This window comes from Eublepharis macularius, chromosome 4 (assembly GCF_028583425.1).
Source record: "Eublepharis macularius isolate TG4126 chromosome 4, MPM_Emac_v1.0, whole genome shotgun sequence".
In the NCBI taxonomy this organism is placed as follows: Eukaryota; Metazoa; Chordata; class Lepidosauria; order Squamata; family Eublepharidae; genus Eublepharis; species Eublepharis macularius.
This window is the reverse complement of record NC_072793.1, coordinates 184,335,301-184,905,984: the sequence shown is the minus strand read 5'-3', so window position 1 is coordinate 184,905,984 and position 570,684 is coordinate 184,335,301. Positions and strand designations below refer to the sequence as shown.

General features: G+C 47.8%; 14 protein-coding genes, 1 long non-coding RNA gene and 2 pseudogenes across 22 annotated transcripts; 13 read left to right on the top strand and 4 right to left on the bottom strand.

Annotated features, from left to right (window-relative positions):
• The first annotated feature begins 20,833 nt into the window (after positions 1 to 20,833).
• On the top strand, positions 20,834 to 34,068 carry LOC129328480 (class I histocompatibility antigen, F10 alpha chain-like). Its single transcript, XM_054977580.1, has 8 exons — positions 20,834 to 20,924; positions 22,403 to 22,684; positions 24,213 to 24,491; positions 26,792 to 27,076; positions 27,518 to 27,604; positions 28,192 to 28,230; positions 30,520 to 30,552; positions 33,088 to 34,068. Exons 1-8 carry the CDS (start codon positions 20,858 to 20,860, stop codon positions 33,105 to 33,107), a joined length of 1,092 nt encoding a protein of 363 aa, XP_054833555.1. The 5' UTR covers positions 20,834 to 20,857; the 3' UTR covers positions 33,108 to 34,068.
• Positions 34,069 to 43,394: 9,326 nt separating this feature from the next.
• LOC129328477 (major histocompatibility complex class I-related gene protein-like) lies at positions 43,395 to 59,293 on the top strand. Of its 7 annotated transcripts, none has more exons than XM_054977573.1 (8): positions 43,395 to 43,506; positions 45,711 to 45,989; positions 47,771 to 48,049; positions 49,597 to 49,881; positions 52,644 to 52,733; positions 54,890 to 54,928; positions 55,937 to 55,969; positions 57,192 to 59,293. In XM_054977573.1, the coding sequence occupies exons 1-8, from the start codon at positions 43,440 to 43,442 to the stop codon at positions 57,200 to 57,202; spliced, it is 1,083 nt and encodes a 360-aa protein (XP_054833548.1). In that variant the 5' UTR covers positions 43,395 to 43,439; the 3' UTR covers positions 57,203 to 59,293. The 7 variants fall into 7 exon arrangements, with proteins under 7 accessions (XP_054833548.1, XP_054833544.1, XP_054833549.1 ...); XM_054977569.1 differs by having other exon boundaries at positions 52,568 to 52,733; XM_054977574.1 differs by lacking the exon at positions 55,937 to 55,969.
• A 6,264-nt stretch (positions 59,294 to 65,557) lies between these two features.
• LOC129328022 (zinc finger protein ZFP2-like) lies at positions 65,558 to 77,783 on the top strand (annotated as a pseudogene).
• A 30,860-nt stretch (positions 77,784 to 108,643) lies between these two features.
• On the top strand, positions 108,644 to 364,281 carry LOC129328021 (zinc finger protein 208-like; annotated as a pseudogene).
• On the top strand, positions 129,403 to 136,772 carry LOC129328484 (major histocompatibility complex class I-related gene protein-like). The gene is made up of 6 exons (XM_054977584.1): positions 129,403 to 129,554; positions 131,356 to 131,658; positions 134,116 to 134,391; positions 134,543 to 134,827; positions 136,262 to 136,342; positions 136,693 to 136,772. Exons 1-6 carry the CDS (start codon positions 129,497 to 129,499, stop codon positions 136,731 to 136,733), a joined length of 1,044 nt encoding a protein of 347 aa, XP_054833559.1. The 5' UTR covers positions 129,403 to 129,496; the 3' UTR covers positions 136,734 to 136,772.
• LOC129326947 (uncharacterized) lies at positions 137,421 to 141,681 on the top strand. Its single transcript, XR_008596766.1, has 2 exons — positions 137,421 to 137,509; positions 138,583 to 141,681. It is a non-coding gene; the product is annotated as an uncharacterized LOC129326947 (long non-coding RNA).
• LOC129326943 (class I histocompatibility antigen, F10 alpha chain-like) lies at positions 158,096 to 182,627 on the top strand. Its single transcript, XM_054975275.1, has 7 exons — positions 158,096 to 158,244; positions 168,120 to 168,401; positions 171,246 to 171,524; positions 173,904 to 174,188; positions 175,461 to 175,553; positions 178,655 to 178,693; positions 180,297 to 182,627. The coding sequence occupies exons 1-7, from the start codon at positions 158,175 to 158,177 to the stop codon at positions 180,356 to 180,358; spliced, it is 1,110 nt and encodes a 369-aa protein (XP_054831250.1). The 5' UTR covers positions 158,096 to 158,174; the 3' UTR covers positions 180,359 to 182,627.
• Positions 220,102 to 253,958, top strand: LOC129328489 (BOLA class I histocompatibility antigen, alpha chain BL3-7-like). Its single transcript, XM_054977590.1, has 5 exons — positions 220,102 to 220,400; positions 227,262 to 227,546; positions 250,321 to 250,596; positions 253,169 to 253,453; positions 253,867 to 253,958. Exons 1-5 carry the CDS (start codon positions 220,343 to 220,345, stop codon positions 253,956 to 253,958), a joined length of 996 nt encoding a protein of 331 aa, XP_054833565.1. The 5' UTR covers positions 220,102 to 220,342.
• On the bottom strand, positions 260,811 to 269,737 carry PSMB9 (proteasome 20S subunit beta 9). Its single transcript, XM_054975278.1, has 6 exons — positions 269,647 to 269,737; positions 266,277 to 266,344; positions 265,544 to 265,675; positions 262,621 to 262,750; positions 261,452 to 261,593; positions 260,811 to 260,982 (listed from the first exon to the last, which is right to left on the bottom strand). Exons 1-6 carry the CDS (start codon positions 269,680 to 269,682, stop codon positions 260,855 to 260,857), a joined length of 636 nt encoding a protein of 211 aa, XP_054831253.1. The 5' UTR covers positions 269,683 to 269,737; the 3' UTR covers positions 260,811 to 260,854.
• Positions 271,787 to 315,200, top strand: LOC129327020 (uncharacterized). Its single transcript, XM_054975402.1, has 28 exons — positions 271,787 to 272,450; positions 273,281 to 273,395; positions 273,523 to 273,653; positions 275,143 to 275,348; positions 276,929 to 277,126; positions 277,321 to 277,449; positions 277,612 to 277,800; positions 278,828 to 279,001; positions 279,304 to 279,463; positions 280,653 to 280,789; positions 281,622 to 281,867; positions 284,538 to 284,828; positions 285,541 to 285,688; positions 286,172 to 286,283; positions 294,550 to 294,679; positions 296,432 to 296,636; positions 302,311 to 302,431; positions 303,256 to 303,755; positions 304,789 to 304,903; positions 305,288 to 305,418; positions 306,605 to 306,810; positions 307,461 to 307,658; positions 309,102 to 309,230; positions 310,024 to 310,212; positions 311,266 to 311,439; positions 312,955 to 313,114; positions 313,383 to 313,519; positions 314,664 to 315,200. The coding sequence occupies exons 1-28, from the start codon at positions 271,937 to 271,939 to the stop codon at positions 314,853 to 314,855; spliced, it is 5,337 nt and encodes a 1,778-aa protein (XP_054831377.1). The 5' UTR covers positions 271,787 to 271,936; the 3' UTR covers positions 314,856 to 315,200.
• On the top strand, positions 284,609 to 296,975 carry PSMB8 (proteasome 20S subunit beta 8). The gene is made up of 6 exons (XM_054975277.1): positions 284,609 to 284,828; positions 285,541 to 285,688; positions 286,172 to 286,283; positions 294,550 to 294,679; positions 296,432 to 296,636; positions 296,780 to 296,975. Exons 1-6 carry the CDS (start codon positions 284,676 to 284,678, stop codon positions 296,866 to 296,868), a joined length of 837 nt encoding a protein of 278 aa, XP_054831252.1. The 5' UTR covers positions 284,609 to 284,675; the 3' UTR covers positions 296,869 to 296,975.
• Positions 316,255 to 322,859, bottom strand: LOC129328509 (SLA class II histocompatibility antigen, DQ haplotype C beta chain-like). Its single transcript, XM_054977618.1, has 5 exons — positions 322,771 to 322,859; positions 321,610 to 321,879; positions 319,556 to 319,837; positions 318,342 to 318,452; positions 316,255 to 316,817 (listed from the first exon to the last, which is right to left on the bottom strand). Exons 1-5 carry the CDS (start codon positions 322,847 to 322,849, stop codon positions 316,804 to 316,806), a joined length of 756 nt encoding a protein of 251 aa, XP_054833593.1. The 5' UTR covers positions 322,850 to 322,859; the 3' UTR covers positions 316,255 to 316,803.
• Positions 323,077 to 325,936, top strand: LOC129328511 (HLA class II histocompatibility antigen, DR alpha chain-like). The gene is made up of 4 exons (XM_054977622.1): positions 323,077 to 323,243; positions 324,145 to 324,399; positions 324,616 to 324,897; positions 325,796 to 325,936. The coding sequence occupies exons 1-4, from the start codon at positions 323,165 to 323,167 to the stop codon at positions 325,930 to 325,932; spliced, it is 753 nt and encodes a 250-aa protein (XP_054833597.1). The 5' UTR covers positions 323,077 to 323,164; the 3' UTR covers positions 325,933 to 325,936.
• A 3,112-nt stretch (positions 364,282 to 367,393) lies between the features above and the next one.
• Positions 367,394 to 377,891, bottom strand: LOC129328479 (major histocompatibility complex class I-related gene protein-like). 2 transcript variants are annotated; one of them, XM_054977578.1, is made up of 6 exons: positions 377,205 to 377,887; positions 373,927 to 374,202; positions 371,065 to 371,340; positions 369,387 to 369,671; positions 368,428 to 368,517; positions 367,394 to 368,277 (listed from the first exon to the last, which is right to left on the bottom strand). In XM_054977578.1, exons 1-6 carry the CDS (start codon positions 377,269 to 377,271, stop codon positions 368,210 to 368,212), a joined length of 1,062 nt encoding a protein of 353 aa, XP_054833553.1. In that variant the 5' UTR covers positions 377,272 to 377,887; the 3' UTR covers positions 367,394 to 368,209. The 2 variants fall into 2 exon arrangements, with proteins under 2 accessions (XP_054833553.1, XP_054833554.1); XM_054977579.1 differs by lacking the exon at positions 368,428 to 368,517 and having other exon boundaries at positions 377,205 to 377,891.
• An 8,350-nt stretch (positions 377,892 to 386,241) lies between these two features.
• On the bottom strand, positions 386,242 to 388,738 carry B3GALT4 (beta-1,3-galactosyltransferase 4). The gene has a single exon (XM_054978616.1). It carries the CDS (start codon positions 388,644 to 388,646, stop codon positions 387,582 to 387,584), a length of 1,065 nt encoding a protein of 354 aa, XP_054834591.1. The 5' UTR covers positions 388,647 to 388,738; the 3' UTR covers positions 386,242 to 387,581.
• Positions 388,739 to 416,159: 27,421 nt separating this feature from the next.
• Positions 416,160 to 425,130, top strand: LOC129328020 (vomeronasal type-2 receptor 26-like). Its single transcript, XM_054976761.1, has 3 exons — positions 416,160 to 416,336; positions 417,038 to 417,164; positions 424,229 to 425,130. Exons 1-3 carry the CDS (start codon positions 416,160 to 416,162, stop codon positions 425,128 to 425,130), a joined length of 1,206 nt encoding a protein of 401 aa, XP_054832736.1.
• Positions 425,131 to 433,223: 8,093 nt separating this feature from the next.
• On the top strand, positions 433,224 to 442,903 carry LOC129328019 (vomeronasal type-2 receptor 26-like). Its single transcript, XM_054976760.1, has 7 exons — positions 433,224 to 433,441; positions 434,374 to 434,668; positions 437,268 to 437,680; positions 437,969 to 438,074; positions 438,673 to 438,891; positions 439,551 to 439,677; positions 442,008 to 442,903. The coding sequence occupies exons 1-7, from the start codon at positions 433,224 to 433,226 to the stop codon at positions 442,901 to 442,903; spliced, it is 2,274 nt and encodes a 757-aa protein (XP_054832735.1).
• Positions 442,904 to 570,684: the final 127,781 nt, after the last annotated feature.

Here is a 570,684-nt window from a genome sequence, read left to right as displayed (position 1 = left end):
GCCATCACCAGAAGTGTGTCATTAGCATAACTGATTTGCATATGTCATACTGCCTGACATCACCTATCCTGGCTGTTTTGGACCCAATCCTGGCCATTCAGGGCCAAACTTGGGCCCAAAATGGCAAAACAGGGCTGAAAATGGTCAGGATCGGGCCGCTGCTGAGCAGGAGAGTGATCCACCACCTGTCGGAGGCCCGATCTGGGCAGTTTTGGCCCCAATCCAGGCTGAAATGGGCCCAAAATGGCCGAGAGTCAGGTGGGCAGGGCCACCTGGCATGTGACCTCTTTGGGGAACTGTTGGAACTGTGTTCCAGCACGTTCCCCCTCGAAATGAGCCCTGGCTATATGGGAGACTGATGATATCAAACAGCACAGGGTTTGTAAGGAAAATGAGTAGTCCAGTTGGTTGCCGGAAGAAGGCATCAAGGGTCCAAGAGAGAGGAAGGATTATGCTGGACAGGGCAGGCAGAGAAGTGGAGGGCTGGGAACATGCAGAAAGAGGGCTGGGAGGCTGGGGGATAAAAGGGACTGGAGTCCAGGGAGGCTGAAGGAAGGTAAAACCCTGGGCTTGGAAGCAGGGCCTGGAGAGAGAGATTCCAGTCCGACTTCAGGCCTGGCCATGGTACAGAGATGGCTCTGGTCGCCCTCACAGATGATCTGCGGCGACACCTGGACTGGGGCGGGTCGGCACTGATGATACTTTTAGATCTTACATCAGCGTTCAACACACGGTTGATCGTAATCTTCTGACCCACCGCCTTGCCGATGTGGGGATTCGTGGAACAGCCCTGCAATGGCTGAACTCCTTCCTTCGCAATCGGGGACAGAGGGTGGCACTCGGGGAACAGATGTCCACTCGCCATTCTTTGGTATGCGGCATCCCTTAAGGGGTGATTCTTTCCCCGATGCTATTTAACATCTATACGCACCCCCTCACCCGGTTAGCCTGCAGCTTTGGGCTGGGGTGTCACCAGTATGCGGATGACACTCAGCTCTATCTGCTGATGACCGGCCAGTCTGATCTCGTCCTGGATTCCTTGGCCAAGGGTCTTGAGGCTGTGACAGTATGGTTACATCAGAGTCGCCTGAAATTGAATCCCCTGAAGACGGAGTTTCTGTGTCTGGGTCATGGGGCAATTGAACTGGGGACCCAGCTCCCAGCCCTCAACAGGGTACAATTGAAACCTTCGCTGACGGTGAGGAGCCTGGGTGTGATCTTGGATACTCCAGGCTAGACTACTGCAACTCAGTCTACGCTAGGCTGCCCTTGGGCCTGACCAGGAACTTACAGCTTTTCCAGAATGCAGTGGCATGCGTCCTTACCAGAATGCCAATCCGAGCGTGCATTCATCCTATGCTATGCCAGCTGCACCGGCTCCCAGTGGAGTTCCGGATCCGGTTCAAGGTGATAACCTTGGTGTTTAAAGCCCTTCATGGACTGGGACCTGCATACCTGGGGGACCGCCTCTTCCATTACATCCCCCGCAGGGTGTTGCGCTCTGCAGACAAGCAACTCCTGGTGGTCCCCGGCCTGAAGGACATCCGCCTGGCCTCCACCAGGGCCAGGGCTTTTGCTGCCCTGGCCCCGGCCTGATGGAATGCTCTCCCACTGGAGATCCGGGCCCTGCAGGACCTGTTACAGTTTCGCAGGGCCTGTAAAATGGACATGTTCCACCGGGCCTTCGGTTGAGTGCCAGTGGGTGTCCTCCTTCCATCTAAGACCACCACTTCTTCTGGGGCTGCCCTTGGCCATCTGCTATGCCCGCATACGGACCCCCAGTATTTATTGAATAGCCTGCTCCTGGAGTATTTCAATGATTTTTTAATTTTTTAATTATTATCAATTTTATATTTGTGATTTTTCATGTATTTTTATGTTGTTAGCTGCCCTGAGCCCATCTGTGGGGAGGGTGGGGTATAAATCAAATCAAATCAATACAACACAAGTTAGGATGCCCTCTGGCTGCAAGTCCCAAGTAAATAAACTCTTCTGCAGGAATCTCTGTCTATTTCTTTGTTTCTTCTCCCTCCTCTGTATTTTTTGGGGGATTCCATTTATCTGATCTAGGATCAGATTTTCTACGGTGGGCGCTTTTTTTAAATTTCCAAAGCATGGGGACGGTTTTCATAGGGCAGCTGAAGGGTTTATGATGCCAGTGATACTAACTCTCCCCACTTTTTTTTTTTGCAGGAAGTAAGCAGGGGTCTGACATCTCCATGGATGGTAGGTGTGTTGTTTTTTTGGAGTGGGTGGGTGGGTCAGCTGGTACTAGTCTTGAAAATGGGATACCCTTAGACATTTATATGGGAGGAGAAGGAGCCCCTTATGATGCTAATAACAACTGTGCAGATCTGGAGGCCTCACCTCAAAAAGGATGTGGACGAATTGGAACGGGTGCAGAGGAGAGCAACCAGGATGCTCAGGGGCCCGGAGACCGAACCCTGCGAGGAAAGACTGAGGGACCCGGGAATGTTCAGTTTGGAGAAGAAGAGGCTCTGTTGGCAACAGAGGATACGGCTCATTACAGGAGGGAAGGTACTGGCTGGACTTGAGGAAAAACTTCTCATTAAGAGTAATCCAGCAGGGGAATCGGCTGCCTGGGGATGTGGTGGGTTCCGTCTCTTTGGCAGTCTTCAAGGAGCAGCTGAATGAATACTAGTCAAGGATGCTTTAGGCTGTTCCTGCACTGGGCAGGGGGTTGATGGTCTATAGGCCGCTTCCAGCTCTTGTGATTCTTTGAACTTCTGAGCAAAAGAAAATTCCATATATCTTTTTAAAAAATAATAACCTAAGGCTCTGACTACGCAATGCCTTGTTTCCAAGTCTATCCCTGTTCATAGATGCATTCTGGGAGTGCTGTGTTTAATTTCCAGGCTTGCCCTGGACCAATTAGGATTTGCAGAACAGTCACTCGGGGCCATTTCGGTTCAGGCCAATACTGCAGCAGCAGGAGGCTTCAGTCTTCCTATCTGCTATGGTCTTGATCCAAATCAGGAGCCTAAGTTTCCAGCACGGAACTTGGAGAATACTTCTGTCTACATGATCCAGGGATGGCAGGCCGAGAAGCAGTGCTAGTAAATCTGCCCTTCAGTGATTCCATCCATTTTTGGTGCTCTGTACATTGACCTTGAGGAGGGACCCCTTCCTCTTGACTTTGCTCAGAGACTTACCGAGAGCCCTCTTGGGAGAAGAGATGTCTTCTCTTGGGTTAGTTCCCCAGTGGACTTCCTGCCTTTCCTTGAAGCCTGTGGCTTGACTCACTTGCTTGAGTGGTCATTTAGAGACATCTACTCTGCAGGGCCTTCTCAGTGTGGCACCTGCTCTCTGCCTGTGACCTAATCTGTGTGGGGAGGGTGGCTGAGATGGCATCACCTTAGCAAAGTGTTAAACTGGATGGCCTTTGTGTATTCCACCACCCTGCACATTGACAATTGGATGAAGGAATAGAGGGAAGGCTGATAAAATTTGCAGATGATACTAAATTGGGAGGGGTGGCAAATACAGTCGAAGACAGAGTCAGGATACAGGATGATCTTGACAGGCTAGAAAACTGGGCTAAAGTGATGGTATCGCTCTACTCTGCTCCGGTTAGACCTCACCTAAAGTATTGTATTCAGTTTTAGGCACCACAATTTCAGAAGGATGTCAAAAAGCTGGAACGTATCCAGAGGAGGGCAATGAAGATGGTGAGGGATCTGGAGACCAAGTCATATGAGGAAAGGTTGAAGGAGCGCGGTATGTTCAGCCTGGAGAGGAGACAACTGAGAGGTGATATGAGAAGTACTTGAAGGGCTGCCATACAGAGGATGGTGCGGAGTTGTTTTCCTCTGCCCCAGAAGCTTGGACCAGAATCAACAGGTTGAAATGAAATCAAAAGAGTTTTTGGCTAAACATTTGGAAGAACTTCTTGACTGTTAAAGTGGTCCTTCAGTGGAAGAGGCTTCCTCGGGAGGTGGTGGGCTCTCCTTCTCTGGAGTTTTTAAGCAGAGGCTAGATGGTCATCTGACAGCAGTGCTGATTCTGTGAACCTGGGCAGATCGTGAGAGGGAGGGCAGGGAGGGTTACCTCAGTGCTTAGTTCTCGTGGCCCCTTCTTTCATGCCCAGGGTAAGGCTGATCACCTCCAGATTGGACCACTGCAACTCACTTTATGCTGGGCTGCCCTTGGACCTGGTCCAGAATGCAGCAGCGTGTGTTCTGACCAGGATGCTGTTCCAGTCACATATAACACTGGTCTTGCGCCAGCTGCACTAGTGGAATTTCAGGTTGGGCTCAAGGTTTTGGTTTTAACCTTGTGAGAAGTAGATTTAATGATGATGATTTCATGTGCCTTTACTATTTCTATGCGTTATTATTCTCAGGAGCGAATTTGTAATGCAGCTTGTCAGAGAATGAGACTTGAAACAAAATGACCAAAGCAGAATGTATGTTCATCTACAGTCTTCCTGTGCAATCCCACATGGGACTGCGCACGCACAAGCCTGCCGATACCAGAGATTTCCAAAGCTCAACGAACGCCAGGGGGCGCTCTCGCCTCTTTGTGCGCATGCGCGGCCGTCTTCCTGCCGAAACAGCTCCTAAGAGGCAGAGCGTCCCCCACATACCCTCCATTTCTCTTTCGCCGCCGATCAAAGTAGGTTTCCTAGCTCGTTCGTCATCGCAATGTTGGAGACAGCCCTTTTCAAAAGATGTGAGACTTGCGGAGGGAAAATGACTTGGTCTGATGGCCATTCGAGTTGCCTATATTGCCTTGGGGAGACCCATAATACCCAATCATGTAAGCACTGTCGGGCGTTCACGTCCAAGGCGAGAGCGGAGCGGGCAGGTCGTCTACAGACTTCCCTTTGGAAGCAGGCGATGGCGGCTACCAATCCACCTTCTGTGTCGACCGCTACGTCCAACAAAACCGCCCCGCGACCCAGCCCGGGATCGACTAGTTCGAGGACCTCCCGTTCCCGCCCTTTCCCGAGTCGGTTGGAACCAAGATCTACTGATTCGTGGATCACCTCAGCAAGAAGTGCGTTGGAACCAGCCATTTCCAAACAAAGACCATCGGTTCTGAAATCTCATCGGAACCATCCACCTTTGATGTCTGCAACTGCTTCAAGGTCATCGACGTGTGAGAGTCCGGAACCAACGCTTCCTAGAAGTAGAACACCATCGGTTCCGAGGACTACCTCGTTGGATCCGAAGCCGTCGGAACCATCATCGGTTCCGAAGAGCCAGGAACCAACAGTGGAGAAGAGAAAAAAGAAGCGCTAGCACTCGTTGGAACATGATGCAGCAGTTTTGGAGAGCCTTATCTCCACTCCACCTTGACTCCCGACCGAAGATCGCCCTCTGATTGAAGAGAGACATCAGGGGTCGGGAGACCACCGTTCGCCTCGAAGCCGTTGTACAAGGGCTAGCCCAGTGGAGGACGTCGTGGTGTTGGACAAACCTCCCACACCTTCGGGACGTCTGCGATTGACTTCACGGGATCCCTGTTCGTTGGTGTCTTTGGGGAGTGGCAGGGGCCGAACCAGCCATCGTCATAGCCCACGATCGTATCGGAGTCGATCTCGAGAGGACCGACTCAGTGATGAACCGGCTACCTCTTACTACTGAGGTCGAGACTCCCCTGGTTCCAACCAGCCATATTGACATGATTCTTGGTCCTCTTCATTCTGGGCTTATTCATATGACGAACAGGGGAATGCCACACCTGTCTGAGGTGGATTTTCCCAGGAGCCGTGCTCGCTACAGTGTTTCTCCCCTATTGGATTCACCGACCAGAGACATTGGCCCTGCAGAGGAGGCTTCACCCACCGATGATTTCAGGGCATATAATGAACTTTTGCAAAGAATGGCCAAGGCACTTGACACTGAAGTGTCGTCTATGGAATCCAAGTTCACAGACAACATTCTCCAACATATATATTCAGGCTCCACACCAACAGTAGCCTTTCCTCTAATTGATGGATTCGTGGACCTCTGGAAAGGACTGAACCTAAAGCCAGCATCTGCCCCAGCGACTAATCGAAAGGTGGAGAACCTTTACCGTCTCAAGGACGATGCCCACCCGTTTCTTTCTACGTACCCACCCCCTTCGTCTTTGGTCACTGAGGAAATGCAGAATAGGCCCAAACAGGGGTCTATGTCTGTCCCTGCCGATAAGGACAGTAGACGGATAGACGCGATGGGAAGAAAATTTTACACCTCAGCCGCATTTGGGATTAAGGTTGCCAACTATGCAGTGATGATGGCAGCTTACCAGCTGCTGCTCTGGAAGAAGGTGGTGACGTTTATTCCTAAGCTCCCTGATGACCAAAGACTGTTTCTTCGGGTGATTCAGGAAGAGGCGACGAGGCTTTCCCGTCACCAGATCAACGCGAGCAGAAGCATGGCAGACACCTCTGCCAGATCTCTGCTTTCTGCGGTGGCGTTACGCCGCTATGTTTGGCTGCGAATGACGGCACCCCCTCCTGATATGAGGAACAAGATCGAGGACCTCCCTTTTGAAGGGACTCTGTTATTTTCTGAGAGAACAGATGACTATCAAAGAAAAGAACAGATTAGCTGACGGCAAAATCGTATGGAGTGACCCATCAGACTCCACATCAAACCACTAGACCATACTATAGGTCTTTCCAACGAAACCGTCAGCAGCGGTACCAACCATATCAGGGGTATGCCTACCAACGTAGGAATTACCAAAGCCCGCAGCCTTCTTACTACCGATGTAGGCAGAACAAGAGAGGTCGAGCCAGCTCACAGCAGCAGCAGGCAAAGAACCAATCACAATTACAAAAACATTTTTGACAATTACTGGGCTCTGACTCGATGTTTGGGGCCAGATTGAGCACCTACTTGGCTGAATGGCACTCTGTTTTTTCAGACGTTTGGGTTTTGTCTATAGTTGATGTTGGTTATAAAATTGAATTTTTGGAGTTAGCTTATTTGTGTCTCCCTGTCTTTAATTCTGAACCACCCAAGCGTGAAGTGCTTTCAGAGCTTGATGCTCTGCTGCAGAAAGGGGTTATTGAGGAAGTCCCTCATACATCTTCCTGGCTAGGTTTTTATTCTAATCTATTCACACTCCTGGTTTGCCGTCCTGGACCTTAAGGATGCTTATTTTCATATTTCGATCTTTTCAGAACATAAGAAGTTTCTTCGCTTTACATATGATGGCCATGTATTCCAATATAGGGTGTTACCCTTTGGATTGGCAACAGCTCCGAGAGTCTTCACAAAATGTATGGCTGCGGTGAGACTTCAGGGATGCTGTGTTTTCCCCTATCTAGACGATTAGTTATTGGTGGGGGCCTCTTCTGAAGCAGTTACTAAACAAGTTTCCCTTACCCTAGAGTTATGCCTCCGGTTGGGACTCTTTGTGAATCCTAAAAAATCGAAATTGACTCCCGTTAAATCACTCCAGTTTATTGGAATACTTTTTATGAGGCCACTGCAAATGTGGTTCAGTTCTGTTTTTTCCCCTGAAAGGGATTCCCAAAATAGGAGACTATCAGTTCCCAGGAGAGTGGTGAACTCATTGGACTGGTGGTTGCTTGATTCGAATCTTTTCAGAGGTGTTGAGTTTGGTTATAAACAACCTCATATTACAGTCACTACTGATGCCTCACTTTTGGGCTGGGGAGCACATTGTGAGGGTTCGTATGCCCATGGGGTGTGGTCTGATGAAGAACGCACTGAGCACATTAATTTACTTGAACTGAGAGCAGTCTTATATGCTCTAATTTCCTTTTCAGATGCCGTCCAGAACAAATCCGTCCAGATCCTGACAGACAATACGACGGCGATGTTCTGTGTAAACAAGCAGGGGGGCATGGCATCGGTGTCCCTGTGCGCCGAAGCAATAAAGATATGGACATGGGCCTTGGAGCACTCGGTGTGGCTACAAGCAGTGCACATTCCTGGGGTGGAAAATTCAATGGCAGACCACTTGAGCAGAATGCATGGGGACAATCACGAGTGGTCCCTTCAAGAAAAATATCTTTTCCCTGTCTTTGCCCAGTGGGAGTTCCCAGACATAGACCTCTTCACCTCAGAGGAGAATTGCAGGGCTCAGGGCTATTGTTCTAGAGGAGACGTCGGCCTAAAGTCTCTTGGGGATGCATCTCAACTCGAGTGGTCGGGTCACCTGTTCTATGCATTCCCCCCATTCCCACTTCTGGCCAGGGCTCTCAGCAAGATCCAGAGGGACAGGACGTCTGTCATCTTGGTAGCCCCGTTTTGGGCCCGTCAGCCGTGGTTCCACACCCTCCTACAACTACAGAGTCAGTCACTCAGATTCCCACTGGTTCCAGACCTGTTGTCCTGGAGTGGGATCTTCCACCACAACATCGAGAAACTCAGATTGACAGCATGGCTGATCAGTCAGGACTCTCTTTTTCCACTGCAGTGACTCACGTGTTAGAAAATGCCAGAAGGCTATCTACTAGACACTCTTATATGCTTAAGTGGGATAAGTTTACTGTGTGGTGCCGACAAAGGGGATCAGATCCTTTTCAGTCTTCCCTATCCGAGATTCTGGATTATTTATGGGAGATTAAGCAGAGAGGGTTGGCTAACAGCTCTGTGAAAGTGTACCTAGCGGCTATCTCCGCTTTTCACCCTCCTATAGACCGAAAGTCGGTGTTCTCTCATTATGCATCTAAACTGTTTTTGAAGGAGTTAAATAATCTTTTTCCTCCGGTGAGGACCATTTCCCGCAGTGGTAATTACTTTTAGTTTTGTCACGTTTGATGACTAAACCTTTTGAGCCTTTAGCTTCGTGCCCTTTACGTTTTTTGTCCCTAAAGGTGGCTTTCCTGGTCGCTATAACATCAGCTAGGAGGGTAGGGGAATTGGCGGCATTGTCCTGCGATCCCCCATATTTAAAGTTCCATAATGAGAAGGTGGTCCTTAGGACTAAGGTAGATTTTTTTACCAAAGGTAGTATCTAGCTTCCACCTAGCTCAAGATATAATTTTACCAGTCTTTTTTCATACAGAGACATCGGAGGCAGAGAAGGCCCTGCACTCTTTGGATGTCTGTAGGGCAATCCTGTTTTATTTGGATAGGGCAAAATCTTTTAGGATTGATTCCAATCTGTTTGTGTGTTTTGCGGGACAGAAGAAGGGGATGAAAGCATCTTTGCAGACTATATCCCGGTGGGTTGTACAAGCTATTTTGACCTGTTATAAAACCTACCTTGTCCCCTGGAGGTGCATGCCCACTCTACGAGGTCCCAAGCATCGTCTGCGGCTCTCCTGAAGGATGTCTCTCTTCATGACATCTGTAGAGTGGCGACGTAGGCCTCAGCTGAGACGTTTGTGAAACACTACGTGTTGGACATCCTGGACAGGAAAGAGACTGCAGTGGGCACAGCAGTTCTTCAGTCAATGTTTCTGTAAAAAAGAAAAGAAAAGTATGATGATAATAATAATAAAATCTGTGACACGTCCACCCAGGTATTAAGCTTTGTAATCTTCCCATGTGGGACTGCACAGGAAGACCGTAGATGAAAAACAGTGTTTCACTTACCGTAACCGTTGTTCATCTAGGTCTTCCGTTCAGGCACACATGCCTTCCCTCCTTCCCCGCTGACTCTCTTGGTACTTACCTTGCAGGGGGCGGCGAAAGAGGACTGAGGGTATGTGAGGGGCGCTCTGCCTCTTAGGAGCTGTTTCGGCGGGAAGACGGCCGCGCATGCGTGCAAAGAGGCGAGAACGCCCCCTGGTGTTTGTTGAGCTTTGGAAATCTCCGGTATCGGCAGGCCTGCGCATGCGCAGTCCCATGTGTGCCTGCACGGAAGACCTAGATGAACAACAGTTACAGTAAGTGAAACACTGTTTTTATGTATGTCAGTCACTGTGAAGACTGAGACCAGTCACTGTGAAGCTAGCTATAAGGTAGTTACACCTGCACGTGTACTCACTGTTAGCTGGACACCGTTTATAGGCTGACAAGGAAAACTTCTTTGTAAAGTTGTTCATGCCATATGTAGCAAAAAAAGAGAATAGAAAGACAGACCAGCTGCAGAAGGGAAAATTTGAATAGCTACTCTTAAGCAACCAAGGATAGCGGCCAAACCTTGGACTATGGAGGTGGCCAACAAAGTGAGCCACTGAAAGGAGGAAGCTGGCTGTGAGATAATTAGATTAGCAGTACTTTTCAAGGCTGAGAAGGAGTCCCAGAGCAAGGGGAATGGGGTGCTAAATGCAACTTCAAACACATTCCTTGGGAAGGAAGAGCGCTCCCCTCCCATGGAATCCAGAGAAGCAATCTCTGCCTGTAAAGTACAAGGTTTGCCCAAGCGACATTCAGATGCCAAAAGGACAGGAAATAATATGACCTTTATGAAAGCGAAAGTGTGAGAAAGACAGAAGATGTTCTCTGAGCATCCTTGAAGTGTTGAGCAATCTTAATTAAGAAAGTATGCATATTGCGATAAGGCTTAGAATTGTTCTGCCAACATGAGACAGTCAGACCATTGGCATAGTCATTTGCTTGACCAATGCAGTTTCAAGGCTGCAGCTTATATAACTTATGCCACTGGACCAAAAGGTATAAATTCTTATGCTGTAGCGTCAGAGCTCCGAAGAACTAATCAGTCCAAGGAGCTTTTCTTTACCTGGTTGGTTAACTGCATTGTTCTTCCTTGCTTATAAGTAACAAATAAAAAGGCCTATGCTTATCTCTCTCATGGGACTCCTTTACTAATTGAGCCAAAACAAGACAAGATACAGAAGTTTGTGCAGCAACCTTTAATGCCCCTGGTAGACTGGGACTGGCATACTTGCGGGACCGCCTCTCACCATAAGTTCTCCAGAAGTTGCTCCGCTCAGCAGATAAACATCTATTAGTGATCCTTAGCCCCAAGAAGGTTTGCCTTGCCTCAGCTAGGACCTGGATTTTTTCAGCCCTGGCACCAACCTGGTGGAACTCTCTGTCTATGGAGATGTGGGCAGAACAGGAACTTTTTATCATTCCACCGGACCTGTAAGACAGAGATGTTCCGCCAGGTATATGGTGGTTGAGGTGGGCAAGCCATCCAACCAGCCTCCTGCCATAGGAGGTCATATGCCCCTCTGGTTCTGCTGCTTATTATCAACTGGCTACCAGTTTGGTGTAGCGGTTAAGAGCGCAGGACTCTAATCTGGAGAGCTGGGTTTGATTCCCCACTCCTCCACTTGAAGCCAGCTGGGTGACCTTGGCTCAGTCACAGCTTCTAGGAGCTCTCTCAGCCCCACCCACCTCACAGGGTGTTTTGTTGTGGGGATAATAATGACATACTTTGTAAACCACTCTGAGTGGGTGTTGAGTCATCCTGAAGGGCGGTATATAAATCGAATGTTGTTGTTGTTGTTGTTGTTGTTATTATTATTATTACCTTGCTCCACAGGTTTGTTGCTGTTTTTTATCAAGCTTTATATTGATGTTTTTATACGGCTTTATGCTGCTATGTTTTCTCTTTATATTATGACTCTAATCTGCTCTGATCCCTCTTGTAGGGCAAGCGGACTATAAGATTAATTACATAAATAAATAAGCCTTTTAGAAGCCAAGAGTCTTGCTTTTTGTTTGGACAAATGTGTAGTATTTTGCTGAGAGTCCTTACGGCTCCTTTTATTTAAGACTAGAAACAAAGCCTGTTGTGGGGAAAAAATACAAGGCGATCTAGAAAGGGGAGGGCGGATATGAAGGCATTCCCTCCTCTGCCATCACTGATCGTGGCGACAGCCACCTGCTCCATGCATGAGCTCGGCCACGTGAAGGGAGTGGGCTTTGCTACCTGCTCCATGCCTGGTACAGGTCAGGTAAAGGGGGGGAGGGCATTGTGACCTGCTCCACACCTGATTCCAGCTGGGTGAAGGGGGAACGGGCATTGCTTCCTGCTCCACGCCTGATCTCGGTCACATGAACGGGTGGGGGGCTTTGCTACCTGATCCACGCCTGATACAGGCTGGGTAAAGAGGGGTGGCATAGCCACCTGCTCCACTCCTGATCACAGACAGGTGAAGGGGAAACGGGCATTGCCTCCTGATTACAGATGGGTGAAGGGGGTGGGTATGGCTGCCTGCTCAGTGCCGTATTTCGGTAGGTTGAAGGGAGTGAGTACTGCCACCTGCTCTGCTCCTTATCCCAGCTGGGTGAAAAGAAGGGCATTACCTCCTGGTCTGCACCTGATCCCAGCTACCTGCTCCACTCCTAATCTCAACTGGGTTATGGCAGGGGGGCAGGCATTGCTTCTGCCTCCACTCATCCCAGCTGGCAGAAGTGGGAGGGAGTGGGCATTGCCACCTACTCTGCTCCTAATACCAGCTGAGTTAAGGTGGGGGAGTGGCCATTAACACCTGCTCTGCTAATAATACCAGCTGGGTTAAGGAAGGACTAGGTTCCCTGCAAACTGGGGAACTTTACTTGAAAAATGCCCTCCAGTCCTCTGTAAGGAAAAATGGCCAAATATATTTGGGATTTTCTGATAAAATCAGGAGGGTAACTGTGCTGGTCAGTAGCAGAATATCAAGATTTGGGTCCAGAACCACCTTAGAAACCAACTAGATTTCCAGGGTGGGAGTGTGACTCTTGAAAGGAGGTAGGAAGAGTATGGCTCTAAAATAATATTGAGAGCACAACAAACAATGGAGTTGGTGAGTGGTGTGGAACCTTAGTGTCAAAATAAATGTTCTTTTCAAGGTGCCACTGGACTTTTGTGAGATTGTTGAGGCAGGATGGTCCACAGAGAAATGGGAGGGGGGGTTGTCCGACAAAAATGTCACAAATGAGCTACTGCAAGCCTTGGCGTCCCACAGAACTCTTGGTCAGGTAGGACCTTCAGTACCGGAAATATGTGCGTTTCTTATGTCATGCCTTAGGCTGTAATGCAATCTTGTTACAACGCTTAGTATTGCCTATACTGCTTCCATTGCATTGCTAAACTTCGTGATCTGCCTTCATACTCCCGGAGAACGGCCTTTCCTTCTTCGGACAGCAGAGGGCGCCGGAGCTCCAGCAAAAACGCCTCCGTGCCCAGGAGGAGGAGAGACTTGTGAGTTTTCTCGTGTTTGCATACTTGTGTGTGGAACTGACAACAAACGAATCCTCGGGGCGTCAGTCAGACGAACGTGGCCGTGCACCTCGGCACTGAGCGCCGTTCCGGATTGCAAGCAGCTCTGCTCCCTTGCCTGCGCGCCCCTCGTCCGTGTTTCAGCCCTGCCAACTTTTAAACGGAAAGAGGAACCCCCTTCTTTCTGGGCATGCGAGAAAACGCAGGAGGGGCTCGGGCTGCTTGCTTGTTTCTGGGCCCCATCTGAAGTGGTGCTGATGCCTTCGGAAGCGTTTCGCGTCCTAGGACCCACATATCTGCGGGATGGCCTCTGTCCGTAGACGCTGTGCTATGTGCCAGTTCAGGCCTGCCATCGGTTCTGTTAAAGATGTAGGGACCAGGTGGAAACTTCTCTGGACTTTCTCAGGCATTCAAAACCCACCCAGCACGTTTCAAACCCATATTTTGTCCCTGGATCCTCTTCTCTGCTAGGCTCTCAACAGCTCTGTTACGTGGGTGAGACAGCTCAGAGAGAAGAAGCGGCCGAAGGTCACCTGGCTGGCAGCCCCTTTTGTTTGAAGTGGGCGTTGCTTTGGGTGACTTTTATGGTTTGTTTGTTTTCAGTCAGCTTCACTGTTGACATGAAACAAAACACTATAATGTGGGAAGCAGGCAAGGCATGATTCATTAGAAGAGACGTCTTTGCAGGCAAAAGGCCTCGGGTGCGATTCCTGGCCTCTCCATCCAAAGGTCTATCTAAAGGACCTCAAAGAATGGCTTCACAGATAAAAAAACAGGAGATGTTCATATTCTTTTCGTCATTCTCTGGTGGGGAGCATGCGCCAAACCACATGTTATATTCAGATATTTGGCGGCCACTTGCCGTCGCCTATTTCAAAAGCGAGGAGGGTGCCTGTGTGTTCTTTTGGTTAAAGAAACACTCAACACACAGCGGAGCAGTTGTCATCATGGATAAACAAAATTATATACAAGAAGCAGAAAGACAACTCTCCAACACAACATTCTATAAAATACTACCTTCTGACCCCACTGAACAATACAAAAGGGAACTCAATAAAATATTAAAAACACTCCCCATGGACATACAAGAATGCATCCATATGGACACACCCCAGGAACCACGACCAGGAAGATTCTACCTACTACCCAAAATCCACCAACCAGGTAACCCAGGACGCCCAATTGTTTCAGGAAAATGCACCATCACAGTAGGAGTCTCGGGATACATGGACTCTATCCTCAGGCCCTATGCCACCAGCACACGCAGCTACTTACGGGACACCACTGACTTCCTCAGGAAAATACAGTCCATTGACAACCTACCAGATGACACCATCCTAGCAACCATGGATGTGGAGGCCCTGTACACCAATATCCCACATGCAGATGGACTGCAAGCCATACGGAATATTATCACGGACAAAACCACAGCACACCTCGCCACTGAACTTTGTCACTTCGTACTCACTCACAATTACTTCGAATTTGGTGACAACTTATATCTACAGGTTAATGGCACAGCCATGGGCACACGCATGGCACCACAATATGCTAACATATTCATGGTGGACTTAGAGCAACGCTTCCTCAGCTCCCATCCACTGGAACCACTACTATACTTAAGATTCCTGGATGACATCTTCATCATTTGGACCCATGGGAAGGAAGCCCTTGAGAGATTTCATCAGGACCTCAATAACTTTCACCCTACTATCAACCTAAGCCTGGACCACTCTACACAACAGGTACACTTCCTGGACACCACTGTACAACTACATAATGGACGAATAAATACCACCTTATACCGGAAACCAACAGACCGATACTCATATCTACATGCCTCCAGCTTCCACCCTAAACATACCACTCGGTCTATTGTCTACAGCCAAGCCTTACGTTACAACCGTATCTGCTCCAATGCTCTCGACCGAGACTCACACTTAAGAGATTTACAACAAGCATTTTGGGGACTACAGTACCCACCAAATGAAGTGAAGAAACAAATCAACAGGGCCAGACTAGTACCCAGAAACAGTCTGCTCCAGGACAAACCTAAAGGAACTAACAACAGAACACCACTGGTTGTCACCTATAGCTCCCAGCTCAAACCCATCCAACGTATCATCAGTGAGCTACAACCCATCCTGGAAAATGATACCTCTCTCTCAGAAGCCCTGGGTGGAAGACCTTTCCTTGCCTACAGACAGCCCCCCAATCTTAAACGACTTCTCACTCACAACCATGAATCGGCCAGCAGAGTCACAAGCACAGGTACCAGGCCCTGCAACAGACCCAGATGCCAGCTCTGCCCCTATATCTACCCAGGGAATACAATTACAGGACCCAATGGCATCAACTACACTGTCTCTGGCTCTTACAGCTGCTCATCCTCCAATCTGATATATGCCCTCATGTGCCAACAATGTCCTTCTGCTCTGTACATTGGACAAACCAGCCAACCTCTACGCAAAAGAATAAATGGACACAAATCTGACATTAGAAATGGAAACGTCCAAAAACCAGTGGGAGAACACTTCAATCTACCAGGACATTCCACCAAAGACTTAAAGGTCACTGTAGTTCAACAGAAACCCTTCAAAAACAAAATCCAACGGGAGGCTGCTGAATTGGAATTCATATGCAAATTTGACTCTGTCAAGCGGGGACTGAATAGAGACTATGAATGGTTATCACATTACCACAGGTAACAGATTCTCTTTACAGAGGCGTGATCTGGGGGAGCCCAGTGACGCCTGGTGTGGGCTTTCGGGGACCACAGTTCTCTTTGTCAGATGCAACTGGCAGGGAGAGCTGTGGTTACCGAAGGCTTATACTACATAAGAATTGGATACCTTCACTGCTACAAACTGACTGCACACCAAAAGGAGATGTTTACATTTCCAAGCAAAGGAATGTTTTGATTGCCTCTATGCTAATTGCATTCTGTCTTCTTGTGATTTATGCCCCCTCCCTTTTCTCTCTCTTTCCCCCTCCTCTTCTGTATCTGCCCAGTTTTGATCAGGCATCTGATGAAGAGAACTTGATTCTCGAAAGCTTATGCTATAATAAAATTGGTTAGTCTTAAAGGTGCTACTGGACTCTTTTTGATTTTGCTACTACAGACTAACACGGCTAACTCCTCTGGATCTATGACTCAACACACATGTTCGCCTTCTGTGGGCAGTCCAGAAGCCATCCCAGCAGCTGCCGTGTGGAAAACAACTGGCTGTACGCCACATGGGGCCATCATGTTCAGGCACATGAATAGTAGTGTGGGTGCGTGTGCTAAAGATGACGACGCATCCAGGCCCCTCTCAGACACTTGAACTTTCAGGACAGCTGAAGCAGAGAAGGGGGGAATTTCAACAAGGGTTACCCAAAGATGAAAATTTACAGGTGACCAGAAAAAAGAAACCAGCCTGGGAAACAGAGATAGTTTGAGCACCTTTCCTAAGCGGCCGTGAGAACGCCTAAGTGGGACCCCTTGCCTTGATTTTGATGAAGGTACAGACCTTTGAATTCCTAATAATTCAGTTTGCTCCTGTCGTGCAGTGGGAAGGAAGAAAGGGAGCGTTCTTGCATTAAAAAACTAAACATCAAAGGAAGGTTAAATCACAAAATGTTTTTTTTAATTATTGCAGTCAGTTCTGTGTGGAGTGCTATAGAGAGCCAGTGTGGAAAGCTGGAGGGACCCCGGGTTCAAATTGCTGAGCAACCTTGGGCCGATCGCCATCTCTCAGCCACATCTACCTTGCAGGGTTGTTGTGGAGATGATGGATTGTGGGGGTGATGAACACTCACGGAGGCTTTCTTCCTGTTTTGGGTGCTTGTAACTCTAACCAATCAATGAAAGCATAAATATTGGTATCTTGGGGCGAGTCGAAAGTGAACCCAGGACCAGGGGTTCAAAAAGGCCTGTTTTAAACTCTCTTTATGCATCTGTCTCTCCTGCAGGGGTTTAGAATTCGTGGTAAGAGTGAGTCAGAGGTTTCTAGAGTCGCTGCTGACGTTCCTGCTGACTCACATCCCAAGATTCCAACTGCCCTGGTGACAATTGCTCAGAAACCGCCTGATGCTGTCTATGACAGGGCAGGAAATGACCAGCAGATGGCGCTGCTGAACCAGGGGGGGGACAGAAGGGAGGGGAAATGTCAGCCCCCCCATCTCTATCTCCCTGGAGCTGCAGTCTTGGGAGACCCTTGGGGAGGCCTAGCCCTGCTCTTGCTCCCTCTCTGCCGACAAAACTGCCCTCCTTCCATTTGCAGCAGGATTTGTACCTATATGCCACTTTTGCTGATTAGATCTCAGGTTAAAAAAAGGAAAAGGTCGTCCCTTGTGCAAGCACTTAGTCATTACTGACCCATGGGGGTGGGACCAGGTAAGGCTGGTTTTTAAAAATATTTTTGAAAAGTGCCTCATTGCTGTAGGTACTAAATGCACCAGTCATGGGTGCCCTGGCAGAATGAAGGCAATTGCACACCCAACCCTTGGCCATGGCACTGTGGGAGGGGGGAGAGGGGGGCATCTGGCAAGGATGGCAAAATGGAGCCTGAGTCTCAGAGGTTCAAGCTTTGCACACACCCCTCGCCAGTCCGTCCTGTTGCTCATGAGGAGACCTCTGGCAGGCACATGGCTGTTTCTCATCTTAGCCCGCCTCACAGTGTCGTTTTGAGATGAAAAAAGGAGACTCCTGATAGGCTGGGAGAAATCCAGGTCTCTGCCCCCGTCAGCCTGCAGAGATCGCAAGCAATCAAGACTGTGGCTGAAATTGAAAAGTCCGCTCTTCGAAAACAGGAAAGATAGAAATAGTGCCTGTGGTGTCGAGAACGGAAGGCAGATAGTCTCTCACAACCAGGGCCCAGAACAGTTGCTGCAGGCATTCGGGTAACAGATCTCCAAAATTGTAAAAAAGGCCTTTCCACAAAAACCCGAACAAATCATTGAACCACCTTCTTTTCTGTTAGGTAGCCAAGAATCCTTACTGTTTGGTGCTGGGCAGCAGTCTGGACCCACCTCTCTGCAATCAGGGATCGGGCCAAGAAGGGCTTGCCTGGGAAATGGAGAATTTGGCTGCTGAAATACCAAGGCCAAGGTGTGCCTCTCTTCGTGACCCAGAAGAACACGTCTAACGCCTGTGGTTTTTCCCCCTTAACATGTTGACAGCCAGGCTGCATCCCTCAAGAGCGTGCAAGATGGGGATCTTCTTTCTTCATGGGAGCTGGATGCGGCCCATCCTCTACTTAATAAGACCGTCCGGATTGAGAATGCATCTTCAGGGGTCCTGACTGAGCTCCAAGAGCCGTGCTGTTATGTGTTGCATAGATCTACGCATTCAAAGGAATGAACTCGCCACCTTCCCAGGCCTACTGCATTATTTTGTTTTACCAAGAATTTTTACTAGATTCAGCTGCTGCTGTAATAGCTTGTAAGTTGGTTTGCTGTTTGACTGAGAATTTCCCACCAAACACTGTTATATGTTCCTTCAACGACAAACGCACGCCTCCACGAAACATGAACTTCATTCCTAAGTAATTTCATTGATGCAGAAATAATTCTTGAGATGAAATAACATTGCAAAATGCAAAGAAACAAAACCCAGCATGATTTCTATGAGAAGGGGGCATACCTCCCACATCACAAAACTGACAGGCGCCCTATCCCCCCCTTCTGGGGGGCCTAAGTCCCACCTCCCTTTGCGCTGGAATTTCTACCACATGTGAGACTCCGAGAGGTCTCTAAAGGTATCATGTGATCCCCCCTCAGCTCATCACCCAGGATCGATAAGAAAGGGATTTGAGTTCATAAGATGCACGAGCGGAAAGTTAGGCGCTTTGTTGTGTTTGCACAACAATGGAGTACTCCCTGTTGAGTCCAGGTATTTGTAGTAGCATCTCACAGCTCAGGTGAGCCTGATCACGTCAGATCTCAGAAGCTAAGCAAGGCCGGCCTTGGTTAGTAATTGGATGGGAGGCCTCCGAAGAAGACCAGGGCTGCAGAGGAAGGCAATGGCAAACCACCTCTGTTAGTCTCTTGCCATGGAAACCCTGCCAGGAGTCGCCATAAATCAGCTATGACTTGAGGGCATGCTCCTCACTGCTCACCAAAGCATGCCAGGTACTCAAAAATATATCCTATTGGTCCAGGGCAACGAGACATGTTCATAGAGGGGTCACATAAAACCCTTAGGGAGCCTTTGGGGGACAGTGTCAGGCTATGGATGACAGGATACAGCAGGCAGATCTCCGGCCCATTTGCAGTAAGACACAAGTTCTTGGTCAAAATGGCTTTTATTCAGAAATCAAATCCTTTCCATATACAGGTCCATAGGTCTACTTAGAAGCAAGGCAGGCATCTAAGCAGCATGAGCAGAAGTTGACAGGAATAACATCATGTGAGAGAAACTTCTCTTTTACCCTTCTAGTTTACCCCTTTCTCCCCGCTCCCAACCATAAACAATACTTTGGTGCTCTCTTGGTGTGAGAACATTTCACATATTTGTGATATCACGTTGAGCTACTAGGAGGCAAGACACAACACTGTCTGGGAATGAGCACAAAGTCATAAACACTGGACGCTGTTACAGTCCAACAGATAAACACCTGTGAAAGCCTGAGGAAACTAGCAAAGTGATATTGAGCTATAACAAGATACGCTGTGTTCAGCAGAACAGAATTAAAACTGGCATGGATGGGCCCCAGACATGACAGATGGGAGGCTGCTGAACTGGAATTCATATGCAAATTTGACTCTGTCAAGCTGGGACTGAATAGGGACTATGAATGGTTATCACATTATCACAGGTAACAGATTTCCTTTACAGAGGCGGGGTCTGGGGGAGCTCAGTGGCACCTGGCGTGGGCTTTTGGGAACCACAGATCTCTTTGTCAGATGCATCTGGCAGGGAGAGCTGTGGTTATCGAACGCCCATACTGCATTGGAATTGGATGGTCTAGCTGTTTGGCTGCTACAAACTAACAGGGCAAACTCCTTTGAAGCCAACTGATCCCCGCACCAAAAGGAGATGTTTACATATACTAGCAAAGGAATGTTTTGGTTGCACCCTCCCCTTCCCCCCCCCACTTGTCTCTTCTCTCTCCTCCCCTTCTATATCTGACCAGTTTCTTCTTGCCCTCCATGCATCTGACGAAGAGAACTTGATTCTCGAAAGCTTATACTACAATAAAATTGGTTAGTCTTAAAGGTGCTACTGGACTCTTTTTGATTTAGCAGGGGAGGGTGGGGTGGATTAGCTTCACTCCCCACTTGACCTCTCCCCTGCTGGGTTCCCCTTCTCGACCCCTGCACGAACCAAGGGACCCCCCTCCCGCCCTGCACAGAGCCTGTTTCCCTGGTGGGCTCAAGGAAGAGAAACTCGGATTTCTTCCCCAGCCCCTCACTTCGGGTTCGGCCGCCTTCCCGGGGTCCGGCGTTACCCACCCACTTGGAGCTTCTCCTGCGGCGTTTTGCAAAGGCTTCCCAGGCAATGGGGCGCCTTTGCCCCGCTTCCTCCCGCGGGGGCGCGCGCGCCCATCTGCCCCCCACCCCCATTTGGGTCTCCCCGGTGGGCGGGCGGGGAATGTCCCAGCGGCGTCAGCAGCCGCTCTCGCTTTCTATTCCCGGTCGTCAGGCTGCCGGCAGCCGATCTGCCCAGCGACCGGTGACGAAGACAGAGCGCCTTTTTGCGATTGGAGGAATATGTCCCCCTCAGCCAATCCCGGCTCTCGTCCGCCTCTTCCCCCGGGGGACTCTCGCAAGTCCGCGCTGAGCGCGTTGCAAAGGGGATGTGGCGCTTCCGCGATCCGACATGAATTCGCTCCAGCGGCGCCTCCTGCTCCTGGGGGGAGTCGCCCTCCTGCTGGCGGGGTGCTCCGGTGAGTGCACGCGGGGGCCCACGTGCAGGAGGGCAGAGTTTGTCCCGGGATAGGGCGCAGAGGGCGGGAGGGGGGAGCCCCCTCTGTACAGGCCTTGGCCCCAAAACAGGGGCAGGATTTGGGGTTTCTCCACCGGGAGCTCTTTGCAAAACCCCTTTTCTATAAGTCGCGTGTTTTGTAAGCGCTTCGGGGCAGGGGCCGCGCGCAGTCCCCTTCTCTGGCTCCAGATTGGAGCAAAAAAGTCTGGCAGCGGGAGGAGAATTCATAGGAAACGAGAGAAGCGCCGTAATTGGCGTCCGCCCCCACGGGACGTCTGAACTCCGTGACTCCCGTGTACGAGTTGCCCTTGGTTGGGACCCACTGCCCTCGAAGTTTGCCTGTATGGGGCGAGGGGGGGCTCCCCGGGGAGCTTCTTTTCTAAAGCGGGGGGAGGCTCCCAAGGAGTCACTTTGGTTTCTGACCGTTGGGGAAGCGGTGAAATTTCCCCCTGTGAATTTCTTCGTTCCGGCAGCATTTCCCGCAACACACCCACGAACCTCTGCCTCTCTCCCGCCCCACAACAGACCCACGAACCTCTGCCTCTCTCCCGCTGCTGTTCCTCTGAGGTGCACCTCGCAGGCCAAGCTAGGGGTTGCCAACTCATGTTTGAGAAATCCCTGGAGATTTGGGGTGACGTTTGGGGAAGGGGGGCATAAGGACGTTTTCTCCAAGGGAGCTGATCTCTGTTGGCTGAAGATTTATTTATGTTGCTAGTCAGCCTTTCTTGCTGAGACCCGAGGCAGACTGCACAATGCAAAGTTAGTAAGAACAACAGCTAGGACATTTAATGGACAAACGCAATAGGTCCAGAGGAGTTAGCTGTGTTAGTCTGTAGTAGTAAAATAGTAAAAAGTCCAGTAGCACCTTTAAGGCTAACCAATTTTGTTGTAGCGTAAGCTTTTGAGAGCCACAGCTGTCTTCATCAGATGCATGCATCTGTGGCTCTTGAAAGCTTATGCTACAAATAAGTTGGTTAGTCTTAAAGGTGCTTCTGGATTCTTTATTAAACACAACAGGGTTTAGTTTGTATGGGTTGGGATCCGTTGTAATTCTGGGACATCTCCAGGTGCCACCTGGAGTCTGGCAACCTAGGCCGAGCCAAGCGGATGATCCTTTTTGCTGAGTGCTCAACGCCAACCCTGCGTCCGGGGAGGCAAATGGCTGAGGCCTTCCTTGGGTGCCATGACAGAGTCTTCCCCTTTGCTTGCTGGCAGGGACTCTCCAGGCTGAGCTTTCTTATCAGCCCCCTAAGAATATTTTAAACCCCTCCTCCCATTCCTTGAAGTCCCTTGTGCCACTTTTTGTTCTCCTCTCCTGTTTAGTTTCCCTACCCCCTCCTACAGCCTGGGTCTCTGGATCAGGGACTGAGGTTTGGGAGTTTCCTTCCTCTCCTGCCGTCCCCTTAAACGCTGCTCCCTTCGGTCTCTCCCCTGCTCCAGACTCCTCCTCGCACTCCATGCGGAATTTCTACACGGTGGTGTCTGAGCCCAGCCAGGGGCTGCCCCGGTTCATGGCTCTGGCCTATGTGGACGAACAGCCCATCACTCGCTATGACATCAACACCAAGAGGAAGGTGCCCGTAGTGCCCTGGATGTGGAAGGTGGAGACGGACAATCCTTGGTACTGGGGATCAGAGAGTCAGGTCCTGCAGCACAACGAGGACATTTTCAGAGCAGATCTGGCAGCGCTTCAGCTTCGCTACAACCAGAGCAATGGCCCAGGTGAGTGGGGCGTAGGAAGGGCCGGCCACAGTGTCTCCCCCACCCCAGTTCAAGTGAAGGGGGAAGGTCTGCTGCTCAGGAGGTAAGGAAAAGGTGGGGGGCTCCTCCCAGGAGACAAGACGCCCCCTCCCCTTTGCACATCATCAGAAAGGGGGGAGGCGAAAAGGGGAGTGGGTGAGGTAATCCCTTCCCCCATCTCTCCCTTCCGTAGAAGTTGTAGAATGAGGGAGCAAAGATGCCTTCCTTGCTGGAAACGTTCCCTTAGACCACTGTTTCCACACATGTTTCCATGGAGGAACCCCTAAATCAGATTTTCAAATCCTGAGGAGCCCCTATCTATGAAAATGTTTATGGGCCGGAAAAAGTTGCTGGCAGGCAGCACAATTCAGTTACTGCTAAATTATTGTCACTTGTGTTGTCGGTGCTCTGTAACAACACAAAATGAATGCAGGCACAATAAGCTAAATGTAACCTTAGTACCTGTGCTATTTTCAGTGATATTTGGTATTTATTGCAACATTTCAAAATTTTTATTGATTTATTCCACAATTTCTCACAGAACCCCTGACAGTTTCCCTCAGAACCCTATTTGGGAAGCACTGCCTTAGAGGAAGGGTAAGGGTAAGGGGCTGCCACCACTCAGGCATCTCCAGAGAACATCTAGACTGACCCACTGAGACGGGGCCCTTCAAGACGGCAATGGGGGAAGAGGCTACATGGGCAGTGCTGTGTAGAAGAGGAGGGAGAAAAAACATCCAATATCCCCTACAAGAAAAAGACTGACCCCCCCCCCCCCAAAGAAAAGGTGGAATCATAGACCCAAGACCTGTGGTTAGGACAGTACTTGGGGAAGGTTCCCTCCACTTTTCTCTGCACCCATTTCCTCCTATAACTAGTCCACACACACCCCAAACTAACACCATTTTCAAGGGCTGGAGGGCCCCTCTCGGCACAGTCTGTGGGCAGAAGTGTGGGGGGGGGCACAGAAAGAACAGAAGGAGGAAGGCCCTGTGAGACCCTGAGACCCTGACTGGAGCCGCCCCCCCTTTACCTGAAAACGCAAGGACAACAATTGCCAAGCGCACACCTCAAAGGGCTTTCAATGTAACTGGCCAGAGAAAGAGGTTTATTGAATGCCCCAGCTGTTGATTGTACTGACTGGTCCTCTAATCAACCTTGAGTCTTACTGGATTATAAGGAACGTTAATAAAATTAATAAATTAGTACACACGCACGGAGGCTGCTCTAAGCACATCTGGCTAACCCCCCCCCCATTGCTTTTCTCCACCTAGGAAACAAGTCACTGCAGGGCAAGGGGGGCATGTGAAGCACCTTCTGGGAAGCCCCTCCCTTGAAGTTGAGGGAAACCATGATGGAGGAGGGGTTTGCCTTGTGGGGAAGGGATGGAAGGGAGGGGGAGGGCAGGCTGCAGCCATCATGCTTCAAGCCCCCCTTTCCCTGTCACTTTCCTTAAAGTGGAGACAGACCCCCGTACACAAACCACCCCTTCTCTGCTTGTCTCTTCCAGGGCTACACACCCTGCAGCTCATGTACGGCTGTGAGGTGGGGCCGGAAGGGTGGCCTAGAAGGGGTTATTGGCAGTTCGGCTATGACGGGGAGGACTTCATCAGCTTTGACAAGGAGACCCTCACCTGGATAGCCGTCACACGCGAAGCCGAGATCTCCAAGAGCAAACTGGACCCCCACCAGGACTATTCCAAGAGCCACAAGGTCTACCTGGAGAAAGAATGCATTGAGTGGCTGCAGAAGTACCTGGAGTACGGGCAGGAGACTTTGCAGAGGACAGGTGAGGAGCCGGGGTGGGGGGGAATTTTTTTCGCATCTCAGTTCATGGATACTAATACTACGTGTTAATTGATGGTCTGTTTTGATATAGTCCATGTAAAAATCTTAAGGATGCACCTGTTTTAATGCATTTTTCTACCATCGTGACAGTGTAAAGTGGTGGACCCATGATTTCTCTGTTATCGTCTGTAGACTGGGGTCTGATGGTGCTGTTTCCAGGTAAACAGCCATGTTCATTTGTAGCAGCAAAATGAAGCAGGAGTCTGGTGGGACTTTAGAGACTAACACAGTTTAGTTCAGGAGAAGCTTTCATGAGTCAGAGATCTCTCCACCTTGGCTCTGACACACGACAGTTTCTGCACTTGTACGTTTTGTTAATCTTTCAATTGTCACCGGAGTCCTCTTTTGACCTGGAGATGTCTCAGTGTCAGAATCATATGAATTCAGAAGGATCTGTGAGTTGAATTCATGTTTTTGCACCATAAGGATTGAGCATGGAGTGCTGGGTCTGTGCTTCTTGCTATGCACTCTGTGGAATTTGATGTGGCAGTGGTTTTTTGGGACTTCATGTAAAAACTGTGAACATCCATAAGGGTCCGTTCCTTGGTTCCAGATTTTTGTGCCATGGAGCCCTGGATCCTTTTAAAAAAGAGCTCTCCATGGATATGGATTTAATTGGTGGTTTAAAAGTGTGTTTTAAATTATTCCTCTTAAAAGTTGTAAGGATCCACGAGTCCTTGGATCTTTGTTTTTGTGCCCTAGGGTCTCTGCAGCTGGAAGTGTTAGATCAGTATATGTGGGTGTGTTCTTTGGACTGTCAGTCAGTTTTGAAAGATAGCATGCAGAAAACAGGAGGAATCCTCTATCTGCACCACAGCAGCAGTGTGTGCGCGCGCTTATTGGGGGGTTATTCTTGATTGGTTCACATGAATATTAAGCATTGTGGTGGAACAGCCCCACTGACCTTTGGGCACTGCTGTGACTTGCCATCCGAGGCATCTGGGCGCTAGCAGCTCTCCCAAGTTTCCACCTGGCAACCTGCCACTCTCCCGGCTTTCTGGACCCCGAAGGGAGTTTATTTTGGTACACTACTGCCACCCCCTGGCCTTTGTAGGAATTGTCCACTGAGAGGATCGAGGCTCACAGCTCCCCTCTCCCTGGCTTGCCATTCGAAGGCCCCACCTTGTGCTTGAGTCTCCTGCTACCCAGCTACCCAGCATCTGGTTACCACAGGAACTGCTTGCTGCACTTGAGCACCACTGGGGGACCTGCAGTTTCCCAATGCACCACCCCCTTCTACTGATGCCCACTTAAATAGCACATTCAAGCTTGGGAAGTCTTTGTGGTCAAGGGAACAAGTATCAGCATTAGAAATGATAACACATTTATTAAAAAGAAAACATGCGCCTGCGTATTCTCAAGCACGACGACCGACTGAGGAAGGGATCCCAAAAGAAAGGCATAAACACGCAGTTCCTCTGTCCTTCACTCTATATTGCACCCTAGCTGATGCTATTCAAAGGCTGACTCTGTAACTTAAAAGGTACAGCTTTCTAGAAACCTCCCTTTACTTTGGCATCCTGGATTAGGCCGACAGCCTGCCACGTGGTCAATAGCTGCCACCTGCTGGGGCCAGGTGAGAGATCCTCCTAGCTTGATGGAATCGGCCCATAAGGGAGAGACCTTCCCCTTGGTGCCAAGAGATTTTATCATCTCGGTTTGCCCACCTCTGGACAGGCCAAAGAAATCTTTTCAGAAAGTTTTAAGAAAGGGACCTTCTAGCTTTCTAAACCTCCCAAATCCCTGCTAGTTGCTGCCTTCAGCCACAGGGGCCGTTAACTTTCTCAAGGATGGCTGGGCGGGCAAGTCTGGAGAGAAAGAGAGAGAAAAACTTTTAAAAACTAACAGTGGAGACTTTGGTACAGTCCAAACCCCCAAAGTACAACCCATTTCTCTACAAAAATCATTTTAAAAAAATGAAACATGGGTTAAGGAAGATATTTGCCCCCAAACCCTGAAGGAATTCCCTGGACCAGTCTCAGAACCACCATTTATTTATTTTATTGATTGATTTATGTCATTTATAGTCCACCTTTCTCACTGAGTCTCAGTGAGAAAGACGGACTTTTAATTTCAAAGTATGTTGGAGAATCCATTTCTGTGGAGAGTTTCATCTCTAGGAGATGCTCCAGGTTTGGGGTGTGACAGGATGACCCCCGGGATCCCTTCAAGGCCAGCCTCAAGTCTGTCAGCTCAGGTGATGTGGTGAGTTAACACAGGATGGTGCTACCGTTTCCACAGAGCGCCCAAGGGTGAAGGTGGCACGTAAGGAGGGCTACGGTGGCGAGGAGACCCTCATCTGCCGGGCTCATGGCTTCTACCCCAAGGAGATCGAGATCACCTGGACGAAGGACGGGGAGGTCAGGAGTCAGGAAACTTTGACGGGGGGTGTCGTCCCCAACTCGGACGGGACCTACCACACTTGGCTCAGCATCGAGGTGGAACCCAAGAACAGGGACCGCTACCGGTGCCAGGTGGGACACCACAGTCTGATGGAGAAACTGGACTTGGCCTGGGAGGAGCCAGGTGAGAGACTGGGCAGAGGGAGGAAAGGCTGTGACCCCCTTTGGAGGGGGTGGGGACTTGCAGAGTCTAAAAGATGAATTGATGCCCATAGAGGAAGGGGAGGCTCCGGAAAAAGCCCCTCCCCCACCGTTTCCAGCAGCATCTCCCAGTGGGTCCCTGTGCTTTCTTGGGGGTATCAACCCATTGTTTGTACCCCTGTGTTAAAGAGTGAGGCTGAGCGGGTCAGGGCAGAGTGTAGGCTCTGGGGGCCCCTCCCTGGCAGCAGGGCAGGGGCAGGAACTCTCGAGTGGAGTGTGTCGTTGCACACAGAGGAGGTCCTAAAAGTAACGCCTGACACTTCCAAGGTCCTGAGTTCCTTTGTCTGGAAAAAGCAAGGCCTGAGGCCTTGGAGAGCTGCTGCCAGGCTGAATAACGGTATTTTTTCTTCCATTCCGTCCTCAGCATCCAACATGGGGCTCATTGTGGGAGTCCTTTTGGGGGTCCTGGCTGCTCTCATCCTGCTGGGGGCTGGAGTTGCCTACTACTTGAGTAAGTAAACAGGGAGTGCCTCGGCTGGGCAGAAGGGGTGTGTGTGTGGGGGGGGGGTGATTCTTGTGGTAGATTCCCCCCGAGGACTGTGGTGGCGGCACCGGGTGCTGCCATATCTGTAGTGCCCACAGTCCATCCCCTCATAAAGGCATTTTGAACGTGGACTGGGAAGTATTAGTCTGTTGTAAACGACTTCTAGCCCCCCCCCCCCCGATCTCTCTCTAAACTCAGGACTCAAGGGGGCTGGGCTATAAGCAAAAGTCGTACTAAATAAACATGACAGGACATGAAACCAACAGGAAAAACCTCCCACTCAAAGGTGGGGCAGGTCACAGGCCTTTCCCCCACCCCCACCTCTGCTCTGATACTTGGGAGGATTTTCGGTTCGTCCTCATGGGTAAATGAGGCACCTTCGTTCTCTTGAACCACGGGTTGCCTGAGGGAGCCTTTGGAAGTCAGTTAAAACTAGAGGAGCATCTACCGGGGTGGGGATCGGAGCCCAAGAGGGCCGCTTCACGCTAGAGGGTGGGGCCAGGTAGTGTCTGGGTGTCTCTGGCAGCTCTGACCTGCTGGTTCTCTCTCTGCAGAAAAACGTCATTCTGAGCGTGGCTACAAAGCAACTCCAGGTGAGCCATGTCCCTTCCTCCTTGGGGGGTTCCTTCAGCACAGGAGATGTGGATGGGAGTCCTGTAAAGAATTATCTGAGAGTCCCAAAAGCTCCCCTCAGCCCCCCACTGGTGTAGTCTGGGAAAGGGAAGGGGGGGTCTTAGTCCATCCACATCCCTGTCGAATTCCGGATTAGGTTCAAGGTTTTGGTTTTAAAAGCCCTAAACACACTGGGACTGTCTCTCCCCATATGTACCTGGGAGAGCATTAAGTTCAGCAAATAAGAACTCACTGGTGATCCCTGGCCCCAGGGAGGCCCGGCTGGCCTCGACCAGGGCCAGGGCCTTTTCAATCCTGGCCCCAACCTGGTGGAACTCTGTCAGAGGACACTCAGGCCCACCAAGACCTTCTGTCCTTTCAGCGGGCCTGTAAGACCAGAGATGTTCCACCTGACATACAGTTAAGGCCAGTTGTTTAGGAGCCTCCCTACTGGTCTCCCGCCGCTAGGGGGGCGACACACGTTATCATCTGCCTCCCTATAAGTGCAGTCACCAGATTATTATAAACTGTGGACCCACCCCACCCCTTCTGTTCTGCTGTTTTATATAATGACTGGCAACAAAGCCTGTTGCGGGGGGAAAATACAACGGGCTGTAGAAGGGAGAGGGCGGGCAGGCAGGCATTCCCTCCTCCTCCCTCACTGATCTCAGCCGGTGAAGGTGTGGGCATTGCCACCTGCTCCACTCCTAAAACCAGCTGGGTTAAGGCAGGAAAGGTGGGCTGCTCTGCGCCTGATCCCAGCTGGATGAAGGCAGGGGGTGGGCATTGCCACTTGTTCCCCTCCTGATCATTAAGCCCCTGGCCTGGGCTTCCCAACATGGTGCCCTCTCTGGAGGGTCCGGCTGCCTCGCCTGGGCTTCTCTCCACAGCAGCGCTCTCTGGTGGTGCACCAGGGTAGGAAGTGAGTCGTTCAGAACACGCTTTTTTATATATAAGGATACTCCACGTTTCCCCACAATGGGGACCCAGAGCAGCTTACATCACTCTCTCTTCCTCCATTTGAATGGGTCTTCCAGGGAGCTGGGCTTGTCTTGATGTCATCAGCTCTGGAATGCGGAGGCTGCTTTGAGATGCGTCCATTAAGTGCTCAGGACAGCCGGCACTTAGCTTCCATTCCGGGGCGGCTATCAAGATATGCAGAACAGGGCGAGGCTGGCCGCTGCGGACATGGTCTGCACGCTTCCACGAAATGGCTTCTCTGAGCAAGCTGCTCAGGCTGGTCTTCTGGCTGCCTGGGAACATGGCTGCCGCCTGGGCATGACTGGGGCTTGCTAGCAGGCTGCCCGGTAGCGAGGGCAAGCTTGGTGACCAGCCCGCGAGTGATTCCCCGAGGAAACTGACCAGGGGGTGCCTGGCCAGGCTTGTGCAGGGTGTCAGACTGTGGCTTACTAAAAGTTGCAATCCAGACTATCTCTTACAATTAGACATGAGTCCATTGGTTTCAAAAGACTTTACTGAATATAAGCAACCATTATAGTCCACTAACCAAGAAGCGATATCTTGGCTGGTACACGAGTATTGTTAGGAATGACAGGCAAAGGTTAAGGTACAGAATAGCATAGCCCAGCAAGTCCCAACCTCCCGCCACAATTCTCAAAACAAACAGCTTGAAGCTGATAGAGTGAAACTTTCCCAAGGCTGGAAGGGCTGTAGTCAAAACATTCCTCTTCATTGAGATAACTGTTGCTGGACTGCTTGTCACCTGCAAAAGAAGAGCTAATCAGGTAACCAGCACGGGCAGTGCTGCCCTAGAACAGAGTCTTTGACGTAACTTAAAAATAGCAACACAGGAAACTGACACAGTTCATGGCAGGCCTCAGAACAGGAGAGGGGGGGCTCCTTGGCAACAGAGGGTGAAGGTCAGGATTGGGGTGATGTCTTGTCGGTAGGAAGGGAGTGGAGAGAAAGAGGCTGAGGCTGGGGGACAAGGAGGGGAAGCTTGGAAGAGAAAAGAGGGGCCTGTGGAATGCACACCCACTTTAGAACACCCTTGGCCTGCAGGTCCTGAATAAATAAACTAATCTTCAAGAATCTGCATCCATTTCTTGGTTCCTTCTCTGTACTCTCTTGGATCCCATCCATCTGGGCTAAATAATGTAGTTTGTTAGGGACCGGAGTCCAATCAAAAGCAGTGTGTGCTTCTTTTCACTCTAAAAAGCATGAGGTGGTTCTCTTGTGGGGGCTGAAGGATTTCAAGTGCCCTCTACATAATTCAGCTGGTTATATTTACTCTCCTTCCCCTTTTGCAGGAAGTGATCAGGGGTCTTGGAGCTCCACCAAGGGTGAGTGTTTTATGGGGGACTGTCAGTTGGTACCAGTCTCAGAAATGGGAGGCCCTTGTTGGGACAGACTCCGTGGGGAATATGTCCAGATTTTAAGAGGGCTTCCTCATGTTACTTCATTTATTCCCTACAACCACAGAACACCAAAGCTTTTTACTGTAAGGTTCTGCCAAATAACTCTCAAAGACTTCACTGCATGAGTTAAAGCATTTTATTTGACGAGCTACTAGTTCAGTTCCCTATTACAATCTTTCTTAGGATTGGTGTTTCTCTACCAACACAATGTATATAGTAATCTAAGCCCAGCCCCCTTTCAGCAGGTAGTTAGCTAAGTTTAATGGATGGAAAAACAAAGTACAGCCGAGATGGTGATTGAGATACTTCAAGGATGGCTTCCCCAGCAAAGGAGAAACTGCATGCTGAAAGAAATAAGAGCACATTCCAGTCTTCTAGCATCAGAGCTACAGAGACCCGATGTCATGGACCAACCTGGCCCATCGGAGCAGAGAGACTCAGGGCCAAGCTACACATGACGAATGACACTTCAACGGCAAGTGGATTGAGCGGAGGGCAAGTGAACAGGGAGAAATACACTTGCTGGTCAAGTGTCATTCGTCATGTGTAGCTTGGCTCTCAGAGGACTCTTCTGAGGAAGAGGCAGCTGGTGAACCTGACCCAGATCCACAGCCAGTGGCAGAGGCACTGCAGGAGGAGGCAGGCTCTGAAGGCTGAGCACTGTGAGGGTTAAAAGCAGCCGAAGAGGGAGTGGCTGCGTGGAAGCAACGAGTCCACTTACTACTGACCTTGCTGCTGTGTTTGGAACTGATTCTCTTGTCCCTGACCTTGGCCTGTTCCCGTGGATGTGTTTCTGGAATCCTCCTTTGGACTTGAAGCCGTGAGTGTGCCCAAATGGTGCCTGAACCTTGGAACTGGGTGCTGCCCTGCTCGGACAACTAGGGAGTTTTCTCTTGCCTGCTGCCAGAGTGAGTCTGCACCGGGACACCCAGCAAAGTGCTTCTAACATCAGAGCTCAATATCCAGTACAGTACCATCCAACAGGAGGAGGCAGAAATCTGTTGTATCCCTTCTGTACTTCAAACCTTTTTCTCCAAGGAAGTTAAACTGGTCTTTCCTGGCTTCCCACCTCTAGTTCTTAGGGAGATCAGTTCTTATGAGCCAAACCTATTTTATTAACAACAAAATTCAGGAGGGGGCGGGGGGGGGGAGACTCTTCCCACCTCTTTAGCATGTGCCAGGTCAGGCAGTCGTATGGGAGGAGAATGAACACAGTGACATCATGTTAAAAATAAATTTAAAAACTTTTGCTTGTCATTAGAAGTCGTTAGAAGAAAAGTATTCACCAAGAAAAATGTTCACTAACAATTTCTGAGCAAAATCTGTCTTAAAAAAAGAAATTCATAATGTTGGAACCAAAGGCCCTGACTACATACTGTCTTGTTTCCATGCCTGCCCCAGTCCAGACGAGAGAGACATTCTGGGAGTTCAGTGCTTGGCATTTAAGTTCCGGACATGCGCTAGCCACAACAAGATGGGCAAGAAGATTCACTTGAGGCCATTTCAGATCAGTCCAGTAGTACGGCAGGAGGCTTAGCTTCCCTGTCTGCTACGGTCCCAATCCAAATTAGGCTCCGTATCCTTAGGAATTGAGTTTCCAACATGCAACTCAGAGAACACGTCTGAACAAGATCCAGGAATGACAAACTCAAGAGCAGAGACTCCTAAGAGAGAGAGAAACGAGTCTCCAGAATTTAGTTTCATTTTTCCTATGGCTAGGGGGAGAGAAAGAGAGAGACAAACTCCTTTTTTTGCCTCACCAAAGGAAGTTCATTCGTTTATCCCTGTCCTGTCCTGCTGGGCAATGCCAGGATTTCCCAGTTTCCGGGTTTTCTGGGTCCCGTTACCACTCGGCATTCTCTCAGGAGGACTCAGTTGTTCCACAGACCAACAGCCATTTGCAATCCAGTGAACTCTGCCCATAGCTGGTTTTCCTTTTGAAATCAGAGCCTCTGCCAGCTGGTTTTTTCAGCCAGTTTTCTTGCAGTCCTCAAGACTAGCCTCTGAGCAATGACAGAGTACAAATTATAGCCATTATTATGACCTGTGGAGTTACGGAATAATTTCAGCACAAGAACAACAGAACTGTTTAGTCAGTCAGTCTTGTTTTTGGTGCTCTGAACTTTGACCATGTGGAGGGACTCCTTCCTCTTGACTTTGCTCAGGGTCTTACCAGGAGCCCTCTTGGGGAAGGGATTTCCTCTCTGGAGTTATAGCTCGGTGGATTTCCTTGAAGCCAGCGGCTTGAGTGGTCATTTGGTGGCATTTGGCGTGGCACCTGCTGTCTGTGACCTGAACTGTTTGGGGAGGGTGGCTGAGATGGCCCCCCTTTAGCAAAACATTGCATTGGGTGGCCTTTGTGTCTCTCCCCGCCCCCCCCCCCCCCCCCCACTGTCTGATTTGGATATATGTTGACAGTTCCATAGCTTCACTTAAGACTCATTTTTTTCCTGTTCTTAGTTCCCATGCCCGAGGCGTAAGAAGAGAACGAAGAGGATCTATCCAAGAGAGCAAAGAGCTGCCGCTACCATAAACTCTGTCCTGCCGCCTAATCCTGGTTCTGGCCCAGCAATGACTTCTGGCTTCCATCTGTATTGCTTGGATTTCGAGGGGTATTTTAGGCTGATTTTGAGGGGTCGAGAGGGATGATATTCAGGGGATTTTAGCCTGATTTTGTTTTTCTTCTGATATTTGAACCATTGGGGTTGATTGGATATGCGCTGAAATATTTGTAACCAAAATGGTAGTTTTTTAAAAAGACAGTAAAGTTCATTTATAGTCTGTTTTTAGTTTAGCATATCATCTGCAGTGATTTTGATGTGGTGGTCTTAGTAGTGGTTGTGTTCCTTCCTCCTCCATTTATGTGTCCCTCCCTGGCCACCTATTCTTAATTTAAAGCAATGCACATGCATATTTACTTAAATTGGGATAAATCTGAGTACTTCCTACAAGCTTTGGGCTGAGCGAATGTGATGTCATAGAATGTTCACAAATGTGTTAGTGTTCAGGGTGGATGTATTATCAGCAGAAAGTGAAGATGGTAGCTTCTGCACAAGAAATGAAAATCTGTTTAGTTAAGTGAAGGATCCTGCATCAAGGGACCGAAGAAAAGAATGTCAGCGGGAAGGAGGGGGCTGCCAAGAGGAGCGGCTTTAGGATTGAGCCTGAGAAGGCAGCCAGAGGCCTTGGAGCAAAGGGGCGTAACTGCACCATCTTGTCTCCCAGGAGACACCTCTGGATCTTACCAAGTACTGAGCCCCATTCCACAGTAGGAAAGGTGGGGAATCCGCTTCCCGGTGATAAACTTTTACGTTTCCAAGTTAATATAAAATACTTCCTTCCCTGATTCGAGTATTGTCTGCATTTTGCCTTGCACTTCATAGGTGTGATTTTTCTCCTTTGTAAATATGATTGGTTGAAATAAAAAAAAAATTGGTGGAATCCCCCTGTCTCACCTTGTATCTGTCTGGTTTTCCTTCTCCAGTACCACAGAGGCTCCTGATAGGCACATGTTCCTGAGAATAATTTAGGGTTCAGACCTTCGGACCATGCTTTTTAAAGCAGGAGTCAATCTGATTTGTGTTGCTACTTTTTCATTTATAATCTTTTTTCAGTCGTACTGATTACAAGTATGTTAGAAAACTTTTCAGTCAATCAGGAAACAGATCGCAAAAACGTTAAGGAAAAATGAGAATAATCTTTAGATTTGTTTATTCTGCCTCCCCTTCCATTTCAGAGTGGCTTATAAAATCAGCAGGTACCAAAAAATAATCTCAACTGAAACACATGAAGCACAAAACCCAATACAATATTACGATACATAGTAAAATATGAACCTGGCCAGCCACAACAATCATACAAGAAGGGGCCTTCTCAGCTGTGGCACCAAAATTAAGGAACTCCTTCCCCTGGGAGATTGATCTGTCCTCCTCTCTCACTGTCTTCGATCAGCAGGTGAAGATTCATCCTATTTTATTCACATTCCCTCACCTACCCTCCTTCCTGCACAATGTTTTAATTGTTTTTTATGTACACTTTTAATTTGGTTGCTCTGTTTTGAGCCAAAAGTTGGGATACAAAATTTGTGAATTGATAGATCATACTTCCCCAATGTTCTCTTAAATGGTCTTGCCCTACAGGGCCTCCTAAAAAAGCCCAGAGCGGAATCCTGTATCTTCAGGAATATTATTTTGGAGTGGCGAAACCATCATGGACACTGCTTATGAGTGGGCGGAGGCAGATTTAGTAGTAGTGAGGAATATGGATTTGAAGAAAGAGATTTTATATACCATTTCTGTGTGTTTCAGTATTATATATACCAGTATTATATATACCATTTCAGTATTATATGCCTTGCACCTTTTCTATGCTTAGGAGCCATTGTAGTATTTGTAATGCAACCTGCAAGAATATGACATTTGAAATAAGATCAAAGAAGAATGTATGTTAAAACATGTTAAAACTCTGTAAGAACTGAGGGCTGAACAATATATTGCTTGTAGAGAGGCACCTGTAGAAATGTCACACAAATGCTTTTTGAACAAACTGAGTAATGTAGCAAGCTAGGTCAGCCACCTGTGGCATTATCTCTCTCAAGGCTGCAAAAAGGGGAGAGAGGACAGATAAGTGAGGGGACATTCCACCCACAGAAGGTGTCCTTCCGAAAGGAACAGGCACAAGGACCAGATAAATGAACTGCAAATCTTGGAATTTCCCCAATTACGTAGCTGACCTAGACTTGCGTCTTCCAATCAAACCAACCCCAGATACCTGTGTCAAAGACTACGAGCCAATAAGATAACAAATATTAGAATATTGTGATATTATTATAATTAACCTGAGGGTATAAATTGCTTTGCACTTCTACTGCACCTTCTTAATTTGTTTTATTATTTGTATATTGATTTTAGTTTTTGTTTTTATCAATTTTAACTGTTCACCACCCAGAGCCCCTGGGGAATGGGCGGTATATAAATTGAAAAAAATTAAAATAAATATTGCAGCTTTGATGAACTTTGGACACAAGGAGACCACCTACTCCTGTGTAAAGGGTCTCCTCCATTGTTTAAATTAAACAATCATATATTGCTTCATTCTACAGGACTCCGTGGTGTGTGTGTCTCTTATTGTGATTGGCGAGAGGGACACCTAAGGCACAAGTTGTGCATAACAGTAGGACCTGGAGAAAAAAATAATCCTATTCCTTTAATAGAAGCTGAATGGATGTTATTTACCAGCTGATGAGATTTACTTCTGTGAAGACTTCCGTTGCCTATTTCCACACATCAAACCTCTATTCAAAAGACCGGACTTTTTTCTCCAGGCCTGTTGGCAACCCATATACATGCCTAGGGTGGAAGAACAGATGGGATGTACGGAAAAATACATGAAAGATCTTCAGATTGCTTCCAGGCCAGCATTTTTTTCTCTCAGTATTATAGGCTACACTGGCAATATCATTGCCAAGTCATAGACCAGTATATTGTTGAAGGCTTTCACGGCCGGAGAATGATGGTTGTTGTGGATTTTCCGGGCTGTATAGCCGTGGTCTTGGCATTGTAGTTCCTGACGTTTCGCCAGCAGCTGTGGCTGGCATCTTCAGAGGTGTAACAATAAAAGACAGAGATCTCTCAGTGTCACAGTGTGGAAAAGAAGTTGGCAGGTCATTTATATCTACTCAGGAGGGGTGGGGTTGGGAGTTTCCCAGGGTGTGGAATGCTAATGGAGGGAGGCTTCACTGTATCCTGAGGAGGTTCTTTTGCATATGGATTGGTGCTTGATGTGCTAATCTTCTCTGCAGGGCTATTGTCGGGTATAGAGTGTTTTGTTAGCCTGGTGTTTTTCAGGACGGGAAACCATGCCCTATTCATTCTTAAAGTCTCTTCTTTCCTGTTGAAATTGTGCTTATGCTTATGAATTTCAATGGCTTCCCTGTGCAGTCTGACAAAGTAGTTGGAAGTGTTGTCAAGTATTTTAGTGTCCTGGAATAGGATACTGTGTCCTGTTTGAGTTAGGCTATGTTCATCCACTGCTGATTTTTCAGGATGGCCAAGTCTGCAGTGTCTTTCATGTTCTTTTATTCTTGTCTGGATGCTACGCTTCGTGGTCCCGATGTAAACTTGTCCACAGCTGCAGGGTATACGGTATACTCCTGCAGAAGTGAGGGGGTCTCTACTGCCTTTTGCTGAACGTAGCATCTGTTGTATTTTTCTGGTGGGTCTGAATACTGTTTGTAAGTCGTGCTTTTTCATAAGCTTTCCCATCTGATCAGTGATTCCTTTGATATATGGCAAAAACACTTTTCCTGTGGGAGACTGTTTTTCCTTAGTTGTTTGATTTATCCTTGGTTTACTTGCTCTTCTGATTTTATTTCTGGAGTAGCCATTTGCTTGAAGTGCATGGTTTAGATGATTAATTTCCTTGTTGAGAAAGTGTGGTTCACATATCTGTCTTGCACAGTCTACTAATGTTTTTATTATGCCTCTTTTCTGTCGAGGGTGGTGATTGGAGTTTTTGTGTAAGTACCGATCCGTGTGAGTTGGTTTCCTGTAGACCTTGTGACCTAACTGAAAGTTTGCTTTGTGGATGACCAAGGTATCTAGAAATGGAAGTTTACCCTCGGTTTCTTTCTCCATGGTGAATTGTATGTTCAGGTGGATATTGTTGAGGTGGTTTAAAAACTCCATCAATTCTTCCTCACCATGGTTCCACATGATAAAGGTATCATCCACGAACTGGAACCAGACTGTAGGTTTGTGGGGTGCAGATTCTAGAGCTGTTTTTTCAAAGTGTTCCATGTAGAAGTTTGCTATAACTGGGCTGAGAGGGCTTCCCATGGCCACCCCATCCATCTGTTCATAGAATTCGTTATCCCATTGGACAAATTGTTGCAGGATTTGCCAACTCTGCTCTGGGGTCACTTTGGTCTCCGTATAGTTCTCTGCAGCATTTTCCCCCAGCCAAAATATCCAGCCATTAAAGCTCACGTCTCTTCATAAAGGGTTAACCGGAGTTTGTAAAGTCCACTATTGCCTATGGTGAACTTTCGGGACAAAGCAGACTATAAACTCTAATAATAAATAATTGGCAAAAACTAGGTGTCACCAGTATGTAAATCCCCCTCCCCCTGCTTTGGTCAAGTTGCTGGGACATCATAGAATGTTTACAAATATTTTAAGTGCTCAAAGCAATGAGACAAGTTAGGAACTCACGAGGACATTGGGAGTCCTGACTTTCCTCTGTATCCTCCTCCGCACACTATTTCCTCTTTCTCTCCTCCTGGCAGCCCCCATATCCTCTCCCCTTTCCCTGCCTCCATCTCTCCTTCCCACCCTCATCTAACCTACTTTTTAATCTACCCTTCCCATCATTAGCTACATTTAACCCACCTTTCTCTACAATGGAAACCACAGGAGCTTATATCGTTCTTCTCTCCTCGGTTTTATCCTCACAACAACTCTGTGAGGTAGGTTATGCTGAGTGTGTGACTGGCCCAATGGTACTATGGCAGAATGGGGATTCAAACCTGGGTCTCCTAGATCTTGGCTTTTGTGCAGTGGCTGCTGTTGAGCTGCCAGGCCTGGCCCTGATGAGTCTTCCCTCAAAGGCCAAAACAGCACTCCGCATCCTGTGTTTTTTCCTGATATGAACCAGGGCTTGAAGTCTGGCAATACTGTTGTGGTTGCTTAGCACCCTCAAAATAGCCACTGAGATCTCAGAGGGCACCAATCTCTTAAAGCTGCAGGTGCTGCTGCTATTATTTGTGGGGGGGATTTTAATCCCTCGGTGTATTTTTCCATTTTTTCCCTCAGATCCAGATTTTTTCCTCAGGTTTATGGTCCTGGTCTCTGAATTTAAGTATCTGCAGATGGAGCCATGTTTAGATATAGCGATGATGTCATACAGTGTTGGCTTTAAAAGTTCATATTGTTGGAGCCTATGGCCCTAACTACACAATACCTTGTTTGTGCCAGGTTTTTTGATAAATGTGTCCTGGGAGTTTTGTGCATGGAACTTAATTTTCAGAATAATTTCCAGGAGTAAATAAGTCTCCAGAATTCACTTTCCTTTTCCCTACGGTTAGAGAAGAAGAGAGAGCGAGTCCTTCTTTTCCGAAGTCCATTCTTTTATCTCTGTCCTAAGCTGCTAGGTCATGTCAGGATTTCCCAGTTCCAAAATATCGGCATTCTCTCACAAAGACTCAGTTGTTTCATGGGCCAGCAGCCGTTGGCAATCCAGTAGACTCTTCCCATAGCCGGTTTTCCATCTGAAACCAGAGCCTCTGCCAACTGCTTTTTCTACCATTTGTCTTGCAACCCTTTAGGGTACAAATTATAGCGGAGTTGCAGTTATTTCCCCACAAGGACAGCTTCTTACTCAGTCAGTCCATATCTAATCAAGTGAACTTTGAATATGTAGAGGGTCTCCTTCTTCTATGACTTTGCTCAAGAACTTACTAACAGCTCTCTTGGGAAAAGGATGTCTCCTTTGGGTTTAATGCCCCAGTGGATTTCCTGCCTTTCCCTGGAGCCTGAGGCTTGACTCACTTGCTTGAGTGGTCATTTGCTCTGCAGGGCCTTCATGGTGTGGCACCTGCTCTCTGCCTGTGACCTGAACTGTGTGGAGAGAGTGGCTGAGATTCCCCAGTCTTTCATTTAGATGCATGTTAACAGTTCCATGATGGCTTCACTGAAGACTTCCTTCTTTTTTCTTTTTTAGTTTCTATGCCTGTTGCATAAGAAGAGAACAAAGAGAATCTTCCCAAGAATTTCTGGGGGTTAGTTATCCAATGCAAAGAGCTTCGCCTTAAACTCTATCTGTTGTGCCACCTAATTGTGCCTCTGCCCCAGCAATGGCTTCTGCTTTCCATCTGTGTTGCTTTCATTTTAAAGAATGTTCTTTCTAATGGATTCAGGTTGATTTTGTTTTTCCTCTAATTTGTGAAAACACCAGAGCCCTGTGGTGCAGAGTGGTAAGCTGCAGTACTGTAGCCCAAGCTCTGCTCATAACCTGAGTTCGATCCTGAGTCAGTAATGACTCAGTGCTTGCACCTTTACCTTTTACCTTGTGAATGCACATGCGTATTTACTTGAAATGGGCTAAATCTGGCTTCCGCCTACAAACAAATTGCGATCAGGGTGGGTGTGTTTTCAGCAGAAAGTGAAGATCATAGCTTCTGCATGAAAAAATGAAGTGTTAGCTTAATTCTCTCTCAGAAGTCCTGGGTGGAAGGCCTTTCCTTGCCTACAGACAGCCCCCCAATCTTAAACGACTTCTCACTTACAATCATGAATCGGCCAGCAGAGTCACCAGCACAGGTACCAGGCCCTGCAACAGACCCAGATGCCAGCTCTGCCCCTATATCTACCCAGGGAATACAATTACAGGACCCAATGGCATCAACTACACTGTCTCTGGCTCTTACAGCTGCTCATCCTCCAATCTGATATATGCCCTCATGTGCCAACAACGTCCTTCTGCTCTGTACATTGGACAAACCAGCCAACCTCTTTGCAAAAGAATAAATGGACACAAATCTGACATTAGAAATGGAAGCGTCCAGAAACCAGTGAGAGAACACTTCAATCTACCAGGACATTCCACCAAAGACTTAAAAGTCGCTGTGGATCAACAGAAACCCTTCAAAAACAAAATCCAACGGGAGGCTGCTGAATTGGAATTCATATGCAAATTTGACTCTGTCAAGCTGGGACTGAATAGAGACTATGAATGGTTATCACATTATCACAGGTAACAGATTTCCTTTACAGAGGCGTGGTCTGGGGGAGCCCAGAGACGCTTGGTGTGGGCTTTGTTTGTCAATTATCTCAGTCTGAGTACGTGTGGGCTTTTGGGGACCACAGTTCTCTTTGTCAGATGCAGCGGGCAGGGAGAGCTGTGGTTATCGAGGGCTTATACTACATAGGAATTGGATACCTTCACTGGCAAACTAACACGGCAAACTGACTCCACACCAAAAGGAGATGTTTACATTTACAAGCAAAGGAATGTTTTGATTGCCTTCACACTAATTGCATTCTGTCCTCTTGTGATATATGTCCCCTTTCCCCTCCCCTCCTCTTCTGTATTTGACCAGTTCGGATCAGGCATCTGATGAAGAGAACTTGATTCTCGAAAGCTTATGCTACAATAAAATAAAATTGGTTAGTCTTAAAGGTGCTACTGGACTCTTTTTGATTTTGCAAGTCAATACAATTAGTGGTGGATGTAGAAACTCCTAGTAGGAGCATATCTGAGACATAGAGACTGATGAGAAGAATGTCAGCTGGAAGGGGGGATGCTGGAAAGGGAGATTTTTATTATAACCCCCATGAGCTCCCTGGTTTAGCCAAGAAGGGTGGAGTTAATATCTGGGGCCAGGCTGTTGAGGAAGATGCTGGTTGCTGGGGAGCTAGATAAAATGTAATGTGCTCTTACCATCTTGAATAAAGTAATTGGAAACACATTGTATGTGAAAAATGAGTAAAAGTGGTGTGTGCATGTACAATGCAATCCTAAACAGAGTTACTCCAGCCTAAGCCCATTGAGTTCAATGGCCTTAGACTCGAGTAACTGTGTTTAGGATTGCACTGTTAGTCGGGTATTATCACTGGAATCATTATTATTGCAGGGCTGCAATTCCTAAGCTGAAGACAGAAGCCTTGTTCCGTAATCAAGAGGACTGTAGCCAAGGACTCTGGCACTTGGTTGGACTGGAAAAGTTGGGCCTGGCTTACCCTAAAGCGGTTTCCAAAGACAACCAGTTACTTGGCTGAACTCAAAGACATTATTGGCTGCAAGTTTCTGTTCCTTGTTGCACCTCTGCATTTGGTTTTTAAAAAGTATTGTTTTGATTGTTGAAAGTTTTGGTTTAGAGAAATGTCCTAATTTACAACTGTGTTGCAAATTTGGTTCCTAAATTAGCCCCATAGAACTCATGCTAGCAAGAAGGGTGGCTTTGGCAACTGAACCGGAGAGGGCAGCCTTGGAGCCTGGAGGAGGCAACAGAGCCATTGTCTCATTGTCCGGTGAGATGCTTGGAGGTGGGGGGCATCTTTTCACTGGCAATAAAATTTTAAATCTTCATGTTGTCACAGAATTCTTCCTTGTCTCACTTCTGTGTTACAGATATTTTGTTTGAGTACAGAGGGTGTCGTTTCATCCCCCACCCCGCTGTCCTGAGTAAATACCTGTTTGGTTAAAATAAAGACCTGCAGACTCGGCAGCCCCAGTTTGCACCAATTCAAACTGGCATTTTGCAGGAAGATGGGGTTTTGTGGCCCATAGTGATCACTGTGGGAATAGTTGAGGCCAGCGAATCTCAGTTGGGGCAGCTGAATGGGCTGTCTGTATGGACAAGCGCCCCCCCCCCCCCACTCCACACACTCCTGCTTAGCATCTTTTGCCACCTTCCGAAATCCGAGGAAGGATTAGGCCAGGCGAGCTTCTCTGCAGGACAAAAGAATTCCACAGTGTACTGGAAGTAAAGCAAATGTGGGAATGGCTGCCGAGCTTGTGTGGACGGGGTTACACTCTATCCCTCAATGGGAGGGATGGGATGCAGTCTTAGAGGTCTGGGAGAGACAGCTGGCAGAAGTGGCGGGGGGGGGGGCTTCTACCAGCACTGGCTGATTTACCAGCAGAGGCAGTTCCTGGATAAAACTGACCTGGTCACATGGCTCAGTAGCATGCAGACTGGACTGCCTTAACTGGGGCGGCCCTTGAAGACAGTTTGGAAGCTTCGAGCTTTGCAAAATGCACCCTACGGGGTCCTCGCAGGAAGGAACATTGAAACCCATCGCAGCTCTAACATACCGGCTCCCATGCTGTAACCCCGGGGAAATGAAAGAAGCAAAGTGTAGACAGATAAAGACACCCATCCTGCACCATTGGGGTGTTCTCCCGGTGCCAGGCGCTGCACAGGCTGCCGCTGAGCTGCCCTGCGCCTCCCGCCCTTGCTTGCAAAGCGGTGGCGTCGCCCCTTTGTTGCACAAAAGTGCCTCCCCTTTGCCCCTCCAATTCGCTGAGCAAAGAGATGAGACAGACAAGGGCTTTGTAACAGAGTATATTTGCAAATATAGGGTACAGGCTACAAGTGAGCTCAGAGTGTACCAGAGAACAAAGGAGCACGTGCTATTTTTAAAGGCTTATGACATCATTTTGGAGAAACGAAAGTCACATTCAAAATAAACATCTGATCTCTTTACACCTTGAGATTGGCCAGTCTCCATTTCTCAGTCTCGCGACATCTTTATTACCCTCCTTGTCTTCATGTTAGCATCTCTCTCTATTCTGTAACTTGTTACTTTTTGCACACACACACTCTTCTCCAAAGGGAGGGGGTGGAACTCATAATTCTCCCTTTGTTTCTAGCTTTGCCCTGTTCATATACTGGCAGGAATGTCCAGTTATCTATCTTCAAGGATAGACGTTCTCTCTTTCCATGTACAGCTAGGGAGAAGAAGGGGGGGGTGGCTAAAGACAGAGACCATTTACTTTAAAACATAAAGAATCCATCCTAAGCTTCGTGCTAGCTTAATATCACAGCTATATGATTAACATAAATTTGCTAATCCCACACCTTCCCCACCGGCCCCCTCCTCCCTGCGGCTTGCACAGCCTCCTCGCTCCGCGATTGCAACACCCCGTTCAAAGGCGGCTTTCTCTTTCCTCGCCCGGCGGTGCTGGGTTTGCCCAGCAACCGCCGACGAAAGCGGCCTCCGTTTTTCCTATTGGTGGACCAGCAGCGGCAATCCCTGGCTCTCGCTCCGGGGTCCTCTCGTCGCTCCCGGGCGTCTCCTGCCTCTTTCCCGATGGGGCTGCTTTGGCGGGGTCTCTTCTTCCTGGGGGCAGTTGTTGTCCTCCTGGGGGGCTCTTCTGGTAGGTACTGGGAGGAGGGGGCTAAAATCTTCCATGCGCCGGGGAGGGTGGGCAGAATTTGCACCCAAGCCCCTGCCTGGGGGAGGCGTCTGCAATGCATTTCGGGGGGCAGGGAAGCTGTGGAAAGCCTCTATCCAAAGCCCTTTGCAAATCCCCCCCTTTTAAAAAAGCGAATGCATTGTAAACGCTTTTCTGGGTTCTGCAGCGCCCGGCTCACAATTCTAGGAAGACATTTGAGAGTCGCTTTATTATTAGTAGGTAAAACTTCTGGGTTTTTTTTCTGAGAAATGTGCATGAAACCTTTCCTCATAATGTGATAGGCTGAGAGTGTCTCCCGGTTCATTATTCACGCTTCCTATTCATGACTTGGACTGTTGTAGCATAGTGGTTAAATGAGTTGCACATAAGCAGTCTGCTGGTTCGAATCCCACTCCTGCCGTGAGCTCAGTGGGTGGCCTTGGGGAAGCAGCTCTTCTCAGCCCCAGCTCCCCAGCTGTATTGTGGGGATAATAATAACACTAACTTGGTCACCGCTCTGGGTGGGACATTAATTTGTCTGGAAGAGCCATATATAAACACTCTTGTAATTAAATACTGATATTTTAAAAAGCTTTGCGCCCCAGAATAAGCGTTTGGACTCCCCCAAATTGTACTCCAAATGGGAATTCTCCAAGTAGAGAGATTTTTTAAAACATTACATCAGCATTGCATAGCACAAAGATCGGCATGTATTGTGGGGATAATAATAACACTAACTTGGTCACTGCTCTCCAGTCTCAGGTGGATAATCATCATTCCCATGACCTGGCTGTTCAACAGGTGGTGCTCTTGGGGGTTGAACCTTCTGCACGCTAGACAAGAGGGCTGCTTCTATTAACACCCCCCCCCCACCTCCATTTTCTGGTTCTTTTTCCTAGAATGCTAAAGGTGCAATTGGGCAACTCCATCTTTTTTAAACTGCACCCTTGCTCAGTATTTGATAGAGAATCCTGAGAAAAGCAGTGTCTTATGAGCATGATCGGAGACATTTGCTTTTCACAAGCTTGGGGTCAGGGAGCAATTTCCCCCAGGCCAGTTTGGCTAGGGTTCCTGATGGAATTTTGCAATCTTTGGGGCATGGAGTAAGGGTCACTGTGTGCGGGGAAGTATTTGGGAATTTCCTGCATTGTGCAGGGGGTTAGACTAGATGACCCCGGAGGATTCTATGATTCTTCTCTCCCTCTTTTTTTTCTTTTTTAAAATCCAGCCGTATGAAGAGTTCTGCGCAACTCAAAAGCTTGCACACTGTTTTGTGCCATTTTGGTAGGTCTTAATAAAAGATATCACATGGCTTTTGTTTTGGGATTTTGCCTTGGACCGATGCAGATATCTACTCCCTCCCCCCCACACACATACTGCACAGATATGCAAACACCCCCCCCCCTTCCCTCTCCTGCTTTCCTCCCTTCAAAGGCTCTTTCCTTTTCTTCCCCCATATAGAGATTTTGGTCTGCCTTGATTTCTTTACTACAAGACTGTTTTCCACACCTGGCCATCCCCTAATTATTCACTTTCTATTCAGAAAGGCAGAGGAGTGAGCCGTGTTAGTCTGTAGTAGCAAAATTAAAAAGAGTCCAGTAGCACCTTTAAGACTAACCAATTTTATTGTAGCATAAGCTTTCGGCAATCACGTTCTCTTCGTCAGATGTATGGAGGGCAGAAGGAAACTGAAGGTTCCGGGTTCAATTCCTGCCATCATCAGTGCCATTTTCTTTGTTTCAGGTTCCCCATAGCTGACATAACCTTTCGATACAAGAGGTTTTTCTGTTGTGTGTGTTTTAAAGATAATTGCAATAACAACATGTCAGTTACCAACTTTTTTTAGGCCAGAAAACTTCCTCTGGTGGTTAAGGGATGACAGTGGCAACTTTGGAGGCCGTGGCAAGGAAACTGCTGTCAGGGTATTCTGTGGCTGCAAAAGCTGTGTGGCTGGGATCCTACCCCTGCCCCTATTCCCCCCTCCTCTTCTTGCCTCTGTATTCTTCCCACCTGCTCTCCCCCTTTCCTTTGGCACCCTGTTTTGTGGCTTTCCCCGCCCTTTCCTGCCTGCTTCTTAACAGAAACTCGCACTCATCCTGACTCTGCTCAGGGGGTTGAGAATTTTGCCAGGGTTCAGGTTCGGGGTCCAGCTTCCCCTTAACTCTGCCCTTTCTCTTCCCTTCCAGGCTCCTCCTCACACTTCCTGCACAATCTCTACATGGGGGTTTCAGAGCCCAGCCAGGGGCTGCCCCAGTTCATGGCTGTGGGGTACGTGGACGGCCAGCTCTACTTGAAGTATGACCCAGACACCAGGCGGGCTCTGCCTCAAGTCCCCTGGATCGAGGAGATTGAGATGGCGGACCCCCACTACTGGGAGGGGCAAGCCCAGATCGCCAGAAATACGGAGCCAGTGTTCGAAGTGAACCTGGCCACAGTGCAGAGTCGCTACAACCAGAGCCACGAGGGTGAGTAGAAGACTGGAAAGGCCCATTTCCTCCCTCCCAGACACAGAAGAGGAGGGACACGGACCCCCCCCCCCCAGCTGTGAAGCCCCAGTTTGCAACTCCTTTGAGAGGACCGAGAGGGGCAGCCACAGAGGGGCCCCCTTGCCCAGAGCAAGTCTGATGGGCTTGATGAGGGTTGCCCACCCACCCCCTTTCTTCAGAGGGCAAAGGACTTCCAGAGCACAAATTAAGCCAAAACTTTCCCCTGCAGCTACTGCCTCTATTGGAAGAGGGGCCAGCAGCACCACCCACTCCCACATTTGAGAAAATAAACACATCTAGCACATAACCGCCAAGAAAAGGAGATGCACCACTCATTTCTTCAGGGCAGTAGGGCATGACAGGAGCAGGGGGCACAGGTATCTCCCACATTCAGCCCTGTCAAGGCCAATGTCCTAATATCAATAACGCTCCAATACCTGTGCTAGAGGCTGGGTTGACGTTTTCACTGAGCTTTCCGCTACAGCCTCGGGGTCTCTTTCGATCTGAGTCTCAGCAAGCTCAGACTTCCATTAGAATATACTTGAAGGTGAGATTTTTTTTGTTCCTGTGTGCATCACCTTACACTTGTCTCCATTCAACGTTATTAACCGCATTGTTTTGCCCACTCACTCCATTTGCAGAGATCTTCCTGGAGCTCTTCACCGTCAGCCTTGATTTTTACCATCCCGTATAGTTTCTTCTCATGTGCAAACTTGGCCACTCCGCTGCTCACCCACAGTTCCAGATAATTTATGAACACATTAAAGAGCCTGCCCTAATACCTCACTGCTTACTTCCCTCCATTGCAAGAAATGTCCACTCTCTGCTTCCGGGCATTTAACCAATTTTTATTCCATAAGAGGACTCATCTTCTCCCATGACAGCTAAGCTTACCAAGGAGTCTTTGCTGAGGAACCTCTTCAACAGCCTTTTGGGGGTCCAAGCATCTAATGTCTACCGAGTCACAGTTCACCACAAGCTTGTTAATCTGCTCAAAGAACAAGAGGTTGGTGAGGCAGGGCTTCCATTTGTAAAAGCCATGCTGATATTCCCTCAGGAAGCCTTTGTTCCTTAATGGACTCTTTAATAACAGTTTCTACTTATTTATCTGGATGTTAGGTTAACTGGCTCGTAACTTCCAGGTTCCCTTCTGCACCCCTTTTTTTGAAAATTGAGGTTGACATTTGCTATTTTCCAGTCATCGAGCACAAAGGCCAATTTTAGTGACAAGTTGAAGGTACTAGTTAGTAAATCAACCACTTCACATTTGAGTTCCCTAAGAACCCTCAAGTGTATGCCATCAAGACCTGCAGACTCGTTGGTTTTCAATTTGCTGTGATTTCTAACATGGAGTGTACGGCTCACCCTTATCTGATTTTGACATAGAGAATTATACCGGGTGTAAGGGAACTCGTTTCCCAAGTGCCAAGAACTCTGATTCAGTTCAGGACCATAGCATAGAGAAGAAAGGGCTTCAGTCTTGCTGCCCACCCCATGCCATTGTCCTGATCCAAAATGGCTCGTAAGGGCACTCTTTGCCCCTTTCAGAGGATGCACATATACTCATCGGTACATGTAAAGCCCCCTCAACAGTGAAAATAACAGCACTTCTTTCTCAGCCATGGCATGGGAGAGAAGAAAAGCTGCAGCCCACTCTTCTTTCCATTTCTCTGGGTGACTTTCCATCTTCTTGAAGGGGGAGCAGGGATGGGGAGAGAGAGGCCCCCGGATCTCCAACCCCTCTTCTCTGTCTCGTTCAGGGTTCCATATTCTGCAAGGGATAGTCAGCTGTGAGCTCAGCCAGGACGGGCAGCCCAGAGGGGGGCGTTACCAGTATGCCTACGATGGGAAGGATTTCTTGGCCTTTGACAAGGAGACCCTCACTTGGACAGCCTCCGTGCTGCAGGCCGAGATCTCCAAGCGGAAGCTGGAGCCCGTCCTGGCCACCTCCCAGTACCTGAAGTCCTACCTGGAGGAGGAATGCATTGACTGGCTGCGGAAGCACCTGACATATGGGAAGAAGGTGCTGTTGAGGACAGGTGAGGGGGGCGGAAGGCAAGAACGTCCTTCTCCGGCATCCATGGGGGCGGGGGTGAGATTCTGGATGGGACCCTTCTAGCCTGTGGCAGAGGCCGAAGAAGAGGATTTTGTGCCTTAAGGCTCCCCGTGTTTTAAAAGAAGCACATGCGGAGATGCTGTGCCTTTCATTTCCTTTACCTGATAAATGAAGAAATCACTGTGCGGTAGAGTTTGAAATATTTGAGTGTGCATTAGATCCACCGCCTCCCTTTTGCTTCATGGACATTATAATATGATCACTCTCTCTTATTCCACATGAAGTACTATCCTGATTTTGGAATATGTTTGAGGGTGGACTGCAGGGGCAGCCGGGGAGACAGAAGTGACTTCTCAGCCTGCCTGAGCTCCCTCCCCTCAAGAAGGGAGGGAGGAAGAGGCAATCTGCCTGTCCAGCCCCCAGCCCACCCTGAGTCCTCCCAGCAAAGGAAGAAAGAGGCAGCATGTTCACCTATTTGGGTGGGTGCCGACCCCCACCCCCGTCGCCAGGTGAGACTTGAGAGATGGGTAGGCTTGCCCTACTAGGCCGGGTGAGCCACGCAAGGCTCCATCAGGTACTGTCTCCCCCTTGCCATGTGAGTGCCTCTTAAGGACTGGGCAGGCACTGCTTTCCCCTCTCTGTGTGAGTCACGTCAGTTCTGGGTGAGCGCTGCTTCCTCCTGCTGAGGTCTCAATGGCTGCCACTTCCCCCTCACCTTGTGAGGTCCAAGGAGAGCCCTTCTGTCACTGGGTTGCCCCACCCCAGGTCCGGTTGCCAGGTCTCCCTAGTAATCAGTGAAGAGTGGGCACAGATCATACCAAAAGAGGCGGGAATGTGTGGGCTGCCATTTGCCAGTGGAAGGCGATCTGTGGGCAGCCTGGCTCCTTCCCCTGGTTGCCAGTGAACAGCAGGCAGGGAGGCAAATTGCCCAGATTTTGCCTGCCAGTGGTAGGCACCTGACAATACTAGGCCCAGGGGTGTGGGGGGCATTAGCCCCCCAGGAAATGTCCATGGACATAATGGCCAGTCTGTCTCTATGGTCTGCCACCCAGTAGTAGAAGGCTGGTGGTGTGTGCAGTTGGAGGCCAATGGCCAACCGAAACTGTCCCTTGGCCAAACCCTCCCTCTCTCATATGTGAATAACTATTTATAGCAAGTAGCTCAATAAAACCGAAGGTGAAGGTTTTCATCTCCTGGAGATGCTGCTAAGTGTTGGAGTGGGGTGGGACTGGATGACCACATGGGGTCCCTCCAAAGCCAGGCTCCCTCCTCTTAGCCTCAGGAGGCACAGCGGCATGTCATTCCTCTGGAAGCCCATTCTGCTTGTGGAAGAGAGGGCATGGATTCCCACTGCTCCTTCCACTTTTCCCCTGTAATATCAGCTGACCCCCACAGATGAAATTTGGGGGTTGGAGCTCAGTGGGTTGTAGCTGGAGGGGAATGGGAGAAACTAGTCCCTCTCCATAAAGTCTGATGAGAGTTGGAGGCACGCTGTTACAATCGCACAGGCTGATGCTGCTGTTTCCACAGAGCCCCCTGTGGTGAGAATGACACGCCGGAGAGGGCCGGATGGCCAGGAGACCCTCATCTGCCGGGCCCTCGGCTTCTCCCCCAAAGAGATCTACATCACCTGGAAGAAGGACGGGGAAGCCTGGCAGGAGGACACATCCACCAGGGGTGTCGCCCCCAACTCAGACGGGACCTACCACACCACGCTCAGCGTTGAAATTGACCCCACGGAGAGGGGCCGCTTCCGGTGCCACGTGGACCACAGTGGTCTGGCAGAGCCTCTGGACTTGGCCTGGGAGGGGCCAGGTGAGAGACACTGGGGTGGGTGCTGGGGGAGGGCTGGCTTCCTTGGGGATGGGGGGCTGGCAGAGTCTGGGAGGTGAATTTGTTTCCAGGTGGAAGGAGGGACTCTGAGAAAAGACAGGAGGCATCCCACAGCATAGCACGGTCACAATTTCCAACTGCATCCCCCAATACTACACAGGTGATTGTACCCCTCCCTATATTGGAAGTCAGACTAGGGGCAGGAACACAATGACCACTTGCAAGCTGCCTTGAGCCATCAGGAAAAGTGGATAGAAATATATGAAGTAAATAAGGGTACGCGCAGAATTGTGCTGGGCCACTTCCATGGTGGAGTGGGAAAATCTGCCCCTCCAGTGGAAACGGCTGTGGGTGGGGTGGGGGCATGCAGGGACAGCCCCACCCACACACTGGGGCTGCTTTCTAAGCTTGTCCATTCCCTCCCCTCCCTTTTTCGCTTCTCCACACCTGGCCACCCCCTCATTTCCTTTTCTCTGCTAAACAGTGAAGCAAAGCTGGGAAGGGGGAAAAAACCATGAAAAGGGCTGAGGGGGAGGGGATGTGGAGCTCAGCACCATCATTTTGAAGGCGGAGCTTAGTTCTGTCCCTTCCGCAGGATAGCTGCAGGCAGAGCTTCTGGGTACAGACTCCAACAGCAACCACTCCATGCCTTCTTTAAAAGCCAAGCTACAAGTGACAAGTTACACTTGCTCATCACTTACAGCTTGGCTCTGAGTCAGAACGAGGAAGGCTTCAGAACAAAGAAAGTCTGCCTTTTGTCTTAAATGGGAAAACCCTGGAATGCCGCCCCCCCCCCCCGTGCCATGCTTGTGGAAGCTGTCCCAATGGCAGAGGAAGATGGAGTAAAATCTCGACGTGGAAGCCCCCTCCCGCCCCCCAGACCGACTGACTTCAGGCAGGGATTTTTTTATTTAAGTATTTTCATTCCGCTTCTTTGCAGCATAAAGTGGCTAATGACATTGAAACGCGTGCAACCAAAACAGATGGTAAAGGTCACAAATTATCCCCAATACTATACAACCCATAACATCCAATAAAATTACCCTACCGTCATAAAAACACTCAAGCTGAAACGGAGTAAATGGAACACATTTATCTTTAACAGAAGCCATACTGTAAAAGACAGTAGCCACAACAAGGGCAGCTACAGAGAAAGCTCTAACAGAGAAAAATAAGAAAGAGTCCAGTAGCACCTTTAAGACTAACTAACTTTACTGTAGCATAAGCTTTTGAGAACCACAGCTCTCTTTGTCAGATGCATCTTTCGAGAACCGCAGTTCGCTTGGTCAGATGTATCTTTTGAGAACCACAGCTCTCTTCATCAGATGCATCTTTCGAGAACCACAGCTCTCTTCTTCAGATGCATCTTTCGAGAACCACAGCTCTCTTCTTCAGATGCATCTTTCGAGAACCACAGCTCTCTTCATCAGATGCATCTTTCAAGAACCACAGCTCTCTTCTTCAGATGCATCTGATGAAGAGAACTGTGGTTCTCGAAAGCTTATGCTACAGTAAAGTTGCTTAGTCTTAAAGATGCTACTGGACTCTTTCCTATTTTGCTACTACAGACTAACACTGCTAACTCCTCTGGATCTCTAACAGAGAGAAACTGATTCCTGGAAAAGAGGGACTCACCAGGGTACCAACCTTAACTAGCCCATGAAATTTATTTATTCATTTAGAAAATGTTTATGCTGCCTCTCCAACAGGACCTGCTCAAAGCAACTGAAAAAGTAAAACATGATACTGTCATAAATAAAATAATTTTTAAACATTAATAAACTATTAAAAACTACTGAAATATTAAAAACTCAGCCACAGCCTTAAAAACACACAGAACATTTAGCAGCCTCAAACGATTCTCCTAAAACAGTCCTCAGGACAGAGGCAAGCTATAAAAACAACTGCAGAGGGAAAACCCCTGAACTGAAGGCCTGGCTAAGATGAAATGTTTTGGCCTGGCACCTCAGGAGGGGGGCATTTCCAGGCAAGCTGGGCTTGCAGAGGATCTTAAACCGGTGGGCTGCATGGGTGGGGACTCAGTGTTTATTGCTCTACATGAAGCATGCAAAAAAGTGCAAAGGCACAGGGGCAAATTAAATGTCACAGTCATTTTAGAAATGAACTCAGCCAATTGAAAATGTTGCAAGGAACTCATCCTGGTCAGGCCCACGGTGTAGGAGGACTAGATGATTCTCTCTCTCTCTCTCTCTCTCTCTCTCTCTCTCTCTCTCTCTCTCTCTCTCTCTCTCTCTCTCTCTCTCCAAAATGGCATTGGCATCCTTGAGCTGGACCCATGAGAACCAATGTGTTTTAGTGGTTAGAGAGCCAGAGTAGACTCTGGGAAACCCAGATTCAAACCCCCACTCTGCCGTGGAAGTTTTCTGGGTGACTTTGGCCCAGTCACAAACACGCAGCCTAACCCACCTCAAAGGGTTGTTGTGAGGATAAAGTGGAGGAGGGGATAAGGGCTTAAGCTGCTTTGGGTCCCCATCGGAGAGAAAGGCAGGGTAGAAATAATGTAAAATAAAAATAAAATTGATGCCACCAACATCTAGTTTGGCCCTGAATGAGGTTGGTGAAAACTGAAGCCTCTGTGCGGGGAGAGATCTGTTGGTGGTAGAACTCTGCCTTACGTGCTGAAAATCCTTTCCATTTATGATTGAAGGATTTCAGGAGTCAGAGAAAAGTTCTTCCAGAGGGTCGTGGCCGGGTCGAATAATGATGCCATTTTCCTCCTGCAGCCTTGATATCCAATGTGGGGCTCGTTGTGGGGCTCCTTGTGGGGTTTCTTGTTGTCATTCTGCTGGGAGTTGCACTTGGCTTCTACGCGAGTAAGTAAATAGGGAATGCCTTGGCTGGGTTTTGTGTGATTCTTAGTGGAGAGTTCCTGCCAGTGGCAGAGGTTTCTCCCCATATCTTGTGGTACTCACAACCCCACCTTGTACATTCTGAATATGGGGGGTTTCCACACTGTTTCCGCCCCCCCCCCATCAGTTCTGGCCTTGTACTGCTTCAGTTTAGCTCCTGCTTTCCACATGCTTTTTTGCCTTTAGTTTTTGCTTCGGGTTTTTTGGTTTCCCCCTGTTTTTTTCCTGGTTCTTTTGAGAAAACTTTACCCCAGTCTTTTTCTGGAAGCCGATTTTGAGTCAATTTTTTCCTTGTGTGTAATGGTCCTTTCAGTTTTGTTCATCCTTCCAACTCACTTTTCAGTTATTGGAAGTTCGCCATCATAAAACCACGCTTCCCTGCAACTTCCTTTCCCCCCTCCTGCGTTATCTATCTTTTTTGAAATCACTATTTTCATATTGTTCTATTGACCTACCATTGTACGAACAGATGCAGCAGTTTCTCCAAACTCTCAGCTTTCATTTCTTTAAAAATTCTGTCGCTCTTTCCCTTGCGGAGAGAGATGTTTTTTCCTTGTATCTCTTCAAGGGAAACGGCTAGAGACTTTTTGCATATATGAAAGCTGAGAGTTTGGAGAAACTGCTGCAGCTGTTAGTACAATGGTAGGTCAGTACAGCAATATGAAAAAGACAATATAAAAAAAATGTAAAAGCCCTGGGGGCCCAGAGGAGTAGGGGCAACTTCAGGTGCCAAAAAATCAGCGTAGCTTGAAAAGTACATTGCTGCTGCTGACCAAGAGGTCAATTTGCCCCACCTGTGCTGGCCTCTGCCTCCAAGCCTTGTGTCCTTGCTCTGGGCCCCCCAGTTTTGGACCTTGGTGAGGGGACTTAGGCATGGGTTAGCAGAGCTGCTCCAATTTTAGGCTGCCCCATGCAAAGTCTTCCTCATGTATTCATTTTGATCTTTAAAAAAAAAATTAAGCCATTATAGCGATATAGCTATATAAGCATGTGCAAAAAATTTAAAAGTGGGGGAGCTGTGACATCATGAATGATAATAACAACAACAACAACAACAACAACAACATTTGATTTATATACCGCCTTTCAGGACAACTTAATGCCCACTCAGACCGGTCAACAAAGTGTGTTATTATTATCCCCTCAACAAAACACCCTGTGAGGTGGGTGGGGCTGAGAGAGCTCCAGAGAGCTGTGACTAGCTCATGGTCACCCAGCTGGCTTCAAGTGGAGGAATGGGGAATCAAACCCAGTTCTCCAGATTTGAGTACTGCCCTTGTTTGAAAATCCTGATTATTTAAGGTGCCTGCAGAACAAAATAAGCTGACTCCACAACTGGAAAAATGCTAAGGGAGAGAAGACATGCAGAACTATAACTAAACCAGTTCCAAAGCTTGGGGATTGACTCCTAAGAAAATCAGGAATAAGTTGAATGTGCAGAAAAGCCTCCCCCCCCGTGTCAAAGTTACAGGGTTAAATTACCTTCTGCTAATCAATCTACAAAATCAAAAGAGTCTGGGATCCTGTGCTGGGCTTGTCTGCTCCCCTCCCATCTCTCATGGTAGCCCCTGGAGCTGCATGACAAGGGTCAAGCCACTTGTCTGGGCCCAGGGATCTAGTCCTGTCTCCCTCTGCTGTGATTCTTGGGGTGGGATTTCTGCATTCGCCTCTGTGGGTGACGGAGAGGCATCTCTGTTGTCTCGAACCAAGAGTTGCCTGGGGGAGCTTTTGGAAACTGGTTTAAAGGAGACTAGAGAGCTGCTGTAGCACAGCGGTTAAGTGGTCCAGCTGCAAATCAGCACTTTACTGGTTCGAATCCCACTCCTGCCATGAGCCCAGTAGGTGGCCTTGGGTGAGCCTCTCCTCTCAGCCCCAGCTCTCCAGCTGTATTGTGGAGATAACAACACTAACTTGTTCACCACTCTGGATGAGGCACTAATCCATCTAGAAGTGTGATATATAAGCGCAGTTGTTATTATTGTTGTAGTTGTTGTTGTTGTTGTTATCATTAGAGGAGTATCTGGGGGGGCTTTAGAGCCCACAAATCCTGTTTCTTCACTGCTGTGGGTGGGTCTGGGTGTCCCTTCCGGCTCTGACTTTTGGGTTCTCTCTCTCTGCAGAAAAACGTCATCCGGAGAATTGCTATGTTCCCACAGCCAGTAAGTGGTGCCTGTTCCTCTCTGAAATGCAATGGCTGGGGGGTGGAGATGGGGGGGCATGCAGCAGCTGACAGGCACGGAAGTTTCTTCTGACCAGCTGAAAGGGTCTGGGAAAGAGAGGAGGGCGTCTCATTCCAACCGTAGCCAGATCCAAGCAAAAGCCTCCAAAGACCTCAGCGCAAGGCCAAATGGCATGAGAAGCAGAAAGGGATGAACTTCTCTGTCTTAAAAAGAAAGATACACACAACAAAAGCAGCCAGTGAATTTGAACAAATCAGAAAGAGAAAGGCAGCCCCCAAACTGGAAGGCAGCACAGGCCTAACATAAAACTGGGGGAGAACAAGAGTTGGTGAGAGCACGTCCTTCAAGATCTTCTGGGATAAAAAGCATCTCTTAATTGCAAAAATGGTCAGTTTTGATAGGGATGATCCAGTTCCACAGAGAGCTCCCGCCGCCTCCTTCAAACCGTTTTTGGAAATAGCAAGCGTGGGGGGGGGGGGTGCCTCTGTTTTTGCTGGTCCAGGTGGAGTATTTAGTGCACAGGGAGAAGTAAAAACAGGGAAATAGCCTGGCCGATTCCAGATGTCGCGCCAAACTCGTGCGAGAAAACGCGATATTTCGCGTTTTCCCCGTCGCGATCCGGAACATGGCGGCATGCAGCGCCTTCAGGTTAGTCGTCTGGAATCGGCCCCTCTCCCCAGCTATTTTGAAATGGGAAACAGCTGGGGGGGGTCAGGAGCTTTTCTCCCGCTGTGGTGGCATTCTGAGGCTGTTTGGGCTCTCCTTTATTTTTTAGCAGCTCTTCCCCACAGCTGCTGCATGATTGTGGGTACCTGTGTTGGGTCTGAGGAACATAACTCTTTAAAAACCTTCACATCTAGAGAGAGCTGGAGGGAGGGAGGGAGGGAGGGTGTTTGAAAGAGATCAAGAGAGAGGAGAGTCTCTCCCCGTCCACAGTTAAATCAGGGATATTAACTGTTTTTTTGTCCCCCCACCCCTCTTTCACAGCAAATGACCCGTTGCCTGACAACTCCTTTAGGGGTAAGTGCATTGAAATCAAAGGGCTTAGGCCAGAGTAACTCTGCTTAGAATGTCACAGTTCAGCTCCTAGGCGGGAGAGTGCCTGCAGTGAGTGGCACGGGGACGTGGTTGCACATGCCTGCTTCCACTGTGCTTAGTGCTACTACCACAAGCAGGTGTGGGTTTTTTGTGGGTTCAGTTGAGGACTCCTTAAGTGCAAAGTGATTATCCTGGCAGAAACTACCTGGAACTCTCGTGCATTGAACATAGACTATGCTCAAAACTGCGTTTAATGAAAAGGCAAGAATGAGTGGGCATTTCCTTCATAATTCCGACAACACAAACATGTTTTGAACCACAATATATCTCTCTCTCGCCCTCCATTCTCTCACTGTCATGGATGCGCAGGGCCCTTGCAGAATCTGTCCGTTTTGGAGCAAACCAACATTCCTGATGATACAGTGGCCCTTGAAGTGTTTTGGGGGTCCTTGAATTTTGTTAGTGTAGTGGTTAAGAGCGGCAGGACTCTAATCTGGAGAGCCAGGTTTGATTTCCTACTCCTCCGACTGAAGCCAGCTGGGTGACCTTGGGTCAGTCACAGCTCTCTCAGCCCCACCCACCTCACAGGGTGATTGTTGTGAGGATAATAACACAGTTTGTAAACCGCTCTGAGTGGATGTTAAGTTGACCTGAAGGGAAGTATATAAATCAAATGTTATTATGTTATTTATAGTCAGCCTTTCTCACTGAGATCCAAGACAGACTACATACTGCAAGTGAATATAATATGATCAATAGCTAGGAGTTTCACAGCAAAAATACAAGATGATCAACAGTTGGGACATCCAATGAAACAAATACGATAGGGTAAGGTAGCCGCAAATTTGAAAACTAGCATAGAGCAGAACTCATCTTCATGACTGACTTTGTGCAAGGTTTGACTGACGGCCTTATTCAAGAAGGAATCTCCCCTCTGGTTTAGAGTGGGCTTAGTATCCATATGGATTTCCTGCCTTTTCTTGAAGCCTTTTCTTGAAGCTTGACTCACTTGCTTGAGTTATCGTTTGGAGGTGCTTCTCAGCAGGGCATCTGCTCATGGCTCATTTTGTGTATGGTCCCATCTGTGTCTGGAATGAGTTGGCCCAGCCCTAGCAAGGCGTAAGATGAGCTTTTGGTGTCCACCCCTTCTCCAATTCAGACAATTCCTTGATGGCTCAAGAATCTCATATTTTTCTCCTTGCAGGTGGTGTGTGAACACAGAATAAAGAAAGATCTACCCAAGGGCTGCTATGGATTAATTGCCCCCGGCTAAGAGCTTCTGCTGTGTTAACTCTTGTGTGTCATCAGTACATCTAATGGTTCCAAAGTGCAGCTCAAAAAACTGCACAATAAGGCCATATACAAATAGGGGTTTTGTTGGCAGAGCCAGGAGAAACTGAAAAAGGAAGGGGAACTCCCAGATTTCAAGAAAAAAAAAATTAGACTTCGTTACATAGCAAATGATGGAGCCAGCGACAGAGACGGAGGGCAGGAACAGTTCTGGCAGGAACAGAGAGGAGAGGAGATGGCAGCGGCAGGATCGAGCGTGTGAAGTTGCCTTACTCTGAACCAGATTCCTGTTGCCTCATGGTTTCTCTTGTCTACTCACACTGGCAGCAGCTCTCGAGGCTCTTATTATCGGGAGCGAGCAACAGCGTGAATATTGCTCCCACTCTGCAGTCACTACTAGCAGAAAAAAGTGAAGACTTGAAACAACGACTGATGAAGGTTAAAAGAGAAAACGCCAAAGCAGGATTACAATGGAACATCGAGAAGACAAAAGTAGTGACTATTGAGGAATTACTCAATTTTAAAGCTGACAATGAGGAAATTGAAGTTGTTCAAGATTTTCTATTCCTTGGGTCAGTCATCAACCAACAGGAAGACTGCAATGAAGAAATCAGAAGATTGAGACTCGGAAGAGCAGCTGGGAGGGAGCTAGAGAAGATCCTTAAAGATAAAGATGTCTCTTTGGAAATGAAGATCAAGATAATCTAGACTATGGTATTCCCCATTCCCATGTATGGATGTGAAAGTTGGATAGTAAAGAAAGCTGACAGGAAAAAAATTGATTCATTTGAAATGTGGTGCTGGAGGAAAATTTTGCGGATACCATGGTCAGCCAAAAAGACAAATAAGTGGGTTCTAGATCAAATTAAGCCAGAATTCTCCCTAGAAGCTAAAATGACAAAAGTAAGGCTATCGTACTTTGGTCACATCATGAGAAGATTCTCTGGAAAAGTCAATAATACTAGGAAAAGTGGAAGGCGGCAGTAAAAGAGGAAGACCTAAAACAAGATGGCTTGACTCAATCAAAGAAGCCATGTCCTCCAGTTTGCAGGATCTGAGTAGGTCTGTTAGAGAGAGAACGTTTTGGAGGTCTTTCATTCATAGGGTCGCCATAGGTCGGAGACGACTTGACGGCACATAACACACGCACGCTGCAGTCACTCCACTGCTGTCAGTTACCAGGCTCAGTTCAAAGTATTGTCTGTCACATTCAAAGCTCTTCACAGCCTTGGCCCCTCAGCTCTGTGTGACTGCCCCTCTCCTTCTGCTCCGCCATGTCAGATTCGCTCATCTGAACAGGGCCTTTTATAGATACCTCCCTGCAGTTGGACTAAATCAACAGCTGCCCAGACACATGCTTTCTCTGTGGTGGCCCATGCCCTATGGAGCGGCCTGACTGAGGTCAGGAGAGCTCCCACTCTCCTGGCTTTCTGTAAATGATGCAAAACAGAATTACTCAAGAGGGCTTTCTACTCAGACAGGAGGGCTGTATTGTAAGAAGATGATCTCAAAGAGAGGCTTCGGAAAAGAGACAGGGACCATAGACTTCACTCCTATGTACTCTCTGTTGCCTTATGTACTCTCTGTTGCTTTTAGGAGGATCCTACTAGGTAGTCCCGTGGTGTTTAATATGTTGGTCTTAGATTTGCTTAACATCTGTTCCAGCATTTTCTTCTACTCTGTATTGGATTATTGCTGATCTTACATCTTTGCAAATTCACATTTATATACCCTGTGGCATTGTTTATTGAAATGTCCTTGGATATTGACTGTAATAATCTCACACTATGTAATCCGCCTTGAGTCTCAAGGAGAAAGGCAGGTGATAAATGGCATAAATAAATCACCTGCTGCCTGGTCCATCTAATTTTCAAATTCAATAACAAGAGCACTCAACCAATGCAGCCCCCAGTATACAGCAACAAGGAAGAAAAAAAGGGGGGGCTGTGGGGGGAAAGTCCCCACAAACTCAACCCAAACAAGCAGGGGAACAAAACAGAGGGGTTAAGTTACAACCTAAAAATATATATTAGAAAGTATTTATTATAAATGTGCACAAATGCAGATTAAAAACAAGTTTAAAACAGTGGTCAATTGTAAAAATTTATAATCAAAACACACCCACACATATAAAAACTAATCATGAAATGCTCTCTGTGTTTTATCTAGAGCTCTAGTATTGAGTGATAAAATACAAATATTGCAGTAGTCCCAGGACTGCATTCACACAACGCTCTTCATTTATTGTTTGTACTCTGAGGCTTGGTTTCCAATGTATAAGGGTGTGTTACATCAGTCTGCTGTGAAGATAGAATGGCCTGGTCGATCTAACCAGAGAAGCCAAGAATTGAACCTGAGACCTTCTGCATGCAGGGCAGCTGCTCTCCTGCTGAGCTATGGCCTCTCCCTGAGCTGCTGTTGTTGAAGGGAGTGGGTTGGGGGGAAGCACCTCTTACATCATCAGCTGGGTAGGGGTCTTGGCAAGAGTTTGCCACACTGGGAGGAAGAGGGACAGCAATGGCAGGGGGAGGGGAGATAGCAGCAAAGGGAGGGAGGGGTCAACATGAGAGAAAGGGGAGGCTTTGGGGGTGGGATGTCCCTTCCCCAACAAGCCCTCCCAGGTATCATTCATCAGCCGTGGTTGCAGCCCAGCTATGGCTTTCAGTCTCCCTCTCAGCCGTTTTGAATTTCTAATCGCTTTCTGCTAAGGTTGAGCTGGTTGTATTTTTCTTCTAATTCTTTTTTGAGCCATTGCCACTGATCAGGAGCGAGTGGAAATATTTGCCACCAAGGTGATAATCTTTAAAAAGGGCGAGGACGTTACTTTGTGCTCCGTTTAGCATGTCACCTGTATTGATGCTGACGTCATGTATATGTTATTTGCCACACTGCTCCCTCCTTCCCCGTTTCTGTGTTACTCCTAACCCTCCCCAGCCAGAATTTAAAGCAATATTCATGTGTGAGTTACTATATTTTACTTGAACTAGACAGGCTACTTCTGGCCTGTTACCAGACTTTGGCTGAGCTATAGCAACACCATTTTAGGTATCTCTGTGTTTAAAGTATTTACGTGGCTGCCTTTTTCTTGGGCAGCTACATTTTTAAAGCCCTCTAATGGCAGGGGAAGTAGATAAAGAGAGGAAATAGCTCCTAACCTGAGGCCTGTTCGATTAATATCACTTTAGACTACTCTATTTGTGCTTTTATGGCCTGAGTATTGGCTCGGCTTTTTAATTGGCATTTTTGTTACTGACCAGTTATTCATTTATTCTACTGGATCAGCTGTTTTATTAGCTGAACTTATGTGATTTATTTTATTGTATTGATATAGTTTTGTTTTATTGCAAGCTGCTTCGACTGGGGCTGGAGAGGCAACAAAACAATTTCCTAAACAAATTAATGTTGTTTATTTATATATAATATATATGAATTGTTTATATATACATATACAAATACACACACACACAAATATATAATTGTTCATTTATATTATTATGTTGTTGTTGATTTAGTCTGCCTTTCTCACTGAGATCCACAGCAGATTTACATACTGCAAGTGAATACAGAATCATAGAGTTGGAAGGGACCTCCGGGGTCATCTAGTCCAACCCCCTGCACAATGCAGGAAATTCACAACAACCTCCCCCTCCCACACACTCAGTGACCCCTGCTCTGTGCTCAGATGGCAAATCACTTACAATGTAATTAAGAGCCAGGTCATTCACAGCAAAAATACAATCAACAATTGGGACATTCAATGATAACAGATATAATAGGGTATGGTAGCCAGCCAGACTCATAGATGAAACCTTTCTGAATTAAAGCCTAAGTAATTAACATGCCATCTTTAGCAATGTTGAGCTGCACCGGATGAAGAGGGGCAGAGAAATCTCTGCTTTCCCATCCACAGTGGCCAAGCCCTCTTTTAGAAGTCAGAAAGATCGTATCAAAACATGGTATGATCCATGGAAGCATAAAAAACCCATTGCAGGTCAGTTTAGTTAAGCGAGGAACCCGGCATCAAGGGACTGAAAAGGAGAACGTTCGCAGGAAGGAGATTTTCTAGCAAGAACAGTGGCTTTGGATTAAGCCTGGGAAGGCAGCCGGTGGCCCCGGAGCCCAGAAGGGGCAATGGAGCCCTCTTGCCTCCCTGGAGCCACTTCTGGGTTTGACCAAGTATGGAGCCCCATGCCACAGCAGAAAACGTGCAATGGAAATGAGGGATCCCCTTGCTGGCAATAAGCATTTTTTAAATTTTCAAGTTGGTATAAAATTCTTCCTCCCCTGATTAGAATATTACTGGCATTACAAATTTCCTTTTTTCCATTTAATATCTGTTCCTCCCTACCCCCCCCCCCCCAAACCATCAGTCTTTGGGGATTTCTTCTGTTGGCAGAGCACTGATCTGGACACTGAACTGATTAAGAGAAACAGGAATTTTATTTACAGAACAAACCAAATTTTATTAACAAACTACATTTACTAACTAATTAATGGAATTAAAATTAACAGAATTTTATTAACAGAACAAACAAACTAAATAGGAAACGAGTTGAGAGTGCTCTAGAAGGTCTCAGAATAGCATTCTTCCTGTAAAAATGTTCCGCCCACGGAGGCTCACGTATGCCGGATTCCAAGATGTGGTATGGGATTTTAAGAATGCCTAACATCTTCTCTGTTGAGGCTGTGGTGGTAGCCTTGAACAAGAAGCTACTTGAAAAGATGGCTTCTCATCCATCTATCCCACCCAGCAGATATGCCCTAGCAACACATACACACCTAAAGGGCTGACCAGGCTCTTTGGCACTGATCAATCAGGAAAGAAAGTTCTGGAGGGATGTTCTCTGCCCCTCCTCAGGATTCTCTAGGTTTTATAGTCCATTCTTCTTTTTCTCTGCCTCTTTTTCAAAGAGGGTTTCACCATGCGGTCTTGCCTTGTACGGTCCTCTTGGCACACATCAGTTCAGCCCCCATGGCTCAAAGCTGTGGTCCTGCTTCCGGATCTGGCAACCGATGTGGGGTAATCTTGACTTCTCTTGGCCTGGGTCTTCAGTCCACACTATTGCTCTCATCATCTCTCCCGTTCATTCTTTCTTGTCTACAGCTGGACAAGATTGCTGGGAATGGGGGGGGGGGGGTACACAGAAATATTTCTCAAGCTGTCAGCAGCACTTTATTAATTGCAAAATTTTCTGCTCAGCTCCTTTAACAGGAAGATGAATCAAGTGGCCAGCTTGTGCCATCCACTTGCATACTGGAAAAATGCTATCCAAACCTCTTCATTATGTTCTACAGCTTTTAGATTGGAAAACTCATATAAGCTTGAACACTTTTTAGATAGAAATTACAAAAACAAACAGGCCCCAAATTTTGTATCTGACATTCCCCCCTCTTATGGACTCTCTGAGCCACTGACAACCAAGTCATTGGAGACAAAGGGTGCATGCATAAGGGCAATGTATGTAAATGTACAAACTTCCATAGAGGGGCTGAGGAATTTGCACAGATGAAAAGAAGTCCTACCTTAGCCTTTATAATGCTGCCATCCATTTCTGGCGCACATTACGGTACCTCCTAACATTACCCTGATGGTATCTCCCAAGTACCACTGCCAACCCATTAGGTACAGGTGGGAATTCCAACCGTTGGGGATTTGGGCAGTGGACCTGTGTAGGGATGAAACTTAACACCCACACAATACCACATGACCATGATTGTTCCCCATAATTCCTTGTTCCCTATTTTTCAAATAAACACATGGAATTCGTTGCCACAGGAGGTGGTGGCAGCTACAAGCATTGCCAGCTTCAAGAGGGGACTGGACAAATATATGGAGCAGAGGTCCATCAGTGGCTATTAGCCACAGGAGATGGTATTCTCTTTGTGGGGAGGTGGTGCTCTGTTGTCTTGGTGCTGGAAGGAAGGCAGTGGGAGGGCTTCTGGTGTCCTGGCCTCACTGACAGTCCTTTAGATGGCACTGGATTTCTAGCCACTGTGTGTGACAGAATGTTGGACTGGATGGGCCACTGGCCTGATCCAACATGGCTTTGCTTATGTTCTTATGTTCAAATTTAGCTGGAACGGTTGTTTAAAAATGTCCAGAAGATTAACACCATAGCAAGTATCAGTATGTGGCAGAGGAGGGAAAGTCCCAGGTTTCCCTAGAGTACTGAAAATGCTTGAGGCAGGATCTGTGGCTTGGTGGTCAATTAATAAAGTGCTACTGACAGCTTGAGAAATATTTGTGTACCCCGCCCCCTATCCCAGCAATCTTGTCCAGCTTGAATGTGGACTGAAGACCCAGGCCAAGAGAAGGCCTGGGACAACACTCTGTCTGAAGCTTTTTCCACACTCCAGGCATTTATATGGCTTCTCCCCTGTATGAATTCTTTGGTGGGAAGAAAGGGTTGAACTCCAACTGAAGCTTTTTCCACACTCCAGGCATTTATATGGCTTCTCCCCTGTATGAATTCTTTGGTGGGAAGAAAGGGTTGAACTCCAACTGAAGCTTTTTCCACACTCCAGGCATTTATATGGCTTCTCCCCTGTGTGGATATTTTGATGGGAAATAAGGGTTAAACACTGATGGAAATGTTTTCCACACTCCAGGCATTGATACTTCCCCCCCCTGTGTGTATTGTTTGGTGGGCTACAAGATTTCCACTCTGACTGAAGGTTTTTACACACTCCAGGCTTTTAAACATTTCCCCTGTTTTATAAGTGTTCCAATGCGTATTTAAGCCTGATTTTTCAGAAAGCCTTTCTCCACTTCCAGGGCACTCATACTTACAGCCTCTTTTGTATATTTTCTGAAGGGGTGGAATTTTTTGGGAACTGTCACCTTGTAAAATATTGGGATTTTTCCTCCCATTAAGTAGGTATTTTTGCTCCTCCATCTTCAGTGCATCAAAATAGTCAGTATTCTCTTCTACATATGGATACATGTGTTTGGTTGCTGACTCCCACACACTGTCTGCTGAAAGAAAGAGAAAGCTTGCATGAACACACACACACATACAAATAAAGAGTAAACAGGGAATGAACTAAACTAACAGACACAGAGAATGCAAGAATTCAAAGGACTGAGGTCTGAATACACTTCCAAAAGTCTAGGTTGGGATTCTTGTCCTATGATATATTAGATCGTATGGACAGATCCCTAGCTTGTGTCAGTTAAATGGACAATAGCATTTCAGTGGGATACTGATTGGCACAGAGATTATTCTTTGCCTGAATTGCAAGTCCGAGGAGCTGCCCAAGAATGTAGCCACAGGCTACTACGTTTGTACTCAGTACACAGGTTGGTTGATTCCAATGGATGATCGAACTGTGGCAGTGCTAAAGACAGTGAAGATTTTCTATCTCAGGTCTTGGAACCATAAAGTTCCCACCATTCATAACTGGAATGACATGTACTCCTGTCCTCAGAAGAAAACCCAACAATTTGGGGTTAAAATATTTATCATCCTCTTGGAGCAGGGGTCCTCACAAATTCTTCAGCTCCAGCATTACTTCTTTTTAGCGATTAAACTTGGAAAGAAATCAGGATGCGAGGGGGTCAAGCATACATTCAAAAAGAGAACCTCATGTGAGGAATGCCTCCCCTCTCCATTCATCTTGAGTTCCACCACCAGCAGAAACAGGGTAGCTGGTCAACCAGAATTTGTGCCTCAACTAATTCACCTCTAGGCCAGCCCCCCAACTTGACCCAACCTGGCTGCCCCCCCCCCAACTTAACTGGCGAAAGCTCTGTGAGTGTCCCCCTATCCCACCTTGAGGTATCTGCTGTGCAGATAACTCCTGCTAACTCTACTTTTGCCACTTGAATTTTACTTTGGTAGACCCTACTGTAGGCAAATATTTATGGGCCAGGCTCTTCAGAATGCTGTGCTGTGCTGGGAGGGAGAGGAGGTAAAGAGTGTTCATGTGCACATCAGGAGTCTCTGTGGTAAAGTCCATGGTGTCCAAGTGCAATGCCCCTGGTTCATTCCCTGGCATCTGCAATTAAAGAGATCTCAGGGATAACAGGACTGGGAAACAGCCTTGCCAGAGAGCAGCTGTCTGGACAAAACTCAGCTTGACTTGGAAAAGTGGATAAGAGTGAGCAGAAGAAGGAAGCTGTGCATACTCTTTATTCCTTTTTTTGGTGTTCCCCCCTCTTCCTCCCCTCCTGTCCCCTGCCAGTCTACTTCATTGTGATTGGCTACTCTCATCTAGCCAGCCACCCTCTCCCCTCCTTTCCATCTTCTCTCCCGTAAGTCCTATGACAAACTAGATGAGATGGACCAACCTGTGTACATGTTATGTGCCATCAAGTTTCTGACCTGTGTAAGCACAAACAAGGCCCCAGAAATCCACCCACCCTTGGAAGAAAGCACAGGTAAAACACGGTCCCAAAACAGATCTAAGCAGCTTCCTGCCAATCCCTCTTCTTTATCAAAGCCCAAGAGAAATAGCTCTTCTTCTCCTTCCAGCTACAATGTGAGGTCAGGTTTGGTTATCTGAAGTCCTTTTTATTAGAAAAACAAAAAACCCAAAGTTTTAACTCTCCTTTGGGCGCATAAATCCAGCAGTTCACAACAGGCCGGTCATAGGAGGGGTGTGGAGTCTAGTATGAGGGCAAGAATAATCCATCTGGCACAGTTCTGTGCCTGCTCCCTTCCAAGCTGAGATGGAAATGCCAGCTAAGATCTAAGAAAGTGGCCGAGAAGCCTCTGAGTTCCTGCCCAGGCTGGAGGGAAGCCCCTGCTTACACCCTCCCACCTTCTCCAGACAAAGCCTGACTTAGCAGCTCTTCAGATGTGGAAGAGACACTGAGCTGCCAGGCAGGGACTTCCTTTCCACCAGGAGAACTCGCAGAGATTGGCAGAGAGTGGCACAGATCAGCCATTGGGTCTGGGGCAAACAGCCATCTGTCCACATTAAGGACTTCCTTACTGTCACTCCTCACAGCACGAAGACAGCAAAGGAGAGAGGGATGCTTACCCAGAGAGGCCACATTCCCAAAATTCTCCAGCATGACTTCCTTGTAGAGACCACTCTGGGCTGGGCTCAGCAAGCTTCACTCGCCATTAGTGAAATGCACAGCCACCTCTCGAAAGGACACCGGACCCTTTAAGAAGAAAGCATTTCTTTGTATCACTGCAAAGGTGGTCCATGAGAAAGAAAATCCAAAAGGCTGCTGAGGCATATTGGTTAGAGTGATATTTTAACCACTACACTACAGTGACATCACACTCATGGTACAAATGACTGTTCTGCTAACTTAGATTGCAATTTAGAAGGAATTAAGACAGTGAAGGGAAGAGCAGGCTACACGGTGTGAGCTTAACCTCTGAACACTCACAAAGTTCATCTGCAGGAAAAGTGCCCTACCAACACCCAGATTTTTCTTTCTTCCACAGGAGGCATGTTGGAGTGTGGAAAAAGCTTCAGTGAGAGGAGAAGACTTACTTCCCATAGAAGAATTCACACAGTGGGAAGACCACGTAAATGCTTGGAGTGTGGAAAAAGCTTCAGTCAGAGTGGAAACCTTACTCCCCATAGAAGAATTCATACAGAGGAAAAACCATATAAAAGCCTCGAGTGTGGAAAAAGCTTCAGGAAGAGTCAACACCTTACATCTCCTAGAAGAATTCACACAGGAGAGAAACCATATAAATGCCTGGAGTGTGGAAAAAGTTTCAGTAACAGTGGAAGCCTTACTTCCCATAGAAGAATTCAAACAGACAAGAACCCAAACAAATGCCTGGAGTGTGGAGAAAGCTTCAGTTGCAGTGGAAACCTTTCTTCCTATGAAAGAATTCACATAGGAGAAACCGTATAAATGCCTGGAGTGTGGAAAAGGTTTCAGTCATGCTGGCAGCCTTTCTTCTCAAAAAAATGCACACGGGAGAAGCCATATAAATGCTTGTAGTGTGGAAAAGGCTTCAGGAACACCTTTCTTCCCACGCGGAAGAAACCATAGAATGCTTGAAGCATGGAAAGATGTTACATCAAATAAATTGGCTTCGAAAATTAGAAAGCAATGCAATGAAACAGTATATATTCTATGATTCAGTGCCGTCACAAAAAACATTTCAGAGATTAACAGCCAAATCCTGAGAACTCTCCAGCTACGGTTGCGTGGCTCTTCTATGGTCCCCTTCCCAGTGTTTAGCTCTCAGTGGGCATTCTGTAGGGGTAGCGGGAAGAACATGGTCAACTCTGCAATGACTCAGTTGCATAGCAAGTGCATCAGAGTTCCTGGCAACACCCGCCAATCACTGGGCATCACCCAGTGATGCCCGTCTGAGCGACAGAAAGAATCGCAACAAACCGCAACTCACTGATGCAACCACAGTCCCTTTATACATGCATGCGCGCCCACCACACACACACACACACTTTACCTCTCAACTCCAGACTATAAAGGCCAGTTCCAGTGGAGCTTCTCCGGACTCCACTCTCACCAAGCACTATCCCTAAATCTCCAGGAATCCTCCAAGTCAGAGCTTGCCACCCTAGACGAGTGTCCGAGTCAGGGGCTATTGTCTGCTTCCCTTCTTCCAGGTATGGTTTTGGCAGGCACTGGTAGGAAATGTAGGACTGCACCCCACCCCAGGGCTCTTTGGTCCAAACCACTATGGACAGGGAGGTTGGTCAAAAGTCAAAGCCTTCTCCCTGCCCGAGCTCCGAAAGAGCCCTTCGAACCACCGCCACCCACCTTTGGAAACTCCGCGGCTTGGCAAGCCCCCCCCCCCCCTTTTTCTCTCTCTCTCTTCAGGCTCTCTCCAGCTGGCCTCGCCTGCACGGAAAAGCCAAGGCCCCGCCTCTTCCACGTTCCCAACTCCAGTTTGGGGTCTTGTAGTCCCCGAGAACTACCATCCCCAGAAGGCTAAGCGAGGCGAGGCTGCGCCTTCGAGGCGGGGAAGGGGCATTTTTCCCTCCGGAGAGGGAAGGCGAGCCTCGTGGAAGAGGCATGGAGTTCCGCGGGGCCTCTCCTCTGCCGCCTCTCCCTCGGCCGGGGGGAGACTTTGGCCTCTGCGCGCCTACAGGGAAGGTGAGTTCGGGATTGCAGGGACGGATCTGGGGCGGGGGGAGAAAACACGTGTGAATGGGGCAGGGCTGGGTCGGGGGAGCGCAGGGAGAGAGAGCAGCTCCTCGAGCAAGGAGTCTGCATGGGGCGCCCGTGTCCTCCCCGCCCCTTGAATGCGCCCCTGCAAGCCGCCTGGGCTGATTTCCTTCGGATCAATTGGAGGGAGCTCTGGCCTGATCCGGAAGGGTCCCTTGTCCCTGCGGGGTCCGAGAACGGCTGCGCTCGCCCCGCGGGCTTTGGGAGGCGCTCCTGGTCCCCGCGGGCGGGCGGGCGGGCGAGGTGGGGTCTGGCCGCGCTTGGCTCGTGGCTTCCTGCGGAGCGGGGATCCCGCTGAGCGCCGCTCTCGGCACCGGCCACTGACCCGGAGGGTCCCTTGGGAGGAGAAGAGCGGCTCCTTCCCCCCACCCCCCATCCCCGGGCTGCCTCCGCCTTCCGGACTTCTCGGGAGTAAACCGCCCTTGCAAAAGAGCCGAGGGGCGTGCCGGGGCGGTTGAGGTTCCGGACGGGCGATTCCCTTCCTTTCTCCAGCTACCAGCCTGTTGCTGGTGGCCCCTTTTGAGGCTTCTTTCAGTTTAATACTATAGATGAGAACAACGCCCCCCTCCCCAAAACAGTAATCTTTCTGGAATATGTTTATTTTTACTTTAAATCAAGGCAAAAGCCCTCCCCAGTTTCGATGCTGTTCATTTGCGCATTGCAGCCTCAGTCAAGGGCCTGGGGGGGCTGCATCCTTGCTGCTAAGAGAAGCCAGTTAATGCCTCTGGGGGAAAGGCCTTCGTTCAACTCAGTCCAGCCCCCAAGATGGCCCCTGCCTTGACTCAGCCAACGTGGCCCCCTGGATCAGGACTAGACTACCGCAATGCACTCTCCCCAGGTCTCTCCTCAGAGTTAACTCGGAGACCACCAGTAGGTGCTGAACGCTGCACCTCAGTGGTTGTTCTTATTACTATTACTGTTTTATTTATGGTCTGCCTTTCTCACTGAGATCCAAGATGGATTACACAGTGCAAGTGAAATACAATATAATCAACAGTTAGGACATTCACTGAGCAAAATAAAATAATCTACAACAGGTAGGCGATCCAGTGAAACAGATGTCATGTGCGTATCTCAAATTCTTAATGTTCCTTCCACCAATTTTCACTCCACTGGTTCTAGTTTGCCACAAATGGGGTGGTGAATGTAAAACAGAAGAATCGGTGAGAAAATCCCGTTCTTGTTTGAGTCACTAGGCGAGCAGGCTGCTGAAGATCTTATCTGCAGTGTCCATGAAACAGAGATCTTTCCTCTCTCATTCTGAAAGAAACCAGTTGCATCTTCCCCCAACATACTGCCTACGTGACACAAAGCATTTTGGTTAGGAAGTCCTGCTCCCACACTGCGTTTTCTGATGTTTGGCCGTGGCTTTTATTCATTGTATAATTGCAAAGACTAGTTCAATGGGAAATTTTCTGTTCTTGGAAGTATGGTAGTTTGTCCAGGTGCTGGTTTCGAAATTCAAACTCTTTGTAATCCTATTCAGTATTTGTAGAAGGGTTCTACGTATCAATCCGTGTTTGGGATCTAAGTTTCTTAGGAGAATTACAATTTCTCCGTTTTGTGTGGAGGGAATGCATTATTTGCTACAGAGATTAAACATTCTGTGGAGTATTTTTCATTATTTTGTCAAGTTCTTTAGACTTTACTTCATCTATATTGTAATAACCATTGCTTCCTCCCACCATTTTAACATTTATAGTGTTGTTGAAATAATCACAGCGCTCATTTGGGAGGAAAGATTGCAGACACGGAATGTTGAAGAACGGTTTGTGTTGTGAACGTTGTTCCATAGATTGCTGTTGTTATGTCACTTATTAGGCACAGTTGTGGTATTCTTATAGCACAGTTTGTTACGGTTCTTTGTGTGGGGATGGTTTCATTTCCCAGTTGGAAGACTTATTGGGCAAAGGTGTTGTCGGTTTGTGCTCTCGTGTTTCCTTTCAAGCTTGTTGTTTATGTTGCTTAGCTTGATGAGTGTGGTACAACAGGTAAGATTTGTCTAAAATCTTACCTGCCTAATGGAAGGACTTTCTTCCAAACTGATATATCTATTTGCATGACATCTTTTAGTAGTTGTATGGCTTACCGTAAGAGCCTCCACTGATACTACAGAGACCTCTTTGCATAGATGCTTCCTGGACATTCTTGGATTCTTTGCTGTTAGGAGAGAGCACTGATACAGAATTTTCTGCACTTTAATCTGACTCTTGTGCATTTCTTCCTCCTTTAAAGTAAGATGGCTGCTATTCCTCTCTAGGCTTCTGCATTTTTTTTTCCTTATTCCAGTAAGGGACGTTACAATGTTTGATATCCAAATGTTTTGTGGGAAAAAATATTCCCACAACCTCCTGGTCCATCTGCAAAGTATGTTTGGAGTGTTTGCAGTACACATTGTACTGCAGATAGTATTTCCTCTGTTATTAGTAGTTACTTGGGAGAGCACATCAAGGCCAGCAGCATGTGCTCCATAGCCCCGACTTTTCAGCATTAGTGGAATTGTTGAGAGAAGACCCCTGGCAGACTCCAACCTGCCCAGATATGCTCCAGCAAGGGTTACTATATATTCCAGACCCTGCATGGCTACATGTGACTGCATGGAAATTGAAAGGTTATCCTGCAAGAATCACAAGTGCCGTGCCGGGTTCCAGGAGATCTTCTACTTCGAGGATCCATAACTCCTCATGGGAGGCGCACGCCGGGTGGCGCAAAAGGAAACCCACGGGGCCCAAAGCAGAAACCGTAATAGGCAGCACGATATGAAACTACGAGAGCTCTCGGCTGAGGGGAAGTGGCCTGTGGGTTGTGCGCATACTCACAGCATGATTTTGTCCGTTGGGGTTCTTTGCAACCTTCAAAATGAGAATTGTTTCCACACTGAGTGTTGGTGCCCCAAGGGGGAAGGGACTTTGCCGAGGGTGTACCTTACAGCATGAAGTACAGCGAGTGGAGGGTGAGAAAAGGGCAGGCTGCTGAAGTGTGGGGAAAGGAGGGGTGTGGTTTGGGGCACGTGGCCAGCTGCTGGGACTCCTTTGCCGTGGGTAGTTCCCCCCAGCTTGTCCTCCATCCAGCCACGCCTGAGCTTTATTGGCTTAGAAGGCATGTGGCCGGCCCCTTTGGCAGTGGCTGAGTTAGAGGGGGTCAGCCTTCCTTGCTCTAATTTGGGGGATCAGGTGGCTACTGGAGCCTCTGTGCCAGGTTGCCTGGCAGGTGCCTTCCAAGGCCTCTGCCTGTTTGCCTGGGCTTGGCTCAGCAGTGCCCCAGCCAGGCAGTTGCTCCTCAGGTCGTCCTCGCCTGCTCCTTGCTGCCTGGCCTTGGCTGCCCTTTTCATTAAGGGTGTGAGCTTGCAGTCCAGCAGAGATTGATCTGTGTAACACCAGGGTGAAAAAGCAGATTTCCACTGACACGGGTCACAGGTGTGACTACAAGCTTTGGCTGGCCAATGTGTGGCTCTTTTAACTGATGCAGTAAATTTCGTGTGCAAGCAGAGTAAGGTGTGACGTTTTGGGGGTGTTTCTGAAGTCCCCCCCCTTTGAAAGAGTCAGATATTTTTGCAAAGCAGGAAGGGGAGGGGGGGTCCTCTGAGTTTGCAGGTAAAGCTTATCTCAGTAGCACCAGTTCTTGGATATAAGAATCCACATGCCTGTTGACCTGTGGCAGTGAAATTCTGCTTCTCCACCCTGGAGCCCTGCAGAGGAGTCTCTGCTAGATAGCAACCTCTCACCCTTACAAAAAAGGGCAGCCAAGGCCAGGCAGCAAGGAGTAGGCGAGTAAGACCCGGAGTGCAACAGCCTGGCCCTTTCGGCATCATAGGAGAGAACAGAATTTTGATCAGAACTCTTCTGAGTTAATGCAGCCAACTTTGGTTTGATGCACTGCATTCTTTCAATCCATTGAGCGCTCACGTCTAAATGAACAGGTGGGAAATCTTTTCTTCTCTCAGAGCTCCCCCGTGTCCTTTGAGGAGGTGGCCGTGTTCTTCTCGGAGGAGGAATGGGCTCTGCTGGATCCAGGCCAAAGAAAACTCTACTGGGAAGTGATGGAGGAAAATTACCAGACCCTGGCCTCCCTTGGTAAGGATCTTTTCCTTTATATCATGAATATGGAAGAGAAGTGATAGGGTGTTACCCTCCTTTGACCCTCTTTGTTTTCAGAGCACGCTTTCCTTTGCCAAAGAGGAAGAAACGGATGTCCCACACCTGGGGAATCTATATCCCCTGTGAACGAAAGCATTAGACACACTCATTCTGTAAAGAGAAATCTGTTGCTGAAGGGAGCCCTGTTCAGGAGAGATGGGCAACACCCAGTTAGGTTCACGCTTGCCAATCCCTTCACTTCCGGTTTCCTTCTTCAGCCTTTCAGTGTTTCAGTTCCGTGCGAAGCTGGGCCCCTTGGGTGTTAGTAAGGCACTGCGACCGCTAGATCACACGGGCATTGATAGCCCAAGGAAGCGGCTAGTATGGTTCAGTCTCACCAGTGTTGTTGCTCTACGCACAAGCATCTCTCCTGTATGCTTTGAATAGGTATTTAGTTTGTTTCTGAATTCAAGGTTAAAATTTGTTTTGAATCAAGATTACAAATTTTTAAAAATAATTTTTTGCACCTTTGCACCTCTGCACTTTAAATTAAACAAAAATTTCTATATAAGGAACAAGATTTCTTACAACTTTTGTTTGCTCCAGGAGGCTGCACCCTCTTTATCTTTGTGCATGTAGTGGGAGGAACCCCTCCTTTGGGTCTTTGCCACTCCTGATCCCAACGAGGTTGAGCATTCCCACTGGCTCCACTTTTGATTCCAGACCAGGTGAAGCGGGGTGGGCTTTGCCACCTGCTCCGTGCCTGATCCCAGCCACCTGAAGGGGTCGTGGGCATTGCCACCTGCTCCGCACCTGATCCCCGTACTGACTTACTAAGTAACTCTTAAAGATACAATGAAACAAAATGAAATCAAAATTAATTATTCTTTGTACTATGTAGAGAGAAGGGGAAGTCAAACAGGTCTGTATCAGCTGGCAGAAACAATAACACCTGTCAGTATATATTCAAAGGCCAAAAGTGCTTACAACCTTTTCACTTGTTCTGAAGGCATATACACCATGCAGTGGCCACACTTGAGGCTTACATTTTCAATTGACTGCACACCTTTGGCCAATTCTATTAGACACATTGTACACAAATACTGGCCTTTGGTGCAGGATTTGCCAGGCTGCAGTAAGCCAGTTCGGGTGGCTTTACACAAAACTAAGAGCCTTGGGGATCACTTAATACGTTCGGACTTACAGGTAGTTAAGAAGACCGGGGACTTCCCTAAGGACCATTTCAAGGGCGGCTGCTGTCCAGGACACAGACCCCACTTGAGAGTTCACCGAAGGGAGCTGCTTGTCAGTCGCCATGTTGGCTGGAAGAAAGAACTGATGGGTTTTTTTCTCGTTTTTCATCTTTTTTGGTTTGAAGAATGAATTGGGTTGAAAAATGAATTGATATTAGCATCTGAACCTTTATTTTATTTTTCTATCTCTCTTTTTAAAAATCTGTTTGCTAGATCCTGGTTTGGTTTTAAAATGGAGATAAGACAAACTCCTACATGAGATTTATTGGTGTAGTTCGAATGCTAATTTTCATATTTATATTGAATACCAGTGTTGATACCTATATTGAAAACCAGTGTTTTTTAATTATTATAAATTAGCAATAATTAAAAAGTATTATCTATATAATGTTTTAGCTTAAGATATAGACTATTAAAGAATGCCCTTAACTGGTAATTTAGTCATACAAATATTGGATATATTGAATACTGAATTGTGAAGATTGAACATAAAAGTATACTATATATTGTTGAAGGCTTTCACGGCCGGAGAACAATGGTTGTTGTGGATTTTCCGGGCTGTATTGCCGTGGTCTTGGCATTGTAGTTCCTGAACTTGACACTGAGAGATCTCCTTCTTTCGGTGCTACACCTCTGAAGATGCCAGCCACAGCTGCTGGCGAAAAGTCAGGAACTACAATGCCAAGACCACGGCAATACAACCCGGAAAACCCACAACAACCATCATAAAAGTATACTGTCATACATATACTGTTTTATGGATAAGTTGTATGTTACCTTCAAAAAATGAAGGAGATAAGCGAAATTGAAGAAAATGGCCAAAAGTAAAAGAAAAGCAAAATCTGAACTTCCCTCAGAGGACGAATTCGGTATGTTGGTGGAGAAAGTAACGTCCCCCATCTCACGACAATTCCAGAGTTTATCTACTGAATTGGTTCAAAAGACACAGGAGGCGATCGGAGAAATGGATCAAGGACAAAACCAAACACTGCCCCAACACCTGAAACTCTTAATTACTTCACAGTGTTTTTCTTCTGTGTGGCTGCTGTTGAGTAGGAGCAAGCAGCCAGTCCCTGGTGAGTCATGCAACTGATGTGGTCTCAAGTAAACCAGTGGTTGCTGTGGGCCCCGATGAGTCTGCCCTCAAAGACCAACCCCTGCTGTGAAAAGGGCCGTGCCCCATCGCTGTGGCTCTGTCTGACAGAAACCAAGGCTTGAAGGCTGGCAATACTGTGCCGCTGCCTATGAACAGGAACTGAGGACATTTGTTTCATCTAGCCACAGGTGGTACTACTGTTATTTTGGGTTTTTTAACTCCCCATCCTTACTGTGCCCCAGCAGTGTATTTCTTGTTAGTATTTTAGGAATTTTTAAAAAAGCATTTCTTATTCCACCCTGTCTTCGTGAGCATCCTAAATCAATACAAAAACACACATTGACCTTAACAGTAACTTTCTGCAGTGGAACAAAACACACCTCTTGTTGCCCATTTCCAAGACTACTGTGGTAAGATATTGCTGAAGTTATTCCAGGTCTTTGGCTCTCACTGTAGAAAACGCCATTTACTACTTACTGTACCCACGAATTAGTATTTTGTTCCTTTTTATCGTAATTGACTCCTTTCTCTCTTTTCTCAGTTGCAGATAGAAGAGAGGTGGCAAGTGAGAAGGAACAAGAGAAGGAACAAGAAAGAGTGGAAGGAGAGGAAGATCTGCATCTGAAAGTGAAACCCAGACCTCAATTGGTACGAAAAGGACAACTCAGATGGAAAATGGAAGCAAAGCAGAAGCAGAAGAAGAAATTGGTTGCCTGCCAGAGCAGGAAAATGCAGGAGGACTCAGTCCGGGATGAAATTAAGATGAGAAAAAGAAGGCAGGTGACTGAGAAAAAGTTCAGTTCCAAATTCCGCCTGAAAAAATATCAGAACGTCACAACATGCCAGAAAAGATATAAATATTTGGCCTGTGGAAGGAGCTTCCAATGGAGTAGCGAACTAAGTGCACATGAGAAAACTCACACAGTGAAGAAGCCATATAAATGCTTAGAGCGTGAAAACATCTTCTCTGAGGCTGGTCCCTTTAGAGCACATCAAAGGATTCACACAGGAGAAAAGCGATATAAATGCTTGGAGTGTGGGAAGAGCTTTTCTCGCAGTAGCAAGCTAACTTCACATCAAAGGATTCACACAGGGGAGAAGCCATATAAATGCTTCGAGTGTGGAAAGAGCTTTTCTCAGCATTGGTACCTTACTGTGCATCAAAGGATTCACACAGGAGAGAAACCATATCAATGCTTGGAGTGTGGGAAGAGGTTTTCTCAGAAGGTTCATCTAACTTCACATCAAAGGATTCACACGGGGGAGAAGCCATATAAATGCTTCGAGTGTGGAAAGTTTTTTTCTCAGAATGTTGGCCTAAGTTATCATCAAAAGCTTCATAGAGGGGAGAAGTTGTATAAATGCTTGGAATGTGGAAAGAGTTTCTTGAAGAATGGCATGCTAACTGTGCATCAAAGGATTCACACCGGGGAGAAGCCATATCAATGCTTGCAATGTGGAAAGAGCTTTGCTCAGCATTGGTACCTTACTGTGCATCAAAGGATTCACACAGGAGAGAAGCCATATCAATGCTTGGAGTGTGGAAAGAGGTTTTCTCAGAAGGTTCATCTAACTTCACATCAAAGGATTCACACGGGGGAGAAGCCATATAAATGCTTCGAGTGTGGAAAGTTTTTTTCCCGGAACGATGGCCTAAGTTATCATCAAAAGCTTCATAGAGGGGAGAAGTTGTATAAATGCTTGAAATGTGGAAAGAATTTCTTGAAGAATAGCAATCTAACTGCGCATCAAAGTATTCACACCGGAGAGAAGCCATATCAATGCTTGCAGTGTGGAAAGAGCTTTTCTCAGCATTGCTACCTTACTGTGCATCAAAGGATTCACACAGGAGAGAAGCCATATCAATGCTTGGAGTGTGGAAAGAGGTTTACTCAGAAGGTTCATCTAACTTCACATCAAAGGATTCACACAGGGGAGAAGCCATATAAATGCTTGGAGTGTGGAAAGAGCTTCTCTAAGACTAGTATCCTAAGGACACATCAAAGAATTCACACAGGGGAGAAGCCATATAAATGCTTGGAGTGTGGAAAGAGCTTCTCTCAGAATGCCAGCCTAAATGTGCATCAAAGTACTCCTACAGAAGAGAAGCAATATAAGTGCTCGGAGTGTGGAAAGAGCTTCTCTCAGAATGCCAGCCTAAATGTGCATCAAAGTACTAATACAGAGGAGAAGCCCTATAAGTGCTTGGAGTGTGGAAAGAGCTTTTCTTACAATGGCAAACTGTCTGCGCATCAAAAAATTCACACGGGAGATGCCATATAAATGTTTGGATTGTGGAAAAAGATTTTCTCGGAATTTCCAACTAACAGTGTGATCCTAAGCAGAGTTACACCAGTCTAAGCCCATTCATTTCAGTGGGCTTAGACCAGTGTAACTCTGCTTAGGATTGCTCTGTTAGTTCTCATCAAAAGTTTCACATAGAGGAGGTTGGATAAATGCTTGGAATGTGGAAAGAGTTTCTTTGAGAATGGCAAGCTAACTGCACATCAAATGACTCACCTATGGGAGAAGCCATATAAATGCTTGGAGTGTGAAAAGAGTGTTTCTTCTAATGGTAAACTAACTGTGCATCAAAGGATTCACACGGGAGAAGCCATATCAATGCTTGGAGTGTGGAAAGAGTTTTTTGTGCAGTGGCAATCTAACTGCATCAAAGGATTCACACAGGGGAGAAGTCATACAAATGCTTAGAGTGTGAAAAGAGCTTTTCTCAAAATATTAGCCTAACTGTGCATCAAAGGATTCAAACAGGGGAGAAGCCGTATAAATGCTTGGAGTGTGAAAAGAGCTTTTCTTCAAATGGTGAGCTAACTGTGCATCAAAGGATTCACCAATGGGAGAAGCCATATAAATGGAGTGTGAAGACAGTTTCTCTCGGAATCGCAACCTAAATTTGCATAAAAGGATTCACGCAGTTGAGAAGCCAAATGAATGCTTGGAAAGTTGAAAGATGTATGCCCATAGCTCTTGTCTGACCTTACATCACAAGAAATCCATCTAATCATAGTTAGCATTCTTCACATCAGGTTTGCAATGTTCTTTGCATTTAGTCAAAAGGAATACTGAGTACCCCCTGAATTTATTCTTGTTTTCTGTTATTTGTTTTGTAATATTTGCTAATTTTATTTTAGGTGATGTATTGTCGAAGGCTTTCATGGCCGGAGAACAATGGTTGTTGTGGGTTTTCCGGGCTGTATTGCTGTGGTCTTGGCATTGTAGTTCCTGACGTTTCACCAGTAGCTGTGGCTGGCATCTTCAGAGGTGTAGCACCAAAAGACAGAGATCTCTCAGTGTCAGAGTGTAGCACCAAAAGACAGAGAGATCTCAGTTTTATTTTAGGTGGTTTGATAGTTCCGATTCTCTCATGTAAAAATTGAACGGTTATTTCATTTCCTGACAGGAGTAGTTAGGTATATGTTTTCTTAATTTAGCTTTTCTTTTAGCACCTGAGAGCATGAATAAATTAAACACCTTTATCTTCATGAGTAAGAAGTAGGGGTGGGCATTACTATTTCTTCTACACCTGATCCCCCCTGGGTGATGGTGGGGTGCGGGCATTGCCACCTGCTTTGCTCCTCATAGCAGGTGGGTGAAAGTGGGTAGCAGCCATTGCTACCTGCTCTATTTCTGATCCCTGCTGGGTGAAGGCAGGGACTAGCACCTGCTCCACTCTTGATCTCGGCCAGGTAAAGGGGCGAGCGGGCATTGCCACCGGCTTTGCTCTTAAACTGAGCTGGGTGAAGAAGGGCTAGGCATGTCCACCTGCTCTGCTCCAGATCCCAGTGGGGTGAAGGCAGAGGGTGGGTATTGGCCCCTGTTCTATGCCTGTTCACAGCTAGGTAGTGGACGGGAATTGTCACCTGCTCTGTGCCTGATCCTAGCTGGGGAAGGGCAGTGGGTGGGCATTGCCACCTGCTCCACTCCTGATCCCAGCTGGGTGAAGCAGGATGTGGGCATTGCCACCTTGTCTGCCCCTTATTCTGGTCTGGGATTCCCTCTGTGGCGCCCAGTCTGGGGTGTCTGCCTACCTCCCCTGGGCTTACCTCTGTGGCAGCACCCTCTGGTGGCGCACTAGGGTAGGAAGTGAGATGTCTTGATGGAATTTAAGCACCATTTCCTAACAATAACCATAGAAATTTTTCCAGTTTCAATTCCATGCCATGGTTTTATTTAGCCTTATTTATCCGCCATACATCTTTAATTGTTGTAGTCAACTTTAATTTGTTATAGTGATGTCACAAAATTGCCATATTCCATTCCTGCATTGAAACCATATTCTTAATAATCCATCCCTGAAAATATGAGTGCTATCTTTGAATAGTTTTTAATGGATTCTTAATCCATAATTAGAGAGCCAGCTTGGTGTAGTAGTTAAAAGCAGGGGACTCTAATCTGGAGAACCGTGTTTGATTCCCCACTCCTCCACTTGAAGCCCGCTGGGTGACCTTGGGTCAGTCACGGCTCTCTGGAGCTCTCTCAGCCCCACCCACCTCACAGGGTGTTTTGTTGTGGGGATAATAATAATATACTTTGTAAACCACTCTGAGTGGGTGTTAAGTCATCCTGAAGGGCGGTATATAAATCGATTGTTGTTGTTGTTGTTGTTGTTATTCCTTCTTTAGTATCAGTTATTTCCAATTTGAATTTTCTTCTGTTTTGGTTTATGATCCAATCTGATATCCAAACTAGTGCCGCTGCTTAGCGATACAGTTTAATATTTGGTACCGCTAAGCCGCCTCAGTTTTTTCCATCTTGTCATATTTGAAATCTTGCTCTTGTTTTCCTCCTGTTCCATACACAATCTTTTCCTGCCATTTTTAAAAGATCTTTTCATTGGTAAAATTTGTAACAGAAAGTTCAGCTTTTGTAATATGTTCATTTTAATAGCAGAAGTTCTTCCCAGCCATGAAATTTTCAATCTTTCCCATCTTTGCAAATCTTCAGTAATACTTGTCTGAACTGTCTCGATATAAATTATCCTTTTGCCTTGTTACATATATACCAAAATAATTTATTTATTTTTTTAGTGACAATACAACCTTGGTTTGTTTCTCTCTCTTCCAGTTCTGTTTTGGTTACCACCACTAACATTACCTAAGTCTTCTTTTTATTCAGTTTATACTCAAAATATATTCAGAATACAGTCCAAATCTGATTAATGATCATCTCTGCTTTCAGTGCAGCTGATGATGCAAGACTTCTGTTTCTCTGGCTGAACTACGTGGCACTGGAGTTGGACCACGACCACGGATGATCATCGTTGGCCAGATTCAGGAGCGCCCGGATATCTTCTATCCTTTAGGCTCATCCCACGCCTAGAAGGCTCAGATTTAAGTACACAGTTCCCAATGTTGAGAGTTGGTTCCTCTTCTCACACGAGTAGGCATAGGTGGAAATCTAGCTTAACTTGAGATAATGAATCAGCCCGGTCTGAGAATTTCTTCCCCCCAATATTAGAATCGAGCCACCATCTGAAGATGAATTCCAGCTCCCTGTTGCGTTCCCGTCAGCTTAACTCATCTCATAGCAGCTGGGGAAAGCAAGATAGAAGCCCAGCAACAGTTTAAAGAATATTTTCCAGGCTGCAGGGTCCGAAGAATCAAGCTCCCTTCATTAGATACAAATTCCATGCAATACTTTATATATGTATATCTGATGAAGGAAGCGTGACTCTTGAAATATGCCGAATTTTGTAGGCGTTTAAGGTGCTCCAAGGCTAACACCTTTCTCGTCTACTACAGATGGACACAGCTACCCTCCTGAAACCAGCTGCGAAAAGGCTCCAGAAGATCTAGAGGTGTTAGCCATGACTACTGAAATTTGCTGGAAGTATAAGAGAAACCATTGTCCTGGCAGTGGATCTGTGAAGGGCTTTCTTGGTGTTTTTATAATCTTTTACATGTTCTCAAGTAGTCTCCCATCTTAGACAGGGGGTGCATTTCATGTATAAATCCCCTGTATACATGGTACGCTATGTATTCTCAAGTATTTTGTAGATCGAGATGCCAATTTTCTGCTCTTTCCACCTCTCTGCCTATCTCCCCATCTCTGATCCAGCTTATTCTGCTTTACTTTGTGCCTCGACATCGTTACTTCTGCTGGCCTTTCCTTTTATAACGCCCCCTCCTCACCTTATGAAGGGGGGGGATGGTGTGATGGATCGTGCTTCTCATTTCTACCTGAAAAATGTATCTTTGGTTCACTAAACCTTATTCCATGGGAAAAAAATTTGGTTGTTAAGGGACTACTGCCCTTAAAGTTTGTTTTCCTGCTTTAGGCCAACACAGCTTCCTGCCTGAAACTCTTTCCATAGCCCTTGTACCCTTCATTGCTATGTGAGAGTGTAACGAGAAGTCAGTGCTGTTCCCTACAAGGTAGTTCATTCACATTCTTGCTCTAGTTTCATCACTTTATTTCAGCTCTCTATTGTGTATCTCCTTGTTTTCAAACCTTTGCAAGTATCCCTTTGTATGCCCTATTACATTGTTTATTGAATGTCCCTGCTGTTGATGGTAGTGATTTCGGCTCTGTAATCCACCCTGTCAGGTAGAAAGGTGGAGTATATAAAATGTAAATAATAAATAAATGTGTATTCCAGTTTATAATCAACTGCCATGTGGGTTCACTTTACAAATGAAACTGGAGACGAGTACCTGCGCAGGTTCAATCCTGTGTTCAGCTGTATATGCACCAAACATAAGATGAGAATTTCTCATACAAGTAATGCGTAACATCATGTATGCGACAGGAGAATTACTCTCAGAACAAGAGCCCTGTTAGGAAGTGTCGGCTGAGAGAAAGAGAGAGCAATCCCAATTGCTCTTCTTTGGAGGAAGGACAAAAGTTGCTATGCCTAGTTCTATAATGCTCAACCACACACAGTCCCCCATCTTTCCCACCTCTCTTCTAGATGTCTGATTTTGAGACAAGGTAATGAGAACCGGAGCTATTGGGATATAATTGAGCACCCAGCAGTGCTCAATTGAGACATAAACAAAACTCACACTTGAGAGAAAATCCTGGAAAACCCGTTCCTACTGCCAAATTAGGAAGAGAGTAGGCAGGAACAGCTGGGAGCCGCACAGCCCTTGCTGGAGCCCTGTCTCCCAGCACTGGCTCTAGCCACACAAGCAAACAGAACCAGAGTCCTGCCTCCTGGACATTTTATCACCAGTAGTTCCACGCCTGCCCTCTTGCCACCGCTAGCTCCCTGGTGCAGCTGGATAATCCGGCCCAGCAGAGTCTGGCTTTGCCGGTTCCCTGGGATAACCCGGGATCGAGTGCTTGCGGGCAGCTTTTTCAGGGGCCCATAAAATTTGGAGAGGGAAAGGAGCTCCGCAGGGATGTGAGGCCAGGCAGTCCACTCTCTGGAGCTGGCATTGTCTCCAAGGTCTCTGTAGTTTGGAGATCAGGAGTAATTCTGGGAGAGTCAAAGTGAGAATTCACACCTGCGCCTCCAAGGCTTTAGTCGGACATTCTTGAGGTAGGCAACCCTCAGGGCAACATGAGCACTTCAGGGCATGAAGGAGGGGCTCTTCCTGGCTCTGCCTCCTCCGGTTCCCCATCAGGAGTGAAGACGACGCTCACCCTCACCTTCCTCAGCCGGGAAGGAAACGTTCTCTTGAGATCTGCCTGGCAAGCCCTGCAGTGAGGCCAGGCCTTTCCCTGTTCCTTCAAGGGCCCCTCATGTATCGGAGGGGCGCGTCAGTGAGCAAAACAAGGTGCTCAGCCACTGAACGGGGGGCTCATCCTCCTGCCCTCATGAGATCCCAAACACAGTTTCTACTCTTCTCCCCTCAGTCTCAGTCGCACAAGCATAGGACTGTGGGAGAGCCGCTCCGTGACAAAATACAAAGGTTGCCCAGCTGCCTGGATCTGATAGCATTTGGTTGGGACATGATTTGGGAGCCTCTGATCAGTGATGGATTCCCTCTTAATGCCTGTATTGAGGGCATTTCTTGTCAGCCGCTGAAAAGAAAAGCCATTTCCCCCCAGCACTGCCTCCAGCCAGGCCGCTCCCTTCTCTTTTGGGCCCATCATCCCCTCCTGCCAAGCGTCCTTGCTTTCGTCCTCTCCCTCCACCGGTTCCGCCCAAGAGCTCTTTCGGAAATCTCCAACGCCCCTTCCCTGCGGTCGAACAGAAGCCCAACTCTCCCCCTCAGCAGTGAAAAGGGAAGACCCCCTTTAGCCCCCCCGAGACGAGGGGAGGGAAGGCGGGTATTCTGGAAGCAGCTGGGAAAGATGCTGGCTTCCAGATAGCTCTAACGCGCTGCCTTTCTCAACCCAGATCGTAAAAGGGATCCTTACTCACAGTTTTAGCCAGTGAATGCAGCATGGTTCAAACATAAGCAAGATACATCTTTATTGGTCCAGATTTGTTGTAGACAAGCGGTAAATTCGTTATAACTGTCGCATCCTTGCTTGAGGAGCAGCGTCCCAAACAAAGGGAGGAAGAGGACAATCAAGTTTTTAACACCTTCACAGGAAGCCTACAATAAACTTCTATATTGAAGGGGGACTACAATTCCCATGAGTACCAATTGTTAAAGGGACAGTACATAGTTCTGACTACACAGATACTGAGGCTTTCTAAGCTGTGGTTACAGTACACTCCCCGCCTGGGATCCTATGGATTCCACCCCAACATGCAAGCTAGTGGAGTAACCTAACAAGTCTAAGCATATATGTCATGCTACACTATTCTCATAACTAGGCAATAAAGGCTAAATATAGCATATAAGCAACAAATGGCATGCAAAGCTTGAGCTTCAGTCTTCAAGATCAGTCTTCCGAACAAGCAGGATCACTTCGGTGACTGGTCTGGTGAAAATCTTCAGGCCGTCGTGTCTGGCTACACGAATGTCAATCTTGCGGACCAACCCGTCCGCGCTGGGTAGAACTCGATCTATAAGTCCCATGGGCCACGAGTTCCTAGGAGCGTCCTTGTCTTTCAGGAGGACGACATCACCTTCTCGTAGGTTGGGCTCAGACTTCTCCCACTTGCGTCGGCATTGCAGAGTTGGGAGGTACTCTTGCTTCCATCGCTTCCAAAAGGTGTTAGCGAGGAGTTGAACTTGCCTCCATTGCTGCTTGAACATATCCTTAGAGATGAAGTCTCCCTGAGGTGCAGGCCAGGCGCCTGTCTTCTGTGTCAGCAAGGTGGCTGGTGTTAAGATGGTAGGGTTCTCAGGATCAGAAGATACTGGAACTAAAGGTCTGGCATTGATGATAGCAGACACCTCTGCCAGGAGGGTGGCCAAGGTCTCATGAGTGAGAGAAGGTTTTCCTGCTAGCATAGAGTCCAATATTCTGCGCGCAATGCCAATCATGCGCTCCCACACTCCTCCCATATGAGAGGCATGGGGAGGGTTGAAGATCCATTTACAATTCTGCTCGCTCAGGTAGCTGCTGAGGGTTGGGTCCAGATCTGTGCTTCCATTGATTCCTAGCTCCTTGCAGGCACCAACGAAGTTCGTGCCACGGTCAGACCTCAGTAGCTTGACAGGTCCCCGTATGGCAAGGAATCTTCTGAGGGCATTTATGAAGCTGGAAGCATCCATGGACTCAATCACTTCGATATGTACGGCTCGGATGCTCAGGCATGTGAATAGCACTGCCCATCTCTTGCTGTTGGCTTGTCCTCCCCTGGTCTTGCGTGTCACTACATTCCAGGGGCCAAATACGTCAAGTCCAACGTTAGTGAAAGGGGGCTCAGTGCTGAGTCGATCCGGTGGCAGGTCGGCCATCTTCTGCTGCTGATGGGGACCTTTGAGCTTCCGGCATTGTATGCAGGTCTGTAGAACTGCAGCGATGCATCTTTTCGCTCCCACAATCCATAGGCCCGCTGTTCTGATGGCTCCTTCTGTGAAGTGACGTCCTTGATGATGAACCCCCTCGTGGTGGTGGCGCACCAAGAGGACAGTCACATGATGTCGAGCTGGAAGGATGATAGGGTTTGCTACTGTTGAGCCTACATCAGCTGCCTTCAGACGCCCTCCTACCCGAAGTAAGCCATCATCATCGAGGTAGGGGTTCAGCTTAAGTAGCGGACTGTTCTTGGGTGTAGGCAACCCTTTCTTGGAGTTTTCAAGTTCTTCTACATAGAACTCGTGTTGTACACTCTGGAAAATCAGGAGCTCTGCCCTGCGTCGTACTTCTGACGAGGTTGGCTCTGTATTCTGGTGGCGAGCAAAGTGGATGAGGCGTGCCATCCCTAGAACAAGTGGCTTCCATTTGGAGAATCGTTCAAATCTCTTTGCTTCTAGATGGCGGTCGGCCTCGACTCCCACTTTCATGCAGGTGACTTGAGGCCGAACTTCCTTGTCCTGGTCTGGGTCTAGGAGCTCGTAGTGTTCCTCCTCGTGCTGTACTGGATTGACCGAGCGCAGGAGGAAGTCAGGTCCTTTCAGCCAGGAGGACTCAGCCAGCTCTGAGGCAGGGATAGACCGTGTTGCGTGGTCTGCTGGATTCTGATCCGTAGGAACATGTCGCCACTGGCTAGGGCATGTGGATCGTCGAATACGCTCTACTCGGTTGCTGACATACACATAGAACCGACGACTTTGATTGTGTATGTATCCGAGGACTACTTTGCTGTCTGTGTAAAAGGTGGTGGCATCAAAGGTAAGGTCCATCTCTCTCTCTATTATCTCTGCAAGCTCCACAGCAAGCACAGCACCGCATAGTTCCAGACGCGGGATGGTGTGTCCCTGTAGCGGGGCTAACTTAGCTTTCCCCAGGATGAAGCCCGCGTGGACTTGGTTCTCCCCGCCAACGACCTGCAGATATGCTACGGCTGCAATCGCTTTCGTTGATGCGTCTGAGAAGACGTGTAGCTCCCTGCGGGAGGCGGCGGCAGGTGAGACTGGTACGTAGGTGCGTGGGATCTGGACGGCTTGCAGGCAGTTGAGCGAACCTCTCCAGGCCTCCCATTCCTGTCTTTGGTCGGGGGGAAGAGGCTCATCCCAGTCTTGGGTGCCCAAGGAGAGAGTGCGTAGGAGGTGTTTTCCTTGGATGGTCACAGGTGCAGCAAACCCCAAGGGATCAAACAAGCTGTTCACTGCTGACAGGACTCCTCGTCGTGTGAACTGTTTCTCTTGGGCTGGTGCTCGGAAGATGAAGGTGTCCTTCTTCAGGTCCCAACTCAGTCCAAGGCTGCGTTGGAGGAGGGGAGTATCGCCACCCAAGTCTAGGTCCTGAAGTCCTTTGGCATGGTCTTCTGGAGCGAATGCTTCCAACACCTTCGTGCTGTTGGATGCAATTTTGTGCAGCCTAAGATTAGCTGCAGCCAGCAATTCTGTTCAAGGTATACAGAAGTCACGTGCTTGCGCTACCACAACAGTGCCACCGCAACAGCGCCACCCTAGCGGTCTGAAGTAGTACTTTCTTGGCAGATAACAAATCTCGCATCTTGCGAGTCAGTGTTCTTTTCCGTGGTGGACGTTTGGACTCAGCTTCATCATTGCCATTGGAGGGAGTAGTGGGTGTGTTGGCAGGATCTATGATATCCTCTTCACCTGCCAGATGTCCCACAGGAGTTTCCATTTTGGCAAAAAAAATTTAAAAAAAAAATTTTTTTTTGAAGCTGCAGTACTACTTCAGACCGCTAGGGTGGCGCTGTTGCGGTGGCACTGTTGTGGTAGCGCAAGCACGTGACTTCTGTATACCTTGAACAGAATTGTTGGCTGCACTTCCTAGGTTGGCCACTGGGATGCAGTGATAAAGCGGCAGTACTACTTCAGCCCACTAGGGTAGCGCTGTTGCGGTGGCACTGTTGTGGTAGCGCAAGCACGTGACTTCTGTATGGCTTGAACAGAATTGTTGGCTGCACTTCCTAGGTTGGCCACCGGGGGCGCAGTGAGTGAGCTTTATAAGGATTCAGTTGTAGTTGCTCTAAGTGACCACTAGGGGTGTGGGTGTGCTCCTTAGCTGTGCCTACTCTTCTTATGCTAAATGCTTTTCAGGTTCCCCTTGTTAGCTGTGCGGATCAGAATTCTGTGTTGAGGAGTTGTTTGCGCTCAGCAACTTTTCCCAGCTTAGAGCTGGATTCTGGAGATGCTTTCAAACGCGTGTGCTCCTCAGAGTATGAATTCCTTTGTGTGCTCAGCATCTGGGGTTGTGGGGAAAGCGTTCTGGATTACAAGAGCAGGCTGGCGTGAAGCATAGCCCTGAGCAATATTGCTGTTTTGCGATTCAAGGGCATGAGGTATATTCAAAGCGGTGTGAGAGAGGTGATCCGTACTGGAGCTCTCCTCCACTTTGAGTTAAGAAGCATTCAAATCACAAGCAACAGGTTGAAGGCATGAGACATTTCCTCTGCTTGAGAATAAAGCATGCAGGCGGCTGAAACATTCTTATTTTTAAGTTGCTGGTCTCCTTCTCCGGCTAGTGAAGGTGGGCTCCCAGGCTGATCAGTCAATTAGCAACTGAAAGGCGCCAGTATCAGCATTTACAGGACAAAGGGAACCTTTGCAGCCAGGAGAAGAGGGAGCTGATTTTGTTTTGTTTCCCGTCTTCATGCACATGCACACATGTTATTTTTTATCTTTGCAAGAGCAAACATGCTGTAGTTATGAAGGAGCAGAACATGCTTCTTACTGAAATTACTTTGTGAAGGATCAAGACGAGTCTTTTAACGAATTTACTATTCTGGAAGCAGCTGGGAAAGATGCTGGCTTCCAGATAGCTCTAACGCGCTGCCTTTCTCAACCCAGATCGTAAAAGGGATCCTTACTCACAGTTTTAGCCAGTGAATGCAGCATGGTTCAAACATAAGCAAGATACATCTTTATTGGTCCAGATTTGTTGTAGACAAGCGGTAAATTCGTTATAACTGTCGCATCCTTGCTTGAGGAGCAGCGTCCCAAACAAAGGGAGGAAGAGGACAATCAAGTTTTTAACACCTTCACAGGAAGCCTACAATAAACTTCTATATTGAAGGGGGACTACAATTCCCATGAGTACCAATTGTTAAAGGGACAGTACATAGTTCTGACTACACAGATACTGAGGCTTTCTAAGCTGTGGTTACAGTACAGCGGGGCTTGGGCTTGGAGGGAAGCAGGCAGGCAGCCCCTTCAGGGGTCCCGGCTGGAGAAGCCCAATTCCCGGCAGGAGCGCCCGGTGCAAAAGACCCCGGAGAGGGGTCTGCCTCGCTGCAGGCTCTCCCCGGCTGGCCTCCCCTGCAGGGGCCACCAGGAGGAGGTGGACAGAAGTGCCACGAATCCCCCCCCCCACTCCTCCGGGTTCCCAACTCCAGCTGGGGGTCTGGAAGACAGAGAGCTGCCCAGAGAACTACCATCCCCAGAAGGCTCCGCGAGCACCAGCGAGGCGAGGCTGCGCCTTCGAGGCGGGCAAGGGGCTTTGTTTCCCTCGGAGAGAGAAGACGCTCGTGGAGGAGGCATGGAGTTCCGCGGGGCCTCTCCTCTGCCGCCTCTCCCTCGGCCGGGGGGAGACTTTGGCCCTTGCGCGCCTGCCGGGAAGGTGAGTTCGGGATTGCAGGGACGGATCTGGGGCGGGGAGAGAAAACACGTGTGAATGAGGCAGGGCTGGGTCGGGGGAGCGCAGAGGGAGACGGAGGGAGAGACGCTCCTCGGGCAAGAGGTCTGCATGGGGCGCCCGTGTCCTCCCCCTTGAATGCGCCCCTGCAAGCCGCCTGGGCCGATTTCCTTCGGAGCCGCTGGACGGACCGCTGGCCTGATCGGGAAGGGTCCCTTGTCCCTGAGGGCCCCGAGAACGGCTGCGCTCGCCCCGCGGGCTTTGGGAGGCGCTCCTTGCCCGGCGAGGAGGGGTCTGGCCGCGCTTGGCTCGTGGCTTCCTCCAGAGCGGGAATCCCGCAGAGCGCCGCTCTCGGCACCGGCCACTGACCCGGAGGTTCCCTTCGGAGGAGAAGAGCGGGTCCCTGCCCGCCTCCCCGTCCGCGCTGCCTCCGCCTTCCGGGCTTCTCGGGAGTAAACCGCCCTTGCAAAAGAGCCGAGGGGCGTGCCGGGGCGGTTGAGGGTCCGGACGGGGCGATTCCCTTCCTTGCTGACCGTGCATCGCCCACCCTCAGCCCGAAGCGGGTGGCCCACTTGAAGGCTCCTTTCAGTTTATTAGTATAGGCACGAATGACGCCCCCCTCCACGTAGTAATATTTCTGCAATATGTTTATCTTTACTTTAAATCAAGGCAAAAGAGTCCCCCAATTTCGATGCTGTTCAGTTGAGCCTTGCAGCCTCAGTCAACAGCCTGGGGGCTGCATCCTTGCAGCTAGAGAAGCCAGTTGATGCCTCTGGTGGACAGCCCTTCTTTGAACTCAGACTAGCCCCCAAGATGGCTCCTGCCTTGACTGGATCCAGTCCACGGTAACACCCAGACTAGACTACCGCAATGGACTCCACCTAGATCCAGAAGGCCCCAAGAGTCAGCTCAAAAACTGAGGCTCTGATCTGTAGTGTTGGCAGCACCTATTGTACTGCAGATAGTATTTCCTCTGTTATTAGTAGTTACTGGGGTGTACCTTGTAGCTGAGGCATTGTGTGCATACTGGATACTAGCTGCATACTGACTTTTTTCACCGCTCTGCGTGGGGCACTAATCTGTCTAGGAGAGCAGTTTATAAGTGTTGTTGTTCTAATTTCCCATTGTTTCTTGCCCCATGGCATTTGTAATGTTTTGGCATATCCGAAGTCCTCCCTCTTACATACAGAGACCGTGCGGATCATGGGCTGGTCAGAGCAGAGTCTCAAGTCCGTATCAGCAGAGCACATCAAGGCCAGCAGCATGCGCTCCATAGCCCCAAACTGGCCACGCAGACCGTGGTTTTCAGCATTAGTGGAATTGTTGAGAGAAGACCCCTGGCAGACTCCAACCTGCCCAGATATGCTCCAGCAAGGGCCAGATGTGGCATCCAGACCCTGCATGGCTACATGTGACTGCATGGAAATTGAAGGGTGATCCTGCAAGTGTCACAAGCGCCGTGCCGAGTTCCAGGAGATCTTCTACTGAGTGTTGGTGCCCCAGTGGGGAGGGGGCTTTGCAGAGGGTGTAGCTTACAGCGTGAAGTACAGCGAGTGGAGAGTGAGAAAAGGGGAGGCTGCTGAAGTGTGGGGAAAGGAGGGGTGTGGTTTGGGGTATGTGGCCAGCTGCTGGGACTCCTTTGCCGTGGGTAGTTTCCCCCCCCAGCTTGTCCTCCGTCCAGCCACGCCTGAGGTTCGTGGGCTGGGTTGGCTTGGAAGGCATTCACCTTGTCCCTTCGGCGGTGGTTGGGTTGGAGAGTCTAGCCTACCTTGCTCTTTGGTTTCCACTTTGGAGGAGCAGGTGGCTACTGGAGCCTCTGTGCTAGGTTGCCTGGCAGGTTGCCTTCCAAGGCCTGTTTGCCTGGGCTTGGCTCAGCAGTGCCCCAGCCAGGCAGTTACTCCCCGGGTCGTCCTCGCCTGCTCCTTGCTGCCTGGCCTTGGCTGCCCTTTTCATTAAGGGTGTGAGATTGCAGTCCAGCAGAGACTGATCTGTGCATCGCCAGGGTGAAAAAGTAGATTTCCCCTGACATGGGTAAGAGTCATGACCACAAGCTTTGGCTGGCCAATGTGTGGCTCTTTTAACTGGTGCTGTGAATACTGTGTGCAAGCAGATGTGATGTTTTGGGGGTTGTTTCTGAAGTCCCCCCCCTTGCAAGATATCAGGTGTTTCTGCAAAGCAGGAAGGGGAGGGGGTCCTCTGAGTTTGCAGGTAAAGCTTATCTCAGTGGCACCAGTTCTTGGATATAAGAATCCACATGCCTGTTGACCTGTGTCAGCGGAAATCCGCTTCTCCACCCTGGAGCCCTGCAGAGGAGTCTCTGCTAGATAGCAACCTCTCACCCTTACAAAAAAGGGCAGCCAAGGCCAGGCAGCAAGGAGTAGGCGAGTAAGACCCGGAGTGCAACAGCCTGGCCCTTTCGGCATCATAGGAGAGAACAGAATTTTGATCAGAACTCTTCTGAGTTAATGCAGCCAACTTTGGTTTGATGCACTGCATTCTTTCAATCCATTGAGTGCTCACGTCTAAATGAACAGGTGGGAAATCTTTTCTTCTCTCAGAGCTCTCCCGTGTCCTTTGAGGAGGTAGCCGTGTTCTTCACGGAGGAGGAATGGGATCTGCTGGATCCAGGCCAAAGAAAACTCTACTGGGAAGTGATGGAGGAAAATTACCAGACTGTGGCCTCCCTGGGTAAGGATCTTTCCCCTCATAATCGTGTATACGGAGGGGAAGCGAGGGGGTGTTACCTTCCTTTGGCCCTCTTTGTTTTCAGATCATGCTTTCCTTTGCCAAAGAGAAAGAAACGGATGTCCCACACCTGGGGAATCTATACCCCCTGTGAGCGAAAGCATCAGATACACTTACGCTGTTGATGAAGAGGGCCCTGTTCAGGAGAAATGGATAATACCCAGTTATGTTTATGCTAGCAAATCCCTGCCCCTCCTATTTCCTTCTCTGGCCTTTCTGTGTTTCGATTCCATGACCAAGTCTTGAGGATTCGAAGCTGGGCCCCTTGGGTGTTAGTAAGGCACTGCGACCGCTAGATCACGCTGGCATTGATGGCCCAAGGAAGTGGCTAAAGCCACTGTGCTATCTTCTAGCTTCTGTGCTACCTTCTAGCTTCTCATGAGCAAACCTGTGCTTACATTAAAAACAGCAGAGGGATGTTCCGGAGATAGTCCTGGGCCTAAGATATTCCAGTTCCCTTACCATCCTAAAGCATCTGTCAAATGTGGGCCTTGTTCTCCGATGAGCTACGACGGCCACAAAAAGGCAAGCAGACAGACTAGACCCTACCCGCCCACTCCCCATAGCTGGCTGCATTCTGAGAATTGTTTCATAGAGGCTCTGCCCCGCACCCTCCATGGGTTAAACCACAAAGTGGTGTTTAGTCATACTTTTCTCCTACAGTGAAAAGTATTTTCAATACAGCTCCTTCCTCTAGATCTTCCTTTCTTGCTGCCTCTAGAATATGATTCCGTCATGCTGAAGAGGACCTCTTAACTGACAAGTTTCTCCTGGCCCAGGTTAAATCTCGCCCCTCCTGCCTCTTTCTGTTTCCATTTATTATAGCGAGGAGCCTACCCCTTCTTGCTCTGTTTGCCAATCCCATGCCTTGCTTAATTGCAATATTAGTCTACTGGAGGTGTGCTAAGTCATGATACTTAAGAATCATTTAAACACTGAATGAGCAGCTCAACCTAGGATTGCCATCCTCCAGTTTGGGCCTGGAGATTTCCCAGAATTCCAGTTGAACTTCGTACTTACTGTATATTTGAGTAATGATCCTGAAGTAGGTGGCCCATTTTGAGGTGCCTGCCTTTATCCTACTATATAATTGAGTAAGCGTGTTTCAGACAACTCACTTTATACCCTGGTGCACCACCAGAGGGTGCTGCCACAGAGGGAAGCCCAGGCAAAGCACCATGTCCCTCCAGAAAATGTGCCGTGACAGGAAGGCCAGGCTGGGATAGGGAGGGGAACAGGTGGCAATACCCCCCTCCCAATGCCTTAAACCAGCTAATATTAGGAGCGGAGCAGGTGGCAATACCCGCCACCCCTTCAGCCATCTGGGATCAGGAGTGGAGCAAGAGGCAATGACTGCCCACCAGTCATTTTTGAAATATTTTAATTTTAAAAAATATTTTAAATATTTTAAGGCAATGCAGAGGCTTGCCCCTCAAGAGGATTTACCAGTACCACTGGCATGAACAGTATGGCCCCCCTTTCCCTCACCTCTTTTGGGGTGGGCTTCTCTTCGATCTGCCATGGGAGCCTTTTTACGACAGATCCTCCTTGTTTCTCGTCTGTGAGTACGCTATACTGGGCTCTTGGGCTTGGTAGGCGTTTTCTCCACTTATTTCCTCGGCTTCCAGCCCGGCCTCTGACCGTCCACGCCGTGCCGGAGGTTTCCGCTTCACCCGTCCCGTGTGAGGGGCTGGCACCGGCCTCTGAGTAGCTGGTTCGAGGGGAGCTCTAAGTGGGCATTGGGCTGTGAAATGTCCACTACTCCCACACTGGAGGCACAAGCCTTGTCGCCAGCGTGTGTCTCGTATCCCTCTGGCTGTTCCAGGCCCTCCCGGTGTGCCTCTGCCTCTTCCCGGAGGAGGGGGAGGGGTCGTCTGACACCACTCGGCTGATGCTGTTTCACCAGACGGACTACTTGGGTGTGATTTTCGACTTCGCGTGCTAACTGGATCCAACCCAGCAGGGTGGGTGGATCATCTTGCATCAAGGTCCTGTCCAGTAATTCCGGATTCATTCCATTGCGAAACAGTCCAACTTTCACGCCTTCATGATAATTCGGGCATATGGCAGCGAGCTGCCGGAATTTGGCCTCATATTCCCTGACGGGTTTGGAGCCTTGTCCGATTACTCTTAGCTCCGTGTGAGCCCTCTCGCTTTCGAGGGGGTCTTCGTACTGGGCTCTCAGTGCTATAAATGCTTGTAAATCCCACCGTTTGGGGGCCCCTATATCGTAAAGGGTTACATACCATTCTGCCGCTATTCCTTCCAACCGGATGCTAGGTGAATGATGTGGCTTTGCTCTGTGGGAAATAAGTGTCCCCGCTCATTAAAAACCTGTAGTGCTTGTACAATGAAGAACCCCAGTTTTCTGGGCTCTCTGTCGAAAGTGGCTTCCAGCTTAATCCATCCCATAGGAATTTCCACTCCTCATCCCTCCTCTGGTACTGGATCCTGGCATTGAGGAGGGTGGAGTTTTTGCGAGGCCAGTCTCCTGGGCACTTGAGGGGCCAGGAGAGCCGGGACTGGAACCACTCCTTGGCAGGGAATAGGCCCAGCTGCCGGGGGAGCCTGGTAAACTCTCTGCGGCCGCGTTGGTGGCATAGGCCTGGGTTGTGGCCTATGCTTTGGGGCTCCTGGTGCTGTAGGGACTAGCGGGCCCGTTCCTCCTAGTAGCGCTGGAGGAGGAGGCGGAGCCATTGCGGTGGGTGCAGGAATTGCAGGCGCCGCTGGGGTATCTGGCCCGCTCCTCCACCCGCCAGGGGAGGTGCAGGAGGTGTGGTAGGTGCCAGAATTGTAGGCGCAGGAGCTGGAATTGCAGGCGTAGGCGGTACGGTGGTCGGGGCAGGTGCAGGAGTCACAGGTACTGGTGGTGCGGTGGTCACCAGCACAGGCTGGGTTGGGGCTCCTGCAGGAGGCATCAACATCAGTCCCATGAGATGAGCCGCTTGCGCTAAGTCCCCTCTCATAGCCTCAACTTGCGCTTCTATGGCTACATAGCGAGCGTTGTCCATTCTTCTCCTGTCCTCCGCTGCTGCCCTCTCCGCATTTCTGTGTAATCCCTCTTCCCACACCTGTTGCATCTGTTGGGCACTTTCCACTGCTTCTGAGAATCCAGTGACGACTCCTGCTCCCAGAGTCGGTGTGGTTTGTAATCCCATGGTTCGCAATTCCCCCACTGTATCGTGGTAACTGGAAGTTGATGAGGTTGAGCCAAGGGACCCTTCCACTCGATCCTCTCCCCTTGGTAACTTGTGGTAAATCCAGTGGTGCCAATTGCCCCGCAAGTACATCATCCCCAGGAACCTCCTGGTAGGAGCTTGACGCTTCCAAAGGTGAAGCCAGCTGCTGGGCCGCGGATGCACTTTCCACCAAGCCTTTAAAGAGGCCGGTTACTGCTAACAGTTCATAGTGCATTACTTGTACCTTTTCCATAAGTACATTCCACCGGTCCCCGGTGGGCTGGACAGTGTCACTTCCCCAGGTGGCTGTTCCGACCGACCCCACATCGAGATTTTCCCAGCTCTGGTCGATTCCGCTGCGGAGAATCGACCAGTCCTGGGACACCCTTCAATCATCGGAGGCACCTCCACCAAACATCACGCTGCTTCATCCCACACGTACTGGGGGATTGCGCTGATCCTGGCGGCATTAGCGGCAGCTGTGGAAGTTTTTGCAGGGCCTCCCAGACCAGATCCCCGCTGAGACCCATGGCCTCCGCGATGAGGGACAGTGGTGCATCATGGATGACCACTCCTGGTGGGCGTGCAAACATAGTTCCAAGGCACCTCTCTCTGCTTTCCCGGGGTCGAGGTCCCCTCTGCCGAGGTGTTGGTACCAAAGTCACAGGAGGAATGCCTCTCCCTATACTGCTTCTAGGTCGGGCACCAAGTGCACTCCACGGTACTCATCCAGCGAGGCTAGGTTGGACAACCCCAACATCAGGTAAAGAGGGAGTCTCTCCACCCTCCAGTCCAGGAGCAGGAGGTTCAGTCAGATTAGATCCGGTATCCATCCTTCCCGGGTGTGGGTTAAGGAGAGAAGATAAGATTCTCAACAAAATGTCAGTTTATGGAATTCAAGTTACTCTGATTTCATCTCCCACCCCTTGCTGCAAGAGAGCCAAGGTTTCTTGAGTCAAAAGGTTCTTTATTGAAAGATTCTATTCAAAGTACAGGTGCCCATAATTAATCCAAAGGCAAGAAGGCTTCTGGCTGAACACAAAGCTTTGTTGAGAATGACGTGCTAGTTACATGTTGCAATATATCAAACCCACCTTTCCATCCCCCCCCCCCAATATGCCCAGCTAAAGCAGAAAATTGGGAATGCAAAAGTAACTTCTCCAAGGTCTGTGGCTAGCCGTGCTAGATAAGGCCATCCTGGGAACACAGCTGCTTCTGTGAACCTGCAGACAAACAACACTGGAAAACTACAATAGTGAGATGCATCAGAAAACCATATGGCAGTACTGTGGATAGGCCTGACAGAATTGTAACATTTTTGAAATATTGATTATACAATGACTACCTTATACACAAATCTGATACTGAAAAGTTTTCCTTTTTTTCTTGAAATAATCTAATAAAAATTTATACTATAAAAAAAGAGAAATACATTGACAGGGGGCAGGGCAAGGGCGGGGAGTTAAAACACCCCAAAGTAATAGTAGTAGTGCCTGTGGCTAGAAGAAACAAATGCCCTCAGTTGCTGTTGCTAGGCAACCACACTATTGCCAGCCTTCATGCCTTGGTTTCTGTCAGACAGAACCACAGCAATCAGGCATGGCCCTTTTCATGGTTGGTTCGGTCTCTGAGGGAGGACTCATCGGGGTCCACAGCAACCACTCGGTTCCCTGAGACCACATGAGTTGTATGACTCACCCAGGACTGGCTGCTTACTACTACTCAACAGCAGCCACACCGAAAAATGCAGTGTGAAGTACTTAAGAGTGTCAGTTGTTGGGACTGTGTTTTGTTTTGTCCTTGACTGTCAGGTGTGTGGGCGCCCCCTTGCGGCGGGGGTGGCGGCGGGTCGGCGCGGGACGCCCCCGGCGGGTCCGTGCTGGGTCCCTGTCAGTGGGTGGGGAGAAGTTTCCCCGGGTGAGGGCCGGCTTGGTCCCTGGGCGAGTCCCCCTCAAGGCCTCAGATGGGCGGCCACCGTCTGGTCTGGCGTTGCCAGCCAGCAATTAGCTCCACCCGACCAGTCAACCTTCCAACAGCAGGATGAACTGGCCCAGTCACATGCGACTCTCTCCTCCTCGGCCTCGGGGCTCACCTCCCTAAATACCTCCGCCCCTTATGGCCAACCCCACCCTTCCCTTCCAGTGCCCGCCCCCAGTGCCATTCCCACCACCTGGGCCAGGCGTGGCCACATCCTGCTGCCCCATCCGCCCTGGCCCCATTGGTTGCCTTGTCCCTGCTCCCTCCCTTCCTTCCCTCTGTCCCGCCCCCTGTCTCTTCCTCCCCCTCTAGCTGGTCTTGCTGGATGGCTGCCCGGGCTGTCCCTCTGCTGGCTGCTCCCGCCCCCTCCCTTGGCCTGCTGGGGGATGCGGTTCCCCTTCGAGCTCTGCGCCGGCGCGGGCGTCCCGCCGCGGCCCGGCTTCCTGGGCGGCCGCGCTCTGCCTCGCCCGTGGCCGCGGCGTCCTGCCGGCGCGGGCCCTGGTTGCCGGGGTTGCGGTTGCGGCCGAGAGGACGGCCTTCCCCCTCCGCGGCCGCTTGCCGCTCGGCGCCGGGCTCCTGGCCTCGGCGGGCCGGCGGCCGCGGCCGTCAGCTCCGCCGGGGGGTCGAAGGGGCCTCCTCGTCTGGGCGGCGCTCCCGTGGCCGCGCCGGTGTTCCTCCCGGCGTGTCTCCCGGCCGTCTCCAGGGGCCGCAGGTAGGTCTCTTCGCCGGCGGGGGCGAGGGAGGGGGTGGGGGTCGCGGAGTCCGAGGGCGTGGCACCGCCGCCCCTCGGACACACCCCCCCCTGAGCGTCGTGCCGGGCCTTCCGTCTTCGGCGAACATCCGGGAGAGGAAGTCGGCATTGGCGTGCAACTTCCCCGGGCGGTGGCGGATCGTAAAGCTGAAGGGAAGAAGGGATAGATACCACCGTAAGACTCTAGCATTATGGTCCTTTAGCCGGGACATCCAGAGAAGGGGGGCGTGGTCCGTCACGAGGGTGAAGGGGTTATTGACAAGATAGTATTGGAGGGCCCCGACGGCCCATTTAACTGCCAGTGCCTCCTTCTCGACAACGGCGTATTTTTGCTCGGCGGGCTGCAGCTTCCGGCTAATGAAGAGGACGGGGTGCTCTTGACCTTCGTGCTCCTGCGACAGGACAGCCCCGAGCCCTGCATCCGATGCATCTGTTTGCAGTATGAAGGGCTTGTCGAAGTCGGGGTTGCGGAGTACGGGGCTCGCGGACAGGGCGGCCTTCAGGTCCTCGAAGGCACGTTGGCCCTGGGGTGTCCATTGGACCCGGTTCGGCTGGTCCTTCCTCAAGTAGTCGGTTAGGGGGCTGGCGCGGCTGGCGTACTGGGGAATGAACTTACTATAGTAGCCGACGAGCCCCAGGAATCCGCGCAGCTGCTTCTTCGTCCCCGGTCGGGGGCAAGCCTCGAGGGAGGCCACTTTGTCTGGTAGGGGACGCAACTGTCCGCGTCCTACCAGGAATCCCAGGTACTTGAGCTCCTGGAAGCCGAGACGACTCTTCGTGGGATTGGCTTTGAGGCCTGCGTCGCGGAGAGCCTGAAGCACGAGCCGGAGGTGGCGAAGGTGAGACGTCCAATCTGGGCTGTATATCAGGATGTCATCGATGTAAGCGGTGGCAAATCCTTGACAGTGGGTTAGTGCCCGGTCCACCAAGCGCTGGAAGGTGGCCGCCGCCCCGTGCAGCCCGAAGGGCATCACCTGGAACTCGAAGAGGCCCTGGGGAGTGGCGAACGCGGTCTTTTCCTGGTCCCCCGGCGCCATGGGGACCTGCCAGTACCCCTTTGTCAGGTCTAGAGCCGAGAGGTAGCGGGCTGTGCCTAACTGGTCAATCAGGACGTCGGCCCGGGGCATCGGGTATGCGTCAAACTTCGCTACCTTGTTAACCTCCCGATAGTCGACGCAGAACCTCACTGACCCGTCCGGCTTTGGCACGAGGACGATGGGGCTCCTCCACTCACTGGTTGATGGACGGATTACCCCTAGGCGTAGCATCTCATCTACCTCGCGGGCTACGGCGTCCCATTGTTTCCTGGGCAAGGGTCTCCACGTCGATCGGGCGACCTGCCCCGGGGCCGTGGGGATGGCGTGCTCGGCTAGATTGGTGCGTCCGGGCCGGGTCGAGAAGCAGCCTGGTACTTCGTCCAGGAGCGCTCGGAGTTGCTCTTGTTGCTGGGGGCTTAGGGCAGCGTCCATCCCTGGGGAAGCGGTTTCTGGCTGGCGCGTCGTCCAGGGGAGCTCCCCGTCTGGTGGTTCCAACGGGTCATCGGCCAGCTGGCATTCCCCCGCCGATCGTTCGCACCACTCCTTTAGATCATTGACGTGCAGGCGTTTGTTCTGCCGAGGAGATGGCCCACACTGCACCTCGTAGGAATGGGATCCTAACACTCGATTGACTCGGAAGGGGCCCTGCCAGGGGTCCCCTTGCTTGGACGGTCCAAAGACCCGGCGGCTCACTAGAACCCGGTCGCCCTCGAGGAAGGTCCTGGCCCGGGTTCCTCGATCATAGCGGGCCTTCTGCGTGGCCTGGGCTTTCTCCAGGTTCTGTCGAGCCAAGGAGCGAACGGTCTCCAGGCGCTCTCTGAGTCCCCGGACGTATTCGGGGGCCGGCTGGCCCGGTTGGGCCGGGGTCGTGGCCCACTGCCCCTCCATTACCTCCAGGATCCCGCGTGGGTTGCGTCCATATACTAGCTCAAACGGAGTGAACCCCGTCGATGCCTGGGGCGACTCTCGTACGGCAAAGAGGAGAGGATCGAGGAACAGGTCCCATTGGGCGGGTCGGTCGTGGGCGAGCCTCCGGAGCATCTGCTTCAGGGTCTGGTTAAACCGCTCCACTAAGCCGTCTGTCTGGGGATGGTAGATCGACGTGAAAATTTGGCGTATCCCCATGGTGCGGCATAGTTGGCGGGTGATTGAGGCCGTGAAGGGTGTCCCACAATCCGTGACGATCTCACGGGGTAACCCCACTTGGGCGAAAAACCGAATAAGGGCTCGGGTCACCCCCGGGGCCTGCATAGTCCGCATGGGTATAGCCTCAGGGTATCGGGTAGCGTAGTCCATGAGGACGAGGATGAAGCGGTGGCCCCGAGAGGTCCGGGGTAAGGGTCCCACAAAGTCCATAGCTACCCTCTCGAAGGGGCTGTGGATCACAGGCAAGGGGGCCAGGGGGGCCCGCGGCGGGTGTCTCCCCGAAGTCCGTTGGCACGTCTCGCAGGTCCGGCAGTGGCTCTTGACAGCCTGGTCTACCCCCGGCCAGAAGAATCGTGTCAGCACCCGGGCCAGCGTGTTATGAGGTCCTTGATGTCCAGCCCAGTTATGATCATGGGCGTGCTGCAGGACGATCTCGCGATACTCCCGGGGCACTAAGAGCTGGCGGACTTCCCTACCCCGCTCCGTCGTGAGTCGGTACCACACGCCCCCTTCTTGGACTATCCGCGGCAGTCTCCCCGCCCGCCGAGGGTCCCGTACGATCCCTTCACTCACCGCCACTGTGTCTCGGAGCTTCTCGAGAGTAGGGTCGGCGGTCTGGCTGGCGACGAACGTTGGGTCGGCAGGCCAGTCAGGGAGGTCGGCCCCTGGATGCGGGGCGGGCCCCGGCTGGTTGTCCTGTCTCTCCACCGGGAGGGCCTCCTCGGGGCCCCGGGCGGCTTGTAGGTGTTGGTGGAACTCAGGAACATCTCGGCCCAGAAGTACGGGGTAGGGGAGGTTGGTGACCCTGGCCAACTCTACCTCCCAGGTCCGCCCCTGGCATGATAAGGGGACGCGGACCACTGGGTATGTTTCAGAGTGGCCGTGGAAGCAGGCCACCGTGGCGGTCCGGACGACCGGTAGCCCGGCGGGGAGCAGCCGGGTGCGGATCATGGACACCGAGCTGCCGCTGTCCAGGAACGCCGACAGCCGCCGTCCCGACACCTCCACCAGAATCAGGAGTGGCGGGGGCCGGGGAGGCGGAGTTGTAGCCGGGAAGGCCTCTTCCCAGCCCGCGTCGCACTCCATCAGAGGGCAGTCACGTATGTAGTGGCCGCGCTGGCCGCACCGGAAGCAGGGACCCCGGTCATCGTTTTCCCGGGCGGTCTTTGGCGCCCCGTCTCGGTTGGGGCCTGGTGGGGGGCGGCCCCACAGGCCCTCGCGTGGTGGCGCCGATGGCGTTGGCCTGCTGGGACCGCTGGAGCCTTCTCGATTGCCCGGTCGGGCCCTTCCGGTACGGGGGGCTTCGGGCCCCCGAAAGCCTGGACCCTGGGGGCGACTTCCGCTGCTCCCTTCGCGGGGGGGTTCCCGGGGGTCGGCTGCTGCCGTGAAGTTCTCGAGCAGCGCGGTGGCCTCCTTCAGGGTCGCTGGCCGGCTGCAGGCCACCCACTGTCGGGCCTTTGGCGGGAGGATGTTCAGTAGTTGCTCCAGAACTACCTGATCTACGATCCCCTTCTCCCCCTCCGTCGCGGGTCGTAGCCAGCGATGATCCGCGTCGCGGAGGGCGTTGACCAGGGTCCGCGGCCGGTCGACCTTCCGATAGGTGATAGCGCGGAACTTGAGACGGTAAGAGTCTGGGGTCACTTCATAGCGGTCGAGGATGGCAGCCTTGAGTGCCCGGTAATCGGCGCCCTCTTCCTTGGGCAGAGCTCGCAGGGCCGCTTGAGCTTCTCCCGTCAGGTAGGGTCCGAGGATGAAGGCCCACTGGGCCGGAGGCCACTGGGCGGCCTCCGCGGTTCGTTCGAACGCCTCCAGATAGGCATCGATCTCGTCCGTCTCTCCCAGCTTCGTCAACTGGAAGGGGGTCCCTCGACTTGGGCCAAGCGGTGCGCCGGCCCCTCCTCCGCCCAGGGCTTGGGCCAACCCACGCAGGAGGGTGGCCTGGGACTCCTGCTGTTGAGCAGTCAGGTCTCGCAGGAGCCGCACCTGCTGTTCCGCCATCCATTGGCCCAGCTGGCCTAAGTCTGGGGCGGGCGGACCGGTGGGCCCGGGGGCCGCAGCAGCGCCGGCGACGGCCTGATCCATGGGCTCTGGAGGGTCGGTCCGGAGGGGAGTTCCTGGCGGGGACGGCCTGAAAGTCGACGGGCGCAGGTAGCTCCGGGCGCGGGACCACCCTGGCGGGGCGGGTAGGCGTGGCACCGGCCGCTTCACAGCAGGATCAGTGCCTGCATTCTCCACCACTTTGTCAGGTGTGTGGGCGCCCCCTTGCGGCGGGGGTGGCGGCGGGTCGGCGCGGGACGCCCCCGGCGGGTCCGTGCTGGGTCCCTGTCAGTGGGTGGGGAGAAGTTTCCCCGGGTGAGGGCCGGCTTGGTCCCTGGGCGAGTCCCCCTCAAGGCCTCAGATGGGCGGCCACCGTCTGGTCTGGCGTTGCCAGCCAGCAATTAGCTCCACCCGACCAGTCAACCTTCCAACAGCAGGATGAACTGGCCCAGTCACATGCGACTCTCTCCTCCTCGGCCTCGGGGCTCACCTCCCTAAATACCTCCGCCCCTTATGGCCAACCCCACCCTTCCCTTCCAGTGCCCGCCCCCAGTGCCATTCCCACCACCTGGGCCAGGCGTGGCCACATCCTGCTGCCCCATCCGCCCTGGCCCCATTGGTTGCCTTGTCCCTGCTCCCTCCCTTCCTTCCCTCTGTCCCGCCCCCTGTCTCTTCCTCCCCCCTCTAGCTGGTCTTGCTGGATGGCTGCCCGGGCTGTCCCTCTGCTGGCTGCTCCCGCCCCCTCCCTTGGCCTGCTGGGGGATGCGGTTCCCCTTCGAGCTCTGCGCCGGCGCGGGCGTCCCGCCGCGGCCCGGCTTCCTGGGCGGCCGCGCTCTGCCTCGCCCGTGGCCGCGGCGTCCTGCCGGCGCGGGCCCTGGTTGCCGGGGTTGCGGTTGCGACCGAGAGGACGGCCTTCCCCCTCCGCGGCCGCTTGCCGCTCGGCGCCGGGCTCCTGGCCTCGGCGGGCCGGCGGCCGCGGCCGTCAGCTCCGCCGGGGGGTCGAAGGGGCCTCCTCGTCTGGGCGGCGCTCCCGTGGCCGCGCCGGTGTTCCTCCCGGCGTGTCTCCCGGCCGTCTCCAGGGGCCGCAGGTAGGTCTCTTCGCCGGCGGGGGCGAGGGAGGGGGTGGGGGTCGCGGAGTCCGAGGGCGTGGCACCGCCGCCCCTCGGACATTGACCTATTTCTCTGATCGCTTCCTGTGTCTTCTGAAGCAATTCAGTAGATAAACTTTGGAATTGTTGACACGGGGGACATTACTTTCTCCACCAATATATCGAATTCACCTTCTGAGGAAAGTTCAGTCTTTGCTCTTCTGGCAACTTACTCATATAACAATACATTTATGACAGTTTCAAAAGTCCCCCCCTGGAGAGGGGGGCTAAGCTGGAGCACGACAGGGGGCATCAGGCGGAGTGGCGGCTCGGCTTGTGATCCCCAGTCTGCTCGTTTGGCGGAGGGTGAAGAGGAAGCCTTGTGGCTCACAAGCTGGGAATCCCGAACTCTGCATAACTTAGCATGACTGAAAATGACAAACACCATGAATCTGCAACAGCAAATGTTTTAATATGTTCCGAACGTATGGGTGAGATCTCATCTTTTTTCTTTTCAACCTAACTAGAGCGGCTACCAACCTAGAGAAGTTTCAAGAATCCCCCCCTTTCTCTTTTTGTGCTTCTCTTTTTACCTTGTTTGAATCACGGGGGGGGGGGGGAGAAGAAACTTAAGTGCTTAAGATCTAAGGTACGATAAGGACAAAATTTTGCTTATTTTATACTGTGACAAATTAAGACTACCTTTAAAATAAGAGAGGAAGAGGCTCAATAGACTTCTATATGGCCATCAACAGATATTTAGTAACATCAACGTATGATCTATGTTGACAACTTTTAGAAAGGCTTTGGGAGTGACAGAAAAAGAGAAAAAACCTTTGCATTACTGATCAAGATTCTCTGGATTACAGTGTGGTTGTTAGTTTGCATGGTTTTTTTTTGTTTTGTTTCCCTTTTGCCTTCTGTGATTTTGGTTCCTGTATTTTATCTTTCCCCCATTTCAGGATATAAATGTATGTTTTTCTGGTTTTTGCTCCTTTTCATCCTTCCCTTTTCTTAATGGTGGATTCTTGGATTTTTTATTGCTGAAGCTTGGCTGGATTTCTATATGGTTGGATCCTTCATTCCTTATTTTTTTGTTTTTTGGGGGGAGCTCTCAAAATGGAGTACAAAGTAACTGAATCTGTGTAGTGTCTCTCCCATCTTCTGTAGCTTCAGGAAGAAGATCTCCCAAGACTAACTTCCAGGGCATAAGTTGGTTCAGCAAGAGGGAATGTTGTGTTTTTCTCCTAGAAAGTTATTCAAATATTGTCTGGCTGAGAAAGGAACTGTTTTGGAACATTGTGGTTTATGAAACAAAACATTTTTCTTCTATCTTAAGTGGGTAGAAGGAGGGAGAGGGACGGGACCTGATTATTTTAAGTTACTGAGCTGAGGATAGATAGTAAAAATAATCGTGGAGATACTTGTCTAAAGATATTGCTAGGTAAAGAAAAAGAAAAAGGCCAAAAACTATACCCTGGAAGCCTCAAATCTGTGACATCAGCTATGGCACAGGTACCTACATCCACACAGTCATCAATCCAGACAATACAGGCTAGCATGGCCCAGTTGCTTGACGAAATGAAAACTATGAATGATAGGTTTGAAGAGTTCCAGAATGAGAGAAGAGAAACCAAAAAGGATGCAGCCGAATTAACATCTAAGGTGTGAAAAGTGGAGAAGAAGACTCAACAGAATCAAGATTGAGAAAGTATCCAAAAGCCAGTTGGTGATGGAAACTAAACTTATAACTTTACAGATGGATAAAGCAGCATTGATGCTGCGTTTGCAGAATGTGAAGGAGGAAGAAGGAGAAAATACCTTAAAGGTGGCATCAGGGCTACTGGCAATAGCACTAAATATTCAACCAGAAGAAATGGAAACGGAGATAGACACAGCCTAGAGAATACGTTCATCCTATGCAAAAAAGAACAAAAAAGTGTGGGAAATCCATGTAAGATTTATCAGACAAGGGCCGTTTCCACACACGTTGGATAATCCACTTTCAATACGCTTTAGTGCACATTTATAACGGATTTTCCATGTGTGGAACAAAAAATCCACTTCTAAAGGATAACTAAAGTGCATTGAAAGTGCATTATTCAACGTGTGTGGAAACGGCCAGAATCAGAGATGACATTCTTAAAGCAACACGAGAGACTACCTTGAAGTGCCAAGATGAGGAAGTGATGGTCCCATGAAATATTCCATGGGAGATGCGGATGAAGCGGCAGGAATATGGATTTTTGACGGATTTACTATGCACAAATGGAATACAATATAGATGGCTGATACCAGAGGGACTACTTTTTAACTTCAACGGACAAAGGTTCAATATTAACTGGATTCCTAAAGCACAAGCATTTGTTCAAAAGAATTTGATGGCGGACCAGAAATCCAAGGAAGGCAAAGGAGAGGAAGAAAACGTAAGCCCACAGTCTGAGTCAGAACCAGAAACAGAAGATGGAGCAAGAGGAGGCGTACAGACCAGGAAGCAAACCAGAGAAGAAAATAAACAAGGTAGTAAGAGAGGCAAGAAGTAATGGCCAGTAACTCTCTAGATATACTCTCAATGAATATTAATGGATTGAATTCCCCTCACAAAAGAACATTTACATATCTGAAAAAATTTAAAGCAGAGATTCTATGCCTCCAAGAAACCCATATTTGAGATAAAGCGGAAAGGCTCCTGAACTGTAAGAACCTGGGACACACATTCATTGCAGCAGACAAAGTTAAAAAGAGAGGTCTAGTAACATATATACAGGGAAGATTGAACCCAAAATTGATCTATGCCTGCGATCAGGGAAGAATACTAATGACTGGACTCCAGAAAGGTCAAAGGAAAATCTTGGTACTGAATATTTATGCCCCAAGTGAGCAACAAGAAAAATCCTTTCAAAGACTTTCAGAGCAAATATCCAAATTGAAATACAATGATATATGCATGGTGGGAGACTAAAAGTGGACGATAAGTAGTGGATAAAAAGCTGGATAGGAAACATGTGAAGAATGGGAAAAAAGGGGGGAAGTGCTTCCTAAAAAATTCTTTGAAATGGTTGAAGAAATGGCCCTTGTAGTCTTACAGAGAACACGAAATCTGAACTCGACTAATTATACTTTCTACTCTGACAGACACAAATCTTGGTCACGAATAGACATGTGTTGGGTCTCAACATTGTTAGTGGCGGATATGGAAGAAATAGATATTTTGCCGCAAGTGACTGGAGACCACAACCCTCTCTTAATAAAGATAAAAGAGGAAAAAGGACAATTTAGGTGGAGACTAAGTTTATTAAAAGACAAAAAATCAAATAATTTCCAAAGAAATGGAATGGTATTTTAAACAAAATTTAAATAATGAAACTACTATAGATATAGTGTGGGATGCAAGTAAGGCTTTCTTCAGAGGACTGGCAATCAGATATGCGGCAAGTAAAAAGAAAGAGAAACAATATCAAAATTTGGAAATAAATCTAAAAAATCAAGAAGACAACTTAAACAATGCTCCTGAAAACAGTACATCAAAAATGAAGATAAAGGTACTCCAACATAAACTTAATTTAATGTTAACAGAGGAGATGGAGAAGAAAATTAAATATGCCAAATTAAACTACTTTGAAAATGCAAACAAGCCTACAAGATGGCTAGCTTATAAACTAAGGAAAGAAAATACCAAAAGACAATAATGTCACTGAATGGTGAAAAAGGAGAGAAGAAAGTCCTTCAGGAAGAAATAAAGAAGATGGTTGAATCCTACTACAAGAAGCTCTATGGGAAAATGTCCAATCAGAACAAGAGGACTATTTGAAAAAATGAGATTAAAGAAATTTAGTGAGGAACAGAGGAAAATTTTAAATGACCCAATCACTATGCATGAAATAATACAGGCCTTTAAAAAGTAAAATAAGGGGAAATATCCAGGCCCAGATGGCATACTAGCTGAATACTATCAATGCTTTGAAGAAACCTTAATTCCTCGCTTTAAGAAGCTGAGGGAAGAAATGTGGGTTACAGAATCCATACCAGAAACATGGAAAGAAGCTACAATATCCTTAATACCAAAGGATGGAACAGATTTGAAGGAAATCAAAAACTACGGACCAATCTCCCTGCTGAATGTAGATTCTTGGATGCAAAGTAAGCCAGAAGCGGCAAGGGACACCAACAGAAAATATTTCTCACTCTTTAACCATACACTGAAACCAAAATCAAGTGTATATACTTATCAAAAATAAAGTGTATTCAAAAGCAGTGTGTATTTAACAATCATTAACAACAATCAAAGCAATGAAAACACAGTAAATATGAGCATCATCCCCCGGTGAGTCGCAGTGTAACAAAAAGTCCTTTCTCCTGTTTAAACGCTGTCAGATAACTAATTCTCTCAACTCATACACTGTGGCTCCGCCAAACTTGTGGCACTGGAGTTCCGGGGATCTGGATGACAATGAACTCAGAAGCAGCATCAGTGCGCTGAATGTAGGCACGAGAATTGGGCTTTTTCTACTTTGACAGTGGGAGCAATATTGTTCAGGATGGTTCATGTCGCCCCAGGAAGAAGTGGTCAACACGAAACAAGCGTAGTTCACCGGAAGCTTGTAGGGCGTTAGAGACCCCGGTTGGGGGTCTCCTTCCACCCTTGGACCCTGCCTGTTGCCACCCGCATTCTTCATTTAACTATCCACTGCATTTGGATCTATAACTGGCAGCCAAGAGTTCATTGACATATTTGCATAATGGCCTGAAGAAAGAAACGTTCTGAAACGAGCGCATTAAAAGAAGCCGGCAAGGCTCGTCGCCTTCTTCTGCCTTCTTCTTGCGGTGTTGCAGCTTTCTGCCTGGAGTTTTGCAACCACCACTACTCGCAGACACCAGCCTGACCCTAGGGTGGCTCTCTGTTTTGCATCAAATTGCTTCTGAATTGTTTAAGGATCTTTGATGTTATAGAATTGTTGGAACTATATGAGTTCATGAATTGTGATTGTTATCACGGATGTAAATACACTTTTGCTGATATATCGTGCCTAGTAGCACTTCTTGGTTTGCTTCCTTGAGCCTTGAGCTCCCTTTTGAAAGTATTACCCTTAGAGGAAGTGATTCCCTGGTTTTTGTTCTTGCTTTTTACTTCATACAAAGACAATACCTTAGATCTCTTCCTCACAGCTTCCTTCCCACACTCCTCCCCCTTCTTGGCTTTTCGTACTTTCACAAAAAAGGACTGATTTGCTCCTCCATTTTGTTGAGAATATTTTCCAGCATTCCACTCCGGGTTTCTTCTTCAAGGGCCATTTTGTCGCCTCCCTTACAAATGTTCAATCAAAGATCACATCAAAACTGGTAAAAAGCTCCTCTGCTTTTGCTATTTGTAGTTCTGAGATTTTTTTTGCTTTCCAGCTCATCCAGGAGACTCCTCCTTGCAATCGCTCTTCAATGTGAGTCTCCTGGTTCATAAAGTAGCTGCCTGTCCAGGGGATAATTAAACCCCCCTCATCAAGCTCTTTAGCCCTCTTAAAGCCATAAACCATTCTCTTACTTGGAGAGATGTCAAGTTGAATCACTTTTTCGGTCTGTCAGTTGTCTTTACTTCTATCTTCTCCAGAATCTTTGTTTTATTTTTGTTTGTTTCTAAATCACAGGGTCTGTGGCTTTTGAGCCATTAGGCTTCCCCCTAGGTCCTTGCCTTCAAGCCGGTGTGGGGGCTCCATAGGGGGTTGCCAGTCCCCTTGAGCTCCTTCACCTTGCTTTGGCCTGCCCCCCTCTCTGTGGGGGGGGTCTTGGGGGCTCGAATCCTCAAGTCCCAAGGAGTCAGAAAGATCACAGCACAGAGCTCGTAAACTCAGCTGCCGTGACAGCGCCACGCCATACCAGAAGTCTCAGTGTATTTCTTCTTAGTATTTCAGGTTCTTCTGCAAACTTGGATTTCTTTCAGGTATGTAGACAGACCTGTCTTGTCTGCCCATGGCTCCAGTCTCTGGATTTAACTGTTTCCTTATTTTTTTCCTTTCATGTAAACAAAAACTATCAATAAAATTCAAGATTTTTTAAAAAGGCATTTCTTATCCCATTCTGTCTTCTTGTGCATCCTAAATCAATACAAAAACACACATTGACCTTAACAGCAACTTCCTGCAGAACAAAAAACCCTTCTTGTTATCTCATCTCCCTTTCCAAGACTATCCAGCACATGGTTAGTAATTGATAAAGTTTTTCCAGGTCCCTTGTTCTGCTGTAGAAAATGTCTTTTACTACTGATTGTAATCACTAATTAGTATTTTGTTCCTTTTCATCCTCACTGACTCGTCTTTCTCTCTTTTCCAGTTGCAGATAGAAAAAAGGTGGCAAGTGAGATGGAACCAGGAAGAGTGATTGTGGAAAGGGAGGAAGATCTGCATGCGGAAGTGAAACCTGAAGAGCAGTTGGTACCAAAGAAACAATGCAGATGGAAAATGGAAGCAAAGCAGAAGAAGGGATTGGTTGCCTGTCAGAGCAGGAAGATGCAGGAGGACTCAGTCCAAGATGAAACGCAGATGAGAACGAGAAGGCCGAAGGGTCCCGTGATGGAGGAAAAGTTCAGCTGCAAATTCAGTCTGAAAAAATATCAGAACGGTAGAATATGTCAGAAAAGATATAAATGTTTGACATGTGAAAAAAGCTTCCAATGGAGTAGTGAACTAAGTGCACATCAAAAGCCATATAAATGCTTGGAGTATGGAAAGAGCTTCTCGCAGAATGGCAATCTAACTGTACATCAAAGAATTCACAGAGGGCAGGAGCCATATAACTGCTTGGAGTGTGGAAAGAGCTTCTATGAGTCTATTACCCTAACTAAACATCAAAGAATTCACACAGGGGAGAAGCCCAATAAAGAGTGTGGAAAGAGCTTCTCACAGAATGGCAGCCTAACTGCACATCAAAGGATTCACACAGGGGAGAAGCCCTATAAAGGCTTGGAGTGTGGAAAGAGTTTTTCTCAGAATGGCAACCTAACTGTGCATCACAGGAATCACACAGCGGAGAAGCCATATAAATGCTTGGAGTGTGGAAAGAGCTTCTCTAGGTCTAGTACCCTAACTAATCATCAAAGAATTCACACATGGGAGAAGCCCTATAAATGCTTGGAGTGTGGAAAGAGCTTCTCACAGACTGGCAGCCTAACTGCACATCAAAGGATTCACACAGGGGAGAAGCCCTATAAATGCTTGGAGTGTGGAAAGAGCTTCTCACAGAATGGCAGCCTAACAGCACATCAAAGGATTCACACAGGGGAGAAGCCCTATAAATGCTTGGAGTGTGAAAAGAGCTTTTCTCACAATAGGAACCTAACAGCACATCAAAGGCTTCACACAGGGGAGAAGCAATATAAATGCTTGGAGTGTGGAAAGAGCTTCTCTGAGTCTAGTACCCTAACTATTCATCAAAGAATTCACACAGGGGAGAAGCCATATAAATGCTTGGAGTGTGGAAAGAGCTTCTCTAGGCCTAGTGCCCTAACTAATCATCAAAGAATTCACACACGAGAGAAGCCCTATAAATGCTTGGAGTGTGGAAAGAGCTTCTCTGAGTCTAGTATCCTAACTAATCATCAAAGAATTCACACAGGGGAGAAGCCCTATAAATGCTTGGAGTGTGGTAAGAGCTTCTCTAAGCCTAGTGCCCTAACTGCACATCAAAGAATTCACACAGGGGAGAAGCCCTATAAATGCTTGGAGTGTGGAAAGAGCTTCTCACAGAATGGCGGTCTAACTGCACATCAAAGGATTCACACAGGGGAGAAGCCCTATAAATGTTTGGAGTGTGGAAAGAGCTTCTCACAGAATGGCGCCCTAACTGCACATCAAAGGATTCACACAGGGGAGAAGCCCTATAAATGCTTGGAGTGTGAAAAGAGCTTTTCTTTCAATAGGAACCTAACTGCACATCAAAGGCTTCACACAGGGGAGAAGCCATATGAATGCTTGGAGTGTGCTAAGAGCTTCTCTGAGTCTGGTACCCTAACTATTCATCAAAGAATTCACACAGGGGAGAAGCCCTATAAATGCTTGGAGTGTGGAAAGAGCTTCTCTAGGTCTAGTACCCTATCTAATCATCAAAGAATTCACACACGGGAGAAACCGTATAAATGCTTGGAGTGTGAAAAGAGCTTTTCTCGCAATTGGAACCTAACTGCTCATCAAAGGCTTCACACAGGGGAGAAGCCCTATAAATGCTTGGAGTGTGAAAAGAGCTTTTCTCACAATAGGAAACTAACTGCACATCAAAGGCTTCACACAGGGGAGAAGCCATATAAATGCTTGGAGTGTGGAAAGAGCTTCTCTGAGTCTAGGACCCTAACTATTCATCAAAGAATTCACACAGGGGAGAAGCCATATAAATGCTTGGAGTGTGGAAAGAGCTTCTCTAGGCCTAGTACCCTAACTAATCATCAAAGAATTCACACACGAGAGAAGCCCTATAAATGCTTGGAGTGTGGAAAGAGCTTCTCTGAGTCTAGTACCCTAACTAATCATCAAAGAATTCACACAGGGGAGAAGCCATATAAATGCTTGGAGTGTGGAAAGAGCTTCTCACAGAATGGCGGCCTAACTTTACATCAAAGGATTCACACAGGGGAGAAGCCCTATAAATGCTTGAAGTGTGAAAACTGCTTTTCTCACAATAGGAACCTAACTGCACATCAAAGGCTTCACACAAGGGAGAAGCCATATGAATGCTTGGAGTGTGGAAAGAGCTTCTCTGAGTCTAGTACCCTAACTAATCATTAAAGGATTCACATAGGGGAGAAGCCATATAAGTGCTTGGAGTGTGGAAAGAGCTTCTCTACATCTATTACCCTAAATAATCATCAAAGAATTCACACAGGGGTGAAGCCCTATAAATGCTTAGAATGTGGAAAGTGCTTCTCACAGAATGGCAGCCTAACTGCACATCAAAGGATTCACACAGAGGAGAAGCCTTATAAATGCTTGGAGTGTGGAAGGAGCTTCTCTCAGAACTACCAACTAACTGTGCATCAAAGGCTTCACACTGGAGAGAAACCATATGATTTCTTGGAAAGTGGAAAGAGCTAAGCCTACAGCTGCTGTCTCACCTGACTCCATAAGAAAGCCATCTAATCACTGTCAGTTTTCTTCACATCAGTCTTGCAACATTCTGCATATTTAGTCAAAAGGAGTACTGAGTACCACCTGAATTTATTCTCGTTTTTTTTTTTGTTTTGTAATATTTGCCGGTTTTATTTTAGGTGATTTGATAGTTTTGATTTTCTTAATTACAAATTGAATGATTGTTGAGGACTTCCGGAGTGGTGTGGCAATGCCATGGCAGCTGAGTTTATGAGCTCAGCACTGTGATCTTCCCGATCCTTTGGGACCCGAGGATTCGGGCCCCCAAGACCCCCCATGGAGAGGGGGGGTAGGCCAGAGCAAGGTGGAGGAGCTCACTGGGATTGGCAACCCCCTGTTGGAGCTCCCACACCTCTCGAAGGACTGAGGAAGAAGCCTTAATGGCGCATAAGCTACGAACCCCGTGACTTTGAAACAAGCAAAAACAAAGCAAGGATTCCTGACGAGATAGATGGAAGAACAACTGAAAGACGGAAAAAGAGTGATTTACCTGACATTTCTCCAAGTAAGAGTATTCTTTATTGCTTTACAATGGGTAAACAGCTTGATGAGGGATTTTTTATTATTCCCTGGAGAGGCAGCTGCCTCATGAACTAGGAAACTGACAAGAAGTGAAATGTAAGGAGATTTCCTGGGATGCAGAGCTGGGGAGCTAAAAACTTTATAATTACAAACAGTACGAGCAAAGAAGCTCTTTACCAGTTTTAAAAGATCTGTGACTGAACATTTGTGAGTGAACAAAATGGCGTTTTCTGAAGAGATACTTTTAAAACTGCAACAAATTTTTAAACTGTATGGTGTCTTGCCTAGGTTTCCCTCCATGGCAGCACCCTCTGGTGGTGCTTCAGGGTATAAAGTGAGTTGTCTGAAATACGCTTGCTCAATTATATAGTAAGATTATTTATGAAGGTTTATTAGCTGTATATTTATTGTACTACAAGGAAGGAGCTGTCGTTCTCCTTTTAAACCATTCACATAGGTCAGTTGTTACCAGCTACTGGACCATAGGAAGGGCATGGCTGAGAAAGTTGCTGGCAGACAATGAGTGAGTAGAATAAGATCTTTATCGGGATATCTTAATATACAGTTTGAATTGGCTTATTTCAGCAGACTAAACTTTTCTTTCTTCTTTCAGTTTGCAATGTGACCAATGGATTGATGGTGATTGAATCCAGACGCTCAAAACCGGGGCTGGCTCTTTCTCATGCAGATTTTCATCCCCACAGACTTCCTCAGGGGCGTGTCAGTATTACACAGTGTTGGTGGCAGCCGGTGGCGTCGCTCTCCAGGTACTCTGAAAGAATTGTAAAAGACACTGTGCAATACTGACAAACCCCTGAGGAAGTCCGTGGGGACAAAAATCTGCGTGAGAAAGAGCCGGCCCTGGTTTTTGGCTTCTGAATTCAATCACCATCAATCCACTGGTCACATTGCAAACTGAAAGAAGAAAGAAAGGTTTATATCTCAAGGCTATTTGCTGAACTGACTTACCTTGTACCTTGGATATATTTCAAGGCTATTTGCTGAACTGACTTACCTTGTACCTTGGAGTCTTTACCTGTGGAGTTTATTACACAATATGTATTGACTATGAATTGTTGTTGCACATGAGAAATTGAGCACTTGCCACTTTAAATTGTTCTAGTAAATTTTGGATACGCTTAGACTTGGCGGAGTTTTTTCCCTCTCTTGTTTCTGCGCAGCTCCAAATAGCAGCTGGGTTAAGGCGGGGGTGGGCACCTGCTCTGCTCCTGATCCCAACTGGCTGAAGGGGAGTGGGCATGCACGGGCATTCTGTTAAGGGCAGGGGTAATTCTCATGCATGGGAAGATTTTTTAAAAAATATTCCTTTAATAAAATGAAATGAAAATAGGGATCCATGCAGGAGCACGGAGGGATTATTGCAAAAATAAAATTATCCCCAGAAGACGACGTATGAATAAGGCTCCGGGAATGTTTCCTGAGGATGAGACTTTTAGGGAAAAGTGGATTGCTATCCTAAATAAATGCTCCATGGACATAATGGTTTTACTGATAGAAACAGCTGAGGTAGAAATTGTGAAACTACATAAAGATATTGCACAATTGAAGGAACAAATTAAGGTAAATTTGACTGAGAGGGAGGCTGAAGAATGTTTGCAATCCTTGGACAGTGATATTAAGAAACAGTTTTTGGAACTTAAAGAGAACAAATTCAAGAAATTCCATAGAGACCTTAGGGACTATGGAAGAGTTTATGATTGGCCTTTATGGATGCAGGATCTACTAGGAAGGAGCCACCTCAAGACAATTTGGGACAGTCTACTATTCAAAGGGATGGATATGTTTTAGGCCCGAGCAGAGAATTGAGATCAGGCAGGGGGTACAAGCCCCAAGAGCCCAGACCAAATTACCAGAAAAAATCTTCAAGAACCCGCTGTTGATATCTAAGTGTCAAAAGCCAGTGTGCAGAGGCTTTAGATCAGAACGATCCGTATGACAGGTAGACACATCAGGTGACATAGAGTCAGATGGTTAACAAAAGAGTCAGGTGACCATGAAGTGAATGACTCAGCTAAACTCATGCATGTATCTGATTGGGTGTCTACATGTATATATAGCTACCATGTACAGTATGGTCGGGGCTTCTTGCTAGTCCAGGTGTAGGCGAAGCACTTTGTCTCTCTGGACTGTAAACTTGTATATATTGCTCTTTATCCACCTATAAATAAACTGTATTATACACCTTTGCTAAACTAACAAGGTGTGGACTCTTTGTGGATCCTCCTTAAGCTGGTGCAGTCACGCTGAATACACACCCTCCAACAGGGTTATGGGCCCAGATAGACTGCGCCAAGGAGGCTGCTGAGGAGGCTCTACTGAAGTAGAGACGCAACAGAGTCGGTGGTGGATGTTGGCACCTGACGGCCGCGATCCCTCGGAGGAGGAATTATTGGCGGTGGAAAGTGTCAGTGACCAGGAGGAGGAGGAGGCAAACGAGCTCTCTCAGACCGGTGCAGAAGCAAGTATGGCACAGAGTACGGTCGTGTTGGTGGAGAAGCTGACCTCCGTGAACTACTCCATTTGGTCGTTGCGTATGGAGCATTTTCTAAAGAGAGAGGGGCTGTGGAAAAGTGTCAGCAACCCCCCAGCAGCCCCCAATGATGCGGAAAAGATTGCAGATGAGCGTGCTTTAGCTCATATCGTGCTGGCTGTGGGAGATGACCAATTGCTTCACATCAGGGACTCGGCTACTAGTTCAAAGGCCTGGCAAGATTTGAAGCTGATCCATGCAAGAACGTCTGCAGGGTCATTAATTATGCTGACACGTCGCCTCTACAGACTTGCTCTCAAGCCAGGGGAGAGCATGCAGAAGCATATAAACAGTTTGACGGAATGTTTCCAGCAACTGGCTGCTCGTGGAAAGCCCACGGAGGACTCTGACAAGGCATACATTCTATTATCAAGTGTGCCTGATGTATATTTTCCTCTTATTGCAAGCCTTGAGAGCCTGGAGCCAGATAAACTCACTTATTCCTATGTTACGTCTCGTCTTCTTGAGGAAGAGGCTCGTGTTTCAACATACGGAGGCTGGCATTCAAGGACGGAGCAACGAGCAAACGGAGGGGCCCATCGAGGGGTTTCAGCTACTGACGGCGGAGGAGTTGCTAACAAGCAGCGTGAGCTCACCCAGCTGTCAGCAGCAGCCGTGAGAAAATGTTACAGCTGCGGCTCCACTTCTCACCTTCGTCGGTTTTGCCCGGACAGGAGAAGAAAACAACAGAAGCAGAAGCAAGGACGTGTACAGGAGCCTCGGTTTCCAGATCAACATGCGAGGCTGGTCACTGCATCTACTGTAAATACGCATTCCCAGTGGACAGTTGACAGTGGCGCTACCGATTCCTTCTCCCGATCTGAGGAGGTGCTGTATGATTTACAAAGAAGCAACCTGCAGTCCGTGTTGTTGGCAGATGGGAGAGAATCTCCAGTCAGTGCCATGGGAGCTGTACGGTTTACAGCTCTGGAGAAGGACTTTGCGCCTGTATATTGTGTTCCCTCTTTGGACCATAATCTATTATCAGTAAGTAGGTTGACCCAAAAGGGGTTTGAGGTCCGGTTTGTGGGGGACAAATGCCAAATAAGCAAAGCTGGCAAAGTTCTGGTCACTGGGGAACTGAGAAACAATGTTTATATTGTAGAGAATAGGCAGGCAAAGGCTGACACGGTTACAAACAAGTGTAGCCATGACAATTGTGTGCATTTATTGCACAGGCGTTTAGGGCACGCTAGCTTTGGGGTTATAAACAAAACTCTAACACTCCTGAAGGGAGAAAAGGTGTCAAGCTGCTCAGAGTTCCTAGACTGCACTGTTTGCAAAGCAGTCAAAACAAAGGCATTCCCTGTAGCTAAGAAAAGTGGCCGGGTGTCTACAAAGCCACTTGAATTAATTCACATGGATCTGATTGGTCCATTCCCCAAAAGCCATTCTCAAAATTGTTATGCCCTGGTCCTAACGGATGATTTTAGCCGGTACTCATGGCTGTATGTTATGAAACACAAGTCTCAAACGTTTGATTTGTTTAAGGTTTGGGCAAAAAGGGTACAAAAACAGTTGGGGCTGGACATAAAGGCCATCCAGTCTGACCAAGGGGGGGAATTCATGTCTGCACAATTCTCTCACTGGTGTGATAAATATGGTGTTTTGCACAGGGTAGCAAATACAAGTGTGCCACAAGAAAATGGTCTGGCAGAAAGGCATGGTGCCATTATACAAGAAAAAATGGCTGCTATGTTAGCTGATGCTGGTTTGCCAAAAACTTACTGGGCTGAGGCAATTATCTGTGCCTGTTATGTGGTAAATCGTCTGTGGTCCCGTGCTGTGAATGAAATACCTTTTAGGTTACTTTTCAACAGGGACCCTAACCTAAAGTTACTAAGGGTGTTTGGCATGACTTCTTGGGTGCATATCCCTTTAAAACAGCGGAGAAAAGGAGGCCCAAAAGCCTCTAAGATGATATTCATTGGATACCAGAGTGGCATGAAGGCCTACAGGTTTACGAATGAAAACAAAAAGGTATCGTACAGCAGGTCTGCTAGTATATGTGAGCATGGAAGTTGGAAAAGGCTTCACGGGTATGAGAGTGAAAGCCAGATTGTGTTGCCAGTTACCGATGAAATGCCTGAAACAAGTCCAGAGGGGGACGTGAGTGTGAAAGAGGAGATTAGTTCTCCAGCCAGGCAGGTAACACAGGACGCACAGAGGTCTAGTCCTCCTATACGTGTGTCCAGTCGTCCTAATAAAGGTGTCCCACCTCAAAGGTATGGTTTTGAAGCTGCAGCAAACTGTGTGCTGGCTAAAGAGCCAGCTAATTATTCTGAGCTTCTCACTTATGAGGGGGAAGAGAAAAAGGCTTGGCTCGAGGCCATGAAGGCCGAATATCAGTCTCTAACTGACCATGAAGTGTTCACAGTTGTACCTAAGCCTAAAGACACAAATATTATTGGTTGTAGGTGGCTGTATAAGGTGAAACGACTTCCCTCAGGTAATGTGCAGAGGAAAGCTCGCTTAGTAGCCCGTGGTTTCTCTCAGGTACAATTCCAAGACTATGACCAGGTATTTTCTCCTACTGTTAGGCCTGAAACAGTAAAATTAGCCTTATGTAAGGCAGGGGCTCAACACAAAAACATAGATCATTTTGATGTTTGTACAGCCTATCTCCATGCTCCTATACAGGAATGTTTATACATGGAGCAGATACCAGGGTATGAGGTGTCAAATAAACATATGGTGCTCAAACTAAACCGAGCTTTGTATGGGTTGCGTCAATCAGCACGAGCTTGGTTTCAATACCTGTCACAATCACTAAAAGCAGCAGGCTTTGAGCAGGGCAAAGGTGATGCCTGCATTTTTACAAAAATGGTAGGAGGTTCAGAAGTCCAACTCCTTATTTTTGTAGATGACATATTGTGTACATATGAAACAGAAGAACAATTATGTTGGTTTAAACAAATAGCTAAGGATATTTGCAAAGTGAAACATTTGGGTCCTATCTCCAATTATTTGGGAGTGCAAGTGTCCAAAACTGAGGATGGATTTTTCCAACTGAATCAGAGAGATAAAATTACAAAGTTGCTCTCAGAGTATGGATTAACTGAAGCACATGGTGTGTCCACTCCTATGACTACAGGGTATATCAGGGAGCCAGATGATTTTCCCTGGGAAGATGTACAGAGATATCAGTCATTGGTGGGCAGTCTTTTGTATCTCTCATGTTGGGGCCGTCCAGATATAACACAAGCAGTAAACATGCTATGCCAAAGGTGTGCTAAGCCTTTCCATAGGGATTGGATAGCAGCAATACGCGTCTTGAAATATCTTAAGGCTACTCTCAATTTCTCTTTGGTTCTAAAAGCCACTGAACCTATGCAGATCACTATGTTTTGTGATGCTAGTTGGGCAGATCGCCCTGACAGTAAATCCACTACAGGACTAGCCATATTTGTAGGAGGTGCTCTCATTGCACATAAGACATTAAAACAGTCTTTGTTAGCACATTCATCGTGTGAGGCAGAGGTCGCTGCCATGAGTCAAGGTATCTTAGAGCTGGAAGTAATACAACAGCTCATGTCTGACATGAAACTGCATTGTGCAGTACCTATTGCTGTTTATGGAGATAATACAGCAGCACAACAGTTAGCCCAAGATGGTGGAACCAAAACACGCAGTAAACACATCTTAATCAGGTATTTGAACGTAAGATGTGCTGTAGAGCAAGGATTCATAAGATTGTTTAGATGTACATCTGGTGACAATATTGCAGACATGTTTACTAAAAGTTTGTATGCTGTACCATTTGAACGATTACGTGATGCCTTAAACTGCTCTCATACTGGCTTGGAGGAGTGTTGATATCTAAGTGTCAAAAGCCAGTGTGCAGAGGCTTTAGATCAGAACGATCAGTATGACAGGTAGACACATCAGGTGACATAGAGTCAGATGGTTAACAAAAGAGTCAGGTGACCATGAAGTGAATGACTCAGCTAAACTCATGCATGTATCTGATTGGGTGTCTACATGTATATATAGCTACCATGTACAGTATGGTCGGGGCTTCTTGCTAGTCCAGGTGTAGGCGAAGCACTTTGTCTCTCTGGACTGTAAACTTGTATATATTGCTCTTTATCCACCTATAAATAAACTGTATTATACACCTTTGCTAAACTAACAAGGTGTGGACTCTTTGTGGATCCTCCTTAAGCTGGTGCAGTCACGCTGAATACACACCCTCCAACACCCGCAGGTAGTTAACCTCTCCAAAGCACAGTTCACAGAAGTTGAATTCCAGGTCTTGAGAAAAGGGCTTTCCTTTATTCCCACACCCCCATGCAATTTTTTCCAACAATTGCTGGAGGTACATAGTTTATTTAGGAAGATAAGGCTGGCTGGCTTTTTTAAAGACAATACTGAGATTAGGAACAGGGATTTTGAGGCTGAAAGTTTAAAACTTAGATCTACCTTTAATCCATCTACTAAGAACCCTAGGAGGTGGTGTTAGAGGAATTAAGTAAACTTGAAGAAAAGGATATACCAGTGTGGCATAACTTAAACAAACCAGAAGGCCAGGCATTAAAACAGCTTTGCCAAAGAAGAGATGATGTTTTTCAAACCAGCAGATGAGGAGCAGTGGTGATTTGGGGCAGAGAGGATTACATCGTGGAGGCTTACAGACAGCTCAGCAATACAGCTCACTACATGAGGAGTAGAGGGAACCCCACAGAACTCATTAAGAAAGAAATTTTAAACATTTTGGAGGAGGGCCTTGCAGAAGGCTATTTAGCTAAATCCACATATGACTACCTCCGGACATCAGAGGAGAGAGTGCCACAATTTTATCTCTTACCTAAGAGCAGAACCACAAGTGACAAAAGGCACAGATTGGACACTTGTCTGCTTCCCTCAAGTTTTGATGGGAAATGTAGGCACCCTGGTCTTGCAGCTTGGCTCTGACTGCTGTCCAGTGGACTTTTCAACTGTCACTTGTCCAACATTCCGCCAAGCTGCCTACATTTCCCATCAAAACTTGAGGGAAGCTGGCAAGTGTTCAACCTGTGTCAGGCGTCACTCGTAGCTTGGCTCTGAGTCCCTGGAGGGCGGCTGCCTGCCTGAGTAGGCAATGCTGACCTTGACAGGTCAGGGGCCCAAGTCGGTATAAGACTGTATCAGTATCACCACGTGTTAATGTGTCTACTTCCTGGAGGGTGCCAGGAAGAGCCTGCAGGGGCGGGGGAGGGTGCTGGGTTCGAGAGCCCTGCCTTAGGCCAGAGGTTGTGCTGGATGACCTCTGGAGATACCTCCGGATCCTAATGCTGTGCTTCTCTCACTCCAGAAAAACGACAAGACGGCTACCAGGCGGCACCGAGTGAGTGACTTTCTCCCCCACATTGAGATCTTGACCTGAATCGGAGCAGCCCCCTGGGTGTTGGGGTGGGGGGCTGCCATGCCCGAGCATCAGGCTGGCCCTGCAACTTCAGAGGGTGCCTGTCCACGGGGCCTCCCCAGCTGAAGTGATTGGGAGGGGAGTGGCGGTGTGGCCTTTGCAGCCAGACTGGGGGATGGGCTCTAAAAAGCAGAGGAAAGGAACAAAGATCTCCCTGGGGGTTCCTCTCTGTCTTGGAGTTGGTGCTTTGGATCCAGATGCACCCCCCAGGCACTGTCCTAGATTTCTCTGGCCCCTTGGCCCACAGCCTTCAGTGAAATTGTGCCCCCCCACACGTATTCCTTCAGTTCCTTTCCCCCTTCCATTTCCTAGACATTCCTAGCTTCATTCCTAGACATTGCCCTTAAATCTCCCAAGAATTTCCCCTTCTGGAATTGGCAGCCCTGGTGGAGGGCTAGATGTCGAATAATTTATAAAAAGGGTGTGGGTGCGAGTGTGTGAGATTCTTCTTAGGAGGCCTGGCAAAGGCCCATTTTACAGCGTTGAGGGCCAGGTGCAAAAATGTCAAACACTTGTGAATCTTGAGTGTGTTTCAGACAACTTCTTTATACCATGATGCACCACCAGAGGGCACTGCGGCAGAGGAAAGCCCAGGTAACTCACCATATCACTCCAGAAAACATGCTGTGGTGGGAAGCCCAGGCTGAGAACAGAAGCGGAGCAGGTGACAATGCCCTCCGCATACCTTAACTGGCTTGGTATTAGGTATAGTGAAGGTGGCAATGCCCCCCACCTTAACCCAACTTATATTAGGAGCATAGCAGGTGGCAATGCCTGCCCCCCTTCAGGCAGCTGGTATTAGGAGTTGAACAGGTGGCAATGCCTACCCCCACCTTAACCCAGCTGGTATTGGGAGTGGAGGAGGTGGCAATACCCGCCCGCCCTCAGCCAGCTGGGATCAGGAGCGGAGCAGATGACAATGCCCACTCTCTGCCTTACCCAGCTGCAATTAGGAGCAGAGCCAGATATTAGGAGTAGATATTAGTGTCAGGGCTTGTTGCTGCCGCCGCTGGGCAGGGTGCTGGCTGGGCCGGCCCTGATGTCAGAGGGGCACCAGGGACGCTGCAGGACCCTGCTCTTTTTTTTAAAAAAATTATTGGATGGGTATACATACAACAGTATAATAATCAATTCCAATCTCCATCACATTATAAAATCCCACCCATTCCCTCCCCCCTTTTCAGTTGACTCCCAATAGTTTTTGATTCCCTTCATTAGTCTTAAAGCAGAACCACAAGTGACAAAAGGCACAGATTGGACACTTGTCTGCTTCCCTCAAGTTTTGATGGGAAATGTAGGCGTCCTGGTCTTGCAGCTTGGCTCTCCGACTGCTGTCCAATGGACTTTTCAACTGTCACTTGTCCAACATTCCGCCCAGCTGCCTACATTTCCCATCAAAACTTGAGGGAAGCTGACTAGTGTCCAATCTGTGCCTTTTGTCACTTGTGGTTCTGCTCTAAGATTCACAAGGGCACCCTTCCAGTCCCAGGACAACCTATAATTTCACGTTGTGGCTCTGTGCTGTGCTGGAAACCCTGGCCCAATATCTTTCTCAAACCCTTTGTGCAGAACATTGGCTCATATTTAAAAAACACTATATGGATTTTCCAAATCATATCAGTAACATACAATTACAGACAGAAGAGGTGTTCTTTGTTACCTTGGATGTGGTCTCTTTTTTTGATAACTTTTTTTTAAATTTTATTGGTGAGTACATAGAATATTATTAAATACACAAATTCCCCGTCTTATCTAAATTATATCAGCCCCCACCCTTTCCCCTACCCTCCTTATTGACTTCAAACAGCTTTCCAACCCCTAACCCATCTTATTATTTAAATTACTCTTTAACTATAATTTTTCTAAATCTTATATATATTGTATCACTTATTCTAAGCATATTCAAATTCTTCTATATCTCCAATTTTCTAATATATCAATCTACATTCCACTGTTTCAACTATCTATTTGTAATACAATTTTTATTACTAATATTAGCTTAGATTAATTAATAACTAAATTTCCCCATTAATGGTAAAGTTACTTCTCTCTCCCCTTTATAAAGTCACATATTAAAAATTCTCAAACTGCCACAGTTCTCCTTTCACATCCCATTTTTTTCTAGATATTGTTTCAGCTTCTCCCAGTCTGCAATGTATTCTCCTGGATCAAGATCTTTCAATTTTCTTGTCATTTTGTCCATTTCTGCCATGTACAATAATTTATAAATCCAATCTTCTATAGTGGGTATTTCTTGCACTTTCCATTTCTGCGCGTACAAAAGTCTTGCTGCTGTAATCATGTAAAATAACAATGTTCTATGCTGTTTTGGAACATCTTCCATTCCCAAGTTCAGTAGCAGCAATTCTGGGTTCTTATTTATTTGGGTTTGCAACACCTCATTTATTATTTTAATTATATCGCCCCAGTATTGCTTAGCTACCTCACAAGTCCAGCACATATGATACAATGATCCTTCATGTTTTTTACATTTCCAGCATTTGTCTGACATATTTGCATTTCCAAGCGCAATCTTCTTAGGCGTTAAATACCACCTGTACATCATTTTATAAACATTCTCTTTAATATTGGTACAAGTTGAAGTCTTCAAAGTATTTTTCCACAAATATTCCCATGATTCCATTGTTATTTCTTTATGAAAATTTATTGCCCATTTCACTATCTGGACTTTGACTGTCTCATCTTCCGTATGCCATTTCAGAAGTATTTTAGATATTTTCGAAATGTCTTTTTTACCTTCTTGTAAAATCACTTCTAGCTCCGAGTTTTTCAGTCTTATTCCTCCACTTAAACAGTCCGAGTTGTATAGATCCCTGATTTGCCTATATTGAAACCATCCATATTGAAGAGATAACTCTTCTTGTGTCTTTATTTTTAATATTCTATGTTCCATCGACATTATCTCTTTATAAGTTAAACATTGTTGTTCATTATAAACAGCTCTCGGGTCTATTACTTCATATGGTACCACCCATGAAGGGATACCACTTTCCATGTAATTCTTGTATTTCTTCCAGATTGTGAAAAGGCTTCTTCTGATATAATGATGCAAAAACATAGAGTCCGCTTTAACTTTATCATACCACAAATAGGCATGCCATCCAAACAACTTTTTGTGTCCCTCCAAAGTCAGCAGTTTATGGTCTTTTAACGTTATCCAATCTTTTAACCAGGCCAGACAAATCGCTTCATAATATAATCTTATGTTTGGCAGTTGCTGCCCCCCTCTTTCTTTCGAGTCTTGTAATACTTTCATTTTCACTCGGGGTTTCCTGCCTGCCCACACAAAGTCTGAGATTTTTCTTTGCCATTTGTCAAATTGTTTGAAGTCTCGGATAATTGGAATTGTTTGCAGCAAAAACATCACTCATGGTAACACATTCATCTTCACTGCTGCTATTCTTCCCAACCATGACAAGTTTAATTTATTCCATTTTATCAAATATCTATTTGTTGCCACAGTTTCTCATAATTATTCTTAAATAAGTCTATATTTTTCGCAGTCAGCTCAATTCCTAAATATTTCACTTTATTAGTTACCTCACAGTCTGTTGTCTCCATTAATTCTTGCTGTTTTTGCTTCATCATATTCTTACACAATATCTTCGACTTCTTTTTATTCACATAAAATCCCGCCAAATTACCAAATTCCTTTATTTTATCCATTATTTTTGGCATGTTATCTATTGGATCTTCCACTATCAACATTACATCATCCGCAAATGCCCTGACTTTGTAGGAAAATTCCTTTATTTTTATGCCACGAATTGTGTCTTTTTTTTCACGTTGTGGCTCTGTTCTGTGCTGGAACCCCTGGCCCAATATCTTTCTCAAACCCTTTGTGCAGAACATTGGCTCATATTTAAAAGACGCTATATGGATTTTCCAAATCATATCAGTAACATACAATTACAGACAGAAGAGGTGTTCTTTGTTACCTTGGATGTGGTCTCTTTTTTTGATAACTCTAAAGTGCATTTCTGGGATGTAGAGATCAGAAGGATTGGCCACATTCTGCAGACAGATGTCTACAGAAAACCTACAGATGCCAACTCATATTTAGAGAGAGACAGCTTCCACCCAGGTCGTTTAACAAGGAACCTCCCATATTCTCAGCTGTTAAGACTGAGGAGAAATTGTAGCACGGAGGCAGGCTTCCAAAGACAGGCCAGAATTCTGATGAACCAATTTTCTGATACAGGCTATTCAGCTAGAATCCTCACACAAGCTTATTGCAGGGCCCAGAATACATCTAGAGCTTTGCTAACCCCAAAAACTAAGGAAGGGAATCCAGAGAGGATGGTCATCCTTTTAACCTACAACAGTACGTACACATCAGTTCAGGCCACCGTAGCTAGCCACTGGCATCTTCTGTCCAATATTCCCAGATGCAAAGATCCCGCCGTGTTCACAGCAAAAAGAGCAAAAAACCTCCAGGACTTATTAGTCAAGAGCAAACTACCAGAGGTGAAGGACAGCAGCTGTGGAAGTGGGAGGAGAGCGACAACGGGTTTCTTTCCTTGTCGACGCTGGGCTGGGTGTGGTGGATCTGTGCCTAAAAGAACTTTTCATAATTCATCAAATACTAGAACGTTTGCAATTAATTCCTTCAGCAACTGCAATTCCAAGGGAGTCATTTATGTTATTAAGTGTCCTTGCAACTTAATGTATGTAGGTATGACTACTAGACCGGTTAAAGTTCGTATTTGTGAGCATAAGCGCTGTATTAAAGAAACCGAATGCCCCACTTGTCAACCACTCTCTCTCTGCCAGCCATACGGACAAGCAGCTGCAATTTCGGGTTGTGGAAGTTATGCAGAACACATCTTCAGGCTCTTACAAACTCCTAAAGAAAAGAGAAGTGTTTTGGATTCACACAACCTCCAGACGTTGATGCCTTGGGGACTTAATGAAGAAGTGGACTGGGCTTGCTGTGTCTGACAGGATTGGATTGGATTGGGACCACCGGCGCCCAGGCACGGAAAGGCAGCCTGTCAGTGAAGAGCCTTCCACTTTGGCCGGCAGCAGCTCTCTGGGATCTCAGGAGGAGGAGCTCGGAAGGAGGCTCTTATGCTTTCTGCCAAACAGAAATGCTCAAGGGGGATTTTTAGAAATAAAGAACTGTAGTCTAGAGGAGCAGCTCCGGGGGGTCCCTTCTGCGTGGGAACAGGATTGGGGCTCGTTGCCTGGCTTATTGTTGGCATCCCCTCACTCTGCCCTTCCTAACCCCCTTTCTTCTTCCTGCAATGACTCGCCTGAGGCAGTTCGTGTTGCCTGAAGTGTTGGGTTTTTAGCAAGCGTCTTCCCTTCTGTCAAGAAAGAGTTAAACAGATGTTTGTGCTTCATTAGAGCTAGTTTGCATAGGACCATTTAGGTGCAGCTCTTCCCGCCAGGGGAAAGGGGCGGTTTATACTAAATGGAAGTGAAGTGAAGATTCCCTATTGGGTGATTCGTTTTATTGAGGTGCAATTAGAATTAGACCAAGGACAGACAAAGATGTAGAAGTTAGAGAGAGAGAGAGAGAGAGAGAGAGAGAGAGAGAAACAAGATGGAGTTTAGTTAGCTATTCATTGTTTTCTTTCCAATGTAATCTTTTCACCTTTACATGTAGTACACTTTTTTGACCGAAGCTAAAACACACAAGCGTCTGCCCTGCTTATTACTACTGCTGCGCATGAATCGCTACGAATCCCAACATTAAGACAGGTTTTTGTTTGCATTGCTTTACCAATTCATGAACCGTTCCTGACGCCTGCTTTACTGGCAGTCTCTGCTGTCTGATGAAACTGTTTTTACTAGTTTGTAATCTGCCTTGATTCTTTCTCTTTGTTGTTGTTGTTGTTGTTATAAAATTTTATTTTTTAAAACCAGAATAGGGGTACAGGTTTTTTTGAAAAAAGGGAAAGGGAACAGAAATTTAGAAAAAGAGTTTAAAATGCATGTCAAAATGTGAGAAACATACCACATTTAAGATACAAGTTTCCAATAAACAGCATATTCATGATACTCCAGAATATTTTCTCACTCAGTCCTAATGAAACTTGCCCTTAGATCAACAGGCCTTTAATGAACTCTATAAGCACTCTGCCTTGATTCTCAGTGAGAAAGGCAGGCTAAGAATGGAGATGATAAAGAGCGTATGGAGAGCCGGGGGGGGGGGGAGTCTATCTAGTCCGGCATCCCCATTTCACCCAGTGACCAACCAGTTGCCCTGAGGGCCCAGCACCCTTGAACGGAAGATGCTGCCCTGGAACCTCCGCGGGTCATGTGAGGAAGCTCCACCCGAGCCGCGCTGATGGATTTAAGCATTCTGCATGGCTTAAAGCCCCTGGGCAATGCTTGGGGGCGGTCCGGTCTTCAGGTTGCTGTTCTGCCTTTGGTTAGCAGCACCCACACGCAGCACGGGAGCATCATCAGCTCAAGAGGTGCTCCTTGGGCTGTGGCAGACAAGGCCTCATCCAGTACAAGGAAGGCCGAATGGCCGAATACTAGACAAATCAGTGTTTGCAAAAGTAGCTGCCATGACAAAGGGGGGAGGGCTCATCTCAAGCCACGAGGCAGGGGAAACACAAACCTTTCAGACAGTCATTTCACACCTGGGTCAATTCTGCCAGGTGGTGCTGGACCAACCAGCAGAACTGATTGTGCTAAAGACTGGCAGAAGCACAGGTGGAGAGGGCTATGCACCACCTGGAAGGATTCCTTGTGGGCTCTCTCGGGGGCCAGTGGGAAACCATGCTGCAGGAACCCAAAAGGAGAAAGAGCGAAGTGATCAGCCAACAGCACGGAAATGGGGGGAGGGCACGGCAGGGGACTAGACTCCACCCATCCAGGTCAACTGTCCATCTGCCAGCCCTCCACAAATCAGGGCCCATCAGTCCGCCTCCAGTCTCTCAATGAGGAAGGTGGACTATAAATGGCCTAAATACAAAAAATGGCACCAATCCAGAGAAAAAGTGGATACTGAGAGTGAGAAAATGCCTGGCAAAAGGGGGGGCCTGCAGACCAAACACCTTGGGGTGATGACTCAAGGAAGTGAGCCAAGCCACACTGGGCCTAGCAGAGGGCGGAAGAGCTACAGGGTCACTAAGGGAGTCACAATTTTTTACTGCATGGACTATGGATCAACCTCCCTCATTCTTTCCCACTACAAGAAAAAGAGGATCCAACAGGGAGATCTTCCTTCCTTCCATCTGCTAAATGCTGCTTCTTGGAGTCCCTTCCCCGGGCTGAGAGCTGGCCAGCTGCATGTGCCTCCTGCCCTCCCTTTCCAGATCAGCTGGGGAGGGGCAGCTGCCCTCTGCGGGTTTAGCAGCAGCCTGATGCCCAGGCACAGCAGCCTCCCCCACACCCACCCTCGCATCAAGTCAGTGGCATCGTCTTCCTTGTCATTTTGTGGCCATCAGTTCCACTGGCTAACTGTACACTTTATGAACAATTGCTCAGTTGAACTGAAAAGAGGTTTATCAGCTTCACCCCATTTACTTCCTTTCTCCCTCCCAACCAGTATATGCAGGTGAATGGGCACTGCTTTCCCCATCCACAAAATTCTGGCTAGTGCTGGAACTGCATTTCAAGTCAGAAATATCACCACAAACCAATCTTTTAAAAGGCAGAAGGACAATGGGGGCAACACTGGATTGCAACAGTTAAGCAGCACTTCTTCTCTCAGACATTTCTGATGACAAAGGGAACAGTTGTCCTGTCTCCCCTCCCTAGTTATAACCAAACACGGGTACTGAGACATTTTTTCTTGCATGGCCACATTTTTCTGATTCAAGCATCTCTAGAAAAGCACCTTTAAGGATACAGGAAAATCATCAGGTTTTGAGGGAATCTTGTCTTCATCTATGCTTTGCATAGCACTGTTGTGCATATCTTCCAACTGACACTTCATACATCTGGAAGTGGATATGGACCCAGAAAGGTCTCTGCCCCAGTAAACAAGTTCGTCTTTCAGGGCCCATCGCAAAACATTGCTGCCTCTCGGGAATGTGATTCTAAATTGTGAACACTCCACGGTCAGCCTCCAGAAGCACCCAGCACAACTCTGCCGGGGTGTGTGTGTGCGTGCGTGCACATGCGCTAGCTCAGAGCAAATCACACAGAAGCCCCCATGTGCTGCCAGGGAGTTTGTGCACAGCACTCAGGGACACAAACTAGGAAAGGATCTCTGGCTGCAGAGTATTAGGGCAGAACACACAGCCATAAAAAGCAGCCCTACAGAACAGGCAGGTAGCTGGATCTCCAAAGGGAAGATAAAAGGAAGGACAAAACAGTTCCTTGTTCCTGATGCAGGGAGGTGAAGGACTTGTGGGACACAACAGCCCTGCACACAGAGGAACACCCATGCCATGTGGCACAGCGATGCGGCTGCCTCAATCGGCACTTTGGGTGCCTGTAATGGGTAGAGGGCTCACACTAAAATCTTTCAACGTTTATAATCATTTTTTCTTACCACTGCTTGAATTTTTCCTGCGTTCCTCCTGGCCTCCCCGGGACCCAAGGTAGCAATATAACAATTTCATAAAACATTAGAACAGATATAAAGAAATTTTTAAAAAACAGACAAAAATACATTCTGCCCCCACCAGAATGGAATTCCCCCTTTGCCCAGACTCCAGCTCCCCCCCCCCCAAACTCTCTGGAGCAGCTCTGTCTTGGGGCCTGGTTGGAAAGCCCCTGACCTCTTTCTGGGAGGCTGTCCTAGAAGGGGGGGGGGGGGAGATAGTAAAAATGGTTGGCAACATCTTCCCATCAAATGTCAGCTATTACTCCCCCACGAACAGCTCAAACTGAAGAAAAATAGTAAAGAGTCCAGTAGCACATTTAAGAATTTAATTTTTTTGACTGAAGGCGTATCCCCCCAGGAGAGCCGCCGCCTGTCATCTGAATAAGAACCCGAAGTGAGGTAGGAATCCCAGGCCCCTGTTAAGCCCTTGGCTTGAATTGTCTTGAATTTGTTAATGAGTTCTAACCCAGGGAGTTCAATTTGGCTCCTCTCTTTGAAGTTCCTTTTGAAGAGGACTCTTGATTTGGAGACGGTCCCTCCAGACCCCCTTGAGACTGTGAGCCGCCTGAGCCCTTGGCTTGAGTGGTGCCCAGCGGCAGGGAGTTCCCGCCGTCATTCCGCGAGTACTGCCCTATGCATCCGCGGAGGCCCTTCTTTGCAGCTGCTATCCGCTCAGGAGGCCTCTCGCAGCCCAGGCCCAGGCGTGCTTACTCTCAAGTAAACCCCACCCCGTGCCAAGGAGCTCCCTCTGGCGCAGGACTGCAGCTTCTGGGCAGACGCCACTCCTGGGGCTGCATTTCTGCCCCGGAAGCCGAGAGCCCTTGAGCCGGTCCCGGGCCACCCCCGCGGGCAGAGGAAGCCCCCTCGGGGTGCAACGCGCCGCCCCCGCTCCGGACCTCCACGGCTCGGGGGCTGCGGCGAGGAGCAGGCGGGCCAGGGCGGCCCCGACCCCGCTCCGCTCGGCCGGAAAGGGGCGCGGAGAGAGACGCTCCGAGGGCGCCTTTTGCTTTCGCTTCCTGCGCGCCCGACGGCGCTCCACCCCGCTTGGCTCTCCGGCAAGGCCAGGCGATGGACGCGCTCCTGCTCCTGGGGATCGCCGCCCTGCTGCTGGGCCGGGGCTGCCCGGGTGAGTGGGCGCCTTCGAGCCGCGCGTCTCTTCCTGCGCGCCGGGCGGGACCCAGCGCAGCGCCCCCAAGGTCCGCGGCCCGGGGCTGCAAGCGCTGCGCGTCTCCCGGCCGGCCCATCCGCACGAGGCTTCCCTCCGTGGCCGCGACGCGCGTCGCGCCGTCCAGACGAGGTGCCAGCCCCGTGTCGCGCAGCCTCTGCCCTATCTCCGAGGGGGCCTTCGGAGCGCAGCTGCAGCGCCTGCCATGGGCGGGCTTGGAGGGGCGGGGGCGGCGGGGACCCCTCCCGGTGGCTGTGCCGGGCATCCCCCCCCCCGCCTCCGAGGCGCAGGGGGCAACACCCCCCCCCCGGAGAGCAGCGGCGAGGCGCCGGGAGAGTAACCCGAAAGGTGCGGCCGGGGCAGCCTGGTGGCTCCAGTGCTCCGTGCGCAACGTTAGAGGTGCGGCTGTGGCTGCGGGAGACCCGGAGCAGAAAAGGCGGAGCAGCAGCAGCGCCTCTCCCAGGAGCAGAGGCGAGCCGAGCCACATCACCGTGGTGCAATCCTACACAGAGTTACTCCATTGATTGCAGGGGGCTTAGACGGGAGTGGCTCTTCTGACAGACAGCCTGTAGTAAATGAACAACATACCTGAAATACGTCCTAATTGTACTGGTAATGCCCCTACCTGGATAGCCCAGGCGATCTGGTCAGGTCTCAGAAGTTAAGCTGGGTCGCCCTTGCTTAGTAATTGGATGGGAGACCTCCAAAGAGCACCAGGGCTGCCGAGGCAGGCAGTGGCAAACCACCTCTGTTAGTCTCCTGCCTTGAACACCCCACCAGCGGTCTCCGTAAGTCAGCCATGACTTGAGAGCCCTATCTTCTTCTCCATATTGGCAATATGGCGTGTTTTTATGGACTGTCCAGCAGTTGACTTTGACTGTGTCATCTGCCTTGAAGCTCAGTGCGAACGGTGGACTATCAATAACATAAATCCAAGAACCAGTGAGCTGGGACGGGGCCTGTTGTGGTCCCAGCTGTTCATAGAGGAGGAAACGCCCTCTGGGCTTCGGTTTCATCTGGGCTTGCCCACGCTGGGATCTCTGTGGGGCAGAGCACCTTCAGTGACTCTTCGCTCTAGGGGGGCTTCTGTCCTTGAAGGAGGAAAAAGCGGCCTCTTCAGGGGCCTGTTTCTCCCAAGCCTGGCTCCATCGCAAGCAAGCTCGAAGGTGGAAGTGAGCTTTGCTATGCCTCAGAGGGTGAATGCATAATCCAGGCTTGGAAGCAAATAGTTCCTGACACAGGGGCCCCTCAGTGGAACTGGCTTCCTCGGGAGGCGGTGGGCTCTCCTCCTTTGGAGGTTTTTTAAGCAGAGGCCAGATGGGGCCATCGGACAGCAATGCTGATTCTGGGAACCTGGGCAGATCATGAGAGGGAGGGCAGGAAGGGTTGCATCAGTGCTTAGTTCTCGTGGCCCCTGCTTACATGCCCAGGGTAATGCTGATCGCCAACTTGAGGTCACGTAGCAGTTTTCCCCAGGCCAGTTTGGCCAGGGATCCTGACAGTGTCTTCTGGGCGTGGAGCAGGGGTCACTGTGGGTGTGGGTGTGTGTGTGTGGGGGGGGGGGTTAGTTGTGAATTTGCTGCGTTGTGCAGGGAGTTGGACTAGATGTCCCTTGAGGTGCCTTCCAACTCTATGGTTGTTATTCTGGTTTGTGCACAATGTGTGTATCCCTGCAGACGGTGGCTGGACCACGGGCTAATTGATGCCTGCCCCGTTTGACCCAACCCTGAGTGAGTTTTCTTCTCCCGCCATGTCTCTTCAGGTCCCACCGGCGCCGCTCCTGCCTTCTCCCATCCTGGCTCCTCCACACACACCTTGCAGTACTACAAGGTGGCCGTCTCGGAGACCGGCCAGGGGCTGCCCCAGTTCATCATTGTGGGGTATTTGGACGACCAGCTCTTCGTCCAGTACAACAGCAACTCCCGGAAGGTGCTTCCTCAGGTCCCCTGGGTCAGGAAGATTGAGCAGGAAGATCCACGCTACTGGGAGAAGCAAACTTATTTGTCCCAGAACTGGGAGCGTTTTTTCCAAGCAAACCTGTGGAAGTACCACAACCACAGCAAGGGTGAGTGGAGGAGAGAAGCTCTTTGGGCTCTTTGCAAAATCCGAAAGGAATCAATGGAATCTTTGCAGGCAGTTGTCCCTTCTCGCTAACCTGTTATCTTTTATAAAAACAAGATGGGCACCCTCTCACTGATTCCGCACAGGTTGGATAATGCACTTTCAATGCACTTTATCAATCGTTTGAGGTGGATTTTTTGTTCTGCACACAAAAAAATCAGTTCCAAAGGATCTATAAAGAGGATTGGAAGTGCATTATCCAACCTGTGCGGAATCACTGTGAATGCGAGACTTTTCCCAATTAAAATCAAATTTGTACAGTGGGGTAGGATTTAGGGGCCTGCAAACCTGGGGAAATTCTCCGATTTCCAGAAAAATCTGACTGAACTTCCTCCCTAGTTTTGGAGGACCCCCCCCTCAAGTTGGCAACGATGTCTGCGGGAGAGGTGGCGTTTGGGAGCAACCCAAAATGTCATACAGAAACTGGTGACAAAGAGTACAGAAGCAGAAGGGAGCAGATCCAGTGGGAAAGGAGCCTGTGGGACGGGAGTGAGATCACATTTGGTCTCTGTCATAGAGAGCCAGTTTGGTGTAGCGGTTAAGAGCGGCAGGACTCTAATCTGGAGAACCGGGTTTGATACCCCACTCTTCCACTTGAAGTCAGCTGGGTGACCTTAGATCAGTCACAGCTCTCTCAGAGCTCTCTCAGCCCTACCCACCTCACAGGGTGATTCTCGTGAGGATAATAATAATACACTTTGTACACTGAGTGGACATTAAGATGTCCTGAGGGGCGGTATATAAATTGAATGTCATTATTATTTATTATTATCATAAGCTTCCTGCCTTGAAAAACCAGAGTGGTGGTGGAAGTAGCCTTGGAGGGGAGTAGCTGGCCCACCATCTGAGTAGAAAAGCTGGACTAGTGATTGCCATGGGGGGGGGGCAGGGAGGGTGTGGTTTTAGGACCAAACTGGAGGATACTCTGGAAGTCAGTTTAATTTGTGCAGATTGGTCTGTCTCTGTGCTGAACTCAGGAAGGAGGCCGAATAGCACTATTTTGGAAAGGTGTTTAAAAGTGCGATTCTAAGAAGACTTACTCCAGTCTAAGCCCATTGAAATCAGTGGGCTCAGGGCCGGATCCACGGGGGGGGGGACAAGGAGGGTAGCCTGCCCCCGGTGCCAACAAAGAGCACGGCTGCCAGCTGGGAGCGCGCTGGAGCTGGTGGAGGCAGCGCAGGCGGCTGAGCGGAGGGCTGGGAGGCCACCTGCACCGTTTGCCTGCCCCACCAATGGGGCGGCTGGCTTGCCTTCACAGCATCTTAAAATCAGGCCCGCAGCCTGGCAGCTTCTTAAAAAGAGAATTAAGAGTCAGAGATTCCCACCCCCCCGCCCAAGAAATACACAATCCAGCTGTGGGGGCTTCTTTCCTGAGATCCTAAGAACCACAGAATGGGCAGGCTTGTGAGATACTTACAGGGCAATCCTAAGAAGAGCTAGTGCAGTCTAAGCCCACTCAGGGCTGGATCTAGGGTTGCCAGCGGCCAGGACAACCCACGTCCGGCATCCCCCCCCCCCGCTTCTATGATGTCATCACGCAGGGTCCCCAGAGGTGTGCTGCCTGCGCTGCCGCTGCAGGACAGGCAACGCGTGGCAAGCCGGCTGCCCCAGCACACAGTGTGCCGCGGAGCTGGCGGCAGCAGCGCAGGCGGCTGAGCGGAGGGCTGTGAGGCTGCCCGCACCGTTCACCTGCCCCACCAATGGGCGGCTGGCTTGCCGCACGTGCAGGACAGGGAGCTCACAGCAAGCCAGCCACTCTGTCTGCCGGGCAGGCAAATGGTGCAGGCGGCCTCCCAGTCCTCCGCTCAGGCACCCACACTGTGCCCGGGGGCCACCTGCGCCGTTTGCCTGCGGCACACCTCTGGGCACCCTGCGTGATGACATCATAGAAGTGGGGGGATGCCGGACGTGGGTTGTCCTGGGCGCTGGCAACCCTAGATCCAGCCCTGAGTGGGCTTAGACTTCACTAGCTCTTCTTAGGATTGCCCTGTAAGTATGTCACAAGCCTGCCCATTCTGTGTTTCTTAGGATCTCAGGAAAGAATCCCCCACAGCTGGATTGTGTATTTCTTGGGGGGGGGGAATCTCTGACTCTAATTCTCTTTTTAAGAAGCTGCCAGGCTGCGGGCCTGATTTTAAGATGCTATGAAGTCCCCCTTCTCCTCTTTCTTGTGTTTTTGGGGCCGAACTGTGTTACAATTTTTAATGCGTGGGGCCTCAGAAGTCCGATGTGAGCGACCTCAATCCCCAAGCGTGCAGGGCCCCAATTCACGCTGGGATGATGACATGCCAGGAGAACGGCCTATACCTCCCCCTCTCTATGTTCCTGACCTGAAATGCCCCCCCGGAGCATCATTTGTCCCACTGGGGGGTGCTGTATGTGTCCTGATTGCCTCTTTCAGGGATTCACATCTGGCAGTGGACCCACGGCTGCCGTCTGAGCCAGGACGGGGGCAGAGGAGGGCACACACAGTTTGGCTACGATGGGAGGGACTTCCTCAGCCTTGACCTGAAGAGGCTCAACTGGATAGGAGCCGATGCCACCGCCCAGATGGCCAAGCGGAAGTGGGACGCGGACGTGCCTTGGTCTCAGGACCGCCGGCACTTCGTGGAGGTGGTCTGCGTGGGATGGCTGCAGAAATTCTTGGACTACGCAAAGGAGACCCTGCGGAAGACAGGCGAGGAGGGGCCGGGGAAGCGGAAGAGAGTCTGTCGTCAAGATAATGCCGGGCTAGGCCTTCCCCTCCTTCCTGGCTTTTGTTTTGTTTTGGGGTGGGGAGAGCCATTTAATTTATGGTGGTTTGGGTAGCAACGCTGCTCTTTCCGCAGAGCGCCCAACGCTGAAGGTGGCACGCAAGCAGGGCTTCGGTGGCCAGGAGACCCTCATCTGCCGGGCCCACGGCTTTTACCCCAAGGAGATCGACGTCACCTGGATGAAGTCCGGGGAGGGCCAGAGGCAGGACACCTTGACAGGGGGCGCCGTTCCCAACTCGGACGGGACCTACCACACCTGGCTCAGCATTGAGGTGGGCCCCAAGGACAGGGGCCGCTACCGGTGCCATGTGGAACACGACAGCCTGCCGAAGCCCCTGGACCTGGCCTGGGAGGAGCCAGGTGAGAGAGACTGCCGGCGGTGGGGAGGGCTGCCTCCTTTGGGGGGAAATTGCAGACTTGGGGGGGTTTCACCAGAGAGGAATGAGGGACACCCAGCAGTAGTGCAACTTACACAGGGGAGGAGGAGAATGTCTCCACTCATGGGGAGGGGCTAGATGGACCCCCGGGACCCTCCGGCAGGCACCCTCTGCTTCCTGGTAGATTTGAACTGCCACAGAAAAATCCAAGCAGCAAATTAAAATATGCAACAAAATATAGAGAACGCGGTCCACATGTCGCAGGTGAGAGGTCTTTTCGTAACTGCCCTAAAAACTTCTGATGCTGACCAATAGTGTGGCGGTAGTGGTTAGTGTTGGACTTGGGCCGGCGAGCCCTGAGTTTGAATCCCTGCTCGGGCCATGAAGATCTTTGACTGACTTTGGGCCCGCCATTCTCTCTCAGCCTAACCCACCCCGTAAGGACGTTCTGTGGATCAAAAGAGAGAATCCCATACATGCACACCTCAGATTTTTGGAGGAAGGGTGGGAGATAAATGTGTGTGGGGTGTGTGTGAATAAGCTGTAATTGAGCTTTTGGGGTGAGATACTGGGGCCTCCCTGGAGAAGGTCCTGCTTGGCATGTTGCTAGCTTTATAAGCGGGGCCAATCATGTCTTTCCTGTGGGAAGAACCCCCCCCTCCAGTTTTTCTAGTCCCTTCTGCTGTGCTCTGGACCCTCTGGGTTACCCCCCACCCCTTGCAACTCAGCATGGTCAATTGGGTGGGCTCCCCAAAGCCTCCCTAAAATGGGCCTCCACCACAGTGCAGAGGTGTCGGGGGGGGGGGTTCATGCAATGATTTTGCTCTGTTTCACACTTCTGAGAGAGGCCATCCGGAATGAAATTCCTTCCCCATCCATGGAAATGGAAAACCTTGTGTCTGTTCACAAATTGGATTTAGCGACTTCTTTATTTTTAGTCCGCCTTTCTCACTGAGATCCAAGGTGGATTGCAACCGCGCAAGTGAAAATACAATATAATCGACAGCAAAGACATTCACTGAGCAAAGTACAAGAACGAACAGGAGCTAGGACATTCAGGGGGACAGAAACAATAGGGAATGGTAGGAGGAAAGTTTTGTACGACCGTAAAGCTGAGCACAGAGATTAAATCTATCTGAAACAAAGCATAATTAATTTCCATGGCATGTTTAGCAGCATGGAAATTCGCTAGCAGGCACGTATCCCCATCAGCAGACAGTACCCAATAGCACAGCATTCAGTCCCTGTCCCTACCAAGGCATCTCTCTGAGCCATTTCTTATGACGCAGCCGTCTTGGCTTCCATAATCTATCAGCAGCAGAAGCGCATTTCGCATGCACGTTTCTCTTGGACGTTTCTGCCAGAGGCCTTGCAGATATGGGGCCAGTCGGAGTAGACGTGTTCTTTCTCCTTTCAGCCTCTGCATACGAAGCGTGGCTCCTCGTTGGGAGTGTGGCAGCTGTTATTGGCATTGGGGCTGGGGTCCTCTTCTACATCAGTAAGTTGAATGGAATTGGGGAGGGGATGTGGCTTAGTGGTGCAGTGTCGGCTTGTCCTGCAGAAGGGTCCAGGCGCCGTCCCCGGCATCTCCAGCTAGGTGATGTGAAAGACCTCAGCTTGAGTCCCTGGAGGGCGGCTGCCTGCCTGAGTAGGCAATGCTGACCTTGACGGACCAGTGGCCCAAGTCGGTATAAGGCTGTATCAGTATCACCACGTGTTAATGTGTCTACTTCCTGGAGGATGCCAGGAAGAGCCTGCAGGGGCGGGGGAGGGTGCTGGGTTTGAGGTTGTGCTGGATGACCTCTGGAGGTACCTCCGGATCCTAATGCTGTGATTCTCTCGCTCCAGAAAAACGACAAGACGGCTACCAGGCGGCACCGAGTGAGTGACTTTCTCCCCACGTTGAGATCTTGCCCTGAATCAGGGCAGCGCCCTGGGTGTTGGGGGTGGGGGCTGCCATGCCCGAGCATCAGGCTGGCCCTGCAACTTCAGAGGGTGCCTGTCCACGGGGCCTCCCCAGCTGAAGTGATTGGGAAGGGAGTGGCGGTGTGGCCTTTGCAGCCAGACTGGGGGATGGGCTCCAAAAAGCAGAGGAAAGGAACAAAGATCTCCCTGGGGGTTCCTCTCTTTCTTGGAGTTGGTGCTTTGGATCCAGATGCACCCCCCAGGCACTGTCCTAGATTTCTCTGGCCCCTTGGCCCACAGCCTTCAGTGAAATTGTGCCCCCCCCCGCCTATTCCTTCAGTTCCTTTCCCCCTTCCATTCCCTTCCTAGAATTTGCCTGTCTTTTACAAGGAAAATAAGCAAATTTCTAACCCATAAGGTAGGATTTAACAAGAGTGAGCCAGGCCTCAGGAAAGAATGGCTCCTTGTCCCCTCACCCATTAACTGCAAAAGCAGAGAAAATGAATTCAAAGACAGTCACGTATGTAGGTTTGTTTAAATTAAAGAACGTAGAATTGGACTTTGGGGCAGAATCTTGACTTTAGAGTTGATTCATAATGGCGTAATGCAAAGGAAGAAGCTGGAATGGGTGGGAAGGAAAAAGAAGGGGTGGTAATTGGACCCTCCCCTCCATGGCCCCCCCACCCAGTTAAAGACCCTGATCCCCCTTTTCTTCTCCCGTTTGCAGTAAACAACCAGGGATCGGACAGCTCTCTCGATGGTAAGAAGGGGGAAGCTGTGGGGAAGTGGACAGGGCTTCCTGTTGAACAGTTGGTTTGAAGGCCACATTGTGGGAGCCAGGAGTGAATTTCTCCTCCAGCCCAGTTTGCCTAGGCTAGTGACCCTGAGGGCCATGTGCGGCTTGGCTCACTTCCTAGAGTCGTGTCCTGAGCTGTTTCTTTGCAGGACATCTCCTCTCCTCTCCCTGCACCCACTCAGCGCTGTATTGTTCATAAGGCTAACTAGGCTGAAGCCTAGGGGCCCCACAGGGACTAAGGGCCCGTCAATGTAAGGCACACCTCCACTTAAATTACAATTAGTTGATTCTTTTATATAACCTCTATTAATCAGGCAATTAACTGCTTCCTTATTGAACTGAAACAAATTGTCTCTTAAAACAATTATCCATAAATTATATATTTTTAATGAATAAGAAACATTTTATTCAGTTCAAAATATTACAGTATTGAACAATTATACCCCCAAAATGTCCTTTCCTGAAGAGTTCTGCTCGCGCAATAAAAACATTTTAAATGTTGAGACTAGAATTCTTCAGGAGACCCTCAAAATGGATTTAGGGCTATGTACTGCCGCCTAGTCCGTACTGTACCAGGCTGTCAGCTGTAGTGGGGTGAAAGACTGAAGTGCCAGAGGGGGCCCGAAATACCTGAAAGCCGAGGGGCCCGGCCGTGGGATAATACAGCCCTGCATCCACTTCGTCTCTGGCTTGGGTTGCCAACTCTGGGTTGGGAAATTCCTAGATATTTGGGGGAGGGGGTGGAGCCTAGGGAGGGAAAGGTTTAGGGAGAGGAGGGTGTTCATTGGGTTATAATGCCCTGCAGTCCACCCTCCAAAGCAGCCATTTTCTGCAGGGGAACGGATCATCTGTGATTCTGGAAGAACTCCAGGCTCCACCTGGAGGCTGGCAACTCTAGGGTTGGCCAATGGGCAGGTGACCCTTTCTCAGGGCAGAGGGGTGGACTGGATGGCCTTTTGCTTCTTTCAAGTTGATTTTATCTGCCCCCCCCAATTTCCATGACGATGGCTTCACGCTCCACTTTTTGCTTTCTACAGATAAGATTTCCCATGAACCTGTGAAAGGAACCACAGCAGGCGACCAGGATTTTCCAGGAAATGCGGAGCCCTTGGTCAGAACTGCAAATCTTTAGTACTCTTACTTGTGCCATCCTGTTGAACCTCCGTGGGAAGAAACCATTTTTGCAGAGGGGTGTCTGTCAGTTTCGGTTGGGACTGTTTTGTTCTCTGAAGCCACGACGTGGGAGAATGATCTCTCCCCTTTGCCATGACCACTGCTTCAGAGGAGAATGATTTTAGTATCGTGGCCACTCTTCCTTGGTTCTGGTTCTGATCTGTGAGGGCTAGCACTTGTTCTTCTGACCCCGTGCCCATCCTGGCTACTGAAATCTTGTAAGAAGCAGATGAAGGAAACTGTGATCATTATAGATCAATAACTAACTCAGGGTGTGTTTCCTTTGCCGCTAAAGGAGGCACTTATCTGTCTGTTACTTTAAAAGCCATCATTAAAGAAGAATGAGGAGGCCAATTGTTGCCTGAAATGGGACAAGTTGCTGGAGAGAACTGTTGCAGAACTACTCCAGGTCTTCATGGATGAATCATCTGCTCCAGACCCCTCTCAGTCTGGTTTCAGGCCAGGCTATGGGATGGTGGTCTTAGCTGATGATGATCTCTGCCGGAATGTAGACAAAGGACAGGCCTCAGGTGTTGCTATTACTGGATTTATTGGTGGACTCCCATACTGTAGACTGGGCCATCTTGTTGAGATGTTTAGAGGTAGAAGTAGAGATTAAGCGATGTGCTTTGGACTGGTTTACATATTTCCTTAGAGATCTCAGGGGGTTGCCATTGGAGTCGCAGTGTCGCATATGTCTTGTGAATGTTACGAATCAGACCCTGAAGTCCTACGAATCAGACCCTCAGTCCATCAGGATCAGTATTGGGAACTCAGACTGGCGGCATCTCTCCTGGGTCTCAGGTAGAGGTCCTTTATATCACATACTGCTTAGTCCTTTTTTAACTGGAAATGCTGGGAATTGAACCTGGCACCTTCTGAATGCAATACAGAACCTCTCTTGCTGAGCCACAGCCCCTCCTGTGTTATCCAATCTACGTAAAGCCCTTTGGGGAGATCATTTGTGGGTTTAGAGCACATTGTTATCTGATTACACCCCGATCTCCATTTCTTTATCTAGCCCACTTGGTGCTACCAAAGAGGTCCACTTGGAAACTCCAGTGGGTACCGAATAGCACAGCTCACATACTATCGGTGCTCCAGGCAGAACATGCATGTTCCGCAGTCACTCCACTGGTTCTCATGGCCCCTTCTTACATCCCCAGGGTAAGGCTGATCACCACCCTGGGGTCGGGCAGCAATTTTCCCCAGGCCAGTTTAGCTAGGGATCCTGACGGTATTTTGCCATTTTCTGGGCATGGAGCAGGGGTCACTGGGGGTGTGGGGAGGTAGCTGTGAATTTACTGCACTGTACAGGGGGTTGGACTAGATGATCCTAGAAGTGCCTTCCAACCCTATGATTCTGTGATTCTACCCATCAGTTATTTGAGTCCAAGGTGTCAGTTACCACCTTCAGGGCCTATGACCCATATATCAGTAGAATTGCCTCTCCCCATATACTTAACTGCGGTAATTGGTAATCTGAGCTAAGATTCCTGAAGCTGCCACCTCACAAAGGGACTCCCACAACTCTTGTCGTTCCACAAATGATGTAAAACAAAAAGTTAGAGAGGGCATTTTTAAAAAGGGGAATAGGATCATCGTATATGAGAAAATTTGTATCGTTTTCATCCCTTGGTTCGTCGTGTATGTTACACTTTTGTACTGTTACTGCAATTTTGTAATCCAGTTTTCTTTCCCTGTTTGTTGGATGCATTTCACTGTTTCGTTGTGTGAAGTATACTGCTGTTAATGGCACCGGTCCCTAATTTGGGGTTCCCATTTTATTGCACATCTGGCTGTATATATTATATTGGTGTGATTGTTTTCGATGGTGTCGTGTGCTTTGAACCTCATAGAGAAATTCAGAATATAAATGATGTAAAGTATATAAGCAAATGGTGTTTCATGAGTCTAGATGCTTGCTATGAAACCATTTACATTTTCTTCTCTTGTAGCAGCTGCTTTGAAATATAAATATTTGGCTAGTGTGATCTCTTTTCCTAGTTGTGATGAGGTCTCAAAAAAGACACAACAGAAGACCAGTTTTTGTGTTCTTGTTCACATTGAACATCACCTTGTTGCCAGCACTCATTTCAGAGGGAGTTTTTGTTTGGGTGTCTGGGTCGTCCGAGGCCATTTCTGCACAGATTATCTGCCCTGAGTTCAGTGATTTGGGGAAGCAGTTCTTTTCCCCCTGCTTCCCCTCGTGGGGTTTCCCTGACTTTTCTCAGATCTTCCTTTGTCCTGATAGGTGTAGCAGGTTCTCTGGATTCTCAGCTTTCTTTTTAGCCCTTTCTCTTGCAGAGTTATAAGGGGAAAGGCATATCTTTGCAAAGGAAGCGGTAGAGATTTACCTTTTTTAATGAAAGCAGGTAATTCAGAGAACCTGCTGTACCTATAGCTACAATGGTATATCAACTTTATGATATTCTAGTGCCAATTTTTTTTTAAAAAAATTGCAAAATCTCAGGTGTCCCAGAGGAGGTGTGTCGCCTCTTCTGCGAGAGTGGGGGAGGGAAACTGTTGGGAAACCTGCACCAGCAATGGGGGAACCACAAAATTCTGTTTTATGTGGAAGACACCCAAGTCTCTGGCATCTGTTTATTGCCTAATGGTGCAATCTGGCTTTATTGCCTTACTGATCCAGAGGAGTTAGCCGTGTTAGTCTGTAGTAGCAAAATAGTGAAGAGTCCAGTAGCACTTTTAAGACTAACCAACTTTATTGTAGCATAAGCTTTCGAGAGCTACAGCTCGATGCATCTGACGAAGAGAGCTGTGGCGCTCGAAAACTTACGCTATAATAAAGTTGGTTATTCTTAAAGTTGCTACTGGACTCTTGTTTGTTTACTGTATTATGCAGGTCTTCCTTACAGTGTTTCTATAATTCTGTAACTTGCCTTGAATCTCAGTGAGAATGGTGGATAAAAAATGAAACAAATAAATACTTCTGTGAATGACCATTTTGTTGTTGGGAATGTTTATACTACATTTTTGATGCTTAGTTGTTGTATAAATATTTATTAATTTTACTGGACATATCCATTTGAGGGTAGATTAACTTCCTTGTAGCCTTGGGGGGGGGAATAGGACATGAGTATTTTCCATAGCTTTATAGACAGATTCATGGTGGAGGGAGAGGTCTATCAGGAGCTACCAGCCATGGTGACGAGAGGGAACCTCCACCATCAGAGGTAGTCAGCCTGTGAATATGAGTGCCTGCAGGCAACTTCAGGGGAAGCGCTCAGCCTCCACGCTCTGTTTATTCGGCCTGATTGCTCAGGTTGGACTAGCTGGACTCTTCTTATGTCCTTACGCATTTGCATAAAATAAAAATAAAGATGGAGAAAAAATGAATATAAGCTCTACATTTGACATCAGCTTCAGCCCACAAACCAGGTTAAGCCTCCTATGTGACTCACAGACGGTGCTTCTGCCAGAGTGCAGTAGATGGTTAGGCAAGGAGTTGGGAGTCCTGCGTTCAAATGCTGCCTGGCTGTGACGCTCACGGGGTGACTTTTGGCTAATCACTTTCTCTATGCCTGAAGAAACAGCAGGGAGAGAAATCTCAGCTCTTGCCAAGACAGGATCAGAGCTTGTGGGTCTAGATGGGCATGCTGTCAGAGGACTTGGAGGGAAGACTCCCCCACAGAAAGAGGGCGCCCTCTTTGCACGTGTAAATGCAGGATGTAAGGATCAAAATGGAGGCGGAGAGAACGCGGTTGGCAGTCTCTTTGGGTCCCCATTGGGATAAGGCAGGATACGATTAATAAATGAATGCTCTGCAAGTCTGGCCCAAATGAACTATGAACTACATGGGTCCCGATCCAGCTGGGTGAGATCCCTCGTGAGTAGTGGGCCAATGGGAGGCAGAGCCCTGCAGCACGCTTGGGAGGCGCAATATATCCAACAGCAGAAGTGGGAGAGAGCAGGAGCCGAAGGATCGGGCTCCGTATTGAACCTCCAGTGAGCCCTTCTGGCTCCCCCCTTGCTTAGGCACCCCCCAAGAAAAAGAAAAGCTGCTGAGGGGACACCCAGTTCAGTGCCTCTGTGGGCAGGTGAGTGTGTCTGCAAAGCCTTCCCATGGCATGCAAAAAGGGCCCCCCCCAGCCTTTTGCTGATCTCCATGTTTTGTAAGTGCTTCGGGGCAAGCTCTGCCGCCTTTCCCTGCTCTGTGCAGTGCCTGGCTCCGAATCCCAGCCGAGAAAGAGATTGGGACCATCGGCATTTGCGCTGGCAGCGAGGAGAAGGCAGCTGGAGTCGGTTCCTTCCTAGTTCCTTATTTCTACATCCGGACAGGTTTTCACCGGTTGTCTTGAGGGTTGCGAATGGGGCACAGAAAGCCGCCCCCTCCCCAAACGTGTGGGGCACTGGCTGTCCTTGACCAGCTTCGCAGGTCCCCCCGGGTGAAGATTAAAGGAATGGCAGAGGAGGACTAGGGGGGTGCCTTGGCTCCTTCCAAAGAGCTATGGGGATGCTTTTGTTTTCCCGCAAGACCCTTGGAAAGCCTTCAAGGCAATTGGGAAGGGCTGCCCCCCTCCCCTTCATCCAGGTAAGCTGCAGTCCATCAAGGAAGGTTATTTAACAAAGGGGGGGGGAAGGTTGTAGTTGACGGCCCTGTCTATCATCTGTGTTATCTTGTTTGTATTGCACATGGGGAAGTAAAGTGCACAGAGAGAGACGATGGGCTCGTGAGCCTCCAAACCCTCTTAAACACACACTTGCTTTCTGCTGCCCCTGAGCTCCTTTAGCCTGGAGAGTGAGCTTGCTCCTTCTGCGTGCAAAGCCAGCGCTCTGCCATGACACCTGGGCCGTTTCCACATGGCTTACCTGAAGCCACGCCATGCCGCCACGTTGTGGATCGTGCCAGGGAAAACGCGAAATACCGCGTTTTCTCACGCGAGTTTTGCACGATGTCCCGCAAAACTCGTGCGAGAAAATGCGATATTTTGCATTTTCCCTGGCACAATTCGCAACATTGCACGGCTTCAGGTAAGCCATGTGGAAATGGCCCTGATCCTCCCTGTCGAATGGAGACTTTTCCAAAGCACTTGGATCAAGCATGGTTCCTTTTTCTTAGGAGTTATAGCGCTACTAGGATGTAGCGCTACTACTAGACAAACAAGGTAGCCACAAAAAATGCTTACTACAACCTCACTCTAGCCTGGAAGATGGCTTCTTATCTCGACCTGGCCACCTGGATCCACGCTATGGTAACATCAAGGCTCGACTATTGTAATGTTCTATACCTATGTCTCCCATCTAAGTTAGCTAGGAGGCTCCAATTAGTGTAAAATGCTGCAGCTCGACTGTTATCAGGAGCGAGCAGCAGCATGAACATCACTCCCATCCTACAGTCACTCCACCGGCTACCCATCGTTTACCATGCTCAGTTCAAGGTATTAGTTATCACATACAAAGCTCTTCACAGCCTTGGTCCGGCATACCTATGACTGGGACCACCTCCCTCCCTGTGCTCCTCTATGGCAGCCTTGTTCATCTGAACAGGGTCTCCTGCAGGTGCCAGGCTGCACATGGGCGAAATCAACAGGGCTTTCTCTGTGGTGGCCCCTACCCTGTGGAACAACCTGCCTGAGGAGGTCAGGAGGACCCCCACTCTCCTGGCTTTCCGCAAACGATGCAGAACTGAATTATTCAAAAAGGCTTGGATGTGAGGGCGATCTGGCTGCGACATCTGTCACCCCATTGATCGCCAGGGTTGATTCAGCAAAAAGGTTTTTTACTCAAATGGGAGGGCTGTATTGTAGGGATGGGGTCTCAGATCCTTCGTTAAAGAGTTAGGGACCATAAACTTCACCACCACTATGTTGCCTTACATATTATCTGCTGCTTTAAATATGTACTCCTATGTACAACCAGCGCTCCATGTTGTCTAATGTCAGTCGTAGAACTGATTATGTTCAATGTATTTCTTCTACTCTGGAATCTTTCGAATGCTATGTCTTTGTAAACTTGTGTTTATTTAACCCCATGTTATTGTTTATGGAAATGTCCTTGATGCTGATTGTACTAATCTCATCCTGTGTAATCCACCTTGAGTCTCAGTGAGAAAGGTGGACTATAAATGACATAAATAAAATATCTTGGGGTGTCAGATGCAGCTTTGGGGAAACGGATCACGCATCACGCAGCTTATGTGCTCTTGGTTCTGATCTGGTGTGTAAACACAGGAGGAGGCCTGGAGCATTTGCACAACCTGGGACCGAGTTCCAGAGATGCAGCAGCCTTGGTCTGTTGTTGCTAAAGCAGCCAAGAGTCCCTTGGGGGCACCTCAAAGACCAGCAGATGGACTGTGGTCAAAGTTTTTGTAGACCAGAGTCTGCTTCACCAGAGGCATGAAGTGTCACCTGCTGTGGGAAGACATATACATGCAGAAGGACAAAGAGAAGAAGGGAGGGAGGGAATGACAAAGCGGGGACTAGAAGGCCAAGAACTCAAGAGGGAGGTGGATATGGCAGCACCAGGCAAAGCTGGGAACAAAATACATTTTCATTCCAACCTCCAAGGAGCCAGGTGCATGGCTCCGTTTAATTCTCACGACAACTAGTAGTGAAAGTAACTTAATTTTTTTACTTGTCTTCTCTTTCAGGAAAAGAGGACTCAGAGCAGAACATGGGGGTTGGGGGGGGGTTGGCACATTCTTACTGGTACTCTCTGCCTCTTGTACCCGCTGAATGTCACACCTGACAAGAACCCTGTGAGGTAGGTTAGGCTCAGAGAGGGGGATTGGCCCAAGGCCACTCAGTGAGCGACTCGCTCCATCACGCTCCTCCTTCCTTTGCCCTCTTGATGTTCACACGTCACTTCCCAGCAATTCCCATCTTTGTCAGAAAACATTAAGTATTCCAAGTCTTTTTTTTAACCGGTCCTTTTCACTCTTTCTTGTCTAGTCTTGTTCCTATTGGACAATAAATAAAGTGTAAACAGTTTTTTCCTTGCACTATGAAAAACAGTTGCAGAAATGTAAGTAAAAAAATTAAAGGAGGGTCGAGGGTTTTTTTTTTTTTTTACTTCTGCAGGATGTGAGAGGACCTGGGTTCAGACCCCTGCCGGGGCCTGTCCTCATGCAGCCTGTCCTACCTTACAGGGCTGCTGTAGGGATAACAAGCAGGGCTGAGAAGATCCAAATGTGGTAAGTAGAAGAGTTGGGAGGGCTGCAAAGTCAGTGGGCGTTCATTTGCTTCTTGAATCGAGCCCTCTATGAAAACTGGCAACCTAAACCTTCCTCGGGGGTATCCCAACTAAGCGCTGACTCTGCTCAGCTTCGGAGCTGGGACAAGAGAAGCCCCGTCTGGGCTCTCTGGGGCTGCAGGTCTGATCTAATTTCAGCCTTTATTACGCCCCGTGCTGCTCCTATTGCATTGCTAAACTTTGTGATCTGCGAGAAGGGCAGGCTACAAAGAAAGCAAAGATAAACAAATAAGGAGGCGGATGCCGGTGCCATCTACCGCCCTGGACCCATGATGCTTATGTGTGGGACGGCATAAATAAACGCTGCGGAAGTAGGGTCGTGAAACCACAACTACGCTGTTGCCGCTGCCAGTTATATATATTGTATATAATGTTATTAGTTTTTATTGATTGTATAATTGTATTGTTTTAATCTGTATGTTATCCGCTCTGAACCTGCTTGCGGCTCAGAAATGAGGGAACTTTGCATAAAATATCTTTAATCTTCAAGCTCTTAGCATTTTCCCCAGGCGTCGGTTACACATACAGGTCCCGCCCACTTCATTTTTAAAAAATACACACAAGCCCCAGAAAGGGAACCGGCACTGACGCCCGACCCGCAGCTCCGCCCTCGGCCCGGACCTTTTCGGGGAAATCAGCTGAGTGGGAAGAAACGGCCTTTCCTTCTTCGGACACCAGAGGGCGCCGAAGCTCCGCAAAAATGCCTCCGCGCCCAGGAGGAGGAGAGACGTGTGTGTGAGTTTTCTCGTGTTTGCATACTTGTGTGTGGAACTGACAACAAACGAAAACCCGTTTTCAGTGACCAGAAAGTTACAAAATAGCAAATGTGTAGGGCTCTCAGACTGGGTGTTGTTATTAAACAAAAGTTGCAGAAATGTAGAATATATAGTGTTGAGAAATTCCTGGATGTTTGTGGTTACAGCCTGGGAAGGACACGATCTGGGTAGCCAAGGGACCTCAATGGGTTATAATACTGTAGAGCCCCCCCCCCCCTACGGCAACCGTTTTCTGCCTCAAATTGCAGTCCCTGGGCGAAGCAGCCACCCCAGCCGGAGCAAGGCCTCCTCCTCCCGACAAGGGAGTCTTTGCCTGTTGGAGGCCTTATAAGCTCAGGGAGAGCTGAGATCCAGAATCCCTCCCCGGCCAGGTACACTGCAGGCACGGCCTCTTGGCATGTGGCTATGCAGCTGCCCACCTTTGTAATTTGGTTATGTTTCTTTACTATATATGCAGAAACGTAAAATGTTTGGTGCTATATAAATTAAACCATTGTTAAACTGGATTTTCCTGTTCAGTCCCACACCAAAAACGCACAACTTTTGAATGGATTTGTTGGCCGAGTGCAGATTTGCACAGCAGATGTTTGGGGCCAGCTGCTGGAGGAATATGTTTACCCTGGGGCTGGTTCCTTTAGGACAGAAATAGACGGCCTTTACTGTCGGAGAATGCCGTCCTTGATAGAGAAGAGAGTGGTCTTTTGCTATCTGTGTCAGGGTGAGGACTGGTGAGAGATTGCAGACGGCACGGCCAGCTCTCACAGCGGGCAAAGGGGAGGGAGAGATGAAGAATCCGGAAGGAGGGAAGTCCTAAGAAGAGCAATCTCAGAGCCAAGCTACAAGTGACGCCTGACACAGGTTGGACACTTGTCAGCTTCCCTCAAGTTTTGATGGGAAATGTAGGCATCCTGGTCTTGCAGCTGCAATGGAGAGCCAAGCTGTAAAACCAGGATGCCTACATTTCCCATCAAAACTTGAGGGAAGCTGACAAGTGTCCAACCTGTGTCAGGCGTCACTTGTAGCTTGGCTCTGAGTGCCAAAGGGACAGCCGCAGAGGGCATAGAAGAAAGCAGAAAGGGTCTCACCCCTCCTGACCTCCTCTGAATTCCTGATGTCTGCTCGCATTAAGTGACGCTGCACCTCCCAACATAATTAACCTCCAAACGTTGCATGTTGTTAAGTTCAGGCATTCTGATCGAGTTATTTTACAGGACGTTTTTTGTCCAGGATTTTCAGTACATTTTGTTCACCATTTTTTATTTTATTTTCTCCCTGTGAAGTTGCAGTCCTGTTTACAGTGGTCCGTGTAGGGTTCAGGCAAGAGAGAACAGAGGTGGTTTGCCAGTGGCTTCCTTGGTGGTCTCCCATCCAAGTACTAACCAGCGCCCCATAGCTTCAAAACTCAGGGTGCTTTATCATCATAGGAGAAAAAGCTGGTCTAACTCTGTTCGCTTGCAATGCACTTGGGCAGACAGGGCCTCTAAAGTAATATTGAGAGCACAGCAAATTATGGGGCTGGTGAGGGGAGGGGACCTCCAATATGGAAAGGAATGTAGTTGGTCCTTAAGGTGAGATTTAGAGAGCCAGGATAGGCCACAGAGAAAATTGGGTGTGTGTGTGTGTGTGTGTGTGTAATCCCTCTTTATTAGGTTGGAACAAAATGTCTCAAGCAAGTGAGTGCAATCCTTCAGGTCCCACAGAACTCTTTGTCAGGCTGAGTGTGCAGCACAGAAAACCCAGTTAATAATCTGCACCTGACAGATTTTGACAAGTGTTGTTCAACACCCCACCTTCCCCATAGAATTACAGCCCAGCAACTACACGGGGGGGGGGAGATTATTCAGAAGTCTGTAAAGCGGAATTGGTCAGAAGGGATAAGGGCTGGCAACCTAAACCTTCCTCGGGGGTATCTCATCTAAGCACTGGCTTAGATGAGATACTCCAAGCTGGGACAAGAGAGGACCAGTCTGGGCTCTCCGGGGCTGCAGGTCTAATCTAATTTCAGCCTTTATTACGCCCCGTGCTGCTCCTATTGCATTGCTAAACTTTGTGAGCTGAATGGCAGGCTACAAAGAAGGCAAATAGAAACATACAGGGCGGCGGATGCCGGTGCCATCTACCGCCCTGGACCCATGATGCTTATGTGTGGGACGGCGTTATAAGCGCTGCGGAAGGAGGGTCGTGAACTCACAACTACGCTATTGCTGCTACCAGTTATATATATCATATATAATATTATTCGTTTTTGTTTATTATATAAGTGTCTTGTTTTAATCTGTATGTTATCCGCTCTGAGCCTGCTTGCCGGGAGCGCAGACTACAAATCTAATAAATGAAAATGAAATGAAGGAACTTTGCATAAAATGGCCTTACTCTTCACGCTTTCATTGTGCTGCGCCTGAGCCATGATCGTGTCTTAGCATTTCCCCCAGGCGTCGGTTACACATACACGTCCCGCCCACTTCATTTTTCAAAAATACACACAAGCCCCAGAAAGGGAACCGGCACCGCCGCTCCGCCCTCGGCCCGGACCTTTTCGGGGAAATCAGCTGAGTGGGAAGAAACGGCCTTTCCTTCTTCGGACACCAGAGGGCGCCGGAGCTCCAGCAAAAACGCCTCCGTGCCCAGGAGGAGGAGAGACTTGTGAGTTTTCTCGTGTTTGCATACGTGAGTGTGGAACTGACAACAAACGAATCCTCGGGGCGTCAGTCAGACGAATGTGGCCGTGCACCTCGGCACTGAGCGCCGTTTCTGCTTGCAAGCAGCTCTGCTCCCTTGCCTGCGCGCCCCTCGTCCGTGTTTCAGCCCCGCCAACTTTTAAACGCAAAGAGGAACCCCCTTCTTTCTGGGCATGCGAGACAACGCAGGAGGGGCTCGGGCTGCTTGCTTGTTTCTGGGCCCCATCTGAAGTGGTGCTGATGCCTTCGGAAGCGTTTCGCGTCCTAGGACCCACATATCTGCGGGATGGCCTCTGTCCGTAGACGCTGTGCTATGTGCCAGTTCAGGCCTGCCATCGGTTCTGTCAAAGAGGTAGGGACCCGGTGGAAACTTCTCCGGACCTTCTCAGGCATTCAAAATCCACCCAGCACATTTCAAACCCATCATTTCCCCATGATTTCTTGCCCCCACCCGCCTGTCACATGGGCGAGATAGCTCGGAGAGGGCGAGGGGCCCAAGGTCACTTGGCCGGCTGCCCCTTCATTTGCTGTTTCTTTCGGCTCTTTTTATGAGTTGTCTGTTTTTAATCAGCTTCACTGTTGGTGTGAAATGAAACACTATTGTGACATGTCCTATCATGTGGGAAGCTGGCATGATTCAGTAGCTGAGAATTCTTTGCATGCGGAAGGCTCCAGGTGCGATTTCTGGCATCTCCATTTAAGGGAACTCAAAGAACAGGTGCTGGAAAAGGCCTGAGAGCCGTAAAAACTGACATGGCTGAGCTGGGGGGGGGGGCCTCCCTGGGACAGCTTCGTCAGGTCATATCTATTCCATGGCTTCACAGATAAAAATACAAGATGTCCATACCCCATCCCTGATTCTGATACCATGGGGGTGGGCATACATTGATCCACATGCCATGTTCAGTTATGTGGCAGTTGCCTGCTAATTCCAGTTTCGAAAGCAAAGGAAGTGTCCATGTGTTGTTCTGGTAAAAAATACCATCAAAAACATGTCCGTCCTACTGTGGGCAGCCCAGAAGCCATCTCGGCAGCTGCAGCGTGAAAAACAGCCAGTTGTACATCACATGAGGCCGTCATGTTCAGGGGCATTCGTGTGGGTGTGCTCTAAAGATAAGAAACATCCCAACTCATCTCTGGGACTGAATTTCAAGAGAGCCAAAGCAGTGGGGGGGGGGGGGGTGGAAAGAATGAGATTGTTCAACAAGGATGCCCCAAAGATTTTTTAAAAATATGAAAAAATGGGGCCATACTTGGAAAACTGGGGCAGTTTGGAGCACCTTTCCTAAGCTGCCCTGAGAACCCCCTAATCTGGCAGGTGGGTTTACTTTGTTTTGATTTTGATGACAGTTCAAGCCTTTGGATTACTAATAATCTAATCTACTCATTTCACACAGTAAAAAGGAGGGAAGGGACTGTTCTCTCTCCTCTTTGGTTTTGTTCCTTGAAATAACAAATGGCATGAACACAACTTAATATCAAACGAGGGTTGGATCACAAACACGTTTGTTATCACTGTCAGTTTGGTGTGGCGTGCTATAGAGAGCCTGTGTGGAGAGCTGGAGGGAAACCAGGTTCAAACTGCTGAGAAACCTTGAGCCAATCACCCTCTCTCAGCCAATTCTCTACCTTGCAGGGTTGTTGTGAGGATAATGAAATGTGGGGATGATGACCCTAGCTAGGAAAAGTGATTATAAGTTTTAGCATCTTGGGTCAGTCGGAGGTCCCCTGAAAACAGCAAGAGAGGGCCTTGGAGCTTGTGTGTGTGAACTCTGGACTGGGGGTTCGAAAACTTTTAGGTGGGGAATCATGTCAGTCCGTAGCCCCAGAACAGGTCAGGAGTCCAGAGGGGCTTTCAAGATCAAGACCGTCTTCTCCAGCAGATTCTGCGGTCGGCTCGGACTTACCAAAGCTCAGGCCGGACTAAACTTTGTTACACCCGAAGTTGTCCCTGGAGTCTGTTTTAACCCTCTTTACTCATCTGTCTCTCCCGCAGGGGTTTAACACTCATGGTAAGAGTGAGCCAGAGGTTTCTAGAGTCTCCGTTAACAGTTTTTGCTGCTGACTCACATCTCATGATTGCAACTGCTCTGGGGACGATTGCTCAGAAGCCACCTGATGCTGACTGTGGCAGGGCAGGAAGCAGCCAGCAGGGGGTGCTGCAGGACCAAAGAGGGTGGGGGACAGAAGAAGGAAAGGAAGGGAAAAGTGTAAGCAGTCCCCCCCCCCCAAACACACACACCGGGAGCTGCTGTCTTGGGAGACCCCTGGGGAGGCCTGACCCTGTGCTTCTTTCCTCTCTGCCAACAAAACTGTCCCCGTCCCAAACAAGGCAGGATTTGTACCTACGTGTCACTCTTAGATGAGATCTAAGGCAAGGCTGGTTTTTAAAAAAGATGTTTGAAAAGTGCCTAATTGCTGAAGGCACTAAATGCATCCGTCATGGGTGCACCCCTGGCAGAATGAGCAAGACTACACGTGCAACCCTTGGCCATGGCAGCTTGGGGGGGGGGGGTTTCATTTGGCACAGGTGGTATGAGAGGGCTGGGCACTGGATGCCCCCCCCCCCCGCTAGGAGACCTCAGGCAGGCAATTGGCTGTTTCCCAGTTTAGCCGTCTTTACAGGATACTTTTGAGGTGCAAATAGGAGACCTCTGATAGGCTGGGAAAAATCCAGGCCTGTGTTACTGTGTTTTGTGTATTGTGTTACTGGTTTTACAGCCTGGAGAGATCACAAGCCCTTCGCAAACAAGTTTGTGGCAGTAGAAAAGAGGAAGAGTCCAGCAGCACCTATAAGACGAACAAAATTTGTGGTAGGGTAGGAGCTTCCGTGAGTCCCAGCTCGCTTCTTCAGCTCAGTCTGTGGCTGAAATGGCAAGGGCTGTTTTCGAAAACAGGAAAGACAGAAATAGTTTGTGGTGACGAGGACGGAACGTAGCCATTGTCTCTTGCGACAGGGTCCAGAACGGTTGTCGCAGGCATTTGGATAACAGATCTCCAAAACGGCTACCCAACACCACCACCCAAAACAAAACCCAGAACAAGCACCTTTCCCCATTAAGTAAGCTTCATTATTTGGTGTTGGGCAGCAGAATGAACAAATCTCTGCAATCAAGATTGGGCCAACAATCTGAAACAAAGAATTTGGCTGCTGAAATACTAGGTCAAGGTGTGCCTCTCATTGCGACCCAGAAGAACACCTTCTGTGGTATGTTTTTACCCCTAAACATGACGATGGCCAAGCTGCATCCATCAAGCAAGCGCGTGCTAGACGGGATCTTCTTTCTCCATGGAGCTGGGTGTGGCCCATCCACAGCCCAAGGGGACCGTCCAGGTTGAGAATGCATCCTCAGGGTTCCTGTCAGAGTGCCAAGAGCCCCACAGGTGTGTGCTCCGTAGATCCACGCAAACCTTCAAAGAAATGCGCTCTCCACAGTCCCAGGCCAAGTACATTATTTTGTTTAGCCAGAAACCTTTACGGTTAGATTCAGCAGTTGCTATCGTATCTTGTAATTCACCTGCTGAATAATTCCCACCAAACATGGGGATTCTCATACTTACGGGACCGTCTCTCCACAATTCAGGGTCTGTGGGTGGTTCCTGGCCCCGGGGCCATTCGACGCTCTTGGGCCAGAGGGGGAGGGCTTTTACAGTTGGGGCTCCCTCCCCCTGAAATGCATTAACAGAGGAGACTCGCTCCCTTGGGGAAATTCAGGAGGGCTGGCCAGGCCCTGTTTCACCTGACATTTGGAGGCCGATTCTCATGTATATATTGGCTTGACTCTGTATGATTGATTGATTATAGGCAATGGGAATGAGTGGAGTGGATAGGGGTAGCTCTGTCCTTTCAGATGTATGGGTTTTAATATTTGTATTCTGTTATGTTAGTGGTTTTAATGTTTGCATTTCTGTTTTAATTGTGTATTACTGGTTTTAATGTTATTTTTATTATATTATTTTAATAGTGTATTGTATAGGTATACTGTAAACCACCTCTAGCGCTGAAGATGGTGGAGAGGCAGGATATAAGTTAAATAATAAATACATACATACATACATACCCTGACTTGAGTAGCCAGGTGAGCGTAATCTCCTCAGATCTCAGAAGCTAAGCAGGGTCGGCCTTCGTTAGTAATTGGCTGGAAGACCTCCAACGAAGACCAGGGTTGCAGAGGCACGCAATGGCAAACCACCTCTGTGAGTCTCTTGCCATGAAAACCCCACCAGGGGTCGCCGTAAGTCAACTCTGATGTGAGAGCTCTCTCCACTCCACATAAATACATAAATAAATGTTCCTTTAACAGTTGGTTTAATAAAATGTTCCTTTAAGCATCAACATAATTCTTCAGCCATTTCCTGTAATATCTAAAGCAAGGTACAGTGGACACGTGTGTGTATACATACATACATACATACATACATACACACACTGTATATAACAAGATGCATAGACAGCAGTGGTGGTCGATGCTAAAAACAAATATGCAAAGAATTTACCAGCATGACGTGGTAAGTTTTAGTTCCTCTTTTCCCAGCAGGAGAGTTGAATTTGTAAAACATTCTATGAAAAGACTAGCAACAAAGCCCATTGTGGGAAAAAAATACAACGGGCTCTAGAAAGGGGAGAGAGGACAGGCAGGCATTCCCTCCTCCTCCGTCACTGATCCCCGCCGGTGAAGGAGGAGGGTGGGCATTGCCACCTTATCCATGCCTGATCTCGGCCACGTGAAGGGGTGGGGTTTTTTGCTATTTGCGCCATGCCTCACACAGGCCGGGTAAAGGGGGGGGGCATTGCCACCTGCTCTGCTCCTGACCCCAGCCAGGTGAAGGGGAAACAGGAATTGCCTCCTTCTCCACGCCTGACCTCAACCACGTGAATGGGTGGTGGGCTTTGCTACCTGCTCCATGCCTGATACAGGCCAGGTAAAATGGGGCGGGCATTGCCACCTGCCCTGCTCCTAATACCAACTGGGTTGAAATGGGGGTGGGCATTTCCATCCTCTGGAGGGACCTGGTGCCTTGCCTGGGCTTCCCTCCACGGCAGCGCCCTCTGGTGGTGCACCAGGGTAGGAAGGTGAGTTGTCTTGAATAAGTTTACTCGATTATATAGTAAGAGACATTTTGACATTTATTTTGTCCCACTTTTGTTTGTTTGTTTCAAATGAAGTGCTGTTCATTATGCAAAAATAAATTATTTTAAGAATTGCTTTTTTAAATTCCTTTTTGTGATTATTTTAGTATTGTCTTTGATAATAAAAAAACATTGATAGAGAAGTAATACTTGAGAACCCATTGCAAAATATGAAGAAATAAATCAGCGTAATTTCTCTGGAATGGAAGCATCACAAAACAGTGACAGGTGCGCCACCCTCTCGAGGGGCCTAAGTCCCACTTTTCTTTGCCCTGGAATTTCTAACATGCGTGGGAAGAAATGACCCCTAACCTATGAGACCCCAAGAGGTCTCCAAGGGTGTCACGTGACCCCTCTATGAACTCATCTCATTGCGCAGAACCAGTAAGAAAGGGTTTTTAATTTGTGGGATCCACAGCTGGGAAGTTGGGGGGCAACGGCGCACCCCCTTTCCTGAGAAACCATTAAGGAAGAGGTGCGATCCCTCTATGAAGTTGTCTCATTACCCAGTCCAATAGAAAAGGGATTTGAATTTATCAGACAAACGGGGAAAGTTAGGCATTCCCTTATCTAAGTACAACAGTTTCATACTGAAGCTTATCTTGGTAATCCCAGTAAGAGGGCAATTTCCCAGTACAGACAAGTCAAACTAGAGACTGCCTGCCCTATTCCAGGGGCTTTGCAGGATCTCCTGGCTCAGCGCTTTCATTTCTTGGAACCCAGAGAACAACGTGGATGCCTTCAATCATGCCTCTGAGGAAGTCTCTATGATGAAATCTGCTTTTCAGCCGGCCCCAGCTAGGGCTACCTCCGTGTTGGATCCTCAGCGTAACATCTTGGAAAACCCCTGCAAGAAAGGAATAAGAACTGCTACAATTACTCTCACTGAATTATACTTACCTTCTCCTCTCTTTGGCCCTGGAGCACCTTCCCTGTTCTTAAAAGGATTTGGAAGAGGGCATGCACTCTCTAGTTTGACTTTGTTAAATTTTGTATTAATGGACTTATGAATGTTTTGCACATATGAATGCACGATATTTATGAAAATTGTTGAGCACACCTACTGTATAAACCTTTGAGCTTTTTGCCTCTATAGAAATATTTTTTCTAAATTTCCCTGGGTGGGTGTCCACTTCTCTTGTACCTTCACCGAAGCTTCTCTTGGGGCAACGACTCTGCAATTCTGTTTATTTGTTATTTATAACATGCTTTAGGCTCCTCCATTTAAAGATCAGGGTCCACAGAAAACCCCACACTCTTCTGGCACGTCTGACCAGCAGTGGGATACTCCCTCTTGGGTGGAAGTATTCGGCACATGCTCTTGGGGACCTCACCCAAGTCCCTTAGGGGTCTCTCGAGGTGGAGGGGAGGCGTCCTTTCATCTCGCAGCTCACCAGAGGTTGCCATGAACTTAAAACAGATCTTATTCTTGTTCCTGATTATGTTTCCTCCGGTCTTTGGAACCCAATCATGCGGCAACACCTCTGCTGTTCTCTTTCTTTGCTATGCTTGTTTAAAGGAAAAGTCACGCACTGCTGAGAATTTAAAAAGTCAACAGAGAGAGAGGAACCTTTGCAAAGTCTTTACAGTTTTTCATTGTATACATTCAGGAGCTCTTTACAAACTGCCTTAGGCACCTCCATTTAAAGACCAGCCTCTCCAATAAAGCCTGCACCCGTCTGATTGAGGGACAATGGGATAATCCTTGACGGGTGAAGGTAATCTGGCCAATTTTTAGGGGCCTCTGAAAGGAAGACCCCTGACCTGAATAGCCCAGGTGAGCCTGATCTCGTCTGGTCTCAGAAGCCAAGAAGAGTCGGCCTTGGTTAGTAATTGGATGGGAGACCTCCAACGGAGACCAGGGTTGCAGAGGCAGGCAATGGCAGCCCACCTCTGTCGGCCGCTTGCCATGGAAACCTAGCTCAAGGTCGCTATATGGCCGCTATGACTTGAGGGCACTCTACCCCCACTGGAGGGGAGGGGGTGCTGTTTCATCTCACAGCTCACCCGAGCGAGCCATGTATGCAACAATCTTTCCTGTTGGCCCAGTACACTGAGATCAGTTCATACCAAAGTACCAAAGGAAATTCCTTGGGGGTGGAGATGTGGTATGGTGTGGTTTAGTCGCACTCTCCACCTGGGTGTCTCACAAACTCAAAACTTGTGTTGCAGGAGTTATGCCCGTATTTCTCTCTGGAACAAACGTCACACACAGAGCCCCCCAGCCCCCGGCATCAGTCCCATCTGATCCGCTGCCACAGGTCATGAAAGAGAAAAAATGCCTCTTATATATCTGAAATGTCACCAACTGACTATATCACAGCAATGGAATTGAAGTGCCCCCCCCACCCCAGTAAAACGATTCTATTCTGTTCAACAGCCAAAGGGGTGAAGTGGTTCCAGTGTTGAACTGATCTGTGAGACCCAGGTTCGAATCCCTCTGTTGGCCATAGAAGCTCACCTTGGGCCAGTCACAACTCTCAGCCTAACCTACCTTACAGGGTTGTTGTGAGGACAAATGGGAGAGAGGAGAACGATGTAAGCCAGTTTAGGCCCCCCCCCGTGGGGAGAAAGACAAGGTATAAATGAAGTTAACTAGTTAAATACATTCTCCCTCCCACTTTCCCATACTTAGGAAGATCCAACCCTCCAAAACCAGTAAGGAAAAGGCAACGAATAAAAAATGTTAATGTCTGAACCAGTCCTATGTAATGGGGGGGGGGATTTTTTAGGGGCAAAGGGGGATTGTGTGGGTATTTTGAACTGGTAAAAATTGCATTTGCTGCTTTGAGCTATGGGGAAGTGGGGAATAATTATGTCAAATGTGCAAATCAACAAATGGATGCATCTGTACAGAGAGGCCCCAGGCACGGGGAAGGGGGGGGGAGAAGAGGAGAGGGCCCCTTCTTGGACTGGGCTCCAGTGGGGAGGGGGCTCCAAGCTCCCCGGGCCCACTGGTGACATTTCAGACATCCAATTGCCTTTAACTTGAGCTAGGAGGGGGCGGGGAGGCGCCTCTTCAAAGGTTTCCTCCAGAGGAGTGGGGCTGATTTCCCCCCACCCCAAAAAGCATTCCGGGAAAACGGGGCTGGAGGGCAGAGAGCTTTGCCTCCACTTCTGGTGCGCTTTGGACGCGCCTTTCCTGCGGGGCGCTGGCGCGGACCCCCGCTTCTTTAAACGGATGTGGGCCACGTCGCCTCTCCCGCATTTCAAGCTTTGGGGCGCCAAAGGGGGAGGGCACGCGGGTGACTCCGTGCCCTCGACTGACGCCTCGCCTCGCCTCCCCCGGGGACAGCCAGCCTGGCAGCCGAGCAAAGCCCCGCCGGCGACCCCAGCCCGGCCCCGGCCCTTGCGCCAAGCTGAGTTTGCAGGCGCAGCAGCCCCGTTCACACGACACTCGGGGAAAGCCCCGCGCCCATCTGAGCCGCGTCCGGCACCAGCTTGCGCTTTTGATTCTCGGAAACAAGAGCAAGCGGCCGGCGGCAGAGCTACCCAGCGACCAGTGACGAAGACGGAGTGCCTCTTTCCGATTGGAGGAATATTCCTTTCTGGCCAATTCACGCCTTGCCCCGGGTTCCTTCCCTGTTCGATCTCGGAACTGCGCACTGACTGCGAGTCCTGCCTGCCGAGCGGCGCGTTTGGCGCTTTGGGGATCGAACATGAATTCGCTCCAGCGGCGCCTCCTCTTCCTCGTGGGGGGACTCGCCCTCCTGCAGGTGGGGGGCTCCGGTGAGTACCCCCGGGGGCCAAAATCTCCCCATACGCCGGTGGGAGGAGGGCGGAATTTGCGCCCGGCTGCAGAGCAAGGGAGGCTTGTCCCCCCCCTGCAGTCCCGCGGTCTGCCGCAAGGCGGCCACGACACTGCTTGGAGAGTCTCCAACATTTGCCAGGAGCAAAACACAGTTTGGGTGCCATCCTCCAGGTGTGGCCCGAAGCTTTCCCAGTGTAATCTCCAGGCTAGAGAAGCCAGTTCCTCTGGAGAGGCGGCTGCTTGGGTGAGAGGGCTCTAGGGCATCGCATCTTCCCCCCGTAGGCTCCGCCTCCAACTACTCACTTGGAGTTGGCAACCTTAGAGGCAGAACAGGAGTTTCTTAAACTGGCTTACTTTTGAAAAGAGCAAGAGTCCAGTAGCCCCCATAAGACTAACAAAATTTGTGCGCTGTGGCTCACGAAAGCGCATACCCTACCACCAATTTTGTTAGTCTTATAGGGGCTAACTGGACTCTTGCTCCTTTCTACTGCTACGGACAGACTAACATGGCTAACCGTCTTGATCTGGCTTACCTTCGCTAACTCTCGGCTTGCCTGAAAGACCTCCTAGTCCCTTTGACCCCTGAACCAGGGATTTCCCTCGTGTGTGTTGGGGGGGGGGGGTCCCTTCCGACCCGTTTTCCCACAAAACAGTAAATTGCATGGAAATGATACTGCATTGTGGATTCTGTGGGACTTTTGTGGTTTAGTGTATCACCGTCGTCTAGGCCTGTATGATCCGTGTATTTGGTTGGTTTGGCTTCCTTATTACCAGGCGCAGTCCTGTGTTTTTGGTTGAAAATGAGTTTTTTTGGGAACAGGTTAGTGAAATTTAAATAGTGCCCAGCCCTTATTTCTAGAGTATTTTTTGTGCCTTTCTGTGCCTTATTGTTTTTGCCAAATAAATATGTATAAAATATCTATTCCGGCCCATTCTCTGGATACATTTCAGCCGGGAAAGAGTTAATACCAACATAATATTTCAGTGTTTTCATTTCTAAAATACTTTCCCTAGTGTCTTTGACACACCACTCTGTGTTTTGCCCTTCAGAAAGGGCACTCTGAACAGAGGCAAACTGTCAGGCTATGGAAAACGGGATACGTAGTAGCTGACGTCCCCCCTTGCAGCAAGAAATCCAAGCTCTCTTGAGTCAAGGTTATTTACTGAGAGATCATAATTATATTTATTTATTATTTATTTATTTAATTACATTTTTAGACCGCCCTCCCCGTCAGACGGGCTCAGGGCAGTTTGACAACAAATTAAAAACAGTAAAAACATTATAAAAACATTAAAACATCATATAAAAACCCATTAAAATTGGCGGGTGTAGAATATTAAATATTAAAGTACAGCATTGTCCTGCATGAGTGGTGGAAGGTCTTCAGTGGTATGGCCGGCGAGAGGACAGCCTAGCCCCCACCAAATGCCTGGCGGAACATCTCCGTCTTGCAGGCCCGGCGGAAAGAGAACAAATCCTGCCGGGCCTTAGTTTCCTCAGACAGAGAGTTCCACCAGGTCGGAGCCAGAACTGAGAAGGCCCTGGCTCTGGTAGAGGCCAGGCGGACCTCCCTGGGGCCAGGGACCATCAGCAAGTTCCTAGTGGCTGATCGAAGCGACCTCCGGGGAACATATGGGGAGAGTCGTTCCCGAAGGTATACTGGGCCCAGTCCTCATAGGGCTTTATAGGTCAACACCAAAACCTTGAACCGGACCCGGTACTCAACCGGTAACCAGTGCAGCTGATGGAGGATATAGCATATATATGTCCATAGCATATATATGTCCATAGACTCTACAGAAGCAATATAAGCGACTGGCTATACACAGATCTCTTGCAAGGAAGATGGAAGGGCTGTGGATAACAGACCTGACACAAACCCTCCCAGGTGGAGCCAAGTCACAAAGAAAAGGGCAAGTCCAAAATGTTAATGCAGGGCTGCTGCTTCCTGGTGTGTTCTTCAATGGCGGCGGCTTTGCTTCTCCGGTTTGGGCCTGCAAAGAACTCAGCCGTTACGTCAGTTGAGCCTTCTCTCCTCTGACCTGCTGCAGGCTAGAGTAGAAGAAGGGGGTTGCCCCCCCTTGCAGTTGGAAATACTGGAGCAACTTAACTTTACTGTTCCAGCTGTGGGACCTTTGGCTCCTTGCGTCCAAACAGACTGGAGCCATTTCCCTAAACTCAGAACATTTTAATACAAACAAAACATCTTAAAAAGAAAATGACAAGAATTATATTTCTTCCCTTCACAGATACTCACAGCCACTCAGACCCCTAGCAGCCCTCCTGGAGGGTTGAAGTACCTTTTTTCGCTTGAGACATGCCAGTCTCCGGGCTCTTTCTTTGGGTAGATTTGCACACAGCTGGTCAGTAACTCAAGACACAGGCTTATGTATAACGGTTGTTTATTAGCTTCGAAGAGTGTATTCAGGGTTGCAGGAACCCCTCTAATAAAGCACAAGCAAAAGGCAATACAATAACAAACAGCTTGTCTATTGATGGTTGTTGTGGGTTTTCCGGGCTGTATTGCCGTGGTCTTGGCATTGTAGTTCCTGACGTTTCGCCAGCAGCTGTGGCTGGCATCTTCAGAGGTGCAGCACCAAAAGACAGAAATCTCTCAGTGTCACAGTGTGGAAAAGATGTTGGCAGGTCATTTGTATCTACTCAGGAGGGGTGGGGTTGAGCTGAGTCATCCTGTGAGAGTTTCCCAGGGTGTGGAATGCTAATGGCGGGAGGCTTCACTGTATCCTGAGGAGGTTCCTTTGCATATGGATTGGTGCTTGATGTGCTAATCTTCTCTGCAGGGCTATTGTTGAGTATAGAGTGTTTTGTTGGCCTGGTGTTTTTCAGAACTGGAAACCATGCTCTGTTCATTCTTAAGGTTTCTTCTTTCCTGTTGAAGTTTTGCTTATGCTTGTGAATTTCAATGGCTTCCCTGTGCAGTCTGACAAAGTAGTTGGAAGTGTTGTCCAGTATTTTGGTGTCCTGGAATAGGATACTGTGCCCTGTTTGAGTTAGGCTATGTTCAGCCACTGCTGATTTTTCCGGTTGTCCAAGTCTGCAGTGTCTTTCATGTTCTTTTATTCTTGTCTGGATGCTACGCTTTGTGGTCCCGATGTAAACTTGTCCACAGCTGCAGGGTATACGGTATACTCCTGCAGAGGTGAGGGGGTCTCTACTGTCTTTTGCTGATCGTAGCATCTGTTGTATTTTTCGGTTGGGTCTGACCTACATCTTTTCCACACTGTGACACTGAGAGATCTCTGTCTTTTGGTGCTACACCTCTGAAGATGCCAGCTACAGCTGCTGGCGAAACGTCAGGAACTACAATGCCAAGACCACGGCAATACAGCCCGGAAAACCCACAACAACCATCGTTCTCCGGCCGTGAAAGCCTTCGACAATACAACTTGTCTATTCTTTACTAAACCCTTCTGACTAAAAACTTAAGCTTGCTAACTTGCATTTCTCTGAAGAGGCTTGAGGCTCATACTCACAACAAAGTCCATAAACCATGCCAGGCAGGTCTGGTCATTTCTGGCCTGGCACAGAGCAGAAGTCTCACGTGATGATGGAATAAGATGGCATGGAATGATCCAACGAAGTCTCAGTGAGGGAATATAGCGCAATGAGTGCAGTGAGGAGCCATCTTTTCTAGGGGTGTCAGCCAGTCAAGGCACACTGAGGATGTGCGGAGCCAAGACTCCCTTGTGCCTCAAGGACACCTTACCGGGGCAACAGCTCACAGGTGCACTTAATTAACCGAGAACGGAACTACAAGTGACAAAAGGCACAGATTGGACACTTGTCTGCTTCCCTCAAGTTTTGATGGGAAATGGAGGTGTCCTGGTCTCGCAGCTTGGCTCCCCGACTGCTGTCCAATGGACTTTTCAACTGTCACTTGTCCAGCATTCCGCCAAGCTGCCTACATTTCCCGCCAAAACTTGAGGGAAGCTGACAAGGGTCCAACTAGTGTTATTTGTCGCTTGTAGTTTGGCACTGAGCTGCACATTCCACTCCCAGGGTGGCTGGGCCTGTGAGGTCTTAGAAGCCTGAACCAATTGGGCTCAATGTGGCTCTGCTAGCTTAGATGGCTCTAGAAGGGAAAAATGTCACAGGGAAGGCCCAGCAACGGACATTAGCTGGAGGACTACGTGGGCCAGTGATTGGATCCAGGGGGTTTCCTGACCCCCCAAACTCTGTTGCAAGGAAAGAGCTCCTGTTCTGAAGGGAAGAACCCACAGGGAGGGCTGGGCAGTGCGTCTCAGAAGTAGTTTCTGGCTCCCCCCCCCCTCAATTTTAGCTGTAACCCTAAGAAGGCCATTGGAGCCCTTTGTTCAAGGAACAGGCTTTGGACTGAGGCATGTTTTGTCAGTGTCTACTCAACCATTGGCACAAAAACTGATTAAAGCGCAAAGAAAGCTTTATTTAGGAACGAACATACTTGATAGTATTGAGGAGAAATGGAGATAGATTCCTAGGTATCTAGCTGGCTGAGAGCCAAACTACAAGTGACATCTTACACAGGTTGTACACTAGTCGGCTTCCCTCAAGTTTTGATGGGAAATGTAGGCGCCCTGGTTTTACAGCTTGGCTCTCCATTACAGCTGCAAGACCAGGATGCCTACATTTCCCATCAAAACTTGAGGGAAGCCGACTAGTGTCCAACCTGTGTAAGACGTCACTTGTAGTTTGGCTCTGAGAGAGACAGAGTTCTGGAGAAGGAGGATATTGCCCCTGAGAGTACCAATCTGGAGACAAGATGAGGAAATGGCACTCGGTAGAAGGAAAGGTGCTGTCCCCGCATTCCTATCTGACCAGCCCTTGCTGCCCCCTGCAGGGTTTTCTTCCCTTCTTTCGTACACCAGACGTTGCTTGCTCCAACAGCATCACCTTGCACGGCTCCGGTTCCAGGGGTATATCGTTTGGGGTCTTCCAAAGCTCATGTTTAGGTGTCATCACTGTTGGGAGAGGAACAGAGTGGGAGGAGGGGGGTTAAAAAAAAACCTGGGGGGGGCAAATGAGAGGAGAGAGAAAGGGGGAGGGACCTCTGCAGCTTCCAGACGGAGCAGGGCCTTCCCCTTCCCCATTTGTGAGCAGCCTGTCTCTGGAGAGGTGGCATCGACATTTTCTAAATAAATAAATACAAAGGAGAGGGGTGTTTCCCACATAGGGGCAGGCTATGTACATCTTTTGGCCATGTAGAGGAGCTTGCCTTTTGAAAGGGAAGGAATTCCCCCCCCCCCCCCGCCCCAGGCTGCTGGGTCTCAGAGGTGGGTTTTGTCTCCTTCCAGCTTGTGGTTGAATTTGCTCGGAAGGCTGCTGATCTGGTGGGAGAGATGAAAATGGGGGTTTGATTGGTATGCTGGTAATGTGTAAATTATGTGGGATTACATTTAGCTGGCCACCCGTTGTGTAATAGCCTTCAGGAATTGACAAACAACTGCCCTTGGACTGTTGTGTGGGGGAGTGGTTGTGCTCATAAGATGGCCATTCATTGAAAGGTGTTATGTACTGCCTATCTTGTGGAAGCCCCTAAGAAAATGTTTGGATTTATACAGGGCTTTTTTTCTGGGAAAAGAGGTGGTGGAACTCAGTGGGTTGCCTTTAGAGAAAATGGTCACATGGCTGGTGGCCCCGCCCCCTGATCTCCAGACAGAGGGGAGTTGAGATTGCCCTCCGTGGAGGGCAATCTCAACTCCCCTCTGTCTGGAGAGCAGGGGGCGGGGCCACCAGCCATGTGACCTTTTTCAGGAGGTTCCGGAACTCCGTTCCCCCGCGTTCCCCCTGAAAAAAAGCCCTGGATTTATACAATTTTTGTGAATCTCAATTGGTTATGTTAATATTAGCAGCTTTTGAGTAGGTATATTATGAGAAGGCAATTTTGTATATTTACATAAAGAAGGACATAGACGTAGCTGAATTTCACAAGAGAACTCTAATTAAATTGTAGTATTTCCTTATTCTTTATTCTTCTCATTTTTGTACTGTGATCTCTCTCCTTTTTTTATCCACCTGGAGGATGGCAAGTGTACCCATCAAGCGCTGGAAACTGCTAGGGAGTTTGACAGTAAACAGGCAGGCAAAATCAAGGCATGAACTTGCATGTGGAAAGAGTTGAGAAGCTTGTTTCAGTTTGCTTGACCTCTTGTTTTCTCAAGCCTGCGAAATCAGAAAAGTTCAGCCCCTGCAGCTCTGCCTCTTTCAGGTCCTGATTCTGATGAGAGCAATTATTGAGTTAGTTACATTATTTATAGTCCACGTTTCTCTCTGAGACTCAAGGCGGATCACACAGGGTAAGTCTATACCAGATGTTCCCAAACTTATTTGGCCTACCGCCCCCTTTTCAGAAAAAAAATTACTCCGCGCCCCCCTGGAAATCTACCTTCAAGAAGTGGACAGAAAGGTGCAGTGACAAATTTGCCCACCCCAAGCAGGCCGCCCAACCTAAAGTAAAGGGACACTAATTTAAAAGGTCCTTTTACTAATATCCTCCTCTTAAAAAATATGTATTTCCCCCAAACCTTACCTTTTAGATGTCTTCTTCAGTCCAAGTAAAGTCCACCACGATCCAGGCAGGCCCAGGCAGGCACAGAACAGCAGCAGCTGAAGGCCTGAAGCCAGAGGCCAGCAGCAGCCACCACACAATAGCCCAGCAGCAACAGCAGCCTTGCAAGGGTGCACATGCATTGCATGCCTGTGATTGGCTGTGGGGACCCCTCTCCACCTCCTCCTCCCTCTCTGGTCCCAGGGAAGACCAGGAGAAGGCAGGAAAAGGCTGCTTTAGATCGCCCCCTTATTTTGATTCAACGCCCCCCAATTGCACCCAAGGCTCCTACCACCCACCTGGATCATTCCAGCGCCCCCCGGGGGGGGGGGGGCGGTATTGCCCACTTTGGGAACCACTGGTCTATACGATCAATAAACAATCTCCTTGCAGAGAGAGAGGGGGAGAGAGAGAGAGAGAGAGAATAAGCATATCTGGGCAACAAAATGGGCTATAGACGTACTTTTTAGTAAAATGAATACTGGAGAGAATGTAGAGAACCTTGCACACTTCGATATAGCAATATATCAACATACTGCTATTAAATCACCAATTAAAAAACCCAAAAACTACCTGGTAAAGACAAACTGACATGCAAACAAAACTGATGTGGCCAATTATCGCCCAGTCTCTAATCTTCCCTTTCTGGGCAAAGTGATTGATAGATTGGTAGCTGACCACCTCTAGACCTTCCTGGATAATGCTAGCACTTTGAACATAAGAACATAAGGGAAGCCATGTTGGATCAGGCCAAAGGCCCATCCAGTCCAACACTCTGTGCCACACAGTGGCCAAAAACCAGGTGTCTTCAGGAGGTCTGCCAGTGGGGAAGGGACACCAGAAGCCCTCCCACTGATTGCCCCCCCAACACCAAGAACACAGAGCATCACTGCCCTAGAGAGAGAGTTCCATCTATACCTTGTGGCTAAGAACCACTGAGGCACCTCTGCTCCATATGTTGATCCAATCCCCTCTTGAAGCTGTCTGTGCTTGAAGCTGCCACCACCTCCTGAGGCAGTGAATTCCACATATACTTCCTTTTATCTGTTCTAACCTGACCAGCAATTTCATTGAGTGCCCACGAGTTCTTGTACTGTGAGAAAGGGAGAAAAATACTTCTTTCTCTACCTTCTCTACCCCATGCATAATCTTGTAAACCTCTATCATGTCAACCCCTCAGTCTTAGTTTCTCCAAGCTAAAGAGCCCCAAGTGCTTTAACCTTTCTTCATAGGGGAAGTGTTCCATCCCTTTCATCATTCTAGTTGCCCTTTTCTGCACTTTCTGCTCTAGAGCCTTTCCAGTCTGGATTCAGGCCAGGGCATGGGACAGAGACAGCACTAGCAGTGTTAGTGGATGATCTCCTGAATATAGACAAAGGCCATGCCTCCTTATTGCTTCTGTTGGATCTGTCTGTAGCCTTTGATACAGTAGGCCATGCCATCCTGTTGAGGTGTTTGGAAACAGAAGTGGGCATCAAAGGATGTGCCCTGGACTGGTTTAAATCTTTCTCTTGGAGCGGACTCAAAAGGTTGCCTTTGGAGATCAGCTATCTCCAGAATGGGAACTATATTGTGGGGTTCCACAAGGCACAATCTTATCTCCCATGTTATTCAACCTTTACATAAAGCCTTTAGGAGAACTCATTCACAGCTATGGAGTTGGATGTCATCAATATGCAGATGACACCCAATTCTGTATCTCGCTATCCAGGTCCCCACAGGATGCAGTGGAAATCTTTGATCACTGCCTGACAGCCGTGGTGAAATGGTTGAAAAACAACAAATTGAAATTGAACCCAGGCAAGACTGAAGTGATGCTTGTTGGGAAGGCAGAGATCTTGAAGGACATTGTACTCCCCACTTTCGATGGAGTTCGTCTGACCCTTGCAGACTCAGTTAAGAGCCTAGGAGTTATACTGGATCCAGCATTATTACTAGAAAAACAAGTTAAGGCAGCAGCAACCCCCCCCCCCCCCCACTTTCTACAACCTCATTCTAGCCTGAAAGATGGCTTCTTTTCTTGACACGGCCAACCTGGCCAACTGGATCCATGCTATGGTAACATCAAGGATGTACTATTGTAATGCACCATACATAGGTCTTCCATCTGAGTTAACTAGGAGACTCCAATTGGTGCAAAATGTTGTGGCTCGACTATTATCAGGAGCGAGCAGGAGCTTGAACATCACTCCCATCCTATAGTCACTCCATTGGCTACCTATCAGTTACCGTGCTCAGTTCAAGGTATTGGTTATTACATACATGGCCTTGGTTCGGCATACCTACGGGACTGCCTCCCTCTGTATGTTCCTCCACAGCAGCTTCGCTCATCTGCTCAGTGTCTCCTGCAGGTGCCAACCTTCACATGGGCGAAATCAGCAGTAGCCTGTACATGGGCTTTCTCTGTGGTGGCCCCTACCCTGTGGAACGGCCTGCCTGAGGAGGTCAGGAGAGAAACCTGTTTCCTGGCTTTCCACAAACCGTGCAAAACTGAATTATTCAAAAAGGCTTTTTACTCAAATGGTAGGGAGGGGGTCTCAGATGCTTCGCTAATGAGTTGGGGACCATAGACTTCACCACTATGTTGCCTTACATATTATCTGTTGCTTTAAATATGTACTCCTATGCACTACCTGTGCTTCATGTTGTCTAATGTCAGTCCTAGAACTGATTACGTTCTGTTTCTGTATTTCTTCTACTCTGTATTGGATTCTTGCTAAGGCTATGTCTTTGTAAACTTGCTTCTATGTAACCGACGGCATTGTTTACGGAAATGTCCTTGATACTGATTGTTCTAATCTCATACTGTGTAATCTGCCTTGAGTCATAGTGAGAAAGGTGGGCCATAAATGACATTAAATAAATAATTAAATAAAGCTGGCCCACAGAAGCCCAGCTGCCGCCAGGCTGTATTAGCAGCTGCAGCCGCAACAAGGAAACTACACAAGCCTGCCCCTGTGTGGGAAACACCCCTCTCTTTTGTGTTTATTTATTTAGAAAATGTCGATGCCACCCCTCCAGAGGCAGGCTGCTCACAAATGGGGGAGGGGAAGGCCCTGCTCCGTCTGGGGACTGCAGAAGTCCCTCCCTCCCCCTTTCTCTTTTTCACTCGTTCCTCCCAGAGGCTTTTAACCCCCTCCCCCCTTCTTCAAATTTCCTTGCCCGTCTTTGTTCCCTTCTCCTGTTTTCTCTCCCCCTGCCCTCCCTCCCATAGCCTGGGCCTCTGAACGGGGGTTGATATTGGGAGGGGGTCCTTCCTAACTTACAGCCACCTTAACTCTGCCCCTTTGGTCTCTTCCCCCTTCCAGGCTCCTCCTCTTCGCACTCCCTGCGCTATTTCTACACTTCTGTGCGGGATCCCGGCCAGGCGCTGCCCCAGTACTACTTTGTGGGCTACGTGGATGATCAGCCCTTCGTTTTCTACGATGCTGCGAGGAGGGCGTTGCCTAAAGTCCCCTGGATGGAGAAGGCTGGGAAGGAGGACCCTCAGTACTGGGAGAGGAACACCCAGAACGTGCGGAATGCGGAGTCTCAGTTCAGAGTGTACCTGGACACGCTGCGAGAGCGCTACAACCAGAACAGCAGCACAGGTGAGTAAAACCAGAGCCATGGGGGTAAGCAGAGAGCAAGAGGAGCACAGATTTCTTCTCCCTCCATTTCCCCATCTCAGGAGTGGCAGGGAGGGGTCAAGGAAAGGGAGGGATTTCCCAGCAGGAGGCCTCCCTTTTCCACTACACCTGTCCCTGGATGTGATTTGCCCCTGAGGGCTTGGAGGGGGTGGACACAAGCCCTCCCTCCTTGTCTTCCAGAGGTTAGAAGAGGAGGAGTGCACAATTTCCCTTTGTATCAATTAAACCAGTCCTCCAGAGGGGGCAGTAGCAAGCTAGACGGGTCAGGTCATCTTCCAACTTGCCCCACACCTGATCCCGGCCACATTAAGGGGTGGTGGGCATTGCCTCCTCCTCTGGGACTGAGCCTTGCTCCGTGAAGGGAGGAGCAGGCATTGCCTCCTGCTCCATGCCAGGTGAAGGTAGGGGGCGGGCTTTGCCACCTATTCTGCTCCTGATCCCAGCTCGGTGAAGGGGGGCATGCATTGCCACTTGCTCCATGCCTGCTCAGGTGGGTTGAGGGTGGGGGGAGGCTTTGCCACCTACTCCACTTCTTCTCCTGGCTGGGAGAAGTGGGGAGCAGGCATTTCCTCCTGTTCCGTGCCTGATCCTGAAATGGTGAAAGTGTGTGGGTGTGGGGAAATTGCTACCTGCTCTGCTCCTGATCCCTGATCCCAACTGGTTGATGGTGGGGGGTGGGCATTGCCACCTGCTCCGTTCCTGATCCCAGCTAAGTAAAGGTGGGGGCGGTTGTTGCCACCTGTTCCGTGCCTGGTCCCAGCCACGGGAAGGGGTGGTGGGGATTGTCACCTGCTCTGTGCCTGGTCCTGGCCAGGTGAATTGGGGCAGGCATTGCCACCTGCTCCTGACCTAGGCTTCCTGCCATGGTGTACTCTCTGAAGGGTCAGGCTGCCTTGCCTGAGTTTTCCTTCATGGCAACACTATCTGGTGGCACACCAGGGTAGGAAGTAAGTTGTCTAGAACAGGCTTACTCTTTTATATAGTAAGATATTAATTATCATATGTAGGGAAGACCCTTTGGCTGCTTTGGCAGATGATTTTCTATCTTCCTTGCATTGAAGCTGCAGAAGCATTTTTGGTGGCAATAGGCAGTTTCCTTAGCAATTCCCTTGCCTCAGCTCCCCCTTTTCCAGGCTACCATCTCCCACCATGCCTTTGGGCTTTGTCAGCATTTTTTTTGTTAATCAGTAATTAACATATCATTATCCTACTATATAACTGAGTAAGCATGTTTAAGACAACTCACTTTATACCCTGGTGCACCACCAGAGGGCGCTGCCGAGGAGGGAAGCCCAGGCAAGGCACCATGTACCTCCAGAAAATGTGCCATGGAAGGAAGGCCAGGCCGGGATCGAGAGGGGAACAAGTGGCAATACCAGCCCCCTGCTTTCACCCAGCTGGTATTAGGAGTGGAGCAGGTAGCAGTGCCCAACCCCACCTTAACCCTGTTGGTATTAGGAGTGGAATACTAAAATAGAAGGGCACCGTGTAGTAAGGAACAACCGTGAAAGCAATAACCTATCACGGTAAATGCAAAATTCACCCCATATAAAGCACCATATGGCTGGTCAGAACTGGGGGGAAAATCCCTAACACAGCTGTAACCAAAAATATACACGTCTTTATCAATTCAACTGGATATTTACAAAAATAAATTGTTTACCAAATTGCACAGCTATTATACAGTATATGTGACTATTAGACAGACCAACCAGGTCAAAGTACGCATGACTGGAATGAGTGAAGTGGGCTGTTGGGACCGTATCATTCTAGTCTTGTTCCCTCCGCACTGGCTGCCAATTAGCGTTCGGGCCCAAATCAAGCATCTTTAAAGTGCTGTATGGTTTGGGCCCGACACACCTGAAGGACCCACTTTCTCCCGGATGAATTACCAGTCCAGACATCTTTGGAAGCCCTGCCGATCTGAGGCTAGACAGGTAGCATCCTGGAAGAGGGCCATCTTAGTCATGGCTCCAAAACTTCGGCATTCCCTTTCCAGGAAGATTACCTGGCTTCCCTCTGACGTTATCTTCCGCCCGCGGGGGACGGCTGTTCTTGCTTCCTTCGGCACATCCCCAGTCAACTCTTATTGGCCCTCCTCCATGGTTGCATGTTTTTATTTTATTGTTAAATATTTATATATACATTTTAAATACAGTTTTAATGTTTTAAATGATCCAGTGTCTGTTGTTTACCACCTTGATTACCCTGTTCGGGTGGAAAGGTGGCATATAAAAGTTTTAGATAAAATAAATAAAAGATAGGAGAGGGGAGAGGACAAAGAGACCCCCTTCCCTGCACTCAATTTGCTTAGGACCCTCTCATTCATGTTCCTACAATTGTCTCTAAATTAATGACACCTCACAATGTTGTATTTCTCATTCTGTGAGCCCCTCTCCTCCCAGGCACGCAAAAACGACAGTTGCTGGATTTGGGAGGGGTGCTTTTTCTGAGCATCTCCCTCCTGCACTGCTGGGCTTTGCATCTCCCATTCCAAACATCCACCAGGCATTTTTTCTGACTTCCAGGAAGATTAAACAGGGAGGGGGTGAAACTTTTTATGGAAGTACAAGATGGTCAGCAGAACAGCTGTTTGGAAATTGGTTGCAGGGGCAGAGTGGGCCTTGGGACTTGCCCCTCTCAGCCAGGGCGGAATAGGATGGCAAGGAGCAGCCCCTGTTTCTTTGCTGCCACCCTTATTCTTCCCCATGTCATTTTTATTGTTCTCCTGGGAAGGAGCAATGTTGGAGCTGCTTGGCAAAGACACCCTCTGTGCACACACCCCTCTCCTTGTGTCTCTTCCAGGGCTCCACACCTGGCAGTGGATGTACGGCTGCGAGGTGGGGCCGGACGGGCGGCCCAGAGGGGGGAAGTGGCAGTACGCCTATGATGGGGAGGACTTCATCGCCTTCGACAAGGAGACCCTCACCTGGACAGCAGCAGATAGGAAGGCCGAGATCACCAAGCAGAAGTGGGACCCGCTCCTGGCCACTTCCCAACGCTGCAAATTCTACCTGGAGGAGGAATGCGTGGAGTGGCTGGGGAGGTACCTGGGCTACGGGAACGAGACCCTGCGGAGGAGAGGTGAGAAGCCCGGAAGAGAGGAAGGTTGACCACCCCACCCCCTCCACTTCCCTCCCCTGCATTCACTCTGTTGCTGAAGGGAGGGTCATATCTCTGAATAATTCCTCCCCCGGTGCATTCATTCCTAAGCAGCAAAAGAGGGGCTAGTGGAAAATAACCTCAAGTGCACTTAGATATAGCTTTATTTTCTTTTTGAATGATTTAACATAAAGCATATAATATTTATTGATTCATTTAAAGGGGTTGTAATTGTTGCATTAGAATCTAACAAGAAATGATATGATATTACTGGGGGCTTAAACCGACACTGTTGTGGCTGTTGAGAATAATCAATATCTTGCCCTTATGAGTTGGGCACAGAAACATCAGAGCCTGCTTCTCTTGCGTTTTGTGGCCACTTCCCCCCTCTGTATCCACATGAGTTGCTTTATATGCTGATCGAAAACTTACTTCATGCATCTAATGAAGCAGGTTCTAGCCACGAAGCCTCTGTGATAATAAACCTGTTAGTTTTTAGGGTAGCACAAGACTCCTTTTTAGTCTTGCTGCAGCAGACTCACTGAGTTTGTTTTCAACTCCAGGGCAGAGTCCTGGAAGGAAAAGGTAACCCCTGAGCATTCACGAAGTGCCCTTCCACCAGCACTGAATAAATGTAGCTGCCTCCCCACATGCTTAACCCTTCTGGTTTCTTCTGGCCATAGACTTAGGCAAGGCTTTCAGGGTCTCCTCTAGAAAACAAGCCTGATTTCCCTCACTCTTTTTTGCCAGCTTTCACCAACTTTAAAAACAAACAGTGCGGTCCTTAGGGCCACGTTGGTAGAGGCAGCTGGCCTGCAACGCAAAAGTGGCAATACTAGTCCATTTCCTTTGGACATTCTGCAGGGGAAAACCAGAGTGGACAGGCCTCAGCAAGGAAGAGATGGCAAAGCAAGCACACAGACATCCATAGCAACCATGGCAACGTCCACCAATCAGACAGTGGCAGCTGATGATGCCCCTGTGAGTGGCATCACACAAGTGCAGCCAGTTGTGGGCTGCTGGTGCCAATCCTCCACACGCGGAGAGCCAGTAGACAGAGAGGAAAGACCCAGCAAAAGGAAAACCCCAACAAGGGCATGGAGTCAGAGAGACACCCCCCACCCCTCCGCAGCCCATAGCAGAAAGGCAGCCCTGCGGCAGACAGGGTGCCCACCGCATTGCTGGCAAGGGCCAGGCTGGCAGCAAAAGTGCTGTCCATACGCAGATGACCCTGCTCCGAGCCTCACAGCCCCTTCCCCTGAAAACATAGAAGTACACAGATGAGAATAGACAGAGGCCAGTCTTGAACCCACAGGCCCTCCCCCCCAAACACTGGGCCAACAGAGGGGGTTCCAACGGGGCACGCCAGCAAGCATTAGACAACCCACAAAAGCTCTGATACCACCACCAGCCACATGGGATTCGGGGAACACTCCAGTCCCCACCTGGAGATTGGCAACCCACCAATTTCTTCTCCTACATGCGCACACCTATGTGTCTTTTCAGCTTGTAGGATTTTTTAAAAAAATAGCGGGCTAAATACTAAAACAGTTGTGGTTGGTATCTCCTGTTTTATGGGTGGAAGTGTTGCACTCCATTTTCAGATCTTAGGGCTGTACCACTTCTTTGAATGCCTGAATGGATCCAACCTCAAAGGCAGAAACGCAAGATCAGGGCAGTCATGGGCTTTTGCTGGACTGGATCCCACCCGATTGCAGTACGGTTTGACGTCGGAATGCTTCCCCCTATTAAAAGACACCCACCCACGTGCATGAGAGGCTTTCCTTGCCTGGCATTATTCATTTCTGCTCCCTTAACCCCCCCATGTTTGGTCTCTCTCTCTCTCTCTCTCTCTCTCTCTCTGTGCCTTGGGGCAGGTCTGCTGCTGCTCCCCAAGGGGCTCCGGGGCCCTTCAGCTCCTGGCCCACCCCCACCCCCCTGTGGCTGCAGGGGAGCATAAGGCGGGCAGCAGAAAGAGGCGTGTTGGAGGTGGAAGAATCCAGGTTTCCTTCTTGATGAGTCTTCTCGGAAAGAATTTTACCCTTTTGCTCGTGGATAGCATGTTGGACTGGGAGTAAGGAGCCCTGGATTCGAGAGAGAGAGAGAGAGAGAGAGAGACAAAAGCTGCCTTATACTAAATCAGACCTTTGGTCCATCAAGGTCAGGATTGTCTGCTCATACTGGCAGCTGCTCTCCAGGGTCTCAGGTAGAGGCCTTTCCCATCCCCTCCTGCCTGATTCTTCTAACTGGAGATGCCAGAGGTTGAACCTATACCACTGAGGCACGGCTCCTACCATTCTGTTATTCCAAACAGCATTAATTCTGCTAGCTTTGCATTAACTGGTGTTGCTGTTTCCACAGAGCGCCCAACAGTGAAGGTGGCACGCAAGGAGGGCTACGATGGCCAGGAGACCCTCATCTGCCAGGCCCACGGCTTCTACCCCAAGGAGATTGACATTGCCTGGACAAAGGATGGGGAAGACCAGTGGCAGGACACCTTCCATGGGGGTGTCGCCCCCAACTCAGATGGGACTTACTACACCTGGCTCAGTATCGAGGTGGACCCAAAGGACAGGGGCCGCTACCGGTGCAAGGTGGGACACAGCAGCCTGCCGGAAGACCTGGATTTGGCCTGGGAGGAGCCAGGTGAGAGACTGGGCGGAAGAGAAGAAAGGCTGTCCCCCTTTGAGGTGGGGGGCTGGCAGAGTCTGGAAGGTGACTATTGGCCCGTAGAGGAAGGGGGGGGGGCTTCAAGACAATGTCACAAGACAGTTTCGGTAGTAGATCCCTGTTCGTGCTTGAAGGTGTGATGCTTACATGGCTTGACTACCACTGATTTTATTTGTGGTGCAGCCCTGATACGATGCAGGGAAAGAGAAGGAGGGAGAACTGAGTGGGAGGCCTCTGAGGTAAACTGCCTTTTTAGGCTGAATGCCGTTTTATGACTCCCGCACTCCAGCCTCTTCTTTACGTCTGTTTAAACCCCAGCCACCACGATATTCATAAACAAGGAGGCCAGAAGTTTTTCTTTCCTATATGGTAGTGTGTAGCTTTGTGTTCCCTAAAGGGCTTGTGGTTGTGACTCTAATACTTGTTAGTGAGGCGATTAGAAACCCCTTTCCCACAGCCATTTTTGACTGGAGAGACAGCACACAGTTGGAACAGAACCACCAGAGATTGTTGTAGGACCAGGTGTGGAATGAATAATAAACACAAATATACAACTGGTTCGCAACTTCCCTCCCCAGATGTTACATTTTCCCCACTGGGAGATTCCTTGTTGAACTAGAGCCTAAAGTGGCACAAAAGTTGAGGGGAGAAAATAATTCTTTTCCCTCCATATAGAGCTCCTTGGAGAATAATCGCTGCTGACAGGCTTCTACTCAGGTTCTAGGCCACTCCATTAATGTTTAGAGAACCTGGATGCTGAACCAGTACAAACTAGTTAGATTTTGGTGGGCCCTTCAGAAGGGGTGCTCACCAAACAAGTGTCTTACCCCACTCTGACCCCCAGACTCCTAACTGAACCCAAAAGAAAATTCTGACTCGGCTTATGCCTTTATCCAAGGCCGCAATTCCCTATCTGAAGAAGTTTTAGGTCTCCTTTTCCCAAGGAAGATGGGGTTTGACTAGCTGACCAGTTCCTGGGACTTTCTTCAGGGCAGATTCCCCAGAATTGGTTCAGAGCCCTGGAGAGACAGATGGGGTAGGATGATCAGGTTGGGGCACAATGTACAGGGGGGATTTGGGGAGGCACATCTCTGGCACAGAGCATGTAATTACATGTGGGAAGTCATAAATGTAAAGCCTGCCGTCTCTGGCTACCTGAGACGCTTTGGCTGAAAAAAGCAAGGCCTGAGGCCTTGGAGGGCAGCAACCAGATTGAATAATGACAATTTTTCCCCATTTTATCCTCAGTATCTTACACGGGACTTATTCTGGGCCTCCTTGTGCCCATCATGGTTGCTTTTACCCTGCTGATGGCTGTGGTCTTTGTCATCTACTTCCTCAGTAAGTATACAGTGAATGCCTCTGTTGGGCATTATGTATGTGTGAGTCTTCTGGTAGATCCCCGGTGAAAACCAGGAGGACCGACCTACTTGTAGATCAGTTTAGGTAAGAACTGAAAAGCACTGCAGAGTATTTGGCCCACCTGCATAGGGTGAAATTCTCTGCTTCTGAATATTAAGAATGCCTCCTAAGCAGAAACTCCCAATCCAGATTCCGAGGGCCTAGAAGCCACAGAAGCCTAGAAGCTTAGCCCATCTGGTCCCCAGGATCAGGTTTCCCTTTGTCCTTACACAGATTCACTTGGAATTAAGTGTTGTGGATGTAAACGTGCCTTGATTCCAGCCAAGAGTTAGACCAGGTCTCCTGTGATATCCTTGTGGACAGGGTGGATAAACAGGGGCTGGTGATTTTGCCATGAGGGGGATTCATAGCGGGTTGAACAAGCAAAACCTGTGAGGGTTCCTCAATGGCTTCACAGCTGCCTGAAGGGAAGGGTTTGAGTGGGGTCTCAAAGGGCCCCCCGGCCTAGGGGGTGGTAGCCTAGGAGGCATGCTGGTCAAATTTGCCAATGAGATGAAGCTGGGAGTGATTGGGTGGGGGGCCCTCTCTCTCTTTCTCTGCCTTATTCCAGCTCATTGGGGAAGAATATGGGAGCCACACGTGCTGTGCCTGGACTGGGCACGATATGTAGTTAGTAGAGGAGGCGTCCCGCTGTCCGTATGGGGGAAATCCCTGCATGGAAGAAGACACAGTCAGGGTCTTTCTGAAAGGCTACCTCGTAGAAGAGAGAGCAGGGAGTTTCTCTCTCTCGATCTGGAAGGCAAGGCTGGAACTTAACGGGTGGGATCCCCAAGGAAGGAGATTTTTGCTGCACCTTAGGAGGAAATTCTCAACGGTAAGAGGTATTCAGGGGTGGAACAGCCTACTCTTAGGTGAGTTTTTTAAATAGTATTCTGCTGCCAATTTATAAGCTCCCCTATTGTCACTTACCCACATATATTTCAAGACTCCAAGATACAGTGATCACAAAAGAAAAATGGGTTTATTTATTTCAGAATAAGCCCAGACACAGATCACCTCTTTTAAGGCACATATGTGTGAAGACCAGTGACATAGAAGGGCTTTAAATGCCCTTAACACTGATTGTTTACAGAATAATGGTTATTTATTTACAGAATAAAAGACCAAAGGTTAGAACAAATAATACGTTCCCCCGGATACATGGCACCCAATTGATCTGATTGACGGGACAGTCAGATCTTACATAATATAAACATTTCAGTGCTGGAGTCGTAATTTTGTCATGGGTTCGAAATTGTTCTGGGAAATAACCCAGTCAAGGTTAAAATCTTAGTTGGAAAATGAAAATAAAAGAAAATGTTTATAGTTAAAAGGAACTTTCTCGCCTCACTGCAAGATTGAGCTGACGTGTAGATTAATCCCAGAAGCCAGGGAGAAAGAATCTGCCACTGAGGCAAATTTGCCTCGTGTGCGTGTTCAGCTTAAATCGTGTTTACACCTTAACACCTACCCAGGGAGGCGGTGGCCACTCTTTCAGGGCAAGTCTAAGCGCAGATGGGACAGCCATCTCTCAGGGAGCCTGTGGCGTGTATTCCAGCACCGAGCAGCAGGCTGGATAAAAAAACCTCCAAGATCCCTTCCAGCTGTTATATTCTAACCACAAGATCGAGGGACTTCCACGGAACTTGCTTCTTGTGTAAATTAGTTTCTTCTTTTGAAGAGGGCGTCCTTCCCATAAGCTTTCCTCACGAGAGAGTCACTTGAAGCAGGGATAGCCAACGTTGAGCTTGCAGGCCATTTTGGGAAAGGGTAGTGAGAAGGCACTACAAAATGACTGCCCCTTTTTGTACAAAAGGATGGGGGAATCTGTCATTTATATGTATTTGAACCAAGGAGGGTGTTAGGTTTGCTAACTGGCCTAGAAAGAAATGTCCGGTCCCTTTACTAGAATCTTCATGTGTGGAAATGGGCAGCGGAATTTCAGGTCATGGAGGCCTGTCACGTTACCTGGTGAATAACATCTCCTGTAGCCTCTGTTAAGAGGTAGGGCATTTCCCGTCTAGGTTATTAGTAAGCCCAGCTGAGACTGTGAGAGTATACATCTTTCGCTCTAGCCTTCTTCTGTTGCTGGTAGAGTCGATGCTGTGGCAAAATAGTTCCACGCCTGCCCAGAGCCATGAAGGTGTGGCTGATACCTGGACTCGGGAGCCATGTCCTCCGCAACTGGGAACTGGGGACTTTGCCGTTGGATCTGGCTTCTTGTCTTCTCCTGAGGAGAGCAATGACGGCGGGAAAACCCGTCCCAAAATCCCCTCACTGAGGAGGAGAATCAGAAGTTCTCATCTGGTTCATGAATGCTCTTCTGTGCCGTGACAAAGAATCGGACGTAGTTTCTTGGGGGGTTTCTCTTCTGGAATACCCCCATTTGTGTTCCTTTTATGCCTGTTTGAGCAGCCTAATGAAAATCCAAATGTGGACAATTTATGTTTATTTTTGTTTTTTTCCACCCAGTTTAATCATTATGAGACTCTTCCCCATTAAGGGAATTTGAATACCTTGTACGCCATGAGGATCTAGCAGAATCCGGCCCATCTTATTGCATTATTTATTTATCGTTACTAGGTTAAGGGGCTGTGTCTCTCGCCGATCCAGTCTTAGGGCCAAGCTACACATGACGAATGACACTTGAACGGCAAGTGGATTGGGTGGAGGGCAAGTGAACAGGGAGAAATACACTTGCCGTTCAAGTGTCATTCGTCATGTGTAGCTTGGCCCTCAGTCTGGTCTGGGGTTTGGAGGGTTCGGCATTCCTCTCCACATGTGGGTGAGAAATGTCTTACGTCTTCTCAAAAATCAGGCAGGAAGGACCAACTGGGAATGGGGTGGGAAGGGAAAGGGCTTCCTAAAGCATCAGACGTCATGCAGGGTGCTGATGGGTCCTCCTTTTCCTGGAAGTGAGACTGGGAGGGGGGCATTTGTCAGGTTGGGTTGGAGATCCCACTTCAGTATTGAGGCGGAGGAAGGACTGGGTGATCTCTGGGGGTCCCTTCCTGCTCTGACGTCCAATTCTGTCTCTGCAGAGAGACGACATCAAAGGAGAGGCTACACATCGAAATCGAGTGAGTGATTCTTCCCTCTTGAAATATTGTTTCCACACAGGGTGGTTGGTGTGTTGCGGGGGGACAGGGTGGATGGGAGGGAAATCTAATTCTGGGGCAGGCCCTGCAGCGCTAGAGGAGTCACACAGGGTTCCTGCTCAGGAAGAAAGGGTCTTCATGTGTGTGGATCCCCTTGAAGAAACCCTGCCAAGACCTCACCAAAGGAGGCTGTTTTCAGGGACCCTCCCCTGCCTTCTTTGGCCTCACTCCCTGTGTCCCCCCACTCTGCCTCTGCCTCCCTGGGCCCTCCCTAACTAAGGCACCTAGCCTTTTTTCAGATTTTCCCTTATTGTTCATCCCTACTTCCCCACATTCCTTCCTTCTCAGCCTGGCACCACCTTTCATCCTCCTCTGGTCTCCCTTAGCCTTTCTACGTCCATATCTTCCCTGCCCACACTAAGCCAAACTGCCCCTTTGCTTTCTGCCTCTTTTTGACCTTCTCCATCCTTCATCCCTTTCCCGCTCCACTTCTCACACCAGCTTCAAGGTGTCATAAAGCGGAGGATGTAGGGGGTCCCCAGAAGGGGTGCAGAGACTGGTGTGAGCAGCGTTGAGAACCAAGACCCAGTCTTGAAGTCTGAGCAGAAGTTGCAGCTCAAAAGGGTAACAGGAACATGACCTTCCAGTACAACTCCATTTATCTTCATGAGAGTCCCTTCATTTTCCTCACAGAAAATGCTTCATTCAGCAGCTTTCTCATTTGTTGCTGACATATTCCTATCAAATATGTGTGTACATTCCATGATGTCACAGCAGTTCAGCCAATGGGAGCAGAAAGGGCTGTAGGCATGGAGGTAGCAGGCAGAATGAGGTACTGCCCTGTGTGAATACACATGTACCCCAGACATGATTCTGTGTGAATATGGCCATATTACTATTAGACCCCAAATCCACACTTAAAATATTCTGGGGTGTGGACTCCACCTTTCTTCCTTCCACCACCTCTCACTCCTAGCCTGTTGAACTGCAGGCTTTGGTTTTAGCCCTGTGCTCAAATCCTGGCTCTTGTACCTGCCTCTGAGAGGAATGGAGGAGCAGAAGATTTTCCAGGCTTCTGTTTCTCTCTCTGTGACAGTGTATGGTGGATTTGTCACATTAGGAATGGCACCTAGCAAGAGGGCTTGGTTGGGCCTGAACTGATGGAGAAGGAGGGTGGAAAAATGGGAATGAAAAGGGGGCCATGGAGATTGCATGCTACCTAGTCTTTCAGCTGGTAGCGACTCTGGGTCTGACTGCTCCACCAATAGTAAGTATGTGGGAATTGGGACACCCGTCTCAAAGATGGAGAGGGCACTCTGTCAACAGGCTCTGGGGTGGGGCCGGTGCTGGGCCCACATTTTGAAGGGCTTCTGCTTCCCCTGGGTTCAGATCTCTCAGACTTTCCTGGAATTAAGAAATACAGGCTGTTCCGGGTGTGGCAACTAGGGGGAGGGCTTAGCCTGCAGGGAGAGCCTTCACCTGCAATGTCCTGACATCATTAGTGGCGCAGTGATGTCACGCCTCCGCCCATTTCCTGGATGCACGTGATGCCTGACTTTAAACGTTAAATGTTTTGTTTCTGCAGCTCTGATAACGGAGAAGTCGTCACCGGGTCTCTACCCCGGGCATGTGTATATCCCCTGCTGAACACCTCTACAGGAGTTTACGGCTTTCCTCTACTGTTTTTCACATTTAAATAACTCGCACCATCGGTCCATTGTGCTTGCTCCGGAGGGTAAATAGCTGCTTGGTGGAGGGTAGGATTTGCACAGCCCAATGGAAACCAAGGCCCTGTCTAGCTACTTTCCATTAAAAACAGTAGAACAAATAATCAGAGGCACATTACAAAGCTCTCTCTCTCACTCTCTCTCGCTCTCTTTGTAACCCTGGCTCTGTCTCAGCCTTGGCATCCTGTGTGCACCTTGTGGATTGATGTGGGGATTGTGGTGAAGTGTTTTGCTGATGGGCTTGTCTTCACTTTCTGTTGATTTTTCCCCCTGAAACTCTTTATATTGATGAGAAATGTGGATGTCAGGGGTCTGAGCCCCAGCCCCCAGACTTGACAAGAGGGAACAGCAGGTCAACCGGGCTGACGGGCAAACAGAGGGGGCAGCCAGCAGCCAGCAGGTCAACTGGTCAGCCAGCTGACAGCAGGTCAACCGGTCAGCCAGCAGACAGTAGGCCAACCGGTCTGACTGGCAAGCAGAGGGGGCAGCCGGGGGACAGCAGGTCATCCCCTCCCACGGGCAAATGGAGCCAGAACCTGCCGGTGCCAGGGGCAAGGGGCAAAGGCCCAGGGCCTCAGGAGTCTGGGGGAGACAGAGAGAAGCCAGCGAGTCCCACTCCCCTAGGGGGGGAAAGGGGGCTAGGCAAGGCGGAAGGGGGCAAGGGCAGAGGGATTGGGGGCCCAGCAGTCACCCACCCAAAGGCCTTACCTGAGGAGGAGAAGCAGCAGCAGCCCCAACAGCCCAAAGCCACGCCCCAGCTAGAAAATAGTAGCCTGGCCCAGGGGTTGCCAAAGCCAAGCCACTCCAGGTGGGGCTAGTGGAGGCACTCTGCAGGAAGCCCTGGGCAACCAGCCAAGGAGCCGCAGCTGGACCCACTTTCAGCCATCAGCTCAGCCAGGGAGGCTGGGCTGCTAGCCAGGGGACTGCAGCTGGACAGGCCTTCAGCAATCAGCCACGGCAGGGAGGCTGGGCAGCCAGGGAACAAGGCACAGCTGGTGCTGGTCAGTGGGGCCAGATCAGCTACCCCAGCTGCAACTGCTTGGTGCAGCCCAAGACCAGGCTGGAAGAGGGGTGGGGCAGTAGAAGGAAGCCCTATAAAAGCTGGCTGGGAAGAGCCCTGGGGTGGTGGATGTGAGTAAGGAGCGATGATGTGGAGTGAGAGTGGTGCAATGCAAGAGTGGAGGTTTGGAGGAGAGTTCTGGAAGGAGGGGATGAAGAAGGACACGGGGCAAGCAGGCCAGGTTGAGCAGGCCAGCGAGTGGACTGAGAGGGAGTCTGGGTGAGGTATACCGCCCCTCCTTCCACAGAGCAGGGTCCTGCAGCATCCCTGGCCCCCCTATGACATCAGGAGCAGACCGCCCAGTGCCACTCCCAGCGGCAGCGGCGGCAAGCCCTGACAGTGGACACATTTTGCAGCTTCACTGAAGATTGTTAAAATGAAGGAGGGCCTCTGTAAGGATTGCCAGGGGAAACTGGCACTCCCCTTTGGAACTTCTTCATGCATGCTCTCCCTGTGCGGCATGATGATGTCACTTTTGGGAGGGACATTATTTCACAGGCCATGGGGGTGCTCCCACGCTTTGTGCCAGGCTGATTCTTGAAGAATCAGCCCGTTTGGGGCCCAAATCGGCCTGGTGTGAAGGACAGGAGCACTCTTACAGTCTGTACAATGGCATCACTCCTAGAAGTGGCATCATTGCACCGCACCAGGAGTGCCCCATGGAAAGACTGTTCCTGCCCTTTCTCCCCCTTTAGCCAGATCAGTGGTGGGGGGGGGTGGAAGTGGGGGATCTCCCATCAGGGAACCAGCATCCCTAATATCTATGCACGCTTTGGGATACGTATTATTGGCAGTTGTTTTGACAATTATTAAAAACTTATCTTTTGCTGGGCTGATGTGGTGTCTTAACAGAACTGAGACAGTGTAGCTGCCAAACAGGAACTGAAAAGTCAACTTTGACACTGAGAGATCTCAATCTTTTGGTGCTACACCTCTGAAGATGGCAGTCACAGCTGCTGGTGAAACGTCAGGAACTACAATGCCAAGACCACGGCAATACAGCCCGGAAAACCCACAACAGCCATCGTTCTCCGGCCGTGAAAGCCTTCGACAATATATTGAAAAGTCAACACAGGCCTAGGAATTGTGATTGGGGGAAGGGGGTACTGTGTGTGTGTGTGCGAGAGAGAGAGAGCATGCGCATGTGACCTTAGCCTTAGGGGCTGGAGCTTAGGACCAAACTCGGAAGTTACATTTTTTGATTTGATGCGTCTGAGTTCCTTGACCCCGCTTGTGTTCCTGTGGTTACACAGCAGCTGCAGGGAATGATTGAAGACTCGTGTACAATATTTATAATAAGCTTTTCCCACTGATATTCAAGGTGTATTCCACAGTGTGAATCAATACAGTCCACAGGATGGGACATCCAGTAAACAAAGGAATTAGGTTTGGATTGAGGAAATCTGAAACTGAGCTGAAACAAAGCACGCACACATTAAAGACTACTGAAAATAAAAACCATACTTGCAGCAACAGACAAGTACTATACACAGCAGTACAGTCCACAGTCCCTATGCTTTTTCCGAAGTATCTTTCTGAAGCATATCATTACCTTAGGGCCCTGTTGCCTCTATAAAAAGCTGTCTTGAATCATTCAGTTTTGTACAGTTTGTGGGAAGCCAGGCGAGTGAGTGCTTTCCTGACCTCTTCAGGCAGGCCGTTCCACAAGGTGGAACAATGAAGAACATGGATTAGGGTTGTTGATTGGATTTTGGCCAGTTGTTGATTTTGCCGATTTGCAGGATACATTCCAGGCACCTGTAATCAGTTGAAACAAAGTTGTGGAGGAGTAAAGGGAGAGGCAGTTCTGTAGATATGAGGGACCAAGGCCATGAAGGGCTTTGAATATGATAGCCAAAGTCTTGATTTAAACCTGGTAACTGATGGGCAGCCAATGGAATGAGAGCCAGTTTGGTGTAGTGGTTAAAAGTGTAGGACTCTAATCTAGAGAACTGGGGTTGATTCCTCACTCCTCCACTTGAAGCCAGCTGGGTGACCTTGGGTCAGTCACAGCTTCTAGGAGCTCTCTCAGTCCCACCTACCTCACAGGGTGATTGTTGTTGTGGGGATAATAATGTCATAGTTTGTAAACCGCTCTGAGTGGGTGTTAAGTCATCCTGAAATGTATGTAAATTGAATTTTTATTAATGTAATAATAATTTTTTTAAAGTAGTAAAAGTAATATTGTAAGTAAGAGGATGGAGGGGAGAAATACATAGTTTTCTCTGATTTATATAACTATCTTATATAATTCTTTGTGTTTTTTATTGTTTTTTATAACTTCTGTTTTTCAAAATAAACAACATTACTTTGATGTATTGTTGAAGGCTTTCACGGATGGAGAATGATGGTTGTTGTGGGTTTTCTCTCAGTGTCACTGAGAGATCTCTGTCTTTCGGTGCTACACCTCTGAAGATGCCAACCACAGCTGCTGGCGAAACGTCAGGAACTACAATGCCAAGACCACGGCAATACAGCCCGGAAAACCCACAACAACCAACATTACTTTGGTTAAAAAACCGCAAAAAACCCAGAATGGGAATAATATGCATGCTCTGCCTAGCTCCTGATATTAACTAGGTTTCTGCATGAAAATTTGCTTTCTTCCTCCTCCTTTTTTATCATTTGGAACCTCTGTTTGATGAAGAGTTCAGATGAGCTTGAAATCAGGCGAGGAGGAAGAGGCGCCCTTTGGACACGGGGGTTTACTGCTGGCCAGCGAAAAAGATTGTGTGAATAAAATTAGCCAGAAGCGCAAGTTCGACTGCCCCATACCGGAGGCCTGCAAAAGTGCTTTTCAGTAAGGCATTTTAACACGTAGACTTGCTACTACAATAGAAGTTGCCACCTTTATCAGTGTGAGAACAGAGGTTTCAGTTCGCCCTAAACAATCCCTTTGTATTCTTTCGGCATGATAAAAAGGATGTTTGGCACAAGCTATGAAAGCGGAGTTCTCTCTTCAACGAGGACTCCCACTGCAGTATGGCTTTTAATAAACTTGCAGTCTTTTTTAACAAAATAATCTTTCTTGACTTTTTTTTAAAGACCAGAATAAGCCATTGTGTGCCTGCAGGAGTGGAGGAAATGTTGTAGGGCTGGGGCCAGGAGACAGACAGAGGGAAAGCTGATGCAATTTTTTCGTTGATGCTTCTTAAAAAGTAGAATGTGTGTAACCAGAGTCTGTTGTGTGTGCACACACATTTGGACCTTGAGGGAAATTTCAAACCAGAGCAAGAGGAACAGGATTGTGTGTGTGGTCTGGTCAATCTGCCGCACACCCTCGGAGTGATTTTTATTTATAATCTGCCTTGCTTAAAACTCAAGGTGGATTACCAACACTAAAAACAGTGCAATCGAATCAGCACAGCGTATGTGATCAACAATACAGTAAAGTGGGGAGCAAAAATTGGAGAACAATGCACTAAAAACAGTACAACACAGGCCGTCATGGAAAATCTCATTTATGCTGCCAAGGTGGGCGCATCAGGAGGAGCCTCTGCCCATTGGCTGGCCAAATACCAGTTAATGCATTTCAAGGCAATTGGGATTTAAAACCCTCAGTGGAAACCCAAAAGGGCCATCCAGGCTGGCTAGGATGAGAGGTGACTTTCCTGGATGCGGGGCCTGACGAAGAGTTCTGTGACACCTGAAAACCCACATAACTCTTAATTCTTTGACCATGCCTTTGACAAGATATCCATGACTGCCTCATAATCATCGGCCACGAGGCAACTTTCATGGGTTGACAGCGTTCCGGATTTGGTGTGGATGCCGTATCGATGTTCTCTGACCTGCAACGTCCTGAAATGTTCTGATTTCTTGGAAAGCACCTGTGATTATCTCTGTGGAGTCAGGAAAAGTCTGGCAGGAAACACTGTGCATAACAGGCAGAAATCCAACAGATATAGGAAAACTCTCCCTGTGTGACACCTCCCTGTTGCTGCAGTTGCATCTTGGCTACAGAACCAGGAAGCCGCCATCGCTCTGTCTTCACAAAGAGAGACGCTGCTTCAGGGGATATTTGGAATATTATATTGCTATGGAGACGTCCCTGGGTGAGGGGAATTGTGAGTGCCAGGCGCTGCCTTTTCTGAGAAATCAAGTGTGTGAAAGGCTTTGTTCCTTTTGTTGAACACCAGAGGGCACTGTTGCAACATCACAGTTTACATCTGTTAAAAAAAATCCAATTTTAAAAATCGGGAGGGGGCGGGGGTCAAGTCATGCAAGTACAACTCAACCAACACACGCCCCCCCCCCCTCAGTGAGCCAGGATCAGTCCCCGCTTGTCCCCTTTGGGTGCTGAGAGTGTCTCTTCATCACACCCAGACTTTCAGGCAGGGCAAATTTTACACTCTTGTAGGTTTCCTGTTTGTTGTCGTTGAATGGATCATAAATATCTCAAATTAATTCTCTGGCATCAGAAGAGAAGCTGCACTCCCCATGCCTGGTGGGTAGGAGTTGTGGGTGGCGGCAGAAATATTGTTGCAAGCAATTTTCTGGGAGGGAAGAGGGTCTTATCGTTGAGACCGTCCCCCAGTTACAGAGACCTCTGTGCTTTGGAAACATCATTCCTTTTATGTTTCATTTCTCGGCAAAAGGCTGTCCAGCACTTAATTTGAAATGTGCTAGATGGGAATTCTGGAAAATATTTTTCAGGTGGGTTATTCGTGTTAGGATACTCTCATTTTGAGGTGTTCATGTATTGCCGAACTGCTATAATTTGGAGTGTATATTTCTTTTGCCTTAATCTAGGTTAACAAATGCTTCACTGTGAAGATCGAAGGACGCTTTGCTTTCTGGTTGGTTTACTACAAGTGGCAACATGAAAGTGTGACATTGTCTTTGTCTCCAGTACAAGGTGTGGCTGTTCCATACTTAGAAAATCTGGTGTTAGCAGAACAAAGCTCAAGTCTGGTAGCCCCTGAAAGAGCCACACGATTTCCCAGGGTAGAACCTTTCAGCAGTCAAAACCTTGCATCTGATGAAGTGAGGTTTTGTGAGCAAAAGTACAGCCATTCCGCCCCCCCCTTCCTAGCTTGAAATACAAAGCTAGACCGTGAGTGTGACTGTACAGCAGAGAAATGCTTGGCCAACAAGAGCAGAAGCTGGAAACAACCACTGGTTGAAACCAGCTCCATTACATGGGAAAGTTTCACTTACAGCTGGGAAAAGAGGATGGGCCTTTTGTCTCTTATAAACTGAATAAAATAATAAAATAAATAAAAATTTGCTCACAAAGGCTTACTTGGGAAATTGTGTTACTGGACTTGAATGTTGTTCGGTGAAACATTTAAAATTCAAACTAAATTCAGAAAAGCTCTTCTGAGCAGGAAGACCCAGTTTTCTTGAGATTAAAATAGCAAACCAAAGAGAGCCTCTGGGAGCGTTGCCAGCTCCGTTGTGGGCACCCTGGAGGGACTTTCCAGCCTGAGGTAAGTTGTGGTTTCCAGGGCCAAAGGGGGCAAGGCTGGCGAGGGGCAAAGGCTGCTCTAGGAACGCCCTGGCAGGGAGGGAGTGTGGGCTCTGCATTCAGGTCTCTGGGGAACTCCCAGCTACAGGGGTGTGCATCTGGCACACGGGGTGAAGCTTTATGTCTGGGTGTGAACCAGACGTGGGTTCAAATTCCCTCCTCCACCAGCTACGGTGCTCCTTGGATGGACTGGGAAAGTCTGTGGCCTTCAGCCAAACCCACCTCACAGGGTTGCTGTGAGACTGGTACGAAATCATGATTGATCCTAACCTGCCCAGAGTGCAGTTGTCGGCCTGTGGAAAGCCTCAACGACTCCTCGTAGAAGTCATGCTTGAAAGGGAACCACAACAAGCTAGACTGAGCTTCCATCGCTTGCCGGGAGAATCTCCGTCAGACAAATCCAGTGTGTTGATGAGAAGGAAAGGTCTCCATCAAATAATATATATATTGTTCAAAATATGACCCAGAGTTGGCAACCGTAGGGCAGAACGCTCGTTCTTTCGACAGCATCCTGTTTTCTATTTTCTCTGCTGAGGACTGACCGCGCCCTGCCATCGCTTTCAGCTTCTTCCTGAGCTGGAAGCAGCTTGGCTGGCTTCGCTCTCTTGACCCCGATGTGGGGCGAGGGACAGTGTGGGGTGGCAGAGTACTGATGTCATCTTACTGGAAAAGGAAACCATTTTGCGCTCACCAGGCTGTGATATTAAGAACATGAAGGCAAAATGGAGCCGTCCTTCTGGGCACCAACAGCCATTTTATGAACCACCTGTGTGCAGCCCAACGGGTAAGCAAAATGGCTGCCTCAAGACGCCCACTGCCGGCTGTTATTTAAAATCAGCCTCAGTTTGGCTGCTGGGTGAAGAGTGTGACTTTTGGACTGGATTTTCGCGCCCGAAAGATGATGTGGCTGCCGGAACAGTTAAAACCAACATTTACTACAGGAAACTGGCAGAAGTCTTTCTTGCTAAGTGAATGTAGCATCTATAGCATGGCGGTCTGTGAAATACTTGTGTGTCCTTTAGATGCACTCTTACGGTGATTTTTAAAAACTGCTTATGGCATGGGAAAAATATGCACTGAATAATTCTCAAAGGCTTTTGGCTCTATTCAGATGCCTCGAACCAACCGTTTGTTCAAGAAGAGCACAAACCTGATTTCTTCTGCGTTTCCGTCATCCCTTCCCGTTCTCCGTTACCACGCAGAAGACTTTGCCGTTGAGAAGGGCTATCATTTCATTGTGATGGTCTAATACAGCTGCTTCGGCTAACTGAAGTGTCTTGCTTTCCCCACTAACCAGAATTATGAACCAGAAACCTACACCTGACTTTGCAAAGTTTTTCCGTATTTGAACAGGCTTGGAAAGGAGAGTCCAAAACAGTGTCACAGAACACGAATGTTTACTGCAAGAAAACTGGCACAAGTCTTTCTGACTGAGTGAATTTAGTGTCTGCAATGTGGCAGTAAGTGAAACTCCTGTGGGTTCTTTACATGCTCAGAGGCACTCTGTTGGGGATTTTTAAAAATTGCTTATGACAAAGTAAAGTTATGCACTGAATAATACTCAAAGACTTTTGGCTCTGAGATGTTTCAAATCAACCAATGTTTGTTCAGAAAGAGCACAAACCTGATTTCTTCTGGGCTTCCTTCACCTCTTCCTCACGCAGGAGACTTCACAGTTTAGGAGGTCCACTTCAAGGTGACCCCATCTAATGCAGGTGCTTCAAACGGGAGTTTCTTTCCCAGTAACCAGAATTGTGAACATGAACCCCACACCCGGCTTTGCCAGTCTCATATTTGAGCAGGCTTGGAAAGAGGAATCCAAAATATGCCATAGAGAGGGTAGTGAAGCAGTTCTAATGTCAGACCAAGCTTGGGGAGATCTGAGTTCAAATCCTCCTTTACCATGACACTTAATGGGTCACTTTGCATCATTCTCAGCCTCACTAGATCCTAGTGGGGATAAAATGGGGGAGAGCCACGTACACTGCTGTGAGCTCTTTGGAGGGAGGGCTGGCCTTGGGACTGTGCAGGTGGCCCCTGGCCAAAAACCACCTCTCCATACCTGGCCTATAGGGAGTGGCCTTTGTCTCTCCCTCACCTGTTCTCTGAGAAAGGGCAGCAGCAGTTTCTAGAGTCTCACGCTTGGCTTATGTTGCAAATGTCCAGTGGGATCGGGGCCAAGGATTCTGCTGGCAGAGCACCTGATCTTTGCACAGGAGATTTCCTGAAGGAAGAGGTGGGGGCCTGCAGCCTTCAGTCTTTCTGGGGGCCAATCTCCCCCCATAGCATTTGGGCCCCATGGTGACTAGAAGGGCTCCGACATCCCTATATGCTGGTTTTTTTTCCATGCAGGGTAGAATTACCTAATGGTTGCACCCCAAGATGCAGCAGCAGGCTCTGGCAGGCAAATTGTCACCACCACCTCCTTTATTGGTTGTTGGGGGGGTGCAAGGGGGCTGGAGAACTTGCAAGACAACTTCAGACTCCTAGGATTTCATGGCCATAATGCATTTTAATAATAGCTGCACTGGCAGAGTTTTGCATGCTGGCTTTTCAGGCAGTAGCAAGACCATCTGAGGTGGCGGAGAGCCAGTCCTGTAATTTAAACATAACTCCTTTGTTTTATTTTCTCTCCGTTTACTGGTGGTGAAGGGAAGGCGACCCGGGTCTTTGTTGGAGGTCTCCTGTTTAATTTCTGATCTTGCTTCCAAGATCGGGCTTGCCTGGGCTATCCAGGCTTGGGCCCATTAGGTATGTACTAAACCGGTGAACCAGGGTTAGCGTAGGACACTGGACTGCTGCCTGGGCTACCCAGGTCAGGGGGTCCACTCACTACAGTCTGAAGTGATTAATAGCTCAGCTGTCCTTTGACTCCCCAGATTCAAGAAGCCCCCCAGCCTCTGCCCTGACCCCAAATTCCCGGGTTCAGAATGGGCCCTCCATTGCAGCAGGGGAGGGAGCTGCGACAGGCTTCCTGGATTCCTTTCAGGGGAGGGAGGCATGCTTTAACGGGGGGGGGTCCCCCCCCATGGCTGCAGTTTTGCCATTGGGACTCCCTGCATCCCCATTTCAAGGGATTTCTGCTTTGCTGTGATCCTATTTGTTTTAAGCCGTTTCTAAATCTTTATGGGCTGTCTTGGGCGCTGCTATGGGTTAGGGGGTCACCTTGCTGAACAGCAGTAGTCAAGCCAGGGGGGGGGGTCACCTTTTTCTGCATGGAGAACTCTGAGTAATGGCAAATGTCCCCCAACCTCCCCCTCCACTACAGAAAGCCATTCCGAGGGGACTACTAGGAAATGGATGTTTGAAAACCCCTCGAGCAGATCTTTGGCGGCCCTTTCCCCAGCGAGCCCCCCGCGCTCAGCCCAGACAGCAAAGAAGGGCTGCCCTGCCCGTCTGCTCGAGGGAAACTCGCAGTTCTTCTCCCTCCCCCTCGCTTGCCGTTCGGCCGCCTTCCCGGGGTCCGGAGCTGCCAGACCTCCCGGAGCGTCCCCCGTCGGGTTGGCAAGGGCTCGTTCTCTTGCAAAGCGCCACCTTTGCACCGCCTCCTCCCTCGGCCGAGCTCCTGCGGCCCCCCCATCATTTATCTCCCGCTCCCCGCAGCCGAGTCAGCGCGGCGAGGGGAAATCCCGGGCCGAGTCCGCGGCCAACTTTCCCTTTCCCTTCGCAGCGCTCAGGCTGCCCAGCGACTGATGACGGAGCCAGAGCGCCTCTTTCCGATTGGTAGAATATTGCCCTCTCGGCCAATCCCGGCTCTCGCCCGCGGTCTTCTCCGGGGGACCCTCGCAAGTCCGCCCTGCGCGCGTTGCAATTTGCGAGTCCTGTGGGCGCAGGAGCGGGTTAGGCACGGGGTGGGGGGTGGGGTGGGGTGGAGATGGAGTCCCTCCAGCGGTGCCTCCTCCTGCTCCTGGGGGGAGTCAACCAGGAGGGACTTCAGAAATGGCCCCCTCCTTGCAGATTTTCTTGGCTGCAGAGAGCCCTGGAAACCTCTGAAGAGTTACGATTTATTGGGGGGGGGGGGATATGCCTGGGACTCTCCAGGTACTTTGTGAAGTAGCAAAGAAATTATTCATAAAATCACAGAATCACAGGGTTGAAAGGGACCTCTAGGATCATCTAGTCCAACCCCCTGCAAAATGCAGGGAATTTCCAAATTCCTTCCCCACCCCCCACAGTAACACTCAGGCGTTTGTATTGCAGGGAGGGTTTTCAGATGCTTCACAAATGAGTTGGGAAGTGACATCATCACTTCCCAGAAATGACATAATTGCGCAGGCTGGGAACCTGTGCGTGCAAAAAAGTCACACAACCGGAGACAAAAAGGAAGGTGCAGGGTGGGGGCTCCCACCTCCTGCCTGAGGGGTAGGGGGGACCTGGCAGCCCTATCCTGGGAGGACACACAGACCACACCCACCCGCCCGCCACTCACCTGTGCTGCTGCTGCTCTGGTTGTAGCGATCCCGCAGGGTGGCCAGATTCGCACTGTACACAGGCTCCATCCCCTGCATGACCTGGCTCTGCCCGTCCCAGTACCAGGCCTCCTACTGCTCCACCTTCCTCATCCAGTGGACGCCAGGCACAGTCCTCTTGGTGAGGCTGTCATGGTGAACGAGCAGCTGGTCTTTTTTTTTGAAATTTTTTTTTATTGGGTTAGGATCAAATGTTTACACATTACAGTCAATATTCCCATTTCCCAATTTCTAACCCCCTCCCTCCCCCCCCCCCCATTTTGTTGACTTCCAACAGTTTTCCAACCCTTTATCCCTTTTCCCTTACTCTTTATTTATTCCTCTATCTAGCAAATATATATTCTCCCTTTATTCTAAGCAATACTTCTTTAACTATTTTTGATACTCTGTACCCTGCCTATGAGTCCCTTTTTCCATAATGGATAAACAATTTATCCCATTTTTCATTATTTCACTTTCAAATATTTCTATATATCATAAACTGTGTAAACCATACATTCATATAAATCAATCAATTTAACTTATACTCTATATGTTATTCTATTCTTATTCTATGTCATTATTTCTTCCTCTTTCTATTTTATTTATATTTGTTTACATTAGTATTTCTATTCCCCTTCAATCATAAGTCTGTATATGATATCAATCAATTTGACTCATATACAGCTTCAAATAAACATATTCAGTTTGGTACATTATACAGAATCAAAAAGAAAATATTATTAGTTAGTCAATCCTTATAGTTAACCCTTATGATTAATTATTTTCTATCAATATTCTATTTATTATTCTATATATATCAATCTAATATCATAACTGCTTAGAAATTCTCTTTTATCTCTTCTCCTCCCCGGTAAAGTCACCCCCCTCTACATTTTATTGTACTTCAGTAGTTCTCAAACTGCCACAGTTCTCCTCCCACCTCCCATTTCTTCTCCAAATATTGTTTCAGCTTCTCCCAGTCTGTGTTAAACTGTCCTGAGTCCAGGTTTCTCAATTTTCTTGTCATTTTGTCCATTTCTGCCATATACAGCAATTTGTGGATCCAATCTTCAATGGTTGGCACTTCTTGTATTTTCCATTTTTGCGCATACAAAAGTCTAGCTGCTGCCGTCATGTAAAATATCAGCGTCCTATGATGGGCTGGAATTCCCTCCATTCCCAAGTTTAGTAGCAGGAGTTCTGGGTTCTTATTAATTTGAAATTGTAAGATTTCACTCATTTCTCTTATTATTTCCCCCCAGTACCGCCTAGCTACCTCACACGTCCACCACATATGGTAGAGGGAGCCCTCATGCTTCCTACATTTCCAGCATTTATTAGAAGTGTTCAAATTCCCTAGCGCAATCTTCTTTGGTGTCATGTGCCAACGGTAAATCATTTTGTAAATGTTCTCTTTAATACTAATGCATGTCGTTGTCTTCATTGTAGTCTTCCACAAGTATTCCCATGCCTCCATTGTTATTTCTTTGTTAAAATTTATGGCCCATTTCACCATTTGTCCTTTAACTACTTCATCCTCAGTATACCATTTCAGCAGTGCTTGGTATACCTTAGATATTCTTTTCTTGTCCTCTTTAAAAAGGGTCTGCTCTAGTTCCGAGTTTTCTGTTCGTATTCCTCCCTTTACAGAGTCCAAGTTATATAAATCTCTAATCTGTCTATACTGGAACCAATCGTAATAAGGTGATAGTTCCTCCTGAGTCTTTATTCTAAGTTTGGATTCTTCCATGCTAGTTATTTCTTTATAGGTTAAACATTGTTGCTCATTATCAACAGCTCTCGGATCTATCACCTCATATGGAACTACCCACAAGGGGGTTCCTTCTTCCAAATAAATTCTATACTTCTTCCAGATTATATATAAACTTCTCCGTATATAGTGATGCAGGAACATCGAGTTCGCCTTTACTTTATCATGCCATAAATATGCGTGCCATCCAAATATCTTTTTATATCCCTCTAGGGCTAATAGTTTCTTATTCTTTAGCGTCATCCACTCCTTCAACCACACCAAGCAAATTGCGTCATGGTAAAGTCTTAGATTGGGCAGTTGCATTCCGCCTCTTTCCTTTGCATCTTGTAAAACTTTCATTTTCACTCGAGGCTTCTTGCCTGCCCATACAAAGTCTGATATTTTCCTCTGCCATTTTTCAAATTGCTTAGAGTCACTGATGATTGGTATTGTCTGTAGCAAAAACATTACTCTTGGTAACACATTCATCTTAACTGCTGCAATCCTTCCCAACCATGACAGATTTAGTCTGTTCCATTTAATCAAATCTCTCTCTGAGTCCATAGTTTTTCATAGTTATTTTTAAATAAGTCTATATTCTTAGCAGTCAGTTCAATTCCCAGATATTTCACCTTGCTTGTTACTTCACAATCCGTTATTTCCGTTAACAATTGTTGTTTCTGCTTAGTCATATTTTTGCATAATATCTTTGACTTCTTTTTATTAATATAAAAACCTGCCAAATCTCCGAACTCCTTGATCTTATCTATCACTTTTGGCATGTTCTCCATTGGGTCTTCTACAATCAACATTATGTCATCCGCAAATGCTCTGACCTTATATGAATAGTCCTTTATTTTAATTCCTCGAATTTCTTCATCTTGTCGTATTTGTATCATCAGGATCTCCAATACCAAAATGAACAGCAGTGGAGACAGCGGGCAACCTTGTCTTGTTCCTTTACTTATAATCAATTTCTTAGTCGCTTCATCATTCACCACAATTGCCGCCGTCTGGTCTCTGTAAATTTCCTTAATTGTTCTGATGAATCTTTCTCCCAATTGTAGCTTTTCCATGGTGGCAAACATAAAGTCCCAGTTTAAATTGTCAAACGCCTTTTCAGCATCAACAAAGAAGAAACCAACCTCTTTGTCACAACGCTTATCATAATATTCAATAGCATTAATCACTGTCCTTAAATTGTCTCTGATTTGTCTGTCTGGCAAAAAGCCTGCTTGTTCCTCCTCAATGACTTCCGAAAGCCACCCCTTCAGTCTCTCCGCCAGTATCTTCGCAAAGATTTTATAATCATTGTTAAGTAACGATATAGGTCTGTAGTTTTTCACATTAGTCAAGCCTTGGCCCTCTTTGGGGATCAATGATATATTCGCTTCATTCCAGGTATCTGGAATCCGCTGGTCCTTTAAAACTCCATTGATCACCTCTTTTAGGAATGGTGCCAGTTCATTGGCCATTACCTTATAAAATTTCGCTGTAAGTCCATCTGGCCCTGGCGCCTTTCCTAGATTTGCAGATTGTATTGCCTTGTTTAATTCCTCATCTGTTACTTCACTGTTCAGTTTATTTCTCCAAGCTTCCGAAATTACTGGAAGTTTCAATTTCTCCAAATATAACGCTATTGACTCTTTATTTACCTCTTTCTTATTATACAACTTAGTGTAGAATTTGTAAAAGGCTCTACTAATGGTAGTCTGTTCCAAATATGTTTTATTATCTTCGCAGATTCTATTTATTGTTTTCTTTTCCCTTCTCTTCTTCAGTTGCCATGCCAAATACTTCCCAGGTTTATTTGCACCTTCAAACGCTTTCTGATTCAATCTTTTAAGATTCCACTCCAATTCTTTATTATTCATTGCTGTTAACTGTTCTTGAAGTATTTTAATTTCCTGATATAATTTCTTTTTCCCTGGTCTCTTTTTTAACTGTATTTCTTTGGCTTTTATTTTCTCCTCAATCTCTTGTCTTTTCTCCTCTTTCTTTTTTCTTACTCTACCATTTAAGTCCATTAGTATGCCCCTTATAACCGCCTTATAAGCGTCCCAAACTTTGTCAGTTGGTACTTCTTTATTTACGTTGTATTGTATGAAGAACTTTGTCTCTCTTCTCAGCATCTCCATACTCTCTCCTTCCTGTAGCAAGTCCTCATTTATTCTCCATGCTTTCCTTTTTCTCCTTTTCCCTAATTTCCACATGATTGGATTGTGATCTGAGCCTACCATCGGCATTATTTCTACCTCCTTAGTCCATAACGCTAAGTCTTTTGAGGCCCAGATCATATCAATTCTTGATAGTGTACAGTGCCTTGCAGAATAAAAAGTAAATTGTCTACTTTTAGGATATTCTCTTCTCCATACATCTTCTAAAGTCTCCTGTTGTATCAAGTCAAAAAAGAGCTTTGGTAATAATCCTCTTTTCTTTTGTGCAGTTGTTGTCTTTTTATCTAATTCCAAGTTCGTCACTCCGTTGAAGTCTCCGGCAAGAATTATCTGGTCATATGAAAGATCATCTAGTTGCTTCCTCAAATCCTCAAAGAAGCTTTCCTTTGCACCGTTAGGTGCATAAACTCCGACTACCAACACTCTCTTTAAATCCCAAGTGCATTCCACTGCAATAAATCTGGCTTCCACATCTTTCATTACAAATTTTGGCTGTAGCTCCTCTTTTATGTACAACACCACTCCTCTTTTTTTCTTGTTGGAGGCCGCTACAAATTCTTTGCCCAATTTTCCTGATTTTAGATATTTTACATCCTGCTTTCTGATATGGGTCTCTTGCAAACACACAATGTCACATTTTTGTTTTAATAACCAGTGGAAAATATTTTTTCTCTTATTCGGTGAGTTTAGTCCATTTACATTCCAAGATAAAACTTTGCACTCCATACTCATAATCTTGTTGGTAAGTCTTTTTCATTGTCCCTTATAAATCGCTCCATCTCTCGCTCAGATCTGATGCGCTTTTTGGCCCCTCCAAACTCAAAGGACACACCTTCTGGTAACTCCCATCTGTACCTGATTTTCATGTCCTTCAAGATCTGAATTAGCACTTCATATTTTTTCCGATCTGATAACACTGACCTGGGTAATTCCTTCATTATGATAATCATCTTGCCATCAATCTCCAATGGATCTTGAAACTGTTTTGTCACAATCTTCTCTTTCATATTTCGTGTCGTAAACTGCACAATTACGTCTCTTGGTAATTTCCTCTGGGTTGCAATTCTCGAATTCACCCGATATGCCACATCTAGGATAGCCACAACTTCCTCCTCCTCCTTCCCCAGGTATTCAGCTAACACCTCAGTCATCTGTTCTTGCGCTGACTTTCCTTCCACTTCTGGCAAGCCACGAAAACGTAACTGCTTCTCCATGTGTTTAGTTTCTGCAACTGACATTCTCCCCCTCATCAGTCTCATCTCTGTCTGTTGCGTGTCTGCTAAGTTCTCCATCGCGCCTTCTACTGTTTTAACTCTCTGCTGCGTTCCTTGTAGTTCACTTTGTATTGTTTCCATACCTTTTTTCACTTCTGACAGCTCCGATTTTACTGTCTGCGTAACCTCTTTGACCTCTTTAATCAGCTCCAATTTCGTGTCTTTAAGTTCTTTAATCACATCTAAAAGTTTTTTATCCAGGTTTTCTATTGCCGATTGCCACTCTTTTTTTGACATCGTGGGGCTTGCTTTGGCTCGCTCCCACGAGTCCGCTCTCTTCCTTAGCTCCGTGGCGTAAAACTTAATGTCCTTTTATTTCAAATGTCCCGGTCTTCTTACAAAAATTAAATTTTAAAGCGTCCAAAATGTCGGGCGTCTTTTCTCTATGGTTTCTCTATGATTTTGTAATCCAAAATGGCCTACTTCCTTTTCCGCTGAGGCCGCGACCCTTCCCCTTTCAAAGATGGCGATTCCCTTCTTCCTGCCCTCCAGCAAGGGCCGCTTCTCTCCAGCAACTCTATTGTTGTTACGCACTTCCTGTCTCCCAACTTCCCACAGTAGGTCTCGCGATGGTATCTCTTTCTCACAGCTCCATAACCGCAAGTATTCAAAACAATAGTCCAATTCCTTTAATAACTTCTTTAAACTGAGTCTCTTTTCAAATACAACTCTTGCCAAGTCTTCCCCTCTTTATCGTTAGCCTGTTGCAGTTTGAAAATCTACTTTTATTCCTCTCTGCTTTAATCAATCTGTCCCGTAACAGAAGATAGTGATCTTTACCTTCTCATTCACATTTCTTGGGTTGTAATCGCTGTTTCGATTTTATCTTCTCCTCTCCGTTTCTTCCCCCAATCGAAGCATGGGTATGTAGGTCTTATGCCAACCGAATTGGCCCCAAAACTGCCGCAGAGATTGTAGCCGACCTGTCGCAGGGTGGGACCTCAAGGGTCGTGAGGGGGCCCGTTGCGTAGAGCCCCCCCTCGCCCGAGATCAACGCGCCCTGAGGTCTTGAGCGTTCTTTGCCTGCTCTCCGCCTGAGAGCAGTCGGCCGTGGGCTATTTTGCCCCCGCCGGCCGGTTAAAACGGCAGTCCGGTCAGCTCCGCAATTGGAGCTGCGTCAGACCTCCATAAATCCCAAACCGGAAGTCGTGAACGAGCAGCTGGTCGTCCGCATAGCGCACGGCGATCAACCAGGGCAGCCCCTGGCCGGGTTCCGACAGTGCAGCCACGAAATTCCTCAGGGAGTGGGAGGAGGAGGAAGACCCTGGAAGGCGGGAGGGAGAGAATCGAGGGCAATCGGTGTCACTGGCTGACTTGGAATTCCAGGGAAGAAGAATGCTGGGCCTCAGAAGATTATAGACACACCTTTTGTCAAAGTCAAAAGTGACAGCTGCCCCGCCCCTTTTTCCTGTTGGAGTGCCGCTTAGTCCCCCCTCCCCCCTCCACGTGGTGCTCTGCACCCCCCGAGAATTAGGAGCGTCTTGATATTATCAGTGGGGGTTGTGTTGGGGGATGGGGAAAGGGAAGGAAAAAAATAAAAATGTCAGCCATTGCTTTTTTGTGCCTTTGGGGAAAATGAAACAGGGTGCTTGGTGACTATGTCGGGGGTCTGTGAGCCTGGTGATTTTGCAAAACAGTGTTGGGGAAAGGGCTTTTTTTTAATTGAGAAAGGTGGCTGTGTGTTTGTTTCACATGAACTGGGCCAGTCTCTTGCTGGAAGAAAAGCACCCCTCTTCTCTCTGAACGGGGTACACAGTGTGTGGAGTCTTCCGTTGCACCCCTTTTTTGCTTTTTGCCTGCTTCACACCCCTCCCCCACTGAGAGTTGCTGAGTCAGGGAGGGACCGTTAACGGCCACTTCCTCCACTGTTTCTGAGGCACAGAGCTGTGTTGCAGCGCGTCCGTTTTAATCATGCACCTCCCCCCACTGTTGCCTGCTTGATCCAGGCTGTATCCTGTTAAAAAAGCACCCCGATAAAATAGTAAATTTGCACAGAATACTGGCGATGTCAAAGACATGTTCAGACATGTATCTTATGATGAAATTACCCCCCCCCCATGCATTAGGATTACTTCTGAATAAAAGATACAGGGGGTGCTTGTATTGCAGCTAGGGAGGAAAAATGCCAAAAGCGTTTTCTGTGTTGTGGTATAGAGGGGCGGCCTAAAGAGCACCAATCTTCTCAAGAGAGGTGGGGGAGACCCAGGAAGCGATTTTGCATAGTAGTCTCTCTTTGCAGCTTCCACTGTGTCCACTAGTTCTCGCCCAGCACAACTTTCCAGAGTGATTTGGTCTTTAACGTCCATCACACATGGGACAAATAAAAATGTAAATTCAGTAATAAGCTGTAAGGCTTTTGGAGACTATTTTGTGGATCAGATCTTGTCACTCTGCCAGGATCTGTCCACCACAGTTGATGCAGTATGTGTACTGGAGGCCCCTTGGTTGTCCTCAGGGTTGATATTAGATCAATTCAGGCCACTCTCCCAGGAGGTGGTGGGAAGGGTCCTGCATGCTGTGAAACCTACCACGTGCCCACTGGACTCATGCCCATCATGGCTGGTGAAAAGTGGTGGTGATGGGATTTGGACACCATTAGCTGCCATCATTAATCTTTCTCTGAGTTCTGTTTTTTTTTTTTCCAGACTCACTGAAAGAGGCAGTGGTGCGGTCCTTCTTAAAGAAACCATCACTGGATCCTGCTGATCCAGCCAATTATCGCCCTGTTTCGAATATTCCGTTCCTGGGTAAGGTAATTGAGAGGGTGGTAGCGGAACAGCTGCGGGTATACCTGGGTGATGCCTGTATCCTGGATCCATTCCAGTCCAGCTTCAGGCCTGGCCATGGTACAGAGACGGCTCTGGTTGCCCTCACAGATGATCTGCGGCGACACCTGGAACGGAGTGGGTCGGCACTGCTGATACTTTTAGATCTTACAGCAGCATTTGACATGGTCAGTCATAATCTTCTGACCCACTGCCTTGCCGTTGTGGGGATTCGTGGAACAGCCCTGCAGTGGCTGAACTCCTTCCTTCACAATCTAGGACAGAGAGTGGCACTCAGGGAACAGATGTCTGCTTACCATTCTTTGGTATGTGGCATCCCTCAGGGGGCGATTCTTTCCCCGATGCTATTTAACATCTATATGTGCCCCCTTGCCCTGTTAGCCCGCAGCTTTGGGCTAGGTTGTCACCGGTATGCGGATGACACTCAGCTCTATCTGCTGATGGATGGTGTTATGACCTTTACTTTCTCTAGGGGAGATTTTTCTTTTAATCTATCCCTTAACCCTCTGGGTAGTCTGCTGCCACCCGGAATATTTTATTCCAAGATATTTTATTTAAATTTTCCCTTTGGTAACGTTCCTAAGCGTCAGGCTCCTTCGTGGTGCTATGTGGCCCTGAAGATAGAAATGAGATATAGCAATGACAGCTACACTGGGATATAGCAAAACAAAAATAAACTTTTATTTAGTCAAGAAGCATATCGGTTTCATAAACGTAGTTCTCGGTTCTTAAAGTTACTTCATTGACTCTCATTCACACAGCTTGCTTCTCTTTCCCTGACTGAGTGTCCTTTCACAAACATGCTCAGTTCAGGTTCCACACAGGTTATATTTCTCTCATAAACACTTCAACATATTCAGGCAGCACACAGCCAGCCTGCTTTCTCCTGACTAAAAATTTTCTCTCTACTCTCAGTCTCAAACTGCATTTACTCCGCCCACCCTCTCAGTCCTCAACCAATCATATCACTCACTCATCCATCTCCTTCACCCCCCACTCTTCACCTAGCTCATCAAGCATTTAAAGATACATGCACACATTTACTTCCGGAGCTGCCCTCAGCCATCTGCCATACCTGTATACGGACTCCCAATATTTGTTTAAATAGCCTGCTCCTGGAGTTTTTTAATCATTTTAAAAAAATATTATTGATTGTATGTTTATGTGATTTTAATGTATTTTTTAATGTTGTTAGCCACCCTTAGCCCCTCTGTGGGGAGGGCAGGGTATAAATCAAATAAATAAATAAATAAATAAATAAATAAATAAGTGTTACGGTGAGCTTTTGAGCTGCTTGATGTCTGTGGACAGGACCATTTAGGGGGTGCTCAATAGGTTTTCTTAGTTGCATTTTTTTCAAGAAAGTAATCTGTATAAAACTATGCCCCTCTTGAGGTCTGTGCCCAAGGCGGCTGCCTAGTTGGTCTAATGGTAGCACCGGCCCTGTCTATAGTTATGGCAAACAGAAAAGGGGAAAGGGGACAGCCTTGTCTAGTTCCCCTTGCTATATGGATATCTATCGAATGTACATTGTTAGTCCTAACTGTAGCTTTTGGAGAAAGATAAAGAGCATTAATGGCATTTTAGAATTGGTCGCCAAAACCCATTTTTTGAAGTAAAAGTTTTAGATATGGTATTTCCACTTAATCAAATGCCTTCTCTATATCAAAGGCCAGAAGTAATGCAGGGGTTTTGTATGCTTCACAGAAATTAATTATAGTTAAAGTGTTACGTGTATTGTCAAAAAGATTCCTTATTGGCATAAAGCCAGTCTGGTCAAGGTGATTGTAGCTGGTTATTTAAATTTAGAAAATCTTTTGGCAAATATGCTTGTAAAGATCTTTTGGTCTTGATTCAGTAAGGGTATTGGTTGAGAAGATTTAGTATTTGTAATATCGTTGTCCTTTTTTGGAGTAACTACTATTTCAGCCTCTGACCAAGATAGAGGGATGCTACCTCCTATCATAACAGAGTTGCATGTGGCAGTTAGTGGAGTTGAAAGTAGGTGAAAGTTTTTTTTTTGTAAAAATTTGGCAGGGAATCCATCCCTGTCTGAAGCTTTATTATTTTTTTCAAGGATTTGATAGTGACTGTAACATCTTCTGTTGTGATTGGTTGGTCCAGATATTGTTTATGTTCTTGTGAGTTTTTTTTCCAAATAATTTCCTGTGATGATAAATAATTTAAAATATGATTAGAGTCAGGATTGTCTGATGTACAAATGGTTTGGTAGTATTCAGCAAATACATCGGCTAATTTTACAGAATTAGTTTGAGTTTTTCCTGGGTGCCTTTAATAGCTTGTATAGAATGTGAGGAGGTTTTTTCCTTTAATTTTCAAGCAAGTAAGTGGGTGGCCTTTTTTGTGTTCATCTTCTAGTTTTCTTATTCTAGATATCATTTCATTTCTAATGTTTTCTTTTTGCTCTTCATGACAGGAGGCAATGGAGATTAATTTCCCTCTAAGTACCACTTCCATAGCATCCTACACATGGATTTGAGGAATGCTCAACATAGTTTATTTGTTTCTATTTAATTTCTAAAGAGACTTCAGAAGAAATTTATTTGTTAAATAAAAGTGATTTATTTAGTTTCCAATTTGTTTGATGTCATTTATTCTCAGTGTACATTCTGTCCAAGCATAGTCTGTCCACAGCTTGTCACCAATCCTTGATGTAAAGAGTTTGACTAATTAATTTAGGAGATAAGAATATGTCATTTAAATATGTAATTTAGAAGATAAGAATATGTAATCAATCCTTGTGTATATATTGTGGATAGAAGAGAAGTATGTATAGTCTGTTACCAGTGGGTTTTGAAGATGTCAGTAGATCAATAGATAAAGCCTAAGAGCCATTAATTGATCTTAGCAGCTTAGTAACTGTATTGTTAATTTTAATTGCTTTGACACGATAGGCAGTAAAATTTAAAAGGTCATTCAGAGAGGAGTGATACAAATGTTTACTGCTGACACATTGATTTACCCATGCTGAACGAAAGCAGAAATGAAAGCCAAGAGAATCAAGTGCACTCTGCATGAAGACAGCTCGCCAGGTTGTTTTGATCTACAAGCAGCTCTCCACACTGAAAGCAGTGAAAGCAGCTTTCTCAGGAATCATGCTTTGCGGTATTATCCAATACAATTTAGTTTGTATATGTACACTCACACATTATGCAATGCATTTATATTTTGTATCACTTTCATATTTATCAAAATACTTAATTTCACAGGTCAAGGGATGGTGTCATGGAAATATAAATAATAATAATAACTGTGCTTATATACCGCTCTTCTACACATATTAGTGCCTCACCCAGAGCAGTGAACAAGTTAGTGTTATTCTTATCCCCACAATGGAGCTGGGGCTGAGAGGAGTGGCTGACCCAAGGCCACCTACTGAGGTCATGTCAGTAGTGGGATTCAAACCAGTAGACTGCTGCGCTGCTCCCCCCGCCGCCCCCCAGCCCGCCGCGCGGCTGTGGTAAATAATGCGTTATAGATTTATCAAATTAATTATTATAAAATGCTTTTTATAGCCACTAATTTTACATGCCTGAAGAAAGAATGAGACTTTAATTACAAGAGACTTCTCAGTGCTAACAGCTAAAATGCAGTCTCCATATTTAGGGGCAGATTCAAATTCTATAGATAACAATTGTTGTCATGCTGTTTGACTATAAAATGTTGGGAAAAGGTTGAAATGCTGTTTTTAGTGGGGACAAGTTCTTCCGAGTCTAATCTAGCTTCTTACCTGTCAGATCTTCTAAATCGATGGTATTCATTCGGGAATTCTTCTACACAAGGTGACAATGAAACCCCCGCCGCGTTTTCTTTCAAAATGCACCGTCTTCACACCCACGTGGTGCTGACCTTTTATCCCTGAAGGCTATCACGTTATCTATTTTGTCCGGAAAGGGTGGAGAAAATCCCTACTTATCTCCCTCCCCCTTTAAGAAAAAACCATCCTTTAAAAATCCGTTATAGCAGCCTCTAAATATTCCAGCAATTATCATAACTAAAAACCTCATTGGGGGATCTACCAGCTTTTAATTTTGGAATCCCTACATACCTAACCTCATCAATATCCCTCATTTGATGTCATGGTGAAAGAAAACATCTATCCTATATAAATGCAGTCTTGTCAAATACAATATTTATATATATTAAACATGGATATTTGGCAAAATTAGGGATACGCTGTGTATATGTATGCTTTAGTTGAATTAAATAGGGGGATTTTTTGCTGTACATTCTCCTCTTTTAAGGCAGCACTGGCTTATCAAGAGCTGTTTCGTGGTTCATCCGTGTATACGTATATTGAACAAATTAGTGGATGTTGAATTACTGTATTAAAATAAGCCTTCTAAAGACTTTTATACACATTTTTCCAGAGAGCTGCAATCCTCATGTATATTGCATCATTTTTTTCACCTCCTTTAGCACTCATTTGGCTAGTGGCTCTTTATCAGCATCATGGGTATATGACCAAAGTGTCCATTGATAAAAATAGCCATTGATAAAATTCTTGTAAAAACCCATCCAGATTAACACCTGTACTGATAAAACAGGGTGCCCCCCCCCCACTCTTAACTCCTGGTACTCATCCCCCCCCCCCCTTATCAATCATGGAGCACTGTGCTCCACCCCCGTGAATGTAGAGTAGTGTCTAAAAAATGCTTGCTTGCAAGCTATGCTTTTTTCTACAGAGATACAGAACACAGGACTTGAAGCATACCGTGGATTTTTTATTATTTTCACACATCAATACAAGACTTCTGAATATTTTCTTAAATTCTATATACAGAGTAAAGCCCCCTCATAAACTTATGATCAATCTTTTTACAGAGATTCACAAAAACACTGACAAAAGATCTCTAGTCTGGAATGCAGTGGATAGAAATTGGTCTACAATGAGCGTATGGGATGGGTCACATTTCAGAGAAAGGGTTCTGAAACAGTGTCCTGGGCTGTCAGCTGTAGCTATGGACTCTAGGAATTTACCCAGAGTTAGAAGGTGATTCTTGTTCAGACTGAAACATTGCAGGGAACACGCTATCACAGTTATCACATACAACATGGGGCCTGTGTTCAGATTACAGCACACGTATTTTAAATTCTGGTCATAGGTCTCTTGGGTCCATGTTAAACACTCGTGAGATTCCTGCCCCCCGCAATCTAATACGCAGCCTTCACATTTAGAGTAGCACAGATCGTAGAAACACCTTTTCACAACTCCACAGACGCTCGCCAGGACCAGCTTTCTCATGGCCGATCGCTGGTTTTGTCCTGCTAGCGGAGAGATGTATTCCTCAGCCAATCCTGCATATTTTTGCAAGACCGTGTGAATGGGTTCAGGACTCCCTGCCAAATCCACGAGGTGACATTTCTAAAAAATAAACAAGATAGACAAAAAAAACAGTGAGCAATACGCAAAAGCCCTCTTCATACACAAAAACCCAAAGCTGTGAGAACTTCTTTTATACACACCTGGAACGCTTCCTGCAATTGCTGATTCGAGGTAGTGGGTTTCTCAGCATCCCAGAAACACCTTCTCTTGTTTGGTGTGTGATTTTCTACTCCTTCCTCTTCCTTTTCATCCTCTGAAGTAAAAAGCCTCTTGGAAAGACCGGGCAGTACATTCTCCTTGTCAGAGTCCCCACTAAGCTTTCGTCTTCTCAACGTGGTCTTCTTCTTCACCGGTGCCCCGGGATTCACAAGCTCGTAAACAGCAACTGGAGTGGTCAACACAGGTTCCATTTTCTTCCATGGGACAGCTTGCCCAGCAGCAACACCAGCAGACGCCCTCCAGGACGCCGGACGCCGCTGCCATTTTTAAAGAGAAACCCCGTCCATGCCCCTCCGCCTTCATTGGTGCGTTTAAAAGATGCTGGATACGCCCCGCGGGGTGGGGGAGGGAACCGACACGTTCCTCTCATCGAGACGAGTTGATAGACACCTCACACATACCCCCAAACCGGCAAAAAGCGACCCCCGCCTCGCAGGGTTGGCGCACCTCAAAATTCGCATAACACACCCGATCGCCCCCAAAACAGCGCCACGAGGTTCCCCTCATCGAGACAAGTTGATAGACACCTCACACGTACCCCCAAACCGGCAAAAAGCTACCCCATAACCAGTCCCGCCCTGCAAGGTTGGCGCACCTCAAAATCACCAAAATGGTTCCTGCCGCCCCAAAATCGCTTCCTGGGTCTCCCCCACCTCTCTTGAGAAGATTGGTGCTCTTTAGGCCGCCCCTCTATACCACAACACAGAAAACGCTTTTGGCATTTTTCCTCCCTAGCTGCAATACAAGCACCCCCTGTATCTTTTATTCAGAAGTAATCCTAATGCATGGGGGGGGGGGTAATTTCATCATAAGATACATGTCTGAACATGTCTTTGACATCGCCAGTATTCTGTGCAAATTTACTATTTTATCGGGGTGCTTTTTTAACAGGGTACAGCCTGGATCAAGCAGGCAAGAGTGGGGGGAGGTGCATGATTAAAACGGACGGAAGCGCTGCAACACAGCTCTGTGCCTCAGAAACAGGGGAGGAAGTGGCCCTTAACGGTCCCTCCCTGACTCAGCAACTCTCAGTGGGGGAGGGGCGTGAAGCAGGCAAAAAGCAAAAAAGGGGTGCCACGGAAGACTCCACACACTGCGTACCCCATTCAGAGAGAAGAGGGGTGCTTTTTTGGAGACAGGTGGAACGGCCCCGCTTGCAGCCTTTCAGAGGCTTTCCTCTCCCCCTCCCAACACACACTGCCAATCTCATTGGCTAAGGGGCTCTCGCCCCGCCCTTCTTACCAGCGCGGGCTGGTCACTCTAGTTTTAAATAGCAGAAGGCAGTCGCTCGTTCTCTCTGCAACATGTGTGTGTGTGTGTGTGTGTGTGTGTGTGTGTGTGGGTGGGTGGGTGGGTGGGTGGGTGGATTCTGTCCCTGCTTTTGAAATATGCTGCCGGGCTCTCTCTGTCTGTCTCTCTCTCTCTCTCTCTTTTTTTGGAGAGGCAGGGGAGAGGGAACGGGGTTTAAGAAAACTTTCTCTCTCTCTGCTCTAACTCTCTCTCTCTGTGTGAACGTGCTCCATTACTTTCTGTGTTGAAAACTTAGGGGGGAACGGGGCTTCCTCTCTCTCTCAGCCAGCCAGGGGCACGCTGCTTTTCTTCCAGTAGGAGACTGGCCCCCTTTATGTGAAACAAACAAGCAAACACACAGCCACCTTTCTCAATTAAAAAAAAGCCCTTTCCCCAACACTGTTTTGCAAAATCACCAGGCTCACAGACCCCCGACATAGTCACCAAGCACCCTGTTTCATTTTTCCCAAAGGCACAAAAAAGCAACGGCTGACATTTTTATTTTTTCCCTTCCCTTTCCCCATCCCCCAACACAACCCCCACTGATAATATCAAGACGCTCCTAATTCTCGGGGGGGGGGGCAGAGCACCCGGGCTGGGGGGAGGCGGGACTAAGCGGCACTCCAACAGAAAAAAGGGGTGGGGCAGCTGTCACTTTTGACTTTGACAAAAGGTGTGTCTATAATCTTCTTGCCTCGCCCTGAGCCTGCTTGCAGGGAGGGCAGGTTAAAAATAAAATAAATAAAATAATCTTTCTAAAAGATAAGTGTGTGCTGAGTATGCCAGTCCACTACTGGTATTTATCTTGCTTAAAGCTGGGAGGAGACGGGTGGCTTGTGCCCACCGTGGCTTCCCAGACACGAGTCACAGCCATCGGAGGGCACTGTCCAAGGTGGTCTCCTTGGGCCCTGTTAGCTGTGGCACAGGAGGTGGCAAAAACATACCCAGAGTGTTCCCTCTCCACCATGCAAGAGAAGCTGAGATGTCTATGCAAGCCTGAGACACACACAAAATAAGCACATTTACAATGACAGTCACTGTTGATTTCCTGACTTTGCTAACTTTAACCGCTGTGGTGTTTGAGAAAACCACTGTCTCAGTTCAGACCTAGAGAAATACACTTAACGATGAATTGTGTTACTGGTTGTCTCACAGCCCGTATTGGGAGCCAGTGCCTGCTTACGAGAGGCATGCCTAGCTAGGAAGGAGGCAGCAACAACCAAAGTGGAAAACCACAGCTAGGGACAAAACAACAACCAATGAAAAATTGCAAAAGTATAATAGGCGATTATTGCTAATATAAAGTGACACAGTGCATGTCTTATCTCTGTTTGAGCTTCCACCTTGCTGAAAGAAGCAAATTTACTACAGTTGGCCAGATATTGTGTAATATTGTATATGAGAATTGGATATAGATAGCCTGGAAGTGTTTAGAATTAGATAAGACATGCACTGTGTCACTTTATATTACCAATAATCACCTATTATACTTTTGCAATTTTTCATTGGTTGTTGTTTTGTCCCTTAGCTGTGGTTTTCCACTTTGGTTGTTGCAGTTGTATCTAAGGGCGCTTCTCCTATTGGTAGTAAGGAAGGAGGCAGCGGCAGCTGTGGCCCCAATTTTGTGAAATGGGATTATTTTGCATCTTTTGATGGACTTTCTCTTATCCGTCCCCTCTGGAATATCATAATTACTAGGCTTATAAGACCAGGAAGACCCAGGTTCGAATCCCGGTTATGAAACTCACTGGCTGACCTTTGGCTCGTCCCTCTTGCTTAGCTTAACCTTCCCCAACAGGTTGTGAGAAAAATGGAGAGAACCAGAAATAGGAAATTACCCCGCTAGTTTTTGTGAATGATCACATAATCCTGTGTAAATGTGGGATCTAATTTCTAAGAGCATCTGCTGCAGTAAGAGGGCAATCTAAGCATGCTGACATAGAAGTAAGTCCTCTTCAGCTCAATGGGGCTTACCCCCTAGTAAGTGTGTTTGGGATTGCAGTTCATCTTTAAGGTGCTGCAAGACTCCCTTTTATGTATTCAGGAATGTGACAATCTGTATGTCTGTCATGGCAGCCAAACTTTTCCACCCACGGTTGAGGTGACCAGGGTGGGGTAAGGAAAACAACTCATTTTGTGGCTTTTTAGATCCTGGCCATGGACAATGGAAGTCTCCTAATACCTTTTATTAAGACCACCCTTCCCCGGCCAAAAAAAACATGTACAAGCTTTCCTGCTCACCAGAACGCCTCAACAGGATGTATGTTGGAAGGTCTGTGTGGGGGGCATGTTTCAGGGTATGATCTTGAGGTCTCTTTCCTAACATTGTGTGTAGGACACTTTGCTGACTTCAGTGGGTATACCAGCACTTGAGTCCAGTGGCACCTCAGAGACCAACAAGATTTTCAGAGTGTAAGCTTTTGAAAATCAAAGCTCCCTTCTTCTTCAGTGGGTGTGGCTGGTATCTGCCTTTGCATGCCAGGGGAAAGAAAGAAAGAAGACAAACCACCCAGCTGAAAACATCGTAGTAAATAAAATGACACATATCCCCTGGCTTTGGGGTTTGGATTTTGCTGTGGGCCAGTGTGGCTACCTGTGTCTCTTAGCCAAGGAGAGGAGCTGTTTCAGTGGGAGAGAAGTCCCCTCACCGCTGGATGGGTGGGCTCTTGAATGTGGTTTCCGGCTTCTTTCAGCTTGTGGCTGATCTTGCTTGAAAGGCAGCTGAGCTGCAGGGAGAGATCACAAAGGAGCTGGGAAGCCACAGACTGCTCAGAGCTTAGCTGTTTGGCGTTTGAAGTGGCTTCATGGGAGGCCTGCTTGATCTTTTAGGTGCTGTTGGACCCCCATCTTGCTCTTGTCTGTGTAGGTGGAGTTTCCTTTGCAGTCTTTGAAAATGAAAGAAAACCCTGATGGCTTTTCGAGCCGCATCAGGGCCACCTGAGAGCCAAGCCACAAGTGACGCCTGACACAGGTTGGACACTTGTCAGCTTCCCTCAAGTTTTGATGGGAAATGTAGGCATCCTGGTCTTGCAGCTGTAATGGAGAGCCAAGCTGTAAAACCAGGACGCCTACATTTCCCATCAAAACTTGAGGTAAGCTAACAAGTGTCCAACCTGTGTCAGGCGTCAGGCGAGTTGGTGGCTGGTGGGGATTTTCTCACTGCCCCCCCCCCCCCACGCAGGAAATCAAACTGTAGATTAAACTTGTGTTGTCCCTGCCCTTCCTGCCATTTGAATTTGTAGAGTGTGGCTTTCTTTGTGGGGTCCCGCTGCCCTTTGGCTCCCCATGTTCAAGAACTCCCCCAGCTGCTGGCCTGACCCCAGACCCCCGGGTTCAGAATGTGCCCTCCACTGCAGGAAGGTGGTAGCTTAAGCGCAACAGTGCCATGGGGTTTGCTGGGGGTCCCTTTCAAGGGAGAAAGGGGAATCCCTTGTCTCAAACAGAAGCCCCCTCCATCCGTCTCGCTTCTGGTTCAGCCGCTCTCCCGGGTCCAGCGCTGGTGGCGTTGGTACAGGTTCCTGCTGTAAAGAATGCCATTTGCGCCGAGTTCTCCCGGGGCCTGCCTTAGCCTTCCGCCCCCCATATCCCTCTCCTCCAGCCGAGTCCCAGGGGACCCCGGAGCCAACTATCTTTTGCAAGCGCTCAGGCTACCGGCGGCTGATCTGCCCGGCGACCAGTGACGAAGCAGAAGCGCCTCCGTCCGATTGGAGAAATATTTCACGCTACGGACAATGCCGGCCCTCGCCCTGCTCTCCTGCACCGGGGACCGTCGCAAGTCCGCCCTGAGAGCAAGGCGAGTCCTGCGGATGTGGAGCTCCAGCGGCGCCTCCTGCTCCTGGGGGGACTCGCCCTCCTGGTGGTGGTGGTGGGGCTCTGGCAAGTGCGAAAATTATCTTAGGCGCTGGAGGGAGGGCGGAAGTTGCACGGGGATGGCGCACGGAGGGCAGGCTCTCTGTCTTGTGCTCGGCTCAGAAACGGGGGGGGGGCGAGTTGGCGTTTCTCTTCCCGGAGCTCTTTGCGAAATCCCCTTTTCTTTAACTCGCTTGTTATGCAAGTGCTTGGCAGGGGTCGCGAAGAGATCAGCTGTGCAATCCTAAACGGTTACACTCTTCTAAGTCGACTGAACTCTGTGGGCTTAGAAAGGTGAGACTCTGTTTAGGATGATACTATAGTTTTGCTATGCTGAGTATGCCCATTACTCCAAATGATCAGCTGCTCCATTCATATTCAAGTTCAATTCAAGTTCTTTATAGGTAACTAGCAACAAAGCCCATTGTGGGAAAAAATACAACTGGCTCTAGGAAGGAGAGAGTGGGCAGGCAGGCATTGCCACCTGCTCCGAGCTTGATCTTGAGAGGTGAAGGTGGGTGGGGGCTTTTCTACCTGCTCTGCTCCCGATCCCAGCTGGGTGAAGGGGGTGTGGGCATTGCCACCTGCTCTGCTCCTGATTCTGGCAGGTTGAAGGGGGGGGCAGGCATTGCTGTATGCTTGGCTCATGACTCCAGCAGCCTGCTCAGTGGCTTAATACGGTAGGTTGAAGAGGGCGGTCATTGCCACATGCTCTGCTCCTTATCCTGCCTGGGTGAAGGGAAGAAGGGCACTGCCTCTTGCTCTGCACCTGATCCCAGCCAGGTGAATACGTAAGGTACCACCTGCTCCACTCCTGATCCCAAATGGGTGCTAGAGGTGGGGCATTACCTCTTGCTCTGTCACTAATACCAGCTGGGTTAAGGCTGGGGAGGGGCATTGTCACCTGCTCTACTGCTTACCCCAGTCGGGAAAAGGAGGGCAGGAATTGCTATCTAATCTGCTCTTGATCCCAGCTGGGTGAAGGGGGGTGGGTTTTTTTCACCTGCTCTGCTACTGATTCCATCTGGGTTATGGTGGGGGGTGGGCATTGCCACCTGCTGTGCTCCTAATACTTGCAGGTTAAGGCAGTGGGTAGGCAAAGCCACCTGCTATGCTTCTGGTCCTAGCTGGGTGAAGGGGGGTGGCCATTGCCAAGTGCTCCGCTCCTAATACCAGCTGGATTAAGGTCGGGGGTGGCATTGCCTCCTGCTCTGCTCCTAATAACAGCTGTGTTAAGGTGGGAAGGGAAATTCCACCTGCTCCACTCCTAATACCAGGTGGGTTAAGGCAGGGGGTGGGCATTGCCACCTGCTCCACTCTTAATAACGGCTGGATTGAGGCAGGGGGCGGGCATTACCACCTACGCTGCTCCTGATACCAGCTGGGTTAAGGTGGGTGGTGGGTGGGCATTGCCACCTGCTCTGCCAGTATTACCAGAATGCGAGAGTATCACAAGCACAGCCAGTAACCAAAGAATCTCATGAAAACTAACTGATAACCACAAAGAGTTAACACAGTGATATACCACAATTAAACAACGATAATAAAGTGCAATTTATCAAGATAATCACTTGTAGTTCACTATATTAACAAACACGCACAAGAGGAGACCTCGGCCTACGTCAATAACTGTTACAATTCATTCACATGGACTGTCAAAATTCATATAAAGTGCTAAGTGCTTAAGCCTAAAACCATACAATTAAAAAAACCATTAGTAACTGATGCAATTTGAGAACACGCACAAGAGGCATACATTGAAAGTGCGAGGTGCTTAAGCAAAATAACTGTTCATTCAAACGTTAAGCTCTTTCATAAGGGCATATAAGTCCATGGGTAATCCGTTGTCGGGTCTACACAGTGTAGCAGCGAGACGGAGCGGTCCAGTCAAGAAGAAGCCATCTGACGGATCGACCAGTTCCTGTGCAAGAAGCCATTTCGATTCTTTCTCAAAGATGGCAAGATATGGCAAACGCAGGTACTGACGCTGATCCTATTCAAAACATTTCGATTCCACAATATAACATGCACCTCAGAAGGAGACTCTACCCATTGGCCAGCCAAACACCAGTTAAGGCTTCTCACGGGAATTTGGATTTAAGCCCTGAATGGGAACCTACGAGGGCCATCCAGGCTGGCTAGGATGAGAGGTGACCTGCCTGGATGCAGGGCCTGAGGAAGAGTTCTGTGGCACCTGAAAGCCTGCATAGTCTTTAACTGATCAACTAAAATCTATGACCGTTCCTTTGATAAGATATCCATGACTGCCTCTTAACCATCAGCCACAAGTTAACTTTCGGGGGGGGGGGGGGGGTTGACGACGTGTCAGGATTTGCTCTGGATTCTCTATGGGTGATTTCTGCCGCCTCAGACCCTGCAATGTGCTCAAATGATCTCAGTTCCGATTTCTTGGAAAGCAGCTGAGACTGCCTGGGTCAGGAGGAGTCTGGCAGGAAGCACTGCACATAACAGGCAGGAATCCAACAGATACCGGAAAGCTACCCCTGCCCCACCCCTCCCCATTGCTGTGGTTGCATCTTAGCTACAAAACCAGGAAGTCCCCAATTCTGACTTCACACACAGAGAAGCTGCCTGAGGGGCAGTTGTGAATGTTGTGTTGTTATGGAGACGTCCCTGAGTCAGGAGAATTGTGCGCGTGTTGAACAGAGTGCCAGGCGCTGCCTTTTCTGGGAAATCAGGTGTGTGAGGAGAAGAGGCCGTGTCCCTTTCGGACACCAGAGGGCGCTGGTGCAACATCACAGTTTGCGTCTGTTAACAAAACGCTGTTTTAAAAAGAATTGTGGAAGTCGAGGCATGCGAGTATTTTTTACTGTGGCTGCTAGAAATGGGATATTGGCCTGGTTTGAGTGGGAGCTCCTAAAAGGTTTAGTACAACTGGTGTGGATAATCAGATAAAGGGAGCTGGTGGAAAGGGGAGGGGGTATCAAGCATAGCCTGAGAACATCACGGATACCTGCGCAACTTGTACATTTTAAAAGAATCAGGTTTTAATCTCTCCCCTCCAGTGGAAACTGGTCGTGTAAACCCATTTCTCCATGCTGCTCAAGGAAGGGAACACCTCAGCACCCCTCCCAGGGAGCCTCCCCAATCCCCGTGCACCACCCCATGGACTTTTCAGCCAGATGTGAGAAATTTCTTTCTGATTTTTCTTTCTGGGTATTGGGTGGCTGCTCATCAGCCAGGAGGGCAGAGGAGAGGAAGCCTCCCCCTGAAACGGGGACTCTCCACTCATTCTCTCGGCTCCAGAAGGAGCTTTGGAGGGACACATTTCCCACCAAAGGAATGCAGGAGTCTTGTGGCCAAGACATGCTCCAGGCTGGCTCCCTCTGTCCAGCCCCTTTGAAAAAGGTCATAAATGGCCCAAAATCAGGCCAGGTTCAGGCAGGGGCTCTGAGGGTAGAAAGCAACCAGATCTAATGGGGAGGGGAGGTAGAAATACCCCTTGCTAGTTGGTTGCATGAAGGCGGCAACTGCACTCGGACAGCACAGTCCTAAACACAGTTCCTCCAGTCTAAGCCCATTGAAACCCACTTTGGAGTGAGCCTCCATAGGACTGTACTGTAAAGCACCCCAAAGCAGGCTCTGAAAGCAAAAGAAGAATGAAAGAAACGGGCTAAGCACCAGGTTGAGGAGGTCCTCCTGAGGCCAGCGAGAAACAGCAGCCTGAACCAGGCATTAGGATAGCAGGGGGAACCCAGGAGTGCTTCATCTTCTGCAGCACCTGGACCTATGGAGGAGTCAATATGTGCCCCACTGCTTTTTGGGTCTGCTTATGCTGCCGATGAAACAGGAAGTTGCCCACAGAAGGCCTGAAGACCAGCACTGGCCCTGCATCGAACATCTAAGCACAACACCAAAACTTCACATCATGGCCCAAAGCTTCTTTCTTTTCCTATTTCTTATTTTTCTTTTTATAACACAAACTTAAGAGGAGTCCTGGAGAACCTGAAAGCTTAATGCGTCATTTAACTGGTCCTGAAAAAAAGTATTATGTGGATTGTGTTCTGGGGTCACAGAAATCCCCAGCCTACACCCGCTAGGCTGCATAACCCAATTCAGCATCAAATTAATCTCTGGTTTTGTTCCTATAAGGACCACCACTTTTGTTCCGCTCTCTGCCTTACAAGGGATCCGCCTCTCCGAATGCCAGAGAGATGTCTGAGCAATGGCTGCCTTCCTTATTCACAATCTGTCGGAACTCAAAAATCTGTTCGGCACCTGGCACCACGTAAACCTTGCCGAATTTAGTCTGCAGCACTTCTGTTCTTCATTTTACGAGGACCATGCCAGATTTTAGGTGTTGCCCTTGTGCCTTGAAAGGAAATACCTTCTCTTTTTTGTACTCAATATTCAGCCTAATTAAAGTTATTTTTATTGTTGTTGTTTATTTATAGTCCACATTTCTCACCAAGATCCAAGGCAGATAACACACTGCAAGTGAATAAAATGTAATCAATAGGTATTCTGGAGAACTGGAAAGCTTCCACAGATACATTGGTTGGTCTGAATAAACCTGCACTCACTCACTTGGAGTCTCTGCTGCCCTCATCCCAGACGTGCGTGTGGGCCTGGTTGTGGTGATTACTCATGGCACAGCAAAGACACTCTGCATGTGCTCAGGGGCACACTTGTTCACATTCCCTGAGAGTTCCTTAATCCTTACTAACCCTGAATTCAGCAAGGGGTTACCTACTGGGGCTAAAGAGCAGCCTAAAGTCTCCAACCTGATTCTGTGGGTAATTTCAGCTGCACTGGGATTCTCTAACTGAGGAGGCCTGGTAACCAAACACCAGTTCAAGGCACTGGAAGCAGCTGGGGCCTGGAGAGCTCAGCCACAATCCCTGAAGATGCTGGAAACCTCTGGCTTTGGAAAACTACCACCTTTAACCAGTGGGTGGTGGGTGAACTGATAATTTCTCTCAGGGAAATGGCATGGGGGGAGGAAGGGTAGCCCCCTCTAGTTCCATGGCCCCGATTCAACGGAGGACATGTACCCCACGTCTGCCTCTTGAACTGCCAGGGAATCACCCTGAGAAAGATGCTAATCTGGCCTCCATGTGTGTGGACGTTCCTGCCCTCTTTGTCCTCCTGACTGGCTGAAACTTTCCTTTTTGGTTTCTCGGGAAACACTTGATGCGCTTTCTGCCAGGAAAAGAAGCGCTTGTGGCAACAGAGAAGCAGAGAGAAGAGAAAATGAACATGCAGCGGGAAATTCGCAGATGTGGGGTGGCAGAGCAGGGAAACTTTCTTTTCTTGGCTTCCCTTCCATTAGTTCCTTGCACTGTTCAGGAGAGGGGCCTGAAGAAGCCCCCCTCCCCCAACCCCAAACCCCCCCCCCCCCAGCGATCCAGGACTGCTCCCTGCTTGCCACCTTTGGGCGCTGGAGATGTTGTGTATTCATCAGACCAAAACTTTAAGGCAGGGCGGGTTTTAAAAACACTCTTGTAGATTTCCTACTTGCTGTGAGTATTGAATGGATCATAAATATACTCTTCAATTAATTATCTGGCAGCAGAAGGGAAGCCGTACTTAATTTGAAATCTGCTTGTTTGGAATTTCAGCAAATGTTTTGCATGTGGGAAGTCATGTTATGCTGTAGTAGTAGAACAAAGCTCATGTTTGGTAGCCCCTTAAAGACCCTCACAATTTCCAAAGGTAGAACATTCCATGAACCACACTTCGTATCTGATGAAGTGAGCTTTTGCTCACAAAGGCTTTTACACCTTAGGGTATTGTGTTGGTTTTTAAACGGGACTTGAATATTGTTCAGTGAAACGTTTAAAATTCAAACTAAATTCAGAAAAGCTTTATGAGCAGGAAGACTAATTTTTCTTGAGATTAAAATAGCAAAACAGAGAGAGCCTCTGGGAGTGTTGCCAGCTCCGTTGCGGGCACCCTGGAGGGACTTTCCAGCCTGACGCAGTTGTTGTTTCCAGGGCCAAAGGGGGCAAGGCTGGTGAGGGGCAAAGGCTGCTCTAGGAACGCCCCAGCAGGGAGGGAGTGTGGGCTCTGCATTCCGGACTCTGGGGAACTCCCAGCCACAGGAGGAGGTGGAGCTCATCTGGAGCAGGGGGTGAAGTTTTATGTCTGTTTGTGAAGAATGTGGGTTCAGATCTCACCCCACCAGCCACGGTGATTCTTGAATGGACTGGGAGTCTGTGGCTTTCAGGCAACTCCACCTCGCTGATTTGCTATGAGACTGGCACGAGATAGTTATTGATTCTCACCTGCCCAGAGACACAGAGATGTTTAAATCTCTGCCTGTCAAAAGCCTCAGCTCCTTCTTGCAGAAGTCATGCTTGAAAGCGAATCTCAACCAGCTAGATGGTTTTTGTTCTTTCAAAAGGAGCTGATCGTTCAAGGCTTCCTAAAAAAGTCTGTATGAACATGACAGAAAGCGGCCCTTTCCCAAGGCATGAAGAGCGTTTGAGGAAGAATCTTCCCTCGTTTGATGGGAGAATCTTCATCAGACAAATTCAGGGGGGGTTGGGGCAGGGAGGGAACTCAGTGGGATATAATGCCATAGAGTCCACGGTCCAAAGCAGCCATTTTCTCCAGTGAACTGACCTCCGTAGCTTGAAGGTCAATTGTAATTCCAAGGGGTCTCCAGGCCCCACCTGTAGGTTGGCAACCCTTGTAAGGAAAGTGCTTTAAGATGTGAGCATCATATAACATTTAAAAAAAAAGTTGCAACCAAGTCTCCATTCTCATGTTTTTACAATACTCGCAGAATATGCTCAGACTGGCACTTGGGTAAGTCTCCAGTGGTGGATGAAGTAGAAATTAAGTGCTGAATTGCAGTTTCCATGAAAGATCTTGGGGGGCTGTGGTGACCCCCACCAGGCTGGCTACAGTATATGATTACCAACATCCAGGGTGGGGCGTGGAGATCTCCTGGAACTGCAACGGATCTCCAGATGACAGAGACCAGTTGCCCTGGAGAACATGGCTGTCTTGGAGGGTGGACTCTATGGCATTATATCCAGCGGAGGTCTCCCCTCCCCAAACCCTGCCCTCTCCAGGCTCCACCCCCAAATCTCCAGGAGTTTCCTGACTCGGAGTTGGCACCCGCAGGATGGAATAATAATCTTTTCTGTTTTCTCTGCCAAGCGCTAACCGTGCCCCCGCCGTTGCTTTCAGTTTCTGTCTGAGCCGGAACCAGCTTGGCTGGCCTCACTCTCTCGACTGATGCGGGGTGAGGGAAGGTGTGGGGCGGCAGCAGGACAGAGCGGTGATGTCATCTTACTGGAAAAGGAAGCCATTTTGCGCTCACCAGGCTGTGATATTAAGACATGAAGGCAAAATGGAGCTGTCCTTCCAGGCACTGGCAGCCATTTTATAAACCAACCGTGTGTAGCACAACAGACAAGCAAAATGGCCGCCTCAAGGCACCCACTGCCGGCTGTTATCTAAAAACAGCCTCCGTCTGGCTACTGGCTGAAGAGTGTGACTTTTGGACTGGATTTTCATGCCCGGAAGATGATGTGGCTGCTGGAACAGTTAAAACAACGTTTACTACAGGAAAACTGGCAGAAGTCTTTGTTGTTGCGTGAATGTAGTGTCTGCAATGTGACAGCGAGTGAAACACTCGTGTTTTTTACATGCTCAGAGGAACTCTTATGGTGATTCTTTAAAACTGCTTCTCAATTTTTATTGAAGTTTTTTTCAAGAGAAGAGCAAAAACTTCATTTCTTCTGGGCTTCTTTTACCCTTTCCCCACACAGAAGACTTCAGTTTAGGAGATGCATTTCACGGTGGCAGTCTATGGCAGGTGCTTCAGAAACAAACTAAAGTTTCTTTCTGAAAAAACAGAATTGTGAACATGAACCCCACACCCGACTTTGCCAGTCTCATATTTGAGCAGTCTCGGAAATAGGAATCCAAAATATGCCATTGAGAGGGTGGTGAAGCAATTCTAATGTTAGAACAAGCTTGAAGAGATCTGAGTTCAAATCCTCCTTTCCCATGATACTGAATTGGTGACTTTGCATTAGTAATTCTTAACCTCACCAGATTCTAGTGAGGATAAAATGGGGTGAGCTCACTGCTGTGAGCTCCCCAGAGGACGGGCTGGCCTTGGGACTGTGCAGGTGGCCTTTGGCCAAAAAGCCCCCCCCCCCCATACCTGGCTCATAGAGGAGTGGCCCTTGCTTCTCCCTCACCTGGTTTCTGAGAAAGGGCAGCAGCAACCTCTGGAGTTTCATGTTTGGCTTATATTGCAAGCGAGCAACGGGATCAGGGCCAGGAATTTTCCTCGCAAGCACCTTGTCTTTGCAGAGGGGATTTCTTGGAGGCCCCCCCCTGCAGTCTTTAGTCATTTGGGGGGCTATTTTCCCCCCTTACCAGTGAGCCCTGTGGCTACTGGAAGGGCTCTGACATCCCTATATGCTGTTTTTTTCCACAGAGGGTAGGTTCTGCAACCCTAATGGAGGAATCAAACTGTCACCACCACCTCCTTCATTGGTTGTCCGAAGGAGGGGGGCAAGGGGGGTGGAGAACTTGCAAGACAACTTCACACTCCTAGGATTTCATGATTATAATGGACTTCATAATAATTGCATCAGCAGCTTTTTGCTTTCTTTGAAAATGCAAGAAAACTCTGTTGGCTTTTCAGGCAGTAGCAGGGTCCTCTGAGGTGGCTGGCGGGATTTTGTCCACTCCCTGCCCCACAGCAGCCACCTCTGTAAAACAAATTGAACTCCTGTGTTTTATTTTCTCTCTGCTTACTGTTGGTGGAGGAGAGTGCCCTCAATCCATAGCTGACTTATGGCGACCCCGGTGGGGTTTTCATGGCAAGATACTAACAGAGGGGGTTTGCCACTGCCTGCCTCTGCAACCCTGGGGGTCTCCCATTTGTTTATTAACCAAGGCCGCCCCTGCTTAGTTTCTAAGATTGGGCTTGCCTGGAGTATCCAGGTTAGGGCACATCAGGTATGTACTGAACTAGTGGACCAGGGGCAGCAGCTCGCTTTACCCCAAGACTCTGGGCTGCTGCCTGGGCTAACCAGGCCAGGACATCCAGTCACTACAATCTGCAATGTTTTGAAGCGTGGCTTTTTTTGGTGGGGTCCTGGAGGTTGAATCGCTCTGCTGGCCTTTTGACTCCCCAGGTTCAAAAAGCCCCCCAGCCTCTGGCCTGACCTCAACCCCCCCTGGTTCAGAATGTGCCCTCCACTGCAGGGGGGGTGGTAGCTTAAGCGCAGCGGGTTGGCGGGGCTTGCTGGGGTCCCTTTTGGGGGAGAAGGGAATGCTTTAATGGGGGGGGGGTCCCTTGAGTCAGAGGGAGGAGGGAAGCCGCCTCGCCCAGTATGGCTGCGGCCCAGCTTTTGGGATCCCCCCGCAGCCTCATTTTAAGCGTCTTCTGCTTCCTTTGCTGTGATCTCATTTGCTTTAACCCGTTTCTAAATCTTTACCAGCTGTCTTGGACGCTGCCATGGGTAGGCGCGAGCGTGTTGGACAGAAGTGCCCAAGCCAGGGAGGCCCCAGCCTTTTTCTTCGGGGAGAGCTCCGTCTGAGTAATGGGAAATGTCCCCTCAAACACTCCCCCCCCCCCTCAACAGAGAGCCCCCCAAATGAAGCTAAGCTGCCCCCCGGGGGGGGGGGAGCTAGGAGATAAAAGTTTTAAGCAGAACCCCACCCAGAGCAGATATTGTGGAGATCTTTTCCCGAGGCAAGAGCCCGCGAGCAAAGAAAAGCCGCCTCGCACGGGGGCCGCCTTCCTCCCCTGCTGCCCGAGAGGGGAAATGCGCCTTTCTCCTCCTGTCCTGCTCGCTTCGGGTTCTGCCGCCCTCCGGCGTCCGGCGCTGGTCTCCCTCCCGGAGCTTCCCCCGCGGCGTTTGCAAAGGCTTTCCTGCCCTCCCGCAAAACGCACCTGCGCCACCGCCGCCTCCTGCCTTCCCCCGGTTGGGGGGGGGGCATCATCTCTACCACCCCCCTCCCTGCAGCCGAGTCGCCGGTGGAGGGGAATCCCGACCCGAGTCCCGGGCCAACTTTCTCTTTCCCTTCCCGGCTCTCAGGCTGCCGGCCGCTCATCTGCCCAGCGACCGGTGATGGTCAAGTGGAGTCTTTTTCTTATTGGAGGAATATCCCCCCTCGGCCAATCCCGGCTCTCGCCGGCGCTCCTTCCCCGGGACTCGCCCAGCTCCGCGCCGAGCGAGTTGCTTGTCCGGCGAGCGCAGAAGCGGATTTAGCGCGGTGGGGCTCGAACATGACTTCGCTCCTCTTCCTCGTGGGGGGACTCGCCCTCCTGCTGGTGGGGGGCTCCGGTGAGTATCTCCAGGAGTGGAATTCGCACCGGGATAAGGCGCAGAGGGTGGGAAAGGGAGCAGCCTCTGTAGAGTCCTCGGCTAAGAACCGGGGGAGGATTTTCAGACTCCCCTTTTTTTTTAACTCGCGTGTTTTGTAAGCGCTTCGGGGCAGGGGCCTCGCTGCTCTCCCCTCTTCTGCAGCGCCTGGCTCCGAACTCGGCAAAAAATCTCGACAGCGGGAGGAGGATCCACATCCCTAACTGTGCCCCCTCCCTCAGTGCGACGTCTGGGCTCAGTGTCGGATCCGGCGCCTGGGGTCTGTCTGTGGAGGGTTGACGTTTCCCTTTTCCCTGACTTGGCTTGCCGGTCTTCGTAAGAAAGGCGAAGGAGACGGACACTTTTTTGTTGGGGGGAGGAAGGGATAGAGGTTTTTAAAATGAGGCCTGGGCTGTGGAAGGAGGGACATTTTCTTCCCCTAGAATTTGGTGTCAGCCCGTGAAACTGCCACTGCATTCAAGACGGTCAACATCTTACTGCTTTATACAACACAATCTTTGACTTGTGGAACTCGCTGCCACGAGAAGTGGTGTGAGCTACTGGCTTGGGTGGCCTTGAAAGGGGATTGTGCAGACTGAAGGGCTGGCGCTAGCAGAAGGGGACTCCTGGGTCAGAGAGAGGAGGCCTCTGACTGGCACATGCTGGGGAGCAGGGGGCGGGGGGGGGGCGGGAGTTGCCAGGGGGCCCTGCTTGTGGGCTTCCCTGTGACACCTGTTGAAAAGAGGAGGCTGGACTAGATGGCCAGATTCCTGGATTAGATTGGTTGGATCCGTCTTGGCTGCCTTTCTGTTGTTGTGAAATGCTGGAAGCCCCCCCCCCCCCGCATGTGGCTTCAGCTCCAAATACTTATTTCCTCCAGACATGTACATCTTAAGGCTTATATATCTCAGAGACACCCCCCCAAAAAAAGCTGGCCTGTGCTTGGGGGGCAGGGCAGAAGAAATTTTCCTTTGGGGGGGGTCTGTGTCAGTGTGGGGATAGAGACATCCCCCCCCCCATGTAGATGTTGAGTTTAGGCCAAGCGAGATTTGGCCCTACGGAGGTCATGAATGCTTCAGATTGGGGGTGCGATGTAAGGCGAAGGTGGTTAACCCTGAACATCATATCCCCCTCATTTCACTAAGCTCCCCCCAAGAGGGGAGACATCCGGACTTGCCCTTATGATGGCATCCTACCTCTCCCCATCACCACAGTCCAAATTGGATCCCAGCATCCCCTTTTAATCTCCACTCAGTTAGGCCCCCCCCCATGACTTTCTTCTTTGCCTATCTCAAACTCCCCTCCCCCATTGTGGCCACGCTTCTGGGCGTCACATGGATTGCCCCACAAATGCAACTTCTCTGAGCTGCCTGGACAGAGTAAAATAAAAGAAATAATTTATTTCAGGAAAAGTTGGGTGGAAATATATATAGAACACGAATGGACACTAAATGTACAGGATCTTACATTTTCGCCTTTCCTAAATGTGAATTCCTTTGGCTGTTTTCTCTGGGGTTGTGCGCTCTTGAGATTAAAGTTCTTGTGGGATCCTCTCCATTTTTACTCTGCCCTAGGAGGCCACACCATGACTTTTTTGGAAGCGAGGCGAGGGGACTGCGTTTGAGTTGCAAGTGGGGAGGGCGCCCCCCCCCCACTGTCCGTTCTCAGTCAGCTGAAGGGATACGAAAGGCTTTTCTCCTCTTTTGCCACTTCTGGAAGTGATCCCTCCATAGGAAGCGGCTTTTACTACTTTTGAGTTGTTGTTGTTTGTTTTGATTGCTAACAGTGTCTTTGGGCATAGCTGCAGTCCAGCAGCATTAGCAATTTATAAATAAAATAGAGAAATGTGATGTTTTCGTACCAGGGAAGAAAAGGGAAAATTGCGTGCTGCACTGTTAACTGTTGTATATTGAAGGTCTAAATTCCAAAAGGGAAGCCCTCCTGGGGGATGCAGGAGCTTTTGGAAAGGGAAACAGCTCCTTATCGGGAGCATGATACGGGTTTCTCGCTTTCAGCTTGCACTGTTTTGTTGTCTGAAATTGTCCAGAAATTGGAGTTATGCACGTGGCACTGGTTCAGCTGGCAGAGCCCTGTGGCTGAAGGTTTAACTAGTGTTCATGCCCCATTTCTGATATCCTTCTTCCAGGCAATTACCAAAATATTTTTTAAAAAAATAAAGATAGAGAACATCCCCAACACGTATGGATATCAGAAATGGGACGTGAATACTAGTACCCCCGCTGCAGTTACGTCTCATACTTGGAATAATATCCCCTCCTTTGGATTGTATGGACACTTCCTTGTGAAGCCTGTCTTTATAGCATAACTTGTACTTTGGGGAAACATATTTATGACTCCAGGCACTGTCACTTTACACGTATTAAGCGCTGGTCACTTTCTTACTACTTATTATTTATTGTATATGAGCACTTTACTGTAATACTGCACTTTGTTACGGTAAGCTTGTGACCTATACCGTTTTTTGTTTATCAGTTGACTGTATGTGCTGGCCTCTGAGTTCATTTGTACTTCTTGGCAGTCATTTTGTATATTCAAAATGAATATATGAGACTGAAGACAACATGATATAAGGCATCCTTTATTGTATATTGTTACTTTGAAATTAAGTTTGTTCTGTAGTTAGCTGATCACGGCACTTTGTGCCTTTTCTTCCTGTTTTTTTCCGTGAGTCTCTCTCTATACATTTCTAATCAACTTGGTCTGTTTTTGTTTTAAAGGCTAGGAAAATCTGATTAATTAATTAATTTCATTTGTATCTACCTTTCTCCCCAATGGGGATCTAAAGTGGCTTTCACCCTTCTCCTTTTCTCCTCTCCATTTTATTCTCCTTCCATGGCAGAGCTGGGATTTGAACCTGCGTCTCCCAGATCCTAGCGCAACACGCTGCTCAGCACACCGTCTTGGCTCTCACCCCACTAGGCCTTGAGTCAGCTGCTGCAAACCCCAAAAGGAATCTTAGGGTACCTTCAAGACTGCCAGCTTTTCAGGGCAGGCGATTTCGTGGCCCAGACTTGACTCAAGGGCCAATTCACTGGCCAAGCAGCCACTTTGGGAGCTGCAGTCCACGTGGGTGCCAGTCCATGACTGGTGCTTATCTTGTTGGGAGGAGGAGATGGGTATGGCTTGTGCCCATTGTGGCTTCCCAGACCCGTGTCTCAGCCAAGGGCACTGTCCACCCTGTTGGGCCCTGTTAGCTGTGGCACAGGAAGTGGCAAAAACATACCCAGCGCGCCTTCCCCCGGTGCAAGAGAACCTGAGATGTCTATGCAAGCTTCAGATATACCCATGATAAGCACATTCACAATGACAGTCATTGTTGATTTCCTGACTTAGCTAACTTTAACCGCTGTGGTGTCTGAGAAAACCGTTGTCTCAGTTCAGACCCAGAAGAATACAATTAATGATTAATTGTGTCACTTGAAGTCAAAAGGCTTCTCACAACCGTTGTCTCAGTTCATACCTAGAAGAATACAATTAATGATTGTGTTACTTGAAGTCAAAAGGTTTCTCACAACCAGTATTGGGAGCCAGTGCGGTGTGGTGGTCAAAGCGATGGACGAGGAAAAGGTGACCCAGGTTCAAATTCTGATTATGAAACTCACTTGTTGATCTCCGGTTTGTCCATCTTGCTTAGCTTAACCTGCCCCAAAGAGTCCTGGTGAGAGAAAAACAGGGAGAACCAGAAATTGGAAATTATCCCTGGTGGTTCTGATCGTGTAACCGTGTGTTAAGTGTGTGATGTGGGATCTAAATTTCAAAAGCATCTGTTGCAATAATAGTGCAGTCTAAGCATGCTGACTCAGAAGTAATTCCCTCTGTGCTCCCTAATAAGTATTTTTAGAATTGCACACTAAATTTGTTCCCCTTTAAGGCATTGTAAGACTCCCTTTATGTTTTCAGGAATCTGACAATCTGCCTGTCTGTCATGGCAGCCAAACTTTTCCACCAGAAGTTGAAGTGACCAGGATGGGGTGGAGTGCAAGCTTTCAGGCTCACCAGAACTCCTCTTCAGGGAGACATGTTTCAGGGCATGAGGTCTCTTTCCTAACAAACAGAACCGATCCAGCTCAAAACATTACAGTAAATAAAATGATATGTATCCCCTGGCTTTTGGGTTTGGATTTTGCTGGGGGCCAGTGTGGCTACCTGTGTCGGTGTTTCGATGGGATGGAAGCCCCCCCCACACACACACAGCTGGATAGACGGGGTCTTGAACGTGGTTTCCGGCTTCTTCCGGCTTGTGGCTGATCTTGCTCAAAAGGCTGAGCTGGTGGGAGAGATCATAGAGGAGCTGGGAAGCCACAAACTGTTCAAAGTTTGGGTGTATGGAGTTTGAAGTGGCTTCATGGGAGGTTTGAAGAAACCTTACTACCATTTGGATTTTTAAAGTGTGGCTGTCTTTGGGGGGGATCCTGGATGATGAATAGCTCAGCTGTCCATTGACACCATAAGATCAAGAAGCCCCCCCAGGCTCTGGCCTGACCCCAACCCCCCAAGTTCAGAATGTGTCCTCCACTGCAGGGGGGTGGTAGCCCAAGCTCAACAGGTTGGCAGGGTTTGCTAGGGACTCCAGTCCTGCTGTCCTACTGCAGATCAACATGGTTACCCACCTGAAACTATTCTTTGACTTGCGCGTTGGGGCAGGAGCTGCATTGCTTTCCCCTCTTCTGCAGCCTGCCTGAGAATCTGAGCAAAAAAGTCTGGCAACAGGAAGAGTCAATAGAAAATGAAGAAAGTGCCCTGAAATGCTGCCCTCCCCCAGTGCTACGTCTGAGCTCAGGGTGGAGTGCAGTGCCTGAGGTCTCTCTGTAACGGTTGATGTTTCCCTTATTTGGGGACTGGAGTGCCAACCATGGGAGGAAAGGTGAAGGAGTTGGAAGCTTCTTAGTTTAGGGGGGGGGAAACGGTGGGGGGGAGCAGATAGAGGTTTATAAAAGCATGCACATGGGAAAGAAAGTGAAGGGCCATTTTAGCTGTGGCACCAAACTGTGGCATTCCCTCCCCAGGGACATTAGTCTCCTCCCCCCCCCCCCCGCCCCGGTCAATTGCTGTCTTCCAGCAGTGGGTAAGGCCTTTTTTTGTTTCACCTGACATTTCTTCACTGATCCCTTCTCTTGCCTTATGTTTCAATTTGTGTCTTGTGTTTAATATATGTATTTGATGCTCAGTTTTATAATGGATTTCATGATGTATTTTTATTATACTGTTTTGTTGGCTGCCATGGTGGCCTTGATTGGGCAGAAAGGCAGGAGATAGATCTGTCTGTCTGTCCTATCCATCTATCACCTCAGTATCTGACCTGGTTCTTCCGAGCTCTGCCCATCTGGATCTTCTAACCAGGAATGCCGAACATCATGTGCCCACCCCCTTGGACATGCCCCCTTCCTGCTCATTGTCGTTACCATCATCTATTATTAGGCAGGGGAAACCTCTAGGCATGCCTGAACACTTTAATTCTGCCCTAGCACATGTCCCACATGAAATGCTCCTCCTTCACCCTGGGGGCAGAGAGGGAGGGGATCTTCTCTGGCTGTAGGGATGTTCTGGAAGAGTGGAGTGTCAAGCCCCTGAAGCGCTTGGCTGCAGGTGGTCCTGTCCCTTCTGGGCCGAAGATGTTGGCCACCTCTGATTAGAGAAAGGCAGGATGCAAATATGTTAAAACAAGTAAGGATGAAAACCTACCTCAGTCACTTTTGATTTTGTGGGGGGGAAGTCAGTCGTCCACTGTGGCAGGGCCTTTCCAGCGGTGTTGCCTTATTTATGGCTGTCCCTCTCTGCCGAGGTTTGCCAGGTAGTCCCTAGTTCCTAAATTGGTTTTGTTTAGCTTCTTTTTAATTCCCTTTCTTTTACCTCCTGACATTTTTGGCGGCCTGATTTCTATTTATAGCCACTGGTAGAAATGGCAGCATGGTGTGTGTCTTTGAATGTGAGAGAATTAGAGTTTCTCTACGTGAGATGTCTTAAATGAGCAAGTGAAGAGAGATGTAATGTTAGCCAAGAAGCTAAGTTTTAAAAGACAGACCGAAAGGCTTTGTCAATTTCACCTCTCTAGAGCAGGCAGAAATCACTCCTCAAAGGGTTTATTTGTTTCATCTTTGCCACCCCACAGAGGTGAAACTGATAGGGCCTTAGTGGAGCCTAAGAAGAAATAAACTTTCTGAGGAGCGAGCTACAACTTAGAGAAGTTAAATTGACAAATCTTCCCGTCTTTCAAAACTCGGCTTCCCAGCTAACATTGCATCTCCACTTGAGAGTCCTCCTGTAAGAGGCCTCCTTGTATAGAGAGACTGTATTTTTGGAGCCTGCAACCCCTAGCAGAAGCAACAGCAGCTTCTTAAGGTGATTTACTTTGTCCTTCCCACCAGGTGTACTTCACACCACCCACCCACTTGTGCAAAAGGAACTCTGGGACTTGTAGTTCTTAATATGAGAGACCTGAGAGGCCCAGCAGTTCAGAATGTGCCTTGAGGCTGCTGCTCTAATGCAGCTTCTGATTGGCTCCCCAAATCTCACAAGTTCTGGACAACAGATAAACGGAAATCTGCCGTAATTTCCTTAAACTACACGGAAAGGCAGAGTATAAATGCTTAAACAAACAAAATAAGTTTCTATAAATATCCTCAGGCATGAGCTCCAGTTCATCCTCAATTTTTTTCCTCGTGGTAGTGGGGGTTGCAGCCTGACCAGGCCCCTGTGGACCTCTGGGACCCAGTAGAGTATAGCCCCCATTGTGGGGGCCTGTGCAGAAGCCCTATTGCCACTGGAATGTATTTTGTTCTCCCTCCCCTTAACCTGCCCCCTTTTCTCTCCCCTCCCTTCCAGGTTCCTCCTCCTCACACTCCATGCGGAATTTCTACTCTGCTGTGTCTGAGCCCAGCCAGGGGCTGCCCCAGTTCATCGCTGTGGGCTACGTGGATGACCAGCCCATCGCTCGCTATGACAGCAACACCAAGAGGAAGGTGCCCGTAGTGCCCTGGATGAGGAAGGTGGAGCAGGATGACCCCCTGTACTGGCAGAGATACAGCCAGGTCTTGCAGGGCTGGGAGCAGCAGTTCAGAGTGGATCTGAGGACGCTGAGGGGCCGCTACAACCAGAACAGCAGCACAGGTGAGTGGACGGTAGGAGGGGCCAGCTGGGGCACTTTCTCCTCCTCACATTCCTCCCCAGGGCAACAAGAGAAGGAGGGACTGTGCCTCTGGAGGAAGGGGAAAGGAGGGAGGGTTCTCCCTGGAGGGAAGAAGCTCCTTTCCATTTGCACTTGCCGGAATCCAGTCTCTTCCCACCCCACCCCTACCCTTTGATGCCCACTAAAGCAGTTATTGGGGGAAGGGACTGAGGCAAACACACCTGTCCTTTGCCCAGAGGGGGGAGATCAGTAGCACAGCTGCCCAGATGTGGGGGATGGGGGCAGAATCTGTGGAGCTGGAATACAGACTTGCCCCTTGAAGGAGAGCACAGTCTAGAACAACACAATTCCCTTATCCTGGAATTCAAGGAAGGGGGGCTTTATGGAATCCCCTGAGCTGGAAAAGTGGGGTGAAGGGGGTGGGGCAATTCCCTCCCCCAGGCAATGGTGGGGAGAGGTGTTTCCTGCCTGATACTGGGAAGGAAGGAGGAATGGATGGGGGGGCTGCTTCTCCTGGGTGTGGAACTCCTTTTTTACTTCAGTAATTCTGGTGTGCCCCCCAGTGAGGTGACAATCCCTTAGCTTCAGTGGCAAAAGAAGGGCCTGCATCAGCACTGTGTGTGAGAAGATGGAGTAAAAGCTGACCCCCCCTCATTTGTTAGCAGCCTCCACCATGGGAGGAGGGGCCAGGGATATCATCCAGGAAGGTGGAATTGCATCCAGGGAGGAAACCAACGGGACAAAATAATGGGGTGGGCAGGTCTGTCCCCTCACGTCACTCTGCCCGTCAAACACGATTTCCTCCTATAAATATACCCCCCACTAATTCCAAGGGGCCTTGGTCTCTTCCTGTGCTGGAGGCTCCCTCAGAAGGAACAGTAGAGGTTGGGGGCTATTTTTGGTATCACCAACACTAGCCCAGACCCTCAAAGGGCCTGCAATATTCTTCACCAGAAGGGGAGGAGGGCTGTGGAGTGCAGTGAGACCTAGCTGTGAACTCCCCTCCCCAGTCTCTTAGCTGCAAGTGTTCTGCCCTTATATCATCTCCTGGAGTGTTCCTTCCTTAGAAGCACACACACGGACTCTTCTCTAGTCTCCAGGAGGAAATAAGGAGATCAAAGAATGGCTCTCTGAGGGAAAGAGCCCCCTCCTCCACATACACTTTGGGGGAGCTCCAAAGAGGGTGTGCAAGAGGGGAGCCGGCGGGGTAGAAATCTGGGGCAGGCTCCGGGCCTGGCTGAGGGGAGAGCAGTCTGGTTGCGCCCATAAGTGGTGATAGGGAGATTCATCTGCCCTGTTAGCTGTGAGGAGCTCTCCCCTCCCTCCTTTGACAGAGCAGAGCCCAGGAAAGATGGCGGAGGATGCCTCACACTGCTGGCATGGAGCTCTGGCAGGAGTGGCAACTGGGAGGCAGGGGGGCACCCCCAGGAAGAACTCAAGGGTAGCATCATGTTATTTAGGCTCCTGCTGATGAGGGGTCTCATAACCCCACAGGGAAGGGCTGCAGCAAGAAGCACAGGCTCCCAAATGAAACAAAAAGAGCCACAGGCAACACCCAGGGCAGGAGAGCAGAGCCTTGGCCAGCCAAACAGAAGGGGGTGGAATCCTAGAGACTAGGCCCAGGACGGCCCCAGGGGAGGAGGTCAGCGTCCCCAAGGCAGGTGGGCCCCAAAGGGCACCTGAGCCTTTTCACTTGAGCAGATGTGTGGTCAGGGGTGTAGCCCATCTCTTAGAGGTGGGGGCAGAGGCACAGAGACAACTTCTTGTTGTTTGATTTCACTCTCAAAAGGATAAAAACCAGATACCCAAAATATTTTCTATCATCTTAAACCAGTATGCCAGAATGAACGCATCTGCATTGGTCAGCTCAATCATCATCATCATCATCATCATCATCATCATCATCATCATAGTGTGTGTGTAAAGTGCTGCCAAGTCACAGCTGACTTGTGGCGACCCCTGCTGGGGCTTTCAAGGAAAGTGAGAGGCAGAGGTGGTTTGCCTTGGCCTTCCTCTGCAGAGTCTTCCTTGCTGGTCTCCCATCCAAGGACTGACCCTGCATAGCTTCTGAGATCTGATGAGATCAGGCTGTACCACACTGTCTCTCAAGACACACTACATACAACACAAAGGCAAAACCTGCCAAGAAAGATTAGTGGCAATTCTGTTCCGACAATGCTATCTATACGACACAATAACATCATTCACACTCTAGGGCTCATTCCCTGGCGTACTCTCCAATATGTGCTTCATGTGCTCCTATGTCAGCCCTAGATTTGCTTATGTTCTGTTTCAGCATTTCTTCAACTCTGTATTGGATTCTTACTAATGCTATGCCTTTGTGAACTTGTAATGATTTACCCTGTGGCATAGTTTATGGAAATGTCCTTGAAACTGACTACTAATCTCACACTGTGTAATCCACCTTGAGTCTCAGCGAGAAAGGTGGACCATAAATGACATTAATGAAATAAATACCATGCCACTTTCTCTCCTAATTAGTAATAACAACTGTGCTTATATACTGCTCCTCTAGACAGATTAGTGCCCACTCGGAGTGGTGAACAAAGTCAGTGTTGTTGTTATCCCCACAATACAGCTGGGGAGCTGGGGCTTAATTAATTAATTAACACCCTGCCTTTCTCCCCACTGGGGACCCTAAAGTGGCTTAATTTTCTCTCCTCCATTTCATCCTCACAACAACCTTATTAGGTAGGTTAATCTGAGTGTGTGTGACTGGCCCAAGTTCACCTAGTGAGATTCGAACCTGGGGCTCCCAGATCCTAGTGTGACACTCTAACCACTATACCACATTGGCTCCCTCAGTACTGTCATAGATATGTTGCATCACACACTTGTGTTTTTCAGAATTGCTCTCATCTTGGCCTCTCATTGCTCTCATCTCAGCACATCTCTGAGCCCGCTGAAGCGGGGACGGCAGAATATAAATGTAATAAATTAAATTAAATAGCCAGGAAATGTCTATTGTCAGGGTGGGGGTTCAAGGAAGGGCACCCCCAAATGACACAATGGCACAGTTCTCAGGGTCCTGACCAGGATGGCCCAAGCTGGCCTCATCAGATCTGTGAAGTTAAACTGGGTCCACCACGGATGGGAGACCACAAAGGAAGTCCAGGGTCGCTATGCAGAGGCAAGCAATGACAAACCTCCTTTCTTTATCTCTTGACTTGAAAACCCAGTGGGGGGAGGCTCATCATGAGTCAGCTGGGACTTGATGGCACTTTATGCGTGTACACATGCACAGTTCTCAGGGTCCATCTCATGAATGGGATGTGGTTTTGTGCCATTAGGAAGGAGGTAACCTTGGTTTGTTTGGACTTTCTGGACTCCGGCATCTTCAGGACAACTGCTAGAACATGTTTGCTTGGTGCATCTTGCTCTGTTCTCCGGACATTTACTCTTAAAAAAAAATGCTAGCAAACATAAAGACCGTCAACTGGCATGCAGCGCTGAAGGCACTGTTCTTTGGTCAGCTGCTACTGATGATAACACAAGTCCATTGCATTTGCAGCATGGGAATATCTACAAAAACAATTTTATTCCTGATGATCATTATTTACTGAAATATATCCCTGCCTTATCTCCTGAACATTTTTCCCATCACCTCCTTTGGGAGATCTTCCACAAAGTGGGGGCTATAACCAAGAAGGCACGGGGGGCTCTGGTTGATGCCAGGTGGTCATTCTTTAGTGGAACAGCAAGTGGCAGATTGAGAAGTATAGCTGGTGCACGAGAATATTTGGAAAGTGATTGTCCTTTGGATACGTGGGCTGAGAAGGGCCTTAAAGGTCATAAACAGCACCTTGAAATGGATTTGGAAACAAACTGGCAGCAAATGTAGCTGTTTTAAAATAACGTTCTCGTTGGCTGGCCTCTGACAGTAATTGGGTTGCTGCATTCTAGATCAGCTGCAATTTCCAGGTTGTCTCCAAGGGCAGCCCAACATAGAACATAGTATTGTAGCCAAGGGCCCCTTCATCGGTAAAAGAATGTGAAATAAAAATCCATCATGACTAACACACCTTTCACCACTAGAGGGCAGTGTAGGATCACTTTTCATAAATGGGACCTTTACGGTTCTTATTTTTATGTTGAAAAAACACTTTCTTAATCATAGATCCAGAGGAGTTAGCCGTGTTAGTCTGTAGTAGCAAAATCAAAAAGAGTCCAGTAGCACCTTTAAGACTAACCAATTTTATTGTAGCATAAGCTTTCGAGAATCAAGTTCTCTTCATCAGATGCATGATCCGAACTGGTCAAATACAGAAGAGGAAGGATGAGAGGGGAGAAAGAAGGGGACATAAATCACAAGGAGACAGAATGCAATTAGCGTGGAGGCAGTCAAAACATTCCTTTGCTTGGAAATGTAAACATCTCCTTTTGGTGTGCAGTCAGTTTGCCGTATTCATTTGTAGCAGTGAAAGTATCCAATTCCTATGTAGTATACGCCTTCGATGACCACAGCTCTCCCTGCCAGCTGCACACCAAAAGGAGATGTCTACATTTCCAAGCAAAGGAATGTTTTGACTGCCTCCACGCTAATTGCATTCTGTCTCCTTGTGATTTATGTCCCCTTCTTTCTCCCCTCTCATCCTTCCTCTTCTGTATTTGACCAGTTCGGATCATGCATCTGATGAAGAGAACTTGATTCTCGAAAGCTTATGCTACAATAAAATTGGTTAGTCTTAAAGGTGCTACTGGACTCTTTTTGATTTTATTAATCATAGTAATCTCATGATAAACATTAGGAAAAACACATTCTGCTTCAAAAATGACAATAACCTTAGCACTTACCTGCAAACAGTTCCGTTGTTTAAAAATTCAACAGAGTGCTGTGAATTTATTTTAAAAATATCTATGGGTACCAAGGTGGTGGTCATGATTATTGGCCAAAACTTCAGTATCAACACTTTAGCCAGAACCCCAAACAATTTTAGGTTTTGGGGACAGTCTTGAGGTTAACAGTCTTCACCTAGTCTTCCAAAACCTGGAAAAATTCAGACTGAGTTAGTGAAATCCATTCACTAAAAAAATCCATATTTGATAAAAGATGGAGGCCCTGGCCCATCTGGGAGAAACTGGCCTGAAATAACACACTGTTCTCAGTAAGCGCAATGCTGGGCAAAGAAATCCTGCTCTGAAGTAAGTTTGTGCACACAAATGCAAAAGAATTAAAGTTAGGCAAAATAGCATTAGCTGTCTGATTTCCCTCAAGCAGGAGTCTGTCAGACACACACACACACACACAGGTTGCTGCTCACAAATTTTTGAAGAACAAGATTGCAGGGGAGCCAGGCAGGAGGAAGAGGAGGAAGCTCTCGCGAGGGCAGTTGCTCTCCCCACCTGGCCTGCCTGTGCCGCCAGCATCTTGGCAGGTCTGAGGCACAGGGTGGGGTCTTTGGGTGGGTCCAAAGATTCACCTGCAGTCAGCAAGGGGCAGCCTCTTTGGCTGGGGAACTTGGAAGAACTTCAGGTATGCCCCCTCCCCTTCTCATGCAGCCCTTCCTCTGATACCCCCCCCCCCCATTCTAATTGCACAATTTTGCCTCTTAGCTCTTCAGCACCCCTTTCCTAAGTCAATGTTGTGGTGCCTATTTTTTTGTGTTTGCCGCTGGGACACTGAGAAATTTAATGGGGGAGATTGTGCTTGGTTAAGGACCACATGGAGCCTCCATTTCAATTCCACATCCAGCACTCAGCGAATGAGCATGGCGGTGCTAAGAGCTCCTGGCAGAGATTCAACTGAAGCCTTTCGCTTAATGTTGATGTTGTTAAATTTTGCTGGCCGTGAAAACGTCACCTGATTGCTCAGTAACCTCTCAGAGGCTGACCTGCTCCCTCCCTCAGGGATTCTGACCAATGAACGCACAGGCATTGAGAGGACTGACAAACCACTTTTTAAAAGTGTGAATGTTTAAATTTTAAATTGAAACACAAAAGTAAACACATGTACCATTAGTTGCAGGAAGCCATGTTGGTCTGTCACAGAATCCAAGAACAAAAGCCACGTAACACCTCGTAACGTTTGGCCCACTTCCTTCACCCCTGGTGTGTGACATCTACAAGGTCTCCTCCTGGTAATGCTCTGAAATGGCCCCTATGATGTGGCCTCCGTGACTTCCCCAGTCAGTGTTCCTAAAGGGTTTTTGCTCCCACCAAAGGCGCTCTTACTTTGTCCCACTTAGTTTAACCTAAAGAATAGGAAGGCTGAGTTCTATTTGCTAGAACAACAGAACAGCCAGGGCATGGGGGTGGCTGTGAGGTAAAAAGGGGGCATTTAGTCCAAACGAAACAGGTGTTTTATTTAAACTGAGTTTACTTAGAAGTACCTTAGGGTGATTCAAAAGAATGGTTTCATTAAGACTCCTCGTTTCCTGGTTGCAGTAGAGGTACGGGTCTACTTCCAATTTTTCTAAACACACATTTAGTGCAATCCTAAGCAAAGTTACTCCAATCTGAGCCTCTGGATTTCAGTGGGCTCAGACTGGAGTAACTCTGTTTAGGATTGCACTGTCTGTCACAAAGTCTTATTTCCCCCATTTGCCACTCGGGTTAATGCCCTCCACAAAGAAGAACACACAGACGCCTTCCCTTGGCCTCCAGCACCTTCCTTCTGACCCCAAACCCAGTTCCCTCGCCCCACCCCTACCCCCAGGGTGCAGCTACCATGCAGTCATATCACACTTCTCTCACCCATCCAGCCCCCCCCCCACTTTCTTACCTTAGAGGCACCCATTTTAAACCATAAGAAACATGCATTCCAAACCCCTCAGTAATTTGCAAAAATAAAACACAATATATTTACATAGCTAAACATCAAACACCCTTTAAGTCCAACTTGAACAACACAAAACAGTGCAGGTTTTGGGAGTCTGCTGAAACTGTTCATCTGGCTGGATGTCAAAAATAAAAAGTGAGGATGGGGGAGAGAGAGAGAGAGAGAGATTTCTGGCCATGATGGCAAGGCCTTTTGTGAGCATCCTGTGGAGAACACCAAGCAGGTGTAGATAAAATGGTGCCTTCTTCCATGTCCAAAAATAATCTATCCTGACGAAGGTGGGTAACTCAGCTCACATTCACTGCTTGCAATAATTCATAAAGAGAACGTGTTCAAAACAGTTTATCTTGCCCTTATTCAGGATAATTCCAGAGATTTGTTTAAACTGCAAACATCCCATCAATGTGCAGTAGAAGTAATAATGAGGGTTTCCTGAGAAAATATGAACTGAAAAACTTTCACGTGCCTAAATAAAAAGTGATCTGATTATAATACAGTATTTATTTTGACCTGTTTAGTAAATAAAATTTAACAAGGGCCTCGTCTTAATTTCGTGTCCCACCAGCAACATACTGGAGCTGCAACCCTCGATAGGGTGGGGTGGGGGCAGAGAGAACGTGTCTCAAATATGGCTGAAATGTTATATTTAAAGAAATTCAGTTTTATGTGGAAGTTCTTTGATTGGAATAATTCTTGTAAAAATTTAAAGACTTTCCTGTATATACTTTCCCCTCAATGAATCTGGATTGTTATTAAAATGTGAAGATAATTCGTAGCAGGAAGCTGTGTTGGTTTAGAACAGCAAGATTAGAGTCCAGTGGCACCTTAAAGCACCAGACAAGATTTTCAGGATGTAAGCTTTCGAGAGTCAAAGCTCACTTCGTCTGATAAAGGAATCGTAGACTCTCGAAAACGTATACCCTGAAAAGCTGGTTGGCCTTTAAGATAGTACTGGACTTGACTCTTATTAAAACATGAATGTACTCTCACACAGTTCCCAGGACAATCACCTCAAAAACATGAATTACATCTTGTGAGAGTGCCCAGCATGCCAGATATTGTATAGGCAATGCACCCAACTGCAGTTATTAATTTTATGGGGGGAAATCAATCTTTAGAAACAGAAACAATTCTGCAGAAGAGTAAAGCATAGGACATTTTTCTGCACCGTCTCTCTGACAAGATTTGAAAAACTGCTGACTACTTAAACCTTGCGCAGCCAGACAGCAGAGATTGCGGCTTGGTTCAAATTTGGTTTAAGAAGTCATATAGAAATCCTGCCAAAATATAAAAACTGGTGAAAGGAATATGGAATGCAATTAATTCCAGAAATAAGTATCTCTTTTAAAACGCTGTGGTTTGGCAGTTCTACCATAAACGACTAAAACCAGTGTTGTCATGTTCACATCTCCAACAACCATCTTCTGTGATTAAGTAGCTTTTCCTTACTTTATGCAGAATGTATAAATGTAAAGGCAGCAGAAAGGAAATAAAAGTCAGTCACCCTTCTTGGTTGAAGAAGGAGAGGCTCCTGCTGCTGGGTGAAACCAGGGTGCCTGGGCCCTAAGTGTGGAGGGCCTGGGAGGCAGCAGAAAGGAAATAAAAGCTGAACCTTCCCTCAGACCACCAGCCCCTTAAGGTAGAGTAGGGGACAGTGTGGTAGGGAAAGCAGACGGCGGTTCTCTTCAGTTTGATTTTCTGCCCTGTGAGTTCTGAACGGGGGGGTCTACCCCTATGTGTTGTGCCCTTACCTGCTTTGTATAGTGCTCTGTATATAGTTAATAACTTATACTTTTTTTGGAATATAAAGGACCTTGTGGTGCTCTGACTACATAAGCTCCCCCACTTGGCACGCTACAGGGAGGGAGGGAGCCCAGGAGAAACTGATCAGGCCAGACCTTGGTGGGTTGCCAGTTCTCCAGGGCCCACCCAATGATTGGGGAATTCACTTCCCAGAAGGGAAATTCAGCCAGAGGGGTCTCACTGCCCCTCAGTCAGGTGGTGTACAATTCAGTGAGTGGTGGCAGCGACGAAGAGGGTGAGCCACGCCCACCAGGGACGGTGGGAGGCGGATAGCGGGGCTAGCAGGCCATTGATGGCGGCTCAGTTGCCCGGACTGAGAGCCAGCGCCCGTTCTGCCACATCATCCTTGGGGGAAAGGCTGCTGCCAGGAGGAAAGCACAGGGTCCCAAATGAAACAAAAAAGAGCCAGGACCCCACAGCCAGCAACCAGGGCAGGAGAGCAGAGCCTCGCTCAGGCTAACAGAATGGGTGAAATCCAAGAGGCGAGGCCCCAAGGCCGCTGGACCCCAAAAGGCACCTGAGCCTCCTGACCTTTTATGCTTTTCACTTGAGCAGAGGCGTGGTCAGAGTAGTACCTCGTCTCTTGGAGGAGGGGACAGAGGCAATTTCTTGTTGGTGATTTCATCCTCAGAGGGACAAAAAGGCGATGCTTGTAGCATCTTCTAGTATCTCAGACCAGTATGCCAGAAACAGCACTTCTGCTTTGGCCAGCTTGCTTATTATTATTACCCTAATGGTAGAGGAATTTGAACCTGGAGCTCCCAGAGCCCAGTGTGACACTAACCACTACACCACACTGGCTCCCTCAAGACTGCCATAGCAGTGCCGTGTCAGACGTTCTTGTTTTTCAGATTTGCTCTCGTCTCGGCTTCTGGGCCGCTCTGATTTCTCAGCACGGAGCCAGGAAATGACTATCGTCAGGGTGGGGGTTCAAGGAAGGGCACCCCCGTATAACAGAATGGTACAGTTCTCAGGGCCCTGACCTGGATGGCCCAGGTTAACCTCATCTTGTCAGATCTGCAAAGCTAAACAGGGCCAGCCATGGTTAGTGTTTGTATGGGAAACCACCAAGGAAGTTCAGGGTTGCTGTGCAGAGGCAAGCAATGACAAACCACCTCTGTTCATCTTGTGCCTTGAGAAACTCATGAGGGGGCGTCATGAATTGGTTGGGCCTCGACAGCACTTTACACTCACACACGCAGTTCTCAGGGTCAATGGGGAGATGGTTTTGTGCTATACGGAAGGAGGTAACCTTGGTTTGTTTGGGCTGTCTGGACTTCAGAATCCTCAGGACAACTGCTAGAACATGTCTGCTTGCCGCATCTTGCTCTGTTCTTTGGTTATTGACTCTCAAAAGCAAAAATATTAGTGACATTAAGACCTTCAACAGCTTGAGAGTCTCCTTCTGTGGAAATCTCCTTCCCCTTTGGCATCAGCTGGCATGGTGCTCTCAAGGCACTGTGATCTTTGGTCAACTGCTACTGATACAAGTTCAAAGCATTTTCAGCACAGAAGTGTCTCCCCCTCAAAAATTATTCCTTAGGTATCCTGGCTCAAAGCAGCTCAAAACATCTCCTGAACATTTCATCCCTCCTCCCTGGGGGCCCGTTCCACAAAGTGGGAGCTGTAATGGAGATGGCACGGGCTCTAGTTGATGCCAGGACAACCTTCAGTGGTGGAGCAGCCAGCAGGGGGCAGCCTGAGGAGCGTAGCTGGTGCATGGGAATATATTAGAGGTGATTGTCCTTTAAATTTGTGGACGATGAAGGGCTTTAAAGGTCATAAATGGCACCTCGAAATGGATTGGCTGCCAGTGAAACAACTGGCAGCCAATGTAGCTGTTTTAAAATAGGCAAGATGCGTTCTCATTAGCTGGCCCATGAAAATAATTGGGGTGCTGCATTCTGATCAGTTGCAGTTTCCAGGTGGTCTTCAAGGGCAGACCATCATAAAACATACTACTCTAGCCTGACTGAGGGTGCCTTGCAACTGTAAAGGAATATGAAAAAAAAACCCCTTCATGACTAACATACCTTCCGCCACTAGAGGGCAGTATAGGATCATTTTTCATAAATGGGCTCTTTAAGGTTCTTATTTTCACCTTGAAAAACCATTTTTATTAAACTCCTGTTAAATGGAGACGACTTGACGGCATATAACACACACATACACAAACATTAGCAAAGCCACATATTACGTGTTTTCCTTACAAAGCTGCAATAACCTTGGCACTTATTTGCAAACAGTTATTTTGTTTAAAAATTCAACAAAGACTACTGTGAATTCATTTTTAAAGTATCTATGGAAACCAAGGTGGTGGTCATGATTAACAGACAACCCCAAAGAATTTTAGGTTTGGGGACATAGTCGAGGTTAACAGTCTTCATGCAGTCTTCCAAAACCTGGAAAAATTCATTCTCAATTTCTGAAATCCATTCTCTTGAAATCCGTATTTGATTACAAAATGGGGGCGGGGGGGGAGACACCACAGGCCCATCTGGAGGAAACTGGCCTGAATTAACACAGCATTCCCAGTAAGCCCAGTGCTGGGCAGAGAAGCCGTACTCTGAAGTAAGTTTCTACACACAAATGCAAAAGAATTAAAGTTAGCTAAAATAGCAGTAGTTGTCTGATCTCCCCCAAGCAGGAGAAGTCTGCCACACACACACACACACACAGGTTGCTGCTCATAAATTTTGGAAGAGCGAGATAGCGAGGGAGCCAGAGAGGCGGAAGAGGAGGAAACTCTGGCGAGGGCAGCTGCTCTCTCCACCCGGCTTTCCTGAGCCACCAGCATCTTGGCAGGGCTGAGGGATAGGGTGGGGGTCTTTGGGTGGGTCCAAAGACTCACCTGCAGTCAGCAAGAAGCAGCCTCTTTGGCTGAGGAACTTGGAAGAACTTCCAGTACGCCCCCTCCCCTTCTCATGCCGCCCTTCCTCCGATAACACACACACACCCATTCTAATTGCACAATTTTGCCTCTTAGCTCTTCAGCACCCCTTTCCTAGGTCAGTGATGTGGTACCATTTTTTTTGCGTTTGCTGCTGAGACACGGCAAGATTTAATGGGGGAGATAGCGCTCAATTCAGGGCCACGCAGGGCCTCCATTTCAATTCCACATCCAGCACCCAGTGAATGAGCATGGCGGTGCTAAGAGCTCCTGGCAGAGATTCAACTGAAGCCTTTCGCTTAATGTTGATGCTGTTAAATTCTGCTGGCTGTGAAAACGTCGCCTGATTGCTCAGTAACCTCTCAGAGGCCGACCTGCTCCCTCCCTCAGGGATTCTGACCAATGAATGCACAGGCATTGAGAGGACCGACAAACCACTTTTTAAAAGTTTGAATGTTTAAATTTTAAATTGAAAGACGAAAGTAAACACATGTACACTTAGTTGCAGGAAGCCGTGTTGGTCTGTCCCAAAGTCCAAGAACAAAAGCCACGTAACACCTCATAACATTTGGCCCACTTCCTTCACCCCTGGTGTGTGACGTCTCCAAGGTCTCTTCATGATAATGCTCTGAAATGGCCCGTATGATGCGGCCTCCGTGACTTCCCCAGTCAGTGTTCCTAAAGGGTTTTTGCTGCCACTGACGGCTCTCTCGCCTTGACCCGCTTAGTTTAACCTAAAGAATAGGAAGGCTGAGTTCTATTTGCTAGAACAACAGAACAGCCAGGGCATGGGGGTGGCTGGGAGGTAAAAAGGGGGCATTTATTCCAAATGAAACAGGTGTTTTATTTAAACAGAGTTTACTTAGAAGTACCTTAGGGTGATTCAAAAGAATGGTTTCATTAAGACTCCTCGTTTCCTGGTTGCAATAGAGTTACGGGTCTACTTCCAATTTTTCTCAACACACATTTAGTGCAATCCTAAGCAAAGTTACTCCAATCTGAGCCTCTGGATTTCAGTGGGCTCAGACTGGAGTAACTCTGTTTAGGATTGGACTGTCTGTCACAAAGTCTTATTTCCCCCATTTGCCACTCGGGTTAATGCCCTCCACAAAGAAGAACACACAGACGTCTTCCCTCGGCCTCCAGCACCTTCCTTCTGACCCCAAACCCAGTTCCTTCGCCCCACCCCTACCCCCAGGGTGCAGCTACCATGCAGTCATATCACACTTCTCTCAGCCATCCAGCCCCCCCACGTTCTTACCTTACAAGCACCCATTTTAAACCATAAGAAACATGCATTCCAAACCCCTCAGTAATTTGCAAAAATAAAACACAACGTATTTACATAGCTAAACATTATACACCCTTTAAGTCCAACATTGAACAACACAAAACAGTGCAAGTTTTGGGGAGTCTGCTGAAACTGTTCATCTGGCTGGATGTTAAAAATAAAAAATGAGGATGGGGGAGAGGAGAGAGAGAGAGAGAGATTTCTGGCCATGATGGCAAGGTCTTTTGTGAGCATCCTGTGGAGAACACCAGGCAGGTTTGCGTAGATAAAATGGTGCCGTCCTCCATGTCAAAAAATTATCCTGACGAAGGTGGGTAACTCAGCTCACACTCACTGCTTGCAATAATTCATAAAGAGAACATGTTCAGAACAGTTTACCTTGCCCTTATTCAGGATAATTCCAGAGATTTGTTTAAACTGCAAACATCCCATCAATGTGCAGTAGAAGTAATAATGAGGGTTTCCTGAGAAAATATGAACTGAAAAACTTTCACGTGCCTAAATAAAAAGCGATCTGATTATAATAGAGTATTTATTTTGATCTGTTTAGTAAATAAAATTTAACAAGGGCCTCGTCTTAATTTTGTGTCCCACCAGCAACATACTGGAGCTGCAACCCTCGATAGGGTGGGGGGGGGGGCGGAGAGAACGTGTCTCAAATATGGCTGAAATGTTGTATTTAAAGAAATTCAGTTTTATGTGGAAGTTCTTTGATTGGAATAATTCTTGTAAAAATTTAAAGACTTTCCTGTATATACTTTCCCCTCAATGAATCTGGATTGTTATTAAAACGTGAAGATAATTCGTAGCAGGAAGCTGTGTTGGTTTAGAACAGCAAGATTAGAGTCCAGTGGCACCTTAAAGCACCAGACAAGATTTTCAGGATGTAAGCTTTCGAGAGTCAAAGCTCACCTCGTCTGATAAAGGAATCGTAGACTCTCGAAAACGTATACCCTGAAAAGCTGGTTGGCCTTTAAGATAGTACTGGACGTGACTTTTATTAAAACATGCATGTACTCTCACACAGTTCCCAGGACAATCACCTCAAAAACATGAATTACATCTTGTGTGAGTGCCCAGCATGCCTGATATTGTATAGGCAATGCACCCAACTGCAGTTATTAATTTTATGGGGGAAAATCAATCTTTAGAAACAGAAACAATTCTTCAGAACAGTAAAGCATAGGACATTTTTCTGCACCGTCTCTCTGACAAGATTTGAAAAACTGCTGACTACTTAAACCTTGTGCAGCCAGACAGCAGAGATACTGGCTTGGTTCAAATTTTGATTTAAGAAGTCGTGTAGAAGCCCTGCCAAAATATAAAGACAGGTGAAAGGAATATGGAATGCAATTAATTCCAGAAATAAGCATCTCTTTTAAAACGCTGTGGTTTGGCAGTTCTACCATAAACGACTAAAACCAGTGTTGTCATGTTCACATCTTCAACAACCATCTTCTGTGATTAAGTAGCTTTTCCTTACTTTATGCAGAATGTATAAATGTAAAGGCAGCAGAAAGGAAATAAAAGTCAGTCACCCTTCTTGGTTGAAGGAGGAGAGGCTCTTGCTGCTGGGTGAAACCAGGGTGCCTGGGCCCTAAGTGTGGAGGGCCTGGGAGGCAGCAGAAAGGAAATAAAAGCTGAACCTTCCCTCAGACCACCACCACCCTTAAGGTAGAGCAGGGAACAGAGTGGTAGGGAAAGCAGACGGCGGTTCTCTTCAGTTTGATTTTCTGCCCTGTGAGTTCTGAACAGGGGGGTCTACCCCTATGTGTTGTGCCTTTACCTGCTTTGTGTATAGTGCTCTGTATATAGTTAATAACTTATACTTTTTTTGGAATATAAAGGACCTTGTGGTGCTCTGACTACGTAAGCTTCCCCACTTGGCACGCTACAGGAAAGGAGGGAGCCCAGGAGAACCTGATCAGGCCAGACCTTGGTGGGTTGCCAATTCATCAGGGCCCACCCAAAGATTGGGGAATTCACTTCCCAGTAAGGAACCTCAGCCAGAGGGGTCTCACTGCCCCTCAGTCAGGCGGTGTACAATTCAGTGAGGGGTGGCAGCGACGAAGAAGGTGAGCCACGCCCACCAGGGACGGTGGGAGGCGGATAGCAGGGCTAGCAGGCCATTGACGGCAGCTCAGTTGCCCGGACTGAGAGCCAGCGCCCATTTCGCCACATCATCCTTGGGGGAAAGGCTGCTGCCAGGAGGAAAGCACGGGGTCCCAAATGAAACAAAAAAGAGCCTGGACCCCACAGCCAGCACCCAGGGCAGGAGAGCAGAGCCTCGCTCAGGCTAACAGAAGGGGTGAAATCCAAGAGGCGAGGCCCCAAGGCCGCTGGACCCCAAAAGGCACCTGAGCCTCCTGACCTTTTATGCTTTTCACTTGAGCAGAGGCGTGGTCAGAGTGGTACCCCGTCTCTTGGAGGAGAGGACAGAGGCAATTTCTTGTTGGTGATTTCATCCCCAGAGGGACAAAAAGGCGATGCTTGTAGCATCTTCTAGTATCTCAGACCAGTATGCCAGAAACAGCGCTTCTGCCTTGGCCAGCTTGCTTATTATTATTACCCTAATGGTAGAGGGGGAATTTGAACCTGGAGCTCCCAGAGCCCAGTGTGACACTAACCACTACACCACACTGGCTCCCTCAAGACTGCCATAGCAGTGCCGTGTCAGACGTTCTTGTTTTTCAGATTTGCTCTCGTCTCGGCTTCTGGGCCGCTCTGATTTCTCAGCACGGAGCCAGGAAATGACTATCGTCAGGGTGGGGGTTCAAGGAAGGGCACCCCCGTATAACAGAATGGTACAGTTCTCAGGGCCCTGACCTGGATGGCCCAGGTTAACCTCATCTTGTCAGATCTGCAAAGCTAAACAGGGCCAGCCATGGTTAGTGTTTGTATGGGAAACCACCAAGGAAGTTCAGGGTTGCTGTGCAGAGGCAAGCAATGACAAACCACCTCTGTTCATCTTGTGCCTTGAGAAACTCATGAGGGGGCGTCATGAATTGGTTGGGCCTCGACAGCACTTTACACTCACACACGCAGTTCTCAGGGTCAATGGGGAGATGGTTTTGTGCTATACGGAAGGAGGTAACCTTGGTTTGTTTGGGCTGTCTGGACTTCAGAATCCTCAGGACAACTGCTAGAACATGTCTGCTTGCCGCATCTTGCTCTGTTCTTTGGTTATTGACACTCAAAAGCAAAAATATTAGTGACATTAAGACCTTCATCAGCTTGAGAGTCTCCTTCTGTGGAACTCCTTCCCCTTTGGCATCAGCTGGCACGCTGCACTCAAGGTACTCAAAGCATTTTCAGCACAGAAGTATCTCCCCCTCAAAAATTATTCCTTAGGTTATTCATTAATTAAAATACTCCTGGCTCAAAGCAGCTCAAAACATCTCCTGAACATTTCATCCCTCCTCCCTGGGGGCCCGTTCCAAAAAGTGGGAGGTATAACGGAGATGACACAGGCTCTAGTTGATGCCAGGACAACCTTTAGTGGTGGAGCAGCCAGCAGGGGGCAGCTCAAGGAGCATAGGTGGTGCATGGGAATATTTTAGAGGTGATTGTCCTTTAAATTTGTGGACCATGAAGGGCTTTAAAGGTCATAAATGGAACCTTGAAATGGATTGGCTGCCAGTGAAACAACTGAATGTAGCTGTTTTAAAATAGGCAAGATACGTTCTCATTAGCTGGCCCATGAAAATAATTGGGGTGCTGCATTCTGATCAGTTGCAGTTTCCAGGTGGTCTTCAAGGGCAGACCATCATAAAACATACTACTCTAGCCTGACTGAGGGTGCCTTGCAACTGTAAAGGAATATGAAAAAAAAACCTTCATGACTAACATACCTTCCGCCACCAGAGGGCAGTATAGGATCATTTTTCATAAATGGGAGCTTTAAGGTTCTTATTTTCACCTTGAAAAACCATTTTTATTAATCTCCTGTTAAATGGAGACGACTTGACAGCACATAACACACATATACACAAACATTAGCAAAGCCACATATTACGTGTTTTCCTTACAAAGCTGCAATAACCTTGGCACTTATTTGCAAACAGTTATTTTGTTTAAAAATTCAACAAAGACTACTGTGAATTCATTTTTAAAGTATCTATGGAAACCAAGGTGGTGGTCATGATTAACAGACAACCCCAAAGAATTTTAGGTTTGGGGACATAGTCGAGGTTAACAGTCTTCATGCAGTCTTCCAAAACCTGGAAAAACTCATTCTCAATTTTTGAAATCCATTCTCTTGAAATCCATATTTGATTAAAAAATGGGGGGGGGGGGGAGACACCACAGGCCCATCTGGAGGAAACTGGCCTGAATTAACACAGCGCGCGCGCGCGCACGCACACACACACAGAGAGAGAGAGAGGTTGCTGCTCATAAATTTTGGAAGAGCAAGATAGCGAGGGAGCCAGAGAGGCGGAAGAGGAGGAAACTCTGGCGAGGACAGCTGCTCTCTCCACCCGGCTTGCCTGTGCCACCAGCATCTTGGCAGGGCTGAGGGATAGGACGGGGGTCTTTGGGTGGGTCCAAAGACTCACCTGCAGTCAGCGAGGGGCAGCCTCTTTGGCTGGGGAACTTGGAAGAACTTCAGGTATGCCCCCTCCCCTTCTCATCCAGCCCTTCCTCCGATAACACCCCACCCCATTCTAATTGCACAATTTTGCCTCTTTGCTCTTCAGCACCCCTTTCCTAGGTCAGTGATGTGGTACCATTTTTTTTGTGTGTTTGCTGCCTGGCACTGCAAGATTTAATGGGGGAGATCGCGCTCAATTCAGGGCCACGCAGGACCTCCATTTTAATTCCACATCCAGCACTCAGTGAATGAGCATGGCGGTGCTAAAAGCTCCTGGCAGAGATTCAACTGAAGCCTTTCGCTTAATGTTGATGCTGTTAAACTCTGCTGGCCCTGAAAACGTCACCCCGTTGCTCAGTAAACCTCTCAGAGGCCGACCTGCTCCCTCCCTCAGGGATTCTGACCAATGAATGCACAGGCGTTGAGAGGACCGACAAACCACTTTTTCAAAGTGTGAATGTTTAAATTTAAAATTGAAAGACGAAAGTAAACACATGTACCATTATCCAGAGGAGTTAGCCGTGTTAGTCTACTGGACTCTTTTTGATTTTACATGTACCATTAGTTGCAGGAAGCCCTGTCGGTCTGTCCCAAAATCCAAGAACAAACGCCACGTAACACCTCATAACATTTGGCCCACTTCCTTCACCCCTGGTGTGTGACGTCTCCAAGGTCTCTTCATTATAATGCTCTGAAATGGCCCCTATGATGCGGCCTCCGTGACTTCCCCAGTCAGTGTTCCTAAAGGGTTTTTGCTTCCTCAAAGGCTCTCGCCTTGACCCGCTTAGTTTAACCTAAAGAATAGGAAGGCTTAGTTATATTTGGTAGAACAACAGAACGGTCAGTGCCTGGGGGTGGCTGGGAGGTAAAAAGGGGGCATTTAGTCCAAATGAAACAGGTGTTTTATTTAAACTGAGTTTACTTAGAAGTACCTTAGGGTGATTCAAAAGAATGGTTTCATTAAGACTCCTCATTTCCTGGTTGCAGTAGAGGTACAGGTCTACTTCCAATTTTTCTAAACACACATTTAGTGCAATCCTAAGCAAAGTTACTCCAATCTGAGCCTCTGGATTTCAGTGGGCTCAGACTGGAGTAACTCTGTTTAGGATTGCACTGTCAGTCACAAAGTCTTATTTCCCCCATTTGCCACTCGGGTTAATGCCCTCCACAAAGAAGAACACACAGACGCCTTCCCTTGGCCTCCAGCACCTTCCGTCTAACCCCAAACCCAGTTCCCTCACCCCCCCTGAGGTGGAGCTACCATGCAATCATATCACACTTCTCTTACCCATCCAGCGCCCCCCCCCTTTCTTACCTTCGAGGCACCCATTTTAAACCATAAGAAACATGCATTCCAAACCCCTCAGTAATTTGCAAAAATAAAACACAGCATATTTACATAGCTAAACATTATACACCCTTTAAGTCCAACTTGAACAACACAAAACAGTGCAGGTTTGGGGAGCCTGCTGAAACTGTTCATCTGCCTGGATGTTAAAAATAAAAAATGAGGATGAGGGAGAGAGAGAGAGAGAGAGATTTCTGGCCATGATGGCAAGGCCTTTTGTGAGCATCCTGTGGAGAACACCAAGCAGGTTTGCGTAGATAAAATGGTGCCTTCTTCCATGTCAAAAAATAATCTATCGGGATGAATGTGGGTAACTCAGCTCACACTCACTGCTTGCAATAATTCATAAAGAGAACGTGTTCAGAACAGTTTATCTTGCCCTTATTCAGGATAATTCCAGAGATTTGTTTAAACTGCAAACATCCCATCAGTGTGCAGTAGAAGTAATAATGAGGGTTTCCTGAGAAAATATGAACTGAAAAACTTTCACGTGCCTAAATAAAAAGCGATCTGATTATAATACAGTATTTATTTTGACCTGTTTAGTAAATAAAATTTAACAAGGGCCTCGTCTTAATTTCGTGTCCCACCAGCAACATACTGGAGCTGCAACCCTCGATAGGGTGGGGTGGGGGCGGAGAGAACGTGTCTCAAATATGGCTGAAATGTTATATTTAAAGAAACTCAGTTTTATGTGGAAGTTTTTTGATTGGAATAATTCTTGTAAAAATTTAAAGACTTTCCTGTATATACTTTCCCCTCAATGAATCTGGATTGTTATTAAAACGTGAAGATAATTCGTAGCAGGAAGCTGTGTTGGTTTAGAACAGCAAGATTAGAGTCCAGCGGCACCTTAAAGCACCAGACAAGATTTTCAGGATGTAAGGTTTCGAGAGTCAAAGCTCACCTCGTCTGATAAAGGAATCGTAGACTCTCGAAAACGTATACCCTGAAAAGCTGGCTGGCCTTTAAGATAGTACTGGATGTGACTCTTATTAAAACATGCATGTACTCTCACACAGTTCCCAGGACAATCACCTCAAAAACATGAATTACAGCTTGTGAGAGTGCCCAGCATGCCTGATATTGTATAGGCAATGCAGCCAACTGCAGTTATTAATTTTATGGAGGGGAAATCAATCTTTAGAAACAGAAACAATTCTGCAGAACAGTAAAGCATAGGACATTTTTCTGCACCGTCTCTCTGACAAGATTTGAAAAACTGCTGACTACTTAAACCTTGTGCAGCCAGACAGCAGAGATACTGGCTTGGTTCAAATTTAAGAAGTCGTGTAGAAGCCCTGCCAAAATATAAAGACGGGTGAAAGGAATATGGAATGCAATTAATTCCAGAAATAAGCATTGCTTTCAAAGCGCAGTTCTACCATAAATAACTAAAACCAGTGTTGCCATGTTCACATCTCCAACAACCACCTTCTGTGTTTAAGTAGCTTTTCCTTACTTTATGCAGAATTAAGCCCAGATGTAAAATATGTGGAAATTTTGAATCCCGGGCGGGGGGGGAGCCTTCCCTCCATTTTTCCCAGAAAAAGATGGAAACTCTGGAGGAAATCAGATTATATGCAATACTTTTTTCCTATCCAACATAAACTTCTTTTACTGATTTAACAACACAAAATGCATCATTTATACACTTGGTTGCCATATAAAATTATATTATTTGGCTTATTTATGGAATTTAAAAATGCCAGTATCTTCATTTTCTACAAGAAAAATTGCAAGTATATTCAGTACTCGAGAAAGAATTGCAAACTGCGGCCCTCTGTGCCACCATAGCACATGGACCTTAACTTTCGCCATCTGAGAGGTAAGAAAAAGTTGAAGGGTAGAAAATAAATTCTGTAGTAAACAAAAGAAAGCTTCTAATTTGGACAGAAATTTAGCGTCACAATAGGAAAGGACTGCCAGCTTATTTGAATATTAAGCTAAACTTTATAATACTAGAAGCACTGAACTCTTACTATTAAACACATTATTGCATATTAATTGTTACCAAATTTATATGTCAACAAAAAAATCTTGAAAATGTTGTATATGTCTACAAGTATAGTATTTGTTTCAGTGCTTCTCCAAATTTCCCAGTTTTTCTGCCAGAGAAATTAAAAAATCCTCAATACATTTTCATGTTACCTATTTTGAGTATGAAAAACGTTGCCTGAAGAGGCATTTTACTCAATTGAAAAGAGAAAATCTCTTGTAGGATTTTTTTCTCCCCAGTGTTCTGATGGAAAAATTGGGGGAGGGGGAAACCCTTAAAAAAACAGGCTCCCCCCCTGAATTTCCCCCAGGCCTTCACAACTTTACCCCAGCAACTTTTCTTTTATATTGCTGCTTGGCATGGGATTATAGTGGGACCATGTGGAAAATGTCTTGCTTTTGCTTGCACAAATTTCTACCCCTACCCCCGCCCCCAATTTGGTAGGGGGGGGGCGTAGAAATTGTTTAAATTGAGTAAAAACTGAGAGCAGTCTTTTTTCTGGTTTTAATTGCCTCATTAAACAGAAGCAGTGCTTCCAGAATGCGGTCTCGTTAGTTCCCCAACAGAAGTTTCTTGGGGGTGAAGCCATTATTATTTTGATGATTTATTTTACTTTTAATCGGTAACCAAACATCAAGATTTTGTCATTTTGAATGTAAGCCCCCAAGGCCAAATCTGATCTAAGGCTGTGCTTGAATTCCTGCAGAAGATTTCCCATTCTGAAGAACGGAAGGCGGCCTGTCAGCAGGCACCTAGGACTGTTTTCTGAATTTCTCCTTTTGATTCAAAGCAAGAGAGGGTTTGGTCGTTTTGCATCCAAGCGGGCTTCTGTATTTCTTGGTGGAGTCCCTTGGGAGGCCATTTATCCCCCCCTCCCCCCAATAAATTGCAACCCTTCAGAGGTTTCTGGGGCTCTTCGCTGAACGGCTGCAGCCAAAGAAGTCTGGGAGGAGGAGGCCATTTCTGAAGCCCCTCCTGGGTTTCCCTCCCAAGTGGGAAACAATTTTCAGCATCAGCTTAGAAAGAAATTCCCGAGATTCGTTGCCAGCAATAAGGCGCCATTCCTTGCTCCTGCTTCTAGTTTTTGCCCTTAATTTTTAGGCCTGTTTGATTAATGCGGCTTAAGGCTTGATTGTTCAGGTAGACTGTGCTGGGCCAGGCAGCAAGGAATGGCTACTCAGAAGCAAGCCCTGCAGAGTTCAGTGGGGCTTCTCAAGAGAAAAAAAGAAGAGGGGGGAGGCCTTAACTGAGGAATGGGGAGGGGTTGGGGTTGGGGAGTAAGACCGACGTTCAGTTTAAGGGCAAAGCCCTGGATCGTTTCCCATGCCAGTGATGGATGATTTGGAAGGGGGGGGGAGTGTCTGGCTGGTGGTTTTGGAAGATTTGGGGATTGCGGGGGGAGGGGCTTGGCTGTCTTTGATCTGGGCACAGAGTGGCCATTTTGCAATGAGGCAAGACCATGGAGGGGGGAGGCTGCCTTTGCACCTATAGCAACTTTGACGTCTTTCTGTCCCCTCCTTTTCCTTCTGGGGTAGGGGCACGGGGGAAGAAAAGCATCCCTTTGGGATAAGGGAGAAAAAGGGATCCACTGGGGGGGTACCCAAAGCAGGAGGGGGGGTTGCCTCATTCATGGACAGGCCCCAGCCTAATCCCCCCCATATCCTTTCTCATCTTAACAATCCCCGCCCTGTATGCGGAAGCTGCAATCAGTGGGAGTTTAAGGGGGAGAGATCTGTTCCTTCCCTCTCTCTCTGAGCAGAGCTTTTTCAGGGCTCCCCACCCCATCTGTTCTCTGCCAGCTCAAAAATCCCCTCCCCCACAATTGTTTTTCTGCTTCTCGGTCACTGTGGGGGGGGGGAATGAAGCTCCTGGGCCCCCTTTGGGAGGGGGGCTGCTGGGCTGCCCCTATGGGGCTGACAGGGTGGAGCCTCCCTTCCGACGCCGCTTTCCATCCAGTGGGGTGAGGGCCCCCCCCCTGCACAGACAAGAGCCCACCCAACACGCCCCCCTCCCTTCTGCATGTGTCTCTTCCAGGGCTCCACACCTGGCAGTGGATGTACGGCTGCGAGGTGGGGCCGGACGGGCGGCCCAGAGGGGGGTACTGGCAGTTTGGCTACGATGGGGAGGACTTCCTGACCCTCGACAAGGAGACTCTCACTTGGACAGCTCGTGTGCCTCAGGCCCTCATCACCAAGGAGAGGTGGGATAAAGGGCCTGAAGCCCAGCGCTTCACAGCCTACACCAAGGAGGAATGTGCGGAGTGGTTGCGGAGGTACCTGGACTATGGGAATGAGACCCTGCGGAGGACAGGTGAGGAGCCGGGCAGCGGGTAAGCTGAGGCGGGGCGGGGCGCTCCCCATGTGTTCAAAGATCTTTTCCAGGGCTCCCCCCTCTCCAAGATTTCTTTTAGGCTGAGCACTTAAAGATGTGGCTCCTTCTCTCCACCCCCCCCCCCCCGGAAAAGTGGTACAATCCTCTCCCACTACAGGACTGCCCCACTTCTACCCTGAGGCTGGATCATGCCCAAGAGCCAGGCAGGCCCTTGGAAGAATCTTTGCTGGGTGTGTGTGTGTGGGGGGGGAATATATCAGTGCTCCCCTCTCTTTATTAAAACAAGGTCTTGCTTATCTATGTTTCCCGCTGTGATTGATCACTCTCTCTGTCACTTTTTGATGTCCCAAAATTTGGCAGTTTGGGCTAAAGCGGCATTAGACAAGCCACTAAGAGTAAGGGCTGAGTGTCTTGGGGACGTGCAGAGTGCATTGTGTCTTGCAGAAAGCAGAGACATCTCTGGCCGCATATTTTTTCCCCAGGCTGGTTAGAACCACTGAGGTACTGCTGCAGTGTGTGTGCGTGTTGGGTTATTTTTGATAGCTTACTAAAATGAGTATTAAGCATTATGGTGGAACAACCCCACTGACCTTTGGGCACTGCTATGTCTTGCATCTGGTCGCTAGCAGCTCTCCAAGTTTCCATCTGACAACCTGCCACTCTCAGAGCCTCGCTACAAGTGACATCTTACACGCGAACGGCACTTGATCATTTTCGCAAGTCTTTCTGGGAATTGAAGTCCCTCTCCCCCACCCCTTTTCCTTCTGTTCCTTCCCCTCTCTGTTAGAATGCCTGCCTGAAGAGACGGAGAAAGCCTGCTTTTGCAAATCGCCCCTCCAGTCACAAGCCTGCTCTCAATGAGCTTTGGGGGTGGGCAGCTGCGACTTTCTCAGCTTTCTCCAGAGCATCTCCCCCGCAGAAAGACAATTAGCAAAGTTGCAGCTGCCCACCCCCAAAGATCATTGAGAGCAGGCTTGTGACTGGAGGAGCGATTTGCAAAAGCAGGCTTTCTCTGACTTTTAAGGCAGCCATTCTAACAGAGGGGAAGGACACTAGGACTTCACCAACATGTCAGCTTTCTCTAGAGCATCCCCCACCCCCAGCAAGACGATTTGCCAAAGCTGCTGTTGCCGTAGGCTTTCTCCGTCTCTTCAGGCAGCCATTCTAACAGAGGGGAAGGAACAGAAGGGAAAGGGGTGGGGGAGAGGGACTTTAGTTCCCAGAAAGACTTGCGAAAATGATCAAGTGCCGTTCGTGTGTAAGATGTCACTTGTAGCGAGGCTCTTAGCTTTCTGGACCTTGGAGGGGGTTTCTCTCCCTCTTTTGATTCACTACTGGCCTTTGTAGGAATTGCCTGCTGAGATAATCAGGACCCGCAGCTCCATTCCCTTTGGTTTGCCATTCAAAGGCCCAGCCTTGTGTCTGGTTGGGGGTGGGGGGGCTGCTCACTGCACTAGTGCACCACTGGGGGGACCTGCAGTTTGCCATGACTCCATCCCCTTCTCCAGCTGTTCAAGTGGTGGAAGTCTTTGTGGTAAAGAGAACAATGAACAGCATTAGAAATGATAAAGCATTTATTTAAAAGAAACTGTTCATAAGAATATTTTCAAGCACCAGCGGTGTAGCGTGTCTTAGTGCTGCCCAGGGGCAGGAGGTGGAGTCTTTGCCTCCATGCACACACGCGCTCTGGGCCCTACGCAATGACGTCACTTCTGTGATGTCATCGCGCAAGGGCATGCCCCCGCCCACCCAAGAGCGCTCTGCGGTTTGGGCAGCTTGCCTCACCATCCCTTACCTCTTCGCTGCAGCTGTGGGCAGGTAAGGGACAGGGAGGCAAGCACAGTCCGAACTGCGGGAGTGCTGTGGGGGGAAGCTGGGAGGCAGGGCTGCCTGCCCTTGCTGGACCTGAGCTGGCAGCAATGGTGTGGGTGGCAAAGAGATAAAGGGCGGGGGATGCGAGCGGCCCAAACCGCAGGAGTGGGGAGGGTCAGGAGATGAGCGGGGAGGCAGGCCGCCTGCCGCACCACCAGGGCACCCGGCTCACTGGGCACCGTGTTGGCGGCGGCAGCGAAGGGGCGAAGAGGCAAGCGGGGGCGCTCCTAGGGAGGCCGTGGACATGGCTCCCCCTCAAAATTTTGCACTTGGGGGGCCCTCCCCATGCTATGCCTCTGTCAAGCACAACAACAAACTGGCAAGGGATCCCAAAACAAAGGTGTGAACACACAATTCCTCTTCCTTACACTCTGTACATGCCCTAGCTGATGTTATTCATAGGCTGGCTCTTCAAATGAAAAAGGTTCAGCTTTCTGAAAGCCTCTCATTACCTTGGAGTCCTGCTTTCTCCAAAAACATCATTTTAAAAAGATGACACATGGGTTGAGGAAGGGCATTTGCCTCCAGACCTTGAAGGAACTCCCTGGGGCAGACTCAGAACCACCATTTAATTTGAATGGGAATGGATGATCTCATGGGGACCCTTCAAAGCCAGTCTCCATCTTTCAGCTCGGGAGATGCAGCAAGTTAACACAGGATGACGTTGTCATTTCCACAGAGCGCCCGACAGTGAAGGTGGCACGCAAGGAGCGCAGTGATGGCCAGGAGACCCTCGTCTGCCAGGCCCACGGCTTCTACCCCAAGGAGATTGACATCACCTGGACGAAGGACGGGGAGGACCAGTGGCAGGACACCTTCCATGGGGGTGTTGCCCCCAACTCAGACGGGACTTATACTAAATACGTCAGCATTGAGGTGGAACCTAATGAGAGAGGCCACTACCGCTGCCGGGTGGGACACAACAGTGTGCTGGAGACCCTGGATTTGGCCTGGGAGGAGCCAGGTGAGAGACTGGAGGGACTAGAGACTTGCTCCCTTGCGGGCAGGCGGGAGGGGGGGGGCTTGCAGAGTTTAGAAGGTGAATTGTTGTCCATAATGGAAAAAGTCCCCCCCCCCCCCCCGCAGCAATATCAGAGTTTGCAGTAGCATCTCCCAGTACATCCTTACTCTTGCTCGGAGGTTTTAACCCATTGCTTGTAGCCCTGTGTTAAATGGATGGGGCTGAGTGGGGCTCTGGGGGTAACCTCTCTTGCAGGGGGGTGGGGGCAGGAACTCTGAGTGGAGTGTGTAGTTGCATGCAGAAAGTCATAAAAGTGACCCTGCCACAGATCTTTTGTCTGGAAAAAGCAAGGCCCAACATCTCTGAGAGCTGCTGCCAGGCTGAATAACGGTATTTTTCTTCCATTCCATCCTCAGCATCCAACGTGGGACTTATTGTGGGAATCCTTGTGGGGGTCCTGGCTGCCATCGCGGTGGTGGCAGGAGTTGTCTACTGCATGAGTAAGTAAACAGGGAGTGCCCTGGCTGGGCAGAAGGGGTGTGTGGGGGTGATTCTTGTGGTAGGTTCCCACCAAGCAATATGGTGGTGCCACAGGGCCTCTGGCAGTGGCAGAGTTCCCACATCTGTTGTGCCCACAGTTTATCCCCTCATAAAGGCAGTTTGAACATGGACTTGGAAGTATTAGTCTGTTTTAAACTACTTCTAGCCGGTCTGTCTCTCGAAAAGCAGGTGGCTAAGAGCGAAAGTCATACTGAACAGATACAAAGGGACATGAAACCAGCAGTGAAAACCTCCCACTCAGAGGTGGGGCAGGTCACAGACCTTTCCCCAGGCAGGGGGTCCTGTCAAAGCCTCAGGCAGGAGGGGAGGGAGGGGCCAAGCATCTTACCTCCCCCAGCCCTGCCTGGAGCCCCCTCCTCTGGCCTGAGGGACCTCTAGCCCACCCCCCCTGCTGAAGTGGCTTTCTGGACATGAGACAAATAATCCTCTCATGTTGAACCTACAAAATCCCAGTGTGAGGAGGCTGAAAGGCAAATGTGGTCAACTTGTTCCCTGGTGAGATTTTCACCCAGAACCTTAAACACACTGGGAATGAATTAAGCCCCACCAACTTCTGTGAAATGCATCTGGCTTATAAATATATTTCTCATTTTAAAGAGGCAGTTTCCTTTGATGTTGCAATTCTAGGAACTGAGGCCTGTCTGCTCCCCCTCCCTTCTTGCACAGCACTTCTGAATATGCTGAACCATCTTGCCTGGAAAAGGGGGGGGGGGGTTGCTCTGGTCTCCCTCTGCTCTGATGCTTGGGAGGGGCTTCTCTGTTCCTCTCCGTGGGTAAATGAGGCACCTCCATTCTCTTGAACCAAGAGTTGCCTGGGGGAGCCTTTGGAAGTTGGAGGAGTATCTGCCGGGGGTGGAGGCTGGAGCCCAAGAGGAGGTGGCTTCACTGCAGGGGGTGGCGCTGGGGGGTGGGGTGTCTGGATGTCTCTTCTGGCTCTGACCTGGTTCTCTCTCTGCAGAAAAACGTTCTGAGCGTGGCTACAAAGCAACTCCAGGTGAGCAACGTCCCTTCCTCTCTGAGGGGTTCCTTCAGCACAGGAGCTGTGGGGGGGGGCTCCAGCAAAGGACCATTTGAGAGACCCACAAGCTGCCATTAACACCCCAGTGGTGTGGGCTGGGAAAGGGAGGGGGTCTTAGCCCATCTACAGCCAGGCTGCTCATTGGTTACTAGGATAGGGAAATTCATGGAGATTTTGGGGGGTGGAGGGAGCTCAGCAGAGCCTAATGCCATAGAGTCCACTCTACAGAGCAGCCGGTTTTGCCAGGGGAACTGATCTTTGTTGCATGGAGATCAATTGTAATTCTGGGAGATCTCCAGCCACCACCTGGACGTTGGCAACTCACCTGGTCCAAGCAGAGGCTCCAGAGAGCTGGCCTGAAGGCCAAATAACACAAGAATAGAAATAAACACATTTGCTGTGACTTTTCTCCTGTCCCTCCACAATACCCTCTTGGCAGCATCAAACAGTAAAATACTATCAGTGAAAACAGTCCGTTTCCTTTTGGAAATGGAGAGGGAGCCCTGAGTATCTTTTTATTTGAGCCAAATGGATAGGTGTGGAGTGTAAATGTTTTAATAAATAGATTAATGATGGTGAGTTGCACCCTGGAAGACCCAGCCCCAGAGAGGCAGAACCGAGACTCTGAGCAGAACATTATGAATGGACAAAGATTGGGTCGCAAGAGGCCTTCTTTCCTAGTGCCGTGCACAGTTATAGGATTTGAGTCATGGCTTCACTTTATCTCACATGAACAGGCAGAAGGGGGTCCCTTCAGGGAGCAGAAATCCCACATTGATTCTCGCCCCCCATTCTTGAGTCTGTTGCTGCCAGTCTTTGCCCCCTCCTCTCTGGAACCACTTTGGTCTCCCCGTAGTTCTCTGCAGCATTTCTCTGCAGACAAAACATCTTGCATTAAAGCCAGACCCCCCTTCATAGACGATAGCTGGATTTCGTACTATCTAAAAAATAACCAACCGCCTGCTCTGAACTTTCAGGATCAAGCAGACTGTAAACTCTTGGGTGTCACCTGAGGGAAAGAATGAATTTGAGGCAGTGGGAGTTGTGGGGGAATCTATCTTGAGACTGAAGGACATGATGGGGCTGGGGGGCAGGGAGGCTTGACAAAGAAAAGGGGCCTGTGGAATGCACCCCCAAGTTAGAACACCCTCTGGCTGCAGGTCCCAAGCAAACAAACTCTTCTGCGTGGATCACTGTCCATTTCTTGGTTCCTTCTCTGTCCCTTCTGTACTCTTTTGGATCCCATTCATCTGGGTCAAATTATAGAGTTTATTAGGGATCCAGGGTTTTCCGCAGCGTGTGCTTTTTAACTCTAAAAAGCATTGGGTACTCATTGGGTACTCCTAAGGGAGCTGAAGAGTTTAGATACTTCCTCCACAACTAAGCTAGTGATATTAACTCTCCTCCCTTCGCAGGAAGTGAACAGGGGTCTGACCAGGGGTCTGACACCAAGGGTAAGTGTGTTGTGGGCGGGGGGTGGGCAGTCAGTTGGTACCAGTCCCAGAAATGGGGGCCGTTGTTGTGACTGTCTTCGAGGGGGATATATCCAGATTTTAAGAGGGCTTCCTCATGTTGTTTCAACTCTGTTCCCTACATCCACAGTAAACCAAAGCTTCCAACCAAAGTAAACTAAACCTTCCAACAGGAGGAGACAAATCTGTTGTAGCACTCCTGTTTATTAAAAAAAAACCTTTTATCTTGAAGATACTTCAAATTCTATTCTCCAAGGAAGTTAAACTGGTCTTTCCTGGCTTCCCACCTCTGGTTCTTAAGGGAGATCAGTTCTTATGAGTCAAACCTATCTTAATAAGAACAACATTCAGGACGGGGTGGGGGAGTCCTTCCCCATCTCTTTAGCATGTGCCAAGTTAGGCAGTCATGTGGAAGGAGAATGAACACTGTATGATATTATGTCAAAAATGAAAAAAAAATCTTTGCTTGTTTTTAGAAGTCATTAGAAAAAACGTATTTGCCAAGAAACATGTTCACTGACAATTTCTGAGCAAAAGAAAATTTGGTGTGTCTTTAAAAAAGAAATTGATTATGTTGGAACCAAAGGTCCTAATTACACCCTGCCTTGTTTCCATGTCTGCCCCAGGTCCTGTTGAGAGATACATTCTGGGAATTCTGGGCCTGGAAATTAATTTCTGGATGTTTGTTAGTCGAAACAAGATTGGCAAAAGATTCACTTGGGGCCGTTTCAGATCGGTCCAGTAGTGTGGCAGGAGGCTTAAGCCTCCCTGTCTGCTATGGTCCCAATCCAAATTAGGCCCCCATGTTGCTGGAAATTAAGTTTCCAACATAGAGCTCAGAGAACATGCCTGTGAACAAGATCCAGGAAGGGCAGACCCAAGAGCAGAGACTCCTAAGAGAGAACCAAATGAGTCTCCAGAATTTAGTTTCATTTTTTCTATGGCTAGGGGGAGAGAAAGAGAGAGACAAACTCCTTTTTTCCTCACCAAAGGAAGTCCATTCTTTTATCCCTGTCCTGTCCTGCTGGGTAATGCCAGGATTTCCCAGTTTCCAGATTTTCTGGGTCCCGTTACCGCTCTGCTTTCTCTCAGGTGGACTCAATTGTTCCACAGACCGGCAGCCATTTGCAATCCAGCCATTTGCTCGTAGCTGGTATTCCTTTTGAAATCAGAGCCTCTGCCAACTGTTTTTTCAGCTAGTTTTCTTGCAGCCCTCAAGACTAGCCTCTGAGCAGCAACAGAGTACAAATTATAGCCATTGTTATGACCTGTGGAGTTGTGGAATCATTTCCTCACAAGAACAGCTTGTGCCGTTTAGTCAGTCTGTTTTTGGTGCTCTGACCTTTGACCTTATGGAGGGACTCCTTCCTCTTACCTTTGCTCAGGGTCTTACTGAGAGCCCTCTTGGGGAAGGGATTTCCCCTTTGGGGTTAGTGCCCTGCTGGATTTTCCTGAAGCCAGCGGCTTGACTGGCTTGCTCGAGTGGTCATTTGGTGGCATTTGCTCTGCAGGGCCTTCTCGGTATGGCACCTGCTCTCTGTTTGTGAGCTGAACTGCGTGGGGAGGTTGGCCAAAATAGCCCCTCCTTAGCAAAACATTACATTGGATGGCCTTTGTGTCTATCCCCACCCCCACTCTCTGATTTTCATGCCTGTTGACAGTTCCATGGTGGTTTCACTTATGACTCATTTTCCCCCCCTGTTCTTAGTTCCCGTGACTGAGGCATAAGAAGAGAACAAAGAGGATCTACTCAAGAGTGCAGAGAGCTTCTGCTACCATTAACTCTGAAATGCCCCCTAATCCTGGTTCTGGCCCAGCAATGACTTCTGGCTTCCATCTGTATTGCTCGGATTTTGAGGGGTTTTATTTTGAAGGGGTATTTTTTAGGCTAATTTTGAGGGGAGTTCGGGGGGGGGGGCTGATTTGAGGGGGGGTTGGGGCTGATTTTGTTTTTCTTCTGATAATTGAACCTTTGAAGTTGATTGAAAATGAGCTAAAATATTTGTAACCAAAATGGTAATTGTTTAAAAAGACAGTGAAGTTCATTTATAGTCTGCGCTTAGTTTAGCATATCATCTGCAGGGATTTTGACATGGTGGAGGTCTGAGTTGTTGCTCGGTTCCTTTCTCTTCCGGTTCTAGTCCATCCCTCACTACCTATTCTTAATTTAAAACAATGCACGTGTAGTTGCTTGAAATGGGCTAAATTTGGCTGCTTCCTACAAGCTTTTGGCTGAGCTAATGTGAGGTCATAGAATGTTCAGAAATGTATTAGTGTTCAGGGCAGATGTATTATCAGCAGAAAGTGAAGATGGTAGCTTTTGCATGAGAAATGTTAAGTGAGGAACCCTACATCAAGGGACCAAAGGGGAGAATGTTAGCAGGAAGGAGGGTGCTGCCAAGAAGAGTGGTTTTAGGATTGAGCCTGAGACAGCAGCCAGTGTCCCTGGAGCCTGAAACGGAGCCCTCTTGTCTCCCAGGAGCCACCTCCGGGTCTGACCAAGTACTGAGCCCCAGTTCCACCCCAGGAAATGTGCGATGGGAATGGGGAATCCCCCTTGCTGGCAATGAACTTTTAAAGTCTTCAAGTCAGCATAAAATTCTTCCTTCCCTGATGAGAGTATTGTCTGCATTTTGCCTTGAACATCATAGATGTAATTTTTTTCTCCTTTGTAAATATGATTGGTTGAAATAAAATAAATTGGTGGAGTCTCCCACCTCACCCCATATCTGTCTCTGGTTTTCTGACCTCTGGTTTATCCCAATAAGATTTCCCGGTACAATTTCCCTCTCACATACCTATCTGAAGAAGCAAGCTGTGGCTCACAAAAGCTCACACAGATAAATATTCGTTACAGAGAGATGAATTACTAGCTCTTCCTCTCCCCAGCCTCTTTGTGCTAGGGACAGGGTTCTGTATTCTTTCTGTTGAAACTGCAAGAAAACAGTTTTAAAGTTTCTCTCCCCAGTGATCCTGCACAGCTCTATTTTTCTATCCCAATTCCCTGGTGCTGCAGTAAAGGTCTCACGTCATTGCCCAACAGCTGTGGTCAATGGGCTGAAAATAAACAAATTGAAACTGAACCCAGACAAGATAGAAGTGGTGCCTGCTGGGAAGGCAGAGATATTGAAGGACATTGTGCCCCCCACTTTCGAAGGAGTTCTGCTGACACTTGCTGACTTGGTTAAGAGCTTAGTGTTTATACTGGATCCAGCGTTACTACTGGGGAAGCAGTTAATGCAGTTGCATCAAAAAAGCCTTATTTCAACTCAGTCTGGCTTGGAAGTTGGCCCCCTACCTTGACACAGCTGATCTGGCCACCTGGATCAACACCAGGGTAACATCGAGACTAGGCTACTGCAATGCACTCTGCTTGGGTCTTCCCTTGAAGACTACTTGGCAACTCCAGCTGATACGTAATACTTCAGTTTGATTACCATTAGGAGCTAGATGGACCATGCACATCACACCTGTTCTGTAGTCATTTCTGTCTTCTGTCCATGTGCAGTCACCCAACAGGCCAAATAACTTTCCCCAAGGATATTTTGTCTCAGGAAAATGGCCCGGGGAGGGGGGACCTGTCCTCCCCCTTTGCTGTGGTCCTGACCCAAATTAGCCCCCTGCTGTGCTTTGAAAATTAGTTCCTCAGGGCTGGTCTGTGGCTGGTATAAATGAGTCAGGCTCTGGGATCCTGAACCCAACTCTTTTTAAAAAAATCAAATCTAGTTTGACCTGCTGACACGCACAAAGCAAAAACAGCCAGCCAGGAAATGAGAGAGCCACCTTGACTCGATGGTAAGAAATTAGGCCTTTTCTCCTGTTCAGTTGACAACCCTAACTTAGGAAGCCTGAGTGATCAAGTATCACCAAGAAAGATCGAAAGGGACCTTTTCTGGAAGGGGGGTCCCTGCATGTTGGAGCTTGGAGATGGAAGCCCTGGAAGGCACCCACCTCTTTGCATCAGGTCTGGTAAATTTTAATTTAGTGCATTTTTAAATTCCGCCCTTCATCCCAGGAGCTGAGGGCAGCCTATATGTTTCTGTCCCCTCCACACCAATCCTATGAGGTACGTTAGGCTGAGAGGAACTGAGGTCATCAAGGTCACCCCACACTTTAACCACTATGCCCCACTGGCTCTCTTAATAGTTCTTGGATTATCTGATAAGAAAGGGAGGGTGAGTGAAGTTTCTGCTTTGAAGGCCTGGATGAAGCTGATTAATGCTACAAAGTGTATAGTTCGGAACATGTGCAAAGATTGCATACTATGGAGCATATGTATGCATGCGCTTGCACATAAACACAGTTCCACTAGAAACATTTATTGGCTTATAAAAGAGGGGAGGGGGATCCGATTCATTTGTCATAGAATTGGGGGAGTTCGTTTCCCAGGATGACTTCCTCCTTAACGCCAGCTTCCGTGACCGTGACGAGGTAAATGACGCCCCCACTGGATCCGTCCCGGGACATGGCCAGGGCGATAGCTAGAAGGGGGGAAACAAGGAGTTAGAATTTGCCTAGAACCAGCAGCGTGGTGTTTGTTCAGGTGTGTATGTGAGGGACAAAAAATGGGCATTAATGATGCTTCTGCGATTAAAAAACAACATACACACATTTCAAGGGAATACAGTTATTTTAGAGCCATGCACCAAATTGTCCTTGTTGCATCTCTTAAATACTTCTGCTCAGTCCAAGTTAGAAGTCATGCCCCAAATGACAAAAGATAACAGGCCTATCACTTCCCCACCCCGCACCGGTAGCCAGATTCTCCGTCCTGGAAGAGGGTCAAAGCCAGGACATAAAGATCTGATTTTCAAAGACCACCTTCTCCCAAAGCAGCCAGGCACGGCCTAAAAGGAGGGGTCTTGGACGGTTTCCAAGCACTGAATTTTAGATATACACCCACACCTGTGAGCTAAAGACCCCTGCCCCCTTACCCAGCTAGATAGCTACCATTTTTGGTGAACTGGCGACACTCCTCCCGGCTCATTCCAGGTTTGTAGGCAGAGTCAACGTAGCCATAAATAAAGGTGCTGCCAGATCCCCCAATGGCAAAGGGCTGCCGGGTCAGCATCCCCCCCATCGTCCCATAAACCTGTAGAGGAAGAAGGTAGCCGAGAAGGAAGGAGGATTCTTAAGCCTGGTGAAGAACGAAAAACTTACCTGAAGCCCAGGACTGTATAAGGCAATGGCTGAGCTATATTATTTATTTAATTTAAAATATTTCTGAGGTGTCTTTCCACCCAGTTAGGGCCTCCATGGCAGGGAATATCCAAACATTAGAACATTTAAAACATTAAAATATTTAAAATATGAGTACAACTCAATAAAAACATGCAAATATACGGGTTTGTTGATACTGGAGGGTTGTACAATATGTATGCTGCTATTTTAATTAACTGTATATTGATGTTTTTATATTTCCGATGCTATTTTGGTAGTAATCTGCTCTGAGCCCGTTTGCAGGGCGAGTGGAATATGAGTCTAAATAAATAAATAAATACGGACACTACACAACTGGGGTGGGTGTGAGGGCCGATAAAAGTTTACTGGAGGTGCGCCAAACCAAACAAAAAAGACTTCACCTGCTGGCAGACGACAATTAAAATAGAGGGAGACAGACAAATCTCTCTGGGGAGGGAATGCCAAAGTTTCAGTGCCACGATCAAGAGGGCCCTTTCTCAGGTTGCCACCTGTCTATTCTCCTTCGGCAGGGGCGCCCAAAGCAAGGCCTCTAAAGATGACCAAAGAGGACAGGCAGGTTCGTGTGGGTGACAGGCAGCCCTTAAACTATGCTGGCCCCAAGACTCTACTGTGAAGCTGCATGAAGCCCACTGGCCAACGGGCACACCCAAGAGCTGCCTTAAGTGGACTGGAAGCCCCTCCCCCTGCCCACTTCCTAAATCCTTGGGGCGGTCTCATCAGTTGAGCTTCTGGACGCAGCAAAAGACCTACTAGGTCAGAAGGGCCCCTGGATGTGCTAGGAACTGTGCGGAATCAAATTGCGTAAGGGGATGGTGAGAAGGGGAGGGGGATCGCTTGCAAACAAACAATAAGGGGGGGGATGGTGGAAGGGTCCCTTTGAGAATGTCTCCCCCCCCCAGCATCACCCCCCAACTCACCTGCCCACCTTGCTTGGGGTCCCATCCTGCCACCATGAGGTGGGCTGAGAGCTCCTCCTTGTATTTGTAGCTGATGTTTCTCACCAAGGTGGCTGCAGCCAGAACCAGAGGGGTCTTGTCCATGTTCAAGCTGCCAGAGAGACATAATCAGAATTAGGCAATCAGCAGAAATCAGTCAAGTGGCAGAAATAAGTCTCTCTCTCTTTTTTAAAATGTTCCACTTTAAGACATGCAGGAGACGTGATACGGGGCATTTTATCACTCAGCTAAATCACATATTTTTTTGAAAAGCCGTCATTTCCAATCCCGTGGGTTTTGTGTATGTGAGAGTGTTTGACATGCGACTATCGCACTTTGGCAAGATCTAAGCAAGGCTGTTAACGAGAGGATGTTTGGGTGGTCTTCCATTCATAAGATCGCCACAGGTTGAAGGCAGCTTGACGGCACATCACACACTCAAAACAGCCATAAGCAGGGCTTTTTTTCAGCGGAAACGCAGTGGAACGGAGTTCCGGCACCTCTTGAAAATGGTCACATGGCCGGTGGCCCCGCCCCCTGATCTCCAAACAGAGGGGAGTTGAGATTGCCCTCTGCGCCAGCAGCCAAGGGCAATTTAAACTTTAAAAAACTCCCCCCTTGTTCCAGCTGACCCAAAATGACATAATTGTGCAGTCCTGCGTTCCACCACTGAGTTCACCACCTCTTTTCCCAGAAAAAAAGCCCTGGCCATAAGTGTTGTTTTTCTCATATTTGTGGTGAAGGCTGTTAAAAATGTGATTCCCCCCCTTTAGCATTATGACACTCCTGTAATATGTGTGGTTGCCAAGAGGCCTGGAGAAAAATGTCCTGGGCCTTTTATAGGGGCCTGATGTGAGGAAATGGGCAGATAAAGCTTTTCATTACAGGGAGATAAATCACATCACCTAGTAAATAAAACATCAGAAAATGAAAGGCTCTCCCCACTCCCCTCCAACAATTGATAAACAGATCCCCAAGGCTGAATTTTCAAAGGGAGTATTTTTTTCTTTAAAATAAACCTCTATGTGACCCCAGTAGAATTGGAACTCCCTGGTCTAACACTCTAACCACTTCCCCACACTGTCTCTCCGCTTAAGTCCAGCTTATTAATGTTTTCTAAGCTACTTTCGCTGTTCTCTGATGCGAGAAAACAAAATAAACATCTGTTGCAGCCTTCCCTTTTGGAAGCGAGTGGAATTTCTCATGTGCAAAACTGGGGCGAGGGCGCCACGTTCCTTCCGGGTGATTGCAAAATGCATTTAAATGCAACGGCTTGAGAAGCAAAGGACTTTTGGGGCTGCAGACTGCGGGAGTTTCCAGTGGCAGAGGCCGCCTCAGGACCCGCCCCGGCGAGCCTCGGGTTACTCAGAGCCAAGCTACAAGTGACGCCTGACACAGTTTGGACACTTGTCAGCTTCCCTCAAGTTTTGATGGGAAATGTAGGCATCCTGGTCTTGCAGCTTGGCTCTCCATTACAGCTGCAAGACCAGGATGCCTACATTTCCCATCAAAACTTGAAGGAAGCTGGCAAGTGTCCAACCTGTGTCAGGCGTCACTTGTGGTCCCGCTCTTATTTGCTCGGCTCCTGACGTGGAGGGACCTTCCCTTTCCAGGAAATCAGCCGAGAGCGGAGAAGCGCCTGTGCTCACCGCGGCCACGAGAGGGCGCTGCAGCCTTAGTCAGCAAAACTAGAGAATGAATGGGTTCTAAAGTTCTCATCCCCTCTGCTTTCTGGATTGGAGCCAGTTCATTCCCACCTTGAACAGTTGCTGGAGGGTTTAAACTACTGTTTGGTCTCTCTAAAAAAAAGTTTAATTGGAAAAGAAAAAGACAATAAAAATACATAGAAGGAAAAAAACACAGAATATATAACAACACATTTAAGCTAGAAAATATTGCTCTTCTCCATTTTCTTACTTACTTTATACTTTATACTTTCATATACATTCAACCCACTTTGGCTTCTAAAGCAAACCTTTTTAAAGGTTTCACACAGCTTAAAGATAAAATGCTTTCTTCCCACTCTTAATGAAGCCTTAATTCGGGGTTGATCCATTTTTGTTGCTGTGCTTTATCCTTAAGATGTGTAAAACTTAGAAAATGTTTGCCTTTAGAAGCCAAAGTGCGTTTAAAACACCTATATGTGTAGCCATAAGCGCAGTTATTATGAGAGCTGCTTAGCATAGCAGCTAAGTGGTTGGGTTGCAAATCAGCACCTTGCTAGTTTGACTTCTACTACTGCCATGAGCTCTGCAAGTGGCCATGGGGTTCAAGAGGACTGAGCCATGCACAAAGAGCACATCTGGATTCAGAGAAGTGTGGGAAACTATAAAGCAATCCACAGGAAGCAACAGCTGTCAACAGCTGAGCCAGTATGAAATAGCCCAGAAATACATCTTTGGTTGTTTTTCTGCCACCACTTGGAGGAACTTGATTTATCAGATAGACTGCTCCAGGCCAGTCCATAACTTGCATTTCCAGGAATGGAGTTTTGGGCTTTATTGAAAACTCGAAGGGAACAGGCCTGTTTCTTCCTAAAATACTTTTACAATGGGTCACACTTGCTCTTGTTGGACCTTCGATTGATGCGATTGCTGCATTCTTTTGCTCTCTGAATAGCACAGAGTCCATATGCATGTCTGTTCTCTCTCGCATTGCTTGGCCTTTTAGCTTGACTTTGTAAATGATCCTCTCCTTTCCTCTCCAGTGATCACTTCAGGCATTTCATGAAGTGTGTTTAAGCCCATGGAACTTCGGCCCTAATTCACTGGTTTTTTTTTAAGGTATCGTCACATGACTGTTCGGTGGAAGAGAGACCGTGCCCTCCCCTCTGGAATCTGGCTTTCTCTGGGATAATTTGGCCACAGCTGGGGATACGGCCGCAGTCCCCTGAGCTGCTCCTTACCTATGGAGTTCCAGCTGGTATTGCACCGTGTCGGCAATGGCCTGGGCATCGGCTGCCGAACCAGACAACGCGCAATAAATCCGGTCATGGAGGCGCTCCAGCTTGTTGAAGAAGCGATTTACCACAGACTCCCTGGAGAGGAGATGGAAGACTTAGAAAGAAAGAGAACGACAGGGCAGAGTAAAGACTGACATGTCCTGCTCCAGAAAAGGAACTCTGAAAGTGTCCCACCAGAAGAAGCCAGACCAGGATTGCCTACTCAGGCCCCACTACAGGTTGCAGAATATCAGAGCTCCAACTTTGGAGCAATTCACAAACTTTAAAAACATGCCAGTAAATTGAGTTCCAACAACACCAAGAAGGAAAACTCCACCTATCCCAGGAAACTAGTAAAGGAATTTGGAGAGCCTCAGAATCTCCTAGGATTGCCAATCCTCAGGTGAGGGTGGAGATCTACTGGAACTGCAATGGATCTGCAGATCTCCTCGAATTGCAATGGATCTCCAGATCAGTTCCCCTGGAGAGCATTTCTACTTCCATGGGTGGGCTCTATGGCATTACATACCCTGTTGGGGTCCCTCCCCTCCCAAATCTCCCCTCCCTAAGTGCCATCCTCAAATGTCTAGGAATTTATGAACCTGGAGTTGGCAACCCTCGAATCTCCCACCAGATGTTGATATTGTAAAGGATGTCTTAATTTTTCCCATGCATCAGGCATTGGTTTAATGCTCACCCAGCAGAGACCCGAGAGTCAGACCCCACCACGACCCCTCCGTCAAACTCCACAGCCATGATGGTGGTCTGTAGAAGAAAGAATGGGAAGTCCTAGTTATGGGTGGGGGAGGGGCCAGGGCTGCTGAGAGCCACTAAAGCCACCCACCAACCCATGCAAAAAAAAAATTCACTTGAATCACCCAACTTTTGGGGATTCTGAGATTGGCCAGAGCCGCCTGTTTTGTCCCCTAATTCCACCCTCTTGCAGTTGTGGGGGAAACACGGGCCCCTGTGGAAAGGACTCCTCCTCCTTGATGGCTTCCGTGCAGTTTACCTGCCCCGGGTTCCATGCTTTTGGGAAGTAGCTTTTTTTCCTGCTTCTGCACACCCTCATGGTGCATTCAGGCACTTAACTGCGAGTCCCCCAGCTTTTCTCCAAACTTTCTCAAATCTGCTTTGTCCCAAAGATTATAATAAAACCTCGATAGTGGCTGTGTGGGTTGGAAAATTCAGATTTTGGGGGCTCATTTCCATTGATTTTGTCTCCACAGCAGACATTTCTTTACCCTACCACTGGGGGGGGGGCTTTAAGAATTAGCACGAGAATATCATTATATTGATATACCATTGTATTGAACTATACTGTGTAATCAGTCTTGAGTCTCAATGAGAAAGACAGACTATTAATAAGGTAAATAAATAGGTGTAGCATGTTCTCTGAATTCTCTGCATGCATTTTAAAAAAAAGGTAAGTAGCCCCTTCCCTTGTGGAGATATAAAGAAAAAGGGCTATGTCCACCAAACCCTGTGAACGGAAATCTCCATTATCCCCTAATCACACGTTTTTGACTAGGCTGTGCTTATGCAAGAGTGTTGCATTTTGAACATGCTCAGAGACCCTCTCCACACACCTCCTATGTTCCAGGACAGAAATTGACATTGAGTACAGTCTCTGGGGTCAAGGTCAAGTCCTGAAAATGTCCAGTGCGGAATCTGGGATCCTCTCTCTGGAAATGGTTCTCTGTCGGAGTATATCAATTTTGCATCTGAATTGCCTCTTCTGTCAACATATGTGACTATCAGGCAAGGAGGGTGGGAGGAGGAGGGCTTATTTTCAGCAGAGGCACAGCAGTGTAATTTCAGCACTAGAACTTCCCTTAGATTGGAGAAAATAAAAAGTGGCTCCTTGGAAGCCTCTGAGACTGTCCGAGTACATTTCTTATGCTCTTGAGAAGATTCAGTCATTTCTCCCCACCCCTCTGGATTTGTGGGGTGCAGTGTCCAAGACGAGGTTGGGTGGGCCCCACATAGACATGAGCTTCAGCACCTCTTTATATCCTTTGGCAACCAGGAAAGCTTTGAGACCCCATTCTGCCAAAGAGCAGGTGTGTGCACACCTGGTGATATTTGCATGTGTGCACGGACAGGTGTGTGGAAGTTTGTTGACCTGTTCACGAAATCTAAAGATCATATGTAAACAGTGGCTTCCTTCTGCCTCCACAAGGCACTGGGGGTCAATGAGTAGTATTAAAACTTCACCCCAATTCAGTTTAATAGAAGAGCTTAAAAAGAAAACTTCACAAAAAAACAAAATAAAGCAGGGTAAAACAGCAGCCACCAAAATAACGCACGCAAGCATCCTCTTGTGGAAAGGATTTCTCTGCCCCAACCTCTCCTAAATCAAAAGGTCTTAATCTGTCTCCCAAAGGAGGGCTCCTGGTGGACTTCCCTGGGGAGGGAATTCTGCCACTGGTGGACCACTGCAGGAAAAGCCTTTGTGGCCGGCAGCCCAGTCTCTGAATCGTGGAGGGGAGCATCGAATGAAGACCTAAGCATTCTGGCAGGCTTATGAGGCAGCCTTCAGACCTCTTGAAAGTGGATGACAGAGGCATATTTGTCACTTGCCAGCTGCCACATCAACAAGTTATTTGCATATGCAAAAGAAACCTTTAAATGACACGGGCGTAACTCCCCTCCCACAGGCAATGCTTTCTAGTGGTGTCAGCTGCCAATACTCAGGTGTCCACGGAATAAGTGTAGAGCGCTCAAGTGGTGTTTCATGCATGTTTCAACAAATGCTTCTGCCTGAAATGGCTCACCTTCTCCCATCCCAAGTAGGAAGGTGAAACTCGGCATATTTGTAGCCCATCTTCAATGATTTACATGGAAAATCTGAATTCTTAAAATTCAGGGGTCATGTAGCCTGCTAGTATTTTGTGACGTCATTGGATTTTCACCCCTCTCCTCACAGTGGGATTTTCAATGAAGAAATAGGCCATGAATATACATCTACAAATCAAGTGATGTTTTCCCTCAGACTTTACCTCAAACCTTGACAAGCAGTGATCGAGGCAGAGTAATGATTTGACATATAAACCGGCCCTGAGAGAGCCAGTCTGGTGTAGCTGCTTGAGTGTGAGGCCAAGCCTAAAGAAACACAGGCTGACACCCCCAGATGGAGCCGCAGGATTTGAGTCCAGTGGCACCTTGGAGGCCAAGAAGATTTTCAGAGTGTAAGCTTTCGAGAATCAGCACTTCCTGCTTTTGAAGGGGCAAAATTCACAGGGAAACAACCAGGCCTATGGTGTCTGAATAAGGGAACTCTGCCTGTCGACAGCTTACACTCTGAAAATCTTGTTGGTCTCTAAGGAACTACTGGACTCAAATCCTGTTATTCTTCCGCAGACCCACACAGCTACCCACCGAAAATTACCCCCAGAGAGGGATTATTTGGACTGGTCTTGGGCCAGTCGATCAGATCTCTGGAGAGGCGCCACATGCAATTTCTAAATAAATAAGAAACAAATATCTCGGCCTTGCCTACCTCTCTGGGCTGTTGTGAGAGTAAGATGGGGGGTGGAGGGAGATCGTGTATGCTACCCTGAAAGAAGAGTGTGCTAATGACAGACATGTTGCCAAAGTGCCACTCCAAAGGAGGGAAGCCAGCCTACCTATGAGTAAACTCCCATGTCTTGCTGCATGAACTGGTTGCTCCCCTGTGAATTGTGCCTCCTCAGAGAATGATGCCTAGTGGATAGAGCTCTGAAGCGGGAAACCTGCCGGGCGAAGTTCTGCCCCTGCTGTGGGAATCTCTCCTGCAAAACTGGGAGTCCACAGTCCCAAGTCAGTGTTTGTTAATGTAAAATGTATAGTTGGCTCATCCAGGTTCTTTCAACTGGTGTGTGCGTGAGGAATCAGGAGAAGATGATGGGGATTCCCTATTGCAAGTCCCCTCCATTCATTCACACTCACACCCCTTCCCTTGAGCTCCGACAGCCACCAGAAGCACATCTGGAGAGTCCTCCTCTCCCCCTCCCCCCTTACAAAAGTATCCCTGAAGATTTGCACTGGGAGCCCTAGCTGGCCTTCCGCCACCACCCCTCACTTACCCCCGTGCTGATCTTCTGCGCCCCCCGGCTGTCCATGGCGGGTCTCCAAAGCCCCCGAGCGCAGCTCCTTCCGCGGGCACCGAACCGAGAGCGAAAGCGCGAGCAGAGTCGCGCCCCTTGCAGTGCCTGTCGCGACCACCGGAGGGCGCCCCACCCGGTCTTCAAATTGACTCCACCTGCTGGGCGGGGCGGGGTGGCGGGGCCGCCTCCAAGCCGCGCGTCCCAAGCCGCTTCCCCCGCGCTCGGATTGCGCCTGGACGCGGCTGTTTTGGCTTCGCCCGGGGCTGCGCTGCAGCGGTTGACGCCACTCCCAGCATCAGATTCCAGCCCTTAAAATATCAATGGCCAGAGAGCTTCTGAGCAGGTGCAGAGTGCAAATTCTTTCACCGCTTGCAAGCCGCCGGCAATCGCCGCCGTAGACAGAGGAGGTCTGTGCGAGAGAGAGCTGAACGAGTTTCAGTTTGGTGTTGGGGTTTAGAGTCATGGATTAGGCACGGGGGGATCTGGATTCAAACACACACACCCCGCAGGGTGACCTCGGGCTCTCTTTCAGCCTAACCTACCTCACATGGTTGTTGTGAGGATAAAAACGCAGGAGAGACTAATGTACTCCTCCCTCAGGTCTCTGGATGAAGGAGGGTGTAAAACTGTACTAAATAAATAAATTAAGCAGAAAGGAATTTAGACATACAACCTCCGGCCCATCTACCGTTTAGGGGTGACATTCTCCGGCTAGCTGTAGTTTCGAATCAGTCTTCAAGGGCAGCCCCAGGCCGAGCATATTGCAGCAGTCTAATCCGGAGGACTAGGCGTGGGTGTGTAGCTGCATCCAGATCTTAAGCCGCTAAATCATTCCGGGGAGGGGGCTGGTGGCTGCGTGGGAAGTGTGCTGGGGTATGGCCTTGCGAAGCCTGGAAGAGTCAACAGCCCCCTCTCCCTGCCAGAAGAAAGAGAGAGAGAGAGAGAGAGAATGGAGTCCACCCATGCACCCACGCACCCGCGTTTGTGTCTGTGCAGGTTCTCATGGAAATTCAGAGTGTATATGAACACCCGCGGGCATGTATAGGTCTGGTGCTGCACACAGTATCTGTACTTAGTGCAGCGGGTCATATTTCAGTTACCCCGAGGTTTGCTGCTCCCCCCGGAGCCGCCACCTGTCTCTATGCGGGAGCTGGGAAATTAATTTTTAGTACATTTTTATCTCGCCCACCCTAAAGGAGCTCAGGGGCGCCCATCAGTTTTATCCTCCCTACAGCCCTGAAACGCAGGTTAAGTTATGATACATGCTTGCCAACCTCCAGGTGGAGCCTGGCGATTTCCCGGCATTACAGTGGGTCTCTAGTCTACAAATATAAGTTCCCCTGGAGAAAATAGCAGCTTTGGGGGTCGGACTCTATGGCATTAACCCCCACTGAGTTCCCTCCCCGCCCCAAACCCTGCCTTCCCCAAACTCGGCTCCCAAATCTCTAGGAATTTCCTAACCTGGAGTTGGCAACCCAAGCTATGACAGCGGCTGGACCAAGGTCACCCAACAAGCTCATGGAGGAATGGGAGATTTGAACCTGGGTTTTCCCGGTCCTAATGCAACGCCCTAACCATTACACCACGCTGCTCCACCAGTTGAAACCCTGCCTGTCACTTCCGGCGCAGCTGTCCTGCCAGGAGAGGCGCGCGCGGGGGCGGGGATCCTTGCTGGTTGCCCCCCCCGCATCCTCCACCCCCGCGGGTCTTCGCACGTGGCTTCTTTCCCTCCCCCTCGGATTCCGTTTTCTACTTTCGTTTTCAGATTCCCGGAAACAGCCGCTGTTCTGAGAAGCGCCGAGGAAGCTGGAAGGGGATCTCCAGGGCCGCGGCGGAGGGAGGCGAGGAAAGGACCGGTCGCTCCCTTGTGCTGCTTTCACCTTGGTCCGCTTTGCTCCTTTTATTGCCCCCCGTGTTACAAAAAGGGCCAAAAGGAGCCCCCTCAAAAAAGGGATTTTCTTTCGCCTGGAGGCGCAGTGAGGCCGATGGCCGCTGGAGGGCGCGCGGGGCGCTCCCTTTGTGCCCCTTTGAAACTGACTCGTTACTAACTTGCGAAGTGGAAAGCGGAGCCGCGAACCCGGCCGGGGCTGCAGCTGCTCTTCGGCAGACCGTTGCGGCTGCTACTACAGCTCCTCCCACCGCCTCCTTGGGCGGGGAGTTCCGACGGCGGCTCATTTTTGGAACCCCGCAAAGCGTCGGAGGAAGGAAGGCGCTTCTTTTTCTGAGCTTCCGAGGGCCTTTGTCCGCCTTGGCACTGCCAGCCTGAGCGATGAAGCCCGGCTGGGCGCCCTGCGCCTGGATCCCGGCGGCGGCGCTCCTGGACTTCCTCGCCCTCCGCCTGGCGTGGCTGGCGCTGTGGCCGCCCCGGGGGAGCCCCCTCTTGCTTTGCTGGGCCGCAGCCCTGGCGCGGTGGCTGGCGCTGACTCTCTCGGCTTATGCCCTCGCCTGCCTCAAGGGGCTCCCCGGGGCGCTCCGAGATGCGCTGGTGCCCGCGGCAGCCCTCCTCAGCTTCTTGGTGCCCTCCTATGCCACCTTGCAATACCTGGCCCTGCCCCGCGGGGGCGCTGCAGAGCTGGCACACAGCTGGGGCAGAGCAGATGTTTTCGCCCTGAACTACCTGGTTGTGGGGGCAGTTGCCTTCATGTGGCATCACCTGGCGCCCCCTACCCAGGGAGAGAGCGGCAAGAGACCCTCTGCATCGTTTGGGCGCCTCCCATCCCTTATGAGGCCAGATGTGCTGCGCTTCGTGGCCGTCGCTGGTCTCCTGATGGCCTCCTCTTTGGGTAAGTGTGCCTGTCCCACATCAGCCCCTCTCTCCCAAGCCCTGCCCTTTCCCAGCCCCCAAGACCCAAGAATTGTCCTGGCGGGCTGCCAGTCTCCAGCTGCGGGAGGGTGTCAGTTTGGGAGGGAGGGTGTCAGTTTGGGAGGGAGGGTCCCAAGCAGAGATCGATGGACATTCAGCCCTCTGGCATTTACCCAAATAATTTGGTTCTTGCCTCCTGTTGCCCCCAGCAGCCCCCCCAACACCCTCTGTGCATTCAGCCAGCCCTCTTTATTCCAAAGGCAGTTATGTGTATGACCATCACAGCATCTTGTGGCTGTGAGTTCCACAGATTAATAAGAGCTGTTTGGATGAGATAAGTCACTTTAGAAGAAGGGTCCTAAATGCCTGGAAGCAAATTGGCATCCAAAGAATTGGCTTATTTTTAGATGAAAATTCAGCTACAGTTCATCTGATATCTGGGACACTCAAGTTTGAATCTCTGCTCTGCCTTAGAAGCTCACTGGGTGACACTGGGCAGTCACACACTCTCAGTTTAACCTACTGCACAAGGTTGTTGTGAGGATAAAATGGAGGAGATGGGAATGACATGAGCTGGTCTGAGCCCCCACTGGGAATAAAGGCAGAGTCTAAATGAAGTAAATAAATGAATAAATAACTTCAGAGCTGATAAAGAAAGGTGCATTCTGGCTGTTCTCAGCTCTGACCTCACAGCTCCTCTCCTGAACCTCAAATCCTCTCCAAGCCCCTGCTTTCTCACTTCTATTTTGCTGTACCCCTTCCCCTGGCAAAGAACCCAGGAGTCCTGAGGACGGTCCCATTTTTCTGCAGGGGAGATGGCTGTTCCATACTATACGGGACGTGTGACTGACTGGATCGTGACCAAGCCCGGCTCTTCTGCCTTTGAAAGAGCGCTCTGGGTGATGTCTCTCCTCACTGTGGGCAGGTAGGGAGCGGATGGTGAAGGGTGGGTGGGTGAGAGGTTTGAATGAAGAGTTTGAAGTCAGGTAGGAACAAATAGTTGGTGTTGGCTGGAGGCCACAGGCCGGCCTTTTCGTTCTCTTCTCTCTCAGTACCGTGACTGAGTTTCTCTGTGATTGCCTTTACACGTCCACCATGAACCGGATCCATGCCCGCCTCCAGAGCTCCGTCTTCAGCGCCATCCTGCGCCAGGAAATTGGGTTCTTCCACACTAACCGGACAGGTAAAGCCCCCCCCCCATCATCCAAACAGCATGCCCTTTCCAAACAAGAACCCCCTCCCCCAACACTCTACAATATATATATATATATTATCCATTTTGTTTTCCTTTGTTTCAGCAACACAATGTTGAGCTGTGCCACTAATATTATTGTGGCCATCTTATAGAAGGGAACAAAAGGGGGCATGAGAGGAGGGGCTGGGGCTGTGGAGCAGAGCGCTTTCCATCCACGCAGAAGGTCCCCCAAGGATCTTAAGCAGGGCCTTTTCCATACTGGCACCTCACTTTTGGAACACCCTTCTCTTTGAGGCTTGCTTGCTGTCTCTTGACTTTCTTTTAGCCGCCAGACCAAAATACACCTTTTTAACCAGGCTTTAAATTGGGGAATTTAGCTCAGCAGCTTTTTAATGATTTGCTGTGTTTTATGAATAATTTTTATGCTGCTATTGTCTAGCGCCTTGGGTTTTAACATTGTGGTTTGTAATTGCAAGCTGCCTTGAGCAGGACTCTGAAAAGACAGCACAGAAATATTCTAAATAAATATATATATATTTAAAAAAACATTGAGGAAAGACCTTTCTGTGCTGTGTGGCCTTGGGGTCAGATTCTGCGTAAACCATAAATCCCTTGTATGGTCTAGAGGGATTTAGCTTGGGTGGGATTTTGGTCTTGCTCCAAACACTCTATCACTCCTCAGGTTCTCCAGTGGAGGTCCATTTGCAGCAATGCCCACAGGGCTGACCCGGATGCTGCATGAAGTCGGCGTCCCAAGGTGGTGGTGGTGGGGGCACATGTGCCAGGTGAAGAGCATGGTGGGGCTGATGGGAAGTCTCACCCTGAAAAATAAGCTGATGGAGCTTGCAGAAGTGGCCGAACTTACTTCTTTGTTTAGGGGAAAGACATTATTGAAATTTATTGCTATCTAGAAATCCCTTATAGACTTTTTTGCAAGAAACAGAAAAAAATGAACTGATGATTTGTGCTTTTAAAGACTAAGAGATAAAAAAGGAAAGTTACAGGGAAAGGAGAAGTATTTTGTTTATTGTAATCTTAGAGTGAGTGTGTAATATGTAAAGGTATATGTATCTGTCACAGAGAAAATCCTTTCTACCTCTATAATTGTGTTCTTTCTTTTTCTGTTCTTGTGCTTTTTCTTTCTTTCTTAGTTTTTATATTTTGTTCAAAAATCTTTAATAAAATTCATGACAAAAAGAGGGAGGTCATATGATATTTGCATACAAGTTACAATTATACAGCTTTTTTACTGGATATAACACTGGGGAAGGGGGGGTCATCTTACATTCAAAGCCACCTTCCTTTTGAATACATAAAGCATGTTGAATGTGATTTTAAAAGTATCAGGAACTGAGGAAAATGTCTTTCTCATTCATAGCCCTCTTCTTGGTTTCTTCCAGCCTGTCTGATCCAGTTCTTGTGACCCCCATCTTGCCCCCCTTCCTTCCATCCTGACCGAGTCTCCCTCTCTTCACAGGAGACATCACGTCCCGCGTCACCTCGGACACGGACGCCATGAGCGAGGCCCTAACTGAGGACCTGAATCTGTTGATGTGGTACCTGATGCGGGGCATCTTCCTCTACACCATGATGCTCTGGGTCTCCGTGCCGCTGGCCTTGTTTGTCACCGTGGGGCTCCCCTTCATTCTGCTTCTGCCAAAACTATCTGGGAAATTTCACCAGGTACCCACACCCATGTCAGAATGCAAGGCCAGGCCCTGGCAAGGACCATGAGATGGGCTACTGAGGCGGCCAAGGGAGGTTCAAAAGGAGGGCATGATTGTGGGACAAAGGCCGAGGCTTACGGTGTCTGACCTGGAAAAGTTTTTCCTTCATGCCATATGGGGAGAATATGTGGCTTGAGCTTTCCTCTTGCTGACAGGGCAGTCTGCCTGTGCTCAGAGGTCCTCTTTTCCTCTTTGTTAGTTGACACACTTTAGGGATAGATCTTTGAACTGGGAGGCAGGCCTCAGGGATGGGCCTCAGCCAGTCCTGGCTCCGATTAAGCCCCTGTAGCAGTTTCTATGCCCTGTGCTGATCTCTGGTAATGTCTGAAAGCTGCGTTTCTGGGTGCTAGAAGTCTTTCAGAACTCTCCTCCTCCTATTCATAACATATCCTACTGTTTTATGGCTGTGGATATCTGGAAATTTTGAAGCCACAGGGAGAAAAAGCCCTCCCCCCCATTTCCCCCCCAGAAAAAATGGATTAAAACATGCAATACTTAGCTTTCCTATCAAACCCTCTTTTTCTCATTTAACAACATAAATGCATCATTTATAACTAATTTAGCATATAAAGAGTGATTTCAGTGGGCTTAGACTGGAGTAACTCCACTTAGGATTGTGCTGAAAATATACTATTTGGTATATTTATGAAATTTTCAAGTATAAATATCTTTCTTTCATATAAGAAAAATGACAAGTATACCCAAGACTTGAGAAAGAGTGGCAAACTGCTGCACCCTATGCTGCCGTAGCTCACGGATCTTTAATTTTTGCATTTAAGAGAAAGGAAAAAGTTGAAGGTGGAAAAAGAATTATTGTAGTAGATAAAGTAATGTGCTATTTAAACAGAAATTCTCTCATAGAGTCACAATAGGTAATATGGCCAGCATGATTGAGTATTAAGATAAACTGTATAATATTGAAGCGCTGAACTCTTTAATAGCGTATTATCATTAAAAACATTATAGCATATTGTTACCAAAATTAGTTACATTTAAACAAAAACAATTCTTGAAAATGTTGTATATTGCTACAGTATAAGAGGGTTTTCCTCCCGTGTGCTACCAGAAATTCCTAACTTTCCCAACATTTTCATGCTTTACATTTGGAATGAGTGGAATCCTCCAAACTTCTCCAGGCCTTCCAGTCTCTACATCAGTCCTTCCCATGCCAATGAGTTCCACAGGCCAATTGTACTTTTGACAGACCTTCTTGAACCAGCTCTTGATGGATTTCTGAGAAGGCCGCTAATACTGCCTTCTCCTTCCTAGAATTTTTCAAGTTCTGTTTTGTCCCCAACGGACTTTTAAGTCTTTGGTGTCTGACTTAATATCTTATTTTCAAACCCTTTCTTCATCATCATTAGCCATCATATTAAATTTGACACTAGCTAGAGAGAGAAGGCCTCTATCTTGTTTCCTGATCCCTTCCTCACCCAGTCCTCCTAGGCTGAAACTTACTGGTCCCAGATGGAAACTGTCCTCTCTCCAAAGAGCAACAATATTTTGCTTAATTGACGCACTTTATACCCTGCTTAGAACTTGGCAGTTCGAGTCCAAGAGTCCTTGGCGAAGGCCAACGAAGTGGCGGTGGAGACCTTCCAGGCCATCTCCACCGTCCGCAGCTTTGCAAACGAGGAAGGGGCTGCCCGGCGCTATGAGGAGAGGCTGCAGGAGACCGACAAGCTCAACAAGTGGGAGGCGGCGGCCTATGCAGCCTCCATGTGGACTAGCACCGTAAGTGTTGCCGCTGCTGTCTTTGGTTTTCTGAGCAGGTGATGGAGCAGGGAGCAGGAATTGGGAGACCCGTCTCCTCTTCCAGGGGAGCGGGCCTTGTCAGACAGAGGGAGGGCTGGGAGGTCGCAGGATTTCAAGGGGAAGTGGAACGGAGGTTCTCTCATAATAACCCTCTTCTCTTCCTTCCCCTCCAGATCTCAGGACTGGCTCTCAAAGTGGGGATTCTGTACTATGGGGGCCACCTGGTCACGCTGGGGGGGGTGACCAGCGGAGATCTGGTGACCTTCGTCCTCTATGAGATGGAGTTCTCTACAGTGGTGCGGGTGAGTCAGGGGCTGGTGAGGGGCAGACAGGAAGACAATGCAATCGGGGTCCCCTCTCCACTGTCCCTGGGTTAGATGTGGGGGGCGGATGGAGGGGGAAGATTGTGCATGGTCCTTCTTGGCTCTTACCCCCTCCCTCTTGGTTTACTTCTCTCCCCACAGGTCCTCCTCTCTGCTTACCCAAATGTTCAAAAAGCCATTGGATCATCTGAAAAGGTTTTCGAATACATGGACCGGACACCCCAGATCAGCTCCTCGGGGACACTGGCGCCCCCAGATTTACGGGGACACGTCCTCTTGCAGGACGTCTGGTTCTCCTATCCTGACCGGGATGATTCTCTGGTGTTAAAGGTTCGTGGGTGTGTCCATGCTGTGCTGTGCTGGGTGGGGGAACTGAAGCACTGGACAAGGAGGTCGAGAATGGGCTGTGAAGGGGACATTGGGCATTTCTCCTTGTCCCAAGAAGAAAAGAAACCCAGTTCATTTTGGATACCTCAGTATAAGCTGGAGATAGTATTGTCAACCTCCAGGTAGGGCCTGTAGAAATCACAGAATTATAACTTCTCCCCAAGCCACAAAAGAGCCCCGTGGCGCAGAGTGGTAAGCAGCAGTACTGCAGCCCAAGCTCTGCTCACGACCTGAGTTCGATCCTGGCGGAAGCCGGGTTCAAATAGCTGGCTCAAGGCTGACTCAGCCCTCCATCCTTCCGAGGTCGGTAAAATGAGTACCCAGTTTCCTGGGGGTAAAGTGTAGATGACTGGGGAAGACAATGGCAAACCACCCCGTAACAAAAAGTCTGCCAAGAAAATGTCGTGATGCGACATCCTCCATGGGTCAGTAATGACTCGGGGCTTGCACAGGGTACTCGGGGCTTGCACACGGGACTACCTTTACCTTTTACCAGACCACAGAAATCAGTTCCCTTGGAGAAAATGGCTGCTTTTGAGGGTGGATGCTATGGCATCATAACCTGCTGAGGTCTCTTCCCTTCCTAGGGTTTATCCCATAATCTCCAGGATTATCCCAACACAGAGTTGGCAACCCTAGCCAGAGAGCAAGGTTTGCATCCAAGATGGTCACATTTTGGTTTCCCATAGAAGTCTGGGTTTTAAGCCATCATTTCATGTTAATGGCAGCAGCTTTGTATCTTCTTGCTTTAACACACCCTGTCCCAAGGCAGAAGTTGAAATAAGTACGGAAACGATATGACCTGATGGCTTGCCTTGGCTTCAGCAGACTCCGGTAGCCTTGGAGGAGGGGTGCGAGGGGCCGAACCACAACTGGGCCTCTCCCCTTGATACAACATGTCCTCCTCTTGGAGGAGGTGAGAGGCGTCCTCCTTAAATCCAAACCCTCCTCTGCTCTCCCTTCCCCACAGGGGGTGACCCTGGAGCTGCGCCCCGGCACGGTGACTGCGCTGGTCGGCCCTTCAGGGTCCGGGAAGAGCACCGTGGTGGCCTTGTTGGTGCGGTTCTATGATCCGGAGCGTGGGCGGGTGATGCTGGATGGGAAAGACCTGCAGGAATACGAGCATCACTTTTTGCATCGCAAGGTATGGGCCACATTCCTCCTAATTCAGGGATGGTGCCGCAGGTCTGGTGGTATGAAAGGACCTCCTCTTTGATCCATCTTTGGCAGCCCATAATCTCAGTCTGGCTCCTCCACCTTGTAAAGCCTCCATTTAACTCTTTCGAGAATCTCTTTCTCCCTCCCGCAATGTGCGTGGATGCAGCACAGGGGAATACTTGCTGCAATGGCTTGCCTCACTGGTGCGCCTGCATCCACGCACAGTCGGGTTCTTTGGGGTTTGACCAAGCCATGGAGACCCACTGTAACCTTCTTCCTGCCCTGCAGGTGGCGCTGGTGAGCCAGAACCCGGTCCTGTTTGCTCGGCCTCTGCACGGGAACATCGCCTACGGACTGGGGGAACAGAGTCGGGAGGAGGTGAAGCAGGCAGCCCAGCGAGCCGGGGCACACCAGTTCATCGACAAGCTGAGCCGCGGTTATGACACAGGTAGGGGTGCCCCCCGAATCGTCCCTCTTGTGCTGCAGGTCTGTGGCCCCACCAGTAACAATTCTCCAGCTCAGCAATCCCCGTTCCATCAGTCTCCAATGTGCACCTAAATTGGACTCTTCCTTCTGCACGAATTCTGGCGAAACTCCACAGCAAGAGAGGAGGCTGAAGTTGGCCACAGTCTCCGACAGGAACCAAAAGGTTGAACAACAACAAAAATTAAAATAAGATACAACTATTTATTACACGGTGTACAAAATTTAAGAATGAAATATGAAATATATGGGATTGTGTGGATAAAAACAACACTGACTTTCTTCACTGCTTTCTTCACTGCTCTAAAAGAGCAATATATGTGCAATTGTGTTGTTTTTCAGATCTTAAAACAACTTTGTAGATCCTTGAAAAGCTCATAGGCCCTCGGCACTGTCCCTGTAGCATCTAATGAGAGCCATTGTGGGGTAGTGGCTAGAATGATGGACGAAGATTTGAGTGTCTTGGGTTCAATACCCGACTCTGTCGTGGAAGCTTGAAGTGACACACAGTCTTAGCCTCACCTACCTCCTAGGGTTGTTGTGAGAAGAGAATGATGGAAGCTACTTTGGAGAGAAAGGCAGGGTATAAATGATGTAAAATAAAATAAAATATAATGATAAAGTAGTCCTGACCGTATGTGGTTTTCCCTTCCTTCATGTTATCCTAACAGCAGCCCTGTGTGGTAGGCCAAGAAGGGGCGATGGGCATAAGGTCACCCAGTGAACTTAGCCAAGTGGGTGTTTAGACCCCAGCTCTAGTCCAGCACTCTAACCACACACAATGGTCAAGAATGTGGGGCAGGATTATCACAATGGAGAGATAAATAGGCGCTTAGATGTTGCTTATAAAAGACTGTGTCAATTTCCTGTATTTAAATAGGCAAACTACATGCTTGCAACCCCAAATGATATCTTATGTCAAATCTCCAGAAATAAGTCTGGAACAGGGGGATGTGGGGAGAGAGAGGGATGCCCACCTTGCTCCATTTGGGGGCATGGATGGGATGCCGAAGAGGGCACTGGGAGACCAGAATAGGGCCACTGAGTGGGGAAGGGCCTGAGCTAGTTCTAGAGTGAAACCACGAGATCGAATCTTGCCTGGAGAGTAAAACGGCGCTGGAGGAAGGAGTCTGAATTTGTTTCTTTTTGTGCAGATGCTGGGGAAACAGGAGGACAGATCTCAGGGGGGCAGAGGCAGGGGGTCGCCATTGCCCGGGCCCTGATCCGAGACCCCCGAGTGCTGATCCTGGATGATGCCACCAGCGCTCTTGACACAGAGAGTCAGCAGCAGGTGAGTGAATTGGCCTGGGGGGGGGGAGGAGAGAGAGCGGACATTGCAGGGAGGGAAAGGCCTGGACTGGAATAGCCAGGAACTAATGTTTTTGCTGAGTTTCTGTTGATTTGCTGCGTTTTAATTTTATTCCACTCTCCCTCCAAGGAATTCAAAGTGGTTTACGTGGTTCTCCTCTTCCTATTCTGTTCTCAAAACCACCCCAGTAGGATGAGAATGACAGACACAAGATCACCCAGTGAGAGCCACAGCTCAGTGAGAATTTGAACTTGGGTTTCTGTGGTCACAGCCCCGTTACTTAACCACTACACTACACTGCCTCCCTTCCAACAGGTTAATGGCACAGGAGCCCCCCGCCAGGAGGAAGCCTACAGCCCAGTGTATAGTCTGTGACGTGGCTCACTTGCTTGAGCTCTCTGTTGGAGCAATTTAGCAGGTTGCAGTTGGAAAGGACAGAAGTTGCTGTTGGTGTGGCCAGAGAATGGAAGGTTCTACATCACAAGGCAGGGTTGGACTAGGGATTTCTCCCCTTTCCAGCCAGTGGGGGGTAGTGGTAGTGTTGGACTAGAATCTGGGAGACTCAGGTTCGAATCCCCCCATTCTGCAATGGAAGGTTGCTGGCTGACGTTGGGCCAATCTTCTCAGCCTAACCTGCTTTGTTGTGAAGATAAAATAGAGGGAAGCTGCTTTGAGTCACCTGTTGGAAAGAAAGGAGGGGCATAAATGAAGTAAATAGAATATTTATTTATTCATTTAATTAACTGATCTCTGGGAGAAGGCAGGCTGTGTGTTGAGTGGGGTTCACTGAAACCATTTCTTTTTTCTTCTTTAGGTGGAGAAGGAAATCTACGAGGGGGCGGCTCGTGCCAGGCGCTCTGTGCTGCTGGTCTCCCACCGCCTCCACGCCGTGGAACGGGCTGACCACATCGTAGTGATGGAAGAGGGGCAGATCCGAGAGGAAGGGACCCACCTGCAACTCATGAGGAAGAGGGGCGCCTACTGGCAGCTGGTACAGACTCAGCAAAACGGGGCGGAGGGGCAGCGGCAGGCGCCTGGCGAGTGGGCGTCCGTGGCCGAGGCCCTGTCCCCTTCTCTGTAGAGGCGGCTGATTCTCCCACTGGACACTTCCTGACTGCAAAGCTGTTCCTCTCCCACACTCCTCTACGGATGGGAAGAAGGCTTCCCTGAGGAATGCAAAACCAGAATTATTTATTCGTTTCTGGAGGGAAAGAGGAGGGGGGAGTCCTGACCACTTCCTCCCCAGACGGATTTCACGAAGCAATTGGACCAGATCTGCAGTTTCTTTTGATGTACTCTCATGAAGAAACGCAACGTCCAGTTTCACAATTGCTCTTTAAATAGCTTTTTTTTTTTTTTTAGCTAAGGTGTCCCTTGTGGTCCAGGGTGGGGGACACCGTCACAGCTATGAACTCTTGTAAATCTGTTGTGGATATGAGGAAAAGGAAGATGGGGGTGGACCTTCTCAAGATTTTGTGTGTTGGAAGACTACACACACACACACACACACACACCTTCTTGCAAGGAAGAACTTGCTTTAGAGTTTGGATAAAATGGGAGAGCTGTTTTTGTAGGCTGTGACTTGCATGGTCCGGGTAGCCTGATCTCATCAGACCCTGGAAGCTAAGTAGGGTCAGCCCTGGTTAGTATTTGGATGGGAGACCTCCAAGGAAGACCCGGGAGGCTACCAGAGGCAGTAGCAATTCACCCCAGAACTTCTCATGCCTTGAGAAACACACACATTTTCTTAAGCACCTGTGTAAATAAAAGGACTTGGTATTTGAGATTTTCTGTCTCTTTCATTCTTTGTTCCGTGTACCCGCCCCCCTTTGCCCTTCTGCCAATGACAGTCCCTTCTCAGGATTTCTGTCAGTCTGCACACAAACTGAAGTCTCAGTAGGTATAATGCCATAGTGTCTACCCTCCAAAGCAGCCATTTTCTCTAGGTGAACTGATCTCCGTAGCCTGGAGATCAGTTGTAATTCCAGGAGATCACATCTGGAGATTTCCCTTTCAAAACGGTTCGTTGGCAGGAGACCTGTTTTGGGGTGGAATGGAGGGAGTTGGCAACCCTCGAGGTAGGGATTTTACTCTGGAAAGTTGGATGGGGCTGAACTGAAAGGAAGAAAAATGCACGGCGGGGGGAGGCAGAGAATTGGGCTGGCCAAAGGAAGGAAGGGGAGGCGATGGCAAGGACTGGCCCCTCCCGCGCTTTTGCATTCTGAGGGCAGGAAGCGGCCTTTGCCATTTTTCAGGCGGTGTGCAGCGCCCCGCACTGAGCCCGGGCTGTGGAAAGATGCGCTCTCTGCTAGCCAATGGCTCAGGAGGACGTGAACGCATCGTCAGTTGCTAGGGAGAATCGGAGGCGGCAGGCTCGACATGCCCGGGAATCCCCCTTGCCAACGCATCGCTTGCGGCTGGCGCCCCCTGGTGTTGGAGAGGAGCAACCCGGGGCTCCAAGACACATTCAAACCTTTACATTTTTTATTTATTGTGCGCACTCTGGGTAAAGCGGGGCCTTCCCCTTGGCAGAGGAGACCCTGACCTTTTAAGACCCGCACTTGTTAGGGGTGTGTCCCATGCTGCACTCAGCAGGCCTTACTTCTGAGTAAAGATGCTGAGGAGCAGGTTGGACGCAAAGGAGCGTGCCACAGCCATTCCAGAGGGGCTGGCGCATCTCCTTGCCATGAACAGCTTCCCGGGTTGAATTTCCCACTCCCTGGTAGCTCGGCAGCTCTCCTTGTGGGGCTCAGCTGGCATATAGGGCTATAGCCAGGCACCGCCCCCCCCAAGCCCCTTTTCAGTGTCGTTTTCGCAGTTTCCATTTAAATACTGCAAAGTTCTTTTTAAGAAATCCGTCTTTCCTATAATGGCTGTGAGCAGAGTGAATGTACAGCTTGGGGAAGTGGTTAAAACAGTGTAGGGCGAGTCGTGGGTTCGAATCCTCATTCCGCCATGGAGGCTCACAGAGATTCTTGGGCCACCCACTCTCCCTCCAGGTAGCCTACCTCACAGGGCTATCACGAATGGGTCGACTGTGGAAAGAGCTTTGTTCAGAGTTCACGCCTTAGTGTCCAGGGACAAATCCACAGGAAACTTATATTCTAACAAAAATGGTCTCATTTCACATCAAAGAATCACACAGGAGAGAAAACACACACGGGCTTTTGAGGGGCTGTGAAGAGCAGGCGTCTTCTGAGGCGGAAGAGGGAAACGTGTTATATGTCTTTTAAGCTGGAAATTTTTAAAATCCTTTTGTAAGCCGCCTGAAACTATGCGGAAAGACGGGGTATAAATGCTGTAATAAACAAAATAAAACAATGCAGAGAGGAGGAAGGACGTTTGGAAGCCACTTTTTGGCCCCCACTGGCGAGAAAGCGGGATATAAATATCCAATGTGTAAAGGTCAACGGGGGGCTGGGCCACCTTTGCGGGGGGCGTGAATCTTCCCCGTCTTGGACCCCCCTGTTGTAGCCCCCCACCCCAGACGGTGCGGAAGGCTGGCTCGATCCACCAGGGCGCTCGCGGAACCTCTGCCAGACCGGTCCAGCCGTGGAGCTACCAACCCGCCCCGGAGCCATCCTGAAAGGTTCCCCCAGCCCGACCCTTCCTGCACCCCCCCCCCCCACTCCCAGTTCTCCGCCTGGCTGCAGCCCAGTCCGCATCCCCTCCCCAGTTCCCAGCGCTCCCCTCGCCGGCTGCTGCCCTCCCCTTCTCTTTTTCCTCCCAGCCCCGGGGAGGGGAGTCTCCCGGGCGCCTTCCCGCCCTGCTTGCCTCCCTCTCCACGGGGCGCGGGGCGGGAAGGCGAGGCCGGGCTGCCGCGGCTGCTTTCGCTTTCGGTGCGCCTGGAAGAGACGGGGTGGCGGCGATGGCGCTGCAGGACGTGTGCGGGCTGTCGGGCGGCCCGGCCGGGGAGTGGGGCTGCAGCGCGCCCGGGGCTGCTTGGGCGGCGTCGGGCGGCGTCGGGCATTACGCCTTCGGGGCGCGGAAGGCCCGCATCGCCGTGCCCCGCGGCAGGCAGGTGAGTCGTCCCGAGGGGAGGAGACGAGCCGGGCCCAGATCTCCCCCCCCCCCCCCCGCACACGCATCAGGGCTGGTTGGAGGAGCTTGCGAAAGACTCGATCTGAAGAGCGCCTCTGAGCACGTGCAGAGTGTCTTTCCCAGACGCTTCCCGGGAAGAAGGCCTGTCTCTGGCCAACTGGATTGCGCTCCAGTACCCTTCTTTTCGCAGGGTTGCCAGCTCCGGGTTGGGGATTTCCTGGAGATCTGGGGGGGTGGAGCATGAATAGGGCAGGATTTAGGCGGGGAAGGAGCTCAGCAGGGCATAAGGCCGCAGAGTCCGCCCTCCAAAGCAGCCGTGTCCTCCAGGGGGACTGATCTCGACGGCCTGGAGATCAGCTGTAATTCCGGGCTATGTCTAGCTGCCACCAGGAGGCTGGCAACCCAAGCCACCCTTAAGCTTTTTTCGGGGGCAAGCCCGGGGAAGTGAAGACAGTCACTGCCTCAGAGCATGTGCAGAGAGCTTTTCCTTTCAGCACTTCTCGGAGCAATAGAGAGGAACTTTGGGATGACCAGGGGGAGCCCCACACTGCCCCCTCTGGCCTGGTGCCAGATTGGCAGACAGGAGAGGGGTGAAGATGGCAGTGCCAAGAGGCACTGCGGGGGCTGGCCATTATCTCGGATGAGGCTATTCAATGCCTTTCCTGCTGGCTTCTGCCCTCTCCCCTCCCCAGCCATCTGAGTTCTTGCAGACCCACTGCAATGGCAGTGAAGACGGGCACCGGATCGAGCTTGCGCATGGCACCACCACCCTAGCATTTACTTTCCAGCATGGGGTCATTGTGGCCACGGACTCCCGGGCATCGGCTGGCAAATATATCTGTGAGTATTTCCACCCTCTTATCCCTTGCAGCTCTTGGAGGCACTGGCAAAGATCACTTCTATTAGAGTGTTTGCTTTGGGTCGTTGCGCAACAGGCAACCTTCAGATGTGTTGCTGTGAAAAGTTGCACAAGTTTGCAGGTTTTTGGAGCCCTCCAGAAACCTGCTGGACCTGTTTGGCCTGAGGCAACAGGGAGACAAACACAGCAAAGCAGCGTTCAAAATTCTTAAAAACTCTTCCTTGTCAAACTTGTAGCAATCTTGCATTTATTGTTGTTGTCATTATTTAATACATTGATAATATAAAAAGTATTCTTTTTTGGGTTATTTGGGATTTGCATGTAAGCCACCTAAAGAGCCAAATTTTCCCTCCTAAAATCCTTATAAAGACGGGGCTCAGGGATGGCTTGATGCCATGTCCTATCTACTAGGTTTTGAATCACCCTTCCTTGCTTCCCCTGTCTCTCTACTCCATTCCTGGCAGCCACTCTGCTTTTTAACAAGGTGATTGAGATCAATCCTTACCTCCTGGGCACCATGTCTGGAAGTGCCGCGGACTGCCAGTACTGGGAGCGGCTCCTTGCCAAACACTGCAGGTGGGTACCCAGAGGTGGGCATGGGGGAGGGGGAGGCTGGGCGAGGTCCCTCTCTTGAGGGCTGGGGAGGTTCAAAGGAATTCATTTTATTTATTTGTGCAAAATTTTTACTCTGCCTTTCTGTCCTCCTAAGGGCCACCAAGGTTGCTAACAAATTAAAACATACACAATAAAATCTCATCTTAAAAACAATTAAAAACAGAGCTAAAATACACATACAAAATTATAAAATAATAACATTTAATAATAACATTCGATTTATATACCGCCCTTCAGGATGACTTAACACCCACTCAGAGCGGTTTACAAAGTATTTTATTATTATCCCCACAATAAACACCCGATGAGGTGAGTGTGGCTGAGAGAGCTCTGAGAGTGCTGTGATTGACCCAAGTTCACCCAGTTGGTTTCAAGTGGAGAAGTGGGGAATCAAATTCAGTTCTCCAGATTAGAGTCCTGCGCTCTTAACCACTACACCAAACTGGCTCTCCACACCAAACTGGCTCTCAACAGTTAAAAAATTTGGGGAAAGGATCACTGAGGTTTTGCAAAGCAAAACCAAAAGTCTTCACCCGCTGGTGGAAGATGGCAACAAAAAGGGGACACAAGTGACTCTTCCTGGGGAGAGAGCTCCAGAGTTTTGGTGCCACAACGGAGAAGGCCCTGGCCTGGGTTGCCCCCTGCCTAATTTTGGAAGATGGGGGCTCCCAAAGCAGAGCCTCCAAAGATGACCGCTGTGGTCGGGTATGTTTATAAGGGAGTAAGCGGTGCTTTAGGTAAGCTTTGAGGAAGGATTGCATTTCAAACCACGTTGCATGTTTGTGAAAGCCCTGCTGGATCTATGAGAAGAAATTAGGCTGGGAGGGATCTACAGCAATACTCCTGGTACTGATCATGCGGGAAGAGGGGGCAGTGAGAAGAGAAGCACTCTAGAGGGAGAATGAACCTCACTCATTCATCCAGGTGCAAATACGAAGCCCCCTACAATCAGTCCAGCTTGAAGGGGTTTTCTTTGGCTCTAGGAGCCATTCCAATAATTCAGCAGCCAGAGTAATTTGTCAATTTTCAGAATGTCACATTTTAATGACCAAGTTTTCTATTTATTCCTACGACAAAACTTACTCCCAAGCTCTTCATAGATCTCATAATTGTATTCAAGTTATTACAAAAATGTTCTAGTATATAAAAAAAAAATATGGGGGTAACCCCGGTTTTACCTTCACAACAACAAGAAGCTAACTTCTAATGCTAGACTCAATTTTTCGTAATTCCATTTGCTTTAAAAAAAACCCACCATTTAATTGCTATGGGAGCCAATATAGAAAGCCACTGGTTATGAAATGAATTCTTTTTTTTTTTTTGAAAAATTTTTTATTGGGTTAGAATCCATTATTTTTACATTTACATTCAATTTTCCCCAATTTTTTCATCTCTAACCCCCTCCCTTTCCCCCCCTTTTTGTTGACTTCCAACAGCTTTCCAACCCTTTGTCCCCTTTCCCTTACTTTTATTAGCTTCCTCTATCTAAAACAAATATATATTCTCCGTTATTCTAAGCAGTACATCCTTAACTATTTTTAACATTGTATGCCCAAACTGTAAGTCTTTGTTTCCATCTTAGATAAACAATTTATCCCATTTTTCAATTTCAAATATTTCTATATATCATAAACCATATAGATCATACATTCATTTATATCAAACAATTTGACTTATTCTCTATATATTACTCATTCTATCTTTTTGTAATAATTCTATATATCTCTCATCACGTAGTCAATCAATTTAACTCATCTATATCTTCAGACATTCAGTTTGGTACAAAACTTACCAAAAAGAAAGAAAATATTGTTAGTTAATCAATCCTTATATTTAATCCTTATAGTTAATTATTTTCTATCTATGTTCTGTTTGTTAACCTGTATATATCTATATATATATATCAATCTATTAATCTGACTGCTTATTAATTCACATTTATCTCTTCTCCCCCCGGTAAAGTCTCCCCCCTCTACTTCAGTGCTTCAGTAGTTCTCAAACTGCCACAGTTTTCCTCCCACCTCCCATTTCTTCTCCAGGTGTTGTTTCAGCTTCTCCCAGTCTGTGTTGAACTGCCCTGAGTCCAGATCTCTCAGTTTTCTTGTCATCTTATCCATTTCAGCCATATACAGCAATTTGTAAATCCAATCCTCAACAGTTGGCACTTCTTGTACTTTCCATTTTTGCGCATACAAAAGTCTAGCTGCTGCTGTCATATAAAATATCAACGTCCTGTATTGGGCTGGAATTCCCTCCATTCCCAAGTTCAGTAGCAGGAGTTCTGGGTTCTTATTAATTTGAAATTGTAAAATTTCACTCATTTCTCTTATTATTTCCCCCCAGTACTGCCTAGCTACCTCACACGACCACCACATATGATAGAGGGAGCCCTCATGCTTCTTACATTTCCAGCATTTATTAGAAGTATTCGAATTCCCTAGCGCAATTTTCTTTGGTGTCATGTACCAACGATAGATCATTTTGTAGATGTTCTCTTTGATGTTAGTACATGTCGTTGTCTTCATTGTAGTTTTCCACAAGTATTCCCATGCCTCCATTGTTATTTCTTTATTAAAGTTTATAGCCCATTTCACCATTTGTGTTTTAACTATCTCATCCTCGGTATACCACTTCAGCAGTACTTGGTATACCTTGGATATTCTTTTCTTATCTTCTTTAAGAAGGGTCTGCTCTAGTTCCGAGTTCTCTATTCGTATACCTCCCTTTACAGAGTCCGAATTATATAAGTCTCTGATCTGTCTATACTGGAACCAGTCGTAGTTAGGTGATAGTTCCTCTTGTGTCTTTATTCTGAGTTTGGATGCTTCAGTTTTAGTTATTTCTTTGTACGTTAAACATTGTTGTTCATTATCAACAGCTCTCGGGTCTATCACCTCATACGGAACCACCCACAAGGGGGTTCCTTCTTGTAGATAAATTCTGTACTTCTTCCAGATTGTGTATAGACTTCTCCGTACAAAGTGATGCAGGAACATCGAGTTGAAGTTGACCTTTACTTTGTCATGCCATAAATATGCATGCCATCCAAATATTTTTTTATATCCCTCTAGGGCTAGTAGTTTCTTGTTCTTTATTGTCATCCATTCTTTCAACCAAACTAGGCAGATTGCATCATGATAAAGTCTCAGATTGGGCAGTTGCATTCCGCCTCTTTCCTTTGCATCTTGTAAAACTTTCACTTTCACTCGAGGCTTCTTGCCTGCCCAAACAAAATCTGATATTTTCCTCTGCCATTTTTCAAATTGTTTAGAGTCTCTGATGATTGGTATTGTCTGTAGCAAAAACATTACTCTTGGTAACACATTCATCTTAACTGCTGCAATCCTACCCAACCATGACAAATTCAGTCTATTCCATTTAATCAAGTCTCTCTCTATCTGAGTCCATAGTTTTTCATAATTGTTTTTGAATAGATCTATGTTCTTTGCAGTTAATTCGACTCCCAAATATTTCACTTTACTTGTTACTTCACAGTCCGTTGTTTCCGTTAATAATTGTTGTTTCTGCTTAGTCATATTTTTACATAATATCTTTGACTTCTTTTTGTTAATATAAAAACCTGCCAAGTCTCCAAACTCCTTGATCTTATCTATCACTCTTGGCATGTTCTCCAATGGGTCCTCTACAATTAACATTATGTCATCCGCAAATGCTCTGACCTTATATGAATAGTCCTTTATTTTTATTCCACGAATTTCCTCATCTTGACGTATTTGTATCATCAGAATCTCCAATACTAAAATGAACAACAATGGAGATAACGGGCAACCTTGTCTTGTTCCTTTACTTATCGTCAATTTCTTGGTCAATTCATCATTCACCACGATTGCTGCAGTCTGGTCTCTGTAAATTTCCTTAATTGCTCTGATGAATCTTTCTCCCAATTGTAGCTTTTCCATAGTGGCAAACATAAAGTCCCAGTTTAAATTGTCAAACGCTTTTTCAGCGTCTACAAAGAAGAAACCAACCTCTTTGTCACAACGCTTGTCATAATATTCAATAGCATTGATCACTGTCCTTAAGTTGTCTCTTATTTGTCTGTCTGGCAAAAAGCCTGCTTGTTCCTCCTCTATGACTTCCGAGAGCCACCCCTTCAATCTCTCCGCCAATATCTTCGCAAAAATTTTATAGTCATTATTGAGTAGCGATATGGGTCTATAATTTTTCACGTTAGTCAGGTCTTGGCCCTCTTTTGGGATCAATGATATGTTCGCTTCACTCCAAGTGTCTGGAATCCTTTGATCCCTTAAAACCCCATTCATCACCTCTTTTAGGAATGGTGCCAGTTCATTAGCCATTGTCTTATAGAATTTAGCCGTAAGTCCATCTGGCCCTGGCGCCTTTCCTAGATTTGCCGATTGTATTGCCTTACTTATTTCCTCGTCAGTTACTTCACTGTTCAACTTATTTCTCCAAGCTTCCGAGATTTCTGGAAATTTGGTTTTCTCCAAATATGACGCTATTGATTCTTTGTTTACTTCTTTTTTATTATACAACTTAGCGTAGAATTTATAGAAGGCTCTACTAATGGTAGTCTGCTCCAAATACGTTTTGTTATCTTCACAAATTTTATTTATTATTTTCTTTTCCCTTTTCTTCTTCAATTGCCATGCCAGGTACTTCCCAGGTTTATTAGCACCCTCAAACGCTTTTTGATTCAGTCTTTTAAGATTCCACTCCAATTCTTTGTTGCTCATTGCTGTTAGCTGTTCTTGAAGTATTTTAATTTCCTGATATATCTTCTTTTTCCCTGGTCTCTTTTTTAACTGTATTTCTTTGGCTTTTATTTTCTCCTCAATCTCTCGTCTTTTCTCCTCTTTCTTCTTTCTTGCTCTACCATTTAAATCCATTAGTATGCCCCTTACAACCGCCTTGTAAGCATCCCAAACTTTATTGGTTGGTACTTCTTTATTCACGTTGTATTGTATAAAAAACTTTGTCTCTCTTCTCAATATTTCCATATTCTCTCTTTCCTGTAACAAGTCCTCATTTATTCTCCATGCTTTCCTTTTTCTCCTCTTTCCAAATTTCCACATAATTGGGTTGTGATCTGAGCCTACCATCGGCATTATTTCTACCTCCTTAGTCCATAACGCTAAGTCTTTTGAGGCCCAGATCATATCAATTCTTGATAATGTAAAATGCCTTGCAGAATAGAAAGTAAACTGTCTGCTTTTAGGATATTCTCTCCTCCATACATCTTCAAGAGTCTCTTGTTGAATCAACTCAAAAAAAAGCTTTGGTAATAGTCCTCTTTTCTTTTGTGCCGTTGTAGTCTTTTTGTCTAGTTCCAAGTCTGTCACTCCATTGAAGTCTCCAGCAAGAATTATCTGGTCATATGCAAGATCGTCTAAATGCTTCCTTAAATCCTCAAAGAAGCTTTCTTTTGCACCGTTAGGTGCATAAAGTCCGACTACCAACACTCTCTTTAAATTCCAAATACATTCCACTGCTACAAATCTGGCTTCCACATCTCTCATAACAAATTTTGGCTGTAGCTCCTCTTTTATGTACAACACCACTCCTCTTTTTTTCTTGTTGGAGGCCGCTACAAATTCTTTGCCCAGTTTTCCGGATTTTAAATATTTTACATCCTGTTTTCTAATATGGGTCTCTTGCAAACAAACAATATCACATTTTTGTTTTAGTAGCCAGTGAAAAATATTTTTCCTCTTATTCGGTGAGTTTAGTCCATTTACATTCCAAGATAATACTTTACACTCCATATTCATGATCTTGTTGGTAAGTCTTTTTCATTGTCCTTAATAAATCGCTCCATCTCTCGCTCAGATCTGATACGTTTTTTGGCCCCTCCAAACTCAAAGGACACTCCTTCCGGTAACTCCCATCTGTACCTGATTTTCATGTCCTTCAAAATCTGAATTAGCACTTTATATTTTTTCCGGTCCAATAACACTGATCTGGGCAGTTCCTTCATTATAATGATCGTCTTGCCATCAATCTCCAATGGATCTTGAAACTGTTTTGTCACAATCCTCTCTTTCATATTTCGTGTTGTAAACTGCACAATCACATCTCTTGGTAGTTTCCTTTGGGTTGCTATTCTCGAATTCACACGGTATGCCACATCTAGGATAGCCACAACTTCCTCCTCCTCCTTCCCCAGGTATTCAGCCAACACCTCAGTCATCTGTTCTTGCGCTGACTTTCCTTCCACTTCTGGCAAGCCACGAAAACGTAGCTGCTTCTCCATATGTTTAGTTTCTGCAACTGACATTCTCCCCTTCACCAATCTCATCTCTGTTTGTTGCGTGTCTGCTAAATTCTCCATCGCGTCTTCTACTGTTTTAACTCTCTGCTGCGTTCCTTGTAATTCACTTCGTATTGTTTCCATACCTTTTTTCACTTCTGACAGCTCCGATTTTACTGTCTGCGTAACCTCTTTAACCTCTTTTATCAGCTCCAATTTCGTGTCCTTAAGTTCTTTAATCATATCTAAAAGTTTTTTGTCCAGGTTTTTATCCAGGTTTTCTATTGCCGATTGCCACTCTTTTTTTGACATCGTGGGGCTTGCTTTAGCTCGCTCCCACGAATCCGCTCTCTTCCTTAACTCCGTGGCGTAAAATTTAACGTTTTTCTGTTTTAAATGTCCCGGTCTTCTTGCAAAAATTAAATTTTAAAGAGTCCAAAATGTCGGGCGTCTTTTCTCTATGGTTTCTCTATGATTTTGTAATCCAAGATGGCCTACTTCCTTTTCCGCTGAAGCCGCGACCCTTCCCCTTTCAAAAATGGCGATTCCCTACTTCCTGCCCTCCAGCAAGGGCCGCTTCTCTCCAGCCGCTCTATTGTTATTACGCACTTCCTGTCTCCCGTCTTCCCACAGCAGATCTCGCGATGGTGTCTTTTTCTCACAGCTCCAAAGCCACAGGTATTCAAAACAATAGTCCGATTTCTTTAATAACTTCTTTAAACTTAGTCTCTTTTCAAATACAATTCCTGCCGAGTCTTCCCCTCCTTTTCGCTAGTCTGTTGCAGTTTAAAAATCTACTTTTTTTCCTCTCTGTTTTTATCAATCTGTCCCGTATCAGAAGATAATGATCTTTACCTTCTCTTCACTTTTCTCGGGGTTGTAATCGCTGTTTCGATTTTAAGTTCTCCTCTCAGCTTCTTCCCCCAATCGAAGCTTGGGTATGTAGGTCTTGTGCCAGCCGAATTGGCCCCAAAACTGCCGCAGAGATTATAGCCGACCCGTCGCAAGGTGGGACCTCAAGGATCGGGAGGGGACCCGTTGTGTAGAGCCCCCCCTCGTCCGAGATCTAACTCACCCTAGGGTCTTGAGCGTTCTTTGCCTGCTCCCCGCCTGAGAGCAGTCGGCCGCGGGCTATTTTCACCCCACCGGCCGGTTAAAACGGCAGTCCGGTCAGCTCCGCAAGTGGAGCTGCGTTAGACCTCCATGAATCCCAAACCGGAAGTCGGTTATGAAATGAATTCATTGGCTGGTTATGAAGTGAATTCTTCCATTCATGGCTGAGAAGGGATTCGAACTTGAATCAACCAGATCCCAGTTTGACACTCCAACCACTACACTACACTGCCTCTTGTTAGCTTTGTTTACACATCAAGCCTCTGTTAAAGAAACTGGGCATTCCCCCCCCCAGGTTGTTGGCATCTGTCCTGCTCAGCCTAGAGGTTCCTGCATCGTTGAAGTGATTTTTTTCTTGACTTACCAGTGCTGAAAGCAAGCAAATTGCCTGATCCAGCACAGTCCAGCTGGAAGAGGGGAGTGAAATGGTGGTGGGTGGGGTGAAGTTGCAACAGGAGAGAAGGGGGGGTATGTGGCTGCAATGGAGGGGGCAGATGGAGAGGCCCACAAGGTACCCTGTGCAGAACGGCACCTGAAATCGGCAGCCGATGCTCCATCCAAAGAGTCTTCCCTGTCCAGATCTGGGTCTGGTGGCACCTTAAAGGCCAACTAGATTCCCAGGATACAAGCTTTCAAGAGTCAAAGCTCCCTTCTCTGCACAACTGCCTGACCCTTTTGGACTGGGGGTTCTGCTGTCCCATTGAGTTACATACAGATTCCCCCCACCTTCAAGTATTCACGGCACAAGGATTTATCCTGGGGGGCTGAATACTTGAGGACTTGGAGGGTCTGCTTTCGGTGGGGGGACTGGTAAAGGAGCAACAGAGGCACGTTGACTTCCTGCCTTCTTTCTCTCTCTCTGCCGTCCTTTCCCGTCTACAGGCTGTATTACCTGCGCAACAAGGAACGGATCAGCGTCTCGGCTGCCTCCAAGCTGCTGGCCAACATGCTGGCAGAGTACCGGGGCATGGGGCTCTCGGTGGGCAGCATGCTGTGCGGGTGGGACAAAAAGGTATTGGCCCAATTGGGGGAGGGGGATTTGGAGGAAGTTCTCTCAATGAGGCAGAAGCACATGCGATGTTCAAAAGAGGGGTTTCAAAAAGGTGTTGGGTGCGTGAATGCTCTGGCGAGGCTGAGGGAGGCCAACCACAGGGATCTGGGGGATCTTCACTTTCGCGCCAGAGGGTGGTGAGGTTGGCATTTGCCAGAGCCTCAAGACCAACAAGGGGCTCACCAGGCTATGGGCACCCCTAGATTCCTGGGGCCAGCGCTGACCAGCCGCATGATCTGAGGCACTCTCCCACCTTCTCTTACGAGGACATTTCCATCCTTTTCTAAGCAGACATTTGATGCCTTTAATAGCTGCATGGCAGGCTGAAATCCAACAGGGGCAGCCTTTTTGCCAAGAGGAGCAGCAGATGGCAGAGATGCAGAGACAGAAGGGAAGAGCCTCTTAGCCTACATAGGAGGGCAGTTCTGCTTTGCAGGCTCGACCGAACCCCAGGAGAGTGACCCAACCCATAGGACGTCACCAGCAGGGAGGGTTGGTGCCCTGCAGAAAGGGGTTGCGGAGGAGGGAGCTGTAGGTCACTCGAGTGAGTGAGACAAGCTGCATGCTTTCAAGGAAGGAGGCAAGACCTACCAGGTCACCCCCTGTAGGACCAAGGGTGAAAATTCCTTCCTGGCTTCAGGTAAAGGAGGTGGCTAGGCCAGAAGCAAGAGCGTCTCTCATAGGGGGGTCCTTCTCAAAGGGAATCTGAGAGCCAAACTACAAGTGATGCCTGACACAGGTTGGACACTAGTCGGCTTCCCTCAAGTTTGGATGGGAAATGTAGGCATCCTGGTCTTGCAGCTGTAATGGAGAGCCAAGCTGTAAAACCAGGACGCCTGCATTTCCCATCAAAACTTGAGGGAAGCTGACAAGTGTCCAACCTGTGTCAGGCGTCACTTGTAGCTTGGCTCTGAGGGGAGGGATGATTTTCATCTCTGCTTTCAAGACCATGGTGCTGTTCTAGTGAGAGCCTGTTTTAGTTCTGCACATTTTACTGGTAGAAAGGAGAGGTACGTTCCTTCTCTCGTTGGTGGGGTTGTCCACGGAGAGCCACATTTTGGAAGTAATAAAACAGATTACGAGTTACGATATTCCATTATCGCCTTCAATTATATTTCTAGACCAATGGAATATTCCGCAGATCCCAAAAGCTATCAGGAATCTTATAGCAATATTTTTAGTTGCAGCAAAATCAGCGATAGCTTCAGTCTGGAAACTAAAGAAAGTGCCAACTAAAGAGATGTGGCTCTCTAAGATATGGGACCATTTCATCCTGGATAAGATTAATGACAATATCCTCAATGCTAAACGCTTTCTTGCCAGGTCTAATTTCTATGACAAATGGTTCCCTTTTCTTGAATTTATAGACATGCATGATTTACATCCCAAAATAAGAATTGCTCAGACGTTGACTCAGTTTTCTGATATTTGGTAATATTATGTATGCTTTGTTTAATAACATTATTATAATGTTCATATTCTTCAAAACTTGTAAACTATTGTTGATTAGTTGTTGTGTTACAGTTGATGTTCATTGTTGATTTCTATTTGCTGTATGTTATAAAGCTTAATAAAAAAATTGGGGAAAAAAAAGAAAGGACTTCTCAGCTTTTGAGGAGAAGACCAGGGTCTAACGAGAGGGGAGCAGTGGAGCCAGAAGGGGGGGGATACCGAGGTTCAGAGTTAGAGCCCCCTCTTCCTTCTCTGCTGCAGGGCCCTGGTCTTTACTACATAGACGACAACGGGGTACGCCTGTCGGGGCCTCTCTTTTCTACGGGAAGTGGAAACTCGTATGCTTACGGCGTGCTGGACACTGGATACAGCCCTGATCTCAGCGTGGAGGAAGCCTACGACCTCGGCAGGCGGGCCATCTCTTACGCCACCCACCGTGATGCCTACTCTGGCGGGGTGGTCAACAGTAAGTTCTCCTTCCCCACTCCCAGCTCCCTCTGTGACGCCCGTCTCACTTCTATAAGTATTGTGGCAGTCCTTTGAGCATACAGTCTGTGCTGGTTTTGCACATTTTCCACTGATGATGTGCTATCTGCCTGTGCCCTGCAGTGTATCATATGAAGGAAGACGGCTGGATCCGGGTTGGACGCACCGATGTCTCCCTGCTGCTTGACCAGTACGCAGAGGCCAAGAAATGAGAGAGAACGGACCAAGAACCGTACACGTCAGGTTCTTTACGCTCAGGGCAAAGGAGAAAAGGGACTGGTGCCCCGTGATGACGGGGGCCACAATAAAGAGACCTTGAATAATAGTTTCCTTTGGGCTTTGGTTTGTTATTTTAGATGTTTGTTAGCAACTTTTGGGAGGCAGAGACAAAAATATTCAAGATGTCAGCCTCTAAAAATCTTCAGTGGTTAATATAGTTGCTATTTCACCTTCACTTGGGACTGAGTTCCTGTACAGAAACATTCTGCGTCGTTGAAATTCATGGTTATTTATATCTCCTTCCCCAGAGAAAGAGAACTTCACGTGTATATGAACCCCAGAAAAAAATTTCCTCCCATTTTTTAAATTAAGAATCCTACTATATAATTGAGTAAGCGTGTTTTAGACAACTCACGTTATACCTTGGTGCACCACCAGAGGGCTCTACTGCAGAGGGAAGCCCAGGAAAGGCACCATGTCCCTCCAGAAAACGTGCCATGCCAGAAAGGCCAGGCCAGGATCGGGAGGGGAACAGGGGACAATACCATCCCCCTTCCTTCACCCAGCTGGTATTAGGAGCAGAACAGATGGCAATACCTACTCCCCACCTTAACCCAGCTAAAATTAGGAGTGGAGAAGGTGGCAATGCCCACCCTCGCCTTAACTCAGCTGGTGTTAGGAGGGGAGTAGGTGGTAGTGCTTGTCCAATGCCTTAACCCATCTGGTATTTTGAGTGACGCAGGTGGTAATGGCCACCCCCACCTTAACCCTGCTAGTATTAGGAGTGGGGAAGGTGGCAATGTCCATCCCCTGCCTTCACCCAGGTGGTGTTAGGGGCAGAGAAGGTGGCAGTGCACACCCACTGCTGTAACTTAGCTGCTATTACAAACAGAGCAGATGGCAATGGCTACTCCTCTTCAGCCAGCTGGGATCAGGAGCAGAGCAGGTGTCAAAGCCCACCCCCCACTTCATGTGGCTAAGATCACACATGGAGCAGGTGGCAATGCCCACTCCCTCCTTCACGGGCCAGGATCTGTGATGGAGGAGGAAGGAATGCCTGCCTGCCCACCCTCCCCTTTCTAGAACCCATTGTATTTTTTCCCACAACTGGCTTTGTTGCTAGTTTTATATAAATAAAAACAAACAAAAATACTACAACACACACGGAAGAAGAAGCTTTAGAAGACGACGTTCTCATCACAACGTAGATTTTCAGTCAAAAAAAGAAAAACCACAGTTTGCCAACATGAATCGTGAATAATGTGCTGTCAAGTCACTACTGACTCACAGTGACCCCATCTGTGGTGTGTTGCCAGCTTACCTGTTTGTGCAGACATAGCCTGCTAATACAGGCTGTAGCCTTTGAACCTGTATCTATTGCAGTGACACTCAGTGGCTTGGAAGCCGCATCCGGCCCCTCTGAGGACCATTGCAGCCCCTTCCCCAAGTTCCAGGGAGGTCAGCAAGGCCCTTGACCAGCGGGACCAGTGGTTGGCAGAGGGTTCCCACCTTGAAACATTTGCTGCCCGAGGTACTGGCGGATCGATAGGTTACAAGCCTCCCCAAGCTATGAGCCTCATTCCAGAAGTGGAAGCCTTCTCCAGTGACCCCCCCCCCCACCTTTCTCTGTACTCTTATCTCAGCACTCAGGCTGCTGTTGGGAAGACAGCACCCTAGTCACAGAGGAGAGCAAGTAAAACCTCCCCTGTGGTAGATACCTTGGAAAAGAGCGGGCTGGCCACAATGAAGGGGCGATCTGTTTACTCCTAGTTCTCTATTGCTGGTTTGCCCTTCTCCAGAAGCCCTGGCCCTCTCTCTCACCCAACTTACTGGGCCTCCTGCCGAGGATTATGTTGCATTCATTTGCGTTGTGCAATCCGCCTTGGGTCTCAGTGAGAAAGGTGGACAATAAACAAAGAAACAAATAAAGGCCAAGAAGGAAGCCCTTTTGTTCACTCCAGGCACACGAGGGCTGGCTAAGGTTCGACAGTGGAGGCGAGACACCAACCCTACATACTCAAAGGCACTCTGGCAATTAAACAAGATTTCCCTTATATATTTCATATTAATAGCCACCTCTTCTATTATTGTGTTGTGTGTTTGGCAGAGTGGGGTGCGGGCCCTACAATAGCCATGTTGCTCTTTTGGTTGACGGTAGTTGTAAATGTGGCTTTCCAAGATCCGTAGATTGAGGACCACCGATCTATTGGCTATGAGAGAACTGACTTCAGAAACGAACTTTCCCTTGCTCATAACAGTGACAATGTATTATGTAATGTTTATGAACATTCCAGCTGTGGGGATGGGCCAAACTGTCAGCACGCAAAGCTTGAAGAACATAAGGACGTGTGGTTTTGTGTGGAAGGGTGCAGCAAAGAAGCGGCATGGAAAGGAAGTAGGCAGGTCTACATCCTGGCAGATGCACCCCCACTGGTCCGCTCCAGCGTAACTCTTCTTATGTCCTTACTCCATTCCATCAGTGACGGTCCCAATCCCTTCTGGGCACCCCTTCCAGTCAGTTTCAGAAATGCAAAGACTCTTTGTCACTTTCTGGCCCAATTCCAGTTGCGAGAACTTTTAGCCTTCTGCTCTCTGTTGTTTTTTTGCCCTCACCCTGGCAGCTTACTGGGACTCCTGTCGTTCCAGGTTGTAGGAACCGTGCCTTCTCCCCAGTGGCCATTAGAGACCCCCCTTCATCTCCCAGAGTCTGGGGAAAGGCTGTTCTGTCTGCATTTTGCATGACACAACATTAGGGCACTGGAGATGCAGCCAGTGCAGTGTTTGGATGTTCTTAGGAAACCCTTCTTCCTGTTTTACCCAAATCTCAACCCCCCCCAGCTGCATCCGTCATGCCCCAGCTCTGTCGCTCATCCCTCCTCTGGAGTCGAACTGCTGTGCAGTGGGACAGCTGCCCCCCGCCCCCGCCCCCCAGCGATAAGTTGCAGCTTTTGCTGCTTGAGGATGCAAAATTCTGCGTCGCTCCATTTGGAGGAAGGAATTTGCTGCTTGAAGATCCTTGTAACGTGGCTATCAGAGGGAGAACCCACTGAAGTGGATGGACAGGAGATTCAGGACGGACAAAAGGAAATGAATGATTAAGACGTGGAATTCGCAGCTGGAGGACGTGGTGACGGCCTAAGCAGGCATGGCTTTAAGAGAAGGCTGGACAGATTCCTGGAGGAGAGTCCTGCCAGTGGCTGCAGGGAATTTCCACATTCAGAGGCAGCCGACCTCCAAATGCCAGACCAGTGCCTGGAGCCGTCTGCCCTGTTGGTCCTCCAGAATAACTCGTTGGCAACTCTGTGAGAAAAAGGATGCTGGACTAGAGAGACAATGGGTCTGAGCCAGAAGCGCTACTTTTATGTGTTTAAGAATGCCGAAAAATCCCATTAACCTGCCCTCTCACTGGGATGGGAAGCCTCCCTCTTCTGGAGTCGGAAGGAAACTTTGCTTCAACTCACTTCTGGTACCTTAACAAAACCCTGACCCTTGTAGCATAGGGTGGGGGGGGGGAGAGCCAGGCTGTGATTCTCCCCCTTTTCTCCCCTCCCCATGCAGTGGGGCGCAATTGGATCTGGGGCATGAGAAAGGGACCGTTCTGTGGAAATATTTTTATGATTGGGGGCCACCACCCTGCCTATCTGCCTCCCTCCTTCATTCTTTCACCCCACCCCAAAGGCCCCTACATTTAGCTCGGAAGTGCAGCACCCCATTGATGTCTTAGGAATTCATAGAACAGAATCCTAGAGTTGGAAAGAGCCTTATAGACCATCTTATCCAACCCCCTGCCCAAGGCAGGAACAGCCTAAAGCATCCTGGACAGGTATTCCTCCAGCCGCTCCTTGAAGACTGCCAGTGAGGGGGAGCCCACCACATCCCAGGCAGCCAAGTCCACTGCTGAATTATGCTTAAAGTGAAGTTTTCCTTATGTCCAGCCACTTCCTTCCGTCCTGTAGTTTAAGTCCATTGTTTTGATTCCTGTACTCTGGGGCCAACAGGCACAGCTCCCTGCCCTCCTCCAAATGACAGCCTTTCAAATACTGCAAGAGAGCCATCATGTCCCCCCTCAACCTCCTCTTCTCCAATCTGAACATTCCCGGGTCCCTCAGTCAATTGAATTCATTGCTAAAAAGAAGGGTGCCGGGATTCAGGACAGCTGTGCCCCCTAACCCCAGACATCTGGCCTGGGGTGGTTAAGTGGCAAAGCGAAGGCTCACACGCTCAGAAGCACATGTTTCATCCTTATTATTTCTTCATGGGCCACCGTGTTGAGCTTTGGCTCTGAAAACAGGTGCTGGGGATTAGAAGTGAAGCCCCCATGCCTATTGGGTGAGGTGGAGCTGTCCAGGGGTAAAAGGGCAGGCTGCCCTCTCCGCACTCAAGCCAATCAACCATTTCTCTGCCTTAGTTCCACTTTGACTTCCTCTAAAATAGAACAACAGTGGCCTTCCTCGCAGGGGTGTTGTGAGGGTGAAGATTGCAAAACAGTTTGCAAGATGGAAGCTTGGATTAAGGATACAGAAGGTGACCAGGCAGGAATGTACCAAGAGTGGTTGATTTCTCAAGGAAAGAGGTGCAGGGCCCCACGCCAGACTCATAAAAATGTGCCCTTTGGACTGGACGTTCTTCCATCTAATCCACAACCTGTGGGCAGGTTGTGGTTAACTGGTGCAGACAAAAATTCATTCTGAATGTGCTCAGAGGCACCCTTTCCTTGCCATTTGGGTGGCCTAACATTTATTTTAGGGTGCAGAGGGAATGCAGCTGTTACACTTATTTAAATAGAGGCTCTTGGTGTCAGAATTGGTGTTGGGGCCAGTTACGTCTGCATCCTACCTTGTGGAGCACAGCCTCCCCCCCACCCAAGTGTGTGCATGTATGATTGTGGGTTATCTGCATTTCTCCTGGGGCTCCCCACTTTGAAGCAGCTAGCACCCAAATTAGGATTTGGGCCAGAGAGCAGCGTAAGACCCCTTGCAGGGCAGAGCCCCCCTGAATGTGGGCATGTATGCTCTGCCGTGGTCCAGAGCTTATTGTGGCTGTTTTAAGGGACCAACAATATTTGTAGTTGGATTTGCAAAATATGGAAATAAGAAATGCAAGCAAGGACTTGGGATCCACTTCAGTTTCGTTTTCTGTTCTGTTATGTAGTTCCCACATCAAAAGGGTCCAGGCCTGACATCCAAATAGTTTCTGGAGCTCAGTCCATAATATGTAAGCAAGAAAAGAAGAGACAGTATAAAGAGAAGAAACAGGGTGGGTTCTGGTAGGCATAGTGTAGAAGGACCACCCGGAAAGCACACCCAGGCAGCGATTAGCCCGCAACTCTCAGGTCGTGTGAAACGTTCCTGGGTCCGTTCCCGCATGCGATGATCCGGCGCTGCCAGAGCCAGATGTGGCATAGGTGGAGCGCGGGCGCCATCTGGTGGCCACAGGGGGAAATGCAACAGCTTTGAAGCCGGGGGCGGGGCCAGGGCTGGGTTTCCCCTGGAAAACGAAAGTGGCCCATTCGGGATCGTGGTTCGGCAGCTTCGTTTGTGGGGATCCCGGGGAGCGGTAAGTTACGGGGCTTGGGGAAGAAGGAGGCGATGCAAGGGCCTCGAGAGGCCGGGAGGATGGGTGCGTTGGAAGGGGTGTAATGCTGGGAAGGGGGTGCCAATGGAAAGCGGGCATGCATCCCGCAGAGGGCACGCAGCTTTTCTTTTTGGAAAAGTTGGGTTCGTTGATCCCGACCCCCGAAGGGGGGGGGGAGCAGTACAAGGACAATCCGCAGTCCCACGTCACTCCCTCTCTTAAAAAAATTATCTCGGCTCGGTATCTTCATGCATTAGTTTGCCCTGAAAAGGGCAGGAAGAAGAATCGTTCCCTCTGCCATTTTGACAATAACCCATCTGTTTTAAAAGTGCTTTGGCTGGACTGTGATGGATAAATACCTGTGGCCATAGCACGGCTATGGGGCGTGGGGGTGGGCAGCTACGGTGGCCTTAAGCGTTTTGTTTGCTTCAGCCTCCCCTTCTGGGTTCCTCTTCTGTCCATTTTACAGATGGGGCACTGAACCTGACTTGACCAAGGCTGTCTAGTGAATCAGTGGCAGAGAGTGGTAGAGAGTTAACTTGAAGCTAGATTTCCGCAGCCTAGACTCTCTTTCTGCTGGTTTATGCAGCACCCTTGGTTTCAAGAATCCCCCCGTAGGACAGCTGGTTTCAGCTGGAGTGGCTGGGGGAAGATCCCCCACCCTACCATGAATGTCATTTGGTGGTGTTGGGAGACATGAGTGGAGTTATGGGAAGGCAGGTGTGCATTTGGGCTGCTGTGGAGTTCCCCCCATTTAGGGTCTCTTTCCAGGCAGTCCAATAACAAAGCTTTTTTTCTCCACACAGATATTCTGCTGCCATGGGCCTCCTCGCTGCTTTCTATTCAGCTGCCCCCCTCCTTTTCTGCGATGCTGCCCTCCTTTCCCTGCTCGACTGGGGGCGGCCCTCCCTGGTCTCCCTGGGGGCTGCAGCTGCTTGGCTGGAGGCCGGACTGCGCCTGCTGGCTCTCTTGGGGGTACGGGGGCTGCTGTCCCTGGCCTGGCCCTCCCGAATGCCCCCTGCAGCTCTGGCAACTATGTGTCTGTCACCCCCTCTTTACCTCTCGGTGGGGCACTGGTTTGGAGACCCCCCTCTCCTGTTCTCTTCAGCCCCTCGGTCCTGGCTGCTGCTGGGCTATGGGGCAGCGGGTCTGGTCTACCTCACCTGGGGGGCTCTGGAGCACGGGAACGGTGTGGGAGAAACCAAGAAAGAAGACAAGGCCACGCTGTGGAAGCTGCTGAGGCTGTTCCATCCCGATGTCCAGTACCTTGGCGGTGCCTTTGTGTTCCTCACAATGGCGGTGATCGGTGAGTGTGCCCACTGCCTGGCCGTGTGCAGACGGTGCACAAATCCAGATGAGTGTGGAGGTTGGTGGGAAGGGCCAGCGGGCAAAGGTTTTCTCAGATTCCGTTTTTTAGTGGAGGGGAAAAGGCACATTTGAGCTGCTTCTATGCAGGCTCACTTGTTACGTAGAGCTTGTTGCTGCTGCAAATGCAAAGATGTTTGGCGATGGAACGTCCACACAGTGATTTCCCCCATACTTTCCTTGCTGTAGCCCCCCATAGCCACCAGTCCCCCTCTTGAATTAAAGTTTAAAAAATCAGGTGGGCTGCTTTAGCAGTATAAAGTTATTCGATTTAAAAAACAAAAACCTGTCTCTAGCCCTTTACATTGCTGTGTTATAAGGGGGAAAGTGTCTCAGCAACCAAAAGGGCTAGAGGCTTAATTTTTCGTACTTGAACATGAATAGGAGCAGTATTATATACAGTCATAGTCATATGTATAGAATGAAAAGGTAAAGGTAGTCCCCCATGCAAGCACCGAGTCATTACTGACCCATGGGGGGACGTCGCATCACAACGTTTTCTTGGCAGACTGTTTATGGGGTGGTTTGCTGTTCCCTTCCCCAGTCATCGCTGTTTCTCTATATTTCATTGGAATCGCCTTTTTCACATTTTTATCATTCTCAACAAAGCTCAACAAAAAGGAACCATTATGTTAAGAAATTGGATTGACGTAACGGCTTCTCAGATACTGAAATTTGGTCAGAATTTTTTTCCGTAATAAAATATTCCTATATTTTGTATAGTCATTGATTGGTTGTGGGAGATTCTTTAGTTTTCCATTGATGAGCTACGATCACTTTAGCGGCTACCAGCATGACCAAAATGAGATCTTTTCTCAGTTTGGGTATCATATTTTCCTCCTATATATTCAACAAAAAAATTTCAGGATGCATCAGAACTATGTATCCAATGACTACTTTTTAAAAAGCCACTTCTCTTATAATGTTTTGTCCCACTGTGTCTTCTTTCTCTCTCTCTCTTTCCCTCCCTCCAGCTGAGACATTCATCCCCTATTATACGGGGCGTGTGATTGACATCTTGGGCAAGAAATACGACTCGGATGCCTTCTCGGGCGCCATCTTCCTCATGTGCCTAGTATCTCTTGGCAGGTGAGGTGCACCTGCCCTAACACCCTGCATATTCCCAGCAACACAGACTGGAGCAGGCTGGGATGGGCACGATGCCCTCTGCTTGTAAGCTGGGAAGTAGTTTCCTGTAAAGCGTCAGAGCTAAAGATGGAATTGGATCCAAGGTTGAATTTGGACAGAGGAGGGGTGACCCAGCCCTAGAGAATGGGGCAGCTGTGACACCTTTTCACTGGCCTTCCCCACCTTTAAGACTCTGTGCTTCTGATAGTGTGCACGTGCAGTTGGGAATGCCCGGAACTCCTGAAGATTCAGGGATCAACTATCTGTGCACCATGAGTGATCTATTGCCCGGAGCACAGAGCCCTGTGGAGTGACCACCATCTCTCTCTCTCCCCCCACTTCCAGCTCTTTGTCTGCTGGCTGTCGTGGGGGCCTCTTCATGTTCACCTTGTCCCGGGTGAACATCCGCGTTCGTGGCCTGCTCTTCTCTTCTCTGGTGCGGCAGGACCTGGCCTTCTTCCAGGAGGTGAAAACAGGTGAGGCGATCCAGAATAGTAAAACCAGACCTATTTTCTTAATCCAGCCATCCTTCTCCATGGCAGCTGCTGTTGTGATTCAACATTTCTGGGATGCATTTTATTTTTACTATGGCCATTACCACCCCCCAAACAATGCTGTTAGTTTGTGGTTCACTTAATGTTCCCATTTAGGGCCGAGGCTTCCCAGAGAGCTCATTGCTGACCATCAGTCAGAATCTAGACCCCAGGATTTGAGTCCAGTGGCACCTGAGAGAGCAATAAAGTTTTCAGGGGGTGAGCTTTCAGGAGTCAGAGCTCCCTTCTTCAGGCACAAGAGACCTCTATTATGTCTGAAGAAAGGAGCTCTGACTCTCAAAAGCTTACACCCTGAGAATCGCGTTGCTCTCTCGGGTGCTCCTGGACTCAATTCCTGCTGTTCTAGTGCAGACCCACACGGCTACCCACCGAAATCTAGAAGCCCCACAACTGGGTTGTGATGGAAACTGAAATCAAAATACAATTAAGCTGTCCCCACCCCCTTGATGAAATGGGGAAAAGGACCAACATGGTTATTTTGCAGTTTTCTTTAATGTGTTACTTATTCACTTACTATATTTTTATCCCTCCTGCCCTTTAGGGAGCTGAGGGCAACATTCATGGTTCCTTTTGCCTCCATTTTTGCCCCCTAACAACCCTGCATGGTAGGTTTGACTGAGATCATCTAGAGAACTTCTTAAGATTTGATCCGAGGTCTCCCAGATGCTAGTCTGACGCTCTTAACTGCTGTGCTACACTCAATCTCCTCAAACTGTGTGAAAGGTTTGAAGTGTGCTAGTATGGTGTAATGGCCAGCGTGCCGGACTAGGGCAAGGGAGTCTTGAGTTCCAATCCTGCTCCTCTTTCATGGAGAGTGATGGGAGGTCAGAGTGTCTCTCAGTAAACTCTACCCCACAGGGTTGTTGTGAAGAGAAAATTGGAGGAGAGGAGAATCATTTGTGTTGCCTTGAGATCCCTTACAGGAAGGACAAAATGACGGAGGGACAAGTATCTCAAAGTTTGGCGGCCACCGACAGATTTAGCCAAGCTACAGTAGAGAGAGAGAAAGATGGGGACAAATCCTGGCCCTTCACCGTCCCACCTTATTTCAACTGCTGCCCAAGAGGGTCTTCCTGATCCCACCAGAGTCTCTGTCTTTGCCCTGCAGGGGACCTGACCTCCCGCCTCTCCAAAGACACAACCATGATGAGCCGTTCGGTGCCGGCCAACACCAACATCTTCCTGCGCTCCCTGATCAAGGCTATCGGGCTGTACAGCTTCATGTTCGGCCTGTCGCTGCACCTGACTCTGCTGACCCTCATCGAGACGCCACTCATGATGGCACTCCAGAAGGTCTACGATGCCCGTCACCAGGTGTGTGGCCTGGGAGACGTCTGCTGGGGCAGGAAGCGGGTTGGGGATTTGGGCTGTGTGGATTAATGTCTCCCTGGGGGGAAGCATACAGTTCCGGAAGTTCTTCATATGGACATGCTGTCAAGTTGCAACCAACTTACGACGACCCCATCGAGGGACTTTCAAGGCAAGAGGTGGTTTGCCAGTGACTTCCTCGGCAGAGTCTTCCTCGGTGGTCCCCCATCGGGGCACTCACCTTGCTTAGCTTTTGAGATCTCACAAGATTAGGCTACACCATGCCTCCTGGAAGTTCTGCACTGCCCCAAAAGATGTGTCCAAAATTTGCAAAACTACAATATAGATTCTCTAAGAAACCCCAATGAAAACTTTGGAGGGAATCACATACCAATAAAGGATATTTGGATGGAGTTGGGAAGTTCTGTGCTTCCCGTATCTGGTTTTGTCAATACTGTGGGGTCTGAAGGGGGGGCAGCGAACAGAGGGGAGAGCGTAAAACCCAAGTGGGGGCACAGAAGAAGGCGGTATGCCATTATTGTCACTTGCTGAGTCTTTCCCCCATCTGCTCTACCCTCTAGCAATAAGAGAATAGAAATACACTCAACATAAGCCTTGTGCATTTGTCCAATTTGTAATCTGCCGTCTCTCCGCAGGCTTTGCTAAAGGCCATCCAAGACTCCCTGGCCCGCTCTGGGGAGGTGGTCCATGAAGCGGTCTCTTCCATCAAGACGGTGCGCAGCTTCGCCACCGAGGAGGAGGAGTCTGGGCGCTACGGGGTGGCCTTGGCTGAGACTCAGCGGCTGAAGAACCAGCGAGATCGAGAGCGGGCTGTGTATCTTCTCGTCCGGCGGGTGAGAACACGGAGTCCCAGGGACAACGGGAGGTCAAAAGATCTGAAGGCGGAATTCCTGTAGATCAGGACTGTACCATTTGGGAATGCGTGAGGTGCCAGCAGTCAGCTTGCATTCCCTGCTTCGTTCATCTCAAATGGTGCAGAATCCAGAGCGGGTTTAAAGAACCCGTTCCATTTTGAAGAGTAGCGCACACAGATGAAGCCCATCCATCAAGGCCAGTATTGTCTGCTCAGACTGGCAGTGGCTCTCCAGGGTTTCCAGTGAATGTCGTTCACATCACCGACTGCCTGGTCCTCTTAGCTGGAGATGCCGGGATTGAACTTGGAACCTGGAACCTTCGGCACGCAAAGCAGAGGCTGTTCCTCTGAGCCACAGCCCCTCCACAGGAAAGCAGGGCTTTATCAACACATGCTTGCTTGTCTACACATCTGCAAGCTGAGCAGGTGTGAGGAACACAGAAGGAAGCGTGCAGGCAAATGGTGCTAATTCCATACTTCTGCACCCTGCTCTGGTTATGGAACAGTCATTTGTTGTGTATTTATTTGAGCAGTGGTATTCACTCAGTGGCTCAGGAGCCACGTACGGCTCTTCTGAGCACCCTTCCCCGGTGAGGTGCTCACACAGTTGGCAGTTGGTTCCCACCTTGAATCAGCGGCCACTGGAGGGTGGGGCAAGCTGAGTGTCCCAGAGCTGCAGGCCTTGTGCAAGGAATGGAAGTGCAGGGCCCATCCTCTCCAACTCGCTTTACAGCCCCTATGCTCTCATCTCAGCACCTGGTGGCGCTCAACTTGGGAGAATTTCATAGAATCATAGGGTTGGAAGGGACCTCCAGGGTCATCTAGTCCAACCCCCTGCCCAATGCAGGAAATTCACAATTACCTCCCTCCCCCTCACACCCCCAGTGACCCCTGCTGCATGCCCCAAAGATGGCAATGTGGGGCCACAAGAACTAAGCACTGATGTAGCCCTGCCTGCCCTCCCTCTCATGGTCTGCTTAGGTTGCATGCTCAGAGATCCAGAGGAGTTAGCCGTATTAGTCTGTAGTAGCAAAATACTAAAGAGTCCAGTAGCACCTTAAAGACTAACCAACTTTATTCGTCAGATGCATCTGACGAAGAGAACTGTGATTCTCAAAAGCTTATGCTGCAGTAAAGTTGGTTAGTCTTAAAGGTGCTACTGGACTCTTTACTATTTTACATGCTCAGAGGTTCTCTGGCAATGAAAAGAGTTATCATTATGCATTCAATATTGATAGCAGTTCATGGGGAGGATTTGAATGAGAAAATCAAAGCAGGGAAAGGGTTAATTCCCCCTCCTGGACACTTCAGTTACAGTTGGGAGCATCCTTTCCCATTAGGGAATGACGCGAGAGGGCAAGCCAGCCCAGGGAAGAGAGGGCAGTCTGTCTAATCGCCCCCCTTTCTTCCTGTCTGTTGGCAGCTCCTTCGGCTGGGCCTCCATGTACTCCTGCTGTATAGCGGATACCAGCAGATCCACGCCGGCCTCCTCACCAAAGGGAATCTGCTCTCCTTCATCATCTATCAGGCGGATGTGGGGATGCATGTACAGGTAGGTGGCCCTCCCCACTCCGACGAAACGGTGATGAGTTCGTTCCTTATTGCACTACAAAGCCGCCATTTTAGTCTGCCCTCCTGGCGAGAAGGAGGGAGTGCAGCCACTTAAGCTGTGTTCTTGATGTCAACTTCTGCTGCGTCGTGTTCGTTTGAAACCATTGAAAAATTGGATTCCAATTATGGTATGTTAGAATGCTATTTAGTGCTATTTAAAATTGCAGTTGACACTGCATCCTAGGGTCAAAGCAAGATTCAAATCCCAGCAAATAAAACAATCACATTTCTCCAGAGGAGTTAGCCGTGTTAGTCTGTAGCAGCAAAATCAAAAAGAGTCCAGTAGCACCTTTAAGACTCCTTTAAGGCACCTTTAAGACACCTTTAAGAAACCAGTTTCTTTCTGACCACCATGCACCTGACGAAGAGAACTGTGATTCTCGAAAGCTTATGCTACAATAAAATTGGTTAGTCTTAAAGGTGCTACTGGACTCTTTTTGATTTTGCTACTACAGACTAACATGGCTAACTTTTCTGGATCATTTTAAATGTAGTTGTAGTTCTTTAAAAATTGACGTGGACACGGCTGCCCCAGGAGCACTTGTTTCCCTCCACCATGCCTTTCCTACAGCTGCTTTTAAAATGGCATGAGTAGCCCCCGAATGGCGTCCTGGCTGCTGTAACGTTGGCCACACACACACACTCTGCTACCTGCCTGTTCAGCCCCCTTTTAGCATCCCTCTTTGCTTTCCTCTTCTCCTTTCTGATCCTTCCTTTCCTTCTGTCCCCCCCAGACCCTGATATACATGTACGGAGACCTTCTGAGCAACGTGGGGGCGGCAGAGAAGGTGTTCGAGTACCTTCATCGGGAGCCGGCAGTTCGCACAGACGGGACACTGTCCCCGGCCGTCCCCCGAGGCCGTGTCTCCTTCCGAAATATTTCCTTCTGCTATCCTTCTCGCCCGGATATCCAGGTCTTAAAGGTAAGCGATAGTCAAAGAACAAGTAATTGTGCGTGTGGGCGGACTTCCCTTTGTTCCTAAGGCTATTTTAACTTGCACACCTTTCTTTGCAAGAAGTTATTTTGGTAATGAGCATCTACAAGATAAAAAATGAATGGAAGAATTGGAATGTGTTCATTTACAGGGCCTGTGGAGGAATTAAGCAAAGCTCTCTTTAATCCTATGTTTGGTACTAGCCGGTTCCTGTTCAGTTTGATATTCACAGCTGTAAGGACTAGGAATGTATTTTTTAAAAAGGTGGGGCGTAATCCCACATTGGCACCTTTCTGGCACCTGAACCGAGTTGTGAAACAGACACAGGTCTTTGCTTGCGTGATTTCCGTGTGGGTGCTGAGGCAGAAATGGAGGGTAAAGGGTTTGTGTTTTATTTTGTAAAGGGATTAGATCAACATGAGTGGCTGGTATTGAATACCGTCCTTGTCTTGTGGAGAAACTGTGCCTCTGGGAACGTGTGGAGTGCTTTCCAGGCTAAACTGCCACACCCTCAGCCTGGTTCTCCCTATCCCTGCTGAGGGTCAGGCCTATAAAAACGTTGGCACTGGAGTCCCAGAGGAAAGAGAAAGTTCACATTTGCAAGACCTCAAAGGGATTTCTGGCAGGTCAACTTTTTTAAAAGGCTAATAAACGCTGGGCTCCTGCCATTTTTTCTCTTCACTGCGCCTGGCAGAATTTGCAGGGTCTTATTTATTTATTTACTACGTTTAGGCCTTGCCTTTCTCCCCAAAGTAGCTCACCTCATTGTCCTCTCCTCCATTTTCTCCTCACAACAACCCTGTAAGGTAAGTTAGGTTGAGAGTCTTTGACTTGCCCAGCATCACCCAGCAAGCTTCCGTAGCAGTGAGGATTCGAACCTGGGCCTCCCGAATCTGAGCCCAACACTCTTAACTACTACACAACACTGTCTCTCAGACTTTTCTGCTCCTGACTGTCCCGTTTTCCTGTGGGGGAATGCAGAAGATGCTTGTCTTGCAATAATTTTTTTTCGTCCCCCCCATTCTCTCTCTTCTGCCATAGAACGTCTCTTTTGACCTCCTCCCTGGAGAGGTGACGGCACTGGTGGGCCTCAACGGCAGCGGGAAGAGCACCTGTGTGGCGCTGCTGGAACGATTCTACGAGCCCCAGTCCGGGGAGGTCTTGCTGGATGGGACCCCGATCCAGAAATATGAGCACAAATACTTGCACAGCCAGGTGAGGGACAACCAAATTTGAGAGCAAGAATGAGGAAACGGAAATCCCTTCCTGCTAATCCCAAATGTATTCATTTTTATTTACTTCATTTATATCCTGACTTTCTCTCAAATGGGGACTCGAAGCCGTGTGAGGTAGCTTAGGCTTGAGTATGTTTGATTGGCCCAAGGTTACCCAGCAACCTTCCGTGGCAGAACAGGGATTCGAACCCGGATCTCTCACATCCTCGTCCAACACTCTAGCAGCTGCACCACAAATAAGCTGGTGACGGATGGAGGTTATTGGCTGGAGGAGGGAAAGGTGGTTTCATCCTTTACAAAATGGCAGAACAAGGGAACGGAGTCGAGCGCAGGTTCTAGAGGTTTGTGGCTGGCTGTGTTCTTATCGACACTCACAATGCATCTGAGATGGGCGATCGTAGTACATCCCTCAGTTATAGAACCATCTACCTTTCCCAGAGAAAATAGAGGTTTGGGGCTGTTCGGAAAATGTGCCGCCCTCTTAAGATGGCAGCCACCAGGTCAAAAACGAGCGTTGCCTTTGACTGTATTCCACACAAAGGAAACAATTCCTTGTTGACTTTGCTTGAAAACTGAACACCAAGAATTTAGGTTGCCAACAGGCCTAGAGAAAAAAAAAAGTCCTGTCCCTTTAATAGAACCTTAAGAGGATGTTCTATGCCGGGTAACGTTATTTAGTTCCAATGCCGTGAAAAACTTCCACTCATTAAGTTTCTGTTGTGTGTGTGATGCCCTCAAGTCATAGCTAATTTATGGTGACCCTTGGCAGGGTTTTCATGGAAAGAGTCTATCAGAGGTGGTTTGCCATCGCCTGGCTCTGCAACCCTAGTCTTGGTTGGAGGTCTCCCATCCAAGTAGTAACCAAGGCCAACCCTGCTTAGCTTTTGAGATCTGGCGAGATCAGGCTCACCTGGGCTATTTAGGGGAGGGCAAATTCATGTTAAAGGGACAATATAGCAACCCTACAAAGGCCATCTTACAGTACATAGTTTCTTGTAAAGTTTGGTTTATTCCTTTAAAAAAAAGTCAACTGAATTTCCATGTTTTTTACTCAGATCTTTGTGGGTTTTGCAGCTGTTCTAAAAGTGCTGTGCTGTCGATAAAATTGCAGATTTAATGGTGGATGGCCTTGTATTCTTGCTATTATAACATTGAGGGGGTCGACAAGAGGATAATTTGTATAATTGGCTATAGTTTATTTTATTGTATTGTATTTATAGTCCACCTTTCTCACTGAGACTCAAGGCAGATTACACAGTCTATGCTGAGACATTGAATAAACAATACAATAGGGTATGGATTTCCGAAATTTGAGAACAAGCATTGACCCTCCCAATCAACTGCCTCTAAAATGTGGTGCCTTTTTGGCTGGCTTGCTGGAAACAGATTTTGCATATGAGAGTTTTCCTTTGAATGGGGGTGGGTGAGAGACTGCTATTCCAAAGTGAATTTTAAAAGGAGCCATTTAGGAGCTATTCCCCGGTGTTGCCCGCAGGTGGCACTGGTGAGCCAGGAGCTGGTCCTCTTCTCTGGGTCCGTTCGGGACAATATAGCCTATGGGGTGGAAGGCTGCAGCGAAGAAGACGTGATCAGGGCAGCGAAGGACGCCAACGCCTTGGAGTTCATCAAGGAGCTGGAAGGAGGGTTCGATGCAGGTGGGCCAAGGTTGCTTTCTCCCTTGCCCCGGTTTGTAAAATTTGCCTTCCTTTCAGAGAATCCCTGAATTCTGTGCTAAAAACTATTCTCTGCTACTACCCACAGAGACCCTCTGGGGAGCAGCTGGGGTAGTAGGGTGCCATCTAGGACCCTTGGCACCCTTGCCCCCCTGAAATGGAAAACATTTCAAACCCTTCCTCTTAGAGGTGCACCCCCTACAACTGCATCTCAGTCTTTCGACCTCTTTCCTCTCCTGCTTCCCTGCAGATGTGGGTGAGAAAGGGGGGCAGATGTCCGTGGGGCAGAAGCAGCGCCTGGCCATTGCCCGAGCCCTGGTCCGGAACCCCAAAGTCTTGATCCTGGACGAAGCCACCAGTGCCTTGGATGTGGAGAGCGAATCAGCTGTAAGTCCGGGGTGGGGTGGGGTAGGATTCTCATTTATAATTGGGCAGGGGGAGAGTAAACTAGTGTGGGTGAAGAGGTTTAGCGCTGAACCCGGTTCTTGGTGTCGGGCTCCTTTTTTGGACTCCCTGATGCAAGCTTACAAGTGAGAGGCTCTCTGAGCACGTGTGGAGTTCCTGGTTAGTGTTTGCATGAGGCTCCTCAGGAATCCTGCAATTATTTTGATACCATTTCCCATTGCAGCTCTGAAAGCAGTGTTCAGATGCTGAAATATATAATAATAGCCATCGAATCAACAGCAAGAAAACTAAAATAATAAATACAAATGCAGTAAAATGCCTAGAAAGGCGTTCCCTGGGCGGGTGGGTTGGGTGAAGGCAGGAGATTCATGCAGTCGGTAAAAAGAGTTTAGGAAGCAGATCCATAGCCCAAGCGCCCGTCTTTGCAGGAAAGAGCCAGCGTGTGTGTGTGTTGGGAGATGTAAATTTGGGAGAACTCTTCCCTGGGCTGAGCTGGATATTGTGGTGAGGGCTGGGTATTAGAGCCGGTGTGGTGTAGTGGCTAGAGTGATGGACTAGGATCTGGAAGATCCAGGTTCGAGTCTCCACTCTGCCATGGAACCTTGCTGGGTGATCTTGAACCCGTCACATCTCCTCAGCCTAACCCACCTCACAGAGTTGTTGTGAGGAGAAAATGGAGGAAGGAGAATACTGGAAGGCACCTTGGATCCCTTTTGGGGTGAAAGGTGGGATATCAATGAAGTATTTTTTTTTTTAAAAAGCCAGGAAGCTGTTCCACTCCTGGGACTTTCTTCTATGACTTCAAGAAGAGACCCTCTGAGCATGTACAGAGTGCATTCCATGTATAACTTGAGTGAGAGTAACGGGCCTAGAATGGAAGAGGGAGGTATTGGCAGCCAAGTGCAAAGGTCTCCTTGGCCAGGGATTTGGGAGGGATGCATCCAGGCAAGGGCCTCAGTACCACATCCATTCCAGCTCTGTGATTTTTGGATAATCTGATATGAAGGGGGGAGGGCAGGGATTGTACCTAAATACAGTGTGTGTGTGTTTGTGGGGTGGGGGAGGGGAGGGTTTACCACAACCTTTCTCCCTCTGACTCCAGGCTGTTTCCTCTTTCTTCCACTAGATCCAGAAGTCGTTGCTTGGCAGCCAACGCCGGGCAGTGCTGGTGATCGCTCACCGCATGCAGACGGTGGAGAACGCCAACAAGATCGTGGTGCTGGAAGCTGGGAAGGTGGTCGAGGAGGGAACTCACGAGGAACTGATGGCTCGGAGGGGCCCCTACCACAAACTGGTGCAAAGGAACTGGGCTCAGTGATTTGTAGAGGCGCTGTTTGGGCAGCCCGTTTTTGGCTGTAGAATTTTGTGTGGACCGTGAAACATGTCTTGGACAAGAAGAGTTGGTCCCGTCCTGGAGCCATGGAGGGCCGCAGTGACCACAAGAGAATGCACAGCGCCTAGCGCTCCTTGGGGGGCCCTCAGCTCCTCTAAGCTGAAGAGATTTTAGGTACCCCTCACTGGTTGATAGGTTTTGTTTTTATTGTAATTGTATTATTAGTGGGATATAAATGATTGTAAGGAAACTATAAACGGCTGTCGTTGGGGCGTTAGATGTGAAACGTGAATGGGGAAGGGATAGAGAGAGCAAGTGTGAGAAGGCGGGCTGCATCTTTTCTAAAGAAGAGCAAGCAAAAAAGGAGAAAATCAAGTTCCCGAAACGTTTAAATTTCTGCTAAGAGAAAAAAATCCTTTCACTTGGGAGGAAAATCTTGCTAGTTGCCTTTACAGTGCATTCCTAAAATGAGTTACTCCAGTCTAAGCCCATTGAAATTAATGGGCTTAGACTGAAGTAATCCTTCTTAGAATTGCATTGTTAGAATAAAAACTGAATTCGTGCCATTAACAAACGGGATTTTCTGGATTCAGAGATCCCTTTAATGCTTGAACTACGAGAGGCATTTCTCTGTTAAGGTTCTCTTGCCCACCATCCCTTGCAGCACAGACAGGGATGGTGGATATTTATCCCCTCTGTGAAAAAAATATAGTTTAACCACTTCCTCGACCTGTCAGAGCCAGTGGGGTTCAGTGGGGAGAGTGTCTGACTAGGATGGAGGAGGTCCTGGTTCGAATCCTGACTTAGCCACTGAAAGCTGCTGGCTGACACTGGGCCAGGCACACACATTCAGCCTCTCCTGCATGTTGCATCAGCGGCTGTTTCCAAATTGCCTTCAAGGGCAGCCCTACAGATTGTGTTAGGAGTAGTCAAGCCTCCGTTGCGTGGATCAGTGTAGGGGGGAAGGATATGGGTCAAATACCACTGGTAAAGAGCACTTTTGGCCACTCTCTACTAACAAAGCTGAATCCAACAGATCCTGAAAGATAAACCTCTACCTTCTCCTGCTGGTAGCAAGTGTGACTTCTGTCGGGGATGGTGGAATAAGGCAAGACTATTTCAAGTGTCTGCTTGAAATCATCCACGGCAGTTCCAGACTGGCCAAGAACTGCCTGCCCTTTGGAAGAATTCAGCTCACTCCTCCTCCCATGTGATTCTTTCCTTTGAAAGAGAGAGAGTGTGGTATAGTGGTTGGAGTTTTGATGAACTTCATCATTAGATGTCCTCCTTTGAGATGTGCTCCGGTTCTCTGTCCCCCCCACCTCAAAGATCTGCCCCGTTTGCCCAAATCCACACACAGAACTCTCCATAATTTTTTCTCTTTTGTTAGGCAACCTTTAAATGTGCAACAGTTCATTCCGTCAAAGTCAACACTGAAGACTGGTAAATGCATTTTGGAAATGACCAACAGCAAACCAACAAACGGCAATCTGTTTCTTAGTTTGCCGGTGATGTGGCCAAATCTTGCTTTTTTTTGGCAGGGATATGCAAGAGCAATTTTAGCAACCATCAGTCCAGAAACCAAGAGTAGAATCTGCTTGCAAGACATTCTCTGGTTTGTGTCAACGATGGCTGAACTTGGCTGATGTACCATAGTGGGAGAATGGCAAAAAAAAAAAACCCTCCTAGACTCCATTTCTGCCCTGGGACAAAAGTGCAGGGATGCTGGGATGGGGAGGCAGAACAGACCCCCCCCTTAAAGAGGGAAAGTCAAGGCCCTCCAGTTGTGGAAGGGGCAAACAGTGGCGGGTGGGGGGCATCGTTACAATTCAGTCCCCATCCATTTCATCTGCTTCGGTTTGCGTCTTCTAAACAAAGAAGTCATTTGCTAAAGAAAATGAATTTCCTGATGTAGGATCGAGAGCCACCGGGACTAAGTGATGAGTCCTGCCAGGAAAGAGAGGGAAAGATCATCAGAAGCCATAGAAATAAATACGACACTCTACAGTGGTATGATGGAATTGAATCAGTGGTTTGTATTTGCCCGACCCAGTAAGAGTCCAGTTTGGAGATGGAGGGACTTGGATTCCTGGTTTCTGTTCCGTGATGGATGTATCAGGCCCACCTTGATTTATTTATTTATCTAAAACATTTATATGCCGCCTTTGCACCCAAACAGGGTGCCCAGGGCAGTGAACATCAAGGCACCAGAACATTTAAAGCCGTATTTAGAAGGTACATAAATTGTTTAACAATACAATAAAAATATACATACAGAGAAGAGGGCCAAGAAGAGTTTCCGGGGGGTACACCAAATGAAACAAAAAAGTCTTTACCTGCTGGTGGAGGACAATGACAGAGGGACACAGGCAAATCTCTCTGGGGAGGGAGTTCCAAAGTTTGGGGGCCACAACCGAGAATGCCCTTTCCCCAGTTGCCACCAATTTAGCCTCAAATGGCTGGGCCACCTGAAGCAGGCCTCCAAAGAGGATTGGAGTGAACGGGGAGGTTCATACAGAAAAAGGCAAGTATGCTGACCCCAAGCTGTATAAAGGCTTTAAAAGTCAATGCCAGTGCCTTGAATTGGGCCCTGAAGCACATTGGGGGTCAGTGCAGTTGGAGCAAGCCTGGGGTGATAGACTCCCTGTGACATACTCTAGTCAATGTCTGGGCTGCAGCATTCTGTACCAACTAGAGCTCCTGGACAGTCTCCAAGGGCAGCCCCACGTAGAGCGCATTGGCTTGAAACCACAAGTATTGCCTGGATGTTATGGGCAGGCTATTGGGTGGATACAGATTCTAGTCCCCATGGAGACCTGTAAGACCCATCCTAGGGAGGAAGGGGGTCCAAGCAGGCTGGTGGTCCTAGAGTGGAGTAAAAGTTTCCAGAGTGTTTCCCCCTCAACAAACTGCAGTGATGCTATTCCATCTAGAGCTGTCAACTTAGGCTTGGGAAATTCCTGGAGCTTTCAGGTGTGCCCGGAGAGGATGGAGTTTGGGGAGGGAGCTCGGCAGGGACGTGACGCCGTAGATCCCATACTCTGGAGCTGAACTCTCTTGCAGGCGAACCGATCTCTGCATTCTGGGGAACAGCTGTAATTCCGGGGAAACTCCGGGCCCCACACGGAAGGTGGCAACTCTAACTCCACCGGCCTGCTTCCCCCTATGCCCCAGTCTCCCTGAAAGCTCTGCGGCCTTCCCAGAATGGGATGTGATGGGGTGAAAGGAGTTCCAGCTTACTGGCGGGAGACTGCTTTGGAAGCAGAACTGCCTGGGGAAGAAAGAGACAAGTAGCTCCTCCTAGGTCCAGCCCTCCTTGTTCTTAACACTGAGGGAGGGGAAGGGTGAGATAGACCCTACTGGGGAGACTCTTGGGCAGTGGGAAGGGAGTGTGCAGCCCCTCAGAACTTTCCAGCCCCCTGCCCGGCTTTGTTCCTTTCTCACCAAACAGCCACCCCCCCACCCCATTACCTTTCTTCTTCAGGTTCCAGGAAAGACCCACGGCTATGAAGGCCAGCCCCAGCATGGCCCCCAGAGTCCCCACCCACAGTTTGCTCTTGGCAGAGGCTGAGGGCCACGGCTCTGTGGAAGAAGAAGGAGTCTTGGGTGAGAAGAGGGGCCGGGCCCAGATTTGGCCTCTCAGACTGGGCCCACAGATCTCAGAGACCAAACTGAGTTCCAAGGTCAGCAAGGATGGATTCGCACTCAGACCCTGCCTCCCCCTCCCCCCGGGAAGTGGGTGGAGCAGCATTGTTTCTGGGGTATTTTCAGGGGTTCCACTACCAAAGCGAAGCATTAAACAGGAAGGGGTGGAAGTGCCCTGATTATCTTGGGAAGGCTAACGGGGGCGGGGGGTGGCCACAGATGAGGGACAAGCCATTGTGAGGTCCTTGGGTGAGAGACTGATGGATCTCTGCGCTGCTCTTGAAATAGTGTAAATTTGAAATTTTAAATATTTTTACTGTATTTGTGGTTTTAAACTTGTTTTAAATGTAAATTTTATTGGCATGTTATGAAGTGTAATCCGCCCTGAGCCTGCTGGTACGGGGAGGGCGGAATATAAATTGAAACAAACAAACAAATAAATCAATCCATACTGCTTGTGGAGAAAAAGGGGGTCTGAAACACCTCTGACTCCAGGGGTGTTTATGGGGGGGGGGGTGTTTCACAGAGCACCCCCCCAAGGTAAGGCACATTTCCTCACCATGGCCGTTTTCACACTGCTTACCTTCCCTCAGAACGACCCCGAATGTCACGCAAAAAATGTGGAAAATCGCGTTTTCTCGCACGAGACGTCACGCAAATCTCATGCAAGAAAACGCAGTCTTCCACATTTTTTGCACGACATTCCGGGTCGTTCCGAGGGAAGGTAAGCAGTGTGAAAACGGCCCATTATGAAAGGAGAGGACCACATGAAGAGATTTTCCTCTTTGGTTTCCAGTTACCACAACCACCTCAGGTCAAGAATCCCCGGTGGACCGCAGATACTTGCCACAGGGAATGAGGGAGAGCTCCAAAAATCTGCCTCCTTGGGAATGGGGGGGGGTCCTTGAGAGGGGTGCGTGTGTGAGTGTGGTGTGCATGGGGTGTTCTCCCTGTTTTCTGAGCTGGTCAGAGTTGATAATCCCAATGCACTTGGTGCGGTTGTGTGTCCAGGAGAAGGGGGAAGCCCTGAAGTCTCTTACCCCACTGCACGGCAAGGGGGTTGTTCAGGCTGCTGTGCTCCACCTGGCAGGCATAGACGTCGCCCCGCTCGGGCACCGTCTCCAGAACCACCCGTTTCTGGTAGGTCCAGTCTCCGTTCTGGAAATCCTCCGAGTACCCCACCCCCTCCGTCTGCTCCTGCCCGTTCTTCAGCCACTTGATCTTAATCTCCGAGGGGTAATATCCTGCCACGGTGCAGATCAGGAGGGTGTGGAGGGACTGGGGGTTTGCCTTGGTGGGGGAGATCTTCACCGTGGGCTGAACTGGAAGGGGGAAAAGGGGGAAAAATATTTCAGAGATTGACTGAAGAGGAGCAGAGAAGTAAAAGAGCAAAGAAAAGAACAGGTTATAATTCCTGCAGCTAAGTAAGATGTTTTCCTGTGATGATAAAGTCCCCCAATCTCACCCTCTGGTCCCTTCACTCACAGGTATTTTTAAATATTTCATTTATATTATTTCTAGTCCACCTTTCTCACAGAGACTCCAGGCAGGATCCCACAGTGTAAGTCAAGATGATCAACTGCCGGGCGCACAATAAACAATATAATAGGGTTTGGATTGCGTGAATTTGAAAACAAGCATAAATCCGAATAAAGAGATGAAACGCTGCTGAAACAAAAAAAATTAACTTGACACGACATATTAAGCCCGTCCCAGTAGGACCATATCTAGACTTTGGAAATTCACTAGTAAGATAGAACTGATCACCCCGAGAGAGATGCAAATGAGAACCAAAAGCAAATTCGAACTAGGTAAAAAAGCAGAAAAGAGGAGAGACCTGGGGATTGAGATTCAGGCTGTTTCCGCACATGTTGAATAATGCACTTTCAATGCACTTTAGCAATCCTTTGGAAGTGGATTTTTTGTTTCACACATGGAAACCCAGTTCCAAATGATCACTAAAGAGCATTGAAAGTGCATTATCCAATGTATGTGGAAGCATCCTCAGAAGAGGTGGGGTTCTGGCTCGAAAGAGCGCCTGCTAAAATAAAAAGGACCACTCTTTCTAGCACTCCCAAAGGCTCCTGCTTGGATTTAAACACCCCCCCCCCGGAACAGAATTGCAGTCTTCCCCTCTGGAAGAAAACAATCACCCGAGTGCTCCGATGCTTTGTGGCTCATGGCTTCCTTCCTGTTTAGCGCAACATGAATTTGAATAGCAAGATATGGGTCCAGTAGCACCTCAGAGGACAACCACATTTTCAGGTGTGAGCTTTCAAGAGTCAGTATCGGACGACCCTGGAAATTTACCCGCCTGAAATGTCTTTGAATCTTTGGGTTGGCTCAGGAGGAGGGAGGGGCTTGCTTCCGGGGGGGGGGGGAGTTCCTATGCAAATACTCTTCTGTGCCCAGAATGCCCCCCCCCACTTCCCTTCTTGTGCTGTGCTGGTAAAATGAACCTGGGTGGTTTGGGGACAGTGTTGCTGACCTGGGTATGTGCATGGATCCTTCTAGTTCCTGGGCTAACATGGGCTTGACTTGGAAGCTTCCACGGAAGGGCTGGGTGGAAACTTTGTAAGTATCTAAAGAAAATGCACACAGCCACGCTCAAGAGAGAAGATGTTTTTGTCTAGGCAGCCGGCAACCCTAAACAGGACCTACCCTGTCCTATTCTGGCATCCTCACAACAACCCTGTGAGGTAGGTTAAGCTCACTGGATGTGACTGGCCCAAGGTCACCCAGCGAGCTTCTGGGGCAGAAAGGGATTCAAACCTGTGCCTCCGAGATCTTAGTCCGACACTCTAACCACTACCCCACACTGGCATTGATCTGTTGTTTTTTGTGGGGAGGAGCTCAGTCTCCAACTGGCAAGCTGGAATCCTCCTGGGGCGAGGAAGCTGCCCGAGAAGTCCTCGCCCTGAATACCCTTCCATCTTCCAGGGCATGGTGGTCCAGCCCTTCTTCCCACTCCAAATTCTTCCACCGGCTGAGAGCCCATGGGGTGGGGGGCAGAGGAGGGAAAAGACCCCCATAGGCTCCCCCTCCCTCCCTCCCTCTGGTGTATGGAGCCCCTCAGCCCCTCCCCCTCACTCACCCTTCCTGCCGATGATCCTCCGGAAGACCTCGTAGGTGCGGGGGCAGGAGTCCACTTGGGCACTCTGGATCTCCAGGACCTGCGGATTACTGTTCATGGACTGGGCCTCAGGCTCACCAAGCGGCAAGAGGGCCTTGAATCTGCCCAGGCGGCTGTCGAAGCGCAGGTACTCTTGCCCGTTGTAGATGAGCCTCCGCAGGTAGTGGACCTCGCCCGCAGTCCCATTGGCAAAGTGGCACTCGTCCTTCGACTGGAGCAGGAATTGGGGATCTGTGGAGGGAGGAGGGAGGCGCTATCAGCAAGAGGAGGAGGAGAAGCAGTGGTGGCCTCCGGTGACCCCCACTCTGTGTTTCAGTGGGAGCTTTTTTGCAAATTTGGAACAATGGATCCCCCAGAGTTGAATGGGGACATAGGATTTTCTCACATTACAGACTAAAAATAAAGCCTGTTGTGGGAAAAAATACAATGGGCTCTAGAAAGGGGAGGGTGGGCAGGCGGACACTGCCTCCTGCTCCGCTCCTGATCTTGGCTGGGTGAAGGGGGGGTAGGCATTGCCTCTTGCTCTGCTCTGGATCCTGGCCGGGTGAAGGTGAGGGGGGGGGGAGAGGTGGGCTTTGCTGCCTCCTCCCTGCCCTGTTTGCCGCTGGGTGAATGCAGGGGGTGAGGGGGAGGAACAGACTTCCTCGCCTTGGCTTCCTGCTGCAGCAGAGCCCTCTGGAGGCACACCAGCTAGATAAGAGGTGTGTCGTCTGGAATACAGCTTGCCCTTTATATAATAGGATGCTAATTTTATGCACTTCACACCCATGTCTTATTAAGCCCATTGCAACATGCATTCATTTGCAATCTCTCTCCCACCCTGGATTATAAAGACCTTTTCCCACTCCTTGTACCTGATGAAGGGAGCTCTGACTCTCAAAAGCTCACCCCCTGGAAATCCAGTGGGTGTTACAGGACCCGAATCTTGCCCTTGTCTCTAGCAACAGCAACCCTTTGAACAGAAGGGGGAAGAAGGGGAAGCATCCAGGTTCCTCTCCCTTTGGACGCCTCCTTTCCAGCTGATCTTCTGCTGGAACCTTTTATGATCCGGGTGGCCCTGTTCTCCCTGCGCCCTCCCCATGCACTCCAAGCGTATCCATCCCCCTGTCTTGCTCTGCTTACCTCCCCCTCCATGGACCAGGGAGGGACCCAGGAGCACCGTCAGCTGCAGCGAACAAATCAGGATCAGCCCAGACCCCATGGCTGCCCCCTTCCAGCCCTGGGTGGAAACTTGGTCGGAAGGACAAGACTTTTGCCATTTAAGTCCTGGAGAGTGGGGCGTGCCCGGGGCCCAAAGGAGCACCAATGAGAACTCAATCTGAGGCAGGATCATCAGTCTCTAGGCAGAAGCACCAGCAGCTCCTCCCCTTTTGGAAAGAGGTCCTTTCAGAAGAGAAGCAAAGGAGGTGGCACCTGACGCTGGACTCACCCCAAGTCTCTGGGGCCAGGACAGAGCTCTGCCCCACTGCCTCCAGTGCCCCCTGGCCCTCTGCACTGGGCACATCCCGCCTCTGAGATGGCAGCAGGATTGGGAGGCTTGGCTGGGTGCCTGTGGCTGCTGCTGCTGCCCCTCCTGGGTGGCCACCTTGTGCCAGGTAAGAGCCACTTATCAGGCAAAGTGCTTGGGGGTTGGAGTTAGAGGGGATGAATGGGAAGGGAGGTTGGGAGGACTTGATTTACTCTGTGTGTGTGTGTGTGTGTGTGTGTGTGTGTGTGTGTCTGGAGTTAAGGCTCTCTCTAGGGAGAGAAGCCAGGAGCTCAGGCTTACCTTAAATCAGAAAATATTTGCAAATTGGCGTTTTCCTTCCTACAAATTACCTCTCCCTTCCAATAAATGCCAAGCAGAGGAGAGCAAAAGGAACTCGCAATCAAATCCCCAGAAAACAGCACCAAAGTCGAGGGCCCCGGGAGGGACTGGAGTCTCAGCTCTGAATGCTGGGAAGGGGCAGGGTCTCCCCACACAGGTCGGCCGGTTGCCCGGCTGCAAGGACTCCACTTAGAGGGCCCGATGAGCCATCCCCCTCCACCCGCTGTGCCTTTCTTCATTAGCTCCAGGGGCCCAGAAAAGGCCTCCTGCCTGCAGCCCAAGAGGTCTTTTTTGCACTGTGTTAAATGGGAAAAAGGATCCAAGATCTGGCTGGTGAATGAGAGCTGTGTGTGTGTGTGTGTGTGGGGTGTCCTTCCTGGCCCGGACTCCCCACAAGCCCTTTGCAAGCTGTAGGAGGTGGGAAGGAAGGAGAGCCTGGCGCAAGATCTCTCGGCTTGGAGAGCTCCCTCCTCACTTCTCCTTCAGCTTGGGAAAGTGTTGCAAAGGCACAGCACAGGGCCCTGTCCTCCCCCTCTTCTTCCTCTGGGAAACACCAGGGAGGGGCGGGGCCGTGGTCCGTGCCCCCCCCCACTTGCCTGGATTCTGTTTCCTGGTCCCCTTCTTCCAGAACTTGCGCAGCACTTGTGAATGAGCTGGCTCAGTCCCTCTTCTTCCCTCCTGGGTGTCAGCGGAAGAGGTGCTGTCGCTGCTGACTGTCGTGCAGCGGGGCCTCGCCCCAGAGATGTGGCTCAGCGAGTTCGTGGCCAGCTTTGAGGGCCACGAGATCTTCCATGTGGACCGAGAGCAGAAGACCGTCTGGCGCCTTCCTCAGTTCCAGGAGCTCACCAGCTTCCAGGCCGAGGGCACCTACCAGTACACCTTTGCCCTCCTTTCCAACATTGACATCCTCATGCGCCGCTCCAACTACACCCCAGCCCGGAACGGTAACTGGATTCGGGGGGTGGGGGACGCAGACAGATATGCACCCACCCTCTCCATGCCCCCCAAAGGTCACCATACTGGGAACCCAAGCCCCAAGCCCAGCCTTCCCAAGAGGGTGCCTGTCACCCCTCTGCAGTGAAGCTGACCCTCATATTCCATCAAAGAGCAGAATGGGACTGGCCGCAACACCGCTCTTCTCTCTCTGCCTCCCCATGCAGTGCCCCCGAAGGTGATGGTGTACCCAGAGAGGCCAGTGGTGCAGGGGGAGCCCAACGTACTCATCTGCCTGGCTGACGAGTTCTCGCCCCCGATGATCCGCTTCACCTGGTTGAAGAATGGGTGGAAGGCGATGGCTGATGTGCAGGAGACGGTCTTCTACCCCACTGTGGACAACGCCTTCCGCAAGTTCTTCTACCTGCCCTTCATCCCAGACGCCGAGGACATCTACTACTGCCGGGTGGAGCACCCAGGCCTGGCCCAGCCCCTCACCAAGGAGTGGCGTAAGGACGGGGGAGGCCCCGGAACGCACGCCTGTCTGGATCGCAGAACCATGAGTGGACACACTACGTGCACGTGGCCCTTCCCGCTGGGGGTACTGGGCTTTGGGAGGAAGATTTTATGGGGGAAAGGGTGGCCCAAGAAGCTCAGTCCTGGCTGTCCTTCCCGCAAAGGGTCCCAGATCTCCAGCCAGGGCTCAGTCAAGGGTTTCACCTCATCTCTCCCCCTCATCTGGCTGCCCTCCGTTCTTCCTCCTCCCCTGGTAAAGTAAAGGTTATCCTTGGTTTCTGGAAGGGCTCCCTTATGAAGGAGCTTCGACTCTCAAAAACTCATGCCCCAGAAACCTAGTTGGTCTTTAAGGTGCGACTGGACTCAATTCTTGCTCTTCTACTTCAGACCAACATGGCTACTCACCTGTATCTATCTTTATGACAGGCAGAAATTCAAGAGGTGAAGCAGCTCCTCTATCTCTGTGCCAGCCATTCTCTTAACCTTCCTTTCCTGGGGCCCTCGTGGCCTGATCCTTGCCCACTTCCCTGGCACTGATCCAACTAATGGTACCCTGGGCACCTTAGCTGTACAGTAACACATCCATGTGGGAAATAGGAGGATCCTGGAAATTTTTTGGCAAGATAGCCCAGGCCTTTTTACAGAACTATGCCTGCCCTGGAGCCATTACAGAGAAAAAACTGGTTTAAATTGGCAGCGTAAGATGGTGTAAAAAGAGGAGTCCTGTTGGGGTCAGTGCTGGGACTGCTGCTCTAGAACGTGTCCATGAAGGGTATTCGGGTCAAGGGGGGGCGGGAGAACTCTTAGTGGTGCCCCTGGAGGAAGAGGAATCCAAGGGGCAGAAACTGTGAAGGCGGTTCTGTTTCCGCTGACCCGCCTTTCCTCTCTCAGGTGCCAACGTAACTGAGTCCTTCCCAGAGACAGGGGAGACGGGAGAGAACATTGCGTGCGGCCTGGGCCTAGCCGTGAGCTTCGTGGGCATTGTCCTGGGCACCGTTCTCATCATAAAGAGCCCACAGAAGAACTAGGCCAACGTCCTCTGGAGGCCGATGTGAGTCCCATAGGAGCCCGAGAGCTTTGATCAGAAGGCCTCATGCTGCCAAATTCAGGGGGCACCACTCACTGTGGCTCAGTGGTGCCAGCCACAGGTGAAGGAAGTGGACAGAAAGGGAGGAGCATGAGAGGAGGTCTTTGTGTCGTATGTGGTGGTGGGGAGCTTGCCAAGCCAGTGTGTGTGGGGGGGGGTGGAGGGGGGAGGTCGTCTGGCCGTGAGATGCTCTGGAGGGCTTTTCTTTGGGGAATGTCTTTGGCCAGACACATCCTTACCCCTCTGCTTCCCTTCCCTTCCAGGTAACCGAGGGTGGATGGGCCCGGCTGAGATCTGCACCTGCCTCTTTCCCAGCTCACAACCTTTGTGGCTCCTTTCTTGGCCTCCTCCTGGATCAGCTCAGCTCAGAGAACGGGGGGGGGGGGGAGCACTTTCCTGTTTCCCAACACCTTTTGATGGCTCCTCCCAGCAATATGGCGCCCACACCAAAGTGGTCCTGCAGGGGCCCAGCCAGGTGGCCCTCTGGGAAGGGGTCGGTGTCCTCCCAAAGACAGCTCTCCAAAGGCTGCTAGCTTCAGCCCCCAATGGGCCCACAGCAATCCTTTCCCACTCGATCGTGATCAAGTGGGACCCCGTTCTCTCACCTTACCATTAACGGACCAAGTAGTTTCCATCCCTGAGGCTCCGGCGTCTCTTCCCAAGAGAGGGACTCCCCTCCAATCTTTGAAACCTTCCAGTCTGGGTGGGGGTTTGCAGTGAGATGCTACCTGCCTCTTCCTATTTGCTTTGTGGAGGGAAGGTTCTCTCACCGTGTTTCTGGATCCAGAGAATCTCTGGGAAGAACCTGCTGTGGGATCCTGAGCGGAGCATGTTAGCCATTTCCCCCCGTACTCTACCATTTTGGTGAGAGCCTGCTATAGATTTGGCAATTATGCTATTAGGAAGCCTTAGATCTCCCAATTATCCGGTGAGAGCCATGTGGACTGGCCCCGAGTGTGCATCTTTAATGGCAGCCGGACAGGCAGAAGTCATCCAGGTGAAATCTTTTCTTGGCATGAGGGTGAAGTGATGGTGGAAAAGGCCGTCCGCTCAAACTCTCTGCTGCCAAAAGCTCAGGAGCTGAGCCAGTAGGAAAGGAAGCCCCCCCGGAGAAATCTGAGGAAGTCGCTGTCAGTAAGGGAGGGGACACGATCCGTCCAGGTGTGGCCTGGTGGGGAAGCCATCGGAAGGCTGTGCGCTAAAGATTCAGGGCTGATTGCGAGCTTGAGAAGCCCCATCCCATAATGCTCAGCTGGCCACAAGAAGGAAGCCTTCGGTCTGCAGCATGAAGCCTACGCTTCCTCTTAAGCAAATGACCCCAAACTCAGGTCAGGCTCTTCTATGACAACTGCAGATTGGGGGGTGGGTGGGTTTGGGGAGTGATTTTGCTGCATGAAAATGTTTGGGGTGGGGCTTCTGCATAGCACCCCCCCCTTACCTCTCAGAGCTACCACGTTACCATCTCTCTGAACCTGGAAAAATTGGAGTCATTTTTTTCTGAATTCTTCTGAGTCTAATTACCTGCTTATATGCCACAAATATTGCTGAAGCAAAGACACAGCCAGGCCCTTTCCACATATTTTGTAACAGCAAACACACATTTGAGGTTGAGTAAAATCCTTTATGGGTACCTGGAGGCAGTCCTGGCTTTCTGTGAGTTTTCATGGTAGAGTGGGGAATCGGGGATTCGAACCCCAGTGTCTCAGTGCAACAATCTGGCATATGCTGTGCCTTTCTATCAAATGCTCTCCAGGGTGGCTCATAACACGCATCTGAAAATGCAAACTCCAAAAGGTAGGAAGGCAGACACCCGGAGAATGTGTTTGGGTCTAGAATGCCACAGGGGGGTGCCACAACAGAGAAGGCCCTGATCTTGGAAGCCACTTACTAAATTCCAAAAAGGACACCCGTGTTTGCAAATACATGTTAGAAATAAGTTTTCATAAGGTTCGGGGCAGGGAGAATGGATCAGGCTCTCCCGGCCGTGTCGCCAATTTGTGTTGGGATTTACTTTCGAGGTTCAGGTGAGCAAAGGATGTGACAGGACTCCAGCAGGCTTAAAACCAGCCATCACTTTACTAATTGCAAGGTCTGCATTGATGGCCAGCGTAGGCCCACTCACCTAAATGGCTGTGCACCCAGCAGGACGCTGATCAATCTATCCCAGTTGACCAGGAGACAGCTGCCGAAGGAGGGCTCCCCCAACAACCCTGAGCTGTCTCCTTTTTATATTCTGTCTCCACCCCTGCCGTCCTCTTTCCAACTGGTTTCACATCAGCAGGGCTTTTTTTCTGGGAAAAGAGGTGGTGGAACTCAGTGGGTTGCCCTCGGAGAAAATGGTCACATGGCTGGTGGCCCCGCCCCCTGATCTCCAGACAGAGGGGAGTTGAGATTGCCCTCTGCGCCTCTCAGCGGCGCGGAGGGCAATCTCAACTCCCCTCCGTCTGGAGATCAGGGGGCGGGGCCACCAGCCATGTGACCATTTTCAAGAGGTTCCGGAACTCCGTTCCCCCGCGTTCCTGCTGAAAAAAAGCCCTGCACATCAGGGTCTTCTTTGGAACTGGTCTCTATTTAGTACTTTCAGTTCTGTGTTCTTGAACTTGGGGAAGATTTCTCCATTGTGGTTTTCTCAGGGTTTACTTTGGTGCCTGTGGTCTACACACAGACACACGGACACACACACACGTCCCTCTACAATACTCCTGCCCAAAACCGTTTAGACAGGTGTGGTCATTTCTGAGGTGCTGCGACTACATAAAGCAAAGACATTTTGCTTAAGCTCCACTTAGCTCTCCTCCCACCCCCGAATAAAAAGCGAGCTAATATCGTTATCTTGCGATCACTTCTGCCCTTGGCTCAGCAAGTACTCCTGCTTCCTGCCATAAGCCGTGGTGGTTAGCGTTTCCTTTTTCTGTTGTTGCAGCCTTGCTGCACACAACTGGCACCTCTACTTTCAAAGTTACATAAATTTAACCAATTAGGGGGGGGGGGAAGCCTGTAAACCTGCCAATTAGTACTTTAAGGTGTTGTTTGATCTCTGATTTCTACTCCTTCCAGGCCCAAGTCAATTTTATATCTAACATAAGTGTTTTTCATTCACACAGCCTGTTCTAATGCAGTGTTTCCCAATCTATGGGGTCCAAAAATGGGGCATGAAGCCTCTTAAAGTGGGTCACAGGCCAGCCCTCTGTAAGGGCCACCCCCTTTCTTTGCAGTGCTCACTTTTTCTCCTCTTCCTCCTAGCCAAGCCCCCTTGACTGTCAACCCCTTTCCTGCCATCTGCCATCTTCTTGCATCTTTTCAACTTAATGCCCCTGAGTGTGCCTCCTCAAGGAGGCAACAGAGAGAGGCTCAAGTACTTGCCCTTAGGGAGAGCTTTCTGAACTCTATACTCAGAAGAAAACTCTTTGTTATAATTCTGTCTCCCCTTTCAGTAACAGGTTTTATGGATGGACTCTGTTGCTGTAATGGAGTCCTCTTAATTTCCCATCTCAAGACATTCAATAATGTGTGGGTTAAATCTTTCCTCTTATCTCAGAACAGGCACTGCTAAAAGTGCAACCACTCTGAAGGCGGTTAGAGGTGATTGAATTCTCAGTGTTCAGCTGTTGAGTATAGATCCAGAGAAGTTAGCCGTGTTAGTCTGTAGTAGCAAAATAGGAAAGAGTCCAGTAGCACCTTTAAGACTGACCAACTTTACTGTAGCATAAGCTTTCGAGAACCACAGTTCCTGTATCTGGCAAAGAGAACTGTGGTTCTCGGAAGCTTATGCTACAGTAAAGGTTAGTCTTAAAGTTACTACTGGACTCTTTACTATTCAGCTGTATCTACCCACCCATCCATGGTGGTTCTTTCGCAGTGGTAAGAGAACTAAGTCTGTCTTATAAGCTTAGATGGAAACTAGGCGTGCTTTCACAGCTTATACTACCACCAGTGTCTTTCTAGACATCTTCCAGCCCTCCTTAGATCACCCAGCTATGTGGTAAAACCATGGGGCTGGCTTCTGCCACAAAGATAGGAGAGGTCTACAGTCTTGCCAATGGTTTCAAAGAGCTGCATGTTCCAAGCTCCCACCCGCAGCCTCAAGGGAGTTTGTGTTTGGAATTCTAAAATCCCTGGAGAATTTTGAAAGCCAGAAGAATCCATGAGCCTCCATGGGTGGACCATTTTAATGTGGGGTGTCAGGGCTATATTCACCCTCGCCTTCAGTAGATAATGGTCAGACTATGGTTCAGGCTGAATCTGCAGTCCCAGAAGAAGTCCTCCCCTCAAAAAGTCAGTGCAAAAGATTAAATCCCAAGTGTGGTCTCATGTGTCAGGCTGGTCGCAATTTGAGAGAGGCTCAGGGCAGTCAAAGAGGTTATAAAATCCTGGACTGGCCCTGAAGAAGAACATTCAGCATGGATGTTGAATTTACCCAAAAACTATCAGTCTAGGTGTCTCTAGCGCCATGTCTGAGAGCACTTCTGCCCACTCCAAAAGGATGCTTACTGGGGAACTAGGAGGCCAGTACAATGAATATATCCTTGACTCACAATGTTACGAGTGTACAATCAATGCCAGCTATAGTTTGTACTGGGAGTTTGTGGAAGTTGAAGGACTCACAGAGGATGACCGTAACACCTCCTCTCTGGCTAATCTGTCTTTCACAACGGACCCAAGGCAAGATTACAAGAATGATTAAAAAGAGCTTTTCAGTCAATCCGGAAGTAGGTTACAAGAGATGATAACGTTTGATTCTAACTGCAAAGTTTCCTAGTAAAGAAAAATAACACAGTTGGGTTGGGATTGAATAGCGGGGGTGGGGAGGGGAGGAAAAGACTAAATGTATGCTAGTATATCTGTTTAAGACAGTAAGACCCATAACTGTAGAAAAGACTTTATCCTTCAAAGAAGTTCCCTCCTGAGCTTGACTATTATACCACAGCTTTGCTCCTTCTGCACAAATGTTGAACAAATCCATGTTGAACATTTTGTGAAAATATTACAGGAGTGCGTAGCCTCAGCCGGACCTTTCCGTAATATGGGAGTCACCCATCAGAATGTGCATGAATGGGCTGTCCTAATAAGGATTATTGAGCAGGCCTTCAGACATCAAACTGGCCTGTAATTCGCCTTGTCAAATCCAGGCCTGGGAAAGCGGATATCTTCTCAGGAAGGAAGGTGCAATGAAGACCAGGCAGGGCAGTACACCATTTGCTCCAACAGATACCTCTGTTTGGGATGTTTATTACAGCGGACACCCTGGCATGGATAAATGTATATGGCTCTAGCCCTTTGGAGTGCCCTCATAAAACAAGGTTTGTGAGAGATGTGAGACTCGGTTAGAACGTAGCCATGGAGGTTTTAACTAGAGATGGGCACAAACAGCAATACAAACAAACAAAAAAGCCATGAACAGCCCAATCTGCTGTTTGTGAACAAGCTGTTTGTGAGGCCCCATTCTAAATGAACAGGTGGTCGTTGCAAGCCTCGTTTGTTGCTGTTCATCAAGCCAGACAGTCTGGCACCTGCAATCAATTCCCTTGGCAACTTAGGCAGGGATTGTCTGAACTCTGCCTGAACTCCTGCTGTTGCCCTGGAAACCCCAGTCTAAGCCCAATTTAGCTTGATAGGCAGGTCTTTCTTCCAAGTGTGGAGCTCCAAATTTGTTACAAGGGAACAAAGAGCAGGGGGGAGGGGGGCTCCCAGTGCTGGCTTTGGAGAGGGAGAGACAGCTGCTGTTGGAATTTTGATAGAAAAAGTGGATTGGAGCTTGAATTTTCTTTGTGTGTGGTGGGATAGGGATCTACCCCTTCAAGTTCCAGGGCTGCTGACAGGCTCTGGGGCCAAGCTATTATTTATTATTGGTACCTTTCCTGCTGCCTGCTCAGATAAGGTTCCTGGGAGTGGTTCAGTAGGGATCTTGACTTGGATGATGGCTGGAGGAGAGCCTGCTGGCCCCCATGAACAGCTAACCACGAACATGTTCGTGAACAGGGCCATGTTCTTGGTTGTTTGTGAGTCCCTGTTCATGGATGGCAACGAACAACAAATATCATATTAGTTTTTTCTGTTCATGCCCATCTCTAATTTTAACTCCCTGGAGGGAGGGGGCATTCTCCTCTCTGGGGACAGTTTAAAAAGGGGCTGTAGCCCTTTGTGTGTGTGGTTCATTGGGAATGGAGGGAGGAGGGCACTAGAGGGGGCTTGCCTCTGCCCCTGCCTCCCCAAGCAATGCACACCGATCTCTGCAGGGGAAGTCCAAGTACTGTTTGGTAATTCTCAAGGGATAGTTAACTATTAGTCTTTATTTCCTTTTCTTTTTATTAGCTGCTAAGCCTAGTGCACCACTCCTCCAACGTACTGTTGTACTCTCTGTATTTCATATTCTGCTGTAGTACAATGAAGATCTTTTTTTGGTTAAGTCAAGCTGTTTCCAAGCCTCACCCACAAACCTCCTGCTTGTCCATTTGCTAGAACTTTGCACATGCACAGAGGCTCCTCAGCTCTCCAAACTGGAGTTAAACCTTTTCATTTTGGGTGGTGGCAGCTACCAAAGAGAAGCCCCCTCTGGGGAACTACACAGCCGATAAACAAGCAAAACAACAAAGCCCGCCTCCTGTAAATCACTGGACTGAAGACCTTATAAACTTATCAACATTTTAATGTATCACATATAGAAGGCAGTTGTACATGGACTTTTCTTTAGATATTTGGAAAGCTTTTATAGATATCTGTGTATAAATTTGCCAATAGTGTTTTTGTAGCCAGTACTGTTTCTGTTCTCCTCCCCCTTTTCTCTCCTGTTTGCTTTTATATTTTTATTTTCATCGCTTTTCATTGCTTTTATTGTTATTTTATTTTTTAATGTTTTTGCACTAATAAAACAAAAAAGAAAAAAAAAGCAGAACAACGAATTTATCCTCGGTTCACAATGTAAGGAGCGTAGAGTCAGTGCCAGCTATAGTTTGCATACCAGGAGTCTGGGAAGATGAAGGACTCACAGACGATGATTGCAACCCCTCTGCCCCGGCCAATCTGCCCTTCACAACTGGGACCCAAGACAAGATTTTAAGAATGATTAAAACAAGCTTTTCAGTCAATCAGGAAGTGGCCTACAAGATAATGATAACAACATTTGAATCTAACAGCAATGTTTCCTAGTAGAACAAAACAACACATTTGGGCTGGGATTGAAGACTGGAGAAGTGGGGAGGAAAATAATAATGCATGCTAATACAGCTGTTTAAGGCGGTAAGATCCATAAGTGCAGAAGAGACTTTATCCTCCCCAAAAGTCCCCTCCGGAGCTGGTCCATTATACCACAGATTTGCTCCTTCTATACGAATGCCCTCTTGAACAATTCCAGTTTGCATATTTTGTGAAATGATAGAGGAGTGTGGGCATAGCTTCAGATGGACCTTTCCATAATGTGGGAGCCTCCAATGAGAAGATGCATGGATGGGTAATGCCAATGTTTCCTGTTTGCAGGGTGGCACCTTCAGAGGGCTTTGCTCAGATGAGCAGAGCTGTCGTGGCAGGAAAGACAGCCTGGATTCTGTGGTTCTGTGGCCTTTAAGGGCTTTACAGAAGCCACCCCAGGGAGATGCAGGTGGCCTCTGGAAGAAAGAAGGCTGGCCAGCTCCTGCCTGGCTGTTTTTCACCTTCCATTTTCCACTCAGCCTGTTCTGGTGAGCAGGCAGTGTGGGACAGTTCGCTTATTTAGAAAATGCATATACTGCCTCTCCAGAGACAGTAAGGAAATATAAAACAATGATAAGGGGAAATAGGAGGCAGCTAAAGAAGCCAGGGTGGCTCCATAAAGGGCTTTCCAATGAGCTGAGAAATAAAAAGGGCACAGTTAGAAAATAGAGGGAAGGGCAAATGACCAAGGATAAATAGGAACAAATAGCCAGCGCTTGTAGGGAGAAAGACTAGAACTCAATGCGAGCTTAGGCTAGAGAGAGATGCAAACACATAAAAAAAGATTAATTGGTTATGTTTGGAGCAAGGAAAAGAACAAGGAATAGGAAGGGCCGCTGGTGGGAGAGGAAAGTGGAATTTTAACAGGTGAAAAAGAAAGGGCGGAACTGCGGAATTCCTACTTTGCGCCTTGGTCTTCTCTTTCAAGAGGAACTGCGCACATCGTGGCAAAAAGAGAACACATGAGGCGGGAAGGCTGTTGCTGCCTAGGATAGGCATAAGGGTGATACATAAACACCGAGTTTCTTTAAACAAAGTTAGGGCCAGATAACTTAAAGCTCCGGGATCTCTATTCTGACTCATGTCTGGATCCCAGACTCTTGAAAGCTTACACTCTGAAAATCTTGTTGGTCTCTAAGGTGCCACTGGTCCCAAATCCTGCTGTTCTACTGCAGACCCACATGGCTACTTACCTAAAATTAGGCTACTAAGAGAACTTGCTGATATAATTTTGGAGCCTCTGTCTTATAATCTTTGAGAATTCTTGGCGTACAGGTGAGGTGCCGGAAGGCTGGAGGCAGGCAAATGTTGTCCCCCATCTTCAAGAAGGGGGGAGACGAAGATGCATCTTCGTCAGATGCATCTGACGAAGAGAGCTGTGGCTCTCAAAAGCTTATGCTACAATAAAGTTGGTTAGTCTTAAAGGTGCTACACACCTGGAAAGGTTTTAGAACAAATAAACAGCCAGTCCTCATGCATTTAGAAAAGAAGGCTGTGATTACTAAGGGGCAGCCTGGGTTCCTCAAGAACTAGTCATGTTGAATATAATGTCCAACATAAAATGTAAATATAAAAGGCTGTACGTAAAATATGTACAAAGATGGAGAAAGGAAATATTATGAAGTTTTATTATTCTGATTTTTTCTCTGCTTATATTTTATCTGGATGTCTGTTTTTTAAACATTTCATTTATTGTTTATTGCTTAAAAAGTAAAAAAGGAAGAACAAAAAAAAAAGAACAAGTCATGTCAGTCTAACCTTATCTCCTTTTTGATAGAGTTACTTGATTGGTGGATCAGTTTATCTTGATTTCAGTAAAGTATTTGATAAGGTTCTGCTGATATTCGTGTTGACAAGCTCGTAAAATGTGGTTTGGATGTTGCTACTGTGAGATGAATCTGTAATTAGATGACGCATTGTACCGCAAGAGTGCTTGTTAACGGTTCCTCTTGGAGAGGAAGGACAAACGGAGTGGTCCCAGGCCGTGTGCTGTTCAAAAAGACTTGGATGAAGGAATGCTCATTAAATTTGCAGATGATACTAAATTGGAAGGACCAGACCAGGTTCCAGGTTTTGTGGGGTTCTAGGCAGAGAGTGCTTACCAGTGCCCCTCTATGCCCACTATCAGACTCCCCTTCTTACCCTCCCACCCACATGCCCCACTAGCCTGTGCCCCCTTGCAATCTCTTCCACTACCTACAGTCACAGCTGCCCACGCAGCCTGCACAACTTTTCCCCGAGGGTGGTGGGTGCAGCTGGAGGGGGGGGGGGCTCACTGCAATGGCCACCAGGAATGCTTTGTGCACAACCCACACGCCCTTCTGCTAGGCAGACTATAAATAAAACACCAGGAAAATACTGGTTAGGTTAAACAGGGGTTAAAAAAGAGCAACACAAATTCACAGAAAAACACCGCACAGAAACTTTCAAATAAAACAAAAACAATTGTTCTAACTCAGCTAGATATACATTACCTAGGTTGTAAGAGATTCTTCAGAGCACGTACTGAGTTCCTTGCAGGACAAAGATAGTGGAGGGGTCCTTAACCCCTGCCCACAAGTCTTGGGGTCTCGCTATTGCAAAGTGGGGACAAAGGAAAAGTATATTTATGGGCAACGGGATCTGACCTAAGCCAGCCTCCTCTGGGAAACTGATCAGTGGATTAGCCAATCCCAAGTAAAGCTGTCTCTGATGTCAGAGGCTATTGTGACCAATCAGAGGATTTCCATAATGATCATTCTACCCCCATTAATATTTCTGAATTTCCATGATAAAAAGAACATCTGTCCCAAAGCAATTGTCCGTTGTCAAAAAGGGATTAATTTTGGCCTGGTAGTCCAATGATGAATTGGTAATAAAAGAGTCATTCTCATATAAACCTCAGGAGTCCAGTGTCCAGAAGCTGTGGGCGGAGCTGTGTGTTGAGCCATATATTGATTTAGTGGTTTCGGTCCCAGTTGTCCCCTTTTTTCCAGTGGCCTAAACTGCTGAAGAAATTAAAATGTTTGGCGTCCCCTTAGACTGTTCAGGATCATCGTGTTGGCCTGAAAATCACAGCCCCTAAAGAAGTGGGAACTTTTTGAGCTCGGGTGCCCTCGTTTCACCTGGTGAAGTTGGTCCAATAATGGGCAAATTCCTAAGCAGGTGGAGAATGCAAAGCCCATCCCAGGTTCCTCCGGTCTCTCTTCTCTAAGATCTCCCCCACATCCAGCCCCTTGTTTCACCTGGTCAAGTTGGTCCAATAATGGGCAAATTCCTAAGCAGGTGGAGAATGCAAAGCCCATCCCAGGTTCCTCCGGTCTCTCTTCTCTAAGATCTCCCCCACATCCAGCCCCTCACCTTTCTTGCTGTTTAGGTAGAGAGAGGGTCGCACGACCACAAAGACCACCCTCAGCAGGGCCCCCATGGCCCCTGTCCACACTTTGCTCTGACCTCCGTGGCTCTGTGGAAAGAGAAGGAGCCTCACGTGAGAAGACAGATCAGGGCCAGTTTGGCCTTTGACCCCACTGATATCAAAAGGGAAAAATGGTCCATGTCTACCTGCTGGCAAGAGCTTTATCCCACTCCAAAGAGGGGTTTCTGCTCAGCCTTGGAAAGGGAAGGTCCTTGAAAAGTGTGGGGGAACTCCCTGCAGCTTGAGCTGGTCAGAGTTGACACAGGTCCTTGGAACTCCCATCCACTTTGCACAACTGTGGATCCTTGGGAGAAATGGGAAGGCTCCCAGGATCTTACGCCACTGCATGCTGATGGGTTCCTCCAGGCTGCCGTGCTCCACTTGGCAGGGGTAGACATCTCCTTGCCCAGACACCATCTCCAGCATCACCGGTTCTGGTAGGTCCAGTCTCCATTCCAGAACTCATCTGTGTATCCCACACCTTCTGCCTGCTCCTCCCCATTTTTCAGCCACTTGATCTTAATCTCTGAGGGATAATATCCTGCCACATTGCAGATCAGGAGAGATCTTCACCATGGGCTGAACTGGAGCAAGCAGAGAGCAGAGGAGTAAAAGATCGAGGAATAGAACAAGTTTATCATTCTTGCAGTGAAGTAATATATATTTTTTGTGCTGACAGAGTGGCTCAATCTCTCTTGCCTGCCAGGGCAGTTCAGTTATCCATTGCCCTTGATGGTATAAACAGATGCAGACAGAGATACCTTCCACATATACTTTGGTTCCCTCTTGCTTCTCAAACACTACACAAGAACTGCCGGATCCAACATCCTGGAAACAACCAGCCCGAAGCCTGTGTGGGAAACCCCTGCCGGGTCACCTGAAATGCTCTGGAAACAGCTTTGGAGGCAAAAACAATTGCCATTGGTGCTGCTGATGGAGAGAAACGTGGAGACGTCTTTAGCAATTCCACCCTATACTCCTGCAATGGTGAGGGGGTCTCTACTGTCTTTTGCTGATCGTAGCATCTGTTGTATTTTTCTGGTGGGTCGGAATACTGCTTGTAGGTTGTGCTTTTTCATAAGCTTTCCCATCTCACCTCTGCAGGACTATACCATATAACCTGCAGCTGTGGACAAGTTTACATCGGGACCACAAAGCGTAGCATCCAGACAAGAATAAAAGAACATGAAAGACACTGCAGACTTGGACAACCTGAAAAATCAGCAGTGGCTGAACATAGCCTAACTCAAACAGGACACAGTATCTTATTCCAGGACACCAAAATACTGGACAACACTTCCAACTACTTTGTCAGACTGCACAGGGAAGCCATTGAAATTCACAAGCATAAGCAAAACTTCAACAGGAAAGAAGAAACCTTAAGAATGAACAGAGCATGGTTTCCAGTTCTGAAAAACACCAGGCTAACAAAACACTCTACACCCGACAATAGCTCTGCAGAGAAGATTAGCACATCAAGCCCCAATCCATATGCAAAAGAACCTCCTCAGGATACAGTGAAGCCTCCCGCCATTAGCATTCCACACCCTGGGAAACTCTTACAGGATGTATTGTCGAAGGCTTTCACGGCCGGAGAACGATGGTTGTTGGGGGTTTTCCGGGCTGTATTGCCGTGGTCTTGGCATTGTAGTTCCTGACGTTTCGCCAGCAGCTGTGGCTGGCATCTTCAGAGGTGTAGCACCAAAAGACAGAGATCTCTTAGTGTGACACTGAGAGATCTCTGTCTTTTGGTGCTACACCTCTGAAGATGCCAGCCACAGCTGCTGGCGAAACGTCAGGAACTACAATGCCAAGACCACGGCAATACAGCCCGGAAAACCCCCAACAACCATCTTACAGGATGACTCAGCTCAACCCCACCCCTCCTGAGTAGATACAAATGACCTGCCAACATCTTTTCCACACTGTGACACTGAGAGATCTCTGTCTTTTGGTGCTACACCTCTGAAGATGCCAGCCACAGCTGCTGGCGAAACGTCAGGAACTACAATGCCAAGACCACGGCAATACAGCCCGGAAAACCCACAACAACCATCTTTCTCCGGCTGTGAAAGCCTTCAACAATATATATAAAATACAAATCTTGCAGTAGATCCAGGACTGCAGTCACACAACACTCTTAATTTATTGTTGTACTCTGAGGCTTGGTTTCCAATGTATAAGGGTGTGTTACATGGATCTGCAGTGAAGAAGGAATGGCTGGTTTCTATATGTGTGGGTGTGTTTGATTATAAATTGTTAACAATTGACCACAATTTCTTCTTTGTCGTTGCTGTATATTGGGGTTTGCATTGGTTGCGTGCTCCTGTTATTGACTTTGTATGTGATAGCCAACACCTTGAATTGATCCCGGGGATCTGACGAGTAGCCAATGGAGTGGCGGCAGAATGGAAGTGGTAAGCGTGTTCTGCAAGGAGCGTTGCCAACCTCCAGGTGGTGGCTGGAGATCTCCTGGATTTACAGCTGATCTCCAGGCCACAGGGATCAGTTCCCCTGGAGAAAACGGATGTTTTGGAGGACGGACTCTATGGCCTTATACCCCACTGAGGCCCTCTCTCCTCTCCCAACCCCACACACTCCAGGCTGCACCCCCTCCCCACCAAAATCTCCAGGAATTTCACAACCTGGAGCTGGCAACCGTAATTGCAAGCTCTTGATGATAACCGAACTGCGGCTTTCTGTTTGAACTCCCCCCATGCTAGAAAGGGTTCCCCCAGAAGGGAAACCTTTCACCTTCCGTCTTGAAACGAATACTTCCAGAAGTTCAATGCCTGCTGGCCTCAAAGCAACCTAAGAGTTAAAGGGAGCGACTCCCGACTGCTAGAGAGGGAGGCGGGCTGGTGAGGTCATTTCCCCCCCTCCCCGCCCCGGGCTCCCCCCACTCACTCCCCGTGGGAACGCGGCCCCGGATTTTCCCAGGCGCTGCAGCGTCAGGGTCTCCCCGCCTTTCCCTTCGGGGATCTGGTGAGTGGGAAAAGCTTGGGGCAGAATCCGGGTAGCAATGAATGGGGACAAAAGGCAGGGAGGGGAAGGCTCGGTGGGGGCCGTGAGATCAAACCCGAAGGGCGGGCCTGGCATGCCACTATGCCCCAGCCCCTTCCGATGCGCCTCTCTGCAAAGCCAGGAGGTCGTCATGCCAGTTGGGACCGAGGTCCGCATCGTCCCCTTTGGCTTTAGAGACGGGGAAGCGGGTTTCACACCGCAATGCACGAGAGGACACTGAGAAATAGGTCTGGTGAAGCTTTGAGAGGAGGAATGATGGTAGGGGCTGCACAGTACCCCCTTGGAGCCAGTGCTGGCCGGGGCAGGGCTTGCCCAGGGGAGGGCAGGGGCAGAAATGCTCCCGGTTGCCAGCCGTCAGGAGAGCCCTCCTGGATCCATTGAAGGGTCCATCTACTTATATATTTGAAATATTTATATGCCGCCTTTCCACCCAGGCAGTGAACCTCAAACATTAAATAGTAAAGAGTCCAGTAGCATCTTTAAGACTAACCAACTTTACTGTAGCATAAGCTTTCGAGAATCACAGTTCTCAGAGAGAACTATGATTCTCGAAAGCTTATGCTACAGTAAAGTAGGTTAGTCTTAAAGTTGCTACTGGACTCTTTACTATTTTTGCTACTACAGACTAACACGGCTAACTCCTCTGGATCTATCAAACATTAAAAACATCAAAGCAACATTCAAAATGCCGTATGCCCTATCAGTTGCTTTATGTATGATCCTACTGGGTAGTTCTATGTTGTTTAATGTCAGTCTGTGAATTGCTTGTGCTCTCTTCCAGTGTTTCTTCAGCTCCGTATTGGATTTCTGCTGATGTTACATCTTTGCAACTTTGCATTTATATATATCCTATTGCATTGCTTATTGAAATGTCCTTGATATTGATTGTACTTACCTCGCACTGTGAAATCTGCCTTGAGTCTCAGTGCGAAAGGCAGACTGTAAATGACATACGTAATACAGTAAGAATGTATATACAAACACACGCATGAACCATGGAGGGGGGCCAGTAAGAGTAAAGCATTCCCTCCTCTTCTTGCTCTAGGAGCTAATATTTACTTGAACCTTGGAACATGGAAGGCCCAGCTTTGCTTCTGAGATTTTCGGAAGCTGCAGGCCCGTGTCCTCCAGACCCCAGTGTCTTGTAAGCCTTCACTTTGTCCACAAAGTCTAGAAGTCAATATCCACATCTCTGTATTGTCAAAGGCTTTCACAGCCGGAGAACGATGGCTGTTGTGGATTTTCCGGGCTGTATAGCCATGGTCTTGGCATTGTAGTTCCTGACGTTTCGCCAGCAGCTGTGGCTGGCATCTTCAGAGGTGTAGCACCGAAAGACAGGGATCTCTCAGTGTCACACCTCTGAAGATGCCAGTCACAGCTGCTGGCGAAACGTCAGGAACTACAATGCCAAGACCACGGCTATACAGCCCGGAAAACCCACAACAACCATCCCCATCTCCGTCTGGCTTTCTCTCTCCTTTTGCTTCTGAACTCATGCCTCTTTCTTCCTTTTTCTGGGGCTGCTGCCTTGACAGTTCACTGAAGTGTGTGTTCTCTTATGCTCACACACACACAGATGGGTTCTTCTGCAAGCTACCCCCCTAAATATTAACCCATGGCCTGCTTGCTCTCTGACTTCCTGTTGTAGGCAGCTGTAGTAGTAGGGTTTAGGTGTTATAATGGACCAATAGGTCTATGACTTGGCTACTGTGGTTGCTGAGAAATGCATGGAAGTTGCTCTAGGATATCACTCAAACCTCTAAGGAGGAGGAACTTTCTTCTCAACACGTACATGCACTTAAACCAACAGTCTAGCTCCTCTTCAGTTCTTGTTATTCATCTTTCTTGCAGGGAGAACTTCTCGTCATCAGTTGGGAATACTTTGAAATTCAACGTGTCCTTCTTCTTAGTTCCTGCCCCCATATTCAGATACTGCTTGCCTGGAGAAAGAAATTGGCAGTAGAACAAAGAGTTTTTTTCAGGCTGTGCTCGGAGGTAAGATTGAAGATGAAAGAGCAAGGCTCGGCTGGCCTTGATGCCATCCGGACTGTGAGGGACTGGGAAAGCAGGGGAAGAAGAGTGCAAGAAATATCCAGAGAGGGTTTTATCCGCTCAGATGTACAGCTTCAGCTCTTCCGGCAGTTCTGCTACGTGGAGGCTGAGGGCCCCCGAAAAGTTTACTGCCAACTTCATGATCTTTGCCGCCAGTGGCTGAAGCCAGAAAGCCACACCAAGAAGGAGATCTTGGACCTGGTGGTCTTGGAGCAATTCCTGGCTGTCCTGCCCCCGGAGATGGAGAGCTGGGTCAGGGAATGCGGGCCGGGGACCAGTTCCCAGGCGGTGGCCCTGGCAGAAGGCTTCCTCCTGAGCCAGACAGGGAACGTGAAGCAGGAGGAAGAGGTGAGAACCGTTCACGGGACTCAGGAGGGGTGCGAGGGTATCCAAAGCTCACCAACTTCCCCATACCGAAGCAAAAAGGCACCTGCGCCTGCCCTCCCCACCCCGGCTTCAGTCCCTTTCACGACTCTCTGCCTGGTGTTTCAGATGTGGGAGGCTTTGCAAAGCGGCCCAGATTCTCCTGAGGCAGCGCAAGCCCCTTCGGAATCCAGACAGAGCAGACCGGAGGCTGACTGGCACGGCGCGCCTTTGGGTAAGGACTGACGGGGCAGGCTTTCTGAAGAGGGGGTGTAACAATTTTCTAAACAATGGGGCAATTTCTATTTTTTTCACATGAACACAGAAAGGGGCCTTATCCTGAACAGAACATCGGGCCTGCCCAAATCAATATGGTCTGCCCAGTGTGGCAGTGGTGGTCCAGGGTCTCAGGCTGAGGGATTTCAAATCGAGAGCTGTCAACAGGTGTATAGAAAAACATCTCCCCCCTTTAATATATGGCATAACATATGGAAATGAGCAGCTGAAGTTTTTCATGGCAGGGAGGCAAATGCTGCCTCTCTGCCTCTCTCTCTTTTTCTTTCTCTCGGTCTTTCTGCCTATTGTCCATCTGTCTTTCTCACTGACACTCAAGGCGGATTACACACCGTAAATCCATATAATCAGTGGCTGGGAAAAAAAAAACACGGGAAGGTCATTTTTCGCCAGGCATGTTGGCAACCAGTGTGAATAAAAAACGTTTTTTTTAATTGGATTTTTAAAATAATTGAAGAGGCTTCTTTTTGATAAAACGCTTTTTTGAAGAAATACCTATGTAAAAATGGTTTTCAATTAAAGTACATTATAGCTCATAAATACCCCATTGTAGAATGAGAATTGCATTGTATGGAGCCGTATATTCCTGTAACATTTTGAGAAAAACGAGTTTCAGTCATTCATTCAATCTTACGGTTCCTCATTTCATGCTTCCGTAAAGATTATCTGTCGGTGTGGTGCATGGGGAAGGGGCTGTGGCTGACCGACTGAGCATGTGCTCGGCATGCAGGAAGTACCAGTTTCACTCCTTGGTATCTCCAGGTAAAAGGATCAGGTAATACAGGTGATGTCTCGGCCTGAAGAGCCGCTGACAATTGGAGCCGTTGCCAGTCATCTGATTCAGCACAGGGCAGCTTCACGTATGCACAGCACCCACGGGCACTTCCAGGGAGATTTGGAGACTGCTTTTTTCCCGTAGGGGTGACACATCCACTTTGGGAAACACACGAGGGCTTATTACTGGAAATGTTCAGGGGGGTGGTTGCTATTATCTTGGCTTTCGCACTGCCTTTTTATGATTCTGACTCCTGATATTAAAGTATTTGCAGTCTCTGCATCGCTGTTTTAATAGTAATTAACTCTGTTAATTAATAGAGTTAATAGTAATTAACTTTATTAAGTTCAGTAAAGTGACACATGAAATGCTAAAAACCGGCACGGTACAACCTGAATAATTCAGGCATGGAGCCAAACTCAAAAGCACCACGAGAATCACAGAGGATACCTTTACCAGAGAGAGAGAGGCTTTCCCCTGTGTAGAGAAACTCTATAGAAAAGAGGCAACTTTAATCTCTCTGGATTGGCGGCAGGAGCGAGGGGGAGCCATAATCCAGAAGGCCTTATTGTCTGCACTCTTTTAGCTCTTCCAGAAAACTTCCTGAATGATGAGGAACCTGTGGCAAAAAGGGATCTCTCAGGGACACCCAAGCCAGGCCAGTCAGGGTTTGATAAGCGCCAACGGCTTGAATTGGGCCAGGCAGCTAACAGGCTCGAATAACTTCCCACCTCCTTTGTTTCCCTCACAGGAAGTGGAGGGACACTGGCCGGGCCTTCTCGTGTTCGTGGTGCCTCAGCGCTGTCTGTCCAGGTAGGGAAGAGATCGTTTTGGAGATGGCCTGTGGACACTTTTGGTGTCTCTGCCCCTGTATGTTTTCCTGGGGCTGAAGGAATGCCCCTTCCCCCCTTTGCTTCTCTCAGACTTGCCCACGAGGGCAAGCCACGGATGAAGAGGACAGTTCTCACATGAGAACTCCCAACCAGATCTCCACTTCCCCTTTGACTGTTTCCTTCCTGTTTCAGGACTTGATGGCTTCCTTCCAGGACGTGGCTGTGGATTTCTCGGAGGAAGAGTGGGCTTTGCTGGATCCCGGCCAGAGGGATCTGCACAGGGAGGTCATGGAAGAGACAGGCAGGATGCTGGCCTCTCTGGGTAAGGCCTCCCTCTGTCCCTCAGCGGCTGTTTTTAGAAATGCCATTCTGCATCAGTGCTCTGGGGAGGAGACAGAGGATCTCGGTGGCTGACTGAGACGCCCGCTACTGCTTCTGCTCCATGGCTGCCTTTTCAGTGCAATATCAGTCTATACAGAGAAAGCAGCACATGGATGCTAATAGTTCCCCGGCCCCTGGCACATCCCATTTCATGTATTTGTGCAAGAATGAGAACATCCGGCCGTCCCTTTGCCCTCCTGAGTCCGGGGATTCAGACAGGTTGGATTGGAATCCTTGAAGAATTCTTGCAGGCAGAGGTTTCAGTTATTTTTTCTCTCCTGTAACCAGAGCTTTTTTTCTGGGAAAAGGGGTGGTGGAACTCAGTGGTGGAACTCAGGACCGTACAATGATGTCGTTTTGGGTCAGCTGGAATAAGGGGGGAGTTCTTTAAAGTTTAAATTGCCCTTGGTGAAAATGGTCACATGGCCGGTGGCCCCGCCCCCTGATCGCCAGACAGAAGGGAGTTTAGATTGCCCTCCGCACAGAGGTGTGGAGGGCAATCTAAACTCCCCTCTGTCTGGCGATCAGGGGGCGGGGCCACCAGCCATGTGACTATTTTCAAGAGGTGCCGGAACTCCATTCCACCGCGTTCCAGCTGAAAAAAAGCCCTGCCTGTAACATAGGATTTGCAGTTCCTAGACCTGACCAATCTTTAGCTTGGATCTGGAAATTACTAGATGAAATTCAGTTTCTTTCCCTTATCTCCCATCCATCTCATACACTGCAGTCTTTTGCCTCTGGAGTAATGTCAGGGTGGAGTCAGAGGTCTGCTATTGGAGGGGGTGGGATGGGCAAAAATCCACTCCATCCACAGAAATTCTCCCCTTGATCTGGCATATTGCTAAACATAAAAAGAGGTTGATTATCACTTGATACTTGTAAGATTGCTTACTTGAAAAACCTCATGGGGGAATTCTTGTTACCTGTGAAAGAGGTTTATAACGAGTCATTTATGTTGGGGGGGGGGCATCTGTGCAGTGCTTTTGATCGTACCTCTAGACATCTGCATTCACTCTGTCCTGTTTGTTCTTTATAGAAGTGGAGGTTCTAGTTTTCTGCTCCTACCTTTCTCCCAACCAATTTTTAAAACTTTTTTTCTGGCAGCCATGCTTTCTCCAGTTGAGGCTCACCTGACATTCTCATGAACAACTGTTTGGTTGAAGGCAAGATTTCTTCAAGATGGCTAGTTTAGGTGGGTGGCCGTGTTGGTCTTCAGTACAACAGCAGGATATGAGTCCAGTGGCACCTCAGAGACCAACAAGATTTTCAGAGTGTAAGCTTTCGAGAGTCAGAGCTCCCTTCTTTAGATATAAGTAGGAATGGAAATCCCTGAGCCTTTATAATCCTAGCCGAAAGGTGGGTGAGGTGTTACAAGACAAGAAGGAAGTCATTACTCATATTAATTTTGTATTAGAATACTCATTATTATTGAGGATGTTAACACCATGTTAAACTATTTGCCTGTGTCTTGGAATCTAACCAATGGTCAATGGAAATAGACCCTCCGTGCCCTTACAGTTGCTAAAGGACTTATATCACAGCACTGGAAAGTCAAAAGCCCACTTCCCATAATTCATTGGCTTGAGGACTTTATAAACCTATCCACATTTGAATGTATCACATATCGGAGACAATTGCATATGGACTTGTTTTTAGATATTTGTAAACCTTTTATAGATGACTATGTATAGATTTGCTAATAGTGTTTTGGTAACTAGCATTTTTTTCTTGTTTTGCACTAATAAATAAATTTTTTAATGGCTGGTCATGGGCCAATTGGAGTAGAGATTGAGGACACAAACTGGAGGCGGAATATTTACAGCCATTGCAGTACCTGCGTCTTCACTCTTGTCTGTTATTTGCAAAATCAGGGGCGTGGGTTCATTCCCTGATCTGAGACTCCACTTCTCTGTTGTAAGATTTCTTTCTTTATTCCTGCAGGTGATGGAAAGGAAAGTGAGAAAGAGGACAAACTGCAAAGAAGGCAAAGAAGAAGGGAACTTGAAGAAATGCAGGAGTGGTGGAAGGAAGTCTGTATGTCCACAAGGAGTGGATTTAATGAAATTCTGGTCGGAGAAGACAAATGGAATAAGAGTCCTCTGAGTGTGAAAATCCTAACAAAGGAATTAGATCGTAGCACAGATCAAGGCAATCACACAGGGAAGAAATTAGATAAAGACACGGAGTGTGAAAAGATCATCAGTCCCAGCCCAGCCTTTTCAAGACATGAAAGGACTGTGGAGAAATTGTATAAATGCTCAGAATGTGGGAAGGGCTTCAGTCGGAGAGGAAACCTTAAATATCATCAAAGAGTTCACACAGGGGAGAAACCATATAAATGTTCGGAGTGTGGCAAAAATTTCAGGTACATTACAAGCCTTTCAAGGCACCAAACGAACCACACAGGAAACAAGCCATATAAATGTTCAGACTGTGGTAAGAGCTACAGTCAGAAGTTCCAACTTAATAAGCATCAAATAATCCACACAGGGGAGAAACTATATAAATGCCTGGAGTGTGGAAAGAGCTTTAGTCATAGCTCAGCCCTCACTTCCCATCGAATCATCCACACTGGAAAGAAACCGTACAAATGTTCAGTGTGTGGAAAGAGTTTCATTCGAAACACACATCTGATTACACATCAAATAATCCACACTGGTGTGAAACCATACAAATGTACAGTCTGTGGAAAGAATTTCGGTCAAAGTGCGCATCTTATGAGACATGCAAGAATCCATACTGCAGAGAAACCATATAAATGCTCTGTGTGTGGAAAGAACTTCAGTCGAAGCTCAGATCCAATTTTCCATCAAAGAAACCATGCTGGGGAGACACCGTATGAATGCTCAGAGTGTGGGAAGAGCTTCAGTGACTTTGCAAATCTTATTTTTCACCAAAAAATACACACAGGAATGAAGTCATTTTCATGCTCTGTGTGTGGAAGGAGCTTCTGCCACAGCACCTGCCTTTCTGTGCATCAGAGAATCCACTCTGGGGAGAAACCATACACATGCTCCGAGTGTGGAAAGGGCTTCAGTTACAGAATACACCTTACTGTCCATCAAAGAGTCCACACAGGGGAGAAACCTTACACGTGCACACTGTGTGGGAAAAGCTTCAGTCACAGCACTAGCCTGACTTCACATACAAGGATCCACACAGGAGAGAAACCGTATCAGTGCTCAGAGTGTGGAAAGACCTTCACTCAAAGCACAAGCCTTACTTCACACAGAAGAATCCACACAGGGGAAAAACCATATACGTGCTCAGAATGTGGAAAGGATTTCCGTTGCCGCATGCAACTTACTTCCCACCAAAGAATCCACACGGGGGAGAAACCTTATACGTGTACAGAATGTGGGAAGAGCTTCAGTCACCCCACAAGCCTTTCAAAACATCGAAGAACACACCTGAGGGGGAAAAATATCCATGTTCCAAATGCATCAACAGCATCACTTGTAGGTTGCTCTTTTCTTATCACAGAATCCACACAGGAAAGAAATCCTACACTTACTCAGGGTGTGGGAGAAGCTTTGGGTATAGGAAATACATCAGTGCATATCAAAGAATCCACACAATGGTAAGCCCTTTTAAATACTGGAAATGCCTGCTATTTGAAAAGAATTCTAAGGGACGAGAGTCTTTCTTTCCAATGGACTGATTCCCGGAGGAAAGCCTAAAAATATTTTGAATAGAGGATTTCAGGTTAATCAAACATCAGTAATGAAATAAAAATCCATCCTTGGAGAATCTGTATAATTCTCAAAATGCTGCTGAAAAAGAAACCTTCCTACATGTATAAACTACAGAGAGGATGAGGGAGTGTGGAGAAGAAAGTACTTTGGGAATTAACCTCTTGCCTGGCTTTTTGAATAGTTTACAGATCGCATATCCATTTAACCACCACAGGCAGACATCAGTCCCTGTGATATAGCTGCCATTGCAAAGAAAATGGCTGACTGAATCCGTTCCAGCTTTCTGTGCTGTTGTAGGTGACATCTTCATGACGTTGTGTTTCATACTCTTATTTCCATGATATGAGCTGTAGTGATTAGCAACAGAGATTAATTTCCTTATTGAAAGAGAGAGTGCTGGAGCGGAGACCTCTGGCACATGTCTGTCTGTCTACAAATATTCATGTTATGCTGGTGGGGACAGACCGGTTGCTGACAACTTTTTCTGCTTTTATGCCTTAATCGCATCTTCCCCTCCGCTGTTTGTAGTTGACACCAGAGCATGTGAAATATGTCAAGAAATTCTCTTATCATATAAATGTAGTTATGTTTATTTCTTCAAATAATGTCTTTCTGTCTCAAACGTTTCAGGTTCATGTTGGACTGCAGTGAGACAGCAGGATTTTAGTCCAGTGGCACCTTTGAGACCGACAAGATTTTCAAGATATAAGCTTTCACAAATTGAAGCTATCTGAAGAAGCAAAATAGAAAAGAGTCTGGTAGCGCCTTTAAGACTAACCAACTTTACTGTAGCATAAGCTTTAGAGAATCACAGTTCTCTTCGTCAGATGCATCTGACGAAGAGAACTGTGATTCTCGAAAGCTTATGCTACAGTAAAGTTGGTTAGTCTTCAAGGTGTGCTACTGGACTCTTCTATTTTGCTGCTACAGACTAACACGGCTAACTCCTCTGGATATCTGAAGAAGGAAGCTTTGCCTCTTGAAAGCTTATACTCTGAAAATCTTGTTGGTTTTGAAGTTGCCATTGAACTTAAACCCTGCTGTTCTCCCAAAAGTGTATCTGATAGAGTAGGGAAAGGTAAGGACTTGGGCAACTGATACAGTAAAGCAGAGGTGCATAATTCAAGCAGTTATGCTCATACTATGCTCAGCTCTGTTTTCAGATTTCTGAAATCCAAACCTTATTGCCTCGTTGGATATCCTGATCATTGATCATGTTGACTTGCATGGTGTAATCTGCCTGGAGTTTCAGTGAGAAAGCTGGACTATAAATAATGCAAATACATAAATAGCCTAAATAAACCAATAAATTAAGGATCTTTCCTGGAACTTGAAGCCTCACTTTCTTCCATTATGGCCCTGTAATAGATCGAGATGTTTCCCCAGGCATGGGGAGAATGAAATCCTAACTCTTAGCTGTTACCTGAGCTGAGAGGTAGACTTCTGATGCTATGGGAAATGTCTCTGTCACGTGTGTTTCAGTTACAAGCCCTTGGGATGCGATGCAGAAATGGGGCCGCAGGGTGGAGGCATGCCAGTCAAAATGTTGCGTTCTGATCCCTCCAGAAACGGCTCATGTCTCAGTAGGGAGGCAGGAGAACCTTCTTGGGGTGTGTGTAGTTGGTTTTATATCCCTGATCTCCTCTCCAAATTTCAGAGCTTCGGAGCTCCAAATTCCACCCTCCCCATGAATACTGTTGCTGGATTCCTGCCGGGACTGGTGAGAGCTTCCCCAGACTTGGAGGGATCCTAATGCTGTATCTCACCTGGGATTTGGCGGGTGATTTCCTGGGCGGGGGGCGATTGCGATGGGGAGATCAGGAATGGCCAATGTCTTGTAAATAATGGCAGCCTTGAGCCAGGAACATGGAATTTTCTCACCAGGCAAAAAGAATGGGGCCAGGACCGGAAGGACACATGGGTGTTTCAGAGATGGTCTTTTTGCTTTGAAACTTGTTTATGTTCTTGTTCTTTGTTGTTGTTGTTGTTTATTTATTCATTTAATTCATATACACCCCACCTTTTTCCAATGTGTATCTGAAGCAGCTCACATTATTCTGCTCTCTTCCACTTTATCCTCACAACAACCTTGTGAGGTGGGCTAGGCTGAGAGGGTGTGACTGGCCCAAGGTCACCCAGTGAGCTTTCGTAGAAGAGTGGGGATTCGAACCTGGGCCTCCCAGATCCTACTCTATCACTCTAACCACTACGTCATGCTAGCTCTCTTTTCTGTTGATCAACTTGCAAGGAAGATGATGGGAGCTTCTTGGAGGTCTTCAGGATAAAAGAGGAGGGGAGCCATTTTGGAAGCCAAGAGGGGGAGGTTTTTGAAGCCACGCAGATGTACATAAAAAGGAGGGGGGGGTTTAATTTCTACCAAGGTGATTCTTCCTACAGGCACACAAAAGTGCTACCTAGCTGGTGATCTCTCTGGAGCGGCAAAGCTGCTTGGATCAAAGCTGCTTGATGTGAGCTGCTGACCCCCCTGCCTCATCCCTCAGAGAAACGAAGAAGCCCTTCAACCATCTCTCCCAACTCTCTTCCCTTCCACCTACAAAATCTGGAATCTACAAGACTTGCTTGCCTTTTACATAATGCATTTATTCAAATGTTTTTATCCTGCTTTTCAGATCAAAATGTACTTCGTAAAATAATTAATGCTTCTCAAAAGCATAGAATCACAGAGTTGGAAGGGACCCCCCAGGGTCATCTAGTCCAACCTCTTGGCCTTGTTAGTGGCTGGGTGTGTGCGCCCCATCTTGGTGGCCACCAGAAAGGGCAGTTGTTCTGATGACAGACTCCAATGGAGAACAGAGCTGAGGGCAAAGCCTTCCTCTTGAGCAGGCTGCCTGCCTCATGGCTCCAGACCCTGGAGGTGCCCACAAGACCCTCTCCTCAAAAGCAGCAAGAGTGGGAAAGAAGGTTTGTCTACTGGGGAAGCTTAAACCATCCCCTCCTAATCAACCCCCAAAGGCCCATCTTATCTGCCCTTGACCACTCCCCTCTCTCACCAGCTCCTACAAGACTAGGAAAAATACTTCTACTAGAAGAAATTCTTGGCTTTCTTGGGAAACGGTTGGGCTTCAAAGAGATGTGGTATACATTAACTCAGGCCTTGAAAGAATTTCCTTGCTTTTAGAAGCCAGACTCAAAATGTAGGAGTGAGACCCGTTTTTCAGCCTTTGGGCGTTTGCATTTTTGTGACAATATTTTCTAATACCAGGTGCCACGATGAGATTTCTAGGTGCCATGGCTGAGATCGTGCCTGGGATTTGTCAAGCCGTGCATTAACTACAGAATCATTGCAACAGTCCTGCAAGGTAGGCTAGGATTTCCTTCCTCACACTTTGTGGCTGAGGTGAGATTTCAGTCTCTCAGCCTCTACACCATGCCAGTTCTCTGCACATTCTCAGGTGCAGGTCCCCCGAACCTCCACATTCTCTGCTGCTTGGTTTCAGGGTCTTTTTTAATGTAGGGATACCAGCTCCAGGTTGGGAAATTTCTGGAGAATTGGAAGTGGAACCTGGAGAAAGACATCGGAGGTGTATAATGCTATATAATTCATCTCCCAAATCAGCCATTTTCTTCAGGGGAACTGATCTTTATAATCTGGGGATTGGTTGTAACTCCAGGAAATCTCCACAACTTTCCTGTAGGTTGGCAGCCCTGCTTCCGTAGTACCTCTAATTCTAGCTCAGGCTTCACCATAGTTATGAGCCCACTTGTGGGGAGAGCAGACTATAAATCTAATAACAATAACAACAACAATAATTCACATGGAGGGCATCCCGGTTGGACTACTGCAAAGAGAACTTCCACTAGTCCCAAAATTAGTGGCCAGGTGGCCAACAGCCAGGTATGAGTTACAGGAACAGAATATGCCCGCCCACCTTGAAGCTTTCTAGGTGAAGGAGTCCATTTCATTGAATGCACGGATGCCTCAGCAACACCGAGACAGAGACCCTGCTGTTCAATCAATGGCCGGCTGCTGTTTCAGCCAAATGGATACAGGAGGAGCCTGGTCCTAGAAGGGCAACCTCCAATGAGTTCCATCGCCTCTTGATCTCGTCCCTAAAGTTTAGCAAAAAAAGTGTCTGCTCTATGCAGTGTTTTTCTTGCAGCAGAACTGGGATGAGTGTAAGCCCTGGCACCGCTTTGAAGGCGCCTTCAGCGCTCTAAGAAAAATGTTGGTTCCTTGGGCAGGGGTTGTGGCTCAGTGGAAAAGCTCCTGCAAAAAGTCCCAGGTTCAATCCCCGGCACCTCCAGTTCAACGGACCATGTGGTAGGTGATGTGACCAGGGCTTTTTTTCAGGGGGAACGCGGGGAACGGCGTTCCGGAACCTCTTGAAAATGGTCACATGGCTAGTGGCCCTGCCCCCTGATCTCCAGACAGAGGGGAGTTGAGGAGGGCAATCTCAACTCCCCTCTGTCTGGAGATCAGGGGGGCGGGGCCACCGGCCATGTGACCATTTTCTCTGAGGGCAACCCACCGAGTTCCACCACCTCTTTTCCCAGAAAAAAAGCCCTGGATGTGACAGACCTCTGCCCGAGACCCTGGAGAGCCACTGCCGGACAATACTAACCCTGAAGGCCTGATATACGGCAGTTTCCTGTGTTTGTGTGTGTGTGTGGCCTAAAACTTTCCTAAAGATGTGTGTAAAATGATTTCCCTCCAGTACACATCTGGAGAGGTGAACTCTGGCTCGCTAAAGCTCATGCCCGCAATAAATGCCCTTAGGCTATGCTAAAGCGGAGTGGTTAGGTGACTGGGTGCCGAATCAGCGCTCTGTCAGTTCGACTCCCACTCCTGCCACGTATGGCATATGTGTGGGCATCGCTGTGGAGCTGTGTTGGGGATATAATAACAAGCCTGACTTTGTTCACTACTCTGCCCAGAAGTACTGTCTATAAGCAAACTGTTGTTGCTGCTGTTGTTATTGTTATGCAAGTTGCCAGAGAGATTCGGTTGCATTTGGCTTAAATCGAGAAAGAGCACCGACTTCTTTTGCTTCTGGCAGAGAATTAACCTAAGGGTTAAAAGGAGTGACTCCCGACTGCTAGAGAGGGAGGCGGGCTGGTGAGGTCATTTCCCCCCCAGGCTCCCCCCACTCACTCCCCGTGGGAACGCGGCCTCGGATTTTCCCAGGTGCAGCCCCGTCAGCGTCTCCCCCTTTTCCCTTCGGGGATCTGGTGAGTGGGAAATGCAAGGGGATTGGGGGGGGCGGGGGCGGCAGAGTCCAAGGGCTGGAGGGGGGTTGCAATGAATGGAGACAACAGGCAGGGAGGGGGGGGCTCGGTGGGGGCTGGGAGAGCAAACCCCAAGGGAGGAGCTTCGCGTGCCACTATTTCCCAGACCCTTTCGCGGGTCCCCCTCGCCCCCAGCCCCTTCCGATGCGCCTCTCTGCAAAGCCAAGAGTTCAGCCCACGGGGGACCGAGATCCGCACCGTTCCCTTTGGTTTTAGATAAGCGGGGAGGACTCTTAGTCAGAGTACCAAACTAGGATCTGGGAGAAGCAGGTTCGAATCCCGCCTCTGCCGTGGGAGCTTGCTGGGTGGCCTTGGGCCATCACTCCCTCTCTCAGCCGATGCTACTTCGCAGGGTGGTTATTGCGAGGGAAAATGTCGGAGGGGGAAACACTGTTGCAAAACGCCTCGAGTCTCATTCAGAAAGGTGGACTATAAATACATGAAGTGCACAAATACATTCGAGGGCCGTTGGGGGTAGAAGTGGGGAGTCAATCAATTCAATAAAAATAATTTTCTCTTTTTGCTTGCCTTATTGGCAGTTGTGCGCCTTCCTCTTTCTCCTCTTTTAAGCAAGATCTCGCATCTGGTCTGTTAGGTTTCTTTGTCTGTTTACCACACAGGGAAGGAGCTTCAAATCACAGCCTGAAAAATTTGCTCCTCCTCTTTTCTGTGTGATGTAGATTTTGCAACAGTCGGCCTGATGAAGAGTTTTGTTGCTCTCAAAAGCTTGCACAATGTTACGTGTCTATTTGGTTGTCCCTAATGTTAGTCTCTTGCCTTGATAACCCCATCAGCTATGGCTTGATGGCACTCTTCACCATCAATAGAAGGTGGGTTTCATTCTTGTTCACCACATTGGCATTCTCTGTGTCAGCTTTTAATTATTGTGGGTTTAAATAGCTTCTAAGTGTCCTGTATGAACTCCTTTGTTCCTTCTTCCTCATTTTCGAGAAGTTTTCTCTTCTGAAATCAAATGCTCTGTGTGGGCCTTTGTGGCCAGTAAACGGTTCAGTTAACAGCACTGTAGCCCCCCTTCTCAACTGATTCCCAACCACGTCTCACACCGAGTTGCCTTCCTTCTAGTCAACTCCATGACGGGAATGACATGATCAAAGGCAGTCATTTAAAGTGTCGTTACACGTTTTGGTTAAGATACAAAGGTTCATTTACCCAGTCAATATGAGGGCAATTAAAGTCTCTATTACAACATTTTCTCCTTTAGTTGCCTTTTAAAATTTCTTTCCTTATTTTTCTTTTTTAAATTTGTTGGCCTCTAGGTCCTGTCAGATGCATAGAACCGCTTAACCGTGACGCTCTATTTCCTGATTTCCCTCAGTTGCTTACGTCCGGAGACGGCTTTGCCCCACCTTTTCTCCTTTCCACTAGGTTTCAAAAATAAATATTCTTATTAAACACCAAACATTCCAACTGCCTAATCTAGTTTTGAGGCTTTTAATAAGTAATAATAATAACAACAACAACAACATTCAATTTATATACCGCCCTTCAGGACAACTTAACTTGGCTACTTGGCTACTGTGGTTGCTGAGAAATGCATGGAAGTTGCTCTAGGATATCACTCAAACCTCTAAGGAGGAGGAACTTTCTTCTCAACACGTACATGCACTTAAACCAACAGTCTAGCTCCTCTTCAGTTCTTGTTATTCGTCTTTCTTGCAGGGAGAACTTCTCGTCATCAGTTGGGAATCCTTTGAAATTCAACGTGTCCTTCTTCTTAGTTCCTGCCCCCATATTCAGATACTGCTTGCCCGGAGAAAGAAATTGGCAGTAGAACAAAGAGTTTTTTTCAGGCTGTGCTCGGAGGTAAGATCGGAGATGAAAGAGCAAGGCTCGGCTGGCCTTGATGCCATCCAGACTGTGAGGGACTGGGAAAGCAGGGGAAGAAGAGTGCAAGAAATATCCAGAGAAGGTATCATCCGCTCAGATGTACAGCTTCAGCTCTTCCGGCGGTTCTGCTACGTGGAGGCCGAGGGGCCTCGAAAAGTTTATAGCCAGCTTTATGATCTTTGCTGCCAGTGGCTGAGGCCAGAAAGACACAGCAAGAAGGAGATCCTGGACCTGGTGGTCTTGGAGCAACTCCTGGCCATCCTGCCCCCGGAGATGCAGAGCTGGGTTGGAGAATGCGGGCCAGAGACCAGTTCCCAGGCGGTGGCCCTGGCAGAAGGCTTCCTCCTGAGCCAGGCAGAGAAGGTGAAGCGGGAAGAGCAGGTGGGAGCATCTCATCCCATTAGATTCGGAGGGCTTAGAACGGTGGGAAGGGTATCCTAAACGTCCCCTTCCCCATGTGGACAGCTTGTTTTGGAACTCATCTTAGAAATATCCCTTATTCAAGGAAAAGAAATCCCAGCTTCTCTTCCACACATCCCTCCCATGGCTTTTGCCTGCAAAATTCCTTTTTCTAATCCCTCCGTCCTGTCGTTTCAGGTGTGGGAGCCCTCACAAGAAGGCACGGATTTTCCGGAGGCTGAGCAAGCGCCTTCAAACGCCAGGCAGAAGTTCACAGGGAGCAGAGAGGAGGAGAACCAGGGTAAAGATTAACGGGGCTTATTTCTACTTGATAACAAGAACACATGAAAACTGCCTTATCGTAGCTGTGTTCACGTTATAGTGAAAGCGCATACATTCTGCATGTGCATACATACATTTTCAAATGAAACTGGAGACCAGAACCTGGACCAATATGGGATTTCAATCACATGTTCAGCGGTACATACGTTGAAGGTAACATGAAAATTACTCAAAGCTCAGATAGAAAAATCAGGCTTGCTCTGTACTCACATTGCGTTAACTGTTAACCTGTGAATAGGGCTACTGACTGGAGAAGATTTTACAATAAGACAGAAAGTGTCCTTTCAGAGACCCGAATCCCAGGCCATTAAATCCCCGGCATCTCCAAGAATCTGGCAGCAGGGTATGTGAAAGGCCTCTACCTGAGGCCCCAGAGGGCAGCTGCCAGCCTGAGCAGACAATACTGGCTGTGACGGATGGAGGGTCTGGCTCAGTAAGTGCGTTCAGGGTTTGAGAAGTAAGAAACAGCTGTGGAATTGGGCCAGGAAACTAACAGGTTCAAACATCTTCCCACCTCCTTTGTTTCCCTCACAGGAAGTGGAGAGACACTGGCCGGGCCTTCTCGTGTTTGTGGTGCCTCAGGGCTATCAGACCAGGTAGGGATCGTTTTGGAGATGGCCTGTGGACACCTTTGGTGCCTCCGCGCCTGCATGTTTTCCTGGGGCTGGAGGAATGCTCCGTTCCCCTTTGCTTCCCTCAAACCTGCCCACAGGGAAAGCTTTGAAAGCCACTGATGAAGCTTGGGTTCTCACAAGAGGCCTCCTAACCAGATCTCCACTTCCTCTTTGATCGAGTCCTTCTTGTTTCAGGGCTTGATGACTTCCTTCCAGGACGTGGCTGTGGATTTCTCGGAGGAAGAGTGGGCTTTGCTGGACCACGGCCAGAGGGCTCTGCACAGGGAAGTCATGGAGCAGACTGGGAGGATTTTGTCCTCTCTGGGTAAGGTCACCCTCGGTTCCGTGACTGCTTCCCTGAAACCATACGTGCCGTTCTGCATCAGGGCTCTGGAGAGGTGGCACAGGAGACATCAGTGGTTGGGCTGTGATTGAGATGCTCCATGGCTGACCTTATACTCTGTCTGTACAAGGAAAGCAGCATTGATACTTGCAGGGCTCCCCCACACACATGTATCTATGCACCAACGAGAACATCCTGCTGCCCCTTTGCCCTAATGAGTCTCTGGGGGATCAGACAGGCTGGTTTGGAACCCTTGAACATTTCTTGTAGGCAGAAGCTTCAGAAATAACTAGTTATTTTTTTCTTTATTCTCTCCTGTAACATAGGATTTGGGGTCCCTAGACTTGACCTCACCTCTTGGGTGGAAAAAGGAGATGGTCCATTTGTCATGCACTCTGAAGACGGAGAGAGATCAGCAGGTAATGTCACAGTTTTGGGGTGGGAATCTGTAGCTTGGATCAGAGGGCTGCAATGGGAAGGAGAACAAGCAAAAATCCACCCTTCCATTCACAGAAAACCTCCTCTGGATGCGGTATATGATAAATGTATTATTTTGGATGACTCTGCTTGGGCCTAATTCAGATATAGGTGCGCACTTGTGAAGCGCTCAGATTCTACTTAGCCATCCTATATCAGATAATTTAATTCCTGGCCAAAGATAAACCTCAATAACATTTTTGGTTCATTATGGGTTTCGTACACAAGCATGAAAGAATCTTTGCTTCCATTCTATCCTGTTACTGCAAAAATAACTATTTGCATCTTTAATATTGACTAAAAGAAAATTATGCTATCCATTATTCTAACAGATAATTAAAGGAAAGCAATTATATAAGTCCATAAGAGTATCTTACCCAAAAATAAGCAGGTCAGAAGCAAGAACACTTCTAATCACTTCTAAGAAGACACTTCTAATCAACTCAGACTCTTATACTGATAGATTTTAAAAATTATCTTCCAACAAAAGCTAGCTGTCCCATGTGATAAGGGCATGCATTCTTGACTAACTAATTCTCCTATAAATTCAAACACCATACCAAGTTATATATGCTTGAATATTTTCTGGAAATATATAAAAACTGTTAGTTCATATTATTGTGTTACGCCTTGGTTTTCACCCCTCTCCAAGTCTATTCTATTTTGAGCCTCTCTTCGACAGGTTTAACTGAGAAACTAGGCCAGCTTTGTTTCTGGCCTACCAACACGTCCTCCATGATCTTTATGGTCAAGACCCACAACTGTTCCCCTATATTCCTGGCCATATTCGTGACAGTGTGTTCTAGTAGATATCCAGGATACAGAATGATCTTGACAGGCTGGAAAACTGGGCTAAAATAAATAAAATGAAATTCAACTGGGGTCAGGTAGCAGTTTTCCCCAAGCCAGTTTGGTTAGGGGTCCTGTCGGTGTTTTGCCGTCTTCTGGGCACGGAGTAAGGGTCGCTGGGTGTGTGTACGTGGAGGGCGGGGGAAGGTAGTTGTGAATTTCCCGCATTGTGCAGGGATTTTGACTAGATGACCCTAGAGGTTCCTTCCAACCCTGTGATTCTATATTTTCGCTGAATGTCACTCACTTTATACTTGTAGGATTGCTCATTTGAAAACAAACAAACCTGAATGGGGTTTCTTATCACCGGCAGGTTATAATGATGAGTCATTATTTATGGGATATTTATAGGCTATTTATATAATGCTGAGCCCTTTCTATGAATCTGTCTTCCCTCTCTATTGTCTGCTTTTACTCAAAGTTCACTGTCCAGAATTTCCCAGTTCTACAATTTGAGATCCATTCACTGGGAATGCCATTACTGAACGAGGGACTTGATGCATGAAAAGCTCGTTATTGGCGGCCCTCATTCAAATGAAAGGGACTTCCATGGCTGCAATAGCAGCCATGATGGTGGAGAGTGCCGTCAAGTCATAGCTGACTTATGGCAACCTCTAGTGGGGATAGCAGCCATAGCCGTTGGAGGATAAGAAGGATCAAGAAGCATGCTGGCTTCCCTCAGCTGCTTTGTGGTTCCCCTTTGTGGTTCCCCTGGCTAAGTATTACCATGAGTTTCTTTGGCAAAGCAGAGAAGGGAGTTTTGTTCTAGTGCCAGAGTCCAGGGAGCTGGGCTGTTACGTAAGGGGGGGGGGGAGAAGTGTTCAGGAGCAGAAGGCCACTCTCGCCTTCTCCATACTTCCGTCCACTCTGTGGCCGTGCTATGCTTGAGCTTCTTTTTGGTGGAAAGGCAGCTGATAAATATTTTCAATAAATAAATGCTTCCAACTAAACTCCGGATAACATTGACCTCGACAGACCAAAGGCTGGACTCTGAATAAAGCAGCTTCCTGCATTCAGTGTGGTTAAAATGCAGTTGTTCCGCAAAGAGGAGAGAGAGGTATGGGATAGGTTGATCCTGCCTTCTGTAGCAGCTGTTTGGGGTTTGGCTCTGTTTCCTGCAGCGGCCATTCTGGGGTGGGGTTCCCCACCTTCTCAACATTCCAAAAGTGCCTACAGGCTCAAAAAATATGATCGCACATTACTTCCCCATCATGTCACGCTACCTCCATCTCATTTACTTGAAAGGTAAGCTGCGTCCGCTTAAGTAATCCCTTCTACAAACTAAGCTACAAGAGATGAATTACACGAAGATACACACGTGAAGGGAGTCGCAGTATTAGCTGGGAAGCTGAGTTTTAAAAGAGATCAGAAGACACTGTCAATTTCCGCTCTCTACAGAGCCTGCAAATATGAGTGTTGGGGGGGGGGGTTGCTTATTTCCTCTTCACCTCCTAGAAGGGGAGGTGAAACTGACAGAGCCTTCCGGAGGCTAAGAGGAAATTAACAAACCCTTTGAGTAGCAACCTCCCTGGCTCTGTAGAGAGGGGAAATTGGCAAAGCCGATCTCTTTTAAAACTCAGCTTCTCGGCTAACATTGCGACTCTCTTCACATGTGTGTCTTCGTGTAATTCATCTCTTGAAGCTTAGGTCTACCTTATCGTAAAGCAGTTTGCATAGCTATCTTTTCTTCCTCTGGGAGTCCTAGACAGTATCCTTCCAGCAAGGGAACCCCCAAATGGCAAGAAAAATGAGAAATAAACCCTCTTCTCCCTTGTAAGGTTTCTCGCTCAATTGCTGAATATCGTGCCACAGGGAATTCAATCTAGAATGGCACTTTCAATTAGAAATATGGAGATTGTTGTTTTGGGGCTATATATATTATAATAATGGTTACAAGCAGGGCTCATTTTGAGAGGGAATGCGCAGGAATGCAGTTCCGGCAGTTCCCCAAAGAGGTCACATGACAGGTGGTCCCGCCCACCTGACTCAGCCATTTTGGGCCCATTTCGGCCTGGATTGGGGCTGAAACGGCCTCTGACGGGTGGTGGATCACTCTCGCGCTCAGCAGTGGCCTGATCCTGACCATTTGGGGGCCCTTCTTGGCCATTTTCAGCCCCTTTTTGTCATTTTGGGCCAATTTTGGCCCTGAATGGCCAGAATTGGGTCCAAAACAGCCGGGATAGGTGATGTCAGGGGGTGTGCCATACGCAAATCAATTATGCTAATGACACACTTCTGATGCTGTTGAGGGGCGTGGCATATGCTAATGAGTTATGCTAACGAGTTCCTCCAGCTCTTTTTCTACGAAATGACCCCTGGTTACAATTTATGTGAAAATGGTGCAAAAAGAAAAATAAAAGATTGAAATTTGCTATGCTAAATTTTCTCTCTTTATTCCTGCAGGTGATGGAAAGAAGAATGAGAAAGAGGAGAAGCAGCAAAGAAGAAGGGAACTTGAAGAAATGCAGGAGTGGTGGAAGGAAGTCTGTATGTCCTCAAGGAATGGGTTTCATGAAATCCCAGTCCAAGAAGGGACTCATGAGTTAGACAGATTGAGTACACTTTCTCTAAGTGCGAAAACCTTAGCTGATGAATCAAACCTTAGTAGAAACCAGGAGAAGAAATTATATGACGGCATGAAGCACAGAAAGTGCATCAATCTTGGCACAAACCTTTTAAGACATCAGAGTAACCACGCTTTGGAGAAACCATATAAATGCTCAGAATGTGGAAAGGGCTTCAGTCAGAGAGGAAACCTTAAGTATCATCATAGAATCCACACAGGGGAGAAACCGTACCAATGCTCACTGTGTGGAAAGAGCTACAGTCAGAAGTCCCATCTTAACAAGCATCAAATAATCCACACAGGGGAGAAACTGTACCAGTGTTCAGTGTGTGGAAAGCGCTTTGGTCAGAGCGCACATCTTGTGAGACATGAAAGAATCCACACAGGAGAGAAACCGTACAAATGCTCAGTGTGTGGGAAAAGCTTCAGTCAAAGCACAAACCTAACTTACCATGAAGCAATCCACACCGGGGAGGTACCGTATCAATGCTCAGTGTGTGGAAAAAGCTTCAGTCGGAGCACTCACCTTCTTAGACATGAAAGAATTCACACAGGGGAGAAATCAGCGGGTGGAAAGAACTTCAGTCAAAGCACATGTCTAACTTTCCCCGAAAGAATCCGTGCTGGGGAGATACCATATAAATGTTCAGAGTGTGGGAAGAGTTTAAATGATATCACAAGTCTTCTTTCCAATCAAAAAATACCAATGGGGATGAACTCATTTGAATGTTCTGAGTGTGGAAGGAGTTTCTGTCAAAGCACCTGCCTTTCAATGCATCAGAGAATCCACACCGAGGAGAAACCGTATACATGCCCTGAGTGTGGAAAGGGCTTCAGTTATAGAATACACCTCAGTATCCATCAAAGAGTCCACACAGGGGAGAAACCTTACACATGCACAGAATGTGGGAAAAGCTTTAGTCACAACACGAGCCTTATTTCACATACAAGAATTCACACAGGGGAGAAACCGTATACCTGCTCAGAGTGTGGAAAGAGCTTTACTCAGAGCACTAGCCTTAATTCACATAAACGAATCCACACAGGGGAGAAACCATATACATGCTTTGAGTGTGGAAAGGGCTTCCATCAGCGCTCACAGCTTACTTCCCATCAAAGAATTCATACAGGGGAAAAGCCGTTTCAGTGTTCCGAGTGTGGAAAGAGCTTTAGCCATAGCACAAGCCTTTCTAAGCATCGAAGAACTCACACAGGCAAGAACTGTATTAATTCTCCAAGTGTGGAAACAGCTTCAATCACAGGCCAATCATTTCTCATTGTCCCAGAAACTATACAGGGGAGCAACAGTTCATTTGATCACAATGATGACCAAGCTTCATTTGTAGGAAGTACCTCATTGTACATCAAAGAATTCACACAGTGGTAAATCTTTTGAATCCTAGCCATGTCTGCAGTGTGGAAAGAACTTCTCAAGAACCAGAGCCATTTATTTCAGTTGATTTGATCAGTAAACAAATGACAAAGTACCCTTGTAGGATTATCTCTATAAACTCTCAAAATGTTACCCCCTTCCCAAATCCTCGTGGTACTGAAGGTTCATTGTAATAGAGAGAGTGAATGCAGGAAAGAAAAAGCAGTTGGAATGATTATCTGGCCTGGCATGTGAATCACCTATTGATCATGCATCTGTCTTTTTGTGTATGATGAATACCTTGGCTCTCAGCAACTGTGAGCACTGATGTATGTGACATAACATATTGCAAAGCATCTGTGATGTCCTGGGTCAGTTCCAACATTTTTGCAGATGTGATCTTCATGCCATTATTGTGTTTCATGTTCTTTGTTTCCTCGTGATGAGCCAGAGTCAGTGCAAGAGATCTTAGTTCATTCATGAAAGAGAGAGTTGTTAGGAGTCCTTTGGCAATTTCCCCACGTCTGTCTGTAAACGTGCATGTGAAACTGCTGATAGCAGACGGGCTACTGAGAATTGTTTCTGTTTTTCTATGTGCATTGCAAAGCTCTTTTGTAGCCTCCACCTGAGTGGGTAGAATGTATCGAGAGATTCTTTATCATACAAATATTGAAGGACGGTATGATTTTTTAAAATTCAAGAAATGTCTTCCACTAAGTATCGTTCACTAACTCTAGAAAATACAGGAGATTTCCTACGATTGTGACCTCTCCTCCCTCTCAAAAGAACATCTGACGGAGCTAGGAAAGGTTAAAGAGACCACTGATACGTTGAAAGCAGGTGTGCACACCTCTCAAGAGCTTTGTGGGCCATAATGGAGCAAAGTGGGCCGACCTGTAATGTTACTTGGCTCCATTATGGGCTAGTAGCGGTTTGAGTTGAGGCATTTCTCGGTTGTATTTCAGTCGCAAGCCTCCGGGATGCAACAGAGAAATTAACCGTCCTGGGAGGGCCAGAGAGGCAGTGTTCTGCCTGCTGCTGTTGGGACAGAATTGCCCCCTGAGAACTTGGGAATGTAAAGCAAGATGTTGAAATTTGGGGGAATGAATCAAAATGCTGACCGCTTCTTATCTCCTCACCCACTCGCCCACCCCCAGAACTTCGCTGAGAATCAGCCCGTTGTTTCCCAGGACACAGGGATCCGCGGCATCTCTCCTGGAGTCCTGGGTGGTACTTAGCATTCTGATTTCCCAGCCCAGGAAGCTGAAGAAGAGAGCTGTGACTCACGAAAGCTCATACCCTACCACCAATTTTGTTAGACTTAGAGGTGCCCCTGGACTCTTGCTCTTTTCTACTGCTACAGAGAGACTAACACAGCTACCCATCTTGATCTACCAGCCCCGGAAGTTTCTCTGCTGGGACCAGTCAGAGGGGCCTGCTGGGCTGCATGTCGTGTGTGCTCCTGTGTTAGGAGTACAGGAAAACTTTCCCTAGGAAGAAAAGATGTGTGTCTCTTTGTTATGCCAATATAGATTAAAATCATATGCCAATAATCAATACTGAACAATGCTAGGCCTAGCTTCTGTACTCTCTAGATGAACTTTTAAACTTTGCATGAACTTTCAGTGTATTCTTTCTATGTGTAAGGTAATTCAGCAGGTGTGCTTTCATCCTTTGACAATTAATTAAAATAGTGGACTCTACCGAGATTGATGTTCCTCTATCAGAGATTCAACCAATGGTGATCGCCCAACTTAACTTTTCTTGACACTTGTCATAGATTTATAGTATTCTCTTGCAGATCAGACTATGACATAATTTTTTTAACTAATTGGAAGGCTGTACTATGAAATTATGAATATTCAGTGAAGTGTCAAACCAATCAATATTTGTTTGTGCTATCATGTGAATAGACCCTAAATATTTGCATATGATTAGGTATATCATTGCAAACACAGAAAGAATAGGCAGGGTACTGATGGAAGAAATCTCTTGAGAGAATCTAGGTGAGAAACTATTTCTACCTATGTATTTCATAGAAACTTTGAGCAATGTAAACTTAGGATTTATTGAGAAATGTTAGTGAACTTATTTCTTATTGCCTTTCTATGTTCTGTTGTTATAGGATTCATATTAATAGCCATTTATATTTTGATTGCTTGCTTCATTAAAAAACTAGGGTGTATTTTCAATAAAGTGAAATAAACTCTAGATTGGTGTCTGTGTGTTTGATAAGGAGTTGCAAAGCAATATTGAACCCTATATAAATAAATGTACTGATAAACAGCTGGTTCAAAGAACTTATCTGTTTGACAGGTCTAAAGACTAACTGCTTTCGGCTTCCCCGGAGAGAGATCCATCTTTCTCCTGGCAAGTTGAAGCTTGGTTTTAGACACGGGCAACCGACCCGTTACATCTTCAGTTTGTAGTGTAGAGGGAAAAAGCTAGAGGTTTCTCAATGAGGCGAAAGGAATTCTTCTTGCTGTTTCCAAGTCACCCTTAAGAATTGTTTGGCGGTATGCAGGGTTCTTTGATGTTTCATTTAGGTGCTCATCACAACTGCAGGGTCTCCGCCCTGGTAGTTAAGACTGCACCCGTGTCTTTGGAAAGGGAAGATTTTTTTTTTTGCCGCAGTGTACATCCCCAGGGCAGGTGGCGGCATTTACAGGCCCCCTGACAAAGTGTGCCTAAGGCATCATGTTGGTGCAGGTGTGCAACCCTCTCCCGTGTCCCCTATGCCTCAGGGAGGGCCACCGTCTCTTCTGCAACCCTTCCTGCTTTTGCCTCAGTAACGGTGAAGCAGCGAAATTGCAGGATGCTTTCAGGGGCAAGCCTCCACCAGCTTCCAGATAGCATGACAAGTCTTGCTGTCCAGGTCAATTGCAAGACCACATGGAGCAGCAGCTGGCGGCTGACTTCCATCTGTGGGTAGAGCGGTAGAGCATCTACTCAGCATGCAGAAGTTCCCAGGTTCGATCTCCAGTTTGAAAAAGTCAAGTCGTAGGTCATGTGGAATCCCTCTGCTTGAGACCCTGGAGAGCTGCTGCCAGTCTGAGTAGACAAGGCTGGCCTTGATGGACAGATGGTCTGACTTGGTATAAAGCAGCTTCAGGGGTTCATATGCTGTTTCTCCTGGCACCCCCTCCCCCAGAAAGGGGGGCAATACTGGGGGGGGGCTGCCTCATGCTGTCCCACATCTCTGTGGGGAAGAAGGCAGAGGAGCGGGAGAGGCTCTTGCTTGTTTTCAGGGATGCAAAGATAATTACTCGCCTTTGTCATTTCAGTGGAGAAACACCCATTTTTTATCACTCACAGAAACCGGGGTGCAGCCTGAGACACCAAGGCACCCCTGTGTATCTACAAGCCCGACAACATTAAACTCAGGCATATGCAAAAGAACCTCAGGATACAGTGAAGCCTCCCTCCATTAGCATTCCACACCCTGGGAAACTCTTACAGGATGACTCAGCCCAAACCCACCTTCCCGAGTAGATAAAAATTACCTGCCAACATCTTCTCCGCACTGTGACACTGAGAGATCTCTGTCTTTTGGGGCTACACCTCTGAAGATGCCAGTCACAGCTGCTGGCGAAACATCAGGAACTACAATGCCAAGACCATGGCTATACAGCCCGGAAAATCCACAACCACCAAACTTGGGCATGCTGGTAAGAACAGGCCTTAAGGTCATGGACTGCTCTGCCCCTTTCTGTTTTTTAAAGTTCTGCCTGTTGAAGAGTTCTGTTGAACCTGAAAACTGGTATGCTGTTTTGTGTTATTTTGGTTGGTCCTAATAAAAGGCATTATGTGGATTGTGTTTTGTTTTTGGGTTCTGATTTGGGTCAGCTTTTGCCTTTTCTCTCCACTTCACTCCCTCCTGCCCCCACATCTGGTATTTCTTTCCCCTGCAGCAGTCCTGGAACTCCCCTTCCATGAAATGCAAAAGCTGGTGTGTGTAGCTGACACAGCAGTTGTGGGAAGTCTGGGAGTCCGGACAGGAAGTGACCTCAGGAACCCTCCTCGCTAGCTGCATCCCTACAACTTTGAGCATTCTTGTTTTAACCTTTAGATTGACTCTGACCCAGCATGAAAGGAAATGAAAATCAGCAACAACATTTTCGTCATCTGGACTCATGAGAAAGAACCACTAGAGGAATTTCACCGGGCCGTCAGCAACTTCCACCCCACCATCAACTTGCGTAGTGTTCCAACACAGGAACACAGGAAGTACATTTTCTACAACTACATGACGGATGCTTAAGAACCACCTTATACTATAAACCTACTGATGGGCAAACATATCTACATGCCTCCAGTCACCGTTCCAAACACACCAAATATTCTATTGTCTATGGCCAAGCTCTATGTTACACCTCCATCTGTTCCAATCCCTCTGACCAATGGTCATCTGCAGCTTCTAGAACAAACATTCTTGGGACTACAGGGTTCACCTGATGTACTAAGGAAACAGACTGAAAAAGCCAGAAGGATACCAAGGGATAACCTGCTACAAGACAGGAGCAAACGGAACAATGACAGCACACCACTGGTGACGGCATACAGCTCTCAGTTCAAACCAGTTCAGCACATCATCAGTGACTTGAAACCTATGCTGGACAATAATACTCGTCTCAAACAAGCATTAGGAAGGCAGACCTTTCTTACCCCAGACAGCCCCCTAACCTTATACAACCTCTCATTCATAATAATGTACTTCCCAACACTGATGTGAACTCTGGGGCCAGACCTTGCAATAAAACAAAATGTCAACTCTGTCCCCATTTTTACTCTGACTGCACAATCACTGGATCTAACAACACCAGTTATATCATCACAGGTTCATTCCCTCATTTATCTTCCATTGTTATATGGTATCAAGTGCCAGCAACGCCCTTCTACCAGGGATTTCTTTCTGGGAAAAGAGGTGGTGGAACTCAGTGGGTTCCCAGCACAGGGGGCAACTCCTGGTGGGAGGTGGTGCCCCTGACCACATGCACGCACGCAAAGTGGTGCATGCTCCCAGGACTGCACAATGACATCACTTTGGGTCAGCTGGAACAAAATCGCCCTCAGCAAAAATGTTCACATGGCCGGTGGTCCCACCCCCTGATCTCCAGGCAGAGGGGAGTTCAGATTGCCCTCCGTGCTGTGCACAGAGGGTGATCTAAATTCCCTTCTGTCTGGAGATCAGGGTGCGGGCCCATCGGCCATGTGACTATTTTCAAGGGGTGCTGGAACTCCATTCCACCGCGTTCCAGCTGAAAAAAAGCCCTGCCTTCCACACTATAAATTGGACAAACAGGTCAGTTCCTATGCAAAATAAATGGAACATTAAAATCACAACGCTCATAACAAGTGGGAGAACATTTTAATCTTCCAGGACATTCCATTGCTGACCTAAAAGTGGCTGTCCTCAAACAGAGAAACTTCAAGGGGAGATTGCAATGTGAGATGGCTGGCATTGAGTTCATTCACAAGTTCAGAATGATGGACCCTGCCCCTCCACCCCGAGTCTGAACAGAAACTAACTGGATTCACTACAGATGCTATATTCTGCTCTATTCAACCTTATTGTACCTTTGCATCCTGATGTCTTCCTTGCTTCACCCCTCCCACCTCCTGACTGGGATATAAAGGCTCAAGGATCTCCACTTCTCCCTCTGTCTAAGAAAGGAGCTTTGACTCTTGAAAGCTCCTACTCTGAAAAACCTTGAGGGTCTCTAAGGTGCTGCTGGGACTCAAATCTTGCTATTCCACTCTGATCCTCTAAGCTACCTGAGAGGGCGTTAAGTTGTCCTGAAGGGCGGTATATAAACTGAATGTTGTTGTTGTTGTTGTTATTGAGAGATATTTTCTGTGCATTTTTAAAGACAAATGTGAAACAGTGAGATGACATCTGGTAAAACAAAAGATAAGTGAGAAAAGGCTCTGCAATGAGAAACAACACGAAGCAGCCGGCAGGTCTTTCTGTGACTCGGGTAACTGGAGGTCGTCTGGCTTGTCAGGAACGGGGCGGAAAAACAAACGACCTGCTATGGATCTTTGCTCAAACTGGAATTATATTTTCCCCTCAAGCACAACTGATGAGGCAGCCAGCCACTTTTTGTCCTTCTGTAACGGGTCTGACTCCTCCTCCTTCCTTGCCGTTTCCATCCATCTCCATCTTCAGTGGCATTTGATGAGACGAGTTATCCTTTGCTCCATCTCTTCCAGCCTTTGCAGGATCCGTTCCTCTGTGTTGGACAAAGATGAAAAATTACCTAAAGCCACAACGGCTTAAAATGTGTGGTTCAAAGGGATCCACTTTGGCAATGGGTGGCACAAGGGGTGGGAGACAGAGCCCCTTTACAACTACCAGGTGGCATTGTGCAGTTACTACTGACCACTCTTCCGGATGGCCTTTTCGAAGGACGCCTCTAAAGCTTTGAACCTCTTGGTCAGGATAGGTGTGGCTATTCGATTCCTGGGCTGTTCTGAAAGAGAGGCAGAAACATTCATCTGTCCAGAACATTTTTCTCTCATCCCTCCCCGCTTCCCTCCTTTTACGCTCACAACCCTGTGAGGTAGGCGAGGCTTAGCGTGTAACTAGCTGAGTTCACCTAGGGACAGAATGGGGATTCGAATTTAAGGGTCCCAGATCTTGAACCACCACACCAAACTGATTCTCAGTTGCTAATAAGTGGACTGCTACAGCCCTCCCGCACCAATGGAAGTTGTGTGGAAAGTAACTTGAATGTGAACATGAGCAGAGAGAAATGAAGCAGGCAAGGGGCAGACACTGCTATGTTTCAATCACCCCGACTCCACCATTGGACTCTTAAATGTTCCTGAGCCCAAAGAAAATGGTGGATACATCCCTAAGTGCTAGTGTCCGAATACCTGTTTGTAAATCAAAGAAGCTGTTTGCTTTTTTAGGATGTTTGTGCCTTTGAGAGATAGCGTAGTTAAAGTGTATTATGTTTAGTGTGTAGTGTGTATGATGTGTAGAGTGTATAATGTGTAGTGTGTATAATGAGGTGAAGTTGCCGACCTGGGGTTATTCTCCTTCCCTGAATGGTCTCACACGAAGCTGCCAGCTACCGAATCAAGCCCTGGGACCATCACGGTCCGTATTGCCTACTCACGCTGGCACCGGCTCTCCAGGGTCTCAGGCTGAGTTCTTTCACACCATCTCCTACCTGATCCTTTTACCTGCCAATACTGGGGATTGAACCTGGGACCTTCTGCATGCAAAGCAGAGCCTTTTCCATGGAGTCATGCCCCCTCCCCAATTCATCTCCTAGAAACTGCCCCCCAAAGAATCACCCCTTCCTCCTAATCCTCCTCCTCGACATTCTCTCACCAGAATCATTCCAGGTTATGTCCAGGGGCTCCAGAAGTCCACTGTGTTCCACCTGGCACTGGTAGCGGTCCCTGTCCTTGGACTCGATTTCAGTACTGAGCCAGGTATAATAAGTCCCATCCGAGTTGGGGAGAATACCCCCTGAAAGGGCGTCCGGCAGGTGGTACACTCCATCTTTCTTCCAAATGACGTCAATCTCCTTCGGGTAGAAGCCGTGGACCCTGCAGACAAGAGTTTCCGGGCTGTCACCACCCGTTTTCCATGCCACCTTCACCACAGGGGGTTCTGCAGGAACAACAACATTGGGGTCAAGATAGTTAACAACTAGAATTTGACTGTATGGATACTTATGTGGTCATCCAGGCATTTGCCTACTCCTTGGACAAGGACTGAGATACATCTGTAGCATCCCCACAATATATAGACTTCCAAAGGACAAGACTACAAAATATCCTTGGTGTTTTATAACAGTGGAAATATTCAAAGAGAGTATTTCTCTATTCTGGGACCTGTGTCACAAGTTCCATCTTCTAGTTGTCAGTAGATCCATCCAAGAGATTATCTATATGTCTGTTTGTCCGTTGGTCCAGCCATCCTTTTATGTCTCCATCCATCTGTTTCTATTGGTCTGTCTTTCGAACTGGTGGTCCACCTATCCGTCTATCTAGAATACTTCTTCCACTTGAGATGGCTTGCAATTAAAGACTATAGTACTAAAATCATATATATAAATAGTTAAGCATCCTTGATTTGAGCATACTTAAATACAGAGACTGGAACCATGAATTGACAAGATAGATCTCCCTACACACCTGAAAAATGTCCCAGGTTTGCAGAAAAATATGAAATCTAAAGGAAATACATTGGGCTTTTAAAAAACCCAAATGATAAAAGGAGTGCCTGTAATTTTAACCAGATGCCCTCAGTTGCTAGGCAACCATAACAGTTTAGCCAGTTTCCAGGGCTTGGTTTCTTTCATTAAAGGCAAGGGGAGGGGGCAGGGCTCTTTTGGCCTTTGAGGGAGGACTCATTGGGGCCAGGCCCAGAAACAAACACCTCATGATATCACATAACTTGAATGTCTGATCTATTCTGGCTGCTTGCTACTGTTCAACAGCAGCTACCCCACAAAAGGCAGTATAGTGTAATGATTACAGTTTCAGAATAGGTTCTTGAAGACCCAGGTTTGAATCATCACTCTGCTGTAGAAGCTCACTGGGTGACTATGATCCAGTCACACACTGTTGGCCTACCTGTTAGGGTTGTTGTGAGGGTAACAGGGAGGCGAGGAGAATGATATAAGCTGCTTTAGGTCCCCATTGTGGAGAAAGGCAGTATACAAATGAAATAAATTAAGAAATATAGGTGAAGAATGAGGGACAGATAAAAGGTAAGTTGGTAGATTTGAAAGGCGAGAAGGACAGAAGGAAACATGAGCATATGGAAGCTGCAAGGAGAAGGGAAGGAGGAAATAATCTGGGGGAGGGGACATAGAGGAAAGTGACGCCCCCCCCCCGCAAGTCCTTGCAGGTCCCTCACTTGTCTGGACTGTATCTGGACTTCCTTTTCACTATCTTTTCATGCCTGGTTGTCTGCAGAAGGAGTTCACACAATATGAGGAGAGAGAGGAGTTAGAAAGCTCAACACCACCAAAAAAGTGCCTGTTTCCCTTCCGCACCTGTCCTGTGCAGGCTCTCCTTCCCATACTCCACAAATTTCTGCAGCGATCGGATGCATTCCTGTTCCATGCTGGCATTTATATTCTCGGCGATAAATGGTGTCGTCTCCAACTGCCTCTTGGTGACTTCGGCCGTCTTGTCCCCTGCTGTCCAGTTGAGTGTTTCCCTGTCGAGACTCAGGTAATCTCTCCCGTCGTAGCCATACAGGATATTCCACCCTTTCTGCCCATCCTCGCTCAAGCTGCAGCCAAAATTCATTTGCATGGTGTGGAAACCTGAAAGAGAAACACAAGGAGGGGATATCAGGGCCAGCAGGGGATCAGACATACCCTCGTCATATTTCCATCCTTTCCTGTTAGGTCATTGCTTCCCAAGGCCAAGTGTGTTGCAACTGGCTGTTGAGCATCTTGTTTCGCAACAGTGGCCAACCAGACATCCCCAGAAAGCTTACAAGCAAAAGTATACAGACCAAATCTTTCCCCTCCTTGCCTCTTCCCCTTGCCTTTAATGAAAGAAACCAAGCCCGGGAAACTGGCTAAATGTTATGGTTGCCTAGCAACAGCTAACACCAATATCAGAATATTATTGCCTCTGACCACGGACGTTCCTTTTAGCATTTGTATCACACAGACAATGATGAATATATTGTCCTTGGGTAATTTTGTCTGAACGCCCACTTTATGCTTGCAGCCATCACTAAACCACAGGCAGCAGGTTCACTCTGGGGAGTGAAAAAGTACTTCCTTTCCTTTGCACTTGAATTTACAACCCATCAACTTCATTGGATGCCCTCTAAGTTCTAGCATTATGGGAGCAAGAGAAAAAGCTCTTACTCGCTTTTTGCTATACCCATGAATAATTTTTTTTAAAAAATTCACTATGTTCCAGCTTAGTCATATCTTTTCTTCCTAACAGGAAGAGTCTTTTCCTTTAAAAAAAAAATCTGAGAGTGGATGCCATCAAAGTTTAAAACATTAAAGACGGTGTCTAGAAAGTGGAGAGAGTCGCCCATGAAACCCAACTTGGGCACTGGGAATCAAATCAAATCAAATTTATTTAGTTATTAGCTACAGTTGGCTAAGTCTCTCTCTCTCTCTGGCTCAGCCTCAGTGTTTCTCACCTGTAAAATGGAAGCATTAATTGGTTTCTGATCAGTAGATCTCCTGCTGGATCTGCACAGCTGGATCTTGGAATGTCTGGTCTGCAGCAACTCATGCAACTCAACTCCTCAGGCATTGTTTTTACACCTGGCTTCATCTGGCGGATCTCAGGTCCCAGATTTTTTAAAGTAGTAGATCACACCAGCCTGAAATCTGTCTGCCCTGTCTGAGAACAAGCGTAGTGTAATGGTTAGAGTGCCAGACTAGGTTTCAGGAGACTGAGGTTCAAATCACCGCTCTGTTGGGTTTCCAAAAGACCAGGTGGAAAAAAATGTCCTGTCCCTTTAAGAGGGGCTTAATGTGCGCAAAAATGGAAAGTACAAGAAGTGCCAACTATTGAAGATTGGATTTACAAATTGCTGTATATGGCTGAAATGGATAAGATGACAAGAAAACTGAGAGATCTGGACTCAGGGCAGTTCAACACAGACTGGGAGAAGCTGAAACAACACCTGGAGAAGAAATGGGAGGTGGGAGGAAAACTGTGGCAGTTTGAGAACTACTGAAGTACTGAAGTAGAGGGGGGAGACTTTACCGGGGGGAGAAGAGATAAATGTGAATTAATAAGCAGTCAGATTAATAGATTGACATATATATAGATATATATAGGTTAACAAACAGAATATAGATAGAAAATAATTAACTATAAGGATTAAATATAAGGATTGATTAATTAACAATATTTTCTTTTTTGGTAAGCTTTGTAAAATGTACCAAACTGAATGTCTGAAGATACAGAGGAGTCAAATTGATTGACTACGTGATGAGAGATATATAGAATTATTACAAAAAGATAGAATGAGTAATATATAGAGAATAAGTCAAATTGTTTGATCTAAATGAATGTATGATTTATATGGTTTATGATATATAGAAATATTTGAAATTGAAAAATGGGATAAATTGTTTATCTAAGATGGAAACAAAGACTTACAGTTTGGGCATACAATGTTAAAAATAGTTAAGGATGTACTGCTTAGAATAATGGAGAATATATATTTGTTTTAGATAGAGGAATCTAATAGAAGTAAGGGAAAGGGGATAAAGGGCTGGAAAGCTGTTGGAAGTCAACAAAAAGGGGGGGAAAGGGAGGGGGTTAGAGATGGAAAAATTGGGGAAAATTGAATGTAATTGTAAAAATAATGGATTCTAACCCAATAAAAAATTTTTCAAAAAAAAAAAAGAGGGGCTTAATGTGAGGAAAAGGGTAGCTGAAGCTTTTCATGGCATGGAGAGAATAACCTCCCATTGCAAAGAAAATATTAAGCCTCTGTTAGGGGAGACAGGACACACACACACACAGACACACCCCATTATCAGGGCCAGCGCCTCCATTGAAGCAACCCCCGCGATTGCCTCCAGCACTGAGGCGGCGGAGCGGGTGCTGGGGGCAGGGGCACGTACTGTGGAGCTGGCAGCAGCAGTGTGCGGGCGGCTGACTGGTATTAGGAGTGGGGCAAGTGGTAATGCCCGCTCCCCTTCAGCCATCTGGGAGCAGGAGCCGAGCAGGCAACTATGTCCCCCCACCCCAGGTGGAAAGGTGGAAATGCCTACCCACTACCTTAACCCAGCTGGTATTAGGAGTAGAGCAGGTGGCAATGCCCACCCATTCCCTTCAGCCAGCTGGGAGCTTCCATGGTAGAGCATGGATTTGAACCGCTAAACCACACTGAGAATTGACTTCATCTTCTCTCTACTCACCTTCACTGTGGTTGTAGAGGTCCCTGAGGTCCACAAAGGTAGTGTTGTGAAAGCTGGCAGAGAACTCTATCCTCTGGGTCCAGTTCTCCCAGAAGTGGGGCTCAGCCTGCTTGACCTTCTTCGCCCAGGGTGCTACAGGCAAGAGCTTCTTCACATTGCTGTCATAGTGAACAAATGGCTGGTCGTCCACATATTTCAGAAAAGTGAACCAGGGCAGCCCAGGGCTGGGTTCTGTCACAAACGTGAAGAAGTCCTGTAGCGAGTGCGAGGAGGAGCCTGGACAGCAGGAAGAGAAGGAGAGAACAAAGGGTTTGGGAATCAGTAGAAGGTGGCTTCGTCCGTTCATATGTTAATATTGCAGAGGCTACCTAACTACAGCTTACAGGAAGAAAATTGATTCATTTGAAATGTGGTGCTGGAGGAGAGTTTTGCGGATACCCTGGAGGGCCAAAAAGACCAATAAGTGGGTGCTAGATCAAATCAAGCCTGAATTCTCCCTAGAACCTAAAATGACAAAACTGAGGCTGTTGTACTTTGGTCACATCATGAGAAGACAAGATTCTCTAGAAAAGTCAATAATGCGAGGAAAAGCAGTCGGAAAAGAGGAAGACCTAAAAAGAAAAGATGTGTGGACTCAATAAAAGAAGCCACATCCTCCAGTTTGCAGGATCTGAGCAAGTATGTTAATGACAGGATGTTTTGGAGGTCTTTCCTTCATAGGGTCGCCAGAGGTCGGAGGCGACTTGACGGCACACAGCACACGTACCTAACTACTTGCAAGGGAACGTTTTCCTGTTTTTACTGTGGATGCCTGGAGACCTTTGATTTTATTTTTTTTTGGAAACACAGTACAAACATATAGCACGTCCTTGCCCAGGATGCAATGGGTTACCTAACAGAAGGTGCGGAGAAAGACTTCCCCTCCTTTTTTTGTGGTACAGGGAAGGGATTTTCCAGAATAGCCTCCCCTCCATTCATTGAATCACGCAGCAGAGTTTTGTGTGGCATATTTGAGGGTGCTTCCTTTTATCAGTATTCATTTCCTGTACGGGAACTGCTTTCTCCATGGCATAGTTTTAAATAGATCCAGAGGAGTTAGCCGTGTTAGTCTGTGGTAGCAAAATCAAAAAGAGTCCAGTGGCACCTTTAAGACTAACCAATTTTATTGCAACATAAGCTTTCGAGAATCACAGTTCTCTTCGTCAGATGCATCTGACGAAGAGAACTGTGATTCTCGAAAGCTTATGCTACAATAAAATTGGTTAGTCTTAAAAGTGCTACTGGACTCTTTTTGATAGTTTTAAATGTTAGTTGTGAACTTTATTTTTAAGATATGGAAAGAGATGCCAGGGGGGAAACGACAACTCTCGTGGTGCTTTGGGATATTGTGTTGCGCGAAATGCCACCTGTATAAAAAGGTAAGCTGCCGCAATGGTCACTAAGAGCCAAGCCACAAGTGACGCCTGACACAGGTTGGACACTTGTCAGCTTCCCTCAAGTTTTGATGGGAAATGTAGGCGTCCTTGTTTTACAGCTTGGCTCTCCATTACAGCTGCAAGACCAGGATGCCTACATTTCCCATCAAAACTTGAGGGAAGCTGACAAGTGTCCAACCTGTGTCAGGCGTCACTTGTGGCTTGGCTCTAAGAGATCTGGAAAAGAACAGGAAATTGTAGGATTTCTTTCTTTTAAAAAGGTGCCTAATTGCTAGCATTTTCTAAGCTTAATGACTCTATGTTTTGGCTGTGAAGTGAAACAGTGCCCAGGTATGAAAAGGGGTGGGAGAGAGAAAGCTCTGCCCGGCCAGGGGGGAAGGCACACGTGTGAAACACTGACGAGTGTGGGACGATCCTGTCGGGAAGCTGTACAACAAGCATCTCTTCACACAGCCAGGAATCAGCTTCACGCAGCAGGCAAGTGCTTTGAAACATTGGCTGCCTGATCCGCCCTTGAGACTGCTCCAGCATTCCTCGTTGAGTCCCGCACAAAACACCCAGGGAGTCGGGCAAGAAGCAGAGGCAGCAAGATCTTCCCTCTTCCGCGCCAGGTATCGCAGGTGCTAAGGAGAACTGAAGGGATCTAAACACGTCCCTGTGAAGTGCCTAACGGTATCTTACTGGATCACAATGAGCTTGTAAATACCATATTTGAGACTGATAGTCCTTAAAGGTTAGTGTATACTGTTTGTTTAAATATCTTCTTTGAATTTGGTCTAATCTGTATGTTTCGCTTGGGCCACCCGCTTTGCATTTGGCAGCAAAAAGCTTTCCAAACATGCAGGTGACTTTGACCTTCCAGCTGCAAATGGGTGGATGGGAAAATCTCGCCCCCCCTCGCTTTTTGGCAGCTCTCTTCTGGGTGAGGAAGGGGGCTGGACTGGAAGCGGCCACAGGAGGCACCGTGCTCCGCAAACAGGCCCAGCCTTCCCCACTGGGGAGGGGTTAGTTCTGTTCCCAGTCCTGCCCTGGAAGCCGGCCTACTGCCAACCCATTGGTGGCTGTGGGAAGGAAGGGAGAAAGAGTTGGCCAATGGGTATGTTCACTTGGGAAATCCTCGGAGATTTGGAAGTGGTATCTGAGGAGGGCCGAGTTTGGGAAGGGAAGCCACAGAGTCCATCCCTGAAACTACCTTTTCCCCCAGAGGGACTGATCTGTCTACTACGGAGGACATCTGTTCTAATTCTGGGAGAACGCCATGCCCCACCTGTTCAAGTGGAATCGGGGCTCACGTTGTGTGTGTGGGTGATGGGTTTCGGGATGCATAAAGAAAAGAGGAAGGGAAGCAGGAAAAAAAAAACCCCTTAGTTCTTCTAGTTTACAGAAGTGTGGCTTTCCCAAAGGTGGCATGCAGAGATCTGCACGCTAGGAGCTGTACACGAAGTATACAGACGTGACCCCAAGCAGAAACCTGTTGGGGTGGGGGCATTGCACTGAAGTTCCAAAGGCACCATTTATTCACACCCCAAGAGCAGCAGCAAGAGGTACCTGTGCTTCATTATTATACCTAACCCCAATGAAAGAAAAAGCAGCCCCCCCACCATTTATAAACCTCCCCGCTTTAGTCTGAGGTCGACTGTTGCAAGAAAGGATTGCAAAAATAGCAGCAATGCAGGCAGGAGGGAGCAATGCAGATGATCAGGGACATCTGACTGTTGCCTTGAGATTGTGCAGTCCAGCTTGGGGCACTAACTGGGCAATGCCAGGTGACCGGGGGAGGCCTGGGTTCAATGCCCTTCCCTCCTAAGGCATGGGGGACACTGGAACCCCTGAAGTACTCACCAGAGCCGCCTGCCAGGAGGAGGAGGGCAGCTGCCCCCCAGAGCAAGAGACAGTGAAGTAGACCCATCTGGAACAAAGCCCGACCGCTGCGCTCTCCTCTCCTCCCCGACTGTTTTTAGGGGAGGGGGATAATGGACCAAGAGCTCTTTTTTCCTTTCCATTCTTGCACAACCTATGGGAAATATTTACGTCCAAAGTGCAAACGACAGGGAGGGTTACCCGCAGGCCTGGAGAAATACACCCTGCCCCATTGCCAAAGGCTTAATGCATGGAAAGGGGCAGGCGGAACTTTTCCTGGCATGGAGGTAAGTCCCAGCAGCTGGTATTTGCTGTAGATCAACTTGATGTTCAAGGCGCAGCTCGAGGGACTGAGCTCCGCAGCTGCGGCTGCCCCCCTCCCTGGGATTGAGCCTTAAGCAGCCCCTGTGCTCTGTGGCAGGTCTATAGGGGACACGGAGGCAGACGGCACTTCCACTGGGAGGTTTTCCTCCATTCCAGCACTAATCCTAGGCCTTTTTTGGTTTCCACACAGCTTCATCCTCCATTCCTGTTCAAACCACAAACAGCCCGTTTTCCTGCGAACTGCTCTGGGGTCCTTGCAGATGCTAACATAACAGATTTTTTAAAAAAAGAATTGGGACAGAACAACAGTCTCATGAACAGCAAGATCTGGGTCCAGTAGCAACTTAAAGACCAATTAAGATTTCCAGGGTGTCAGGCTTCAAGAGTCAAGCTCCCTTTGAAAGGCGCACTGGTCTCTAAGGAGGTACTGGATTCAAATCTTGCTCTTCTACTACAGTGCAGACCAACACGGCTACCCGCCTGAAACTTTCTCAGGCTGGTGTTATATTATGACCATACAAGTGGGAAGCAATTTTATCTTCCCTCTCGACTAACATTTGAAAAGTGCTCTCTTCTGGACAAGGGTGAAAAACTAGATTCCCCTGTGTTAGTTTAGTTTAGTTTATTGGACGTATAGCTTGCCCTCCCTGCAAGCAGGCTCAGGGCGGCTACAATAACCAAATATTGTATGTTTTAAGTTTTATTTGGTTTTTGTATAATATGAATAAAATATAATTTCACTACAACATATAGTTTAAGACCAAATCACCAAAGATGCAGCATTCGTAATTCCTCAGACAATATATCCAATCACCCAAATACCGTGGAGTGCGACATGGCTAGTCGCCCAGATCAGCACTAACCCATCCGTAATCTCAACAGCTTTAGCTACTGTTCCAGACTTTTTATCTCATACCAGCTAGCAGTATTCAGAGAGCAGGGCTTTTTTTCAGGGGGAACATGGGAGAACGGAGTTCCAGAACCTCTTGAAAATGGTCACATGGCTGGTGGCCCCGCCCCCTGATCTCCAGACAGAGGGGAGTTGAGATTGCCCTCTGTGCCACTGAGTGGCACGGAGGGCCATCTAAACTCTCCTCTGTCTGGAGATCAGGGGGCGGGGCCACCAGCCATGTGACCATTTTCTCCGGGGGCAACCCACTGAGTTCCACCACCTCTTTCTGCAGAAAAAAATCCCTGTCAGAGAGTATAACTTTATAAAACTGTTCTAATCCTGTAAGAACATAAGAGAATCCCTGTTGGATCAAGCCAATGACCCATCCAGTCCAACACTCTGTGTCGCACAGTGGCCAAAAACCAGGTGTCCTCAGGAGGTCTGCCAGTGGGGAAGGGACACTAGAAGCCCTCCCACTGATTGCCCCCCCAAACCCCAAGAATACAGAGCATCACTGCCCTAGAGAGAGAGTTCTATCTATACCTCGTGGCTAATAGCCACTGATGGACCTCTGCTCCATATGTTTATCCAATAACACGTTGCTGGCTCTCAACTTTTTTTAGTCATTGTTTTAGTAATCATTGTAGTTTAGAGCCTACTTAAGCATGTCTCCGCCCTCCGGCTTTCCACCTAAACTTTTAAACTCCTTCCTGCTATATTCTGGGGTCACTTCAAAACTTTGTTTCACTTGTTTTTTAAAGGCACGCAAAATCTCTAGTACTAGGGCAAATTGCTCAACAATCACAGCAGCCATGTGATCACCACTGGGGGACACAACTCTTGTGTGTAATCACCCGGGAAGGCGGCTGTGGCCTAGTTTGGATGTGGGTGCACGGGGCAGGCAGCGGTAGGGAGCTGCTGTGACAGCAAAAGGTCTGGGGGAGAGGTGGAACTTGACAAACGGAGCCTGGCCCCTGTTGACCAGCCAAACACCACGTCGCATGGTTGGCTGGCTGTGAACTGAATCAGCAGACATCTGAGCAACTGGCAACAAACTGCAACTAAGTTGTGCACTAACAAACAAAAAGGAAGTTCCCTTAGCAACAGCCTTAATAATCAAAGTGGAAACCCACAACTAAGGGATACAGTCAGTCAGGTTCTGAAATTCAAGCGTATTAAAGTGGCGCAGTGCAATAAATAAATAGCAATACTATTGTAGGCATATAAAGTCACATAAACAAGCAATATACGATAAACAGCTTAAAGTCGGCCAATTTGGAAACACTCAATGGTGCAAACAAGTTCATATCAGAGTTCATAGCAGAGATGAAACGTAGACAGCAAACCAGAGAATCCGTGAGGACCCCTCGTTCCTGTTCAAGGTAAGTTCTTAATTAGATGTACTCTTCTCGTTTTCTGTCAACACACGGAACAAGGAGATGGGACACTCTGCAGGACCGAGACCCGACCAGGAACCGGTCATCAACAATGCTTGTTTCCAGACTGCATCAGGGGCCAACAGGCCTCCTCACCAAACATCTCTGAAAACACTGCTGCCGCTGTTGCAACCTTCAGCAATTGGCCGTGCACGACCAATTAAGAGAGGTGTAATGGACTGCTGTTGTAGGCAGGATTTCCATATATAAAGACAGTTAAGTAACAAACAGCTTCAACGTTTGTCTTTTAATTTATGTATATACTTATACCCTGCTTTTCTTTCTACTGGGGACTCAGAGTGGCTTGCAACTTTCTCTCCTCCTCCATTTTATCATCACAACAACAACCCTTTAAGGTAGGTTCGAATGAGTGAGTGGGGATGACCCAGGGTTATCTAGCAAGTGTCCATGGCAGAGAGGGGATTTTTTCCCTGGGTCTTCCAGATCAGAGTTTGACGCTCTAACCACTATGCACTTCTTTGTTAATGAACGTTTAGGCTGGACTCACCTTTGCCTTCACTGAAGGGGCACCTCAGGGTCCTGGAATGGTATGAGTGAGTTCTCACAAACATGTTTTCTCCATCTGCACACCTGGTCATGAAGATACACTGAGGGCCAAGCTACAAGTGATGAATGACACTTGAACGGCAAGTGAACAGACTCACATGTATTCCTCCCTGTTCATTTGCGCTCCACTCGATCAAGTGAACAGGGAGGAATATATGTATGTTCACTTGCTGTTCAAGTGTCTTTCCTCACTTGTAGCTTGGCCCTAAGAGTCTCTCTACACAGGACATCTTACAGGGGGACGCTCAAGTGACTTACTTTTTCTGTATGGTCTTATATTCAAGTGTACTCTGCCTCCCCAGCAGGGCATGTGGGAGAACACAATGGGGGGAACACAATGGGAGAACAAGTGTAAGATCTTTCACTTGAGTGTCCCTGTGTAAGATGTCTTGCATAGAGTGAGAATCTAGAAGGTTGCAGAAGAGCTGTTAAGTCCCCTAGTTATCATCATCACCCAAATCACAACGATTTAGTTCTCTGCTCATTTTAGCTCCAGGGATTTCTCCAAAGATCCCCCTGCGAAGCCAGTGACACAAATGTCGGAACCAACAGCAACATGTGAAAACTTTTTGGGAAACTGTTTTGGAAAGATTAGTGCATAAATGCCTCCTGTCCCATTCAGCTCTTGGGAGAACATTTAGAGCGTGTGTGTGTGGGGGGGAAGACTCTTGGTGCCAACTTTGACACTCTTGCTTTCTGAGCAGCTGGATTCCGTCTGTGTTAACAAAAAGACTCTGCTACGTTGGTCTTGCAAGGATGTCTGGTTTTTTCTCCCCCACCAGGTTTGTCCTTGGGTTGTTAGGATGACAGCGGCAGACAGTGCCAGAGTGAGAGTGCGGCTGCATTTCTTCTTACTGCTGGGAGTCTGCTTCTCGTCTTGGGGCTGGAAAAGGATGCGATCGAGCCATTTGATTATTACAAGCCAGGAGACCACCTCATTCGTGGAGCTCTATTGGCAAGAAGGGCTCTCTTCCCGCCAGCCTCTTTCCTTGAGCCTCCCGCGTTAGGACTGATGTATAAGTAAATGCACAGTGGTGGGCTTTGTACTTCTCCATTTGATGCTTATTTTACATCCCAAGGGCATGTTTTTACCAGCCTCTATTTTTTGCCTGCAGAGGTAAATTCAGGGGCCACTCAGGGAGGGCACCCGCTGGTACTCAGGCTGCAGGTGGCAAGCCTCGTTTCGAATGTCAAAGGATGGGAACCTATGATAGGCCAATGACATTTTTCTGCCATTATTGTGACGAAGCAGCCTTTGCGTTTAAAACGAAAGAAGAAATGGGGTTGCCGAGGGGGCGTTCTTCCCCAGTTCTAAACACAGGATGGTGGCCTGCTTGGCTCCGTTCGAAGGACGCAGGCAAAGGCAAAATCAATAGGCAGTTACTTAATTTGCTGTGTTTGACTTATTCCCTCCCAGCCACTTGCTCCCCAAAAAGCGGCACCCTTTCATGATCCCTTTTGAACATTTATGTTGACCTGATGTACTCTGTGAGGCAATGCAATCCTCCATTCTGGCCTTCACTGAAGGGGCACCTCAGGGTCCTGGAATGGTATGAGTGAGTTCTCACAAACATGTTTTCTCCATCTGCACACCTGGTCATAAAGATACACTGAGGGCCAAGCTACAAGTGATGAATGACACTTGAACGGCAAGTGAACAGACTCACATGTATTCCTCCCTGTTCATTTGCGCTCCACTCGATCAAGTGAACAGGGAGGAATATATGTATGTTCACTTGCTGTTCAAGTGTCTTTCCTCACTTGTAGCTTGGCCCTAAGAGTCTCTCTACACAGGACATCTTACAGGGGGACGCTCAAGTGACTTACTTTTTCTGTATGGTCTTATATTCAAGTGTACTCTGCCTCCCCAGCAGGGCATGTGGGAGAACACAATGGGGGGAACACAATGAGAGAACAAGTGTAAGATCTTTCACTTGAGTGTCCCTGTGTAAGATGTCTTGCATAGAGTGAGAATCTAGAAGGTTGCAGAAGAGCTGTTAAGTCCCCTAGTTATCATCATCACCCAAATCACAACGATTTAGTTCTCTGCTCATTTTAGCTCCAGGGATTTCTCCAAAGATCCCCCTGCGAAGCCAGTGACACAAATGTCGGAACCAACAGCAACATGTGAAAACTTTTTGGGAAACTGTTTTGGAAAGATTAGTGCATAAATGCCTCCTGTCCCATTCAGCTCTTGGGAGAACATTTAGAGCGTGTGTGTGTGTGGGGGGGGGAAGACTCTTGGTGCCAACTTTGACACTCTTGCTTTCTGAGCAGCTGGATTCCGTCTGTGTTAACAAAAAGACTCTGCTACGTTGGTCTTGCAAGGATGTCTGGTTTCTTCTCCCCCACCAGGTTTGTCCTTGGGTTGTTAGGATGACAGCGGCAGACAGTGCCAGAGTGAGAGTGCGGCTACATTTCTTCTTACTGCTGGGAGTCTGCTTCTCGTCTTGGGGCTGGAAAAGGATGCGATCGAGCCACTTGATTATTACAAGCCAGGAGACCACCTCATTCGTGGAGCTCTCTTGGCAAGAAGGGCTCTCTTCCCGCCAGCCTCTTTCCTTGAGCCTCCCGCGTTAGGACTGATGTATAAGTAAATGCACGGTGGTGGGCTTTGTACTTCTCCATTTGATGCTTATTTTACATCCCAAGGGCATGTTTTTACCAGCCTCTATTTTTTGCCTGCAGAGGTAAATTCAGGGGCCACTCAGGGAGGGCACCCGCTGGTACTCAGGCTGCAGGTGGCAAGCCTCGTTTCGAATGTCAAAGGATGGGAACCTATGATAGGCCAATGACATTTTTCTGCCATTATTGTGACGAAGCAGCCTTTGCATTTAAAACGAAAGAAGAAATGGGGTTGCCGAGGGGGCGTTCTTCCCCAGTTCTAAACACAGGATGGTGGCCTGCTTGGCTCCGTTCGAAGGACGCAGGCAAAGGCAAAATCAATAGGCAGTTACTTAATTTGCTGTGTTTGACTTATTCCCTCCCAGCCACTTGCTCCCAAAAAGCGGCACCCTTTCATGATCCCTTTTGAACATTTATGTTGACCTGATGTACTCTGTGAGGCAATGCAATCCTCCATTCTGGTGTTGGAGGGAGCAAACTTCGATTTCATTAAGAGGAAAAAAAACCACTTTGTTCTATGGCAAAGTGGGGGGGGGGGGGCGGGGAGGCCAACAGGAAAATACCTAACCATAAATAAGGTGCTGTGAAAAGCCATCATATCAAGAATGCTACAAAGAAGGTAGTAAAAGGTGAAGGTACCCTGTGCAAGACCCCTGGGGGATGTCAAATCATGATGTTTTCTTGGCAGCCTTTTTACGGGGTGGTTTGCCATTGCCTTCCCCAGTCAACTACACAAAGGAGTTGCCTTCATTTAGGAGGCTTTAAGAATATGTGAGCATAGGGTTGCCAACCTCCAGGTGGGGGCCTGGAGGTCTCCAGGAACTACAACCGATCTCCAAACTGCGCAAATCCGTTCCCCTGAAGGGAATAGCTCCTTTAGAGGGTGGACTCTCTGCCATCCCCTCCCCAGCCTTACAAAAAGAGCTTGCTTGTAAAGTAGAACAAATAGGAGCTCCACTGGGGAAGGTTCAAGACTACACCTGACTGGACAAGTTTATTTAGTCCTCTGCAGAATATCTGCAGGTTTCTATTACCTGGAAGGGTTTTAGGACAAAAAGAAGTAGGAAGCCAGCATGTTTTCAGTGCATATTAAGCATCATATGCCCCGTATTTTAATAATAATAATAATAACATTCGATTTATTTATCGCCCTTCAGGACAACTTAATGCCCACTCAGAGTGGTTTACAAAGTATGCCATTATTATCCCCACAACAAAACACCTTGTGAGGTGGGTGGGGCTGAGAAAGCCCCAGAGAACTGTGATTAGCCCAAGGTCACTCAGCTGGCTTCAAGTGGAGGAGTGGGGAATCAAACCCGGTTCCTCCAGATTAGAGTCCTGTGCTTTTAACCACTACACCAAACTGGCTCTGTTGCAGAAAAAGTGAATCTTAATGTTGGCAGTTCCTGTCTTACTTGTTTGCTATTCAGGGGAGCAATTGCCCAATATTGCCCTGGGCTACAACATCAAAGCGTGTGCCAATTTCAAGAAAGGCAATACAAGGATTCCTTGGATGAAACTGAGTTGGCACACAGCCTCAGGTTTGTACAGGGAGAGGTAGTCCTTCAGGGCCATGGAAGATTGCCAAGGTAATAAAATAAAATAGGATTCCAGTGGCACCTTAAACAACCAAATTTATTCCGGCATTCGTTTTTGTGTTCCGTAGAATTTAAGAAGAAAGAAATCACATTAATTTGGTCCCCTTAAGCAGGGGGTCTCTGTTCCTAGGAGTTCTTATCACTCCAGTGGGTAGGTGGCCTGAGCAGGAAAATGCAGACTCCAAAGTTTAACGGACTGAATTAATGGTTTACTGGAAGTCCATTACTGAGCAATACGCTGATAAGGCAAATTGCAAACTGAATTAAGATGCATAATACAGGAATACATACAAAATGGCACGGATTAAAAAACAATCAGAAAGATGCATACAGTTAGAGAATAATATGCAACAAGGATTTGAGGGGGGGCATCTCATTTCCCCCTCCCCCATGTCCTTTTCTCCCTTCCCTGCCCCCACAGCCTCTCACACTTTCCCTGCTTCCTTCCCTTCTTCCCAGCCGCCCTGAGCCCATTCGTGGGGAGGGCGGGATATAAGTCAAATAAAATAAATAAATAGTAAATAAATCATTGACTGCCCCCCAATCTTCTCCTCCCCCACCCCCGTGGATTGTCTCCTATATACCCCATTGTATGGTGCCGAGTTGGGCCCAGTTGCAGTGGGGAACTTGCAAGGGGTACTTCATCCCCCCCCCCAACATTTCCTTTCCCCCTCCTTCAGGCAGCCTCCAATTTATATGCTGCCTTTCTCCACGATGAGGACCCAAAGCAGCTTACATCCTATTCCTTGTCTCCATACTATCCTCGTTAACAACCCTGAGAGGTAGGTTAGGGTGAGAGTTTGTGACTGGATCAAAGTCACCCAGCGAGTTTCCACAGCAGAGTGGTGATTTGAACCTGGGTCTCCCACATCCTACTCTGAAACTAACCACACTATGCTGGCTTTAGCGGTGGCGGGGGAGGAACGGGCTGCTTTTGAGCAGCAGCAAACATCCAGGCCTGGATGAGTCATGTAAGTCACGTGGTAACAATTTGCCTGGTGGTTATTGCTGCGCTTGGCCCTACTGAATCCTCCCTCAAAGGCCAAAATAGTTCAGGAAAGGGCCTTGCCCCCTCCCATGCTGTCTACTGACAGAAACCAAGCCTGGAATACTAACTAAACTGTTATGGTTGCTTAGCAACAGCCACTAACAGCATCTGGTTAAAGCTACAGGCACTCTTTTTATATTTTGGTTTTTTTCCACACACCCCTCCCCCACAATGTATTTCTTTAAGATTTCAGATTTCTCTGCAAACCCAGGGCATTTTTCAGGTAGGAAGATCTGTCTTGTCCATTCGTGGCTCCAATCCCTGGCTATTAGTACATAAGACATGTAAACAGATGAACAGGCAGCATATAAATATGAACAAAGAAAATTCTACAGTTTAGTTCCAAACCAGTCCCCAGTCGATGGTACGCTAGGCAGTGGAGAGAAGGAACCATAAACCACTAGGTGTTATAAATGTTCTTGAAACAAGAGGTTGCAAACATGAACGCAAGCTTAATGAACGTTGGCCAATCTAAATATTGAACCATTCATTGCCAGCCTCTCCTCCTGCCCTTCCAGTTATACCTCTGTCTCCTAGTGAGCGAGCTGTTGCAGGTTCACAGCTACCTGTTCAAGGATCCATGAAGCATGAACAGACAGGGCCCTCCCAGACTTGTGGGCCTCTCGACCCTCAGACTCCTGTAGGAGTAGCAGGAGGGGAGGACAACGCACAGAACTGCGGGGCCTGGAACTACAAACCAGGCCAGCCCAGGCCTGGAGTTCTTTGGCAACTTTAGAAAGATTTTAAAACGTATTCTTCTTCCATGTGGGAAGAACAAAATACAGCAGAAATAAAGACCCGAAGTCTAAAAGCGTAAAAAGTAAAACGGCTCAAGCTAACGAAAGCATGGACCTCAGGGAGTCCAAGTCCCATGTCCAAGCGCCAGAGACAGGCCGGGAGGTAACTTGAAGGTATATCCTGCCCCTTATAAACAGGCTCTGCTGCAAGGGGAGCTGAGAGGGAGCTAGGGTTGCCAGCCTCCAGGTGGCGACTGGAGAGCTCCCATAATTACAACTGATCTCCAGAGGAGAAAGATCAGTTCCCCTGGAGAAAAATGGCCTCTTTGGAGGGGGCACTCTATGGCATTATACCCCACTGAGGCCCCCCTCCCCAAACCCCACCCCCACCAGGCTTCACACACAAATCTCCAGGAGTTTCCTAACCCAGACCTGGCAACCCTAAAGGGAGTACAGCATCTTTTGGCAAATACTGCAGAGCCCCCAACCCCGCCCCGAATCCTTGGAGTTCTTGGGTCCACACAGCGGGGTCAGCATCACTGCCAACGCCCAGAGGGTCAGAATGGGTATAGGGCCTGTATTTTGAAAAGTTTGGGTTTTGGTCTCTTTAACACTGTGGCCTTGCGCCAGGTGAGCCAGAAGACAGGCTGCCCCCCCACCATGCGAATACGCGAAAGCCCTTGACCTGAGACCCCAGAGAGCCACTGAACAACAACAACAACACTAATGCGCCTCCCCCTCACAGTGGTGAACAAAGCTAGTGTTACCATTATCCCCCCCAGTTCAACTGGGAATCCGGGGCTGGGAGGAATGGCTTACCCAAGGCTCACAGTAGAAGTGGGAGTCAAACTGACAAGAGTGCTGGTTCACAACCCAACCACTTAACCACTACACTACAGCAGCTCTCACTGCCAGCCTGAGTAGACAAGATGGATGTCCTCCTTCAGAAGAAGGCCCATGTGGCCTCCTGACCCCCCCCCCCAATCCCCAAAAACAGAGCAATTAACTGAGCGTCTCTGTCCTGTTACCTGGGCCAGGGGAGGCTGGCTGGGCAGAAGGCCAGAAACCCCCCAGCCCAGTTAGTGGGGGAGAGGCTCCCACTGCTGGCCCCACTTGTCTGTGGACAGCCTCATCAGGTGGCTGCCAACCACGCCAGTATCCTGCACCGGAGAATCCCGAAAGTGCGCTGCCAGGGGCTGCAGACCTCTTCCTGGCCCCGGGCCCTTTGCCACACGTCCAGCATCTCGGAGGGCGCCACGCTATGGACGCTGTACAGCACCTCCTGGTAGCAGCAGAGGTCAAGAGGGAAGTGGGCCGCTCCGGCCATGCGGGCCACGTGCAGAGGGGCGATCCCGGCCTGCTGGGCGCAGAGGCCCACGAAGACATCCTCGACGGGCACCAGGGGCACGCTGGGGGCGACTGCCAGGAGGGCGGCCACGGTGTCCCCCGAGAGGACGTAGGTCGTGCCGCTGCAGTACGGGGGGAAAACGTCGGGCGGGTACAGGGCCGCAGGGACGTGGTGGCGGCTGCTGGGGTCCCGTTCGGGCCGCACCCGCCAGTGGACGCGGCCCAGGTAGGTGCCGCGGGGTCTGGCCAGCGCCGCCAGGTGGCGGGCCAGGGCGGGCAGGTTCAGGAAGACGTCGTCGTCGGCCTTGACCACGAAGCGGGCTGCGGGGCACTGGCCGGCGGCCCAGCCCAGCAGGGCCAGCGTCTTGAGGGTCAGGTTGGCGTAGGTGTCCTGGAAGCGGCCCTGCACGAGGTCCCCGTGCCGCCGCGCCTCCTCCTCCAGGCCGGCCTGCAGGGCGGCGTCGGCGGGCAGCCCCAGCACGAAGAGGGTCCGCACGGCGCCGCCCCCGGCCCAGCGGGCGGCCCCCCAGCTCCGCCGCACCGCCTGGCGCTGCTCGGCGTGCCCGGCCGCGCTGGCCACCAGCACCAGCAGGAAGGGCGCGCCGGGCCCGCAGTCGGGCGGCGTCGGGCGCAGCGGGAAGGCGCCCGCGGGCGGCAGCGAGGCGGCGGGGGCCCGGGCGCGCGCCCCGGCGGGCGGCGGCAGCCAGCGCGAGAGCAGCTCCTCGTGGCCGCCGCTGGCCAGGAAGCCCGCCGCCGCCGAGAGCGCGCCCAGCCCGGCCAGCAGCCCCCCGGCCAGCAGCAGGCGCGGGCGGCGCCACAGCAGGCGCGGCGGGGGCGCCAGGCGCGCCATCGCAGGCGCGCGAAGGAGCGGACGAGGCGACGCGGGCGCCGGAGGAGCGCTGCCCGCAGCCGGGCGCCGGGAGGATGCCGCGCTCGGAAATGCCTGCGCAGCCCCGCCGCGCCCGCCGCGCCCGCCCCGGCTCCACGCCCCGCCCGGCCTCCCCAGCTGGGATCCGAGGGCGGGCGCCGGGACGCGGCCCTCCTCGCCCCGCGGCGGTCGCCGGCCTGCTGAGCCAGCGCTCCCTGCGGCGGCGGCGGGGCCCACCCAGCGCAGCCCGGGATGACGCGGCTCGGCGCGCAGGCGTGGCCCTGCCACAGGACTCGCCACCCCGGCCGCGCGTGGAGAAACGAAAGGGTGCGTGCCGGAGATGACAGCTGCGGGTCGCAAACAAAAGGGACGCGCGTGCGCGCGTGGCAGAAGGGCAGCTGCCGCGGAGCTTGCAGGGGAGCGTCGGCATGCGGCGCCCCCCTGGTTTTGGGATCTCCAGTCTCTGCGCCTGCATTGCCATGTATTGATTTTTCGGCATTTGCATCCCATCTCCCCCGCCCCGCCCCGCCCCGCCCCGCCCCGCCCCATGGAGAGCCAAAGCGACTGACGTTCATTCTCCTTCGATTTATCCTCACAACAACAAGAAGCCTGCGAGGTAGGCAAGGGATGAGAGCGTGTGATTGGTCCAAGATCCCCAAGAGAATTTGTGGGGATTTGAACCTGCCGCTCTTAGTACAACACCCAAGCCACTGCGCTGCATTGAGTGGGACGCTTAATGGCCAGAGCGCCCGGGAGGGCAGGCGCCGGGACGCTCAAGGTTTTAGGGCAAGTTGAAGGTTTTAGGGTACAGAGGGCCACTGGTCCCTTGCGCCAATCTAAAAGATGTATTCTGAGTGTTGAGCATGCCCACAGGTTTAAGTGGTTGGAAAATACCCCATTAACTTGATTTTTTAAAACTAGGGGCGTCTCCTGCCTTAAACGATAGTAAAAAGGGCTGTAAGGAAGGAGGAATAAAGAGATGTCATTTTTGCATTATTAACATCAACATGCTTACTGATCAAGGTTGTGCACATTTGGCCATCCTGAACGGGGCACATAGGAAAGATAACTTTCTAATTCACAAATACGACTTTCCACATTCCTTTCCAGAAGGGGAAAAAAATCTCTCTGTTTTGCAGTGAAACTGGGCCTTTTTGATAAACGAGTTAGGGAAAGTTAAAATTAATCTGGTTGATATTGGGGAATTATCCATCTCAAGTGATGGTTGTTGTGGATGTTCTGGGCTTTATAGCTGTGGTCTTGGCATTGTAGTTCCTGACGTTTCGCCAGCAGCTGTGGCTGGCATCTTCAGAGGTGTAGCACCAAAAGACAGAGATCTCTCAGTGTCACAGTGTCACAGTGACATCTCAAGTGACTTTTCTTCCGAGGAACACCTTCCAGGCCACCTACAGGCCAGCACTCGGTATCCCAGGGGACTTGTGGTCCCAAAACCAGCTCCAGTGCTTTTTCTCTTTTCTTCCAGCTCTGCCACTTGGAATGTGACCGCTGTAGCATAGTGGTTAAGTGGTTGGGTTGTAAATCAGCACTCTGTTGGTTTGAAACTGAACCACCCCCCTGCCATGAACTCTACCATGGCCTTGGGTAAGCCACTCCTCCTGAGGTCCCCAGCTGCATTGTGGGGATAATAAAAACACTGCCTTTCTTCACCTCTCTGTCCATTACAATGAATTTCCCATGCCGTATTTTCTTCACATACATTTCTCTTTAGCAAAAGGTGAATCCAAGACCAATCTCTCACCACACCCTCTATAGTTCTGTAGAGAGGAGTTTTTGTTCATATTTCAGCCTTAGGCAAGTTGACTGTTCCGCGTAGCTGAAAAGGTGGGGCAAGATAATCTTTCCAAAGAAAACTAGAAAGCGTTTCCAAAGAAACATCATGTCATTAGCAACAGTTTGATACTTCCTTGTTCCCATACAGAAGAGCTGGAAGGATGCCTTATATAAGAGCGTAGCAGGGGGTGAATTATCAACACCCTTTTCAACCATCTGTTTTGTCAGGCCAGAGCTGCTGAAATACACCCAATTTCTTAGTTTGCGCCATCAGAAAGTGACATTAAACAGAACAAACATTTCACACAGTACATTACTAGCAAAAGTATTGCGCTATGCAACTTGATTAGAGCAGAAATTAGTGTTTGTAGTGAGATAAGAAGCCCAAGTAGGGGTGTGCAGTTCGGGAATCCGAATCCCGAAAAAATCCCGAATCACCCTGATTCGGGGTGATTCGGGGAATCCCGAATCGATTCGGGAATCCCGAATCGGCATGCCCCGAATCGATTCGGGGCGATTCGGGAAAGCTTTTTCAATGGGAAAAAGCCTCCCCAGGCTTCTCTGAAGCCAGGGGGAGGCATTTTCCCACCGAATCAAGCCAAAATTGGTGGAAGCCTTCCTCTAACTCCTTTCTAACAACCCCCCAAGTTTCAGACAGATTGGACTTTGGGAAGCCATGTTATGGCCCCCCAAACCAGGTCCCCCTATCCTCGCCTATAAAAGGGCATAGCTTTAGGTTGCTGCTGCTAATCTCCTATTTTGTGCTTGCTGCTGCTGTTCTCCATTATTTCCTATGGGGAAAAAATGAAGAGGCAGGCTTCCTTTGCCAGGGGTGGCATTTTGCATGCAAAATGCCCCCCAACCCTCAGGGGCCCTTCTCCCACCTTTCCTCCCACCCCTACCAAGGCTCAGCCTGCTCCCACTTGGGGGGGCATTTCATGGCCTCCCTAAGTAGGTGCTCTTTTCTCTACTACTTACAGCTGGGGGAGGCTTGTCTTGCCATGGGTGGCATTTTGCATGCAAAATGCCCCCCAACCCTCAGGGGCCCTTCTCCCACCTTTCCTCCCACCCCCCACCAAGGCTCAGCCAGCTCCCACTTGGGGGGGCATTTCATGGCCTCCCCAAGTAGGTGCTCTCAGCCCCCAAAGTCCACCCCCTACAGCCCCACACAAACCCAATTCCCCCCCAGCTGCCACACACAGACCCAAATCCCCACATTAGCCCCTCACAGACCTAAATCCACCCCCAGCATCCCTACACCCATAACCCCAGGAACAGGCTGGCCAGCCCTCCCCCTTTGTTCCCTATGTTGGGAACTTCTAAACTCTCTTTCCCAGGGCAATTCCGCACAGCCCAGAGGTGCCACAATGGTGTGCAAACTTCTGAGTGCCAACTTGTCCCTGGGAAAGAGCACCTGACCTGACACACAGACAACCACCCCCTGACACCCCCACCACCTACAGAGATGGCTGGCCAGCCTCCCCATTGTTCCCTATGATGGGAACCAACTGCACAACAAAGAATAAAACACGAACAACACAAAATACAGTTTTTAAAAAATCATTTTCTCCCTTTCAAAGTACAAGTAGGCAAAGCATTATGACACATTACACCAGCAATCCCCCACACAGAAAAATAACACAACTCTCACTTAACATCAGAGAATCACAAAAACACAATTCCTGTCAAAAACACTTCATTTCTTTAACTGCTTTAGGTTACACAGTAGGAGGGTATAACAGGGCTTGACAGCAGTGTACTACACAAAATAATACAACCCACTTCACCGTTTTTGACAGCAATTGTGTTTGGGTGATTCTCTGATGTGAAGTGAGTTGTTATTTTTGTGAAGTACACTGCTTTCATGCCCTGTTGTGTCTTCCTACTGTGTAACCTAAAGCAGTTAAAGAAATAAAGTGCTTTTGACAGCAATTTTTGGGGTGATTCTTTAATGTGAAGTGAGTTGTGTTATTTTTGTGTAAGATACTGCTGCCATGCCCTTTGGTGTGCTCCCCTGCTGTGTAACCTAAAGCTGTTCAAGAAATAAAGTGTTTTTGACAGGAATTGTTTTTGTGATTCTCTGATGTTAAGTGAGTTATGTTATTTTTGTGAGGTGGAATGCTGGAATGCCCTTTGGTGTCCCCCCCCCCCCCCCCCGCTGTGTAACCTAAAGCTGTTCAAGAAATAAAGTGTTTTTGACAGGAATTGTGTTTTTGTGATTCTCTGATGTTAAGTGAGAGTTGTGTTAATTTTTCTGTGTGGAGGACTGCTGGTGTAATGTGTCGTAATGCTTTGCCTACTTGTACTTTGAAAGGGAGAAAATAATTTTTTAAAAACTTTATTTTGTGTTGTTCATGTTTTATTCTTTGTTGTGTAGTTGGTTCCCATCACAGAGAACAATGGGGCAGGCTGGCCAGCCTTCTCTGTAGGTGGTGGGGGTGTCAGGGGGTGGTTGTCTGTGTGTCAGGTGCTCTTTCCCAGGGACAAGTTGGCACTCAGAAGTGTGCCCACCATTGTGGCACCCCTGGGCTGTGCGGAATTGCCCTGGGAAAGAGAGTTTGGAAGTTCCCAGCATAGGGAACAAAGACTGGTCAGCCTGTTCCTGGGGTTATGGGTGTGGGGAGCTGGGGGTGGATTTGGGTCAGTGAGGGGCTAATGTGGGGATTTGGGTCTGTGTATGGCAGCTGGGGGGGGAATTGCGTTTGTGTGGGGCAGTGGGGGGTGGACTTTGGGGGCTGAGAGCACCTACTTGGAGAGGCCATGAGATGCCCCCCAAGTGGGAGCAGGCTGAGCCTTGGTGTGGGGGGGAGAGTAGAGGTGGGAGAAGGCCCCCAGAGGGTTGGGGGGCATTTTGCATGCTAAATGCTGCCCCTGGCAAGACAAGCCTCCCCCAGGTGGCATTGGTGGAGAACAGAGCACCTACTTGGGGAGGCCATGAAATGCCCCCCCTCAAGTGGGAGCAGGCTGAGCCTTGGTGGGGGGTGGGAGGAAAGGTGGGAGAAGGGCCCCTGAGGGCTGGGGGGAATTTGCATGCAAAATGCCACCCCTGGCGAAGAAAGCCTGCCTCTTCATTTTTTCCCCATAGGAAAAAATGAAGATCAGCAGCAGCAACCTAAAGCTATGCCCTTTTTTAGGCGAGGATAGGGGGACCTGGTTTGGGGGGCCATATGGCCCCCCAAAGTCCAATCTGTCTGAAACTTGGGGGGTTGTTAGAGGGGCGTTAGAGGAAGGCCCCCACCAATTTTGGGTTGGTTCGGTGGGAAAATGCCTCCCATTGAAAAAGCTTTCCCGAATCATCCCGAATCATCCCGAATCGCCATTCCCGAATCGGCTTGGCGATTCGGGATTCGGCTATTCCTGAATCGGCTTCTCGATTCGGGTATACCCGAATCGGGAAAGCCGAATCGAGGTGCCTTTGCACACCCCTAATCCCAAGTCTCTGTTCAGCCCTGGGGTGGGGGTGGGGAGTCCATTGTTCTGAATTTGTAAATGAATTCCATTTCAGCAATCTCAAGTTGTAGTCTCCCTTTGAAGTTTCTCTGTCTGAGGACAGCCACTTTTTGTGTGCAATGGAACGTCTGGGAAGATGAAAATGTTCTCCCACTGGTTTATGAGTGCTGTGATTTTTAAAGTCCATTTATTCTTTTGCGTAGGAACTGACCTGTTTGTCCAGTGTAGAGACTGGAAGGGCATTGCTGACACTTGGTTGCATATATAATGATTTCTGCTCGAAACAAGCTGCGTTGTACCATTGTACCTGACATTTCCTTGCGACACCCCTTCCATCTAATCCAACTGCATTATACCTTCACGTCCTTTGCAACACTCTCCTACCTTTGGCTGGCATATAAAGGTTCATGGATCTCCATTCCTACTCATGTCTGATGAAGAGAGCTCTTGAAAGCTTAGACCTTGAAAATCTTGGTCCCCAAGGTGCCACAGAACTCCAGTCCTGCTGTTCTGCTGCAGACCAACACGGCCACCCACACAAAATTGAACATAGCTTGTAAGATATTGTGGTTTGCATAGAAACACCCATGGCCTTTTTGTCCCAAGTTCACACACACACCCCTTCCCTTCCCTTTTATCTCTGTTTGAGGATTCACGTCATTCACCATATGAAGTCAGCTCTGGCTTCTGCCACAACAAATGCATAAAGGGACCACAAATGTCTTATTTGTATCACCGTTACAGACTAAAATGGCTACCCCTCTGGAACACCAACGGAAGGAATGAAAATGCTGTATTTGGGCAGCGGTTGGTGATGGCAAAACCTTTCTTGTGTTCGTGACAATGGGTGTCCTGACCCCTTTCCACAGAAAACACTGAGGGGCAACAGTCTGAGCTGAGCATGCAGAGAAACATCAACCCCCCTTCCAATGTATTCCTCTCTACTACATCATCATCATCAATCATCTTTTATTTGATTTATGTTATTTATAGTCTGCCTTTCTCGCTGAAATTCAAAATGGCAGCTTTAGAGCCTAGACTCTCTGGCATCACATTTCTGATGAGGTCCCTCTCCTTCCAAACTCCAACTTCCCCACACTCTGTCCACAAGTCTCCAGGAATTTCCCAACCTTGGCAGCCCTAGTTGTCAGAATTAGGGGTGTAGAAAAAAAAATCTTGAATTTGGATTGCCGTTTTTAAAAACAGAGATTTTTAAATATCAGAATTAAAGCTTAGTCATCTTAGCAAAACCAATCTGATAATAGTTCGTATTAATTACAATGGGAAAGAACTTGTACAGATTTGAGTTCAAAACTTTGATCTGGTCAAATCATTACTTTCCATCTTCTCTCATTAGATTCCTGTGCAATTACAATGAAGTATCTACACATTTGCTACCTAATTAATTCAAATATAAATGTTGTTTCACCTTTCCTAAGCCAATGCTTCTCAAACTTTTAAAAGTGGGATCCACTTCCAAATGTAGTCTACCCAACATGTAGAGTACATTTGAAAGTGGATCCCACTTTAAAAAGAAGCATTGGCTTAGGAAAGGTGAAACAGCATGTCACTCACATCAATATGCCACTTCTGAATACGGTTTGGAAGTGACAGTGGGTAGCTCTAGGAATCACTGGAAACTCTATGGTAAATCCATAGAGCTTCCAGTGATTCCTGGAGCTACCCTTTGTTACTTCTAGGTTGCATCTGGAAATGTATTTATTTGTCTATTTCTAGTCTGCCTTTGTCTCAGTGACTCAGTGACTGTAAGACAATACAGTCAGCAATCTTTTGTTCAACTTTCCTGCCACACCATTTGTACTTTAACGATTTTGGATGCAGCCTAGACTGTTCTCTGCTCCTTCCAGGCCAGCACAGTCTGCTTTCACTGGTGGTGCTGGAGCTTCCCAGCATCTCGGGCACAAGAGTTTCACAACAAGATGTTGGCAGGGCCACTCCTTCAGAATGCCTGCCTTTATATCACATCCTCTGCCTTTGATCTTCTGACAATACATTTCCCAGAACCTAACATGGACTATTATGGGTGCAAGGTAGATGTCAGGGACCTCGATGTTCTTCTCCAGTTGCTGAGCGTTGCGCCAGGTGCCCTGAAGATCGGCATCCAAACAAGAACCAAGCTCAATGTGTCCCCAGGATTATAACCTTCCTCTCACGTGAAGAACCTTTGGGGATCCGCCCAGCTTCCTTTGTCTTGTTCTTGTTGCTCATCACAAGTTTCGTTTTAGGAATTGTCATCACATTTCTACACGCTCCAGTTGTTAAAGCCAACAAGCAAGACCTCGCCTACGTTCTCCTGGTCTCCCTCCTGTTTTCCCTTTCTTTCCTCCCTGCTGTTCATCAGCCAGTCTGGGAAGGTGACCTGCCTTATCAAACAAACCGCCTTCAGTGTTATCTTCTCGGTAGCCGTCTCTTCTGTGTGTCGGTGGCCTTCATGGCCACCAAGCCAGGCAACAGGGCGAGGCCATGGCTGGGGAAGAGTCAGGCCAACTCCATTATAAGAGCTTGTTCCACTATTCAAGTTGGCCTCTGCATTGTCTGGCTAAGCATCTCCCCTCCCTTCCCAGCTTCCCTTCCCAGGCTGGGCTCATCACCTTGCAGTGCAAGGAAGGCTGTTATATTTTGTGGTGCCCTGGGCTACCTGGGCTTCCTGGCTTTGCCTTTCGCAAACCAGGTGCAAGGAAAAGCAAAAGTGTCTGGATGCTAGCCGCTTAACCACAAACTGCAATCCGGCTTCAGCAGGAGTGAAGGTCCGTGAAGTACCGGATGTAGCTGCCTAACCACAGTCTTGCTCCATAGTGCCTTCCTGCTTGGCAGAAGCCTTAACCTTGCCTGAGAATTCTGGCAGAAAAACAGTATTGCATAATGGTTGTTGTGGGTTTTCCGGGCTGTATTGCCGTGGTCTTGGCATTGTAGTTCCTGACGTTTCGCCAGCAGCTGTGGCTGGCATCTTCAGAGGTGTAGCACCAAAAGACAGAGATCTCTCAGTGTCTTTTGGTGCTACACCTCTGAAGATGCCAGCCACAGCTGCTGGTGAAATGTCAGGAACTACAATGCCAAGACCACGGCAATACAGCCCGGAAAACCCACAACAACCATCGTTCTCCGGCCGTGAAAGCCTTCGACAATACAGTATTGCATAATATTAGAAAGAAACTGGAGAGCCAGTTTGGTGTAGTGGTTAAGAGCAGCGGGACTCTAATCTGGAGAACCGGGTTTGATTCCCCACTCCTCCACTTGAAGCCAGCTGGGTGACCCTGGACTACTCACAGTTCTCTGGGACTCTCTCAGCCCCACCCACCTCACAGGGTGTTTGTTGTTGTGGGGATAATAATAATATACTTTGTAAACTGCTCTGAGTGGGTGTTAAGTCATCCTGAAGGGCGGTATATAAATTGAATGTTGTTGTTGTTGTTGTTGATGATGATGATGATAATAATAAAGAAACGGAAAGTCTCATCTTTGCAGCACAAGAACAAACATTGCAAATGAATGTTATGAAAGCCAAAATTCACAGTGCAAACCCAAATTGTCGACTTTGCCAGGAAAAAGATGAAACTGTGTCCCACCTTATCTCTGAATGCAGCAAAACTGCACAGACGGACTACAAAGCTGGACATGATAAGGGTCGCAAAGCTGATTCACTAGTCATTGTGTAAAAAGTATAACTTGCCAGTATCAAAGAATTCATGGGAACCTCAGGTGGAAAAGGTGCTAGAAAATGAACAAGTCAAGAGATCTTGTGGGATTTCAGAATTCAAACTGATTGGCACCTTGAACATAATACACCAGACATAACAGTTGTGGAAAATCGAAAAGTCTGGATAATCGACATTGCAATTCCTGGGCATGCCAGAGTCGAAGAAAAAGAACAAGAAAAAATGATTAAATATAGAGATCTGGCAATAGAAACCACCTGACTATGGGATAAGAATGCAACAGTAGTCCCCATTATCATCGGGGCACTTGGAACCATCTCGAAAAACTTTGCAATTCATATGGAAAAACTGCAGCTTTCTGACATAACACCTACAGAACTGCAAAAGACGGCACTACTTGGAACAGCGTACGTATTACGCCGATATCTGGTTGATACTTAGGTCTTTGGTAGAAACTTGTATCAGCTTAGCAAGGCCAATCAATACTGACATGTGACTTCTGCTTATTGTTGATTGTGTTTTGGATAATTCTAACAAGAACAACAACAACAACAATAAACTTTCTGCCGGCATCAGATGTGAGGTATGAGGCTGAAGATCTTTATTTTATTTTACTTTATTCCATTTATATCCCACCCTCCCCACAAGCAGGCTCAGGGTGTCACAACAGTAATAAATCATACACAATTAAATACACTTTAAAACAGAGATAAATCACATAAGGTGGAGCCATGTGCAACTGAATTAACAAAGGTGCGGGTGTCCACCAAAGAGAGGTGTGACAGGATTCTTTTGCTAGTTTTCTCCTGACTTGTTGGTGAATTTCTACCTGCTTGGCCAAGCCTGTTGGGTAAGCAGCATAATGGCAAGCTTGCAAAAGGAAGCTTTGTTTCTGTGCTTAATAAAGCCACAACTGATTTCATCACATCCCTCTGCCTTGTGCCTTTCTGTGCAGTTCCTCTACTAGTACTTGTCACTCCGAAATAAATGCCTGTGTGGGTGACAGGTTGGGGTCTTTTGGGGAGACTGTACTCTCCACCATCAACTTTTTCTGACTGGTAAACAATTTCATAGGGAGAGGTTCCTTGTAGGGTAGCCAGTTCTCTTCCTTCCACTTACTTTAGAATCTTCCCATGCATGCACAAAGCACACGCATGGTTCCAGCACAGCACGATGACATCACGAAGCGGGGGAATTTGAAAAAATTAATTCAGGGGTTCCTTCATGGAAAAACAGCTACCCATGGCCACTTCTGGGTTGTGCCCCAGAGGTGACATGCTGGCAGCTAGACCAGAGCCTTATTTTTATTTATTTTTCTCCCACTGCCCTTCAACCTCCCTAGCACCAAGCCCTGCGCTTTTCTAGCAGGATCTAGCTCCAGGGCTCCCAGCCTGCCTCCCTGCTCCTTTTCCTTGCCAGCCGGGTGAGCAGAACCAGGGGTCAAAAGGTGGGGGCAGTGGATCCCCCACCCCCACCAGGGGAATGGCAACCCTAGGTTCTGCTCCCAGGGCGCTGTTCAGGAACCAGGCTGGGATTGTGTGCTGCCAGGTGGACACTTCACCTCCTTTGTGCTGTCTTGGTTCGGCCCCTCTGCTAAGGCCATTCCTGCAGTGTGGGACTGGGTCCTGATGGGTTATGGGCCCAGGTTTGTGTCTTCCCTGGTGGAGGCTCAGTGACTAAGCCAGAGGGGGATGGCAAGGTCTCCTTTACAGGGTGGCCTCCTGCACTGCTGGGAGGTGGTCAGGAGGTACCTTTGCACATCAGGTCCTCCCTGATCCACCTAGTCCTCCTGGTTCCCCAGCCTTGGATCCTCAGGCTCTTCCTCTGCTCCCTCCGGGTCAGAGTTACTGGGCCGATCACAGGAGCAAAACTGAGAGGTTGGCTGATAAAAGGAATAAATGTCTGGAAGGAACTATGGTATGCAGGACAACTCAAAGAGTCCTGGGAAACAGAGCCATCCCAGCATAGTCAAGTCCCCATGCAAGGTTGCCAGGAAAGGGAGACCCATTCTTGCAAACTCATGTTAATGATGTCATGTCACCAGCAATGTAATGATGTCACTTTCAGAAGTGACATCATCACTCATTCGACATGCTGGAACCACTCTGGTTTTGGGAGAAAGCCATGGAGTTTTTGTCCCCAAACCACACGGCTTCACCACTGACGTGGTGACATCACTTCCAGGCACAAAGTTAACCATGTCATTATGTCATTAGCAATGTGATGACATCACTGGCAAGGACCCCCGGAAGCAGGTAAGTTTCCCCCATTTCCCCCTCTATTAGCTCCCTCCCTTTGAGCAGGGGCCAGGTGAGCAATGGTGGAGAAGGAGGCTAGAGGCCTGGCAAAGCTAGTACTATGGCCAGTCACATGGAGGCATATTGGTCCAGAGGGAACTTAAAGACTAGCAACATTTATTCTACCATCAGCTACAGAGACTCGTCGTATGTGTAATATATACATCCATAGCACCGACTTCTGTTTTCTCACTCATTTTAGGTGGCTGGTAGCTCAGAATTACCCATCCTTTATCCAAGTTAATTAACTTGAGGTCAATGGGACTTACTTCTGAGTAAATATGCTTGTTAATGCAACCAAAGTTGTGCACCATTTCCCCCCTAGCTGTACAGAATAAATTGCATCACGCTCTTCATTCGAGTGTTTACGTTTCTAGCGTCTAAGGTGATCTTTGACACAATCTTCGAGATAGAAGAAAGGACAGATGGAAAGACGCTTGACCTCTCTATCTCTCTGATGAGGAACAGCATAAAGTCCTTAAAGTCCTTCATTTCTTTCAGTCACTATTATTGTCTACCAGCTAGCTGTACAATGCACATCTGCCATCGGATTATATCGTGTTCACCGTATTAATCAAAGGAAAAGACGTTTTAAAGTTGAAGAATTAAAATTGCTATCTTACTATATAATTGAGTAAGCGTGTTTCAGATGACTCGCTTTATACCATGGTGCACCACTAGAGGGCACTGCGGCAGAGGAAAGCCCAGGTAACTCACCATATTGCTCCAAAAAACATGCCATGGTGGGAAGCCCAGAACGGGAACAGGAGCGGAGCAGGTGGCAATGCCCTCCCTGTGTCTTAACCCGGCTGGTATTAGGTGCATAGCAGTTGGCAATGCCCTCCCCATTTCACCCAGCTGGGATCAGGAGCGGAGCAGGTGACAATGCCCATTCTCCCTACAGCCATCTGGTATTAGGAGCAGAGCAGGTGGCAGTGCTCACCACCACCTTAACCCAGCTGGTATTAGGAATGGAGGAGGTGGCAATGCCCACCTCCTGCCTTAACACAGCCGGAAATAGGAGCAGAGCTGGTGGCAATGCCCACCCCCCGCCTTAACATAGTTGGTATTAAGAGCGGAGCAGGTGGCAATGCCCATCCTCCACCTTAACACAGTAGATATTAGGAGCGTAACAGGTGGCAATGCCCACCCTGCCTTAACCTAGCTGGTATTAGGAGCGGAGCAGTTGGCAATGCCTGCCCCCTTCAGCCAGCTGAGATCAGGAGCAGAGCAGTTGGTAATGCACACCCCTGCCTTAACCCAGTTGGTATTAGGCACAGAGAAGGTGGCAATGCCCACCCCCACCTTATCACACCTGGCATTAGGAGCAGAGCAGGTGGCAATGCCCACCCACCCCCTTAATCTAGCTGGTATTAGGAGCGGAGCAGGTGGCAAAGCTCGCCCCTTTAAGCCACCTGGGATCAGGATTGGAGCAGGTGGCAATGCCTGCCCTCCACCCTACACCTTGCTGGTATTAGGAGAGGAGCAGATGGGAATGCCCATCCCCCACCTTAACACAGTGGATATTAGGAGCATAACAGATGGCAATGCCCACCCCTGCCTTAACCTAGCTGGTATTAGGAGTGGGGCAGGTGGCGATGCCCACCTCCACCTTAACCCAGATGGTATTAGGAGCAGAGTAGGTGGTAATAACCGCCCCTGCCTTAACCCAGTTGGTATTAGGCATGGAGAAGGTGGCAATGCCCAACCCCCATCTTATCACAACTGGCATGAGGAGCGGAGAAGGTGGCAATTCCCACCCCCACCTAAAACTAGCTGGTGTTTGGAGCAGAGCAGGTGGCAATTGACCACCCCCTTAAGCCAGCTGGGATCAGGAGCGGAGCAGGTGGCAATGCCCCACCCCCTTCACCCATCTGGGATCAGGAACAGGTGGCTATGCCCACCCCCTGCCTTAACCTAGCTGGTATTAGGAGCAGAGCAGGTGGCAATTCCCTTCTTCCCTTCACCCAGCCAGGATAAGAAGTGGAGCAGGTGGCAATGCCCGCCTCCTTCAGCCTACTGGAATAAGGCACTGAGCAAGCGGCAAAGCCCACCCCATCTTCACCCTGTCGGAATCAGGCACCAAGCAGGCAGCAATCTCCACCCCCCCCCTCAACCAGTTGGAATCAGGAGCAGAGAAGGTGGCAATGCCCGCACCCCCTTCACCCAGTTGGGATCAGGAGTAGAGCACTTAGCAAAGCCCACTGCGTGCCTTCACCTGTTAGGATCAGGTGAGGAGCAGGGAACAGGTGGCAATGCCCACCCCCCTTCACCCAGCTGGGATCAGGCTTTGAACAGGCAGCAATGCCTGCCCCCCTTCACGCAGCCATAATCAGGTGCAGAGCAGAAGGTAATGCCCGTTTTGCCTTCACCTGGCCGGGATCAGGAGTGGCAAAACAACCGCAAAATACACAAGGGAAAGAAAGTCAGTTACCTTCAAAATGTGTCATCTCATAAATTAATGCAAAAATATTTATCTAATGTGAATAATAATCAAACAAATGTGAGCATATAAACATCTCAATTTACAGTATCTTGGTTTTCAATACACCTTACTGAAAGACATACAGTTCATTCTACAGCATCCTCAAGAACAGAGTCTCTAAGTTCTGAATGAATTTCACTAGAGAAATTGACAAACGTCCTCTTCCGAAAATGATTCTCTGTATCCAAAGAGGAAAACAATCTGTCAGGAACCGTCCTCAACTGACCTCATAGGAACAGCAAATGAAGGTACGTATATCCAATTGTAGTGATCCTTATTAAAGTCATTATCGTTTTATTTTTCTTACAGGTTGGTGGAACCACGAAAATGTAATGGGTCCCCCGAAGTGGTCCCTCTGCCCTACAAGTGGCCAGCGGAGTTGGCTTGTTTCATGTTCTGTCCACTTCCTCAGGGGCCGGATATTACTCCACCAAGCAAACAATTTTCTATAAATAAAGATTATCAAAAATACAATAACTTTAGTTTCCATTCATTGCTACTAACTAAAGTACTTAGTATGCAGAGAAATCAATGACTCACCAAAGAATCACCATGATCAATCTCACGTGCATGTTTCAGCGCACATCAGTACAATCAGTGTAAACACCACACCCAAAGCTCTTTTAAATACATAGCAGCCGCACAAAATTTAAAGAAACAGTTTCACACTATTAGACATTGATGAATACAGTTACCACAGTAATATCCTATACTGTTACAAAAATCAAGACAAATTCCAGTCCAAATTTAAGGCACTCGGATGTAAAGTCCCTAATCTATGAATCCATTCAGCTTCCTGTCTCAATAGATGCCTCTGTTTCGAGAACTGGGAATCCCTGGGAGATACAAACAAAACTGTGAATTTGAATTCAGTCTCCTTTTTGTGGTGATTGAAAAAGTGCTCCGTAAATGGTGCCTCCATAACCACTTCAGGAGTGGAGAAGGTGGCAATGCCTGCCCCCTTTACCTGGCCTATGTCAGGTGTGCAGCAGGTAGCAAAGCCCACCACCCCTTCACATTGCTGAGATCAGGTGTGGAGCAGGTGGCAATGCCCACCCCCTTCCTTCACCGGGCGGGATCAATGACGGAAAAGGAGGGAATGCCTGCCTGCCTGCTCTCCCCTTTCTAGAACCCGTTGTATTTTTCCCCACAATGGGCTTTGTTTCTAGTCTTCAATAACACAGGCGAATCTGGAAATATTACCTTTACATTAGTTGTTGTAGACTTGGTCAACCTGAAAAATCAGCAGTGGCTGAACATAGCCTAACTCAAATAGGACACAGCACCTTATTCCAGGACACTAAAAGACTGGACAACACATCCAACTTCTTTGTCAGATTGCACAGGGAAGCCATTGAAATTCACAAGCATAAGCACAATTTCAACAGGAAAGAAGAGAGTTTAAGAATGAATAGGGCATGGTTTCCAGTCCTGGAAAACACCAGACTTACAACATATTCTACATTAGGGGTGTGTGCTTCTGGAATCCGATTTGGATAAAATACCCAAATAAGACCCAATCCAGAAAGCTCTGGGATTTCCTAATCGGAAACCCCTAAGCAAATCCGAATCCGGCTCAGTGACTAAGTCAGAGGGGGATGGCAAGGTCTCCTTTACAGGGTGGCCTCCTGCACTGCTGGGAGGTGGTCAGGAGGTACCTTTGCACATCAGGTCCTCCGTGATCCACTTAGTCCTCCTGGTTCCCCAGCCTTGGTTCCTTGGGCTCTTCCTCTGCACCCTCCGGGTCAGAGTTACTGGGCTGATCACAGGGGCAAAACTGAGAGGCTGCCTGATAAAAGGAACAAAGGGAGGAGCTACAGTATGCAGGACCTTCCAAAGAGTCCAGGGAAATAGAGCCACCCCAGCAGGGGCAAGGCCCCATGCAGGGTTACCAGGAAAAGGGAGACTCAGTCTTGTAAACCTTTGTTGGTGATGTTGTGATGTCACCTGCAATGCAATGACGTCATCACTCATGTGGCATACTGGACCTACTCTGGTTTTGGGGACAAACCATGGAGTTTTTGCCCCCAAACCAGATGGCTTCACCACTGACATGTTGAGGGCACCACTTCCAGGGACAAAGTTAATGATGTCATTTGGTCTCCGGCAATGTGCTGATGTCACTGGCAAGGACCCACAAAAGCAGCAACGTTTCCTCCTCTATTACCTCCCTCCCCTTGCACAGGGGCCAGGTAAGCAGTGGGGGGAGGGGAGGCTGGGGGCCTGGCAAAGCTAGTAGGATTTCCAATCACATAGAGGCATATCTGCCCAGTGACCAGAGGGACCTTAAAGAGTAGCAACATTTATGCTACCATAAGCCACAGAGACTCATATGTATGGGATATGCATCCACAGGAGATGTATTCAAAGTTATAACAACCCCAAAAGTGGGAATGTGTGTGTGTGTGTTAGAAACAATAACTAATTCATGCAGAATGGTTGAGGACATTTCTTGTTGGGCAGGGTAGGATGATCATAAAATCAGACTTAACCAAGGAGAGTGTAGCCTGGAATGGGATAAGCAGAACTCATTCAAATTTGAAAAAAGTGGGTCAAGCAGAGCGATTAGCACTGACTTCTGTTTCCTCGCTCATTTTAGGTGGCTAGTAGCTCAGAACTACCCATCCTTTATCCATGTTAATTAATACAGGAAGACTCATTGAGATCAATGGGACTTACTTCTGAGTAAATAGGCTTGTTAATGCAACCAAAGTTGTGCACCATCCCCCCCCCCCCCCCGCAGCTGTATAGAATAAATTGCATCATACTTTTCATTTGGGTGTTTATGTTTCTCACTTCTAAGGTGATCTTTGACATAATCCCTTGAGCTTTGGAGAGAAGCAGAAGAAATAATCAAACAAAGAAAAACACCTCTGTAGCCCCTTGGACGCTCCGTGGTGTGGCTCCATGCACAGGTGCACAGCTAAAGAAAACATGTTTGTAAGAACTCCCCACAGCGACTTCTTCTGACGTGGGTCAGCAAGAGGGCAATGAACTTGACCTGAAGTTTGCTGAAGAAGTGGGTGGAACGGGAGGGGGCAAAAGATGGGGCCCTCGTACCGCTGTTCCCAGCCCTGCTTTCCCCCTCTTCTCTGTCATGCATAAAGAAAAGCACACTGCAGACCAACGGGAATCATGCGGGGCAGGGAAGGGGGCTCCCACGACCTGGAAGCAGCTTTTCCTCTCCCCCTCCCTTTCCCGATGCTGCTGCACAGGAAGGGCACGGTGGAGCTTGGCTGAGAAATTGCCCTTTATATACAACTGTAAACAAGACCGCTGAATATAAAGCTACTAAAAATCAAGGAATACCAGTAAAGCAACCACTGCATATAAACAGCAGTCTGAAAATACGTTGATAAAATTATCCTTTGTTCAAAAGAGACCACAGTCATTTAAGGAAGTGGGGGGGGGCTTAGTTAAAAGCCTGGGTGAAAAGGAATGCTTTAATGTGACACCTTAAAGCAAGAAAGGTGGGTGCCTGGCAAGCCTCGTGGGGGAGCATTCCACAGGTGAGGCGCCACTACTGTAAAGTCCCTGTGTCTGGTGAGCATCCACCTCACCTGGCGACCGGGGCATAGAGAACAGGGCTTCTGGAGAGGATCTTAACTGGTGAACTGGACAAACAGGGGAAAGTGTAGAGAGTTCTTCAGAAAATGTAGAGAGTTCTTCAGAAAAGAGTGTTGAATGATGCAACTTGTTTCCAAACCACTTCTTCACACCAAGTGGCAGCCTGGGAGGCAAAAATGGCTAGCATGGAAGGGGTCCAGCCACAACCAGCCCTCAGTACTACTACTGTGGCACTGTGCATTTCAACACTACCACTCACTGAGAGATGAGGGAGTGGAGGAAGCAGGCATGATTCTGGCCCACTCCCCTGATGGAGGGAGAGGAAGTGGTCTGGACCTCGGTTCTGCTACCCATCAGAGGCAGGAGGGAGGGAAGGAACAGGTTTGTAGCACAACGGCTACCAAGTCCAGGCCACAACATCTCCTGAAGGCCACACAATGGGATGAGGTTGCTGACTCCTGTAAAGGGAAGAACCAGTTGTGTGGAAGCAGATGTTCCTGCCCCCATATCAGTCCACTAGAACTCTTCCTTACTGGACAGTCCACCCCTGTTCACACCACACCCAAGCATACCTACTGCTGATTAGTATAGTGGTTAAGTGGTTCAGCTGTAGATCGGCACTCTGCTGGTTTGACTCCCACTCCTGCCCTGAGCACACTGCTGGTTCGACTCCCACTCCTGCCCTGAGCACACTGCTAGTTTGACTCCCACTCCTGCCCTGAGCACACTGCTGGTTCGACTCCCACTCCTGCCCTGAGATATATTGTGGGTATAATGAGAATACTGACATGAGTGGGGCACTAATCTGTCTAGAAATGCAGTGTATAAGTGCACTGTTGTTATAATTACTAGAATTAGTACAGCCTCCTGGATCAAACCAGTGGTTCTTCTAGTCCAGCTTCCTGTCTCATGCAGCAGCCAACCAGCTGCCCTGTAGGGACAAACCAACAGGATGTAAGGGCCTTCCCCGCTGCTGCCCCCCCCCCCCCCCATCCAGTATTCAGTGGTTTGCTGATACTGTAAATGGAGGCTCCCTTCAGTCCCCTCTGCTGGTAGCCATTGGTGGGCCTCATCTCTGTGAATCTGCCTAACCTCATGTTTGTGATCAAGTTGTCTCCCCTGCCTGCTTGTGGCCCTGGGAGGAACGTCAGCGTGGTAGAGCCCAGTCTTGTCAGATCGCGGCAGCTAAGCAGGGTCGGTGCTTGGACGAGCCACCACCAAGGCAGACTCTGCAGAGGAAGGCCAGGGCAAGCCCCCTCTGCTTCTCACCTGCCCCAAAAGCCCCTTCCTAAAGCCCCATAAGTATGCTGTGACTTGACAGCATATGCTTGTGTCCATCACTGTATCCTCTGGCTATGAAACCCACAGCTTAATTATGACTTGAGAATTATTATTATTATTATTTATTCATAGTTTGCCTTTCTCACTGAGATCCAAGGCAGATTAAAACAATGCAAGTAAAAATACCATATAATTGACAGCTAGGACATCCACCGAGCAAGTACAATAATGAGAGATACAATAGGAAATGGCAGCAGAAACATTTTATACAAGCATAAAGCCAAGCACAGAGATGAAATCCATCTGAACCAGAGCATGACTAATTTCTATGGCATGTTTGGCACCATGGAAACTCCTTAGTAGGTGAGTATCGACATCAGCAGGCGGCATAGCGTCTAGTCCCTGCCCCTCCCAAGGCATCTCTCCGAGCTGTTTCTTAGGACACGGTGCTGTAATCTGGGTAGAAATCTCTCCTGGATAATTCAGTTTTGTATCGTTTGCAGAAAGCCAGGAGAGTGGGGGCTTTCCCGACCTCACCAGGCAGGCCTTTCCACAAGGTGGGGGTCGCCACGTGTGTGGGCAGCTGTTGATTTTGCCCAGTTGCCGGGCAGTCTCTGCAGCCCTTGTCCAGATGAGTGAAGCTGCTGTGATGGAACAGAGGAGGAGAGGCTGCCACACAAGTGTGAGGGGCCAAGGCCATGAGCGGCTTTGAATGTGATAATAAAGAAGCATTTCCTAATGTCTGTTTTGTTCCTATGGCCAATCAGCTTCACTGTACCCCCAAAGTCTAATATCACAGGAGAGGGAGATAAAGCGCCTTCTATCCAATTTCCAGGGCCAGCTCGAGGGGGGGCAGGGGGTAGCCTGCCCCTGGCGCTGCCAAAGAGGGGGCACCAGGCACGGCTGCCAGCTGCCCAGGAGGCTGAGTGCAGGGTTGGGAGACCCTTGCCAGCCCCGCCGATGGGGCAGCTGGCTTGCCCTGCACGCAGGACCTCCCAGCACTGCGCTCAGCCACCAGTGTGGCAAGCCAGCTGCCCCAGCGCACGCCCTCGCTGCTGCCAGCTCCGCGGCTCACCGTGTGCCGGGGTGGCCGGCTTGCCACGCAGGCGCCACAGGGAAGTGGGGCATGCGAACCATGCAGAGGGCCTCCCAGCCCTGTGCTCAGCTGGCTGTGTGGCAAGCCGGCCACCCCAGCACCCGGTGAGCCGTGGAAGTGGCAGCAGCGAGGGCGAGCGCTGGGGCAGCTGGCTTGTCGCGCGGGTGGCTGAGCGCAGGGCTGGGAGGTCCTGCACGTGCAGCAAGCCAGCCAGCCACCCCAGCACCTGCCCCCGCCACCGCCAGTTCCATGTCTCACCAGGTGCTGTAGCGGCAAGTGACATCATCACGCAGCGCTGGGAGCTGAATTTTATAAACCTTAAGTCCTCTCTTAGTTGTGTTTTCTAAACTGAAGTTCCAGACTCTTCCCCCTTTACGCACAGGGAATGTTCTCCAATTCCTCAATCACTTTGTTTGTCCTCCCTTGTGTTTCTTTCCATCTCTGCAATTCCCTTTCTGAGAAATTGCAGCCGGAACCGCCCATGGCATTTCAAATGCAGGCACACTATAGCTCCATACAAGGGCATTACAAAACCAGCCATTTTAACGTCAGTCCCTTTCCTAATAATCCTTGGCACGGAGTTTGACTGTGTCACTATAGCACCATGATGAGTTGGGCCACGGCCCACAAGTCGAAATGGGGCTTAGTCCCTATTAGCAGAGTTGCATAGTGGGTGCAGCAAAAGTGGGTGTGTGCCTCTGAGTGGCAGAGTGCAGGCCTGGAGAGGACCCTCCGCGAGCCTGGCCAGTCACCCCCTGGTCAGTTCCTGCGGAGGGCCCTTACAGGGAAAGGCACCCGCCATGACCAGGACAGTAGTGCCCCGTTCCGTCGATCTCAAGCGGGCTCCCCTTCTAATGCAAATGGCTCTGTTTTGCCTACCCTTTATTTCCTAGTTCTTGTATGTACCTTGCTTGTGTGTGTTATTGTAGGCATACGCAACATTTTTAGTAAAACACATTTTATCTTTATTAGTCTTGCCCCTTTATTGCATGAGTAATCTGGAAGAGGGACTCTGGTATAGCTGGTTAAGATCTGCACTACCTAAAACCCAGACTGCAAGTGAATTCCCCCATTGAAACAGCATTTCTGGTAACACATTGGGGGACTGGTGGGGGATGCAGGATGCAGTCTTCTGTTGCAAATGCTTGGAGCCAGGATACAACCCCATGGCCTACCATCAGTTACTCTCTCAGCACAGCACCATGATGGCTTGGGCAGGGGCTTAGTCGCTACTAGCAGAGCAAAAGTGTGTATGGCTGTCTTTTTTAGCAGACCCCATTGCTCCATTCAGTGCTGGCCAAACTGGTTCAGTCAGCCACTGAAGTATAATTGGGAAGGATGGAAAATGCCTTCTTTTGCCTGAGACCTTGGCCGATTCCACATGGCTTACACAGCCGGGGAAAACGCGATTTTTCATGTTTTCCCCGGCATGAACCGCAATGTGGTGCCACGTCCTGACTTCAGGTAAGCCATGTGGAATCAGCCCTTGAGGAGCTGCTTTGACAGGTTGCCAGCAGGAGACTGGGGGGGGGGGCAGGAACATTTGGGGGTGTGGTCATGTCAACAGCATGAAGCCATTTTCAGGGCCATTTCTGAGGACCCTGGAAGTGACGTCATGCTACTTTAGGATTCAGAAAAAACTCTATGTCTGCCGAAGTGTCCATTGGCTCGATGTCACTTCCAGGTTTGCTCCAGAAATGACAGCATGCTCTTGACGTGACTATTTTGTGTTCATCTCCCCAGTCTACTGGCTATAGCGGGAGACTTGGCAACTTTATACTCTGCTGAAGGAGAAAAGGAAAGGGCAGGCTCCTGTTTCCCTTCAGGACAGGCTCACATTCCCACTTGTGGACTTCCTTGACCACTGCCTCTGACCAGCCAGTGTCGGAACCTGAATGCTGGACTGGACGGGCCACTCAGCTGAGCCTCATTCATAATATTAAGTTGCAATGCTGAGTTCTGACAAACATGTTTTTCTCCAGCTGTGTAGGGTGATTGAAAGCCTAGCAAGTGGTTGCATTCGCAGTTCCCCCCATATAATTATTAAAAACAGCAATTACTCCTTCTCTTCCTCAAGGGGAGAACCTTGAAAAACAACAACGCCATCAAAGGCGATCGTGTCTTCAGGTGCATAAATGCCTCTCAGGACACAAAGAATCTGGGCTGGGATTTCAGGCAGGAGAGCGAACGGCGCCAGCGTGTGCTCCCGTCTCCTTTGCTTGTTTGAGCCTCTGCTCTCTCGGTCTGGAAAGTGAGGCTTGGCTTCGGCTGCTTAGCTGGGCCTGGAGCTGAGGGGCAGATGCGTAGGTGAGGGGTCTGATCCAGAATGCTGGAACTGGTGCTGGTCCTAGTAGTGCTCCTGCTGCCCCAGAAGGTGGTCTGTGTGACGCTGAAGGCAAAGTGCCCCCTGAGTCTGATCAAGGATGAAAAAGGTCCATCAAATTATTATACTCCGGGAGACCCCCTCATCGGCAGGGTCATATCTGCAACTTATGTTTTCCTGAAACCTCTCACCTTCCGTGAGCCTCCCCGTAACAGGATTAACGAGTAAGTGATTTGAGCGGAGGGCTTAATGCGCAATGTTTCTTTACAGAATGTTTCTTTACTGAATGAGTGATTGAAATGTGGAAGTCACTGCCGGAGGATGTAGTGATGGGCGGCCACAGCAGAGACGGCTTGAAAGGGGGACTGGAGAGGTTCTTGGGGGAGAGGTCGAGTCGTGGCTACCGCCTCTGAATACCAAGGCCAGGGGCCATCATCAGGTGAAGGCCTCGACCTCTATGCCCTGTTTTCGGCCATGCACAGCCGGAGAGGCGCTTTGGCTCAGAGGAAGACGCTCTGCTTTGCTGGCAGAAGGCCCCAGCTTCAGCCCCAGGCACCCCCAGTTGAAAGGGCCAGGCAGCAGGTGATGTGAAGGACCCCCGCCTGAGACCCTGGAGAGCTCCTGATCTGAGTGGGCAATAGTGACCTTGGTAGGGCAACGGTCTGTGTCATTAGAAGATGGATTCATGTGAGTGACTGGTTGGCCTCTGTGTGGGAGTCCGATCTGGCAGGATTATTCTTAGGCTTTTATGGGGAAGTAGAAGGGCTTTGACTGGCAGTTTTTAATGAATAGAAGCTGAAAATATGTACCTTTTCTGGCAGGTTGGGGGTCACAGATTACGAGAGCATCCTCTCCTTCCTTTTTGCCATTCAGGAGATCAATCGGAATCCCAGAATCTTGCCAAATGTCACTCTGGGCTACGACGTCTATGACAACTATTTCGATGCACGGCTGACAAGTGATGCCCTGTTAGACCTGCTCTCCCCGGGGCAAGAGAACGTGCCGAATTACCACTGTGGAGGAAAGAGGAATCTCTTGGCTGTTCTCGAAGGGAGTAATTCTGAAATCTCCGTCCAGATTTCGAATATGATGGGCATCTACAAAACCCCACAGGTTAGCAGAGCACCAACTCTAATTTTGTGTGTGAAGTAGTTACGAATTCCCTGCATTGTGAAGGGGTTGGACTAGATGACCCTAAGGTCCATTCCAGCCCTATGATTCTATGATTCTATGTGGCAGCAAAAACATTTTCTCGAGGTACAGGCCCAGGGAAAGAAGAAAACACTTAAGCTCTGTGTGAGTGGAAATGTAAGGAATGTTTATTAGGACCACGGCCCTCCTGAAGTATAAGTTTAAGGTGAAGCAAGGAGGAGCTGAACTAAAGGTCCAAAGGCAAAGGGGTTTAAAAGCAGGACAAATCATTGCAGGGTGAAATCAACATAAGCAAAATACTGCATACCTGTTGGCTCTCCTAAGCTGTTGGAAACTTTTAATAATAACAGCAGCAACAACAACAACAACATTTGATTTATATACTGCCCTTCAGGACAATTTAATGCCCACTCAGAGTGGTTTACAATGTATGTCATTATTATCCCCACAACAAAACACCCTGTGAGGTGGGTGGGGCTGAGAGAGCTCCTAGAAACTGTGACTGACCCAACGTCACCCAGTTGGCTTCAAGCGGGAAAGTGGGGAATCAAACCCAGCTCTCCAGATTAGAGTCCCATGCTCTTAACCATTACACCAAACCGGCTCTTTTGATGTCATCCCCCTTCTGGGCAGGAACAGATCTTGCAAATATTGTCCTATACTGGTTCAGAGCCTTCCAAAAGATGAGGGGGTTTTGTTGACTTTTGCCACAGTTTCTTCCTGAAATTGCTGGGAGAGAGCATCCATTGATGTGGAGCAAAATGTCACCAGTATGCAAATGACTCTCATATCTGGATCTCCTCTCCATCTAAGTCCAGAGGGGGGACAAATATTCTAAAGCAGTGACTGGAGGATAGGAATAAATAATCTGATACAATGCACAGAAAATGTCAGGGGCTGTGGATTGGCTGTTGCTGATATATATAGACAGCATCCTCAGATATGAGTGTGTTGAGAAAGGAGATATAAATGTATCCTGAATAAGTAAAGAGATTTAGGGTGCAGTTTTTGTGAAGGAAAACTCTCCATCCCTTCCAGACCATGGGAGGCCTTGTCCATATTCACATGGATCCTCCAGGGAGTGCAAACTGTAGGCAAAATTCACACAAGTACCAACCACACACTCAACAATCCTTGGGCAACATGAGGCTCCTGCCGTCACAGGGACTGGGATTTTTCTCCAATCTCTTGCTTTCCTTCCTAGGTCAGTCACGGTTTTGCTTCCCACGTCCTTAATGACCCTGCTCAGTTCCCTTTTTTCTTCCGGATGGTCCCCAAAGATGAACAACAATACCCGGGGATTGTCAAACTGCTCCTTCATTTCCGATGGACGTGGATCGGTCTCATTGCACCAAGCACCGATGATGGAGAACGGTTCATGAGACTCTTCCCCACTCTGGTCATCTCTAAAGGCATTTGTGTGGCCTTCTCGCTGATCATCCCAGCATCAGTAAGGGACGGTCCGGATGTCAGCCAAGTATTCCACTCCTCCAGTGCATTTACTCTATGGAGAGAAGTCAATGTATTTATATTTCATGTGAAGCCAGACTATTGGGGGTTTGTATTCCTTCTATATGATAAAGCTGAGGAGTGGATCCGGCACCCTGGGGGGAAAGTCTACATCACAACAGCTCTGTGGGACCTCACACTCTACCTCCCTGAGCATTTCTTAACTTCGACTCACACCCATGGATTCTTTTCTTTCTCAATTTGGACAAGCAAAAGGATAAACCATGACAATTATGTAACTTTTTACTCTGCAATCAGGCAGTTTGGGAAAGAAGCTTTTCAGTGTTTCTTTTCAAAGCCGCCTTTGTCTGTGAAAGGTCAAATAAGATGTGCACAGAGAGAGAATCTGCAGACAGTTTCTCAGGATATGACTGAAACTATCCTTTCTCTGGACAGCTACTACACTTTCAACGCTGTCCTGGCTGTAGCGCGGGCCTTACATGCCGCCTACTCCTCCCGATCCAAGCAGAAGTTAGCCAGGGACAAAGTACAGCCATGGCAGGTATCCCTTTCCACTCATCGACTGAAAATTAATCGATTCTATCATTAAGATGACATGGTCTTTAAAAGTTAGTTCCTAATTCCAAGCAAGCAACCCAGCACCAGTCTGTGGGAGGATTCACACACAGGCCGTACTCCTAAACTAGGAACAAACCCTGTTGTGGGAAAAATACAATGGGCTCTAGAAAGGGGAGGGTGGGCAGGCGGGCATTGCTGCCTCCTCTGCACCTGATGCCGACTGGGTGAAGGGGGCATTGCCACTTGCTCTGCACCTTACCCCTGTGAGGTGAAGAGGGGGGGCGAGCATTGCCTTGTGCTCCGCTCCTGATCCCAGCTGGGTGAGGAGGGGAGGCATTCCTACCTGCTCTGCTCCTGATCATGTACAGTCAAAAGAGGCACCTCCTCAAAGAATGCAAAATAGAATCACACGAGCAGGGAAAACACAAACCTAAAGAGTCAAATCAATATATTATGGGGAAAAGCTCTCCTCGGAAGTAAGCAAAATGAAACCACAGTCTGCACAATTTACAAAATATTCTCAGTACAGAAATATGCGGCAAATATCATTGTCATCTGGGTGCAATAGAGTTACAACCGGGAAGACATCCCCCAGGTAAGCTTATGTAACCTGTTTTGTTCAAGGGCAATATCAAATAAATACATTTATCTAATTTGAGAACTGGGAGAGTTCATGTCTGTGCCAGTGTGATCCCACCTTGTGACACTTGCATTTATAAAATATTACAATGAACAAACTTGGGGGGGAAAACCATCTTATTTGGAACAATACAATAATAAAGCATATATAACGACAATCACGTAACAAACCAGGCCTGTTTTCCTCAAGCAGACCCAGGTCTCAAGTCTTTCTGACTTCTGTATGGTGGCCAGTCCCTTGAATTGCAGCCACTTGTAGCTGTGCTCTACTTTGAGATGCCTTCTGTTCTTCACAGGAGTCCTAAAACGTTAATAAAGAGTTCATACAAAGGAGCGCTTTTTCTGAGGTGAGAGTGCTTCTCCCTGCAGCTTCAGGCCCTCCCATCTCTCACGGAAAATTGCGCCTTTTTTTCCTTATAAGGAATACCCCAACTGTCTATCTCCCTCTAGTGGGCAAGGGTTACACTTACACAAATAAATGTAAGGTAAGTCTCCGAAAACTCATTATATAAATATGTGCAATTTGATATTTTTATTGCAGGTGGAGCCGGTGGAGGCCGAGTGCCAAATGCAAGCCCATGTCGACCTACATGCAGTGCCGGCTTGAATCCCATCTTTCGTCAGGTGACCTCTTCAGGGGCAATAAACATCCACAAAAGTCAAACAGATGAATAAATCAATGACAAGCACCAAACAGTCAAAATCAATCACAAAACTGTCAAATGGATCACATCCCGTGTACTTGCGCTGCATGCAGGGCGACGTGGGCTTGCATTTGTAACCGTAGGGCACCTTGATGACGTTTCTGTACTGAGAATATTTTGTAAATTGTGCAGACTGTGCTTTCATTTTGCTTACTTCCTAGGAGAGCTTTTCTCTATAATATATTGATTTGACACTTCCGACTTGTCAAATTTAGGTCTGTGTTTACCCTAATCATGTGATTTCACTTCTGTTTTACTGCTCCTGATCGTGGCCAGGTGAAGAGGGGCGGGCATTGCCTCCTGCTCCCCACCTGATCAGAGCCGGGTGAAGGTGGGGGGTGGGGGCGGGAGGCCATTGCTACCACCTCCACTCCTCAATTGCACTAGGACGCCTCACCTTGGCTTCCTGCTGCAGCGCGCTCTCTGGAGGTGCACTAGGTCGAAAAATTACTTGTCTGGATTACGACTTGCCTTTTATAGAATAGGATGATACTGAGGCAAATCTGATGAGAATTGGGCCTGGAAGACGCAGCCTGGAATAGAGTGGGAAAGGGCCACATGGAAGGAAACCTTGGAGTCAATAAAGTATCTTCTCAACGTATACTTGTCTTCCATATCTTTGCCGCTACACATGGATTTAGGTCAAAGATATGGAAAATCTACAAGATGCGGCACACAAGTTGTGTCATACAAAATAAGAGCTCCAAATAAATTGTGCTGAGATTTGGGTTGCCAGCTCTTTGTGGGGAGATTCCTGGAGATTTGGGGGTGGAATCTGGGGAAGAAAGGGAGCTCAGAGAGGTATAAGGCTGTAGAATCTGCCCTCCAAGGCACCCTCCAGAGTGGACATCAGTTGGAATTCTGAGCAACCTCCTGGCCTCACCTGGTGGCTGGCTACCTGGAATGCGATACCTGTCTGTATCTCTTGGTTTCTCAGTGCTGGCATTTCCTCTTTCATCCTAGCTTCAAGCTTTCCTACGAAATATCCCACTGTACAATACGTCCATGGGCGAAGTATATTTGGATAAGAACGGGAACCTGGAAGTGGATTTTGATATAGTGAGATGGCTGGTATTTCCCAATCGGTCCCTAGCTGGAGTGAAAGTGGGGAGTGTCGAGAGACAGGCGCCCCCCGACTCCAAGTTCACTATCGAGCAGGACTCTATCTTGTGGCCCAGCAAGGTGGGGGAAATCCATTTTTTAAATTTTACTCCATTTTACTCCATTAAGTTTGAATAATCCCTCAATTACTACATGCGATAACAAAAAGAATAGTTCTCTTTATTTCTGTATAGCATTTATAGACCACCTCCTTCCAGTTCTAGAAAGTCCTGCATCTAGGGCCTAACAGACTTCTGTCAATCACAGGCACAGCCCTGCATCCCAATCCGAGAAGTCCTTTGTGTGTCTCCCCCTCTCCTTTTTAGCTTCCCCCTCTCCCAACTCCGGTCCAGCTTGTGGACTCTGCTCCTTCTTTTGACAACTGCCCTGTCATTGAAGAGCTAGGAAAATCCACCCGCCTTCCCTACAGCACTGCATCCAATGGAAGGAAGGCCCTTGGCTCATCGGGAGACCACCTGCTTGGCAGGCAGAAGGTCCCAGGTTTGATCCTGGCCATCTCCAATTAAGAAGAAAATCAGGGAGGAATTGATGCAAAAGACCTCCAAAGTCCCTGCAGAGCCACGACCAGTCTGAGTGGACAGCAGCAGAGACTTAACAGGCCGACTGTCTGATTGAGTATAAAAGAGGTTCATGTGTCAAAATTACAGCCCTCATCACAGCTCTTAGATTAGAGGCCCTGTTGTATATTGCCAAAGTACAGCACATTTAAATAGACACAACTGCCTTTCCCCCCTTTCCCTGCTGTTTGCTTTTCTGGTCAGCGCGTGCCCCGGTCCAGGTGTACCAAGAGCTGTCGGCCTGGAAACGCCAAGGTGGCTCAGGAAGGGAAGCCCTTTTGCTGCTACGACTGTCTTCCGTGCCCGGAAGGGACCATCTCCACACAGGAAGGTGGGTGACTCCAAAGCCATGACCTTGTAGGGCAACGTTAAAACAGAAGGCTGGGAGGAAAAGCGTGAGCAGTCTTCTCTGACGCTTCATCTGTGTCCACAACTAGAACTAGCTTTGTGTAGTGGCTAAGAGCGTGGGACTCTAATCTGGAGAACCGGGTTTGATTCCCCACTCCTCCCCTTGAAAGCCAGCTGGGTGACCTTGGGCCAATCACGGCTCTCTGCAGCTCTCTCAGCCCCACCCACCTCACAGGGTGATTATTGTTGTGGGGATAATAGTAAAATACTTTGTAAACCACTCTGAGTGGTCATAAAGTTGTCCAGAAGGGTGGTATTTAAATTGAATGTTGTTGTTGTTATACAACTGCTGAATTTCCTGCCTGTCCCTCTGGGTTTCTGGAGCATGTGTGGACATCAACCCTATTGGCTTTCTACCAGAAGCATTTAAGGGACAAAATGCAGGCTACGATTGCTCACACAGAATTTCTGGGTTCCCTGAGCTGATTTTTACTCAATGAGTCACACCCTAGATGCAAGAGTGTTTGTTCCAAAGCACCCAAGGTCCCATGTTGTTTCGGAAATGCCACACAGGGGAAGAAGCATTCAGCCTCTTTCCCCCAGGATTTTCATGACTAGTAATGGCTGTGGAGGGTGTTTGCCTCTGGAAAACAGCACCGCGGGGCCATTTTGGAAGTGGAAAAGGGAGTGCAATTAAGACCAACCACACCATGGTCTTAAACCGAACTGAGGCCCCTGGCACCAAGGAAACAAGTTCCTTCCTCCTGATGTGTGATTCTCTGAGAGCCAAGCTACAAGTGACGAATTACACTTGCCTGGCAAGTGAACAGACTCACATGTATTCCTCCCTGTTTACTTGTGCTCAATTGGAGTGCAAGTGAATAGCTTGGCTCTAAGGCGAAGTATGGTTGGGGAACTCTTACTGTGTAATTTGACCCTGAAACATTCTGTCTGTTAGAATAGGAAGTACTAAGGCAAGAAATGATACGGGTCATTTCTGCAACATTGTACCCTGTTTTGTTATTTCCTAAGAATTCCTCTAACGTACTTTTGGTACATTTATTTGAGACATCCAAGTGGCATCGACAGACCAAAGCATTGGCCTCTTTTGGACAGAGAAACCATTGCCAGAAGTACTCTTGCTGCAGGAAAATTACAATGATTGCAATGTTTGGTTCATGGGGCTACTCTTAAAGATTACCTGGCCAGCAACTTGACAAAAAAAATGTGATTTAGATGCCAGGTCTAGACAGTTCTTTTCTCCCAAATTGTGAACATTTTCTTGAAGTTCTTCCTGACTTCTTCACTTGCAGACTGGGTTCTTTGAGGACCTCTGTCCTGAATTTCAAGAACTCAGTTACCCACAGCCCTCCCTTGCTCCTTTAACACGATCACACACTACATTCAAGAGAGCTGCTTTTCTAAATGAACACAGAAAGCCACACCGCTCCTATGAGTTCTCTCAGATTCTCAGACCTTCTTGGGAACCTTTTGTTTGTTTGTTTGTTTGTTTTGTTTATGTCATTTATGGTGAAGAGCCCTGTGGTGCAGAGTGGTAAGCTGCAGTACTGCAGTCCAAGCTCTGCTTGCAATCTGAGTTCAATCCTGGCGGAAGCCAGTTTCAGGTAGCCGGCTCAAAGTTGACTCAGCCTTCCATCCTTCCGAGGTCGGTAAAATGAGTACCTGGTTTCCTGGGGGTAAAGTGTAGATGACTGGGGAAGGCAATGGCAAACCATCCCGTAAAAAGACTGCCAAGAAAACATCGTGATGTGACCTCCCCCATGGGTCAGTAATGACTCGGTGCTCGCACAGGGGACTACCTTTACCTATGTCATTTATAGTCCGCCTTTCTCACTGAGACTCAAGACGGATTACACAGTGTGAGATTAGTACAGTCAGTATCAAGGACATTTCCATAAACAATGCCACAGGGTAAATAGATACAAGTTTAAAAGACATCGTATTAGCAAGAATCCAATACAGAGTATAAAAAAATACTGAAGCAGAATCAATTCTAGGACTAACATTAGACGACATGGAGCACCGGTGGTACGTAGGTGTCAGACTATGGCACTCTGGTTATCTAGAGTCCGTCTCCCTCCCTTCTGCAAGAAGCCAAGGTTTCTTGATTCCAAAAGGTTTTATTGAAAGACAGCATTCAGACACAGAAGTCCACATCCCAAAACCCAGATGGTCTTGGCTGAGCACAGGCTTTGTTAGGAATGAGGTACAAAGTGAAACTTGCAACACATCAAACCCTTCGTTCCCAGCCTCCCCCCCCCCCCAGAGTTCACATAGCTGAGAGTTCACGTGTGAGAAAGCTGGCTCCTCAAGGTCGGTGCGGAAGAAAACAGATAAGAAGCAACATCCTCTCCCACGGAAAGAGCGGTCATAATATTGCTTGGACCTGGAGGGAAAGAAAGACTAACAACTGCCAAATTAACATGGCATAACTCAGGTTATGAACTCACAATATTACAGACCCTGACAGTAGGGGTACATATTTAAAGCAGCAGATAATAAGTAAGCCAATATAGTGATGAAGTCTATGGTCCCTAGATCATTAGCAAAGCATCTTCCCTACGATACAGCTGTCCCATTTGAGTAAAAAGCCTTTTTGAATAGTTCGGTTTTGCATCATTTACGGAAAGCCAGGAGAGTGGGGGCTCTTCTGACTTCCTCAGGCAGGTCATTCCACAGAGTAAGGGCCACCACAGAGAAAGCCCTTGCCTGGGCTGCTGCTGACTTCACCTGTGTGCAGCCCAGCCCCTGCAGGAGACCCTGTTCAGATGAGTGAAGCTGCTGTGGAGGGACATAGGGAGGGAGGCGGTTTCGTAGGTATGCCAGACCAGAGCCATGAAGAACTTTGTATGTAATAACTAATACCTTGAACTGAGCACGGTAACTGATGGGTAGCTCCTAGCCAGTGGAGCGACTGTAGGATGGGAGTGATGCTCATGCTCCTGCTCGCTCCTGATAACAGTCAAGCTGCAGCATTTTGCGCTAATAGGAGCCTCCTAGTTAACTTAGATGGGAGACCTATGTATAGTGCATTACAATAGTCAAGCCTTGATGTTACCATAGCATGGATCCAGGTGGCCAGGTCGGCTGTGTCAAGATAAGAAGCCAACTTCCAGGCTAGAGTGAGGTTGTAGTAAGCATTTTAGGAGGCTGTCTTAACTTGTTTTTCTAGTAGTAGCGCTGGATCCAGTATAACCCCTAGGCTCTTAACGGAGTCTGCAAAGGTCAGACAAACTCCATTGAAAGCGTGGAGTACAATGTCTTTCAAGATCTCTGCTTTCCCAACGAGCATCACTTCAGTCTTGTCTGGCTTCAATTTCAATTTGTTGTTTTTCAACCATTTCACCACGGCTGACAGGCAGTGATCTAAGATTTCCACTGCATCCTGTGGAGATCTAGATAGCGAGATTGTAAAGGCAGGTTTGACATTTTACTGTCTGTATTTACTCAATAGGCTCAGGCTTGAAGGAGGAGCAGATTCTATAGGAGGAGGCCATTATGACCCAGTGAACAGGAGTAGGGAGACCATGAGACCCAGGTGAGGGAGAAGCCATGTGGAAGGCAGGAAGCAATTTTGGATCAAGGACAATAGAACTGAGTGAGGCTCTGTCTGCTGTATAGGTCAATGAATGAATAAATTTATTTGCGGTCAGAGACCATAACAATGAAAATACATCAGTCAAAAAAATAATAAAATCCAGCGTCAAGCATAGGTCAAGAGACGGGAGGGAGACGCCTGTCCAGCCTGCTATGGAATCTTCTTCATAGTACAGAGGCCAGTCCCTCCAGAGTAAGTGGCTCCCATGGAGGAGGGACTCCATGGCATTATACCGCAACGAGGTCCGTCCCATCCTCAAACCCCATCATCCCTAGGCTCCACCCTCAAATCTCCAGGAATTTCCCAAACTGGAGTTGTGCCTCCAGACAAGAGATGCTGCAATACTAGATGGAGCAATGGAATAAGAGATCATCCTTTTCTGGTAAACTGTAGGAAAACTGCCCAGAGCCCCTGAGAATGTGAAGTTTATAAATCGAAATGAATGAATGAATGAATGAATAAAACCAGATTGGCATTCTGCCTATCCCCCCAGTGGTGACCCAAAGGAACCTACTTTTTTCTACACCATTTGACCCTCACAACAACCTTGTGAGGCAGGTTGGGCTGAAATGGTGTGATTGGGCAAAAGTCAGCTAGCCACCTGGCAGAGTCGGGATTGGAACCCTGATCTCCTTGATTCTAGTCCAACATCTAACCAATGCCTGCCAGAGACAACTGGGGCTTCCAAGGCCAATAGTGGGGGCTGGGTGGTTGTCTGGTGATAACCAGGATGTTTGGGCAAATATTTATGACTAGAAACAAAGCTCGTTGGTAAAAATACAATGGGTTCTAGAAAGGGGAGACCGGGCAGGCAGGCATTCCCTTCTTCTCCGTCACTGATCCTGCCCGGTGAAGGAAGGGGGTGGGCATTGCCACCTGCTCCACACCTGATCTCATCAACATGAAGGAATTGTGGGCTTTGCTACCTACTGTATGCCTGATACAGGCCAGGTAAAGGGGGGCAGGCATTGTCACCTGCTCCACTCCTGATCCCAGCCAGGTGAAGGAAAAAGGGCATTGCCTTCTGCTCTGCACCTGATTATGGCTGCTTGAAGAGGGGCAGGCATTGCTACCTGCTCCAAGCCTGATCCTAGCTGGGTGAAGGGGAAACCTGTTCCCTGCTCCTCGCCTGGTCACGATAGGTGAAGGTGGGCAGTGGGCTTTGCTACGTGCTTCACTCCTGATACCAACTGGGTGAAGGGGGCATGGGCATTGCCACCTTCTCTGCTCCTGATTCTGGCAACTTGAAGCAGGGTGGGCAGAGATTGCTGCCTGCTTGGCGCCTGTTTCCAACAGGGTGAAGATGGGGTGGGCATTGCCGCCTGCTCAGTGCCTTATTCTAGTAGGCTGAAGGGGGCAGGCATTGTCACCTGCTCCACTTCTTATCCTGGCTGCATGAAGGGAAAAATGGAATTGCCCCCTGCTCTGTGCCTGATCCCACCCGGGTGAATGTGCTGGGTGGGCAATGGCACCTGCACCACTCCTGATCCCAGCTGGGTGACGGGGGTGGGCATTGCCATCTGCTCTGCTCCTGATTCCACCCCCTGCTCCGCTCCTAATACCGGTATGCAAATAACAAGCCTGATATCCGCAACGAACTACAAAGAGTGAAAATCACCCAGATATCTAACAAAACTACTATATCTCTTTAGTGCCAAAATGCAAATATATATATTTTTATGCAAACAGTGCAATCATACTCATAAATACAATCATTGTACATAGTACTAATGCACATAGTACAAACATACATCCTGTTCTATCTCCTTAAGGCGTGATTCAAATTCTGCCGAGGGCATCGAAATTTGGATGGACTCCGCTGTTTTTTCTATTTCTTTTAACAATTCAACACTTTCCTTTTTACATCTCCTAATAATGAGTAACATGAGGTCAAGGCTGCATTTATTTAATATCGCTGCCCAATCAGACTTAAACTCCTCGTCAAAGCCAAACATTCCAGGAGGCTTCTGAATTCTCAGACCCCGTGGAATACGTTGGGATTTGTAGTAATCAAATAAAGTGGCCACATGCAGATCACACTTAGTTTTTTTACATTTCAAAAAGTTAAGTGAGTCCCAGTCATTTTAGGAGAACTGCTATAAGCTTATAAGCAAAACTTCAACAGGAAAGAAGAAACCTTAAGAATGAACAGAGCATGGTTTCCAGTTCTGAAAAACCCCAGGCTAACAAAACACTCTACACCCGACAATAGCCCTGCGGAGAAGATTAGCACATCAAGCACCAATCCATATGCAAAAGAACCTCCTCAGGATACAGTGAAGCCTCCCGCCATTAGCATTCCACACCCTGGGAAACTCTTACAGGATGACTCAGCTCAACCCCACCCCTCCTGAGTAGATACAAATGACCTGCCAACACCTTTTCCACACTGTGACACTGAGAGATCTCTGTCTTTTGGTGCTACACCTCTGAAGATGCCAGCCACAGCTGCTGGCGAAACATCAGGAACTACAATGCCAAGACCACGGCAATACAGCCCGGAAAACCCACAACAACTATCTTTAAGTTGTTACCTGTGAAAGATGTTGCAATCGTGACCACAACGGAAAAATTGAGTATTGTAGCTTTAAAATTCAATGTCTCCAATTAGCCAGCGGAGAATTTGAAGAGAATCGCCTCGCTTGTTTGGCGCGCGAGAGAATTTATGAATCTTTGTAATATGGTATGTTTAGCACTAGCACTTTAAAAATACACTTTAAAATTTAAAATAGATGTTCATGTATTGAATTTCTCTTCAGCTTCCCGTGGGGTTCCCTCGTCTAGTTTCGCTGCTCCTAATAGCAGCTGGATTAAGCCAGAAAATGAGCATTGCCACCCCCTCCGCTCTTGATCCTAGTTGGCTGAAGAGCAGTGGGTACTGCCACCTGCTCCACTCCTAATATCAGCTTGGTTAATGCAGGGGGCAGGCATTGCCCCCTGCTCTGCTCCTAATTCCAGCTGGGTTAAGGGGGGGCGGGCATTGCCATCTGCTCTACTCCTAATACCAGCTGGCTGAAGGGGGCAGGCATTGCCACCTGCTTTGCTAATAATACCAGTTGGGTTAAGGTGGTGGTGGGCATTGGCACCTGTTCCACTCCTAATACCAGCTGGCTGAAGGGTGGACTGGCATTGCCACCTGCTCCGCTCCTAATATCAGCTGGGTTAAGGTGGTAGGTGAGCATTGCCACCTGCTTCGCATCTAATACCAGCAGGGTTAAGGCATGGGGAGGGCACTGCCCCCTGCTCTGCTCATGTTCCAGGCCTGGGTTTCCTACCACTGCATGTTTTCTGGAGCAATATGGTGAGTTACCTGGGCTTTCCTCAGTGGCAGCACCCTCTAGTGGTGCACCAGGTATAAAATGAGTCATCTGAAACACGTTTACTCAATTATATAGTAAGAATAATGAAGTCGCTCTCAATTTTTTCAGATGCAGCGCATTGCTCCTGGTGTCCAGAAGATCAGCATCCAAACACAAATCAAACGGAATGTGTCCCCAAGGCGACAACCTACCTGACCTATAAAGAACCACTCGGGGTCATCCTGGCTTTCTTCTCTTTGTTGCTTTCCTTAATCACTGGCTTTGTGTTAGGCCTGTTCATTAAATTCCTGGACACTCCCATAGTCAAAGCCAACAACCGGGACCTCACCTACATTCTCCTGGTCTCCCTCCTGTTTTCCTTTCTCTCCTCCTTTCTATTCATCGGCCAGCCTGGGAAGGTGACCTGCCTTCTCCAACAAACCAGCTTTGGCATCATCTTCTCAGTAGCTGTCTCATCTATTTTGGCCAAAACGTTCACTGTGGTGGCGGCCTTCATGGCCACCAAGCCAGGCAACAGGATGAGGCAATGGATGGGAAAGGGTCTGGCCAACTCCATTGTCATTTCCTGTTCCGCTGTTCAAGTTGGCCTCTGCCTCATCTGGCTGGGTTTCTCTCCCCCCTTCCCGGACTCTGACATGCACTCCCAGCCTGGGCACATCACCCTGCAGTGCAATGAGGGCTCTGTTGCCATGTTTTATATTGCCCTGGGCTACCTGGGCTTCCTGGCTGCCGTCTCCTTCATGGTGGCTTTCCTGGCCAGGAAGCTGCCCGGGGCCTTCAACGAGGCCAAGCTGATCACCTTCAGCATGCTGGTCTTCTGCAGCGTCTGGGTGTCCTTCGTGCCCTCCTACCTGAGCACAAAGGGGAAGTACATGGTGGCTGTGCAGGTCTTCTCCATCTTGGCCTCCAGTGCTGGCTTGCTGGGCTGCCTCTTCCTTCCCAAATGCTACATTATTCTACTGAGGCCTGATCTTAATACCAAGGAACACCTAATGATAAAAGTGAACTGATTTAAATCTAATGCAAACTGGAAGGCCTCTTTCTATCATCTTTATTTCCTTTTTTTTTAATGCATCACTAATTTGGGTAGACTGATGCCCAACAACTTCATTGGGTGCCCCTGATTTCCAGTATTTCAGGAGAGGGAGATAAAGCTCCTTCTGTCCACTTTCTTCACCCCATGCGCAGTTGTATAAGCCTCTATGAGCCTAGCTACAAGTGACTAATTGCACTTGCCAGTGGAGAGCAAGTGAATGGCAAGTGAACAGGGAGGAATACAAGCAAGTCTGTTCACTTACCAGGCAAGTGTAATTTGTCACTTGTAGCTTGACTCTATCACTCCTGTCTCACAACTGTGCATGCAGAGAAGAAAATAGAAAATACTAGATAACTAAACTAACACACTTGAACAGGCTTCCAGTCTGCCAGCCCAAAGTTATCTTTCAGGCAAAACCAAAAGAGTCCCACCAAGGTTCCAACATCTCAAAATCCAGAGAAAAAGAACCTGGGCTGGCATCAATCCAGGTGAACAGGTTCAGAGCACAAAAGCAGGTAGTGGAAGTCCTTCAGCAACCAGGCAGAGTCCAAATGCAATAGAGGCCCGGGGAGGGGGGTGCAAGCTAGAATGAGGACCCTTGGTTTATACAAAATTGTGGCAACTGGCTTGATCCCCATTAGGCAGCCAAGGACAGCCTTAAGACTCTGACCCAAGGTGCTTTGCTAGAACGATGCAATGTTGGTGCAAGACCTTGCAGCTATGACCTCATTGCACCGCGTAGTTCCATCCCAGCTCTGAAACGGTGGAGTCATGATGCATTTTCAGGCCTCCATTACACCCAATGCCTGAACTGAAGCAAGAAACAGACTTGGAGAAGTCACTTCCTTGGCAATGCCCTGTCCAAGAATTTGGCAACCAGAACTGTCCACAGTATTCCAAATGCAGGTGCACCTTAGCTCCATATAAGGGCATTACAATACCTACCATTTTATTGTCAGCCTCTTCCTTGTTGTCAGTCTATGGTTGACAGGCTATGGCAGATTGACCCCTGTACCCATACGAAGAGACCACACAATACCAGGAAACCACTGTAGCAAATGTAAATATATTCGTATCCACATATAAAAGTGCAAAGTGCAAAGTGCGATGTGTTCAATTATACAATACAGGAATACACAGTACAATCATATACAGCACATATATCATTCAAACAAGTCTTTACAGTCCGTATAGTTCCTTGCTTTCATTTAAAGTGCAACATGCAAAATTTTTATACGGAAGCCCATAGAGAGAATCGTGGAAGATGTTCTAACATTCCCAGTCCCAAAATTCAAGATTTGTCCAACAACGCCGACGGGGATGTACAGGCAATTGTCATTAACCCATTTCGTGAGAGAAAGCTCACTTCATCTTGGGCATGAGAAAATTCAGACTGGATACACCGGCGTAGCGGTTGTCGTAAAGGTAGCTACAGTGGTTTCCTGGTATTGTGTGGTCTCTTCGCAACAGCTGTTCCAGGGCCGCCCGTGGTTTTTCCCTGTACCCATACAGCAAGAAATCCAAGTTCTTGGTTAAAAGGTTTTATTCAGGAATCAGATCATTTCGGGGGGCGGGGCGTCGCTGCCGAGGGTAATGGACACGTCTCAGTAGAGCTCCGTATCACCTCACCTTTACCCCACCAAAATAAAACAAACGGTATAAATTTCTATAAAACTAGAATGAACAAGAGAGTCCCAGACAGAAAGAAATCACAACTGAAAGCTTCGAGGAACTTACAAGATTTCTTTTCGCTGAAAAAAACGCCTCAAAACAACTCAGGAAGAGAGCTAAACAAAATGGCTGAGGCCTATGAAACTGAAAAGGTTCCCTCAGCAGAGGACAGTAAGATCGTTTTAAACCCTCAACTTACACAACTACAGCACAATATAATTCAGCACATGAATATAATGTTACAACCCCTAACAAAACAACTTGCGGAGATCAAATTGGACTTAAACAGGACTAACACAAAAGCAGATAAAGCTTTAGAAACAAGCACTGAAACTCGACAGTCTGTTAGTTACAAAAAATAATAGAGAACCAACAGGATAAACTGCTGGCTCTTGAAGTTAACGCGCGTCAGAGAAATTTGAAGATAAGGGGTCTGAATGAAGACCGAACCAGAAAAAAAGACTTACTTAACTGTTTAACATCTTGGTTTACAAAACAACTTGATCTAGAAGAGTGGCCACATACATCACAAGGGCATATAGAATAGGCTCAGAAAAGCTGAGCAGGATAAAAAAGCAACCAAGAGATATAATCATTGAAATACCTGATTTCAGGACAAGGAAAAGGATCTTAGATGCAGCGAGGGAAAAAGGCAATTTTTCCTTTGAAGGTCACACAATTCAAATCTACATAGATCTTCCTGCTGAGATCCTCCTTAAAAGAAAAGAGCTTAAGAAGACAACAGAGGCACTCCGGAGTGCAAATATCCCATATAAATGGGTTAACCAAACAAAGCTCATTGTTATCATGCAGGATGTGCAGCATATCATCACAGATCAAGCCTCTGGGGAAAACCTGTTAGTAAATCTCAATATAGAATCACCGATGGAAACGAGCAAGTTGAGCCAAAAAAGGAAAAGTCATCAGTTGCTGTCTCCATTGAAAAACAGCAAGATCCCTGTGCGGTTTAATTGAACTCTGGCAAGTTTATTGTCTTCATTTATGTGTAAAAAAGGAAAAAGATGCCAATTGATAGGGGAAACATTGAAGCAAAGGTGGGGGGTGGGGTGAGGGGAGTACTACGGACATTGATCCCATTATTGTTGAAATTGTACAGAGAGTGATTTGTCAGTTAACTTGAAGCCTAAACAGCCAAAGGGCACTGGTATTTACCATTAACTTGTGAGTGAATTAACTTACTTGTTTACAAGGGCTGTTTATTTTTATTTTACTTCTAATTTTTTTTCCTTTTTAATTTTGAGGTGGGAGGGGGAGGGGTGTGTGAGAGGGGGGAATTACATTGTTAAAGTTTTTTGAACGTGACAGCAGGGAGTTAAGAAAAAAAGTAAACATTATTGAAAGAAAGAGGAAAGTAGTTTGCAGTTGCTAGACTTGTTAAAACATTTGTATAGTTATATAAAATTTCTACTTTGTATTAATAAGTAAATAAAATAAGATTGTTTTATAGGATAAGTTGGTATAAATATTATTGTGAATATAGTTACATCATCAACAAGGAAAGAATAATGGAGAAAGGGGGAAGTGATATTAGTTGTATAATTGATTGGTTTTAAGTATTCTGTGGATTCATAAATTTTTGGAGATAGTTGAAAATAGTTGAAACAGTACCCTAATACATTCTGAGGGAAATACTCTATTTCACTTTTAAACTCATTTAGGAATAAGCAACAATATAGGAGGTGAAGAAAATACAGGGGGAAAGAAAATAGAAAAGAAACAGGTAATATATTACTCTAGTAACCTAATCAAACTTACACAATGCAACCAATATTAAAGGTCACATCCCAAAATGTAAGAGGATTGGGAAATCCAATTAAAAGAAGAAGAAGAATTTCTAATCTGGCACAAACAAAATCGCACATCATAATGGTACAAGAAACCCATATGAATCCCAAAAAATTTGTAGAACTGAAAGCAAATTGGATACAGAGCCAATATCATGCAATGGGAAACTCCAAATCTCGAGGAGTTGCCATATTAATTTCCAAAGAAATAACTTTCCAATTAAACAGCATGGTGAAAGACCCAAAGGGAAGATATATATTTGTGAAAGGGTTAATAGCAGATCAAATGGTAACCATAGCATCGCTATACGCACCTAATGAAAAGCAGCTAGAATTCATAGAAAATACATTGCAAAAGCTCTTTAACTTTCGAGAAGGAATTACATTAGTAGGAGGGGATCTGAACTATATAATAGATCATAAATTGGATAGATCACACTTTAATATCAGTGTTAAAAAAGGGAAATCTAGTAAAACTAGTTTGGCCACTCTATTAAAAAAAACCATTTGTAGATACATGGAGATTTCTCCATGACAGGGAGAAAAGTTATACTTACTACTCATCTAGGCACAACATTTATACAAGAATAGATTTTGTTCTGGTATCTGATTCATTAGGCTCTAGATCAGACTACTCTGAGATTAGCCCTATAATTATATCTGATCACGTGGAAGTCTCATGTACCATACTTAATAACTCTGATAAAAAAGAGGAATCTAATTGGACTTTGAATAGGGCATTACTTATCAATGAAATTACAGCAAAGGAAATTGAAAATATATTAAAAACCATAATAGATGAAAATAATAAACACAACACTAAACCACACATACTTTGGGATACGATCAAAGTAGTTGCAAGGGGGCATATAATGGCATTATCTTCTAGGATTAATAAGCAAAAGAGAGAACAGAAAAGAGAAATTGAAAATAAAATCAAAATCTTAGAAGACAGACATAAGACTACAGGAAGCAAGAAAGTTTATCAAAATTTAATAAATCAGCAGAGATTATTGGAATCCCTAGAAACAGACAAAATATGCAAAAACCTCATTTATGTAAAACAAAAATATTGGCTGAACACCCCCAAATCTTTAAAACTGCTCTCATATAAAATCAAAGAGAAAAATGCAAAAAGAAACATCTCATGCATAATAGATAGTAAAAGAAGATCCTTTACAAAATCTAATGACATAATTAATTCTTTTGAAACTTACTACAAACAACTATACTCGACAAAGAAACCAGATCTACAGGATATAGGTGCATTTCTAGCCTCAATAGACAAACTTAAAAAATTATCAGAAGAACACCGAAATTATCTGGACAGTCCTATCACATGTCAAGAAATCTCAGTAATCATTAAAAACTTAAAAAATAATAAATCCCCAGGACCAGATGGATATCCACCCGAATTTTATAAGAGGTATTGTAATTTACTTGAGCAGCATCTTCAGAATGCATGCAATAATGTAAGAGATCATGGTTTGTTGCCCCCAGTGTGGAATATGGCCTTAATAACAGTAATCCCTAAGCAAGGAAAGGACAGTACAAGAACCTCATCATATCGACCTATATCGCTCCTTAATCAGGATTATAAAATTTTCACGGCAGTAATGGCACATAGAATAAACTCATTCATACATAATTAAATCCATCCGAATCAGACAGGATTCATACCCAGAAGAGATATGACAGACAACATTCACAAGACATTAAATCTCATAAACCACTGCAAACATCACAAGAAACAGGCTCTCTTTCTATCATTAGATATTGAAAAGGCCTTTGATACTTTAGAAATAACATACTTGGACAAAGTACTGCAAACTATGGGATCTGGTAAAAAATTTCTGAAAATACTACATTCTATATATATACAACCAACAGCAAATTTGAAAATAAATGGGCAGACCTACGGAAAAATTTCAATTGATAGGGGCACTAGACAGGGATGCCCTCTCTCACCAACTCTATTTGCCATTGCAATAGAACCACTGGCTATTACAATCAGAGAAAATAATAACATTAAAGGAATCCAAATTGGAAAAGAACATTATAAGATGAGCCTATTTGCGGACAATATGATTATTTATGTGACTGATCCCCTTTGCACCTTAAACTATTTAGAATAACTACTCACAGAATTTGGTATGATTTCAGGTTTACTGATAAATCAAACAAAATCACAAATATTACCAATTAACATAAGGAAAGAAGATGCAGACAAAATTTTAAAAAACCACAAGTTTCATTGGTTAGAAAAGGAACTGCTTTACTTAGGAACTGCAATTTCTACTAATAACAAAAATTTGATACAATCAAACCACTTTAAAATAATTACACAAATTAAAAATGACATGAATAAATGGAAAAAGATAAAAATCTCATGGTACAACAGACTTCATTTGATAAAAACATTTATTCTACCTAGAATAATATTTGTCATGAGAGCTATACCTATTAAAATTCATGAAAACATAATTAAGCAATGGCAGTCCATACTAAATTCTTTTTTGTAGGATCACAAGAAACCCCGGATTTCCTTTAAAATTCTGAGATTAAAAAATCATCACGGAGGACTTAATTTCCCTGATCTATCATTATACAACAAAACAATTAGACTTTCCAATCTCCTCTCGCTTTGGCACTCAAACGAAACAACAGAGTGGACTTCGACTTGCAATAAGTTACCACCCCAATGGAAAATACAAGAAATAATTTGGAACCCACCTACTAAACGGCCTAAAGGAATAAAGAATAATACCTTCCTTGATGCGATCCTACATATTTGGGATAGCACCAGAACTAAATTAATACCAGACATGTTGAGGCACTCTCCTATTTCTGTACAAAACATATCAATAGACACTAAAACTCAAATAGCAAAAACACTGAAAACTACTGATATGATCACATTAAAAGATATAGCAACGAAGGACGGTCTCATAAGCAAAATTGAGATAGAACAAAAATTTCAAAGCTCAATTCTGTGGTTCTTATATCTGCAATTACAAGCTGTCACCCAACAAATAAACATAAGAAAGGTTATGAATGCAACTCAGACAAGATTTGAGCAATTCATGGATGCTAAAAAATATCCAAAAAAGGGCATGATTTCAAAAATATATGGCCTGCTATTGTCCTCTAACATCCCTAACAATTTTAGTTATCAAACTAAATGGCATAAAGATCTTAATGAAGTACTGACATTAGACAACTGGAAAAAAGTATGGGCATCAAAATTAAATAAATCCTCAACTATATTAACTAAAATACAAAGCTATAAAATTATACACAGGTGGTACCTAACTCCCCAAAAAATCTCCTGAATTTATTCTTCAGCATCGCCCTCTTGTTGGAAGAAATGCAATAATGAGGGTAATTTTGCTCACTGTTGGTGGGAATGTCCCTTGATATCTCGATTTTGGTCAGAAATACTAAATATTATTAAGGAAATAACAGGGTACAGTGTCCCTATGTCGCCAAAAGTAATCTTCTTGGGACTGTGGGATCAGACATCAATTCCAAATGTTAGAAGAGACCTTATCAACTCTCTCCTGGTGGCAGCTAGGAGTGCAATAGCAACCAAATGGAAAGACCAATCTCCACCTACTACATAACTTTGGTTTACAAAAATCTGGAACCATTTGATAATGGAAAAAATAACTGACAATCTACATCAGAGACGGAATATCAATATTCGGGATCAAACTTCTGGGAAAAATGGATCCCATTTTACGAATTCATAGAAGCAAGAGATCTGCAGCCTCCCAAGGGGAGTGCAGCCTGGAATGGGATAAAAGCACCTGTGTGGTCATGCTGAGTGATTAGTACTAACTTTGGGTTTCCGTGCTCATTCTAGGTACTTGATAGCTCAGAATTACCCATCCTTTATTGATGTTAAGTAACATACTTCCTTGGGAGTAAGACCCATTGAGGTCAATGGGACATACTTCTGAGTAAATGTGCTTGTTAAAGCAACCAAAGTTGTGCACCATATTTCCCTCTAGCTGTATAGAATAAATTACATCATACTCTTCATTCAGATGTTTACATTTCTCACTTCTAAGATGATCTTTGACTTAATCCCTTGAGCTTTGGAGAGAAGCAGAAGAAATAATTATAGAAAGAAAAACTCCTCTGCAGCCCTGTGGACGCTTTGCTGTGTGGCTTCAGGAGCAGGTGCACGGCTAGAGAAAACAAGTTTGCAAGTATTCTCCATAGTGACTCCAGACTCCGATGTGGGTCAGCAAGAGAGGAACTTGCATCTGCACTCCCCCCCCCATTAAAAACATAGCAATTACTCCTTCTCTTCCTCAGGGAGTTTCCACAGATAGCCTTGAAAAACAATAATGTAATGAAATGCGACCACTTCTTATGGTGCATAAATGCTTCTTGTGACATAAAGGCTCTGGGCTGGGATTTAGGGCAGAAAAGTGAACAGTGCCAGCGTGTGCTTCCGTGTCCTTCGATTGCTCGAGTCTTTGCTCTCTTGGCTTGGAAGTGGGGCTTGTCTTCTGCTGCTTAGCTGGGCCTGCTGTTGAGGGGCAGATCTGTAGGTGAGCGGTCTGAAGGGGTCTGATCCAGAATGCTGGTACTGGTGCTGGTTCTAGTGGTAGCGCTGTCCCAGAATGTTGTCTGTGTGATGCTGAAGGCAAAATGCCCATTGAATCTGATCAAGGATGAAAACGATCCATTGAATTATTATACTCCGGGAGACCACCTCATCGGCGGGGTCGTATCCGCAACTTATGTTTTCCTGAAACCTCTCACCTTCCGTGAGCCTCCCCGTAACAGATTTAGAATGTAAGTAATTTGAGCAGAGGGGGTTAATGTGAGTCCACTTGATTTGGGTTTCACTGGGTCTCCCCACTCCTGTCCCTGGTAAAATCACTGACTCTGTTATTCCTTTTTCTGACTTTTGGAGTATATCCTCTAAGCAGCAAGGGAGCACCCGAACCTGCATACGGCCTTTTTACAGGCTTCTTTGGGTGAGGTTCATACCAGGAAAGGCTGAAGAGAACTAAGGTGGGACTTGAGGTGTGGAGAAAGTAGACAGAAGGAACTTTTTCTTCCTTTCCAAAATCACTAGAACTCAGGGGTATCTGATGAAATTGATGAGCAGTAGATTCAGGATGTACAAAAGAAAATATTACTTAACTCAGTGAGTGATTAAAATGTGGAATTTCTGGCCAGAGGATGTAGTGATGGCCACAGCACAGACAGCTTGAAATGAGGACTGGAGATTCTTGGAGGAGAGGTCAAGTAGGGGCTAATAGCCACTGGGACTAAAGGCAGTAAACCTCTGAATTCCAGTGCCAAAGGCCATCATAGGTGAAGGCCTCAACCTCTATGCCCTGTTTTTAGCCATCCACAGGAGAAGGGCTTTGGCTCAGAGAGGAAGAAGCTCTGCTTTGCATGCAGAAGGCCCCATCTTCAGCCCCAGCATCTCCAGCTAAAAGGGCCAGGCAGCAGGTGATGTGAAGGACCCCCACCTGAGACCCTGGAGAGCTCCTGGTCTGAGCAGGCCATACTGACCTTGGTAGAGCAACGGTCTGCGTCATTAGGAGATAGCTTCATGTGAATGACTGGTTAGCCTCTGTATGAGACAGGACGGTGGACTAGATGGACCACTGGTCCGATCTGACAGAATTGTTATTATACTTTTAAGGAGAAGTAGCAGAGCTTTAACTGGCTGTTTTAAATGAATAGAAGATGAAAATATGTTCTTTTTTCAGCAAGCCGAGGGGCACAGATTACGAGAGCATCCTCTCCTTCTTGTTTGCCATTCAGGAAGTCAATCAGAACCCCGGGATCTTGCCCAATGTCACTCTGGGATATGACGTCTACGACAACTATTTCAATGCAAGGATGACAAGTGATGCCCTGTTAGACCTGCTTTCCCCAGGGCAAGAGAACATCCCAAACTACCACTGCGGAGGAAAGAAGAATCTCTTGGCTGTTCTCGAAGGGAGTAATTCCGAAATCTCCATCCAGATTTCAAATATGATGAATATCTACAAAATCCCACAGGTTAGCAGAGCATTACCTCTAATTTTCCTGGATATAGCAAGAAGAGAGTATTTCTGTTCAGTATTCCAGCAGTAGGAAGTAGGAATCCAGGGAAGTGCTTAGGATAATTTTAAATTGTGCCTATAGGTTGGATTCAGAGGGATACCATTGGAGCTCAGTTGTTATCAGTAGGGGAGCTGCCTCTCCAGTGTGATGCTATCTCTATGCCAAACAGTTCAGGGAAATCATTTGTGGTTTTGGAGCACACTGTCACCAATATGCTCAGGCAAGCTGTGTGGAAAAGCCAGAATAAATCCATGTCTATGTGGATGTGAAGAGTTTATTTTGTTTGTGAAGATCGGTGTGGAAAATTAGTCTGTGTGACTGGATTTGTAAACCACTCTGAGTGGGCATTAAGTTGTCGCGAAGGGTGGTATATAAATTGAATGTTGTTGTTGTTATTATTATTATTATTTGTGAATGTATAACTTGGGAATCACCAAACATAAGAACTATTCTGAAACCAACATGCTTTTCAAAACTCTTCTAATATCACTTTTGTTTGTGATACATAGGTGGGGAGGGGAGGGGGGAGAGGGAGCAGGGAGTGGTCATGTAAATGTAAATCAGTTACAAGACATCATGAAAGAGGTGGAATGCACAATCCAGGCTGGGTGTGACCCCTCCCCTCCATGGCAGAATCTGAATAGAATGTCTGAGGGCAGTTACTTTTGGTAATGAGATAACCATTCATAGTCTCTATTCAATCCAAGTCTGACTGAGTCAAATTTGCATATGAATTCCAATTCAGCAGCTTTCCATTGGATTTTGGTTTTGAAATGTTTCTGTTGAACTATGGTGACCTTTAAGTCCTTGATGGAATGTCCTGGTAGATTGAAATATTCTCCCACTGGTTTCTGGACGTTGCCATTTTTAACGTCAGATTTGTGTCCATTTGTTCTTTTGCGCCGAGGTTGGCTGGTTTGTCCAATGTACAGAGCAGAGGAGCATTGTTGACATATGAGGGCATATATCACGTTGAAGGATGAGCAGCTGTAAGAGCCAGAGATAGTGTAGTTGATGCCACTGGGTCCTGTAATCATATTTTCTGGGTAGATATGTGGGCAGAGTTGGCATCTGGGTCTGTTGCAGGATCTGGTTCCTGTGTTGTTGACTCTGTTAGCTGGTTCATGGTTGTTAGTAAGAAGCCGTTTAAGGTTGGGGGGCTGTCTGTAGGCAAGGAGAGGTCTTCCACCCAGGGCTTATGAGAGAGAGGTATCGTTTTCCAGGATGGGCTGATGATACGTTGGATGGGTTTGAGCTGGGAACTATAGGTGACAACCAGTGGTGTTCTGTTGTTTGTTTCTTTAGGTTTGTCCTGGAGCAGGCTGTTTTGGGGTACTAGTCTGGCCCTGTCAATTTGTTTTCTCACCTCATTTGGTGGGTTCAGTAGCCCTGTCAAACTACCATTTATAACAAACCTCCCTATATTACCTGTTAAACTGAGGAGATCTAAGGTGAAAATCTTGGGTGCCAGCAAAAATCTTTTGAGAAGCCAGGGAGGTATCAATATCTAGACCACACAATCAAAAATGGGAAGGTGTTCTCGAGTACAGGCATGGGTAAAGAAGAGAACACCTATGCTCTGTGTGAATGGAAATATAAAGGATGGTTTATTAGGACCAGGGCCCTCCTGAGGTAAAAGTTTAAGGTAATGTAAGGAGGAGTTGAACTAAAGGTTCAAAGGCAAAAGTCTTTAAAAACAGCACAAGTCATTACAGGGTGATATCAACATAAGCAAAACATTGCAGGCCTGTTGGCTTTCCTGGGACTTTCTCAAACTTTTGATGTCCTCCCTCTTCTGGGCAGGAACAGGCCTTGGAAATATTGTTCTGTCCTGGCTCAGATCCTTCCAAAACAGGAGGTGTTTCTGTTGACTTTTGACTCACAGTTTCTTTAAATATGTACCTGAAACTGCTGAAAGAGAGCATTAATTGATATGGAGCAAAATGTCACTATTATGCAGGTAGTATCAGGTGGGTAGCCATGTTGGACCACCTAGATTTCCAGGATATGAGCATTTGCGAGTCAGAACACCCTGGTATCTGACGAAAGGAGCTCTGACTCTCAAAAGCTCATACCCTGGAAATTTAGTTTATCTTTAAGGTGCCTCTGGATCCAAATCTTGCTCTCCATTATGCAGATGACATCTCTATATCTCCTTTCTGTGCAAGTCCAAAGACGTGACAAATATTCTGAACCAGAGACTGGAGGATAGGGATAAACAAGTTGAAACAATGCACAAAAAATGGTGGTGCTGTGGATTGGCTGTCATGCTGATATGTTCAGTGTGTTCTGGCAAAGCTGTACTTCTTCTGAAGCAGAAATTATAGACAGCATCCTTGGATATGCACGTGTTCAGAAAGGTGATACAAAGGTTTCCTAAATAAGGAAGAAAAATAGGGTGCAGTTTTTATTCACAAGGACCCTGCAGGAAGTGCAAAATGTAGGCAAAAGTAACACAAGCACCAACTACACACCCAACAATCCTTGGGCAACATGAGGCTCCTTCCATCACAGGGTCTAGGATTTTTCTCCAATCTCTTGCTTTCCTTCCTAGGTCAGTCATGGGTTTGTTTCCCACGTTCTTAATGACCCTGCTCAGTTCCCTTTTTTCTTCCGGATGGTCCCCAAAGATGAACAGCAGTACCCGGGGATTGTCAAACTGCTCCTGCATTTCCGATGGACGTGGATCGGTCTCATTGCATCACACACCAATGATGGAGAACGGTTCATGAGACTCTTCCCCACTCTGGTCGTCTCCAAAGGCATTTGTGTGGCCTTTTCACTCATCTTCCCAGCATCAGTAAGGGACACTTGGGACGTCGGCACGGTGTTACACTCCTCCAGTGCATCTAATCTATGGAGAGAAGTCAACGTGGTCATATTTCATGTGAAGCCAGATGTATGGGGGGTTGGGTTCCTTCTATATGAGACAGATGAAAAGTGGATCCAGCACGCCATGGGGAAAGTGTGGGTCACAACAGCTCTCTGGGACCTCACACTCTACCTCCCTACACATTTTTTAACTTCCACTCACACCCATGGACTTTTTTCTTTCTCGATCCAGACAAGCAAAAGGATAAACTATAAAACATATATCTCTTTTTACTCTGAGATCATGCAATTTGGGAAAGAAGCTTTTCGATGTTTCTTTTCAAAGTCTGCTTCGTCTGTGAAAGGTCAAATAAGATGTGCACAGAGAGAGAATCTGGAGAGAATTTCCCAAGATATGACTGAAACTATCCTTTCTCTGGACAGCTACTGCACTTTCAACGCTGTCCTGGCTGTTGCGCGGGCCTTGCATGCCGCCTACTCCTCCCGATCCAAGCAGAAGTTAGCCAGGGACAGGGAACAGCCATGGCAGGTATCCCTTTAATCAATTCTATACTTATATTATGGTCTTTAAAAGCTGCTTCCTAACTGCAAGCCAGCCAGCCAGCACTGTCTGTCGGAGGATTTACACAGTCAGGCTGCTCATTTTCTGTACTTCTTTAGCTCTAAGATGTCGCTTGGAACAGAGTGGGAAGGGGCCAAACGGAGGGTAAACTTGGAGTCCATGAGGATTCACTGTCCTCTCAACATACAATGGTCTTCAGTGTCTTTGCCATTACACACAGATTTAGGTCACTGTGAGTAGGCAAAAATTCAAACCTACAGACTATCTACAAGATGCGGCATAGGCCATGTGTCAAACAAGATAAGTGCTTCAGATGAACAGTGCTGAGATGCGGGTTGCCAGCTTTGGGTTGGGAAATTCCTGGAGATTTGAGTGTGGAGTCTGGGGGAGGGAGCTCTACCTGGCATAAGGTCATAGAGTCCACCCTCTGAAAAATCCTCCAAAGTCCGGAGATGGTGGAATTCTGGGCCATCTCCTGGCCTCACCTGCTGGCTGCCCAGCCTAGATGAGATATCTGCCTTTGTCTCCTGGTTTCTCAGAGTTGACATTTCCTCTTTCATCCTAGCTTCATGCTTTCCTGCGAAGCATCCCACTCTACAATACATCCATGGGTGAAGTGTATTTGGATGAGAACAGGGACCTGGAAGTGGATTTTGATATAGTGCAATGGCTGGCATTTCCCAATGGGTCCCAAGCTGGAGTGAAAGTGGGGAGTGTAGAGAGAGGGGCATCCCCAGACCCCAAGTTCACTATCGAGCAGGGCTCCATCTTGTGGCCCAACCAGGTGGGGATATCCGGGTTTTCCCCCATCTTACTCCTTTCCTCCTGTATTAAGCTTCAATAATCTGTCAGTTACTGTATGTGACAACAAAAACAATAGTTTTGTTTATTTCTGTATAGCATTTATAGACCAATTAAATCCAGTTCTAGAAAGTCCTGCATCTAGGGCCTAACAGACCTCTGTCACTCACAGGCACAGCCCTGCATCCCAACCTGAGAAGACCTTTGCGTGTTTCCCCCTCTCCTTTTTAGCTCCCTCTCTCCCAACCCAAGTCCATCTTGTTGACTCTGCTCCTTCTTCTGCCAACTATTGTAATTGGAGAGCAAGGAAAATCCACCCGCCTTCCCTGTAGCACTACAGCAGACAGAGCAAAAGATCATGGTCCAACCCTGAGCATCTCCAGTTAAGAAGAAAATCAGGCAGGAGTTGACGTGAAAGACCTCCAACGATCCTGGAGAGCCACCACCAGTCTGAGCAGAGAGCAGAGATCTTGATAGACCGACGGTCTGATTCAGTATAAAAGAGGTTCATGTGTCAAAAGTACCATCCTCATCACAGCTCTTAGATTAGAAGCCCTATTGTATATTTTTAAAGTACGGCATGTTTAAATAGACACAACTGCCATTTTCTCCCTTTCCTCACTGTTTGCCTTTTCCGGTCAGCACGTGCCCCGTTCCAGGTGTACCGAGAGCTGTCGGCCTGGAAACGCCAAGGTGGCTCAGGAAGGGAAGCCATTTTGCTGCTACGACTGTCTTCCGTGCCCGGAAGGGACGATCTCCACACAGGAAGGTGGGTGACTCCAAAGCCATGGCTTTGCGGGGCAACGTTAAAACAGGAGGCCAGGTGTGAGCATTCTTCTCTGCTGCTCCACCTTTGCCCGCAGCTGCCAGCTTTCCTGCCTGTACCTTTACACATCTGGAGCAGGTGTGGGCTTCAACAGTTGCCAACCCTGCCTACGAGAGCTCTATGATGCTGGTGCTGAGAAGGCATTCTTCCAGAAGCATTTAAAAGACAAACCATGTGTCATGATTGCTAACATGTAGTATCTGGGTTCCCCAACCTGATTTTGATTCATCGAGTCACACTCCAGATGCAATGTTACTTGTTCTTAAGAGCCCAGGGTCCCGGGTTGGCTTAGAACTGCAGCATGGGGGGAGAAGCGGTTCAGCCTCCCCTCCCCCAGCATTTTCATGACTAGTAATGGCTGGGGAGGCTGATGTCTGCCTCTTAGGGGGCCGAGCATGTGCAGCCCCTCCATGGGGCAGACAGTACCACGGGGCTATTTTGGAGAAGGAAATGGGCATGCAGGTAAGACCAACCGCACCATGGGACCCCTTGCACTGGGGAAAAGAACTTCCATCCCCCCTGATGTGTGATTCTCTGAATCTAAGCCTGGTCAGGGAACCTGCACAGAGCATGTTATGTAGCACTGCTATGGGTCAGTCCTGCAACTTCGTACTTTAAAATAAAATATTTTGTAAAAACCTCTCTAATGCACTTTTGGTACATCACACCCTTTTCTGAGACATCCAAGTGGCATTGATAGACCAAAGCGTTTGACTCGTTTGGACAGAGAATGCATGGCCACAAGTACTCCTGCTGCAGTACAATTACAACTTGATGACTGCAATGTTTGGTTCATGGGGCAACTCTTATAGATTACCTGGCCAGCAAATGGAGAAAAAAAAAAAGCTGTTTGGATGCCAGGTGAAGAAAGTTCTTTTCTCCCAAGTGCAGAAAATCGAGTACATATTACAGAGGCCAGTCCCTCCAGAGCAGGGGACAGTTTGAGCAGGAATGCACGGGAACACTGTACCAGCAGTTCTCCAAAGAGCTCACATGGCTGGTGGCCCTGCCCGCCTGATTTTTGGCCATTCTGGGGGCCCCTTTTGGCCTGGATTGGGGCTGAAATGACCGGATGGGGGCCAAAACGGCCTGGATGGGGGCCAAAAGGGCCTGGATCAGGTCGGTGCTGGGTGAGGGAACCCTCTGCTGGCCAGCACTGACCTGGCCCCAACTGCTTTGGTCCCAATCCAGGCCCAAAGGGGCCCCAAATGGCCATTTTGGGCCCATTTTGGCATAGATTGGGGTTGAAACGCCCCGAATCAGGGCTGAAATGCCCTGGATTGGGTTGGTGCCAAGCCTCTGATGGGTGGAGGATCACTCTCCCATTCAGCAGTGACCCGATCCTGACTATTTTGAGCCCCTTTTCAGCCATTTTCAGCCCCTTTTTGCCATTTTGGGCCCAGTTTCAGCCCTGAATGGCCAGGGTTGGGTCCAAAACAGCCAGGATATGTGATGTCAGAGGGTGTGGCATATGGGAATCAGTTATGCTAATGACACACTTTCGGTGATGTCAAGGGGCATTGCATATGCTAATGAGTTATGCTAATGAGTTCCTGAAGCTCTTTTTCTATGAAATGACCCCTGCTCTGAAGTAAACGGCTCCTGTGGAGTATGGGCTCCATGGCATTATACCACAACTAGGTCCCTCCCCTCCTCCAGCCCCATCGTCCCAAGGCTCCACCCCCAAATCTCTGGGAATTTTCCAACCTGGAGTTGACAACCTTAGCTCTGTCTCCAGACAAGAGTTGCAGCAATACTGAATGGAGCAGCAGAATAAGAGATCATCCTTTCCTGGCAAATTGTAGGCAAAACCAGATTGATAAGATACCCTGCCTTTCTGCTCCGTGGAGACCCAAAGGAACGTATGTTCTTTTCTCCTCCGTTTGATCCTCCTGTAATTGAGAGGGTGTGATCAGGCGAAGGCCAGCCAGCAACCTGGCTGAGTGAGGACTGGAAGTTTGATCGCCTTGATTCTATTTCCACATCTAAGTAATGGCTACCAGAGACAACCACGGGCCAGAAGTGGGGGGTGAGTGGTTGTCTGGTGATGATGTTGCAATTGCCATCATTTTGGGCACAGAACCTCTTGTCCTGTTCCTGAAGCTAGAGACCAGCTTTGAGGCTCCCAGTCTATCTTCTGATGAGTTATGGATTGCCAGAGCCAACTATTGTTTACAATGCAAAAATCGCGGTGGTGGTGTGGGAGGCTGTTCTGACCCATTATAAATGCAAGGGAAATATTACTGATACTGAGTCACTCTCATTCTTTCTAGATGCATCGCAATGCTCCCACTGTCCAGAAGATCAGCATCCAAACACAAATAAAACTGAATGTGTCCCCAAGGCGACAACCTTCCTGACCTACAAAGAACCACTTGGGATTATCCTGGCTTTCTTCTCTCTGTTCCTGTCCTTAATCACTGGCTTTGTGTTAGGTTTTTTCATTAAATTCCTGGACACTCCCATAGTCAAAGCCAACAACCGGGACCTCACCTATGTTCTCCTGGTCTCCCTCCTGCTTTCCTTTCTCTCTTCCTTTCTGTTCATCGGCCAGCCAGGGAAGGTGACCTGCCTTCTTCGACAAACCGCCTTTGGCATCATCTTCTCCATTGCCATCTCTTCTGTCTTGGCCAAAACCATCACTGTGGTGGTGGCCTTCATGGCTACCAAGCCAGGCAACAGGATGAGGCAATGGCTGGGGAAGAGTCTGGCCAACTCCATTGTCATTTCTTTTTCTGGCATTCAAGCTGGCCTCTGCCTCATCTGGCTGGGATTCTCTCCCCCCTTCCCGGACTCTGACATGCACTCCCAGCCTGGGCACATCACCCTGCAATGCAACGAGGGCTCTGTCGCCATGTTTTATATTGCCCTGGGCTACCTGGGCTTCCTGGCTGCCGTCTCCTTCACGGTGGCTTTCCTGGCCAGGAAGCTGCCTGGGGCCTTCAACGAGGCCAAGCTCATCACCTTCAGCATGCTTGTCTTCTGCAGTGTCTGGGTGTCCTTTGTGCCCTCCTACCTGAGCACGAAGGGGAAGTACATGGTGGCCGTGCAAGTCTTCTCCATCTTGGCCTCCAGTGCTGGCTTGCTGGGCTGCCTCTTCCTTCCCAAATGCTACGTTATTCTACTGAGGCCTGATTTGAACACCAAGGAGCATCTAATGACAAAATGATTTAATGTAAAGTGGAGGCCCTCCATGCTATCTTCTTTATTTACATGCATTCAAAAATTACAGTGAAATGCCTAACATGTGGGCTAAAGCAATCTATTAAAAGGGAGTTTAAAAAGGGTTCTCCTAATTAAACACCCAATTGGTTTGTTTTCTGTCATTATTCTGTGCCTTTTATCTTTGTCAGAAGCTCTGCTTTAGAGCACCGCATGCGTCAGCACTTCGGATAGAGAAATGCCCTTGCTTTGCTTTCTCACTGTGTGACCGAATCCTACTATGCTATTTTATGGGAATCGCTTGGGCTGAACCCAGCAAAGCCAATATTAGAGGAGAGACTACCAGAGCGGACTCTACTCAAATAGGTTGGGTCAAGTTCAAGGATCTGGCCTAGAGTGGAGTTGACCTGGGCCGATTCCAGATGACTAACCTTAAGTCGCTTCATGCCGCCCTCTTCCGGATCGCGACGGGGAAAATGTGAAATATCGCGTTTCCTCGCGCGAGTTTTGCGCGACGACGCGTAAAACTCGCGCGAGGAAACGCGATATTTCGCATTTTCCCCGTCGCGATCCAGAAGAGGGCGGCATGAAGCGACTTAAGGTTAGTCATCTGGAATCGGCCCTGCTGCCCTGTTCCTGCTGATGTTGGGACTCAAGGGGAATGGAGAGTCACTCCTCATGTTATGTTTTCTTTTTCAATGTGCCTTTGACCTTTTCCCCAACCCTTTCTTCCTTGTTTTTTTCCTGCAGAGGGCTAGAGTTGAAGAGTTTGGAGGGACCCCTGTTCCTTTATCATACTCGAAAGGGTGAGAAAGGATAGTGAAGATTTTGTTCAGTAATTGTTTGATGCCCTTCTGAGGATAGGAGGACATGCCATTGTAGTTACAACCAGGGAGAACTTTGTGGGCCAGCAACCTCAGGCAGAAAATCCACACTGCCTTTAAGCACGGCCAAAATTTCATCATCCATCAGTGACTTGGAAGGAGTAAATAATCAACCAGTTGGTGGACTTAGTACAAATTTAGAAGACTGGATACATTTTGGGCAGCTCCTGTGACTTGAAGTTAAAGCAAAGAAGGATCTCTGTGCCAGTCACAGTCCCTGAGAAATGTTATTGTCCATTTAATTGTCACAAAGTGGGGATCTGTCCATACCATCTAGCATGTCACAGGACCTGAATATGTATATGAAAGTATGTCCAGATATGAAACCTCTGAATACTTGCGTTCTCTATGTCAATAAGCTTAGTTCATTCCCAAACTTTAGTCTCTGGTTTTGTGTGTGTATTTCTGTGTTCATACTTGGATTCTCCTTCTTTCAGCAGCTGGTGTGAGGGAGTGGGTGACCGAACATCTAGTGATGGAAAGCAGAAAGATCTATTCAGATGTGGAAGAGAACATTCAATATTGTGATGGACAGAAGACTGAATGGGGGGTGGGGATCCCAACCTTTTAAAAGGTGAAAAGTTCCAAGAAATTCCACCCCTTCAGAAAATATTCAAAATAGACAATAGGTATGAATACCCCAGAAGTGGTGGTGGTGGTGGTGGTGGTGGTGGTGGAGACTTTCTAAAAAAACAGATATTGATATGTATTGAACACTCTATAACAGAGGGAAAACATCTAAATGCCTTGAATGTGGCTCTGGTGAAGCCTGCACTCAAGTTACTGCAAGGCCTACATTTCCCAGGTTCCCTTTGGCCCCTGTGATTGGGTAAGAGGGGATTCTGAGGGGAAAATTGCACCAATAGGAAAGGAGGGAGATGGTTCCTGAGAGAAGAGATAAAAGGCCTCATCACAGGGGGAGGGGGTTCACTTCTAGGGAGCACAGCTGAGGAGAGGCTGCTGCAGACGGAGGGATCCTTCATCCAGCAGGGGTGAGACAGTTGGAAGCCAGTAACCAGGGGACAGTTAAGAGCAGTCTAGTTAGACGCGTTAGGGTATTTTATTTTTGTTTGTTCACCAACCTTCACTATTTTCTTTACTCTACCAAGTTTAAGAACCGTTATTAATAAACCTTTTAAATAAAGTTCTTTATTATTCTTTTTTATTATTCACCACCAAGTGCCCAGACTATCATGAGGAAGTTAAGATAGAACTATTACGGAAGGGCATGAATACAGACTTACTAGATCGGGCCCTAATGCAAGATCACGCTTCAACGTTCTTGGGATGGATCCAATTGGTGTGTGAGGTCAAAAACTGGATGCAGATGGTCCGATTGGTGAAGCAACACCAGCTCACAGGAGCAGGGCCGGATCTACATATTTTTTGAGGGGGGGCCAAAGTGAAAAATGGCACCCCCTTATATTTTTCCTTTATATATACATATATGATCAATGTTTTAATATAGATATATAATAAACAACTCTTAAACCACCAAATAAATTGTGTTGACTTCTATGAATTGTTAATAATAACAGCTTTACATTATCTTATCCATCATTAGCTAAGCATTCCTCCTATAATTCCTTTTGTTGTAGGGAGCCAAGGGAGTTCATAGGCAGACATGCATGTTAGATATTAGGAAGGCAGAGTTTAAGGAACCCAGAGGCCTGATGAGAGTCATTCCATGGCAAAAAATACTGGAAGGGAGAGGAGCAAGCGAAGGGCGGGCTCTCATAAAACAAGAGCTATTGCGAGCTCAAGCTGTCAATGTTCCAGTAAGACAAATGTGGTAGGGAACTCACAATGACAGGGGAAATTTAAAATCCAACAACGGAAGCCCACTACCCAAATAAAGAAAATAGATTCAAATTCTTAATTCTAGAAAAATAACATTTATTGGTTAGCCAAGGCAAGTTTCTGACATCCAAAAGAATCCACAGCAGATGCAAAGTAAAGATATATGAAAAGTAAACTCTCTTGCTAGGGTATCATGTCCTTAGGAGAAAATGCAGATAACTTCAAGTAAAAGTGAACTTTTCTGGCTTTTTTCCCTGCAAAACTTCTCACAGCATCATCATAATTTATGGTATTTGCCACACCACTTTCAATAGATAATATAGCCAGTCTTGACAAACACTCCTGATACATTGCTGACCTGAGGTAATCTCTTTTGGCTGGAGATCAGATCTAATTCTGGAGATTTCCAGCCTGGAAGCTGGCAACCACCATACCATAAGGCTGGATGCTAAGGACTGTTCTTACTAGTGGTGTAAAATTTCCACAAGTTTTGAAGCCATAGGAAAAAGGTCCCCCTCCTTTTTTTTTTTTTTTTGCTACATAACCTGGGAAATTTGGGGGGAAATTGATATGTATGCAATTCATTAACTTACTTTCCTGACAAATCATGTCTTATTTTATTGATTTAACAACTTAGCATATAGAAGTGTGCTATGTGGAATAATTAAATTTAAAAGTATAAAGTATATTAGTATTAGTATCCCACGCCCCTACTTTCCTGCCTTGGTTTGATCATCTCCCTCTGTGCTGATCTCTGAGCAAATACAGCAAATGGAACGGTGCCTGCCAGCTGGTGGGGTGATGGAGGAGCCCCCCCTCCCCCTCCACGCGCACCTTTTGGCGCGGTGGCACTTCAAGCTCTTCTCACCCCGGGCAGCAGCTCGCACATGCAGAGACAGGAAAAAAGCGAGTGAGCCAGGAGGCACAAGCGCCTATTGGCTGGGAAGAGAGGCGAATGCAGATCCCCCTCCTTGCTGGCGCACAGGCCGCTCTCTCTTTGATGGAGCAAATGGAGGCGCCTGCTGGCTGCCGGGGCCTGGGGGGGGGGCGGCAGTGGAGCCCTTCCCCTTCCCCTCCCCCTTCACACGCACATGCCTTCTGCTGGCTGTCCCACCGTTTGGTGTGCTCTGCTCTTGAGAGTTGAGGCAGAAAAAAAAACAAGAGGGAGAGCTGGGCACGAGCGGCTGTTTTCTGGGGAGGAGAACTCGGATTCTTCTCTTTGCCCATTTGCCGCCCCCTCTTTGATGATGCCCGGGGCAGGCGACCCCCCTGCCCCCCCCCAAGATCCGGCCTTGCACAGGAGTGAGAAGCCCCCCCCACGTATATCTGCGGCTGAGCACCCCATCCGGTAGGCCCGGACCCGGCTGAGAGATGAGAGAAACCTGCTGGAGGCAAGGGCTGTGCCTGCAATGCGGGGGTGTCAGGCATTTTGCTGCACAATGCCACCTCAAGCCAGCATCCGCCCGGCAAAGTCAAAGACCCCCTCCGGCCCCACGAGCCCCGAAGGCGAAGCGCAAACTACCACCCAAGCACGGGAGGCCAGAAAGTGGCTTGGATGCGGAAGAACACCCAGGAGATGCGGAAGACCTTGGTCCCCTAATGTGCGGGAGCGCCTCCAAACTGTGGGCATTGAACAAGGATTAAGCTCTGTCCATCATCCGCAAACTGACAGACAAACCGAAAGAACTAACCAGGTGCTGGAACAGTTCTTACGATGCTATATCAATTATCAGCAAGACAAATGGACAGACTTTATCCATTTCGCTGAATACGCATACAACAATGCGATCCATAGCTCAACCGGAGCCTCCCCCTTCAAAATAGTCCTAGGATATGAAGGAACTGCCCTGCCCTTTGCAACCAACCCCGAATCTCAAAAAGCCGGAGATCTGGGGGAATGGTGGTCTACGTTAACGCCCCAATAGGAAGTAATACAGGGGACTGTGAAAAAAGCCAAGGATGACTACAAGAAGTTTGCCGATAGGCACCGCACTGAGCAATGGAAACTACTGCCCGGGGACCGGGTGTACGTCTCTACCAAGAACTTCAGGAGCGACCGGCCATGCAAGAAACTAGGACCCAAGTACCGTGGCCCCTTCCTTGTCAAGTGGATAATCAATAATGTTACAGTGGAACTCAAACTCTCAAAAAACCTATGCCAAATCCACCCAACATTCCTCTTCAGCCTCCTGAAAAAAAGCTCCCACACCCGATGAATGGCATCCAGAAAAGGGAGTTCCACATCCTACCCTAATAGATGGTCATGTCCACTACGAAGTGGAAGAAATTCTGGACTCGAAATTCAAAAACAAAAAACTTTATTACTTAATTAGGTGGCATGGCTTCGATGAAGCGTTCCGGGAGAGGTTTGAACACTCCCACGTCAACACCCTTGACTCACCGCCAGCTTCCACAAAAGATACCTAGACAAACTGGAGCCTGGGGGGTGAGGGGGGCCTTTGGGGAGGTAGAAATGTCAGGTCCGTTGCCCACTGTCCCTCCATATTGTTGCCCTGTGTATGTTATGTTGCAATAGCCTCTTGCACCTGCTTCCCTTGTTGCCTTTCAGATTCCAGGATGGCCGAGCCCTTATCTCAGATGGCTTGCCACAGTGGCCTTGGGACGGCTCCTTCCGTCCCGCTACTGATTGTGTTCGGCTGGGAGAGCCGGAGGGGTGGGGGAACAGGTTGATATAATGTATCCTGTACTCAATATATCATTCTTAACAAGAGACCTGTGTACAGCCAGACGTTTATACTTGTTTCTGTGAAATCTATAGACATATGTATGCTGGAGCTTATGATATCTCAATAAAGACCCATTTACTCAAGAGAGCTTGGATTTCTTGCTGCAAGGGTTGGGAGTCATCTTCAACATATCTTGTTTCCCATAGACTGACAGCCTGACTTCCCATTAAAAAATTGACACAGGGCAGAAACTATATAAATGCCTTGAGTGTAGGAAAAGCTTCAGTTGGAGTGGAAGCCTTTCTTTCCACTAAAGAATCCACAAAGGGGAAATGGTAGAAAAAGTTGTGGCAAAATCAGAGTTAACCTTAGTCTCCCGTCTGAGTGGTCCTTGTCAATGGGAGATATTACGAGATTGTCAGACATCCTGTCACCTGGTGTAAACTGGGACGTAGAAGTGGCTTTAAACTTCATTGGTTGGAGGGGTATGGGTTGGGGGGGGGTGGATTGCTACTGGGAGAACCATATTCAGGACTTGCTATGAGGCCTTAAGAAATAATGGACTGTTTTTTCATACTTTATTTTCTCTGAGCTTTGGGGTCCACTTTATTCACCTTTCCTCACTCAGTTCTGATGGGAACTTAGTGTTGTTATCAGGACTTTTGGGGGGGGGGGAGAGGTGGGGGAACTCTCACATAGGGCAACTCCTGGGAGAAGGTGGTGCGCCTGTCACTACATATGCCTATACTCCTGTGTGTGTGTGTGTCACACGATTACATCACTTCCGGGAAGTGGCATCATTACACAGGCCGTAGGCACCCTGGGAGCACTTCCGTGCTCCATGAGGGTCTTGATTTGGCCCGGAATGGGCCAAATTTGGCCCAGGTCAGGCCTGAATCAGCCCCAAATGGGCCATTGTGGCATGGGGGAGCACTCCCCTGCCAGGCAGGGGCCTGATTCGGCTATTTTGGGCCGGCGGGAACACCCTGATGGGGCCAGCTTGGGGTGAAACCTTCCCTGCCTCCTCGAAGGAGGGGAGGGGGGAGGCACCTGACATGGGCCAGCACGCCATTCCCCCACCCTCCCTTCGTGTGTGCTCCCCCCTGCAGACTTACTTACCAGGATCTGCAATCCCCCTTCCAAAACAGCCATTTCCTCCATGGGAACTGATCTCTGTCTGGAGATCACAGAGGGCGGGACCACTAGCCACATGGTTATTTTTTTAGAGGTGGCAGGACAGTGTTCCGCTGCGTTCTGGCTTGGAAAAAGCCCTGATTCTTATTCAATAAAGACTGTAATTAGTTTCAGTTAAGTTACTGAGTGTGAGTTTCTTACTGGTTCATCATGGCCCAGTATGGCAAAATTCTACCCAGATTTACAGATTTCAGGCCAGTGGTTCCTCCTGATAATTGATAACTGGATAATTGATAACTGGAGTTGCCAAGTTGTCTTTGAGGGAAGACCTATGCAGCCTGCATTATAGTAGTCTAGCCTTGATGTTACCATGCTATGGATCCAGGGGGCCAGATAGGCCGTGTCATGGCAGGGGGCCGTCATCCAGCCTAGATTAAGTTTCATTCATTCATTCATTCATTCATTCATTCATTCATTCATTCATTCATTCATTTAATGTTATTTATATTCCGCCTTTCTCACTGAGACTCAAAGTGGATTACATGGTATGAGATTAGTACAATTAGTGGCAAGGACAAGGGCAGGCATTTCCATACAGTGTCAAGAACATTTCCATAAACAATGTCATGGGGTAAAAGAATACAAGTTTGCAAAGATATAGTATTAGCAAGGATCCAGTATGCAGAACATAATCTATTCTAGGACTTACATTGAACAACATAAAGCACAGGTAGGATATAGGAGTACATATTTAAAGCAACAGATAACATGTAAGGCAACATAATGGTGAAATCTATGGTTCTCTAACTCATTAGCGAAACATCTGGGATCGCTTTCCTACAATACCACCCTCTTAGCTGAGAAAAAAAGGCTTTTTTGAATAATTCAGTTTTGCATTGTTTGTGGAAAGCCAGGAGGGTGGGGGCTCTCCTGACCCCCTCAGGCAGGCCGTTCCATAGGGTAGGGGCCACCACAGAGAAAGCCTGTGTATGGGCTGCTGCAAATTTCACCAATGTGCAGGCCAGCACCTGCAAGAGACCCTGTTCAGATGAGCGAAGCTGCCATGGAGGGACAAAGGGAGAGAGATGGTCCCATAGGTATGCTGGACCAAGGCCATGAAGGGCTTTTTATGTAATAACCATTACCTTGAACTGAGCATGGTAACTGATAGGTAGCCAATGGAGTGACTGTAGGATGGGAGTGACGTTCAAGCTCCTGATCACTCCTGGTGATAGTCGAGCCGCAGCATTTTGCACCAATTGGAGCCTCCTACCCCCATGGTGGTGATATTGACAGATAAAGTTTCCAAGCAGTGCCTAAATCAGTCAGCAAAGGAACACCATATGAATTCAGGGGACCACAGGCTCCTGTAATAGCAAGGAGCACTTTTTGTGCAGTTTTTTCCACTTCCAGCACAAGCACAAATGGATCACTCAGCCCCTAAAGTGTAACAGAGAGGGAAATGGGTTGCCTTTATGGGGTGCTTCAGGAAAGATGGGGCAAGAACACCCTTCCCATCAGGCCAAGCTCCTGTTGCTGTTTGTGGGCTTTCCTTCAGCATGTGTCTGGCCACTGTATGGAACACAATACTGGGACAGATGGACCATTGGTCCAGTCACAAAGGCTACTCTTCTGGTCTCTCAGAGCCAAGCTACAAGTGATGCCTGACACAGGTTGGACTCTTGTCAGCTTCCCTCAAGTTTTGATGGGAAATGTAGGCATCCTGGTCTTGCAGCTGTAATGGAGAGCCAAGCTGTAAAACCAGGATGCCTACATTTCCCATCAAAACTTGAGGTAAGCTGACAAGGGTCCAACCTGTGTCAGGCATCACTTGTAGCTTGGCTCTCAGACATTTCACAATATGGATTTGCACTGGTGAGTTCTTGCAAACTTTTTTCCCCCTTCAAGGTACCTACAGAATGATATTGGAGAAAGTTCCAAACATACACAACTCTGCCCCTTATAATTATCTAAATCATAGTCATTCCTTCTTGTTTCCTCAGAAAGGACTTTCAAAAACAATAACATCATCATAAAAATCAAGAGCAAAATACGGTATCTTCTGGCGCATAAACAGCTCTCACGACAACCAAGAATAGGGGCTTTTACTTTGGTCAGGAGCACATGAACACGTCAAGCTGCTTTATGTTGAATCTGAGCCTCGCTCCATCAAGGTCAGCGTCATCTACTCAGACTGGAAGTGGCTCTCCATGGTTTCAGGCGGAGGTCTTTCACGTCACCTCCTAGTGGATCCTTTTACCTGCCAGTGCCGGGAATTGTGCTGCCCAGTGTTTGGAAGCAGGGCTTGGCTTCCGCTCCTGGGCTGTCCTGGAGCTGAGAGGCCGACAGGAAGGGGTGGCCTGTGGGAGGAAGATCCAAAATGCTGGTGTTGCTGGTGGCGCTGCTGCTGCTTCCCCGAGAAACGTGTGAGATGCTGAAGGCAAAATGCCAGCTCAGTCTGGTCGATGGAGATGACCCCTTGAATTATTACAGGCCAGGAGACCACGTCATTGGTGGGATCGTATCTGTGACTGCAGTTTATCTGAGACTGGTTGCCTTCGATGAGCCTCCCTGCACCAGAGTTCTTGAGTATGTAATCGGTGGGGAGGGATGCAATGCAACTCTGCTCAATTTGGGTTTCATAGCCCCCGTCCCCTTGCTCCTGGGTCTCTGTTATGCCCTTAATTTGGGGGGGGGGAGGGGTTGAGCACCAAGATGCCTCCTTCCATGCTGACAGCCAATTCACAGGCCCCATCCTGTGAGGTCCATTTCGACCTTTTCAAGCGATAATGACTTAGGATTTCCTAGCAGAAATTTAACCAAAACAACTAAACTCGCTTTGCTTTTAAGACACATGACCGGATACGAAATGCAGCTAAGAGAGATTTTTTTCTTATTCAAAATGTCACTCTATGCCTTGCCCTAGAGGTCTCCCCCAAATCTGCCCAAAGAGATTTTAACTGAAGGGAACTGGGATATCCCAACCCAGTGTGACGAATTATTTCGTTCATGCCTGATCTAAAGATCTATGCTGAATTCAGCTCTTGGAGACTTATAATGCAATCCTAATAACAGTGCAATCCCATTGAAATCAACAGGCTTAGACTGGAGTAACTCCTCTTAGGATTGCAGTGTTAGTTGAACTGAGCACCAGAGACTCCAGTTAAGTCTGTGGAAGAGAGTCTCTCTCTTCCAGCACAAGGAAACGTTATCACTCAGATGTGAGCTCTTTGACCAGCAGAATAAACAGAGACCTTCTCGGAGGTCATTATTTTATTTTATGAAACATCTTTTTAATTAGCCAAGAAATCCATAAATAACTAGTTACGCAAATCATGCTCCATGGAGAGGAAGTCCCAGTAAGTTTTATTCCACTGTCATTCTGATTCAAAAGACATAACAATTACAAAAAAAGATAAAGCAGATAGAGGCAGAATGCTATGTAAAATGGGAAGCCGCATGAGATAATGCTGACCCAATGGAAGGTCTCCTTTGACTGGAAGTCACTGGCAAAAAGCCTGAATAGACCCTTACGTGGCACTTTTTATAGGGAAGGTAACAGTTCGGAAGAAGAAATAAATCCTTGTAATTTTGACAAGTGCTTGTCTTGCAAATAAAACAATCAGAATCAAAAGCGAATTGATTCAAACGGATTCACTGATTGAGCGAGGAGGAAATGTATTGATAAGCCTCAATGAAACTCTCAAAAGAAGGTTATAGGGTCAGAATTAGAAGCCAGGAAGGGTGAGGCAGCACAGACAGGGAGGGTAGAAAACATCCCCTCTGCCACAAAACAAAGAGTCCCAGGTTCGAATCTATGCTCTGCCACGGAAGCTTGCTGGGTGTCCATGGGCCAGTCAACCTACTTCACAGGGTTGTGGTGAGGAGAAAAAGGAGGACAGGAGACTGATGCAGGCCGTTTTGGGTCCACACTGGGGAGAAAAGCAGCACACAGAGGGAGGGTGGAAAGTATCTCAATTACAAAACGGGGAGAGGGAAAATGTTAACAACACTACCATTCCAAACCGGAGGTTCCCTATCTCCTGTTGGCTTTCCTCCAGGAATTCATTTAAAAGGCTAAGCGCCAACAGCCTTTTGTATTCTTTTGTATTAAGGGAAGATATTGTGATTCAGGTCAAATGAGACGAGTTTATTAAGAATAAAATCCAGAGATTTATGTTGCCTGGAAAAGAAACAGGGGTTTGACCTGGTGTTTTCAATTCATGGAAGATGAAAATGTGTTGCTTCTTTCGGCAGTTCTGGACGTACAGATTATCCGATCATCCTCGCCGTCCTGCTTGCCGTTCAGGAGATCAATCGGAATCCCGGGATCTTGCCCAACGTCACTCTGGGCTATGACATCTACGACAACTATTTCAATGTGAGGATGACTAGCGATGCCGCATTAGACCTGCTCTCCATGGGACAAGAGAACATCCCAAACTACCACTGTGGAGGACAGAAGACCCTGTTGGCTCTTCTCGAAGGAGCCAGCTCTGAAATCTCCATCCAGATTTCAAATTTGATGGGCCTCTACAAAATCCCACAGGTATGAAGCTTTTGAAAGTGCAGATAGTTAAGAAGTATTTTAGAGCAAAGGAAAATATAGCGGTGTCAGCCAGAGAAAAACAAATACAAGCAATATTAACTAGAGTTAATTTGGTCTCTGCTGGGCACCCCCCTTCATCCTTCTGTTGAGGGATTGGTTCATTCTCTTCCCTTTTTCTGAATGAGCTTGCTGAGATCCAAGGTTTCTGGACTTGATAAAGGCAAAAATTAGACAAGGGACACATTGTTGTACACCTCTGTTTATGGAGTTGTGTGGACTGAGGAGCATCCCTTGGTTTAGACCAACAACCAACAGTTACACTCGTAATAGGTTTTGAGTATTGCTGAATGACACTGGAAAGTTGCAAATATGTGAGACACATTGAGTCTCAGTGAGAAAGGCGAAGTATAAATAACATAAAATAAATAAAAATTATATTAAGAGCTATGCCTACTTGACCAGAGCTTGCAAAGCCTGTTGGGAAAAGCCCTTGGCCTGTGTCTGTGATTTCACCCTTCCTGCCACCTCAAGCCTTGCTAATGTGATCGGTCCCGGGGACAAGGCTCCCTTGAAACTGCTGAGGAAGGGAGTCAAGGCACCAAGGTCGTCATGGCCTTGTTACGTTCCACTTTGTTAGCTTATCGTGAGCTACCTTTGTTCTCATAGAGGGAGGGGCGCTGGTGTGAGCACTTAGTTCCGCTGCAGAGAATCAAGTCTTTCCTTCACTACCATATTCAGACTGGTCAATTCCCCTTGCCCTTTTCCTGGGCTTTAGGAATAAAGGTTAGCTGTGCGATTGCACTTGGACTGGCATTCACCCGGCACGTCGGTCCTTGGCCAGTTTAGGCTCTAGGGTTGGCTCTGACGCGTCCATGCCTTTTGCTGCTTTGATCTTGGAATCACAAGAAAAGAGAGGGGTGCCACGTGGTAAATTGTACGTAGGAGAATAAAGACCTACTGCAGTAAGGTCTAGAGGATCAACAATTCTTAAAGTGCACCGTACAACTAATAAGTGGCCAAACTAATAAGGTTTAAAAATCAAAGAGTCCGGTAGCACCTTTAAGACTAACCAACATTATTGTAGTATAAGCTTTCGAGAATCACCGTTCTCTTCATCAGATGCATGGAGGACAAGAAGAAACTGGTCAGATATATAGGTGGAGAGGGGAGGGAGGACTAGATGCAACAGTAGCTAACTCCTCTGGATCTAAGGTCTAAAAAGTAATCAAAATACTCTCTCTAAAGTGCTGGGTGCTTACAAATTTACAAGTAAGAAACAAACATAGCAAATAATGTAATTGACAAAACTAGTAACAGTAACAGATTGATTTGAGCAAACCCGCTTATCAGTTCCAAATCTCCAAACAGTCCCTTCCAAAGTTATAACAGAGAACAAGCTCTCTTCCTTCTTTCTTTGTTCTCCGTTATAACCTTGGAAGGGACTGTTTGGAGGCCTTACTGCAGTAGATCTTTATTCTGCTTTGATCTTGGAGCCTGGAGTGTGAACATGACTCCTTGCTGAGGCTGGACAGATTGACAGTCTTGTTTTCATGCCCGAGCCCTTTTGATGCTCAGTTCGATACTGCTGCTGACCAATTACTCGGGCAAGTATGTTAGATGTGGGTTGTTTAGCTTTATCGTTTTCTCTATCCTGTTACGAACACTTTCAAATATAATTATTTCATCCACTTATTAGTACATCATTTATATTTAATACTTGAGGGCTGTCTGTTTGGCTCAAAAGCTTCAGCCAGAATTCAGTGCCCGTGCTAGTTTGGCCTGTTGTATCTTGAGCAACTTTGGGTTGGGATTCAGTTGTTGTCTCTCAAGGACAGTGCAGTTAGGCCTGGGGTGTGGCTTCTGCCCCAGTGCCAGGACTTTTGAAGGGAACCTGAAAATGGCCTTTGGTACATCTCCAAGCTTGCTAATTTTCACACATGGAGAGATGAAGGTGAACTCATGGCTCTGTTTGGTACTGACATGCATCCCTTGGCTTCTCAGAAGAATGCCTGAGGACGCTTGGCACTCTACACAGCCAAACTTTTAGTCAAACAGAGACCGTTAGCCCAGAGTGCTCAAACTGATGCTGGACTAGCAGGCACACTGAGAACGATTCCCCTTTATAGGCAGTTTCTTCCTTTGCCCCTGACTTTTCCAGAGTACTTTACAGCCATAATGAATAATGAACGCATAAAGGCCTTCATTAGTGAAAGTGTAGATCCTCTACCGCCCGTGGCATCAGAAGGTTGCATCAAAGGCCTTCCATAAAGCAAGAGTCTCCTCCTGTGACTAAGGTCCATTAAGGATTTGTCTCCTGTCACATTCCAGTGTTGGTACAAGAACTTTATTATTGCAGGAGAATACGTTCTGGTCTGTCACCCATAACCTTTGGGTGCGCCTTGCACTGGCCCGATTCAGACTCAAATGGGCGGAAATCGGGGGCCGGTGCTTTCGAGACTTGGGTTGGGCAGTGCTGGGCTTGCCTGCTGCTACCACTCTCCAATCAAGGTGTGGGGAGGACAGTGCCCCCCCAGCCTATCAGGGTCTGGGAAGGGCAGGGCAGGCGAGTTAGACATTTCCAGCCCCAGGCCAATGAGGGCTGGGAAGGGCAGAGCTGACCTGCTGTGGGCCCTTCTGAGGCCCCGTAAAAGATAAATTGTTGCCAAGACAGCTCACCTTTTATGTAGTAAGACTATTTTGTCAATTGTAATTCCAAAATTATTATATATGTAAGAAAATGTCCTTATAAACTTCTGTATGTAGGTTTTTCTACAAGACTGGTTAAAACTCGTATGTATCTAAAAACACAGGAGCTGCATTAGAACTAAGAAACGTTCAGCTCCTTTGATACAAGGCTTTGTGATCTTCACTCACACTGATAAGCAGCTGTGCTTCTGGGTCGCAGAACAGATCTCGGCTTCCCCACACCAGTTTCTCAACCAATTTAGGAAAAGTTACAGTTTTATGTGTATGAAAAATTAATTTTGAGCACTGAAGAAGGCCCCCGGGGCTGAAACGTGTTTGGTCTTTTAGTCATTGTACATGTGTAAACAGTTGTGAGTTTTTGGGATTGGTGTATCCCATGTTCTGAATTTTAAAAGGCATTTCTTATTTAATGTTTTTAATTTTAAGAATTTCTGCACTGTGCAATAAATATTTGTATTTATTTTGTTAATTTTTTTGTTGCTGAACCTTTTGGTTCCTGACTTGAGATTCAGGTCAGGGGGGTTTCCCTTCTGTTTTTTCCCCCTCTGGCAAAGCGTATCCAATATTTCCTACTTACAAGGAAACGGATACATGTAAGCAGAGGGCAGAAGTGCTCCTTCCCTGCCTTGAATGAGATGCCAAAGAATGCGTGTATCACCCGGGCCTCCTTCCACCATAATGTCTTGGATTTTGATGCCAGCTCTTGCATTCCTTCCTAGGTCAGTCATGGGTTTGTTTCCCATGTCCTTAATGATCCCACTCAGTTCCCTTTTTCCTATCCGATGGTTCCCAAAGAGGAACAACAATACTTGGGGATTGTCAGACTCCTCCTGCATTTCCAATGGACGTGGATCGGTCTCGTTGCTCCACGCACTGATGAAGGGGAACGGTTCATGAGAATATTCCCCTCTCTGGTCTTCAGGAGTGGCATTTGTGTTGCCTTCTCACTCAGCATCCCAGTAATAAGTGGGATAGGCTATATGGACACATTATTGTTGTCCTCTGATGTATTTCCCTTCTGGAGAAAAGCCAACGCATTTGTTTATTATGGGGACCAACAATTTTTTTCAACGATAGTTTTTTATATAACTTTAGCTGCTTACAACTGGATAAAGCCCCTTGTGGGGAAAATCTGGATCACAACAGCCTTGTGGGACCTCACACACTCCCTTAGTTATCAGCTTTTATCTTCCAAGCACGTGCATGGGTTTTTCTCCTTTTCAGTCCAGACAAAGAAAAGGATGAACACTCATGACTACGAGGCATTTTATCATGCTACCGCACAGTTTGGGAAGAATTCTTTTCATTGTTTGTATTCAAAGCCTGCCTTGTCTGTGAAAGGCCGAGTGAGATGCAAAGAAAGAGAGGATCTGGAGAGGATTTCCCAGGAGATGGTGGAAACTGTCCTCTCTCAAGACAGCTACTACACTTCCCATACCATCCTGACGATAGCACAGGCCTTACATGCCGCATACTCATCACGACCCAAGCAGATGTTAGCCAGGGAGAGGCTGGGCCTCCACAAAGTACAGCCGTGGCAGGTATTCCTTTCCCCTCTTAAAGAACTACAATGAAAATTAATTGTTTAATGAGGATATTACTTCCCTTGAGATACTCAGAAAATGTATTTACTATATTCCAAATGCACACCCAATTTGGTAATTTCTAGACTCTGCTGACCAGGGAGGCTACTCCATCGAGGGCTGAGCTTTTCCACCTGCTCAGCCCTGCCCCCTGAGTGCTCTGGCCTTAAAGGAGCTGCTGCCGGGGACTGCTGCTGCTGAAGCTGCCTGCGCTCTGCTGACCAGGGAGGCTACTCCATCGAGGGCTGAGCTTTTCCACCTGCTCAGCCCCACCCCCTGAGTGCTCTGGCCTCAAAGGAGCTGCTGCCGGGGACTGCTGCTGCTGAAGCTGCCTGTGCTCTGCTGACCAGGGAGGCTACTCCATCGAGGGCTGAGCTTTTCCACCTGCTCAGCCCCGCCCCCTGGGTGCTCTGGCCTTAAAGGAGCTGCTGCCGGGGACTGCTGCTGCTGAAGAACTGGTGCTGTTTATTGCTGCTTAGGATGTTTGTATGCTGTGATAAGGGGATGGATATGAGGAAGGCATCTGAGATAGGGCCAGGGATACCAGTCCTCTGGGGACGGGGGAGGTATGGCGGTGGGGCCTGGTTTAAAGGGAGAAGGTCACGGAGATGTGGAAAGGCTCGGTGCCCTTCTAACCTACGCCCCATCCCGAGGCATGCCGGTGTTGGAGCTAGGAAAAATCCTCCTTCGACACTGATGTTGTGCAATGCCAGGTCCATAAATAATAAGACCAGTATGCTGCATGATACTTTTATGGCAGCTAATATGGACCTGGTATGCGTGACCGAGACTTGGGTGAGGGAAGGAGAAACAGTTGCTCTTGGTGAGCTGACCCCCCCGGGTTATGCGGTCCTTCATCAGTCACGAACTGAGGGTCGGGGGGGAGGGGTGGCAATCCTTGTCCGGGAGGGTTTCTCCTTCAAGCCGCTTCCCGCCCCGAAGATCTCTGGCATTGATTGTGTGGGCCTGGTGTGGAATGCCGAGGAGAGTTTGGCTGTCTGCTTGGTGTACCGACCGCCCAGCGCACCAGCAGACGCCTTACCGCGCCTGCTAGAGGTGGTTGCTGGGTGGGCCTTGGAGTACCCCAGGTTGATGGTGCTGGGGGATTTCAATGCCCATGTAGATGATGCCACCTCGATACAGGCCACGGACCTGGTGTTAGCCATGGCAACACTGGGACTCTCCCAATTTGTATCGGCACCCACACATGAAGCAGGCCACCCGCTAGATCTGATCTTCGGGATGGGATTGGATGTGGTTCTGGATAAAGTAGAGTTGGTGCCATGGTCAGACCACGCGGTTGTGAAGGCCCGGCTGGGCGTGCCACCCCCCTCCTGCAAGGGCGGTGAGCAAATTTATGCTCGCCCGCGGAGACTGATGGACCCAATTGGGTTCCAGAATGCTCTGCGGGAACCAATGCTCCACGGTGGTTCATTAGATGAGCTAGTGGAGGGCTGGCAAGTCCGGCTCTCTGAGGCCATCGATGAAATCGCCCCCCGTCGTCCTCTTCGCTGCCGGAATCGCCGGGCTCCTTGGTATACAGAGGAGCTGCGGCAACAGAAACGGGAGCTAAGACGACTTGAACGCGTGTGGCTGCGATCACGTGATGAGGAAGCAAGAACATTTTATAGGCTGTTTATGAAGTCCTATGAGATGGCAGTGAAAGCTGTGAAGAAAGAGTATTATGCAGCTTCCATCGCATCAGCTAGCTCTCGCCCAGCTAAATTATTTAATGTGGTCCGTTCATTGGTCTCCCAATCAGGTGGAGACCATCAAAAGTTGAATTTGGAGATAAGCTGTGAGGCTTTTGCGAGCTTTTTTACTGATAAGATCTTGCTTCTCCGCCGTGACTTACCAGCCACAGTTGATACAGTAAATGAACTAGAGGCCCCTTGGCCGTCTTCGGGACCCATATTATATCATTTCAGCCCTCTTTTCGGGGAAGAGGTGGACAGGATTCTGCATGTGGTATGGCCTACCACGTGCCCCTTGGACCCGTGCCCGTCATGGCTGGTGAAAGCCAGTGTTGAGGGGCTTCGGGATTCCTTGGAGGCGATTATAAACCTGTCCTTGAGCTCTGGGGTTTTTCCCAGGGCGCTGAAGGAAGCTGTGGTACGGCCTCTTCTGAAGAAATCATCATTAGATCCTGCTGACCTGCTCAATTACCGACCAGTTTCCAACCTTCCGTTTTTGGGGAAGGTGATTGGGCGGGCGGCAGAGAAGCAACTGCAGAATTTCCTGAAGGAGACCTCAGCCCTAGACCCCTTCCAGTCTGGTTTCCACCACCTTCCACCTCCTGGTTGCCACAGGAGGTGGTGGCAGCTACAAGCATTGCCAGTTTCAAGAGGGGACTGGACAAATATATGGAGCAGAGGTCCATCAGTGGCTATTAGCCACAGGAGATAGATGGTATTCTCTTTGTGGGGAGGTGGTGCTCTGTTGTCTTGGTGCTGGAAGGAAGGCAGTGGGAGGGCATCTGGTGTCCTGGCCTCACTGACAGTCCTTTAGATGGCACTGGGTTTCTAGCCACTGTGTGTGACAGAATGTTGGACTGGATGGGCCACTGGCCTGATCCAACATGGCTTTGCTTATGTTCTTATGTTCTTATGTTCTGGTTTCCGCCCGGGACATGGGGTCGAGACATTGTTGGTCGCCCTCACAGACGATCTCCGCAGACATCTGGATCAGGGCGGATCAGCACTGCTGATTTTGCTGGATCTGTCAGCAGCGTTTGATACGGTCGATCATGAGCTTTTGACCCACCGCCTTGCCAATGTGGGGATTCAGGGGACAGCACTGCAGTGGCTGGTCTCCTTTCTCCATTATCGGGGACAGAGGGTGGCGCTCGGGGAGAGGGTGTCATCTCGTAGGCCACTGGTTTGTGGTGTGCCACAGGGAGCGATACTCTCTCCATTATTATTTAATATCTATATGCGCCCCCTCGCCCAGCTGGTGCGGAGTTTCGGGCTTGGGTGTCACCAATACGCGGATGACACCCAGCTTTATCTGTTGTTGGACGGGCAGCCTGGATCGGCCCCTGATGCCCTGGAGCGTGCTTTTGAGGCTGTGGCTGGTTGGTTGAGACAAAGTCGGCTGAAATTGAATCCCACGAAGACGGAGGTCCTGTATGTGGGTCGTGGGGAGATGGCTTTGGGACCTCAGCTTCCTACACTTGATGGGGCAGCACTTGCACTGGCCCCGAGGGTTAGGAGCCTGGGGGTGATTCTGGATTCCTCCTTGAAGATGGAGGACCAGATCACTGCAGTTGCCAGGTCTTCCTTTTATTATCTTCGGCAGGCCAGGCAGCTTGCCCCTTATTTGTCTCCCCGTGACATGACTACAGTGGTCCAAGCAATGGTCACCTCTAGGTTGGATTACTGTAACGCGCTCTACGCTGGGCTTCCCATGGGCCTGATCCGGCAGTTACAGCTGGTACAGAATGCAGCAGCGCGGGTCATTGCTGGAGCACCGGTGTGGGAGCATATTACACCGGTGCTACGCCAGCTGCATTGGCTGCCAGTGGAGTACCGAATCAGGTTCAAGGTTTTGGTGTTAACCTACAAAGCCCTACGCGGACTGGGACCGATGTATCTGAGGGACCGTCTCTCACCATATGAGCCCCGGAGGACTCTCCGCTCTGGCGGAAAACATCTTTTAAGTGTCCCTGGCCCTAGGGAGGCCCGCCTGGCGTTGACCAGGGCCAGGGCCTTTTCAGTCCTGGCCCCGACCTGGTGGAATGCTCTGTCTTGCGAGACAAGGGCCCGGCAAGATTTGCTTGCATTTCGCCGGGCCTGTAAGACAGAGCTATTCCGCCAGGCATATGGCTAACGCCGGGCAGTGCCCGCCCCCCCCCCGTGAAGGGGGGGTTAAACCATCACCCCTATGCAAACACAGAAGCATGTATGATCCACTATGCAGCATGAATTGTTATATTTAATGTTTTTAAATGTTTTTAAATGTATTATTTAATGTTTTTAAATGTTTTTAAATGTATTATTTAATGTTTTTAAATGTTTTTAAACATGTTTGTATTTGTTATCCGCCCTGAGCCTGCGAAAGCGGGGAGGGCGGAATATAAATATAATAAATTAAATTAAATTAAATTAAGTGCCGGCCTCTGGTGGGTGATCTCCTGCTATCATGCTCACATCCCTGCTATAGTTTTATCATGGGGGGATTTTTTGGAAGAATCACCTGGAAGTGATTCTGGGGTCAGATACAACATTCCCTAGGCCCCATCCCCAAATCTCCTGGGAATTGAGAGTAGAGGGCTGGAAACCTCCCGCCTTTTCAACAACTGCTCTGGTGATTTCTGAGTGTAGCTCAGTCTTCTGCTAGCAATCCCCTGGATGCCCAAAGACCCCTCTGTCTCCCTTAGGCAAAAAAGGGATTCTCCTCATCACTGGCTGGAACTCTTCTGTTGCCTGTCTTAAGGCTATGAATTAACAGCACCCTGAACATCCTATCATTGACAGCCTTGCTCAGGTCTTGCAAAATGAAGGCCACGGCTTCCTATACTAGGTCAATCCATCTCATGTTGGGTCTCTGTTTTCCTGTTGTCTGCCATGCCTTTTTCTTAAGATTCACTGCTGGGAGGGGGCCCTTAAGGTATGCACTAAAAAATGGCTTTATTCCCCCCAGATGGAATCAGCCAAAATGGACCCATCTCCCTCTGTGCTAAGCGACTTTATCTCTTCTTTCTGCCCACCCCTTTGTGGGTCAAATCTCTTCTTCTTAGGGTCGCCTGGAAGATCCTATTTAGCCTCCTGATTACCAGGTTCAACCAGGAAATCCTACCAAGGAGAAAAGTAGCCAAGTGAGATTAGGGCTCTAAATCAGCAGGCCAAAGAGGCTTAAAGGTTTTAGCAGGGTAACTATGGGTGTTTTCATGGTCTCTCTAGATCCATGCTTTGCTGAGAAACATCCCACTTTACAATACTTCCATGGGTGAAGTGCGTTGGGATAAGAACGGGGACAGTGCAATGGATTTTGATCTTGTGCAATGGGTGGCATTTCCCAATGGATCCTGTGCTGGAGTGAGAGTGGGGAGTGTCGAGAGACAGACATCTGCAGACCCCAAGTTCACCATCGACCAGAATGCCGTTATGTGGCCCAAGCAGTTCAAGCAGGTGGGAAAATCTCTTTGCTTCACTTTGCTCCTTTTATTATTTGGGTTCCCCAAGAGAGCAGGTAGACTAGTACAATGCCTAATTTATCCTTGGAACCCAGCTCAAGGACTGGAGACTTCAAAAAGAGAAAAAAACAAATAGAAGCTGAAGGCTTATCAGATCTTTGTAAGATAAACTCATGGAGAGAGACCTGTGTTGAAAGTACAATACTTATAATGAGATTGGGTGATTAATTTCTTATTGCCTTTTAAAATTTAACTTTCAAGTAATTTGGTATAATAAGTCAAACAGATCAATATAAAGCAGACAAAGATATATAAAGAAAATTGTTTTCAGCACAACCATAGCTGAGGGTATTTTGGGGTGGGGTGGGGGAGTAAGACATAACTTCTATTAGGCAAGAACCTGTCCAATACATACTTAAGCTAATTAACCGTATAGTTGCTTTAAAACACTTGTAATAAGAATTAGATCTCTGATGTTTCTCCAACCTAAATAAATAGGTAACATTTAAGGTAGATCAGGTTGTTTATTTTTTAAAAAAATATATTTTTATTCAATTTTAGAACTGTAACAATAATCAAACAACAAACCAATATAATACATTGCATTTACAAATATTAACACAGTGCTACAACTTTAATACATCAACAATGAGTGGTGTGAAGAGGGAGGTTGCAGATTTCTTGCTTCTATGAATTCGTAAAATGGGATCCATTTTTCCCAGAAGTTTGATCCTGAAGATTGATATTCCGTCTGATGTAGATTGTCAGTTATTTTTTCCATTATCAAATGGTTCCAAATTTTTGTAAACCAAAGTTATGTAGTAGGTGGAGATTGGTCTTTCCATTTGGTTGCTATTGCACTCCTAGCTGCCACCAGGAGAGAGTTGATAAGGTCTCGTCTAACATTTGAAATTGATGTCTGATCCCACAGTCCCAAGAAGATTACTTTTGGCGACATAGGGACACTGTACCCTGTTATTTCCTTAATAATATTTAGTATTTCTGACCAAAATCGAGATATCAAGGGACATTCCCACCAACAGTGAGCAAAATTACCCTCATTATTGCATTTCTTCCAACAAGAGGGCGATGCTGAAGAATAAATTCAGGAGATTTTTTTGGGTGTTAGGTACCACCTGTGTATAATTTTATAGCTTTGTATTTTAGTTAATATAGTTGAGGATTTATTTAATTTTGATGCCCATACTTTTTCCCAGTTGTCTAATGTCAGTACTTCATTAAGATCTTTATGCCATTTAGTTTGATAACTAAAATTGTTAGGGATGTTAGAGGACAATAGCAGGCCATATATTTTTGAAATCATGCCCTTTTTTGGATATTTTTTAGCATCCATGAATTGCTCAAATCTTGTCTGAGTTGCATTCATAACCTTTCTTATGTTTATTTGTTGGGTGACAGCTTGTAATTGCAGATATAAGAACCATGGAATTGAGCTTTGAAATTTTTGTTCTATCTCAATTTTGCTTATGAGACCGTCCTTCGTTGCTATATCTTTTAATGTGATAATATCAGTAGTTTTCAGTGTTTTTGCTATTTGAGTTTTACTGCGCAATCCTATGGCCGGCCCCAACGCCGGCATGCCTGCACAGACGGAGCAGTGGCGCCGCCAGGCCATATCCTGTGCCAGCAAAGTGCAGCGGCGCCAGCCCTGGCAGCAGCGCAGAGATGCAAATTGGGAGAACCAGAAAGCGTTGTGGGCGGGCCTGATGCGCGGCCACCGCCGGGCGCAGCCAAAGGGCGCTGTTCCCCACAAGCAGCAGGGGGAGGGGCCAGGATAGGCGCAGCCAATGGGCTGCACGTGATCCCAGCCAGGCCCCAGAGCAGCAGGCAAATTGCGCCCATGCCGGCAGACCACCCCGGCTCGTGCGTTGGGCGGGGCTCGCAGTCGGGAAGGAGAGGGTCTGAGGAGCCTCTCCCCCATCTGCCCAATGCAGCACCAAGCCCGTGGTGGCCGTGTCCAGAGAGGTTGGCATGGGACTGGCAGGCGCCTTGCCATGAGGAATCCAGGGCAGCAGCCAGTCTCTGGCAGCAGGGAACAGCCACCAAGTGGCACCGAAGGGGAGGGTTGGCCTGAGGCCGCCACCAAGAGGCAGATACAGCGGGCCCGCCCCTGCCCGCATCCCAAGGCAAAGATCACAGACACCCGTTGCACAGAAATCAGCCTTTATTATTACACCATCCCACCTCCCAGCAGATGTGAGGAAGGGGAGGCGTGTAGGAGAGGTAGGGTGTCGAGGGACCATGGGGAGGCATGGCTGGGGAGAGCCCATATGGAAGGACAGGCAGCCAGGGGCCTGTCGATGGCCCGGGCGCTGCCTCGCTACCCCCCCCGCCCTCCCCCTGCGCCGTCCGGCACCTGTGTGAGTGCATGGTCAGAAGCAGCTGCCCCTCCATCCAGCCGTCCCGGCTGCGGCGACCAGGTCACGTGGCCCAGCCCCTCCTCACTGCCCCCGGCCCCCCCAGGACCCTACCTCCTCACCTCCAGCAGCTGTATAACACCCCGGGCCGCGGCCCCGCCTGTCCACCAGAACACCCCTCCCCCCCAGAAGGCAGCAGCAGGGCTCACCAGCAAGGCTGGTGGCCGGACCCCCTTGGCCATCCACGGGCCCGGCCCCTCGCACGCAACTGGGCCCGAGGGAGGGGCGCCCCTGGGGCGGGTGGGGCTGCTGCAGCGGGTGGGGCCGGCGGGTTGAGGATGGCGACGAGCCGCCCAAGCAGGGCTTCGGCACGGCCTTGAGAGGCGCGGAGCCCCTCTCCCACCTCCAGTACTGCGGCCATGAACTCCTGGCCATGGTTGTTCGCCTCCTCCCATGCGGCGTACACCTCTAGCCGCTCCCTCTCGATCGCCGCCCACATTGTGGCCAGTGTCGGGGGAAGCCGCGAGCCCGTGTGCCTGGAAGGACCCCCTCCATGGGCCCCTCCCCCTCAGAGGCGGAGCCAGGTCCTTCCCGCACACGGCCCATAGCACCTGGGGCCGGGGGGGGCTGGAGGGGAGGGTGCTGGAGCCTGGGACGGCTCCTCAGGCAGCTCTGTCGATGAGGTGTCCTGAACCAGCGGGGTCCCAGGGCCACCTTCACCCTCCACCGACACAGGGAAGCCGAGCGACTGCAGGAGGGCTGCTCCGGCCGCAGATGTCCTCCTGGAGGGTGGCAGCTCGCGCAGCTGGGCAATCACCTCCCCGCCTATCTCCAGGCGCATGGTCCCTGCTGGAGAGAGACATGGGTGGGAAGAGGGCCCAGGGAGGGAAGAGCAGCGGCCTCACATGGGCTGCCACAGGTCACCGAGCCGGGCCAGGCACACCCATCCCAGCCACGGGCGCAGCCCCTTCGTCTCGAGACCGGCCGGTGCCACGAGGGGCCTTGGATGCGTGGCTGAGGCCCATGGCCAAGCTGGTCCCTGGCCCCACCAGCAGCAGGGCCGCAGATACATACCGTGCTCCGGATCCATGCCCCCTGACGGGCCCGGTTGAGGCTCCTCGTCGCTGGTAGCAGGGGCTTGCTGCGGCGGTGGATGGGCTGCCTGCTCCTGGGACTCACTCTCTGCCAGGAGGGGCACAGAGCCTGCTGCCTCTGCCTCCACCTGGCTTGGGTCCGGACCCTCAGGGGCTGTGCCTATCCACGGGAGAGGCCCTGTCACACATGTGCCACGATCCATGCGTTTCCCCCCCTCGCCTCCCTGAATCTGCAAATACTAACCGGGCAGGACCTCGACGCCCAGGCCGCCCACCACTGCCTCTGGGATGACGAACTTGACTTTATTCCCACTCGCTTCCAGGGCCACATCGGGCGCCTTCTTTTTCCGTGGCGTAGCTTTTTTGCGCCGCTGTGGGCGTTCCCGCTTCTGGAGGGGCTTAGGGAGCAGACTAACTCTGGCCCCGCCCTCCCCCCACACACCCCCACGCCGGCGCAGGGCTCTACGCCGCTCCTCTACCTCCGTCCGGCTGCCTGAGGCTTGTGCTGGTGCCGGCCTGCCGGCGGGCCAGCACCATGTCGCAGCGCGGGCGGAGGGCGACTTACGCGGGCGTAAAGCCCAGATACGCCGTCGCAAGCCTTAGTTCGGTTCCTATTCACTTTCCCCTCCCCTCTTAGGATTGGGCTGCCCGTGTCTATTGATATGTTTTGTACAGAAATAGGAGAGTGCCTCGACATGTCTGGTATTAATTTAGTTCTGGTGCTATCCCAAATATGTAGGATCGCATCAAGGAAGGTATTATTCTTTATTCCTTTAGATCGTTTAGTAGGTGGGTTCCAAATTATTTCTTGTATTTTCCATTGGGGTGGTAACTTATTGCAAGTCGAAGTCCACTCTGTTGCTTTGTTTGAGTGCCAAAGCGAGAGGAGATTGGAAAGTCTAATTGCTTTGTTGTATAATGATAGATCAGGGAAATTAAGTCCTCCGTGATGATTTTTTAATCTCAGAATTTTAAAGGGAATCTGGGGGGTTTTGTGATCCCACAAAAAAGAATTTAGTACGGACTGCCATTGCTTAATTATGTTTTCATGAATTTTAATAGGTATAGCTCTCATGACAAATATTATTCTAGGTAGAATAAATATTTTTATCAAATGAAGTCTGTCGTATCATGAGATTTTTATCTTTTTCCATTTATTCATGTCATTTTTAATTTGTGTAATTATTTTAAAGTGGTTTGATTGTATCCAATTTTTGTTATTAGTAGATATTGCAATTCCTAAGTAAAGCAGTTCCTTTTCTAACCAATGAAACTTGTGTTGTTTTTTAATTTTGTCTGCATCTTCTTTCCTTATGTTAATTGGTAATATTTGTGATTTTGTTTGATTTATCAGTAAACCTGAAATCATACCAAATTCTGTGAGTAGTTGTTCTAAACAGTTTAAGGTGCAAAGGGGATCAGTCACATAAATAATCATATCGTCCGCAAATAGGCTCATCTTATAATGTTCTTTTCCAATTTGGATTCCTTTCATGTTATTCTTTTCTCTGATTGTAATAGCCGGTGGTTCTATTGCAATGGCAAATAGAGTTGGTGATAGAGGGCATCCCTGTCTAGTGCCCCTGTCAATTGAAATTTTTCCGTAGGTCTGCCCATTTATTTTCAAATTTGCCATTGGTTGTATATATAGAGAATGTAATATTTTCAGAATTTTTTTACCAAATCCCACAACTTGCAGTACTTTGTCCAAGTATGTTATTTCTAAGGTATCAAAGGCCTTTTCAATATCTAATGATAGAAAGAGAGCCTGTTTCTTGTGATGTTTGCAGTGATTTATGAGATTTAATGTAGATCAGGTTGTTTAGCTAATTGGAAAAATGACGTGCTTATTTTGAAAGCTTCACACAAACAGAGATATCTCAATTGCCTTCCACATGACAATTTTTTAAGAGAAAGTTATAGTTAAAATGGAGGATACATCTTTATAACAACAACAGCAGCAGCAACAACAACAACTTCATTTGATTTATATACCACCCTTCTGGACAACTTAATGCCCTCTCAGAGTGGTTTACAAAGTATGTTATTATCAAGGTTCATTTGGAGGCAGAACGCACAGGAATGGTGTTCCAGTACATCTGAAGAGAGGTCACGTGGATTTTGGCCCCACCCATGTGATTCCTTTTCCTCCGAGTGCAAGCCAAGTGGTGCTGGGCTCCAAAGGAACATAAGCTGCTTGGATTCATTCTGCTTTGCTGCTTTACTTTCATTTGTGACTCGTGAGTGGGGCGGGGGGGGAAGAGAGAAAATGAGTGAATGAGTGCAAGCTGAGTGGTGCTGGGCTCCAAAGGAATGTAAGCTTGTAAGTTGCTTGGATACATTGTGTTCTGCTGCTTTACTTTCATTTGTGACTTGTGGAGGGGGGAGAGAGAGAGAGAGAGAGAGAAAATGAGTGAATGAGTGCAAGCCGAGTGGTGCTGGGCTCCAAAGGAACATAAGCTGCTTGGATTCATTCTGCTCTGCTGCTTTACTTTCATTTGTGACTCGTGAATGGGGCGGGGGCGGGAGAGAGAGAAAATGAGTGAATGAGTGCAAGCCGAACAGTGCTGGGCTCCAAAGGAATGTAAGCTGCTTGGATTCATTCTGCTCTGCTGCTTTACTTTCATTTATGACTCATGAGTGGGGCAGGGGCGGGAGAGAGAGAAAATGAGTGAATGAGTGCAAGCCGAGCAGTGCTGGGCTCCAAAGGAATGTAAGCTGCTTGGATTCATTCTGCTCTGCTGCTTTACTTTCATTTATGACTCATGAGTGGGGCGGGGGCAGGAGAGAGAGAAAATGAGTGAATGAGTGCAAGCCGAGCAGTGCTGGGCTCCAAAGGAATGTAAGCTGCTTGGATTCATTCTGCTCTGCTGCTTTACTTTCATTTGTGATTTTTGGAGGGGGGAGAGAGAAAGAGAGAAAATGAGTGAATGGGTGCAAGCCGAGTGGTGCTGGGCTCCAAAGGAACATAAGCTGCTTGGATTCATTCTGCTATGCTGCTTTACATGTGAGAGAGAGTGAGTGAGTGAGTGAGTGAGTGAGTGAGTGAGTGAGTGAGTGAGTGAGTGAGTGAGTGAGTGAGTGAGTGAGTGAGTGAGTGCGTGCGTGCGTGCGTGCGTGCGTGGGTGCAGGCAGGGCTGGCTGTCCAGAGGAGGGTAAGTTGCTTTGAGTTCATTCTGCTTTAAGGAAATACCTGAAGATTTTTTCCGGGAAAGGAGCCTGAGGGGTGGATGTTGCCTTCTGACACACTTCCGGTGATGTCAGGGGGTGTGGCATATGCTAGTGAGATATGCTAATGAGTTATGTTAATGAGTTCCTGCCGTTTTTTCTAGGAAATGACCCCGGTCATTATTATCCGCACAACAAAACACCCTGTGAGGTGGGTGGGGCTGAGAGAGCTTCGAGAAGCTGTGACTGACCCAAGGTCACCCAGCTCAAGGTCAAGCAGAGGAGTGGGGAATCAAACCTGGTTCTCCAGTAGAGTCCCATGCTCTTAACCACTACACCAAACTGGCTCTCTTTCTTCTTCCAGTATTGCTTTATTTCATAATTTCATGTAATTGGTTTTCTGGTGATGATTTTTATTTTATATATCTTGCTGAAAGTATATGACGCAAGTTAATGGAACAATAACACAGGAAGAAAACAAGATGAGCATTTACTCAACATTTAATGTCATTTCTAGCAAGACTTCCTGATGGCCAATGCATATACATCATCATATTCCAAACTACATTTCCAACTTCAGTTTTAATAGCAGAAGGAAATCCATGCCCCATTTTTCTTTTGTAGAAAATCCACTGGTACGTCCAATGTTTTTATTAACACAGTGTTAGAACCTATCCTATACAAATTGCCTTTTAGTTTTTTAGCTTTGGCTGTTGACATGGCAATGAAAGACCGCTAACATTTCAGCTGCAGCGGCAAAGAAGTCTTATGTAACTAACGTAACACCAGAAGCAAAAGGTACTAAGTGGAGAAAGTTGGTCAACTCTGAAAACTTCTCATTTTTAAGAACTGCTTGTGCAATCATCTCATTACTAACAGCATTTGAAGAGGCACAAATCATCTTTTATAACGAATGGAACAGATGGGAGAAAAACAGCTGGCTGACACAGTAATAGCAGTTGATGCTGGAATCAGAGATGACTTTTAGACTCCTCCATACTTATGTAGGTTGCCTCCCACATCCTGGTGAGCACCTAGTCACGGGCTGGATAAATACTCCACAGCCATTTCTTTTTCGATGGTTGCCGTGGTCTTGGCATTGTAGTTCCTGACATTTCGCCAGCAGCTGTGGCTGGCATCTTCAGAGGTGTAGCACCAAAAGATAGAGATCTCTCAGTGTCACAGCTGCCAAGACCACGGCAATACAGCCCGGAAAACCCACAACAACCATTGTTCTCCGGCCGTGAAAGCCTTCGACAATACATTTCTTTTTCCTCTGTTAACTCCTTAGCAGTCAAACGTCCATCTTCTCACAAGAGAAATCATAGATCAGAAGGCCTTCAACAAACTTCCATGTTTTATTCTTCATTACCACAGGAAAGATCAGATCCTCAGGGACGCCATATAAATGTCCATCTGAAACAACACCCTATAGACGCAAATTCACCCTCTGGAGTGCCAAACCTAATGTCCCTCTCAGAGCGGAACTGCAAATGACAAAAGGCACAGGTTGGACACTTGCCAGCTTCCCTCAAGTTTTGATGGGAAATGTAGGCAGCTTGGCGGAATGTTGGACAAGTGACAGTTGAAAAGTCCATTGGACAGCAGTCAGAGAGCCAAGCTGCGAGACCAGGATGCCTACATTTCCCATCAAAACTTGAGGGAAGCTGACAAGTGTCCAACCTGTGCCTTTTGTCACTTGTAGTTCTGCTCACATTATCACAGATAGCTTTGGCTGCTGACCTGGCACTTGACAGCTTCCTGGCCTTAATAACAGCTGCACCCTGCTGTTGAACCATCACAATGATGTCTCCCTTTACTTTAGTACTTCAGTTACTTTAGTAACTTCAGTAACTTTAGTACATGATCATCTTCTAGATAAAATGGCCGATCCTTAAAAAGATTTAAGATAAGAAAACATCTTGATAAGCTCACCAGCTCCTCCAAGCAATGTTTTAAAGGCCCCAAACTTCTTGCTCATGAGTAACAAAATATAAATCTACTAGTTCTTCTGCTATACTAATAAGCCATTAGCAATCAAAGACAATTCTGTACTTTAATCTCGATCAACTGCTGGATTCATACAAAGGTTATATAAACTGAATAGAAACATCTCTCTCTCTCTTTTAAATTTTATTGGATGGGTCAATATATTCAAATTAAAACACACATACAATTCATTTCATTTCCCATATGCATATTTCCCCACCCTCTCCCCTCCCCCTTTTCGATGTTGACTTCCAACAGCACTCCAACCACCCATTATTATTAGCACATTATTACTATACTATAATTGTTCTTAACTTGTTATTAGTAAAGATTTTAACTATATCTTATCTTATTTAATATCTTTAAAACCCTTCAAAATACCATAATTGTCCCTTAACATCCCATTTCTTTTCCATATATTTTTTCAACTTTTTCCAATCTTTCAAAAACCTTTTTGGATCTTGATCTTTCAAATTTCTTGTTAACTTATCCATTTCAGCCATGTACAACAATTTCCTAGTCCATTCTTCAATTTCAGGTATTTCTTCTTTCTTCAAGTATTGAGCATAAAAAATTCTTGCTGCTATTATCATATAATATAACAATGTCTTATCATTTCTATTAACATCTTCTATATGCAAAGATAATAACAACATTATACTGGCGTATCAAAGACATCTCAGCACATACTTTAGTCCAAAAGTCCCTGGCCTTACGGCAAGTCCACCACATATGAAATAAAGAACCTTCATGCTCCTTACATTTCCAACACTTATTAGATAGCTGTTTATTGACTATGGCTAATTTTTTCGGTGTTAAATACCATCTATATAACATTTTATAGCCATTCTCTCTTATACTGGTACATGTTGATATTTTTAACATATTTTTCCACAATTGTTCCCACGCTTCCATAGTTATTTCATTATTACAATTTATTGCCCACTTTACCATCTGTACCTTGACTGTTTCGTCTTCTGTAAACCACTTCAGTAACAGTTTATACATTTTTGAAATTGCTTTGGTATTATCTCCTAACAAGAGTTCTTCAAATTCTGAGTTTTTAATTCTAAAACCTGTTTGCCTTTGGTCTGAGTCAAATAACTCTTTTATCTGTCTGTATTGTAACCAACCATACTTAAAAAGCAATTCCTCATTTGGTTTGAGCTTCTGCTCTTTATCTGCTACTTCTGTTAAGTCCTTGAGGGTAAATCGTCCTTTTCCCTCTGAATAGAAACATATCTCTAACATGAATAAGTATGCTTACAAACATTAGATATATGACACTGGGAGGCCTGGCTCCTGAAACCTAACAGACATTAGTCACTCACAGATCCATGTGTGTATCTATCTCTTGCCTCCCAGTACCTCTCTTGTCTCAACATTATTTCCCCTCTAACTGTTGCTGTCTTTCTGGTTAGTCTGCACCCCATTCCAGGTGTTCTGACAGCTGTCACCCAGGAAACACCAAGAAGGCTCAAGAAGGGAAGCCAGTTTGCTGCTACGACTGTGTTCCATGCCCAGAAGGGACCATCTCCACACTGGGAGGTAGGGGATGCATATTTGATCACTTTTGCCACTAAGAACGCCTCTACCACACCTATTCCCAGTATCCAAAAAAATGGCAATTAATATTTGGAGTCTGCTATTCAGCCTCTTTGGGACAGAGCATCAATTCTGGACAATTTGGATCTCTACAACAAAGCACTTATCTCCAGCTTATGCTGACATTCCTCTTTGTCCTGCAGAGAGAGGGCATTGCCACAGGTATTCTTGCTGTGGTGACTAGAGATGGGCATGAACAGCAATACGAACTAAAAAAAGCCACGAACAGCCCAATCAGCTGCTTGCGAACAAGCTGTCTGTGAGGCCCCATTCTAAACGAACACTCGTTCGTTGTGTTCTCGTCAAGCCAGACAGTCTGGCACCTGTAATCGATTCCCATGATTGGGACTGTCCCAAGCTGTCTGAACTCTGTCTGAACTCCTTCTGGCTTGTAATTTACCCCTCACAGTAGCTTCAAGGCAGCAGACAGTCCAGCCACTGTAAACAGAAAATGGCACGAAAGGGAGAAACCTATGGATCGTGCCTTCCCCAGGGTGCAATCTCTCTGAAACTTGGGGGGGGGGGTCTTCAGAGGACACTGAGGACTACATCCCCTGCAAATTTGGTTGGTATTGGACATTGGGAAGGTCAGTTGGTAAGCCCTCAAAGTAGCTGCCAGCAGACGCTGCTGTTTTTGCCACTGAGAAGACAAAATGACAGCCAAGGGGGAGACCCGTGGATCATGCCTTTCCCAGGGTGCAATCTCTCTGAAACTTGGGGGGTCTTCAGAGGACTGTGAGGACTATGACTTCCCTCACTTTCCTCACATACTTTCTCATCGCGGGTCTGAGATGCAAGGCTAACAGTTTTTGCAGTCCAACCAAAATATACCTTTAGTATTTAACCATAATATAAAGCACAGGAAACTTCAACCCACAATTACAATTGCAGGCTGGACTGACACAGGCTGGACTGAACAGGACAGGTGATGGCAAACACGTGACACTGATCACGACTGGGTGAAGGGGGGGTAGGTATTGCCTCCTGTTCTGCTCCTGATCTTGGCTGGTTGAAGCAGGGGGACAGACATTGCCATCTTTTCTACACCCAGATTGCTGTTGCATGAAGGCGGGGTGGGAGGGCAGGAGTGCATTGCTACCTCCTCCCTGCCTCGATTGCTGTTGGGTGAAGGTGGGGGTGGGGCTGTGGGACAGGCTGCCTCGCCTGCGCTTCCCACCACAGCACACTCTCTAGAGGCACAGGCTTCCTCGCCTGGGATTCCTACCACAGCGGCACCCTCCGGAGGAACACCAGGATAAGAGGTGAGTCGTCAGGAACACGGCTTGCCGTTTATATAATAGGATAATATACTTTCCTGGTGCTTTTCCTGATCTTTGTCACTTGCAGTGTTGATTTCTATTTATTTGTGATGGTTTATTTTTTCTCATGGATTTTATGTTTCCATTGACTTTTTATAATTTCTTGTTTAATCCGCTAAGGGACTGTTTTTCAGATGTCAGCAACCCCCATTTTGAAAATTCTCATTTTGATAAAAAGTATTCATGGGCCTTTTAAGCTCTCCTTTCTCATACTGGCTTAAAATAAAGACCAGGTAGGTAAAGGTAAAGGTAGTCCCCTGTGCAAGCACCGTCATTTCTGACCCATGGGGAGATGTCGCATCACGACGTTTTCTTGGCAGACTTTTTACAGGGTGGTTTGCCATTGCCTTCCCCAGCCATCTACACTTTACCCCCAGAAAACTGGGTACTCATTTTATCGACCTCAGAAGGATGGAAGGCTGAGTCAGTCTTAAGCCGGCTACCTGAACCTGGCTTCCACCAGGATCGAACTCAGGTTGTGAGGAAAGCTTGGGCTGCAATACTGCCATTTACCACTCGGTGCCACGGGCTGTTTTTACACACCAGGTAACCCCATTCTAATTGTCTATAGCAAGCCATGCAACTCTCAATGAAGATTCCACCCTCCCACCTCCTTAAAACCATATAAAGAGATGTCTCCAAACTAGGTACCGCTTAAAAGCACATTTCAGAAAAATACATTTTATTGTCTCTATATGGCTTACTATGTCAGAAAATAACTGATTCCTTAGGAGGAATTTTATGCTATTTCCTTTTCCTGAGCAGGGTATGTTTTGACATGAGATGGCTTCCGCTCTGCCCTTTCAAAGGGACTGTGGGTCCACAGAAGGCCCATATGCAGGACTCAGGAGCCATAGGATAACCTGGCCAACTGGCATTCAGAGCTACCTAGTTTTGAACACGGGGAGAAACCTGTCCTTGGTCTGTGTAGCACATTACTGCTACACAGTAATTATCTTCAAATTATCCTATATAGTAGAACACATAAAGATTACATAAGTGCAATGAAGACATTACTGACACCCAAGTCTTTCCAGATGCAGCCCATTGCGACAAGTGTCCAGAAGACCAGCATCCAAACAAGGAACAAACACTATGCATCTCAAAAGTCACAACCTTCCTGGCCTATGAAGAAACTTTGGGGATCATCCTAGCCTTCTTTGCCCTGCTCTTGTCACTCCTATCAGCTGTTGTTTTGGGAATCTTCATTAAATTCCTGGACACTCCCCTAGTCAAAGCCAACAACCGGGACCTCACCTACGTTCTCCTGGCCTCCCTCCTGCTTTCCTTTCTCTCCTCCTTTCTGTTCATCGGCCAGCCAGGGAAGGAGACCTGCCTTCTCCGACAAACCGTCTTCGGCATCATCTTCTCAGTTGCCATCTCTTCTGTCTTGGCCAAAACCATCACTGTGGTGGTGGCCTTCATGGCTACCAAGCCGGGTAACAGGATGAGGAAGTGGCTGGGGAAGAGTCTGGCCAACTCCATTGTAATTTCTTTTTCTGGCATTCAAGCTGGCCTCTGCATCATCTGGCTGGGATTCTCTCCCCCGTTCCCGGACTCTGACATGCACTCCCAGCCTGGGCACATCACCCTGCAATGCAACGAGGGCTCTGTCGCCATGTTTTATATTGCCCTGGGCTACCTGGGCTTCCTGGCTGCCGTCTCCTTCACGGTGGCTCTCCTGGCCAGGAAGCTGCCTGGGGCCTTCAACGAGGCCAAGCTGATCACCTTCAGCATGCTGGTCTTCTGCAGCGTCTGGGTCTCCTTCGTGCCCTCCTACCTGAGCACGAAGGGGAAGTACATGGTAGCCGTGCAGGTCTTCTCCATCCTGGCCTCCAGTGCAAGTTTGTTGGGTTGCATCTTCCTTCCAAAATGCTACATTATTCTACTGAGGTCCGATTTGAACACTAAGGAGCATCTCATGTCAAAAAGAACTGATTAAATCTAATGTAAAATGGTTTCTCTCTCCATGCTATCATTTAAACCTTATTAACATACATCAGTAACTTGGGTAGATACATTAATTATCCAGCAGTGCTATCTGAAGTTGACTTGCACTCTTCAAAGTCCATTGAAAAGGATTGGTTTAGAAAAGTGTGACTCTGCTTAAGTTTGCAGTACTAATCAATTTTTACAAAGGACTTTTAAAAGTATATTGTTGAAGGTTTTCACAGCCAGAGAACGATGGTTGTTGTGGATTTTCCGCACTGTATAGCCGTGGTCTTGGCATTGTAGTTCCTGACGTTTTGCCAGCAGCTGTGGCTGGCATCTTCAGAGGTGTAACACCAAAAGACAGAGATCTCTCAGTGTCACAGTGTGGAAAAGATGTTGGCAGGTCATTTCTATCTACTCAGGAGGGGTGGGGTTTGGCTGAGTCATCCTGTAAGGGTTTCCCAGGGTGTGGAATGCTAATGGAGGGAGGCTTCACTGTATCCTGAGGAGGTTCTTTTGCATATGGATTGGTGCTTGATATGCTAATCTTCTCTGCAGGGCTATTGTATTTATTATTTAATTATGTAATTATTTGTTATTAAGCTTATTAGCTATATTATTTAACTTAGCCTTCCTTTTTCATTTAAACACAATGTGGATTACAAAGTACCAAACGAAGAAAGATGCAATCCTACTGTATAGGGCACCCAATGATCAGTGCACTAGGACTAGGTATTAGGGGCCTTCATCTAGGAAATTTTATGTTTTCGTATCCAGTGCTGTTCTGCAAAATGTTTGTTGTGATTTTCTAGTTTTCCGATGGGGTGTGTCAGACTCAAAATTCATTCAAATATCTTCCGTTTTCGTGATTTTCGTTTCCATTCTTTTAAGTGGGGAAGAGGAGGGGGAACCACGTGGAGGCTCTGGGGCAGGTGTTTTTGCACTCAACCACACCAAAATCACACAGAAGAGAGTCCTCCCTCTGAACCATCAAATCACCCAGCTTGCAGCACACTCCGATTCAGGCACATGTTGGCGGAGCATGCTCGTCATTTCCAACGGTAGAAAACTGCAAGCAAACCAATAGTGGCAGCAGGAGGGCAGCGGCACCATTGATTTGTGCTAGCCAGCAACATTTGGAAAAGAAATCCTGCTTTATGTTTCCTTTTTTCTTCTTCTCACGTGCCCCTTTGGAGTATAAATATGGTTCTGTAAAATCGCTTGTGGCTGTGAGTGCACTCCTTCTCAAGGAAGGTTGCTAAAGGGCAGTCTATAGATATAAAACCATAAGCTTGTCACATAAGGCCAAGATACTACTTTGCCTGAAAAGAATCCAAATGAATGCCAGCCAGGTAAGAGCCTGAGAAAATATTTGAAAGGGAGAGTCAGAGCAGCTGGCTGTCTAAAGACCCCCTGGAGAGATCCATAATGTAGTACAATGAGGCTCCCCAGGAAACTCTTGACTCATCTGGTCAATGGCCAATCTTACTTCGTCTCGCCCATTTACCCTAATGTAGCAACACTTATTTACAAAACCAAGTAGCTTTTCCCATCTGGTACTTCAAGGGTCATGAAGCACCATTTACACTGATAGTCCCATTCATTCATTCATTCATTCATTCATTCATTCATTCATTCATTCATTCATTCATTCATTCATTCATTCATTCATTCATTCATTCATTCGACCTTTATCCTGCCCTCCCTACAAGCGGGCTCAAGGTGGGTTACAACAATAAAACAGATAATTTACAATAAAATCACAGCATTTCCACAAAACCACCCTCAGACAGTGACCCTACAACCCTCCCCTGCCAGTCATACATGGTGGGATGGGAAGAAGGTGGGGGAACAGGCCATTCAATTTGCAAGATAACTCACATAGCGAGCAGATGATCCAGTGCCCCCCCCCCCGATGAAAGGCTGGCTGGGAGGCTTTCCAGGTGACTCCTAGGTCAGCCTTAACCATATGCCTGGCAGAACATCTCAGTCTTGCAGGTCCACTGAAAAGAGAAAAGATCATGGCAGGCCCACGTGTCCGCCAATAGAGAGTTCCACCAGGTCATAGCCAGGACGAAAAAGGCCTTGGCTCTCCTAGATGCCAGTCGAGCCTCACTGAGGCCTGGGACCACTAGTAGATTTTTTTTTAGCTGATATCAGCACTGTCCAAGGCACACATGGCAAAAGACGATTCCATAGCTATGCTGATTCCTATCCGCTAAGGGCTTTCAAGGTCAAAACCAAAACCTTGAATCTTATCCAAAACTCCACAGGGCGCCAGTGCAGCTGCTGCAGAAGGGGGGTGATATGCACCCTATGTGTAGTACCAGTAAGGGTGCACGCAGCAGCATTCTGGATCTGCTGCAATTGCTGGGTGAGACCCAAGGGAAGCCCTGCATAGAGCGAGTTACAGTAGTCTAATCTGGAGGTGACTGTTGCATGGATCACTGTCATTAGGTCATGAGTTGAAAGGTAGGAGGCAAGCTGCCTGGCTTGCTGAAGATGGAAATAAGCAGAACGGGTCACTGATGCAACCTAGGCCTCCATTAACAGGGAGGCATCCAGTGTCACCCCCAGATTCCGGACCGCCGAAGCAGGCACAAGTGGTGCCCCATCAAAGACTGGGAGCCGTATCTCCATATCCAACAGCCCAGGATCCAAGTACAGGATCACCGCCATTAAGCTGTTAAGCCTCCCTCAACTCTTTATCCATCCCTGGAAAACCCATCAAGTTATTGTTTTGGGGGCAAATGAGTCAGCTTGGCTCAGGGAGCATTTTGCCCTATATCTGGAGGCCCTCATTTCACTGCTGCTTCTGCAGACCTCCATCTTCAAGACTGGTAATTATAGTCCCCCCCCCAACCCGAAATTGTTTTCTCCTCTTTTCTCTCTGATTTTGTTTTAGTTATCTTTCTATGTGTGCTGTGAGTGTTTGTATCTTTGCTCTTTTATTTCTCTTTTAATTAAAAAAACACTTTCTGGTTGAACATCTGGCTGATTTATTTTGAGAGTTCTTTTAAAGGACAAATCCCCATAAACAGGTGGAAAACCTCAGTTACCCCCTCTTGTTTTGTCTCCTTCAATCTAATTTCCCGCAACTAATTAGAGATTGCCTACTTGAGTAACGCTTTGCTCAACCATGGCATCTATTGTATCTCTTTGAACGCATTTTTGAGAACAAGCCAGTGTAATTAAAGCTCCATATTAGAACTATAGGAATCTGGACATCTAAGGAAGTGAGCAATGCTGTTTCTGTTTGCTTAATGTTTTACCATGGAATGTGTTTCTGTCAGTATTCCTCTATTTTACATCTTTGTAATCTTCTATTTCTTGGTCTGTGTAATTGTTGCTATCCCTCTATTCATCTATTTGGTTTTAATAAAAGTTCCATTTCATATTTAACTCGTCTCTTATTTCTGGACATCTTCAACTCTTTAATAAGTGACTCTCTTTGCTCTGGTTTGCACTCTGCACATGCCCAAGGGGTACTCCTGTTATCAGAGGGTTGACAAGTGTAGGCCATTCAGGAGGAGAGAGGTTTGTTTGAGGTTTTGTTTTGTTGTTGTTAAACCATCATGAGCCAGAAGGAAAGGGGGGGGGTGTCAACATTTTAACTGTGGCACATGAACACCCATAAGAGAGACAGGATGTGGGATTGGATGGAGCACATTGCCTGATCCACTCTTGCACTCTCACTGATTCAACCCACATCATGGACTCACACAGGTGGCTTTTTGCAAACACGTTTCTCTCCAGCTGCGCACCGAGTGACAAAAAGTCTCCCCAGTTTTGAGTGCTTTGCTCCTTACCCACACTCTGGCCTTCCTGTAGAATGGTGAGGAAGACTGTGACATTTGGGAGACTCCAGCAGCCCTGATATCCCCACCAGCCACCAGCAGAGAGCATTGCACAAGCAAGCCTGGCTCAGTGGAAACACTCTGGGATAGCATAGCCATGGTTGCTGCTTCAGTCCCTAAATGGGAAGAGGCCAGACGCAGGCAAACCTTCCAAACCACAACAAGGGAACAGCCCAGGCCCACTGACGGGCCATTCTGAAGAACCTTAGTTTTGGCAGGGACGGCCATTCACCAGGCCTCTTGCTCCTGGCTCGTCCACCCAGCCCAGGAGTGCATGCTCCCACTCACAACCGCCAAGATGAGTGCCAGGCTACCAACCTTCCGCCCTGAGAGTAAGAGGACCTGGCAACCCTCAAATGGGAGCATAGAGGTCCTGGCAACCAGAGGGACCTTAAAGATTGAGAACATGCATTCCTTCATAAGCTATAGATTTTCATCATATATTTAAGGATACAACAAATGCAGAAGTGGGAATGTCATGTGAGTGTGTGTTAGAAACAATAAGCAACCCACATAGAGCGGCTAAGGACGTGTCCAAAGTGTTGGAGTTGGGCAGGGTAGGATGAGCATAAAATCAGACCTCGACAAGGAGAGCGCAGCCTGAAACGGGATAAGTAGAACTAATGTACCTCTGCAACAGGTGGGTCATGCTGAGTGATTAACACCAACTTCCGTTCTTTCACTCATTGTAGAGGTGTTGGTAGCTCAAAATTACTCATTGTTTATTAATGGCTGCAGCGGTCATTTCGTAGAAAAAGAGCTGCAGGAACTCATTAGCATAACTCATTAGCATATGCCACACCCTTGCCATCACCGGAAGTGTGTCATTAGCATACCTGATTTGCATGTGCCACACCCCCTGACCTCACGTATCTTGGCTGTTTTGGACCCAATCCTGGCTATTCAGAGCCGAAATTGGGCCCAAAATGGCCAAAAGGGGCCCAAAATGTTCAGGATCAGGCTGCTGCTGAGCAGAAGAGTGACCTACCACCCATCAGAGGCCCGGTTCTGGTGATTTTGGGACCAATCCTGGCTGTTTTAGGCCCAATTCTGGACATTTGGGGCCAAATCCAGGCCGAAACAGGTCCAAAATGGCCAAAAATCAGGTGGGTGGGGCCACCTGACATGTGACCTCTCTGGAGAACTACCGGAACTGCGTTCCTGCGTGTCCCCCCTCAAAATGAGCCCTGAATGGCTGGATCCACACTTACCGACATAGTGCTAAACTATCGAAATGACGGCATCTTCCTGGCGTGATTTCTGACGTCATTGTGCCACATGGCGCGATGACGTCAGATACCACGCCAGGAAGATGCTGTCATTCCAATAGTTTAGCACTATGTCGGTAAGTGTGGATTCAGCCAATGTTACTTCATACACTTCCTTGGGAGTAAGACCCATTGAGGTCAATGGGACTTAATCCCATTCTTAACCTTCTTAATGCAACCAAAGTTGTGCACCATATTTTTCCTTAGCTGTACAGAATAAATTGCATCACATCCTTCATTCAGGTGTTTATGTTTCTCACTTCTAAGGTGATCTTTGACATAATCCCTTGAGCTTTCGAGAGAAGCAGAAGAAATAATTATTATAGAAAGAGAAACACCTCTGCAGCCCTTCGGACACTCCGTGGTGTGGCTCCATATGCAGGTACACGGCTAGAGAAAACATATTTGCAAGAATTCTCCTCAGTGACTCCAAACTCCAACGTGGGTCAGCAAGAGGGCAACAGACTTGGTGGGGAGGGCAGATTGCTTTTTGGTGTGGCATGAAGATGCTGTCTGTTGTTCCAAATGCTTGGAGCAACAACACAACCCCTTGGCCTGCCATCAACCACTGCGTCAGCACTGAACGATGATGGGTTGGGCTGGGGCCCACAAGTTGAAATGGGGCAGAGTTGTATAGTAGGTGCAGCAAAAGTCTGTGAGTGCATTTGAGTTGCAGAGTGGAGGCATGGGGAGCAACAAACTCACAGACAGAGTCTAGTTGAAGCGTTAGAAATGAACAACGTCCACTGAGGTTACAAACAAGAGATAGTATTCTGTTCTATCTATCTATCTATCTATCTATCTATCGATCGATCGATCGATCGATCGATCGATCGATCCATCCATCCAGGATGCCACCCATGGTGAAAAGATGGAGAAGGAGAAAGAGAGGAAGGTATAGTGCAGGAAGGAAGGAAGTCCCAGAGAAAACAATCTACACTTCAAAAGACTAGCCCCAGGACAGAAGAAAGGGCAGATGGAAGGACGCTTGACCTCTCTATCTCCCTGACTCTCTCATAGTCCCCCTCTGAAATCTGAGATGAGAGACAGCGTAGATTCCTCCACTTCTTACAGTCGCTGTCTACTATTTTCGACTAGCTCGCTGTGCAATACATTCACGCCATTGTATTACCTTGTGCTAAAGAAAAGTGGTTTTTAAACTTGAAGAATTTAGTTTGCTCTCTTCAGTCCTCACTAATATGAGTAACTAGCAACAAGGCCCGTTGCGAGAAAACAATGCAACGGGCTCTAGCAAATGGTCGGAAGGGCTGCATCGTGCTGGGTCTCCCTGCCACCACTGTGGCCTCTGGAGGGAGGCAGCACCTTGCCTGGCCTTCCGACCGCCGAGGCCTCTGGAGGCCCTGTTGCCAACAACTCAGTTTTTATCCAGGTGTGCCTGTGCAGGTGCACCAGAATAAGAACTGAGTTGTCACCAATACGGCTTGGCTTTTATATGGTAGGATTATATAGCTACTCAGGATGTGTCTTGGGCTGAAGGGGCTTGGAGAGCCAAACCGCACCCTGCCATGAGACACCCCTGCTGCCCCCTAATTCTGTGCTGGGTCTGCCTATCTCCAGGTAGGCCAGTCACCCCAGTGTAAAACCTTTGGAGTTGGGCATGGGGCTGCACTGACAGAACCCCACATCAGTATAAGGATGCGCTTTGATGGACTGTAAAGGCCTGACTTGCTATAAAACAGCTTCATGTCTATCTCTACTGGAAATGTAGGGAATTTTGTTTTAAATCCTACTTCCTATCATTTTCATATTGATGAACAAAATTTGAGTCCAGTATCACTTTAAAGACTAACAAACCTTTCCAGGGTATCGGCTTTCCTGAGCGAAAGCTAATTTCATCCGAGAGGCCCATTTCATATCGGGGCTCCAAGATCACACACCAAAAATCTTGCTGGTCTCCAAGGTGCCACTGGAGTCGAATCCTGCCGCCCTACTGCAGACTCACACAGCTATCCACTGGAAACGTTTCATATTGTTATTTTATTTATTTGCTGATGTGCACTATATTCTTGGTTTGTGAGAACTTTATACATGCTCTGTGCACAACTGGGTTGTGCCTGGCGGCCATGTGAGTGCGTGCTCGGGCTCTGCCTTTGTGCTCACTCCACCATCCTGCCCATCCACCGAGCACCAGGCGAGCCTTTGGCCGGTGAGACGAGCTGCGCGGCGCCACACCTCTTTCGTGGCCGGAGTGGAACTGGAGCACAGTTCTGCCTCTACTCCCTCATGCATTGTGAGGTGGGTTTGAAAGGCCAGGCGGCAACCCCGGTGCTGCACTGGAGCATGGCAGAAAAGCCCCTCCAGCCCTCGCATCCTCTCTGCCAGCACAGGCAACACCAGTCAGCTTCTAGCAGAAGCCAGTGGGAAGGCTGCTGTGCCTTGGCTCCTACTCACCTTTCTGCAGCTCTGATAGGGCTGCCAGCTCCAGCTCGAGGAATTCCTGGACATTTGGGGATTGAACCTGGGGAGAGTGCGATTTGGGGAGAGGAGGGACCTCAGAGGTATGCATAATACCATGGAGTCCACCCTCCAAAGCAGCCTTTTCTTCCCCAAGGGAACTGATCTCTGTCATCTGGAGATGAGTTGCAATTCCAGGAGATCTCCAGGATCCACCTGGAGATTGGTAACCTCATAAGCAGGTCAATTTATTGAAGGTGGGATTGAGCCCTGTTTTCTGGAAATAATAGTTGTAAATCGGAAGGACACAAGGTCTTGGTGGGTCCGAGTATCCTCCGACAGAGAGTTCCACCAGGTTGGGGTCAGGACTGAAAACGCCCTGGCCCTGGTCGAGGCCAGTCGAGCCTCCCTAGGGCCAGGGACCACCACGCAGGTACGCAGTATACAACCAACCACAGCTCGTTGATGTCACCCAATTCTTCCCATGCACGGAATGGCAGAACGCATGAAGAAAAGGCCACATGAAGACAAGGCCCCATCAGGAGGCTGGCCGCTAAGATCAGTGGCAGGCGCCCTGGAGTTACCCTATGTCAGGGAGCTTTGCAGGGACAGGTTGGAGTCCCTGCCTGCAGCCCAGGTCACATCCATAGCCATAAGCCTTCTAATATTACAAGGGCGGTTCTAACCGCTTACAAGACTTCTCTGAACAGCAAGTGATGATGTTTGATGAAAATAAAAAATAAATAAAACTCCCTCCGTCCAGTATGGCTCCTGGGTGTTTGTGCGCTGCTCCCAGGAGCCATAGGGAGAGATACTGAGCTGTCACCATTGCAGAGGGCCTGTGAGTAAGATGGATTTGCTGGGCAAAAGACTATCAGAGGAAGGTGCTCCATAAGCTGGGCTGGAAGCAGAAACTTGAACAGTGCTGGCGAACCTCACAGCAGCTGTGCCAGCTACAGTCATGCTTGTGGGGCCCAGCAGGGTTTGTAGGTCCACACCTGGGGAGGGGGGTCCCTTTACCAGGGAAGCCCCCCTGAGGTGCCTGCTGCTGTCATCTAAATGCCACTTAGTGATCCTATGAGGAGCTCAGCAACGTCATCCATGACATCCAAAGCGCCTTTGGTGATGCTGCTTCTGGTGTAAAACCAGAATTAATGACATCTCTGCAGGTCCAGACTGGCCCCCAGCATACTGTTTTGCTGTGTTTGGGGCCAGTTTGGCTCCGCTGAGACCCCGTAGCTTCCAATTTCACACCAGAATTGAGATAGTTGGGTCTCCAGAGCACACGCGCACCATTTCACTGCATGCTCTGTGGTTCCCAGCCTGGCTGCAGCTCCTTTCTCCTGCTGGGGCATGGTCAGGAGGTGCCTCAACACTCCAGGCCCTCCCTGATCCCCCTAGTTCTCCTGGTTCCCTGGCCTTGGCTCCTCGGGCTCTTCCTCTGCACCCCCTGAGTCAGAGTCACTGGAGCAAAACTAAGAGGTTGGCTGAGAGAAGGAATAAACACCTGGAGTACCTTTAAAAGAGTCCAGGGAAGCAGATCCATCCCAGCATAGTCAAGGCACCATGCATGGTTACCAGAAAACCCCTGGCAAGCAGTGGGGGAAAGGTGGGGAGGATAGGGTGGGAGACGGGAGTTACCCACTCTTGCAAACTCTTGCCAACTCTGGTTCAGGGGGAGACCAGTGATTGTTGCTGGCAGTGTGACAACAGCACTAGCAAGGGCCCACACAAGCTGGCAAGTTCCCCTCTTTTACTTCAATCCCACCCCCCACACACACACCGGCCAGGCATTTGAGTGGGGTCTGTGTGTGTGTGTGAGGCTGGGCCCTGGCAAACCAAGCACTATGGCCAACCCAATGGAAGCGCATCGGTCTTGGCAACCAGGAGGACCTTAAAAACTGAGAACCATCATTCTATCATAAGCTATAGATTTTCATCATATTTAAGGTTACGACAAGTGCAAAAGTGGGAACGTCGGGGTGTTTGTGTTAGAAACAAAATCCACATAAAGTGGATGAGGATAAATCTGAAGTGTAGGAGCTGGGCAAGGTAGGACGAGTGTAAAATCCGATGTGACCAAGGGGAGTGCAGCCTGAAATGGGATAAGCAGAACTAACAATGCACCTCTGAGAAGGGTGGGTCACGCTTAGCCATTAGCACCGACTTCCGTTTTCCTCACTCATTCTAGGTGATTCATAGTTCAGAATTACCCATTCTTTATCAATGTTAATTAACACACTTCCTTGGGAGGAAGACCCATTGAGGTCAATGGGATTTACTTCTGAGTAAACACGCTTCTTAATGCAACCAAAGTTTTGCACTCTATTTTTCTCTAGCTGTACCGAATAAATTGCATTGCACTCTTCATTCGGATGTTTACGTTTCTCGCTTCTAAGGTGATCTTTGACAAAATCCCTTGAGCTTTGGAGAGAAGCAGAAGAAATAACTAGAGAAAGAAAAACACCTCTGCAGCTCCTTGGATGCTCCGTGGCGTGGCTTTATGCGCAGGTGCACGGCTAGAGAAAACATGTTTGCACCAACTCCCCACAGTGACACCAGACTCTGATGTGGGTCAGTAAGAGGTCAATGAACTTGGTCTGAAGTTTGCTGAACTAAGAACTTCATAAAAGCCAAAACAAAGGCAAACTTTTGGTATGTGCATTAATGGACAGAGAACGTGACGAAGAGTAAAAAATGGGGTCCTTGTACACCTGTTTACACTTTGCGCATGGTTGCTGCTGCCCCCAGACTTGCTTCTCCCCTCCTCCCTGTCATGCATGCTTAAAAGTATACTGTAGACCAATGGAAATCATGGGTGGGATCCCATGACCAGGAAGCACGCCTTCCCTCTCCCTTTCCTTTTCCTAGTACTCCTCCATAGGAAGGGTACAGTGTGGCTAGGGTGAGAAACTGCTCTTGAAAGGACTCAAATGGGAAGAGGTGTGTGGCTCTGTCCACCATCTAAGACACAGCTAAGGGCTGCGCTGCTGGCGGTACACTTCCCCTGTGCCCACCTCGAAACGGTGGCTTCCTTGCACCATGTAGTTCCATCCCAGCTCTAAAACTGCGGAGTCAAGAGGACTTTTTAGGCTTCCATCAGACCCACAGCCAGAACCCAATCAAGAAACAGTCTAGGACAAGTCAGTTTCTAGACAATACCCTTTCTGAGAAATTGTAACCAGAACTTCACTGAGTATTCCAAATGCGGGCTCACCATAGCTCCATACAAGGCCATTATAATACCTGCCCTCAGGGGTCATTTCATAGAAAAAGAGCTGGAGGAACTCATTAGCATAACTCATTATAGCATATGCCACATCCCTTGACATCACCAGAAACGTGTCATTAGTAGTAGTAATAGTTTATTTTCCACGGTCAGTGACCAGCAATGAACAAAAACACCAATAAAAGGTACCACAGAAGAAAGTAAAACATCAATAAAACCATTCATAAAACCATTACCGCAACACCCAAGGGGGTAGCTCAACGGTTGGGAAACCACATTGAAGGTGTGTTGCGGTAATGAAGACTGTGTGCCCACCACAAAAACAGAATGAAATATAATATAATTTCTAGTGCAGCCATTTATTCTTTGAGAAAGATTCTCGGACTGTACACTGGTTGATATAAATTATTTTATATGGTCTTCTTGGAGTGGGTTCTCCTTTTCTTTGATATTTAACAGTCCTTCAAAAAGCCTTACACTACCATGTCTGTTTTTTCTTGGTTTGTCTGACGCCGCCCTTTGGGTGGTTGACCTTGGAAGTTGGCATTGGGGTACTGGGGGGGGGCCACGCAGGATGCCGTCAACTGTTCCAAATGCTTGGAGCAATGATACAGTCCCATGGCATATCATCAGTTACTGTCTCAGCACAGCACCATGATGGGTAGGGCAGGGGCTTAGTCGCTACTAGCAGAGTTGCATAGCGGGTGTGTGTGGCTGCCTGAGTTTTATTAGCAGACACCTTTGCTCCATCCAGGGCAGACCAAACTGGTTTAGTCAGCCACTGAAGTATAATTTTCCAGGGTACCATAAGCCTAATAATATTGTGGGGGCAAGTCTGACCACTAACAGGGTGCTGAGAGATCCCTGGCCCTGCCAGAAGCCCCTCACTCCCTCCCTTCTGAGGGAGGCCCAGACCCTCCAGCCTGCCCCACCCCTTGAGGAGAGGCCAGGAGTGAGGAGGCACTGAGGGGCTGGAATGGGATGGGTAATGTGGGTGGGGAGGACTCCAGCCCTGGCCTGGGCAAATCTAAAACATCTCTTTGCATCATGAGAAAACTCCTCGCACACAGAAATCTAGCTCCACAATGTCCCTTCAGCCCCTATTCAAGGGACTGGACATGTTTCTCCAGGCCTGTTGGCAACCCTACAAATGATACCTTCACAGCACATTTTCTGTCTCAGGCAGATGCCCTACGGACAGTCGGCTGCATCCGTTTCACATGCTGTGCTCGTTCTCGCACTGTGCTTTCTCAAGGGCAGTTATCAATTTAAAGGTGCAATTCCTACAGTCTGCAAAGTCTGCAAAGTCTGCAAAGAAGCCGACTGGGGAGACGGATGAGAGATCTTGTAGGGCATCTGCTTGTGGACAGCTTACAAGCCAGGAACAGACTTGGCTACTTTAATTATCAGCGCCGCACTTTACTATCGATCACACTGCACTTTATGTCTACATGTTTACCTTCTACTATTGTGCTGCTTCTCATTAATTGAAATAGTTGAATGTTATGAAATTGTATTTATGTATTGTATCACCCAGGAATCATTCCATCTTGTTATATCGGCTTAGGCATTGTATTTTTATTGAATTTGACATGAACTGTCGAACAACTTTCCATTGATTATGTATATTTGATGTATGAAAAATATTGCACTTTGGCACTTTTGAATATAGAAATTATTTTGATTAAGTAAGTGGTAAGAATCATCTTTAGGGAGTTTTATATATTTGCATTGAGATTTACTCCTTATTTTTCCCTTTGTTTGAGCTGAAGTGTCCAACTAGTGTCAGGCATCACTTGTAGTTTGGCTCTGAGAGAGTCCCCTAGCCAGGCCTGACACCCATTGCCCTGTTCCTGCTGCTAGTGGAACTCAAGGGAAATAGAGAATGAAGGCATTCCTCAGATTGGGTTTTTCTTTTTCAGTGTACTCTTGAATCATTCTTGCCTTTTGTCCTGCAAAGTGCTAGGGTTGAAGAGTTTGGGGGGACCCCTGTTCCTTTATCGTACTAGAAAGGGAGAGCGAGGATAGTGAAGGTTTTGTTCACTAATTGTTTGTTGCCCTTCTGAGAATAGGAGATTCTCAGAATTTGTCATTCCAGTTATAGCCAGGGAGAACTCTGAGGGACCACAACCTCAGGCAGAAAATCCACACTGCCTTTAAGCACGGCCACAATTTCATCATCCATCAGTGACCTGGAAGGAGCAAATAATAATAATAAATAATAATATTTGATTTATATACTGCCCTTCAGGACAACTTAATGCCCACTCAGAGCAGTTTACAAAGTATGTTATTATTATCCCCACAACAATATTCACCCTGTAAGGTGGGTAGGGCTGAGAGAGCTCCTAGATGCTGTGACTGACCCAAGGTCACCCAGCCGGCTTCAAGTGGAAGAGTGGGGAATCAAACCTGGCTCTCCAGATTAGAGTCCTGCGCTTTTAACCACTAGTACAAACGTAGAGGTCTGTAGATACATTTTGGGCAGCTCTTGTGGCTTAAAGTTAAAGCAAAGAAGGATCTCTGTGCCAGTCACAGTCCCTGAGAAATGCTATTGTCCATTTAATTGTCACAAACTGCGGATTTGTCCATACCATCCAGCATGTCACTGGACTTGAATATATGTGTGAAAGTATGTCCAGACATGAAGCCTTTGAATACTTGCGTTCTCTGTGGCCGTTTCCACATTACTCACCTTTCCCCAGAACGCTGTGGAACATGGCGAAGAAAATGCGGAAGATCATCGTGCAAAACTCATGCAAGAAGATGTGATCTTCTGCATTTTCTTCATCATGTTCCTGACAGCATACTATAATGTATGGTATGCAAGATGACAGCCAAAGTACAAGGTAGTCTGTTAGATCATTTTGATCTGAACTGACAGATGGAGTGTCATGTGACAGTGTCACATGACTAAGTTGCATCATTTTGGCTACTGCCACAATGAGTCAGCACTTCAATTCTGATTGGTGCTGAGAAGTATATGTTCTGAGCAGTCTATGTGCTGGTCATCACTCTTGTGAACTGGATTATATGGTAAGCACTTTGTCAGTCAGGAGGATTTTGTATGCTACAAGCGCTACATGGACTGTATGTATATATCACTGTAAATAAACCACTGTATATAGTTCAGCACTAGTCAAGTCTGGTTTGACTTATTGCGTGCGCTTCCAGAAGACACGCTCACAGGGTTATGGGCCCAGAATTGCGCCAGAGCTGACTACAGTTGATGATAACTGCACTGAGCTGTGGAGTCTTTGCCTTAGCGGGATTGGAGAGCTCCGGATACAGTTCCTCAATGTTCTGGGGAAAGGTGAGTAATGTAGAGATGGCCAAAGTCAATAAGCTTAGTTCATTCTGAAATTTTAGTCTCTGGTTTTGTGTGTGTGTGTGTATTTCTGTGTTCATATTTGGATTCTCCTTTCAGCAGCTGGTGTGAGGGAGTGGGTGACTGAACGTCTAGTGATGGAAAGTGAACAGATCTATTCAGATGTGGAAGAGAACATTCAGTATAGTGATGGACAGAAGACTGAATGGGAAGGACTGAACGGGAAGGGAAAATCCCAACCTTTTAAAAGGTGAAAAGTTCCAAGAAATTCCACCCTTTCAGAAAATATTCAAAGTAGACCACAGGTATGAGTGCCCCAGAAGTGGGGGGAAACTTTCTTTTATAAAAAAATAACAGATATTGATACGATGGTTGTTGTGGATTTTCCGGGCTGTATAACCGTAGTCTTGGCATTGTAGTTCCTGATGTTTCGCCAGCAGCTGTGGCTGGCATTTTCAGAGGTGTAGCACCAAAAGACAGAGATCTCTCATTGTCACAGTGTGGAAAAGATGTTGGCAGGTCATTTCTATCTACTCAGGAGGGGTGGGGTTGGGCTGCGTCATCCTGTAAGAGTTTCCCAGGGTGTGGAATGCTAATGGAGGGAGGCTTCACTGTATCCTAAGGAGGTTCTTTTGCATATGGATTAGTGCTTGATATGCTAGTCTTCTCTGCAGGGCTATTGTTGGGTATAGAGTGTTTTGTTAGCCTGGTGTTTTTCAGGACTGGAAACCATGCTCTATTCATTCTTAAAGTCTCTTCTTTCCTGTTGAAATTGTGCTTATGCTTATGAATTTCAATGGCTTCCCTGTGCAATCTGACAAAGTAGTTGGAAGTGTTGTCCAGTATTTTAGTGTCCTGGAATAGGATACTGTGTCCTGTCTGAGGACGTATAAATGCCTGGCATGAGGGGGAAAGCTTCAGTTAGAGTGGAAAACTTTCTTCCCAGCAAAAAATTCACACACAGGTGAAACCATGTGTCCTGTTTGAGGACATATAAATGCCTGGAGTGTGGGAAAAGCTTCAATTGGAGTGGAAAAATTTCTTCCCAGGCAGGGTTCAGGCAGGCAGGGCTCAGTGGCCAGTGGGCACCTTGCCCTCGCCCTTGCCCAGTTGCCCCAACTCCACCAAGTGTGGCTCGGCTCCAGCAGGGCTCAGAGGGCAAGCGGATGCTTCACCCTCACTCCAGCTCTGCTGAGTGCTGTGTGGCAGGGCTTCACCAGAGCTGATGTTGCATACTCGCAGTCGGGAAACGTGAAGGATCTGCCGCAAACGGGTCCCCACAGCAGATCGAGGTGCCCAGCCCCAAGGAGTTGAGGGAAAGGGGGGCCATATTGTTTATGCTAGTGGTACTGGTGAATCCCAAATGGGGAATGCATGTTAGAGTACAAGCTTTAATAGACTCTGGTTGCTCACAGGATATCATAGCCTCCACCTGGGTGAATGGTTTGGGTCTGGAAACCCATGAACTGGAGAATCCGATAATTTTTGAGCAGACGGACGGCTCTAATATGAACCCAGCCTTGTGGGAGACAGAACCAATTCCTATAGGCACGGGGAAGCACTGGGAGACGTGCCCCTATATTGTCAGCCAAGTTGCCAAATAACCTCTGATATTGGGGAGCCGCTGGCTGTGGGATCACAATCCTTATATACAATGGTCAGAAAGGATGATAGCATTCAACCGAGAGCATTGCCAACATCATGAAGGGCAGAAAGACGGGGTAAAGAAGCACTGTCCCTTTTAGAAGTGGTTCTCCTCACGGAGGAGGAAGTAACCGCACTCCCGGCGGAGTAATGAGACCTGGCTTGAGCATTTAGCGAGGAGGAGGCAGATGGACTTCCCCCCCCCACCGCACCATGGACTGTGCCATTGAGCTGGTGCCAGGGGAGAAATTGCCAAAAGGGAAATTGTATTCAATGAGCCCTATGGAACACCAAGAGTTAAGGAAGTTCATTGATAAAAACTTAGAAAGAGGCATGCTTCTCCTGTGCTGTTTGTTAAAAAGAAGGATGGGGGCCTGAGACTGTGTACTGATTTTCGCGGTATCAATGCTGTTTCAATGTCGAATACGTATCCCATCCCGTTGATCTGAGACCTCCTCAGCGTGATGGCGCAGGGTAAGATCTTTTCAAAATTAGATCTCAAAGATGTGTATTTCCATGTAAGAATAAGGGAGGGGGATGAATGGAAGACTGCATTCAATATGCCTTTAGGGCAATATGAATATCTTGTAATGCCTTTCGGGCTCAAAGGCGCTCCTTCTGTCTACATGATGGTCATAAATGAAGTCCTACATGAATTTTTATATAAAAGGGTTGTTGTTTATCTGGATGATGTGTTAATTTATTCAAAAGATAACAAATCCCACGTAGAGCTAGTCTGGAAAGTGCTAATGCAGCACAAGTTGCCAGTCAAACTGTCCAAATGCGAGTTTCATAAACAGGAGTTGGATTACTTAGGCTATCGTATATCTGGCCAGGGATTGAAAATGGACCCGGCTAAAGTCCAGGTGGTCAATGAATGGGGGGCCCCCTCCACCCGAAAACAATTACAGTCCTTCCTGGGATTCACCAACTTCTACCAGCCCTTCATTGAGAACTTTGCTCAAATAGCCCTGCCATTAACGGATCTACTAAAAACCAAAGGGAAGAGAGCCCAGCACTAAAACCGCAGGCAAGGTTAAATTGGATTCCTGAGTGTCAAAAGGCTTTTGAGACTTTAGAAGTAAAATTCATTTCCGAGCCGGTGTTACAACATCCTGATGAAAACAAAAAGTTCGTTGTGCAAGTAGACGCCAGCGACACGGCAATAAGAGGGGTGTTAATGCAACAGGGCGAGGATAAAAAACTGCAGCCGTGTGCATATCTATCACGCAAATTTACTGATGCAGAGAGGAATTGGAATGTGTGGGAAAAGGAGGCATTTGGGGTCAAAATAGCTCTAGCCACTTGGAGACAGTGGTTGGAAGGGCCCAACATCCCTTTGAGGTATGGACAGACCATAAAAACCTAGAAGCACTTTGCACTCCCTGCCAGTTAAATGCTAAAAAACTTCGGTGGACCGAATTTTTCTCTAAGTTTAACTTCACCTTAAACTACTTGCCGGGCAAGTCCAATTTTCTAGCAGATGCCCTTTCGTGCATGCCCCAACACGACAGCAGGAGGGAGGAGATAATAGACATTGTCTTCTCATCCACCCAATTGGGAGGAGATGTGACGACACATAGCCAAACAAGGGCTAAGAAAGAAAAGCAATCTGATCCCAGGGGATGGAGAGCAAAAGTGAAAAGCGAAGTGGAAAAGGAGGGGGAGGAACCGCCCAAAAATGAACTCACAAAAACCGAGGCGGGAGAGTGGTGTAAACACTCCAAACTTTACATTCCGGGCAGTTTCAGAAAGGAAGTACTCCAACATTGCCATGATGCAAAACTTGCTGGCCATTTCAGTTATCTAAAAACTCTCCACCTAGTTCAAAGGCAGTTCTGGTGGCCAAATATGAGGTGAGATGTCTCCCAATATGTAGCCTCCTGCCCTACATGCATAATGGCCAAAACCAGGAGAGGAAAGCCCCCGGGATTGCTACATCCACTGGAAACTCCCTCCAGACCCTGGGAGGTGATTTCTATGGACTTTATAACCAATTTACCCCCATCCAAAGGGTGCACGTGTCCTAGTGGTGGTAGATCTATTTTCCAAGCAAGCTCACTTCATACCATGTACCGCAGTACCCACAGCGAAGAAACTGGCCAGCTTGTTCATGAAAAACATTGTAAGATTTCATTCTTTTCCCACCAAAGTGATATCTGACAGGGGTGTGCAGTTCGTTGCCAACTTCTGGCAGGAGCTTTTGCAAGTAGCAGGCATCAAATCCGGAATAGGCTCCGTCCACCATGCAGAGACCGACAGACAAACGGAACGGGTAAATCAAATGTTGGAACAATTTCACAGATGTTATATTAATTATCAACAGGATAATTGGGCCAATTATCTTCCTTTTGCTGAACATGCATACAATAACTCGATCCACAGCTCTACGGGGGAGTCCCCCTTTAAAATTGTACATGGATACGAGGGGCAAGCCATTCCATTTGAAATGAACTTAGAATCTTAAAAACCGGGAGACTTGGGAGAATGGTGGACGTCCCTAACCAAACAATGGACTATTATACAGCAAACACTGAACAAAGCCAAAGAAGATGACAAAAAGTATGCTAATCGCCACCATGTGGAGCAATGGAAATTGCAACCAGGAGATAAAGTGTATGTGTCCACCAAACATTTCAGTAGTGAACAACCCAGCAAAAAACTGGGATTAAAATATCAGTCAAAAGAGTGATAAATGATGTGGCAGTAGAGCTGGAATTACCAAAGAATCTACGCCAAATGCACTCCACGTTTCATTTCAGTCTCCTCAAGAAAGCACCTCCACCAGATGAATGGCATCCTTTTTTTTTTTTTAGAAAAATTTTTATTGGGTTAGAGCATTATTATTTTTACATTACATTCAATTTTCCCCTAATTTTTCATTTCTAACCCCCTCCCTTTCCCCCCCTTTTGTTGACTTCCAACAGCTTTCCCACCCTCTGTCCCTTTTCCCTTACTTCTATTAAATTCCTCTGTCTAAAACAAATATACATTCTCCATTATATTAAGCAGTACATCTTAAACTCCTTTACTTATTATACACCCAAACTGTACGTCTTTAGATAAACAATTTATCCCATTTTCCAATTTTAAATATTTCTATATATCATAAACCTGTATATCATAAACCATAAGAATTTCCCACATTTTAATCAAACAATTTGATTTGTTCTCTATATATTACTCATTTCATCTTTTTATGGTAATTCTATATAACTCATCACATAATCAATCAATTTATCTCTTCTATGCATTCAGTTTGGTGCATATAAATCTTATCAAAAAAAGAAAATATTATTGATTACTCAATCCTCATATTTAAACCTTATCATTAATTATTCTCTATCAATATTCTATCAATTAATCTTTACATATCTTTATATATCTCAATCAATTAATCTAACTGCTTATAAATTCACATTTCTCTTCCTCCCCCGGTAAAGTCACCCCTCTCTTTTATACTTTTATTATACTTCAGTAGTTCTCAAACTGCCACAGTTTTCCTCCCACCTCCCATTTCTTCTCCAGATATTGTTTCAGCTTCTCCCAGTCTGTGTTAAACTGCCCTGAGTCCAGATCTCTCAATTTTCTTGTCATCTTGTCCATTTCAGCCATGTACAGCAATTTGTAGATCCAATCTTCAGTAGTTGGCACTTCTTGTACTTTCCATTTCTGCGCATACAAAAGTCTAGCTGCTGCAGTCATATAAAATATCAACGTCCTATGATGGACTGGAATTCCCTCCATTCCCAAGTTTAGCAGCAGGAGTTCTGGGTTCTTATTTATTTGAAACTGTAAAATTTCACTCATTTCTCTTATTATTTCCCCCCAGAACTGCCTAGCTACCTCACACGACCACCACATGTGATAGAGGGAGCCCTCATGCTTCCTACATTTCCAGCATTTATTAGAAGTATTCAAGTTCCCTAGCGCAATCTTCTTTGGTGTCATGTACCAACGATAAATCATTTTGTAGATGTTCTCTTTAATATTAGTACATGTCGTTATCTTCATTGTAGTTTTCCACAAGTATTCCCATGCCTCCATTGTTATTTCTTTATTGAAGTTTATAGCCCATTTCACCATCTGTGTTTTAACAATCTCATCCTCAGTATACCATTTCAACAGTACTTGGTATACCTTGGATATTCTTTTCTTGTCTTCTTTAAAAAGGGTCTGCTCTAGTTCCGAGTTCTCTGTTCGTATGCCCTCTTTTGCAGAGTCCGAGTTGTATAAGTCTCTAATCTGTCTATACTGGAACCAATCATAGTTAGGTGATAGTTCCTCTTGCGTCTTTATTCTAAGTTTAGATGCTTCAATTTTAGTTATATCTTTGTATGTTAAACATTGTTGTTCATTATCAACAGCTCTCGGGTCTATCACCTCATACGGAACCACCCACAAGGGAGTTCCTTCTTGTAGGTAAATTCTATACTTCTTCCAGATTGTATATAAACTTCTCCTTACAAAATGATGCAGGAACATCGAGTTGACCTTTACTTTGTCATGCCATAGGTATGCGTGCCATCCAAAAAAATTTTTATATCCCTCTAGGGCTAATAATTTCTTATTCTTTAGTGTCATCCACTCTTTTAGCCAAACTAGGCAGATTGCATCATGATAAAGTCTCAGGTTGGGCAGTTGCATTCCGCCTCTTTCCTTTGCATCTTGTAAAACTTTCACTTTCACTCGGGGCTTCTTGCCTGCCCAAACAAAATCTGATATTTTCCTCTGCCATTTTTCAAATTGTTTAGAGTCTCTGATGATTGGTATTGTCTGTAGCAAAAACATTACTCTTGGTAGCACATTCATCTTAACTGCTGCAATCCTACCCAACCATGACAAGTTCAATCTATTCCATTTGATCAAGTCTCTCTCTATCTGAGTCCATAATTTTTCATAATTATTCTTGAACAAATCTATATTTTTTGCAGTCAGCTCAACTCCCAGGTATTTCACCTTACTAGTTACTTCACAATCCGTTATTTCCATTAACAGTTGTTGTTTCTGCTTAGTCATGTTTTTGCATAATATCTTTGACTTCTTTTTGTTAATAAAAAAACCTGCCAAGTCTCCAAACTCCTTGATCTTATCTATCACTTTTGGCATGTTCTCCAATGGATCTTCTACAATTAACATTATGTCATCTGCAAATGCTCTGACCTTATATGAATAGTCCTTTATTTTTATTCCTCGTATTTCCTCATCTTGTCGTATTTGTATCATCAGAATCTCCAATACTAAAATGAACAACAATGGAGATAACGGGCAACCTTGTCTTGTCCCTTTACTAATCGTCAATTTCTTAGTCAGTTCATCATTCACTACAATTGCTGCAGTCTGGTCTCTGTAGATTTCTTTAATTGCTCTGATGAATCTTTCTCCCAGTTGTAGCTTTTCCATAGTGGCAAACATAAAGTCCCAGTTTAAATTGTCAAACGCTTTTTCAGCGTCCACAAAGAAGAAACCAACCTCTTTATCACAACGCTTGTCATAGTATTCAATAGCATTGATCACTGTCCTTAAATTGTCTCTTATTTGTCTGTCTGGCAAAAAGCCTGCTTGTTCCTCCTCTATGACTTCCGAGAGCCACCCCTTCAGTCTCTCCGCCAATATCTTCGCAAAAATTTTATAATCATTGTTAAGTAATGATATAGGTCTGTAGTTTTTCACGTTAGTCAGATCTTGGCCCTCTTTTGGGATCAATGATATATTCGCTTCACTCCAAGTGTCTGGAATCCTTTGATCCCTAAAAACTCCATTCATCACCTCTTTTAGGAATGGTACCAGTTCATTGGCCATTGTCTTATAAAATTTAGCCGTAAGTCCATCTGGCCCTGGCGCCTTTCCTAGATTTGCGGATTGTATTGCCTTACTTATTTCCTCATCAGTTACTTCACTGTTCAACTTATTTCTCCAAGCTTCCGAAATTTCTGGAAGTTTGGTTTTCTCCAAATATGATGCTATTGATTCTTTGTTCACTTCTTTTTTATTATACAGCTTAGCATAGAATTTATAAAAGGCTCTACTAATGGTAGTCTGCTCCAGGTACGTTTTATTTTCTTCACAGATTTTATTTATTATTTTCTTTTCCCTTTTCTTCTTCAATTGCCATGCCAAATATTTCCCAGGTTTATTGGCGCCCTCAAACGCTTTTTGATTCAGTCTTTTAAGGTTCCACTCCAATTCTTTATTACTCATTGCTGTTAACTGTTCTTGAAGAATTTTGATTTCCTGGTATATTTTCTTTTTTCCTGGTCTCTTTTTTAACTGTGCTTCTTTGGCTTTTATTTTCTCCTCAATCTCTTGTCTTTTCTCCTCTTTCTTTTTCCTTGCTCTGCCATTTAAGTCCATTAGTATGCCCCTTACAACCGCCTTGTACGCGTCCCAAACTTTGCTGGTTGGTACTTCTTTATTCACGTTGTACTGTATGAAAAACTTTGTCTCTCTTCTCAATATTTCCATATTCTCACTTTCCTGTAACAAGTCCTCATTTATTCTCCAAGCTTTCCTTTTTCTCCTTTTTCCAAATTTCCACATAATTGGGTTATGATCTGAGCCTACCATCGGCATTATCTCTACCTCCTTAGTCCATAACGCTAAGTCTTTTGAGGCCCAGATCATATCAATTCTTGATAATGTAAAATGCCTTGCAGAATAAAAAGTAAACTGTCTGGTTTTAGGATATTCTCTCCTCCATACGTCTTCGAGAGTCTCTTGTTGAATCAACTCAAAAAAAAGCTTTGGCAATAGTCCTCTTTTCTTTTGTGCTGTTGTAATCTTTTTGTCTAGTTCCAAATCTGTCACTCCATTGAAGTCTCCAGCAAGAATTATCTGGTCATATACAAGATCGTCTAAGTGCTTCCTTAAATCCTCAAAGAAGCTTTCCTTTGCACCGTTAGGTGCATAAAGTCCGACTACCAACACTCTCTTTAAATTCCAATTGCATTCCACTGCTACAAATCTAGCTTCCACATCTCTCATAACAAATTTTGGCTGCAGCTCCTCTTTTATGTACAACACCACTCCTCTTTTTTTCTTGTTGGAGGCCGCTACAAATTCTTTGCCCAATTTTCCAGATTTTAAATATTTTACATCCTGTTTTCTGATATGGGTCTCCTGCAAACAAACAATATCACATTTTTGTTTTAGTAGCCAATGAAAAATATTTTTTCTCTTATTCGGTGAGTTTAGTCCATTTACATTCCAAGATAATACTTTACACTCCATATTCATGGTTTTGTTGGTAAGTCTTTTTCATTGTCCTTAATAAATCTCTCCATCTCCCGCTCAGATCTGATGCGTTTTTTTGCCCCTCCAAACTCAAAGGACACTCCTTCCGGTAATTCCCATCTGTACCTGATATTCATGTCCTTCAAAGTCTGAATTAGCACTTTATATTTTTTCCTGTCCAATAGCACTGATCTGGGCAGTTCCTTCATTATGATAATCGTCTTGCCATCAATCTCCAATGGGTCTTGAAATTGTTTTGTCACAATCCTCTCTTTCATATTTCTAGTTGTAAACTGCACAATCACATCCCTTGGTAATTTCCTCTGGGTTGCAATTCTCGAGTTCACACGGTACGCCACATCTAGGATAGCCACAATTTCCTCCTCCTCCTTCCCCAGGTATTCAGCCAACACCTCAGTCATTTGTTCTTGCGCTGACTTCCCTTCCACTTCTGGCAGTCCACGAAAACGAAGCTGCTTCTCCATGTGTTTAGTTTCTGCAACTGACACCCTCCCCTTCACCAGTCTCATCTCTGTTTGTTGCGTGTCTATTAAATTCTCCATCGCGTCTTCTACTGTTTTGACTCTCTGCTGCGTTCCTTGTAATTCACTACTAATCGTTTCCACGCCTTTTTTCACTTCTGACAGCTCCGACTTTACTGTCTGTGTAACTTCTTTAACCTCCTTAATAAGCTCCAATTTCGTGTCCTTAAGTTCCTTCATCATGTCTACAAGTTTTTTGTCCAAATTTTCTATTGCCGATTGCCACTCTTTTTTCGACATCGTGGGGCTTGCTTTAGCTCGCTCCCACGAATCTGCTCTCTTCCTTAGCTCCGTGGCGTATAATTAAACGTTTTCCTTTTTTTTCAAATGTCCCAATCTTTGCCAAAATTAAATTTTTAAATATCCAAAATGTCGGGCGTCTTTTCTCTATGGTTTCTCTATGTTGTTGTAATCCAAGATGGCCTACTTCCTCTTCCGCTGAAGTCGCGACCCTTCCCCTTTCAAAAATGGCGATTCCCTGCTTCCTGTCCTTCGGCAAGGGCCGCTTCTCTCCAGCCACTCTATTGTTGTTACACACTTCCTGTCTCCCGTCTTCCCACAGCAGGTCTCGCGATGGTGTCTTTTTCCCACAGCTCCAAAACCACAGGTATTCAAAACAATAGTCCGATTTTTGTAATAACTTCTTTAAACTTAGTCTCTTTTAAAATACAACTCCTGCCGAGTCTTCACCTCCTTTTCACTAGTCTGTTGCAGTTTAGAAATATACTTTCTTTCCTCTCCGTTTTTATCAATCTGTCCCGTTTCAAGAGATAGCGATCTTTACCTTCTCTTCAACTTTCTCGGGTTGTAATCGCTGTTTCGATCTTGAATCCTCCTCTCAACTTCCCTCTCCGATCGAAGCTTGGGTATGTAGGTCTTATGCCAGCCGAATTGGCCCCAAAACTGCCGCAGAGATTATAGCCGACCCGTCACAAGGTGGGACCTCAAGGATCAGGGGGGAGGCTCATTGAGTAGAGCCCCCCCTCGTCCGAGATCTAGCTCACCCTAGGGTCTTGAGCGTTCTTTGCCTGCTCCCCGCCTGAGAGCAGTCGGCCGCGGGTTATTTTCACCCCTCCGGCCGGTTAAAACGGCAGTCCGGTCAGCTCCGCAAATGGAGCTGCGTTAGACCTCCATGAATCCCAAACCGGAAGTCCAGATGAATGGCATCCTGAAAGACCAGTACCACATCCTACACTCATAGATGGACAAGTCCATTAAGAAGTAGAGGAGATATTGGACTCCAAAAAGAAACATAACAAAATCTTTTATCTTATCAAGTGGAAAGACTTTGATGATAGCTTTAAGGAATGGGTAGAAGCATCCCATGTAAAGGCTCCCAAGCTTGTAGCTAAATTCCACCGTAAATACCCAGAAAAGGTGGGGCCTGGAGGGTGAGGGGGCCTTAAGGGGGGCAGAATGTCAGGCTTACTATCCACAGTGACTCCATGTTGTTTTCAAATGCTGTTCTCATGCTGTAGTTTTCCAGTCTTTTCTGTCCACAGGTTCACAGAGAGTGTTCACAGCTGTGTTCTCAGGACGGCAGGAAGACCTTATCTACTAAGACTAGACACTGACCTTGGAGAATCAAGCCCTTGCCTTCCCGGGCATCAGCTGTTGCCGGGCAGTGGGGGGGGGGAATTGAGGGAGGTTTTGATATATTGCTGTTTGTAACTAACACGTAATTCCCAACAAAGCTTCATGGTCAGCCAGAAGCTTTCATGCCTTTGGATTAATTATGGACACCTGCACTTGAATATAATCTTTCAATAAAGACCCTTTTGACTCAAGACCTTGGATTTCTTGCAGCAAGGGGTGGGAGATGAAATCAGAGTAACTTGAATTCCATAAACTGACATTGTGTCTGGCCACTTTGAGGAACAAGATGCTGGGAAAGATGGACCATTGGTCCAGTCAGGGCTTTTTTTCAGAGGGAATGCGTGGGAAGAGAGTTCTGGAACCTCTTGAAAATAGTATCCTGGCTAGTGGCCCCACCCCCTAATCTCCAAACAGAGGGAGTTGAGATTGTCCTCTGCACCACTCAGCAGCGTGGAGGGCAATCTAAACTCCCCTCTGTCTGGAGATCAGGGGGAAGGGCCACCAGCCAGGCGACCATTTTCTCCGAGGGCAACCTACTGAGTTCCACTACCTCTTTTCCCAGAAAAAAAGCCCTGGGTCCAGTCCACAAAGGCTGTTCGTGTGGTTTCTCAGACATTTCACAATATGGATTTGCACTGCTGAGTTCTTGCAAACTTTTTTCTTCCAGGAGCATAGAGAAGGACAGAAAAGTTTGGAGGAAGTTCTCTATGCACGCAACTCTCCCCCTTACAATTATCTAAATCATAGTCATTCCTTCTTGTTTCCTCAGAAAGAACGTTCAAAAACAATAACATCATCATCGAAATCAAGAGCAAAATACGATCTCCTGGTGCATAAACACCTCTCATGACATCCAACCCCCTCTAGCCTGTATCAGTATCTGGGCTGATTCTTAGGACAGGAACACATTAAGCTGCTTTATGGTGAATCAGAGCCTCGGTCCATCAAGGTGCTTACTCAGACTGGAAGTGGCTCTCTAGGTCTCAGGCAGAGGTCTTTCACATCACCTCCTATTCGATCCTTTTACCTGCTGATATCGGGGATTGAAATGGGACCTTTTTGTACACAAATTGGATGCTCTGCCCCTGAGCAATGGCCCTTCCTCACAGACTATGCTTCTATCTGTTTTAACAGCATCCCCTTCTGATCTGAAGCCTTAGCTCTAATATTAGAGACTGTGCTGTCCGGATTTTGGAAGGGAGTCTTGGCTTCAGCGGCTGCACTGGGCCTGGAGCTGAGAGGCTGACAGGAAGGGGTGGCCTGTGGGACGAAAATCCAAAATGCTGGTGTTCCTGGTGGCGCTGCTGCTGCTTCCCCGAGAAACGTGTGAGATGCTGAAGGCAAAATGCCAGCTCAGTCTGGTCGATGGAGATGACCCCTTGAATTATTACAGGCCAGGAGACCACGTCATTGGCGGGATCGTATCTGTGACTGCAGTTTATCTGGAACTGGTTGCCTTCAATGAGCCTCCCTGCACCAGAGTTCTTGAGTATGTAATCGGTGGTGAGGGATGCAATGCCACTCTGCTCATTTGGGTTTCATAGCCCTCCCCGCCCCCCGCTCCTCTTCTGGGTTACTTTGTTAGTTTGGGGAGGGTTTGAGCACCAAGTTGCCTCCTCTTCAAGTGGTAATAACTTAGGATTTCCTAGCAGAAATTTAACCAAAACAATTAAACACACTTTCTTTTAAGCCATGTGACCAGATAGTTAAAATGTCACTATATGCCTTGCCTTAGAGGTCTCCCACAAATCTGCTCATGGAGATGGTAAATGTAGGGAACTAGAACATCCCAGTCCAGAGTGACAAGTTATTTCATTCATGCCCAATCTAGAGATCTACACTGAGTTCTTGAAGACTTAGCTAAATTGAGCACCAACCACTCCAATTAGGCCTGTCCAAGACAAACTTTCTCTTCCAGGACAATGGAATATTATTGGCTAGATGATCATAAAATACTTCTATCGTACACCAATTTTAAATTCAAAGGCAGCACCATGGTACAAATTATTTAAACATGATCAGTCTAGAGACGCTTATTTAGTTAATATCTCAAAAAACACACTCAGAGCATCATTTACCTCTTTATGTTTTCAGACAGTGCCTGCAGCAGTTTTGGATGGCTACTGGCTCATTCAAACACGCTGACTCAGCATGTTTGCATATGTTGCTCTAAAGAAATAGAGGATCTACCCCAGTGTATCCTCAACTATTCACTGCATTGCACTCCTAGAGTTAAATTTCTGCCAGCAATTTCAGATAGCTTAAAGCAGTACTCAGAGGTCGAGAAAATGTCCATATTGCTATCCGATACAGATGAGGAAGTGTCTTATAAAGTCTCTCTATTTGCAGTTGCAGCAAGAAAGATAAGAGCACCTGTGGTGGCAACTAGCAGGGAATCTGGATAGATCTTTCTTTACCTTATGGTTCTAGGGTATTATTTGCTATAGTTGTATTGATATATTTTGTAATCCTTGGAGTTTATGGAGTCAATATCAACTGTATAGTTTCTTAATTGTAAATTTGCTACAGCCAATGACTAATTAATAAACTTACTATTAGTACTACAATATTATTGGTGAGATGTCATATCTTTTGTCAGCAGAATAAACAGATAACTGCTTTGAGTTCATTATTTTATTTACAATAAAACATTTCTTTTTATTACCTAAAAAAATCAATCAATAATCACGCAATTTATTCAAACAGCTCCACAGAAAGCGAGTACTAATAAACTTAATTCCTTTATCATTCTAAGTTTGATTTAAAAAATGTAACAATTACAATAAGTGCCAACAGCCTGGTTTGCTTTTGTTTCAAGGGAAGATATTCTGATTCAGATCAAATGAAATGAGTTTAAGAATAAAATCCAGAGATTTATGTTGCCTGGAAAAGAAACAGGGATTCGACCTGATGTTTTCACTTCATGGAAGATGAAAATGTGTTGCTTCTTTCGGCAGTTCTGGACGTACAGATTATCCTGGCATCCTCTCCTTCCTGCTTGCCGTTCAGGAGATCAATCGGAATCCCGGGATCTTGCCCAACGTCACTCTGGGCTATGACATCTACGACAACTATTTCGATGTGAGGATGACTTGCGATGCCGCATTAGACCTGCTCTCCATGGGACAAGAGAACATCCCAAACTACCACTGTGGAGGACAGAAGACCCTGTTGGCTCTTCTCGAAGGAGCCAGCTCTGAAATCTCCATCCAGATTTCAAATTTGATGGGCCTCTACAAAATCCCACAGGTATGAAGCAGGATGGGGAGAGCTCACCCTATTTTTCTTTGGGGCAAACCACTGCTCTTTTAATCCCTTAGGCAAGTTCTAGCTGGATTTTGGGGATCTTTGAATCCCTAAATTCTGTGCTTTCAGGGCAGCCAGGCATCAAAGCTTAATGGTGAAAGCAGAAAACCTTCAGAAGAGCTTAGAGAGATTTTGCTTCAACTTCTTTGCAGAAGTGTTTATTTTTCCTCAGTGTTACCTAAGGTCAAATATCTAGGACATTTCTAAAACAATACAAAAGCATCTTTCAGAGACTGGAGATTTATTTATTTCCTGCATTTGTACCCCACCTTTCTCCCCAGCGGGACCCAAAGGAGTTTACACTGTTGTTCTCTCTTCCATTTAATTCATAGACATTCTTATTAAAGAATTATTAAGCACATCAAGAAACAAAACCTGCTGAGGACAATTCAGCAGGGCTTCTGCAAAAGGAAGCCTTGCTTCACCGGTTGACAAGCCGGTGTTTATGGGTAATGCCTTAGAAATTGTGCACTTACACTTCAAAAAGGCTCTTGAATCCACTAACGGGATTACATGATAGACGTTTATAAAATTATGCACGGGAGAAAGAGAGTGGACAGGGAGGACATTTTCTCTCGCACGCAAAATATGGAATCTTGCCTGGGGCCAGTCCCTTTCTCTCTGCCTAACCTACCTCATATGGTTGTTGTGATCATAAAAAGAAGGGAAAGGGAACAATGTTGTAAGCCACTTTGGGTTCCCGATGGGGAGAACAGTGGGGTAAAAATGTCAACATTAAACCTATATGTGCCGTTTATCAATCTCAAATCCCCATTCAATTCAATCTGAAGATATCATTCGTGGAGAAAATTATTTAATATGAATGTAGATAATAGGTTACTAGAGCGAATGATTGATTGATTACATTTATAGCCTTCCCTGCAAGTGGGCTCAGGGTGGGTTACAGCAACAGAGTTAAACAGATAAAACAGTAAAACAATAAAATCAAATCTTATATAGCTGCATACATTTCAGTATCCCAGATGGGGCGCCATTCCCCTTTCCCTGCTTTTACAGAATGCTTTTACAGAAACACCAGCTTAAAGATCAGATAAGGTATATATGGAACTGTGCAGTGTGTGCTGCTGGGGGTGGATCTCTGAACTGTATCTGCATTTTATACTACCGGTTTACCTGGTTTGTTTTATGTTTTTAAATTGATGTGATCCTCTCTGAGCCTGCTTGCAGGGAGAGCGGAGTATAAATTCAATAAACAAACAAATAGGTGCCTATGTCCAGTTGTCTAGCTCAGTTACAACCTCAAAGGGGATATGTGAAGGTTGCATTTTGGCCCCATTACTTTTTCATCTATACGTAGCTGATACGATGCCTATTCTCCAGTAAAAGTGGTGGAAAAGCCATTTCAATGTTGCTTTCTGCAAATGACACACTGCTAATTTCCCATACTCAAACTGGTCTTAGAAGGTTGCTGATGTGGCAAACAGGCCACCTCTGGGCCTAACTTATGTCAAGCACTGTGCCTGCTTGCCCGGAGCTTGCGAAGCCTTTTGGGAAAAGCCCTTGGCCTGTGTCTGTGAGAAAAGGGCGATTTCATCCTCCATGCCATCTCTGGTATTTATATCATGTTGCCAAGTAGGCCCACTCTCATGCTTTAAAGCCTGCCATGAACTGTGTTAAAGTTTCCTGCATTACTGTTTTTCTACTACACCGAAGACTGCCCTGCACGTGTGGGCTCTGATACACGTGTCTGTTTCCTGCCTGCGTGTCAATTGCCTTACTGCTGCTATGGACTGTGTAGTTCCCTGACTCCATGTTTGGATAACTGCACAAAGGACTCTTTTTCTGGGCAGCCCTGCCCTGACCTGTATCTGGATTTCCCAGTGTGTGTTTGGACTGTGTGCCCCGTGCCTGCATTGCCATCTGCCATGGACTGTGCCTGTTCCCTGCTTTGGACTGTGCTTTACGTGCTGTTCCCCCTGCCTCCATGGAAGCCTGCCTAATATGGGCCCAAGCTGCTGCTAGCAGCCGGGCGCCTGCCGGGGAAACCTCCCCCTCCCTCTTTTGTCCCCTCTTCCTGAGGTGTCACTTATCACAATCAGATTACCAAAGTGGCCCATCCAAGCCATTCAGTAACCCATTAGGACCTTTGTTTTAATCTGTGAGAACCACCAAGTACAGCACCAGCCCCAGGGTACGTTTTGGGGTATTTAAGCTGGTCTCTCAGACCACTCGGTGCTCGTGCCATCCTATCCAGAACCCCTTGCTGTCCGTCTGTGGTCCCAGTGCTGGCATTGGGCCACCTCGCTGCTGTGTCTTTGCTTCGCTCCAGGATTGTGAGTATTCCCCACCATCGTTGGGAACCAGCTAATGCGAAAGTCTCTGTATTTCCTACTCTGTATTTCTTAGATCTTGTGTGTTCTCTTGTATGCTTGTGCAAGTTTAGGCTTACGCCACATTGTTAGCAAATACACGTGTTTGGAACCTATTTGTAGTCTGCCTCTTTTTCACTAGAGTGTCTGGAATCGGGACCTCCGTAGACATAGGTTAAGATCCGCGCTAATTTTAAGTTACAGACTGCTAAAGCTAATTTCCCCTTATAATAAGAGCAGTTCTGGTAACAGTTTACTGGTGGAGGATGTGGGCATAACCCGGTTCGTGTGAATCCACGTGAGTCGACACGCGTGTTTTCAGCGAACTGCCGTAGAGGAAAATTTTCCAGACCTCAGTGTAAAGAGCGCAATTTAGCTCAGGGAATTAAAAGTGTGAGTGTGTGTGGCTCTAGCGAGCATTTTCTATCTTGTGGGTTGGCTTTTCCCCATTTCCTCCTTCAGCCAGTTTTGGACTACTTGCCTTTTGTGGTGCACCGCGAGGCCCTCCAGCCGTTATAACCGGTGTACTGTGGGTGAGGACCTCTGAACTGGTGAAGTTCCTGGCCACCTTCCGGGCCGCCTAAACGCATCTATGTGGGTGGGATCCCAGAAGTAGGCCCTATATATATACATCCTGAAGCAGCACATATAAAATTCTTTTCCGCCCTCCCCCGTCTCTCCTAAGTCCGTCCAAACCCCCGTTCCTGCCAGCACTTAGGCTTCAATCCCCGCTCCGGAGGAAACGTGAAGGGATCGTTAGTCCGTTTGTTCAGTTAGCTTTGGGAATCTAAAGCCAGGTTCCTGAAGCCCCGCGGCAGCCGGCCGCACTGTGCTTGAGAGTTTTAAGGTAGACTCTTGGGCGCACTTCGCTTGAGAGTTAGTAGAACTCTTGGGCGCCTTTCCGCTTGAGAGTCAGTAGGACTCTTGGGCACATTCTTGCTTGGGAGTTGTTTGAACTCTTGAGCGCTTTCTGCTTGGGAGTACCGTAGTTTTACTCCTGGGCACTTTTGCTTGGGGACTTGCAGAGCCAGTCCTTGAGCGCTTTCAGTCTTTTGGTCTTGACTTGGAGACAGTTTAACTGTTTGTCTCTGAGCACGAGGCCTGGGGACACTTTGAGTTTAGTTCTTGGGCAGAGAGCTTGAGAGCATTGTTAGCTTCTGAGCAGAGGCTTGGGAGGCCCCTTAAGTGCAGTTTCTGAGCAAAGGCTTGGGAACACTTTTTGGTTTTCTGAGCAGAGGCTTGGGAGACCCCTGAGCTTTGGCTTCTGAGCAGAGGCTTGGAAGCACTGAGCGTTTTTGTTCTTGGGCTTAGAGAGCTTGGGAGCACCCTCTGAGCCAGTAAACTTTTCCTGGTCCCGTGGCTTGTAGGCAAACCTGAAACGGGAATAGGAATTTTCCCTTCTCCCCCGGTGGAGAAGAACCGAGTGTAGGACCCTTAAATACCCTTGTGAACCTAAAAGTAGGACCCTTAAAAACCACCCCTGGTAAAGACCTGTGTAGAACCCAGTTTAAAAATCCTTGAGGACCGGAGGGAAGGATAAACCTCCCAAAGGAACATAGAGAGGAAAAGTTGTTAAAACCCCTGAGTAGCTTTAATCGCCCCACCCCTGGTGTCGCTGATCCACTCTGTAACCTCCCCCGAGATCAGCCCTCAACGAAAGTAAAATGTACCGGGCAAACCCCACCGTGCCCCGCCTGGAGAAGTGGCTAGTTAAGAAGGGAGATTGCCCCTGGGAAGCCGGTTCCTTCAAGGGACCCGACCCACTCCAGATAGTTAGAAGCGCCTTCCAGGACATCTGTGAGAAGGAGAAACCTAGGTCAAGTAAGAAAGATAGATATGGAGCTTGGGCACTTTTCACTGCCCTACAGGACAGCGTGTCCCTAATTAGTAAGTTGCAAACAGCGCAGGAGGAGCTAGAGGAGAGGTCAGAGCAAGAGCAGGAAGCCCTGCATCTGGAAATCCAGAACCTCAGGACTAAGCTCACCGAACAGGAAAAAGAGTACGAGAGAAGAGCAGTTGAGTGGCGCGCCGAACGCGTCAATTTCATATTAGAAAAACAAGGACTAACTACCGCCCTCCAGGACGCCCAGCACAAGGCTGAAGTGGCCACCGCTCGTGCCGACATGGCTGAGCACGCATTAACTGAGGGACAAGAGAAGATTGCTAAGCTAACCCATGCCGCCCAGTTCATGGCGGACCACAACCAGTCTAAAACCGCAGCCGCGGACCATTCTGCTTGTAAGAGGGAGCTAGAGGCCCTAAAGCAGAACCTAGGGATGCAGCAGGCCGTAATCTCCGCCGTGCATCCTGCAGCCCTCTTGGCCCTCCCCGAAGATAGTACCGACAGCTGGTCATCCCCTTCGTCCCAGCCCGAGGAAGCCCCAAAGCCCCTCCATCCGATAGCTACTAAAGAAATTGTATCCATGGATGAGGACGGCAGGAAGACAGACCGGGTTGTTAAGGAAACCCGCAATTGGAGGCCCGACGAGCTCCAAGCCATAGCAGATCGCATGGGGCCCCTAAACTGAGACACGGCTATCCAATGGTTCACGCACGTAACCACCTCCCAGCCCTCCGCTAGTGGTTCCGACATGGCCCAGCTGGCCCGCCAATGCGCCGCCCCTGAAATAGTCTCGGCCCTCAATGCCTATATTTCTAACCGGAGACTAGCCACCCGCAGTCATTATGGGTCCATCAAAGAGTTGTGCGCATTCCTATGGCCCACCAAGAGCTTAAAAGCCCTATACATTGCAGAGTCCCAAAAGCCCGGAGAGGACCCAGAGTCATACTTAGCTAGGAAGCAGCTTCTCGCTGAGCTAGCAGATGAAGTAGACCTAGATGCAAGCGATGTGCCCGACTTCGACGAGCTAGAGTTCAGAAGGGCAGTCATAGATGGTCTTAACAGTACTACCCGCCTAGCCCTGGCAGGAGTTGAACCCGGGAGCATCTCATGGGGAGACCTGGAAGCTCGCATCAGGAGCATTGCTGGCCTGTTGCGAGAGACCGGCGCCATCTGCCATGTGAAGTCCCCGGCCTCCCATAGGAAAGAGAGTGAGCCCATTCAGACCATCACTTATGCCAACCACGGTCCCCACTCCCAATATCGGCCCCAAGGGCATAGCTCATACTCGGAGCCTAGAGGTGGCATCTTGCGTGGGAGAAGCGGTAGCTTCACTCGGGGCCGCAGCCAGAGGGACTCTGGCTTTGCGCCCACCCCCAGTCGCTACCCTTCCTCCCCACAGGGACCCTCTGAGCCCTGGAGACCTGCGCTGCCCTCGGCGCCCCCGCCCCCTCGGGCACCTCACCCCTACAATCACCAGGTCTGCCCTCCCCCAAGTCAGGCTGACTCCTGGAGACCGCAGCCAAAGGACCATGAGGAGCCCTCTGACCTAGGCGGCCCGCCGCCAGCCAGGGACTCACTCCGCTGGGAACTCTGGAATCGGCTCAAGGATCAGGGGGCAGACATGGAGCTCTTCCACCAGCAGCCCACTTCAGTGCTTCTCTCTGCCCTTCTAGACATCTTTAGGAATGACCCGCCCCAACATACACAGCCAGTGGCTACAGTAAGAGGAGAGCCGCCACCAGCTAGGAACCCCTTTTTCCAATAGGGATGCCCGGGGGTCACACATTATTCTCCCCACTTAACTGCCCGTGGGAGAAAACCAAAGGTTGAGGCTAGCCCTCGACCTCCGGGAACTAAAAATAGCTTGGAACTTAAAAGAGAGAAGGAAAGATTCCAAAGGGTGATTCGCACCCAGAACCCAGCACCAACTTTGCCAGACACCTCTGAAAGAAATCTGGCAGAGCTGCAAAATAGAATCCACGAACTCATAAGTGTAAATAGGGAACAGAATTTAAAAATAAATAATCTTAATAAAGAGAATGAGGAATTAAAAGAGAAATTAAATGCTTGCACAATAGAGAAAGAGCAGCTCCACAATAAATTCTTTAACATGCAGACTTTGCTGGAGAACCAGAATAATGAAACTGCCACTTTAAAAACCCTGATGCAAAATCTCCTGGAATCCCAGAGACTCACTGAGGCAAGATTAAAGACTTTAGAGGAACAATCAGTGATTGAATCAGCACCCCGCCCCGCCAAAGGCAGTGAAACATGTAGCCAGTCACCTTTGCCTCTAATTTCTGCCTCAGCCCCCATGCCCAAGAAGCCAGAATTCACTTTAGCCTCTGAGCATGTACAGAGTTTAAAAGTCATTCCCCAAGAAGTTGTCTTGGCTCCCATAGAGGCTGATTCCGCACTCGTTGGATAATGCACTTTCAATGCACTTTATCAGTCGTTTGAGGTGGATTATTTGTTCCGCACACAAAAAAATCCATTCCAAATGATCTATAAAGAGGATTGGAAGTGCATTATCCAACGTGTGTGGAATCACTCTGTGTGCCCCCAGCCAAGCTATACACAGCCCACCGTGACTGTGCCCTCTTGCAATGATCCCAAGAACCAGATAAACAAAAGTAAAAATGCAGTTCCTTCAAAAGAATTAAATTGCTTTGAGAATCCAGTGCTTGCAACTACACACCAAATAGCTTTCTGTCAGCCTTCCCTGACTAACACCCCTGAAGAAAACCTTACGTTGGGCCTGTGTGGTTTAGTAGTGCTTGAGCTAATTCAGAGACATTTGTGTATCTGTTTCCACGTTTTAAAAGGCTCAAGCCCAAAACTTAATGAAAAGGTAGAGCCTCCAGCAGTAAGTGCAGTCAGGAATGTAATAATGCAAGTGAGCAGACTCCAGAAAGAATCCCAGTTGCTAGCAGCATCTAAAACAGACTGTTTCCACTCAGCGCTACACCCCCACCCCTCACTGAAATGGAAAAACTGGCCAGACCAGGATTCTGACCTCCTCCCCATTCTTCCTTTTGTCCTCTCCCAGGCTGAAGTAAGCCCAAATAAATATAATCACTGGTTCCCTGTCAGAATTTGGAAGGGATTGGAACCAGGAGTGGAAAAGCCACCTTAAGGAGACTTGAGTTCAAAGTCCCCGCAGCCCCCGTCCCTTTTCGTTGTGCAGTCTTAACTTTATGTGTGTGTTAACCTGAAGCCAAATTCCCTTTTGAAATTAGATGTAAAAAGCCAACTTGGCTTCATATAATCATTTAGTGTTTTTGTTATTTCTTGTCAGTTCTATTCTTTAACTTCATTAGGCGGGCCCCACAGTTGGGACCCTAGGGGGAAACACGGCAACCAAAGCCAAATAGGACCACCACCGAAAGTGATTCTTGATTGGATTTTAAGCCGCATGTTCGGAAAAAAATTGCACAGGCAAAAGAGATTTGCTGTGTGTGGAAGTGTTTGGAGAGGCTTTAGCCCAAAAGTGAATGCAGTCTTCCAACGTTGAAACCACCAAATAAGGTGATTTCTTTGTTTGAAAACATTTCACAGCTGTGCTGGTAAAGATCCCGCATCTACGTAGATTCGGGGTCTCACCTGCCAGACCCACGCTTTCGCATGATGGTCGGCTTTGGCTTTGAGGGCCGTGCCTCCCCTGGAAAAGGACCCCCAGGAGACCCAACATCCCTCTTTTACTAATGTTCATATTCGTCATGGTGAGTTGCTATACGGCGCCACCATCTAGTACGCTTTAGTGCAAAGGTAAAAGACCCGCCAGTATTCTGTAAATATGTGCCCTCTGGAATGTGTTATTGAGGTGCGTTCGCTACGCACAAGGGGCAGCGTGCCTCATTTACATAGCCAGGATCCCCCGCGCCAAGATGACCCCCGAATAACCCAGACCCAGAGGCGCCGAAAGATTTTCGCCGCCTCCGCCGCTCTTAGACAAGCGCTGCCGAACACCCTCGGCTCCACTTCGGCCCTTTCCGCCAGCAGCCGCCCGCCCCGTCCAATGTAATCTTTTCCCTTGCCCGTACCGTATAAGGGAAAAGAAGGGGGGGAGACATATTGAAGGTATAATGAAGCCATGCCAGGTATCCCAAGTAAGGGCAACCTAAAAGCATCCCACACCCGGGAGCTTCTGCTCTGTGTATTTTTTCTCTCTGCTCTGTGTATTTTTCTTTTTGCTCGGTGTATTTTCCTTTTTGGTGTTTTTTTTTAATTTAAAAAAACCAGAAAATGGGGCCTCCCGAGGGAGTCCCTCCAAAAATTGGTGTTGTCCTGCCCTGCAAGAAAAAAATAATTTTAGAAAATTAAGCGAAGGCCCCCGTCTACAGCAACCCTTATAGTTGCTGGAGACCGCTCTCTAGTTTTTTTCCCCTTTTTGAAACGGCAAGGCCAGGACGAGCCGGACCGATAGCTCTCAGCCCGCAAAAGAAAAATAGCCCGCCGCCAAGCAAGGGGCACCTGAAGGCCACGTAGTCTAGGCATCCAGGAACCCCTGGGGCGAGTTTGCATAATCCCGCCTAACGCACAGCCGACCCTCGCCCAACGCAAAGACGTTACCCTCTGAAATATACATGCTATAAGAAGAAGCCCCCGCACAGGAGTTCCCCAGAGCAACAAGCTGGAAGGCCCGCTTAGTGCCCTGGGACTTCTCGTTCGAATCCCGCTTAATAGACAGTGCTGGCAGAAAAACGCCCTCCCTTTTTTCCCCGCTTTACTTCATTCATTTTTGCTGCAACAAACTCAGGGAACCTGTACTTATATCCGCAGGTCTCCCCAGGACATTTTCACTACAGAAAGGAAAAGAAGGCCGGGAGATGAGGCACCTGGCCACTCTGTGTTTGCTCGTACTGGCAGGCACCCTAATAGAAGGACGCCCGTCCAAATTAATGCCCTACCCCCACTGGAGATGTATTAACACACTAGCAGAAAATGAAATGATGGTCTGCAAGGTTGTGCAGCAGAGTAATATGACCACCCCTACGGATCGCACAAACTTCCGCAGTTGCGAAGAGCAGTGGATCCGACCCCCAGAGCTTGTTATTTTATGTGTGGGAGTGAAAACTATGTCCCAAGAATTAGTATGCTATTCACCTACTGACACAGTGTCACCACTTGCTCCGATCCCATGTATGTTTCTCCCCCGCATCAGGCCAGCCCCCACCGCAGTCCCGGTGGTAGACAAATATACCACCCCTGCCAACTTCGAAACCTCGCCAGTTGTCACTGAGGCTTTCGGACCATACTGTGAAGTTATTCTAGTGTCGGCCGCAGTATGGAAGGCAGGAGACCCCTTTAGAATGACCATCCTACTAGGCACTACTGCCACTGAAACTGCATCTGTCACTGTCACGCCCCCTTCAGGCGCAGTTCTCTCCTTCGCTATAGAACGCTGGGAGAACCTGACCTGGATTGTAAGGGAGGAAGACCTAGCCAAACACGGCCCACCCGATTGGATACTGGTTCAACAGACGCCCGAATGCCAAACCAAGCCCCTAGTAGAGAAATTTCACCGGCTTGGGCTGCTCTTTGTAAATTTGACTCACGAACCAGGCAATTACTCCCTGCTGATCCGGACCCAGGAGACCCACACTATCCAAATTGACCCTTTGATTGCTAGCAATGAACAATTAAGCCAAGGCGGCACGCATATAGTGGGCTCCCATGTTTTGAAAACTGACATTCGAGAGAGAGTTCTAGTCCGCCCGCAAATGTCTTTAAAAGAGATCCGCATAGACTTAGCTGAGCTAAATGTAACCCAGAGGCTGCCGCAGTGTGCTCCCTATCTGGAGGCCGGTAGCAAGGGTTGGAATGCATGGCTACAACTGTGGATCAATCCCTCCCCCTCTCTCTCGCGTGCCAGATGAAGCATCGCCGACTGGACTGCTCCTGCAGCCGGAGGCTTAGCAATCATGGATTCGGTCAACATTGAGACTCTCGCTAATAAGTTTGCCCATGTCACGACGAGCATCTCCGACTTAGGTAAACCGGTGGTGCAGTCCCTAAATTCCATTTCAAATGGGCAACACGAGATCAGCTCCATTTTAGTTAACTGGGAGAGTCAAATTGAAAGAGATTTTTCTCTGCTGCTCAAAGGAACGCAGTCTTTTGAACTCAACGTGTCAGTAGCCATGGCATGCATGCAAGCCCAACAATTAAATCAGGCTGTGGCCATAGGGCTAATTCGGCAAGCCACGGACGGGCACTTGCCCCTGGAAATTAAAAGATTGATTATGCCCAAATTGTCACCCATAGAACTGGAGCTTGAATCCTGGTGGTCTCTTGTAAATACCTCATTCTCACCGACCACCCAGGAGCTTAAATTATTTCTATTAACGGCCAGTGCACACGAGTCATTCCATGTGTATCCAGTCGTGCCTCTGGGACTCCAAGTCAGCGACACCGAAGTCCTCTACGCCAGACACCCCGACCATTGGGCCCGCTTCACCCCGACTGGGTGGCAACTCGTCAGCCTCCGAGGATGCCAGCATCGAGACCAGACCGGCTTCATTTGCCAAGACCAAGCCTTTGCACCGCACCACCCCTGTGTAGTCCCGCAAGTCGACGCCCTCACCGAGTGCTCTTTCGAGGTCGTCCGGGAGAACAGCTCCGCTGTGGTCTACCTTGGGAAAGGATGTGCCTGTGTGCGAACGGCCTGCGACTTTGTGATCCTGAACTCGTTCCAGCTCAAGCCTGTGATCCCGGGAGTCAACCGCTGCTTCTGCAACCTGTCTTCGGTGGCAGCCTGCGACTTCACCTACACGGTACCGGTCTGGACCCAAGAAGAGATCCTGGTGGCACCCTCCATCTATCGATATGTGAAGCCCATTTCCCTCGGCATCGGTCTGGAGCTAGTCCACGAGCTCCTGGCCCACCCGCAGCTCCACCGCACCCTCCAGAACATCCAGAGAGACGGGGATACTACTGCTTTGGTTGTGTCCCACAACGGCAAGGAGATTTTGGATCTTGTCCAGCGGATCAAGACCACTGGCGAGCATTCATGGTGGGAAACCCTCTTTGGCTGGAGCCCCACTGCCACTGGAATTTACAATTTGGCTTTGCACCCGATCATCGTTATTTTGGCTTTCCAAGTTTTGTTGTGTGCCTCACTACTTTATTTGGGCTGTTGGAGCCGCCGACAGCTCCAGCAACTCCAGCTGTCTTACCGCATGGATCGCTATAACCCCGACCTCCTTCTGCCTTAATGGTTGTTCTTGGCATCCCATTTTTGGTCCCTTGCTTGTTTTATTATTTATGTTGTTGTGAACTCTGCTTGTGTTTATGCTTAAAATGTATGGATCCTGAACCGGCCCCATGGACGCTCTGCTGCCGGACACCGCTCCGAGGCCCTCTTGTGGACTAGGGGGGGACATATTTCTCTGCCTCCCAGCCCACGGCCCGCCTACGACCGACCAACAGCTGCGCTACCTCCATGAGGACTAGAACTGTGTGCCTGAAGCCCTTCTCGCCGCCCACCGACCCTGCTCTGCGGATTGACGCAGACAGCAAGGGGGGGGGTGGAAGTGTGTTTTGGAACACATGGACTAAGTTTACTTGTTTCTGTATATATGCAACCCAGTCTAGCAGCTATACTGTGGACTGAGCCGTCTGTGATCTTTGCCGTTCTATTGTTTTAAGTTCTGTATGAATTTCTTGCCATTGCTTTCATGAATTTCCCCCTATGAATTTAGCCCCGAACTAAGCCCTCGCTCTATCTATTGCAAGTGCGCCCATGATCCTCCCATGAACTGGGATCTTTTAATCGCCCCTCATCAATTTTGTTCCTATGAATTTTCTTTTAACCTTATGAATTGCCTTTTAACCTGAATCCCTCCGCCGAAGTGATTTTAGCCTATTTATCGGTCGTATGAATTTGGTTTTAACCGGGACCCTTTCTGAACGGTCTCTTTTATTGGGTATTTAAATATTGGTTTTAGCCTGTATGAATTTGGTTTTAATCTGGCCCCATGAGTTGGTCTTTTAATTGCGAAGTTTATTTTTCTGTCCCCCTATGAGCCCTTCCGCCGTTCCCCTCATGAATTGTTTCCTCGCACTTGCTTTTACTACTGCTGCTTTTATCTATGAATTGGTTTTAACTCCCTGAATTATTGTTTTTAATCCTATATATATATATGTATTGATGGTTCTAATCACCTATGAATTGTTCCACCCTTGATGAATTGGTCTATACCTGGCTTGCACTTTTCACTTTTATCCTGTATGAATTATCACCCATCTATGAATTGCTTGTGCTTTTACCTGTATATGAATTACCTTCGCCTTTTAATCCTGTATTCATGAATTGGCTCATGAATTGCCTTTGCTTTTAACCTTATACCCATGAATTTACCGCTGTATATGAATTACTCATTGCTATGAATTGCTCATTGCTGTTTATGAATTGTTGCTATTTATTCTGACGGTTGCACTTAGCACACCTCCTGGTGTGAACCCAGAGACCTGCAGCCCATTGGCTGATCTAAATTGCACTTATTCGGTTAGGTGGTTCTCTAAACTAAATTTTTGAGTGACGCCTCCTCCCCCTTCCCTTCCCACTCCCTCTTCGCTCGAAGCTCGACCACCGGACATTGCCGACCACCTCGCCTTTGAAGTCAAGTTCGGAGACCCACGCGCCTGACGTCACGTGGTCTCCGAGGGGGGGAATTGTTGCCAAGTAGGCCCCCTCTCATGCTTTAAAGCCTGCCATGAACTGTGTTAAAGTTTCCTGCATTACTGTTTTACTACTACACCGAAGACTGCCCTGCACGTGTGTGTTCTGATACACGTGTCAGTTTCCTGCCTGCGTGTTAATTGCCTTGCTGTTGCAATAGGCTGTGTTAGTTTCCTGCATCCATGTTTGGATAACTGCACAAAGGACTCTCTTTCAGGGCAGCCCTGCCCTGACCTGTATCTGGAATTCCCAGTGTGTGTTTGGACTCTGTTACAAGTGTGCCCCGTGCCTGCATTGCCATCTGCCACGGACTGTGCCTGTTCCCTGCTTTGGACAGTGCTTTACATGCTGTTCCCCCTGCCTCCATGAAGCCTGCCTAATATGGGCCCAAGCCGCTGCTAGCAGCCGGGCGCCTGCCGGGGAAACCTCCAGCGAGCCTGGCTAGGCGCTCCCTGGTCAGTTCCCGCCTGGAGCCTCCCGCGGGTCGGTCGCCGAGCTTGCCCTCGCTACCGGGCAGCCTGCTATCCAGCCCCAGCTATGCCCAGCCGGCATCCATGTTCCCAGGCAGCCAGAAGACCCAGGGAAGAAGACTGCTTTGAGAAGCCATTTCGGCGAAGTGGGCACACTACGTCCGCAGCGAGAGTACCTCGCCCCGTTCTGCATATCTTAGGAGCTGCCCCGGAGAAGGAACTAAGTGCCGACCATCCCAAGCACTTAGAGAATGCATCTCAAAGAAACCTCCGCATCCCAGAGCTGATGACATCAGGACAAGCCCTGTCCGCTGGAACATCCTTTCAGCCCACTTGGATTTCCCCCTCCCTCTTTTGTCCCCTCTTCCTGAGGTGTCACTTATCATAATCAGATTACCAAAGTGGCCCATCCAAGCCATTCAGTAACCCATTAGGACCTTTGTTTTAATCTGTGAGAACCACCAAGTACAGCACCAGCACCAGGGTACGTTTTGGGGTATTTAAGCTGGTCTCTCAGACCACTCGGTGCTCGTGCCATCCTATCCAGAACCCCTTGCTGTCCGTCTGTGGTCCCAGTGCTGGCATTGGGCCACCTCGCTGCTGTGTCTTTGCTTCGCTCCAGGATTGTGAGTATTCCCCACCATCGTTGGGAACCAGCTAATGCGAAAGTCTCTGTATTTCCTACTCTGTATTTCTTAGATCTTGTGTGTTCTCTTGTATGCTTGTGCAAGTTTAGGCTTACGCCACATTGTTAGCAAATACACGTGTTTGGAACCTATTTGTAGTCTGCCTCTTTTTCACTAGAGTGTCTGGAATCGGGACCTCCGTAGACATAGGTTAAGATCCGCGCTAATTTTAAGTTACAGACTGCTAAAGCTAATTTCCCCTTATAATAAGAGCAGTTCTGGTAACAGTATCTGCATTTTATACTACCGGTTTACCTGTTTTGTTTTATGTTTTTAAATTGATGTGATCCTCTCTGAGCCTGCTTGCGGGGAGAGCGGAGTATAAATTCAATAAACAAACAAATAGGTGCCTATGTCCAGTTGTCTAGCTCAGTTACAACCTCAAAGGGGATATGTGACGGTTGCATTTTGGTCCCATTACTTTTTCATCTATACATAGCTGATACGATAGAATGCCTATTCTCCAGTAAAAGTGGTGGAAAAGCCATTTCAATGTTGCTTTCTGCAAATGACACACTGCTAATTTCCCATACTCAAACTGGTCTTAGAAGGTTGCTGATGTGGCAAACAGGCCACCTCTGGGCCTAACTTATGTCAAGCACTGTGCCTGCTTGACCAGAGCTTGCGAAACCTTTTGGGAAAAGCCCTTGGTCTGTGTCTATGAGAAAAGGGCGATTTCATCCTCCATGCCATCTCTGGTATTTGTATCACACCTGCCTTTATCTCTTTTTGTATGCTTTGGTCTCTATATATTGTCGACTCAGGATGACTCAGCCCAACCCCACCTTCCTGAGTAGATATAAATTACCTGCCAACATCTTTTCCACACTGTGACACTGAGAGATCTCTGTCTTTTGGTGCTACACCTCTGAAGATGCCAGCCACAGCTGCTGGCGAAACATCAGGAACTACAACGCCAAGACCACGGCTATACAGCCCGGAAAACCCACAACAACCATCTCTTTGGTCTCTGTTTTCCACATGAACACACGCTGGGAATTCTTCTATGGCCCAGGACAGATCTGTATATGTTCATTTCCAGGAATACTTTTTACTCACATTGGGCATATTCAGGGCCATTTAATTGACATCTTAATTGAAGTACATATTTATTATATGCCTCCTATTTTATTTACAGATGCTAGCTTTCCGTTACCACCTTTGATGACTGAGGCTCCCTCAGTCTATACATAAATGATTTGTTACTAGTATTAGGAGCGGCACTTGGAAGAACATTTTTTGGCAAAAGTCATTAGTTGCAATTTCCTTACATTTATATTTTTATTGATTTATTGACTCATTGATATTTTTATTGATTTATTGATTTTATTGACTCATATAAAACTGCCTGGCCTGAAAAAGAAATATTTTTATACTGATAAAGCTTATAAGGATAATGGGTGTGTAAAATTAATTTTGGCCACTGAAGAAGGCCCCCAGGGCCAAAACATGTTTGGTCTTTTGGTCATTGTATATGTATAAACATGGTTGTGAGTTTTTGTGATTGGTGTATACCATGTTCTGAGTTTTAAAAGGCATTTCTTATATGGAGTTATTAATTTTATTAATCTGAGCACTATGCAATAAATAGCTGTATTTATTTTACTAATTTCTTTTTGTTGCTCAACCTTTTGGTTCCTGACTTGAAATTCAGGTTGAGTTTTTTCCCTTCTGTCTTTTTCCCCTCCAGCCAAGTCTATCTACCATTCCCTACTTACACGGGCTCTGAAAGGGAAACATGTAAACAGAGTGCAGAAGCGCTCCTTCCCTGCCCTGAATGAGATGCCAAAGAATGCTTGTGTTGTATCACATGGGCCTCCTTCCACCATAACGTCTCGGATTTTGATACCATCTCTTGCTTTCCTTCCTAGGTCAGTCATGGGTTTGTTTCCCATGTCCTTAATGATCCCACTCAGTTCCCTTTTTCCTATCCGATGGTTCCCAAAGAGGAACATCAATACTTGGGGATTGTCAGACTCCTCCTGCATTTCCAATGGACGTGGATCGGTCTCGTTGCTCCACGCACTGATGAAGGGGAATGGTTCATGAGAATATTCCCCTCTCTGGTCTTCAGGAGTGGCATTTGTGTTGCCTTCTCACTCAGCATCCCAGTAATAAGTTGGATAGACTATATGGACACATTATTGTTGTCCTCTGATGTATTTCCCTTCTGGAGAAAAGCCAACACATTTGTTTATTATGGGGAGCTACGATATTTTTCAACGATAGTCTTCTATATAAATTTAGCTGCTAACAACTGGATAAAGCCCCTTGTGGGGAAAATCTGGATCACAACAGCCTTGTGGGACCTCACACACTCCCTTAGTTATCAGCTTTTATCTTCCAAGCACGTGCATGGTTTTTTTTCCTTTTCAGTCCAGACAAAGAAAAGGATGAACACTGATGACTACGAGGCATTTTATCATGCTACTGCACAGTTTGGGAAGAATTCTTTTCATTGTTTGTATTCAAAGCCTGCCTTGTCTGTGAAAGGCCGAGTGAGATGCAAAGAAAGAGAGGATCTGGAGAGGATTTCCCAGGAGATGGTGGAAACTGTCCTCTCTCAAGACAGCTACTACACTTCCCATGCCGTCCTGACGATAGCACGGGCCTTACATGCCGCATACTCACCACGACCCAAGCAGATGTTAGCCAGGGAGAGGCTGGGCCTCCACCAAGTACTGCCGTGGCAGGTATTCCTTTCCCCTCTTAAAGAACTACAATTAAAATAAATTGTTTAATGAGGAAGATCCTATCTTGCCTCCTGCATTCCACATGAGGGTGCTTGCAAAACCCAAGCCTCCAAATATAATGCATTTCTCCGCCAAACCGATATTAAATAGATGCTGTTCTGACCAGCCCTGTCTCTTTGCTTGCCAGTCCTTCCACTCTACCAAGAGGCCTCCTGCTGGCAAGCCCCTTTGCCCGCTGCCACTTGGAGAGGCAGCAAGGTGAAAATGAAAGAAAATAAAAGAACTAGTGGCTGTGTCCCTACTGCGTTCCCTCTTGTCCCCCCCCCCGACCCCAGCCCCAGCCCCGATTACCAGGTTCAACCAGGAAATCCTACCAAGGAGAAAAGTTGCCAAGTGAGATTAGGGCTCTAAATCAGCCGGCCAAAGAGGTTTAAGGGTTTTAGCAGGGTAACTACGGGTGTTTTCACGGTCTCTCTAGATCCATGCTTTGCTGAGAAACATCCCACTTTACAATATTTCCATGGGTGAAGTGCAGTGGGATAAGAATGGAGACAGTGCAGTGGATTTTGATCTTCTGCAATGGGTGGCACTTCCCAATGGATCCCGTGCTGGAGTGAAAGTGGGGAGTGTCGAGAGACAGACATCTGCAGACCCCAAGTTCACCATCGACCAGAATGCCATTGTGTGGCCCAAGCAGTTCAAGCAGGTGGGGAAATCTCTTTCTTCTCTTTCTTCCTTTTATTATTTGGCTTCCCCAAGTGAGCAGGTAGACTAGTAGGATGCCTAATCTATCCTTGGAACCCAACTAAAGGACTAGAAACTCAATGCAAGCAGTTGCAAAAAGAGAAATAACTGAATAGAAACTGAAGCCCTATTAGATCTTTGTAAGATCTGATATATATAGTGAGATTGGGCGTTTCATTTTTTATTGCCTTTTTATTTAACTTACAAGTAATTTGGTACCACAAGTTAAACTGATCAGTACAAAATAGAAGATGATAAAAAAGAAAGAAATTGTTTCCAGAGCAACCTAACAACAACAACATTCGATTTATATACTGCCCATCAGGACAACTTAATGCCTACTCAGAGTGATTTACAAAGTATGCCATCATTATCCCCACAACAACAATCACCCTGTGAGGTGGGTGGGGCTGAGAGAGCTCCAGGGAGCTGTGACTGGCCCAAGGTCACCCAGCTGGCTTCAAGTGGAGGAGTGGGGAATCAAACCCGGCTCTTCAGATTAGAGTCCTAAGCATTCCTCACCACTACACCAGTTAATGACTTTTTTTGAAATAAGAAATAACTCCTTTTATTAGGCAAGAACCTGATAGATATATGCTTAATTTTAAAAATGACTATGAAGGAATTGAAATGGTTCCAGATTTTTTATTCCTTGGCTCAATCATCAACCAAAAGTTAGACTGCAAACAAGAAATCAGAAGAAGATTAGAAGAGCAGCTGTGAAGGAACTAGAAAAGATCCTTAAAGATAAGGCTATCGTACTTTGGTCACATCATGAGAAGACAAGACTCTCTGGGAAAGTCAATAATGCTGGGAAAATTTGAAGGTAGTCAGAAAAGAGGAAGATCTAAAATGAGATGGCTTGACTCAATAAAAGAAGTCTCATCCTCCAGTTTGCAAGTTCTGAGCAAGTCTGTTAGCGATAGGACATTTTGGAGGTCTTCCATTCACAGGGTCGGCATAGGTTGGTGGCCACTTGGTGGCAAATAACACAAACGCACACGCACACACAAGCTAATTAACCCTATAGTTGCTGAAAAACACTTGCAATAAGATGTTTCTCCAGCCTCACTAAATAGGTAATGTAGATCAGGTTGATCATTGGATAGCTGACACTGGGAGGCCTGGAACCTGCAACCTAACAGATATCAGTCTCTCACACATTCATGTATGTATCTTTCTCTTGGCTCCCTGTACCTCTCTTGTCACAACATTATGGCCGAATCCACACTTCTCTACCTTCTGCTTTTCATGTGCATTAATCAAGCTGGATTCTATCCCGCAATGTCCCAGTCTGTGTTCACATCCCTGGTAGAATCGCGCAATACGGGGCGGGTTTAGATCCGACGTCGCCGATGACGACGTCATGTTCATTTTTTTTTCATTTTTTCATCAGATTTCCACTATAGTGTTTTTTTGCTAAATTGTTATGGTGAGGCCACACCCCTATGATGCCTGTGATTGGTTAATGTTATTCTGTGCCTTCTTCTTTGAAATCCATTGGACCATTATTCTGGTGGGCTAATTTGAACTGATATTTAAGGTGGGGGTGATCCAAACTCTCCAAACGGGCAGGCTAATTATTTGATGCTTGAATGTAATGTTAGAATGATGGATTTCCGCATAAATGGTAATTTCAACAGTTAAAAAAAATTAAAAAAAACATTTTTAACAGCCACCGATATTTCCGACTGTCTGGCATCCTAAAAATGACACGAAAATGGAAATGATGCCACCCCTTGATGTCTCCGTGGGGATTTTGGAGCACCCTGATTAAGATTTATGGCTGGGATTGTGCAACAATGCTGGGAAAGTCCCCTTTAAAAAAAAAAGGGAAAGGGTGGGCAGGCAGGCATGCTGCGGAGAGAGTGGAAAAGCTTGAAAATTGCACGGCAAAGAGGGATGGTGTTCCAGAAAGGCTGCAAACACGGAAGTGGGGTGGTTTGAAGGGGGCGGTCTCCTTGTAAAAAGCTTCTATTTGTCCACATCCATGGTGAGAACCACACAAGAGATGCGTTTGAATGCATGACAAATTCGTCTGAGGCGCAATGTGAAAAACGCGAGAGAATGGCAGGATTGAGGTAAGAGTATGTGAACAGCCCTCTGAGAAGCAAATAATGGGTGGGGGAAAAGTGGAAAACTTGAGACATGTGGATTTGGCATATTTTTCCCCTAATGGATGCTGTCCTTCTGGTTAGTCTGCACCCCATTCCAGGTGTTCTGACAGCTGTCACCCAGGAAACACCAAGAAGGCTCAAGAAGGGAAGCCAGTTTGCTGCTACAACTGTGTTCGTTGTCCAGAAGGGACAATCTCTGCACTGGAAGGTAGGTTATTTATTTGTTTGATTGTTGGATTTATATCCCACCTTCTCTGCAAGTGGGCTCAGGGCAGGTCACAATATCATAAAACCACAGTTAAAATATATATCTAATAAATTAGTTAAAATCATAAAACAATAAAATCAATAAATATCACTTTGGGAAGGCACAGCAGATCTCATTAGACAGTGCAGTGGAAGAAAACAAGCTAGGGACCAGTAGGATAGTTTGCCAGCTCCTCAACCACTTTCATAGGCCTGGTGGAACATCTCTGTTTTACAGGTCTGGTGGAAGGGTAATAAGTCCCGCAGGGCACAGGTCTCAACCAGGAGAGCATTCAACCAGGCCAGAACCCAAAAGCTCTGGACCTGGCTGAGGCCAAGTGAACAGTGAGTGAGCTACAGTAGTCCAATCTGAAGGTGACTGTTGTGGGGATCACTGTAGCTAGGTCATGGGTGGAGAGATAGGGAGCAAGTTGCCTGACCTGCTGAAGATAGAAAAATGCAGATCTGGCAAGCAACGAGACCATTGACAAGGAGGCATCCAGAATCACACCAGGCTCCTCACCGTTAACACTGGCTTCCCAAGCTCAGAAATCCCTGACCCAGATATAAGACTTCTGTCTTCAGAGGCTTCAACATCAGCTGATTTTGCTTCATCCACACAGTTGCAGCATCAAAGCCCTGGCCAAAACATCCAGGGCAGCAGCCAGCCACCCAGCTGTCCATCAACAGATACAACTGGGTGTCATCAGCATATTGATGGCATCCCAGTCCAAAACTTCAGGCTAACTAGGCAAGGGGGTCCATATAGATATTAAATAGCATTGCGGAGAGAATCACGCCTTGAGGAACTCCAAATACCAGTGGGTACCTTGGCGACATCTGCTCCCCAAGCACCACCCTCTGTCCCTGACCATGGGGAAGAGGCCAACCATTGCAAGGCAGCCCAACATATCCCCATATCAGTGGTATTCTCTTTGTGGGGAGGTGGTGCTCTGTTGTCTTGGTGCTGGAAGGAAGGCAGTGGGAGGGCTTCTGGTGTCCTGGCCTCACTGACAGTCCTTTAGATGGCACTGGATTTCTAGCCACTGTGTGTGACAGAATGTTGGACTGGATGGGCCACTGGCCTGATCCAACATGGCTTTGCTTATGTTCTTATGTTCTTATGGGTCAGAAGTTCATAATCAACCATTTTGAATGCTGTCATCAGATCCAATAACACCAGCAACACCAACCCACCTCAATCCAGATGCCGATGAAGATCGTCAGTGAGGGCAACCAGCACCGTCTCTGTCCCATGGCCAGGGTGGAAGCTGGACTGAAATGGATCCGGGTCTCATTCAAGAACATATGCAGCTGCTCTGCCACCACCCACTCAATCACCTTACCCAGAAACAGGAGATTTGATACCGGATGGTAACTGTACGGATTGGTGGGGTCCAAAGTTGGCTTCTTCAGAAGGGGCCTTACCACTGCCTCTTTCAGTGCTCCAGGGAAAATGCCCAAGCTTGAAGATTAATTAATGATCTCCACCAGTGGGACCTGAAGTTCATCACTGCTGGATTTAACCAGCCATGACAGACAAGGGTCCAAGAGGCAAGTGGTAGGCCTCATATCAGCGAGGGTCCTGTTAAGCTCATCCTGTGAGAGACAGCTGAAGTGAGCTAAAACTGAACCAGAAGATGGCCAAGGGCTTCCAGTTCATCTACTGTATCAACCGTGGCTGGCAAGTCCTGGTGGAGGGACAAGATTTTACCCACAAAAAACCTCCTAAAGGCCTCACAGCTGTCCCAAATCAACTATCCCCAAAGCCCTTCTCTTCACCTAGAAAGCTGAGTGGGGTCTATTTTCATACGAGATGACTTTCACTCTGTGGAATTGTGGGTCCACAGAAAGCCCACATAAAGAACACAGAAGCCAAGGATTCCTCAACCAACCGACATTCAAAAATAACTAGTTTGAACATTTATTTGTTTGTTTGTTTATACGCCACCTTTCTCACTGAGACTCAAGGCAGATTACACAGCGTGAGATAAGTACCGTCAGTATCAAGAACATTTCCATAAACAATGCCGCAGGGTAAATAGATACAAGTTCACAAAAACATAGCAGGTATCCAATACAACTTAGTGGTGAGGTCTGTGGTTCCTAACTCATTAGCGGATCATTTGAGATTCCCTCCCTACAATACAGCCCTCCTATCTAGAGAGCCAGTTTGGAGCAGTGGTCAAGAGAGCAGGACTCTAATCTGGAGAACCGGGTTTGATCCCGCCCTCCTCCACTTGAAGCCAGCTGGGTGACCTTGGGCTAGTCGCAGCTTCTAACTCTCTCAGCCCCACCCACCTCACAGGGTGTTTGTTGTGGGGATAATGATAACATACTTTGTAAACCGCTCTGAGTGGGTCGTAAGTTGTCCTGAAGGAAGGTATATAAATTGAATGTTGTTGTTGTTCGTTGTTGTTGTTAAAAAGCCTTTTTGAATAATTTGGTTTTGCATTGTTTGCAGAAAGCCAGGAGACTGGGGGCTTTCCTGACATCCTCAGGCAGGCCGTTCCACAGGGTGGGGGGTCACCACAAAGAAAGCCCATGTATGGGTTGCTGTTAATTTTTCCAATGTGCAGGGTGACGCCTGCAGGAGACCCTGTTCGGAAGAGCGAAGCTGCTGTGGCGAAGCATAGGGAGGAAGGCAGTCCCGTAGGTATGCTGGACCAAAGCCCTGAAGAGCTTTGTTAGTGATAACCAATACCTTGAACTGAGCACGGTAACTGATGGGTAGCCAGTGGAGCAACTGTAGGATGGGAGTGATGCTCAGGCTCCTGCTCGCTCCTGATAACAGTTGAGCTGCAGAATTTTGCACTAATTGTAGCCTCCAAGTTAACTTAGATGGGAGACCTATGCATGGTGCATTACAATAGTCAAGCCTTGATGTTACCATAGCATGGATCCAGGTGGCCAGGTCCGCCCTGTCAAGGTAAGAGGCCATTTTCCAGACTAGGGAGAGGTTGTAGAAAGCATTTTTTGCAGCTGCCTTAACTTGTTTTTCTAGTAAAGCGCTGAATCCAGTATAACCCCAAGTCTGCAAGGGTCAGAAGAACTCCATTGAAAGTAAGGAGTACAATGCCCTCCAGGATTTCTGCCTTCCTATTCCGTCTTGTGTGGGTTTAACTCCGATTTGTTCATTTTCAGCCATTTCACTACAGCAATCCAAGATTTCTATTGAATCTTGAGGGAACCTGGATAGCAAGATAGAGTTGGGTGTCATCTCCATATTGATGACATCCAACTCCATAACTGCAAATGAATTCTCCTAAAGGTTTTACGTAGAGTTTGAATAACATGGGAGGTAAGATTGCGCCCTGCAGAACCCCGCAAGATAGTCCCCATTCTGGAGATAGCTGATCTCCCACAGCAACCTTTTGAGTCCGTTCCATGAGAAATGATTTAAACCAGTCCAAGGCACATCATTTTATGCCCACTTCTGTCTCTAGCCGCCTCAAGAGGATGGCACAATCTACTGTGTCAAAGGCTGCAAACAGATCCAGGAGGAGCAATAAGGAAGTGTGGCTTTTTTCTATGTTTAGACAGAAATCATCTACTAATGCTATTAGTGCCGTCTCTGTCCCATGCCCTGATCTGAATCCAGACTGGAAAGGGTCCAGAGCACTAGAGTTATCCATGGCCCAAAATCTGTCCTTGAAGTATGGTCTTTTCCTCAACATTTTATTTATTGAATATATAGAACACAAAAAGATTATTATAATTACTGACACCCAAGTCTTTCCAGATGCAGCCCACTGCAACAGGTGTCCAGAAGATCAGCATCCAAACAAGGAACGAACGCAATGCATCTCAAAAGTCACAACCTTCCTGGCCTGTGAAGAAAATTTGGGGATCATCCTAGCCTTCTTTGCCCTGCTCTTGTCACTCATTTCAGGCTTTATTTTGGGGATTTTCATTAAATACCTTGACACTCCCATAGTCAAAGCCAACAACCGGGACCTCACCTACATTCTCCTCGTCTCCCTTTTGCTTTCCTTTCTCTCCTCGTTTCTATTCATTGGCCAGCCAGGGAAGGGGACCTGCCTTCTCCGACAAACCACCTTCGGCATCATCTTCTCAGTTGTCATCTCTTCTGTCTTGGCCAAAACGATCACTGTGGTGGTGGCCTTCATGGCCACCAAGCCGGGCCACAGGATGAGGAAATGGCTGGGGAAGAGTCTGGCCAACTCCATTATAATTTCTTGTTCCACTATTCAAGTTGGCCTTTGTGCCATCTGGCTGGGATTCTCTCCCCATTCCCAGAGTCTGACATGCACTCTCAGCCTGGATACATCATCCTGCAGTGCAACGAAGGGTCTGCTGCCATGTTTTATATTGCCCTGGGCTACCTGGGCTTCCTGGCTGCCGTCTCCTTCACGGTGGCTTTCCTGGCCAGGAAGCTGCCCGGGGCCTTCAACGAGGCCAAACTCATCACCTTCAGCATGCTGGTCTTCTGCAGCGTCTGGGTGTCCTTTGTGCCCACCTACCTGAGCACGAAGGGGAAGTACATGGTGGCCGTGCAGGTCTTCTCCATCCTGGCCTCCAGTGCTGGCTTGCTGGGCTGCCTCTTCCTTCCCAAATGCTACATTATTCTACTGAGGCCTGATCTTAATACCAAGGATCATTTAATGACAAAAAGAACTGACTAAATCCAATATAAAGTAGTTTCTGTCCATGCTGTCATCCATATTTACATCCTTATTTACATGCCCATGGCTCAGAGAGAACCTTGTGGCGCAGAGTGGTAAGCTGCAGTACTACAGCCCAAGCTCTGATCATGACCTGAGTTCGATCCCGGCGGAAGCCGGGTTCAGGTAGCCAGCTCAAGGTTGACTCAGCATTCCATCCTTCGGAGGTTGGTAAAATGAGTACCAAGTTTCCTGGGGGTAAAGTGTAGATGACTGGGGAAGGCAATGGCAAACCACCCTGTAAAAAGTCTGCAAAGAAAACATTGTGATGTGATGTGCCCCCATGGGTCAGTAATGATTTGGTGCTTGCAAAGGGGAATACCTTTACCTTTTTTACATGCCTCAGTAACATAGGTAGAAACATGAATTATCCCGTGGTGCAATCCTGAATCGACATGCACTCTCAAAGCCCATTGAAAAGGATGGGTTTAGAAAGGTGTAATTCTGCTTAGGTTTGCAGTGCTAATCAATAAAAAAGTAGTTTTTAAAAGCTTGGCTGCATGAGGCCCCTATCCTGGACAACAAGCAAACTTTCAAGCACTATGTGGTGTAAGCAAATGTAGAAGGAAATATGGGAGAGATTTATTAGGAGGGAAAATATTTATTTAGCTTATTTATAGCCTACGTGTCTCACTGAGACTCAAGATGGATTAAAGAGTACAGAAAGAAAGGTCACCTACAGTATAGGACACCCACTGAACAATGCAATAAGACTAGGAATTATGGGCATGAATCTCAAAAATTTTCATATTTTTGTATCCAGATTGTTGAGTGAAATGTCTACTGTGACTGTTTAGTTTTCTAGCGAGGCATTGTGGGGTTGGACTAAAAGTTCATTGTTTTTTTTTCATTCCCATGATTTCCATGGCTGTTCTTTGCAATGGGGAAGGGGAGGGTCACAAATGGGATGCTTTGGGGTGGCTGTTTTTGCACTCAAGAGCACCAAAATCACATAAAGTCCTCCCTCTGAACCATCAACTGACTGAGGGCGAAGCTACAAGTGACAAATGACACTTGAACGGCAAGTGTATTTCTCTCTGTTCACTTGCCCTCCACTCAATCCACTTGCTGTTCAAGTGTCATTCGTCATGTGTAGCTTGGCCCTCAGTTTCCAGCACACACAAAAAAGGGCTGGTGTCAGTGGACCCCAAAGGGATCGAGTGCCAGTGACTCTTACTCAGCCTATGGCAGAAAATTGCAAGAAAACCCATAACAGCCGGCCGGTACAGCAGGAGAGCAGAGCACCACTTGCTTGTGCTAGCCACTAACATTTGGAAAAGTAAGCCTGCTTTATGTTTACCTTGTTATTTTTGTACTGTGATTGCGGCAATAAAATGATTAATCACCTTTGTGTCCTGTTGTCGAGGTCCCTTTAAGAGGGCACAAAAGTTGTCATGTGTGGTTCTTGCATGTGCTGAGGCACAGTATGGAATTATATTTGACACTCAACATACTGCACCAAATAAGGGGCATCACCGTTCTCTCATTTTCACCGTTCTCGACTCAGCCGCAGACTCACCGGCATGTCTGGATCTCCCCTCAAAAAAAACCACACAAAAAATCTCACACGTCTCCATGTCTTTTCCAGCTTTTTGGGGGGCATATTTATTTATTTATTTATTTATCTTCCTCACGGAGACTCAATTGCTTTGGGTAATATCTCTGCTGTAAACCACATACTTTCCAAGTGCAAGGTCTCTGATTCAATCGCCAGCATCTGCAGGTAAAGGGATCTCAGGTGTTACAGGGATCAGAAACGGTCATGGCAGAGAGCTGCTTCCGTGAGTTAACTCAGCTCAGCTTGGACAAATGGATTGGTCTGAGCAGAAGGAGGAAGGAAATTTCTAATTTTCATGATCTACAGGAACCGTTTCATCACAAGTCTTCGGAGGAGAAGCATCTGTGAGAATAAACATTGTTAAGAAACAGTCCTGTTTCATGGCTAAAACATATTCTAAGGTATTCCTGCCTGGCTAGGCCCAAAGGAGAATTCTGGAGAACTTGGTGAAATGTAGAGAACCACTTCCCAGGGAGATAAGCCCAGACGTGTTCTGCAGAACAGAGGTGTAAGCGAGGCAAGCAAACTCCAAGGCCGAGTGGCCGGAAGGAGGTTCCACCCCTGTGTTCCATCTCTTTAGGCTCATCAGAAGTCAGGATAATTGCTCAGATGTGTACCGTGACTCAGTTGCAGAGAGTCATGATCAGGTGTCCAAGCAAGGCCCTGATTGGTTCCTGGAGTCCGCCCATATTACCAGCCAATATGGGGTCAAAAATGGAGTTCAACTCTGGTCCTTTGCTCTGGGGCTAACTGCTGGATAGAGTGTCAGTCCTTGGCCATCATGCTCTGTTGGAGTTTTGATGATGATGATGGCTTTTACCTTTACAAGGTAACATCTTGTTTAGTGGGCAGGTCTTGCCAGGTATGTTAGGATTTTAAGCAGACTGTTATTTTACTTATCCTGTCTTCAAAACATGCAACCTGTTATGCAGAAGTCTTGATCGATGGGTTATTCTTCTTCACTTCTGTGTGGAGTTACCGTATTTTGGTCTTTATTCTGGAACCAACACCTTGGCCCGTATAATTACTTTGTTGGAACTCAGCAGGCAAGTGGTCTACCTTACAGGATTGACTTCCAGATTAATACCCAGTACAACTGGAGGCTTTATTTCCTTGGTCTCTGTGCTTAGATTGAGGGCCAAGCTAGATGAGACACCAGGCATATGTTCTTTAACATGTCGGGTCATGCCATTTTACCTGGGAACTGTAGTTTTGAAAGACAGAGCTGCCTGAATTGCTGGGGAGAGGAAGGGTTCTCTCATTTCCCTCCACCACCTCTGCTGCCTACTCAGCTGGGCTTGGCAGGGACTCCCAGGCTACTGTAGTCACCTTTTCTTCTACTCAGACTCTGGATTTTTTTTGTCATGAGTCCTCAGTCACTTTTATGTGGCCTCCCTCCTAATGTGCTCCTAATGAGCTACAGAGACTGAGTTTGGGAGGCCCAAGGGAGAGGCCTTGGGACAACACTTCCAACTACTTTGTCAGACTGCACAGGGAAGCCATTGAAATTCACAAGCATAAGCAAAACTTCAACAGGAAAGAAGAAACCTTAAGAATGAACAGAGCATGGTTTCCAGTTCTGAAAAACACCAGGCTAACAAAACACTCTATACCCGACAATAGCCCTGCAGAGAAGATTAGCACATCAAGCCCCAATCCATATGCAAAAGAACCTCCTCAGGATACAGTGAAGCCTCCCGCCATTAGCATTCCACACCCGGGGAAACTCTTACAGGATGACTCAGCTCAACCCCACACCTCCTGAGTAGATACAAATGACCGGCCAACATCTTTTCCACACTGTGACACTGAGAGATCTCTGTCTTTTGGTGCTACACCTCTGAAGATGCCAGTCACAGCTGCTGGCGAAACATCAGGAACTACAATGCCAAGACCACAGCAATACAGCCTGGAAAACCCACAAAAACCATCGTTCTCCGGCCGTGAAAGCCTTCGACAATACACTTTGAATGTTTTGTTCCTTACCCCCACTTTGGCCTTCCTGTGGAATGGGGAGGAAGGCTGTGACATTTGGGAGATCACTGAAGCCCTGATATCCCCACCAGCCACCTGGGGCCTGGCATAGAGCATTGCAGAGGCAGGCCTGGCTCAGTGGAAATTCCCTGGGATAGCATAGCCAGGGTTGCTGCTTCAGTCCCTAAATGGGAAGAGGCCAGAGGCTGGCAAAAGCCCGCGAGCTGATATTTGTCCTTCCAAACTACAACAAAGGAACAGCCCAGGCCAACTGACAGGCTACTCTGGAAAACTTTAGTTTTGGCAGGGACGGCTGCTCACAAGCTCTCCAGGCCTCTTGCTCCTGGCTCGTCCACCCAGCCCAGGAGTGCATGCTCCCACTCACAACCGCCAAGATGAGTGCCAGGCTACCAACCTTCCACCCTGAGAGTAAGAGGCCCTGGCAACCCTCAAATGGGAGCATAGAGGCCCTGGCAACCAGAGGGACCTTAAAGACTGAGAACATGCATTCCTTCATAAGCTATAGATTTTCAAAGTATATTTAAGATTACAACAAATGCAGAAGAGGGGATGTTGTGTGTGTGCAGGGCTCATTTTGAGGGGGAACGCACTAGGTTCCGGCAGTTCCCCCAAGTCAGGTGGCCCTGCTCACCTGACTATAAGGCCATTTAGGCCTCGATTGGGGCCAAATCTGGGCCAAAACAGCCTGGATTGGGTTGGTGCCAGGTGGGGGAACCCTCTCATGCCCGGTACCAACCGGATCCCGGCCATTTTGTCCCTGATCCGGGTTGAAACGGGCCCAAAGTGGCCATTTTTGGCCATTGGGGGCCCGTTTCAGCCAGGATCAGGACCCAAACCACCAGGATTGGGTCGGTGCCTGGCAGGGGACCCCTTCCCTGCCCATCACTGACCCAATCTGGGCTATTTTGGGCCCTATCCAGGCCAAAACGTGCCCAAAATGGCCATTTGGGGCCTGTTTCGGCCTGGATTGGGGCCAAAAGGGCCCTGATTGGGCTACTGCCAGTTGGGGAACGCTCCCTCATATGGCAGTAGCCAAATCCTGGCCATTTTGCCCCAATCAAGGAGTGTGGCATATGCTAATGAGTTATGCTAATGAGTTCCTGCAGCTCTTTTTCTATGAAATGACCCCTCTGTGTGTGTGTGTGAGAAACAATAAGCAATCCACATAGAGGGGTGAGGACCAGTCCGAAGTGCTGGAGTTGGGCAGGGTAGGATGAGCCTAAAATCCGATGTGACCGAGGAGACTGCAGCCTGAAACGAGATAAGCCGAACTAATGCACCTCTGAGAAGGGTGGGTCATGCTGAGCGATTAGCACTAACTTCAGGTTTCATTCCTCATTCTAGGTAGTTCATAGTTCAGAATTACCCACCTTTATTAATGTTAATTAACACACTTCCTTGGGGGTAAGACCCATTGAAGTCAATGGGATTTACTTCTGAGTAAACATGCTTCTTAATGCAACCAAAGTTGTACACCATATTTTTCTCTAGCTGTACAGAATAAATTGCATTGCACTCTTCATTCGGATGTTTATGTTTCTTGCTTCTAAGGTGATCTTTGACTAAATCCCTTGAGCTTTGGAGAGAAGCTGAAGAAATAACTATAGAAAGAAAAACACCTCTTTAGCTCCTTGGTGTGGCTTTATGCGCAGGTGCATGTCTAGAGAAAACATGTCTGCAAGAACTCCCCACAGTGACTCCAGACCCCGATGTGGGTCAGCAAGAGGCCAACAAACTTTACCTGAAGTTTGCAGAAAAGAAAAATTAAGGCAAACTTTTGGAATGTACTTGAATGGCCACAAAACATGATGGAGAAGCAGGTAGAATGAGAAAAGGTAAAAAATGAGGTCTTAGTATGGCCATTCTCACCCTGGTCGTGGCTGCTGCTTTCCCCCTCCTATCTATCTTGCATGCAGAATAATGCACTGCAAACCAATGGGAATCATGCATGGGCTTCCCAGGACTTGGAAGCACAACTTTCCCTTTCCCAACACTACTGCACAGCAAGGGTATGGTGTGGCTAGGCTGAGAAATTGCCCTTGAAAGGGCTAACATGGGAGGAGGTATGTAGCTCTGTCCACCCTTCAAGAAGTGGCTATGGGCTGCATTGTCAGCTGTATACTCCCCCTGCGCCCACCTTGAAACTATGGTATCATTGCACCTGTATATTTCGAGCCCAGCTCTGTAATTACAAGGTCAAGAGGACTTTTCAGGCTTCCATCAGACCCAGAGCCTGAAACCAACCAAGAAACAGTTTCTTGACAATACCCTTTCCGAGAACTTGCAACCAGAACTGTCCACAGCATTCTAAATGTGGGTGCACCATAGCTCCATACAAACCATTACAAAACTTGCCATTTTATCGTCAGTCTCTTCCTTGATAATTCCCAGCACAGAGCTTGCCTTTTTGACTGCTGCCACAGAATTGGGTCAACATTTCCAGTACACTCCCAAGCTCAGTCTGACAATTCTTTGATTTCAGCCAGAACCTTGGTTTCAGACAGGTATTTGTCCTGTTGGATCCACCCCAGAGTTTCAAAGAATCTGTGCAAAGTTTGTGATCACCCAAGAAAGGCTGCTAAACCACAGAGCAAGTCCACCCATACCCCAGAGCACCCAGAACCCACCAAGGTGTTAGATGTCTCTCCTTCCTTGGCCCTCTGAGTCGACTTGCTCTGCAGGCTGCTTCTGATGGGTGGCTACGATTTTTCTTGGGGTGCTTGGTACTTGATATTGGGGGACTGGCCAGCTTGCTTCTTGGTGGGGCGTGCAGGATGCTGCCTACTGTTCCAAATGCTTGAAGCAAGGATACAACCCCATGGCCTACCATGAGCCACTGTCAGCACAGCACTATAATGGGTTGGGCCGGGGCTCACAAGTTGAAACGGGGCTTAGTTGCTATTAGCAGAGCTGTATAGTAGGTGCCACAGAAGTGTGTGTGTGTCTTTGTCTGAGTTGCAGAGTGGGGGCATGGAGAGGAACAGACTCACAGACAGCCTAGTTTAAGCTTCAGAAAAGGAATTATTTCTTTCATGCAGAAAGTCCACTGAGGATACAAAAGAGTAGAGAGAGCATTCTGTTCTATCTATCAACCAGGATGCCACTCAGGGTGGAAAGATGGAGAACCAAGGAAAAAGAGAGGAAGGGGTGGTGCAGGAAGGAGGGAAGTCCCTGAGAAAACAATCTACACCTCAATAATAATATAATAACATTTGATTTATATACTGCCCTTCAGAATCAGGATGACTTAACACCCACTCAGAGGAGTTTATGAAGTATGTCATTATTATCCCCACAACAATCACCCTATGAGGTGGGTGGGGCTGAGAGAGCTCCTAGAAGCTTTGACTGGCCCGAGGTCACCCAGCTGGCTTCAAGTGGAGGAGTGGGGAATCAAACCCAGTACTCCAGATTAGAGTCCCACCACTCTTAATCATTACACCAAACTGGTTCTCTGTCCTGGAATAGTTCCAGGACAGAAGAAAGGATGGATGGAAGGATGCTTGACCTCTTTATCTTCCTGACTCTCTCATAGGGCCAAGCTAGAAGTGACGAATTACACTTGAATGGCAAGTGAACAGACTTGCATGTATTCCTCTTTGTTCACTTGCGCTCCACTTGCACTCCACTCAAGGGAGGAATACATGCGAGTCTGTTCACTTGCCATTCAAGTGTAATTCGTCACTTCTAGCTTGGTTCATAGTCCCCCTCTAAAACCTGAGATGAGGGACTGCTTGAAGTCCTGCACTTCATACAAAGTTTGCAAATTCCCAAAGAGTTCACCAGATTATACTCCAAAGAGTTTATTAACAGAAGTACAGAATGGTACAACCATAGATCTGTACAAATAGAGAGAAAAAACACAAGTATTAGATGACTAAAGCAAAAGTGTGTGTCTGGGTTGCAGAGCGGAGGCATGGAGAGGACCAAACTCACATGCGGAGCCTGGTTTAAACTTTAGAAAAGAAGTACGGTTTCCTGGTTTCTTTCATTTAAGAAGCCCATTGAGGATACAAAAGAACAGAGATCGCATTCTGTTCTATCAGGTCGAGGAAGCCTCCCATGGTGGAAAGATGGAGAAGGATAATGAGAGGGAGGCATGGTGCGAGACAGAAGGAAGTCCCTGAGAAAACAATCTACAAAGGAATAGCTCCAGGACAGAAGAAAGGACAGATAATAATATAATAATAATAACATTCGATTTGTATACAGCCCTTCAGGATGACTTAACACCCACTTAGAGCAGTTTACAAAGTATGTTATTTTTATCCCCACAACAAAACAACCTGTGAGGTGGGTGAGGCTGAGAGAGCTTGACGCTGTGACTGACCCCAGGTCACCCAGCTGGCTTCAAGTGGAGAAGGGAGGAATCAAACCCAGTTCTCCAGATTAGAGTTCTGCACTCTTAACTACTACACCAAACTGGCTCTCAGACTGGAAGGATGCTTGACCTCTCTATCTCCTTGATGCTCTCAGGGCCAAGATACAAGTGACGAATGACACTTGAACAGCAAGTGAACATACTCACATGTATTCCTCCCTGTTCACTTGCCCTCCACTTGCCTTCCACTCAATCACGTAAGGCCAAACTACAAGTGATGAACGACACTTGAACTGCAAGTGTATTCTTCCCTGCTCACTTGCCCTCCACTCAATCCACTTGCCGTTCAAGTGTCATTCATCACTTGTAGCTTGGCCCATAGTCTGTTCACTTGCTGTTCCAGTGTCACTTATCACTTGTAGATTGGCCCTCATAGTCCCCCTCTGGAACCAGAGTACTTCTTAGGTCCAAGCTAGAAGTGACGAATTACACTGGAATGGCAAGTGAACAGACTCACATGTACTCCCTCATGTAGTGATCAAGTGGAGTGCAAGTGGAGTGCAAGTGAACAGGAAGGAATACATGTGAGTCTGTTTATTTGCCATTCAAGTGTAATTTGTCACTTCTAGCTTGGCCCTTAGTTGCTATCTGTTATTATCTACCAGCTAGCTGTACAACACACTGTTTTGCTGATTCACAGTTATGCTCTCCTTTCCCCTCCCCTCTGAAGCACATGTGTTGGGTTCACAAGAGCGCTGTGACCCGTGAAAGTTTGTCATTCCTGGTGTCATTGGCGATATCACTCGTGTAAGACCCCAAAGGAAATGTCTTGTGACTGGCACCTTCAACAGGCAGGGGAGACTGAGTTTTAATAGCAGACACCATTGCTCCATGGAGTGCTGGCCAACCTGGTTTAGTTAGCCATGAAGTGTAATTGGGAAGGATGGAAAATACCTTCATTTGCCTGAGACCTTGTCGAGATGCTTTGACAGGTTGCCAGCAGGAGACTGGGTGGGGGTGGGGGTGGACAGTTGTGAGGTGCGGTCATGTCAACAGCATGATGGCATTTCCGGGGCTATTTCTGAGGATCCTGGAAGTGAGGTCATGCTACTTTAGGATGCAGCAGGAATGCTATAGCTACCATAGATTATCTGCTGAACTGTAGATTGGCCTGACCTTACTTCTAGGTTTGCCTCAGAAATGACACCATGCTGTTGACATGACAGCCATTTTTTTTTCTGCTTCTCCCTGTTTCTGTTCTTGTTTGTGGACTTCCTTGACCACGGCCTCTGACGAGCCAGTGTTGGGACCTGAATGCTGGACTAGATGGACTCCTCATCTGAGCCTCAGTCATAATCTTAAGTTGCAACACTGAGTTCTGACAAACATGTTTTCCCCAGCTGTGCCGTGTAATGGAGAGTTGAGCAGGCAGTTCCATTCACAATTCCGCCCCCCCTTACAATGATAAAAAACATAGCAATTACTCCTCCTCTTCCTCAAGGGGAGAATGTTGAAAAACAATAATCTAAACAAAGATGAACACTTCTTATGGTGCATAAATGCCTCTCGTGACACAAGGAACCTGGGCTGGGATTCAGGGCAGGAGAGCGAGCGGTGCCAGGGTGTGCTTCCATGTCCTTTGCTTGTTCAAGTCCCTGCTGTCTTGGTTTGGAAAGTGGGGCTTGGCTTCTGCTGCTTAGCTGGGCGTGGAGCTGAGGGGCAGATCTGTAGGTGAGGGGTCTCAAGGGGTCTGATCCAGAATGCTGGTACTGGTGCTGGTACTAGTTCTGCTGCTGCCCCAGAAGGTTGTCTGTGGGATGCTGAAGGCAAAATGCCCACTGAATCTGATCAAGGATGAAAAAGGTCTGTCGAGTTATTATACTCCAGGAGACCACCTCATTGGCGGGGTCGTATCTGCAACCTATGTTTTCCTGAAACCTCTCACCTTCCGTGAGCCTGCCTGTAACAGAAAGAGAAAGTAAGTGATTTGAGCTGAGGAGGTTAATGTGGTTTCACTGGCTCCCCCCCCCCCTCCTGTCCCTGGGAAAATGACTCTGTTATGTCCTTATTCTGACTTTTGGAGAATATCCTTTAAGCAGCAAGGGACCTGCAGACAGCCTTTCTACAGGCTCCATTGGCTGAGGAAAGGCTGAATAATCGGGGACTTTCCAGTTTAGAAGGGAAACAACTAAGGGGGGACATGTGGGGTGGAGAAAGTGGATAGAGAGAACTTTACCTTCCTCGGAAAAACATGAGAACTGAGGGGTATTCAATTAAATTAATGGGAAGTAGATTCAGGATGGACAGAAGGAAATGTTTCTTAACTCAATGAGTGATTGAAATGTGGAATTCGCTTTCAGAGGATGTAGTGATGGAAACAGCACAGACAGCTGTATAAAGTGATTGGAGAGATTGTTGGAGGAGAGGTCTAGTAATGGCTACTAGTCATGATGACTAAAGGGGCTTTGGCTCAGAGGAAGAAGCTCTGCTTTGCATGCAAACCAGCCTGTTCAGCCTCCAGCTCTCAAGTTAAAAGGGGCAGGCAGAAGGTGATGTGAAGGACCCCCGCCTGAGACCCCGGAGATCTCCTGGTCTGAGTAGGCAGTACTGCCCTTGGTCTGCTTCATTAGAAGATAGCTTCATGTGAGGGTCTGGTTGGCCTCTGTGTGGGACAGGACGGTGGACTAGATGGACCCCTGGTCCGATCCCGCAAGATTGTTCTTAGGCTTTTATGGGGAAGTAGCAGGGCTTTGACTGGCTGTTTTTAATGAATAGAAGCTGAAAATATGTACCTTTTCTGGCAGGTTGGTGGACGCAGATTACGGGAGCATCCTCGCCTTCTTGCTTGCCATTCAGGAGATTAATTTGAATCCCAGGATCTTGCCCAACGTCACTCTGGGCTACGACATCTACGACAACTATTTCGATGCCCGGATGACAAGTGATGCCCTGTTAGACCTGCTCTCCCCGGGGCAAGAGAACGTGCCGAACTACCACTGCGGAGGAAAGAAGAATCTCTTGGCTGTTCTCGAAGGGAGTAATTCCGACATCTCCATCCAGATTTCAAATATGATGGGCATCTACAAAATCCCACAGGTTAGCAGGAGTGTCTTTTAGGTTGTCTTCCTCTTCTTTTAAGTTTCTTTCCAATTTCTGATAGTTTTTATTTCTCTCTTTCTTTTTCTGTGCTGCGTATCTGATTGCCAGTCGTCTAAAAAAGGCTTTACTTGCATCCCATGCTATATCCACGCCCATTTCTTTATTTTTTTTGTCCTTTAATTGTCCCTTTTATCCCTATATTCAGTCTCCACCTAAACTGTCTTCTTTCTTTTTTTAATCCTTATTATCAGAGGGTTGTGATCTCCAGTCACTTGAGGTAAAATATCTATTTCTTCCATGTCTGCCACTGCCGATGTTGAGGCCCAGCACATATCTATTCGTGACCAAGATTTGTGTCTATCAGAATAAAAAGTAAAATTGGTTGAATTCGAGTTTCATATTCTCCATAAACCCACAAGGGCCATTTCCTCTGCAAATTCAAAAAATTTCTTGGGGAGGGTTCCCCCCCACCTTTTCCCATTCTTGGGGAGGGTTCCCCCCACCTTTTCCCATTCTTCACTTGTTTCCAAACTTTTCTCTTCCACTGCATTAAAGTCTCACACTATATATATATATGTCATTGTAATTCAAGTTGGATATATGCTCTGAGAGTTTTTGGTAGATTTTTTCTTGTTCATTTGAGGCGTAGATGTTCACAACTAAGCTTTTTCTTTGGCCTTTCTGGAATTCAGTCATTAAGATTCTTCCTTGGTTACAAGCAGAAAGTAGTTTTGGATTCAATCTTTCCTGTATATATGTTACTAATCATCTTTTCTTCACTTGATCTGCCGCAATAAATGGGGATCCCAGATTCTTATAGTTCAGCAACTGTCTTTCTTTATCCTTAATATGCATTTCTTGAAGACATATTATCTCTGCCTTTTTTCAAATATGCAAATGTTCTTTTTTTTAGGGGAATTTAATCCATTAACATTCATTGAAAGTATTTCTAAAGAGTTTTTGGGCATTATTTCTTGTCTCTTACTACCTTATCTCCCCCCTTGCTTTGCTTTCTAGTCATCACACCACCCCTTGCTTCATCTTTTTTTCCCGATTCTGATGATGAGCCTGCATCTTCTTCTTCTCCTTTATTCTCCTCCAATTTCTGGTCCTGCAACGCTCTTTTGGACAAATCTTGAGCTTTATGTATTGAATTAATATTGAATCTTTGACCTTTAAAGCTGAAAAGTAGTCCCTCTGGTATCAGCCATCTATATTGTATGCCATTTGTGCATAATAGGTCTGTCAAAAATCCATATTCCCGTCTCTTCATCCATACCTCCCATGGGATGTCTCTTTAGAACTCTTATCTCTTCATCTTGGTACTTCAGTGGAGTTTCTCGTGTTGCTTTAAGGATTTTATCTCTAATTCTGTGCCTAACAAATCTTACGTGAATTTCCCTTGGCTTTTTGTTCTTTTTTCACAAAGGATGAGTTTACTCTGTAGGCCATGTCTATCTCTGTTTCTTCTGACTGGCTATTTAGTGCTACAGCCAATATTCCTGCTGCCAACTCTAAAGTGTTTTCTCCTTTTTCCTTAAAATTCTGCAAACGCAGTAACGATGCCGCCTTCTCCATCTGAAGGGTTATCAGTTTAGCTTCCATCGTCATTTGACTTTTTGTTATTTCCTCTACTTTATATTCTGTTTGCTGAGTCTTCTCTTCTATTTTTTGGACTTTACTAGTTAATTCAACTGCCTCATTTTTGGCTTCGCTCATCTCAGTCTGGAACCTCTCAAACTTCTCATTCATAGTCTTTATTTGATCCAGTATTTGGGCCAGACATACTTCAATTGTCTGAATTGATATTTGTGAGGATGCAGGGGCCTGTGCCATAGCTTGTGTCACTGATTTAGAGCTCCCAGGAGATGGTTTTGGGCCCTTTTCCTTAGTTGGCATCATATTTAGTTAAATAGTACCCCTTTTTTGTTTTACAATCTTTCCTCAACTCAGTAGCAGAAGTGATCAAGCCCAACTTACTCCACTCCTCTAGTTCTACTAGTTTAAAGAGCAAAGAAAATATTATTTCACAGACCACAATGTTCCCAAATATTCTCAACAAACCTGAACACCCAGCCAATGTTTACGTATCATTCTAAGAGAGAAGACCAACATAGTCTCATCCACCCAATTATGTCCCGGAAGTTGTTACCATAAAGGTCATCCCTTCTTTGAAGCTGTAACTAACGAGAAAGTCACTACACAGTTTAAATCAGGCTGCATTCCATGTTGAAAGCCCAAAGCGCCCACCAGCCAAAAAGGGGAAAAGAAGGGGAAGGGCAATCACTTTATAATCCACTAAAGAGTTTAATCCAGTCCCAAGTTTTCTCAGCTTGATAGTCCAGTCAGAAGCAGAGAGAAAAATACATGCACATATCCAGAAGAAGGAAAAAAGTATAATAAAAAAAAGAAAAGAAAAAAACACAGTAGGAAAAATATGAGAAAAACAATATATACCCAAAGATTGATCAGTTCCAATAACCCAATAGTCCAGGAATCTTTCTCTTTTCCTGAAAGTCCAATGACCTTTCCAAAGCCATAAAGATAGGACCATATGTTATTATGGATAAATGCCAGCTAAAAGGCCGATAAAACCTCTTCTTTCTTCTTTTTTTACAGTCAAATCTTTGTCATTTGTCACCATGTTTGGGATGTTCTATATCATGTCTTTTATTGCACCTTAGATCTAAAGAGTTTATGGTTTTGCAATTGAAAGGCAAGAGATGGGGGGGGAGAAAGGAGGGGGGGTAAAGTTTCCTTAGGTTGATAGCCACATCAAGCAGTTTGGGAAAAAAGGGAGAGTTGATCTCACAAATCAGGAGAGTTTGCTGCTGCAGATCTTGGCCAATTCCAGACGGCCCTCCCCATGCCGAAACGTTGCGCGTCGTCACGCGGAAAACGCGAAATACCGCGTTTTCTCGAGTGAGAAAACGCGGTATTTCGCGTTTTCCACGCGACAACGCGCGGCGTTTTGGCATGGGGAGGGCCGTCTGGAATCGGCCCTTATCTTTATGACGCTGTCAGTTTCACTCATGCTGTTTCTGGAAGCTCGAAGTTCACAGCTAACGAGCCATTAAAAGGCTTCCTCTTCGTCTTCCTGCCAAACAAGCTGGGAGTCATCAAGCTGAGCCGCCGCTCTGCCCGTAATCCCCTGCCATGCTCCAGCTTCGCCCCTCTCTCCAGGTGAGGCTTAGAGTCTCAAATCCCCAAGACTTATGGAAGATTAGAGAATCAAGGTCCTGAGCTCTCGCTCAACAGACCTGACCACACTGCGCCATTTCTGGAACCGGCCTATCAGAAACTTTTGATGTTCTCACCCTTATGGGTAGCAACAGACCTCAGAGATATTGTTCTGTACTGGCTCAGCTCTTTCCACAACAGGATGTGTTTTTGTTGACTTTTGACTCACATTTTCTTTAAATATCTACCTGAAACTGCTGGGAGAGAGCATCCATTGATGTGGAGTAAAATGTCACCATTATGTAAATAGTTTCAGGTGGGTAACGGTGTTGTTCTGTAGTAGGAGAGTAAGATTCGAGTCCAGTAGCACCTTAAGGACAAACTAGATTTCCAGGTTATGAGCTTTTGAGAGTCAGAACACTCTGGTATCTGACGAAGGGAGCGCTGACTCTCAAAAGCTCATACCCTGGAAATCTAGTTTGTCTTTGTGGTGCTACTGGACCCAAATCTGGCTCTCCATTATGCAGGTGACACTCATTTCTATATCTTCTTTCTGTGTAAGTCCAAAGAGGTGACAAATATTCTAAACCAGTGTGACTGGAGGATAGGAATAAACAAGTTGAAACAATGCACAGAAAATGATGGTGCTGTTGATTGGCTGTAATGCATATATGTTCTGGTGAGGCTATGCTTCCTCTGAACCAGAAAGTATAAACAGCATCCTCAGATATGCACGTGTTCAGAAAGGTGATATGAAGATTTCCTGAATTAGTAAAGAGATTTAGGGTGCAGTTTTTGTTAAGGAAAACCCACGATCGCTTTGAGACCATGGGCAGCCTTGATCACATTCACCTGGCCACTACAGGGAGCGCAAAATGTAGGCAAAATTCACACAAATAACAGCCACACACCCAACAATACTTAGGAAACATGAGGCTCCTTCCATCACAGAGACTGGGATTTTTCTGCAATCTCTTGCTTTCCTTCCTAGGTCAGCCATGGGTTTGTTTCCCACATTCTTAGTGATCCCGCTCAGTTCCCTTTTTTCTTCCGGACGGTTCCCAAAGAGGAACAGCAGTACCTTGGGATTGTCAAACTGCTTCTGCACTTCCGATGGACGTGGATTGGTCTCATTGCACCAGGCACCGATGATGGAGAACGGTTCGTGAGACTCTTCCCTGCTCTGGCCATCCCGCTAGGCATTTGTGTGGCCTTCTCACTTATCATCCCAGCATCCGTAAGGGAAACTCGGGATGTCAGCCAAGTATTCCGCTCCTCCAGTGCATTTAATCTATGGAGAGAAGTCAATGTAGTCATATTTCATGTGAAGCCAGACTTATGGGGGGTTGTATTCCTTCTATATGATAAAGCTGAGGAGTGGATCCGGCACCCTGGGGGGAAAGTCTACATCACAACAGGTCTGTGGGACCTCACACTCTACCTCCCTGAGCATTTCTTAACTTCCACTCACACCGATGGATTTTTTTCTTTCTCAATTCGGACGAACAAACGGATAAACTATGATAAGTATACAGCTTTTTACTCTGCAATCAGGCAGTTTGGGGAAAAAGCTTTCCATTGTTTCTTTTCAAAGCCTGCTTTGTCCATGAAAGGTCAAATAAGATGTGCACAGAGAGAGAATCTGGAGATGGTTTCCCAGGATATGAAAGAAACTATCCTTTCTCTGGACAGCTACTACACTTTCAACGCTGTCCTGGCTGTAGCGCGGGCCATGCATACCGCATACTCATCCCAATCCAAGCAGAAGTTTGCCAGGGACAGGGTACAGCCATGGCAGGTATTCCTTTCCATTCATCAGCTAAAATTAATCTATTCTATACTTATATTATGGTCTTTAAAAGTGGCTTCCTAATTGCAGGCAAGCAAGCCAGCAGCTGTCTGTGGGTGGATTCCCACACTGTCTGTACTCCTTTATGTCTAAGTGATGGTGAGGCAAATTAGATGGAATTGGGCCTGGAAGGTGCAACCTGGAATAGAGCGGGCCAATTAGAGGGCAAATTTGGCATCAATGAAGATTCACTGTCTTCTTGAAATCCAATGGTCTTCCATGTCTTTGCCACTACACACGGTTTTAGGTCATTGTGAGTAGGCAACAAATCAAAGATACAGAAAATCATCAAGATGTGGCACAGGTCATGTGTCATATACTTTCAATGCTGAATCAGAGATCCAAATGAACTGCACTGATATTAGGGTTGCCAGTTCTGGGTTGGGAAATTCCTGAAGATTTGGGGGGTGGAGTCTGGGGAGGGCAGGGAGCTCAGCAAGGTATAAGACCATAGAGTTCACCTGCCAAAGCACCCTCCAAAGTCTGGAGATCAGTTGGAATTCTGGGCCATCTTCAGGCCTCACCTGGTGGCTGGCAATGCTGAGATATCTGCCATTGTCTCCTTGTTTCTCACTGATGGCATTTCCTCTTTCATCTTAGCTTCTTGCTTTCCTACGAAATATCCCACTCTACAATTCTTCTGTGGGTGAAGTGTATTTGGATGAGAACGGAGACCTGGAAGTGGATTTTGATATAGTGCAATGGCTGGCATTTCCCAATAGGTCCCAAGCTGGAGTGAAAGTGGGGAGTGTAGAGAGACGGGCGTCCCCAGACCCCAAATTCACTATCGAGCAGGACTCCATCTTGTGGCCCAACCAGGTGGGGAAATCCATTTTTTTAAATTTTACTCCATCATTTATTAAGCTTCAATAATCTCTCAATTACTACATGCAATAACAAAAAAAAGTTTTCTTTATTTCTGTATAGCATTTATAGACCACCTCCATCCAGTTCTAGAAAGTCCAGGACCCTAGGGCCTAACAGACTTCTGTCAATCACAGGCACAGCCCTGCATCCCAACCTGAGAAGTCCTTTGCGTGTCTCCCCCTCTCCTTTTTTAGCTTCCCCCTCTCCCAACCCCAGTCCAGCTTGTGGACTCTGCTCCTTCTTTTGACAACTGCCCTGTCATTGAAGAGCTAGGAAAATCCACCTGCCTTCCCTACAGCACTGCATCCAATGGAAGGAAAGGCCTTGGCTTGTCGGGAGAGCATCCGCTTGGCATGCAGAAGGTCCCAGGTTTGATCCCAGGCACCCCCAATTAAGAAGAAAACCACGCAGGAGTTGATGCAAAAGACCTCCAAAGACCCTGCAGAGCCACCACCAGTCTGAGTAGGCAGCAATAGAGACCTCGACAGGCTGACAGGCTGATTCAGTATAAAAGAGGTTCATGTGTCAAAAGTACCATCCTCATCACAGCTCTTAGATTAGAGGCTTTGTTGTATATTGTCAAAGTACACCACGTTTAAATAGACACAACTGCCATTTTCTCCCTTGCCTCACTGTTTGCCTTTCCGGTCAGCACGTGCCCCGTTCCAGGTGTACCAGGAGCTGTCGGCCTGGAAACGCCAAGGTGGCTCAGGAAGGGAAGCCATTTTGCTGCTACGGCTGTTTTCCATGCCCCGAAGGGACGATCTCCACACAGGAAGGTGGGTGTCTCCAAAGCGATGACCTTCACAAAATCACAGAGTTGGAAGGGGCCATACAGACTTTCTAGTCCAACCCTCTGCCCAATGCAGGATGAGCCTAAAGCATTCCTGACAAATATTCATGACCTTGCTGGACAACGATTAAAAGAGAAGGCTGGAAGGAAAGGCGTGAGCTCTGCTGGTTTGTCTGTGTCCATAGCTGCTGTCTTTCCTGCCTGTCCCTCTGAGTGTCGGGAGCAGGTGCGGGCTTCAACAGTTGCCCCTGGTTGGTGCTGGTAAGGCTTTTAACAGAAGCATTTCAGGGACAAAACACATTTGTCTCTTTTGGACAGAGAAAGCATTGCCACAAGTATTCTTGCTGCAGTACAAATTACAACTTGATTACTGCAACGTTTGGTCCATGGGGCTACCCTTAAAGATTACCTGGCACCAACTGAGAAAAATCCACACCACTCCAATGAGTTCTCTAACATCCTCAGACAACAGAGTAAGACCGTTCTTATCTTTATTTGCTGAACAAGCTCAGGTATGAAGGAGGAGCAGATTCTATAGGGGGAAGGCACAACTTTTCCATTGAAGAATGTGGCTCAGTGAATGGGAGTGGGGAGACCATGAGAAAAAAGTGAGGGAGAAGCCATGTGGAAGGCAGGAAGCAATTCTGGATCAAGGTCGATGGAACCCAGTGAGAAGGTGTTACTCAGCAGCCTGGCTGTCTGCTACACGGGTCAAGAGGTGGGAGGGAGGTGCCTGTCCAGCCTCCTAAGGATTCTTAACCGTAGTACAGAGGCCAGTTCCTCCAGATTAAATGGCTCCCGTGGAGGAGGGACTCCATTGCATTATACCACAACCAGGTCTCTCCCCTCCTCAAACTCCATTGTCCCTAGGCTCTACCCCCAAATCTCCAGGAATTTCCCAGCCTGGAGTTGACAACCTTAGCTCTGCCTGCGGACAAGAGATGTAGCAATACTGGATAGAGCAACAGAATAAGAGCTCTCCTGGTAAACTGTAGGCAAAACCAGATTGATAACACACCCTGCCTTTCTCTCCCATGGAGACCCAAAGGAGCTTACACACTATAGCCCTGTGAGGTAGGTCTGGTTGAGAGGGTGCGATTGGAAAAAAGTAAGCCAGCAACCTGGGAGAGTGGGGATTGGAACCCTGATCTCCTTGATTCTAGTCCGACGTCTAACCAATGCCTGCCAGAGACAACCGTGGCTTCCAAGGCCAGTAGTGGGGGCTGGGTGGTTGTCTGGTGATAATGATGTTGCAATTACCATTATTTTGAGAACAGAAATTCTCATCATCATCCTGAAGCTAGAGGCCGGCTTTGAGGCTCCTAGTCTATTTTCTGATGAGTTATGGATGTTAGAGCCAACTATTGTTTCCAAAGCAAAAAGCAGAGCTGCTGGTGTTTTCTGGGAACTGCGTGGGCAAGATGTTCCGATTCCTTTCCTATTTGGCACTCCGCCTCCCATGGTCATCGTGAGGTTCATGGAGTAATTTATTTATGGAAGTGTTGTGCCTGTGTAACCCATCTAGTTTGCATCTTTTGTGACAGTGTGATCCTACCTTGTGACACATGCATTGATGATAATAACAAGGAACCAACTTGAAAAGACATCTTATTTGGAACTGTAATTAAGCATGTACAACAACAACCAGTATGAAACAATTCAGGCCTGTTGTTTTCAAGCGGACCCAGGTCTCAGTCTTTTTGACTTCTGCCCAGCCAGTCCCGTGAAGAGGCACCAACATTGCAGCAGTTCTCTGTGCTTGGATGTCTTCTGTTATTGACAGGAGTATCTGGTATCCCTAAAATATTAATGTAAGATATTCCTAGGAAGGAGTGCTTCTGAGGTGAGAGTGCTTCTCCCTGCAGCTTTAGGACCCTCCAATCTCTCAGGGAAAATTGCACATTTTTTCCTGTACAAACAATACCCCAACTCTTTAACTCCTTCTTGTGGACCAAGGGTTACACCTGTAACAGTCAACAGTAGCTTCCAGTGCAAATGGGGTGGGTGGCTTTGGGAAATAATGTGGGCCAGGCTTTTCTAATTCCTATTGCTTTGAGCGCAAGAACTCCTATGATCTTCCTGAAGCTACGGGCCAGTTTTGAAGCACCTAGGTTTCTTTTCTGATGATTTATGACTGCTAGTGACAGCCATAGGTTCAAAAGCAAAAAAACAGGAGAATTGGAGGTGTTTGGAGATTACATGGTCTAGGAGACTCCAATTACCTCTGTCCTTTGTATTGTAATTCCTGTTATCATTCTGAAGCCAGGGGGCATTTTTGAGACATCTGGCTTTATTTTCTGAGGAGTTATGCCTACTAGGGTAGCTGATCAGCGCTTTGGGTAGCTGATTTGGATAAAATACCCAAATTGGACCCTATTTGTAAAGATTCGGGATTCCCGAATAGGGGCCAGCATGGTGGTCTTAATTCGGAAATCCCGAATCAAAGCTTTCACAAAGCATTAAGGTTGCTTCGGGAAGCTTCGGGGCAACAGTAAAGGGCCCCTTTCCTGCCACTTGCAAACAGCTGATCCCTTTAAACAGTCAGCTGACAGGTGGCATGAGGAGATCCCCCTGCTGCCTGACAGCTGATAGCTTAAAGGGACTTGCCACTTGCAAGCAGCAGGGACTTTTAAAGTATCAGCTGTCAGGCAGCAGGGGGAAATCCCCCGCTGCATGACAGCTGATACTTTAAAGGGACCTACCACTTGCAAGCGGCAGGGCCATTTAAATGGCCCAAACCCCACTGCCCCCAGCCCCTACCCCCCCACCGCCTCCAGCCCCAGCTCCCCATTTACCTGGGCTCTGCTGTTGGGGTGGTGGAGGCCTCCTCCGCCACCCTGTGGGCCCTCGCAGCAGTGGAGAAGGCTGAAAACGTCTTTCCCACCCCTCAAATGGCAGCCTCCACCACCACAGCAGCAGAGCCAAGGTGAGGGGCTCGGGTGGGGAGGTTGGGGCTGGGGCTTGGGGTGTAGGGGGCTGGGGGTGGGGGTGGGCCATTCAAAGGGCCCTGCTGCTTGCAAGCAGCAGGTCCTTTTAAACTATCAGCTATCAGGTGGCGGGGGGCTTGCCGCTTCAGGTTTGGGGTATTTCTGAATAGTTTTCCTGCTTCGAGTTTACCTGAATATTTTCGGGGTGCACACCCCTAATACCTACTACAGATGGATGGGCAGATAGACAGACTGAGCTGTTTATTAATATAGATCACAATACAGATTTCCCTACTTATTTATTTCCAGGCTCTGTATGAGGCCATTCTGCCCCATTCTAGATGCAAGACAAATATCTTTGCTACAGAAGTCACTCTTGTTCTTTCCAGATGCGGTGCATTGCTCCCACTGTCCAGAAGATCAGCATCCAAATAAAGATCACACTGTATGTGTCCCTAAGGTGACAACCTTCCTGACCTATAAACAACCACTTGGGATCATCCTGGCTTTCTTTTCTTTGTTCCTGTCCTTAATCACCGGCTTTGTGTTATTTGTGTTCATTAAATTCCTGGACACTCCCATAGTCAAAGCCAACAACCGGGACCTCACCTATGTTCTCCTGGTCTCCCTTCTGCTTTCCTTTCTCTCCTCCTTTCTGTTCATCGGCCAGCCAGGGAAGGTGACCTGCCTTCTCCGACAAACCGCCTTCGGCATCATCTTCTCCATTGCCGTCTCTTCTGTCTTGGCCAAAACCATCACTGTGGTAGCAGCCTTCATGGCCACCAAGCCAGGCAACAGGATGAGGCAGAGGCTGGGGAAGAGTCTGGCCAACTCCATTGTCATTTCCTGTTCTACTGTTCAAGTTGGCCTCTGCATCACCTGGCTGGGATTCTCTCCCCCCTTCCCAGAGTCCGACATGCACTCCCAGCCTGGATACATCACCCTGCAATGCAACGAGGGCTCTGTCGCCATGTTTTATGCTGCCCTGGGCTACCTGGGCTTCCTGGCTGCCGTCTCTTTCACGGTGGCTTTCCTGGCCAGGAAGCTGCCCGGGGCCTTCAACGAGGCCAAGCTCATCACCTTCAGCATGCTGGTCTTCTGCAGCGTCTGGGTGTCCTTCGTGCCCACCTACCTGAGCACGAAGGGGAAGTACATGGTGGCCGTGCAGGTCTTCTCCATCCTGGCCTCCAGTGCTGGCTTGCTGGGCTGCCTCTTCCTTCCCAAATGCTTCATTATTCTACTGAGGCCTCATCTAAATGCTAAGGAGCATCTAATGACAAAATGATTTAATCTAACGTAAAGTGGAGACTCTCCCTGTTATCTTCTTTATTTACATGCATTAAAAATTATGGTGAAATGTCGAAAATGTGGGCTAAAGCAATAATCATTCCAATCTATAAAAAGGGAGTTTTAAAAGGGTTCTCCTAATTAACACCCAATTAGTTTGTTTTCTGTCATTATTCTGTGCCTTTTATCTTTGTCAGAAGCTCTGCTTTAGAGCACTGCATGCATCAGCACCTCAAATAGAGAAATGTCCTTGCCAGTCTAGTGTAGTGGTTAAGAGCAGCAGGACTCTAATCTGGAGAAGCGGGTTTGATTCTTCGCTCCTCTGCTTGAAGCCAGCTGGGTAACCTTGGGTCAGTCACTGCTTCTCGCTCTCTCAGCCCCACCCACCTCACAGGGTGTTGTGTTGTGGGGATAATAACAGCATCCTCTGTAAAGTGCTCTGAGTGGGTGTTAAGTCATCCTGAAGGGCGGTATCTAAATCGGATGTTGTTGTTGTCGTTGTTGTTGTTATTGCTTTCTCACTGTGTGACCGAATCCTACTACACTATTTTATGGGAATTGCTTGGGCTGAACCCAGCAAAGCCAATATTAGAGGAGGGCCTACCAGAGCTCATCTATTCAAATATGACCATTCTGTTTTGGGGTTCCAATAGAGGGCACCTCTCTCCTTGGAGGGAAGGTTTCAGAAGGTGATGCCGGGGAGTGCTGCTCATCCCGCTGGCCTTTGGTCTGGGGCGGGGGGTCCTGCAAGGCTCCCTCTTATCCCTTATGCTGTTTAGCATCTACATGAAACTGCTGGGTGGGGCCATCCAGAGATTGAGGCTGGGTTGCCAGGTGACACTCAGCTCCAACTTGAGCTTCCAGCTGATCCCAGGGAGGCTGTAGGAACCCTGAACTGGTGCCTGGTATGGACGGGGTTGCACTCCCCTTGAAGGAAGGGGGTCTGTAGTTTGGGGTGCTCTTGGACCCAGGCCTACTGCTGGTTAAGTAGGTGGCAGCTGTGGCCAGGAGAGCCTTTTACCAGCTTTGACTGGTTATCCAGCTGTAGCCTTTCCTGGTCAGAAAAGTTCTGGCCCCGGTGGCCCTGGTAACATCTGGGGCTGTTAGATGTTTGGTTTGAGACCATCCATTATTTGTGCTTTTTGTCTGGGAAATAAATTGCCAAAAAAGGACACACAAATGTCTGGGGTTTCTAATTAAGAGTGCCAAGAAGAAAGGAGTTGAAAGGCAAAAGCTGGGACAGGGGCGGGGAAGTCAAGGGTTAAAACAGAAAGCAAGTGATTAAATACAAGACCAAACAGTGATGAAAGATGGATAGAGTTTCTGGGATTGGTTTATATTTACCATTCTTTAAAGACCTTTAAAGAATCATTTGGGATCATCCTGGCTTTCTTTTCTTTGTTCCTGTCCTTAATCACTGGCTTTGTGTTATTTGTGTTCATTAAATTCCTGGACACTCCCATAGTCAAGGCCAACAACCGGGACCTCACCTATGTTCTCCTGGTCTCCCTCCTGCTTTCCTTTCTCTCCTCCTTTCTGTTCATCGGCCAGCCAGGGAAGGTGACCTGCCTTCTCCGACAAACCGCCTTCGGCTTCATCTTCTCAGTAGCCGTCTCTTCTGTCTTGGCCAAAACCATCACTGTAGTGGTGGCCTTCATGGCCACCAAACCACCAAGCCAGAGAACAGGATGAGGATGAGTTGTGAGACAGAAAGAGTTGACTCAAGGCCACTGTGGCGAGCCATCCCAGATAAGCCATCTTGGGAACTGGCTGGGAAGGTGGGAAGCCAGCTAATGCAAAAGCGGAACAGGAAAGCAATATGGAGGGACTGTGGGCAACAGACCTGACATAGTCTTCTATTTCTTAGTCTGTGTAGATGTTTGTATTCCCCTATTCTTCTATCTGCTTGTAATAAAATTTCAGTTTTGTATTCTACTCTTGCCTCTTATTTCTTGACATCTTGAACACTCTCATTTCAAGTGCTGTGACCTCAACGTTGGGACCCGGGTATAAAATAGGTGTTGATCCTTACAATAAGTTAGATCCAGATGGGTAGCTGAGTTAGTTTGTCTGTAGCAGTAGAAAATATCAAAAGTCCAGTAGCACCTATAAGACTAAAAAAATGTGTGGTGGGGTTGAGCTTTGGTGAGCCACAGTGCCAAAGAAGTGAGATGTGGCTCACAAAAAACTCATACCTACCGCAAATTTTGTTAGTCATACAATAAGTGACCCTGTTTGCTCTGATTTGCACTCTGCATATGCCCAGGAGATTCTTCTGGAATCAGAAGGTAGAGAAGTGCAAGTAGTTAGGGTAACAGAGAGAGAGGTTTGTTTGAGGTTTTATTTTGTTGCTATTCTAAGAGCCAAGCCACACGTGACAAATTACACTTGCCTGGCAAGTGAACAGACTCATGTGTATTCCTCCCTGTTCGCTTGCCCTCCACTTGCGCAAGTGGAGAGCAAGCGAACAGGGAGGAATACACGTGAGTCTGTTCACTTACCAGGCAAGTGTCATTCGTCACGTGTGGCTTGGCTCTAAACCACCTTGAGTCAAAACATTTTAGCTGCGGCATTTGAACAGACACTGTTGAGAAAGGATGCTGGACTGGATGGGCCCTCTTTGACCTGCCCCAGCTTGGCTATTCTTGTTCTCACTGATTCAGCACACAGTACGGCATCACACACTGGTGGCTTTTTGCAATCATGTTTTTCTCCAGCTGTGCACAGAATGACCAGATGTCTAAGAGGGGTTTCCACGGGGAATTCCTCACCCTTATGATTATCAAAATCATGATCTTGTTTCCTTCTGCTCATCAAGGGGGTTCTTCAGAGAAAAACTTCAGAAACAACAGTGTAATCATGAGAATTAAGAGCAAAACATGATCAGAAATTCCTCCTCTGGCACCGAGAATCGGGGCTGGGATTTATGGCAAGAGCCCATGTGTGCTTCAATATTATCTCCTTCCAATCTGAATACTAGTGTCTTGACTGCCTGGGTTTCGGAAGTGGGGCTTAGCCTGTGCTAATTACCTGCATTTACAGCTGAAGGGCTGGTACAAAGGAGGGTGTGTAGGGTCAGATCCAGAAAGCTGCTGGAGATGTTGCTGCTGCTGCTGCTGCCCCACAATACTACTTGTGGGGCACTGAAGGCAGAATGCCCTTTGAATATGATCAGGGATGAAAACGAGCCAAGGAATTATTATAGTCCAGGAGACCATCTGATTGGTGGGATCACATCTGTGACTTTTGTTCAGCTGCGTCCAGTCACCTTTGAAGAGCCTCCCTTAACCAGAATTTTTGCGTAAGTCAATGGTGGTGAGGGATTTAATGCAATTTCACTGGATTTGGGTTTCATAGGTTCCTATTGCGGGAGAGGCTGGGAAAGAAGGTGCAAAATTCAGTGGATGTGTGAAGCCGGGAATCAGGCTGCACTGAGTTTGTTTTATTTTGAATGCACTGCAGCCACTAAGGGGAAACAGAGAGGCAGAGAAAACAGCTCTGGCTATCTGCTCATTGTGCCTTTCTGCAAATTTTACTACAAAGAGGCACTTCCCTCTCATGAGATGCTGCCGACCCATCAACTGAAGTAGCACTGGAGCAAGGCAATGCTGGTGGCTGCTACAGGAATTGCCCGGCTGAGGCCTGCTAAGAAAGTTGTTGTCTCCCTCAGCTCCATAGAAAGATATGGGGTCAGCAGCACCTGAAAGACCAACTAGATTTCAAGGGTATGAGCTTTTGGGAGTCAGAGGTTCCTTCCTCAGTTCCATGGGTTTGTCTGCCCTGCCAGATCCCTTCTCAACAGGGAATCCCCCACCTCAACTAGGGGAATGGTAGGACCACTGGGCATAGAGGGACTGATAAACTGCTGCCACCAATCTGGCTTGTCTTGCCTTTATTTAAGATAGACTCAGAGCAGAACCACAAGTGACAAAAGGCACAGATTGGACACTTGTCAGCTTCCCTCAAGTTTTGGCGGGAAATGTAGGCAGCTTGGCGGAATGTTGGACAAGTGACAGTTGAAAAGTCCATTGGACAGCAGTCAGAGAGCCAAGCTGCGAGACCAGGATGTGCCTACATTTCCCATCAAAACTTGAGAGAAGCTGACAAGTGTCCAACCTGTGCCTTTTGTCACTTGTGGTTCTGCTCTAAGTTTACTCACTTCCACCTCCTGATTTTTCTAAGCAGCAGTCACTTTATTACAGGGGGATCAGCCTTCAAGCCTGAGGAGTACAAAGAACTGCAGGAAACTTTTCAAAAGTGTTAGTAAAGACAGCACGCAAAAAAGAGGTGAATCGAAGGGTAGAAAGAATGGCTGGTAATACTTCTCATTAAAAGATAGGCATCCCAAGCTGGATATTTTGTCCCCACGGCCAAACTTATTCCCTAAAACAATGTACATGTGCCTTAATCCTAGTCAGAAGAGTCTGCTATGGCCCGTGCCACCCCACAGGAGGGCGCATAGCTGACAGGCAATAGCTTCCCTGCTAACCAATCTCAGGAATATGCTTTGCCCCACATCACTGGCCCTTTCTCATGAACTGGTTTCCCATCCATTTATCCAGCTGTATTTACCAGCCCAGCCTGAGTTCCAATATAACACAAAGAGGGCTCATCCGGAAATTACAGGCAAAGGCAACCAGAGACTTTCCGGAGATACCAGTAATGGAAATAACCTGGGTTTCAGGCAGGAAGAGAAGGGCTTGTCCCTCCCTCTCGTAGAGAAAAACCCTCCTTTCCGTAAATGCATTAAAGCAAATACAAAAAAAGGCCAGAGGAGCAGAGTATTTTAGAAAACAGGGGAAACTATAATGAACGTGCCTACTCATAATGTCCACCTTATGTTCATATTAAGATTACAAATATTGCTGGTTATAGCTCTTTAGGCTCATTGTGTTACCTGACACAACTCCCCACCTGCTCTATTCCTCATTAAACGTAACATTCCCATCAGTGTTAATGGGAGTTATTGTGGGTCCTTAGCTGTTGGGAGGGGCTTTTCTGTTCTTGGGCAGCAGTGGAGGCAGTAGCAGAAGAACCATCTTCAGCTGTAGCTTTGTGGTTAAGTGGTCGGGCTGCAAATCATCACTCTGCCGATCCAACTCCCACTCCTGCCAGGAGTTCAGCAGGTGGCCCTGGGTAATTTAATTTAATTTAATTTAATTTATTATATTTATATTCCGCCCTCCCTGCTTTCGCAGGCTCAGGGCGGATAACAAATACAAACATGTTTAAAAACATTTAAAAACATTAAATAATACATTTAAAAACATTTAAAAACATTAAATATAACAATTCATGCTGCCCAGTGGTTCATACATGCCTCTGTGTTTGCATAGGGGTGATGGTTTAACCCCCCCTTCACGGGGGGGGGGCGGGCACTGCCCGGCGTTAGCCATATGCCTGGCGGAATAGCTCTGTCTTACAGGCCCGGCGAAATGCAAGCAAATCTTGCCGGGCCCTTGTCTCGCAAGACAGAGCATTCCACCAGGTCGGGGCCAGGACTGAAAAGGCCCTGGCCCTGGTCGACGCCAGGCGGGCCTCCCTAGGGCCAGGGACACTTAAAAGATGTTTTCCGCCAGAGCGGAGAGTCCTCCGGGGCTCATATGGTGAGAGACGGTCCCTCAGATACGTCGGTCCCAGTCCGCGTAGGGCTTTGTAGGTTAACACCAAAACCTTGAACCTGATTCGGTACTCCACTGGCAGCCAATGCAGCTGGCGTAGCACCGGTGTAATATACTCCCACACCGGTGCTCCAGCAATGACCCGCGCTGCTGCATTCTGTACCAGCTGTAACCGCCGGATCAGGCCCATGGGAAGCCCAGCGTAGAGCGCGTCACAGTAATCCAACCAAGAGGTGACCATTGCTTGGACCACTGTAGTCATGTCACGGGGAGACAAATAAGGGGCAAGCTGCCTGGCCTGCCGAAGATAATAAAAGGAAGACCTGGCAACTGCAGTGATCTGGTCCTCCATCTTCAAGGAGGAATCCAGAATCACCCCCAGGCTCCTAACCCTCGGGGCCAGTGTAAGTGCTGCCCCATCAAGTGTAGGAAGCTGGGGTCCCAAAGCCATCTCCCCACGACCCACATACAGGACCTCCGTCTTCGTGGGATTCAATTTCAGCCGACTTTGTCTCAACCAACCAGCCACAGCCTCAAAAGCACGCTCCAGGGCATCAGGGGCCGATCCAGGCTGCCCGTCCAACAACAGATAAAGCTGGGTGTCATCCGCGTATTGGTGACACCCAAGCCCGAAACTCCGCACCAGCTGGGCGAGGGGGCGCATATAGATATTAAATAATAATGGAGAGAGTATCGCTCCCTGTGGCACACCACAAACCAGTGGCCTACGAGATGACACCCTCTCCCCGAGCGCCACCCTCTGTCCCCGATCGTGGAGAAAGGAGACCAGCCACTGCAGTGCTGTCCCCTGAATCCCCACATCGGCAAGGCGGTGGGTCAAAAGCTCATGATCGACCGTATCAAACGCTGCTGACAGATCCAGCAAAATCAGCAGTGCTGATCCGCCCTGATCCAGATGTCTGCGGAGATCGTCTGTGAGGGCGACCAACAATGTCTCGACCCCATGTCCCGGGCGGAAACCAGACTGGAAGGGGTCTAGGGCTGAGGTCTCCTTCAGGAAATTCTGCAGTTGCTTCTCTGCCGCCCGCTCAATCACCTTCCCCAAAAACGGAAGGTTGGAAACTGGTCGGTAATTGAGCAGGTCAGCAGGATCTAATGATGATTTCTTCAGAAGAGGCCGTACCACAGCTTCCTTCAGCGCCTTGGGAAAAACCCCAGAGCTCAAGGACAGGTTTATAATTGCCTCCAAGGAATTCCGAAGCCCGTCAACACTGGCTTTCACCAGCCATGACGGGCACGGGTCCAAGGGGCACGTGGTAGGCGGTACCACCTGCAGAATCCTGTCCACCTCTTCCCCAAAAAGAGGGCTGAAATGATCTAACATGGGTCCCGAAGACGGCCAAGGGGCCTCTAGTTCATTTACTGTATCATCTGTGGCTGGTAAGTCGCGGCGGAGAAGCAAGATCTTATCAGTAAAAAAGCTCGCAAAAGCCTCACAGCTTATCTCCAAATTCAACTTTTGATGGTCTCCACCTGATTGGGAGACCAATGAACGGACCACATTAAATAATTTAGCTGGGCGAGAGCTAGCTGATGCGATGGAAGCTGCATAATACTCTTTCTTCACAGCTTTCACCGCCATCTCATAGGACTTCATAAACAGCCTATAAGATGTTCTTGCTTCCTCGTCACGAGATCGCCGCCACACGCGCTCAAGTCGTCTTAGCTCCCGTTTCTGTTGCCGCAGCTCCTCCGTATACCAAGGAGCCCGGCGATTCCGGCAGCGAAGAGGACGACGGGGGGCGATTTCATCGATGGCCTCAGAGAGCCGGACTTGCCAGCCCTCCACTAGCTCATCTAATGAACCACCATGGAGCATTGGTTCCCGCAGAGCATTCTGGAACCCAATTGGGTCCATCAGTCTCCGCGGGCGAGCATAAATTTGCTCACCGCCCTTGCAGGAGGGGGGTGGCACGCCCAGCCGGGCCTTCACAACCGCGTGGTCTGACCATGGCACCAACTCTACTTTATCCAGAACCACATCCAATCCCATCCCGAAGATCAGATCTAGCGTGTGGCCTGCTTCATGTGTGGGTGCCGATACAAATTGGGAGAGTCCCAGTGTTGCCATGGCTGACACCAGGTCCGTGGCCTGTATCGAGGTGGCATCATCTACATGGGCATTGAAATCCCCCAGCACCATCAACCTGGGGTACTCCAAGGCCCACCCAGCAACCACCTCTAGCAGGCGCGGTAAGGCGTCTGCTGGTGCGCTGGGCGGTCGGTACACCAAGCAGACAGCCAAACTCTCCTCGGCATTCCACACCAGGCCCACACAATCAATGCCAGAGATCTTCGGGGCGGGAAGCGGCTTGAAGGAGAAACCCTCCCGGACAAGGATTGCCACCCCTCCCCCCCGACCCTCAGTTCGTGACTGATGAAGGACCGCATAACCCGGGGGGGTCAGCTCACCAAGAGCAACTGTTTCTCCTTCCCTCACCCAAGTCTCGGTCACGCATACCAGGTCCATATTAGCTGCCATAAAAGTATCATGCAGCATACTGGTCTTATTATTTATGGACCTGGCATTGCACAACATCAGTGTCGAAGGAGGATTTTTCCTAGCTCCAACACCGGCATGCCTCGGGATGGGGCGTAGGTTAGAAGGGCACCGAGCCTTTCCACATCTCCGTGACCTTCTCCCTTTAAACCAGGCCCCACCGCCATACCTCCCCCGTCCCCAGAGGACTGGTATCCCTGGCCCTATCTCAGATGCCTTCCTCATATCCATCCCCTTATCACAGCATACAAACATCCTAAGCAGCAATAAACAGCACCAGTTCTTCAGCAGCAGCAGTCCCCGGCAGCAGCTCCTTTAAGGCCAGAGCACTCAGGGGGCGGGGCTGAGCAGGTGGAAAAGCTCAGCCCTCGATGGAGTAGCCTCCCTGGTCAGCAGAGCGCAGGCAGCTTCAGCAGCAGCAGTCCCCGGCAGCAGCTCCTTTAAGGCCAGAGCACTCAGGGGGTGGGGCTGAGCAGGTGGAAAAGCTCAGCCCTCGATGGAGTAGCCTCCCTGGTCAGCAGAGCGCAGGCAGCTTCAGCAGCAGCAGTCCCCGGCAGCAGCTCCTTTAAGGCCAGAGCACTCAGGGGGCAGGGCTGAGCAGGTGGAAAAGCTCAGCCCTCGATGGAGTAGCCTCCCTGGTCAGCAGAGCGCAGGCAGCTTCAGCAGCAGCAGTCCCCGGCAGCAGCTCCTTTAAGGCCAGAGCACTCAGGGGGCAGGGCTGAGCAGGTGGAAAAGCTCAGCCCTCGATGGAGTAGCCTCCCTGGTCAGCAGAGCGCAGGCAGCTTCAGCAGCAGCAGTCCCCGGCAGCAGCTCCTTTAAGGCCAGAGCACTCAGGGGGTGGGGCTGAGCAGGTGGAAAAGCTCAGCCCTCGATGGAGTAGCCTCCCTGGTCAGCAGAGCGCAGGCAGCTTCAGCAGCAGCAGTCCCCGGCAGCAGCTCCTTTAAGGCCAGAGCACTCAGGGGGCAGGGCTGAGCAGGTGGAAAAGCTCAGCCCTCGATGGAGTAGCCTCCCTGGTCAGCAGAGCGCAGGCGCAGACTTTCCTCTCTGCCCAGCTCCCCAGCTGTATTAAGGGGCTCTGCTCTTAGGGGCTCTGTATTAAGGGGCTCTGCTCTTAGTGGGGCATTAATCTGTCTCGAAGAGCAGTACACAAGTACTCTGTTATTGCCATTACTCCCTCAATTCCAGTACTGGTGAGCAGGTCTGCCCTGATATGGTTTCTCGGGGGCAGATGCACTTTGAAGCAAGGTTCTTCCTCTCAGCTCAGGCAACACCAGAGAGATCAACTGTTTCTGAGCAGATAAAACAAGTGTAGTTGTAAGAACGCAATCCAGAGATTTCTAATTCCCGGAAAAGAATCAAGGATTGGAAAAGCCGTTTTCAGTAAATGGAAGATGAAAATGTGTTTTTTTCTTTGGGCAGTCCAGGAGGCACAGATTACCCAAGCATCCTGTCCTTCCTGTTTGCTATTCAGGCGGTCAATCAGAATCCCGGAATCTTGCCCAATGTTACTCTGGGCTATGACATCTACGACAACTATTTCGATATGAGGATGACTTGCGATGCTATGTTAGACCTACTTTCTACTGGGCAAGAGAACATCCCAAACTACCGCTGTGGAGGAGGGAAGACCCTGTTGGCTCTTCTTGAAGCAGCCAAGTCTGAAATCTCCATCCAGATTTCAAATATGATGGGCATCTTCAAAATCCCACAGGTATGAAGAGTGGGGGAGGAGGCAGGAGAGTTAGCTTCAATCTGAACTTCTCTCCCGGGAAGTTAAGAAGAGAGGACTTCTTTGCTTGCACTCCACACCTCTGTCCCCACATTCTTTCCAGCTCCCAGCTGGACCACGACAAAGCATGTGTGCCGAGAGGTTCATTCATAAATCAAAACAGTTTTTTAAAACCAATCAGCCATTATTTTGGCCAGAGCAAATAGTCAAAAAAGCACATATTATGTTCTGTTACTTCATCCACTGGAAGAAGCAGGTGCCCACTTTCATGGCTAGCTTTATGCCTGCTATGTTGGAAAACATAAAAATTAATTCCTGTTGCTAGGTGTTACTGGCAATACCTGATCAGTATGCAGACCTGCAGTCAGACGGCAGCTGAGAGTTCCCCACTGGGCCTGAGTGGCAGGGGAAGGAAGGAGGCTTCATCCTTTCTGCCCTGGTCTGACCCAAAATGGTTCCAGGGTCATTTGCCCCATTAGGGGTTGGTTGCAGGTGCCGTATGATCTGCATATGCAGCCACTAATGGTAAATAGCATCCCCCCAGTGACATTTCAGGTCTGGAAAATGGTGCAGAGATGAAGGTTCATTCACCCAACATAAGGGTCCCAATCCAAACAGGGTCCCATTTCTCCTTATGAATATTTGGCTCACCAAAAGACCAGTGACCAAACTGAGCTCGTATGAAACCTATTTCCTTACAGTGAAGCTGTCCGAAAAAAGTAAAGAATGTTGAGTTACGGGCTCAGTTTCAGGTCTGTCCAGCTCACAGGACATGGTTCCCTCTGTGTGAAAGGCAAACCTGCCAAACGAGGCATCAGGTATTAGAATGAAGTTTGGTCATTTTCTCCAGAAATGCTGCAGAAAGACAATGCACCATACTGAATTATCCCATTACACCTTCTCTTTATTAGAAATAGATCTATTCATTAGGTAGCAGAGTTACCAAGTCAGGAGCATTTTCCACAACTTGCTGTAATTAATCCTCAGGCACTTAAATTGTAGGAAAAGATAGAACATACATTTATTGAGCAGTAGGATTTGAGTCCAGTGGCACCTTAGAGACTGAGAAGATATTTAGGGTGTGGGTTTTCAAGAGTCAGCGCTCCCTTCTTCACACACATAAATGGTTGGATAGAAAAGTTGAAGGAGTTCGATATATTTAGCCTGAAGAGGAGATGACTGAGAGGTAATATGATGCCCATCTTCGTGTACTTAAAGGTCTGTTACATAGAAGACAGAATGGAGATGTTTTCTGTTGCCACAAAGGGTCAGACCTGAACCAATGGATTAAAATTAAACCAAAACAGTTTTCAGCTAAACGTTATGAAGAACTTCCCAACAGTTAGAGAAGCTCCTCAGTGGAACAGACTTCCTTGGGAGGTGGTAGGCTATCCTTCTTTGGAGGGGCTCAGTGCTGATTCTATCACTCAGTGCGAACTCAGGCAAATGGTTAGAGAGAGGGAAAGAAGAGATGCGCCACTGATCATCTTTTGCGGCCCTTTCTTATACACCCAGGGAAATGCCGATCGCCACTTTGGGGTCAGGAAGGAATTCTCCTTCAGGTCAGATTGGCCAAGTTTTTGGACACAGAGCAGGGAGGTCTGGGGGTGGCTGGCTGGGAATTTCCTGCATTTTGAAGGAGGTTACAGTACATGACCCTTAGTGTTCTTCCCAGATTTATGATTCAATGGCCTGAATACTTTCCAGGCACTATCAAACAAGGGTCACAAATGGGTGCTCGATCTCATAGATCCTTTCAATCTCGCCTCTGCCTTGGCCATGGCAATAGAACTGCCATGATTGTCCTCCTGAGGAATGATCTACCAGAGGAGTCGTGATGGAAGAGGCAGAAGGGGTGACATGGTCCACTTCCCCATTCCCATTGCAGTTGCCTGATGCACACTGCTCGTAGTCCGCAGGAGTCAGCTTCCGATATGAGCTGAACACATGAAGGATACCATAGGTTGCGCAAGTTGGAAACAGAGCACAGAGAAGCATCAACCACACAGCAATGCAGGCTGGTAACACCAGAGCCTTCTTCCACCAGGATTGAGAATTTCTCCAATCTCTTGCTTTCCTTTCTAGATCAGTCATGGGTTTGTTTCCCATGTCCTTAATGATCCAGATCAGTTCCCTTTTTTCTTCCGGACAGTCCCCAAAGAGGAACAACAATACCTGGGGATTGTCAAACTGCTCCAGCATTTCCAGTGGACGTGGATCGGTCTCATTGCCCCGGACACTGATGATGGAGACCGTTTCTTGAGCCTCTTCCCTCCTCTGGTCCTTCGTAATGGCATTTGTGTTGCCTTCTCACTAAAGGTCCCGGTAATAAACAGATCAGACAATGAAGAAAATTTATTCTTGTCATCCGATGCATTTCGCTTGTGGAGAGAAGTCCATGTATTTGTTTACTATGGAGAGCCGCGGTTTTTTGGAACAATACTCCATGATATAGATTTAGCAGCTAAAAAATGGGTGAAGCCCCCTGTGCAGAAAGTCTGGATCACAACAGCTCTGTGGGATCTCACCCTCTATTATAGTGATAAGCTTTTATCTTCTGATCATATTTATGGTTTATTTTCTTTCTCAGTCCAGACTAACAACAGGATAAAATATGATGATTATATAGCATTTTCAACTGCGGTCACACAGTTTGGGAAAGAAGCATTTCATTGTTTCTATTCAAAACCTGCACTGTCTGTGAAAGGCCAAGTAAGATGCAGAGAAAGAATCTGGAGAACATTTCTTGTGATATTATCAAAAATATCTTGTCTGCAGACAGCTACTGCACTTTCAATGCTGTCCAGGCTGTGGCGCGGGCTTTACATGCCACATACTCATCAAGATCCAAGCAGATGTTAGCCAGAGACAAGTTGGATCTCCACAGGGTACGGCCATGGCAGGTATACCTCTGTCATCACATTTAATGTCATTGAAAACTGATTAATGTTTTAATTATAACATCATGCGTTAAGATGTTGAGGTACTCTTAAATGTAGTTTTGTCTCCTGGCAGAAACCCCTTCCCTCCCCTCCTTTTTTTTTTTTACAGGTGCTGCAATACCATATCAGGAGGCTGCCCTTCTGCTAGTATCCTTATCATTGTCTTCTGCCAGTAGCTGCTGGATGACTGACACTCCTTTCTCTTCCTTTTTCCTCATCAATCACTGAATTTCTTCTATTGTGTGCCATGAACCATTTATCATAACTTCACTGTGGGTGTATGTGGGTGTTATGTACCTTCAAGTTGCTTCTGACTTACAGTGACAACCTGCTGCCCCAGCAACTAACAGGAATCTCTGCCACCATCCCTCTCCCCGCACCACCACCCTTATTTCCTACTCAGATTCTGATATGGTTTTCAACCACCTCCAACTTTACACTCTGTTAGGACAGGTAGATGGAAGGCTTGTGGTAGGTGGCCCCACAGCTGTAGGATGTATAGCAATGGAAGTAATGCCTGGTACAAGCAGCCCCTGTGTCTTTTTACCTTTTTGCCTAGCTTGCCACTGAAAGTTGCACCACTAGCCCACTTTCCAGCCAATGGCTTCTTCCCACCACCAATGCCAGCTCACCTTCTGGCCAATCAAAGAGCATGGTATGACCGTATGATGATGACAACAATAGCCTATCACATCCTGTCCTTCACCACATGAACCAATCTCTGCCTTTGGCTGAAGAGTGAACTAGTCAGAATGGGGCTATTATCGCTGAGAAGTGCATTAATTCTCTTAATTAGAACATACCCCATAGTTATAGATCCAGTCTCTTCTCAATTTATTTCCCAGAAAGAATGTGCAAATACCAGACCATCCAGTTGAACACCTGACACCCAGCACCTCCCAAGTGGATTTAGGTCCATTATGAATGGACAAGAGTTTCATAGCTGCTCAAAGTCTAGAAGACACAGCCCAAGAACCGAATAAGGTCAGAGCTCCAAACGGACTGGGCTGAGATATCAACCGTTGTGTCCTGAATTCTATGTGCCTGAATTTTCTCTTCTAGCTTCACCCTTTCTTAAGAAATGCCTTGCTTTATAATACTTCCATGGGAGAAGTGTATTTGGATGAAAATGGGGACATGGCAGTGGATTTTGATATTATGAAATGGGTTGCATTTCCCAATGGATCCCATGATGGAATGAAAGTGGGGAGTGTTAAGAAACAGACATCTCCAGATCTCAAGTTCACTGTTGACCAGGACTCCATCTTGTGGCCCAAGTGGTTTAACCAGGTAACGATCCCTATTTGGTTGTTGTGGGTTTTCCGGGCTGTATTGCCGTGGTCTTGGCATTGTAGTTCCTGACGTTTCGCCAGCAGCTGTGGCTGGCATCTTCAGAGGTGTAGCACCAAAAGACAGAGATCTCTCAGTGTCACAGTGTGGAAAAGATGTAGGTCATTTGTATCTACTCAGGAGGGGTGGAGTTGAGCTGAGTCATCCTGTAAGAGTTTCCCAGGGTGTGGAATGCTAATGGCGGGAGGCTTCACTGTATCCTGAGGAGGTTCTTTTGCATATGGATTGGTGCTTGATGTGCTAATCTTCTCTGCAGGGCTATTGTCGGGTGTGGAGTGTTTTGTTGGCCTGGTGTTTTTCAGAACTGGAGCCCATGCTTTGTTCATTCTTAAGGTTTCTTCTTTCCTGTTGAAGTTTTGCTTATGCTTGTGAATTTCAATGGCTTCCCTGTGCAGTCTGACAAAGTAGTTGGAAGTGTTGTCCAGTATTTTGGTGTCCTGGAATAAGATACTGTGCCCTGTTTGAGTTAGGCTATGTTCAGCCACTGCTGATTTTTCAGGTTGTCCAAGTCTGCAGTGTCTTTCATGTTCTTTTATTCTTGTCTGGATGCTACGCTTTGTGGTCCCGATGTAAACTTGTCCACAGCTGCAGGGTATACGGTATACTCCTGCAGAGGTGAGGGGGTCTCTGCTGTCTTTTGCTGATCGTAGCATCTGTTGTATTTTTCGGGTGGGTCTGAATACTGCTTGAAGGTTATGCTTTTTCATAAGCTTTCCCATCTGATCAGTAATTCCTTTGATATATGGCAAAAACACTTTTCCTGTAGGCAACTGTTTTTCCTTGGTTGTTTGATTCATCCTGGGTTTGATTGCTCTTTGGATTTCATTTCTGGAGTAGCCATTTGCCTGAAGTGCGTGGTTTAGATGATTAATTTCCTCATTGAGAAAGCGCGGCTCACATATCCGTCTTGCACGATCCACTAATGTTTTCATTATGCCTCTTTTCTGTCGGGGGTGGTGATTGGAGTTTTTGTGTAAGTACCGATCAGTGTGAGTTGGTTTCCTGTAGACCTTGTGACCTAACTGAAAGTTTGCTTTGCGGATGACCAAGGTATCCAGGAATGGGAGTTTTCCCTCACTTTCTTTCTCCATTGTGAATTGTATGTTCAGGTGGATGTTGTTGAGATGATTCAAAAACCCTATCAATTCTTCCTCCCCATGGCTCCAAATGATGAATGTATCATCCACAAACCGGAACCATACACTGGGTTTGTGGGGTGCTGATTCTAGAGCTGTTTTTTCAAAATGTTTCATGTAGAAGTTTGCTATAACTGGGCTGAGTGGGCTCCCCATGGCCACCCCATCCATCTGTTCATAGAATTCGTTGTCCCATTGGAAGTAACTGGTTGTCAGACAATGGTGGAATAAGGCTGTTACATCCTCTGAGAAAATCTGATTAATAAGTGCAATAGTGTCTTTTACTGGAACCTTAGTAAACAGGGATACAACATCAAAACTGACGAGTATGTCTTGTGGATTGAGTTTCAAAGAACTGATTCATGGTACATCATGAATCAGAGGAGCTGATGCTGTACAGAGCAAATCCATGCCCCTTCCACACCCGAAGATCACTCTGGGGCCAGTGCAGATAAAACCCATGGCAGCTTTGCCTAGGGGAGGGGCTGTGTGGGGTTTTGTTGCGGATGGGGTCTCCCTTCCAAGAAGCCCTCCAGTCCCACACCTTCTCTCCTGCCCCCTTCAGCCTCACAGCAGGCGAGGGCCCTGGCTGGCTGCCCCAGCTCTGGTTCTAGGCTGGGCTGAGGAGGGCAGAGATTACACTTTCCTTGCCTAGGACTGCAAACCTCCAGATGGGTCTTGGAGATCTCTGGGAATGACAGACAACAGAGATCAGTTCCCCTGGAGCAAATGGATGATTTGGAGTGTGGGCTGTATGACCTTCGACTCCGCTGAAGTCCCTCCCCTCCCCAAACCCTGCCCTTCCCAGGCTCCACCCCCAAATCTCCAAGAGTTTCCCAAGCCAGAGTTGGCAAATAGAGTTGCTCCCTAGTAACTCCCTCATCTATTGAAGTGTGCCCAGTTGCCCAATTGCATGGATGTATAGTTCTGTTCTGCTTTCCATTCCTGGCAATTGTTAGAGTCTCTCTAACCAGGTGTTTAATTGTCCGCCTAACAACACATGGGGGCACCACAGCAAATCACACAAGTCTGAAGGTTAGAATAAGTGCTGGACAAACTGAGGCCTACCAAGCAAACGAAGATGAAAGAAGCCCTCATCTTCATTTGCTTGGTAGGGTGGAAATGGTCGCAGCTTCTTTTAATGTCCAGTCCCCTCGGCCATTTCCTTTAACTGTCCCCAGTAAGTGACCCAAATGCAATCACAGGATTGAAAGGTTCCCGATAGCTTCAGGGCCAAAAAGCATCCAGGACCTGGCACATAGCTGTCACTCACAGACACATATCCTGCATCCAAAGTCAACAGATCCTTTGCAGGCCTCCCCATCTCATTTCAAACTGCCTCCCCCAACTCTGGCTTCTGTTTCTTCTTTTGCAAACTACCTTGTCACTGAAGTGCCTTCATATTAACTCAGAGAATCATCATAACTGTCAGATGACCATCTAGCTTTCTCCAAGGAAGGACAGACAGCCTACCACCTCCCCAGGAATCCTGTCCACTGAGGAACCGTTCTGTCAGGAAGTTCTTCTTAACGTTTAGCAAAACCTCTTTTGCTTTAATTTTAACCCCTTGTTTCTGGTCCAACCTGCTGGGGCAACAGAAAACAATTCTGAACCATCCTCTGTGTGACAGCCTTTCACATACTTGGGAATGGCTATCATACCACCTCTCAGTCACCTCTTTTCCAGGCTAAACATGCCTAGCTCCTTCAACCTTTCCTCATAAGCATTGGTTTCCAGAGTTTCCACAGAGTTTCCGGCAATTCCTAGAGCAATACATTGTCACTTCCGGGTGACATTGGCACCCCGTTTCTCCACCTTCCAACCCTCCTGCTGGTTGCCACACTTGTTAACCCTACTGAAGAGCAATGAAAATTGCTCATCCCTCATCCCTGAAGCTCTCTTCAAATGTTATACTCTAGTCAGGGGGTAAGCATCCATTTTTATGTCTTAAAAACATACCAAACATCAACTAGAAACTCTTCAGAACTCAAATCAGTACTATAGCTTGCTCCTTTTCTCAGGGCGCCCCTGGGTTATGTCTTAAAGAGGCAGTAACATATAAACAGTAAGACCAAAAACTCAGTTATTACCTTTCCCAAAAGTAGGGCTTAGAGTCAACATACTAACACTGTGCCTTAGATTAGACATCCCACTCTATGTTTTCTTTATGGTACATTTGCATTGACAAAAATAACATGTTCCCCATTCCCTGCTGCTTACTTTTTTGGTTAGTCTGTGCCCCAATCCAGGTGTGCCAAGCCTTGTGACCCTGGGAACGCCAAAGTGGCTCAGGAAGGGAAGCCATTTTGCTGCTACGGCTGTGTTCCATGCACAGAATGGACAATCTCCAAGCAGGAAGGTGGGTGATGCTGAAGCAAGGACCTTGCAGGGCAATCATTTAAAAGGGAAGTTGAGGAGGCAAGGTGCAAACAATTTTCTCAATCCTCCACTCTGGAAGAACTCATCTCATGTACTCGTTCCCAGTATCTCAAATTGTAGATCTTTTACATCTCGAGTACCCTATTCAGCCTTTTCTTGACAGAGCTGAATTCCCCCTTAAGGAACTAGTCTGCAGCTTGACAGTGTGGGTAGACGGGGAGATCCAAGCAGCATCTGTAGAGTGAAGCACTTTTTTCCAGCTTAGGCAGATGTGCTTGTTCCCGCTCGAGAGAGAGAGAGAGCATGGCCTTGGTTATTCTTGCCATGGTAATATGCCAACTTGGTTATTGCACTGTGTTGTTCATGGGAATATTATGACAAATACCTCAGTGGTCATAGAGAAAAGAACTCTTAGCAGAGAGGCACAGTAAGCAGAAAAATGTGGCAGGGGAGCCTGCGTTGCAGAGTGTGCCTCAGAGAGAGAAACAAACTTACACTCAGAGCCTAGATTAAGCTTTAGACAGAGATTAGAGTTCACAGTAGTAGAAAGATGAGAAATAGATCTCTATCCAGCTATCTAGTCCAAAGATGCCAGGGGAGTGGAGGACAAGTCCTACCTCCATGGTGCCAAGAAGAAGAGACAAGAGAGTGTGGCAAAGAGAAGACAAGGTGTCACAAAGAGGAAGTCCCTGAGAATAATATTCCACACATCAAAGGATAGTGCGAGCAAAGAGTAAAGAGATCCCTGACCTCTCTGTATTTCTAACTCTTTGGTTTGTCCCCTTCTGAAACCAGAGCAAGGGACAGCATTAGTCCTCCTCCTTATTTTACAAAACCTTCGCAGTGATGCTCAGTGGTGGATTGTCAGCTAGAGATGTTTTGGACAACTTAGGGTTCTAAGTCAAAACTGTTATATTCGCCTAAATCATGAATGTAATGCTTTCCTAGTATTACTCCTGGTCCTTATCGCTTGCAGTGTTAGTACCTATTTACTTTTTGGTTTATTGTTTGTAATGTCTTTTATGTTTGCGTTGACTTTTTATAATTTCTTGTTTAATCTGCGAAGGCTCTGTTTTTCATGTCTTAGATACTTTGAGAACATTTCTTTTACTTTACAAAAATTTATGGACCACTGCCTCCCAAGCTTTCCCTCTGCTGGTACAAAGGAATTGTGGGCTCCAGAAGGCCCACAAGTTGGACATGAAGCCAAAGCACACAGTTGGAGACAACTGTTTTGGAAAATGGTGCTAAACTTGTGTTTGATGTGTCTCGTGAAAAAATCCTTTATTGAATGTATTAGAAGACAAATTATTATAATTGTAGGGGAGTTATTATTAATATTGATTTTTTCCCCAGA

Excerpts from the sequence above, each read along its gene's own strand:
- LOC129328480 (XM_054977580.1), top strand. The coding sequence starts at position 20,858 with ATGAATTCGCTCCAGCGGCGCCTCCTGCTCCTGGGGGGAGTCGCCCTC. Across the intron at positions 27,605-28,191 it reads TGGAGTTGCCTACTACTTGA|AAAAACGTCATTCTGAGCGT; the intron begins GTAAGTAAACAG and ends CTCTCTCTGCAG. Across the intron at positions 30,553-33,087 it reads GTCTTGGAGCTCCACCAAGG|TTCCCATGCCCGAGGCGTAA; the intron begins GTGAGTGTTTTA and ends TCCTGTTCTTAG.
- LOC129328477 (XM_054977568.1), top strand. The coding sequence starts at position 43,440 with ATGGGGCTGCTTTGGCGGGGTCTCTTCTTCCTGGGGGCAGTTGTTGTC. Across the intron at positions 45,990-47,770 it reads CTACAACCAGAGCCACGAGG|GGTTCCATATTCTGCAAGGG; the intron begins GTGAGTAGAAGA and ends TGTCTCGTTCAG. Across the intron at positions 54,929-57,191 it reads TTGCTATGTTCCCACAGCCA|GTGGTGTGTGAACACAGAAT; the intron begins GTAAGTGGTGCC and ends TTCTCCTTGCAG.
- LOC129328484 (XM_054977584.1), top strand. The coding sequence starts at position 129,497 with ATGGACGCGCTCCTGCTCCTGGGGATCGCCGCCCTGCTGCTGGGCCGG. Across the intron at positions 129,555-131,355 it reads GCTGGGCCGGGGCTGCCCGG|GTCCCACCGGCGCCGCTCCT; the intron begins GTGAGTGGGCGC and ends ATGTCTCTTCAG. Across the intron at positions 136,343-136,692 it reads TGGGGTCCTCTTCTACATCA|AAAAACGACAAGACGGCTAC; the intron begins GTAAGTTGAATG and ends CTCTCGCTCCAG.
- LOC129326943 (XM_054975275.1), top strand. The coding sequence starts at position 158,175 with ATGAATTCGCTCCAGCGGCGCCTCCTCTTCCTCGTGGGGGGACTCGCC. Across the intron at positions 168,402-171,245 it reads CAACCAGAACAGCAGCACAG|GGCTCCACACCTGGCAGTGG; the intron begins GTGAGTAAAACC and ends TGTCTCTTCCAG. Across the intron at positions 175,554-178,654 it reads CTTTGTCATCTACTTCCTCA|AGAGACGACATCAAAGGAGA; the intron begins GTAAGTATACAG and ends CTGTCTCTGCAG.
- LOC129328489 (XM_054977590.1), top strand. The coding sequence starts at position 220,343 with ATGACTTCGCTCCTCTTCCTCGTGGGGGGACTCGCCCTCCTGCTGGTG. Across the intron at positions 220,401-227,261 it reads CCTGCTGGTGGGGGGCTCCG|GTTCCTCCTCCTCACACTCC; the intron begins GTGAGTATCTCC and ends CCTCCCTTCCAG. Across the intron at positions 253,454-253,866 it reads TTTGGCCTGGGAGGAGCCAG|CATCCAACGTGGGACTTATT; the intron begins GTGAGAGACTGG and ends TTCCATCCTCAG.
- PSMB9 (XM_054975278.1), bottom strand. The coding sequence starts at position 269,682 with ATGGACAGCCGGGGGGCGCAGAAGATCAGCACGGGG. Across the intron at positions 266,345-269,646 it reads CGCAGAAGATCAGCACGGGG|ACCACCATCATGGCTGTGGA; the intron begins GTAAGTGAGGGG and ends TTTCTTCTACAG. Across the intron at positions 261,594-262,620 it reads ACCCCAAGCAAGGTGGGCAG|GTTTATGGGACGATGGGGGG; the intron begins GTGAGTTGGGGG and ends CTTCCTCTACAG.
- LOC129327020 (XM_054975402.1), top strand. The coding sequence starts at position 271,937 with ATGAAGCCCGGCTGGGCGCCCTGCGCCTGGATCCCGGCGGCGGCGCTC. Across the intron at positions 285,689-286,171 it reads ATCGGCTGGCAAATATATCT|CCACTCTGCTTTTTAACAAG; the intron begins GTGAGTATTTCC and ends CATTCCTGGCAG. Across the intron at positions 311,440-312,954 it reads ACAAATACTTGCACAGCCAG|GTGGCACTGGTGAGCCAGGA; the intron begins GTGAGGGACAAC and ends TGTTGCCCGCAG.
- PSMB8 (XM_054975277.1), top strand. The coding sequence starts at position 284,676 with ATGGCGCTGCAGGACGTGTGCGGGCTGTCGGGCGGCCCGGCCGGGGAG. Across the intron at positions 284,829-285,540 it reads CCGTGCCCCGCGGCAGGCAG|CCATCTGAGTTCTTGCAGAC; the intron begins GTGAGTCGTCCC and ends TCCCCTCCCCAG. Across the intron at positions 285,689-286,171 it reads ATCGGCTGGCAAATATATCT|CCACTCTGCTTTTTAACAAG; the intron begins GTGAGTATTTCC and ends CATTCCTGGCAG.
- LOC129328509 (XM_054977618.1), bottom strand. The coding sequence starts at position 322,849 with ATGGGGTCTGGGCTGATCCTGATTTGTTCGCTGCAGCTGACGGTGCTC. Across the intron at positions 319,838-321,609 it reads GAGGATCATCGGCAGGAAGG|TTCAGCCCACGGTGAAGATC; the intron begins GTGAGTGAGGGG and ends TCCCCCTTCCAG. Across the intron at positions 318,453-319,555 it reads CCCCCTTGCCGTGCAGTGGG|AGCCGTGGCCCTCAGCCTCT; the intron begins GTAAGAGACTTC and ends CTTCTTCCACAG.
- LOC129328511 (XM_054977622.1), top strand. The coding sequence starts at position 323,165 with ATGGCAGCAGGATTGGGAGGCTTGGCTGGGTGCCTGTGGCTGCTGCTG. Across the intron at positions 323,244-324,144 it reads GGGTGGCCACCTTGTGCCAG|CGGAAGAGGTGCTGTCGCTG; the intron begins GTAAGAGCCACT and ends CCTGGGTGTCAG. Across the intron at positions 324,898-325,795 it reads GCCCCTCACCAAGGAGTGGC|GTGCCAACGTAACTGAGTCC; the intron begins GTAAGGACGGGG and ends TTCCTCTCTCAG.
- LOC129328479 (XM_054977578.1), bottom strand. The coding sequence starts at position 377,271 with ATGGGTCTACTTCACTGTCTCTTGCTCTGGGGGGCAGCTGCCCTCCTC. Across the intron at positions 368,518-369,386 it reads CATAACCTGGAATGATTCTG|AACAGCCCAGGAATCGAATA; the intron begins GTGAGAGAATGT and ends CCTCTCTTTCAG. Across the intron at positions 368,278-368,427 it reads AAAGGCCATCCGGAAGAGTG|AGGAACGGATCCTGCAAAGG; the intron begins GTCAGTAGTAAC and ends TGTCCAACACAG.
- B3GALT4 (XM_054978616.1), bottom strand. The coding sequence starts at position 388,646 with ATGGCGCGCCTGGCGCCCCCGCCGCGCCTGCTGTGGCGCCGCCCGCGC.
- LOC129328020 (XM_054976761.1), top strand. The coding sequence starts at position 416,160 with ATGGGCGAAGTATATTTGGATAAGAACGGGAACCTGGAAGTGGATTTT. Across the intron at positions 416,337-417,037 it reads CTATCTTGTGGCCCAGCAAG|CGCGTGCCCCGGTCCAGGTG; the intron begins GTGGGGGAAATC and ends TTTTCTGGTCAG. Across the intron at positions 417,165-424,228 it reads GACCATCTCCACACAGGAAG|ATGCAGCGCATTGCTCCTGG; the intron begins GTGGGTGACTCC and ends CAATTTTTTCAG.
- LOC129328019 (XM_054976760.1), top strand. The coding sequence starts at position 433,224 with ATGCTGGTACTGGTGCTGGTTCTAGTGGTAGCGCTGTCCCAGAATGTT. Across the intron at positions 438,075-438,672 it reads ACAGGGAACAGCCATGGCAG|CTTCATGCTTTCCTGCGAAG; the intron begins GTATCCCTTTAA and ends CTTTCATCCTAG. Across the intron at positions 438,892-439,550 it reads CCATCTTGTGGCCCAACCAG|CACGTGCCCCGTTCCAGGTG; the intron begins GTGGGGATATCC and ends TTTTCCGGTCAG.